The sequence below is a fragment of the Scaptodrosophila lebanonensis genome, unplaced genomic scaffold, assembly GCF_003285725.1.
Source record: "Scaptodrosophila lebanonensis strain 11010-0011.00,11010-0021.00 unplaced genomic scaffold, SlebRS2 tig00000101-arrow-pilon, whole genome shotgun sequence".
Classification (NCBI taxonomy): domain Eukaryota; kingdom Metazoa; phylum Arthropoda; class Insecta; order Diptera; family Drosophilidae; genus Scaptodrosophila; species Scaptodrosophila lebanonensis.
The window spans coordinates 1,797,025-2,373,740 of NW_022060569.1; the positions used below are offsets into that span (position 1 = coordinate 1,797,025).

The 576,716-nt window shown below is 40.3% G+C and overlaps 6 protein-coding genes across 7 annotated transcripts; all 6 read left to right on the forward strand.

Annotated features, from left to right (window-relative positions):
• The first annotated feature begins 11,388 nt into the window (after nt 1–11,388).
• Nucleotides 11,389–302,653, forward strand: LOC115628083 (hemicentin-2). Its single transcript, XM_030524060.1, has 17 exons — nt 11,389–11,491; nt 35,578–35,707; nt 47,670–47,878; nt 68,080–68,190; nt 105,039–105,245; nt 127,063–127,214; nt 171,512–171,656; nt 189,854–189,984; nt 204,253–204,412; nt 204,475–204,645; nt 204,704–204,826; nt 244,855–244,988; nt 260,495–260,669; nt 296,415–296,692; nt 301,731–301,898; nt 302,448–302,516; nt 302,602–302,653. Exons 1-17 carry the CDS (start codon nt 11,410–11,412, stop codon nt 302,623–302,625), a joined length of 2,469 nt encoding a protein of 822 aa, XP_030379920.1. The 5' UTR covers nt 11,389–11,409; the 3' UTR covers nt 302,626–302,653.
• Nucleotides 302,654–413,665: 111,012 nt separating this feature from the next.
• Nucleotides 413,666–414,147, forward strand: LOC115628106. Its single transcript, XM_030524087.1, has 2 exons — nt 413,666–413,816; nt 413,906–414,147. The coding sequence occupies exons 1-2, from the start codon at nt 413,666–413,668 to the stop codon at nt 414,082–414,084; spliced, it is 330 nt and encodes a 109-aa protein (XP_030379947.1). The 3' UTR covers nt 414,085–414,147.
• Nucleotides 414,148–414,233: 86 nt separating this feature from the next.
• Nucleotides 414,234–414,716, forward strand: LOC115628129. The gene is made up of 2 exons (XM_030524109.1): nt 414,234–414,403; nt 414,456–414,716. Exons 1-2 carry the CDS (start codon nt 414,234–414,236, stop codon nt 414,592–414,594), a joined length of 309 nt encoding a protein of 102 aa, XP_030379969.1. The 3' UTR covers nt 414,595–414,716.
• Nucleotides 414,717–421,790: 7,074 nt separating this feature from the next.
• Nucleotides 421,791–422,344, forward strand: LOC115628111. The gene is made up of 2 exons (XM_030524097.1): nt 421,791–421,941; nt 422,031–422,344. The coding sequence occupies exons 1-2, from the start codon at nt 421,791–421,793 to the stop codon at nt 422,207–422,209; spliced, it is 330 nt and encodes a 109-aa protein (XP_030379957.1). The 3' UTR covers nt 422,210–422,344.
• A 1,109-nt stretch (nt 422,345–423,453) lies between these two features.
• On the forward strand, nt 423,454–426,003 carry LOC115628084 (vacuolar protein sorting-associated protein 11 homolog). Its single transcript, XM_030524061.1, has one exon. It carries the CDS (start codon nt 423,467–423,469, stop codon nt 425,948–425,950), a length of 2,484 nt encoding a protein of 827 aa, XP_030379921.1. The 5' UTR covers nt 423,454–423,466; the 3' UTR covers nt 425,951–426,003.
• Nucleotides 426,004–443,665: 17,662 nt separating this feature from the next.
• LOC115628077 (dnaJ homolog subfamily C member 16) lies at nt 443,666–534,785 on the forward strand. Of its 2 annotated transcripts, XM_030524050.1 has the most exons (10): nt 443,666–444,023; nt 467,369–467,766; nt 467,822–467,968; nt 471,603–471,783; nt 495,565–495,779; nt 521,147–521,307; nt 527,659–527,913; nt 527,969–528,194; nt 533,822–534,204; nt 534,549–534,785. In XM_030524050.1, exons 1-10 carry the CDS (start codon nt 443,869–443,871, stop codon nt 534,765–534,767), a joined length of 2,340 nt encoding a protein of 779 aa, XP_030379910.1. In that variant the 5' UTR covers nt 443,666–443,868; the 3' UTR covers nt 534,768–534,785. The 2 variants fall into 2 exon arrangements, with proteins under 2 accessions (XP_030379910.1, XP_030379911.1); XM_030524051.1 differs by lacking the exon at nt 467,369–467,766 and having other exon boundaries at nt 443,937–444,023.
• The last annotated feature ends 41,931 nt before the right edge of the window (nt 534,786–576,716 follow it).

A 576,716-nucleotide genomic window follows, 5' to 3' on the forward strand; every position in this document is an offset into this window, starting at 1 on the left:
TATTTAATCAAAATTATAATTTTTTGGACCCCCTTTAGAAAACCTGCGTACGCCCTTGACGGATTACACATACACGGCTACGTAAAATATTGTAATAAATAGTGGTTTTAAATCATAAATGCTGTGTTCTCACGTAGAGGCATAGTGCACGTGAAGTTTACGGAGAATGAGTGTGCGCAGCCTATGCAAAGCAGGGACGAGCTTAAACAGCTCGCTCACTATAATGAGCGTGGATTTCGCTTTCCCACTGCCCGTAATTCTGCTTTGTAAACATATGCTAGCTTTTGATAATAAAATAAGTTTTAGGTTTAATTTTTGGATAAATTGTTTTTTCAATATTCGCTTTTTGGTAAATGTAAATGTATTAATATTGTGCATATCATCTGTTAGTGCTCTTGATCGCTGTATAATGCGTCAGAGTATGGTTGTTTTTTGGACTCCATGCAAGATAACTTAAGATATGCTTCCACAGTGAACAGTCATACTGTTATTCGGGTTCTATGTAAGCAAAAGAAGTGTCTTGATATTTGTCACCTCCACGCGCAAAGTCTAGTGAAAAAAAGGGACGAGTTTAGATCTTTGTTTGTTAATTCTAATGTAGATGTAGTGTGTGTGTCTGAAATGTGGTTTGTCTCTAGTCTTAATGATCAATATGTAAGTTGTGATGGTTATAATGTTTATCGTTCTGACCGTGAGGGGCATGCGGGAGGTGTGGCCATATATGTAAAAAATAGTTTTAAGTGCCAGGTGATTAGCAAACATCCATTGGGCAGCAATCTTGAATATTTGTTTTTGCAAATATCAGGCCGCAAAAACATTGAAACCATCTTTGTCGGATGTACTTATAGACCAAACAGACACACGAACTACAGTGACTTTATGGATACCTTTTCATCGGTGTCTATAAAATATAACAATATTGTCCTGGCTGGAGATTTTAACAGCAACATGCTAATCGAACATCACCTAAAAGATGATATGATCTGTTTTGGCATGATACTGGTAAATAATATTCTACCTACACATTTCTCCAACACCTGTGATACCCTCCTTGACGTATGATGTCTACCTAGATCAAAATAACCATACAATTACTTATAGGGACTTTAGGAATATTGACTAAGGCTACCCTTTGACTACTGTGATACCATAAACTTCGACGAGATATATACAAAACTTACAGTAGACGAGCAGCTTAAACTCTTCAATGAACACATTAAGCATCTTTATAATAGTTTTGTACCGCTGCGACAAAAAGAAATTAAGCTTGCAAAAAACGAATGGTTTAGTAGAGAAATTGGTTATGCAACAAAACGCCGAGATCATGCTTTCAATAAGTGGAAACGCTATAAGACCAGGGCTCACCTATTGCACTATAAAAAACTTAGGAAAATAGTTGGGCTGAAGATAATAAATGCTAAACGTACCCATTACTCAGCCAAATTTACATCAGCCCTATCATCAAGTCAGGTCTGGACGGAAATAAACAAGTAAAAAAGCTAAAGTCGGGTGTCCCGACTTTGAAATACTCTGTACATATGTTTACAATAATTATAGAAAAAGAAAATTTAAAAAAATTTGATCGATTTTACCTTTCTCGGTATTCGAACTCACGTAAAGGGTATATAATTGCACATATACAAAGCAATTGTATGTATATTTATGCGCGTCTATTTGTGTCTGTGTAAGCATTTTCTCAGTCAACTAAACAGCAACATCAACAACAGCCGCGGGCAGCGCTTGGGCAGCGCTGCAGCAGCAAATATATTTGGCTATAACTTCTCGTTAAATCGGTCTATCATAGTGAAACTTGGCATACGGACACTTAATAAGCAACTGGGGCTATTTGCAAAATTTTGCTATGTAAATGTGCAATTATAAACCCTTTACGTGAGTTCGAATACCGAGAGAGGTAAAATCGGTGTAATTTTTTTTTTATTTTCTTAATTTTTTTTATTTTCTATCTTAAATCTGATCTTAAAGCCGATTGAATGATGCCTTCCCGTAGATCACTCCGTTCTCAATTTTCAAGTCAGGTAATTTCTCTTTTTGATTTTGAATTTCGCTAATCAGCTCTTGATATTCCTCTGACTCGAACTCTGTGGTTTCTATCCCCAACAGGTCTTCTGGAGAGAAATCCAACTCCTCCAACGCTTCGACCTCGGTGCTCCTGGACAGCATATCCGCCACGACGTTGTCGGAGCCTTGGAGCAGCAATGACCAACGCGCCAAACTCCCGGACAAATCTTTCATCGACACCAGCCACTTCAGACTGGCGTGATCGGTTATTCCCTCAAAATCCACTTGGAATAATACGGCTCAGACGCCAAAGTGGGATGCGTCACACTGAACGAAAAACGGCCGTGAAAAACCCGCGTGTACCAGCACTGGCGCAGAAGTGAGCACCTTATTCAACGCCTCAAATGCTGCAACGGCTTCGCCATTGAGTGAGAAACGGCCTCCAGATCGTTTTTTCAGTGCCTCAGTAAGCGGAGCTGCTAAGGTGGCGAAGTCTCTCATAAATCGCCAGTACCATCCGGCGGTACCTAAGAAAGGTCGAACCTCCTTTATCGACTTGTGCCTTTTCATGCGCTGTATTGCACTCACCCTCTCACGCGCTCTGTTCGAGGCGCGCAGTCACCCACGATGAATCCCAGGTACTTCAACGTTTTAAAACAAAATTTCGATTTCTGTAACCCTTTTGTGAGATTCGCATTTTTCAGGCATTCGGCGACTTTACGCAAGTACTCTAAGTGGGTGTCAAAATCCGCAGCGAAGACAACCAAGTCGTCCAAGTACACCTTTACGTTGGACCTCAGCTCGTTGGGTATAACCTTATCTATCAGTCGGCACAATCTTTGAGCGGCGTTACACAATCCGAATGGCATCATGCGGAACTGGTACCAAGGCCATCCTGGTACCGTAAACGCCATGCACAGGCGACTGAACTCTTCCAATTTCATATGCCAGAATGCAAACTTCAAGGCAATTCGATACGGTGAGTCTCCAAAGTTGTTTTTCCTTGCCCCACCTCTTCAAAAGTTACAAATTCCTTTTTTACTTCCTCCAATTTCAGCTTTTGGTGTTCATCCCATTCCCATATACCTGGTTCCGACTTCACTTCGTCCTGGTCCACATAATAAGCCACTCTATCAGCTAGAAATTCTTCGAGGACAAGTCTTTCCACGGCAGGCTTTTCTGGAGGAGTTACTGGTGCAGCCAAATTGAACAGCCGCCAAAAATCGATGCCAAAATACGCGTTCTGCTCCAGCGATGGGCATACATAAATCTCCACTACTTTTTCATCTTCTCGATACGCCACTGGTAAACGCACTCGCCCAATTACGGCTCTATCTTCACCGCTTGCTGTTTTAATTATTGAGATATACTTTCTGGGCTCCACGCCAATTCCTTTCAGCATTTGAATGCTGCCTTTTCCTACCGAGGCCTCGGTATCCAGGCAGACCGCACATGGCCTCGTAAAAGTACTTCGGCAAAAACCCTCGGGTCTGCTGCTCCTTTGCTCCACACTGCTTTGGCTACCAACTTCTTCGTCTGCCTTCTTACTCGGAATCGTGCTCGGGTCTTCTTATCTTTGGCTGTTACCATCTTCATGCCTAAGTGATGTTGAGCGAAAATTCTATTGCGCGCCTCCAGATATGTCCGCATCTTCTCTTCGTATGGTATGAATCGCATCTTATATCTAATTGGGGTATTATTATTAAAAAAATTTCTTTCTAGGACCGCTCCGCTTTCATCCTGGTGGGCGTGTGTCGAGCGCGATTCGCCCACTTGCTCCGCACTCCGACGGTCATTTCCTGCACAATCGGGACATGTTGGACTATAGGTGTCTGGTCTGACACATCCATAACAGAAGACAGATTCTCCTAGGTCCGAGAGAGGACGAGTTTATTTTATTTTTTGGAATTTTCCCCCCCTTCCCCCGCTACAGAATTTCATCAATAGCGTCCACATTGCAAATGCTACCTAAACCAAACTTTGCACACATAATTTATATAATTTTTTTATTTATTTCTACTGTTGTTCAAAATTTTATTCAATTCGGTCAATTCTAAGAAAAGTTATTAGCAGAACAAATTCTCGCTAGTACCCCCCCACCAAACCGCAGCAACAAGTTCGCTCTTCTTCTTCCTCTTTTTGCTGCTGCTATAGGCGCATATTACTCAGTGACGGAAGTTTACCTGGGTACAGGGTATTACACTGTCGGGCTTGCTCGACTGTAGCGTTTTCTCTTGTTTATATATTTCATCATCTCGTTTTCAGTTGGTGCTGTTTACTATGCGATGCTAGTTTCCTCATGGCATGGAAGTACTCCATCACGCTTTCACTGGCTTCTGCCGTCTTTCACGCAATTGGCGCATGAGCTCGAATTCTTCGCTTGAGTTCTGGCCACTTATCCACACGGTGGTCCCTGACATACTGCCAGTTCCACTCGCGAGTGGAACACTAACAGATGGAAGCTGTTCAAGACTTCGGACCACGTGAAGCGACACTGCCTCTGAAGGAACTCTATCTGGAAAACGAAGTCTTCTACAGCCATTTTTTCCTTGATGTCCCTCTTCTCAACGCGGCACCATCCTGATCTGCCATTCGCCGCTACATAACGCGGAGGTGGGTCCAATTGACCACTCCAATCGTTGCGCCTATTGACTCCTCGCCGGGCCAACTGTGCAGCGGGATTTCGCCAAGTTTGCGCTGTGTTGCTGCTTTGGCCTGCTCCATTGGAGGAATTAGCTGCCACTGGCCTTGCTACCGGACGCGAAGCGCCTCTCACTGGTGTTAGAGGCTCAGCTTGGTATTGATGCGACCGTTTTGGCGCCACGATTCTGGCTGACTGGCGGTTGCCATGCTCTATCCGCAACTGAATCGCTGCTATTCGCTCGGGTTGCAAGACTATTTGATTTGAGGGCACGGCATCCCAGCTTACGGCTGGTGCTATGGACGGTCTCTGAGGAGTGTGTATCAGGCCATCGGTGGAAAAACCAACGGCTCCTTCAAGGTGCTTTTCCTGCTCCGCCTCATCATCATTTCTGGCAGTTCTCGATCTGGTGTTATACGAGCACGCCGAATCCTTCTCCATTTTCAATTAAAATACGCTCTGTTTTTTATAATATTTATTTATATTTTAGATTAAAAATTTGTTCAGCATTCAAGCAAGCCCCGAAAGCAAAAATCAAGTACGAATTTAATAATTGTATAAATGTATTCAAAAAATGAAATGTTTGCCAACGCCAAACAAATAAGAAAAAATGATCAAGAAAATATACGTCGATTATGTGTGTTAGATAAATAAATAAATAAATAAGTACTTGTTGTACTAAATAAATAATTAGGTGAATCTGGATAAATAAATATGAATATAGTAATAAATATAATAAAAAAAAACTGTAAATAAATGTAAACCAAACTTTGCACTGAAACCAAAAAAAAAAACAAGTAAAAAAGCTAAAGTCGGGTGTCCCGACTTTGAAATACTTTGTACATATGTTTACAATAATTATAGAAAATAAAAAAAATTAAGAAAATTAAAAAAAAATACACATTTTCTGCGTATTCACACAAGGCATCTTGGACTAAAATTTGGTGTCCCTAGCAAAAAATAAAACAAACTCGTATAGCGTACACACATAAGGCATCTTTGTGCAAAATTTGGTGTCTCTATCTCTTATAGTCTCTGAGATCCAGGTGTTCATACGGACGGACAGACGGACAGACAGGGCTAGATCGACTCGTCTCGTCATGCTGATCAAGAATATATATACTTTGTGGGGTCTGCCACGCCTCCTTCTGCCTGTTACATTTTTCAGCTCCCGCAAACCTAATATACTTCTGTACATTTCATGTACAGAGTATAAAAATCTACGTAATTTATGAGGAAGCTTTTCAGTTGGCATTTGAAAAGCAAGATTGTTGTCGACCAAGTTCCATGAGATAATCGAATCGGGCGACCACAACTGCCTTACAGTGATGCAGGATAACGGCAAAAATGAAAAAAGGAACTTATCTGGCCGAAAAAGGCCAACATGAGCAATACTGCTTTTGTATTAAGGAATACTATTTCTACTTCAAGTGCATCAAGTGAGGTAAGAAATAAACTGTCATTCTCAGAGCCGGTGTCACTCACTACAAGTCATTTTTGATTGAAATTTCCGCAACCAAAGCACAAATCAACAATATAAGAGCATTAAATAAAACACAATAAGATTAATTTAATGTTTATTGATATAATACCTATAATATATCAGAATTTAAGTTCGTTTATATTCAAATTGACTTCAAGTTTTGCTTACTTACTTTAACTGCTAATATAAATTCACCAAAATTCAGCTTTCTAGCTATAATATTACACTTTAACCAAAAAAAATGTTATCTGCCCCTATGTGCGCTGATGATCGCAAGTGCGTGAAAATGTGGAGGTAACCACAGCTTAATAAAGTTAACTAATTGTTATAAAAAATTTGGCAAGCAAATAGTTATTTTTATTTTAAATTTCAAATATGTGTCACGTCACGTCAGATTGTAAATAATTTCATTGCATGGTATTTTGTTTATAAACAATTTACTATCAATTGCAGCTTATGCAGGTAGAATCAGCATATAAAGGTAAATTTATTTAAATATAAGTTCACTGCACAAAGTTTGCCTCATTTTGCTTCTGATTCTGGGAATTCTGGAATTTCGAGCAAATGCCTTCAGTTAGTGATTATGTGTCCGTATGCCAAGTTTAATTATGATAGACCGATTTAACTGGACGTTATAGCCATCAATATAATTGCTGCCCAAGCGCTGCCCGCAGCTGTTGTTGATGTTGGTGCTTTGGTTGACTTCAAAAATGTTCACACAGACACGAATAGACACGCATAGACATACATACACTCACATAGACGCACTTGCTTTATAAATGTGCAATTATACACCCTTTGAGTGATTTCGAATACCGAGATAGGTAAAATCGATCAAAATTTGTTTAATTTCTATAATTATTCTAAACATATGTACAGAGTATTTCAAAGTCGGGACACCCGACTTTAGCTTTTTTTAACTTGTTTTTCCTCAATTATATTAAAGTTTTTATTTTTTATTTTTATAATTATTCTACACAGCCGCCTTTTGCTTTTCCACATGATAATACTATCTATTTATATGTGGTATCGGATATGATTCCATCTGTCTGTTACAAATACTCCGTTTGGAATATATTGTGTCTTAGGCTAAACATACAGAACGTCAGGCAAACAATTTAGTTAAGAACTAAAATTACACTGTGATTAGAGCGATAGGTGTAACGCTATTAAAAAGATGGGTGGTCTTGCACAAAGATTGGCTTAGCAAACTTTCTACACACACATTTATGTATACTATTTTATAGACCTCAAATACGAGTATTTCTATGCGCTCCATAAATAAGAATAAATACTGTTATATTCTTAACTACAAGGTATTGCCCGTCTTAACCCGGCTCAATATGTTTCCAATTGTATTTATTTTGTGTGTGCATAACCTACCCATATGTTTTCACCTTAATGGTTACCAGTAGGAAGGCATTTAAGGTATTTAAATGAACATTTTCTGTTCTTGACAAAAAATTGTTCAGTAGGCTATTTCGTTAAACGAACATGACCACTATAACTAATATTTTTTAAAGCTCGTTTTCCCCCCGTTGGAGCTAGAATTTTCCAAAAGCCTTTCTTAGTGTGCTCCTACACTATGATGGATACTATGAAACGATACTTGAGTCCAAATTTAAATTCACATTTGAGTCTTTTCGTGCCATATTGAGTCAATACGGCCACGCACAAACTCGGAATATGAAACACGGCACTCGTCAATGCCGTGCAGCGATGAGCCACGATCAAAAAGCACTGGCACCGATACCATCAAACTATCGAAGTTTGAATGCAATAAGCAGAATATTTAAATAATGAAATCGAATTATTTATTGACATCAATAAGAACAAATCATATACATACATACATACATCTGCCCGCAATGCGAAGCAGAATATGCGTAGGTCCGTTATTCGGTTTCTGCTTTACTATCGCTTACGCAGTCGTTGCCTAGCGACGGTAACTGTAACATTTTGGTGTTTTGCCTTTGCAATTAACATTAAATGGTCAAAACGAAAGAAGAAGAGCGAGCTAATGACTTGCATTTGTTGTTGTTTTTAGAGCATTATTTTTTTTTTACAATCAAACAACTGTGTTCGATTGCCCAATGTATACATTAATACGAATGTACATACATGCTATATTCATACACAGGCATACATACATATGTACATATGTTTCTCTTTACTTTTTCAACCGTACGTAGAGAACCGCACACATAGACACGAACTGTTGCTTGTTGTGTGTGAGTGTGTGTATGTGATGTCCCCAACTATTTGATATTTGTTGTTGCTGCATAAAGTTATTAATGAAAACACTAATGCCAAATGCACTAAACAAAGAAAAAATTACTTTAAAAAATGTTATATAATTTTCAATTAATTAACATTTCTTGCTCTGTCAGTGCAAGACGAATGTACATACATACATATGTAGATACATATGTACATAGATGTGCACATACATATGTATCTATGGACATTCACACATTAGTGTCTCACATTTTGCTTTGGCTATTTCAATCGTTTGCACGCAACTACACGAACAGCTGTTTGTATGTGTGTGTGTGTGTGTGTGTGTGTGTATGTATACTTAGTTGTCCCCAACTGTTTGATATTTTGTATTGTTTGTTCTGCCTGCTTTTGTAAAATGCATATTTTGAAAATCCTTGAATGCAAAGTTGTAGATTTAGTTACGTAGATTTCATTATCCAAATTTTAAATCGATCGGACTAAATTTATAACACAAACTTTTCATTTGAAATAGTGAATAAATATTAAAACCCCAATAATTCAAGCTCCAACACAAATTTCGAAAATGCAGTTTTGTTTGTATTCTTTAGTTGATTTTAGAAACTAAGTCTTAAGTCGATCGGTTGAAAAATGCGGATTTTTCAAACAAACTTTGGAGCTATTTTTCCCCCCTTTGGAGCTCGAATTTTCCAAAATCCCTTCTTAGTGCTCATTTACACCATGATAGGATACTTGAGCCCAAATTTCAGCATCCTAGCTTTTACCGTGTGGGCTGTGGGCTGTTGACGCGGTTTGCTTTTGTGCCCCAACATTTTTTTACAGGAAAACTCCCATATTTTAGGCCCCAAAAAAATATCAAAAAACCAAGTATACAGTTTTTCTTGGAATTGTTCTGAGAGTATACAAACTAAGTTTAACGTTAATTAGATGAAAACTGTAGATTTTTCATACAAACGTTGGAGCCTGTTTCCCCCCTTTGGAGCTCGAGTTTTCCAAAATCCCTTTTTAGTGGGGACCTAGATTATGAAAGGATACTTGAGTCCAAATTTCAGCTTCCTAGCCTTTACCGTTTGGGCTGTGCGTTGATCACCAATCAGTCAGTCAGTCAGTCAGGACAAGCTGTTTATACTCTGTACATGAAATGTACAAGAGTATATTAGGTTTGCGGGAGCTGAAACATGTAACAGGCAGAAGGAGGCGTGGCAGACCCCACAAAGTATATATATTATTGATCAGCGTGACAAGACGAGTCGATCTAGCCCTGTCTGTCTGTCTGTCCGTCTGTCCGTCCGTATGAACACCTGGATCTCAGAGACTATAAGAGATAGAGACACCAAATTTTCCACAAAGATGCGTTATGTGTGTATTCTATACGAGTTTATTTTATTTTTTTGATTTTCCCCCCACTTCCCCCCTTTGGGGGTTTTCCCGATTTTCCATTCGTATAATCGCCTATATCTCGGAGACTATAAGACCTAGGCACATCAAATTTTAGTCCAAGATGCCTTGTGTGAATACGCAGAAAATGTATATTTTGGAATTCCCCTCCCTCCCCCCTCTCCCACGCAAATGCGATTTTCTCTAACTCCCGTAATTCTTGGAATTTCGAACTAAAATTTTGCAAGTACCCCCAGTTAGTAATTATGTGTCCGTATGCCAAGTTTCATTATGATAGACCGATTTACCAAGAAGTTATAGCCATAAATATATTTGCTGCTGCAGCGCTGCTCAAGCGCTGCTCAGGCGCTGCCCGCGGCTGTTGTTGATGTTGCTGTTTGGTTGACTGCGAAAATGCTTACACAGACACGAATTGATGCGCATAGGCATACATACACTCACACAGACGCAATTGCTATGTAAATGTGCAATTATACACCCTTTACGTGAGTTCGAATACCGAGAGTGGTAAAATCGATCCAATTTTTTTTTCTTTTTTTTTTTTTTTATTTTCTATAATTATTGTAAACATATGTACAGAGTATTTCAAAGTCGGGACACCCGATTTTAGCTTTTTTACTTGTTTATATATATAGATTAAGAGTAAACAAAAATAATTTAAAGATAGAAAATGCTGCATATCAACTTTTATAAACTATTGTTTTTCCAAAAATATTTATATACATATTTTGATTACTAAGTTAGTATTGCCGAAAACCCAGTACTAAATAAATTATTATTGTGCAGTCATGTGTTCTTGGTAGCGTAAAGTGGAAGTTAACGTGGTAGGTGTTCAAAGGTCATATTTCCAACGTTTACATTTAAAGCTTTGTTAAAACGCATGCGCTAAATGAAAAGCTTTCAGGCCCAGTTTGGCTTACACCTGCTTTAGAATTGCAGCGTGCTTGTTAGTCCTGATTCGCGTCTAGAAAAGAAATAAGCAAAATAACATAGTGTTCGTTGTGGTCCTACATGCATATGTATTTATATATGTATGTATGCTCAAAGAGATATGTGCATGCATATGTGTGAACCAATTTCGGAATTGAAATAAAAATCCCAATTCAGAAGTTCAAATATTAAATGAAAATATGTGCATAAAAATACCCCTTACTATTCAGTATACCACTTTTGATTGTGAAAACTAAAAAGTCTGCTATAACAAATTCGGTCTCTAAACGGATACCTCGGTTGGATGCTGGAATACATACCGCATATGTACATATGTCAATAAGTACATAAGAAGTTCTTCGAATATACCTACAGTTGAATGAAGCTAAGAATCATTTAATATACCAAAGTGTGTTTCTTTCTAGTGGTGTGCTTAAAAATTGCTTGAAATAAGAAAAGAAGCCCAGTATACTAAATGCTTGTTTTGAAAACAATGTAAACGTTACATGAAATAATTACAATAGATAATATACGAGTATATGGCTTATTACATTACTACGTACATAAATTCCATTCAATAAACATGTTGAGGAAAACTACATAAAAATTCTCTAAAGCTACGTATACGATGCAATGTATTTAAAAATTGGATTCTTGCTTTAAATACTTATAATAATTGGTTGGTTGCGAATTCTGTGACATGAGCTTACAAGATATGGAAGTATTTGTATTACTAATATTGTCATCATATTTAATGGATATAAGTTATGGAAGCAAGGATGGTTAGTACTCTCATATCCATTAAATTTTATATGATTTTTAAGTATAGTAAAATTTTTTTTGCCATAAGTGTGGCAAAAATTGACTTTAAAGCCCATAGCTAATTATGTATTAGTTAATATTATAAAAATGTTAAGATTAATATATAGATATAGACATTCAATTCAAACTTTGCAACATCTTTGGGTATACATACTTACTATATAAGCAACAAAGTTATTCAAACAAATGCTTTTGAAAATCGAAAAACCTAAACTGGATTTGCCTTGGGGTTAGAGAAACATGGATATCACGATGGTTATTCTATCTGTTTAACTTGTTGAAATCCATAAATACATAAAATGTACAAGAGTATATTAGGTTTGCGGGAGCTGAAAATGTAACAGGCAGAAGGAGGCGTGGCAGACCCCACAAAGTATATATATTTTCTTGATCAGCATGACGAGACGAGTCGATCTAGCCCTGTCTGTCTGTCTGTCTGTCCGTCTGTCCGTATGAACAACGGGATCTCAGAGACTATAAGAGGTAGAGACACCAAACTTTGCACAAAGATGCGTTATGAGTGTACGCTATGCAAATTTGTTTTATTTTTTTGATTTTCCCCCCACTTCCCCCTATGGGGGTTTTCCCGATTTTCCATTCGTATAATTCGTAAAATTATGTGAATACGCAGAAAATGTGTATTTTGGAATTTCGCTCCCCCTCTCCTATGCAAATCGCGATTTTCTCTAACTCCCGTAATTCTTGGAATTTCGAAATAAATAATTTTGCAAATACCCGCAGTAAGTTATTATGTGTCCGTATACCAAGTTTCACTATGATAGACCGATTTAACAAGAAGTTATAGCCATAAATATATTTGCTGCTGCAGCGCTGCTCAAGCGCTGCCCGCGGCTGTTGTTGATGCTGGTGCTTTGGTTGCCTGCGAACATGCTTACACAGACACGCATAAACATACATACACTGACATAGACGCAATGGCTTTGTATATGTGCAATTATACACCCTTTACGTGAGTTCGAATACCAAAAGAGGTAAAATCGATCCAACATTTTTTTTGTAATTCTCTTACTTTTTTAAATTTATATATTTATTATAAGCATATGTACAGAGTATTTCAAAGTCGGGACACCCGACTTTAAATTTTTTCCTTGTTTTAAAGAACCACTGTGCAAACGCATGAAAAAACCTGTAAGAAATACTATATATACACACAAGCATACCACTATAAAAATTTCACACATCACATGGCACGAAGCACAAAGTTGAACCAAAGCAGCAACAACAACAACAGCTGCGGGCAGCGCTGCCAGCAAAGCTGCAGGCAGCGCATGAGCAGCGATTTTATTTATGGCTATAACTTTCTTCAGAATTGACCTGTCATGATGAAACTTGGCACATGGACACGTTAGTATTAGGTGGATGTACCAACCAAAATTAATTTCAATTAGGAATTTATAAACAAAAACACGAATTGCGGGGGAGTGGGGGGTGTATCAGAATAAAAAATAAACTTGACCTGCCTAGGACTTAGGGGAACCTCGATACCAAGTTTGGTTATTCTAGCTCTTGTACTTCCTGAGATCCTTGCGCTCATACAGACAGACGGACGGACGGACATGGCTATATCGACTCGTCTTGTCATCCTGATCAATAATATATATACTTTGTGGGGTCTGCCACGCCTCCTTCTGTGTGTTACATACATGCGCACAAAACTAGTATAGCCTTTCACCCTTTGGGTACAGGCTATAAAAATAGGGAAAAATGAAATTCAAGATAATGCAAATTTGAAATTTCCAATGCAGTAAAATGTAAAAAAACTTGCAAAAAACAAGATAGAACGCTACAGTCGGGACAAGCCCGACAGTAAAAAAGCCTGTTATCTCCACAAAATCGAAAAATTAAAAAAAAAAAATTTTTTAAAATTAAATTATTAAAACAAGTAAAAAAGCTAAAGTCGGGTGTCCCGACTTTGAAATACTCTGTACATATGTTTACAATAATTATAGAAAATAAAAAAAATTAAGAAAATTAAAAAAAAAATACACATTTTCTGCGTATTCACACAAGGCATCTTGGACTAAAATTTGGTGTCCCTAGCAAAAAATAAAACAAACTCGTATAGCGTACACACATAAGGCATCTTTGTGCAAAATTTGGTGTCTCTATCTCTTATAGTCTCTGAGATCCAGGTGTTCATACGGACGGACAGACAGACAGACAGGGCTAGATCGACTCGTCTTGTCACGCTGATCAATAATATATATACTTTGTGGGGTCTGCCACGCCTCCTTCTGCCTGTTACATTTTTCAGCTCCCGCAAACCTAATAAACTCTTGTACATTTCATGTACAGAGTATAAAAAATGAATAAATTAATAAATTAATTAAATTAAATTAGAATACATGTTTATGTTAAGTTTTAATAGCACACATTTACATCACGTACCTATGCGTGTTTATATGCGTGTATGTATGCAGCACAAAGTTGAACCAAAGCAGCAACAACAACAACAGGATGAGCAGCTATTTTACTTATGGCTATAACTTTCATCAGAATTGACCTACCGTGATGAAACTTGGCACAAGGACACATAAGCACTAACTGGATGTAACTACCAAAATTGATTTCAAAATTCCAAGAATTACGGAAGTTATACCAAAAAACACGAATTGCGTGGGAGTGGGGGGGTGTATCAGAATAAAAAAAATAAACTTGATAATCGCCTATATCTCGGAGACTATAAGACCTAGGAACACAAAATTTTAGTCCAAGATGCCTTTTGTCAATACGCAGTAAATGTGTATTTTGGAATTTCCTTCCCACCCCCCTCTCCCATGCAAATCGCGATTTTCTCTAACTCCCGTAATTCTTGGAATTTCGAATGTGTCCGTATGCCAAGTTTCATCATAATAGACCGATATAACAAGAAGGTATAGCCATAAATATATTTGCTGGAGCTTTAGTTGACTGCTAACATGCTTACACAGACACGAATATACGAGCATAAACATACATACACTCACATAGACGCAATTGCTTTGTATATGTGCAATTATACACCCTTTACGTGAGTTCGAATACCAAAAGAGGTAAAACCGATCCAAAATTTTTTTTAAACATATGTACAGAGTATTTCAAAGTCGGTTTTTTTATTCATACGGGTACATACTTTAAAATTATTGAAATCTAGATAAATAATACCGGCGGCGAAAAAATAAAGAGGCGTTAAAACGGAGAGAAAACAAGAAAGGAATGCTAAAGTCGAGCTTATATACCCTGTACCACCCCACAAAAAAGAAATCAAATTAATTAATTAATTAATTAATTTAATTAATTAACTAAATTAATTTTATTAATTAACTAAATTAATTTAATTAATTAACTAAATTAACAAGAAAGAACGCTACAGTCGAGCAAGCCCGACAGTAAAATAGCCTGTACTCTCCACAAAAAGGAAAAATTAAAAAAAAATTAAATTATTAAAAAAAATGAATGAATTAATTAATTAAAATAATTAATTAAATTAAATTAGAATACATGTTTATGTTCAGTTTAAACAGCATACATTTACATCACGTAACTATGCGTGTTTATATGCGTGTATGTATGCAGCACAAAGTTGAACAAAAGCAGCAACAACAACAACAGCTGCGGGCAGCGCTGCCGACAGAGCTGCAGGCAGCGCATGAGCAGCGATTTTACTTATGGCTATAACTTTCTTCAGAATTGACCTATCATGATGAAATTTGGCACACGGACACATTAGTACTAACTGGATGTACCTACCAAAATTGATTTTTAAATTCCGAGAATTACGGAAGTTATAAGAAAAAATACGAATTGCGGGGGAGTGGGGGGGTGTATCAGAAAAAATAAACAAACTCGTTCTGCCTATGGCTTATAGGAACCTTGATACCAATTTTGGTTATCCTAGCTCTTGTACTTACTGAGATCCTTGCGCTCATACAGACAGACGGACAGACAGACAGACGGACATGGCTATATTGACTCGTCTTGTCATCCTGATCAAAAATATATATACTTTGTGGGGTCTGCCACGCCTCTTTCTGCCTGTTACATACATTCGCACAAAAGTAGTATACCCTTTCACCCTTTGGGTACAGGGTATAAATATGTAATTTTTCTAAAGGGTGCTGCTCTCAGTTTGTAAATCAATTTATAGTATCAAGTCTAGTTAATTTTCTAAAAAGAATTCGTATGCTTCTCAGTTGAACAGAACTTTTTTTACAAGCTAACATGGATTGGATCTGTATCAGGGGTCGGGGCAGTTATCAAAAGAAAGTTATGGCAGATAAAGAAATCTCAAATTTCGACAGTTCAGAACTGAAACTGCATTTTCTGAACTGTTAAACCAAAACTATTTTTAAGAGATAATAATGCACAACATTCTAAAATTAGTCACATTAATATATATTGCCTCAGGTTTCGATAAAATCAGCGAACTGGTGGCCACAAAAACAACTTATTTGCCCCGTTTGTCCCGTTGCCCAAAATCAACCTTAGCACCAAATATAGGGCTAGTTAAGAGTTGTATGTTGAGCATATTAACACAATGTTTTCGTGCCCATATATATATATAGGTATATATTCTCAACATTATATCTTCACAGCAATCTAGCTGATAAATTAACCGTAGCCATAAAATGGATGTATTTCTTTCGTGAATTTTGTACAATGCGGCACAAATTCAAATTTGTCTGCAAAAATTTTTTTCCATTTAAAATCAAGGGGGGGGGGGAGGAGGGGGGCAGCTGCCCGCTTTGCGCCCCCCCTCGCTACGGCCATGGCCATTATGGTTGAAATAATCATAAAACCTTTGCCTAATGATGTTAGAATGCACACAAATTTTTAAGTAAATACCTTTCATAGTTTAGGCTGGCGATAAAAAGGGATTTTGGAAAATTCGAGCTCCAAAGGGGGGAAATCGAGCTCCAAAGTTTGTATGAAAAATCAACAATTTACATCTGATTAACTTCAAACTTAGTTTGAATGCTCCCAGAAAAATTCCAAAAAAAACTGCATACTTGGTTTTTGAAATTTTTCTTGGGGCCAGAAATATGGGAGTTTTCCTGTAAAAAAAATGTTGGGGCACAAAAGGAAACCGCGTCAACAGCCCACAGTCCAAACGGTAAAAGTTAGGAAGCTGAAATGAAGTTAGAATGCACACAAATTTTTAAGTAAATACTTTGTACTTATTTGTAGAATCTATATATATAAAACAGTTTGTCCTGACTGACTGACTGATTGGTGATCAACGCACAGCCCAAACGGTAAAAGCTAGGATGCTGAAATTTGGGCTCAAGTATCTTATCATAGTGTAGGTGCCCACTAAGAAGGGATTTTGGAAAATTCGAATTCCAATGGTGGGAAAACTAGCTCCAAATTTGGTTTTTATAATTTATAAAAGAATACAAACAATACTGCATACTCGGATTTTGTGGTGTAGCTTGAATTATTGGCGTTTTAACATTTATTCACCTTTTCAAATGAAGAGTTTGTGTTATACATTTTTTCCGATCGATTTAAAATTTGGGGACTGTAATCTACGTAACTAAATCTACAACTTTGCGTTCAAGGATTTTCAAAATATGCATTTTACAAATGCAGGCAGTTCAAACAATACAAAATATCAAACAGTTAGGGACAACTATGTATACATACACACACACACATACAAGCAGCTGTTCATGTAGTTGCGGGCAAACGATTGAAATAGCCAAAGCAAAATGTGAGACACTTATGTGTGAATGTACACACATACATATGTACACATCTAAGTATGTATGTATATTCATTCGTCTTACACTGACAGAGCAAGAAATGTTAATTAATTAAAAATTATTTAACATTTTTAAAAGTAATTTTTTCTTTGTTTAGTACATTTGGCATTAGGGTTTTCATTAGTAACTTTATGCAGTAACAACAAATTACAAAGAACGCAAATATCAAATAGTTGGGGACATCATATACACACACACGCACACACAGAACATGCAACAGTTCGTGTCTATGTGTAGAGAACCGCACGTACGGTTAGAAAAGTAAAGAGAAACATACATATGTATGTATGTATGCCTGTGTACGTACATATATAGCATGTATTGATTGTAATAAATAATGTTCTATCGTTTTAAATCAAATTTTTAAAACGAAAAACAACAACAACTGCAAGTCATTGGCTCGCGCTTCTTCTTTCGTTTTGATCATTTACTCCAGTTAATTTCAAAGGCAAAATGCTAAAAGTTTACAGTTACCGTGGCTAGGCAACGACTGCGTAAGCGATAGTAAAGCAGATACCGAAAGCGGACCTACGCATATTCTGCTTCGCGTTGCGGGCAGATGTACATATGTACATATGTATGTTTGTATATGATTTGTTATAATTGATCTCAATAAATTATAAGATGTTATTATTTAAATTTTCTGTTAATTGCATTCAAACTTCGATGGAATTATTGATTGTATCGACGGATTCAACTATCGATAGTTTTGATGCTCTAGCACATAGAGCATCCGACACATGCCCATCTCTAGCATCTCAGCTGATCGCATATTTACAGCGACTTACCGTTTTAGTGTTAGCTAACAACGCTACAAATGTATTCTGAACAAATCTAAGAGTAATTTACCGTTAAGCCTATTTTGTGAGTGTATTCATGCGATTTACAATATCAGAAACACACCTTTTACATTCACAACAATCATATTTGGAATTGAAGACACAAATTAGTGTTGAATTAAAAAATTTAATACATTCTTATATATGTATGTATGTATATAGGCGGATAACGCCTCCATGAATATACATATCAGCGTTGCCGAACGCTCAAATTTTGACGGGACGTCCCGATTTATAAATCAAAATTAAATGTCCCGCGTCTGAGTTTTCGGGGATAACTCGACCGTGTGTACACCGTGCTGAGAAAGCACACAGTTAAGTCAGGACTGTCAGTCCGCCCGGTGCGTAACGAAGATATGTACATACATATGTACATACGTATAACCATACATAGTACTTATTGTACTATATTTGCTATTTGGAAAATGAACTCTTTAAAAAATTTTAGAGAGCGTCGAAAGAAGAATATCATACGGTAAATAAACTTATAATTATAAGCACATTTTACTGAGCCCAGCATTTTAGGCGGCACTAAGTGCTGCCAGTTCGTAGTAACTTGTATGCGACTCTACACGCTCAGTATGCTGATCAAAAATATACGTATATAATTTAATATACCCCCATTACCCTTCGGGTATATGGTTATTTTTTAATACAATTCTTGAGACAAAGCATAAACATTTATATACTACCAGGTCTTGACCGTCTTTCCCCGAGCTCCAAAGGGGGGAAAACAAGGTCCAAAGTTTGTTTGAAAAATCCACATTTTTAAACCGAAAAGGTTGAAACCGCGTCAACAGCCCAACGCCCAAACGGTACGCTAGAAATCTGAAATTTGGGGTCAAGTATCCTATCATAGTGTAGGTGTGCACTAAGAAGGGATTTTGGAAAATTCGAGCTCCAAAGGGGGAAATAAGCTCCAAAGATTGTTTGAAAAATCCACATATTTCAACCGATCGACTTAAAACATGATATCTAAAATCAATAAAAGAATGCAAATAAATACTCTGTTTTTTAAATTTATTCTTGGACACTGAATTATTGGGGCTTTCTTGGGACACAAAAGGAAACCGCGTCAACAGCCCAACGCCCAAACGGTAAGCTAGCAATCTGACATTTGGGGTCAAGTATCCTATCATTGTGTAGGTGCGCACTAAGAAGGACTTTTGGAAAATTCGAGCTCCTAATGGGGGAAAACCAGCTCCAAAGTTTGTTTGAAAAATCTTCAGTTTTTCACCGATGCACTTCAAATTTGGGTTTTGCAATCTATAAAAGAATACAAAAAACAAGAAAAAAATGCTAAAGTCGAGTGAGCTCAACTCTTAAACACCCTGTACCTCCCACCAAAAAGGAAACAAGAAAATAATGCTAAAGTCGAGAAGGCTCAACACTTAAATACCCTGTACCACCCCACAAAAAAAAAAAAACAAGTAAAAAAGCTAAAGTCGGGTGTCCCGACTTTTAAATACTCTGTACATATGTTTAAAATAATTATAGAAATTAAAAAAATAATAAATTAAAAAAAAATTTTATCGATTTTACCTCAAATTGCATATTTACATAGCAATTGCGTCTATGTCAGTCAACCCAAGCACCAGCATCAACAACAGCCGCGGGCAGCGCTTGAGCAGCGCTGCAGCAGCAAATATATTTATGGCTATAACTTCTTGTTAAATCGGTATATTATAGTGAAACTTGGTATACGGACACATAATAACTTACTGGGGGTATTCGCAAAATTTTATTTCGAAATTCCAAGAATTACGGGAGTTAGAGAAAATGGCGATTTGCATGGGAGGGGGGAGGGAGGGAAATTCCAAAATACACATTTTCTGCGTATTCACATAATTTTACGAATTATACGAATGGAAAATCGGGAAAACCCCCATAGGGGGGAAGTGGGGGGGAAAATCCAAAAAATAAAACAAATTTGCACAGCGTACACTCATAACGCATCTTTGTGCAAAGTTTGGTGTCTCTACCTCTTATAGTCTCTGAGATCCCGTTGTTCATACGGACAGACGGACAGACAGACAGACAGACAGGGCTAGATCGACTCGTCTCGTCATGCTGATCAAGAAAATATATATACTTTGTGGGGTATGCCACGCCTCCTTTTGTGTGTTACATACATTCGCACGAAACTAATATAGCCTTTTACCCTTTGGCTACAGGCTATAAAAAGCGCCGGGCCACGATTTCCACCAAAATAATCATTGAATTGCGGAGCTGTGCAGTATATTTTCTCACCATCATTTTCAACAGCATGATGAAATGGGGCTATTATCCTCAACAATGGAGAAAATCTGTCATCACAATGATCCATAAAGCCATAAAGGAAAGTCTCAGCCATCATCATATAGACCTATCAGTCTCCTGCCGTGCCTATCGAAGATATTCGAAAAACTGCTCCTGAATCGCATCAAGCAGCACCTACATACCAACAGTGCAACGCCAAATCATCAATTTGGTTTTCGCGAAAAACATGGAACCATTGAAAAAGTCAACCGAATAACCTCTGAGATACGAAATGCATTTGAAAAACGAGAGTATTGCTCCGCTGTTTTTCTGGGTGTCGCCCAATCCTTTGACCGCATTTGGCTGGATGGCTTAGTTCGATTTTACCTCTTTTGGTATTCGAACTCACGTAAAGGGTGTATAATTGCACATTTACATAGCAATTGCGTCTATGTTTATGCTCGTATATTCGTGTCTGTGTAAGCATGTTCGCAGTCAACCCAAGCACCAGCATCAACAACAGCCGCAGGCAGCGCTGCAGCAGCAAATATATTTATGGCTATAACTTCTTGTTAAATCGGTCTATCATAGTGAAACTTGGCATACGGACTCATAATACATAACTTACTGGGGGTATTTGCAAAATTTTATTTCGAAATTCTCAAAAAAATAAAACAAACTCGTATAGCGTACACACATAAGGTATCTTTGTGCAAAATACTAACTGGATTTGACTCCCGTATTTCTTGGAATTTCGAACAAAAATTTGGTAACTACATCCCGTTAGTGATTTTGTGTCTGTATGCCAAGTTTCATCAATATAGGTCAATTCTGAAGAAAATTATAGCCATAAATAAAATTGCTGCCTATGCTTGTAGCTCTGCCTGCAGCGCTGCTCGTACGAAAGTCTCTACCCTTATTGTGAAATCATTGACCCTGGATTTTATGAGAACCTTTGCAACAATTTTTGTGGGCTTTTGTTGTCCTCCAATGCCATTGATTCTTGCGCTGGTATCTGCCAGCTTCAGTGACAATTTCTGAACCACTCGATCAGAAATCAGATTTGTTTGTGAGCCTGCATCCATGAGAGCTCTGAATTCGGCTCTCCACGCATTTTGGCCCTGCAAGATGACCCGGGCGGTTGGTAGCAGCACATGATTTTGCTGTTTTCTGGTTGTAGTCGTGTTGGCAACTGTCGCATTGAAAAATGCGGTGGTTAATTTGGTTCCAATATTTTTCCACCATCGGCCTCAGTTGGCGTTGATTTTAAGGTCCTATATTCCGAGACAGAGCCGACATCAAAGCATTTTGATGCCTCATATGAGGTTGAATGCTCAGTGCTTCTACAGCGACACTGTTTAGCGATATGCTGTCCATGTCGACAGCATTGATCATGGTGATACAATTGTTTGCGAACTCATCAGCTGCGCTCATTATTTTGGTGTAGTAGTTGAAAATAGTCATGTTCTATTTTTCGACCGTTTAGAGCAGTAGACACCGAAACATTACCTTATTGAAACTGCTCTCGAAGATTGACCTTGATATTAAGCAACCGTTTGACCCAGTTGCGTATGACTGCTGTTTAAGGTAAAAAGAAAATCTGACTACTCTACATTTTAAATTCATCCCCCTTGAGCATTTGTTTATGTGTGAGGAATGAATCTGATAATGTTCCATCAGATCATACAGCTTACATCAGACATACCGGTATTTATTGCCGCATCGATTTTTTAATGGCAATTCAGTTTAATTGAGTTAATGGAATATGGAATGGCGTTTACTAAGAAAAGTTGGCCCAGGTAAATTTTCCCTGCACTTAGGTGACTGCCCTTCGGTCACTCTGAACGATGATAGCATCCCTCAGGTGATTCGATAGGCGAAATACTCGGCATGCAACTAGTAGTGGCAAAATAATACCATCAACACACAGTTTGGAAAACTGTACTGGCTGTTTGGCACTCAATTCAAGCCGCGTCTTTGCAAAAAACTACTGATCTACAATTGATATTGAAACCAACCTATACCTACGGCATTCAACTGTGGGGGTGTACACGCTGTACTGTGTCAGTATTTTATAGTAAGCCCAAAATTTGGAGCTACTTGTGAATAGGGAATGTGTGTACGAGTGTGCACTACGTTACTGTGCTATTCGCGGCGTACACTCCCTGTGTTGCTCTAACTTAGCTCGTCGGACGGGGTGGGGTTCTTTCTCCTCCTATCATAGCGGAACACCACTACAAGCAAATAAGTGCACTAAACAGAAACTATCAAAACAAGCCAATTAAGTATTCGGATTTGTCCCCACAACCAGGTAAGAAGCGAACAGACAGACTAATGTAGACTAGATAGCTCCTAGGGTATTAGATGTAGTTCTACCCTATTCTTTACACGAATGCATATGTGATATCGAATGATCGTAAACTAAAGCATAACGATCGTGAATACCAAAAGTAAGTATTAAACAGATTGGCAAACGGAGCGGTGCAAGCCCTACCACAATTTCAGAAGTGGAATAATACTCAACAAAGCCTACAAATGCTCTGTCCAACGTATGAGAACTTGCTTAATGCATATAAAAGCACATTTTAAACGACAAGAGTGATATATAAGTTAGCGACTACAGCGTCCAATGTGTGAGAATTTTCTTAATGCATATAAAAGAACATTTTCAACGACAAGAGTGATATATTAAATAACGACTACAGCGCAAAGCAATTGCGTCCAGTCGTTTAAGTTCGTCCAAAAGCGGTGCATTGAAAGGATATCCGTTGCACGAGTGAAACGTCGTTACGCCGGCAACTACTAATGCCGCCGAATTCGCGCCAACTGTACATAATGCGCGCAAAATCCTAATATAATTCATAATTCATCAGCTGCATATGGACGTGTTTTTCAATCGCTGAGCCAAAAATTGTTTAAGTTGTTAAGTTGTGTACGTACACAGTGCAAATAATTGCGAGAAGTAAAATAACGTTCTTCATAGAAACTTCTGGTGTTCAAATAAATTAAAGGAATCTTTAATAAAATCACAAATTAAATAAAAGTACATTCAAGCGCGAAAAACCAATCTATACAAACACATAGATCAACACCAACACCGAGACACTGAGCTATAACCTTAATTGTATTAACGCTCAATAATCACTAAAAAAAATCTCTCATCTGTGCTTAACAAACCACTCAATAAAACACAAACGAAAACTTACACTGAACAACATGGCACCTCAGCCCAGCAAACGCGCACGAGAAAACACCGTCACTGACCTTAAGGAGGGCCGCCAGTCAGAGGGAATCTCGGCAAAGATAATGGCTACAATAAACCTGCGTTTTGAGGATCAGGCCAGCCTCATCACTGCCAATATGGGAGATGCTGAGCAGCGCATCCTAAACGTGCTGCTGGAGAGTTTCGACCGCATGGCAGAAGTGATGAAGCAGCTACATGTTAGGGTGGATCAGCTTCATGAGCGGGTGGATAATATGGAGCGCGAGGTCGGAGTGTTGTCCACGCTGAGGGAGCGGGTTGGAGTGCTGGAGGCGAAGCTCGCTGCGCAGCTCAACGCCAATGGAGGGGGAAAATGTGCGCACTTTGTACAACACGCTCTGCTTCGCCATCGACACTACACCACCGCCTAGGATACGGGAAATTTTTCGTGTTCGGACTAAGCAGGTAGCAAATGTTGATCCCGATATCATTATGAAATTTGAAAATTTTAATGAAAAAGCCTCGTTGCTGAAGGCAGCGGCAGCCTACCGTCGACAAAGCAAGAAAGCACTAAGCTTAGAAATGCTGGGCTTTGACTTTCCAGCCCCCATTTACATTAATGAGCAGCTGACTAGAGATAACTACATAATCTTCAAAGAGGCGATAAAGCTTAAAAAACAGAAACGTCTTGTGGCTGTGTTCTCACGTAGAGGCATAGTGCACGTGAAGCTTAGGGAGAACGAGAGTGCGCAGCCCATACAAAGCAGGGACGAGCTTTTACAGCTCTCTCACCATAATGAGAGTGGATTTCGCTCTCCCACTGCCTTTAACTCTGCGGTGTAAACATATGTTAGCTTTTAATATTAATATAAGTTTTAGGTTTAGTTTTTTGATAAATTGTTTTTGTAATATTTGTTTTCTTGTAAATGTTAATGTATTAATAGTGTGCAGATCATCTGTTAGTGCTCTTGAGCTATATATGTTATATAGCTATAGCTATATATGTTAAAAATAATATCAAAGCTAAAGTGATTTGCAAACAGCCAGTAGACAGTAGACAATATTGAGTACTTGTTTTTGCAATTATCAAACAGTAGAAATATGGAAAGCTTATTAGTCGGATGTGTGTATAGACCAAACAGAAACACTGACTACACTGATTTCTTGAGCATTCTCTCCTCTGTGTCCCTGAAGCATAACAATATTGTCCTGGCTGGAGATTTCAATAGCAATATGCTTCTTGAACGACATTTAAAGGACGATATGGTGTCTCTTGGCATGAAGCTAGTAAACTCTACAGTACCTACACATTTCTCTAACACCTCTGATACCCTTCTTGACTTATTTTTTGTAAATGACACTGAAAAAATTCTCCTATTTGACCAGTTGTCCGTACCAGCTTTTTCCAAACATGACTTGATTTTCATAACTTACGATATTTTCCTGGACCACACTGACCACTCATTTAGTTATAGGGACTTTAGGAACATTGACCATAGACTACTGATTGACTTTTGTGATAACTTGAATTTTGATGACATTTACCTAAAACCCACCGTAGACGAGCAGCTCCAACTGTTTAATGACAATGTTGAGCTACTGTTCAATACCTTTGTGCCGCTGCGGCACAAAGTAATCAGGCCTGTAAAACATGAATGGTTTAATAGGGATATCGAATGTGCAATAAAATGCAGGGACGACGCATATAAAAAGTGGAAAAGGTACAAGACAACGGCTCACTTATCGCAATATAAGAAACTGAGACGTAGAGTTGGGCTGAAAATTATGAATGCGAAGCGTGCTCACTTCTCCTTGAAATTTTCATCGGTCACCTCGTCCAGACTAGTTTGGGCCGAAGTTAATAAGTTAAGGATCGGAAAAAGTAGACCTTCTTTATGTATTGATGTCGATGTGAATGAACTAAACAACAAATTTGTACAACTAGCAGTACCTGAAGTCCTTGAAAATACGTACCTGAATTCTACCTCGTTATTAAACTGTGATACTTCTTTTAGTTTTATGTGTGTACGTCAATGTGATGTCTTAGATGCAGTTCTTAAAGTGAAGTCCAACGCCATTGGCCTTGATGAGTTACACCCCAAATTTTTAAAATTATTGCTTCCGAAAGTCTTAAATTATATAACTCACATATTTAACTCAGTGCTTACGACATCGTGCTTTCCGTACAAGTGGAAATCAGGAAAAATTATTCCTATCCCGAAAGGAAGCAATGACTTCAGGCCAATCACAATTCTACCATTTCTATCAAAAGCACTTGAACACTTGATGACCAAACAAATTAGCAATTACATGGTAGAAAACTCACTCTTGAGTGATAAACAATCGGGCTTCAGAAGTAATAGAAGTTGTATTACATCATTAATTAAAATTACAGACGATATTAGGAAAGAAATGGACGACAGTAAGGTAACTTTCCTAACCCTACTAGACTACTCAAAAGCTTTTGACTCTGTTAATCATAACATACTGTGTACGAAATTAAAAGGACTTTATAATTTCTCTGACTCAGCTACTAATCTTGTCCAGTCATATTTGTCCTGTCGTCACCAAGCAGTAGTTACTTCGCATAATTTTTCGTCTTTTTTATTCATAAAGCTATTCCACGTGGAGTCCCTCAGGGGTCTGTCTTAGGGCCACTATTGTTCTCAATTTATGTCAATGATCTTCCATGTTGTGTGTATAATTCCGAGTTACACATGTATGCTGATGATGTCCAGATGTATGTTAGTCGTCCGTTATGTAGAATAGATGAATGTATACGTGTCTGCAATGATGATCTCTTCAAAATCAGCAAGTGGGCAAGTATTAACGGATTGGAGGTCAACCCTAAAAATTTTTAAAATTATTGCTTCCGAAAGTCTTAAATTATATAATTCACATATTTAACTCAGTGCTTACGACATCGTGCTTTCCGTACAAGTGGAAATCAGGAAAAATTATTCCTATCCCGAAAGGAAGCAATGACTTCAGGCCAATCACAATTCTACCATTTCTATCAAAAGCACTTGAACACTTGATGACCAAACAAATTAGCAATTACATGGTAGAAAACTCACTCTTGAGTGATAAACAATCGGGCTTCAGAAGTAATAGAAGTTGTATTACATCATTAATTAAAATTACAGACGATATTAGGAAAGAAATGGACGACAGTAAGGTAACTTTCCTAACCCTACTAGACTACTCAAAAGCTTTTGACTCTGTTAATCATAACATACTGTGTACGAAATTAAAAAGACTTTATAATTTCTCTGACTCAGCTACTAATCTTGTCCAGTCATATTTGTCCTGTCGTCACCAAGCAGTAGTTACTTCGCATAATTTTTCGTCTTTTTTATTCATAAAGCTATTCCACGTGGAGTCCCTCAGGGGTCTGTCTTAGGGCCACTATTGTTCTCAATTTATGTCAATGATCTTCCATGTTGTGTGTATAATTCCGAGTTACACATGTATGCTGATGATGTCCAGATGTATGTTAGTCGTCCGTTATGTAGAATAGATGAATGTATACGTGTCTGCAATGATGATGTCTTCAAAATCAGCAAGTGGGCAAGTATTAACGGATTGGAGGTCAACCCTAAAAAGTCAAAATGCTTAGTAATATATAAAAAAAAATCAACACACTCAATCTTGAGCAAGTGCGCCTCAACAATGAGCCCATTGCGTATGTAGAGCAGGCAATAAACCTGGGAATAAATATAAACCAAACATTAACTTGGTGTGACCATGTCAATAAGGCAGTAGGTAGACTATATAGCGCACTAAGGCGCCTGTCTTTGACGCAGAATTTTCTTCCTATAAAATCAAAGCTCCTTATTGCCAAAACATGCCTGACACCCTTGCTATTTTATGGGATTGAACTATTTGGATACTGCGATGCAGTAAGTCAAAACAAATTAAAAGTAGCCTTTAATAGCATAGCACGGTACATTTTCAACATTCAAAGAAGAGATTCAATAACGACATACACCAATAAAATATTCAATCTGACCCTTGACTCCTGGATTAAGCTTAGAACCCTAATCTTCTTGCACAAAATTATTGCACGTAAGGAACCAAATTATCTGCACGACAAAATTGCTTTCACGACATCAAGAAGAACGAACAACATAGTTTGCACTAAATTTAAATTAGCAATCTCGGAAAAACATTTCTTCATTTCTGCTGTTCGTCTGTGGAATGATCTTCCGCATAACCTAAAAACAATTAGCAGCGAGACGCACTTTAGAGTTAAGATTCTAGCACACTTACAAAACATTAACTAAATTAACGTTACCAAAAATTATAATATTAACGACACACTTAGTTTAGTAGGCAATTTAGATTAAGTATAAAACTATTAAACTATTCAATTAAAAATATATAATTATAAAGAATAATGAAAATGTTTAATGTGAAAACTAAAACTATGATTAAATTGTAATGACTAGCGTAATAATTTAAAAGTAACCGATACTTGTAACGCTAGGATAAGGTTAATAAATAAATAAATAAATAAATAAATAAATCCAAACGAGTGCGACAGAAATGATGCCGTCGACGTTAATGTGTATGTACCAAAGAAAATACAGTTTGAAAACAACAACATCAATGATCGCGAACATACCACGATGGCAAAGTTAAAAATGTTCGAGCAACGACAGCGGCTACCAGCTGAAAGTTTCAACAGCTACTTGAGGTCAAGCTCAACGAAGACGAAAAGATCGAGCATGTCATTGCTGGTATACCGAATGAACAACTGCGGGTGCAAGCAAATCTCCAACTCAACTCTTGAAACTCGAAAACAATAAAGTTGGCTGCACTACATATATTTCCGTTGGCTTGGGCTGCCACTCTCTTTCAGTCGTAAGCTAAGGCTGCCACTTGCATCTAGTCGTTAGCCAGGGCTGCCACAGTACTCCCCCTTAAGTGAAGAAGTCACGATATGTTGAAGCGTACAAGGTGCTGCCTCTCATAGGTGCGTGGAATATTGGATTTTTGTTGTTGCGATATGAGGTGGTCATCATTTCTGGACAAATGTGCGGGATTCAACCTGTCAACGGACACAGCACATTCTTTTCCCTTTATTTGTAAAATGTAGACTCGATCAGTTTGCCGTTTGTCGACTTCATATGGTCCGGTGTACGGTGGCTTGAGCAGTTGCTTGACAGCGTCAGTACGTACAAAGACATGCGTGCAGTCGGTGATGCCTTTGATTAGGAACATTTTGGTATTAACGTGATGAGCAGTGGGAGTTGGGCGAATTTTTATCATATGTTCCCGAAATTCATTAATGAACAGTGATGCTTCTGGTGGTGTGTCGTTGTCATCAAAAAATTCATTGGGAAGGTGAACCGGTGTCCCATATAACATTTCCGCTGTTGAAGATTGTAGGTCTTGTTTAAAACAAGTACGCAGACTGAGAAGAACTGTTGGCAAAAGTTGTGGCCACGGAATATCGGAGTGACACATTAAGGCTGCTTTAAACGACCGGTGCCACGTTTCAATAAGGCCGTTGGACTGTGGGTGATAGGAGGTCGTGTGAATATGCCTGCTGCCGACTAATTTTGCCAATTCTTTAAACATAGCCGACTCGAATTGTGTGCCTTGGTCTGTTGTGATTGTCTTTGGTGTTCCAAATCGGGCAACCCAACTTGACCAAAATGCCCGTGCCACTGTTTCGGCTGAATATTGGTCAATGGAATGGCTTCCGGCCAGCGTGTAAAACGGTCGATCATCGTTAGGCAATAACGATAATTTTGTTGCAAGAGCATGATGACAATGTATCCAAATGTACGTGGTCGAATCTACCGTTTGGTACCGCGATCTTCTCCGGTACTAGATGGTTGTGCTTGTTGATTTTGGCTCGTTATTCATTGACGGCCAGACAAACTTTTGCCGAATTTGTTGTAAGGTTGATCGGCCACTCGGGTGCGCAAGGCTGTGAACGAAAGAAAAAATTTTAAATCGTAGAGAGCCTGGTACATACGGGCGCACAAGGTTTGTTGACACGTCGCAGTAGAGCGACACATCGTCATCGAAACGGACTCTCTAAAGTTTCAGAGATGTGCTTCCTTTAAGTAGGCTTTGTAGCTCCTGGTCATCATCCTGTGCTTCTTCGATGAGTTTAAGTTTGACTGCTACCGGCGTCGTGATGGCACAGAGCCTTGAAAACGCGTCAGCCACTATGTTGTCTAATCCTTTTATATGTAATATCGTTGTGGTAAATTGGGATATGTAACTCAATTGACGGAGTTGGCGAGGCGACACTTTTTGTGGTTGTTGTTTAAAAGCATAAACCAGAGGCTTGCGATCCGTTTTAATGATGAAGGTACGGGCCTCGACCAAGTTCTTGAAGTATCTGATTGCCTCGTATACTGCTAGCAACTCGCGGTCTTATGTGCTGTAGTTTTTTTCAGTGTCGGAAAGTTTCCTTGAGAAAAAACTAAGTTGTTGCCAATTACTATTTATTTGCTGCTCCAGTGTGGCTCCAATGGGGACATCCGATGCATCATAAATCAAAGCTAGTTGATCCGAAGGAGAAGGATGTGCCAAAAGTATGGCGTCCGCAACACAGTGTTTCCAGGTTTCAAAAACATCGATAAGCTGTGGAATCCATTCCACTTTGCGCTGGTCATTCTTCTTGACGTTTCTCAGAAGTTCTGACAAGGGAGCTTGAATATGGGATAGTAGTTAATAATTCCCAAGAAACGACCTAATTGACAAAGAGTCTCCAGACGGACGTAATTTGCAATGGCGCTGATGCGGTCGCTTGGCGGCTTTATGCCATGTTGGTTAATCACGTAGCCGAGAAAGTTCACTTCTGGTAACGCTAGCTGGCACTTGCTCATGTTGATAGACAGGCCGTGTTTTCGTAAAATCTGCAAAATGATGTGCAGGTGCTCTTCTTGTTCTGCTGGAGTGTTCGACATAATAAGTATGTCGTCGATATAACAATACACGAAGTCAATGCCACGGAAGATGTTGTCCATGAATCTCTGGAATGTCTGCGTGGCATTTTTTAGACCAAAAGGCATGTAAAGGAACTCGATAAGTCCGAAAGGCGTACACACGGCTGTTTTAGAGATGTCCTCTTCTGCCATGGGGATCTGGTAATAGGCGTTTACCAGGTCCAGCGTTGAAAATATCTTCCGCCCATGTAGCTGCTCAGTGAAATCATGAATGTGTGCAATGGGATAACGATCGGGTACCGTCACCGTATTAAGCTTACGATAATCACCGCACGATCGCCAACTACCATCCTTTTTGGCAACCATGTGAAGTTGGCTGACATAAGAGCTTTTAGATGGGCGACAAATACCCTGCTCAATCAGGTAATTAATTTCAGATTTCGCAGTAGCTAGCTTGGCACCGGACAAACGGCGTGGTCGATCTGAAACAGGAATGCCATTTGTTTAAATATGGTGACGGACTTCGTGAGAACTGGTAGTTTTCCGTGCCGGTGTAGTTACGTCGACAAATTCTTGAAAAAGCTTTTGGAATTTGGACATTCCTTGAATAGTTGAAACTGACAACAGTTTAGCAGAAGAAAGGCCTGTCGGAGTTGTGAATCCCGTGAATGCGTCGATTAATCGCTTGTTTTTGACATCTGCTCCAATTATAGGCGTTTGAACGTCAGCGACTATAAAAGGCCATGAGAAACATTGGCGAAGGCCTAGATTTAATTGGATTACAAATGTTCCATAAGTATGAATTACCGTCTGATTGACCACATACAGTTGAAATTCGCTTTGTTTGATATTTTGTCTGGCCAATGTGCGAGGCACAACAGAAACGACAGATCCAGAATTGACGAGGAATGTTATTCGAGAGTTGCGATCTGTGATATGTTGACGGCTCTCCTCTATAGTAGAACGCTGAGTATTGGAATCGCTGTCGATGTTCTTGCTGTCGTCGACCAGCGAGTTGAACGAAAGCCGCGTTAGTTTAACGACTGCGAACAGGCACATGGCGGCTTGCAGTTACGCGCATTTTCGCCATAGCGATTGTGATAATAGCAAAGTTCAGCTAGCTGGCTGCCTGCTTGGGAAGATTGATCATTAAATCCGGCAGAGGAGTTGTCACGTGACGGTATACGATTCGGGCCATTTGGCCGACTGTGAGATCGACTTCGTGTGCGATTGGCCGACTGGAGTTGCTTGACGTCCTTTTGAATCAAATCCATTTTTTTGGTGAGAGATCGTATCGAAAATATCCCTGAAGGTCCCTGAAGAATCGGAAAGGTTAACAGCGCATTCACTAGGCTGCGACATATTTGGTTGTACAGCAAAAATAGCTCCTGATGCTGTAGTCTCAAGCATCTTATCTGCTATTTTTGCAAGTTTGTCCAGGTCATTTTCTTCCTAAATGGCGAGATAAGGGCGAATATTATGACGATCGAATTGGGCAATCCATAAGTGTGGATTGCTGCTGGAAAATTTTGGCAAATGAATTACCGAGTGCTGTGCAGTAATGTTTGCAGATGCCTGAGATGTCGATGCTCTGGATTGTAGAGCCTCAACTTGCAGTTGCAAACAGCGGATCTGTTCCGTTAGCTGTTCTTCGGTCTTAGACATGGTTTTGCTTTCAGCCGCTGAATCCGCAAAATTCAATTTCCTAGGTTGCAAGGAACGTTGATCGTAGAGTGGCTGATTCGGATTTTTCTTTTTTCGAGGGCGTACATTGTAACACGTATTTTGCATTCAGTGCAACTTTCTCAAGTTTTGGAAAATTTAAATTGATTGGTGCATAAACGTGTATTTTTTTCTCTACACATTTAGTCAAAATGAAATAACTGTGAAAACGAATGTCGGGGTGACTACTGTGGTAGCTTACGATTCCTATTTATTATTTCGTCAACACAAGATACACTTTGGATTATTTTTAACATATGGATTTATTAATAACAAAGATGGACGTTCTTGAATGCACGGGTGTTGAAACTCGAAAACAATGAAGTTGGCTGCACTACATATATTTCCATTGGCTTGGGCTGCCACTCTCTTTCAGTCGTAAGCTAAGGCTGCCACTTGCATCCAGCCGTTAGACAGGGCTGCCACTTACCGTACAGCGCCCTCTTGCGCCAACTCCTGGAAACATTTTTGGCTACCCAACAGAGCGCGCCACCGATCGAGACGTGTGGATACCGACTCGCGCACCTGTCGGGCATCGCTGGAACTACAGACCGTTGTCACCAACAATGCTAGCCGTTACTACGAATGTACGCGACTTGAATATCGATAATTCGTCTGGCTGGCTTGCGTGGCAACTACGTATTATTATACTTCTTGTAATATTTTATTTGTAATAAAAGTACTAAAGAAACTAAGTGCATATTATTGAACACAATTATTAATGGCTCACATTCGCCATAGACGAAACATTAAAAAAAAAAAATTGATGGAAGGCCTACAGACGAGTGAGAATAAACACTATGAAAGAGAAGTGACAAATCGATAGTATTTTGTGTGCCTAACTATATGGAAGATCATGTACTATATAAGTACCACGATGAGATGGGGTATATAGGAATAGACAAAATGACAGATGTAATTTCCAAAAGTTACTGGTCTTCCAACATTAGGTCTAAAGCGAATGTACAAAAGAAGTTATAATTGCTCTGAAAGACTACTTTTGGGCCTATAGTCGACCAAAGAGTGTTATATTGATCGTGGCAAAAATAGTCGAGTGTCCCCACAGGAAAGAGCTGTCTAAAAGCAACAATAGTTTTAATGAAAACAAATTCATTCAATCAAATTTTTCAAATTGATTTACCTAATGATTGCCACAGAAAATTGTAATTAATTGTAAAATAATATAAAATATTGTAATAATTGTATACAGTATATCGAAAGAAAACCAAAAGATCGGGAGATCTTCACCAATCAGAATGGCCGAGTTGTAGTAGTATGAGTATGAGTATAAGTAAGAATGCATATGTGATATCGAATGATCATAGACTAAAGCATAATTGTGAACACCAAAAGTCAACATTAAATAGATTGGCAAACGGAGCGGCGGTTTTACTTGACCAAGGTGACCTAACAAAACAAATGCAACAAATGCATGAGTCTGCTAGGGCAGTACCCCAGTAGGAAACTGGACACCACGGGGGGCAGCTAGCCGATCCAATCTACAGATTCTGCAGCGGTACCAGAACATACTTCTTCACATAATAAGCGGCGCACCGCTTTACATGCGCCAGAAATGCATTCACAGGGACCTAGGTCCGTGGTCATAAACATCCTAGAGAATATCAGGCGCCTCAGGATATACAAGTTTTGTGCGAATTTAAATAACACTGACGTGGAAGACCCGCCAAAGTATGAACGCAAGGAATTCGGAAAGTATTAGAGCTAGAATTACCAAACTTCGTATTTAGATTGCCCTAAATCCGAGAAAAAATTAATGTGTGTGTTTCGCATGCATTTTGCGAATATATTTTTCGAATTTTTAGCTCAAATTTAGCAATCACATTAGGTACATGCTAAGTTTAATCTTATGAAATGCAAAGTTATAGCAATCAGTGTAATCTTTACCCAAGCTCTGCTGCTTTTGCTCAGCTCTGTACTACACAAATGCACACACACAGACACTCATAGACGGACACAGACACAATATTAATATATATCTTAAATATATAAATGTTATATATTTTTATAATTTAATATATTTTTTTAATTATTCAAAGTAGTGAGTGCGTCCAGTGCATTACTTTCCTTTACGAATTATTGCAAAAGCTCATTAATTCGTCCTTCGATTGTGCAATTAATGTTAGAACTAGACTGGTAGCGCTAAGTTAGGTTAGGTTGTCGCAGTTTCCAGAGGTATATCCCTGATTCACTTTGGACTAGGTTTGATCCATACCCAGTGCCCCCATGGATTCCTGCGTGCCTATGCATGTCTTATATGCGAACGGATATAGGTGCCTGAATGAATATGGAATTATCCGCCAGCTTCCTCCTCTTGTCCCGGTAGCTTCGAAAGAAGTAGTTGCGCTGAAGCCCTATTCTGGCAGCATGGGTACCTAACAGCCATGCCCCATAATATCCCCGATCATATCCGAGAAGTAGCTTCTGATCAGCTTGCAATGCTCTGCGGAGCTTTTCTTGCTGCGGCTATCTGTTTCATTAGTCCATATTTGATTAGTGACAAATTCTAAGTGGTTCCGAACTTATAGCTAATAGCTGGCCATCGGTATACCGCTACTTTCATTATCCGAAGGAAGAGAGACAATGGTACCGCGTCTTGCCAGTTACACTTTCTGTCCGTATGGCCTGGGATCCATATGGGGCAAGAGAGAACTGCACTGTACTCTTGCGAAAAGATGTGCGATATTTCTGCATTTATATTGAGTTTGATGTAATGGAGCTAAGGGATTTTATTGCTGTTTGGCTACATAAATAATAAAGGATTGAAAAAGAAACCAGATGTTTCAAACTGAGTTTAGAATTAGAAGAACGGCCTACTGAACAACGAGGTTTTCCGCCTGAAATACGCTGAGGTGGTCCGATAATGTGAAATATTTCTCAATGCCAAGTCTTTTGCAGAAGACATCGCCACCGATCTAACTTAGAACAGTCTGTCTAATGAAGTTCATTGGAAATGCTGGTGTCAATGCAATGGGACTCCCTAGGGGTGCAGTAGTGGCTAAGGAGATTTCTCCATGGATTTGTGATTAGCATTAGAGCATTCCTCTGACTATTAAATGATTTCTCTCATGCGAAGAGCCCAGCAATCTTACGTATTTAGGGCGCGAATCTGGTGGTGCATAGCTTACCGTACTGAAGCACTAACTTTATTATTTATTATATAAATGTATTTGTACAATGGTTATTGTAGCCATGTATTGATATAGGAACATTTTAATCATTTTATGAATTATAGCACCTAGATAGTTAGGACGCAACTGCAGGATAACTTGGTTTCTTCTTAATTAATTTTTAATTTTTATTTATTAATAATCAAAAATATGTATTATAATTACGTATTGCATTATTTAGTTCCAGTCTACCAAATGGAAGCCCTGATTGGAGAAAATATTTACCTACCCTGTAATGTTACTACATACGATGGAGATGAGGCGGTTTTAATTTTATGGTACCGAGATGACAGAGGAACCCCAATATACAGGTGAGCTTAGATGCAAATATAAAATCATGAAGTAAATAGAGGTAAAATAAGGAAACCTAATTTTTTGTAACTACATCAAAAAACAAAACTTTTATTTATTTAATTTAAATAGTACTAGCGTATCCGGTTTGCGTTGCTGCGCCACTGAATTGTAGTGCTTTTTATACTCTGTACATGAAATGTACAAGAGTATATTAGGTTTGCGCGAGCTCCAAAATGTAACAGGCAGAAATAGGCGTGGCAGACCCCACAAAGTATATATATTCTTGGTCAGCGTGACAAGACGAGTCTATCTAGCCCTGCCTGTCCGTCCGTATGAACACCTAGATCTCAGAGACTATAAGAGCTAGAGGCACAAAATTTTGCACAAAGATGTCTTGTGTACGCTATACGAGTTTGTTTTATTTTTTGGATTTTTCCTCCCACTTCCCCCCTATGGGGGTTTTTCTGATTCCATTCGTATAATCGTCTATATCTCAGACAATATAAGACATAGGGACACCAAATTTAAGTCCCAGATATCTTATGTAAATACGCAGAAAATGTACATTTTGGAATTTCTTTCCCTCCCCCTCTCCTCCACAATCACTGATTTTTCATACCTCCCGTATATCTTGGAATTTTTCATTGAAATTCGAAAAATAGTTAGCGAATACGAGTCTGTATGCAAAGTTTCATATCAATATTAAGGCAGATTTAACAGGAAGTTATATGTATATATGACCAAGCAGTGGTTTTTCACGTTGACGAATTGGGTTTCGAAATTTCACAGGTGCACCAATTGGACAATTTTGAATATTGCCAAAAAATTGGATCATAGTGCAGCGGTTTCGGATTCTCTAGGGAGTATACATACATACATACATACATACATATTTCACTCTCTATATATATAAAATAGCTTCCTGGCACAGTGAAAGTGAGCACTAAGGAGCGGTTTTGAAAATTAGAACTCTAAAGGAGGAAACGGGCTCCAAAGATTGTAGAAGGAACGTTCCAAAGTAAACAAGACTATTTGAATCTAGCGCCCCCTGATGGCGCTATCTATATGTCGATTTATAGATTGTCCACTGAGAATTTCATGACATTTCACCGATTGGAAGTGAAGTTATTGCGTTTTAAGTGTCAGTATGTTTGTGTTATCGGTGCGAAAATGAGCTTCGAACAAAGAGCCAACATTAAATTTTGTTTTAAAATTGGTAAAACTTTTACCGAAACGTTTCAATTGATGGAACAAGTTTATGGCGATGATTGCCTATCCCGTAGCAGAGTGCACAAGTGGTTTCAACATTTTCAAAGTGGTCGTGAGGACATAAATGACGATCAACATGTGGGTCAATCAAAATTCGTGATCACCGAAAATTCCATCGAAACTGTGCGTGAATTCATCAAAAATCAGCTGAAATCATCATTGAAATTGATGGAAATGGAATTGAACATCTCCAAAACATCGATTTATCGCATTTTGATCGAACATTTGGGCTTACGAAAGGTGTGTGCACGGTTTGTTCCGCACAAATTGACTGACGACCAAAAATTGCTCAGAAGATCGACGCTTGTGACCGATTTTTTAAACAAAAATCACATTTTAACCATTAACCGCCGTATTCACCTGATATGGCACCGTGCGACTTCTACCTTTTCGGAAAAATACATTTGCCCATGAAAGGAAAGCGTTATGCAGACGTAGAGGCCATTTAAAAGGTTTGTACCGGCATACTGGCGGATATACGGGCCAACGAGCTAAAACACTCGATCGACATGCTTTTGGGTCGTGCAAAAAGCAGAAGGAGACTATTTTGAAAAAAATAAATTGATTTTGCCGAAAAAACCATTTGTTCTGTTTTTTTCAAAAGTCCTGTTTACTTTGGAACACACCTTGTATGAACAAGTAAAAAAGCTAAAGTCGGGTGTCCCGACTTTGAAATACTCTGTACATATGTTTACAATAATTATAGAAAATAAAAAAATTAAGAAAATAAAAAAAAATTTGGTCGATTTGGGAGGGTGTATAATTGAACATTTACATAGCAATTGCGTCTGTGTGAGTGTATGTATGCCTATGCGCATCTATTCGTGTCTGTGTAAGCATTTTCGCAGTCAACCAAACAGCAACATCAACAACAGCCGCGGGCAGCGCTTGAGCAGCGCTGCAGCAGCAAATATATTTATGGCTATAACTTCTTGGTAAATCGGTCTATCATAGTGAAACTTGGCATACGGACACATAATTACTAACTGGGGGTATTTGCATTTGTAATTTTAGTTCGAAATTCCAAGAATTACGGGAGTTAGAGAAAATCGCATTTGCGGGGGAGAGGGGGGAGGGAGGGAAATTCCAAAATATACATTTTCTGCGTATTCACACAAGGCACCTTGGGCTACAATTTGGTGTTCCTAGGTCTTATGGTCTCCGAGATATAGGCGATTATACGAATGGAAAATCGGGTAAACCCCCATAGGGGGGAAGTGGGGGGGAAAATCAAAAAAATAAAACAAACTCGTATAGAATACACACATAACGCATCTTTGTGCAAAATTTTGTGTCTCTATCTCTTATAGTCTCTGAGATCCAGGTGTTCATACGGACGGACAGACAGACAGACAGGGCTAGATCGACTCGTCTTGTCACGCTGATCAAGAATATATATACTTTGTGGGGTCTGCCACGCCTCCTTCTGCCTGTTACATTTTTCAGCTCCCGCAAACCTAATATACTCTTGTACATTTCATGTACAGAGTACAAAAACAAGATAGAACGCTACAGTCGAGCAAGCCCGACAGTAAAATAGCCTGTACTCTCCACAAAAAGGAAAAATTAAAAAAAAAAAAAATTAAAAAAAAATTAAATAATTAAAAAAAATGAATGAATGAATGAATTAAAATAATTAATTAAATTAAATTAGAATACATGTTTATGTTCAGTTTTAACAGCATACATTTACATTGTAATGACGCGTTGCATAGCGGGCAGCCGCGCGTCATTACGAGTAGTTATAAGTATAAGTAATTATAAGTACAGTAAGCCACGAAGGCAAGTAATTTTAAGTTCTTTCTAAGTTTAGTTTGTTCTTGGCTTTCGGCCCACACGCACTGAAGCGCGGGCAGTTTGAATTTTGTTGGTTTTTGTAGGAATAAAAGAAACACGTGGAGAAGTTTTGGCGCACCGCCCTCTTTTATTTGTTGGACACCTCGGCACTTTGGGGTGCCTAATTTATTACAGCATACTCTGGCCGGCGAGCATACCCGCGGCAGAGCAACAACGTTACAAGTGGCGCCCGAGCAGGGACCCCAAAGAAGTTTGAGGTTAGATCCGACCAAGTAGGGAAGAGAGCGTGGACCTACAATGCTACGAACGAGCTGGATACGTGTGCTGCGGAAGGAAGAGCTCAGCACGGTGCTGCGCGAGTTCGACATCGAGGAGACCGGCACCGTGGAGGCGTTGCGGGTACGGCTGGCAACGTTCGTGAAGTCGGCCCAAGAAGAGTACCGACCCCGCCTTGAAGAACTAGCGGCATATTACGAGAACATGTCGTCGCGTACCGCGGCGACAGGTCAGTTGAGCCCGGTGCCCGGTGGACGGCTGGGAGTCCCGAAACAAGAGGACGTACCGGAGGGGCTGCTCGTCGTGACGGAGACAAACACGACACCGCTAACTCCTGCGACAGTGCCGACCATTTCGGTAGCGGTCGCGGCCTCGCCGGGAGCTACCACAACCGAGCCCACGGCAGCCTCAGCGACGCCAACAGTGGCTCCAGTGCTCTCAACGGCGGACCTGACACAAGCGATTGCCGATTCGGTGACAGTTGCGTTGGCTCAGTACACCCACCGGTTGGCCCAGGCTATGGAGGATGGTTTCCAGAAGCTGTCGAGCCAGGTCTGCGGTTCCACCGCGCCTGCTGGTAATGCGCCTAACGAAGATGACCCAACAGCACCGACTCCAGCGTCACCGCTCGCAAGCGCGCAGGCGGTGGCAGAACCACAGGCGCCAACATCAGCCGTGTCAACCGCATCCGCGGCTGGTTCGGCCCACTCGACAATGTCACGAGCGGAGCGGAGAGCCCTGAGCACGGAGGTGGCACAGTGGGGAGTACGTTTCGACGGCAGCGGGGACCCAAGAACGTTCCTCCGGGACCTGGAAGATAAGGCAGAGATAAGGAACGTGCGATTAGATGAGTTGGTGACCGTGTTACCGGAAATCCTGGTTGGCGAGGCGAAGGAGTGGGAGTGGTCAAGGCGCAATTTGGTACAACGGTGGGCCGAGTTCCGCCAAGACCTACTAAAAGAATATCCAGCGGGTCCCCACATAGAAGAGCGCCGGCGGGAAGCATACAGCCGGGTCCAGGGCGCATCAGAGAGCCCTATCGAGTATGTCCGAGCGATGCAACGACTGCTGCGCGGCGCGGGGATGACTGCAGAGGAGCAGCTGAGACTTGTCCACGCCAACGGGCTACCAGAAATACGCGCCAATCTCCGCCTGGCAGGCGAAGAAGTGAGCTCACTCGATGGGTACGTACAGGCGGCACAGGGCGTGCACCAAGCAATCTTAGCACGGTCACAGGCGGCCGGCAATGATGAGACGAACGCCACACACCCTACGCCGATCCCACAGCCGGTGGCGGTTGGCCCAGCGGACACGTATCGCCGCCCACCCATCTGCAGACGTTGCGGGATGGGAGGGCACGGTACGGACGCGTGCCCAAACTCTCAACAGCTCTACTGTTGGGACTGTGGTAAGATGGGGGTGCGTGCGAACGAATGCTGCCGACGCGCGACGGGAAACGCCAGGGGGGCTCGTCCCACATCAACAGTCGGCGAGCCCACGCAGGCAAATTCCAACTAACAACGACACGCAGGGTAGCGGCCGCGCTACCAGTGGACTGTGATGGTGTACTGGTAGAGGCGGTCGTGGACACCGGAGCGACACGCAGCTTCGCGAGTCCGAGGCTGGCGCAACGCCTGCGGGCGCCAGACGGAGGAAATGTACGGTCCGTGAGCGTGACTGTGTCCATGGCTGACGGGACACAGAAGACGGTCCGTGAAGAAACGAAGGCGACGGTCACGGTGGGCGACAGTCGCGTAGTACTGCCGCTACTCACACTCCCCGGTTGCATAGATGAGCTCACACTGGGACTGGATTATGTCCAAATGGCCAACGGGGCGGTGACTGTGGGCGGTCAAGCTGTAGAATTGCGAACGAACGATCCACGGCCACGCAGACGGCGGAGGCGAAATCGCAGAGCCCGACATGCAGCCTTGGTGACAAGCGAACAGGCGGGGCTCACTATAGCCGCCCACCTGACGGAGCAGCAGACCCAGACGGCCGCCAGATTCCTCGAGGGGGAGCTGGCAAGCTTTGAGAGCATCACAGGAGTCTCGTCGGCGGCGGTGCACATAATCCGGATGAAAGACGAGCGTCCCATCAAACAGCGGTACTACCCCCGGAATCCGGCCATGCAGGCAGTGATCAATCAAGAAGTCGACGAATTGCTGGCAAAGGGCTGCATCGAGCAATCCGACAGTGCCTACAGCGCACCCATCGTGTTGGTGCGCAAGAAGACAGGCGCCTGGAGGATGTGCATCGACTATCGGCAGCTGAACGAACGCTCAGAACCAGATGCGTACCCAATTCCGCGGATCCAGCACATTTTGAAGCAGCTGCGCCAGGCCAAATACATAAGTAGCATCGATTTGCGGAATGGGTACTGGCAGATTCCGATGGAGCGCGAAAGCCAGCGATATACAGCGTTCACGGTGCCAGGACGCGGGCTGTTCCAGTGGCGTGTGATGCCGTTCGGCCTGCACTCTGCGCCCGCAACATTCCAGAGGGCGTTGGACAGCGTCATTGGCCCGGACATGGCACCGCACGCGTTTGCATACCTCGACGACATAGTGGTGGTCGGTAGGACGTTCGAGGAACACTTGAGCAACTTGCGCGAGGTGTTCCGGCGACTGCGAGCGGCCAATCTGCGAATAAATCGAGATAAGTGCGAATTCTTTCGTAAATCCATTAGGTACCTGGGGCACCTGGTGACGGAGGCGGGCATCCAAACGGATCCGGAGAAGGTAGCAGCCATCCCCGAGCTGAAGCCGCCATCAAATCTAAAACAATTGCGGCAGTACATTGGCCTCGTGGTATCGACGCTTCGTACCAAATTTCGCCACAACGGTTGGGCCCCTGTTGGGCCCCGAACTGTTGAAGAAGGGCCACAAGTGGAGTTGGGGAAAGCAGCAGCAGGAGGCATTCCAGTGTATCCAGAAGCAGCTGATGGAAGCTCCGGTGTTGGCGTGCCCCGATTTCTCTCGACGTTTCTGCCTACAGACGGACGCCAGCGAGTATGGGCTGGGCGCGGTTCTGACGCAAGACATAGACGGCCACGAACACGTAATTTCCTACGCCAGTAGGAAGCTGCAGAAAGCGGAGGTCAACTACAGCGCCACGGAGAAGGAGTGCCTCGCAATTGTTTGGGGAATCCGAAAACTGCGACACTATTTGGAAGGCTACCATTTCACTGTCGTGACTGATCACTTGGCGTTGCGTTGGCTCAACTCGATTGAGAGCCTCACCGGCCGCATCGCACGCTGGGCTTTGGAGCTGCAGCAGTACACCTTCGATGTCCAGTACCGAAAAGGAGCCTTGAATGTGGTGGCCGACGCACTGTCACGACAACCACGCGAGGTGGTCGGCCGTGCACACGTGGAGTCAGAGGCAGCACCAACTTGTAAATGGTTACAGCGGCTGACGGCAGCGGTGTTGGAGAGTCCCAGCAAGTACCCAGATTACGCCATACAGAACGACAGGTTGTACCGCCGCATCGCTCACGTGCTAGGAGAAGATGAGGTGTCACCATGGAGGCTATGCGTGGCCGCGCCTCTACGACTGGAGGTGTTGAGAGAATGCCACGACGACGCAACAGCGGGCCATATGGGAGTACGCCGAACCTGTGCACGCGTTGCAGACCGATACCACTGGCCTGGTCTGTATCGCGACGTAGCGAAGTATGTGCACCAGTGCCTGTTGTGCCAACGCTATAAAGCCCAGCAACAGCTGACGGCAGGCAAGATGCACTTCAAACCAGCGGAGGCAGCGTGGGACGTCGTCTGCGCCGATTTTGTGGGGCCGCTGCCGCGGTCCAAGCGGGGCAACGCGTATCTACTGGTCCTGGTCGATAAGTTCAGTAAATGGGCAGAACTGGTCCCCATCCGCAAGGCGACGGCAGCGGCAGTGAAGCTGGCCTTGCGAGAGCGGATTCTGGCACGGTTTGGCACACCAAGAAAGCTCATTACAGACAACGGAGCCCAGTTTACGAGCCGCGCGCTGAAGCAGTTCCTCGCCGAGGCAGGCATCCAGCAACAACTGACGGCACCATACACACCTCAGGAGAATCCCACTGAGCGGACCAATAGAACGGTCAAAACATTGATTGCCCAGCTGGCGGACGGGCAGCACAACACGTGGGACGAACAACTGCCGGAAGCACAATTGGCCATTAATACAGCAATTTCAGACGCAACGGGCTACTCACCGGCTTTCATCCTATTTGGAAGAGAACCACGGCATCCACACACACTGTACGGCAGGGATCCTGATGCCCCTGAGGCAGCACCAGGTAGCCCAGAAACACACGCGACGCTGCTACAGTTTGTTGCCCGCATAGCAAGAAGAAACCAAGGGGTGGCCAGCGAGGATCAGGCACGCCAGTACAATCTGCGGAGACGCGAGTGGCGACCCAAACTGGGCGACGAGGTGCTCGTGCGACAACATCACCTGTCCAACGCAGCCGAGCAGTTTGCGGCCAAGCTGGCGCCTCGCTTCGATGGACCATTCACAGTGCGGCCATTCATATCCCCAGTTATAGTGCGTGTGCGACCAGTAGCGGGCGGCAGAGGTAGAACGGCACACGTGCGGGATCTGAAAGCGGTGAATGCAGAAGACAGCGAAGCCGACAGAGGCAGCGTTAGTATGGTCACCGGGACCACGCCACCGACAGCTTCACAGCAGCCACAACACCAATCTCCGCAGACGCAGCGGCAGTCCGGGCAACTAGATCGGCCATGTCAACGAACACGACGAAGGCAGCCGCGGTCGCAACAGCCGCACGACAGCCAAGACAGCAGTTACAGCAGCCAGGGCCCTATTGGTCACACAGACAGCAACAACAGCAATGCAACTGGCTTCCACTTAAGCGGGAGCGGCAAAGTGGCCGTTCTGGCCGAGGAGGACACCCATGTGAGCATAAGACATAATTAGACAAAACTTTCTGTTACGTTTCAGGCCTGAAATAGCCCAGGACCGGAAATCAAGCATAATATAAACATGTGGGCGGTGATGTCGAGTTACCAGAGCGACAGGTGGCCGTCGATAACGAGTTATCGTGGAGATGCGATAAGTGGCAGCACCGACCACTATCGCTGCGAGTGGTAACACCGACGATAGACCGTCGGGCATGGGTAGCACTGGCAAACCGCGAGAGGTGGCAGCGCTAATCAAACAGCTGGCACAACAGCATTGCACGAGGGGACCGGCGTGTCGAGCGACAAAATTGGAGAAACAACTAAGGTTAAAAAGGGAAAAAAAAAACGAAACATGGACGAGACAAGGGACTATAAGGACCTGGAAAAGTGGTGTAGGCTGCAGGAACAGATGGCATTCGACCGGGACCCCCGGAACTGCCAGTTTCGGGCGCCCGCAAGCTCACCAACGCCGGCAGACAACCGACGTCGCCGCCGTGGGCACCGGGGGGCCGTCGAGTGAGAGAGCGATGCCAGCGGATGCAGCAGGCACAACTAGATGAACAGCAGCGAGTGCAACGCCAACGGGCACAACAGGCGCGGCTGGAGGAGCAGCAGCGCGTTGAGAGGCTGCGGCGGCGGGAACAGCGACAACGCGAGCAGCGCGAGGAGCAGCCGCGGCTGGAAGTAGCCATGCGAGTGGTGGAGGCGCGTCTAATATACGCCAGATGCTTACAGGAGCTGAAACGGCTGCATGCAGTGGGGCCGCAGGTGGTGCAGCCGCATGTCCATTGGCCAGTGTTCATGGCGTGGGGCCGAGAGCCCGATGGCACAGCGTGCGAACAGCCGATGGTGGTGCTGGAGAGGTGCGACGGCTCCACCAAGCCCCTTGCATGGGCGATGTTTACACCGGCGGAGGCGCATGGCTTACGACGGATGACGGAAGAAGGAAGGCTTCCGATGGTGGCGTTGGCAGCCACCCCCCTCGACCGGATCGTGTTCCGCACAGGAGGGAGGAACGTGCCCCGCTCAGGAAGGGGGGACGTGTAATGACGCGTTGCATAGCGGGCAGCCGCGCGTCATTACGAGTAGTTATAAGTATAAGTAATTATAAGTACAGTAAGCCACGAAGGCAAGTAATTTTAAGTTCTTTCTAAGTTTAGTTTATTCTTGGCTTTCGGCCCACACGCACTGAAGCGCGGGCAGTTTGAATTTTGTTGGTTTTTGTAGGAATAAAAGAAACTCGTGGAGAAGTTTTGGCGCACCGCCCTCTTTTATTTGTTGGACACCTCGGCACTTTGGCGTGCCTAATTTATTACAGCATACTCTGGCCGGCGAGCATACCCGCGGCAGAGCAACAACGTTACAACATCACGTACCTATGCGTGTTTATATGCGTGTATGTATGCAGCACAAAGTTGAACCAAAGCAGCAACAACAACAACAGCTGCGGGCAGCGCTGCCGACAGAGCTGCAGGCAGCGCATGAGCAGCGATTTTACTTATGGCTATAACTTTCTTCAGAATTAACCTATCATGATGAAATTTGGCACACGGACACAATAGTACTAACTGGATGTACCTACCAAAATTGATTTTAAAATTTCGAGAATTACGGAAGTTATAAGAAAAAATACGAATTGCGGGGGAGTGGGGGGGTGTATCAGAAAAAATAAACAAACTCGTTCTGCCTAGGGCTTATAGGAACCTTGATACCAATTTTGGTTATCCTAGCTCTTGTAGTTACTGAGATCCTTGCGCTCATACAGACAGACGGACAGACGGACATGGCAATATCGACTCGTCTTCTCATCCTGATCAAGAATATATATACTTTGTGGGGTCTGCCACGCCTCCTTCTGTGTGTTACATACATGCACACAAAACTAGTATAGCCTTTCACCCTTTGGTGAAATTATTAATTAAATGAAATTATTAAAAAAAAATTGAGTTAATTAATTAAATTAAAATTTTAAAAATAAAAATTTATTAAGTACATACATAGAAGACTTGTTTATGTTCAGTTTTAACAGCATACATCACGTGCCTATTCGTGTTTATATGCGTGTATGTATGCAGCACAAAGTTGAACCAAAGTAGCAACAACAACAACAGCTGCGGGCAGCGCTGCAAGCAGAGCATGGGCAGTGATTCTATTTATGGCTATAACTTTCTTCAGAATTGTTGTTCCAGCTCTTATACTTTCTGAGATCCTTGCTTTCATGCAGACGGACGGACAGGCGGACAGACGGTCAGACGGACAGACTGTCATCTTTCTTATTATAGCCTGCACCCAAAGGGTTAAAAGCTATACTAGTTTTGTGCGAATGTATGTAACAGGCAGAAGGAGGCGTGGCAGACCCCACAAAGTATATATTCTTGTATTCTTGATCAGGATGACGAGACGAGTCGATCTAGCCCTGTCTGTCTGTCCGTCTGTCCGTATGAACACTTGGACACTGCTCAGAGACTATAAGAGACAGAGACACCAAATTTTGCAAAAATATGTCTTATATGTGTACGCTATACGAGTTCGTTTTATTTTTTGGATTCGCCCCCCTCCCCACTTCCCCCCTATGGGGGTTTTCCCGATTTTCCATTAGTATAATCGCCTATATCTCGGAGACTATAAGATCTAGGAACACAAAATTTTAGTCCAAGATGCCTTATGTGAATACGCAAAAAATGTGCATTTTGGAATTTCCCTCCTTCCCCCTCTCCCATGCAAATCGTAACTCCCGTAATTCTTTGAATTTCGAAATCAAATTTGGGAAATACCCCCAGTGTCATTTCAATTATGATTGTTGGTGTGTACACCTTCAAGAAATACCGCATCCAACCAAAGGAGAAGCCGACAAATATCAAACTGGATGAGCTCTGTCGGCTCCCAGAGGAAACCCCGCACGCTTTCACTGTTGACATAAGTGAAGGTTAAACAAATGTTTAACGGCCGGGAGTATGTTGGTGTTCATATATGCCCCATAACGCTGAAGTTCATCGTACTGTCAATGTCACACGCACTTGACCGTATCATGAGCTACGCATGGGCCACGCATGTGCATATGAGCCCAACGCACGCAGCTATTCTTAGCTATTGTTAGAATAGCGGCCGCGTATGTGCACAAAACAACCAACAACCGGCTGCCACCACTACCTACACCTACGCTGGATATGCACGCACCGACTCAGCTAGCTGCATACAATACCCCAGCAACGATTTATTTTAAGAATCACTTATTAGTAATAATTAGACCTACGCACATTCTCAATTTTTTATATTAACCCCTGCATTTCAATTAATAAACAGACAGAAACACAAGAATACTCGTGCAGCTCTGATCTCACATTCCCTTTCAGCTCCTCCGAATTACACTTGGTTCAAGTACCGGTTGTAAAATACTCAGCTACTAGTTTATTACTAGGGGCTAATTCAACAAACAACAACACTGCTCTTTAAAAATATGTTTAGCAGCTGGCTTGTTGTAATAAGTTTTTATAGCTGCTTTGTCTAGTGTAGCGGTTCTTACTACTGACATGATAATAACGTCTAAGGCTTCGATGACTCAGTCGATGTTATCTTCTCACTTAGCACTAGCTTATATACGTATTGATATTTCTATAGAGTAAGTTAAATAATTAATAGCAAGGCAATAGAAAACCGCAGATATTTAAAATTCATAAAAAAATATATATATTTTTATGGGCTTATATGTATCTTTGATATTTTTTAGCATTGATATACGTGATGGTATTTCAAAAGCACCGAAGCGATGGTCTGATGAATCTGTATTTGGAGACAGAGCCTACTTTATTTTTGATAAGGAACCTGGAAAACTTTCTGTTCAAAATACACAAAGTTCTGATTCAGGATTCTATAGATGCCGAGTTGATTTCGTTAAAGCGCAAACACATAACAGCCGTATTAAGCTAAACGTGATTTGTAAGTATAATTTGAATATGACTGCAAGCAGCATGGTGTTATACTGACATATGTATTTATAAATATGTTTTGTGTTTAACTTTAAAAAAATCATTGTTTTTATAATATAGTAACGTTAAATAATAATTAAAAATGAATGCTCTCGTTAAGCTCTTCCAAGCAGACCTTTCTCTTATCCAGGATGATTCCGAGGTACTTTGCGCTGCGACTGAATTTCAGCAGAACTCCTTTTAAAGTGAGTGCCTCAAGTTCCGGAATCTTGTACTTTCTTGTGGAGTGTACTAGCGCAGCTTTTGTGGGATTTACAGACCACAAGGGGACGCCCATTACAAGAGTGTCGATAGTGGGGACTGTGTGCTAATGAGCAGAACGAGCGAGTCCCTGACTTTGTAAAAGGGATGGCGGAGAGGGGGGCTTGGCCAGCACTTTACATGGACTTGATGCAGCAGATGTGCATTCGATGTTCGTACAGAATTTGGCCCATGAGGCGCATTTGGCTTTTCTAATGGCTGTCTTAAAGGTTTGCACTTATATAGCTCTCAGCTAAGTTCTGTGTCTCCTACCTTCGTTAAATAGTTTTCTGCATTCGACTCGAAGACTCTCTAACTCAGAAGACCACCAGGGTGGTTTGTGCTTAGTTTTGTAGACCGTTCTTAGGCAGGCTTTGTGGAGCGCATTTGAGCACGTTCTAGTGAAGTTGTCTGCTAGCCTATCCAGCTCCTCCTCCGTACTGGGCTCAGAGTTCTCTAGGGAGGGGAGAGTATTGGTAATAAATTTAATATAATACCCCCCAATTGAACTTCCTCGGTCTTATTCTTTTAATAGCGGCTAGCATGAATTGGATGAGTTGTGGTCCAAAAATGAATGCTTATTTGGCACCCTCCAATAAAGAACCCTTTGAGCAAGACAGTCAGATGCCCGAATGACGTCTAGGACCTCACTACGGTGACCTCGCTAATGGCAAAGATGGGGTCGTTCCCTATGTTGCAAATTAACAAATTTCTACTTATTATTTAGTCGTATACCAACTCACCTCGTTCGTTTAAATCACTGCAGCCCCACTAAATATGGTGGGCATTGGCTCTTAGCAGCTATAAGGGGGGTCATCCTGGTCGTTGTGCACCAATAGATTTCTCCGCTGTCTCCTCCGTGAGTGTCGCGTCGGCCTCTTTGCTGATCTTTGGCGAAATTTGGGAGAGGAAGATTTCTGTGACACCCCTGTATATATACTTACTCGACTGGCTGGCGAGTATACCCAAAACACCGTTACAAGTGGAGCCCGAGCAAGTGCACCAGAATTAAGAGAGGTTAAGTTCAAGCGCGCGGTGAGTTGACACAATTGAGGCAACGTTTAATGGTGCGGTCAGGCTGGGTACGATGGCTGAAGAAGGAGGTGATCGACGACTCCGGCACCGTGCAAACGCTGAGATCACGTCTGGTAACTTTTGTGAAGAAAGCGGGACCAGAGTACCAGTCTCGCCTGGAAAAGCTATCCATAACAGTCCAGAAACGGGAAGAGGAAAGTTTGCAAAATCTGATATCCATTGCCCCCTCTTGGTGTTTTTTTGGATCAGATGTGGAATGACCTTTCGCGCTTTTGCCGTAGCGTCGACTTCCGTTCTTGTTTCCTTTTGATGGCTTTAGATGTGGATATTATTTCGCGCAATTGCCAATATGCGTATTTATGTATATACAAAGAGCTAAGCTAGATAGGACTAAACAAGAATTTAAGGCAGCCCTTAACGTACAGAATGAGCAGTTCAGCCGCCTCTTTGAGTAAAACTGCTAAGGTGCCTACTGTAGAGGTACTCTAAGCGTTAAAAATTACGAATTCAATGGGCGTTGAATCACTTGATGCAGTAAACGCACTCTCAGAATTTGACGGTACGCCCGCTAAGTATGTCTCCTGGCGTCAGGCGGCAGAAGCAGTGTATAAAATATACACACCATACGAAGGTAGCTCTAGGCTTTATCAGGCTGTCATAATAATTAGAAGTAAGATCACAGGATCTGCAGACGCTATCCTATCCTCATTCAACACTGTGTTTAACTTCCTGCAATATTAAACAGATTAGATTTTACATATGCGGACAAACGCCCATTGTAATTAATAGAACATGAGCTAACATGCTTGCGTCAAGGCAACATGACAACATACCAATACTATGACGAGGTTGAGAAAAAACAATGTATGAACGAAAAATATCGGGACGAAAATTTATTTCAGGTTTGAAAAGAATCCTTCCAGCCGTTGTGTTTGCAGCCCGCCTATCTGATTTGCCATCTGCACTAGCTTTGGCTCAGGAAGTTCAATCAAACCATGAGTGCTACACCTCTGCAGCTAACTATGCACGACGCCTTGAAGAAAATTCCTTCCCCTTTTTCTTCGGGCCATCTCGTGGCGTAGGTCAGGACAACAAACCGCACCGAGGATGACAACCGTTTCTTATTCTTTTGTTAACATTTTTTGATCATCTACGCCTTTTAATAGCAAAGGCGAAATGCCAAAAGTTTACAGTTACCGTCGTTAGGCAACGACTGAGTAAGCGATAGTAAAGCAGAAACCAAATAACAGAGCTACGCATATTCTGCTTCGCATTGCGTGTATATATATACATATGTATATGATTTGTTCTAATTGACCTCAATAAATTATAATATGTTATTATTTAGATATTCTGTTTATTGCATTCAAACTTCGAAGTATCGATATCGATAGTATCGGTGGATTCAACTTTCGACAGTTTTACTCCAGTAAATTGAGATGGGAATTGTCAGTGCGTTTTGATGGTGGCTTATCGCTGCACGGCATTGACACGACTGCCGTGTTTCATATTCCGAGTTCGTGCGTGATCGTATTGACTCAATAAGGCACGAAAAGACACAAATGTGATTTTAAAATTAGCATATACTCTCATAATTATTCCCCTTTTTTGCATAATCTATCTTACAACGTTGCGTTATCTATTTATATATAAAATTGTTTGTCCTGATTGATTGGTGATCAATGCACACCCCAAACGGAAAAAGCTAGAAAGCTAAAATTTTGACTCAAGTATCGTTTCATAGTATCCAACATAGTGTAGGTGCGCACTAAGAAAGGCTTTTGGAAAATTCTAGCTCCAAAGGTGGGAAAACTAGCTTAAAAAAATATTAGTTATAGTGGTCATGTGTGTGTACGTTTAACGAAATATTTTGGCATATTTACTGGTAACTAATAAGGGGTAAACATATGGGTAGGTCATGCACACACAAAATAAATACAATATGAAACGTTATATTGAACCGGGTTAAAACAGGCAATACCTGCTAGTTGCTTATATTTTATTACTTTCACTTAAAAAGCAAATTGACATTAACAGATTATCCTAAAGGAATAGAGAAAAGACCTCATCGATATAGAAGTTAATTAGTCGGATTTTTAAATGCAGAAATCGAAAATACAATTTCATCTACCAGTTTGCCAAAGATTAATGCTATAAACCTCATAACCTCATTAGATTCTACAGATTTTAATTCAATCTTGAGTTCCGATATTACAAATGTCAGTGCCAGCGAGTTGATGGAAATTGCCACTGTAAAAGTGGTCTTAGGTTAGGTTAGGTTTCGATGGCTGGGTGTTGTGCACACCCACCCACATAGGCCAAAGGAGGCCCGTTGTAATACCATATAATCTCTATGGATTGTTATGGTCCGCCCCAAACCACCTGGGACTTTTGAGGAAATTGTTTAAGCACGCAATCTCTATACTGTGTATTTCTACAAGATTGCTAAGAAATGGACTTATGTAGCTAATCTTCGTCTGCTTAAGGTAGGACAGTGGCAGAGAAAGTGCTAAAGAATACGTCTCTGCAGTTTCTGCAGAAATCATTATGTGGGATGCCAAGTCTGGCGGCGTGACGACCAATCGGACAATGTCCAGTGAGTGCCTCCAGTATCACTGAGACTTTCGTTCTACTATTTTTTAGGAGCTGGGCAGTTCTTTTTGCGCCTAGGGCTGGCCATGCCATCGTTGCTGGGCTAACGTCTTTGCATAATTACGTGTGGGTAGGCGGAAGGAGACCCATGCTTTCCATGTCAGGATGGATGCGTACCTGCGTAATTGCCTCCCTAGCCAGTTCATATGTAATGCAGTTCCCCTCTATATTTAGGTGCCCCGGTACCCATACGATGCTTGTACAGACGTGTTGGGCCATCTCGTTAAGAGATCTGCGGCATTCTGTGATGACGTTAGAATTTTTCTGATTGGACTCTAGTACTTTAAGCACTGCTTGGTTGTCTGTCTGGTCTACTGTCCATTTTGGTTGCTAGTAGGTGCTGGGTGGCGACATGAATAGCATTGACTTCCTCTTGATAAACGCTGGCATGCCATGGAGCGTCTCAGGCCCAGATCGGGGGAGAAGATTCCCCCTCCTACGCATCCAGCGAGTTTCAAGCCGTCAGTTAATATATTAATGGCGCTGCTTCTCAAGTGGGGCAGTTGTTCCCACTCCAGGCGAGTAGGTATACTTACCGTGTAGTTCCTGGCAAAGGTGACCACCGGTGTATGATAGTCCATATGGGTCGGAACCCACGGATGAAGATGGAGTAATTTTGCGTGCCTATGAACAAAGTCTCTCCATGTTAGCCGCCATCTCCTGCCCGATAATGTCGAGGGGGACAATGCTCAGTATCGTGTTTAGTGCATCATTTCGAGTGGTGTGAAGGGCATCACTGATGCAAAGTTCCGCTGATCTCTGCACTCTGCTGACTGACGCACCGTTTAACGATGGCGGAAGTAGTTCCGGGATTTTATACTTTCGTGTGAAGAGTACAATCTCGGTTTTGTAGGAATTTACCCCTAAGTCGCTAGAAGATGCCTATTTTTAGAGTACCGCGACTGCAGTTGAAGAGTACAATCTCGGTTTTGTAGGAATTTACCCCTAAGTCGCTAGAAGATGCCTATTTTTAGAGTACCGCGACTGCAGTTTCCATCAGGTTGCACAGTGTTGGGAGAGATTTTCATCTAAATATAACCGCCACATGGTCCGCGCACGCTAGGATGTCATGACCATCTACGGCCATTTGTCGAAACAGCTGTTTTACTATTAGCAGCCAGGGTACCCCTCCCTGTGAGGTACCCCTACTAACAAACTTGCGAGTGGTTAGATCCATTTCGGCATTAACCGAAGAATGTAAAATATTGTTGAAAACGCTTTCAATATCTAGAAAGGCTACCAGAGAATATTCCCTGATGGATAGAGAATTTTCTATTTTGGAAACTGGGGAGCGAAGGGCAGGGAATGAGTGTCCGTTATCATGTCCAGTGACTCTTTGCAGGATCCCGTCCATTCGCCGTCATCCTTTTGCTGTCTGGCTGCTTCGGATGTAGATTCGATGCCGCTGCAGAACTTGGTCCATGAAGCGGGCTTGGCCCTCCTAATAGTAGCTTTGTACACGGCGAGCACACTTTTGTATTTGGACCAGTTTGTCTGTATATTATCATATCGAGCTTTATTGAATTATTGTCTGCTAATGATTCTTAGTTTATCAAGCTCAGAAGACCACCAGGGTGGTTGACGGCTCCAGCTTCTCCCAGTAGTTGGTTCGGAAACAGAGGCTAGGGGAGATATTTGAGTAGCAGTCTGATAGGATTGATATTTTTACTGGCGCCGGACGAATGCGCCCTAGCTTATATTGGATAAATCTATGGTCTGAAAACGAGTGGTCCCCAAGACTTGCCATGTTAGTTTTCTATCGATAAGGCAGTCAGACGCCAGTGTCACGTATAACACCTCTCTACGGTTTATTGTTATGCAGGGGGGTCGTTCCCTATGTTATATATCAGTAGGTTACTACTTATTATGTAGTCAAACAGAGAGCAGTGGTGGCGGCGGAGTTACTTGGTGATCGTGGGCGAGATAGAACGATATAATTCTTAGCTCGGTGATTCCCAATTTGTCGTTGATGTAAAAGCTGACTGTTGTTATGTCAGCATCATTGTATTGGGAGAGTAAGATAGCATTAAGTTGTTTCTTTGATAAGATACATGACCGCGGTTTTTTCTTGCCGTACGTACAGAATACGGTAAGCTGTGATGAGCTTTGACCCCGGATTTTATTATTACTTACCCATAGTTCCTGTATTAGGACAATTAGCACTTGCTGCCTTACTATCATGCAGGTTGATTTGGAGGACCTGCACCATTGGATCCCTCGCTCTCATCCGTAAACGTCGCATCGGCTTCATCGTTGGCGTCCTCGAGGAGCTCGTGGTCGGTATAGAGTCGACCTAGTGTCGCCCCGAAGTCGGAATCGTAGGAGACGTCGCCATGTGGATCCGCAGTGGGGCTATCGACGTCAACGTCCATCACTGCTCTCGGCCAGGCTGCAGATGGCTTCCATATCGGCCTTGTAAACATATAGCTGCACATGACAGAAGAAAAGCTCACCCTTCCTTCATCCTTATTTATTTGTTCGAGACAGTCGTTGTTCAGCAACATAACGTGCTAATAAAGTAACAGCTCCAGCGCAAGTCCTAATTATATTTATACCCTGTACCCAAAGGGTGAAAGGGTACACTAGTTTTGTGCGAATGTATGTAAAACACAGAAGGAGGTGTGGCACACCCCACAAAATATATGTTATTTATCTATTATTTATGTCCTATATGTCCCATACTAAGGAAGTCCATTGTACTGTATCATGAGCTGGGCATGGGCTACGCATGTGCGCACGAACCCAACGGAGACTGCTATTCTTAGCTATTGTTAGAATAGGGGCCACATATGTGCATAAAACAACCGCCAATCGGCCGCCACGTCGTTTTCACCATACATTTTTATAGCCTGTACCCAAAGGGTAAAAGGCTATCCTAGTTTTGTGCGAATGTATGTAACGCACAGAAGGAGGCGTGGCAGAGTATATATATTATTGATCAGGGTGATAAGCCGAGTCGATATAGCCATGTCCGCCTGTCCGTCTGTATCTCAGAAGGTACAAGAGCTAGAATAACCAAACCTGCCCTAGGCAGGTAAAGTTTATTTTTTTATTCTGATACACCCCTCCCCACCCCCCCCCTTCCCCCCGGCAGCGCTGCCCGCAGCTGTTGTTGTTGTTGCTGCTTGGGTTGAACTTTGTGCTGCATACATACACGCATATAAACACGCAAAGACATGATTCTGATGTATATGTATGCTGTTGAAACTGTACGTGAACATGTCTTTAATTTAATTAATATAATTTTTTTTAATTATTTAAATTTTTTTTTCTTTTTTCCTTTTTGGTATTTAAGGGTATTTAAGAGTTGAGCTTGCTCGACTTTAGCATTCTTTTCTTGTTTCCCTTATCTTTGTCAACACTTAAAATCATGAATATAAGCAGTGATAATCTATTTTCGATAATAAAATCTATCAAAATCATCTCCAGGCTCGAGCATAAGCCGTTTTTTTTCTTCTTTGCTGCGTTAAGATATGTCTAAAGTGTATAAACAAGGTATTCGCGAAGTGGAGCGGGTCTTCAGCCAGGTGAACTTAATTAAGCTTAAGTAAGAAAAATAAACCATATTCATAATCGTAAAAACAAAATCATCCTGACGAAGAATCTCATATATTATTATAAATTATGAATATAGAATTAATATGAAAACATTAGAACAGATATTTCCTTAAATTTAAGCAAGAAAATAGTGTTCTTAAAGCCGGCTTGTTTTTAGCTTGCTTTGCCTTGGATTTAGCTCTTTTTAGCTTTATTTTATTGGCAATTGTTCAGCTAAAGCTGGAAACTTGCCGGTATGGCAAAAGCTAAGGTCCAATGTATTTGATTTACTTCCAAATGAAGTAAATCTCACGATAATGGCAGACTGCTTTTGGCTCGCAATGGATATTAAGAAATTGCAAAGAAAAGCGAACTGCACAGTCTGAACTCGATTTGCTAAGTGATTTTATTTTATCGTTTATTCTCGCTCTCATGCGCGTGTGGAACGCATTGAGAGACAGCGCGAGAGAGCAACATATGTGCATAGAACTTATAGCTGAGAACAGACAGCGCCTAACAATTACATATATATATATGTGCAAACAATTCATTATTTTTTACTTAAATCTAAACTTCAATATTCTTAATAGCTAATGCAATTCTTAAAACTATGAAATGACCAAACATCGGCCGCGTTGAACGCCCGTAGGGCTTCAAGAAATATTTTTTGGCAATGGGGCCAAACGATGGATCGCTCGAGTGTACTGGCCCGTCTTAGTTCGGACGGTCACCACGCGCACTCTTCCATCCGCTCCTCGAGTCGTTCCCTCGACGACTCCCAGCATCCACTGCTGCGGTGGAAGGTTGTCCTCGTGGACGAGAACCACCGTGCCGACCTCCAGATCGGGCTGACCTACTGCCCACTTCTGGCGCTGCTGCAGGCTTAGCAGGTAGTCTTTGGACCAATCGGCCCAAAACCGCTGCTTGATGCCGCAGATCAGCTGCCAGCGTTGCAAGTAGGTCAGCTTGCTTTCGACCACGGGCTGCGTTGATTCGGACGGCAGCGCTGTGAGCATTTCTCCTACGAGAAGATGCGCTGGTGTGACGGCCTCGCCGTCGTTTGGGTTGGTGCTGTCTGCGATGATCGGCCGCGAGTTGAGTATGGCCTCCACCTCCAGCACGGTCGCCAACTCGTCTTGCCGCAGTCGGGCGCTTCCTATTGCCTTTAGGAGAAGCGTTTTTTCGGACTTGACCGCCGCCTCCCAAAGGCCGCCGAAATGCGGTGCTCGTGGGGGAATAAACACGAATGTTATTCCTTTCGTGGCAGCAGCTGAAACGATGGCATCCTTGTTGGCGTTGAAGCTGCTCTTGAAGTCCGCCAACATGCGTGCAGCACCCACAAAATTGGTGGCATTGTCGCAGTACAGGCGCTTCACAAGCCCACGGCGGCCGACAAATCTAGATAAACACATTACAAATGAATTAGATGTCAGGTCGGTTACGATTTCTATATGCACAGCTTTAGAAGTAAAACACACGAATACTGCGACATACATTTTGACCGGGGCTCTGCCACGAAATCCCATCGAGACAGGTATTGGACCACAAAAGTCCACTCCGCTTACTTCAAACGGTCTACATCCATGTAGCCGATCAGCGAGCAAATTTCCCATAATTTGGCTTGCCAATATTGGTTTATACCGAAAGCAATGTACACAACGACGCACAATTGCGGTACAGGCTTGTCGCGCATTTATCAGCCACACTTGTTGACAAAGAATGCCGACAAGTGCACGAGGACCAGCGTGGCAATTTGTTACATGCAAATATTGTATGTACAGGGTAATACACCGGCATCCTTTTGGCATTAACAACGGAAACTTTGCATTATGAGGAATTGGTGCCTTTAATAAGCGACCGCCCACTCGTACCAATGTAAGCTCATGTGGACCGTTCCGATGCGGGCACAGAAAAGGATTTAGCTTTTGGTACGAGGGCTTCAATGTTAGTGATTTGTCCAGTTTTGAGATTTCATCTGCAAAAGCTGTGTGCTGCACCGCACGCACAACTGCCAAGAACGCGAATTCCAATTCGGCTGCAGTTGGCACAAGAGACGAGTGATTAAATCGTTTTCCGTTTCTAAATCGAAAGATGTAGCAAACAATGCGAATAATTTTCGGAAACGATGAGAACCTTTCCACTAAATCAATAAGTGGATTAGAAGGCACATCGGCCGCGATGAGAGCCGTAGCACTCTTTCGCAGCTCCAGCTCTGACTGCTCTGTGGTCAGTTCAAGATGTGAATTCTGAGGCCAAAGGGAACGATCCAAACGTAAAAATTTCGGACCATTGAACCAATGTGAATCAGTCAGTTCAGTTGTGGTACAACCACGCGAAGCTAAATCTGCTGGATTTTCTTTTGTGGGAACGTGACGCCACAACACATTTGACGTCAGTTCCTGAATGTTTGCTACTCTATTGGCAACGAATGTATTAAGATGAGACGGGTGCGTTTGCAACCAATGTAACACCACTTCTGAATCTGACCAGAAAATTACTTGCTCCACTGGCGTGTGCAGAAGTTGCCTGACTTTGTCCCATAAATTGGCCAATAATTGGGCTGCACAAAGCTCCAGGCGTGGAACCGATTTGGTCTTCAATGGTGCAACTTTGGACTTAGCAGTCAACAAGTGCACTGTCACGTTCTGCTCATGCTCTACTCGAATGTAGAGGCAGCACCCGTACGCTCTTGTTGAGGCATCAGCAAAACCATGCACTTGGCACTTTGCTGTTTTTGTGACACCAACGTAACGGGGTATGCGCAACGACTCCAAGTCAACAAATGAGTTCGTTGTGGACTGCAAATCCTTCAGAAGGTGACTAGGTATTTGGTCATCCCATGCAAATTTAAGTAGCCAAAGTTCTTGCATTAATATTTTTGCCCTAGTAATAACTGGGCACAGCAAACCAAGTGGGTCATATAGACGCGATATAAACGACAGAATTGCCCGTTTTGTAGGCACTACGTCTAGCGATATGTTTGCTGTAGAATATTTAAATGCGTCATCACGAGGATTCAACACAATGCCTAAAGCCTTTGTGTCCTCTTGATGTCCAATGACAAGTTCGTCAGAAGGCTGGACTTCAAAATCCTCACAATTTGATGACCATTTTGCAAGAACCAACCCAAATGGTTTTAAAACTGCATTAAGTTCGCAATATAACAGTTGCAATTCTTCCACAGTATCTGCGCCAGATAGCAAATCATCCACATAAAAGTCAGAAGCTAATGACTTAGAAGCCAGTGGATGTGACTGGGCGTGCAGCTCACTCAAATATTTTAGGCATCGAATTGCCAAGAACGGTGCCGATGCGGTACCATAGGTGACCGTATTTAATCGGTATATTTGAAGTGGCTCTGTGGGGCCTTTTCTCCAAGTGATTAACTGGAAATTGCGCTGTGATTCTTCGACTTCAACCTGCCGGTACATTTTGGCAATGTCAGCCGACAGTGCAAATGGCCGAAGTCGAAACCTCAACAAAGTGGAGTACAAACATGGTTGGATGGTTGGACCAACCATAAGAATGTCATTTAATGACTTCTGTGACGACGTCTTGCTCGACGCGTCGAAAACTACTCGCAACTTCGTTGTGGTGCTTTGTGGTCTTAGCACACACTGGTATGGAATAAAATAGTGTGGCTCTCTCGGAATCCTATTGTCGGTAGCAGTCATATGGCCCAACGAAATATATTCCAACATAAAGTTGTTGTACATGACATATATTTCTGGCTGCTTTGCCATTCTTCTCTCTAGTGTCAAAAACGCCTTTTAGCATTCTCAAATGAGTTGCCAAGACACTGAGGGCTAGATTTAAATGGCAATGCGACACTTAGCCGACCCGAGGGCAAACGAGTGATTGAATTTACGAATGATTTCTCACAAAGCATCTGTTCTGGGGTATATAAATTTGTTTCAGTTAAATTTGGAACTTCTTCCAACTCCCAGAACAAGTGTGTCTAAATTAATTAGTTCATGATCATGCGAGATATCATGACTTGAGCTTACAAGGGACGCAGAACAAGATTTGGGTAAGCTCGCAGACTGGCATCGGTCAGCCACTTTCCAGCCGAGGGATGTTGATTGTAAAGAGGGAGACTCACTTGTTTCTTTTACGTGCCCTTCTCTCAAAAGCTCGAAAAATGCATCTGCTCCAAGAAGCATATCAATACGTTCTGGCCTATGAAATTGAGGATCCGCCAACTAAAGACCCTCAGGCACATCAACGCTTACCACAGCCTTTTCAGACTGGTAGGACGAAATAGCGCTCAAAATTCCAAATTCAGAACCGAATGTGAAGTTGCCGACGCGTGAAGCTATCGACGTTTGCATGACATGTCTGACAGCAGATTTGCGTTTACCTATGCCAAGTAAGCTTATATCTTTTCTTTCCCATTTTAAATTCAACGATTTGGCCAACTCTTCCGTCATGAAATTGACTTGGGAACCAGAATCGAGTAAGGCCCTGGCAAGTTGGAAAGATTCTGATAGATCCATAACTCGAACAACTGCCGTAGCTAATATGACCTGGTCAGAAACAGTAGTTGCATGGTTAACAACCGAAGTTTATGCTGGCGTTGCCGGCTGGGCAGCTACTGACTGACTAACAGGTGCAGGATGTGGGAAATTTGCAGCATATTTGTGCAGGATTGTGTGGTGTGGTTTTGAGCAAACTCTACACCCGGCTGATTTGCACACTTTGGTTGTATGACCCTTTCTAAGGCAGTTTATACATAACAGAGACCGTTTCACGAAATTGAAACGTTCGTCTCGAGTTATCGCTGCAAATTGGGTACACGAATGTATGTAATGCTCATTCGGCTGACTAGGCTGAGCAACTGGTAGCGCAACTTTACTACCCTTGTTTGCATAATTGGCACATTTTTTTTGACTACGGCCACAAGACGATTCTTCAGCGGACAAATGCTGATAACGTCGATTGAGTGCAGCCTCGCAATCTTCCCAAGACGGATGACGGCTGTAGTCAAGGCTTTCCTCCCACTTTGAACGTGTAGTGGGGTCAACTTTGCTCATAACCAAATGTATGAGCATTAAGTTTGAAATTTGATTGTCGTTACCTAACGACAACAACGACTCGTAGCTGGCGCGAACATTATCAATCAATGAACGCAACGATACAGCTGACGGGCTTTGCAACTTGGGAAAATCAAAAAGTTTGGCAATGCTATCAAATACGATAAGGCAACTATTATCGTACACGCGCTTAAGCGCTGCAATCGCTTTAGGATAATTATCCTCGGTTACCTGGTAGGCTCTTACGGTACCAAGCGCTTCTTTATCTAGGCATGAAAGCAGGTGGTTGAACTTTTCAATATTGGACAAAGATGGATCGTCGTCGACCAAGCTCTCAAAAAGACCAATAAAGTTTTTATAATCGGAATAGTTTCCGCTAAATCTCGGCAACTTCATTGCTGGAAGTTGCCGGCTATGAGAGTGTCCACTCATTGTGGAATTGGCTAAACTATCCGTATGGAGTTTTGCCCGTCCACCTCTGCTCATGAGCAATGCCTTTGCTGTGACGCACAGACTTTCTAAGTCTGCTCTAGAAGCTAGAGAAGGATTTATGTTATCGAGCTCTTCCTGTATTTTGAATGCCTTTTCTATATATCTATTCAAAATTTCTAGCCTGCACTCAACCTCGAATGGTTCGATGACTGGGGTACTCTGAATGGAGCGCTTAATGCGTTCAATGTCGCGAACCACATTATCATGCGACTGTAGCCAGCAGTCGGCTTTACTAAAATTCGACTCGTCTAGTTCTCTGCTCTGAACTTGCTTGCATCTTTTACTAGGCATTTTGATTCTGTTTTATTAAAATCGGTGTATTGAGAAATTTGAATAATAGCTGGCGATTATCAAATCTAACGCTAATATACTAATGGACAGCTACAATGTCTAATATATTAGACTGGCACGTTTTAAGTTAAACTGCCTAAATATGCACAAACTCAAAAGTGTGCCTAATATATTTGGCCGGCACTGTTCTATTAGTTAGCGCAGCTGATCGACGCAAAGCAAACACAAGTTCAATAACTCGAATTAATATTTGAGTTATCAAACGTTGGCAGCGCAGCTACAACAGAACAAATATTCGGCAGCGGCGCAGGCGCTAGCAGAATCAAGATCGACGGCTGGCGCAACGAGAAAGCGCACAAGCAGCAAGTGCGAAGAGAAACGCTGCAAATTTAAAGTCGCTAGACGAATGCACAAAGCCAACGCACGATTGCTTGTTGCTTTGTGTGTGCCTATGTACAGCTGTAACCGTTTGCAGACCGAGCTGCAACGACGGACAGTGGACACAAGTACCAAAGAAAAAGCAACGGCAAATTGGTAAAGCGCAACGACCCAGCCGAGAATTTGGCGCGACTAAAATTTTCTCTTATGTATTTATGTATGTATGTATGTATGTATATATACATGCGTGTGTATATATTTATATGTAAATGTATATACTGGGAATAATTTAATGCCAAGCGCAACCAGTTTAAATAATACAAATACATATGTATATCAAGTTCAAATTTGACTTAGTTTCTTTATTCAAACTTTATTCAACTGTACATGCATTTAATAATGTGACAATGTCGGTACAAATAATTATTCCGAATGCCAAAAAAAGTCACGGTCCACTTTGCAGCAAATAAGCGCAGTTATGTACATACATACGTATTGTCACTTGGAAATTTGCATTTATTTATTTTGCACAAGCCGACAATGTTGGTACACACATGTGTGGCCGAAACTTAATTTGCATTCGTTACCTGTGCACTTCCCTGACAATTATGGAAAGTCATATGGATGCTGGATGAACTTGCCAAGATCCAAACCCAATGTGAGGCACAAGTTCAGCAATCCACGTACAGGAACGAATCCAACGAAGAACGAAGTCCAGCGGCGACCAAGAAAAGCCAAAGTCCACCCGGGGGCGCCAAAATGTTCAGCTAAAGCTGGAAACTTGCCGGTATGGCAAAAGCTAAGGTCCAATGTATTTGATTTACTTCCAAATGAAGTAAATCTAACGATAATGGCAGACTGCTTTTGGCTCGCACTGGATATTAAGAAATTGCAAAGAAAAGCGAACTGCACAGTCTGAACTCGATTTGCTAAGTGATTTTATTTTATCGTTTATGCTCGCTCTCATGCGCGTGTGGAACGCATTGAGAGACAGCGCGAGAGAGCAACATATGTGCATAGAACTTATAGCTGAGAACAGACAGCGCCTAACAATTACATATATATATATGTGCAAACAATTCATTATTTTTTACTTAAATCTAAACTTCAATATTCTTAATAGCTAATGCAATTCTTAAAACTATGAAATGACCAAACAGCAATCTAGCTGTTTTTGCTCAAAAAATTATAACAGCACTGCACCCCAGCGACGATAGTCGATTTTGATACTAGAGGCTAACATAACAAATAACAAGAGTATATATATTCTTGATCAGAATGCCAAGATGAGTCGATAAAGCTATGTCCGTCCGTCTGTATGAACGCAAGGATCTCAGAAAGTTTAAGAGCTAGAATAACCAAATTTATTATCTAGATTCTCCAGTCTCTCTAGTCCAAAGGACGAGTTTGTGTATTTTTTCTGATATACCCCCCACTTCCCCCGCAATTCCTATTTTTTCCATAACTCCCGTAGTTTTTGGAATTTCGAAGTATAATTTGGTAACTACATTCCGTTAGTGTTTATGTGTCTATATCTCTTTTGATTTTTACTATACCATAGTACCAATCTTAAATAAAATAAGATTGCAATGGTATAACGAAAATGTGCGTTGCCGGACTACAACCTTAATTAAACACAAATCGTTATGTTCAAATCCAACTCTTCAAATATTATAATTAATTATAAACTATTCTCCTTCAACATCCTCCTCACGTTGAAAGAGCCTACTTTCAATAACAAATAAACTAGCTCAATCGGAGGGGCGCCAGCTTGTAGATTGGGCGCCTGAGGATGCCTTTAGCGGTCTTCACGTCTGCAACTCGGACCTTTCCGTTTGTAGATTGGGCGCCTGAGGATGCCTTTAGCGGTCTTCACGTCTGCAACTTGGACCTTTCCGTCCTTTCCAGGAATTGTTGCTATCACTCGGGCCAACAACCATTGTTGCGCTATTATCTTCTTGAATGATGATGAGTTACCTAACCGACAGGTTCGGCTTCTTTTCGGTCCACGAGATGAGTGTGTGCACGTAATTTCTCTGCCAAAGTGACCAAAACTGTTGTTTGAGATATGTCACATGCTGCCATCTATCCAAAAAGCGCATCTACTTGCCGGGTGAATCTGAATCTCGGTAGAGTGCTGCTTCTGGCGCTGGCCTCCACGTCTAGAAACATTGTTTGCAGCTCCTCGTATGTTAGGTGGGTGTTGGCAATGTTCTTGTGAACCATCGTTTTCGCCGCCTTCACCGTAGCTTCCCATAGGCCTCCAAAATGTGGTGATCTAGAGGGAATAAAACTAGATTCGAAGCCTTTAGATGAGCTGTATAAGTTGATTATCTCAATGGCTGATTCGTTTAACATTTGATTCTTTAACTCTTCTCCAACAAAATTAGTTGGGTTGCAATGAATCGCCATATGCATAGCAGAAATGTGTTTGCAGGTAGCTCAGAAACCAATTCAATATGAATGGCCTTCGATGCGAAGCAGACAAATATTGCCGCATATGTTTTATACGGAGGTTTGCCTCCAAGCTTGTTGGATGTAAAAAGGGGCCGCAGAAATCAACTCCGGTGAGTAAAAACTGATCTGGCGGTATATTACCCATCAGTTGCTTCATTAGACGGGGCTTATAGTGGAAACAGTTGATACATCCACGAACGACCTTTCGTATTGATGACCCAAATTCTCTCACGCAGCATGGAAAGCAATATTCTGGGTCCGGCGTGAAAGTTGCTGCGATGTAAATGTTCCACATATAGTTTTGTAAAGCGATGGTGCTGTGGTAGTAGAGCTTGATGTTTCTCCTCATATGATAGTTCTGCGTTTGAAAGGCGACCACTAACTCTCATCAAACGCACAATACTGTTGTCAAGTTTCAGTTCTTGCAAAAATGGCGACATTCGTTGTAGCATAAGTTGAAGAGATGCTATAATTTCATACGAAATATGTGAATAATTTGGAGATACGATGAACAGTTCTCGATTATTGATTGTAGAATAGATATTTGGTGTGCGCTGTCAGCATGTATAAAAACAAGTGTTGCTTTCGTATGGACTTCGATTGGCGGTTTTGGGAGCCCTCCAAAAATAGACCTGTTCAACATAAATGTCCAGTTTTCTTTCGAATTTCCGCCAAACTCGGCCTAGTAGAAGGGCGCCACAAAGTTAAAGTTTCGGTAACAATTGGACTTTCATTGGCGCCACCTTCGATTTTCCCACTAGAAGGTCGACTTCAATGCCAAGATGTGCGCGAACGTATATGCAGCAACCGTATGCTCTTTCGGAAGCATCTGCGAATCCATGTATTTTGCAGCGATGGGTCGGAGATGTGAAAACATATCGTGGAATTTCCAACTTGGCTAGATCCTTCAGATCTTCTAGAAAGTCCATCCACTTTGCGTTTGGTAATTGGTTCATTTCCCTGGTATTCGTAACGAAATACGAATACATCACGACGAGGTTGCTATGCCACTCGAACTGTTTTCGTAACATCTTGATCCTCAAGAGCGACGCTCAGACGTTCGTACGAATTTTGTAAGTTGTAATCCTGCTTTAGAAAGGATCTTTACCGTTTCATCCTTTTTCTCTTGTAATAGAGATAGCTCGCCTGCACATGTCAGAAAATCGCCCACGTATAAGTCATTGCTTAGTGTACCTACAGGGTACTCAAACTCAGATGTGATGGATGCTTCTTAACGCAAGAAATGGAGCTGCTGACATTCCATATGTAATGGTATTAAGTTGATACGTTACATAGTATCCATTGGTAACGATGAACGATATCAGGAACTGTCGATACATTTTTGCGATGTCGCCAGTAAGTGGTTATCTGGATAATCGAAAAGACAAGAATATAGTAATTAAGACTTGTTGAACCGTGGGTTCCACTCCACTATGGTCGAAATCGCCTTTTTTGGGGCATAAAGAGTATATTAGGTTTGCGCAATGGGGCATATATGAACACCAACACCGATTTAGCGTTTTGTTATTTGTTGTTGTATTAAAATAAAGCTGCGTTTTTGCTAAACATAATAAGGCGAGAGGGTGGGGGGGGGGATTGGGGGATGAACCGACCGGTCCAAAATAAAGAGGCCGCTGCTCCATAGTGGGTAGCCACATACTGCATCGGCTATAGGATGGGCGGGAGTGCTTGGACAGGAACATGAAATAATAAATTGTCAAGTTTATTTAACCAATTTAATGATTGTCACGATGAACAGTTTTAAATAAAAATACACTCTGCTATTAAAAAACAAGTAGAGAAGCTAAAGTCGGGTATCCCGACTTTGAAATACTCTGTACATATTTGTAGAATAATTATGCGTGTATGTGTGTGTTTGTGTGTGTCTGTGGATGTCTCTTGTGCCTGAGCAAAGCAGTAACAACAACAACAGCTGCGGGCACTACTTGGTCTTATGTACATATATGGCTATAACGTCCTGTTAAATTGCCCCAGATGAAACTTGGCATTTGGACTTACAAGGTGTGTTCCAAAGTAAACAAGACTTTTTGAATCTAGCGTCCCCTGGTGGCGCTATCCAAATGTCGACTGGTGCGTTAATTGCAATAATTGCTTGTTCATTTTCAAATGTCTATGCTTCACAAATATTTTTTCAAGCAATACTGCCACCAACATAGAAATTTCTATTTTATGCGAGCAAAACGTCGAGCTCAACTCTTAAATGTACCACGCACCAAAAAGGAAAAAATGAAAAAAAAATTTTTTAATCATAAAAAAAAAGTATTAAATTAGTAATTAAATTACTTTATTAAATTAAAGACATGTTCATGTACAGTTTTATCAGCATACATTTACATCAGAATCGTGTCTGTGCGTGTTTATATGCGTGTATGTATGCAGCACAAAATTGAACCCAAGCAGTAACAACAACAACAGCTGCGGGCAGCGCTGCAAGCAGAGCATGGGCAGCGATTTTATTTATGGCTATAACTTTCTTCAGAATTGACCTATCATGATGACACTTGGCATACAGACAAATAACCACGAACTGGATGTATGTGCCAAATTTCAAAATTCCAAGAACTACCGGAGTTAGGAAAAACACGAATTCCGGGGGAGTGGGGGGGGGGGGGGGTATATCAGAAAAAAAACACAAACTCGATCTGCCTGGGGCTTAGGGGAACCTGAATGCCAAGTTTGGTTATCCTAGCTATTGTACTTGCTGAGATCGTTGCGCTCATACAGACAGACGGACGGACGGACGGACAGACGGACATAGCTATATCGACTTGTCTTGTCATCCTGATCAATAATATATATACTTTGTGGGGTCTGCCACGCCTCCTTCTGTGTGTTACATACATGCGCACAAAACTAGTGTAGCCTTTCACCCTTTGGGTACAAGCTAAAATAAATTCATTAATTAAGTTAAATTAAAATATTCAATAATATGTACATATATACATACCTACAAAAGTAAGACATGTTAATGTACAGGTTCAACAGATACATTTACATCATCGTGTTTATGCGTGTTTAAATACGTACAGGAATAAGTCAAAGCAGCAACAACAACAACAGCTGTCATACTGACCAATAATATATATACTTTGTGGGGTCTGCCACGCCTCCTTCTGTGTGTTACATACACACGCACTAAACTAGGATACCCTTTTACCCTTTGGGTACAGGGTATAAAAAGAAACCTTCGGCGTGAATCAAACCCAATATCGCCACACTTTAAATGTAATTTAATATTAATCTCGAAACTGAAGTAGCCACAATTTATATTTACTACAACACACTGTGGTGAAAAATCGATGCAAAAATTGTTAATTCTAAGTGTAATTATTTATATTTATTATATACCCCTGTAAAAGAATAAAATGTGCAATGAATAAAATTACGTTTAAGCCAAAAATAAACATTGTTGGACTTGTATCTTTTTATAGCCTGTACCCAAAGGGTAAAAGGCTATACTAGTTTTGTGCGAATGTATGTAACACAGAAGGAGGCGTGACAGACCCCACAAAGTGTATATATTATTGATCAGGGTGACAAGCCGAATCGATATAGCCATGTCCGTCTGTCCGTCCGTGCGTCCGTCCGTCCGTCTGTATGAGCGCAACGATCTCAGCAAGTACAATATAGGTCAATTCTGAAGAGAATTATAGCCATAAATAAAATCGCTGCCCATGCTCTGCTTGCAGCGCTGCCCGCAGCTGTTGTTGTTGCTGCTGCTGTGGTTCAACTAATTAATTTTTCTTTTTGTGGAGAGTACAGGCTATTTTACGTTATCGTAAAAATCGACTTAAAACTTAAATATTATGTACATTTTATTATGATATACTGTTTCCATTGTGCTCCTTTACCATTTACCACTCTCCATGGCATAGAATTCACCAATTTCTTAATGTGAACGATTCATATAATGTGTATGAGTAGAACGACTATAAAATAAATAAACATTTCTCATATTGTTTGTAATTAAGAATACATTCATCAAACACTTAATAATATTTATTTTTTTTTATAGCTCCTCCTAAGCAAGTCATTATAAGAGATAACGATAACGTCGAGAGGTCAACGGTTGTGGGTCCATATGGTGAAGGTGATGTGGTTTCATTAAAATGCCAAGCCGTGGGAGGTATGTATTAGGCTTTTACTCGTATATCTTTATTTTTTTTAAACAGGGGCATAGACTCCGACCCGTTTTATTCACACAAACCTAATATACCATATTTACCGATGGGTAAATATGCCTGATGGGCACAAGAAATAAAAATACAGAGAATCGGCAATATTATAAAATAATATATACTATATTTAACAGACTCGCCTTACAAATTCACAATTTTTTAAGAGAAAACAAGAAAGGAATTCTAGAGTCGCGCACGCTCATCTCTTAAATACCCTGTACCCACAAAAAATCTCACAAAAAAAAACATTATAAAAATATATTTTAAAAATTAATTTCAAAACAAGAAAGAACGCTACAATCGAGCAAGCCCGACTGGGAATTATCCTGTACACAGACAAACTTCAGACACTGACTTAACAGAAGAAAAAGGAAGAAGAAAAGCGAACTTTGACAATGAAGCTTGTGGGCGTAGTACTGGAGTGAAACTGTTTCGCTTTTTTCTTAGAATTGGCCGATGGGGATGAAAATATAAAACAAGAGTAGAAAATTTTTAGAGATTGCTTTAGCAAAGTTTTGTTTTTGTAAGTTTGAGAATGTAGACAGTAATGGACAAATCTGGATACCAACTTTAGTTATTTATTTTTATTTCTGACGAATATCTGTCAATATCCTAAACATAAACAAGTAAACAAGAAAGAACGCTACAGTCGAGCAAGCCCGACAGTAAAATAGCCTGTACTCTCCACAAAAAAGAAAAATTAAAAAAAAAATTTTAAAAAAATTAAATTATTAAAAAAAATGAATGAATGAATGAATGAATTAATTAAATTAAATTAGAATACATGTTTATGTTCAGTTTTAACAGCATACATTTACATCACGTACCTATGCGTGTTTATATGGGTGTATGTATGCAGCACAAAGTTGAACCAAAGCAGCAACAACAACAACAGCTGCGGGCAGCGCTGCCGACAGAGCTGCAGGCAGCGCATGAGCAGCGATTTTACTTATGGCTATAACTTTCTTCAGAATTGACCTATCTCATCCTGATCAAGAATATATATACTTTGTGGGGTCTGCCACGCCTCCTTCTGTGTGTTACATACATGCGCACAAAACTAGTATAGCCTTTCACCCTTTGGGTACAGGCTATAAATATACAGGATATGCATTCAGATATTAAAAATAAAAACAATAGAAACAGCAACAAAAAAATTAAAATTAAATATAATTACAATAATTTTTTTTTTTTTAAAGTAAAGATATTAAAGAGCATCAAAAAATATTATTCAGACCTTAAGAAATTAAGTATGTCTGATTTCATCGAACTGACAGAGCTCTCATGGCCAAAGAGATGGCTCAATTGATTATAGTTGCTACATAGAACCCGAAACGAACTGTGCAAAGCGTAGCACAGCGATTAAGGCTTAAGGGAGCAAAAAATCGTATAGGTCTTTGAGGAACCGTAAAGTTAAGCATCAAATAGTACACCTAAGCCGCTAACAGTGTAAATCCGTTCTAAAGCAATGTTATTGAAATAATATGAAACGAAGTAAGGCTTGCATGGGTGGAACGTCATTAGTTTACATTTAACAAAATTTAGGTACAACAGATTCCAGGAACACCACAATTGGAGGGCATTGAGATCAAACTGTAAATTATTATGAAACTGAACATCATTATAAAAGGCAATACAATTCAATTTCTTAAAATTAGCTTTTTTAAAGGGGGACGGCGGAGTATAGTACATTTCAATATTAACAACCAACTCTAATGTTGGATGGTGAACATCTTCGGGAAGGGATAACGGCAGTTTTCTGTTTAAAACCGTATTTGACACAACATTTACGAATACAAGGTCTAGAAGTTTCTTTGACGAGTTTAACGCTACAGTTGAGCAAACCCTACAGTAAAATATCCTATAATCTCCACAGAAAAGGAAAATTTAAAAAAATATGTAAAAGAAATTATATTAAATCATGAAAGGAATGCTAAAGTCGAGCGAGCTCAACTCTTAAAACTCCTGTACCTCCCACCAAAAAGGAAAAACCAAAAATATATATATATGTATATGTGAATAAACAAAGACAAACTTGACCTGCCTAGGGCTCAGGGGAACCTGGATACCAAGTTTGGTCATTCTAGCCCTTGTACCTTCTAAGATCCTTGCGCTCATACAGACGGACAGACGGACATGGCTACATAGACTCGGCTTGTCTCCCTGATCAATAATATATATACTTTGTGTTGCATACATTCGCACAAAACTATTATAGCCTTTCACCCTTTGGGTACAGGCTATAGAAAAAATATCAATGAGATCAATAATAATATAATTTATTTTATTTTATTTAATTTTTAATACATTTCATTTTAAGTAACATCTCGAATACTGACCGAAACTGCGTCATGGTAACTATATACCGTATTAAACATGCGTTATAAGTAGTGGTAGGTGAATTCAAGTCTAGTAATGAACGGAATTGCTTCATTAACAAGAATTAATATGTCCTGTAATCATGAGATCTAGAAAGGCACATATTACAATCTCCTAAAACTACAGACTTGCCATTCAAAAATGCGTGCTTTTGAAATAAGCTCTCAAATTCTCTTGAAAATGTGCGCAATGGGTAAGACGGAGATTTATATACTACTAAGAATCCGATAGACTTATATTTAAACACGGCATACTCCAAAAGAGCCGAGCCGGACACATGTCTGCCACTAGAGAAAAGTTTAGCATCATCGAATATTTCATTATAAGGATGCTTCTTCTACCGCGCTCTATTCGATTGCTGTTCGACATCTAAACGTACTCCTATAGTAAAACCTGGTATATCATATACTTCATTGGAGTACGTTGAAGTCTTAACAAAACATAAAATTGAAGACCGAAGCATAAGATTCACAGAACGAATGTCTTCAATATGACAGTTTATACTTTGAGTATTGTGAAAAAAGACATTTAAGTCTGAACTTTTGATTAAATAATCAAAGTGTATGTGAAGAAACTTGACAGAGCGCAAATTGTCTAGCTCTTTGTCAACCTTCGATTTGGGGTCTGGGTGGGGAGCAACAAAATCCTCAACTATATAAAGGCCAGGTGCACTCGTTGCTCTACTACAAGCTACATATAATGAATCGCATTTCATGTTGAGGCAAGTGTGAACCACCACTTTGCTATATGTAGCTCCCTGGCTCTTATGAATGGTTATACCTTCTGTAGGCTTAACAGGAAATTGCTCACGGTCAATGGTAACTTGCTCGTTTGATTTATATTCAAAACTCTTTGTAGTTTTCAGAGGTTCATCATGGTGAGTACATTTTGATCGAGCATTTACTCCTACACTATCTTCAAAGAATTTAATCCATAAAAGATTTGGATTATTGACTGAATTGAAGCCTATCTCCATTAAAATACCTGTTGTTCCATTTACTAATCCATCTGCTGTGTCAACATTGACAGTTACCATATATTTCGCAGTTTTCAAAATTAAGGAGCTACATACTCGTACATAAACCTTGTAACTGAGAACTCTTGAAATTTGTTACTAACTTAAGATACTTATTCCTAGTTTCCATGTTGAGATATTTAGCCTTAATGGAATCCCGAGCATGAGATATAAATTGCTCAGTTTGAATTGAGTTTAATTTTTCTGTATTATACCTATCGAATTCAGCATTACTAGTAAACAGATGAATAACATCATCCGGAACTTAACGACTATCAACAATCCTGCAACCTAATATCAGCAGGAGTCATTTTGCCATTTGCCATATTACAAAGGACTGGTCTTCTTGCTGTCTCATAATCTCAATAAGCTCAAAGAACTTGAAGCACCCCCATAGAGCAGACTATGACACTATATGGATTATGAAATTCTGATGTGGATTGAAATATCCATCTATTACCTACTGGACGTAGCTGTCTCAGATCGCCAAACACGAAAACAGAACAAATGGTATTTTCGGCAAAATCTATTTATTTGATTCAAAATAGTCTCCTTCTGCGTCAATACAGTTTTTTGTACGATCCAAAAGCATGTCGAACGAGTGTTTTAGCTCGTTGGCCGGTATGGCCGCCAGTATGCCGGTGCAAGCCTTTTGAATGGCCTCTACGTCTGCATAACGCTTTCCTTTCATGGGCAAATGCATTTTTCCGAAAAGGTAGAAGTCGCACGGTGCCATATCAGGTGAATACGGCGAGTTGTTAATGGTTAAAATTTGATTTTTGGTCAAATAATCGGTCACAAGCGTCGATCGATGAGACGGCGCATTATCGTGCAACAAAAGCCAACTTTCATCTTCGCGATATTCGGGCCGAACACGTAGAATACGGCGCACCAAACGCTTCAAAACTTCATGGTAGAATACCGCATTAACGTTTTGCCGGATGGAAAAAATTCTTTGTGGACAATACCCTTGGAATCATAAAAACGAATCAGCATTGTCTTCACTCTAGACTTCTCCATGCGCGATTTTTTGGGTTTCGGCTCGTCCGGTGCCTTCCATTCAGCACTCTGGCGTTTCGTTTCGGGATCATATTAGAACACCACATTTCGTCACCAGTCACAATATTGTAAAGGAAGTTTTTGTCCTTTTTGACCTCTTTAATGATGTCCTTCGAATGTTGGATTCTGAGCAATTTTTGTTCGTCAGTCAATTTGTGCGGGACAAACCGTGCACACACCTTTCATAAGCCCAAATGTTCGGTCAAAATGCGATAAATTGAATCGTATTTTGGAGATGTTCAATTCCATTTCCATCAATTTCAATGATGATTTCAGCTGATTTTTGATGAATTCACGCACAGTTTCGATGTAATTTTCGGTGATCACGAAATTTGAATGGCCCACATGTTGATTGTCATTTATGTCCTCACGACCACTTTGAAAATGTTGAAACCACTCGTGCACTCTGCTACGGGATAGGCAATCATCGCCATAAACTTGTTCCATCAATTGAAACGTTTCGGTAAAAGTTTTACCAATTTAAAAACAAAATTTAATGTTGGCTCTTTGTTCGAAGCTCATTTTCGCACCGATAATAGAAACATACTGACACTTAAAACGCAATAACTTCACTTCCAATCGGTGAAATGTCATGAAATTCTCACTGGACAAACGATAAAAATTGCAGATTCTAACGCACTAGTCCTTGTATTAATGAATGGAAAAGTGATATAGGCCTGCTTTTGCCAACCCCAGCTCCCCCACCAACGAATTAATAAAACACTCTTTTTGATTTTGCGTTATGTAAGACATGCTTTATTATTTATTTATTTTGAGGATCGTATTAAAGTTGCAAAACTTTCGGGGGATATAAATGGTGGGAGTTTAATTACTCTTAAAACACCATTAGACGCATCTGGGACTTCCTCAGTAGCATTTATATTTACAACGTTAATTTGAGAGCTGATTTCCGGAAAAGCTAAAACCCTAAATTCCTCATCTAATACGACTTGGTTAACTGAATTCTCCTCATTTGTATCTGCCTCCCTTTCTAAGGCGCTATTAAGTGCAGACCCTAACTCGTTATCATCGATAACATTTCATTTCCAAAGGTTCGTGTCAATTTGATCCCTTTTACTACTACAAAAGTCTTCACAATCTAAATCTATTAATTCTACCTTTTTATCTCTCCAAGGGTAATATAACATTTTTAATTCCCTAAAATAACCCTGCCTATCATTATTAATATTAAATCTCCTATACCTTATTATAGATGGATTTTTCTTTTCTCTAATGAAACCACTACCATCGCAAAGAGCAAATACGGTGTGTTGTCAAAATGTCACCATCTTCTTCTTCGGCTTTTACTAAACCTATACTTGGCAGCAAAATCTTCCAAGCATAAGCCCTCGAGACAATTTGGACACTGAACATAATGGTCAAGCAATCCTACCACGAAAATATCGGTTGAATTTTCAGGTAAATTTTGAAGCTGTTGCCTAGGCTTTAGCATTCTGACACGACGCTCTGGTAACGAAGTATTTATATATATTTCTGCGTTACTTGTCTCCGATAATCGCATACCCATACAGCAGTAAACGGCTTCTTGAGCAGAAATTATAGTACCACAAATAAATTTGTGACCTATATCCTGTAGCTTTTGCTTAATGCTGAAATTGCACCTATTAATTTCTTCAACAGAATCTCGTATCAATTTTAAAATACCCCTTTGGGATTTGTTTATGTAATTAATAACATAGCTACAGCAAGCGTATGGGTCCAATATGAATTAAATATCCATATTGGCTCTTTGGGTAGAAAGAAGGTGTCTGTTGTAAGTATTCACCTTAATAGCTTCACAAGTTATTTTAAGAAATATTTGGGGTTTCTTTAAACTAGACCTAATGGCATATTTATACTGCTCATAGCTAAGATTAATTTGATCGTGAGACAGAAAATTGTCAAATATACTTAAGCGATCAATACTATCACGATCAAATGAAAATGTTAAAATGCTTTGTATTTTTGCAAAATTATTGCGATGAACAGAAATTTCTTGAGCCTCTTCTGGCAATGGTAATAATATAGGAGGATATGGAATACCGAAGCGACCGATTTGATTCCCCCTTATTTCTCCCTTGCATGAGTTAGAATGGTCAGGCTTCTGGTATTCAATGTACTGAGCTAACTCAGCACACGAAACATTTGTGCTTACAAATTGGTCAATAAAATTTATTACTGGAGGAAAAGACGTATCGTCAGTTAAATCGACAATAGAAGCATCTTTCAACCAAAACATGCCATGTATATGAGGTGAACCCCTGTGCTGAAATTCAACTCGCCAATAATATTTAACAACATTATGCCTACCGAAAATCCCCCCTTCTTTTTTCATTAATTTAAAAACCTGCCTAATACGGTAATGAAAATATCTGGCGCAAGTAGCGGGATCTGCTCTTATTAAACGTGCCTTTTCTTCATACGCTAAAGCTGATGCTACTTCCTTAGAAATATCAAACCTATCAACATTTTTCTTAAGTAAAACTAATAACTCTGACCACCTTTTTTCAGCTTCCCAATGAGCAGGAGATGTGCGAATGCCTTTTAATACCCTATAACCTTCATCGTGACTTATTAGTTGATCTATACAAGTATGGTCTTCACTGAGTGCGTTAGCAGCTGTAATGCCGTGAGGGGCGCTGTGCTTACGTAAGCAAATAGATGTGTTATTACGTATTTGAATCAGCTCTAACTTCTTGTAATTATAAAATAGATTATCCGTTCTACAAGCTCGGACCTAACAACTGTTGTAAAACATGGGGAAGATTTTCTTTTTTCGCCAGCAAATATGGTTGGAAATGATAGTTCCTCTGAATCAGAGTCTGCAGCCATATCAAGAGGTCTTTGGCCTTCACCAGGAGCAATTGTGATACGCGCAAGGATATTGTGTGCATGTGTGCTGTCTAACAATGTTTATTGCCCCCCTGGATTTATTTGCTCTATCTCTAAGTTTAAATCTGCCTATTCAGAAGTATTTTGTATACCTTCCTCAACAACTACTCTGTCTACTTGAGACGCTATAAACGGAACGGCATCGGATGGAGAAGAAATCATCCACTGCTCATTAAGTGTCACGTTATGCTTACAATACAACTCTCTATTAATCAGATATCTAATTGCACTGGCAATTTTAGAAGGCCTAATGGTTTCAGCCATAAAATTATGACTGCTGAACAACCTCTGCTTCATGAAAAGCTCGTGGAAGAGAAGTAACCACGTTTGAAACTGGATTTGGGACGTTAACAACAGCTCCTTTTAGACCACTTTCGTGACCGTATCCAAGGAATAAAGCCCCACCATGAAAGGAAGGCTAGGAGATATTAATCTTTCCTCCAAAGGTGTTAATTCTTTGAGGCAATCGGACAATGTGGGAAAATCTAAGCCATTTGTGATAGCTGCCTTAGGTGCCCTACGAGATTTAATATTTCTAGAAATAAATATACCTGCCAGACTAAAAATAGATATGCAAAGTTGACTAAACCCTTCAGTATTTGCGAGTTCGTTTATCTCCTCAATATATGCCCGGGGTACCTTATCAATTTGGTGAGGAAACCAAAGGCCTTTATAGCAAATGCAAATTCTATCAGGACCCAATTCGACTACCGTGTTGAAATGGTCAATTTGATGTTCAATTGTGCTAACTCTGACATGCATATCTTCTTCCAAAACATTTGTTATTTGTTCCCTATTGCGAATAGCATTTCGTCGGTTTTCTGGTACTCTATTTTGGATTAGGCTTCTATGCTGTCTAACTCTCTGAGTCAATTTTTTTAAAAGTCAAACGATTCCTGTCTTGCTAAAATTCTAGCTCTTTGTCTTTCCCTTGTGTTAGGAACTTGCATCCACGTTTCTATAAATTGGATTCGCCCTTGCCTGAGACCGACGCAGAGTGCCGCAAAGAGTCGGCAGCCTGCTTCTGTTCCCTATACTCTGAGTTCTGTCTACGTGTTGAATGTTGCTGCATTAGCAGTCTGCTCTTGTTCCCTTATTTCTAAATTTTGCCGAAGAATTGACCTCTGCATTGAGTCGGCAGCCTGCTCCTGTTCCCTTATTTATACATTTTACCGACGAATTGAGTGCTGCTGATTGTTTGAAAGTGGCTCGACTTGTCTATAGTGCAAATTTTTCCTACAAATTCAATGAGCTTCAATATTATAATTCCTCTCCCGCTAGCTATATTCCGAATCAGTCCTTCTTACTTGGTTTCTCGCTCTTTGTCTTTCTGACCTAGCAGCAGCAGATTGACTTTTCAATCGAGGCATAATTATTAAAGTTAATGAAATTTCAATAGATAAATTAAAAAATAATATTTTCAAAATATATAAACAAGTAAAAAAGCTAAAGTTGAAATACTCTGTACATATGTTTAGAATAATTATAGAAATTTTAGTTCGAAATACGGGAGTTAGAGAAAATTAAAAAAATATAACAAACTTGCAAAGTTTGGTTTCTCTACCTCTTATAGTCTCTGAGATCCAGGTGTTCATACGGACAGACAGACAGGGCTAGATCGACTCGTCTTGTCATGCTGATCAAGAATATATATACTTTGTGGGGTCTGCCTCGCCTTCTTCTGCCTGTTACATTTTCAGCTCCCGCAAACCTAATATACTCTTGTATATTTTATGTACAGAGTATAAAAATTAAAAAAATAAATTGAGCAATATAAACAGAGTCTTAAAAAGGACTATTTATGATAAAGGCAGAATTTGGGAAATAAAAAAAATATGTTGAAGGCGAAATAAGAAAGACTTCATAAAGACAACGCCAAAAATATATATAAATAAAAAGGTAAACTCACTTCTTGTAAGTGCCGAAGGCAAAAAATACACATATACATATATTTATAAAAATACTTTAAACACTACTAAGCACTTACAAAATTAAATTTACCCTGTTTAAATTGTAAAATCGCACCGTGAATGTGGTGCCGCACAGAAGTTAATGCAAAATCCAACTAAATCACACAAATTGTTTGGTACGATTGTTGACTTCATGCAATACAGTCCTTTTGTGACCTGACCTATTTTATTGAGTTTTTTGGGAACATGTGGAATCACACGGTTTTATTGGCAACTATAACAGGTCAACAGTTAAAAGGGATGCGTTGGCAGTTTATTTGCCGGTATTTCATCAGCAGGTACTTTTTAGGATGTCTCTCAAAAATTAGTGAATCCTGTTTAAAATCTTTACAAAAATGTCTCCTAAATGACATTGAACCTTTTCCAGGTAATCCACGAAAGATTGTACACGATAGCTATATTAAAAAGGATATGAATAACATAACAGTAGAATAACAAATCACAGCTTCAGTTTGTTGGGCGAAAATTTGTATCGTTTATAACTCTTCTTAAAATCGACTTGGATGAAATTGAAAACAAATTAGATAATTATATATTGACTAGCAGGTATTGCCCGTCTTAACCCGGCTCAATATAATGTTTCCAATTGTATTTATTTTGTGTGTGCATAACCTTCCCATATGCTTTCACCTTTAAGTTACCAGTAGGAAGGCATTTAAGGTATTTAAATGAACATTTTCTGTTCTTGACAAAAAATTGTTCAGTAGTCCGTTACATTTTTGTTCTTGCCAAACTATTTCGTTAAACGAACATGACCACTATAACTAATATTTTTTAAAGCTCGTTTTCCCCCCTTTGGAGCTAGAATTTTCCAAAAGCCTTTCTTAGTGTGCTCCTACACTATGATGGATACTATGAAAGGATACTTGAATCAAAATTTCATCTTTTACCGTTTGGGCTGTGCGTTGATCACCAATTAGTCAGGACAAACTGTTTTATATATAGAGAAACCGCAACGTTTTACGATAGACTATGTGCAAAAAAAGGGGAATAATTATAAGGGTATATCCTAATTTTAAATTCACATTTGAGTCTTTTCGTGCCATATTGAGTCAATACGGTCACGCACAAACTCGGAATATGAAACACGGCACACGTGTCAATGCCGTGCAGCGATGAGCCACGATCAAAAAGCACTGACAATTCTCATCTCAATTTGCTAGAGTAAGACTTTCGATAGTTGAAGCCACCGATAGCATCAAAATATCGAAGTTTGAATGGAATAAGCAGAATATTTAAATAATAAAATCTAATTATTTATTGAGATCAATAAGAACAAATCATATACATACATACATCTGCCCGCAATACGAAGCAGAATATGCGTAGCTCCGTTATTCGGTTTCTGCTTTACTATCGCTTACGCAGTCGTTGTCTAGCGACGGTAACTGTAAACTTTTGGCGTTTTGCCTTTGCAATTAACATTAAATGGTCAAAACGAAAGAAGAAGAGCGAGCCAATGACTTGCAGTTGTTGTTTTTAGAGCATTATTTTTTTTACAATCAAACAACTGTGTTCGATTGCCCAATGTATACATTAATACGAATGTACATACATGCTATATTCATACACAGGCATACATATGTATGTTTCTCTTTACTTTTTCAACCGTACGTAGAGAACCGGACACATAGACACGAACTGTTGCTTGTTGTGTGTGAGTGTGTGTATGTGATGTCCCCAACTATTTGATATTTGTTGTTGCTGCATAAAGTTATTAATGAAAACACTAATGCCAAATGCACTAAACAAAGAAAAAATTACTTTAAAAAATGTTATATAATTTTCAATTAATTAACACTTCTTGCTCTGCCAGTGCAAGACGAATGTACAAACATACACATGTAGATACATATGTACATACATAGATGTGCACATATGTGACACTCACACAGTGTCTCACATGTTGCTTTGGCTATTTCAATCGTTTGCACGCAACTACACGAACAGCTGTTTGCATGTGTGTGTGTGTGTATGTATACTTAGTTGTCCCCAACTGTTTGATATTTTGTATTGTTTGTTCTGCCTGCTTTTGTAAAATGCATATTTTGAAAATCCTTGAATGCAAAGTTGTAGATTTAGTTACGTAGATTACATTATTCAAATTTTAAATCGATCGGACTAAATTTATAACACAAACTTTTCATTTGAAATAGTGAATAAATATTAAAACCCCAATAATTCAAGCTCCAACACAAATTTCGAAAATCTAAGTATGCAGTTTTGTTTGTATTCTTTAATTGATTTTAGAAACCAAATTTTATGTCGATCGGCTAAAAAATGCGGATTTTTCAAACAAACTTTGGATCTCGTTTTCTCCCCTTTGGAGCTCGAATTTTCCAAAATCCCTTCTTAGTGCGCATCTACACCATGATAGGATACTTGAGCCCAAATTTCAGCATCCTAGCTTTTACCCTTTGGGCTGTGGGCTGTTGACGCGGTTTCCTTTTGTGCCCCAAGAAAACCCCAATAATTCAAGCTCCAACAAAAAATTTAAAAACCGAGTATGCAGTTTTCTTTGTATTCTTTAATTGATTTTAGAAACTAAGTTTTAAGTCAATCGGTTGAAAAATGCGGATTTTTCAAACAAACTTTGGAGCTACTTTTCCCCCCTTTGGAGCTTGAATTTTCCAAAATCCCTTCTTAGTGCTCATCTACACCATGATGGGATACTTGAGCCCAAATTTCAGCATCCTAGCTTTTACCGTGTAGGCTGTGGGCTGTTGACGCGGTTTGCTTTTGTGCCCCAACATTTTTTTTACAGGAAAACTCCCATATTTTAGGCCAAAAAAAAAATATCAAAAAACCAAGTATACAGTTTTTCTTGGAATTGTTCTGAGAGTATACAAACTAAGTTTGAAGTTAATCAGATGAAAACTGTAGATTTTTCATACAAACGTTGGAGCCTGTTATCCCGCCCTTTGGAGCTCGAGTTTTCCAAAATCCCTTCTTAGTGGGGACCTAGACTATGAAAGGATACTTGAGTCCAAATTTCAGCTTCCTAGCCTTTACCGTTTGGGCTGTGCGTTGATCACCAATCAGTCAGTCAGTCAGTCAGGACAAACTGTTTTATATATATAGATGATTATATGGATTACGTGTGCAAAGTTTAATTTATGTACCTTTTCAAATGTGGACAGTATTGACGAAATTCTGTAGCGGGGAGAAGGGGCAGGAAATAAAAAAAATACAAACTGGTGTTGCCTAGGTATTAGGCGACTCTGCATATCAAGTTTGTCTTATGTTGTTTTCGAAATTAAGGCAGTATTAAGTTCGGACACAGCAGTTTGTGGGTGGGGTCTCTCTCCAAGAGAAGACGCGGCAGGTGTAGCAAATATTTCAAGGACAGGATTAGGGTTAGCCGGTGTAGAAGGTGAAGCACAATTTGTGTTGTTACCCGGGATTGCAAGTTTGTTAGGCTGGAATATAGTTAAGTTTCGTTTCTTCCTTTTTATTTATTTATTTATTTTTATTTATTTATTAACCCTATCCTAGCGTTACAAGTATCGGTTACTTTTAAATTATTACGCTAGTCATTACAATTTAATCATAGTTTTAGTTTTCACATTAAAAATTTTCATTATTCTTTATAATTATATATTTTTAATTGAATAGTTTAATAGTTTTATACTTAATCTAAATTGCCTACTAAACTAAGTGTGTCGTTAATATTATAATTTTTGGTAACGTTAATTTAGTTAATGTTTTGTAAGTGTGCTAGAATCTTAACTCTAAAGTGCGTCTCGCTGCTAATTGTTTTTAGGTTATGCGGAAGATCATTCCACAGACGAACAGCAGAAATGAAGAAATGTTTTTCCGAGATTGCTAATTTAAATTTAGTGCAAACTATGTTGTTCGTTCTTCTTGATGTCGTGAAAGCAATTTTGTCGTGCAGATAATTTGGTTCCTTACGTGCAATAATTTTGTGCAAGAAGATTAGGGTTCTAAGCTTAATCCAGGAGTCAAGGGTCAGATTGAATATTTTATTGGTGTATGTCGTTATTGAATCTCTTCTTTGAATGTTGAAAATGTACCGTGCTATGCTATTAAAGGCTACTTTTAATTTGTTTTGACTTACTGCATCGCAGTATCCAAATAGTTCAATCCCATAAAATAGCAAGGGTGTCAGGCATGTTTTGGCAATAAGGAGCTTTAGTTTTATAGGGAGAAAATTCTGCGTCAAAGACAGACGCCTTAGTGCGCTATATAGTCTACCTACTGCCTTATTGACGTGGTCACACCAAGTTAATGTTTGGTTTATATTTATTCCCAGGTTTATTGCCTGCTCTACATACGCAATGGGCTCATTGTTGGCGTACTTGGTCAAGAATGAGTGTGTTGATTTTTTTTTTTGATATATTACTAAACATTTTGACTTTTTAGGGTTGACCTCCAATCCGTTAATACTTGCCCATTTGCTGATTTTGAAGAGATCATCATTGCAGACACGTATACATTCATCAATTCTACATAACGGACGACTAACATACATCTGGACATCATCAGCATACATGTGTAACTCGGAATTATACACACAACATGGAAGATCATTGACATAAATTGAGAACAATAGTGGCCCTAAGACAGACCCCTGAGGGACTCCACGTGGAATAGCTTTATGAATAAAAAAGACGAAAAATTATGCGAAGTAACTACTGCTTGGTGACGACAGGACAAATATGACTGGACAAGATTAGTAGCTGAGTCAGAGAAATTATAAAGTCCTTTTAATTTCGTACACAGTATGTTATGATTAACAGAGTCAAAAGCTTTTGAGTAGTCTAGTAGGGTTAGGAAAGTTACCTTACTGTCGTCCATTTCTTTCCTAATATCGTCTGTAATTTTAATTAATGATGTAATACAACTTCTATTACTTCTGAAGCCCGATTGTTTATCACTCAAGAGTGAGTTTTCTACCATGTAATTGCTAATTTGTTTGGTCATCAAGTGTTCAAGTGCTTTTGATAGAAATGGTAGAATTGTGATTGGCCTGAAGTCATTGCTTCCTTTCGGGATAGGAATAATTTTTCCTGATTTCCACTTGTACGGAAAGCACGATGTCGTAAGCACTGAGTTAAATATGTGAGTTATATAATTTAAGACTTTCGGAAGCAATAATTTTAAAAATTTGGGGTGTAACTCATCAAGGCCAATGGCGTTGGACTTCACTTTAAGAACTGCATCTAAGACATCACATTGACGTACACACATAAAACTAAAAGAAGTATCACAGTTTAATAACGAGGTAGAATTCAGGTACGTATTTTCAAGGACTTCAGGTACTGCTAGTTGTACAAATTTGTTGTTTAGTTCATTCACATCGACATCAATACATAAAGAAGGTCTACTTTTTCCGATCCCTAACTTATTAACTTCGGACCAAACTTGTCTGGACGAGGTGACCGATGAAAATTTCAAGGAGAAGTGAGCACGCTTCGCATTCATAATTTTCAGCCCAACTCTACGTCTCAGTTTCTTATATTTCGCTAAGTGAGCCGTTGTCTTGTACCTTTTCCACTTTTTATATGCGTCGTCCCTGCATTTTATTGCACATTCGATATCCCTATTAAACCATTCATGTTTTACAGGCCTGATTACTTTGTGCCGCAGCGGCACAAAGGTATTGAACAGCTCAACATTGTCATTAAACAGTTGGAGCTGCTCGTCTACAGTGGGTTTTAGGTAAATATCATCAAAATTCAAGTTATCACAGAAGTCAAACAGTAGTCTATGGTCAATGTTCCTAAAGTCCCTATAACTAAATGAGTGGTCAGTGTGGTCAAGGAATATATCGTAAGTTATAAAAATCAAGTCATGTTTGGAAAAAGCTGGTACGGACAACTGGTCAAATAGGAGCATTTTTTCAGTGTCATTTACAAAAAATAAGTCAAGAAGGGTATCAGAGGTGTTAGAGAAATGTGTAGGTACTGTAGAGTTTACTAGCTTCATGCCAAGAGACACCATATCGTCCTTTAAATGTCGTTCAAGAAGCATATTGCTATTGAAATCTCCAGCCAGGACAATATTGTTATGCTTCAGGGACACAGAGGAGAGAATGCTCAAGAAATCAGTGTAGTCAGTGTTTCTGTTTGGTCTATACACACATCCGACTAATAAGCTTTCCATATTTCTACTGTTTGATAATTGCAAAAACAAGTACTCAATATTGTCTACTGTCTACTGGCTGTTTGCAAATCACTTTAGCTTTGATATTATTTTTAACATATATAGCTATAGCTATATAACATATATAGCTCAAGAGCACTAACAGATGATCTGCACACTATTAATACATTAACATTTACAAGAAAACAAATATTACAAAAACAATTTATCCAAAAACTAAACCTAAAACTTATATTAATATTAAAAGCTAACATATGCTTACACCGCAGAGTTAAAGGCAGTGGGAGAGCGAAATCCACTCTCATTATGGTGAGAGAGCTGTAAAAGCTCGTCCCTGCTTTGTATGGGCTGCGCACTCTCGTTCTTCCTAAGCTTCACGTGCACTATGCCTCTACGTGAGAACACAGCCACAAGACGTTTCTGTTTTTTAAGCTTTATCGCCTCTTTGAAGATTATGTAGTTATCTCTAGTCAGCTGCTCATTAATGTAAATGGGGGCTGGAGAGTCAAAGCCCAGCATTTCTAAGCTTAGTGCTTTCTTGCTTTGTCGACGGTAGGCTGCCGCTGCCTTCAGCAACGTGGCTTTTTCATTAAAATTTTCAAATTTCATAATGATATCGGGATCAACATTTGCTACCTGCTTAGTCCGAACACGAAAAATTTCCCGTATCCTAGGCGGTGGTGTAGTGTCGATGGCGAAGCAGAGCGTGTTGTACAAAGTACGCAAATTTTCCCCCTCCATGTGAGGGACGCCGTGTATGCGCAAGTCGCAGGCAGCATTGGCGTTGAGCTGCGCAGCGAGCTTCGCCTCCAGCACTCCAACCCGCTCCCTCAGCGTGGACAACACTCCGACCTCGCGCTCCATATTATCCACCCGCTCATGAAGCTGATCCACCCTAACATGTAGCTGCTTCATCTCTTCTGCCATGCGGTCGAAACGCTCCAGCAGCACGTTTAGGATGCGCTGCTCAGCATCTCCCATATTGGCAGTGATGAGGCTGGCCTGATCCTCAAAACGCAGGTTTATTGTAGCCATTATCTTTGCCGAGATTCCCTCTGACTGGCGGCCCTCCTTAAGGTCAGTGACGGTGTTTTCTCATGCGCGTTTGTTGGGCTGAGGTGCCATGTTGTTCAGTGTAAGTTTTCGTTTGTGTTTTATTGAGTGGTTTGTTGAGCACAGATGAGAGAATTTTTTAGTGATTATTGAGCGTTACTACAATTAAGGTTATAGCTCAGTGTCTCGGTGTTGGTGTTGATCTTTGTGTTTGTATAGATTGGTTTTTCGCGCTTGAATGTACTTTTATTTAATTTGTGATTTTATTAAAGTTTCCTTTAATTTATTTGACACCAGAAGTTTCTATGAAGAACGTTATTGTACTTCTCGCAATTATTTGCACTGTGTACGTACACAACTTAACAAATTAAACAATTTTTGGCGCAGCGATAGAAAAACACGTCCGTATGCAAGCACAGCTGATGGGGTCCAGCGAATAAAGTTTGGAGACTCGGACAGTAGCTTAAGACAAGGAAACGTCATATCCAGCGATACGATTTTTTCGTGGAAAACTTAAAACTCGGCACGAAGTTCTTTTATACGTATGCGTCTGCTTCATAAACGGACGCATTTCGGTAGCAATACTACGACATTTTGCACAAAACCAGATTAAACCATTGTTTTGCCTAAGTAGTCAGTTACCCCCCGGCCAACGAACCCGGCAAATTTTGCGTGACCAACGTCGTCACACAACCAGCACTGCGCTGTAGGGTCCATTGAACCAAGCTTATGGTCAGTTTTAGTTAGAGCCGAACATATGATTTAAAACAAGAAAGGAATGCTAAAGTCGAGCAGGCTCAACTCTTAAATACCCTGTACCACCCCACAAAAAAATTAATTAATTTAATTAATTAATTAATTTAATTTAATTTAATTTAATTTAATTTAATTTAATTTAATTAATTTAATTAATTAGCTAAATTAAATATAAAATATTCCATACATGCATACATACATTTACATTTACATCAGAATCGTGTCTATGCGTGTTTGTGTACTTGTACATATGTATGTATGTGTGCATTGGGCATGGTTATATGGCTATAACTTTCTTTCTGATCAACCTATCATAATGCAATGGTATACGAATATATAATTACTAACTGGATGTGTCTACCAAATTTTAGTTTAAAATTCCAAGAATTACGGGAGTTATAGAAAATCTGGAATAGGGGGGGAGTGGGGGGGAAAAATACTTTCTGAGATCCTTGGGTTCATACAGACGGACAGACGGACGGACGGACAGACGGACATGGCTATATCGACTCGTCTTCTCATCCTGATCAAGAATATATATACTTTGTGGGGTCTGCCACGCCTCCTTCTGCCTTTTACATACATACGCACAAAACTAGTATACCCTTTCACCCTTTGGGTACAGGGTATAAAAATGTTCGTTGAAACACTCTGTGAATGGCAAAAACAAACGCACTGAAAGAAATTAGCAAAAATGTTTTTAATTGATTTAAAACGAAGATTTCATTCACATTTTAGAATTTCAACACATCACCCCTAAAAGTTGAATGTTTTGATCAAGGATAAGGGCACAGTCGGTAAGGAAAAAAGTTTGTTTTGTTGTTCGTATAAAAGAGCACCGAAATGTGAATGCACAGATGGTAAGCAACAACAACACTGCACTTGGAGGTTTAGCGTCTATTAGACATAATCGATTATGCAAAGCATTCGTTGGCAATCAGTCACCAATATGTGTAAGCTTGATAAAGTTGTACTTTGGCAAAAAGTTCAGATAATATTTAAAAAAACGATAAGTAACAGTGCTCAAAATATACACGACCGATTTCAACAACAAGGTCATTTTAGCTTTAATAGTTTTAGATATCCTTGCGTACATCCAAACGAACAGACGGACAGACAGACTAACGGACATGTCTAGATCGATTTCTCTCGTCATACTGATTAAGAATATACAAGTATGTATATACTTTAAGGGGTCGGAAATGCTTCCTTCTGTTATATACGTGCACAGGATATAAAACAAACCTTATTTAAGAAAATTAAATAAAAACAAGAAGAGATGCTAAAGTCGGGTGTCCCGACTATGAAGTACTCTGTACATATGTTTAGAATAATTATAGAAATTAAAAAAATTAATAAACAAATTTTGATCGATTTTACCTCCTTTGATATTCGAACTCACGTAAAGGCTATATAATTGCACATTTATATAGGCATTTTCTCTATGTATGTCTATGCGTGTTTATTCGTATCTGTGTGATCATGTTAGCAGCACAATGTTGAACCAATGCTTGGCCTGGGATTATATATATGGCTAAAACTTCCTGTTAAATTGGCCTATCATTATGAAACTAAACCAAATTAAAGCAAAAAAGCTAAAGTCAGGTATCCCGACTTTGCAATTATCTGAACATATCTTTAGAATAATCATAGGAATTTAAAAAATTAAGAAAATATAAAAAAAATTTGGATCGATTTTACGTCTCTCGGTATTCGAACTCTCGTAAAGGGTGTATAATTGCTCATATACAAAGCAATTGGGTCTATATGAGTGTATGTATGTCTATGCGCGTCTATTCATGCGTGTGTGAGCATGTTTGCAGTCAACCAAAGCACCAGCATCAGAAACAGCTTCCGGCAGAGCTTGGGCAGCAAATATATTTATGGCTATAACTTCCTGCTAAATCGGTCTATCATAATGAAACTTTTCATACGGACACATAGTCAATAACTAGGGGTATATGCCGAAGTTCGAAATTCCAAGAATTACGGGAGTAAGAAAAAATCACGATTTGCGCTGAAGAGGGGGGTTGGAGGGGGGTTTTCTGCGTATTCACACAAGGCATCTTGGACTTCAAAGTTGATGTCCCTAGGTTTTATAGTCTCCGAGATATAGGCGATTATACGAATGGCGTTACGCAAAAACCCCCACAGGGGGATGTGGGGGGGGGGGGGAGGGGAATAATAAAACCAATATAAGAAACTTGCACAGCGTACACACATCTTTGTGCAAAATTTAGTGTCTCTAGCTCTTATAGAATATATAAGAATATACTTTGTTGGGTCTGGCACGCTTTCTTCAATCTACCCAGTGTAGAGATCCTGCTCCTGCTTAGCGCTGGACAGTGACAGAGGTGCTCCACACTCTCCTCCTCTTCCTCATCCCTGCAGCTTCTCTAAAAATTTGCAGGATGCCAAGCCTAGGCGCATGTCAACCAACCGGGCAGTGTCCTGTAAGTGTGCCCACCAGCAGTAAGACTTTCTGCCAGTCCAATTTTATAAGCCCGAGTGTGCTTTTTGCCTCCATGTTAACCGAGCCCTTACACACATATGTGTACCCTCCCAGCGCTGCTGGGTCATTAAAAGCGCATAGTTTCTAGTCATCAGCCGAAAAGATACTAACGGCATACCTATACCCTCCATTTCAGGATCGATGAGTACGTTCGTTCCCTCCCCTCCTACCGCCGAAATCAATCCGCATTTCGCCCTGAAGTCCACCTCGAAATCAAATTCTTGCAGGTAAATGACCCATTGTAATGCATCGCGTGGGACATCCTTCTTCTGCAGCATCTGTTTAAATGCAGCACAGTCAGCTTCCAAATCCTTCATTCGACGCATCTGTGTGAACTTCAAATCTAGCACTTCGGTCATACAGCCTCAAAACAGGTTCCTGTATAAGCGCATTTTTCTTTTATATATTTCGGCACGACGAATCTGCTGACAGCATTCGACTTCTCTTTTCCTAGTCATACGTATCCATCCTTAATAAAATTACCCAAGAAATTTACTGTAGTTTGAAGGAAATGACTTTTCATCCATTTTTTTCGAAGGCCATAAGCAGCCTCTGTTGTGAAGCCCATCTTAATCTTTTCCAAACAATCGTCGACTGTTACTGCATGACATATTATGTCATCCATACACAAGCCGGCGAGTTGCAGAATCTAAAAGGTGCACGGTTAAACTCAAAAAACCCGTTCTTGGTCACAAAGCTGTACACATATTTCTTGCTGGTTTCGGCGATGGGCTGATGGAAAAAATCCGTTTTCCAAATCCATGGTGGTGAAAAACTTGGCATTATGCAGCTTATCCACCACGTTATCCATTATCGTCGCGGGAAAACAATTCTTTAATACCATTGAATTCAGCTTTCGGAAATCGACGCATATACGATGAGAACCATCTTTCTTCCTCACCAAAACGATTTGAAGATGACTGCCGAATAATGCCTGCGTCAAACCACTTACTTATTTGCTTGTTGACTGCTTCATTTTCAGTAAAAGAGAGACGATTGGCCCCGGACGAAACGGTGCAATTTCTCTATCGGGTGCAATGTGCAGAATAACTGAGGCCTCTTCAGCAGACTAACTCAGCTTATAATTGTACTTTTTGTTAAGCCCAAATGCATCGGCATTCAACTCGAAGTTTCTAAGCCAAAACTTCACCGGCATATTTTTATACCCTGTACCCGTAAGGTAAAAAGGGTATATTAGGTTCGTGCAAAGTATGTAACATGCAGAAGGAAGCTTTTCGACCCCATAAAGTATATATACTCCGAATCAGCATGACGAGAGAAATCGATCTAAAAATGTCCGTCCGTCTGTCTGCATGAACGCCTGGATTTCGGAAACGGCTGAGCGTACATAAACCAAACTTGGTATGCAGACGCTCCTAGTCCATATTTTATTTTATTTTTTTTTTTTGATTTTCTTTCCCCTCTCCCCGCTTTCACCAATACCGTCCACATTTCAAAAGCTACATTAACATTTGCACACATAATTTATATAAAACAAGTAAAAAAGCTAAAGTCGGGTGTCCCGACTTTGAAATACTCTGTACATATGTTTACAATAATAAAAGAAAATAAAAAAAATTAAGAAAATTAAAAAAAAAAATTTTTGATCGATTTTACCTTCTCGGTATTCGAACTCACGTTAATGGTGTATAATTGCACATTTACATAGAAATTGCGACTGTGTGAGTGTATGTATGCCTATGCGCATATATTTGTGTCTGTGTAAGCATGTTCGCAGTCAACCAAAGCACCAGCATCAACAACAGCCGCGGGCAGCGCTTGGGCAGCGCTTGGGCAGCGCTTGAGCAACGGGGGAAGGGGGGGAAAATTCCAAAAAATAAAATAAACTCGTCCTTTCTCGGACCTAGGAGAATCTGGATGCCAACTTTGGTTATTATAGTTTCTGAGATCCTTGCGTTCATCCAGACGGACAGACGGACGGACATGTCTAGATCGATTTCTCTCGTCATGCTGATTCAGAATATATATACTTTATGGGGTCGGAGATGCTTCATTCTGCATGTTACATACTAATTATCTACTTTTGTTGCACATTTCATCCAAATCGGTTAATTTGAAGAAAAGTAATTAGCGAAACAATTTTACTCCGGCCCACAAGCTGCATCAAGTTCGCTCTTCTTCCTCGTTTTGCTTCTGCTAGTGTCGGAATTTTACCTATGTACAGGGTATTACACTGTCGGGCTCGCTCGACTGTAGCGTTCTCTCTTGTTTCCATAAAATTCGGGAATAATTTTTGCAAAGCTGTCCAAAATTGTGCAATCATTTTTGGTTTGTTCGTCAATTTGTATTTTTAATGACAGGACTTAACTAGTTCTTGAAACGTTTCATTGCTGTCTGCTACGAAACTTCTCTCTGTTTTGTGCCGCTCTGATCGCGAACCGGTTCAATGATTCCTTTATCTCCACTTTTATTGCTTAGGTACAAACATTCTTCACTTTACATCCACACATCTGGCAACCCTGTCGTTGAAATCGGTCGTGGTTATTTTGAGCTCTGTGATTAATCGTTTTTTAAATATAAACTGAACTTTTTGCCAAAGTACTACTTTGTCAAGTGTACACATATCTGTGACTGATTATCAGCGAATGCTCTACGTAATCGATTGCGGCTTACAAACGCTAAACCTCTAAGTGCAGTGAACAAGTGACTTTTTGTTGTTGCTTTCCATCAGTGCATTCACATTTCGGTGCGCCTTTATACGAACAACAAAAACAATTTTTTTTTCTTTACCAACTGTGCCCTTATCCTTGATCAAAAAATTCAGCTGTTAGTGGGGACGTGTCGAAACTCTAAAATAGAGTCAAAACCTTTTCATTCCCGAATTTTTTGAATAAAATCTTCGTTTTTAATAAACTAAAAACATTTTTACTAATTACTTTGAGTGCGTGTGTTTGTGCAACTCCTAGTGCCATTCAACAAACATTGTTTTTTTTCACAGCATACGTTTAGGCTCAAACTAAAACGGACCAAAATGTTTTCTTGCTGTTTTAAGTCCTGTGAGTTTGGCCATAAGCTTGGTTCAATGGACCCTACAGTGCAGTGCTGGTTGTGCGACGACGTTGGTCACGCGAAATGTGCCGGGTTCGTTGGCCGGGTAACTGACTACTTAGGCAAAAACAACGGCTTAATCTGGTTTTGTGAAAGATGTCGTAGTATTGCTACCGAAATGCGTCAGTTTATGAAGCAGACGCATAAAAGCATAAAAGAACTTCGTGCCGAGTTTCAAGTTTTTCACGAAAAATTTGTAGCGCTGGAAACGACGTTTCTTGGCCTTAAGCTACTGTCCGAGTCTCCAAAAAGGAAGAAACGAAACTTGACTAAATCCCAGCCTAACATACTTACAATCCCGGATAACAATACAAATTGTGCTTCACCTTCTACACCGGCTTACCCTAATCCTATCGTTGAAGCATTTGCTACACCTGCCGCTGTCTCTCTTGGCGAGAGCGCTTCATCTTCGCGTTCACTTGCTGCCCCTATGAATAGTGAAGTGCTTGTTCCGGGTGTTTCTTCAGCCATATCAATTGCTAATGCTACTACCGACGTGATTGCTGCTGCTATTGCGGATATTCCTGTTACTGCTGCCTGTTCAGCTGTACCCACCATCGCTGCTGCTCCAAGACGCCCGACTTCGACTTCTACTTCTTCTTCTGCCCAGCATGATCCTGGCACCACTCGGGCCTTAGTTGGTGTCCCGCCACGCCAGTCGATTTTTGTATCCCGGCTAAGGCACGATGTTTCAGAGGATGCCATCAAGCTGTACATTTGCCAAAATGTACCTTCTTGCTTAGCTGATGATGTTTTGGTTTCGAAATTCCAGTTTAAGTATAAGCGCGACATTTCGTCTTTCAAAATTTCTGTTCCTGAGAATTTATTTAATAAAATCGTTGACCCTACTTTCTGGCCAAAACATGTAGTTGCTCACGAATTTACCCGTAAACGCATTAATGCAAATAATAATTCTTCTTCCATAGCACTGTCTTCTCCAAAAAACTAAATCATTCCTCTTCCCTGATATTTCATTATCAAAATGTACGGGGACTGCTTACTAAACATCAAAGGCTTTATTCAAACAGTACATCATTCGTTGCTAATGTTATTATATTAACTGAAACGTGGCTTAAACCCAAAGTATTAAACTCTGAAATATTTATTCAAAAATATTCTATTTTCAGACTTGACCGTATACACCGCAAAGGTGGCGGTGTTCTTATCGCTGTAGATTCTCTATTGTCGTCTGAATTTGTCTCTTTTGAAAATCCGTTTTCAATCGAGTTTATATGTGTAAAGCTTATATTTGCGCGTTGTTCTATATTTGTCACTTGTTCTTATATCCCACCTGCATCCGATAATGAAACTTACCTTCTTCACTGTTCTGCAATACAACGCATATCCAGTATGCTTAAAGATAGAGACTATTTGGTCGTTTTTGGTGATTTTAACATACCGGATGTTTCGTGGTCAGTATTAGAAAATTCAAATTTCCTAACTCCTTCTTCTGCCTGTCAATTTTTAGATGGTATGCTTGATATACCTCTTTTTCAAGTTAATTCTGTGTTAAACTCGTCAATGAAACTTCTAGACCTTGTTTTCTTAAATTATGTGTCAAATATGGTTATAAATAGAACACTGCCTTTGTCCCTGCCCGAAGATCTTCACCATCCAACATTAGAGCTAGTGATTGATACTGAAATGTGCACCACCTTGCCTCAAAACCAAAATACGCGAGTACGTTGCTTTAAAAAAGCGAATTTTATTAAACTGAATTGTATTTTAGCGCAGCTTGATTGGTCTCATTTATATGGGTGTAACGATATGGACTTAGCCTTATGGAGCTCTTAACTCTGCGCTTGATGCTTGTGTTCCTATTTGTACTCTACGGCCATCGCGTCGTGTGCCTTGGTTCACTAAAGAGCTTTCCAAATTAAAGAATGTTAAGTCCAGGTTATATAAGCCTTTTTCAAAATCTGGGACCAACTCTGATTTTTACAAATTTAGTGTTGCCCGTTCTTAGTTTCTAATATTAAACAATCAATGTTATGCCGAGTACTTGACACGATGCAGACTTAACTTTTCTCAAGACCAAAAGCAATTTTATCGTTTTGTTAACTCAAAAAGAAATGCAAATGGGTTTCCTTCAATGTTGTTTTTTAAAGGACTTACTGCTAACACAGCTTCTGGTATCGCTGACCTTTTTTCAACTTTTTTCCAAGACACATACACAACAAATTGTATTTCTTCTTCCAACATTAACTTTTACGGCAATATTCATGAAGCTAACTGCATATTCATGCCTGTTGTCGATGAACCTTCCATCTTGTCCGCGCTTCAAAATCTTAAGCAAAGTTTTGCACCCAGTCCAGATGGTATACCTAGCTGCGTCCTGAAATTCTGTGCTGATGCCCTTAGCAAACCACTTTATAGACTATTCTCCTTATCACTTGACAGATGCGGATTCCCCGATATCTGGAAAAGTTCTTACATCTTCCCTCTCTATAAAGAAGGACCTAAATCTGACATTGAAAATTACAGAGGGACTTCTAAACTCTCTGCTATCCCCAAACTTCTTCAAAAACTGATGACCTCTCAGTTACAGCACCATTGAAGGTCCATAATTTCCCCTTTTCAACATGGATTTATGAAACGCCGCTCTAACGCAACAAATCTCCTTGAATTCTCATCGTTCGTTATGAATGGGTTTTAGCTAAGAGCCAGACGGATGTTGTATACACTGATTTCAGAAAAGCTTTTGATTCTGTTAATCATGAGCTATTGATCCATAAGTTGGGTCTTTTGGGATTTCCCAAAAATCTTATCGGATGGATATATAGTTATTTGTTTGGCAGAACACAACGTGTAATTTTTAACGGCGTACTGTCAAAAGCTATTAAAGTAACTTCGGGGGTCCCACAGGGTAGTCATTTAGGTCCTCTACTGTTTACTCTTTTTATAAATGATCTGCCATCATCCCTAACTTACTCTCGTGTACTAATGTATGCCGACGACGTAAAACTTTGCCTCTCATATAACGATGTTTAGTTTAATGACAATTTGCAGCTTGATCTCAATGCCTTCCAATTGTGGTGTTCGCGGAATCTGTTGAACTTAAATTTTGTTAAATGTAAGCTAATGACGTTCCACCGATGCAAGCCTCATTTCATTTCATATTATTTAAATGACTCTCCTGTAGAACGAATTTTCACTGTTAACGACCTAGGTGTACTGTTTGATGCTAAACTTTGTTTTAATGATCACATCTCCACCATTGTTAATAAAGCAAAGGGAACTCTAGGCTTTATTAAGTCTTCAAGTTGAATTCACGAAGTAATAATAAATAATAGTAAAATAATAAAAGTAATGTATTAATGGCATAATAATTATTTATTATTCTATTCTATGTTTTATTCTATGTTGAGCTTACCAACTAATAACGTATTTAATGTTTCTCTACTTAAAGAACTACATTTATTGCTTAAAATAAAGTGAAACGATGAAAATGACATTTCAACGGACACCTGAGTCGCCGATCTAGCCAGCACAACCTGTGCGAATTCACTCGGGTGTGTGGATTTTAGCATCATGTCGTTATACAAATTTTGAATAACCGCATTTAACGGTAAACGACCATACATTATATCGAAGTTATCAAAACCAGCATTTATTTGGATAAATTTTGATGAAACTGGCTCTTCCTTGGTTTCGGACAGTGTCTGTATGCCATCCAAATATGGGGAAAACAACGATTTTTCTTCAGCAGCACTGGTATCACTGGCTATTGAGGATTTTGTCTGCCGAAAATTAACCTCGCATAATGGCGTATTTTGCATTGCCGCACGCTCCTTTAACATTTAAGAGAAAATAAGAATTTTAAAAAAATTGTTGAGATAATTTATATCAGTTCAAGTGTGAGTTTTTGACAAGGACAATATAATTTGTTAAAAACAATTACTCAAAGCTAGGGTCCCAACGAACTAGTAGGAAACATTGAAAAGGAGCATGATTACAAAATTTCAAAGCGGTGTATCAGAATAAAAAAACCTTACTTGCCTAGGGCATATGGACACGTGGATACCAGGTTTGGTAATTCTAGCTCTTGTATCTTTTGGGATTCTTTCGTTTATACAGATGGACCGCCGGACGGACATGGTTATATTGACACGTTTTGTCATGCTGATTAAGATCATGCTGATATATACTTTGTAGGGTTTGCCACGCCCCCTTCTGTGTGTTACATACATTCCCACAAAACTAGTATAGCCTTTCACCCTTTGGGTACAGGCTGTAAAAAAGATATTTTTAAATCCTTATTTTTCAAGCTGCTGCGAAGTTTATAAAGATAAATCAGCTGTATTTAGAAAGGAAAATTAACTTGAAAAAATACAAAGCAAAGCATTATAGCTCGAAAGAGATTGCAAAGCTGGTATGAAAAATCTGTTTCTTTCATTAAGGAGTCACACAAGGCGACGATAAGAGTCCGAGCTTTCACCATGGAGTCTTGCCGTACAATTTCTTCCAACCCTAATCATGAAAATATTTGATCCAACAATATTTCCAAGTTCAGATTCCACCATGTTCACATTTGGTAAATTTCCAAAAATGATTGGGAAAAAGCGAAGAGAAAAGAGAATTTGAGTTATTTTATCAAACAATATGATTTTCCGCACTAGAAACAGTTGTGGGGGCCTAGCATAGCTCAACGAGTTGAAAGCAACACCATAATGTGAGTTAGTTTCCTGAGTATGACTCGGTTTGGATCACGGACCTACCATCATCTCATAAATGTTGGGTTAGGTTGAAATGGCTGAGGTGAACGCTGTTCACCCTCCCACTTAGGCCTATAATACCTATTGAGATGCCATATAATCTCAAGAGTTTAGTCTATCCTTAAAAATCATATTAAACTTGCGAACTCTATGTTAGTTGTTTCAGAGAAATCGCTTAGAAAGGGTTTCACTAGAGTAAGTAGTATACGCCTGTGTGCTGGGCAGTAACAGAGAAGGTGCTCCACGCTTTCCTCCTCCTCTTCGTCTCTGCAGCTTCTGCAGAAATCATTATTTGTGATGCCTAGTCTCACTGCGTATCTGCCAAACGGACAGTGTCCCATGAGTGCCCCCACCACCATGGAGATATAGGTTTGCCTCAGTTGTACCATCTTAGATTGGCCAGGTTAGCTTTGCTTTAACACATGCTTGTGTTCTCCCACCGTTGCTGCGCCATAGACCGCGCATGGTTGCGTATCAAAAGCCACAAGAAAGCTAGCGGAATGCCCGTTCCCTTCCTTGCCAGCTCGTCTGCGAAGCAGTTTCCCTCAATGTCTTGGTGTCCTGGCAGCCATGTGAAAGTGATACTGACTTGCTGGGCCATCTCATTAAGAGATTTGCTGCAGTCAGTGATGACTTTGGGGTTGTAACCTCATGTATTGCCGCGACTTCTGCCTGGTAGACGCTGCAATGATCTTGGAGGCGGAAGGACAGACACCTCCACCGACTTTCTGATCTAGTTTAGAGCCATCCGTGAAAACATTGATGGCATCGTCTCTCCGGTGTGGGAAAGTTTCACAATCTGTTCGAGTGGGAATCCTGACTACGTATTTCTTTTCAAAAATAAGTTTAGGTCTGCAGTAGTTCGTGTGGGTGGAACCCCGGGGTGTAGCATGTCCTCTCGTTAAGTTCTTCCAAGCAGAGGTTTCTCTTAGCCTTAAGGTCGAGTTTGTGGCCATTTCTCTCCCTACGATGTCCACTGGGAGAAGATGAAGAAATATATGAAGGGCCTTTGTTGGTGTAGTTCGGAGCGCTCGGAGTGATGCTCACTTCCGCCGATCTCTTCAGCCTGCTGAGCAAATGAGGGCAGTTGATTAGTTTAGCGCAGGCCACCATACTAAGATTTCGTATAGCAGAATCAGTCGGATGATGGCCGTGTAAATCCAATGAACCATGCCTGGTGAGAGCCCCTTATCTTATGACACTCTTGCAAGGGTAATGTGCATTTGTAAGCCTTCACTCGCTAGTAGAGCTAATAGAGCCATTATGTTGTCGTTCCAGTGGATGACTCCCAGATACTTTGCGCTGCGACTGAATTTTAGGAGAACCCGCTTTAAAATTGGAGCCTTCAGCTCCGCAATCTTGTACTTTCTTGTGAAGAGTGCCAGCTCCGTTTTCATGGGATTTACTCCCAGACCAAAAGGGACGCCAATTGCGAGAGAGTCGATAGTGCCATCCTTATAAGATGACACAGTGTCTGCGGAAATTTTTCCCGCTGCATATTATGGCATCATCATGAGGTATACTTCTTTTAGTCTTTTGGTTTGATGTGTGATGCCTTCCCAACTTAGGGAATGAACACCACTCTTACTTCTCTCCGGCTGGATGGAATTTGGTTGATTCCTATGCAGCTTCTGAGCAGTTCCACGAGCCACGGCATGATGAACATCAGGGAATGTTTTAGTTGGGCCGGGACGATGCCTGGAAAATGTGTGTTAATAAGCAGGTCGAGCGAATCTTTGCTTGAGTCCATACACTTGCCGTCGTTCGCTTGCAAAAGGGATGGCGGAAAGGGGGGCTTGGCCAGCACCTTACGCAGCCTTGATGCTGCCGATGTGAATTCAATGCTCGTACAGAAGTTGCCCATGGGGCGTATTTGGCTTTTCTGATGGCCGGAAGGTAGCGAGTTTGCGCTTATATAGCTCCCAGCTAGGTTCCGTGCTACGTCTCCTGGCTTCGTTAAATTGTCTTCTGCACTCGACTCGAAGATTGTCTAACTCAGAAGATCACCATGGTGGATTATGTTTAGTTTTGTAGACCGTGCTCGGGCAGGAGTACGGAGTTCTGTATGGAGGGGAGATTTTTGGTTATTAGTCTTAGATAATACGCCCAATTGGTCTTCCTTGTGTTTTTTCTTTAAATAACAAATTGCTACTTAATTTGTAGTCGTGTATGGCCTCACATCTTTTATTTATATCGCTGCTGCCCCACTCGGTATGGTGGGAATTGGCATATCCTCAAGAATAGGTCTATTTTGTTGCCAGGCGAACCATTAGGGCAGCTGTCGCTGACTTATTATGATACAGGTTCACTTGGAGGACCTGCATCAACAAATTTCTCCTCTCCATCCTCTGTGAGTGTAGCGTCGGCCTCTCACCTGGTATCCTCGAGAAGCTCCCGCTCCGTATACAGCCGACCTAAAGCATTTCCGTAGTCGGAACCTATCAAGACGTCGTCCCGCAAATCCCCAGAGGGACCTTCCACGTCGACGTCCATCGAGTCTTCACTGGGTGGCACTATAGTGTTGAGGTTATCAGCTAGATTGGAAATCGTTCCCGTATCCCCCTTGTAAATATTCACCTTTATCTTGTCGAACCCGTGGTTGATTCGGCCTTCAGTTGTATTGAGCTTCTCAATACCCTCGTTAAGGACGACTTGCATGGTTAGTCGCTTAGTCGCCTCAGTTTTGATCACCCTCCATCCCTGAGTTTTGACTTTTGGGCTAAACAGCTTTATGAGCTCTATTATTTTTGCTGGTTCCGCGGGCTTTGCCGGGACCCAAGCTCTGGCTCTCGAGCGGGATGATACATCTTTCGCATCTACCACAGGGAGCTGTGCTCCCGAATATATCTCCCCTTGCTTGTAGAGCTCTGCCGATCTTTCGTCGTCGCACGCAATAAGTTTTATAGCACCCTGATACCAGCCGGCATCAGTGCACTGAGGTAACTCGCCTAGGTTGTCTCTGCGGTCGATGGCTCCTACAACCTTAGGGTCCTTGGCCACCTCCGCAATTGTATTAGACGAGGACTTACCCTGCGTCTTGAGTCTTTTTGTAGCTCTATGCTGATCTTTATCCATAGAGCCCTGTCGTTTGGAGTTATTGGTGTCCAATTTATAGACGAAGTTAGGTAGTATTAGCTTTGCCCACCAAATGTCCTCCTGGACTTTCTCAAAGTCCTCCTTCGATACTTGCTCTGGCTTGATTGGCGCATCAGTAAGCCGACGAAGAATCCCAGCCGCCGTGCGTCTCTCACTATATCCGGCCTTTTCCGGGTCTGTCCGAGTGAAGTTGGTTGCTCTCTTGACAACTTCCGCTTTCCCCTCGGGTGCATCCTTTGCATGCACGACAGCAGCCGAGGGCTGGTGGGTAGATTGCTCAGGACGACGGGTGGAGCTTTGAGCATGACGACTAAGCTTGCCGATTTGGATCTGTTTTGTCCTCTTTTCTCCGGAGCTGGGGTTCACAGGGCCTACCTTTGCGGAACTAGCAGTTCTTTCCGGCATTAGAGGAAGGACGGTCTCAATTTTGTTTATTGTTGTTATTGATGGTGTTTTTCTTTGGCGGTCAAGAGAACATAATTTTTGTTCCAACGAGTGGCGCAGAAGGGGTTGAACCGCCCGGGCAGAGATCGGCATACCTGGGAGTATCCAGGGGCTTGCCCCAGATGCTCCGTGAGCGACTGGGCTATGTTTGGAGGACCCTCGGTCAGGATGATCTTCGGCACGGGTCGCATGACACCTTGAGCCAGCCCTCACATCGAAGCTATGATAAGGGGCCATTGCCAGACAACGGAACTATTGAGAAGTTAGGTTGCGTGGCTCTGTCTTCTGATCTTAGCTGGGCACCATCTACCGACAGCGCACGGGACAGACTGTAGTGCCATTACCAGTCGGCGCCCTCTTGAAGGGTTCAGCTCGAGGAATTTTTGCGCTAACGGAGCTTTAATACAGACTGGGATCGATCGCTGTGTGCCAATTAAACGAAAACTAAGCCCACAAGCAACTAAGAGAAACAACGCACCCAAAATAACTAAAACAGCAAAAAAACACTGTGCCAACTGAGGCGCTGAAAAACAATACATTCGCGGTTCTCAGTTTACCTGAAGAAGATAACGCCGAAACAGCTAGCAAAAATGAAACTAAAATACAAGTCATTGACGAAAATAACTATCGACCAGTGGCAAAATACCTCGACGATGAAAAGATGAACTACTACTTACCAACTTAAAAGTAGCAAGGGATTACAAGTGGTTATCAAAGAAATCGAGCCAATAGTTCCAGTCAGCGAGATAAAAGATGGACTTAAAGATGACGGCTTTGAAGTCAAAATGACAATGAACATAATAAATAGAAATAAAATTCCCCAACCAATGTTCAAGGTAGAACTGACACCTGACTATATGTTTAAAAGTAAAAACAATGTTCACCAAATTTATAAGCTGCAATATCTACTGCACCGTAAAATCACCGTTGAGGTTTCATAAACGAAATGGACCTATTCAATGTACAAACTGCAAGGAATATGGACACACAACAACCTATTGTACCCTACGCGCAGTCTGTGTTGCGTGTGGGGATGTACATCTCAATGAGACCTGCCCTGTAAATAAGGAGAACCCCTCTGCTAAAAAATGTAGTAATTGTGGGGGAAATCACACTGCTAACTATAGAGGTTGCCCTGTATACAAAGAGTTCACAAGTCGCTTAAGTCAACAAAAATCCACAGCTCGAAATCCAGTCATCCGACAAAACTTGTCATACATACCATCAACTACGATTCTAGGAGTATCTTTTTCTAAGGCGTTAAGTTACACCAACGAGTCGTACGCCTCAGTCTCTAAACAAACCACTGCAGGAATAATGAATCGTCAGACACTGCAAAAGGGGGCAGAAGTTACTGCCGCACATACCACTGCAAATCCATCCCAATTGCCTAGTGGGATTGAATCAATTCTGGCAACTCTAACAAATACAATGGTAGCAATACAACAAAAGATGCTCGAAATTATGCGCAATCAAAATCTCCTTCAAATGCGAGGTCTTGCAGTTCCTCAATCAACATGACATAGACGCCATGCTCATATCAGAGACTCAGCAAACAAAATAAAATTATTTTCATCTCAATGGCTACAATTTCGATGTAACAAATCTTCCCTAGGTAAGGCTCATGGAGGTACTGGCATCCTGATAAAGCGTCGCATAAGGCATTATCCGTTGCCATCATTTGCTATAACTTATCTACGGGCCACAACAGTTCATATTGAAAAACAAAGCGGCTATTTAAGCTTAGCCGCAGTATATAGCCCACCGCGCTTCTCCGTTTCTGAGGCAGAATTCGTACATTACTTCGACCTACTGGGTGACCGCTTCATAGCAGCTGGTGACTACAATGCCAAACACACACATTGGGAATCCCGACTCATCAACCCGAAAGGAAGACAACTATATAACGCTATAATAACACCACGAAACAAGCTTGACTTTGTTTCTCCCGGCTGGCCCACATATTGGCCCACAGATCCAAAAAAGCAACCAGACTTGATTGATTTTGCTGTTACAAGAAGAGTGCCACATCATCGGATCTTCACCTTTATGACCACCAAGAAAAACTGACCGGCTTAAATACAGGAAGTACGTAAGTTCCCATATTGTTGGCTACCCAAATATTAACTGCAGAGATGACAAAGATACCTCAGTTGAAGCATTATTGTATGTAATGTCACTGGCGGCAAAACATTCCACTCCAGAAATCACAGCTTTTAAACCGTACAAAAGCAGTCGTGTTCCCAGGCATATTAAAGAGCTGCTACGAAATAAGAGAAGGCTTCGGCGGGAGTGGCAATCGCACAGGTCACCTAACTCAAAGGAGCGGTTAAAAATAACCAACCATCTACTACGCAAAGCCCTAGAAGATGAGATACACCGAGCTCAAATGGGCTATATGGAGCAACTCTCCCCAAACAGCAAACGATTCCCATTGTAAAAAGCTAAATCAGGCGTATGTCCACCAATCGAGAGTGAATCACCATTACGTACACAAAGAGGAAAATGGGTTCGCAGCAACGAAGAGAACGCAAATCTATTGCCGCTCATTTAGAAAAAGTCTACAAACTACATATAGCAACAAATAGCTTTGTGCGCCCACTAACCAATCATCTTGAAGCTACCACACCTATCGTATTCCAAGCAAGAGAAGTTACAAGTGGCATTAAAGGCCAAGTTTCCACTAAAATGATCATTGAATTGCCGAGCTGTGCAGTATATTTTCGCACCATCATTTTCAACAGCATGATGAAATGGGGCTATTATCCTCAACAATGGAGAAAATCTGTCATCACAATGATCCATAAAGCCGGAAAGGTCAAGTCTCAGTCATCATCATATAGACATATCAGTGCAATCCCAAATCACCAATTTGGTTTTCGCGATGGAACCATTGAACAAGTCAACCGAAAAACCTCTGAGATACGAAATGCATTTGAAAAACGAGGGTATTGCTCCGCTGTTTTTCTGGATGTCGCCCAAGCCTTTGACCACGTTTGGCTGATTGGCTTAGTTCACAAAATCAAAATATTACTTCCAAAGAACATCCATAAAATACTGGAGTCATACCTACAGCAAAGAAGTTTCGCAGTTAGATGCAAAGATTTCCTCTTCGAATACCATCCAATTGTAGCTGGTGTACCCCAAGGAACCGTGCTTGGACCGACACTGTATATCATATACACAGCAGATATACCAAACAAGTAAAAAAGCTAAAGTCGGGTGTCCCGACTTTGAAATACTCTGTACATATGTTTACAATAATTATAGAAAATAAAAAAAAAAAAAAGAATAAAAAAAATTGGATCGATTTTACCTCTCTCGGTATTCGAACTCACGTAAAGGGTGTATAATTGCACATTTACATAGCAATTGCGTCTGTGTGAGTGTATGTATGCCTATGCGCATCAATTCGTGTCTGTGTAAGCATTTTCGCAGTCAACCAAACAGCAACATCAACAACAGCCGCGGGCAGCGCTTGAGCAGCGCTGCAGCAGCAAATATATTTATGGCTATAACTTCTTGGTAAATCGGTCTATCATAGTGAAACTTGGCATACGGACACATAATTACTAACTGGGGGTATTTGCATTTGTAATTTTAGTTCGAAATTCCAAGAATTACGGGAGTTACAGAAAATCGCATTTGCGTGGGAGAGGGGGGAGGGAGGGAAATTCCAAAATATACATTTTCTGCGTATTCACACAAGGCACCTTGGACTAAAATTTGGTGTTCCTAGGTCTTATGGTCTCCGAGATATAGGCGATTATACGAATGGAAAATCGGGAAAACCCCCATAGGGGGGAAGTGGGGGGGGAAAATCAAAAAAATAAAACAAACTCGTATAGAATACACACATAACGCATCTTTGTGCAAAATTTGGTGTCTCTATCTCTTATAGTCTCTGAGATCCAGGTGTTCATACGGACGGACAGACGGACAGACAGGGCTAGATCGACTCGTCTTGTCACGCCGATCAAGAATATATATACTTTGTGGGGTCTGCCACGCCTCCTTCTGCCTGTTACATTTTCAGCTCCCGCAAACCTAATATACTCTTGTACATTTCATGTACAGAGTATAAAACAAGTAAAAAAGCTAAAGTCGGGTGTCCCGACTTTGAAATACTCTGTACATATGTTTACAGTAATTATAGAAAATAAAAAAAATTAAGAAAATAAAAAAAACAAGTAAAAAAGCTAAAGTCGGGTGTCCCGACTTTGAAATACTCTGTACATATGTGTACAATAATTATAGAAAATAAAAAAATTAAGAAAATAAAAAAAAAAATTTGATCGATTTTACCTCTCTCGGTATTCGAACTCACGTAAAGGGTGTATAATTGCACATTTACATAGCAATTGCGTCTGTGTGAGTGTATGTATGCAGGGGAATTCCAAAATATACATTTTCTGCGTATTCACATAAGGCATCTGGGACTAAAATTTGGTGTTCCTAGGTCTTATAGTCTCCGAGATATAGGCGATTATACGAATGGAAAATCGGGAAAACCCCCATAGGGGGGAAGTGGGGGGGAAAATCAAAAAAAAAAACAAACTCGTATAGAATACACACATAACGCATCTTCGTGCAAAATTTGGTGTCTCTATCTCTTATAGTCTCTGAGATCTAGGTGTTCATACGGACGGACAGACGGACAGACGGACAGACAGACAGACAGGGCTAGATCGACTCGTCTCGTCATGCTGATCAAGAATATATATACTTTGTGGGGTCTGCCACGCCTCCTTCTGCCTGTTACATTTTTCAGCTCCCGCAAACCTAATATACTCTTGTACATTTCATGTACAGAGTATAAACAGTCATACAACAATACAATACAATTTCGACATTTGCTGATGATACTGCCATCCTAAGTCGCTCCAAGTACCCAACAAGAGCTACAGAACTCTTATCATCTCACCTCGTGGCCATACAAGAATGGCTAGCAGACTGGCGCATACATGTAAACGAGCAAAACTGCAAACATGTCAACTTTACCCTAAACAAACAAACCTGTCCCCCATTGTCGCTAAACAATATCAATATTCCATAAAGAAAGACCTTGGCGTCCATTTAGATAGACGGCTTACTTGGCGTACGCACATTAAAGTGAAAAGAAATAATCTTGAACTTAAAGCAAGTAGTCTACATTCGCTGATAAATGAGCGTTCACCACTAAAGCTAGAGTACAAGGTACTTTTGCACAATGAAGTTCTCAAACCAATTTGCACATATGGCTCTGAACTATGGGGAAACGCTTCCATGAGTAATTTAGAGTTAATCGAGAGAGATCAATCGAAGATCCTGAGAACCATCACTGGGGCACCCAGGTTCATACGGAATGAAAATATGCAGAAAGATTTAAGTGTGGGATCTGTTAAAGATGAAATCGTCAAGGTGAAAGCAAAGTTCAGCTTAAGCTTCGGCCCATCAAAAAAGACTTGCGCAGAGACCTCCCTACCCAGCAATAACAGTTAGGGCCGTAATTTAAATATTTAATTGTAATTAATTAAATAACTATATTAGATTAAGATCTACTACTATTTATTGTAAGTCTCCGAGAGAAAAAATTCGATAAATAAATAAAACACTAAAAAAAAATAAATACATATACTCCTGTATATTTAGCTAGAATCGTAAGTTTAAGAATTTTATTTTATTTTAGTATAATAAATAGTAAAAAATATTAACATTTTTTCTTTTTTAGGCAATCCAATGCCATCGATTAATTGGTACCGAGACGGTGCTCTAATCGCATCTGAAAACACATATGTAGCAGGTGGAAAAATTGTTCAAAGTGAAATATCAATTGGACCACTTAAGAGAGAGGACCTGAATTCGAGACTTACTTGCAGAGCACAAAATCATCCACGAGCAGCTATTGTAGAATCCGTTGTTCAAATTGATATGAATTGTAAGTAATTTTAATAGTTAAATGCAATAAGCATACATTTAAATACTTTATTTGAGATTTATTACACCACTGGCAGGTTTGGCCCGTCTTTGCGGGGTTGAGTATTTCTTCTTACAATTTTACTCATTGCCATTACCACAAAAGTTTCTATAGGAATTTCTTAGTAGCAAATTACTTTGTTAGGTACTGAAACATAGGGCATATACAACTACAACAATGTGAGTAATTACATACTATACTATACTATACTATACTATACTATACTATACTATACTATACTATACTATACTATACTATACTATACTATACTATACTATACTATACTATACTATACTATACTATACTATACTATACTATACGATACTATACTATACTATACTATACTATACTATACTATACTTAACTATACTATACTATACTATACTATACTATACTATACTATACTATACTATACTATACTATACTATACTATACTATACTATACTATACTATACTATACTATACTATACTATACTATACTACTATACTACTATACTATACTATACTATACTATACTAGACTATACTATACTATACTATACTATACTATACTATACTATACTATACTATACTATACTATACTATACTATACTATACTATACTATACTATACTATACTATACTATACTATACTATACTATACTATACTATACTATACTATACTATACTATACTATACTATACTATACTATACTATACTATACTATATACTATACTATACTATACTAATACTATACTATACTATACTATACTATACTATACTATACTATACTATAGACTATACTATACTATACATACTATACTATACTATACTATACTATACTATACTATACTATACTATACTATACTATACTATACTATACTATACTATACTATACTATACTATACTATACTATACTATACTATACTATACTATACTATACTATACTATACTATACTATACTATACTATACTATACTATACTATACTATACTATACTATACTATACTATACTATACTATACTAGACTATACTATACTATACTATACTATACTATACTATACTATACTATACTATACTATACTATACTATACTATACTATACTATACTATACTATACTATACTATACTATACTATACTATACTATACTATACTATACTATACTATACTATACTATACTATACTATACTATACTATACTATACTATACTATACTATACTATACTATACTATACTATACTATACTATACTATACTATACTATACTATACTATAACTATACTATACTATACTATACTATACTATACTATACTATACTATACTATACTATACTATACTATACTATACTATACTATACTATACTATACTATACTATACTATACTATACTATACTATACTATACTATACTATACTATACTATACTATACTATACTATACTATACTATACTATACTATACTATACTATAACTATACTATACTATACTATACTATACTATACTATACTATACTATACTATACTATACTATACTATACTATACTATACTATACTATACTATACTATACTATACTATCTATACTATACTATACTATACTATACTATACTATACTATACTATACTATACTATACTATACTATACTATACTATACTAGACTATACTATACTATACTATACTATACTATACTATACTATACTATACTATACTATACTACTAACTATACTATACTATACTATACTATACTATACTATACTATACTATACTATACTATACTATACTATACTATACTATACTATACTATACTATACTATACTATACTATACTATACTATACTATACTATACTATATGCATGATTGTCCATGTCAAAAAAATTGATGTATGTATGTATATGTATATAGATAAGTTCCGTATAGACTCCGAAATCGCTCAACCGATGCTAATCAAATTTTGAGACAATATTACAAAAAGTCCTTTGGAAATCCTGTGAAATTTCGTGGCGATTCGTCAACGCAACCAACCACCGTTTTCTGGCTTATTTCTGCTCATTTTTATATGTTTGATAGGAACTTTTTACTCTGTCAGTGCTTCATTTGTAAATAAATAAAATTCTAAAATCGAATTCAAACAAATGCAGCTGAAAATGCAGATGAACGCGAATAACGTTTGCAAGATCTTTGCGAAAGGGCATCAACATCTAGAGCCATCAAAACGAAACAAGACGGAAGTCGAGGCTTCGGCAAATGCGCGAAAGGGCATCCACATCTGATCCAAGAAACACCAAGAGGGGGCGATGGACATCCTTTGTACAGACGACGATAGGTGGATCGCTAGTAAGCTATATAAATCATTTTTAGTAGTAGTTTTATTATGTGGGGACATATATTTTATTCTTACATGGACGTGACATCCATAAAATATTACTATTCAGAATTATTGGTATTTGCATTGTATTGTATGATTCATACTGTATGAATAATGTGAATATGGAAGGATTGATCAGAATGGGCTTAACTTAATTCTCCAAGTCCCTCTACATATATAGCATTGTTAGCAACGCAAAATTTCAAAAAACAGTTTTTCTTTTTGTACATAGAGTCTACGAAGCTTGTTTAAAATCATTCCATTAAAAAATGTAGTTCTAATACAAACTTTTTACTCCTTTGGACTTTGAATTTCCAAAAAAGCTTTTAAATGCATTCTCATACGATAAATATACATACACACCTTGGTGTATGTCACAGGGTGTTGTCACAAAGAGCGTTTTTATTTCGACACTGAATACACTTAATAAATAATAGATTAGCACTAATTCGCCTGTTGAAGCGATCTGAATGGCTCTTTCCGTTGGGCGAAATAAAAATAAATTACATCCCATTATGGCCGTTGAGCACAGCCGGACCAGAGCATCGTAGCCATATCCACCCAGCTACGAATGTACCCAGCTAGTTGGAACGGATACCCGCGGGCATTTCTGCGCAACTTGGAAGATCGTGCAGGTACCGCTGGACCTCTTGGTGTCGATGTTACCGTTGATAGTTTTGGGTGAAGCGCTAATGTGGACAAAATCCGGCCAAGCAACGGGCCGAGTTCCACGAGGAGCTGATAGAGGCATACCCAACTGCCCCTTACGTGAAACAGAGCCGCCAGAATGCTCGACGAATTGAAGGCGAGTTGCAGACGACCGAATCGGACGTCTGAGCGACGGTGGACTCCTATGGTCTGCCACTCGACGCGGTACTAGACACTGGAGTTACACGAAGCTTCGTGAGTCCAACCCTGGTGCAACGCTTGGGGGCAGCAGGAGGAAACGCAACGTTTTCCTGTTCGTATCAGTGGCAGATGGCACAATCACGACGGTCTGCAAAGAAACGAAGGCAAGCAGTCAGATCACATTGCTACCGCTGAAGCTGCTAGGATATATTAATGAGCTCATCCTCGATAGATGAGTTCACGTTGGGGCTGGACTACATACACAAGGCCAACGTAACGATGATTGCGGGCGGTCAGATGCTGCAGCTGCGAGGCTTGGGCAACGCAGGGTGCGGCGTGGGCGCCAAGGTGACTGGTTTCCAAAAAGCTGGCAGGTACGCAACACTGCAACAGGTAGTGATGGCAATCAGTTGGAAGAGCCAAAATGCATCGGCTAAGCACAGAAGAAGCAACAGCAACGATAGAAGAAATTTTCGGAGCACTCAGAACAATACTAACAACGATGCTGGAGGCTCAGAAAGCACGTGAGCAGCCGCATTATAGAACCAACTATTAAATACACTGTAAATAAAAAAATAGAACGATGGCACATTCAAGTTCGACCATAAGAAAAATTCTGAGAATACTCAACTCGTTTAAACTCCTTTGCAGCCAAGCAAAGATCAAAGAGCAAATTTGAGTTTGAAATTCCTAGAATTACGGGAGTTATGGATAATCACGTATAGCGGGGGTGGGGGTGCATCGAAAAAAACTCAAACTCGTGCTTTTATCGCCATGTCCGTCTGTCCGTCCGTCCGTCTGTTTGAACGCAACGATCTCAGGAAGCACAAGAGCAAGAATAACCAAACTCGGTATCCAGATTCTCCTAAGTCCGAGAAAGGACGATTTGTGTTTTTCTTCTGCTGCACCCCCCCCCCCCCCCCCCCCCCCCTCCAACTACCACACAATTCGTGTTTTTCTCATAATTACTCCCGTTACTCTCGTATTTCTTGGAAATTTGTACTCCAATTTGGCAAATACATCCATATAGTGATTATGTGTCTGTGTGACAAGTTTCATCATGATAAGTCAATTATGGAGAAAGTTATAGCCATAAACAGAATCTCTGCCCAAGATCTGCCGGCAGGGGTTGCTGCTTTGACTTATTTTTTTTTACTGCATACAAGGACCCATAGACACGATTCTGATGTAAATCTATGCTGTTGAAATTGTGCATAAACACTTATGACTGTATGCATGTGTTAAATATTTTATATTTAATTAAATTAATTAATTACATTTTTTTAAATTTTTTTTTTTTATTTTGTGGGGTGGTACAGGGTATTTAAGAATTGAGCCCGCTCGACTTTAGCATTCCTTTATTGTTTTAATTTCTGTAATTATTCTAAACATATGTACAGAGTATTTAAAAGTCGGGATACCCGGATAAAGCTTTTTTAGTTGTTTTACACTCTGTACATGAAATATACAAGAGTATATTAGGTTTGCGGGAGCTGAAAAATGTAACAAGCAGAAGGAGGCGTGGCAGACCCCACAAAGTATATTTATTCTTGATCAGCATGACAAGACGAGTCGATCTATGTCTGTATGTCGGTCTGTCCGTCCGTATGAACACCTGGATCTCAGAGACTAAAAGACATAGAGACACCAAATTTTGCGCAAATATGCCTTATGTGTGTACGCTATACGAGTTTGTTTTATTTCTTTGAAAGTTCTAAAGACTCCTCTGTTGAAATAGGCGTTTTTCCCTGACATCGTGTGTTTTATTTAGACGGCGCTGTGTCATATGATCAGCACGTTTAGTAGGTCTACCCATATTCAGAAACATTAGTTATTGTGCATGAAAATCACTATAAATCAAAAAATAAACAGCCAGCGCTTTTTAATTGCCTGTGGTACCTCTTCATCCCATTCTAGAAGCGTCAAATTGCCGTCATTGAGTTGAGTTTTCGAGTTTTGAGGTCCAACGAATCAATGTCGGAGAGAATATAAAGTTTAGTAAAGATTCAACGTGAACTTTACTTTGAAGCCATAATAATCTTTGTTAGGATGCCATTGGTAGTGATAAGGCAAGGTGCATGAAGTGCATGTTATGTTGTTATGAGCATCACGAATAATAGGTTGTGTCTCGGTTTCAACAATTGGAAACGGTTTAAAGCGATTTAACATGATTTCCCAAGTACCTGTTGAGGGTTAAGCAATGTTTTCCGCGGAAAACGTACCATGTACTTGCCGTAAGATTGACGTAAGTGTGCTTGTTGAAAATAGTCTTCACACCATTGCTCTTTCCCTCTCTTGCTCTTGCTCTCTTTAAGACATCCAAATTTGTTTGATGGCGCATTATAGTGATAATGTGCGTTGATCGTGGGTTGATTTGTTCAAATAGAACCCAGCCGAGCTGCGTGTATTAAGCGATCGTTTGGTCAGGCGTGCCTCTTTTAATTCTGAAGGTCTTATAGGTCTTATAGTCTCCGAGATATAGGCGATTATACAAACGGAAAATCGGAAGATAATCCAAAAAATAAAACAAACTTGCACAGCGTACAGACATAAGGAATCTGTGCGCAAAATTTTGTGTCTCTAGCTCTTATAGTATCTTAGACCCAGGAGCTCATACGGATGGACGGACGGACATACAGACATAGATCGACTCATCTTGTCTTGCTGATCAAGAATATATATACTTTGTTTGGTCTGCCACGCCTCCTTCTGCTTGTTACATTTTTCAGCTTCCGCAAACCTATAGCAACTAATAATATAATAAACTAGCAGGTATTGCCCGTCTTAACCCGGCTCAATATAATGTTTCCAATTGTATTTATTTTGTGTGTGCATAACCTACCCATATGTTTTCACCTTATAAGTTACCAGTAGGAAGGCATTTAAGGTATTTAAATGAACATATTATATTCTTGACAAAAAATTGTTCAGTAGTCCGTTACATTTTTGTTCTTGCCAAACTATTTCGTTAAACGAACATGACCACTATAACTAATATTTTTTAAAGCTCGTTTTCCCCCCTTTGGAGCTAGAATTTTCCAAAAGCCTTTCTTAGTGTGCTCCTACACTATGATGGATACTATGAAAGGATACTTGAGTCAAAATTTCATCTTTTACCGTTTGGGCTGTGCGTTGATCACCAATTAGTCAGGACAAACTGTTTTATATATAGTGATAACGCAACGTTTTAAGATAATATCCTAATTTTAAATTCACATTTGAGCCTTTTCGTGCCATATTGAGTCAATACGGTCACGCACAACCTCGGAGTATGAAACACGGCACTCGTGTCAATGCCGTGCCGCGATGAGCCACGATCAAAAAGCACTGACAATTCTCATCTCAATTTGCTAGAGTAAAACTTTCGATAGTTGAAGCCACCGATACCATCAAAATATCGAAGTTTGAATGCAATAAGCATAATATTTAAATAATAAAATCTAATTATTTATTGAGATCAATAAGAACAAATCATATACATACATACGTACATCTGCCCGCAATGCGAAGCAGAATATACGTAGCTCCGTTATTCGGTTTCTGCTTTACTATCGCTGACGCAGTCGTTGCCTAGCGACGGTAACTGTAAACTTTTGGCGTTTTGCCTTTGCAATTAACATTAAATGGTCAAAACGAAAGAAGAAGAGCGAGCCAATGACTTGTTGTTGTTGATTTGTATGTACATGCTACATACATATACAGGCATACATACATATGCATGTACATATGTATGTATGCATGGGCACACATAGACACGAACTGCTGCTTGTTGTATGTATGTGTGAGTGTGTGTATGTGATGTCCCCAACTATTTGATATTTGATATATGACAAGTAAAAAACATATTGCAATATTTTAATCGTTGAATGCCAACTTGTTGATATAGTTATGTTGATTACATTACCCAAATTTGAAATCGATCGGACAAAATTTATAACACAAACTTTTCATTTGAAAAAATTAATAAATATTAAAACCCCAATAATTCAAGCTCCAACACAAATTTCGAAAAACCGAGTATGCAGTTTTGTTTGTATTCTTTTATAGATTAAAACCAAATTTAAAGTTGATCGATTCAGAAATGCAGAATTTTCAAACAAACTTTGGAGCTACTTTTCCCCCCTTTCGAATTTTCCAAAATCCATTCTTAGTGCGCATCTACACCATGATAGGATATTTGAGCCCAAATTTCAGTTTCCTAGCTTTTACCGTTTGGGCTGTGGGGTGTTGATTGTGTTTCAATTTTTCCACGGAAACCCCCCCCCCCCCCCCCCTTTTTTTATGTCCCAGGAAAAATGGTGAAAAACCAAGTATACAGTTTTTCTTGTATTTTTTGTGAGAGTATACAAACTAAGTTTGAAGTTAATTGGATGAAAATTGTAGAATTTTCATACAAACGTTGGAGCCCGTTTTCCCCCCCTTGGCGTTCGAATTTTCCAAAACCCCTTCTTAGTGCTCACCTACACCACTGAAGACAACATGTGTCCAATTTTCAGCCTCCTAGCTCTTACCGTTTGGGCTGTGCGTTGATTGCAAATAGCTTTTCGTTTACCGATTTTTCCACCGGAAAATCATTATTATTCAGGAAAAATATTGAAAATCCAAGTATACAGTTTTTTTTGTACTCTTTGTGAGAGTATACAAACTAAGTTTGAAGTTAATCGGATAAAAATTGTAGATTTTTCATACAAAAGTTGGAGCTTATTTCCCCCCCTTTGGAGATCGAATTTTCCGAAACCCCTTCTTAGTGCTCACTTTCACTATAAGAGGGATCTTGTGTCCAAATTTCAGCTTCCTAGCTCTTACCGTTTGGGCTGTGCGTTGATTGCCAATCAGTCAGTCAGTCAGGACAAACTGTTTTATATATATAGAGATAATAATAATAAATAGAATTAATAAACAAATTTTAAATCTTCTTTTATTTAAACAGCAGAATTAGAGACATTCTTTAATAGCATCCCTTTTTCGAGATGCCGCAGATGAGGGACTTCTGTGGTCCACAGCATACATCTACGAATCTCTTCTTCTCCAGTTGGTTCATCTTCATCAACTAGGTCCTCGGCGCCGTTGTTTATAAGTATAAAATTGTGTAACAAGTAGCAGACACTAATAATGCATGTTGCCACTTCTGGCATCTGCACATCCAGGCGTCGAAATTTTTCTTTCAGCAATCTAAACGCTCTTTCAATAACTGTCAAATTGAAGAAAGTCTTGCATTATACCAATTTTGTGCCGCCGTTAGGTTCCAATATCGCGAAAGGTGTCATCAACATTATACCCAATGGCTATAAGCGGATCAGTTTCGTGAATAATTTTTGCAAATATAGGAATTAGGCCAAATACCCTGGCATCGTGCATTCTACCCGGCTTTCCAATATTCACATCGATGAATCGACACCCGCTGTACTTGCTTCCTGTTGTAATAATATGTGGCATTCTTCACGGGCTGCTTAATGCAAATGTGACAGCCATCGATTGCTCCAATTACACCAGAAAATTCACTAGATTTCCTTTGAAAAATTAGCGCTGTTACAGCTTGCTGGGGTGCACTGCGCCAGTTGATATATTGCGGCATAAGTCTCGATAAAATTCTGACTATGTAGTGGAATACAAGAGCGATTCTTTTGTGCCCAGAACCCAAATTATTATTTTTATGCGTTTCAGCATCATTATCCAAAATTTCTGGGCAGCTCTATTGTTCGATTGTTTTGGATGCTGTGTGTGAATGCTAGTGTTTTAACTCGTTTTTTCTAGTTTTTAATTAATTAACATTTCTTTCCTTGTCAGTGCGAGTATATATACATTCACACATTAGTGTCTCATATTTTACTTTGGCTATTGCAATCGTTTCCAAGCAACTACACGAACAGATGATTGTATGTGTGTGTGTGTATGTATACTAAGTTTTCCCCATATGCATTTAATGTTTTTTGTTCTGCCTGCATTTGTAAAGCGAAACACGCATTTCTATATTTGGAAAATCGTTGAATGCAAAGTTGGAGATTTAGTTACGTACATTACAATACCCAAAATCGATCGGACAAAATTTATAACACAAACTTTTCATTTGCATTAAACATTAAACATTAAAACTCTAATAATTCAAGCTCCAACACAAACTTCGAAAAACCAAGCATGCATTTTTTTGCAATTATAGATTATAGGATCATAAGAAAATGAAGTGGATTGATGGAAAAATTCGGATTTTGAAACAAACTTGGAATTCGTTTTCCCCCAATTGGAGCCCGAATTTATCAAAATCCCTTCCTAGTGCCCACCTCAACTATTATGGGATAATTGAGCTCTAATTTCAGCTTCCTAGCTCTTACCGTTTGGGCTGTGGGGTGTCGATTGTGTTTCATTTTTTCCATGTAAAAACCCCCCCTTTTCATGACCCAGGAAAAATGGTGAAAAACCAAGAATGCATTGTTTATACTCTGTACATAAAATGTACAAGAGCATATTATGTTTGCGGGTGCTGAAAATGTAACAGGCAGAAGGACGCGTGGCAGACCCCACAAAGTATATATATTCTTGATCAGCATGACGAGACGAGTGGATCTAGCCCTGTCTGTCTCTCTGTCTGTCCGTATGTCCGTCTGTCCGTATGAACACCTGGATCTCAGAGACTATAAGAGGTAGAGACACCAAACTTTGCACGAAGATGCGTTATGTGTGTGCGCTGTGCAAGTTTGTTTTATTATTTTGATTTTCCCCCCACTTTCCCCCTATGGGGGTTTTCCCGATTTTCCATTCGTATAATCGCCTATATCTCGGAGACTATAAGACCTAGACCTTTTAGTCCAAGATGCCTTATGTGAATACGCAGAAAATGTATAATTTGGAATTTCCCTCCCTCCCCCTACTCCCCTGCAAATCGCGATCTCTAACTCCCGTAATTCTTGGAACCTCGAACTAAAATTTTGGAAATACCCCCTGGAAATACCACCTGGTTATAATGTGGCTGTGTGCCAAGTTTCACTATGATATACCGATTTAACAAAAAGTTATAGCCAAAATATATTTGCTGCTGCAGCGCTGCTCAAGCGCTGCCCGTGGCTGTTGTTGATGCTGGTCCTTTTTGGTTGACTGCACACATGTTTACACAGACACGAATAGATGCGCATAGGCATACATACACTCACACAGACGCAATTGCTATGTAAATGTGCAATTATACACCCTTTACATGAGTTGGAATACCGAGAAAGGTAAAATCGATCAAATTTTTATACCCTGTACCCGTAGGGTAAAAAGGGTATATTAGGTTTGTGCAAAGTATGTAACATGCAGAAGTAAGCATCTCCGACCCCATAAAGTGTATATATTCTGAATCAGCATGACGAGAGAAATCGATCTAGACATGTCCGTCCGTCTGTCCGTCCGTCTGTCCGTCCGTCTGGATGAACGCAAGGATCTCAGAAACTATAAAAGCTAGAATAACCAAAGTTTGCATCCAGATTCTCCTAGGTCCGAGAAAGGACGAGTTTATTTTTTTTTTTAAATTTCTCCCCCCTTCCCCCGCTACAGAATTTCGTCAATAGCGTCCACATTTCAAATGCTACCTAAACCAAACTTTGCACACATAATTTATTTATAATTGTCTACTGTTGTTCAAAATTTTAATTTTAATTCGGTCAATTCTAAGAAAAGTTATTAGCAAAACAAATTCTCGCCAGTACAACCCCCCCAAACCGCAGCAACAAGTTCGCTCTTCTTCTTCCTCTTTTTGCTGCTGCTATAGGCGCATATAACTCAGTGACGGAAGTTTGCCTGGGTACAGGGTATTACACTGTCGGGCTTGCTCGACTGTAGCGTTCTCTCTTGTTTTTTTTAAATTTTTTTATTTTCTATAATTTTTGTAAACATATGTACAGAGTATTTCAAAGTCGGGAGCTTTAGCTTTTTTTTTACTTGTTTGAATTCTTTTATAGATTACACAAACGAAGTAGATCTTTCATACAAATCTTTGAGCCCGTTTTCCCATATTTGTAGTCAGGACAAACTGTTTTATTTATATAAAGATAGTGATTGTGATAAACAAGTTGGTATCAACACAAAAATGGTTGTGATGCAAATGGGGCTTTGGTGGATCTTTTGATCAGAATATCTACAAGCACTCAATACTCATAGGTGATAAATTCATTTCAATTATTATAATGCGATTGAAATGGGATACTATGGAATTTTGTAAAAACCCGCGAAATTCATTGGTTGGTTTTTGTCTGCCAAAATTATTCAAATACGGCAATAAATATTCTGATTTACTCAAATTTACTACAAGTGATAAATCTCAAATTACAGATACAAGGCCAATATTGCCTGAAATCGAAGGTGGGAAAACTGTTAATGTCAAATATGCATTTGTCTGTACTATGAATAATAGTAAAGTCCTTAACAAGATAAAAAAAAACTTCATCCTTTACATGCTCTATTTACAAAAAAAAAACTAAAAATGACATTGAAAATTTGGTTGATACTTAAATATTTAGAATATTCATCAAAGAATAAGCCAAATGTCAAATTAAGTCCACAACTCGAAGAACCAAAATAAAAAATCTGCATGTCAGGGCGACACGCGATAAAAAAGGAAAATTAGTGGTTATATTGGAGTAATTTTTTTTAGATTGACAAGGGGAGTCTTTATAACTACTCAAACCGCAAGAAAAATAGCTCAAACCCGATTTGAATAGCTAGAACAGACAATTTAAAGAAGCCGTCATGGCACCCCTCCACTCGTAGTTGCTGGGCCGTGTACATGGGCGCCTGCAGGCGCTGCATCCATTTGCCTGTCGCTGGCACCTCCGGTTCTGCGTGAGCTTTGCCGAACACATGACATTTAGCGTGCCTTTTCGGTACTGTACGTCGATTGTATACTGCTGCAGCCCCAGGGCCTATCACGCGGTGCAACCTGATATTGTCTTTATGGAGTTCAACCAGCGCAGAGCCAGGCGGTCCGTCACGACTGTGAACTTGTACTTCAATTTGGCTTTTTGCGTATTCGCTGGCATTTTCCTGCAAGCTGGCTAAAATCGAGGCAATCCTGAACAGGCGCATCCATCAGCTGTTTCTGGATGCTTTTGAATGTCCGTTGTTGTGGCGATTCCCATGCCCATTTCTGACCCTTCTGCAGCGACTGTCGTTGCGAAGTTGGACACGAAGCGCCGGTACCATAAGGCTCTCTCAATGCAATGCCACAGCTGTTTCAAGATTGTTGGATGCTTTAACTCACGTATGGTCACCAAATGCCACAGGTAGCTTATTATAGATTTATGAAAGAACTCACACGTATCCTGGCTTACCCGTAAATTCGCCGCTCTCAGAAGGCTCTTCGGAACACCTCCTGCAGGTTGCATAGGTGTTCTTCAAGTGTTTTCCCCATCACGATTATATCGTCCATACAAGCGAATGCGCGTGGTGCATTTCTGGGTCATATCCAGCGCCCTGTGAAAGGTGGCTATTGCTGATATCAGCCCAAATGTCATCATTCGCCATTGGAACAGGCCTCGCACTGGCACTGTGAATGCGGGGTACTTGCAACCCGCCCTCTCCATTGCGATCTGCCATTATTCGTTACACAAGAAGATACTGCTGTTCAGGGATATGCTCATTTCTTGGAATGGGGTGTGCGTCCGGCTTATTCAGCTGTCGATAGTCAATGCACATCATCCACGCCCCTGTCTTTTTGCGTACCACCACTATGGGTGCCTTGTATGCGCTATTGGACTTCTCAATGCAGCCCTTCGCCAGCAAGTCGTCGACTTCATGGTCCGCCTGCATCGCGAGATTCCTCGGAAAATAGCGCTGTTTAACCGTTTACCTTTAATCGCATTTTGCTAAAAATTAAACACAAATAATAACAATAACAAAAATATATGGTTTAACTCAACACTTCTGTGTGCCTTCGCGGCTGCCCAAAAACTGAGTAACTTCAACTTCTCGTCGTCTTTCTTTAGTAACGGTGCCTTGTGAAGGTCGCCAGGGCGACGTTACAAACATTATACAGTGCAACGATGCTCTGGCCTTGGTATGCTTGTCCCCAAGAGTGTGGTGTAATTTCTGTTCATTAATACCAATATCCATAGGAAATGTGCGCATCAAAAGCTATGTGCAGTGAAAGCACAGCTCAAATCGGAAGAGTTTGGAAACTGAAATTTGAAGAGAATACCTACCTACCTATGAACATACTTAGTATATGTTGCACCCTATATAAAGTTTTTTGGAAATGAGAAAATAATAATCACGGGGGCCCCAGAAATCTCTTTCTCACAAATTTCGCCCAAAAACCAAATCTCGTATGTTCCGCCCAGAGACTTTATTAAAAACAAAGACATTTTTAAACTCGTGGTAGACCCCACAAAGTACATATAACGTGTTGATCTATGTCTGTCTGTCCGTCTGTCCGTCCGTATGAACACCAGGATTTCAGAGAGTATGTGGCAGACCCCACAAAGTATATATATTCTTGATCAGCATGACAAGACGAGTCGATCTATGTCTGTCTGTCTGTCCGCCCGTCCATTGAATACCTTGATCTCAGAGACTAAAGGAGGTAGAAACACAAATCTTTTCACAGAGATGCCTTATGTGTGTACGTTGTGTAAGTTTGTTTTATAAAGGGGTTTCCATAACGCCCTCCTCTCCCACAAAAACAGCGATTTTCCATAACTCCCGTATTTTTATTGAAATTTTTTATTCAAATTTGGCAATTACTTTCAGTTAGTGATTATAAGTCCGTTTCATTATGATAGACAGATTTAATAGGAAGTTATAGGCATATATACAATTTCAGGGCAAGCACTGACCGCAGCAGTTGTTGCTGCTTTGCACAACCATAGGGACACGAAACATAGACAGACACACATGAGTACACACAAACACGCAGAGGGGTGTGAGTGAAAGTTAAAGCAAACGAACGTGTATTTTATATGGTCGTCGGTTTTTTTCTTGTATTGTAGCAAGTTGTCTGCAATAAATATCTTTTGCGAGTTAACTGGTGAGAACTAAGGAGAACTAAAGATACTCCCGGCTAAACGCTAGATTTTGTACCCTAACCATTGACCGCCAAGGTACAACACTTGCGCGGGGCAGGTCGAAGGGTCGCGCGCTTTCTTTCTTTTCTTTTTATTTTCCTATTTTCTGACCACGTTTTCTCCTCCATCGCCTGGTCGACTGCATAGTTGCATTGCGTCAGCTGGCCAGTGCTCAACAGAGGCCGGGTTGCATCTGGCTTAACGACAGCCGGTTGGTTAACGGTTGGTCCTTCAGGGACGCCTGGTTCGATGCATATTTTTAGGACCGTTACAGTGCAATATAGTTATAGGGATACTGAGCAAATACTGTATATCTACTCGAGCAGTTCTAGCGAGTTGGTGCAAGGGTCAGACGTGCCTTTTTCCTTCCCTACCGCACGGCGGCTTACCTAAAAAGGGCTCTTGCGACCGATCCTGGGTGGACAGATCCCCACCAAAGTCTCCACCATCAGTTCCGCTTCCGAGCTTTGATCTTCTATGGTCACCTGCCGCAGCTTTTAGCGCAGAAAACCCATCCGAGCCGGCGAACACGCTATTTTCTACACGCTTAGCAACGCCTTCGCTGAAAACACATCTGCTGACAGGAGTGGCACCTAACGGCTTTCCTAAACAGCCAACGGCCATGGCAGAGATGCAGGAATTGAGCTCCCACCTGTTGTCGGTGCACCGCATCTTTGAACGCCCAGGTAAACGCCATGTCAACCAGCAGGACAAAGAGCTTTTTTCTGAGATGTTGGGGCTGCACAGTTCAAAGCCACCCTGCAGTGAAATTGGCGTACAAAGTGCAGAGTCCTGGCCTAAAGCGTCCAGCCACCCTCAAAGAGGTACCCCTAAAAGGCTTAGGGACCCCAGGAGCACCCAGCGCGTGACCCCGCCAAAAAAACGTAAAATTCGCGAACAAAAGCTTTCCACCGCACCACAGATTCTGAGCGGTCAGGCGCCCGCCACCAAGTTGCAGAACTTCGCATAGGCAGTGAAGAAAAATGCCATTTCCGCTACCAAGGCCGACACCTGGACGACGGCCCAGCACCAGACTCGTGTGAATCCCAGTAGGCCGGATGCCATCTTAGCCAAAGGTGTTGGAGTTGCCCAGTATGCCGACATCCTAAAAGCAGTCAAATCGGCTCCAGAGTTGCAAAGTTTAAAAAACGACGTTCATCGCGTTAGAAGAACGAGTAACGGTCGCCTGCTTTTACAATTGAGATCACTGACTCACGAAATCGGGAAGCTACACGAAGCCGTGGAGGCGGCCTTACAAGGTATGGCAGTTGTCACACCATTGGTGGAAGAGGCCCAACTCGAGATCCGGACCTAGATGAGCTAGTCACCAAGGAGGAGATCTTGGAAGAGCTGAAGACGATCGTCGAGAGCCTTAGCATTGGACCGGACGTGGTGAAGTCAATTCGTAATCTGCCGTATCCGTGGGGTGATTCGGCCAACACTTTGTTACAAGTGCCTCGGCTTCGGTCATACGGCAGTAATGTGTTCCAGTGCAGAGGATCTTAAAGACGCCTGTTACGGGTGCGGGGAAAAGGGGCACCTAGACAGAAATTGCTCAAATAGAGTGTTCATTGTGCGCAAAGAAGAGACTACCATCGACGGAAAGCTGAAACCTCCTCTGTGGGAGAGAAAGTTGCTGTCCTGTGGTTCTACAGCTGCTACCTCCCAAATTTGCTTCTTAGAGCTGTGTGACTCCGCCGAACAGGAACCCTTGAGGAAAGGCATATAATCTGATCGTGAAGCTAATTCATGCTGGTGGACGCGACGCCCCCCTCTGGATGCCAAGAACCTCTCTCGGATTGTAGTGACTCTATTCCTTTCGATGCCGGAGACGCCTGCGATGATCCCCAATACAGATGCAGCCTTTGACGATGTCAGCACAGAAGAAGTGCTGCTAGCTGCTCGCAGCCTTAAGACAAACCAAGCATGGGCCTGGACGCAATACCAAACCGCGCCGTCAAATTGGCTTTGTGAATGCACCCTGGGGCGCTCACTTCTCTCTTCGTAAAGTGCATCAAGGAAGGCACATTCCCAGACTGCTGGAAGATACAAAACCTGATCCTGTTACCAAAACCAGGTAAATCCAAGAAAACCTGCTTGGTGGTAACCCTGGACAGAAATAACGCATTTAACTCGGCAGACTGGGGATGCATTCTAAATGAACGCTGGTGGAACAAGGCCAAGTCCACACGTACTTAGTGCGATCCATTAGGAGTTATCTTAGTAACCGTACACTCAGGTACCATACAACATCAGGTACTAAAACTCACAATGACATCGCTGGTGTTCCCCAAGGTTCGGTCCTCGGGCCGCTGCTATGGAATGGCGCTAATGGCGCGCGTCCAAGCTTGGCAGAGAAAGGCCCACTTCGAAAGAATTAACAGCAGCGCCAAACAAAATAATTGCGCCATTCAACTCAGCTTTACTTTACTTCACTTTATTAGCCTCCAATGGCGATCAAAACAGGCAGATGACCCAAATACTAAAGGATTTAAATTACACCTGGAGATGCTCGGTCCAGAGCACACCACAAAGACAAGCAACTCCTTAAAGTTAGTGGAGGTTGAGGTCTTAAAGTTGGATGAAGCAGTGTGGATCGTGTAAAAACAGCTATTTGTAGGTGGCGCAATTGGGCGTATCGATAAGCATAAGTCGATAATTGAGCGCCAAGCTCGCGATTTGAACAATGCACTACCAATTTGCAATACAATACATATAAGTACACATTAACCTATACACCCATTTTAGCATAGTTTTAGAATAGATAATATTGGCACCATAGTCTGCACGGGCACTGGCCAGCCAACATAAGTAATAATAATAAGCAAAAATAAAACACATACAAGTAAAAAAGCTAAAGTCGGGTGTCCCGACTTTGAAATACTCTGTACATATGTTTACAATAATTAAAGAAAATAAAAAAAATTAAGAAATTTATAAAAAAAATTTTGATCGATTTTACCTTTCTCGGTATTCGAACTCACGTAAAGGGTATATAATTGCACATTTACATAGCAATTGCGTCTGTGTGAGTGTACAGGGTGCGCCATCTTTTATGTCGGTAGGTAAATATTGAATAACTTTGTCATTAGTGAACCGATTGACCGATTGATGTTGTTTTCAAAAATTAGTCTGAAGAAATTGTACAGAACCAAATTAAATAAAAATATCTTATACTTGCGAATTGGTTGTTTATTTTCAAAGATATTCAATGTTTACATACCGACATATAAGATGGCGCACCCTGTATGTATGCCAATGCGCATCTATACGTGTCTGTGTAAACATGTTAGCAGTCAACCAAACAGCAACATCAACAACAGCCGCGGGCAGCGCTTGAGCTGCGCTGCACCATTAAATATATTTATGGCTATAACTTCTTGTTAAATTTAGTTCGAAATTCCAAGAATTACGGGAGGTACGATTTGCGGGGGAGAGGGGGAGGGAAATTCCAAAATATACATTTTCTGCGTATTCACATAAGGCATTTTGGACTAAAATTTGGTGTTCCTAGGTCTTATACGAATGGAAAATCGGGAAAAGGCCCATAGGGGGGAAGTGGGGGGAACATAAAAAAAAATAAAACAAACTCGTATAGCGTACACACATAAGGCATCTTTCTGCAAAATTTGGTGTCTCTATCTCTTATAGTCTCTGAGATCCAGGTGTTCATACGGACAGACTGACAGACGGACAGACAGACAGACAGACAGGGCTAGATCGACTCGTCTCGTCATGCTGATCAAGAATATAAATACTTTGTGGGGTCTGCCACGCCTCCTCCTGCCTGTTACATTTTTCAGCTCCCGCAAACCTAATATACTTCTGTACATTTCATGTACAGAGTATAATTATTCTGCTACTTCAGCATAAGATCAACAGTCAGATATAAGGTTATAGCCCAAACTGAGCTGACACCAGCATACTTATATGCTTGCACATTATTATTGTGAAGCCACCAACACATAGAAACGGTAAATATAAATAGTCATAAGCTAGTTTTAAGCATAACTATATCAGCCATGAATTGTTAAAATAAAGTCAGTATGCACGGTATCAACGAACGACCTGTTACTTTGGGTCGATACGGGAACCGCTGATCTTTAAGCACTACCACGTTGAACTACATGCTCCCAAGGATCGCCAGTTGGAATCCTTGGTACTGCAAGCACTCACCATCCGATTCAGGATTCCGGTGGAGCTCGCTATTAAGTACGAAACTAAACCAAACGTCCTGCTGCGTTTCACTCAAGGGCAACCGGGACAACCGGTGTTACTCGCACCTACTGGACCACGAGGGTCCACTGAAACAGCAGGGCCACAAGTGCCTTTAATAAACGGACCACGAGTGTCCACCCAAACATCAAACCGGACCACTTCGATCCCGTCTTGGTCAACAGTAGGACCACAAGCGTTCTTCAACTTAAATTCGTCAGGACCACGATCGTCCTGACGATTCGCACTACCGCACGTGTGCGAATAAACATTGGTGACCCCGATCACTGAGCACGTAACGTAGAGAAAACGTTAACAAGATGTCGAAAACCGACAAGTCTGATAACTAACTACAAGAAGAATGACTGGGAACGCAAGTCCAAACCTGAGTACTACCCAAACCTGGCCCGTCGGCTACAAGGTTTGGCACAGGAATTGGAAGAGGGTCAAATCGCCCTGATAGCCACAGAAGATCTTGAGTACTTCCTGCTATACGAGCACTCTTGGAAGCAGGCCCAGAGATACTTGGAGTTGTTCCAGCAGCCGCCGACCAGAGGGGCTAGCCACAGCACGAATCGCGAGCCCGAAGGAAGAGCAACGATCACCGAGTCAGGGTTCCAGCTGCAGGTTCCGCCAGCCAGTAGCTCCTCGAGGCCGGCAAACCCAAGTAGCCTAGGGCCGGAGTTGATCAACTTGGCGGTCATAGAAGAAGGAAGGATGACGCCTACATAGGTAACAGCCTTGGGCGTCGCTTCTTGCAACTACGAGCTGAACGCGTTAAAAATCATGGTGCAGAGTTTATCAGCTCAACCGATTCTGGCAGAGACAAGAATAGGCCCTGGCAGCGTGGAACCGAATTCAGGACAAGCGGGATCTGCTCAACATCAACTGGGAGAACCCAGAAAGGCAAGGCTTCAATTCCATCCTCTTCTTGAGGGTCAAACAGCTGCTGAACGAGTTCCTGTGTAAGGAAGTTCCCCAGGAGGCTAGGCCAAGCACACAGCCCACCGCCGACATAGCAGTCCGGCTGCCACAAATCGCAATTCCACCGTTCGACGTACGTGAACTGTTTCAAGAGATGATCCATGGGACTAGTTTACCAGATGTACATAAGATGTGCTATCTAAAATCTTGCGTAACGGGAGAGCTAACAGCTGATGAACCACTTTAGCGGAACAGCTTCAAACTATTCAGTGGCCTGGGAGACATTAATGCAACGCTATGCTGAGCGGCAGCATCCGCAGCCGCTGGCAAACGCCTGTGCGCAGAGGTGAGGCACTGGGAATCCATTTCAATGGGAGCGTGGATCTTAGGTCGTTCCTTCGGGAGCTGGTAGAACTGGCGAAAATGAGTGAGGAGCTGCTGTATAACCTAATACCAATGCTTCCGCTGATTCTGAAAGACAAGACACTGATGTGGCAGCGCGCGCGACGCGACCCGACGAGGATGTGGGCGGAGTTCCATGAGGGGTTCGAATCGGTAACTTCATAGAGATGCAGCGACTCATGCTAGACGCCGACTGGACGCCGGAGGAACGGGTGAGACTTCTCCACGATAATTGCCTGCCGTCAGACCGCGACGGTATACGCGTCGCAGACGGATCCAGAAAAGGTGGCAGCCATACGTGAATTGAAGCCCCATTCAACCTAAAACAGCTGCGGCAGTACATCGGCATGGCCTCAGGGTACAGACGGTTCGTGCCCAACTTTGCGACGACAGTTGGCCCACTCACCAAACTGCTGAAGAAGGGCAAGAAATGGGCCGCATTGCGCGATGGGCACTGGATTTGCAGCAGCACACATTCGACGTCCAATACCGCAAAGGCTCACTGAACGTAGTTGCGAACGCACTGTCACGCAAACCGCGTGAGGTAGCTGGCAAAGCCCACACTGCGCCGGAGGCCCCAATAACGGGCAAATGGCTTCAGCGGCTGATGACAGCAGTTATAGAGTGTCCCGAGAAGTACCCTGACTACGCAGTGCAGAATGGCCGGCTGTACAGACGCGTCGCCAATGTGATAGGAGACGAAGATGTGTCCCCATGGAGGCTGTGCGTGGACACGGCCCAGCGGCGGCGCGTGCTGAAGGAATGCATTGACGATCCGACGGCTGGTCATATGGGTGTGCGCAAGACAAGCACTTAACGTTTCCTTTTGTTGCTTGCCATAGATTTGCATAGGCTGCTGCGCAGCCGCCACATATGTACTAGTTATTGTCGCTAACTCTGCAAGTTAAGTTCGTTTTCGTTATCGCATCTGGTACGGAGAAGCTTAGCTTTCCGTCTACCAGCATAAACTTTGGAAATCTCGGCGATCGCTACCTATGCAAAATAAACATTTGTGAACCTCTTTTAAATTGAACAATTTCGTTTTCGCTTATTTTGCAATTATTTCGCCAACATAATTTCGCATATTTGGAATCATAAAAAAGCTTATGATTATACAAATTGTATGTACATATTTATGAACATTTGTAAGTACATCGGTATGTAAATATGTGCAATCTACGCACAGCCCAAATGGTAAGCGTTAAAAAGCTTCAAAGTGTAGGTGAGCACCAAGAAGTGGTTTTAGAAAATTAGAAATCCGATTAACTTTAAACTTGGTTTATGTATTTACTATGAGAAAGAATACAGAATAAACTGCGTTGTATTTTTGTAGCTTTCCATTAAAGATTAGAAGAAATAATTATAATATATGTATGTGTGTATGCTCATTTAAATGTTGTGCAGTTGCATAAGTTGACCAAATAACTTTGCCAAATTGTACAGCTTTTAATTCTAGAAATTACTTGCCTTGATTTATCCCTGTCATACTATATACATGTGCATACATATGTACATATATATGCACATATAACCGTACATAGTATTTATTGTACTTTATGTCCTAGCTCTCGAAAGTAATTTGCTATTTGGGAAATGAACTCTTTAGAAACTTTAGAGTGTCGTAAGAAAAATATCATATAATTGTAAGCACAAATACTGAGTCTGCAAAGACGGGCAAGACCTGCTAGTTGGAATATAAACCTTTTAGTTTTTCTGAACAATCTGCATCAAAAATGTTTTGCATATCCTATGTAAATATTTTTAAATTAGCAAATTGTGTTTTGCCGAGTGGGCAGGTTCGTTGTTGCAATTACTGTGCACAACAGGGCTGTCATGTGCATTTTTATGAGTTAATTAGTTTAGGAAATCGTTAACAATATTTAAAGCTATTAAGCTTTTAGGTATTTCAAAAAACCCCTAGCCGAAATATCTAGATTGAAAACAAAAATACTTAGCCCAACAGAGACCGGCCACAACTGGTAAGATTTATATAATCATTTAAGATTTTTCAATATCGTTTTAGTTGCTCCTTTGAATATTCGACTATTGGGAGCACATGAACCTCTATCTGCGGGACGGAGATACGACCTCTTGTGTCAAAGTGCTGGATCTCGACCACCCGCTGTAATTACATGGTGGCAAAATGGTATTCGATTAGAAAAGACAACGGAAACGGTAAGTATTTACAAATTGTAGGCAATTTACTATAATTTAATGATTTAATAATATATATTAAATATATATATATATATATATATATATATATATATATATATATATATATATATATATATATATATATATATATATATATATATATATATATATATATATACAATGCGATGCTACAAGTAAAAAAATTTCCAATTCACGCGGTGGGCAATGATTCGCAGTTCTTTAACTGTCTGCTAATAATCCGATGGGTTATATACCGAATATGAAGCGTCACTGATACTACGCGATGCTACAAGCCTCAACTATGGAATCACGGCAGCGAGATGCACTAGCAGTGAGGACTTGAAAGGAAACTGTTTGAAGTGTGGCGAGAAAGGTCATGTAGCAAGAACTTGTACCAAGGATCCTGCAATTGATCAAAGCTCGCGGCCTGTAAATTTAAAGCTGCTACATTGCCTTTAACGTGACAATCAATGAGCTTGCAGAAATTCTGGAAGTGGCACGCTTAGAGCGTTGACACTTGTTACATGGTCAGCGGGCAGTAATCCTAAACCTTTCTTTCGCGTTCGTCGCTTGTGACAGTGGGCCCTAGGAATTGATGAACTGTGGCTATGCTACAACATATGTACAGAGCACTTCAAAGTCGGGACTCCCGACTTTAGCTTCTCTACTTTTTATACTCTGTACGTGAAATGTACAAGAGGGAGCTGAAAATGTAACAGACAGAAGGAGGCGTGGCAGGCCCCACAAAGTATATATATTCTTGATCAGCATGACGAGGCGAGTCGATCTACCCCTGTCTGTCAGTCTGTCCGTGCGTATGAACACCTGGGTCTCAGAGACTATAAGAGATAGAGACAACAAATTTTGCACTAAGATGCCTTATGTGTACGCTATACGAGTTTGTTTTATTTTTTTGATTGTCGTATAATCGCCTATAAGACATAGGAACACCCAATTTTAGTCCAAGATGCCTATGATATGATCAATATGATAGACCGATTTAACAAGAAGTTATAGCCATAAATATATTTGCTGTCCAAGCGCTGACCGCAGATGTTGTTGATGCTAGTACTTTGGTTGACTGCAAACATGTTCACAGAGACACGAATAGAAGCGCATAGACATTCATACACTCACATAGACGCAATTGCTATGTAAATGTACAATTATACACCCTTAACGTGAGTTCGAATACCGAGAGAGGTAAAATCGATCAACATTTTTTTTAATGCTCTTAATTTTTGTAATTCCTATAATTATTCCACACATATGTACAAAGTATTTCAAGGTCGGGACACCCGACTTTATCTTTTTTCACTTGTTATAGCTGAAAATGTAACGGGCAGAAGGAGGCGTGGCAGACCCCACAAAGTATATATATTCTTGATCAGCGTGATGAGACGAGTCAATCTAGCCCTGTCTGTCCGTCTGTCCGTATGAACACCTGGATCTCAGAGACTATAAGAGATAGAGACACCAAATTTTGCACAAAGATGCCTTATGTGTGTATTCTATACGAGTTTGTTTTATTTTTTTGATTCCCCCCCCCCCCCCCCCCCACTTCCACCGTATGGGCGTTTTCCCGATTTTCCATTCGTATTATCGCTTACTATATATCTCGGAGACTATAAGACCTAGGGACACAGTCCCAGATGCCTTATGTGAATACGCAGAAAATGTGCATTTTGGAATTTCCCTCTCTCCCCCGAAATTCGTTACTCAAACTTGGCAAATACCTGCATTTAGTTATTATAAGTCCAAATGCCAAGTTTCATCATGATAGGCCGATTTAACAGGAAGTTATAGCCATATAGAACAAGTAGTGCCCGCAGCTGTTGTTGTTGTTACTGCTTTGCTCAGGCACACGAGACATACACAGACACACACAAATACACGCATAATTATTCTACACATATGTACAGAGTATTTCAAAGTCGGGACACCCGACTTTAGCTTCTTTACTGGTTATGAAGAGGAATAATAAAAGATTCTCTCCAAATAGTTGGAAAGATTGACGAACCAAGTGACAGATTAAAGATTTTAAGTAATGGCTGTAAAAGGGAACTAGAACACTCCTTGAGAACACAACCAGGAATGTTGTCTGCTCCAGGACAGTATACAGATTTTATTGATTTGATAGCAGAAAGTAGACAGCTATCAGTAATTATGGGAGCGCAAATAGTGTGGGAAGATGAAATGCTATAAGGATAAGAGGTACTACTAATAGAGACAGAGGAATAAGTTGACTTGAAGAAGTTGGTGAAAACCAAGGAGGTTTTTATGACGTATACGATATGACACTATTTTGGATGCAGACGTCAAGAAGAACATTAATAGTGTCATAGAAAAACTTGATGGCTATGTTGATATCAACCGCACTATACAAAAAGGACCAATTAGTTGGTAAAATAAGTTCGTTAAGCTAAGAAAAATGTTCTTTCTGAAAGCAACGACCTGTTTTGTTAGAATAAAGTGTAGGAATAAAGGTGTGATTTGAAAATGATAGGGAGATTTCTAAAGTAGGGTGGAAAGTATCTTCAGACACTGACAGGGGTAAACACCTAGAGACAACAGCGTTACTAGGTGAGGTGAGGTGAGGTGATAAGGTATAGAATTAATTTAACACAAAAAAAGGTCCAACAGGCAATCCAAAAATTCATGCTCTGCTGAGGGCACCAAATAATTGGACTCATTGAAAAATGACCATTCTATGTTAGGCAAATTAAAATCACCTAGCACAACAAACGCATCTCTGCCACAGAGATGAGTGGAAATTGCTTTAATACAAGTTATATGTTGCATATAAACTTGAATATCGGAAGAGGGAGGTATATACGAGCAAGTGATGTAAACAGCCAAAGACGGAAAAGTTACTTTAACAGCAACAAATTCAACAACATTTGGTACATCACCAATCAATGATTTCCGACCGAAGGTTGGATTTGACTGCAATCAGTACCCCCCGCCTCGACGACTCGTCCGATCATGACGAAAGATACAAAAGTCATCTGATAAAATTTCATTATCAGAAATCGTAGGATTTAACCACGTTTCTGAAAACGCAATAATCAACAGGCAGTGACGAAACTCGTGGAGGCCAAAATTTTGGATCACATATAATAGTAAAAGCCTCAGGCGGCGTCTCTGAGATCCAGGTATTCATACGGACAGACAGACAGACAGACATAAATAGACTCGTCTCATCATGCTGATCAGAATATATATACTTTGTGGGGTCAGCTGCGAGCAGCGGTTGGGCAGCGCTTGGGTAGCGCGTGGGCAGCAAATATATTTATGGCTATAACTTCTTGTTAAATCGGTCTATCATAGTGAAACTTGGCATGCATACACATAATGTCTAACTGGAGATATTTCCCAAATTTGAGTTCGAAATTCCAAGAATGTCGTCTTGTCATGCTGATCAAGAATATATATACTTTGTGGGGTCTGACACGCCTCCTTCTGCCTGTTACATTTTTCAGCTCGCGCAATCCTAGTACATTTCATGTACAAATGAAACATACTTGCACAGCGTACACACATAAGGCATATTTGTGCAACATTTGGTGTCTCTAGATCTTGTCGTCTGTGAGATCCAGGTGTTCATACGGACAGACAGACGGTCAGAAGGACAGACGAACATAGATCGACTCGTCTTGTCATGCTGATCACGTCGGCTGTGTAAGTCGGTTATCTCCCCTACTCAGCCTGGTTTTAACAAATATCGTTCGGCAACATCCAATTTGCTGGAATTTACATCATTGATAAATGATGCATTCCTAGCTAAAATGCAAATTGATGTTATTTATAATGACTTCAGTAAGGCATTTGATCGCATTGGGTTTCCTTCAAATTTTTTGCTTTGGATTTCGTCCTATCTTAAAAATAGGACCCAGAAAGTACATCTCAGATCGGATATTGACAATTCGCTAACTTTATAGCGATCAAAAAACGATGTTAATTGTTAATTAAATGACACGCGGAAATCTTTCGATTATTCAAATGGCTTTAATGGCTTGTGCACGCCTTCGTGCACGTCTTCATGCGGCAGGGTAAGAAGAGGCTGTCCGATGAGAAGGTGGCCCGGAATGAGCACCTCTCCGTCGTTGGGATCGCTGCCGCCTGCCACCATAGGCCTGGAGTTGAGTATCGCCTCCTCGTCCACCAGGTGCGTTTTCAGGTCGTCTCTGGTCAGCCTCGGCCGCGTTCACCGCTGGCTCCCAAAGTCCTCCGAAGTGAGGAGCTCTGGAAGGAATGAACCGCCAATCTATCCCTTGCTTTGCCGATAAGTCTATCAAGGCGTATTTGCTCCTCTCGAACGCCGATGTCAGCTCCATCAGCACCACGCTCGCGCCCACAAAGTTGGTCGCGTTGTCGCTGTAGACTGTCTCCAGCAGGCCGCTTCTCCCGATGAACCTTTTGAAGACGTTAAGAAAGGCATCAGTTGATAGATCTGTTACCAGCTCGAGGTGAACGGCTTTCGAGGCAAAACAAACAAACACGGCGACGTAATTTTTAACGGGCGGTCTTCCTCGTATGCGGTAGCTTACATGGAAAGGACTGCAAAAATCGACCCCACAAACCCTAAACGACCTTCTCGAAGGCGATCACCTGGCTTGCCTAACAGACAGCTTATTTGTCCGCTTCCCCCAACCACCATTGTTTTTTTTTATAGCATACGTTTAGGCTCTAACTAAAACGGACCACAATGTTTTCTTGCTGTTTTAAGTCCTGTGAGTTTGGCCATAAGCTTGGTTCAATGGACCCTACAGTGCAGTGCTGGTTGTGCGACGACGTTGGTTACGCGAAATGTGCCGGGTTCGTTGGCCGGGTAACTGACTACTTAGGCAAAAACAACGGCTTAATCTGGTTTTGTGAAAGATGTCGTAGTATTGCTACCGAAATGCGTCAGTTTATGAAGCAGACGCATAAAAGCATAAAAGAACTTCGTGCAGAGTTTCAAGTTTTCCACGAAAAATTTGTAGCGCTGGAAACGACGTTTCTTGGCCTTAAGCTACTGTCCGAATCTCCAAAAAGGAAGAAACGAAACTTGACTATATCCCAGCCTAACATACTTACAATCCCGGATAACAATACAAATTGTGCTTCACCTTCTACACCGGCTTACCCTAATCCTATCGTTGAAGCATTTGCTACACCTGCCGCGGTCCCACTTGGTGAGAGCGCTTCATCTTCGCGTTCACTTGCTGCCCCTATGAATAGTGAAATGCTTAGGTTAGGTTAGGTTGAAATGGCTGGGGTGATAACGTTCACCCGCCCACTTAGGCCTTAAGGCCCGTTGTGATACCATGTAATCCCTATATGTGCTGGTCAGTCTTCAGCCACCCGGTGGTATTTAAGAATTTAACTAGATCCGCGAGCTCCACATTTTTCATTTCCGAGAGGTCGCTCAAGAATGGCTTCCCTAGGGTGCGTAGTCTGCGCCTGCTCAGCGCCGGGCAGTGGCAGAGGAGATGCTCCACACTTTCCTCTTCGTCTTCTCTGCAGCTTCTGCAGAAATCGTTAAACGGGATGTTTAGTCTCGATGCATGTCTGCCAAACGGACAGTGACCCGTGAGAGTCCCCACCACCATGGAGATCTCACTCCTTTTCAGCTTCACAAGCTTTAAAGTCCTTTTTATGTTAAGGGATGGCCAGGTAAGCTTAGCTCGAACGCACGAGCTCGTGCTCTCCCAGCGCTGCTGTGCTATTTGACGTGCATGGTTGCGCGTCAAAAGCCGAAAGGATGCTAACGGCATTCCCATACCTTCCCTATCGGGAAGGATGTTTGCGTTGGTTCCTTCCCTTGCCAGCTCGTCTGCTATGCAATTACCTTCAATATTATGGTGTCCTGGCACCCATATAAGGCTGATACTGACTAGTTGGGCCATCTCGTTGAGGGATCTGCGACAGTCAGTGATAACTTTGGAGTTGTTCACATTGGAGTCTAACGCTTTTAGTGCCGCTGGGCTATCTGAATATATATATATATTGGTCTACCGCCTTCCATATCAGGGGATAGGTGCCTTGTGACCTCTTGTATCGCAGCCACTTCCGCCTGGTAGACGCTGCAATGATCAGGGAGACGAAATGACCGTCGTATCTTCAGGTCCGGAGAAAATATGCCACCTCCGACTCTCTGTTCCAGTTTAGAGCCATCCGTGAAAAAGTTTATGGCATCGTTTCTTCTGTGTGGTAGGCTATCCCACTCTGCACGAGTGGAAATCCTGACTGCATCTTTCTTATCAAAAATAAGTTTTGGTACACAGTAATCCGTATGGGTCGGAACCCCGGGTTGAAGAAGGAGTATGCCTGCATGTCCTTTTGACGTGCTTTTCCAGGCAGAGGCCTCTCTTAGCCTTAGGGCTGAGTTTGTAGCAAGTTCCTTTCCGACTATGTCTAGTGGGAGAAGATGGAAGAATATATTAAGAGCCTCCGTTGGTGTAGTACGAAGTGCCCCGCTAATGCATAATTCTGCCGATCTCTGCACCCTACTGAGTTGGGTGAGAACAGTTGATTTGTCCAACGCAGGCCACCATACTACGATTCCGTACAGAAGAATCGGTCTAACGATGGCCGTATATATCCAGTGTACAATATTTGGTGAGAACCCCCATCTGGAGGTTATGGCTCTCTTGCAGATGTAGAGTGCATTTGTGGCTTTCTTCACCCGCTCTATTGTGTTGTCACTCCAGTGCAGTTTCCTGTCCAGGATGACTCCCAAGTACTTGGCACTGTGGCTGAATTTAAGAGGAACTCCTTTTAGTGTGGGCGGCTGGAGTTCTTGTACTTTCTTGTGAAAAGTACTAGCTCAGTTTTTGTAGGATTTACTCCGAGGCCGCATGTGGACGCCCATTGCGAGAGCGTCAATAGCGCCGTCCTCATGAGGTGACAGAGAGTCTGTAGGTATTTACCACTGCAGATTATTGATACGTCGTCTGCGTAGGCTATGACTTCATGGCCTTCCACCTCCATGCGTCGCAGCAGCTGGTTCACCGTCAGCAGCCACAGTAGCGGAGACAGAACTCCACCCTGTGGGGTGCCCCTGCTAACGAACTTGCGGCAGGATTGTCCCCCTAGTTCGGCACTTACAGCCCTGCTAGTGAGCAACTGACTGATGAAGCCTACCAGGGAGACATCTACCCCAAGGTCCGTCAACGACTGGGGGATTGCCGACGGTAATATATTGTTGAAGGCGCCCTCAATGTCCAAGAAGGCTACCAGTGAATACTCCTTAACGTGGAGTGAGTTCTCTATTCTAGAGACCAGGGAGTGAAGGGCAGTGTCAGTTGACCTGCCCTTACTGTATGCGTGTTGTGAGTTCGACAGCAGATCAGGGTTGATAGACTGTCTGAGGTATGTTTCTATTAGCCTTTCCAAGGTTTTAAGTAGAAACGAGGATAGGCTGATAGGCCTGAAGTCTTTCGGCGTAACGTGAGACGGTTTCCCGGCCTTGGGGATAAACACGACCCTTACCTCTCTCCAGCTTGCCGGAATGTGGTTGACTCTTAAACAACTTCTAAAAATTGTCAGAATCCAGGGCATAACGTGTCGCAGAGAATGTTGGAGTTGGGCCGGTACGATGCCGTCCGGTCCAGGACATTTGTAGGGCTGAAAAGTCTTAACAGCCCAACAGATGCGTTCTTCGGTAATGATATCTTCTATCAAATGGTTGGGTACCCCCGTTACGTGGGGGATAAGGGGTGTACTACTACTGTCAGTACAGCCCGGGAAATGTGTATTAGTGAGCAGATCTAGAGAGTCTCTGCAGGAGTCCATCCACCTGCCGTCTTCCCCTTGCAGAAGAGTTGGTGGAGAGGATGATTTGGCCAGCACTTTTCTGAGCCTCGATGCTGCAGACGTTGACTCAATGCTTGAGCAGAAGTGGGCCCAAGAGGTGCCCTTGGCTCTTCTGATGGCCGACTTGAAGGTGGCAAGTTTGCGCTTATACAGTACCCAACTGGGCTCTGTGCTACTTCTTCTTGCCTCGTTGAATTGTCTTCTACATTCGACCCGAAGACCATCCAATTCAGTAGACCACCATGGCGGTTTGCATTTTTCTTTATAAACTGTACTTGGGCAGGCTTTCTTGAGCGCACCCGAGCAGGTTTTTGTGAAGGTATCCACCAACTTGTCCAATTTCTCTCCCGTATTGGGTTCAGAGCTTTGTAGGGGGGGTAGTTTTCTGATAAGCAATCTCAAATAATACCCCCAGTTGGTTTTTTTCAGATTGAAGTTCTTAATGGCGGCAGGGGTGTGGTACCCCAGCCTGAAGTGTATGAGCCTGTGGTCTGAGAATGAGTGATCATTAAGGACCCTCCAGGCAAGGACTCTGCGTGCGAGAAAATCAGACGCCAGTGTGACGTCTAACACCTCGCTGCGGTTTTTTGTTACAAATGTGGGGTCGCTCCCTATGTTACAGACTAGAAGGTTGCTACTCATTATATAGTCGTATACTGACTCACCTCTATCATTGATGTCACTGCTGCCCCATTGAGTATGGTGAGCATTGGCGTCTCCACCTAGGATCGTGCCTATTTTGTTATCGCCGCTATTGCCGACTAGGGCTCTCAACAGCTGCGAGGGGGGGGGGGGGGGGGGGGGGGGCACCATCTTGATCATGAGCCATGTAGAAAGAAGCCATTCTAATGGTGGTATTTACCTCTCCATTTCTGATCCCCAGTCGTAGACTGATGGTGGTTAGGTCATCATCGCTGAATTGGGGGAGTAGAATGGCATTTAATTGTTTTTTAGCTAGAATACATGTTCTTAATTTACCCTTACCGCTTCCATAGAACAGGGTAAAATTTGATGAGCCAAGACCCCGGATTGCGTTGTTGTTTATCCAGGGCTCTTGGATCAGGACTAGGTCCGCCTCGCCTGCTGCCAGACGAACCATTAAAGCAGCTGTTGCCACTTTACTGTGATGCAGGTTTATCTGGAGGACCTGCATCATTAGACTTGTCCGCCCTCTCCTCCGTGAGTGTCGCGTCGGCTTCTCCACTATTGTCTTCTAGAAGCTCACGCTCGGTATAGAACCGGCCCAACACATCTCCGTAGTCGGAGTCGGTCGAGATCTCGTCCTGTAGATCCCCGGAGGGTTCATCTACATCGACTTCCATCTCGTCCTCGCTGGGCGGCTCTATCGTGTTTGCGTTTTCGGTGAGATTACATAGTGATCCCATATCCGGCTTGTATATATTAAGCTTTATCTTGTCAAAGCCGTAGTTTAGTCGGCCTTCTGCCGCATTCAGCTGCTCTACGCATTCGTTGTTTAGCATGAGGACGACCTGCATAGATGCTCTTTTTGTCGCCTCTGTTTTTATTACCTTCCAGCCTTGAGTGTTAATCTTGGTATTGAAGAGCTGAATGAGTTCCAGAATCGTTTCCGGTTCTGCGGGCTTGGCCGGGATCCAGGCTCTGGCCCTCGGGCGGGATGGTATCTCCTTTGCGTCGACCACAGCAAGCTGTGCTCCCGGATAAACCTCTCCCACCCTACTGATGGCTTGCTTATAAAGCTCAGCCGATCTTTCATCGTCGCATGCTATGAGCTTAACGCCTCCTTGATACCACCCGGCGTCAGTACACTGTGGTGGTTCGCCAGGGTTGTCTTTCAACACCTCCACTGCGACCGTGGCTATTGCAACCTGAATCCACCGCCATTGATGTCTAGGGATCCTTCCCTCGTCACTGTTGCGGTCGATGACCCCTACGACCTTGAGGTCCTTGGCCACTTCCGCACGGACTTGGACCACGATTTGCCTTGCAACTTCGGCCTTTTTGACACCTTTTGTTGGTCTTCGTATATTGAGCGCTGTCTCTTGGAGTTGCTGACCTCTAACTTGTACACGAAGTTGGGTAACACCAGCTTCGCCCATCGAATATCCGCTTGGATTCTTTCGAAGTCCTCCTTCGTTGCATGCTCCGGCGCGATTGGCGTGTCGGCATGACGTCGGAGGATGCGAGCCGCAGCGCGTCTCTCACTGTATCCAGTTTTCTCTGGATCTGTCCTTGGCACGTTTGTCGCTCTCTTTACGACCAACGCTTTCCCCTCGGGTGCGACCCTTGCAAGCGCACCAGCAGCCGGGGGCTCACTGATGGATGATATGCTCTGGCCGGCCTTTGGGTAGGCGGTGGACGTTTGAGCTTTGAGACTAGGCTTGCCATTTTGGTACTGCTTCGTCTTGTTAACAGTGGGGCGTGTATGCGTCACGGCTCCTCTTGTTGCGGAACTTCCAGTTCCTTCCGGGCTTTGTGGAGGGACGGTCTCCAGTTTATTTTTATTAATTGTTTTTGGCGTTGATGTGTTCATTTTGTTTCTATTTTGGGTTCCCACGAGTGGCGGAGAAGGGGCTTGACCACCCGGGCAGAGATCCGCGTAAACGGGCTAGGCTAAATAATCCGGGGGGTCGCCAGGTACCCCGGATGCTCCGTGAGCGACTGGGCTATTTAAGAGGGCCCCCAGCCAGGCTGATCTTCGGCACGGGTCGCTTGACACCTTGATCCAGCCCTCACCTCGAAGCCATGATCAGGGATCATAGCCAGACAACGTGACTATTGAGGAGTTAGGTTGAGTGACTCTGGTCTCTGATCTTAGCTGGACACCGTCAACCGACAACGTACGGGACAATTTGTAGCGCCATTACCAGTCGGCACCCTCTTGGAGGGTTCAGCACGAGGAATTTTTTGCCATGCTTGGTCCGGGTGTTTTTTCAGCCATATCAATTGCTAATGCTACAACCGACGTGATTGCTGCTGCTACTGCGGATATTCCTGTTACTGCTGCCTGTTCTGCTGTACCCACCATCGCTGCTGCTCCAAGACGCCTGACTTCTACTCCTTCTTCTGCCCAGCATGATCCTGGCACCACTCGGGCCAGGTGTCCCGTGGTGTCCCGCCACGCCAGTCGAATTTTGTATCCCGGCTAAGGCTAAGAGGATGCCATCAAGCTGTACATTTGCTAAAATATACCTTCTTGCTTAGCTGATGATGTTTTGGTTTCGAAATTCCAGTTTAAGTATAAGCGCGACATTTCGTCTTTCAAAATTTCTGTTTCTGAGAATTTATTTAATAAAATCGTTGACCCTACTTTCTGGCCAAACATCTAGTTGCTCACGAATTTACCCGTAAACGCATTAATGCAAATAATAATTATTCTTCCATAGCACCGTCTTCACCAAAAAACTAAATCATTCCTCTTCCCTGATATTTCATTATCAAAATGTACGGGGACTGCTTACTAAACATCAAAGGCTTTATTCAAACAGTACATCATTCGTTGCTAATGTTATTAACTGAAACGTGGCTTAAACCCAAAGTATTAAACTCTGAAATATTTATTCAAAAATATTCTATTTTCAGACTTGACCGTATACACCGCAAAGGTGGTGGTGTTCTTATCGCTGTAGATTCTCTATTGTCGTCTGAATTTGTCTCTTTTGATAATCCGTTTTCAATCGAGTATTAAACTCTGAAATATTTATTCAAAAATATTCTATTTTCAGACTTGACCGTATACACCGCAAAGGTGGTGGTGTTCTTATCGCTGTAGATTCTCTATTGTCGTCTGAATTTGTCTCTTTTGATAATCCGTTTTCAATCGAGTTTATATGTGTAAAGCTTATATTTGCGCGTTTTTCTATATTTGTCACTTGTTCTTATATCCCATATCCCACCTGCATCCGATAATGAAACTTACCTTCTTCACTGTTCTGCAAAACAACGCATATCCAGTAGGTTTAAAGATAGAGACTATTTGGTCGTTTTTGGTGATTTTAACATACCTGATGTTTCGTGGTCAGTATTAGAAAATTCAAATTTCCTAACTCTTCTGCCTGTCAATTTTGAGATGGTATGCTTGATATACCTCTTTTTCAAGTTAATTCTGTGTTAAACTCGTCAATGAAACTTCTAGACCTTGTTTTCTTAAATTATGTGTCAAATATGGTTATAAATAGAACACAGCCTTTGTTCCTGCCCGAAGATCTTCACCATCCAACATTAGAGCTAGTGATTGATACTGAAATGTGCACCACCTTGCCTCAAAACCAAAATACGCGGGTACGTTGCTTTAAAATTGTATTTTAGCGCAGCTTGATTGGTCTCATTTATATGTGTGTAACGATATGGACTTAGCCTTATGGAGCTCTTAACTCTGCGTTTGATGCTTGTGTTCCTATTTGTACTCTACGGTCGTCGCGTCGTGTGCCTTGGTTCACTAAAGAGCTTTCCAAAATAAAGAATGTTAAGTCCAGGTTATATAAGCGTTTTTCAAAATCTGGCACCAACTCTGATTTTTACAAATTTAGTGTAGCCCGTTCTCAGTTTCTAATATTAAACAATTAATGTTATGCCGAGTACTTGACACGATACAGACTTAACTTTTCTCAAGACCCAAAGCAATTTTATAGTTTTGTTAACTCAAAAAGAAATGCAAATGGGTTTCCTTCAATGTTGTTTTTTAAAGGACTTACTGCTAACACAGCTTCTGGTATCGCTGACCTTTTTTCAACTTTTTTCCAAGACACATACACAACAAATTGTATTTCCTCTTCCAACATTAACTTTTACGGCAATATTCATGAAGCTAACTGCATATTCATGCCTGTTGTCGATGAACCTTCCATCTTGTCCGCGCTTCAAAATCTTAAGCAAAGTTTTGCACCCAGTCCAGATGGTATACCTAGCTGCGTCCTGAAATTCTGTGCTGATGCCCTTAGCAAACCACTTTATAGACTATTCTCCTTATCACTTGACAGATGCGGATTCCCCGATATCTGGAAAAGTTCTTACATCTTCCCTCTCTATAAAGAAGGACCTAAATCTGACATTGAAAATTACAGAGGGACTTCTAAACTCTCTGCTATCCCCAAACTTCTTCAAAAACTGATGACCTCTCAGTTACAGCACCATTGAAGGTCCATAATTTCCCCTTTTCAACATGGATTTATGAAACGCCGCTCTAACGCAACAAATCTCCTTGAATTCTCATCGTTCGTTATGAATGGGTTTTAGCTAAGAGCCAGACGGATGTTGTATACACTGATTTCAGAAAAGCTTTTGATTCTGTTAATCATGAGCTATTGATCCATAAGTTGGGTCTTTTGGGATTTCCCAAAAATCTTATCGGATGGATATATAGTTATTTGTTTGGCAGAACACAACGTGTAATTTTTAACGGCGTACTGTCAAAAGCTATTAAAGTAACTTCGGGGGTCCCACAAGGTAGTCATTTAGGTCCTCTACTGTTTACTCTTTTTATAAATGATCTGCCATCATCCCTAACTTACTCTCGTGTACTAATGTATGCCGACGACGTAAAACTTTGCCTCCCATATAACGATGTTCAGTTTAATGACAATTTGCAGCTTGATCTCAATGCCTTCCAATTGTGGTGTTCGCGGAATCTGTTGAACTTAAATTTTGTTAAATGTAAGCTAATGACGTTCCACCGATGCAAGCCTCATTTCATTTCATATTATTTAAATGACTCTCCTGTAGAACGAATTTTCACTGTTAACGACCTAGGTGTACTGTTTGATGCTAAACTTTGTTTTAATGATCACATCTCCACCATTGTTAATAAAGCAAAGGGAACTCTAGGCTTTATTAAACGTTGGGCAAAGGAATTTGATGACCCCTACACAACACTAATTTTTTATACGGCTTTGGTGAGGCCTACCTTAGAATATTGTTGTAACGTCTGGTGCCCGCAATATGAAATACATAAAAATCGCATTGAATCGGTTCAAAAGCAATTTCTTTTGTTTGCCTTACGTGGTCTTCGATGGAGTAGAACTGACCCACTACCATCATATTTTCACAGGCTAAAATTGTTAGGTCTTCCATCACTTGCTAACCGCCGGATTTTATGAGGTGTTGTTTTTATACATAAACTAATTACCGGCGACATCGAGTCTTCGGTGCTTGTTAGCCAAATTAACTTTACGGTACCACAAAGACCTTCAAGATTTTTTGTTCCCATAAGCCTAAATCGCTGTTCAAGCAACTATGCTTTGCACAGTCCGTTTCGGGTTCTGTGTAGCAACTACAATAATTTGAGTCATCTCTTTGGCCATGAGAGTTCGGTTAGTTCGATTAAACCTTGCTTACTTAATTTTCTGATCCGGTCTGAATCTCTTTAAATCGTTTGTAATTCTATTTAATTTAAATTTTTATTTTTTATGTTTTTTTATTTTTTTTTTATTAATATTTGAATGTATATCTAGTTTGTTATTTCTTTTCTTTATGTTTAACATTGACAGGTATTTGTCAATTAAATAAATAAATAAATATATGCAACAACCATATGCCTGACTTTAGGCGTCTGCGAAACCATGAATTTGCACTGTCTCATAAACGTTTAAGCAAACGTATGTGAATTTTATGCAAATGACGCAGAGTCTCAGTGAACTTATTCCACGAAGCATGCATACTCGTTGGAATAGTTTCATCCTAATCTACTTTTAACCGCCACAACTTTTGCAACAGAATTTTTGCCCTTGTGACGATGGGGCACAACAGCCCAAGTGGGTCAAACAAACGAGACGCTTTAGCGAAATAAAGCTATCCACATCCAGATGGTACTGAAATACATCATCTTGAGGGGCCCAGTGCATTCCAAGTGTTTTGATTGAGGTGGAGTCGTCAAACTTAATTGCCTTTTCGATGATGTTGCCAACATCACCGAACAAGGCCTGACAATTTGATTCTCCCTTTGCTAAATGGAATCCTCCTTAATCTAGTACCTCTCGTACCTGATGACAGATTTCTCTAATCTTATCTAAAGAATCTGCTCCTGCCAACATGTCGTCAACATAAAAACAATTTTTAATGACATTTGAAGCGACAGGGTGAGATCGAGCATAAATAATTGCCAATTCAAACAACGAACGCACAGCTAAAAATGGCGCTGATGCAGTCCCGTATGTAACAGTGCTCAACTTAAAGGACTGCAGCTCATGAGAGGCGCTTTCTCGCCAGAGAATGAGCTGGTAATTTTTGTCTTCTTCAGACACGTTTATTTGTCTGTACATCTTGGAGATGTCGGTAGTAATTGCGTATTTATTCAACCGAAAATTTACAAGTGTTGAATAAAGCTCCCTCTGAATAGTCGGCCCAGCCATTAAAGTGTCATTTAATGATAAAGCCGTTGACGTTTTACTAGAAGCGTCAAACACCACACGCAATTTGGTTGTGGTGCTTTCAGGCCTCAGGACACACTGATGAGAAATATAGTAGTGCTGTCCTGGAGGAGGAGATTCAAGAGCAGACATATGCCCAAGATCACGATACTCTCTCATGAAGTCATGGTACATGTCATGGAGAGTTTTGTCTCTTGCGAGTTTGCGCTCAAGTTGCAGAAATCGTCTTTCAGCAGTTTGAAAGGAAAGCCCTAGTACAGTGGGATCGGATTTGAACGGAAGTTCGACTTGAAAACGTCCTGTAGACAGGCGCTGTACTGATTTGGTGAAGTGAGCTTCACAGGCCTTTTGTTCAGCTGTCTGGCGCACAGCCTTCGACTCATTTGGGCTCCGATCGAGTTCCCAAAAGCGTTGAACTAATGTGTCGAGAGAACAATCACTAACTTGAGCGGCAACGTTAACCCTGAGTTGTTGACGAGGTATCTGTCCTGTGTACCTACCAGCAACAACCCATCCCAGCAAGGTCTTCTGCAACAATGGAAGACCAGAATTGAGCTCGATTTGCCCAACACACAACAAGCCGTAAAAGAATTCAGCGCCTAGAAGAATGTCAACCTTGGCTGGTTTGTAAAACTCTGGGTCAGCCAGCTCGAGATTTTCGGGTAATTTCCAGCTCGTTGTGGGCAAAAGGTTACAAAGTTGACAAGTGGATATGGATTTAAGAACCCAAAAATCAGTGGCAAAGTTGTGTGCATTCAAACGAGATTGAATAGCAGCACACACCTTGTGCTTACTATCAGTTGTGGTCCCACCTGCCATTGCAATACTCACTGCCGTGTCTTCACGTTTTAGTCGCAAGCGCTGCGCAAGGTTCTCAGTCATGAGATTCAACTGTGAGCCGCCGTCAAGCAACACACGTGCAGGATGGTACTGGCCGAATCTATCTCTAATATTCACCAATGCTGTGGCAAGAATAACTTGGTCGGCACTTAAAACGTGACCTAAATATGCTTTTGGAGGTGCGACCGCTTGTAGAACGGGTGAGTTTGGCACAGCTACAGAGTATCTGTGCAACAACGAGTGGTGTGGTTTTGAACACACCCGACACTTGGAAGCTTTGCAACTGGAAATTACATGACCCACATTCAAGCAATTGAGGCACATTTTTTGAGTCTTAGCAAACTCAAATCGCTGCATAACGGGAATAGATCCGAAAGAAGGGCAAGTATAAATATTGTGTTCCGCAGAACTACAGTATGTGCACTTCGAGATCGGTTTTGAAGGCTTTTAAGGACCCGTTGTGCAAGAGAACAAAGCTTTGCTATTTGCAGGTTCTACTCGCGGTTTATTTGGAACCCGAGTTGTCTCTTCAGCCGCTAAATATTGGTAACGTCTATTTAACTGCTTATCGCAGTCATCCCAAGAATAATCGAGCTGTTCCTCAAAACGAGATTTGGTTACATGATCAACTTTGGCCATAACCATATTTATGATCATTGCGTTTGAGATGTCCTTTTCACTTTCCAACGAAGTTAAAGACGCATAAATGGCAGAAACAGTGTCAATGATGGACCGCAAACTAGACGCATTAGGTTTGGTCATACTTGGGATGTCGAACAATTGCGAGATAGTGTCGAAAAATATCAAACATTTGTTGCCGTACAGACTTGAGGCTAGCAATGGCTTTCGAGTGGTTGCAGTCCGTTAACTGGAACGGTTTCACAACTCCTAGAGCGTCACCTGACAAGCACGACACCAAATGATTAAACTTCTCGACGTTGGGCAACGAATGATCGTCATGAACTAGGCTTTCAAATAAGCACATAAAATTCTTAAATTCGGCATGCTTTCCACTGAATGTAGGCAGCCGCATTTTGGGTAACTGTGACCGTTGACTGGCCATCATAGAACAGTCATGAGAAGTCTGACTTTCAACTTTTTGTTTCGTTGCCTTCACATACAACGCCTTAGTTGAAATGCACAAATCCTCAAGTGGCCCTCTACTATCGTTACTTGGATTGAGACTATCCAAATCCTGAAGCGCCATAGCTTTCTTTATGTAACCTTCCAACAGCTCGAGACGGCACTCGAGTTCTGTTTGTTCAAACGAAATTGTCTTTAACTGAAATGCCGTTTTCATACGAGCAATATCAGCGCTAACCTTATCAAATTTCTGTAGGCATTATACTAGTTTAGTGTACTACTTGTTGCTTCTCAGATTCCGACATGGTAGAGTATAACCAAAATAAAAACTCTAAACAAGTTGCAAATAAAAGAATATGGAACCTAGCAACGCGCTAAAACAGCAAGAGACAAACTGAAATGCTCACAGATTACGTACACACGAACTCAATGCAGTATTCACGCAAGCAAAGTAGCAGCCCAAGCGACCACAAACAACAACGAAATCTGCCAGCAGTCTCAACTGTACTCAGAAAAAAAGCGTCGATTACCGCAAGCCTGCTTGTAGGCAACGCTAATCCGAACGGGTAGCGGGGGGAAGTTCGTTGGCCCAGCGACAAGTGTAGCCGAAAAAAGGCGCGCACAAAAGAGAGAGCGACAAAATTCTTTTGCTACGCTAGCGGCGCAAGCAACAACAAAGCTATGTTTGTATGTATGTATGCAGCTGATGCAACAAACATCTACCGAAATAACCAACACAATGTAACTATAAATAACTTCAAAATATTTGTTTTTTATGTTAAAAATCAGCTTAACAGCCCTTTTTTAATTATTGTTGTTTGTTTTGCCTCGAGGTTTTGTTAATAATTATGTTTATGAGGGTGTATAATGTGTTAAATTGTGCAAGGTATGACGTATGTATGTATATAATATGTGGTTATTGGCGAGTTTGTATGTACATGCATATGTATGATTATGTATTTGTGCATGTAAAGTTGTTCAACAGTGAAGTGCCAAAAATTGAGCCGGCATAAGCATACACGTTTATATAGACATATGTATATATGTGAATAGTTTTTAAACACTTTTCACTTGCACGAATTCGCAGCAATCAAACTTATTATTGTTGGCACAGAATACCTGGATTCCGACCGACGATCACCCATTAGGCAAGCCAGACAATAGTACCACAAGTAGAAAGGGGGATGGTACACAAGACAGCAACTCCACAGTCCAAGCGAGTAGCGCAATAGGGGGTGGTATCCAATACGACGCCAAATCCAAACAAGGCAGTAGCAGGTTGGTATCCAAACGATACCAGACTCAAACAAACGAGTAGTAATACCACGACCGCGCACAAACCAAGCCACAAAGACCGCAAACGAAAACGAGAAAATAATCTTAAGAAAACCGATGTCCCTGTTCGGGCGCCAATGACGATTCGTTGTTGACGATGTTAATTGTTAATTATATGACACGCGGAAATCTTTCGATTATTAAAATGGCTTTAATGGCTTGGAAAATTAGAACGAGGTTAACAGTGCAAATATTACTCAAGAAGAAGCAGGCTGCTGCTGAGAGACTTAAAAACTAAACAAGGTGCTCCAACGGATATCTCTCAACCTATTCGTGTTACTTCGGGTGTACCTCAAGGTAGCCATCTAGAGATGGTTAACCAATTACACCTTAACTGCTCCAAATGTAAGTTTATGTCCTTTTATCGGACCAGGCCTTATCTTGTCACCTATACAATTGACAATGAATTATTGCAATGTATTTATACTGTCGATGATCTTGGAGTTCTGTTTGATTCTAAATTGAACTTCAATCTTCACATTTCTTGCATCATAAACAAGGTTAAGGGCGTTCTTGGATTCGATAAACGTTGGTTCAAAAAATTTGATGATCCCTATACCACTAAACTACTTTACAATTCAAACTACTACACTAAACTACTACACTTTTCTACAATACTTCTCATGCGTTTGGTGTCCGCAGTACAAAACGCATCAGGATTGAATTGAGTCTGTTCAGAGACAATTCCTTCTTTTTGCTCTTCGCGGCTTAAACTGGGATCCCAACCTTCGCCGCCTTACTCGAGCAGACTTCTGCTTATTAATCTTCCGTCATTGGCTAATCGGAGGACTGTCCTTGGTGCTATTTTTCTCCACAAACTGATTGCCGGTAGAGTTGATTCTCCTTTCCTCTTAATTTCTCAGTTCCTTCCAGCAAGGGGGAAGATTTTTTAGCCAGTCCGGCATATATATATATATACCGTCTCTATATACCGTCTCTTGCAATATGTTTGTCGTCCTTTCTGTGGCATATTTTAAATTCATGCCTTCTGAGATATATACGCTCTGCATCGACTTTGAAAGGTTTTCTATTTAATTTGTGTATACGGAAGCCGTCTTATGCGTTTGCTTGAAAGCTTTTACCCTGGTTTCGACCGCAAGTGACGTCTCTCTTTTGATATTGTTTTTTAGTGTTTCTTTTATCGCTCCTATGGAGCTCTCATCTGTTATAAGGTCTCTCGCATGGCTTGATCTTTATTATTTCTATTGCTGTTTCTTCGAAATTACCTTTTAGTTGGTCAAAGAATGCTAAAGAATCGAGGAATCGTTTTAATTCATCAGGCGTCCCTGAGAAATCTGGCAAAATTTTTAGTGGCGTGTTTATTAGTTTGTCTACGTCTTCCATTTTCGTGTTTGTTTTTTCTTGTAAGAGTCTTTTCCTTACTGTTTCGATTTTTTTGTGCTAGTTGTCTTGTCCCTGTTAACCAAATTTTTTATTTATTTATTACTAGCGTTTCCCGCTTGCGTTTCTGCGCCACTGAATTGTAGTGCTTTTTAATCTTTCCGAAGTCAGATCTTTTCCAATACGTTCTTCGCTTTTCATGGATTCGATTACGTCCTTGATTGAGTATCCACTGTCTTCCACCTTTCGTCGTCTGTACAAAGAATGTCCATCGCCCGTTGTTGGAGTCTCTTGGATCAGATGTGGATGCTCTTTCGCGCATTTGCCAAAGCCGCAACTCCCATTCTTGTTCCGCTTCTATGGCTCTAGACGTAGATGCCCTTTCGCAAAGATCTTGCAAACGTTATTCGCGTTCATCGACATTTTCAGCTGCATTTTTACACTCTGTACATTAAAATGTATCACCAGTTAGTGATTATGAGTCTGTATGCTAAGTTTCATCATGATAGGCCGGTTTAACAGGAAGTTATAGCCATAAATATATTTGCTGCCCTAGCGCTGCCCGCAGCTGTTGTTGATACTGATGCTTTGATTGACTGCGAACTCCCGTAATTCTTGGATTATGTTAGTGATTATGTGTCCGCATGCCAAGTTTCACTATGATATACCGATTTAACAAGAAGTTATAGCCATAAATATATTTGCTGCTCAAGCGCTGCCCATCCATTGTTGATGCTGATGCTTTATTTGACTGCAAACATGTTTACACAGACACGAATTCATACACTCACATAGACGCAATTGCTTTGCATATGTGCAGAAAATGTGTATTTTGGAATTTCCCTCCCTCCCCCCTCTCCCTTGCGAATCGCGGTTTTCTCTAACTCTCGTAATTCTTGGATTATGTTAGTGATTATGTGTCCGTATGCCAAGTTTCACTATGATATACCGATTTAACAAGAAGTTATAGTCATAAATATATTTGCTGCTCAAGCGCTGCCCAAGCGCTGCCCATCTATTGTTGATGCTGATGCCCTGGTTGACTGCAAACATGTTTACACAGACACGAATAGATGCGGATAGGCATTCATACACTCACATAGACGCAATTCCTTTGTATATGTGCAATTATACACTCTTTACGTGAGTTCAAATACCGAGAGAAGTAAAATAGATCCAATTTTTTTTTTTATTTTCTTGTGTTTTTTTTTCTATAATTATTGTAAACATATGTGCAGAGTATTTCAAAGTCGGGACGCACGACTTTAGCTTTTTTAGTTGTATGGTTTGTGTTTATTTTATTTTTCTAAAAGACAATTTTGATTCATAAATTTCTTTTAATCCTACGTGTGTGCATATTGTAAGCTTTAACTGTGTTATATAGTGCATATAGTAAAATTTTAATATCTTCTAGTGTATCCTGGTTTCCGTTTAGTATCTCATTGTCTACAATTACATTGGCTTGGGTGTTCTCTATCTTATCTTTTTTATGTGGCATTAGCGAGTATCGCTGTGTTACCGAGGTGCTTAAAAGCACTCTCTTTTAAGAATTTATTATTGTTTTTATTTTTTTATTGTTGTTGCAGCTGTTGTCGCCGTTTCTGCTGTCGTCGTTGCTTATCCAGCTCCTCTTCAATGGCGTCGGTTTGTACCGGTTTACAATTTCTAGGAGTGCAGCTCGTTGCCGCAACAGTTTAACTTGACATCCTCCACGTCGTATTGGTGTGCTCCCTACTGGGATTCTAGTGAGATCTTCCTCTTTGCAGTCCTTCTTCGGGGCCTTAGCTCGCCTGGCCTTGTACTGCTCTATCGTCAATGGCTTCGGTCCTGCTGCTGGACATGCAGCTATGGCCTCCTGAATGGTTCGGGGTTTCTGACGGGATCTTGCTGTTTTATGAGCAGGTTTTTGTGTTTTGGCGGGATCTTGCTTTTGTATGGTTTTTTATACTCTGTACATGAAATGTACAAGAGTATACTAGGTTTGCGCGAGCTGAAAAATTAAACAGGTAGAAGGAGGCGTGGCAGACCCCACAAAGTATATATATATATATATATATATATATATATATATATATATATATATATATATATATATATATATATATATATATTCTTTTATTTATTTATGTCAACAAACATCTTGCGTGATCACCGCTCCACATGCAAAGTTACTAGCATCTATAGCGAGGTAAAAAGGCTTAGAGAAATCGGGATATTGCAATTCTCGTAATTCTTGGATTATGTTAGTGATTATGTGTCCGCATGCCAAGTTTCACTATGATATACCGATTTAACAAGAAGTTATAGCCATAAATATATTTGCTGCTCAAGCGCTGCCCAAGCGCTGCCCATCTATTGTTGATGCTGATGCCCTGGTTGACTGCAAACATGTTTACACAGACACGAATAGATGCGGATAGGCATTCATACACTCACATAGACGCAATTCCTTTGTATATGTGCAATTATACACTCTTTACGTGAGTTCAAATACCGAGAGAAGTAAAATAGATCCAATTTTTTTTTTTATTTTCTTGTGTTTTTTTTTCTATAATTATTGTAAACATATGTGCAGAGTATTTCAAAGTCGGGACGCACGACTTTAGCTTTTTATACCCTGTACCCGTAGGGTAAACAGGGTATATTAGGTTTGTGCAAAGTATGTAACATACAGAAGGAAGCATCTCCGACCCCATAAAGTATATATATTCTTGATCAGCATGACGAGAGAAATCGATCTAGACATGTCCGTCCGTCTGTCCGTCCGTCTGTCCGTCCGTCTGGATGAACGCGAGGATCTCAGAAACTATAAAAGCTAGAATAACCAAAGTTGGCATCCAGATTCTCCTAGGTCCGAGTAAGGACGAGTTTATTTTTTTTTTTTTAAATTTCCCCCCCTTCCCCCGCTACAGAATTTCGTCAATAGCGTCCACATTTCAATTGCTACCTAAACCAAACTTTGCACACATAATTTATATATAATTGTCTACTGTTGTTTTTTTGTAATTTTATTCAATTCGGTCAATTCTAAGATAAGTTATTAGCGAAACAAATTCTCGCCAGTACAACCCCCACAAACTGCAGCAACAAGTTCGCTCTTCTTCTTCCTCTTTTTGTTGCTGCTATGGGCGCATATAACTCAGTGACGGAAGTTTACCTGGGTACAGGGTATTACACTGTCGGGCTTGCTCGCCTGTAGCGTTCTCTCTTGTTTAGTTGTATGGTTTGTGTTTATTTTATTTTTCTAAAAGACAATTTTGATTCATAAATTTCTTTTAATCCTACGTGTGTGCATATTGTAAGCTTTAACTGTGTTATATAGTGCATATAGTAAAATTTTAATATCTTCTAGTGTATCCTGGTTTCCGTTTAGTATCTCATTGTCTACAATTACATTGGCTTGGGTGTTCTCTATCTTATCTTTTTTATGTGGCATTAGCGAGTATCGCTGTGTTACCGAGGTGCTTAAAAGCACTCTCTTTTAAGAATTTATTATTGTTTTTATTTTTTTATTGTTGTTGCAGCTGTTGTCGCCGTTTCTGCTGTCGTCGTTGCTTATCCAGCTCCTCTTCAATGGCGTCGGTTTGTACCGGTTTACAATTTCTAGGAGTGCAGCTCGTTGCCGCACCAGTTTAACTTGACATCCTCCACGTCGTATTGGTGTGCTCCCTACTGGGATTCTAGTGAGATCTTCCTCTTTGCAGTCCTTCTTCGGGGCCTTAGCTCGCCTGGCCTTGTACTGCTCTATCGTCAATGGCTTCGGTCCTGCTGCTGGACATGCAGCTATGGCCTCCTGAATGGTTCGGGGTTTCTGACGGGATCTTGCTGTTTTATGAGCAGGTTTTTTATACTCTGTACATGAAATGTACAAGAGTATACTAGGTTTGCGCGAGCTGAAAAATTAAACAGGCAGAAGGAGGCGTGGCAGACCCCACAAAGTATATATATTCTTTTATTTATTTATGTCAACAAACATTGACTGTCGGCATAGGAAATATTACATAAAAATTATAAAAGGCATTTTATACGCTAGAAAAGCCTAAGATGGAGAAATCTAATCAAATTACAATAATATCTAATTAACCCCTCCGACCCGGTAGGGGAATATTATTTGCCCTTCAGCTAGCTATGAAGAAATTCTACTCTAGACAATGCATCGGCTACCTTGTTGTCTTTACCCTTTATGTATTCAATCACAAAGTCATATTCCTCTAAATCTAACCAAATTCTAGTTAACCTTCAAACAGATATGATAGTGGTTTATGATCACTATGGTCTATAAATTTTCTACCGCACACGTATGGGTTGAAAAATTGTATAGCCCAGAAAATTGTTCTTTCTCTATTATAGGTTAGTTTATTTCGCCTTTAGTGAATGACCTTGATGCATATGAAAGTGGCCTTTGTTGTCCTCGATGCTCTTGCGTGATCACCGCTCCACATGCAAAGTTACTAGCATCTATAGCGAGGTAAAAAGGCTTAGAGAAATCGGGATATTGCAACAAAGTTAAAATAATTAATGCTTTGCTCCACGTTTTTCTGTTTGGGGTAAGCCCAAAAATATTTGTATTTTTTGTCATCAGGCAAGATACCTTTGTCTGTGCATTTGTGACCAAGGTAGGTTACCTCTTGACTAAAGAATGTGCACTTGTCCGGATGTAGCTTTAGGTTGTATTTTCTGCATAAGTCGAATACATCTGTTAGATTGTTAATCATGTGTGACTCTGAGCAACCTATTAATAGTAAGTCGTCCATGTAGAGGAAAGCTTGAGAGGGTTTTAGGCCAGCAAAGGCTAGCGTCATCATTCGTTGGAATGAATTGGGTGCTATCTTTAACCCATAAGGTAATCGTTTAAATTGATATCGTCCTTTGTCTGTCGAGAATGAAATTAAATGTCTTGAGTATTTATTGAGTACAATCTGGTGTAATTCGGAAATAAGGTCGAGTGTCTAGAAAAATTTTTAGTTTTCCGACTGGTCAGATTCGTCATCTTTAGTGGTAGTTCGCACGTTGTTTCGTTGGTTGTTATTGTCATAATTGTTGTTTCTTCGTCCTATGTTCGACCATAGCCTCTTTTGTTCATAAAAAATGCACTTGCTGCATTTTGTTCTGTTAGTTGGGTGTCCGTATTTATTTAGTTTGGTGAAAATCTCGGAGACGTTATCGAGCTCTCCTGCTCTTATTATTGTTTTTACCTCCATGTTGTTGAAGTTATTGCTAACCGTCTCTTGCACTATGTTTGTCGTCCTTTCTGTGGCATATTTTAAATTCATGCCTTCTGAGATATATACGCTCTGCATCGACTTTGAAAGGTTTTCTATTTAATTTGTGTATACGGAAGCCGTCTTATGCGTTTGCTTGAAAGCTTTTACCCTGGTTTCGACCGCAAGTGACGTCTCTCTTTTGATATTGTTTTTTAGTGTTTCTTTTATCGCTCCTATGGAGCTCTCATCTGTTATAAGGTCTCTCGCATGGCTTGATCTTTATTATTTCTATTGCTGTTTCTTCGAAATTACCTTTTAGTTGGTCAAAGAATGCTAAAGAATCGAGGAATCGTTTTAATTCATCAGGCGTCCCTGAGAAATCTGGCAAAATTTTTAGTGGCGTGTTTATTAGTTTGTCTACGTCTTTCATTTTCGTGTTTGTTTTTTCTTGTAAGAGTCTTTTCCTAACTGTTTCAATTTTTTTGTGCTAGTTGTCTTGTCCCTGTTAACCAAATTTTTTATTTATTTATTACTAGCGTTTCCCGCTTGCGTTTCTGCGCCACTGAATTGTAGTGCTTTTTAATCTTTCCGAAGTCAGATCTTTTCCAATACGTTCTTCGCTTTTCATGGATTCGATTACGTCCTTGATTGAGTATCCACTGTCTTCCACCTTTCGTCGTCTGTACAAAGAATGTCCATCGCCCGTTGTTGGAGTCTCTTGGATCAGATGTGGATGCTCTTTCGCGCATTTGCCAAAGCCGCAACTCCCATTCTTGTTCCGCTTCTATGGCTCTAGACGTAGATGCCCTTTCGCAAAGATCTTGCAAACGTTATTCGCGTTCATCGACATTTTCAGCTGCATTTTTACACTCTGTACATTAAAATGTATCACCAGTTAGTGATTATGAGTCTGTATGCTAAGTTTCATCATGATAGGCCGGTTTAACAGGAAGTTATAGCCATAAATATATTTGCTGCCCTAGCGCTGCCCGCAGCTGTTGTTGATACTGATGCTTTGATTGACTGCGAACTCCCGTAATTCTTGGATTATGTTAGTGATTATGTGTCCGCATGCCAAGTTTCACTATGATATACCGATTTAACAAGAAGTTATAGCCATAAATATATTTGCTGCTCAAGCGCTGCCCATCCATTGTTGATGCTGATGCTTTATTTGACTGCAAACATGTTTACACAGACACGAATTCATACACTCACATAGACGCAATTGCTTTGTATATGTGCAGAAAATGTGTATTTTGGAATTTCCCTCCCTCCCCCCTCTCCCTTGCGAATCGCGGTTTTCTCTAACTCTCGTAATTCTTGGATTATGTTAGTGATTATGTGTCCGTATGCCAAGTTTCACTATGATATACCGATTTAACAAGAAGTTATAGTCATAAATATATTTGCTGCTCAAGCGCTGCCCAAGCGCTGCCCATCTATTGTTGATGCTGATGCCCTGGTTGACTGCAAACATGTTTACACAGACACGAATAGATGCGGATAGGCATTCATACACTCACATAGACGCAATTCCTTTGTATATGTGCAATTATACACTCTTTACGTGAGTTCAAATACCGAGAGAAGTAAAATAGATCCAATTTTTATACTCTGTACATGAAATGTACAGAAGTATATTAGGTTTGCGGGAGCTGAAAAATGTAACAGGCAGAAGGAGGCGTGGCAGACCCCACAAAGTATATATATTCTTGATCAGCATGACGAGACGAGTCGATCTAGCCCTGTCTGTCTGTCTGTCCGTCTGTCCGTCTGTCAGTCTGTCCGTCTGTCCGTCCGTATGAACACCTGGATCTCAGAGACTATAAGAGATAGAGACACCAAATTTTGCACAAAGATGCGTTATGTGTGTATTCTATACGAGTTTGTTTTATTTTTTTGATTTTCCCCCCCACTTCCCCCCTATGGGGGTTTTCCCGATTTTCCATTCATATAATCGCCTATATCTCAGAGACTATAAAACCTAGGAACACCAAATTTTAGTCCCAGATGCCTTATGTGAATACGCAGAAAAAGTATATTTTGGAATTTCCCTCCCTCCTCCCTCTACCACGCAAATCGTAACTCCCGTAATTCTTGGAATTTCGAACTAAAATTTTGCAAATACCCCCAGTTAGTTATTATGTGTCCGTATGCCAAGAGTCTTTTCCTAACTGTTTCAATTTTTTTGTGCTAGTTGTCTTGTCCCTGTTAACCAAATTTTTTATTTATTTATTACTAGCGTTTCCCGCTTGCGTTTCTGCGCCACTGAATTGTAGTGCTTTTTAATCTTTCCGAAGTCAGATCTTTTCCAATACGTTCTTCGCTTTTCATGGATTCGATTACGTCCTTGATTGAGTATCCACTGTCTTCCACCTTTCGTCGTCTGTACAAAGAATGTCCATCGCCCGTTGTTGGAGTCTCTTGGATCAGATGTGGATGCTCTTTCGCGCATTTGCCAAAGCCGCAACTCCCATTCTTGTTCCGCTTCTATGGCTCTAGACGTAGATGCCCTTTCGCAAAGATCTTGCAAACGTTATTCGCGTTCATCGACATTTTCAGCTGCATTTTTACACTCTGTACATTAAAATGTATCACCAGTTAGTGATTATGAGTCTGTATGCTAAGTTTCATCATGATTGGCCGGTTTAACAGGAAGTTATAGCCATAAATATATTTGCTGCCCTAGCGCTGCCCGCAGCTGTTGTTGATACTGATGCTTTGATTGACTGCGAACTCCCGTAATTCTTGGATTATGTTAGTGATTATGTGTCCGCATGCCAAGTTTCACTATGATATACCGATTTAACAAGAAGTTATAGCCATAAATATATTTGCTGCTCAAGCGCTGCCCATCCATTGTTGATGCTGATGCTTTATTTGACTGCAAACATGTTTACACAGACACGAATTCATACACTCACATAGACGCAATTGCTTTGTATATGTGCAGAAAATGTGTATTTTGGAATTTCCCTCCCTCCCCCCTCTCCCTTGCGAATCGCGGTTTTCTCTAACTCTCGTAATTCTTGGATTATGTTAGTGATTATGTGTCCGTATGCCAAGTTTCACTATGATATACCGATTTAACAAGAAGTTATAGTCATAAATATATTTGCTGCTCAAGCGCTGCCCAAGCGCTGCCCATCTATTGTTGATGCTGATGCCCTGGTTGACTGCAAACATGTTTACACAGACACGAATAGATGCGGATAGGCATTCATACACTCACATAGACGCAATTCCTTTGTATATGTGCAATTATACACTCTTTACGTGAGTTCAAATACCGAGAGAAGTAAAATAGATTCAAATTTTTTTTTTTTTTTGTGTTTTTTTTTTTCTATAATTATTGTAAACATATGTGCAGAGTATTTCAAAGTCGGGACGCACGACTTTAGCTTTTTTAGTTGTATGGTTTGTGTTTATTTTATTTTTCTAAAAGACAATTTTGATTCATAAATATCTTTTAATCCTACGTGTGTGCATATTGTAAGCTTTAACTGTGTTATATAGTGCATATAGTAAAATTTTAATATCTTCTAGTGTATCCTGGTTTCCGTTTAGTATCTCATTGTCTACAATTACATTGGCTTGGGTGTTCTCTATCTTATCTTTTTTATGTGGCATTAGCGAGTATCGCTGTGTTACCGAGGTGCTTAAAAGCACTCTCTTTTAAGAATTTATTATTGTTTTTATTTTTTTATTGTTGTTGCAGCTGTTGTCGCCGTTTCTGCTGTCGTCGTTGCTTATCCAGCTCCTCTTCAATGGCGTCGGTTTGTACCGGTTTACAATTTCTAGGAGTGCAGCTCGTTGCCGCAACAGTTTAACTTGACATCCTCCACGTCGTATTGGTGTGCTCCCTACTGAGATTCTAGTGAGATCTTCCTCTTTGCAGTCCTTCTTCGGGGCCTTAGCTCGCCTGGCCTTGTACTGCTCTATCGTCAATGGCTTCGGTCCTGCTGCTGGACATGCAGCTATGGCCTCCTGAATGGTTCGGGGTTTCTGACGGGATCTTGCTGTTTTATGAGCAGGTTTTTGTGTTTTGGCGGGATCTTGCTTTTGTATGGTTTTTTATACTCTGTACATGAAATGTACAAGAGTATACTAGGTTTGCGCGAGCTGAAAAATTAAACAGGCAGAAGGAGGCGTGGCAGACCCCACAAAGTATATATATTCTTTTATTTATTTATGTCAACAAACATTGACTGTCGGCATAGGAAATATTACATAAAAATTATAAAAGGCATTTTATACGCTAGAAAAGCCTAAGATGGAGAAATCTAATCAAATTACAATAATATCTAATTAACGCCTCCGACCCGGTAGGGGAATATTATTTGCCCTTCAGCTAGCTATGAAGAAATTCTACTCTAGACAATGCATCGGCTACCTTGTTGTCTTTACCCTTTATGTATTCAATCACAAAGTCATATTCCTCTAAATCTAACCAAATTCTAGTTAACCTTCAAACAGATATGATAGTGGTTTATGATCACTATGGTCTATAAATTTTCTACCGCACACGTATGGGTTGAAAAATTGTATAGCCCAGAAAATTGTTCTTTCTCTATTATAGGTTAGTTTATTTCGCCTTTAGTGAATGACCTTGATGCATATGAAAGTGGCCTTTGTTGTCCTCGATGCTCTTGCGTGATCACCGCTCCACATGCAAAGTTACTAGCATCTATAGCGAGGTAAAAAGGCTTAGAGAAATCGGGATATTGCAACAAAGTTAAAATAATTAATGCTTTGCTCCACGTTTTTCTGTTTGGGGTAAGCCCAAAAATATTTGTATTTTTTGTCATCAGGCAAGATACCTTTGTCTGTGCATTTGTGACCAAGGTAGGTTACCTCTTGACTAAAGAATGTGCACTTGTCCGGATGTAGCTTTAGGTTGTATTTTCTGCATAAGTCGAATACATCTGTTAGATTGTTAATCATGTGTGACTCTGAGCAACCTATTAATAGTAAGTCGTCCATGTAGAGGAAAGCTTGAGAGGGTTTTAGGCCAGCAAAGGCTAGCGTCATCATTCGTTGGAATGAATTGGGTGCTATCTTTAACCCATAAGGTAATCGTTTAAATTGATATCCTCCTTTGTCTGTCGAGAATGAAATTAAATGTCTTGAGTATTTATTGAGTACAATCTGGTGTAATTCGAAAATAAGGTCGAGTGTCTAGAAAAATTTTTAGTTTTCCGACTGGTCAGATTCGTCATCTTTAGTGGTAGTTCGCACGTTGTTTCGTTGGTTGTTATTGTCATAATTGTTGTTTCTTCGTCCTATGTTCGACCATAGCCTCTTTTGTTCATAAAAAATGCACTTGCTGCATTTTGTTCTGTTAGTTGGGTGTCCGTATTTATTTAGTTTGGTGAAAATCTCGGAGACGTTATCGAGCTCTCCTGCTCTTATTATTGTTTTTACCTCCATGTTGTTGAAGTTATTGCTAACCGTCTCTTGCACTATGTTTGTCGTCCTTTCTGTGGCATATTTTAAATTCATGCCTTCTGAGATATATACGCTCTGCATCGACTTTGAAAGGTTTTCTATTTAATTTGTGTATACGGAAGCCGTCTTATGCGTTTGCTTGAAAGCTTTTACCCTGGTTTCGACCGCAAGTGACGTCTCTCTTTTGATATTGTTTTTTAGTGTTTCTTTTATCGCTCCTATGGAGCTCTCATCTGTTATAAGGTCTCTCGCATGGCTTGATCTTTATTATTTCTATTGCTGTTTCTTCGAAATTACCTTTTAGTTGGTCAAAGAATGCTAAAGAATCGAGGAATCGTTTTAATTCATCAGGCGTCCCTGAGAAATCTGGCAAAATTTTTAGTGGCGTGTTTATTAGTTTGTCTACGTCTTTCATTTTCGTGTTTGTTTTTTCTTGTAAGAGTCTTTTCCTAACTGTTTCAATTTTTTTGTGCTAGTTGTCTTGTCCCTGTTAACCAAATTTTTTATTTATTTATTACTAGCGTTTCCCGCTTGCGTTTCTGCGCCACTGAATTGTAGTGCTTTTTAATCTTTCCGAAGTCAGATCTTTTCCAATACGTTCTTCGCTTTTCATGGATTCGATTACGTCCTTGATTGAGTATCCACTGTCTTCCACCTTTCGTCGTCTGTACAAAGAATGTCCATCGCCCGTTGTTGGAGTCTCTTGGATCAGATGTGGATGCTCTTTCGCGCATTTGCCAAAGCCGCAACTCCCATTCTTGTTCCGCTTCTATGGCTCTAGACGTAGATGCCCTTTCGCAAAGATCTTGCAAACGTTATTCGCGTTCATCGACATTTTCAGCTGCATTTTTACACTCTGTACATTAAAATGTATCACCAGTTAGTGATTATGAGTCTGTATGCTAAGTTTCATCATGATAGGCCGGTTTAACAGGAAGTTATAGCCATAAATATATTTGCTGCCCTAGCGCTGCCCGCAGCTGTTGTTGATACTGATGCTTTGATTGACTGCGAACTCCCGTAATTCTTGGATTATGTTAGTGATTATGTGTCCGCATGCCAAGTTTCACTATGATATACCGATTTAACAAGAAGTTATAGCCATAAATATATTTGCTGCTCAAGCGCTGCCCATCCATTGTTGATGCTGATGCTTTATTTGACTGCAAGCATGTTTACACAGACACGAATTCATACACTCACATAGACGCAATTGCTTTGTATATGTGCAGAAAATGTGTATTTTGGAATTTCCCTCCCTCCCCCCCTCTCCCTTGCGAATCGCGGTTTTCTCTAACTCTCGTAATTCTTGGATTATGTTAGTGATTATGTGTCCGTATGCCAAGTTTCACTATGATATACCGATTTAACAAGAAGTTATAGTCATAAATATATTTGCTGCTCAAGCGCTGCCCAAGCCCTGCCCATCTATTGTTGATGCTGATGCCCTGGTTGACTGCAAACATGTTTACACAGACACGAATAGATGCGGATAGGCATTCATACACTCACATAGACGCAATTCCTTTGTATATGTGCAATTATACACTCTTTACGTGAGTTCAAATACCGAGAGAAGTAAAATAGATCCAATTTTTTTTTTTATTTTCTTGTGTTTTTTTTTTTATAATTATTGTAAACATATGTGCAGAGTATTTCAAAGTCGGGACGCACGACTTTAGCTTTTTATACCCTGTACCCGTAGGGTAAAAAGGGTATATTAGGTTTGTGCAAAGTATGTAACATGCAGAAGGAAGCATCTCCGACCCCATAAAGTATATATATTCTTGATCAGCATGACGAGAGAAATCGATCTAGACATGTCCGTCCGTCCGTCCGTCTGTCCGTCCGTCCGTCTGTCCGTCCGTCTGGATGAACGCGAGGATCTCAGAAACTATAAAAGCTAGAATAACCAAAGTTGGCATCCAGATTCTCCGAGAAAGGACGAGTTTATTTTATTTTTTGGAATTTTCCCCCCCTTCCCCCGCTACAGAATTTCGTCAATACCGTCCACATTTCAATAGCTACCTAAACCAAACTTTGCACACATAATTTATATATAATTGTCTACTGTTGTTTATAATTTTATTCAATTCGGTCAATTCTAAGAAAAGTTATTAGCCAAACAAATTCTCGCCAGTACAACCCCCCCAAACTGCAGAAACAAGTTCGCTCTTCTTCTTCCTCTTTTTACTGCTGCTATGGGCGCATATAACTCAGTGACGGAAGTTTACCTGGGTACAGGGTATTACACTGTCGGGCTTGCTCGACTGTAGCGTTCTCTCTTGTTTAGTTGTATGGTTTGTGTTTATTTTATTTTTCTAAAAGACAATTTTGATTCATAAATTTCTTTTAATCCTACGTGTGTGCATATTGTAAGCTTTAACTGTGTTATATAGTGCATATAGTAAAATTTTAATATCTTCTAGTGTATCCTGGTTTCCGTTTAGTATCTCATTGTCTACAATTACATTGGCTTGGGTGTTCTCTATCTTATCTTTTTTATGTGGCATTAGCGAGTATCGCTGTGTTACCGAGGTGCTTAAAAGCACTCTCTTTTAAGAATTTATTATTGTTTTTATTTTTTTATTGTTGTTGCAGCTGTTGTCGCCGTTTCTGCTGTCGTCGTTGCTTATCCAGCTCCTCTTCAATGGCGTCGGTTTGTACCGGTTTACAATTTCTAGGAGTGCAGCTCGTTGCCGCAACAGTTTAACTTGACATCCTCCACGTCGTATTGGTGTGCTCCCTACTGGGATTCTAGTGAGATCTTCCTCTTTGCAGTCCTTCTTCGGGGCCTTAGCTCGCCTGGCCTTGTACTGCTCTATCGTCAATGGCTTCGGTCCTGCTGCTGGACATGCAGCTATGGCCTCCTGAATGGTTCGGGGTTTCTGGCGGGATCTTGCTGTTTTATGAGCAGGTTTTTGTGTTTTGGCGGGATCTTGCTTTTGTATGGTTTTTTATACTCTGTACATGAAATGTACAAGAGTATACTAGGTTTGCGCGAGCTGAAAAATTAAACAGGCAGAAGGAGGCGTGGCAGACCCCAAAAAAAAAAAATATATATATATACATATATATATATATATATATATATATATATATATATATATTTTTTTTTTTTTTTCTTTTTATACCCTGTACCCGTAGGGTAAAAAGGGTATATTAGGTTTGTGCAAAGTATGTAACATACAGAAGGAAGCATCTCCGACCCCATATCGTATATATATTCTTGATCAGCATGACGAGAGAAATCGATCTAGACATGTCCGTCCGTCCGTCCGTCTGTCCGTCCGTCTGGATGAACGCGAGGATCTCAGAAACTATAAAAGCTAGAATAACCAAAGTTGGCATCCAGATTCTCCTAGGTCCGAGAAAGGACGAGTTTATTTTATTTTTTGGAATTTTCCCCCCCTTCCCCCGCTACAGATTTTCGTCAATAGCGTCCACATTTCAAATGCTACCTAAACCAAACTTTACACACATAATTTATATATAATTGTCTACTGTTGTTCAAAATTTTATTCAATTCGGTCAATTCTAAGATAAGTTATTAGCGAAACAAATTCTCGCCAGTACAACCCCCACAAACTGCAGCAACAAGTTCGCTCTTCTTCTTCCTCTTTTTGCTGCTGCTTTGGGCGCATATAACTCAGTGACGGAAGTTTACCTGGGTACAGGGTATTACACTGTCGGGCTTGCTCGACATAGCGTTCTCTCTTGTTTAAATTAGCTTTTAAGTATTTCTTCATAGCTAGCCGAAGGGCAAATAATATTCCCCTACCGGGTCGGAGGCGTTAATTAGATATTAATGTAATTTGATTAGATTTCTCCATCTTAGGCTTTTCTAGCGTATAAAATGCCTTTTATAATTTTTATGTAATATTTCCTATGCCGACAGTCAATGTTTGTTGACATAAATAAATAAAAGAATATATATATTTTTGGGCTTACCCCAAACCGAAAAACGTGGAGCAAAGCATTAATTATTTTAACTTTGTTGCAATATCCCGATTTCTCTAAGCCTTTTTACCTCGCTATAGATGCTAGTAACTTTGCACGTGGAGCGGTGATCACGCAAGAGCATCGAGGACAACAAAGGCCACTTTCATATGCATCAAGGTCATTCACTAAAGGCGAAATAAACTAACCTATAATAGAGAAAGAACAATTTTCTGGGCTATACAATTTTTCAACCCATACGTGTGCGGTAGAAAATTTATAGACCATAGTGATCATAAACCACTATCATATCTGTTTGAAGGTTAACTAGAATTTGGTTAGATTTAGAGGAATATGACTTTGTGATTGAATACATAAAGGGTAAAGACAACAAGGTAGCCGATGCATTGTCTAGAGTAGAATTTCTTCATAGCTAGCTGAAGGGCAAATAATATTCCCCTACCGGGTCGGAGGCGTTAATTAGATATTATTGTAATTTGATTAGATTTCTCCATCTTAGGCTTTTCTAGCGTATAAAATGCCTTTTATAATTTTTATGTAATATTTCCTATGCCGACAGTCAATGTTTGTTGACATAAATAAATAAAAGAATATATATACTTTGTGGGGTCTGCCACGCCTCCTTCTGCCTGTTTAATTTTTCAGCTCGCGCAAACCTAGTATACTCTTGTACATTTCATGTACAGAGTATAAAAAACCATACAAAAGCAAGATCCCGCCAAAACACAAAAACCTGCTCATAAAACAGCAAGATCCCGTCAGAAACCCCGAACCATTCAGGAGGCCATAGCTGCATGTCCAGCAGCAGGACCGAAGCCATTGACGATAGAGCAGTACAAGGCCAGGCGAGCTAAGGCCCCGAAGAAGGACTGCAAAGAGGAAGATCTCACTAGAATCTCAGTAGGGAGCACACCAATACGACGTGGAGGATGTCAAGTTAAACTGTTGCGGCAACGAGCTGCACTCCTAGAAATTGTAAACCGGTACAAACCGACGCCATTGAAGAGGAGCTGGATAAGCAACGACGACAGCAGAAACGGCGACAACAGCTGCAACAACAATAAAAAAATAAAAACAATAATAAATTCTTAAAAGAGAGTGCTTTTAAGCACCTCGGTAACACAGCGATACTCGCTAATGCCACATAAAAAAGATAAGATAGAGAACACCCAAGCCAATGTAATTGTAGACAATGAGATACTAAATGGAAACCAGGATACACTAGAAGATATTAAAATTTTACTATATGCACTATATAACACAGTTAAAGCTTACAATATGCACACACGTAGGATTAAAAGATATTTATGAATCAAAATTGTCTTTTAGAAAAATAAAATAAACACAAACCATACAACTAAAAAAGCTAAAGTCGTGCGTCCCGACTTTGAAATACTCTGCACATATGTTTACAATAATTATAGAAAAAAAAAAACACAAAAAAAAAAAAAAAATTTGAATCTATTTTACTTTTCTCGGTATTTGAACTCACGTAAAGAGTGTATAATTGCACATATACAAAGGAATTGCGTCTATGTGAGTGTATGAATGCCTATCCGCATCTATTCGTGTCTGTGTAAACATGTTTGCAGTCAACCAGGGCATCAGCATCAACAATAGATGGGCAGCGCTTGGGCAGCGCTTGAGCAGCAAATATATTTATGACTATAACTTCTTGTTAAATCGGTATATCATAGTGAAACTTGGCATACGGACACATAATCACTAACATAATCCAAGAATTACGAGAGTTAGAGAAAACCGCGATTCGCAAGGGAGAGGGGGGAGGGAGGGAAATTCCAAAATACACATTTTCTGCACATATACAAAGCAATTGCGTCTATGTGAGTGTATGAATTCGTGTCTGTGTAAACATGTTTGCAGTCAAATAAAGCATCAGCATCAACAATGGATGGGCAGCGCTTGAGCAGCAAATATATTTATGGCTATAACTTCTTGTTAAATCGGTATATCATAGTGAAACTTGGCATGCGGACACATAATCACTAACATAATCCAAGAATTACGGGAGTTCGCAGTCAATCAAAGCATCAGTATCAACAACAGCTGCGGGCAGCGCTAGGGCAGCAAATATATTTATGGCTATAACTTCCTGTTAAACCGGCCTATCATGATGAAACTTAGCATACAGACTCATAATCACTAACTGGTGATACATTTTAATGTACAGAGTGTAAAAATGCAGCTGAAAATGTCGATGAACGCGAATAACGTTTGCAAGATCTTTGCGAAAGGGCATCTACGTCTAGAGCCATAGAAGCGGAACAAGAATGGGAGTTGCGGCTTTGGCAAATGCGCGAAAGAGCATCCACATCTGATCCAAGAGACTCCAACAACGGGCGATGGACATTCTTTGTACAGACGACGAAAGGTGGAAGACAGTGGATACTCAATCAAGGACGTAATCGAATCCATGAAAAGCGAAGAACGTATTGGAAAAGATCTGACTTCGGAAAGATTAAAAAGCACTACAATTCAGTGGCGCAGAAACGCAAGCGGGAAACGCTAGTAATAAATAAATAAAAAATTTGGTTAACAGGGACAAGACAACTAGCACAAAAAAATCGAAACAGTTAGGAAAAGACTCTTACAAGAAAAAACAAACACGAAAATGGAAGACGTAGACAAACTAATAAACACGCCACTAAAAATTTTGCCAGATTTCTCAGGGACGCCTGATGAATTAAAACGATTCCTCGATTCTTTAGCATTCTTTGACCAACTAAAAGGTAATTTCGAAGAAACAGCAATAGAAATAATAAAGATCAAGCCATGCGAGAGACCTTATAACAGATGAGAGCTCCATAGGAGCGATAAAAGAAACACTAAAAAACAATATCAAAAGAGAGACGTCACTTGCGGTCGAAACCAGGGTAAAAGCTTTCAAGCAAACGCATAAGACGGCTTCCGTATACACAAATTAAATAGAAAACCTTTCAAAGTCGATGCAGAGCGTATATATCTCAGAAGGCATGAATTTAAAATATGCCACAGAAAGGACGACAAACATAGTGCAAGAGACGGTTAGCAATAACTTCAACAACATGGAGGTAAAAACAATAATAAGAGCAGGAGAGCTCGATAACGTCTCCGAGATTTTCACCAAACTAAATAAATACGGACACCCAACTAACAGAACAAAATGCAGCAAGTGCATTTTTTATGAACAAAAGAGGCTATGGTCGAACATAGGACGAAGAAACAACAATTATGACAATAACAACCAACGAAACAACGTGCGAACTACCACTAAAGATGACGAATCTGACCAGTCGGAAAACTAAAAATTTTTCTAGACACTCGACCTTATTTCCGAATTACACCAGATTGTACTCAATAAATACTCAAGACATTTAATTTCATTCTCGACAGACAAAGGAGGATATCAATTTAAACGATTACCTTATGGGTTAAAGATAGCACCCAATTCATTCCAACGAATGATGACGCTAGCCTTTGCTGGCCTAAAACCCTCTCAAGCTTTCCTCTACATGGACGACTTACTATTAATAGGTTGCTCAGAGTCACACATGATTAACAATCTAACAGATGTATTCGACTTATGCAGAAAATACAACCTAAAGCTACATCCGGACAAGTGCACATTCTTTAGTCAAGAGGTAACCTACCTTGGTCACAAATGCACAGACAAAGGTATCTTGCCTGATGACAAAAAATACAAATATTTTTGGGCTTACCCCAAACCGAAAAACGTGGAGCAAAGCATTAATTATTTTAACTTTGTTGCAATATCCCGATTTCTCTAAGCCTTTTTACCTCGCTATAGATGCTAGTAACTTTGCATGTGGAGCGGTGATCACGCAAGAGCATCGAGGACAACAAAGGCCACTTTCATATGCATCAAGGTCATTCACTAAAGGCGAAATAAACTAACCTATAATAGAGAAAGAACAATTTTCTGGGCTATACAATTTTTCAACCCATACGTGTGCGGTAGAAAATTTATAGACCATAGTGATCATAAACCACTATCATATCTGTTTGAAGGTTAACTAGAATTTGGTTAGATTTAGAGGAATATGACTTTGTGATTGAATACATAAAGGGTAAAGACAACAAGGTAGCCGATGCATTGTCTAGAGTAGAGTTTCAAGATATAAAAAACATTGCCAAAACCAAAATAAACAGATTAACTACTAGAGCAGTAAAATAATTATGCGTGTATGTGTGTGCTTAAGTGTGTTTGTGTGTGTCTGTGTATGTCTCATTTACCTGTGCAAAGCAGTAACAACAACAACAGCTGCGGGCACTGCTTAGTCATATACACATATATGGCTATAACTTCATGTTAAATCGGCCTGTCATTATAAAACTAGGCATAAGGACTCATAATCACTAACTAGACGGTTTTTTTTTTGAAGAAATTTCAATGAAAAATTCCAAGAAATACGGGAGTTATATACAATCAGTGATTGTGTGGGAGAGTCAGGGGGGAGGGAAATTTCAAAATACACATTTTCAGCGTATTTACATAAGACATCTGGTTCTAAAATTTGGTGTCCCTAGTTCTTATAGTGTCTGACATATAGGCGATTATACGAATGGAAAATCGGGAAAGCCCCATAGGTGGGAAAAGGAGGGGGGGAATACAAAAAATAAAGCAAACTTGCACAGCGTACACACATAAGGCATATTTGTGCAAAATTTGGTGCCTCTAGCTCTTATAGTCTCTGAGATCCAGCTGTTCATACGGACAGACGGACAGAAAGACTGACAAACGGACAGACAGACAGACAGACAGAGCTAGATCGGCTCGTCTTGTCATGATGATCAATACTTTCTGCCTGTTACATTTTTCAGCTCCCGCAAACCTAATATATGTACTCTTGTACATTTCATGTACAGAGTATTAAAACACAATCTCTTCCTCCAAGTTTGGTTATTGAAGCTCATATATTTTCAGTGATCCTTTCGTCCATGCGGACAGACGGACATCGCTGTATTGGCTCGTCTTGTCATAATGATCAAGAATATATTTACTTTATAGAGTCTGCCACATCTCCTTTCTGGTGTTACATCCATTCTCAAAAAACTAGTATACCTTTTGGGTACAGGGTATAAAAAGCTATTGGAGCTTTTATTATACTCGTAGAGAAGGATAGTTTTATGCATTTTGAATTTACATCGTCTAGCCCCACAGTCCTTGAAATAAAAGTTCTTCTGATAACTCTCGAAGTGCTTCTTCAAAATTAAAGAAAGTAATGTTTAGCAACAATTGAACAGAACAGTTTTAGTTTTTATGGCATATGTTATGTATGTCAATCGGAGGACAACACTGTTTGGTCTCCCAAGCCCTCTTACTCAGCTTGCATCGGTCAGCGCATTTACATCGCACGTCACAGCGATCGCTGCTATGGTGCAGCAATTCAATACACACACACACACATTGTTACACACTACTATTACAACACCAACATTGTATACATACATACACTTCTGCTGTCGCAAACGCCGCTGCAAAGATTCCGTTACGGCAGCACAAAAGGGAATTGCAAACAATGTGTGTATGGGGTATGAGCATAGCAACAACAACGCATCTACACATTCCGTTATTCGTTGATATATCAATATGTATATTTCTCTCACTACGACTGTGACCACATGGAAAACAAAGGTCATGTCACCCAAGCTTCAGACACAAGCGCCGACACTGAAATAAAAAACGACGAAGACGAACTGAGAGCAGCCACACATCCACGTGTCGTTGGTGTTTCTGTGGTAAATAAAAAGGTGGAAGCTGCTACTTCCAATTCAGAAGAGGGGAACGCGAAACGCACTACAATGTCAGCTGTAGGCAATCTGGAGCCTTTTTATCTGAGTCAGCCCGACAAATGGGCCACATATATGCAACGTTTTGAGTTATTCCTACTGGCCAATGATGTCACGGAGGAGGCGCGCAAAAAGGCGGCATTCCTTACCTTAGCGGGCGCACCGCTGTACGAACTCCTGACGTTAATGGTAGCCCCCAAACAGGTCAGTAATTTAACGCTAGTGGAAATTTACAGAGTACTGACAGATGATTTATCTCCCCGCAAATCGGAAATCGCAGCGTTTTTCCATTTCCATAAATGCGACCAACAACTGGACGAATCTGTTGGCAAGTACATGGCAGCGTTGCAATTTTGGAGCTGCTTTAGACCGCATGCTGCACAATTTTCAGAAAAGCCTGCTGGCGGAGACCGACCTCACATTGCAACGCGTGATGGAGAGTGCGGTAACCAGCGAAGCTGCAGCAATTAGCGCAACGGCCATGAATAATCAGGGCGATTCCAGCCGCGACGATCAACCATGTAACGATGTCCATGGTATTCAAATTGGTCGACCCAAAGCTCGTCAAGGTACCTAAGAGGCCCGCCAGCCTTGCCTTGGATGCGGCAGTCGACATTTTCGGAAACAGTGTCCCCATCGCGACACTGTCTGCCATACTTGCGGTCGAACGGGCCACATACAGCGTGTCTTCCGAAGCACACGCAGGCCTTCGTCGAAGTCATCAGGAACAGTATCCCCAAGTCCAAGCTACCATTCAACACGTGCACGGACATCACGTCAAGCATATAGCCAAAAGTCTGGCGTTCATCAAATACTTTCATTGGTCAGCCAAAAGAAATCTGCATCTGTCGTCATTAATGGTCGAACTTGTCTATTTGAGGTGGATTAAGGATCACCAGTGACCATCATTAAAGAAGTTACATACAGGTACATCTGGCCTAGAGGTTGCTCCAACCTCGTCAAATGTGATGTGGATCTCAGCGACTACTAGCGCAACTCAATACCGGTAAAAGGGGTAGTTGACACGTCGATCCATTACGATTGCAGAAAAATAGATAATTTGCCACTAATTGTTGTGTCTGGTGGCGGCTCAAACCTACTGGGATGCAATTGGTTCGATCCACTTGGCATCCGAATCGAAGGAATTCCTGCTATCGGTAGTGGAGTCAGCATCCAATCGATATTGCGCCAGTTCGAGAATTTATTTTCGTCTAACCTTGGTCGTTACACCGGACCTCCAGTCACCTTACAAATTGATGCTAGTGTAACGCCACTACGACTGCCACCACGACGCATTCCATTTGCAATCAAGAGTTTGTACGAAGAGGAACTTGATCGCCTTTGCTCCCAGGGAATCCTGGTGCCTGTGGAATATTCGGAATGGGCTACACCTACGGTACCCGTAATAAAGAAGGATGGGTCCATTCGCATTTGCGGTGACTATAAATCCACGCTTAATAGAGCCATAAAGCCCCATTGCCATCAAATTCCTGCAATTAACACGCTGTTGGCGTCGATCGAAGGTGGTTCAATGTTTGCCAAAATTGATCTAGCGCAGGCATATCAACAATTAGCCGTCGATGACCAGTCGGCTCTGATGCAAACTATATCTACACACAAGTGTGCATTCAAAGTAACGAGACTATAATTCATCAGCACGAGGAATATTTCAAAGCTGCATAGAAAATATTCTACAAAATATTCCTGGATTATTGCCTTATTTCGATGACATTGTCATCATGGGTAAATCGGAAGAAGAATTAGCGGAAAGACTGCAGGAAGTCTTAGTACGTTTCGACAGAGCAGGCCTACGTCTTCGTAAGGACAAATGCCAATTTGGAGTACCTTCAGTCGAGTTTTTGGGATTTAAAATCGACGCTTTCGGTATAAGACCATCACCTGAGAAAGTAAAGGCAATCCACAACGCTCCCGCACCAAAAAATAAAAAACAGTTACAGGCTTTCTTAGGCCTTCTTAATTTTTACCACGCATTTTTGCCGCATAAGGCTACCATCGCAGAGCCGTTGCATCGTTTGCTGGATAAGACCTCGTCATGGCAATGGAAACACGAAGAAGCTTTTACTACACTCAAACAGTTGGTAGCGTCTGAGGATGTGCTAATACACTACGATGGCACCCTGCCATTATTATTGACATGTGATGCATCGCCCTATGGAATCGGAGCTGTTCTAAGTCAGCGCTTGCCAGACGGAACAGAGAAACCGATTGCATTTTATTCAAGAACACTCTCTAAGGTGGAAAGAAATTATGCACAAATTGATAAAGAAGTGGTCGCACTTATCGCAGGAGTCAAAAAATTTCACAACTACGTCTACGGCCGTCCATTTTCGGATCATCGTCCGCTACTAGGGATTTTCACAACCACAAAATCAGTACCAAACGTAACGTCGAGCAATTTTCCTTCACGCATATGATTTTAGCATTATACATCGCCCTGGAACCAGAATAAGCAACGCAGATTTTCTAAGCCGCTGTCCAATGCCTTGTCGACACGAGCCTGAGTGTACTGAAGAAATCATGTTGATTGAGTGGGCTACCACACCTATCGTTAGCGCTCATACGCTTGCAGCACAATTTGCTAATGACCCGCAACTCTCAAAAGTTCTCAACTGGGTGTTATGGGGATGGCCGAATACCAAAGTTCCGAGCTCCGACAAATTGTACCCATTTAGCACTCGCCAAAACGAGCTTACAGCGAATAGAGGAGTGCTGGTCTGGGGAAACCGTGTGGTAGTACCACACGTAGAGAGAAGCCATCTTAAACGCCTTGCATGCCCCTCATCCAGGGATCCAGGGATGAAGGCCTTAGCACGTAGCTACGTGTGGTGGCCTAAAATCGATGCCGAAGTCGAGTTGTTGGTTAAACGCTGCATACCGTGCCAGCAAAACAGGAACGAGCCAACAAAAACAGTTGCGCATCACTGGGAATCTGCCAAGCGTCCATGGTCCCGTCTCCATATCGACTTCGCTGGGCCATTCCGAGACAACACCTTTTTCTTGGTCGTCGATTCATACACTAAGTGACTTGAGATTACTGCGGTTAAGTCTACATCTACTGCAGCTGCAATTAATTTCCTTCGCCAACTCTTCGCAACTCACGGAGTTCCAGACAAAATAGTTTCGAACAATAATACGGCATTCACTTCCGAAGAATTAAAGTTTTTCATGGATAATAACTTAATCCGACACATTAGATCAGCACCGTTTCATCCTGCGACAAACGGTCAAGCTGAGCGCATGGTCCAGAGTACGAAGAACTACCTCAAGAAGTGCGACCGTAACATAAACATTGACCTTGAGTTGGCTCAATATTTGTTTAACCAGCATACTACCCCACATTCAACAACGAATCGTTCTCCAGCGGAATTACTGTTTAATCGACAAATCAAGACATACTTCGCATACTAAGCATTCTGGGCCAGAAACTACTCCTCTGGGCCCAAGTGGATTACAGGAATGGTTACCCAACAAACTGGGCCCATTTCATATAACGTTCGCCTAAATGATGCACGAGTTGTTCGCCGACATCAAGACCAGCTACGCAGCCGAGAGCTATTAGGATCAGTTCATGATTCTGGCGATGGTGAGGTCTCAATCAACGATTGTGAAAAAGATGTTTCACCGAGTTTCCTGGGACATCACTCGGTGGCACTGGGCACGCCAGCCAACAACCCCCAGAGGATGAATAAAACCCAGCAGATTCACCGGCATTGCCATCTACGCCGCGCCGACGCAACAGACAACCCCCGCAGTACTACAATGCATCTGGGTGTTAGGGGTGTTATGTATGTCAATCGGAGGACAACACTGTTTGGTCTCCCACGCCCTCTTACTCAGTCAGCTCGCATCGGTCAGCGCATTCACATCGCACGTCACAGCGATCGCTCCACCATACAATTCAATACACACACACACGCATTGTTACACACAACTATTACAACACCAACATTGTATATAGTACGTGTAAAATATACTGGAAGTTCTTGCAATAAAAAGTTCTGAAGCTAATTCGACATTTTTGTATACTATGTCCAATTACTTAAAGTTTGTTTATCAAATCTATATCCATACGTATAAATACATAAAAACAAATGTTATTTTTCAGACTTCCAGTGATGGCAACCAAACAACAAGTACACTTTCAATAAATTTGAGTAAACTAGATGCAGGAAAATATTTATCGTGCAAGGCGTATAATCATGCAGTTGTTTCGGAGCCACTTGAAGATGGATGGAAACTTGATATTCAATGTAAGTATAATTTCAGTATCAGAACAATTCAAAACTCTGTACATTATGCGTGCTTGTGTGTGTCTGTGTATGTCCCATGTGCTTGCAAAGCAGCAACAACAACAGCTGCGGGCAGCGCTTGAGCAGAGTGAACATATATACAAGTATGGCTACAACTTCCTTTAAAATCGGCTTATCATTATAAAACTTGGCATACGGACTCCGAAATTCAATGAAAATTTCCAATAAATACGGGAGCTATGTTTCCATAGCCAGTGTTTGCGGTGTAGAGGGGGGAGGGCGGATTTCAGAGAACTGCAACGAGTATGTTCGACCACCCTTGCTGAAAATTCAATCAAATCAGATCTTTGCTTGGCTGTTAACGATCTCGAACGAATTGAGTACTCTCCGAATTGTTCTTATGATCGAACTTGCATGAGCAATCTTTCTATTTTTACGAACAAGCACCGGTTTTGATTGGTTTGCTTTCGAGCAGACCAGGCTCGGTCACTTCGAGTATTCAGCTCGGTGCGAGCAGGTACCGGGCATGATTGGTTTGCTTTCAAACAGTTCAGGCTCGGTCACTTCGTTTAAGATCGTTTGATCGAACGAGTATAGTGCCGTTATTGCTCGAGTATTGTTTGGGTATTGCGCGAGTTATACTCGGGTATTACTTGAGTATTGCGCGGGTTTTACCCGAGTATGTCCGTATAAAAGATGTATGTACATATTTATGTATTTGTACGTGCATGTGTTGTTTTGCAATTATGCGCAAACATGTGTATTGTATGTAGGTATTTTAAATAAATAGGTACAGAATGAAAAGAAAACATATGTTTACATATATTTATTTTTATATTATGATATTTAGCATGATTTTATTTCTTAAAAAAATGAACTCAAATATCTTTAAAAAAAGCAAATTACTTGTAATATAAATTAGGTATTTCTTTTCGCTAATAGTTTTGTTGGCTTCTTTAATTTATATGCATTTACATACTTGTATACGAAGTTACTATTGAACCAATAGCCGAAAAAACATTAGAAAATGCAAGTGCACGTGCACGCGTCGTTGTTCGATTGCCATGATTCGAGAATTACCCAAACTCTATCGAGCATTTCGGACATGCGGGCATGATTGTAAAGACGACGTTCGATCATTGCTTGCACGCAGGCAAAAAGTTTCGGTCACCTTCGCTCATTCTGAGTCTTTGCAGTTCTGAGTCGAACTGACTGGTTGGTGAGCGTTCGTTCACAACCGGCCATTGCTAGAAGTTTCGGTCTCAACCGCTTATTTCTGAGTTTTGCAGTTTTTATTCGAACTGTGTGTTCGTTGAGGGCTCGTTCGCAACCAGTCATTGCTTGTCACTATATGCAAATGAAATACTCATACCGAGTATGGGTAAATACTCGAGTATAACCTAAAATGTAGTACTCGTTGCAGTGCTCTTGCGGATTTACCGGAGAAAGCACCTGTGTTCACAATTTGGGGTCCCTAGGTCTTATACAGAGGTTCCACAGGAATCTTTCCGTCCACAAAAAACGAAAATTAAAAAAAAAATCAATAAAACAATTAAATTTAAAAAAAAATGGAATAAATTAATTAAATGAAATTAGAATACATGTTTATGTACAGTTTTAACAGCATACATTTACACCACGTGCCTATGAGTGTTTATATGTATGCAGCACAAAGTTGAACCAAAGCAACAACAACAACAACAGCTGCGGGAAGCGCTGCCGGCGGAGCTGCAGGCGCATGAGCAGCGATTTTATTTATGGCTATAACTTTCTTTAGAATTTACCTATCATGATGAAACTTGGCACTAACTGGATGTAACTACCAAAATTGATTTCAAAATTCAAAGAATTACGGAATTAAAAAAAAAACAGGAATTGCGGGGGAGTGCGGGGTTATATCAGAATAAAAAAAAAATAAACTTGACCTGCTTAGGACTTAGGGGAGCCTCGATACCAAATTTGGTTATTCTAGCTCTTGTACTTCCTAAGATCCTTGCGCTCCTACGGACAGACGAACATGGCTATATCAACTCGGCTTGTCACCCTGATCAAAACTAGTATAGCCTTTTACCCTTTGGTTATAGGCTATAAAAATAATCATCTCTATATATATAAAACAGTTTGTCCTGACTGACTGATTGGCAATCAACGCACAGCCCAAATGGTAAGAGCTAGGAAGCTCAAATTTGGCCAAAAGTTTTATTTATTGTATAGGTGATCACTAAGAAAATTCGAACGCCAAAGGGGGGAAAACGGGCTCCCAAGATGAACAATCTGCAATTTTCATTTAATTGGCTTCAAACTGGGTTTGTGTAATCTATAAAAGAATTAAACCAGAGAGATAACGCTACAGTCGAGCAAGCCCGACAGTGCAATACCCTGTACCCAGGTAAACTTCCGTCACTGAGTTATATGCGCCCATAGCAGCAGCAAAAAGAGGAAGAAGAAGAGCGAACTTGTTGCTGCAGTTTGTGGTTGTACTGGAGAGAATTTGTTTTGCTAATAACTTTTCTTAGAATTGACCGAATTGGATAAAATTTTAAACAACAGTAGATAATTATAAATAAATTATGTGTGGTTTAGGTAGCATTTGAAATGTGGACGCTATTGACGAAATTCTGTAGCGGGGGAAGGGGGGGAAATTCAAAAAAATAAAATAAACTCGTCCTTTCTCGGACATAGGAGAATCTGGATACCATCTTTGGTTATTCTAGCTTTTATAGTTTCTGAGATCCTTGCGTTCATCCAGACGGACAGACGGACGGACAGACGGACATGTCTAGATCGATTTCTCTCGTCATGCTGATTCAGAATATATATACTTTATGGGGTCGGAGATGCTTCCTTCTGCATGTTACATACTTTGCACAAACCTAATATACCTTTTTTACCCTACGGGTACAGGGTATAAAAAACACTGCATTCTTAATTTTTCACCATTTTTCCTGGGGCATGAAATAGGGGGGTTTTCCCCTGGAAAAATTTAAACACAATCAACACCCCATAGCCTAAACGGTAAGAGCTAAGAAGCTAAAATTTGAGCTCAAGTATCCCATCACCAATCAACTTCAATTTGTGTTGGAGCTTGAATTATTGGGGTTTTAATATTTATTCACTTTTTTAAATGAAAGGTTGGTGTTATACATTTTGTCCGATCGATTTCAACTTTGGGTAATGTAATCTACGTAAATAAATCTACAGCTTTGCATTCAAGGATTTTCAAAATATAGAAATACGGGTCTCGCTTTACAAATTCAGGCAGAACAAACACCATAAAATGCATATGAAACAGTTGGTGACAACTTAGTTACATACACACACACACATACAAGCAGCTATTCATGTAGTTGCGTGCAAAAGATTGAAATAGCCAAAGCAAAATGTGAGATACTAATGTGTGAATGCATGCACACATACATATGTACACATCTACATATGTACATGTACACATCTATGTATGTATGTATGTTCATTCGTCTTGCACTGACCGAGCAGGAAATGTTAATTAATTAAAAACTATTTAACATTTTCAAAAGTAATTTTTTCTTTGTTTAGTACATTTGGCATAAGTGTTTTCATTAATAAATAATAATAATTAATAAATAAAATCGAATTTTTCATTATTCTATACACTAACAAGATAGAACGCTACAGTCGAGCAAGCCCGACAGTAAAATAGCCTGTACTCTCCACAAAAAAAGAAAAATTAAAAAAAAAAAATTTAAAAAAAAATTAAATTATTAAAAAAAATTAATGAATTAATTAATTAAATTAAATTAGAATATATGTTTATGTTTAGTTTTAACAGCATACATTTACATCACGTACCTATGCGTGTTTATATGCGTGTATGTATGCAGCACAAAGTTGAACCAAAGCAGCAACAACAACAACAGCTGCGGGCAGCGCTGCCGACAGAGGCAGCGCATGAGCAGCGATTTTACTTATGGCTATAACTTTCTTCAGAATTGACCTATCATGATGAAATTTGGCACACGGACACATTAGTACTAACTGGATGTACCTACCAAAATTGATTTCAAAATTCCAAGAATTACGGAAGTTATAAGAAAAAACACGAATTGCGGGGGAGTGGGGGGGTGCATCGAAAAAAAACTCAAACTCGTACTTTCTCGGTCTTAGGAGAATATGGAAACCAAGTTTGGTTATTCTAGCTCTTATACTTTCTGAGATCCTTGCGTTCATACGGACAGACGGACAGACAGACGGACAGACGGACAGACGGACAGACGGACGGACGGACAAGGCTATATCGACTCGGCTTCTCATCCTGATCAAGAATATATATACTTTGTGGGGTCTGCCACGCCTCCTTCTGTGTGTTACATACATGCGCACAAAACTAGTATAGCCTTTCACCCTTTGGGTACAGGCTATAAAAATAACACAAAAATGAACGAACAATTTAGGAAAACAGACCTCAATGGCGTACGCAGTTGGCTAGGGGGCCTCTAGAAAAAATGTCGCAATACATAGTCGACCACACATTCATTATTATGGCGCACTATTTCGTCTTAAAATGGATCTGAGTTGGATTTGTTAACATTTTTTTATTAGTCATATGCATAAATTATTATTTAAACACACCGCACTATGGTTTTTTTGCCCGTTTTTTTGGCAGAAACTCGAAACATTAAGATATTTACCCCAAATTTAGTTTGTACGCATATTTTGGTACCTCAAGACGACATACCAAGTTTGGTTCAGTTTGGGCCACTATTTCATATAGCTGCCATATAACCGATATGGCCGACTTTCACTATTTTAAGCATTTTTAACTGTATCGAACCAGAAAGTGGCCTATATTTTGCTCACATGCAATATACTTGTATTTTAGTTCACAAAATATAAATAATTTAATATGAGTTTATTTATATTTTTTTCATTTCCCCCCTCCCCCCTCTTCCAGGCCACAGAGTTTCGTTAATACTGTCCACATTTCAAAAGCTACATAAACAAAACTTTGTAAGACACGTAATTAATATAGAATCATCTATCTTTGTTTTAAATTTCAATCAAATCGGTACATTTTTAGAAAAGTTGTTTTCGCTAATACATTTCACTCTAGTACTACGCCCACAAGCACAGCATCAAGCTACCTCATCTTCTTCTTTTTGCTTCCGCTATAGGCGTATATAACTCAGTGCTTGAAGTTTGTCTGGGTACAGGGTATTACACTGTCGGGATTGCTCGACTATAGCGTTTTCTATCACGGCTCAAAATCGCCATCAACATCAACAATCATGTTAAAAGCAAAATATTTTGTGTTTTTTTTTGAATGGCTTTAAAGTTTGATTACAACTTGGCATGTGTTTTTTAATATAATTGGAGAAGGTTTTTACTTTTATCGATATTAACATAGTATTGTATTCATCTAAGATGCTTACGTTAATTTTCTGTAATATATTCTGCTTAAATGCGTATTCTGAGTCTTTGTTGCTGCTACAAATGTCAACAATGTTTGCTTGCCCAAACAGTAGCTTTGCTGCAACAAACGCAATTTTACAGAAAACGTGCTAATTGGGACGAAGTTATTTAGTAATTCCATAATAAACATATATTAGTTAGTATTGCCACATTTATAACTTTTTGCAACTCTTTACCATAATTTTATTTTTTTTGGGCCCCATTTGGAAAGCGCTGCGTACGCCCTTGACTACGCATACACGGTTCTCTACGTACGGTTAAAAGAGTAAAGATAAAGAAAACAAAACCCATGCATGCATATGTGCATACATATGTATGTATGTATGTATGCCTGTGTACGTACATATATAGCATGTATGTACATTCATATGTATATATGCAGTGGACCATCGAACACTGTTGTTTAATTGTAATAAATAGTGTTCTATGATTTTAAATCATAAATGAAACTTTTAAAACGAAAAGCAACAACAGCAACTGCAATTCATTGGCATGCTCTTATTCTTTCGTTCACATTTTTTATCATCTACGCCTTTTAATTGCAAAGGCAAAATGCCAAAAATTTACAGTTGCTGTCGCTAGGCATCGACTGAGTAAGCGATAGTAAAGCATAAATCGAATAAAGGAGTTACCCATATTCTGCTTCGCATTGCGGGCAGATGTATGTATGTATGTACATACATACTCACATACATATGTATATGATTTAATATAAGATGTTATTAAGAATTTAGATATTCTGTTTATTGCGTTCAAACTTAGATGTATCGATATCGATAGTATCGGTAGATTCAACTATCGAAAGTTTTACTCTAGCAAATTGAGATGGGATTTGTCAGTGCGTTTTGGTCGTGGCTTATCGCTGCACGGCGTTGACACGAGTGCCGTGTTTCATATTCCGAGTTCGTGCGTGATCGTATTGACTCAATAAGGCACGAAAAGACTCAAATGTGAATTTAAAATTAGGATATACTCTTATAATTATTCCCCTTTTTTGCACATAGTCTATCTTAAAACGTTGCGTTATCTCTATATATATCAAACAGTTTGTCCTGACTGACTGATTGATTGGTGATCAACGCACAGCCCAAACGGTAAAAGCTAGGAAGGTAAAATTTGGACTCAAGTATCCTTTCATAGTGTCCAACATAGTGTAGGTGCGCACTAAGAAAGGCTTTTGGAAAATTCCCGAACCAAAGGGGGGAAAACGAGCTTAAAAAAAATATTAGTTACAAGAACAAAAATGTAACGGACTAACTGAACAATTATTTCGTCAAGAACAGATAATGTTACCTTAATACCTTAAATGCCTTCCTACTGGTAACTAATAAGGTGAAAACATATGGGTAGGTCATGCACACACAAAATAAATACAATTTGAAACATTATATTGAGCCGGGTTAAGGCGGGCAATACCTGCTAGTTGCAATATATGATGCAATAAATACATAAAAATATTTTGTATATCCTATGAACATATTTTTAAATTAGCAAGTTACTAAATTTATACTTAAAACACCAGCATTCACACAGAATCCAAAACAACCGCACAATAGTGAGTTAAGTCTTGTTTTGTGAGTAAAACGAAAGTCATATATATGTGACGCAATTCTTGTTTCAAATAAGTAACAAATAACTCTGTATAAATTAAACAAACTTGGGGGGTAATTGTTTGTCGCCAATTGGGCAGGTCTAGTTTTTTAGCGAAATGTATATGTGACGCAATTCCTGTTTCAAATAAGTGGGCAGGTCTGTTTGTTAGCGAAATGTATATGTGACACTATTCCTGTTTCAAATAAGTACTAAATAACTCTGTATTAATTAACAAACATGGGGGGTAATTATTTGTCGCCGATTGGACAGGTCTGTTTGTTAGCGAAAATGTGAATGATCATAAACTGCCATTTAAATTTACAGCACGGGCTAGGGAAACACACTGTATGTACATTTATGTACTTTCTGAATTAAATTTCAAATGCTAATTTTTGCAAATCATAGATCGCCACAACAATGTTATAAAAATGCAAAAATTTTTTGATTTTAAGTTTTATTAATGTACTAGCAGGTATTGCCCGTCTTAACCCGGCTCAATATAATGTTTCCAATTGTATTTATTTTGTGTGTGCATAACCTACCCATATGTTTTCACCTTATAAGTTACCAGTAGGAAGGCATTTAAGGTATTTAAATGAACATTTTCTGTTCTTGACAAAAAATTGTTCAGTAGTCCGTTACATTTTTGTTCTTGCCAAACTATTTCGTTAAACGAACATGACCACTATAACTAATATTTTTTTAAACCTCCCCCCTTTGGAGTTAGAATTTTCCAAAAGCCTTTCTTAGTGTGCTCCTACACTATGATGGATACTATGAATGGATACTTGAGTCCAAATTTCATCTTTTACCGTTTGGGCTGTGCGTTGATCACCAATTAGTCAGGACAAACTGTTTTATATATAGAGATAACGCAACGTTTTAAGATAGACTATGTGCAAAGAAGGGGAATAATTATAAGGGTATATCCTAATTTTAAATTCACATTTGAGTCAATACGGTCACGCACAAACTCGGAATATGAAACACGGCACTGGTGTCAATGCCGTGCAGCGATGAGCCACGATCAAAAAGCACTGACAATTCTCATCTCAATTTGCTAGAGTAAAACTTTCGATAGTTGAAGTCACCGATACCATCAAAATATCGAAGTTTGAATGCAATAAGCAGAATATTTAAATAATAAAATCTAATTATTTATTGAGATCGATAAGAACAAATCATATACATACATACATCTGCCCGCAATGCGAAGCAGAATATGCGTAGCTCCGTTATTCGGTTTCTGCTTTACTATCGCTTACGCAGTCGTTGCTTAGCGACGGTAACTGTAAACTTTTGGCGTTTTGCCTTTGCAATTAACATTAAATGGTCAAAACGAAAGAAGATGAGCGAGCCAACAACTTGAAGTTGTTGTTGTTGTTTTGTATGTACATGCTACATACATATACAGGCATAGATACATATGCTTGTACATATGTATGTATGCATGGGCACACATACACACGAACTGTTCCCAACTATTTGATATTTGATATATGATATATATATATATATATATATATATATGTATATAGGAATGCATGAACGTACATACATACTTATTGATGTACATACATACATATGTACATGCTATACATACAGACGTATGTACGTTTGTAATACATATGGTGCTGGTGTAATTCATAATGCAAAATTCTTTCTAACCAACCTGCGTACGCCCTTGTAGTCCGTTGTCCTAAAAACCCCTTATGCCAAATGTACTAAAAAAGAAAAAATAACATAAAAATGTTTATGTTATAATGTTAATAATTTTTAATTAATTAACATTTCTTGCCCTGTCAGTGCAAGACGAATGTACTTTTGTACATACATATGTATGTATGTATGTACATACATGTGTACAAATGAACATTCACACATTAGTGTCTCACATTTTGCTTTGGCTACTTCAACCGTTTACGCGCAACTACACGAACAGCTGCTTGTATGTATGTATGTGTGTGTGTGTGTATGTATACTTAGTTGTCCCCAACTGTTTGATATTTTGTATTGTTTGTTCTACCTGCATTTGTAAAATGCATATTTTAAAAATCGTTAAATGCAAAGTTGTAATTTTAGTTACGTAGATTATATTACCCAAATTTGAAATCGATCTGACAAAATTTATAACACAAACTTCTCATTTGAAAAAATGAATAAATATTAAAACCCCAATAATTCAAGCTCCAACACAAAAAACCGAGTATGCAGTTTTGTTTGTATTCTTTTATAGATTATAAAACCCAAATTTAAAGTTGATCGATTCAAAAATGCAGAATTTTCAAACAAACTTTGGAGCTACTTTTCCCCCCTTTGGAGCTCGAAAAATTCCAAAATTCCTTCTTAGTGCGCATCTACACCATGATAGAATACTTGAGCCCAAATTTCAGTTTCCTAGCTTTTACCGTTTGGGCTGTGGGGTGTTGATTGTGTTCCAATTTTTCCACGGAAAACCCCCCCTTTTTCATGCCCCAGGAAAAATGGTGAAAAACCAAGTATACAGTGTATCTTGTATTCTTTTTGAGAGTAAACAAACTAAGTTTGAAGTTAATTGGATGAAAATTGTAGATTTTTCATACAAACGTTGGAGCCCGTTTTCCCCCCTTTGGCGTTCGAATTTTCCAAAACCCCTTCTTAGTGCTCACCTACACCACTGAAGACAACATGTGTCCAATTTTCAGCCTCCTAGCTCTTACCGTTTGGGCTGTGCGTTGATTGCACATAGCTTTTTGTTTACCGAATTTTCCACCGGAAAATCATTATTATTCAGGCCGCAGGAAAAATATTGAAAATCCAAGTATACAGTTTTTCTTGTTTTCTTTTTGAGAATATACAAACTAATTTTGAAGTTAATCGGATAAAAATTGTAGATTTTTCATACAAACGTTGGAGCTCGTTTTCCCCCTTTGGAGCTCGAAATTTCTGAAACCCCTTCTTAGTGCTCACTTTCACTATAAGAGGGATCTTGTGTCCAAATTTCAGCTTCCTAGCTCTTACCGCTTGGGCTGTGCGTTGATTGCCAATCTGTCAGTCAGTCAGTCAGGACAAACTGTTTTATATATATAGAGATTGAATCTTTTCCTTCGGAGACCTACGATAAGTAGTCAAATCTTAATCTAATATACATAGTTATTTAATGAAATACAATTAAATATTTTAATTACGTCCCTAACTGTTATTGCTGTGTGGGGAGGTCTCTTCGCCGGAGTCGTGTATGGCTAGCCTGCCAAGTTACATTCTGCGCAAGTCTATTTGGATGGTTCCGAAGCTTAAGCTGGTACTTTGCTCTGACCTTGGCGATTTCATCTTTAATAGATCCCACACTTAAATCTTTCCGGATATTTTCACTCCGTATGTACCTGGGTGCCCCAGTGATGGTTCTCAGGATCTTCGATTGATCTCTCTCGATTAACTCTAAATTACTAATGGAAGCGTTTGGTTTGAGAGCTGCATTGTACAAGAGTACTTTGTACTCTAGTTTTAGTGGTGAACGCTCATTTATCAGCGAATGTAGACTACTAGCTTTAAGTTTCAGATTATTTCTTTTCACTTCAATGTGCGTACGCCAAGTAAGCCGTCTATCTAAATGGACGCCAAGATATATTACCTCTTTCTTTGTGGAATATTGATGTTGTTTAGCGACAATGGAGGACAGATTTGTTTGTTTAGGGTAAAGTTGACATGTTTGCACTTTTGCTCGTTTACATGTATGCGCCGGTCTGTTAGCCATTCTTCCATGACCACGAGGTGAGATTATAAGAGTTCTGTAGCTCTTGTTGGGCACTTGGAGCGACTTAGTATGGCAGTATCATCAGCAAATGTCGAAATTGTTGTATGACTGTTTTTTGGTATATCTGCTGTGTATATGATATACAGTGTCGGTCCAAGCACGGTTCCTTGGGGTACACCAGCTTCAGGTGGATGGTATTTGAAGAGGAATTCTTTGCATTTAACTGCGAAACTTCTTTGCTGTAGGTATGACTCCAGTATTTTATGGATGTTCTGTGGAAGTAATATTTTGATTTTGTGAACTAAGCCAATCAGCCAAATCAAATGCATTTCGTATCTCAGAGGTTTTTCGGTTGACTTGTTCAATGGTTCCATCGCGAAAACCAAATTGATGATTTGGGATTGCCCTGTTGGTGAGTAGGTGCTGTTTGATGCGATTCCGGAGCAGTTTTTCGAATATCGCCTGATACGAAATACGCCTGATTTAGCTTTACTCAATGGGAATCGTTTGCTGTTTGTGGAAAGTTGCTCCATTAGTCCATTTGAGCTCGGTGTTTCCCATCTTCCAGGGCTTTGCGTAGTAGATGGATGGCTATTTTTAACCGCTCCTTTGAGTCAGGTGGTCTGTGTGCTTGCCACTCCCGCCGAAGCCTTCTCTTATTTCGTAGCAGCACTTTAATATGCCTGGGAACACGACTGCTTTTGACTGCTTCAACTGAGGTATCTATGTCATATCTGCAGTTAATGTTTGGACAGCCATCAATATGGGAACTTACGTACTTCCTGTATTTAAGCCAATCTTTTTTCTAGAAGTTAGAAATTGTAGGCGTTCCAATAAGTGTGGGTGGTCATAAAGGTGAAGAAGGATTGGCGAGTGATTTGATGATAGATCTGATAAGTGCTCCACACAAATCTGAGCCTGTGGCACTCTTCTTGTAACAGCAAAATCAATCAAGTCTGGTTGCTTCATTGGATCTGTGTCCAGCGTTATATAGTTGTCTTCCTTTCGGGTTGATGAGTCGGGATTCCCAATGTGTGTGTTTGGCATTGTAGTCACCAGCTGCTATGAAGCGGTCACTCAGTAGGTCGAAGAAATGTATAAATTCTGCCTCAGAAACGGAGAAGCGCGGTGGGCTATATACTGCGGCTAAGCATAAATAGCCGCTTTGTATTTCAATATGAGCTGTTGTGGCCCGTAGATAAGTTATTGCCAATGATGGCAACGGATTCCAGAAACATATTTTTAGTGAAGCCATTTAAGTAGATTTCTGTTTGATTAGTAATTCCAGAAGGAGATTTTGATTGCGCATAATTTCGTGCATCGTTTGTTGTATTGCTACCATTGTATTTGTTAGAGTTGCCAGAATTGATTCAATCCCACTAGGCAATTGGGATGGATTTGCAGTGGTATGTTGGGAAGTAGTTTCTCGCCCCTGTTGCGATGTCTGACGATTAATTATTCCTGCAGTGGATTGTTTAGAGATAACTTAACGCCTTAGCAAAAGATACTCCTGGAATCGTAGTTGATTGTATGTATGGCAAGATTTCAAGCTGCGGATTTTTGTTGGCTTAGGCGACTTTTTCACTCTTTGTATACAGGGCAACCTCTATAGTTAGCAGTGTGATTTCCCCCACAATTACTACATTTTTTAGCAGAGGGGTTCTCCTTATTTACAGGGCAGGTCTCATTAAGATGTACATCCCCGCACGCAACACAGACTGCGCGTAGGGTACAATAGGTTGTTGTGTGTCCATATTCCTTGCAGTTTGTACATTGAATAGGTCCATTTCGTTTATGAAACCTCAACGGTGATTTTACGGTGCAGTAGATATTGCAGCTTATAAATTTGGTGAACATTGTTTTTACTTTTAAACATATAGTCAGGTGTCAGTTCTACCTTGAACATTGGTTGGGGAATTTTATTTCTATTTATTATGTTCATTGTCATTTTGACTTCAAAGCCGTCATTTTTAAGTCCATCTTTTATCTCGCTGACTGGAACTATTGGCTCGATTCCTTTGATAACCACTTGTAATCCCTTGCTACTTTTAAGTTGGTAGGTGTAGTAGTTCATCTTTTCATCGTCGAAGTATTTAGCCACTGGTCGATACTTGTAGTTATTTTCGTCATTGACTTGTAATTTAGTTTCATTTGTGCTACCCCTTTTTATAGACGTAACATAGAATTTGTATTTGCCAATTTTGTTAGTGAGGTTTTTAACTAATTCAGTATAGTACAATTTTCCTGACGCACATAAATAGGTGGCGGCTTTACTTGCTTTGCCTTAGCTGTTTCGGCGTTATCTTCTTCAGGTAAACTGAAAATCGCGAATGTATTGTTTTTCAGCGCCTCAGTTGGCACAGTGTTTTTTGCTGTTTTAGTTATTTTGGGTGCGTTGTTTCTCTTAGTTGCTTGTGGGCTTAGTTTTCGTTTGCACATAGCGATCGAGCCCAGTCTGTATTTACGCTCCTGTATTTAGCGCTTTGCGTAATTTTCGGCTGGGAGAGGCGAAGGTCGCAGTGAGTTCACAATACCGGGCGCTGAGAGACTACTGCTGTTGTTGTTGTCGTTGTCGAAGTCGAAGACACAGTTGTAAGCGAGGGCATTGTACTGGTCGGTACTGTTATCAGCAATTCATTGGTAAGACAGTAGGGGTCTGGAGACGGGCACTGGGCACTCCATGACCTACTTTGCAATGTGCTGGGTGAGCATATTAACGCAGGGAAGAGAGAGCGTTCTCTTTCCGAACTAGCTTGCAGTAATGCAGTTGTTGTTGGTATAGTTACATCAGGTGCGCGTATAGAAAAGTACGTTCGTCTTGTTGTTGTTGCTGCCGAGCACGATTTTGGCTCATTTTTCTTTGTTGCTTACAAAGCTTATGCTCTTACTCGTTGGCATCACTTTATTTTTCTCACAAAATTTAGTTCGTTTTTTTAGTGCTAATCACAATATATGATCAATTTACATGGGTAACACGAGCATAAGTGCCCATGCATACCCTGAGCGCCTTTCGCGAATTAATTTGGTTAACTTGGCGTTAATTGCACTATATTTTTAGCACATGGCGAAGCGAAATAAAAATACGTCCGACATCTACGACGTTCACTTTGAGCGAATGTAAAATAAATTCTATTTTTAATAAACAACATTCTTTAGATGCGCTTCTCAAACATTTGTGTTGTATTTTTTCAACAATTAATTGGCGTTTTCGCAAATGCTTGCAGGCTAAAGGAAATGGCATATTTGTTTTCTATTTAATATACTTGTTGTACGCTACAGAATCTAAACACAATTAGTCAGTCAAATGTGAGCGTCGACAGTCAGCTGTTCCTGATAGCTGGCTTGGAGGGGAAGTTCGAAAAAATTAAATCTTTCGCAGTTCCGTGGCACCGACGTATTTTTGGGAGTTTTCAAAAACAACTGTAGCCGAAACCAACTGAGTTTTCTGTGACACACCTGATAGTCTCTCAAATACTGGTGTTCATACGGACAGACAGACATGGCTACATATATATATACATATATACGTTGTGGCGTCTGCCACGCCTCCTTTTGCCAGTTACATATTTGACTTCCCGCAAACATAATATACTTTTGCACCTATTAGGTATCTCTATATATATAAAACAGTTTGTCCTGACTGACTGATTGGTGATCAACGTACAGCCCAAACGGCAAGAGCTATGAAGCTGAAATTTGGGCTCAAGGATCCTATCATAGTGAATGTGCCCACTAAGAAGGGATTTTGGAAAATTCAAGCTCCAAAGGGGGGACAACGAGCTCCAAAGTTTGTTTAAAAATTCTGCATTTTTTAGCCGATCGACATAAAATTTGGTTTCTGAAATCAATTAAAGAATACAAACAAAACTGCATACTCGGATTTTCAGTGGTGGGGCTTGAATTATTGGAGTTTTATTATTTATTCACCTATTCAAATGAAAAGTTTGTGTTTTAAATTTTTTCCGATCGATTTCAAATTTGGGGACTGTAATCTACGTAACTAAATCTACAACTTTGCGTTCAAGGATTTTCAAAATATGCATTTTACAAATGCAGGCAGAACAAACAATTAAAAAAATCAAACAGTTGGGGACAACTAAGTATACATACACACACACATATATATACAAGCAGCTGTTCGTGTAGTTGCGTGCAAACGATTGAAATAGCCAAAGCAAAATGTGAGACACTAATGTGTGAATGTCCATACATATGTGCACATCTATGTACAAGTATGTACAAATGTATCTACATATGTATGTATGTACATTCGTCTTGCACTGACAGAGCAAGAAAAGTTAATTAATTGAAAATTATATAACATTTTTAAAAGTAATTATACTCTGTACATGAAATGTACAAGAGTATATTAGGTTTGCGGGAGCTGAAAAATGTAACAGACAGAAGGAGGCGTGGCAGACCCCCCAAAGTATATATATTCTTGATCAGCGTGACAAGACGAGTCGATCTAGCCCTGTCTGTCTGTCTGTCCGTCCGTATGAACACCTGGATCTCAGAGACTATAAGAGATAGAGACACCAAATTTTGCACAAAGATGCGTTATGTGTGTATTCTATACGAGTTTGTTTTATTTTTTTGATTTCCCCCCCACTTCCCCCCCATGGAGGTTTTCCCGATTTTCCATTCGTATAATCGCCTATATCTCGGAGACCATAAGACCTAGGAACACCAAATTTTAGTCCAAGGTGCCTTGTAAATTTTGCAAATACCCCCAGTTAGTAATTATGTGTCCGTATGCCAAGTTTTACTATGATAGACCGATTTACCAAGAAGTTATAGCCATAAATATATTTGCTGCTGCAGCGCTGCTCAAGCGCTGCCCGCGGCTGTTGTTGATGTTGCTGTTTGGTTGACTGCGAAAATGCTTACACAGACACGAATAGATGCGCATAGGCATACATACACTCACACAGACGCAATTGCTAAGTAAATGTGCAATTATAAACCCTTTACGTGAGTTCGAATACCGAGAAAGGTAAAATCGATCATTGAATTTTTTTTTATTTTCTTAATTTTTTTTATTTTCTATAATTATTGTAAACATATGTACAGAGTATTTCAAAGTCGGGACACCCGACTTTAGCTTTTTTACTTGTTTTTTCTTTGTTTAGTGCATTTGGCATTCGGGTTTTCATTAATAACTTTATGCAGCAACAATAAAAATCAAATATTTGGGGACATCACATACACACACTCACACACACAACAAGCAACAGTTCGTGTCTATGTGTGCGGTTCTGTACGTATGGTTGAAAAAGTAAAGAGAAACATACATATGTATCTATAGTATGTATGTGTCCCTGTGTATGAATATAGCATGTACATTCGTATTAATGTATACATTGGGCAATCGAACACAGTTGTTTGATTGTAAAAAAAATGCTCTAAAAACAACAACTGCAAGTCATTGGCTCGCGCTTCTTCTTTCGTTGTGACCATTTAATGTTAATTGCAAAGGCAAAACGCCAAAAGTTTACAGTTACCGTCGCTAGGCAACGACTGCGTAAGCGATAGTAAGGCAGAAGCCGAATAACGGAGCTACGCATATTCTGCTTCGCATTGCGGGCAGATGTATGTTTGTATATGATTTGTTCTAAATGATCTCAATAAATTATAAGATGTTATTATTTAAATTTTCTGTTAATGCATTCAAACTTCGATGGAATTATTGATTGTATCGACGGATTCAACTATCGATAGTTTTGATGCTCTAACACATAGAGCATCCGACACATGCCCATCTCTAGCATCTCAGCTGATCGCATATTTACAGCGACTTACCGTTTTAGTGTTAGCTAACAACGCTACAAATATACTCTGAACAAATCTGAGTCATTTATCGTTAAACCTATTTTGTGAGTTTATTCATGCGATTTACAAAAGCAGAAACCCACCTTTTACATTCACAACAATCATATTTGGAATTGAAGAAACAAATTAGTGTTGAATTAAAAAATTTAATACATACTTATATATGTATGTATGTACATATATAGGCGGATAACGCCTGCATGAAAAATTTAAATGTATGTACATATCAGCGTTGCCGAACGCTCCAATTTTGGCGGGACGTCCCGATTTATAAATCAAAATTAAATGTCCCGCGTCGGACTTTTCGGGGATAACTCGACCGTGCGTACAACGTGCTGAGGAAGCACACAGTTAAGTCAGGACTGGCAGTCCGCCCGTTGCATAACGAAGATACATATGTGCATATGTATGTATGTACGTATAACCATACATAGTACTTATTGTACTATATTTGCTTTTTGGAAAATGAACTCTTTAAAAAACTTTAGAGAGCGTCGAAAGAAGAATATCATATAGTAAATAAACTTATAATTATGAGCACATTTTACTTAGCCCAGCAAAGGCGGGCAAGACCTGCTAGTAGAGTATAAACAGGCAAAATATGTATAAATATCAAGTTGTCAGGAAGTAACAGAGCTGGAGTAAGAAGTCAAGACGATAATGAAAACAAGTAAAAAAGCTAAAGTCGGGTGTCCCGACTTTGAAATACTCTGTACATATGTTTACAATAGAAAATAAAAAAATTAAGAAAATTACAAAAAAAAAAATTGGATCGATTTTACCTTTCTCGGTATTCGAACTCACGTAAAGGGTGTATAATTGCACATTTACATAGCAATTGCGTCTGTGTGAGTGTATGTATGCCTATGCGCATCTATTCGTGCCTGTATAAACATGTTAGCAGTCAACCAAACAGCAATATCAACAACAGCCGCGGGCAGCGCTTGAGCAGCGCTGCTGCATAATTACTAACTGGGTGTATTTACAAAATTTTAGTTCGAAATTCCAAGAATTACGGGAGTTAGAGAAAATCGCGATTTGCGGGGGAGAGGAGGGAGGGAGGGAAATTCCAAAATATACATTTTCTGCGTATTCACATAAGGCACCTGGGACTAAAATTTGGTGTTCCTAGGTCTTATAGTCTCCGAGATATAGGCGATTATACGAATGGAAAATCGGGAAAACCCCCATAGGGGGGAAGTGGGGGGGAAATCAAAAAAATAAAACAAACTCGTATAGAATACACACATAAGGCATCTTTGTGGAAAATTTGGTGTCTCTATCTCTTATAGTCTCTGAGATCCAGGTGTTCATACGGACGGACAGACGGACAGACAGACAGACAGGGCTAGATCGACTCGTCTCGTCATGCTGATCAAGAATATATATACTTTGTGGGGTCTGCCACGCCTCCTTCTGCCTGTTACATTTTTCAGCTCCCGCAAACCTAATATACTTCTGTACATTTCATGTACAGAGTATAATGAGTTAATGTAATTCGCTAAGTTTGGAATGGCAAATATGTAGGTTTATTATTGACTGCTCAAAGGCTATAATAATGACATTAATGAAAAATACATTTCATTTACAGATGTTCCTGAAGCCTACGTCCGCCTTGGAACCTCTCTTGACGCGAATGCACTACGTGAAGGTACAGATGTATATTTTGACTGCTTAGTTATGGCCCACCCACAAGTTTTCCGCATTGAATGGCGACATAATGTAAGCAATAATAATAATGTTACATTTAAAAACAAGATAGAACGCTACAGTCGAGCAAGCCCGACAGTAAAATAGCCTGTACTCTCCACAAAAAAAGAAAAATTAAAAAAAAAAAATTAAAAAAAAAATTAAATTATTAAAAAAAATTAATGAATTAATTAATTAAATTAAATTAGAATATATGTTTATGTTTAGTTTTAACAGCATACATTAACATCACGTACCTATGCGTGTTTATATGCGTGTATGTATGCAGCACAAAGTTTAACCAAAGCAGCAACAACAACAACAGCTGCGGGCAGCGCTGCCGACAGAGCTGCAGGCAGCGCATGAGCAGCGATTTTACTTATGGCTATAACTTTCTTCAGAATTGACCTATCATGATGAAATTTGGCAAACGGACACAATAGTACTAACTGGATGTACCTACCAAAATTGATTTCAAAATTCCGAGAATTACGGAAGTTATAAGAAAAAACACGAATTGCGGGGGAGTGGGGGGGTGCATCGAAAAAAAACTCAAACTCGTACTTTCTCGGTCTTAGGAGAATATGGAAACCAAGTTTGGTTATTCTAGCTCTTATACTTTCTGAGATCCTTGCGTTCATACGGACAGACGGACAGACAGACGGACAGACGGACAGACGGACAGACGGACAGACGGACGGACGGACAAGGCTATATCGACTCGGCTTCTCATCCTGATCAAGAATATATATACTTTGTGGGGTCTGCCACGCCTCCTTCTGTGTGTTACATACATGCGCACAAAACTAGTATAGCCTTTCACCCTTTGGGTACAGGCTATAAAAAATTGTTTTTATGCTTAAACATACATTTTTAACATTCCGGGTTCTAAAATAATTCTGCCTTTTTATACCCTGTACCCGTAGGGTAAAAAAGGTATATTAGGTTTGTGAAAAGTATGTAACATGCAGAAGGAAGCATCTCCGACCCCATAAAGTATATATATTCTGAATCAGCATGACGGGAGAAATCGATCTGAACATGTCCGTCCGTCCGTCCGTCCGTCTGTCCGTCTGGATGAACGCAAGGATCTCAGAAATTATAAAAGCTAGAATAACCAAAGATGGTATCCAGATTCTCCTATGTCCGAGAAAGGACGAGTTTATTTTATTTTTTTGAATTTCCCCCCCTTCCCCCGCTACAGAATTTCGTCAATAGCGTCCACATTTCAAATGCTACCTAAACCACACATAATTTATTTATAATTATCTACTGTTGTTTAAAATTTTATCCAATTCGGTCAATTATAAGAAAAGTTATTAGCGAAACAAATTCTCTCCAGTACAACCCCCACAAACTGCAGCAACAAGTTCGCTCTTCTTCTTCCTCTTTTTGCTGCTGCTATGGGCGCATATAACTCAGTGACGGAAGTTTACCTGGGTACAGGGTATTGCACTGTCGGGCTTGCTCGACTGTAGCGTTCTCTCTTCTTATATATAAACAAGTAACAAGATAGAACGCTACAGTCGAGCAAGCCCGACAGTAAAATAGCCTGTACTGCCCACAAAAAAAGAAAAATTAAAAAAAAAAAAATTTAAAAAAAAAATTAAATTATTAAAAAAAATTAATGAATTAATTAATTAAATTAAATTAGAATATATGTTTATGTTTAGTTTTAACAGCATACATTTACATCACGTACCTATGCGTGTTTATATGCGTGTATGTATGCAGCACAAAGTTTAACCAAAGCAGCAACAACAACAACAGCTGCGGGCAGCGCTGCCGACAGAGCTGCAGGCAGCGCATGAGCAGCGATTTTACTTATGGCTATAACTTTCTTCAGAATTGACCTATCATGATGAAATTTGGCACACGGACACATTAGTACTAACTGGATGTACCTACCAAAATTGATTTCAAAATTCCAAGAATTACGGAAGTTATAAGAAAAAACACGAATTGCGGGGGAGTGGGGGGGTGCATCGAAAAAAAACTCAAACTCGTACTTTCTCGGTCTTAGGAGAATATGGAAACCAAGTTTGGTTATTCTAGCTCTTATACTTTCTGAGATCCTTGCGTTCATACGGACAGACGGACAGACAGACGGACAGACGGACGGACGGACAAGGCTATATCGACTCGGCTTCTCATCCTGATCAAGAATATATATACTTTGTGGGGTCTGCCACGCCTCCTTCTGTGTGTTACATACATGCGCACAAAACAAGTATAGCCTTTCACCCTTTGGGTACAGGCTATAAAAAGCTAAATACTCTGTACATATCTTTAGAAATTAGAAATAGATTTATAAATTAAAAAATTAAGAAAATTAAAAAAAAAATTTGATTAATTTTACCTCTCTCGGAATTCGAACTCACGTAAAGGGTGTATAATTGCACATATACAAAGCAATGAATGTCTATGCGCGTCTATTCGCGTCTGTGTAAACATGTTTGCAGTCAATCAAAGCGTCAGCAAATATATTTATGGCTATAACTTCTTGTTAAATTGGTCTATCAGTGAAACTTGGCATACGGACACATAATCACAAACTGGGGGTATTTTCCTAGTTTGAGTTCAAAATTCCAAGAATTACGGGAGTTACGATTTGTGGGGGAGAGGGGGGAAGAAGGGAAATTCCAAAATACACATTTTCTGCGTATTCACAAAAGGCATCTTGGAGTAAAATTTTATGTTCATGGATCTTATAGTCTCCGAGATATAGGCGAATATATGAATGGAAAATCGGGAAAACCCCCATAGGGGGGAAGTGGGAAAATCAAAAAAATAAAACAAACTCGTATAGAATACACACATAAGTCATCTTTGTGCAAAATTTGGTGTCTCTATCTCTTATAGTCTCTGAGATCCAGGTGTTAATACGGGCGGACAGACGGACAGACAGACAGACATAGATCGACTCGTCATGCTGATCAAGAATATATATACTTTGTGGGGTCTGCCACGCCTCCTTCTGCCTGTTACATTTTTCAGCTCGCGCAAATCTAGTATACTCTTGTACATTTCATGTAGAGAGTATAAAAATCATTGTAAATAAGCAACCCCAAAAATGGATATATAGAATTAGTTAAGATTCAGAATGCCAATGCCTAATAAGAAGAAGTGTATCACCACATGCACTAATATTAGAAATGACAAACGCAAAAACGCGTAGTCACCAATGTAGCGAATACCGACAGCAAATAATGTACTATAGTTGGCAATAACTCTCGGGATGACATGCCAATTGTAACCGAGCTTGGCGATGATGCGGAAGCTCGCAATTTAGAATCGGAAACGAGTGAAAAAGGCACGAGTGAAAAATAATTTGGAAATCATAGGTATTGCCCGACCATGTACCACACAATGTGTTCAAAGGAAGTACCAGTTATTCGACTGCGTTATAAACTGTCTTACATAGTTGCCACCGCGAACATACAGATGGTAACCGCATCAGTGATTCGAAATGCGGAACAGGTGGGAATCAACAAACATTACCACCCCAATAGCACTATAGAACTCAAAATCGTTATAGAACTTTAATATAAGAAAATATAAAATATATATTTATTGAAACTAAAGATGTAATTTAACATTAAATTGAACTACGAGCATTAACCAGAATAGAATGCTAGAGTCAAACCTGTATTTCGATATATACGATATTTGTACGTACATATGTATGTATATATACGGATGTAAACTGAAGTTTTTAAGTCCTATTGTGAATTTTCAATTTCTCCATAGTTTTTGTAACAGCATATGTATATTGTAGGGTCTGCCACAGCTCTTGCTGTGTTTAACATACATTTGCACTAAGGCAGACAAACTTTCGGCACTAAGTTATATGCGTCCAAAGCAGAAACAAGAAAAAGAGCGAGCTTGATGCTGGAGTTTGTGGGCGTAGTACTGAATGAAATTTTTTCAATAATAACTTTTGTTTTAATTGACCAATTTGAATGAAATTTACAACAAAGGTAGATATTTGATTTAGATGGACTTGCACATCCAATGCCAAGCAATTAAAGCCGGCACCTATTTATGAGCGTCAAGTAAATTGTATTAAATTGGTTAAAAAAAAACTAATTAACAAAATTGGCGAAAAAAATTCTATGCCCCGTTCATAAAAAGAGTTAACATAAATAAAGCAAAACAAGTAGAGAAGCTGAAGTTGGGTATCCCGACTTTGAAATACTTGTACATATGTGTAGTATGATTATGCGTATCTCGGCGTGTATGTGTGTGTTTGTGTGTGTCTGTGTGCCTGTGCAAAGCAGTAACAACAACAACAACAGCTGCGGTCACTGCATATATACATATATGGCTATAACTTCCTGTTAAATCGGCCTATCATTATAAAACTCGACACGCGGGAGGTATTTTCAAAATTTCAATGAAAAATTCCAAGAATTAAGGGAGTTATGGATTGTGGGGGAAAGGGGGGAGGGAGGTAAATTCCAAAATACACATTTTCTGAAAATACCCCCAGTTGGTTATTATGTGTCCGTATGCCAAGTTTCACTATGATAGACCGATTTAACGAGAAGTTATAGCCATAAATATATTTTCTGCTGCAGCGCTGCCCAAGCGCTGCCCGCGGCTGTTGTTGATGCTGGTGCTTTGGTTGACTGCGAACATGCTTACATAGACACGAATATACGAGCACAAACATACATACACTCACATAGACGCAATTGCTTTGTATATGTGCAATTATACACCCTTTACGTGAGTACGAATACCAACAGAGGTAAAATCGATCAACAAATTTTTTTATACTCTGTACATGAAATGTACAAGAGTATATTAGGTTTGCGGGAGCTGAAAAATGTAACAGGCAAAAGGAGGCGTGGCAGACCCCACAAAGTATATATATTCTTGATCAGCATGACGAGACGAGTCGATCTAGCCCTGTCTGTCTGTCTGTCCGTCTGTCCGTCCGTATGAACACCTGGATCTCAGAGACTATAAGAGATAGTGACACCAAATTTTGCACAAAGATGCGTTATGTGTGTATTCTATACGAGTTTGTTTTACTTTTTTGATTTTCCCCCCCACTTCCCCCCTATGGGGGTTTTCCCGATTTTCCATTCGTATAATCGCCTATATCTCGGAGACTATAAGACCTAGGAACACCAAATTTTAGTCCCAGATGCCTTATGTGAATACGCAGAAAATGTATATTTTGGAATTTCCCTCCCTCCCCCCTCTACCCCGCAAATCGTAATTCCCGTAATTCTTGGAATTTCGAACTAAAATTTTGCAAATACCCCCAGTTGGTTATTATGTGTCCGTATGCCAAATTTCATTATGATAGACCGATTTAACAAGAAGTTATAGCCATAAATATATTTGCTGATGCAGCGCTGCTGCAGCGCTGCTCAAGCGCTGCCCGCGGCTGTTGTTGATGCTGGTGCTTCGGTTGACTGCGAAAATGCTTACACAGACACAAATAGATGCGCATAGGCATACATACACTCACACAGACGCAATTGCTATGTAAATGTTCAATTATACACCCTTTACGTGAGTTCGAATACCGAGAGAGGTAAAATCGATCAAATTTTTTTTTTTTTCTTAATTTTTTTATTTTCTATAATTATAGTAAACATATGTACAGAGTATTTCAAAGTCGGGACACCCGACTTTAGCTTTTTTACTTGTTTAATTCTCTTATCTTTTTTAATTTCTATAATTATTCTAAACATACGTACAGAGTATTTCAAAGTCGAGACACCCGACTTTAGCTTTTTTACTTGTTTTGTATGCGTTTGGGTCGTTTCTGCAGACAGTGTGCATCGACATTTTAATTTTTTTCTACGTTGTCTTCTAATATTTCAAGTGTCGCATTTCAGTGTATATTAAGTGTATTACTTGTATATTTAAATATAAGTTAGGTACATAAAACAATGCACCTAACTTCATGCACGTGTAGGAAATATTGGTCGACGGACTCAGAATTCACAATGCATTGTGACAAAGACTGGCCCGTCAACGAGTCATCGATACATTCAAAGCACGTGAACAATAGTGTTCGGCTTTAAGCCGGTATGGCAAAAGCAAATGGTTCACAAAATGTTTATGTAAAAGAAAGACGATGTCTTTCTATGCGCGATTTATTGGGCTAAGAAAATAACGCACTCGCACAGCTCGACTTCAATATTATAAGTGTGGCTTTTAATTGTAGCGAAGCTACATACAGTACAACGGCCGCCGCCGTAAGCACAACATAAGAGCGGCAATTGCAATTATGCTGCTCGCAGCCAGCTGCAGTGTATGACAATTTTCTCTTAACTACTAATACTTTGCTTTCAATTATAACTCTCTTAAATAATCTTAAAACTAAGTGAAATGCCTTTACATCGGCCACGTTGAAGGCACGCAGTGCTTCAAGAAATATTGGTAGGCAATGGCGCAAGACGGTGTATCGCCCGATTAAACAGCCCCGCCTTCGTCCTGTCGGTTGCCACGCGCACTTTGCCTTCGGCGCCTTTTGTCGTCTCCTCGACGACTCCCAGCATCCACTGCTGAGGAGCAGCGTTGTCCTCGTGGACGACTACGACGGCTCCTTTCGCCAGATTTGGACGCTCCACTGACCCCTTCTGGCAGGTAACCTTTGGACCAATCGGCCCAAAACCGCTGCTTGATGCCTGAGATCAGCTGCCAGCGTATTAAGTACGTCAGTTTGACGTCTGTTACGGGCTGCGTTAACCCTGTAGGCAGCGCTACCAGCGTTCCTCCGACGAGTAGATGCGCTGGAGTGACGGTCTCCGTCGTTTGGGCTGGCGCTGTCTGCCACGATCGGTCGCGAGTTGAGGATCGCCTCCACTTCCACCAGCACGGTTACCATCTCGTCCTGCCGCAGCGTTGCGCTTCCGATGGCCTTTAGCAGCAACGTCTTGGCGGACTTTACGGCCGCCTCCCATAGGCCGCCGAAATGCAGCGCGCGGGGCGGGATGAACTGGAACGTTATTCCCTTTGTGGCAGCAAATGTGGTAATAGCATTGTTGTTGGTGCTGAAGCTGTTGCGGAACTCCTCCAAAATGCGTGCAGCACCCACGAAATTGGTGGCATTGTCCGAATATAGTCGCTTCACAGGTCCACGGCGGCCGACAAACCTAGACAGACACATTATAAACGAGTTAGCAGTCAGGTCTGTCACAACATCAATGTGCACAGCTTTGGAGGCAAAACATAAAAAAACCGCGACATACATCTTGACCGGGGCTCTGCCACGAAGTCCCATCGAGACAGGTATTGGACCACAGAAGTCCACTCCGCTCACCTCAAATGGCCTACAGCCATGTAATCGGTCATTATTTGGCTTGCTAGGATTGGTTTATACCTAAAGCAATGCACACACTGTCGCACCACTACGCTACAAGCTTGTCGCGCATTGACAGGCCAAACTTGTTGGCGAAGAATGCTACGAGCGCACGTGGACCAGCGTGGCAATTAGTGCGATGTAAATACTGCAAGTATAACATCACGAATCGGCATCCTTTTGGCATAAGCAATGGAAATTTAGCATTATGGGGCAATGGTGCCTTAAGCAAGCGACCGCCAACTCGTACCAAATTCAATTGTCGATTTCCCGTTCGAAATGGACAAATAAATGGATTTAATTTTTGGTACGAAGGCTGCAGGATCGAGCACCTGTTTAGCTTTGAGATCTCGTCTGCAAAAGCTGTGTGTTGTACTATATGGACAACTGCCAAAAACGCATACTCTAATTCAGCTGCTGTTGGCACAAGTGACGAGTTTGTATTTGTTTTTCCGTTGACGAATCGGAATACGTAGCATATAATGCGAAGAATCTTAATGTACGACGACGAATTTTCAATAAGATCCATGAAGGGATTTGAGCACTCATCGGCCACGATGAGAGCCGTCGCGTTCTTCCGCTTCTCCAGCGTTGACTGCTCTTTGGTCAGCTCGATATGAGAATTACGAGGCCAAAGGGAACAATCTAGTTTTAAGAATCGTGGACCCTTAAACCAGTGCGAATCAGTCAATTCGGTCGTGGTGCAGCCACGTGAAGCCAGATCTGCTGGGTTATCTGCTGTCGGAACATGACGCCAAAATGCGTCAGAAGTAAGCTCTTGAATATTTGCAACTCTATTTGCCACGAACGTATTCAAATGAGCCGGGTGTGTTTGCTGCCAGTGCAAAACTACTTCCGAATCGGACCAAAAAACGACTCGCTTTATTGGCATATGCAGAAGGTGCCTAACTTTGTCCCACAGCGTCGCTAGCAGCTGTGCAACACAAAGTTCCAATCGCGGAACCGTAAAATAGTGCGGCTCTCTCGGGACCGTGTTGTCGATTGCGTTCATAAGTCCCAAGATTATGTATTCAGTCATGAAACTTATGTACATGGCTGTACGTCTGGCTGCTTGGACAATCTCCTTTCCAAGGCTAGAAAGCGCCTTTTAGCTGTTTCATAGGAGCTGCCAAGTGACTGCGGACTGGACTTAAACGGCAACGATACACTAAGACGGCCCGAGGGCAAGCGAGTGATCGAGTTCACAAATGACTTCTCGCAAAGCATTTGTTCTGGAGTATATAAATGTGAGTCAGTCAAATTTGGAACTTCTTCCAACTCCCAGAACTTGCGGCATCTAAAGAACTTTGTTCATTATCAAGCGGAAAATTCTGCTTCAAACTAATGAGTGAAGCAGAACAAAGTGCAGATGAGTCAGCAGATCAACAACGCCCAGCTACAATCCAGCCGAGTGCTGTAGCTTGCAAAGTCGGCGACTCACTGGTTCCTTTAATTTGGCCTTCTCTTAATAGGTCAAATAATACATCTGCGCCAAGAAGCAGATCAATCCGTTGCGGCCTATGAAACTGCGGATCTGCTAGTTCCAGATCTTTTGGCACGTCAACGTTGACAATTACCTTTTCAGGCTGGTATGACGAAATAGTGCTCAGTAAACCAAATTCTGTCATCAAATCAAAAGTGCTACTACGAGACGCAATTGACGTCTGCACAATGTGACGCACTGCAGACTTGCGTTTACCAATGCCAAGCAAATTAATATTTTTTCGCTCTTTTTTAAGTTGCAAAGTTTTGGCTAGCTCCTCTGTCATAAAATTGATTTGGGACCCTGAGTCGAGCAAAGCCCTAGCAAATTGGTAGGAGCCCGATTGATCCATTACACGGACCACTGCCGTAGCCAATATCACTTGGTCAGAAAAGCTCGTGGCGTGATTGACAGCCGAAGTTTGGGCTGGCGTTTCAGCTTGCGCCACAAATGATTGGCTGGCAGTTGCAGCTTGCGCTGAGTCGACAGAATACTTATGCAGAAGTGTGTGATGTGGTTTCGAACACACTTTGCATGTAGTCGATGTGCATGCCTTTGTTGTGTGACCTTTCCTTAGGAAGTTTATGCACAAAGGGCACATTGAGTACACGAATGTATAAAATGGTCAATCGCTTGGCAGAACAAACACTTCGGACTCGGTGGCCGGTGGCTGCCAGTGCTATTTTTCCACCTTTCTTTGACGCATCAAAATTTTGTTTTTGAGTCCGGGAGCGACCAGAAGATGATTCCTCAGCAGATAAGTGCTGGTAGCGTCTGTTGAGAGATGCCTCGCAGTCTTCCCAAGACGGAAGTTTGCTATAGTCGAGGCTCTCTTCCCACTTTGAACGAGTATTGGGATCAACTTTACTGATGACCAAGTGTATGAGCATGTGATTCGTGATTCGTAGCTAGCGCGAACGTTATCAATCAACGAACGCAAAGAACTAGCAGACGAGCTTTGCATTTTCGGAAGGTTAAATAGTTTGGCAATGCTATCAAATACGATAAGACAGCTGTTGTCGTAAGCGCGCTTCAAAGCTGCCAGTGCCTTTGGATAGTTTTCCTCGGTAACTTGGTAAGCCTTAACCGTTCCTAGTGCTTCTTTCTCTAAGTATGACAGCAAATGATTAAAATTCTCAATATTTGAAAGTGATGCGTCATTGTCCACTAGATTTTCAAACAGCCCAATGAAGTTCTTATATTCCGAATAGCTACCACTAAACCGTGGCAACTTCATTGAGAGCAACTGTTTGCTATGCGAGGAAGAAGCAAATATTGTTGAATTCACTACGCTGTCCCTATGAGGCCTTGGCCGTCCGCCTTTGCTCATCAAAAGCGCTTTAGTTGAGACGCAGAGAATTTCCAAGTCTGCCCTTGACACTAAGGCCGGATCAATTCTGTCTAATTCTTCCTGCAGGTCAAAGGCTTTATCAATGTACCGGGACAAAATTTCCAATCGGAATTCAACTTCAAAAGGCTCGATGCTGCCAGAAGTTGTCTGGATAGAACTTTTTATTCGTTCGATATCGCGAACGACATTGGCATGTGACTGAAGCAAGCAGTCAAATTTATTTGAGACAGAGTCGTCTAATGCCCTGCTTCGGGTTTGCTTGCTTCTTTTACCAGGCATATTTACAAAACAAGAGAGAACGCTACAGTCGAGCAAGCCCGACAGTGTAATACCCTGTACCCAGGTAAACTTCCCTCACTGAGTTATATGCGCCCATAGCAGCAGCAAAAAGAGGAAGAAGAAGAGCGAACTTGTTGCTGCAGTTTGTGGGGTTGTACTGGCGAGAATTTGTTTCGCTAATAACTTTTCTTAGAATTGACCGAATTGAAACGCTAAAGTTACCACAACAGCGAACAGTCCAGCTGATTTCTACCAACGCCGACAGCGCAGTCGACGACGAATGCAAGCTACACGATAGCAGCGAGCCAGTAGTGCACCAACGATATGGGCACCGAAGCAAGAGAGCGGGAGAGAATCAGCAATATGCGGACGAGCCAACGCTGCTGCAGTGTGACAGCAGCACAACAACAATATCGAAACGAACAAATTAGCAGAAGGGCAAGCCAAACCAAAACTGCCAAAATCAGTGCACGCAAACGCAGTCTCGCCTGTTGCTTAAGTACAACTGTAATTCTCCTACTGCACTCGTAGCTAAGTATGTACCTATGTACAACGGCCGCTAGCGACGGCTTGACCAGTGCAGCAAGAAAGCAAGTACAGAAGAAATTAAGCAACGGGGACTTAGCGAAGTGCAGTGTCCTTTTCCATACACTGATTTGGCGCGACAAATTTCTAACCAACGTTTGGTTATGTGCTTATATATTCTGTATGTACGAGTATATACATATGTATGTATGTATAGGATAGCAAGAAAATAAATCACGGTCCACTCTATTTGTTAAATTTACAAATGAGTATACTTGTAGCATATAAATTTGTGCATATAAATTTATTAGTGAGTTGCACAAATTTATATGTGTATTTATGCACTTGTATGTATGTACAAATGTGTCGCAACGTGGCGTTTAAATGCACACACAAGTCGACAAATGTGGCCGCAATTTATTTTTCGCTCTCGTTACCTGCTGTGAACTTCCCTGAAAATTGTGGCAATTCATCGATTGGGAGTGTACCAAACGTCCAATTGTCCAGGAGGATCAGTTGACACCACCACGACAGCAATCGCAAGTCGAAAGCCGAGTCGATGTTCGATCCAACGAGGGAGTAGACTCCAGTAGTCCACCCGGGGGCGCCAAAATGTTCGGCTTTAAGCCGGTAACTTGCCGGTATTGCAAAAGCAAATGGTTCACAAAATGTTTATGTAAAAGAAAGACGATGTCTTTCTATGCGCGATTTATTGGGCTAAGAAAATAACGCACTCGCACAGCTCGACTTCAATATTATAAGTGTGGCTTTTAATTGTAGCGAAGCTACATACAGTACAACGGCCGCCGCCGTAAGCACAACATAAGAGCGGCAATTGCAATTATGCTGCTCGCAGGCAGCTGCAGTGTATGACAATTTTCTCTTATTTACTAATGCGTTGCTTTCAATTATAACTCTCTTAAATAATCTTAAAACTAAGTGAAATGCCTTTACAAATAGCTTTTGCAAGTGTATCGCGCATTGACACGTGCATCACATCATCGCCTTGCGTTTGAATATGAGTCTGACATCGACTATTTGTCACATTCACAAATTTTGAATCGGTATGAGGCATCGGCATTACATAACCAATTTGATGATACACTTGGCCTTGAATCTTGAAGGTTAATTGAAAATTGCGACCATCCTCATTCTGAACGATTTTTGCTGCTCCAAATAATGTCATTTAAAAGCATGAATTGAATTTGGACTAAAATATTGTTCTTCAATTCGCATTAAGATAAAATAATTAAACAAAGATTATTGATTATAAAGATTTTTTTTTAGAAAAATTGATTTTATTTCAATATGTATAAACAATAATGAAGTTCTTATATTATTTGTCTTCCATATCATACTTCCTTTAATAATATAAACGCTTGAAATATAATGCAGGACGACGTTTGCTATATTTATATTTATTTATTTATATAATGCTAGCTTAAGATTAAAATCTTAAAACTAACAGAAGAAAATTATGTTAGCAATGGCTACTAGGGCCTTCAACTATGTACAGCTATGTACATATATATATATATATCAATCAATTTATTTTATTCAAAATAGTCTCCTTCTGCTTTAATACAGCTTTTTGCACGATCCAAAAGCATGCCGAACGAGTGTTTTAGCTCGTTGGCCGGTATGGCCGCCAGTATGCCGGTGCAAGCCTTTTAAATGGCCTCTACGTCTGCATAACGCTTTCCTTTCATGGGCAAATGCATTTTTCTGAAAAGGTAGAAGTCGCACGGTGCCATATCAGGTGAATACGGCGGTTAATGGTTAAAATGTGATTTTTGGTCAAATAATCGGTCACAATCGTCGATCGTCTGAGCAATTTTTGGTCGTCAGTCAATTTGTGCGGAACAAACCGAGCACACACCTTTCGTAAGCCCAAATATTCGGTCAAAATGCGATAAATCGATGTTTTGGAGATGTTCAATTCCATTTCCATCAATTTCAATGATGATTTCGGCTGATTTTTGATGAATTCACGCACAGTTTCGATGGAATTTTCGGTGATCACGAATTTTGATTGGCCCACATGCTGATCGTCATTTATGTCCTCACGACCACTTTGAAAACGTTGAAACCACTCGTGCACTCTGCTACGGGATAGGCAATCATCGCCATAAACTTGTTCCATCAATTGAAACGTTTCGGTAAAAGTTTTACCAATTTTAAAACAAAATTTAATGGTGGCTCTTTGTTCGAAGCTCATTTTCGCACCGATAACACAAACATACTGACACTTAAAACGCAATAACTTCACTTCCAATAGGTGAAATGTCATGAAATTCTCACTGGACAATCGATAAAGATAGCAGATTCTAACGCACCAGTCGACATATAGATAGCGCCACCAGGAGGGGCTAGATTCAAAAAGTCCTGTTTACTTTGGAACGCACCTTGTATATATATAGAATAGTATATAGTATATAATATAGTATATAAATAAGCCATTACAGGTAGCTTTAAGCAGCATGAAAATGTTCTATACTTCCAATGGAATGGCTACGTTGCCATATAATAAAATGACTCTAGTTATACTCTGTACATGAAATGTACAAGAGTATATTAGGTTTGCTCGAGCTGAAAAATGTGACAGGCAGAAGGAGGCGTGGCAGACCCCACAAAGTATATATATTCTTAATCAGCATGACAAGGCGAGTCAATCTGTGTCTGATTTTTGTCCAAGATGCCTTATGTGAATACGCAGAAAATGTGTATTTTGGAATTTCCCTCCCTCCCCCCTCTCCAATGCTAAACGTGGTTTATTCTAACTCCCGTAATTCTTGGATTATGTTAGTGATTATGTGTCCGTATGCCAAGTTTCACTATGATAGACCCATTATAGCCATATATATATATATATTTGCTGCCCAAGCGCTGCCCGCATCTGTTGTTTATGCTAGTGCTTTGGTTGACTACAAACATGTTCACACAGACACGAATAGACGCGCATAGACATTCATACATTCATATAGACGTAATGGCTATGTAAATGTGCAAATATACACCCTTTACGTGAGTTCGAATACCGAGAGAGGTAAAATCGATCATAATTTTTTTTTAATTTTCTTAATTTTTTAATTTCGATAATTATAAAAGTTGGGACACCCGACTTTAGGTTCTTTACTTGTTTTATTGTACCATTGTTCAGGATTTGGTATGATGTTTGTAAGCCCCAGAAGGAGCCGTAGTAGACATGTTACAAATTGGTGCAAATTCAGGACTTAAAAATGTATTTGTTTGATCCAAATGATCGATATATAGTACTATGTATATACATACATACATATTTATGTGTTTTTAAAAAGCAAAGTTATTTTTTCCTAGGAGCAACCACTCCCCCATAATATTTCGCAAGGAGTAATAATAAGCAACCATTCATTGGTGTTACAAGGAGTAACGAGATCAACCGCTGGTAATTATTCCTGCGTTGGATTTAATGCTGAAGGCGAAGGTATCAGTTCTGCATTTCCTCTGAATATTTTATGTGAGTCTACAATGAATAAAATACTTACTTAATACTTGCTTAAAAAACAACCTGTTTCTTAGACGCACCTACTTGTGCACAAAACCAACCAAAAGTTTATGGTGTGGCGAAACAAGAAGATGCTAAAATCAAATGTGTTGTTGATGCAAATCCTCCAGAGGTAGATTTTAGTTGGACATTTAACAATTCTGCTGAAAGCATTGATGTTGCAACAAACCATATTGTTCGATCAGGTAGTATTTAAAAATGTAATTTTCCTTACAACTCTGAAATATTCTACATTAATTCTAGGATCAACTTCTACAGTGACTTATACACCTATTACTGAGCTGGACTATGGTACACTTCTGTGTTCAGCATCAAATAAAATCGGAAAACAAAGGGTGCCATGTGTATTTCACATCATTGCTGCAGGTGAGACTTTCAGTTCCTAATTACGACTGGTGCATATATTGGTCTTTATTAAATATTATTATTACTATTATTATTCAATGTTCTATTTTATTCGTGGCGATTGATCAAACTGACTTTTGAAATAAAAATAAACCAAAAGCAAAAACCATAAGTGTATAGAGATTTGGGCATTTTGCTTCTTTTCTCAATCAACTATATTCGAATATGTATTATCATCCACACCTCCGCAAAAATTTTCAATTAATAACTAAAAATATTGCTAGTGCCTGCAAAAAAGATAACAATATGAGAGCTTTAGTTAAAATTTGAAATTAAAGTAGAGAATTCTTTATAAATTACGTGCACAAAGTTTGGTTTATGCAATTATGAGCTTTACTATTGACAAAATTCTGTAGCTGGGAGAGAAAATAAAAAAAAAATTTTAAAAACTCGCCAGGGACTGCAAGAGTCTACATAACAAGTTTGATTAATATGTGCAAATTCGTTTCCTAAATTCAGGTGTTTTCACAGACAGACGGTCTAGATAAATTTTTTTTCGTCATGCTGATTTTGAATATGCATATATATACTTTCCTTTCAATTTACCTTTCCGGTAAAGGGTATAATAATGGAATAAATGCTGCAATGACCAAGTATTTGCAGTAAGTGTTGGTACCCGGCTCAGTATGACTACTACTGACGCAGTATTTAATACTCTATACATGAAATGTACAAGATTATATTAGATTTGCGCGAGCTGAAAAATGTAACAGACAGAAGGAGGCGTGGCAGTCCCTACAAAGTATATACAGGTATACTCGTAGTATTGATCAGCATGACAAGACGAGTCGATCTAGCCCTGTCTCTCCGCCTGTCAGTATGTATGATCACCTAGATCTCAGAGACTATAACAGATAGAGACACCAAATTTTGCATAAAGATGGCTTATATGTGTACGCTATACGAGTTAGTTTTATTTTTTTGATTTTCGTCCGCTTTGGGTGATTTTCGCAAACGCCGTTCGTGTAATCTCGTATAATTTTAGTCTCAGGTGCCTTCTATGAATACGCAGAAAATGTATATTTCTCCGCCGCGATTAGTAACTTTCGCTTTGGCAAATACCACCAGTTAGCTCTTATTTGTCCGTATTATAATATATCAATTTGAGAGGAAGTTATAGCCGTCAAAGCAATCTCTGCCCAAGCGCAGACCCCATCTGTTGTTGCTGCTGCTGCTTTGGGTCAACCTTGTCCTGCATATATTCTCGACCACAGACACCCATAGACACACATAGATAAGCATAGACACAAAATTCCTATATAAATGTGTAGTTATACACCCTTTACGTGAATTCAAATTTTTTTATTTCTATAATTATTCTACACATATGTATTTTCATTTACTTAAATTTTCTTAAAGCTATTAATTTTACAGATATGACCAGAGTATTTCAAAGTCGGGACACCCGACGATTTTCGGCTTTGATGCTTGCTCTTTAACGCAATTATCGGCTTTCTCTTCTTGAAGGATTGTATTTTTGGAATATGTTCCGATACAGCTTCATACTTTCTCTTTTTTATAATTGTTTCGATTTCAAGCTTGTCCAACAATGAAGTCACCTGATTATACTCTGTACATGAAATGTATAAGAGTATATTAGGTTTGCGGGAGGTGAGATATGTAACAGGCTGGAGGAGGTGGGGCAGACCCCACAAAGTACATATATTCTTGATACACATGACAAGATGACAGGACTAGATGGACATCTAGAGCTAGACCGAATTTTGTGCAAATATGCCTTATGTGTGTATGCTGTGCATGTTTGTTTTATTATAGCCTGTACCCAAAGGCTGAAAGGTGAAAGGCTATACTAGTTTTGTGCGCATGTATGTAACACACAGAAGGAGGCGTGGCAGACTCCACAAAGTATATATATTCTTGATCAGGATGAGAAGCCGAGTCGATATAGCCTTGTCCGTCCGTCCGTCTGTCTGTCCGTCTGTCCGTATGAACGCAAGGATCTCAGAAAGTATAAGAGCTAGAATAACCAAACTTGGTTTCCATATTCTCCTAAGACCGAGAAAGTACGAGTTTGAGTTTTTTTCGATGCACCCCCCCACTCCCTCGCAATTCGTGTTTTTTCTTATAACTTCCGCAATTCTCGGAATTTTGAAATCAATTTTGGTAGGTACATCCAGTTAGTACTAATGTGTCCGTGTGCCAAATTTCATTATGATAGGTCAATTCTGAAGAAAGTTATAGCCATAAGTAAAATCGCTGCTCATGCGCTGCCTGCAGCTCTGTTGGCAGTAGGTACGTGATGTAAATGTATGCTGTTAAAACTGAACATAAACATGTATTCTAATTTAATTTAATTAATTCATTCATTCATTCCTTTTTTTTAATAATTTAATTTTTTTTTTAAATTTTTTTAAAATTAAAAAAAAAATTTTTTTTTTAATTTTTCTTTTTTGTGGAGAGTTCAGGCTATTTTACTGTCGGGCTTGCTCGACTGTAGCGTTCTATCTTGTTTTTTGGATCTGTCTGTCCATCTGTCCCTTTCCCCAAGCCTTCGCAATTAGTTACTTGGAATTTTTCACTCACTCGTGTTCACGAGAGCAGAACAATCAATATGCCCCAAATTTGTACACTAAACGTCACAATAAACACCAACTCACTAGCACTACAAGGACCAGCCGTCTTAAATTCAACGGGAAAAAGCCCTCTACATTTGGCCATATATGAAATATTCCGTGGGACTCGGCGATACGAGGTCTGCATTTCAGGTGGAGGTTGGCCTGGCAGGCAAGCGATAGAACCCGAGTGAAGTGTGATGTATACGGACGCCGTTGTGGGTGCCTTTGTGATTCTCATTGTGCCATTGTGCTTAGTGTTGACGGCGCTCCACTGCCAAAAGTTGATGTATCTTTTAGAATGGTCCTCCTGGCAGAGCGTATGTGGCAGGCAGGAACGCGTGGGACTGCGCTGATGCAGAGATGTGGGTCATAGCTGCGCCTGTGGATAAGCACCTGAACTTGCCGGTAGGCGTATTGCTACTGGGCCGGCCAATATCCAACCGAAGATAGTCTCTTGGCCCAATAGCGTGCCGAAAATGTTTCGTTGGAGGCCGTCAAATAAAATCGATGGAAGCATTTCCGCAGCGATAAGAAGAGAAAAATAAGAGGTCAGCCAACGGTAAATTTGGCAGGTCTCTCAAGGCGTCGTGGTGGATCGTGCAAGATGGTAGATTCCCTGCCAAACTGCAGTCTTGATTTTGATGGTGATACGGCATACAGATATGAATATGCCTTCTGATCCAGAACCGCTCAGTGCACGTGGCTTGTGGATCGTGCCCGACTGAAGAATATTCACTACGGTCCTCCTGGCAAAAGTACACCTTAAATATTGCAGAAAAAGTGGTTTTGCACGATGGATTCGGGGAAGTAGCAGCTGTAGCATGCGTGGAAGCGCTTATAGCTGGGAACGGTGAAGGAGCACCACGATGCATAAGTATATGGTGGCGGTCTTAACACGTGAAGCAATTATGTTGACTCGTACAATCGTTGAACTGATGACCCCTTGCGAAGCAGTTAGCATATAGTTTTTATTTTTAAACATTGGCTTCCTTCTCCTTAACGAACATTTGTAGAAATCGAGGGCACAGACGGATCGGATGATTTTCTTTAGCGCAAAGTGAGCAAGTTGATGCTTTGATGCTGATCTTGGCTTGAAACAGTTACTCTTTTGAGTGCAAACTCTTTCCGTGAAGGCAGCTTGGATTGATTCAAACTCAGTCCAAATTGGAATATCGGCTTTATCTATTACGGAATTCTCCCATAACGATAGCATCATGATCGGAAGCTCGGACAAGTATAAGACACCAGAACACAATCCCAATTACTGGTTTCGATCTTTAAATGCTCTAGAGCAGTCAAGCACCCCTGGATCGTTGTTTAGAGTTTCTTTAGTGCAGCTTCTTACTCTCTATCTATAACGGACTGATTCTGTATTTGCTCATTCGGCTGAGCCGTGCACTGCTCATAAACTGAGTAGCAGAAGTCATACTTCGCTTGGATGAGGAACAGCTCACTCCTGCTTTCCTTAGTGGCTGCCAGGGTAAGTGTTTTGGAGCATATCTTACTTTCCTGCTCCATTTTGAGCAATAATGCCTTAATCTGGTTACGGCGGACTATTACGCTAGTCATTACAATACATATACATTTCCAATTCAATTCAGCTTAAGCTTAAGCTTCAGTTACAAAATTTGATTTAGTTTTAATTGACGTTGAAAAATTGCATTTAATTTTAATTTTATTTGTTTGTGCGTACTACTGATATGTATAGTTAAGGTTATTTAGATGTGCCATTGCAAGTGTGCTTAAGTTTTTAGTTTGAAGTGAGTTTCGTTGGTTATTGACTTAAAGTGATGCAATAGATCGTTCCACAGCCTTTCCGAACTTGTTAATTTATATCTAGTGCAGACCAAATTATTTGTTCTTCTTGAAGTGGAGAAACTGAATCTTTCGTACAAATAATTTGGTTGTTTATGTATTATAGTTCGATGTAAGAAAATTAATTTGGTTTTTTGTGTCATTGGTACAGGGTATTTAAGAGTTGTGCTTGATCGACTTAGGCATACATTTATTCTTTCTTTTTTTTTTTGGTCCCACGCCAATTTGCGGAAACGCCAACTAATTGTTAAAAAAATACAGCGCAAATGTTTGAGAAGCGCATCTGATCCCATTTATGAATTCCACTTTTATTGCTTATGTAGTACTGATATATCTCTATATCTATAAAACAGTTTGTCCTGACTGACTGATTGGTGATCAACGTAAAGCCCAAACGGTAAAAGCTAAGATGCTGAAATTTGGACTCAAGTATCCTTTCATAGTGTAGGTGCCTACTAAGAAGGGATTTTGGAAAATTCGAGCTCCAAAGGGGGAAAACAGGCTCCAACGTTGGTATGAAAAATCTACACTTTTCATCTGATTTCAAAGGCATTTCAAAGGCAGGGATTTTATGCGAAAGCACATGCAAGGTTTATTGCACTCAAAAGAACGTAAACTAAAAGGAAGACAAATTTTGAGCGTGGGATGATAAATATCTGAACGCACTGTTAAAGCAGAAAATCTAGAAACAACGAAATCATTAAAGAAAGACCAATAAATGTTTGATCACCAACCACAACCATCACGCACCTGCGTGAACATACTTCTCTGATGCAAGTCATATTGAACGTATAAGCTTTATTATCAGAAGAAGCAATAATATAGGAGCATGTGATGTACACCGCTCGGAAAGGAGATGTTGCCATAAAGCAAAGAAATGCAAGGTCTGCGGTATATTAACGTGGAAATTTTCAGATTGGATAATAGCTTTAACTGTAATGAGTACACCACTACCAAGGTGAACAGCTCTATCACGTCTATAGATTAAAAAGTTATTTCACAACATTTCAAAGTCAGATATTGTAGAATTTAACCACACCTCTGGGAATACATTTAAGTCAAATTCAAACGAAATGCTAGGCCCAATTTTGTTGGCAAGTCTTCAGCCCCCTGGTAGTGTTTAAGAATTTACGAGCTCCACATTTTTCATTTCCGAGAGGTAGCTCAGCGCCGGGCAGTGGCAGAGGATGTGCTCCACACTTTCCTCCTCCTCCTCGTCTCTGCTACTTCTTCATAATACGTTGAACGGGATGTTCAGTCTCAATGCAAGCCTGCTAAGCGGGCAGTGGCCCGTGATTATCCCCACTACCATGGAGATCTCATTCCTTTTCAGCTTCACAAGCTTTGTATATACGAGTTTGTGCTCTCCCAGCGCTGCTGTACCATTAAACGTGCATGGTTGCGCGTCAAGAGCCGAAAGGATGTGTGATCGCTCCATGTGTGTGATCGCTCCATTGCAGTTTTCTGTCCTGGATGACTCCCAGCTACTTTGCACTGGGGCTGAATTTAAGGGGAACTCCTGTTAGTGTGGGTGGCTGGAGTTCCGGAATCTTGTACTTTCTTGTGAAAAGTACTAGCTCAGTTTTAGTAGGATTTACTTCGACAGAGCTGTCCTCATGAGGGGACGGAGAGTCTGTGGGTATTTACCACTGCAGATTATGGCACATCGTCTGCGTAGGCTATGACTGCATGACCTTCCATTTCCATTCGCCGCAGCAGCTGGTTAACCATCAGCAACCACAGTAGCGGAGACAGAGCTCCGCCGTGTCGGATGGGGTCCCCCTAGTTCGGCGTTCACAGCCCATCTAGTGAGCAGCTGACTGATTAAGTTTACCAGGGAAACATCTACTCCAATATATTGTTGAAGGCCCCCTCGATGTCCAAAAAGGCTACCAGTGAGTACTCCTTGACATGGAGTGAGTTTTCTATTCTAGAGACCAGGGAATGTAGGACAGAATCAGTGGACCTGCCTTTGCTATATGAGTCTTGTGAGTTCAACAGCAGTACCGGGTTAATAGACTGTCTGAGGTATATTTCTATTAGTTTTAGTGAAGGTATCCACCAACGTATACTATTTCTTGATGAGTAATCTCAGATAGTACCCCCCAGTTGGTTTTCTTAAGATTTTTAATGCCAGAAGGGGTGTAGTACCCTAGTCTAAAGTATATGAGCCTGTGGTCCGAGAATGAGTGATCATTCAGGACCCTACAGGAAAGGATTCTATGCGAGAGAAAGTTGGACGCAAACGTGACGTCTAACACCTCACTGCGGTTTTTAGTTACAAAGGTGGGGTCATTAGTAGTAGTAGAATATCATGTGAATGTCGCATCGCCTTCTGCACTGTTGTCTTCTAGAAGGTCCCGCTCGGAATAGAGCCGACCCAGTACGTTTCCGTAGTCGGAGCCAGTCGAGATTTCATCCCGTAGATTCCCGGAAGGTTCATCTACATTGACGTCCATCTCGTCCTCGTTGGGCGGCTCTATTTGTGTTTGTATTCTCGGCGAGAGTGCATAGTGCTCTCATATCCGCCAACTTGATTTTGTCAAACTCGTAGTTTAGGCGCCCTTCTGCCACATTCAGCGAATGTTCTCCGAATTCGTTGTTGAGCATGAGGACGACGTGCATTGTTACTATTTTCGTCGCATCCGCGGGCTTGGCCGAGGTCCAAGCTGTGGCTTTAGGGTGCGATGGTGTGTCCTTTGCGTTGACCATAGCAAGATGTACTCCCGGATATACCTCTCCCACCCTACTATTTGTCTGCTTGTATAGCTCAGCCGACCTTTCATCGTGACATTATATGAGCTTTCGTACTCTTCCTTCGTCGCTGGCTCCGGCGTGATTGGCGCATCACCATGACATCGAAGGATCTGAGCCGCTGCGCGTTCTTCGCTGAATCCGGCTTTCTCTGGATCTTGGTTGATTTGCTGCGCTATTTACGACCATCGCTGTCCCCTCGGGCGCGACCAGTGCAGGCGCACCAGCAGTCGATGGCTCACTGATGATATGCTCGGGACAGCTCTTGGGTTAGCGGTGGAGGTTTGAGATTGTCGGCTGGCTGATCATTTTGGCTCTGGTTCATCTTGTTGCCTACAGAGCGTGGACGAAACATAGCTCTTTTTACAGCGGAAGTATCAGTTCCTACCGGCCTCGGTGGAGGGACGGTCTCCAGTTTTTTGCTTTTATTCAGTTTTGGTGTCGACGTATTCATTATGTTGGACTCCCATCTGTGGCGGAGAAGGGGCTGGGCCCACGGGAGCAGAGAATCGCAGTACCCGGGCTAGGCTAATTAATCCGGGATTACCCCGGATGCTCCGTGAGCGACTGGGCTATTTAAGAGGGCCCCCAGCCAGGCTGATCTTCGGTACGGGTCGCATGACACCTTGATCGCAAGCCATGAGCCTCGTCGCAAAGCCATGATCAAGGATCGTATCCAGACAACTCAACTATTAAGAAGTTGGGTGGTGTAGTTCTGGTCTCTGATCTTTGCTGGACACCGTCAACCGACAACGCAAGGGACAGATTGTAGTGCCATTACCAGCCGGCACCCTCTTGCAGGGTTTAACTCGAGGAATTTTCTGCCGGCCAAACTAAGGAAGGCCAAACTAAGGATTTAGGAACAATTTCTAGTTCTTGAAAAATTTTTAGTAGGCAGTACCAAAGAACCGGCAGGGACACCGGAATTGGATCATAAACTATCAGAAGCGGTGGCCTTAAAACAAATACTCGCTTCCGAGGCACCATGGTTATAAGGAAAGAAGAGCGCGCAGGTGACAAGATCAAAGCAGTGTCGATCATTACACGAGAGAGGGGAGCTCGTATTTATTCTTACGAACGCGAGAAAGAGGTTCAGAAGGTTTTTGAAAAGGCGCACTATTCCATTTCACGCCAAAATAGGGGTCGTTGAAACAGTAATTGGGGAGGGAAAAGGGGATGTGTCGAACAGAATACTTGGAGATGTTGCAGAGACAGCATTGGTGAGCAGTCAATGTTCTGAGGAGTCGATGGGAGAGGAGCGAGTGACTGGGGTGAAAATAAGGTGCCAAAGGAGGTACTTTCAAAAATTGAGTCTCGCACGCACTTGATTAAATGCGTTTTCAAGCTGTTGATCACGCTCACGTTGCAGGCGCATGTGTTCACTCATTGCCTTAAGTTGATTTTCCCGAGCTAAAAAAGCATCTTTAGCATTATCAAATCCTTCGAGTAATTCAGTTTTCGATCGATAAGGCATATATTGGACTAGCAAGCTGTAGAAAAAGTTCTCTGGATCAGATGTAGCTATAAATTATGGCACTCTTACAACTGCAGGATTATTCCTTACAGCCATTTTACTGTTATGATAGCGTAATAAGTCTAGTATCATTGTCAACACTTTCGTCTGTTTCTTTTGCTTTCTTATTATAGAAAGGTTCAAATAACATTACAAATTCTGTGAGACTCATATTAGAACAAGTAAAAAAGCTAAAGTCGGGTGTCCCGACTTTGAAATACTCTGTACATATGTTTACAATAATTATAGAAAACAAAAAAAAATTAAGTAAATTTAAAAAAAAGAACAAGATAAAACGCTACAGTCGAGCAAGCCCGACAGTAAAATAGCCTGTACGCTCAACAAAAAGGAAAAATTAAAAAAAAAAAAAATTTTTTTTTAAATTAAATTATTAAAAACAAGAAAGGAATGCTAAAGTCGAGCAGGCTCAACTCTTAAATACCCTGTACCACCCCACAAAAAAGTAATTAAATTAATTTTATTAAATTAATTAATTAATTTAATTTAATTTAATTTAATTTAATTTAATTTAATTTAATTAATTAATTTAATTAATTAACTAAACTAATTTAATTTATTAACTAAATTAAATATAAAATATTCCATGCATGCATAGATACATTTACATCAGAATCGTGCCTTATGCGTGTTTGTGTACTTGTACATATGTATGTATGTGTGCATTGGGCCTGGTTATATGGCTATAACTTTCTTTCCGATCATTCTATCATAATGAAACTTGGTATATGGATATATAATTACTAACCTAATGTGACTACCAAACTGTCTGAGGTATATTTCTATTAGTTTTAGTGAAGGTATCCACCAACGTATACTATTTCTTGATGAGTAATCTCAGATAGTACCCCCCAGTTGGTTTTCTTAAGATTTTTAATGCCAGAAGGGGTGTAGTACCCTAGTCTAAAGTATATGAGCCTGTGGTCCGAGAATGAGTGATCATTCAGGACCCTACAGGAAAGGATTCTATGCGAGAGAAAGTTGGACGCAAACGTGACGTCTAACACCTCACTGCGGTTTTTAGTTACAAAGGTGGGGTCATTAGTAGTAGTAGAATATCATGTGAATGTCGCATCGCCTTCTGCACTGTTGTCTTCTAGAAGGTCCCGCTCGGAATAGAGCCGACCCAGTACGTTTCCGTAGTCGGAGCCAGTCGAGATTTCATCCCGTAGATCCCCGGAAGGTTCATCTACATTGACGTCCATCTCGTCCTCGTTGGGCGGCTCTATTTGTGTTTGTATTCTCGGCGAGAGTGCATAGTGCTCTCATATCCGCCAACTTGATTTTGTCAAACTCGTAGTTTAGGCGCCCTTCTGCCACATTCAGCGAATGTTCTCCGAATTCGTTGTTGAGCATGAGGACGACGTGCATTGTTACTATTTTCGTCGCATCCGCGGGCTTGGCCGAGGTCCAAGCTGTGGCTTTAGGGTGCGATGGTGTGTCCTTTGCGTTGACCATAGCAAGATGTACTCCCGGATATACCTCTCCCACCCTACTATTTGTCTGCTTGTATAGCTCAGCCGACCTTTCATCGTGACATTATATGAGCTTTCGTACTCTTCCTTCGTCGCTGGCTCCGGCGTGATTGGCGCATCACCATGACATCGAAGGATCTGAGCCGCTGCGCGTTCTTCGCTGAATCCGGCTTTCTCTGGATCTTGGTTGATTTGCTGCGCTATTTACGACCATCGCTGTCCCCTCGGGCGCGACCAGTGCAGGCGCACCAGCAGTCGATGGCTCACTGATGATATGCTCGGGACAGCTCTTGGGTTAGCGGTGGAGGTTTGAGATTGTCGGCTGGCTGATCATTTTGGCTCTGGTTCATCTTGTTGCCTACAGAGCGTGGACGAAACATAGCTCTTTTTACAGCGGAAGTATCAGTTCCTACCGGCCTCGGTGGAGGGACGGTCTCCAGTTTTTTGCTTTTATTCAGTTTTGGTGTCGACGTATTCATTATGTTGGACTCCCATCTGTGGCGGAGAAGGGGCTGGGCCCACGGGAGCAGAGAATCGCAGTACCCGGGCTAGGCTAATTAATCCGGGATTACCCCGGATGCTCCGTGAGCGACTGGGCTATTTAAGAGGGCCCCCAGCCAGGCTGATCTTCGGTACGGGTCGCATGACACCTTGATCGCAAGCCATGAGCCTCGTCGCAAAGCCATGATCAAGGATCGTATCCAGACAACTCAACTATTAAGAAGTTGGGTGGGTTAGTTCTGGTCTCTGATCTTTGCTGGACACCGTCAACCGACAACGCAAGGGACAGATTGTAGTGCCATTACCAGCCGGCACCCTCTTGCAGGGTTTAACTCGAGGAATTTTCTGCCGGCCAAACTAAGGAAGGCCAAACTAAGGATTTAGGAACAATTTCTAGTTCTTGAAAAATTTTTAGTAGGCAGTACCAAAGAACCGGCAGGGACACCGGAATTGGATCATAAACTATCAGAAGCGGTGGCCTTAAAACAAATACTCGCTTCCGAGGCACCATGGTTATAAGGAAAGAAGAGCGCGCAGGTGACAAGATCAAAGCAGTGTCGATCATTACACGAGAGAGGGGAGCTCGTATTTATTCTTACGAACGCGAGAAAGAGGTTCAGAAGGTTTTTGAAAAGGCGCACTATTCCATTTCACGCCAAAATAGGGGTCGTTGAAACAGTAATTGGGGAGGGAAAAGGGGATGTGTCGAACAGAATACTTGGAGATGTTGCAGAGACAGCATTGGTGAGCAGTCAATGTTCTGAGGAGTCGATGGGAGAGGAGCGAGTGACTGGGGTGAAAATAAGGTGCCAAAGGAGGTACTTTCAAAAATTGAGTCTCGCACGCACTTGATTAAATGCGTTTTCAAGCTGTTGATCACGCTCACGTTGCAGGCGCATGTGTTCACTCATTGCCTTAAGTTGATTTTCCCGAGCTAAAAAAGCATCTTTAGCATTATCAAATCCTTCGAGTAATTCAGTTTTCGATCGATAAGGCATATACTGGACTAGCAAGCTGTAGAAAAAGTTCTCTGGATCAGATGTAGCTATAAATTATGGCACTCTTACAACTGCAGGATTATTCCTTACAGCCATTTTACTGTTATGATAGCGTAATAAGTCTAGTATCATTGTCAACACTTTCGTCTGTTTCTTTTGCTTTCTTATTATAGAAAGGTTCAAATAACATTACAAATTCTGTAAGACTCATATTAGAACAAGTAAAAAAGCTAAAGTCGGGTGTCCCGACTTTGAAATACTCTGTACATATGTTTACAATAATTATAGAAAACAAAAAAAAATTAAGTAAATTTAAAAAAAGAACAAGATAAAACGCTACAGTCGAGCAAGCCCGACAGTAAAATAGCCTGTACGCTCAACAAAAAGGAAAAATTAAAAAAAAAAAAAATTTTTTTTTAAATTAAATTATTAAAAACAAGAAAGGAATGCTAAAGTCGAGCAGGCTCAACTCTTAAATACCCTGTACCACCCCACAAAAAAGTAATTAAATTAATTTTATTAAATTAATTAATTAATTTAATTTAATTTAATTTAATTTAATTTAATTAATTAATTTAATTAATTAACTAAACTAATTTAATTTATTAACTAAATTAAATATAAAATATTCCATGCATGCATAGATACATTTACATCAGAATCGTGCCTTATGCGTGTTTGTGTACTTGTACATATGTATGTATGTGTGCATTGGGCCTGGTTATATGGCTATAACTTTCTTTCCGATCATTCTATCATAATGAAACTTGGTATATGGATATATAATTACTAACCTAATGTGACTACCAAACTGTCTGAGGTATATTTCTATTAGTTTTAGTGAAGGTATCCACCAACGTATACTATTTCTTGATGAGTAATCTCAGATAGTACCCCCCAGTTGGTTTTCTTAAGATTTTTAATGCCAGAAGGGGTGTAGTACCCTAGTCTAAAGTATATGAGCCTGTGGTCCGAGAATGAGTGATCATTCAGGACCCTACAGGAAAGGATTCTATGCGAGAGAAAGTTGGACGCAAACGTGACGTCTAACACCTCACTGCGGTTTTTAGTTACAAAGGTGGGGTCATTAGTAGTAGTAGAATATCATGTGAATGTCGCATCGCCTTCTGCACTGTTGTCTTCTAGAAGGTCCCGCTCGGAATAGAGCCGACCCAGTACGTTTCCGTAGTCGGAGCCAGTCGAGATTTCATCCCGTAGATCCCCGGAAGGTTCATCTACATTGACGTCCATCTCGTCCTCGTTGGGCGGCTCTATTTGTGTTTGTATTCTCGGCGAGAGTGCATAGTGCTCTCATATCCGCCAACTTGATTTTGTCAAACTCGTAGTTTAGGCGCCCTTCTGCCACATTCAGCGAATGTTCTCCGAATTCGTTGTTGAGCATGAGGACGACGTGCATTGTAACTATTTTCGTCGCATCCGCGGGCTTGGCCGAGGTCCAAGCTGTGGCTTTAGGGTGCGATGGTGTGTCCTTTGCGTTGACCATAGCAAGATGTACTCCCGGATATACCTCTCCCACCCTACTATTTGTCTGCTTGTATAGCTCAGCCGACCTTTCATCGTGACATTATATGAGCTTTCGTACTCTTCCTTCGTCGCTGGCTCCGGCGTGATTGGCGCATCACCATGACATCGAAGGATCTGAGCCGCTGCGCGTTCTTCGCTGAATCCGGCTTTCTCTGGATCTTGGTTGATTTGCTGCGCTATTTACGACCATCGCTGTCCCCTCGGGCGCGACCAGTGCAGGCGCACCAGCAGTCGATGGCTCACTGATGATATGCTCGGGACAGCTCTTGGGTTAGCGGTGGAGGTTTGAGATTGTCGGCTGGCTGATCATTTTGGCTCTGGTTCATCTTGTTGCCTACAGAGCGTGGACGAAACATAGCTCTTTTTACAGCGGAAGTATCAGTTCCTACCGGCCTCGGTGGAGGGACGGTCTCCAGTTTTTTGCTTTTATTCAGTTTTGGTGTCGACGTATTCATTATGTTGGACTCCCATCTGTGGCGGAGAAGGGGCTGGGCCCACGGGAGCAGAGAATCGCAGTACCCGGGCTAGGCTAATTAATCCGGGATTACCCCGGATGCTCCGTGAGCGACTGGGCTATTTAAGAGGGCCCCCAGCCAGGCTGATCTTCGGTACGGGTCGCATGACACCTTGATCGCAAGCCATGAGCCTCGTCGCAAAGCCATGATCAAGGATCGTATCCAGACAACTCAACTATTAAGAAGTTGGGTGGTGTAGTTCTGGTCTCTGATCTTTGCTGGACACCGTCAACCGACAACGCAAGGGACAGATTGTAGTGCCATTACCAGCCGGCACCCTCTTGCAGGGTTTAACTCGAGGAATTTTCTGCCGGCCAAACTAAGGAAGGCCAAACTAAGGATTTAGGAACAATTTCTAGTTCTTGAAAAATTTTTAGTAGGCAGTACCAAAGAACCGGCAGGGACACCGGAATTGGATCATAAACTATCAGAAGCGGTGGCCTTAAAACAAATACTCGCTTCCGAGGCACCATGGTTATAAGGAAAGAAGAGGGCGCAGGTGACAAGATCAAAGCAGTGTCGATCATTACACGAGAGAGGGGAGCTCGTATTTATTCTTACGAACGCGAGAAAGAGGTTCAGAAGGTTTTTGAAAAGGCGCACTATTCCATTTCACGCCAAAATAGGGGTCGTTGAAACAGTAATTGGGGAGGGAAAAGGGGATGTGTCGAACAGAATACCTGGAGATGTTGCAGAGACAGCATTGGTGAGCAGTCAATGTTCTGAGGAGTCGATGGGAGAGGAGCGAGTGACTGGGGTGAAAATAAGGTGCCAAAGGAGGTACTTTCAAAAATTGAGTCTCGCACGCACTTGATTAAATGCGTTTTCAAGCTGTTGATCACGCTCACGTTGCAGGCGCATGTGTTCACTCATTGCCTTAAGTTGATTTTCCCGAGCTAAAAAAGCATCTTTAGCATTATCAAATCCTTCGAGTAATTCAGTTTTCGATCGATAAGGCATATACTGGACTAGCAAGCTGTAGAAAAAGTTCTCTGGATCAGATGTAGCTATAAATTATGGCACTCTTACAACTGCAGGATTATTCCTTACAGCCATTTTACTGTTATGATAGCGTAATAAGTCTAGTATCATTGTCAACACTTTCGTCTGTTTCTTTTGCTTTCTTATTATAGAAAGGTTCAAATAACATTACAAATTCTGTAAGACTCATATTAGAACAAGTAAAAAAGCTAAAGTCGGGTGTCCCGACTTTGAAATACTCTGTACATATGTTTACAATAATTATAGAAAACAAAAAAAAATTAAGTAAATTTAAAAAAAGAACAAGATAAAACGCTACAGTCGAGCAAGCCCGACAGTAAAATAGCCTGTACGCTCAACAAAAAGGAAAAATTAAAAAAAAAAAAAATTTTTTTTTAAATTAAATTATTAAAAACAAGAAAGGAATGCTAAAGTCGAGCAGGCTCAACTCTTAAATACCCTGTACCACCCCACAAAAAAGTAATTAAATTAATTTTATTAAATTAATTAATTAATTTAATTTAATTTAATTAATTAATTTAATTAATTAACTAAACTAATTTAATTTATTAACTAAATTAAATATAAAATATTCCATGCATGCATAGATACATTTACATCAGAATCGTGCCTTATGCGTGTTTGTGTACTTGTACATATGTATGTATGTGTGCATTGGGCCTGGTTATATGGCTATAACTTTCTTTCCGATCATTCTATCATAATGAAACTTGGTATATGGATATATAATTACTAACCTAATGTGACTACCAAACTGTCTGAGGTATATTTCTATTAGTTTTAGTGAAGGTATCCACCAACGTATACTATTTCTTGATGAGTAATCTCAGATAGTACCCCCCAGTTGGTTTTCTTAAGATTTTTAATGCCAGAAGGGGTGTAGTACCCTAGTCTAAAGTATATGAGCCTGTGGTCCGAGAATGAGTGATCATTCAGGACCCTACAGGAAAGGATTCTATGCGAGAGAAAGTTGGACGCAAACGTGACGTCTAACACCTCACTGCGGTTTTTAGTTACAAAGGTGGGGTCATTAGTAGTAGTAGAATATCATGTGAATGTCGCATCGCCTTCTGCACTGTTGTCTTCTAGAAGGTCCCTCTCGGAATAGAGCCGACCCAGTACGTTTCCGTAGTCGGAGCCAGTCGAGATTTCATCCCGTAGATCCCCGGAAGGTTCATCTACATTGACGTCCATCTCGTCCTCGTTGGGCGGCTCTATTTGTGTTTGTATTCTCGGCGAGAGTGCATAGTGCTCTCATATCCGCCAACTTGATTTTGTCAAACTCGTAGTTTAGGCGCCCTTCTGCCACATTCAGCGAATGTTCTCCGAATTCGTTGTTGAGCATGAGGACGACGTGCATTGTTACTATTTTCGTCGCATCCGCGGGCTTGGCCGAGGTCCAAGCTGTGGCTTTAGGGTGCGATGGTGTGTCCTTTGCGTTGACCATAGCAAGATGTACTCCCGGATATACCTCTCCCACCCTACTATTTGTCTGCTTGTATAGCTCAGCCGACCTTTCATCGTGACATTATATGAGCTTTCGTACTCTTCCTTCGTCGCTGGCTCCGGCGTGATTGGCGCATCACCATGACATCGAAGGATCTGAGCCGCTGCGCGTTCTTCGCTGAATCCGGCTTTCTCTGGATCTTGGTTGATTTGCTGCGCTATTTACGACCATCGCTGTCCCCTCGGGCGCGACCAGTGCAGGCGCACCAGCAGTCGATGGCTCACTGATGATATGCTCGGGACAGCTCTTGGGTTAGCGGTGGAGGTTTGAGATTGTCGGCTGGCTGATCATTTTGGCTCTGGTTCATCTTGTTGCCTACAGAGCGTGGACGAAACATAGCTCTTTTTACAGCGGAAGTATCAGTTCCTACCGGCCTCGGTGGAGGGACGGTCTCCAGTTTTTTGCTTTTATTCAGTTTTGGTGTCGACGTATTCATTATGTTGGACTCCCATCTGTGGCGGAGAAGGGGCTGGGCCCACGGGAGCAGAGAATCGCAGTACCCGGGCTAGGCTAATTAATCCGGGATTACCCCGGATGCTCCGTGAGCGACTGGGCTATTTAAGAGGGCCCCCAGCCAGGCTGATCTTCGGTACGGGTCGCATGACACCTTGATCGCAAGCCATGAGCCTCGTCGCAAAGCCATGATCAAGGATCGTATCCAGACAACTCAACTATTAAGAAGTTGGGTGGTGTAGTTCTGGTCTCTGATCTTTGCTGGACACCGTCAACCGACAACGCAAGGGACAGATTGTAGTGCCATTACCAGCCGGCACCCTCTTGCAGGGTTTAACTCGAGGAATTTTCTGCCGGCCAAACTAAGGAAGGCCAAACTAAGGATTTAGGAACAATTTCTAGTTCTTGAAAAATTTTTAGTAGGCAGTACCAAAGAACCGGCAGGGACACCGGAATTGGATCATAAACTATCAGAAGCGGTGGCCTTAAAACAAATACTCGCTTCCGAGGCACCATGGTTATAAGGAAAGAAGAGGGCGCAGGTGACAAGATCAAAGCAGTGTCGATCATTACACGAGAGAGGGGAGCTCGTATTTATTCTTACGAACGCGAGAAAGAGGTTCAGAAGGTTTTTGAAAAGGCGCACTATTCCATTTCACGCCAAAATAGGGGTCGTTGAAACAGTAATTGGGGAGGGAAAAGGGGATGTGTCGAACAGAATACCTGGAGATGTTGCAGAGACAGCATTGGTGAGCAGTCAATGTTCTGAGGAGTCGATGGGAGAGGAGCGAGTGACTGGGGTGAAAATAAGGTGCCAAAGGAGGTACTTTCAAAAATTGAGTCTCGCACGCACTTGATTAAATGCGTTTTCAAGCTGTTGATCACGCTCACGTTGCAGGCGCATGTGTTCACTCATTGCCTTAAGTTGATTTTCCCGAGCTAAAAAAGCATCTTTAGCATTATCAAATCCTTCGAGTAATTCAGTTTTCGATCGATAAGGCATATACTGGACTAGCAAGCTGTAGAAAAAGTTCTCTGGATCAGATGTAGCTATAAATTATGGCACTCTTACAACTGCAGGATTATTCCTTACAGCCATTTTACTGTTATGATAGCGTAATAAGTCTAGTATCATTGTCAACACTTTCGTCTGTTTCTTTTGCTTTCTTATTATAGAAAGGTTCAAATAACATTACAAATTCTGTAAGACTCATATTAGAACAAGTAAAAAAGCTAAAGTCGGGTGTCCCGACTTTGAAATACTCTGTACATATGTTTACAATAATTATAGAAAACAAAAAAAAATTAAGTAAATTTAAAAAAAGAACAAGATAAAACGCTACAGTCGAGCAAGCCCGACAGTAAAATAGCCTGTACGCTCAACAAAAAGGAAAAATTAAAAAAAAAAAAAAAATTTTTTTAAAATTAAATTATTAAAAACAAGAAAGGAATGCTAAAGTCGAGCAGGCTCAACTCTTAAATACCCTGTACCACCCCACAAAAAAGTAATTAAATTAATTTTATTAAATTAATTAATTAATTTAATTTAATTTAATTTAATTTAATTTAATTTAATTTAATTTAATTTAATTTAATTTAATTTAATTTAATTTAATTTAATTTAATTAATTAATTTAATTAATTAACTAAACTAATTTAATTTATTAACTAAATTAAATATAAAATATTCCATGCATGCATAGATACATTTACATCAGAATCGTGCCTTATGCGTGTTTGTGTACTTGTACATATGTATGTATGTGTGCATTGGGCCTGGTTATATGGCTATAACTTTCTTTCCGATCATTCTATCATAATGAAACTTGGTATATGGATATATAATTACTAACCTGACTACCAAATTTTAGTTCAAAATTCCAAGAATTACGGGAGTTATAGAAAATCAGTAATAGGGGGGGAGTGGGGACATGGACATGGCTATATCGACTCGGCTTGTCATGCTGATCAAGAATATATATACTTTGTGGGGTCTACCAAGCCTCCTTCTGTGTGTTCCATGTGCACTCGCACAAAACTAATATACCCTTGTACCCTTTGGGTACAAGGTATAAAAATGAAAGAATTAATTAATTAATTTAATTAAATTAAATTAGAATACATGTTTATGTTCAGTTTTAACAGCATACATTTACATCACGTACCTATGCGTGTTTATATGCGTGTATGTATGCAGCACAAAGTTGAACCAAAGCAGCAACAACAACAACAGCTGCGGGCAGCGCTGCCGACAGAGCTGCAGGCAGTGCATGAGCAGCGATTTTACTTATGGCTATAACTTTCTTCAGAATTGACCTATCATGATGAAATTTGGCACACGGACACATTAGTACTAACTGGATGTACCTACCAAAATTGATTTCAAAATTCCGAGAATTAAGGAAGTTATAAGAAAAAACACGACTTGCGGGAGAGTGGAGGGGTGCATCAGAAAAAAAAACACAAACTCGTCCTTTCTCGGACTTAGGAGAACCTGGATACCAAGTTTGGTTATTCTAGCTCTTATACTTTCTGAGATCCTTACGTTCATACAGACGGACGGACGGACAGACGGACATGGCTAGATCGACTAGTCTTCTCATCCTGATCAAGAATATATATACTTTGTGGGGTCTGCCACGCCTCCTTCTGCCTGTTACATTTTTCAGCTCCCGCAAACCTAATATACTTCTGTACATTTCATGTACAGAGTATAAAAATCATAATCAGAATAGTCCGAAGGACGTTTTTCATATCTTTCGAAGATATTACTACAATAGCCAGTGGCGTGACCCGTTTTGTCAAATTGCAATACTCGATAACGCTGTTCTGGCTTTCTAGTGTTAAGGAAAATACAACTTCGTGAACTATCACGTAACGGGATATGAAATAAGCGATACGCACATTCAGCAGCTGTTACTTGTCGTTCATGAAGAATTTTCATACAAATCCGAAATAGCTTTCGTAAATATCTGATTCTTCACGTTGTATTTGTTGTTGCATGTGCTATTCCAACATCTACTCCTTCAGGTTCTCCTTTTGACAAGTACTTTGCAACGTAATACGCTTTCGCTTCATTTAAGCCGCATAGCTGAATGTCCATGTTACCCGTCTACAGTCTCAATAAGTCTGGATAATAATTATTTACCCAAGCATCATCTTTTCTACGCTTAAGTAAACAAATTCATCCTGCATTACGAATAAAGTCATCTGAGGAATGAGACACTATCTGAGTCTCATTTCATTCTTGCCGTGGAAAGTTAAATCGACATCTTACAGAATTACTATTTTCGTACACGTTTCTGTACGTCGATGAATTTCACATTTTTTGACAGCATCGTGAAGTTCTGGATCTTTTTCTGCTGTAGGCATTTTACAGGAACAGTTACGATCAAGAACAAGTTTTCCTTCCTCTTTATCAAACTCTGGATGATTTTCTACCCGAATTACACGACATTGGAATTCAATGCGCCACCAATAATCTTTTATTCTCCCTCCAAAAATTTCGTTATTATAAATTGTCGGCTTAATATTACTGGGTATTTTTATACCCTGTACCCAAAGGGTGAAAGGGTATACCAGTTTTGTGCGAATGTATGTAACAGGCAGAAAGAGGCGTGGCAGACCCCACAAAGTATATATATTTTTAATCAGGATGACAAGACGAGTCGATATAGCCATGTCCGTCTGTCTGTCTGTTCGTCTGTCCGTCTGACCGTCTGTCTGTATGAGCGCAAGGATCTCAGTAAGTACAAGAGCTAGGATGACCAAAATTGGTATCAAGGTTCCTATAAGCCCTAGGCAGATCGAGTTTGTTTATTTTTTCTGATACACCCCCCACTCCCCCGCAATTCGTGTTTTTTCTTATAACTTCCGTAATTCTCGGAATTTTGAAATCAATTTTGGTAGGTACATCCAGTTAGTACTAATGTGTCCGTGTGCCATGATATGCACTGTTCATCATGATAGGTCAATTCTGAAGAAAGTTATAGCCATAAGTAAAATCGCTGTTGTTGTTGCTGCTTTGGTTCAACTTTGTGCTGCATACATACACGCATATAAACACGCATATAAACACGCATAGGTACGTGATGTAAATGTATGCTGTTAAACCTGAACATAAACATGTATTCTAATTTAATTTAATTAATTCATTCATTTTTCATTCATTTTTTTTAATAATTTAATTTTTAAAAACAAATTTTTCCTTTTTGTGGAGAGTACAGGGTATTTTACTGTCGGGCTTGCTCGACTGTAGCGTTCTCTCTTGTTTTCTATTAGATTTTGCGTCTTGTAAATATCGAGTTTACTCGGATCTACATCAGGTCTACCATGATCTATTGGTAATGCCTTTCGTAGATCAAACCAATTGAGATCATTTGAGCTAAAAGTTACAAAATATGTTGGAGGTCCCAAACATCTAATTTGGGCTAGAAGCTCATTCAAAGCTGATCTCCAATAAACTGCCGATCGTCCCAAATTTTTCACGTAAATATGTATATCTTCGACTACTCCATCTTGATTACAAATTTTTTTCCACATGCTGATATAGTACATTTTACTCGATAATATTCAAAGAACGATAAAGCATAAAAGAGGTAATCGTTACGTTGAAATCTAGTGTCGCTCCCAAAATTCTGTACTGAAAATAATTTAATGGTGTTATGTTTATTGGCCTTGGTTCTTTAAGTCCATTTTTTCCGTATGGAAATAAAAAATACCAGGCAAATTCCTCTGCTTTCAGTTCATGAGCTACATTTACAAAATTGTCAGTTGTTTTACGGGTAATTTCATTAAGATTCCGTGAAACCAGCAATTCATCTTCTACATTAGGTTGCATCACATCAATGGATGCCATCACTGATGTGTGCAGTGGAATTGTTTGATTCATTGGTTGTTGTGGGGCTGGAATTCTTGGAGTTAATACTCTTTCAGTAATGTGTTATGTTTGATTTTCTGGCTCTACAGAATCGGGTATATCAAAAACTTCAACATCAACATAGTCAATTGTGTATTGAACATTTTTGTTACTTGTTGTTCGTTTGCAAATTCTCACAAATTCGTCTAAATGATCGCATTCGATAATACAAGCTCTTCCGTTGTCCTTTGCTTTTGCACCTTTTGGACCGCACGAATGAGAATCAGAGAAGTAATATTTGTTATCATAATGCATCACTCCGAATGATTTTCCTTCTGATATCAGTACTCCTGCATTATGATTTATAAAAAGTTCTACAAAAGCTTGTCGAAGTGTAAGTCCAAAGGTTGATTCATTTACTTGGTCATTTAAGCTTCCGAATAGGCTTGGTTCATCATCAACATTTATTTGAAGTCGTTTGTTGAATATAATAAGATCATCTTTAATAACGTTAAAATTCCGTATGAGACTTATTTCCGTTTGAAATCTGATATTACTGTAGATCTGATCACCCGCTATCATATTAAAATTAAGAATATTTGTTGACCAACATTGTGGCGGAAGAATACAAGCTCTTACAATGTTTGCCAATACCATAGCACAACATTGTACATCTGCAAATCCTGATATAAATATACTTGTACATATTATCATTAGCTTGATGCCATGAGGCACGTAAAATTCTTGATGAGTCGTTAATTCTCATGTAAGCACTAGTACTCTATGTTGATTCCTCATTGACTTCAACTTCATTCTGTAACGACACTTCTTCTACAAGTACTCTTATCTTCTTCATGAAGCGCAATGTTATTATTGATACTAACATCTTTGTACAGAGGATTGTTTGCTACTAACCAATACAAGGCATAATATACTTTTTCTCTAGATATCGAAAACTGTCGGGTTACATTAATATTTTCAAGACGCTGAGTAACAACGACAATACCAGCATTATTGGACTTTCTTGGAAGCATGTTAGGAAGATTTTCAGTAACTTCAAAAACATCTTGTGCAAACAATACCGCCTGACCTCAACTTGATAACTTTAACAAATGGAATGATACGTGAAATTAATCGTTGTTCAAACTGTGACAAATCTCTAATAACTTCTGGAATAGGCCCTGGATCTAGATTATTCCAATACGATTTAGATGGTGCAGTCTTTTTCTTCGAATTTAAATGAGTCTTGCAGCGGTTACAAACAACTAAGTAATTTTTATACTCTGTACATGAAATGTACAGAAGTATATTAGGTTTGCGGGAGCTGAAAAATGTAACAGGCAGAAGGAGGCGTGGAAGACCCCACAAAGTATATATATTCTTGATCAGCATGACGAGACGAGTCGATCTAGCCCTGTCGGTCTGTCCGTCTGTCCGTCTGTCCGTCCGTATGAACACCTGGATCTCAGAGACTATAAGAGATAGAGACACCAAATTTTCCACAAAGATGCCTTATGTGTGTATTCTATACGAGTTTGTTTTATTTTTTTTTTTATTTTCCCCCCCACTTCCCCCCTATGGGGGTTTTCCCGATTTTCCATTCGTATAATCGCCTATATCTCGGAGACTATAAGACCTAGGAACACCAAATAGTCCCAGATGCCTTATGTGAATACGCAGAAAATGTATATTTTGGAATTTCTCTCTCTCCCCCCTCTCCCCCGCAAATCGTAACTCCCGTAATTCTTGGAATTTCGAACTAAAATTTTGTAAATACCCCCAGTTAGTTATTATGTGTCTGTGTGCCAAGTATCACTATGATAGACCGATTTAACGAGAAGTTATAGCCATAAATATATTTGCTGCTGCATAACTGCTCAAGCGCTGCCCGCGGCTGTTGTTGATGCTGGTGCTTTAGTTGACTGTAAACATGCTTACACAGACACGAATATACGAGCATAAACATACATACACTCACATAGACGCAATTACTTTTGTATATGTGCAATTATAAACCCTTTACGTGAGTTCGAATACCAAAAGAGGTAAAATCGAACTTTACATGTTACATTTTCAGCTCCCGCAAACCTAATATACTCTTGTATATTTTATGTACAGAGTATAATTATACATCGATCGACACCGTGATTAATATTGAAGACATTTAAATTCACTAAACCCTTCTGGACTGCCGCCACATGAATTGATGGTAAATCAAGGGTCGTAGCTCCTGAAAATCAATTTATTTTGCTACCACAAAATAAAACATCAAATATCTTTTACAGAGAACCTATGACGTAATAAAAAATACAAAAAAAAATCTAAAAACGAACAAAAAATCATTAAAGTAATAATATCAAAAATAAATTTCACTCCTTAGTAACTCATAGCAAAAAAAAAAGGGTGTGCGTGTGTTATAAAAGGTATAATTTTTAAAATTTTTGTAAAAATACCCGTGCGAAGCAGGGTCAGGATGCTAGTTTAAAATATGCACATACATATGTATACACATGTTTGCGCATAATTGCAAGCAACGCATGCACGCACAAATACATACATACTTGTATGTACATACATGCATTTTTTTTACGGTTATACTCGGGTAAAACCCGCGCAATACGCGAGACATACTCGAGTAAAACCTGCGCAAAACCCGAGTACTACTCGCGCAATGTCTGAAATGTTTGAAAGCAAACCAATGAAGGCTGGTACTTTTTCGCAGAAATAGAACGCTGGCTCATTCAAGTTCGATTATAAGAAAACTTAGCCCGTTCGAACTCGTTTGCAACCAAGCAAAGATCTGATTTGATTGCATTTTCAGCAAGAGTGGTTGAACATACTTGAACATACTCGTTGCTGTTCTCTGGTGTGGAAAGTTTGACGCAAATCGGAAAGAAATATTGTATTGTCATCAGTCTTTGACCCCTGTGCAAATTTTCAAGCTGATCAGACTTCTGGAAATTGGTAAAAATTACGCTGAAAGATTCCGTTACATACATGCATGCATACATACATACATACAGGTGAAGCTAATAAAAGCGTGTTCAACAAATAAAAAAGCTAAGGTCGGGTGAAAATTAAAATTAAATTAATTAAATTAAGAAAATTAAAAAAAAGTTTGGATCGATTTTACCTCTTTCGGTATTCGAACTCATGTAAAGAGTGTATAATTGCACATTTACATAGCAATTGCGTCTGTGTGAGTGTATGTATGCCTATGCGCATCTATTCGTGTCTGTGTAAACATGTGTGCAGTCAACCAAAGCACCAGCATCAACAACAGCCGCGGGCAGCGCGTTTTGCAATATTAGTTATTTTCCAATTTGATGTACTATTTGTAAGTTAGAGCACAAATAATCATCAATATAAGTATTATTTAGTGTAATACTAATACACGAACACACGTGAATACTCATCAAGTTGAAAAACAAATGGCAACATACATATGTGCCCTTTGAGGGCGGTAAGATTAGGCGTGGTCGGATTGGTCCAAAATTTAAGACAATTCTTATACAAGTATATGTCACTAGCAGGTCTTGCCCGTCTTTGCTGGGCTAAGTAAAATGTGCTTATAATTATAAGTTTATTTACTATATGATATTCTTCTTTCGACGCTCTCTAAAATTTTTTAAAGAGTTCATTTTCCAAATAGCAAATATAGTACAACTAGCAGGTATTGCCCGTCTTAACCCGGCTCAATATACTATAATGTTTCCAATTGTATTTATTTTGTGTGTGCATAACCTACCCATACGTTTATAGCCTGTACCCAAAGGGTGAAAGGCTATACTAGTTTTGTGCGCATGTATGTAACACACAGAAGGAGGCGTGGCAGACCCCACAAAGTATATATATTCTTGATCAGGATGAGAAGACGAGTCGATATAGCCATGTCCGTCTGTCTGTCTGTCCGTCTGTCTGTATGAGCGCAAGGATCTCACTAAGTACAAGAGTACAAGAGCGGATTTTTCAAACAAACTTTGGAGCTCGTTTTCACCCCTTTGGAGCTCGAATTTTCCAAAATCCCTTCTTAGTGCGCATCTACACTATGATAGGATACTTGAGCCCAAATTTCAGCATCCTAGCTTTTACCGTGTGGGCTGTGGGCTGTTGACGCGGTTTGCTTTTGTGCCCCAACATTTTTTTACAGGAAAACTCCAATATTTTAGGCCCCAAAAATATCAAAAAACCAAGTATACAGTTTTACTTGGAGATGTTCTGAGAGTATACAAACTAAGTTTGAAGTTTATCAGATGAAAACTGTAGATTTTTCATACAAACGTTGGAGCCTGTTTTCCCCCCTTTGGAGCTCGAATTTTCCAAAATCCCTTCTTAGTGGGCACCTAGACTATGAAAGGATACTTGAGTCCAAATTTCAGCTAATTTCCTAACCTTTATCGTTTGGGCTGTGCGTTGATCACCAATCAGTCAGTCAGTCAGTCAGTCAGGACAAACTGTTTTATATATATAGATAAGTACTATGTATGGTTATACGTACATACATACATATGTACATATCTTCGTTACGTACCGGGCGGACTGCCAGTCCTGACTTAACTGTGTGCTTCCTCAGCACGTTGTACGCGCGGTCGAGTTATCCCCGAAAAGTCCGACGCGGGATATTTAATTTTGATTTATAAATCGGGACGTCCCGCCAAAATTGGAGCGATATGTACATACATTTAAATTTTTCATGTAGGCGTTATCCACCTATATACATACATACATATATAAGTATGTATTAAATTTTTTAATTCAACACTAATTAACCGATTTCAAAAAAGAGGAGATTATCAATTCGTCTGTATTTTTTTTTTTTTTTTTTAATGTTTGTTACCTCGGTACACTCGACTGGTTGAACTGTTTTTAATGGTTCTTATACCATTTGAAAGCTGATGATTCCCATGTGGTCCCATTTCAATTTAGTCCAATTCTGACAATGGCATCCATGAGAAATCCATATAATTCTTAAAACATACAAAATGTTCATGGGTTTTAGATATCATGCGAAGGCACCCGGTAGATGAGTGTCAAATTTAAATGAGATATCATGTGAAATAGAATTTCAATTTCAGTATAATGCCGTCGAAAAAATCTAACCGTAACAATGCGTATAGCAAAAATACACGACCCCAGCGTTCTAAAAGCTCAAAAGTTAGAAGAACAAACTGCAACAAGAGCCGCAACTCAACAAATCAGAACAGAAGATATTCGCAGATGACAGAAAGACAGTGTGATGAACGTTTTCGACAAAATATATTGAGAACAAGAGTGGCGCTGTTTCATATGAGAAACACGTTTATTAGGTCTACCCATATTCATACACATTAGTTAGTGTACTTCACATTCACTAAAAATCCAAAAATAAACAACAATTAAAACAAAAAAAAAACCGATATCAAACTATTAAAAGGCACTAAAAAGTAAAAAATAATTGCGTATTCTTCTACAACTTAATATTCAATTATTCTTGCCAGCTCGTCTGCTATACAATTTCCCTCAATGTCCCTATGGCCTGGGACCCAGATGAGGTGAATAGAGAACTGTACTGACATCTCGTGAAGAGATTTGCGACAGTTCTGCACTGACATCGAGTTCGATGTAATGGCATTTAGGGATTTTATTGCCGCCTGGCTATCCTTGTATATGCAGGTTTCTCTGATGCCTATGGCTGAACATGGCAGCTTAAGGAGGGCTTCTTGAATAGCTATGATTTCTGCCTGGAACACACTGCAGTGGTCCGGGAACCTGAAGGCCTTTTTGATACCAAGTTCTTCGCAAAAGACGCCTCCGCCTACGCGGTTGTCTAGCTTAGAACCATCTGTATATATTCTGATTGAGTTTGTGGGGCCTGGAGGGCCGGAATTCCATTCTTCCCTAGAGGGAATGATGGTATGAAGGGGAGTGTGGAGATACTCCTTGGGGGTGCAGTAGTCAGTGACTGAGGGGATGGTGTCGTTTCCTCTCAGGATTTTGGCATGACCAAAACATTCTTCTGACCACTGGTTGGTTTCTCTCATGCGAAGCGCCACCAACGTAGCGTTCATTTTTCCCATGAGATGGATTGGGAATATTCCCAGAATCGCGTCTAGCGCGTCGTTTGGAGTGGTGCGTAGTTCACCCGAAATCGTTAGTTCAGCCTGTCGTCGAACTTTCTTTAGTCTCTGAAGAGACGAGTTTTTTGTTAGTGATGGCCACCATATAGAGACCCCATATAAGAGTATGGGTCTGATTATTGCAGTATATAGCCAGTGGACCACGTAGGGGGCCATGCCCCATTTCAGTCCAATGGATTTCCTGCAGGTATAGAGTGCGATTGTGGCTTTCCTCACCCTATCCTCAATGTTCAGGTTCCAGGCCAGCTTCCTATCCAGTATCAGACCTAGATATTTGGCTGAGCTGCTGAAGGATAACGGTACCCCATTAAGTAATGGGGGACGAAGAGGCGGAATTTTATATTTCCGCGTGAATAGCACCAGCTCTGTTTTGCTGGGGCTTACACTCAGGCCACTTAAAATGGCCCAAGTTGATAATGTGCTTAAGGCATCGGTCATGCGTTCGCACAGAGTTTGGGGGAATTTACCCGTGAAGGAGATAGTCACATCATCTGCGTAGGCCACAGCTCGGCATCCCCCTATTCCCTCCAAGGATCGTAGAAGTGTGTTTACCGCTACGTTCCATAGGATGGGTGAAAGAACGCCGCCCTGAGGTGTTCCGCAGCGTACGAATCTGGAAATCGTGGACGACCCCAGCGTTGCCTTGATGGACCGATTGGTTAGAAGCTGTCTTATCAGTTCAACGATGGAGCTGTCCACTCCCAGGTCTATAAGTGAGTTGGTAATAGCGTCAGGGGACACATTGTTGAAAGCGCCTTCTATGTCTAGGAAGGCGGTGAGGGTGTAGTGTTTGGTACTGAGAGATTTCTCAATACTCGAAGTAACAGCGTGAAGTGTCGTTTCTGTCGATCTGCCTTTGCAATAGGCATGTTGAGAGCGTGAGAGCTCAGGGAGCGGGATTTTGCTTCTTAAATAGAGACCTAATAGTCTCTCAAACGTTTTTAGTAGAAAGGACGAGAGACTAATAGGTCGGAAGTCCTTCGGGTTGATATGCGAGGCTTTACCCGCTTTGGGTATGAAGACCACTTTTGATCTAAGCAACGTTTCTGGGATATTTCCTGTTAAGAAAATCTTATTAAAGATATCTGCCAGCCATCTGATGGCAGTATCTCCTGCGTGCAGTAGCTGCGCCGGGATAATATTATCCGGCCCTGCTGATTTGTAGGGCTTGAAGCTTTTTATCGCCCATCTGATATTATTTTCAGATAATAAGTCAGGGAGCGTTTGAGATAGACCAGCGCTAGTCGCGTCATTGGTTGGTTTAGTGCTTTTGGAGCTGGGAAGTGGGTGTATAGAAGCAGACCAAGTGCCTCTTCGCTTGAAGTCGTTCATGACTTATCTGGCTTCTGTAGATAGCCAAGCGTTGAGGGAGTTTTAGAGAGCACCTTTCGTAGCCTTGCGGCATCGGTAGTGCTTTCGATCTCAAAGCAGAAGTTCTGCCAAGAAGATCTTTTGACCTGCCTGAGTACTTTCTTGTACTCTGACAGACCTTGTTTGTATGCACACCAGTGTTGCTCCTCTCCTTGGGATCTGGCTGCATTAAAGAGTGTCCTGGCCTTTTTTCTTGACTCACTGACTTGTGGAGTCCACCAGGAGGGTTTGAGTTTACCCCTTGGTTTCCCAATGGGACATGACTTTTGTAGCGCGATATCGCATGCTGCAGTGAACTTTTTTATTAGAGTCGAGGTGAACTCGACTGTGTTAGGACCCTGAGGTAGGGTTTCTAGTCGCAACTGATCGCTCATTCCTTAGAGACACTTCGAAATGAATGTATCTATGGTCAGAAAAGGAGTGTTCCGATAGAACTCTCCACTTGGAAATTCGGTTGCAGAGCGTATCTGACGCCAGTGTGAGGTCATGAACCTGGCTTCGATTCTTTATTACAAAAGTGGGATCTGATCCCACGTTACATAAGAGTAAGAATACTTTAAGAAATACTTTTTTTACAAATTAACTTTTATACGAACGACAATATACTGTGACAGATTACCAATACCTAATTAAACCCAATTTCAAATTAACTTTTATACGACAATACACGTATAACTACTGTGACAATATCTGCTACCTTGAAACAACAAATAAACCGGTACCTAGTTAAACGAATCAAACGAACTTTAATACGACACTATGCTGAGACATACGGGTAATCAAGGAAATGCTGATACGAAAATTTAGTCAACATTAAACACAAGGAATTACCGTAAGAATGACGTAGTAGATATAGAAAGAGAAAATAATCTGAAATGGTTCGTAATGAAGTGCCTCTTTCTCTTGACTGACGCGGCGCGCGACCGCTGACACCGACTCCAAAAAGAACAATAATTGTATCTACATTATATATTGAATATTAAGTTGTAGAAGAATACGCAATTATTTTTTACTTTTAAGTGCCTCTTAATAATTTGAAATCGGTTTTTTTTTGTTTAAATTGTTGTTTATTTGTGTCTTCAATTCCAAATATGATTGTTGTGAATGTAAAAGGTGTGTTTCTGCTTTTGTAAATCGCATGAATACACTCACAAAATAGACTTAACGGTAAATGACTCAGATTTGTTCAGAATACATTTGTAGCGTTGTTAGCTAACACTAAAACGGTAAGTCGCTGTAAATATGCGATCAGCTGAGATGCTAGAGATGGGCATGTGTCGGATGCTCTATGTGCTAAATTAACAGGCGTAAATGTTTTTCGTTTTAAAAATTTGATTTAAAACCATAGAACATTATTTATTACAATCAAACAATAGTGCTCGATTGTCCAATGTATACATAGATACGAATGTACATACATGCTATATATGTACGTACACAGGCATACATACATACATATGTATGTACATATGTATGCATACATGTTTCTTACTTTTTCAACCGTACGTACATAGACACGAACTGTTGCTTGTTGTGTGTGTGAGTGTGTGTATATGATGTCCCCAACTATTTCATATTTGTTGTTGCTGCATAAATGTACTAATGAAAACCCTAATGCCAAATGTACTAAACAAAGAAAAAACATGAGAGAACGCTACAGTCGAGCAAGCCCGACAGTAAAATAGCCTGTACTCTCCGCAAAAAAGGAAAATAAAAAAAAATTTTTTATTAAAAAAAAAAATAAAAATTAAATAATTAAAAAAATTGAATTAATTAATTAAATTAAATTAGAAGACATGTTTATGTTCAGTTATAACAGCATACATTTAGATCACGTGCGTATGCGTGTTTATATGCGTGTATGTATGCAGCACAAAGTTTAACCAAAGCAGCAATAACAACAACAACTGCGGGCAGCGCTGCAAGCAAAGCATGGGCTGCGATTTTATTTATGGCTATAAATTTCTTCATAATTGACCTATCATGATGACACTTGGCATACGGACAAATAACAACGAACTGGATGTATATTTCAAATTTGAGTTCAAAATTCCAAGATTTACCGAAGTTAGGAACAACACGAATTGCGGGGGAGTGGGGGGGTATATCAGAAGAAAAAAAACACAAACTCATTCTGGCTAGGGCTAAGGGGAACCTGAATGCCAAGTTTGGTTATCCTAGCTATTGAACTGCTGAGATCGTTGCGCTCATACAGACAGACGGACGGATAGACAGACATAGCTATATCGACTTGTCTTGTCATCCTGATCAATAATATATATACTTTGTGGGGTCTGCCACGCCTCCTTCTGTGTGTTACATACATTCGCACAGAACTAATATAGCCTTTAACCCTTTGGGTACAGGCTATAATTACTTTTAGAAATGTTAAACAACTTTTAATTAATTAACATTTCTTGCTCTGTCAGTGCAAGACGAATGAACATACATACATACATACATAGATTTGTACATGTACATAGATGTGTACATATGTATGTATGTACATTCACACATTAGTGTCTCACATTTTGCTTTGGCTATTTCAATCGCTTGCACGTAACTACACGAACAGCTGCTTGTATGTGTGTGTGTGTGAGTGTGTATGTATACTTAGTTGTCCCCAACTGTTTGATATTTTGTATTGTTTGAACTGCCTGCATTTGTAAAATGCATATTTTGAAAATCCTTGAACGCAAAGTTGTAGATTTAGTTACGTAGATTACAGTCCCCAATTTGAAATCGATCGGAAAAAATGTATAACACACACTTTTCATTTGAATAGGTGAATAAATATTAAAACCCCAATTCAAGCTCCACCACAAATTTCGAAAATCCGATATGCAGTTTTGTTTGTATTCTTTTATAGATTATAAAAATCAAATTTAAACTTGATTGGTGGAAAACTGAAGATTTTTCAAACAAACTTTGGAGCTCACTTTCCCCCCTTTGGAGCTCGAATTTTCCTTAATCCCTTCTTAGTGCGCATCTACACTATGATAGGATACTTGACCCCAAATTTCAGCATTCTAGCTCTTACCGCTCTGGCCCAATGTGCATTGGAGAGACTGCTGAGCCTAGGTTTTAGACTAAATAAATCAAAATGTGTGTTTGCAGCAAGAGCAGTGGAATTCTTGGGTGATAGAATTGACGCCAAAGGTATACATAAATCAATGAAACATATCGAGGCCATACTACAGGTGCCAAAGCCGACGACAATCGAACACTTATAGCTGTTTTTAGGAAAAGTAGCACACTACTCAAATTTCATACCGAACCTCGCAACATTAGAATGGCCGCTACGAGGTGTTATAAAAGGAGGGAAATTTTATTGGTCTCGACAAACGGAAGCGGCGTACAACGAAATCAAACAAATTCGGAATCGCCTAAAGTTGTAATGCCCTATGGCCCATTTCTTACATTAGTGCTAGCTACGGATGCTACCAAAACAGGAATTAAAGCAGTGTTGACCCACCAGATTCCCCATTCGTTTACGCTAGTCGCACTCTGAACCAGACAGATCGACAAGGAAGCGCTTGCGATCGTCTGGGCTGTACAAAGATTCTTCAAATACTTATAAGCAAGAAACTAGACACTTGTTACGGACAACAAGTCACTAGCACAAATACTTCAATCTACGAACTCTCTACCGATGCTATGCATTTCGTACAGTGCAAACTAAGCTGACTTTCTGAGCAACTTTAACTTCACCGTCATTACAAAAAGATTGAAAGAGAACGCAGAATGCAGTTTACTTTCCAAGGTTGGCACTCGCTGTAACTTGTAACGTCAGCAACCAGGTTAACCAGTCACAGCATCAACTATTTCATGAGAAACCAGTAAGGATCCACCCTTAGGACAAATCCTACGAATGCTGGAAAACGGTCAAAGTCTTTCCCAAAATGACAATAAATTACCTGAGATACGAACATACATTTTGGTGCATTGCATTCGAACATCGAGTACTAATTCGCCGGTTGTTACGGCGAGTTCTTGATAATCTGCGTAGGGCCCATCTGGATGTGGTGAAGATAAAGGGCATCGCGCAAGGACATAGAAAGCACTACAGTAACATGTGATATGTGCGCTAAACATGCGGTGAGACCGCCCAAATGTTCCAACCATTATTGGGAATATATAGTATAAAATCGCCATGGAAGCCCATCCATATTGACTATGCGGGATCATTTGAAGGAACCATGCTACTGGTAGTTACAGACTATTGTAAGTGGCTACAGGTATTGGTCACAAAACATCTACAGCATCCGCAATGATCGCATTGCTGGACGACTTGTTTACAAGACATGGTGTTAAAAATGTCCTTAAAGCAATTCAAACCACGCCCGGCAATTTAAAAAGCAACATAAATGAATTTTTGCGACAGTACAGATTCGCAACACACTGCACAACAGGCGAGTCTCTGCAAAACTATTCCTAGAACGAAATCTACGCACGCGATTGGAGTTGATTACGCCGGAAAGTACACATGAAAAGATGACTGCAAAACAATTCGTGAAATGCAGAGCAATATACATTTGACAATTCGACTGTAATGAGGTTTTGTACTTCTTGTCTGGAAACCCACGAATGGGCAAGTGTATTCATTGTAAGGTCACAAGACGGATGGGTAATCTTCATTATGAGATTCGGGATAACAATATCCGCTCTAAGAGGCACCTACAACAAATTCGAGGTACAGGTGTAAAAGATGCGCAGCAATCTCTACGCAAGGAGGAGAAATATGGAGAGAAAATGGCAAGCTACACACCAATCCACAATGACGAAATTGCAGAGCCACGAACAGCAAACAGCACTGATAAAGAAAAAAACAACAAGGATAGGTCTAGAACACTCGGCGGGCAATTGGCCGGGCTTGAAGAAAGCAGTCAGTTTTGTACCACAATCGCTTCACGCACAGCTGAGAACTGCACTCACTTCTCTGAGAGTCCACAGGCAACACTACAACGAGGTTAATCTACACCGGAGGAGCATCAGTTACAAGCCGAACAAAACATGCGTCGTTCGCTAATTTTATGAGTTTATGGGTATTATTGAGTATCATCCCTAGTGTCACTTGTACTTTTGCTACTATGAAATAAAGAGCACTTCATTTGTATTATTCTTAAAAATGGACATAATAGAACTAGAATATTTGAGTTAAAAATTCAAAGAATTACGGGAGTTATGCAATATCATTAATAGCAGGAAAATGGAATATTACAATTTTGTTACTCTTAAAATTTTTTAATTCTTGTTATATAATATTAATATTTTATTTTTATTTATAAAATTTTTTTTATTACCACAACCCCCAAATGATACGCGGTATTCCTTCAATTATTAATATGGCTTTTAATGGCTTGGAAAATTGTACAGACGATGTTAAATGTGCGAGTATTACTTAGCAAGTGATTTGCCTGCTGCCGCTACAAGTCAGCGGGTCAGCATAAGAAAATGAATGCACAAAGAGAGCGCAGTAAGGGGCGCAATAGAGAGCGCAACAGAGATACTTAAAAACTATACATGGTGCTCCAACATTCCGGCCCCTTTGAAGGACTCCCGGTCTTTCAAATCCACACGGAGCACCGCTAACATCGTGGACTAGCAGCGCCGCTGCCTCCAACAATCCCCCTATGTGAGGAGGTCGGGGAAGAATGAACTACCAATCCATTCGTCGCTCTGCCGCAGAGTCCGTCAGCCGACGGCAGGTCCCTCAGCAAGCCGCTTGTTCCCGCGAAGTTCGTCACGTTGTCGCTAAAAACCATTTCCGGCAGGCCGCGCTTCCCGATGAACCTTGTAAAGACGTTAAGGACAGTATCAGTGGATAAATTAGCTACCAGTTCGAGGTGAACGGCCTTCGAGGCAAAACAAACGAATACCGCTACGTAATTTGTAACGGGCGGTCTTCCGCGTATGCGATAGCTACCATGCAATGGGCCGCAAAGTTCGAGTCCACAAACCCTGAAAGGTCGACCTTCTCGAAGGCGATCACCTGGCAAATTTCTCATTATTTGCTCAACTAACTTGGGCTTGCATCGAAGGCAGTTATGTAAAACTCCTGAGCAAGACCTCCGAGTACTTATCACCCAAATCTGTTGCTTTAGCAGCAACTAACATCTTAAATCGCCACAGCTCTTGCCACTTGACAACAAGGTTGACAAGTGGATATGGATTTAAGAACCCAAAAATCAGTGGCAAAGTTGTGTGCATTCAAACGAGATTGAATAGCAGCACACACCTTGTGCTTACTATCAGTTGTGGTCCCACCTGCCATTGCAATACTCACTGCCGTGTCTTCACGCTTTAGTCGCAAGCGCTGCGCAAGGTTCTCAGTCATGAGATTCAATTGTGAGCCGCCGTCAAGCAACACACGTGCAGGATGGTATTGGCCGAATCTATCTCTAATATTCACCAATGCTGTGGCAATAATTACTTGATCGGCACTCAAGACATGACCTAAATATGCTTCTGGAGGTGCAACCGCTTGTAGAACGGGTGAGTTTGGCACAGCTACAGAGTATCTGTGCAACAACGAGTGGTGTGGTTTTGAACACACCCGACACTTGGAAGCTTTGCAACTGGAAATTACATGACCCACATTCAAGCAATTGAGGCACATTTTTTGAGTCTTGGCGAACTCAAATCGCTGCATAACGGGAATAGATCCGAAATAAGGGCAAGTATAAATATTGTGTTCCGCAGAACTACAGTATGTGCACTTCAAGATCGGTTTTGAAGGCTTTTAAGGACCCGTTGTGCAAGAGAACGAAGCTTTGCTGTTTCTTGCAGGTTCTACTCGCGGTTTATTTGGAACCCGAGTTGTCTCTTCAGCCGCTAAATATTGGTAACGTCTATTTAACTGCTTAGCGCAGTCATCCCAAGAAGGCAACTTGTCATAATCGAGCTGTTCCTCAAAACGAGATTTGGTTACATGATCAACTTTGGCCATAACCATATGTATGATCATTGCGTTTGAGATGTCCTTTTCACTTTCCAACGAAGTTAAAGACGCATAAATGGCAGAAACAGTGTCAATGATGGACCGCAAACTAGACGCATTAGGTTTGGTCATACTTGGGATGTCGAACAATTGCGAGATAGTGTCGAAAAATATCAAACATTTGTTGCCGTACAGACTTGAGGCTAGCAATGGCTTTCGAGTGGTTGCAGTCCGTTAACTGGAACGGTTTCACAACTCCATTAAGCGTCACCTGACAAGCACGACACCAAATGGTTAAACTTCTCGACGTTGGTCAACGTAGGATCGTCATGAACTAGACTTTCAAATAAGCACATAAAATTCTTAAATTCGGCATGCTTTCCACTGAATGTAGGCAGCCGCATTTTGGCTAACTGTGACCGTTGACTGGCCAACATAGAACAGTCATGAGAAGTCTGACTTTCAACTTTTTGTTTCGTTGCCTTCACATAGAACGCCTTAGTTGAAATGCACAAATCCTCAAGTGGCCCTCTACTATCGTTACTTCGATTGAGACTATCCAAATCTGCCTGAAGCGCAGGCAACGCGCTAAAACAGCAAGAGACAAACTGAAATGCACGCAGATTACGTACACACGCACTCAATACGGGGGGAAGTTCGTTGGCCCAGCGACAAGTGTAGCCGAAACAAGTAAAAAAGCTAAAGTCGGGTGTCCCGACTTTGAAATACTCTGAACATATGTTTACAATAATTATAGAAAATAAAAAAAATTAAGAAAATAAAAAAAAAAATTCAATGATCGATTTTACCATTCTCGGTATTCGAACTCACGTAAGGGGTGTATAATTGCACATTTACATAGCAATTGCGTCTGTGTGAGTGTATGTATGCCTATGCGCATCTATTCGTGTCTGTGTAAGCATTTTCGCAGTCAACCAAACAGCAACATCAACAACAGCCGCGGTCAGCGCTTGAGCAGCGCTGCAGCAGCAAATATATTTATTGCTATAACTTCTTGGTAAATCGGTCTATCATAGTAAAACTTGGCATACGGACACATAATTACTAACTGGGGGTATTTGCAAAATTTTAGTTCGAAATTCCAAGAATTACGGGAGTTAGAGAAAATTTGTGGGGGAGAGGGGGAGGGAGGGAAATTCCAAAATATACATTTTCTGCGTATTCACACAAGGCACCTTGGACTAAAATTTGGTGTTCCTAGGTCTTATGGTCTCCGAGATATAGGCGATTATACGAATGGAAAATCGGGAAAACCCCCATAGGGGGGAAGTGGGAGAAAATCAAAAAAATAAAACAAACTCGTATAGAATACACACATAAGGCATCTTTGTGGAAAATTTTGTGTCTCTATCTCTTATAGTCTCTGAGATCCAGGTGTTCATACGGACGGACAGACAGACAGACAGGGCTAGATCGACTCGTCTTGTCACGCTGATCAAGAATATATATACTTTGTGGGGTCTGCCACGCCTCCTTCTGCCTGTTTCCTAATATACTCTTGTACATTTCAAGTACAGAGTATAAATTATTTTGCTACGCTAGCGGCGCAAGCAACAACAAAGCTATGTTTGTATGTATGCAGCTGATGCAACAAACATCTACCGAAATAACCAACACAATGTAACTACAAATAACTTCAAAATATTTGTTTTTTATGTTAAAAATCAGCTTAACAGCCCTTTTTTAATTATTGTTGTTTGTTTTGCCTCGAGGTTTTGTTAATAATTATGTTTATGAGGGTGTATAATGTGTTAAATTGTGCAAGGTATGACGTATGTATGTATATAATATGTGGTTATTGGCATGTACATACATACACATGCATATGTATGATTATGTATTTGTGCATGTAAAGTTGTTCAACAGAATAGTTGAAGTGCCAAAAATTGAGCCCGCATAAGCATACACGTACTATATATACATATGTATGTATGTACGTATGTGACTAGGTTTTAGACAACTTTCGCTTGCACAAATTTGCAGCAATTAAACTTCTTAGAGCTTTATGCTCAATTGTTGGCAGAGAATACTTGTAAGCTCTCAAAAGAGTCCACCGAAACTTCCCTGGATTCCGAGCGACGATCACCCATCAGCCAAGCCAAACGATAGTACCACAAGTAGGGCAGACAGCAGCTCCACAGTCCAAACGAGCAGTTGTAGTTGATGGTATCCAGAACACCAAGGCACCAAGCTTCAAATCCAAATAAATGTAGCAGGATGGTATCCAATCGACACCAGCCTCAAACAAACGAGTAGCAATCACACGACCGCGCACAAAAACCAAGCCACAAAGCCCGCTAACGAACGAGAAAATAATTTTAAGAAAACCGAAGTCCCTGCTCGGGCGCCAATGAAAAATCGCTAGCTTTTTAGCGATTGCAACAAACAATATTTAACTAGTTATTAATTGAAGACACGCGGAAATCTTTCGATTATTAATATGGCATTAATATGGACAAAGTAAAAAATCGTACTTCTTGATTTTTATTTCTAAGAGAACGCCTTAATTTAATATGTAGAGTTTAAATTGACTCTCCTTTTTTATTTAACACGTCCAATATTCGTCCTGGCATAGAATTTATTAAAGATTGAAGGATAGAAATTTCCAATTTGCCCCATTCTTCAATAATGGATTCTTTTAAGTCTTTTAGACAATTGTATTGTTTTCCATTTATGTACACTCGCTGAGATAAAATGCCCCAAAGGTTTTCAATAGGGTTCAGGTCAGGGCTTCGAGCTGGCCACTTCAAAACTGGAATTTTGTGTTCCGCAAAAAAAGTTTGTGTGCGCTTTGCAGTATGGATTCTCGCATTGTCGTGCTGAAATGTCCATACATCTCCAAAATATTCCTCCCCAAAGTTTACCAAAACTGAATCTAACAGTTCAACATAATATTCGGCATTCATGGAATGTGTCACAAAACAAATAGGAGACTTTCCATTATAGCCAAACGCGGCCCAAATCATTAGAGATACACCATGAAAATTTCTCGATACGCGGACTTTCTTTGGACTACGTAAATCGCGATAATAATAACGATATCCATCCGGGCCGCCCAAGTTAAATTTTTTTTTCATCGCTAAATATAACATTCCGCCATTCTAAGTCACAAAATTTGTACGAGTCGGCAAATTGCACCCGAGCTGCTTTGTGTCGAGCAAGTAGTTCTGGTTTAAGGAGTTTTTTTTCATATGAAATGTTTTCACAGGACTGTAAAATTTGTTGTACTCGTCTACTGGACACTGGAAGAGACAATTCATGCCGAATCTGTGAGGCACTAATATTTTCGTTGACCGCCAGGGATTTCATTCTTCGAACCTCACGAGAATTTATTAGTGGTGGTCGACCAGAACGTGGCTTTTTACCATGATTTTGTGGATCTTTCAGAAAATTTTCCACAGTACGTTTACTTCTGCGCACTTTCTCCGAAATTTTCCGAATCGACATACCCATTTCTCGAAGTGCCTGTATTTGACCACGGTCTTCATCAGTTAAACGGCTGAAAACCGACATGTCTTTACCAAAAAAATCGTATTATTCCTCTGAAAAACAGTGGTTTTTATAAAAACTTACTTCTTTTGATTTGTTTTATCGTTTAACGATAAATTTAATTCAAAAATCTGGAAACTTACGTGTTACAATAGCTGCATCACAACAAAGACTAAACTGTCCTACTTACTTATTTCGCACGCAAAAGTGATGTAGTCCGGCTATTAATAGGCATAACGGGACAACCTAACGGTTCTTATCAAATATTTTATATGCCACTTTGAGAGCAAAGAGTAAACAAATTATGGTGGGAAGATGAAATGCAAAAAATGCATAGTGCAGATGCAACAACAATAAATGTGTTTGCCCTACTTACTTATTTCGCGCACCTTATTAATGTATCGAAAAAGACACAAACTTGTCTTTTCTCTATGCTAAATTTGGCTAGCCTTTACATTTCATTTATTTTGTCTATTAAGTTAAAGTTAATTTAATCAACAAACATTTTAATCATACTTATAGGTCGGCCCGATCAAGTGCATAACTGCACGTTATTAAATATATCCATGACATCACTTTCGGTAACATGTAGTGAAGGATTCAATGGTGGTTTGCCTCAACTGTTCATTTTAGAACTGAAAGATCAACACACGCATGTAAGTATAGAGTAATATATAAAACAGTTTGTCCTGCCTGACTGATTGGTGATCAACGTACAGCCCAAACGGTAAAAGCTAAGAAGCTAAAATTTGGACTTAAGAAGGGATTTTGGAAAATTCGAGCTCCAAAGGGGGGAAAATCTACAATTTTCATCTGATGAACTTCAAACTTAGTTTGTATACTCTCAGAAGAAAAACTGTATACTTAGTTTTTTGAAATTTTTTTTTGGGGACTGAAATATGGGAGTTTCCTTAGGAGGGATTTTGGCAAATTCGAGCTCCAAAGGGGGGAAAAGTAGCTCCAATTTTTTTTTAAAAAATCCGCATTTTTCAACCGATCGACTTAAAACTTAGTTTCTAAAATCAATTAAAGAATACAAAGAAAACTGCATACTCGGTTTTTAAATTTTTTGTTGGAGCTTGAATTATTGGGGTTTTCTTGGGGCACAAAAGGAAACCGCGTCAACAGCCCACAGCCCAAAGGGTAAAAGCTAGGATGCTGAAATTTGGGCTCAAGTATCCTATCATGGTGTAGATGCGCACTAAGAAGGGATTTTGGAAAATTCGAGCTCCAAAGGGGGGAAAACGAGATCCAAAGTTTGTTTGAAAAATCCGCATTTTTTAGCCGATCGACATAAAATTTGGTTTCTGAAATCAATTAAAGAATACAAACAAAACTGCATACTGTTGGAGCTTGAATTATTGGGGTTTTAATATTTATTCACTATTTCAAATGAAAAGTTTGTGTTATAAATTTAGTCCGATCGATTTGGGTAATGTAATCTACGTAACTAAATCTACAACTTTGCGTTCAAGGATTTTCAAAATATGCATTTTACAAATGCAGGCAGAACAAACAATACAAAATATCAAACATTTGGGGACAACTAAGTATACATACACACACACACACACACACACACATACAAACAGCTGTTCGTGTAGTTGCGTGCAAACGATTGAAATAGTCAAAGCAAAATGTGAGACACTAATGTGTGAATGTCCATAGATACATATGTATGTGCACATCTATGTACATATGTATCTACATATGTATGTATGTACATTCGTCTTGCACTGACAGAGCAAGAAATGTTAATTAATTGAAAATTATATAACATTTTTAAAAGTAATTTTTTCTTTGTTTAGTGCATTTGGCATTAGTGTTTTCATTAATAACTTTATGCAGCAACAAAAAATATCAAATAGTTGGGGACATCACATGCACACACTCACACACAACAAGCAACAGTTCGTGCCTATGTGTGCGGTATGTGTGCGTATGTATGTATACATTGGACAATCGAGCACTATTGTTTGATTGTAATAAATAATGTTCTATGGTTTTAAATCAAATTTTTAAAACGAAAAACATTTACGCCTGTTAATTTAGCACATAGAGCATCCGACACATGCCCATCTCTAGCATCTCAGCTGATCGCATATTTACAGCGACTTACCGTTTTAGTGTTAGCTAACAACGCTACAAATGTATTCTGAACAAATCTGAGTCATTTACCGTTAAGTTTATTTTGTGAGTGTATTCATGCGATTTACAAAAGCAGAAACACACCTTTTACATTCACAACAATCATATTTGGAATTGAAGACACAAATTAGTGTTGAATTAAAAAATGTAATACATACTTATATATGTATGTATGTATGTATATAAGCGGATAACGCCTACATGAAAAATTTAAATGTATGTACATATCAGCGTTGCCGAACGCTCCAATTTTGGCGGGACGTCCCGATTTATAAATCAAAATTAAATATCCCGCGTCGGGCTTTTCGGGGATAACTCGACCGGGCGTGCAACGTGCTGAGGAAGCACACAGTTATGTCAGGACTGGCAGTCCGCCCGGTGCGTAACGAAGATATGTACATATGTATGTACATATGTACGTATAACCAAACATAGTACTTATTATACTATATTTGTTATTTGGAAAAAGAACTCTTTAAAAAACTTTAGAGAGCGTCGAAAGCAGAATATCATATAGTAAATAAACTTATAATTATAAGCACATTTTACTTAGCCCAGCAAAGACGGGCAAGACCTGCTAGTAAAGTAATATTGTGACATCTGTATGTACATATGTATGTTTCGATTTTCGAAAAACTTCCTTGCGTCAGGCATTGACTTTTAAATCGTTACTCTAACTTCCTGTATTTGGTTGGGAATTTTTAGTTAGTCGATTGTAATTTGTTTTATTTCGTACTCGTTAAATATTGGACATACTTATTTATGCTTGGACTTATTGAAAATTTCGGACTCTTCTCAAGAAGTTATGTCTCAATTATTACCAAGTCGATTCATTTGTTAGATTAATTATACAAGTACATGGATGCCAATAAAGAAAATATGCTTAAATATGCTTATATATATATATATATATATATATATATATACATACCTAATACCTAATGGGAAAACTGAGTGATACTGTTGAAAACGGACTTGTTTTCATTGAGCTCTTGTTTACAAATTTGTGTACGCGAGGCTCCATTAATTTTGTACAAATTGTCAGATGACAAGAAGGAATGACCTGACGCAGACCAGCAGACGTTCTTGGCGAAAGTGGAGAAAGCCGCGAAGATGGGAAAAACAATTCACTCAACTGGACTCGGCTTGTCATCCTGATCAAGAATATATATATATATATACTTTGTGGGAGGAGGCGTGGCAGATTCTTCTGTGTGTTCCATGTACACTCGCACAAAACTAATATACCCTTTTACCCTGAAACTCTTGGACTATTTAATCTCCCTTCAAACCTAAATGTTGGCTACCCACGCTGATCAGGATGAAGCATGCCGCAATCTCAAATGCTGTATCAGTTGCAAAGAAAGCAAAATATTCAATTACCATCGCAGAAAACGGAGATGAAAAATCGAACTTAATTTATAACGAGCGTTACAACTCCACAAGCTCTTCATTTTTCTCGAGATACACATCATCATCTCGACAACCTCGCCATCCTGTTTCCTATGCCGACATTCTCAACCCACCTAGTGACACCACCGCTTCTACGACGCCCTCATCGGCCTCTACGCCCTCGGCGCCTCCGACTAAAATTAAATTAAAATTATTAATTATTAATTATTAATTAATTAATTAATTAATTAATTAAATTTGAAGCCAAATTCCCCAAATTCCATCAATTTAAAAAAAGCAAAATCAAATTCCAATTCTAACACCTCAACTTCTAGCCCTAAATCAGACATATTCACTTTCACCATAATAGCACAATTACTTTCTGTTACACTCCTTTTTAATCAATATATGGTTATGCTTAAGATACTCCAATGGAATATCAACGAGTATATCAATAATTATGACCAACTCCAACTTCTAATTAAAAATAAACTCCATAAAATCCCTTCAGGAAAAGCATAACCCAATCACCCCTCGTAATTCTCAACGATGGCTCTCCCACCCATTTCAGTACCCACAGCTCCCTCACTCATATAGACCTATCATTAACAACTCCCTCAATTGCTCTTGAATCTTCATGGAGGATTGCAAACTACCCTTACGGCAGCGACCACTTCCCTATCACCATTTCTCTTCTCCAATGCAATAGCAAACTTACCAAACTATCTAAATTAAATGTTCCGTGGTGGAACAGCAACCTACAACATCTCAGAGACATACAAAATAAGCATTGGCGGTTACTAAGAAAAATATTTCTACAACAAACATCATGAACTATAAAAAAGCGAATGCTACCTTCAAAGGGGGACTAAAATTAGCAAAGCGCGCCTTCTATAAATCTTTCACTTTAGAGATCAACCCCACAACTCCTAGTACTAAAATCTGGTCCAACATTCGCGCCTTCTATGGCACTAAACCTTGTCATACTGTACTCTGCATTACAAAGGGAACCACAAAGGAGACTATTATTTCCAAACTTGACATCGCGGAGGAATTCTGTGTACATTGGTGCACCTTTAGGTACAGAGTATAAAAATTAAGAAAATTAAAAAAAAAAAAACAAGAGAGAACGCTACAGTCGAGCAAACCCGACAGTGAAATACCCTGTACCCAGGTAAACTTCCGACACTGAGGTATATGCGCCCATAGCAGAAGCAAAAAAAAGAAGAAGAAGAGCGAACTTGTTGTTGCAGTTTGGGGTTGTACTGGAGAGAATTTGTTTCGCTAATAACTTTTCTTATAATTGACCGAATTGGATAAAATTTTAAACAACAGTATATAATTATATATATTATTATGTGCAAAGTTTGGTTTAGGTAGCATTTGAAATGTGGACGCTATTGACGAAATTCTGTAGCGGGGGGAAATGAAAAAAAAAAATAAACTCGTCCTTTCTCGGACTTAGGAGAATCTGGATACAAAGTTTGGTTATTCTTGCTCTTTTACTTGCTGAGATCTTTGGGTTCATATCGACTCGACTTTCTTTAATTTTTATTTATTTATCGACTCGTTCTCTCTCGGAGACTTACGATAAGTATTCAAATCTTAATCTAATATACATAGTTATTTAATTAAATACAATTAAATATTTTAATTACGTCCCTAACTGTTATTGCTGTGTGGGGAGGTCTCTTCGCCGGAGTCGTGTATGGCTAGCCTGCCAAGTTAAATTCTGCGCAAGTCTATTTGGATGGTTCCGAAGCTTAAGCTGGTGCTTTGCTTTCACCTTGGCGATTTCATCTTTAACAGATCCCACACTTAAATCTTTCCGCATATTTTCATTCCGTATGTGCCTGGGTGCCCAGTGATGGTTCTCAGGATCTTCGATTGAGCTCTCTCGATTAACTCTAAATTACTAATGGAAGCGTTTCTCCATAGTTCAAAGCCATATGTCCAAATTGGTTTGAGAAATGCATTGTACAAGATTACTTTGTACTCCAGTTTTAGTGGTGAACAGACGTTTATAAGCCAATGCAGATTAATAGCTTTTAGTTTCAGTTCTCTTCGCTTCGATGTGCTTGCGCCAAGTAAGCAGTCTATCCAAATGGACACCAAGGTATATTACCTCTTTCTTTGTGGAATATTGATATTGTTTAGCGATAATGGAGGACAGGTTTGTTTGTTTAGGGTAAAGTTGACATATTTGCACTTTTGCTCGTTTACATGCATGCGCCAGTCTGCTATGGCCACTAGCTCTTGTTGGGCACTGGAGCGACTTAGGATGGCAGTATCATCAGCAAATGTCGAAATTGTTGTATGACTGTTTTTCGGAATATCTGCTGTGTATATAATATACAGTGGCGGTCCAAGCACGCTCCCTTGGGGTACACCAGCTTCAATTGGATGGTATTCGAAGAGGAAATCTTTGCATCTAACTGCGAAACTTCTTTGCTGTAGGTATGACTCCAGTATTTTATGGATGTTCTGTGGAAGTAATATTTTGATTTTGTGAACTAAGCCATCCAGCCACACGTGGTCAAAGGCGACATCCAGAAAAACAGCGGAGCATTACCCTCGTTTTTCAAATGCATTTCGTATCGCAGAGGTTATTCGGTTGACTTGTTCAATGGTTCCATCGCGAAAACCAAATTGATGATTTGGGATTGCACTGTTGGTGAGTAGGTGCTGTTTGATGCGATTCAGGAGCAATTTTTTGAATACCTTTGATAGACACGGCAGGAGACTGATAGGTCTATATGATGATGGCTGAGACTTGTCCTTTCCGGCTTTATGGATTATTGTGATGACAGATTTTCTCCATTGTTGAGGATAATAGCCCCATTTCATCATGCTGTTGAAAATGATGGTGAGAAAATATACTGCACAGCTCGGCAATTCAATGATCATTTGGGGGAAATTAAATCGTGGCCCGGCGCTGTTTTTATACTCTGTACATGAAATGTACAAGAGTATATTAAGTTTGCGAGATCTCAAAAATGTAACAGGCAGAAGGAGGCGTGGCAGACCCCACAAAGTATATATATTCTTGATCAGCATGACGAGACGAGTCGATCTAGCGCTGTCTGTCTGTCTGTCCGTCTGTCCGTCAGTCCGTCCGTATGAACACCTGGATCTCAGAGACTATAAGAGCTAGAGACACCAAATTTTGCACAAAGATGCCTTATGTATGTACGCTATACGAGTTTGTTTTATTTTTTGATTTCCCCCCCACTTCCCCCCTATGGGGGTTTTCCCGATTTTCCGTTCGTATAATCGCCTATATCTCGGAGAATATATGACCTAGGAACACCAAATTTTAGTCCCAGATGCCTTATATGAATACGCAGAAAATTTATATTTTGGAATTTCCCTCCCTCACCCCTCTCCAAAGCAAATCGTACCTCCCGTAATTCTTGGAATTTCGAACTAAAATTTTGCAAATACCAGTTGGTTATTATGTGTCCGACTGCCAAGTTTCACTACCATAGACCGATTTAACAAGAAGTTATAGCCATAAATATATTTGCTGCTGCAGCGCTGCTCAAGCGCTGCCCGCGGCTGTTGTTGATGTTTCTGTTTGGTTGACTGCTAACATGTTTACACAGACACGAAAAGATGCGCATAGGCATACATATACTCACACAGACGCAATTGCTATGTAAATGTGCAATTATACACCCATTACGTGAGTTCGAATACCGAGAGAGGTAAAATCAATCAAATTTTTTTTTTAAATTTTCTTAATTTTTTTTTATTTTCTATAATTATTGTAAACATATGTACAGAGTATTTCAAAGTCGGGACACCCTACTTTAGCTTTTTTACTTGTTTTGCTTTGAAACTTGGCCCTTAATGACACTTGTAACTTCTCTTGCTTGGAATACGATAGGCGTGGTAGCTTCAAGATGATTGTTTAGTGGGCGCACAAAGCTATTTGTTGCTATATGTAGTTTCAAGACTTTTTCTAAGTGGGCGGCAAATAGATTTGCCTTCTCTTCGTTGCTGCGAGCCCATTTTCTTCTTTGTGTACGCAATTGTGATTCACTCCCGATTGGTGGACATACGCCTGATTTAGCTTTCCACAATGGGAATCGTTTGCTGTTTGGGGAGAGTTGCTCCATATAGTCCATTTCAGCTCGGTGTTTCTCATCTTCTAGGGCTTTGCGTAGTAGATGGTTGGCTATTTTTAACCGCTCCTTTGAGTCAGGTGATCTGTGTGCTTGCCACTCCCGCCGAAGCCTTCTCTTATTTCGTAGCAGCTCCTCAATATGCATGGGACGTGTTCCCTGCTTTTGTAAGGTTTATAAGCTGTGATTGCTGGAGTGAAATGTTTTGCCGCCAGTGACATTACAGACACTTATGTTTCAACTGAGGTATCTATGTCATATCTGCAAGTTAATGTTTGGACAGCCATCAATATGGGAACTTATGTTCTTCCTGTATTTAAGCCAGTCAGTTTTTCTAGAAGTTAAAAAGTGTGGGCGCTTCCAGTATTGTGGATGGTCATAAAGGTGAAGAAGGATTGGCGAGTGATCCGATGATAGATCTTTTAAGTGCTCCACACAAATCTGAGCCTGTGGCACTCTTCTTGTAACAGCAAAATCAATCAAGTCTGGTTGCTTCATTGGATCTGTGTCCAGCGTTATATAGTTGTCTTTCTTTCGGGTTGATGAGTCGGGATTCCCAATGTGTGTGTTTGGCATTGTAGTCACCAGCTGCTATGAAGCGGTCGCCCAGTAGGTTGAAGAAATGTACAAATCCTGCCTCAGAAACGGAGAAGCGCGGTGGGCTATATACTGCGGCTAAGCATAAATAGCCGCTTTGTATTTCGATATGAACTGTTGTGGCCCGTAGATAAGTTATAGAAAATGATGGCAACGGATAATGCCTTATGCGACGCTTTATCAGGATGCCAGTACCTCCATGAGCCTTACCTGGGGAAGATTTGTTGCATCGAAGTTGTAGCCATTAAGATGAAAATAATGCCATTCGCATTCCAGAAACATATTTTTAGTGAAGCCATTTAAGTAGATTTCTGTTTGATTAGTAATTCCAGAAGGAGATTTTGATTGCGCATAATTTCGTGCATCGTTTGTTGTATTGCTACCATTGTGTTTGTTAGAGTTGCCAGAATTGATTCAATCCCACTAGGCAATTGGGATGGATTTGCAGTGGTATGTTGGGAAATAGTTTCTCGCCCCTGTTGCGATGTCTGACGATTAATTATTCCTGCAGTGGATTGTTTAGAGATAACTTAACGCCTTAGCAAAAGATACTCCTGGAATCGTAGTTGATTGTATGTATGGCAAGATTTCAAGCTGCGGATTTTTGTTGGCTTAGGCGAGTTTTTCACTCTTTGTATATAGGGCAACCTCTATAGTTAGCAGTGTGATTTCCCCCACAATTACTACATTTTTTAGCAGAGGGGCTCTCCTTATTTATAGGGCAGGTGTCATTGAGATGTACATCCCCACACGCAACACAGACTGCGCGTAGGGTACAATAGGTTGTTGTGTGTCCATATTCCTTGCAGTTTGTACATTGAATAGGTCCATTTCGTTTATGAAACCTCAACGGTGATTTTACGGTGCAGTAGATATTGCAGCTTATAAATTTGGTGAACATTGTTTTTACTTTTAAACATATAGTCAGGTGTCAGTTCTACCTTGAACATTAGTTGGGGAATTTTATTTCTATTTATTATGTTCATTGTCATTTTGACTTCAAAGCCGTCATCTTTAAGTCCATCTTTTATCTCGCTGACTGGAACTATTGGCTCGATTCCTTTGATAACCACTTGTAATCCCTTGCTACTTTTAAGTTGGTAGGTGTAGTAGTTCATCTTTTCATCGTCGAAGTATTTAGCCACTGGTCGATACTTGTAGTTATTTTCGTCATTGACTTGTAATTTAGTTTCATTTGTGCTACCCCTTTTTATAGACGTAACATAGAATTTGTATTTGCCAATTTTGTTAGTGAGTTTTTTAACTAATTCAGTATAGTACAATTTTCCTGACGCACATAAATAGGTGGCGGCTTTACTTGCTTTGCCTTAGCTGTTTCGGCGTTATCTTCTTCAGGTAAACTGAAAATCGCGAATCAATTGTTTTTCATCGCATCAGTTGGTACAGTGTTTTTAGCTGTTTTAGTTATTTTGGGTGCGTTGTTTCTCTTAGTTGCTTGTGGGCTTAGTTTTCGTTTAATTTGCACATAGCGATCGAGCCCAATCTGTATTAACGCTCCGTTAGCGCTTTGCGTACTTTTCGGCTGGGAGACGGGGTGGTCGCAGTGAGTTGACAATACCGGGCGAAATACGAAAATCGACGTTCGTCTTGTTGTTGTTGCTGACGATCACGATTCTGGCTCTACCCAAAGAGTAAAATCTTATACTAGTTTTGTGCGAATGTATGTAACATACAGAAGGAGGCAGACCTCAAAAAAATATAGATATTATTGATCAGTATGAGTATGAGTGAGGAGTACATATAGCCATGTCCGTCTGGTCAAGTTTATTTTTTTATTCTGATACACCCCCCTTTCCCCCACAATTCGTGTTTTTTCATAACTCTCGTACATCCCGTTAGTTATTATGTGTCTGTATGCCAAGATTTCATCATGATAGGCCAATTCCGAAGAAAGTTATAGCCATACATAAAAAAGCCAAGCTCTGCTTGTAGCTCTGCCCCCAGCGCTGCCTCCAACTGTTGTTGTTGCTGCGTTGGTTCAACTTTGTGCTGCATACATACACGCGTATAAGCACGCAGAGACATTATTCTGATGTAAATGTTCGCTGTTGAAACTGTACATGAACATGTCTCCACTATCGTATATATGTATTGAATAATTTGTATTTAATTAAATTAAATTTTTGTCCTTTTGGCGGGAGGTACAGGGTATTTAGGAGTTGAGCCTGCTCAACTTAAGCATTCCTTTCTTGTTTCTTTGTTGTTTAAAGAGCTTATGCTCTTACTCGTTGGCATTACTTTATTTTTTTCACAAAATGTAGTTCGTTGTTCTTAGTTCAATTTACATGGGTCAAACGGGCAAAAATGCCCATGCATACCCCTTTTCGCGAATTAATTTGGTTTGGAATTAAAATACGTCCGACGTCTACGACGTTCAGTTATATTATTTGACTCGACTTGTCATCCTGATCAATAATATATACACTTTGTATGGTCTGTCACCCCTCCTTCTGCCTGTTACATACATTCGCACAAAACTAGTATACCCTTTCACCCTTTGGGTACAGGGTATAAAAATACGCTCCTTTCTTCTTTTTATACCCCGTATTCAAAAGGCATAATAGTTTCGTGCGCATATAATATGCACAGGAGAGTTGATCCCGCTCGTAGTTAGCTTTCATCTCTTGTTTTATATTACAACATTTTATGAAAAATCGATGTATCGATGTTAAGTTTTTCGATACATCGCTGCATCGATGTTCGTCATGGCGATGTTCATTTTAGACTTACATTACTATTGGGAATCTTGGGAATAGGACAGATTTTAAATATTATCCACATATCGGGAAAGCAGGAGGTCATAATTGAAGTATTAACAAGAGAGAACGCTACAGTCGAGCAAGCCCGACCGTGAAATACCCTGTACCCAGACAAACTTCAGTCACTGAGTTATATTCGCCCATAGCACAAGAAAAAAGAGGAAGAAGAAGAGCAAACTTGTTGCTGCAGTTTGTGGGGGGGGGTTCTACTGGAGAGAATTGTCTTAGAATTGACCGAATTGGAAACTAAAGTAGATGACTATACATAGATTGCGTGTGCAAAGTTTGGTTTATGTAGCTTTTGAAATGTAGACGGTATTGACGAAATTCGGTAGAGGAGGAAGGAGGGGAAAATTAAAAAAAATAAATAAACTCGTCCTTTCTCGGACCTAGGAGAATCTGGATACCAACTTTGGTTATTCTACTTTAGTCTCTGAGATCCTTGCGTTCATCCAGACGGACGGACATGTCTAGATCGATTTCTCTCGTCATGCTGATTCAGATATATACTTTATGGGGTCGGAGATGCTTCCTTCTGCATGTTCCATACTTTGCACAAACCTAATAGTATACCCTTTTTACACTACGGGTGCAGGGTATACAAATTTAATTAATTTTATGAAATATAAAATATTTAACACATGCATACACACATAAGTGTTTATGTACAATTTCAACAGCATACATTTACATCAGAATCGTGTCTATGCGTGCTTGTATGCAGAAATAAGTCAAAGCAGCAACAACAACAACAGCTGCCGGCAGAGCTTCAGCAAAGAATATATTTATGACTATAACTTTCTTCTTAATTGACCTATCATGATGAATGGCATACAGGCATATAATCACTATCTGGAGTTATTTGCCAAACCTGAGTACAAAATTCCAAAAATACGGGAGTTATGGAATAAACATGAATTTCGGGAGAGTGGGGGGATGCATCAGAAAAAATAAACAAACTTGATCTGCTTAGGGCTCAGGAGAACATGAATACGAAGTTCGATTATTCTAGCTCTTGTACTTTCTGAGGTCCCTGCGTTCATACAGACAGACGGACATGGCTATATATACTCCTTTCTCATACTGTTCAATAATATATATATTTTTTGGGGTCTGCCAAGCCTCCTTCTGTATGTTACATACATTCGCACAAAACTAGTGAAAATTTATATGATTTTATATAAATTGTATGAAAACGAAGAAAGATTGGGACGCTTGCTTTTAACTTTAACTTTAATATAGAAAACTTTATATAAAATGACGAAACGATGCGGTGGCGATTGTGCTTCTATTTAGTTCTATTTTACAACTAACTTCAAAATTCGGCTTACATGCTAAACTAAGCCTAAGGCGGCGAAAAAAGGGCGCGAGGCGACGTCCGCAAACGGCCGCTCTCGCGCTCTCTTTTCGCCCTAAACTAAAATTTAAATATTTCTTTTAAACTATCCTAATCTAAAACAGCATCTGCGCCAACAACTAGTATAAGCGTTTACCATTTGGGTACAGGGTACAAAAACCACTGCGAAATATATGGTAACTGTCGATGTCGACACAGCAAACTAAATGGAGCAACAGGTATTTTAATTTTTTGTTGCTCCCGACCCAGATCATAATTCCAAGGTTGAGAAAGAGCTAAACAATTTGCGCTCTGTCAAGTTGCTTCACACACACTTTGAATATTTAATCAACCGTTCAGACTTAAATATCTTTTTCCATAATACACAAAGTATTCACTGTCATATTGAAAACACTCGTTCTAACAAGCTTATGCTTCGGTCTTCAATTTAATGTTTTGTTGAGACTTCAACGTACTCCAATGAAGTATATGATATACCTGGTTTTACTATAGAAGAACGTTTAGATGTCGAACGACAATCAAGTAGAACGCGATCGAAAAGAGGCATCCTTATACATATTTATCAAAAAAGAAATATTCGATGATTGTAATATTTCCGGCTCGGCTGTATTCGAGTATGCCGGGTATAAATATAAATCTATTGAATTCCTAGTAATACAAGTATATAAATCTCCGTCCTACTCATTGCATAAATTTTGAACATAATTTGAGAGCTTATTTCGACAGCACACATTTATAAATAGCAAGTCTGTAGTATTAGGAGATTTTAATTTGTGCCTTTCTAGATCTCATGATTACAGGGCCTAAAAATTCTTATTATGAAATAATTTCAGTTCCTCACTTGATTTGATATCACCTACGGCCAGTTATAACACACATATTGATTGGTCATTTTCAAATATTTTAGACAACAGGCTCATTGCAAAAACTTTCAATACGGTGTTCAGTTACATAATGAACAAGTAAAAAAGCTAAAGTCGGGTGTCCCGACTTTGAAATACTCTGTACATATGCTTAGAATAATGATAGAAATTAAAAAAATTAAGAGAATTAAAAAAACAAGTAGAGAAGCTAAAGTCGGGTATCCCGACTTTGAAATACTCTGAACATATGTGTAGAATAATTATGCGTGTATGTGTGTATTTGTTTGTGTCTGTGTATGTCTCTTGTGCCTGAGCAAAGCAGTAACAACAACAACAGCTGCGGGCACTACTTGGTCTTATGTACATATATGGCTATAACTTCCTGTTAAATCGGCATATCACATCATGATCTTGGCATTTCGACTTATAATACCTAAACTAATCCAAAAAAATAAAACAAACACATAACGCATCTTTGTGCTAAATTTGGTGTCTCTACCTCTTATAGTCTCTGAGATCCAGGTGTTCATACGGACAGACAGACAGGGCTAGATCGACTCGTCTTGTCATGCTGATCAAGAATATATATACTTTGTGGGGTCTGCCTCGCCTTCTTCTGCCTGTTACATTTTCAGCTCCCGCAAACCTAATATACTCTTGTACATTTTATGTACAGAGTATAAACAGCTGCGGGCAGCCCTGGAGCATCAAATTTATTTATAGCTATAACTTCTTGTTAAATCGGTCTATCGTGATAACTTGGCATACGGACACATAATGACTAACTGGGGGTATTTGCAAAATTTGAGTTCAAAATTCCAAGAATTACGGGAGTTAGAGAAAATCGAATGGGAGAGGGGGAGAGGGAAATTCCAAAATACACATTAATACACTAGTTTTATGCGAATGTATGTAACACACAGAAGGAGGCGTTGCAGACCCCACAAAGCATATATATTCATTATCAGGGTGACAAGCCGAGTCGATATAGCCATGTCCGTCCGTCCGTCTGTATGAGCACAAGGATCTCAGAAGGTACAAGAGTTAGAGTTACCAAGTATTCAGGTGCCCATTAGCTCTAGGCGGGTCAAGTTTGTTTTTTTATTTTGATACACCCCCCCACTTCCCCCCTATGGGGGGTTTTCCGATTTTCCATTCGTATAATCTCGGCGACTATAAGACCTAGGAACACCAAATTTTTTGTCCAAGATGCCTTATGTGAATACGCAGAAATTGTGTATTTTGGAATTTCCCTCCCTCCCCCCTCTCCCATTCGATTTTCTCTAACTCCCGTAATTCTTGGAATTCCGAACTAAAATTTTGCAAATACCCCCAGTTAGTAATTATGTGTGTATGTTTGCCTAGTTTCATCATGATTTAATGATTTAACAAGAAGTTATAGCCATAAATATATTTGCTGCTGCAGCGCTGCTCAAGCGCTTACCCGCGGCTGTTGTTGATTCTGGTGCTTTGGTTGACTGCGAACATACTTACATACAGACACGAATATACGAGCATAAAGATACATACACTCAAATAGACGCAATTGCTTTGTGTACGTGCAATTAAACACCCTTTACGTGAGTTCGAATACCAAAAGAGGTAAAATCTATCAAAAATTGTTTTGTTAATTTTCTTACTTTTTTAAATTTCTATAATTATTTTAAACATATGTACAGAGTGATTCGGAGTCGGGACACCCGACTTCAGCTTTTTTACTTGTTTTAAAAACATCAATGTTTTATTCCCGGTGGTCGATGTCCTTTATAACTTGTCCCTCACTGATTTTTTATTATACCCTGTACCCGTAGGGTAAAAAGGGTATATTAGGTTTGTGCAAAGAATGTAATATGCAGAAGGAAGCATCTCCGACCCCATAAAGTATATATATTCTGAATCAGCATGACGAGAGAAATCGATCTAGACATGTCCGTCCGTCTGTCCGTCTGGATGAACGCAAGGATCTCAGAAACTATAAAAGCTAGAATAACCAAAGTTGGCATCCAGATTCTCCTAGGTCCGAGAAAGGACGAGTTTATTTTATTTTTTTTAATTTTCCCCCCCTTCCCCCGCTACAGAATTTCGTCAATAGCTTCCACATTTCAAATGCTACCTAAACCAAACTTTACATACATAATTTATATACAATTGTCTACTGTTGTTCATTTTCAATTTTCAATTTTATTCAATTTGGTCAATTCTAAGAAAAGTTATTAGCAAAACAAATTCTCTCCAGTACAACCCCCCCCCAAACTGCAGCAACAAGTTCGCTCTTCTTCTTTCTCTTTTTGCTGCTGCTATGGGCGCATATAACTCAGTGACGGAAGTTTACCTGGGTACAGGGTATTACACTGTCGGGCTTGCTCGACTGTAGCGTTCTCTCTTGTTTTTGTATGTTATACTTTCTTTGGTTTTTGTTATATTCCGTGAATTTGTGAAAATATCGTTTGTTTTGCATCATTTTGTATTTAATAGAAACAATTAACTTTATAAATAAGATAACAAGTCAAAATGAAGTGCTCCATTTATAGGCATCAATAAAATCTTATTAATCTTACTATTGCGTTGTCCAGATAGCGTGGATTGATGTGTTTGTTTGGTGGTTAAATGACTACGACGTTAAAGGCATGTGCTTAGGAAAGTATTTCGAGAGGAGAAATACCAGTTAGGGTCATGGTCTCGCCATGAGTGGGGCTCGAACCCACGACCCACGACAAGCAGGAGCTTGGTATGCTCGTGCGCTATCCAATACGCCACCGCGGCCACCTGTTTACAAATTAAAACATTCAAATTTTAAGCTGAAGTTGCCTGTAATTTTAAAGATATCAGTATTGAAACAAGCAATAACTTGGTTTTATATTTTATATTAAAGTTTTTAAAACTATTTATAAATTTCAGGAAGTGAAGGCAAACATCACTTCAACAACTGCTCGATTTACAGTTTCATCTTTGGCACCCGGTAATCTTTATACTTTGTTAATTACTGCATATAACTCTAAAGGCAAATCGGATCCAACCATTCTTACGGCAGCAATGCTTCGAATGCCTGAAAAACAACTAACCTCAGAACAAAGTAAGTAAAAAACTATTTCCAAAATGTAAGCATACATACGTATAGTTTGTATTAGTATGTTTTGTTGAACGACGTCGGACGTCGCTCCGCCGTGTAACAAATTTAAAGTGCAATTAACACCAATTTAATTCGCGAAAAGACGCTTAGGGTACGCATGAGCACCTGTGCTCGTGTTACCCATATAAATTATCTGTTAAAGGGTGGAATATTGCTTAAAATAAAGCAATGCTGTTGAGTAAGAGCACAAGCTCGGTAAACACCAAAGAAAAAATGAGCAAAACTCGTGCTCAGCAGCAACAACAACAACACGACCGTCGACTTTCGGCTGTTCGTACCAACAACGCATACTTCACCATACGCTCACCAGAGGTAATGGCACCTAAAACAACTGCATCACTGCAAGTTGACACGGAGAGAGCACGCTCTCTCTCGCCCGCTATAATATGCTCAGTCAGCATATTGCAAAGTGAGCCATGGAGTGCCCAGTGCCCGTCCCCAGACCCCTGCAGCCTTACCAACGAGCTTCTGATAACAACAACGACCAGTACATTGCTTTCGCTTACAACTGTGTCTTCGACTGTAACAACGACAACTACAACAACAACGGCAGTCTCTCAGCGCCCGGTATTGTCAACTCAGTGCGACCAGCTCCCCCTCTCTAAACCGAAAAGTACAAAGAGCGCAAGCAGAACGCTAATACAGACCGGGCTCGATCGCTATGTCCAAATTAAAAGAAGGTTAAGCCCACAATCAACTAAAACAAGAGAGAACGTTACAGTCGAGCAAGCCCGACAGTGAAATACCCTGTACCCAGGTAAACTTCCGACACTGAGGTATATGCGCCCATAGCAGAAGCAAAAAGAAGAAGAAGAAGAGCGGACTTGTTGCTGCAGTATGGGGGGATTGCACTGGAGAGAATTAAACAACGGTAGATAATTATATATAAATTATATGTGCAAAGTTTGGTTTAGGAAGCATTTGAAATGTGGACGCTATTGACGCTATTGAAATTCTGTAGCGGGGGAAGGGGGGCGAAATTCCAAAAAATAAAATAAACTCGTCCTTTCTCGGACCTAGGAGAATCTGGATACCAACTTTGGTTATTCTAGCTTTTATAGTTTCTGAGATCCTCGCATTCATCCTGACGGACAGACGGACGGACATGTCTAGATCAATTTCTCTCGTCATGCTGATCAAGAATATATATACTTGGAGATGCTTCCTTCTGTATGTTACATACTTTGCACAAACCTAATATACTCTTTTTACCCTACGGGTACAGGGTATAAAAAAACCAACGCACCTAAAATAACAAAAACATCGGAAAACACTGTGCCAAATGAAGCGCTGAAAAACAATAGATTCGCGATTCTCAGCGAAGCCGAAGAAAATAGCGTTGAAACACCAAAGGCCGCCACCTATTTATGTGCGTCAAGCAAATTGTACAGATTTGGTTAAAAAACTCAGTAATAAAATTGGCGAAAACAAATTCTATGTTACGTCGATAAGAAGAGGTAACATCAATGAAATTAAAATACAAGTCAACGACGAAAAAAACTATGGATCAGTGGCCAAATACCTCAACGATGAAAAAATGAGTTACTACACGTACCAACTTAAAAGTAGCAAGGGACTATAGTACAAGTGGTCATCAAAGGAATAGAGCCAACCGTTCCAGTCGAAGAGATAAAAGATGCACTAAAAGATAAGGGTTTTGAAGTCAAAATGGCCATGAACATAATAAACAAAAATAAAATTCCCCAACCAATGTTCAAGGTAGAATTGACACCTGACTCCATGCCTAAAGGTAAAAACGAACTTCACCAAATTTATAAACTGCAATATCTACTGCACCGTAGAATTACAGTTGAGGAACCGCATAAGCGAAATGGACCTGTCCAATGCACAAACTGCCAGGAATATGGGCATACAAAAACCTATTGTACCCTACGTGCAGTCTGCGTTGCCTGCGGGGATGTACACCCCTCTGAGCCCTGCCCCGTAAATAAGGAGGACCCATCTGCGAAGAAATGTAGCAATTGTGGGGGAAACCATACTGCCAACTATAGAGGTTGCCCTGTGTACAAAGAGTTAAAAAGTCGCATAAGCCAACAAAAAACCGCAGCTCGGAACCCTGTCATTCGACAAAACTTGCCGTACATACCACCAACTACGATTCCATGAGTATCTTTTGCTCAGGAGTTAAGTAACACTAACGAGTCGTATGCCTCAGTTTCTAAACCGAAACTTCAACAAGCCACTGCAGGAACAATGCACCATCAGGTACCGCAACAGAGGCCAGAAAATGGCATTTCGCAGCACAAATGCGAGCTCTTGCAGTTCCTCGATCATCATGACATTGACGCCATGCTCATATCAGAGACTCACCTAATGAACAAAAATTATTTTCATCTCAATGGCTTCAACTTCTATGCGACAAACCACCCCGAAGGTAAGGCTCATGGAGGTACTGGCATTCTTATAAAGCATCGCATCAGACACTATCCGCTGCCATCATTTGCTACAACTTATTTACAGGCCACAACAATTCAAATCGAAACTCAAAGCGGCTACTTAAGAATATCCGCAGTATACTGCCCACCGCGCTTATCTGTTTCTGAAGCAGAATTTGTACATTTCTTCGACCTACTGGGTGACCGCTTCATAGCAGCTGGTGACTACAATGCCAAACACACCCATTGGGGACCCCGACTCATCACCCCGAAAGGAAGACAACTATATAACGCCATAATAACACCAAGAAACAAGCTTGATTTTATTTCTCCAGGCTGGCCTACATATTGGTCCACAGATCCAAAGAAGCAACCCGACTTGATAGATTTTGCTGTTACAAGAAGAGTGCCACAGGCTCAGATTCGTGTGGAGCACTTATCAGACCTATCATCGGATCACTCGCCGATTCTTCTGCACCTTTGTGACCATCCACAGTTATTGGAACGCCCACATTTTCTAACTTATAGAAAAACAGATTGCTTAAATACAGGAAGAACATAAGTTTCCATATTGATGACTGCCCTAGCATTTATTGTAAAAATGACATAGATACCTCAGTTGAAGCATTAGTGTCTGTAATGTCACTGGCGGCAAAACATTCGACTCCAATAACTACAGCTAATAAACTTCACAAATGCAGCGGTCTCCCCAGGCACGTTGAAGAGCTGCTTCGCAATAAGAGAAAACTTCGGCGGGAGTGGCAAGCCCACAGATCACATGAATCAAAGGAGCGGTTAAAAATAGTCAACCATCTACTACGCAAAGCCCTAGAAGATAAAAAACACCGAGCTCAAATGGATTATATGGAGCAACTCTCCCCAAACAGCAAACGATTCCCATTGTGGAAAGCTAAATCAGGCGTATGTCCACCAATCGAAAGTGAATCACCATTACGTACCCAAAAAGGAAAATGGGCTCGCAGCAACGAAGAGAAGGCAAATGTATTTGCCGCCCATTTAGAAAGAGTCTTCAAACCACATCCAGCAACAAATAGCTTTGTGCTCCCACCAACCAATTATCTTGAAGCTACCACGCCTATCGCATTTCAAGCAGAACAAGTTACAAGTGTTATTAAGGACCAAGTTTCAAAGCAAAAAAAAGCGCCGGGCCACGATTTAATTTCCCCCAAAATGATCATCGAATTGCCGAGCTGTGCAGTATATCTTCTCACCATTATTTTCAACAGCATGATGAAATGGGGATATTTTCCTCAACAATGGAGAAAATCGGTCATCAAAATGATCCATAAAGCTGGAAAGGACAAGTCTCAGTCATCATCATATAGACCTATCAGTCTCCTGCCGTGTCTATCAAAGATATTCGAAAAACTGATCCTGAATCGCATCAAACAGCACCTACACACCAACAGTGCAGTTTTCGCGAAAAACATGGAACCGTTGAACAAGTCAACCGAATAACCTCTGAGATACGAAATGCATTTGAAAAACGAGAGTATTGCTCCGCTGTTTTTCTGGATGTCGCCCAAGCCTTCGACCGCGTTTGGCTGGATGGCTTAATTCACAAAATCAAAATATTACTTCCACAGAACATCCATAAAATACTGGAGTCATACCTACAGCAAAGAAGTTTCGCAGTTAGATGCAAAGATTTCCTCTCCGAATACCATCCAATTGAAGCTGGCGTACCCCAAGGGAGCGTGCTTGGACCAACACTGTATATTATATACACAGCAGATATACCGACAAACAGTCGTACAACAATTTCGACATTTGCTGATGATAATGCCATCCTAAGTCGCTCCAAGTGCCCAAAAAGAGCTACAGAACTTTTATCATCTCACCTCGAGGCCATACAAGAATGGCTAGCAGACTGGCGCATACATGTAAACGAGCAAAAGTGCAAACATGTCACCTTTACCCTAAACAAACAAACCTGCCCTCCATTGTCGCTAAACAGCATCAATATTCCACAAGAAACCGAAGTATCATACCTTGGTGTCCATTTGGATAGACGGCTTACTTGGCGTGAGTACATCAAAAAGAAAACAGATCAACTAAAACTAAAAGCTATTAATCTACATTGGCCGTTCACGACTAAAACTGGAGTACAAAGTACTCTTGTACAATGCTGTTCTCAAACCAATTTGGACATATGGCTCTGAATTATGGGGAAACGCTTCCATTAGTAATTTAGAGTTAATCGAGAGAGCTCAATTGAGGATACTGAGAACCATCACTGGGGCAGTGATAATATCCGCGAAGATTTAAATGTGGGATCCGTTAAAGATGATATCGCCAAGGTGAAAGCAAAGTACCAGCTTAAGCTTCGGAACCATCCGAACAGACTTGCACAGAATTTAACTTGTCAGGCTAGCCATACACGACTCCGGCGAAGAGACCTCCCCACCCAGCAATAACAGTTAGGACCGTAAAGAAAAATATTTAATTGTAATTAATTAAATAACTGTATTAGATTAAGATTTTATTACTTATCGTAAGTCTCCTAGAGAGAAGATCCGATAAATAAAGAAAGCTTACAAAAAAAAAAATAATTATTATTTAATTAAATTAAAGACATGTGCATGTGCAGTTTCAGCAGCATACATTTACATCAGAATCGTGTTTATATGCGTGTATGTATCAGAGAACTGCAATGAGTATGTTCGAGTATGTTCGACCACCCTTGCTGAAAATTCAATCAAATCAGATCTTTGCTTGGTTGCAAACGAGCACGAACGAGTTGAGTACTCTCAGCATTTTTCTTATGATCGAACTTGCATGAGCAATCTTTCCAATTTTACGAACAAGCACCGGTCTTGATTGGTTTGTTTTCGAGCACACCAGGCTCGGTCACTTTGCTTATTGCGGTCGGTTCGAACGAGTACCGGCCTTGACTGGCTTGCTTTCGAACAGTTCAGGCTCGGTCACTTCGAGTATTCTGTTCGTTGCGAACGGGTACCAGCCTTGATTGGTTTGCTTTCAAATACTTCAGGCTCGGTCACTTCATTTAAGATGACTGGGTCCTGATCAAGCAAACCAGACATTGCAGAATGAGCGTTTGATCGAACGAGTATAGTGCCGTTATTTTTCGAGTATTGCTTGGGTATTGCGCGAGCTATACTCGGGTAATACTCGACTATATTTATGTATTTGTGCGTGCATGTGTTGTTTGCAATTATGCGCAAACATCTGTATATGTATGTAGGTGTTTTAAATAAAGAGGTACAGAATGAAAAGAAAACATATGTATACATATTTATATATTTATATATTATATTATTTATATTTATTTTTATACTCTGTACATAAAATGTACAAGAGTATATTAGGTTTGCGGAAGCTGAAAATGTAACAGGCAGAAGGAGGCGTGGCAGACCCCACAAAGTATATATATTCTTGATCAGCATGACAAGACGAGTCGATCTAGCCCTGTCTGTCTGTCTGTGCGTCTGTCCGTATGAACACCTGGATCTCAGAGACTATAAGAGATAGAGACACCAAACTTTGCACAAATATACGTTATGTGTGTACGCTGTGCAAGTTTGTTTTATTTTTTGGATTTTCCCCCCTATGGGGGTTTTCCGATTTTCCATTCGTATAATCTCGGCGACTATAAGACCTAGGAACACCAAATTTTTTGTCCAAGATGCCTTATGTGAATACGCAGAAATTGTTTATTTTGGAATTTCCCTCCCTCCCCCCTCTCCCATTCGATTTTCTCTAACTCCCGTAAATCTTGGAATTTCGAACTCAAATTTTGCAAATACCCCCAGTTAGATATTATGTGTCTGTATACCAAGTTTCTATGATAGACCGATTTAACAAGAAGTTATAGCCATAAATATATTTGCTGCTCAATAGATGCGCATAGGCATACATACACTCACACAGACGCAATTGCTATGTAAATGTGCAATTACACACCATTTACGTGAATTCGAATACCGAGAAAGGTAAAATCGACCAAATTTTTTTTTTTTATTTTTTAATTTTTTTTTGTTTTCTATAATTATTGTAAACATATGTACAGAGTATTTCAAAGTCGGGACACCCAACTTTAGCTTTTTTACTTGTTTTAATTTCTATAATTATTTTAAACATATGTACAGAGTATTTCAAAGTCGGGACACCCGACTTTAGCTTTTTTACTTGTTATATTATGATATTTAGCATGATTTTATTTCTTAAAAAAGGAACTCAAATATCTTAAAAAAATTAAATTAATTTAAATTAAAATAAAAATGAAGGTATTTCTTTTCGCTAATAGTTTTGTTGGATTCTTTAATTTATATGCATATACATACTTGCATATAATTTACTAGCAGGTATTGCCCGTCTTAACCCGGCTCAATATAATGTTTCCAATTGTATTTATTTTAACCTATAACCTACCCATATGTTTTCACCTTATAAGTTACCAGTAGGAAGGCATTTAAGGTATTTAAATGAACATTTTCTGTTCTTGACAAAAAATTGTTCAGTAGTCCGTTACATTTTTGTTCTTGCCAAACTATTTCGTTAAACGAACATGACCACTATAACTAATATTTTTTAAAGCTCGTTTTCGCCCCTTTGGATCTAGAATTTTCCAAAAGCCTTTTTTAGTGTGCTCCTACACTATGATGGATACTATGAAAGGATACTTGAGTCCAAATTTCATCTTTTACCGTTTGGGCTGTGCGGTGATCACCAATTAGTCAGGACAAACTGTTTTATATATAGAGACAAGCAGGTATTGCCCGTCTTAACCCGGCTCAATATAATGTTTCCAATTGTATTTATTTTGTGTGTGCATAACCTACCCATATGTTTTCACCTTATAAGTTACCAGTAGGAAGGCATTTAAGGTATTTAAATGAACATTTTCTGTTCTTGACAAAAAATTATTCAGTAGTCCGTTACATTTTTGTTCTTGCCAAACTATTTCTTTAAACGAACATGACCACTATAACTAATATTTTTTTAAACCTCCCCCCTTTGGAGTTAGAATTTTCCAAAAGCCTTTCTTAGTGTGCTCCTACACTATGATGGATACTATGAAAGGATACTTGAGTCCAAATTTCATCTTTTACCGTTTGGGCTGTGCGTTGATCACCAATTAGTCAGGACAAACTGTTTTATATATAGAGATAACGCAACGTTTTAAGATAGACTATGTGCAAAAAAGGGGAATAATTATAAGGGTATATCCTAATTTTAAATTCACATTTGAGTCAATACGGTCACGCACAAACTCGGAATATGAAACACGGCACTCGTGTCAATGCCGTGCAGCGATGAGCCACGATCAAAAAGCACTGACAATTCTCATCTCAATTTGCTAGAGTAAAACTTTCGATAGTTGAAGTCACCGATACCATCAAAATATCGAAGTTTGAATGCAATAAGCAGAATATTTAAATAATAAAATCTAATTATTTATTGAGATCGATAAGAACAAATCATATACATACATACATCTGCCCGCAATGCGAAGCAGAATATGCGTAGCTCCGTTATTCGGTTTCTGCTTTACTATCGCTTACGCAGTCGTTGCTTAGCGACGGTAACTGTAAACTTTTGGCGTTTTGCCTTTGCAATTAACATTAAATGGTCAAAACGAAAGAAGATGAGCGAGCCAACAACTTGAAGTTGTTGTTGTTGTTTTGTATTTACATGCTTCATACATATACAGGCATAGATACATATGCTTGTACATATGTATGTATGCATGGGCACACATAGACACGAACTGTTCCCAACTATTTGATATTTGATATATGGCAAGTAAAAAACATATTGCTATATTTTAATCGTTGAATGCCAATTTGTTGATATAGTTATGTTGATTACATTACCCAAATTTGAAATCGATCGGACAAAATTTATAACACAAACTATTCATTTGAAAAAGTGAATAAATATTAAAACCCCAATAATAAAATTAAATGCGATATATCGAAAATATCGATACTTGTGTTGATATATCGTAATACATGTCGAATACAAATACATCGAAAAACATCGTTTGAGAGTTATTGATTATAATACTGTATTCGATTGTACACTGTACACATACATACATACAAATTTATTTGTATGTGTACTGCAACTGTAAACTTTTGGCATTTTGCGTATGTAATGAACAGGCGTAAATGATCAAAACGAAAGAAGATTTGCGAGCCAATAACTTGAAGTTGTTGTTTTAAAAATTTTGATTTGAAACCATAGAAAACTATTTTTTACAATTAAACAACAGTGTTCGATAGCCCACTGCATACTTGTACATACAAACCTATATACATATGTATATAGGAATGTATGAACGTACATACATACTTATTGATGTACATACATACATATGTACATGCTATACATACAGACGTATGTACGTATGTAATACATATGGTGCTGGCGTAATTCATAATGCGAAATTCTTTCTAAGGGGAGAAATGTCCCCCCTGCCCAACCTGCGTACGCCCTTGTAGTCCGTTGTCCTAAAAACCCCTTATGCCAAATGTACTAAACAAAGAAAAAATAGCATAAAAATGTTTATGTTATAATGTTAATAATTTTTAATTAATTAACATTTCTTGCCTTGTCAGTGGAAGACGAATGTACTTTTGTACATACATATGTATGTATGTATGTACATACATGTGTACAAATGAACATTCACACATTAGTGTCTCACATTTTGCTTTGGCTACTTCAACCGTTTACGCGCAACTACACGAACAGCTGCTTGTATGTATGTATGTGTGTGTGTGTGTATGTATACTTAGTTGTCCCCAACTGTTTGATATTTTGTATTGTTCTACCTGCATTTGTAAAATGCATATTTTAAAAATCGTTAAATGCAAAGTTGTAATTTTAGTTACGTAGATTATATTACCCAAATTTGAAATCGATCTGACAAAATTTATAACACAAACTTTTCATTTGAAAAAATGAATAAATATTAAAACCCCAATAATTCAAGCTCCAACACAAATTTTGAAAAACCGAGTATGCAGTTTTGTTTGTATTCTTTTATAGATTATAAAACCTAAATTTAAAGTTGATCGATTCAAAAATGCAGAATTTTCAAACAAACTTTGGAGCTACTTTTCCCCCCTTTGGAGCTCGAATTTTCCAAAATCCCTTCTTAGTGCGCATCTACACCATGATAGGATACTTGAGCCCAAATTTCAGTTTCCTAGCTTTTACCGTTTGGGCTGTGGGGTGTTGATTGTGTTTCAATTTTTCCACGGAAAACCCCCCTTTTTTCATGCCCCAGGAAAAATGGTGAAAAACCAAGTATACAGTTTTTCTTGTATGCTTTTTGAGAGTATACAAACTAAGTTTGAAGTTAATTGGATGAAAATTGTAGATTTTTCATACAAACGTTGGAGCCCGTTTTCCCCCCTTTGGCGTTCGAATTTTCCAAAACCCCTTCTTAGTGCTCACCTACACCACTGAAGACAACATGTGTCCAATTTTCAGCCTCTTAGCTCTTACCGTTTGGGCTGTGCGTTGATTGCACATAGCTTTTCGTTTACCGAATTTTCCACCGGAAAATCATTATTATTCAGGCCGCAGGAAAAATATTGAAAATCCAAGTATACAGTTGTTTTTGGATTCTTTTTGAGAATATACAAACTAAGTTTGAAGTTAATCGGATAAAAATTGTAGATCTTTCATACAAACGTTGGAGCTCGTTTTCCCCCCTTTGGAGCTCGAGTTTTCCGAAACCCCTTCTTAGTGCTCACTTTCACTATAAGAGGGATCTTGTGTCCAAATTTCAGCTTCCTAGCTCTTACCGTTTGGGCTGTGCGTTGATTGCCAATCAGTCAGTCAGTCAGTCAGTCAGTCAGTCAGTCAGTCAGGACAAACTGTTTTATATATTTAGAGATAACGCAACGTTTTAAGATATAGATAGACTATGTGCAAAAAAGGGGAATAATTATAAGGGTATATCCTAATTTTAAATTCACATTTGAGTCTTTTCGTGCCATATTGAGTCAATACGGTCACGCACATACTCGGAATATGAAACACGGCACTCGTGTCAATGCCGTGCAGCGATGAGCCACGATCAAAAAGCACTGATAATTCTCATCTCAATTTGCTAGAGTAAAACTTTCGATAGTTGAAGCCACCGATACCATCAAAATATCGAAGTTTGAATGTAATAATTAAAATATTTAAATAATAAAATCTAATTATTTATTGAGATCATCATCATAAGAACAAATCATATACATACATACATCTGCCCGCAATGCGAAGCAGAATATGCGTACGTCCGTTTTCGGATTCTGCTGTGCGAGCTGTGCGAGATGTGCGAGCCAACAACTTGAAGTTGTTCTTGTTGTTTTGTATGTACATGCTACATACTATACATATACAGGCATACATACATATGCATGTACATATGTATGTATGCATGGGCACACATAGACACGAACTGTTGCTTGTTGTATGTATGTGTGAGTGCGTGTATGTGATGTCCCCAACTATTTGATATTTGATATATGGCAAGTAAAAAACATATTGCTATATTTTAATCGTTGAATGCCAATTTGTTGATATAGTCATGTTGATTACATTTGAAATCGATCGGACAAAATTTATAACACAAACTATTCATTTGAAAATGTGAATAAATATTAAAAGCCCAATAATAAAATTAAATGCGATATATCGAAAATATCGATACTTGTTGATATATCGTAATACATGTCGAATACAAATACATCGAAAAACATCGTTTGAGAGTTATTGATTATAATACTGTATTCGATACATACATACATACAAATGTACGGTAACTGTAAACTTTTGGCATTTTGCGTATGCAATTAACAGCCGTAAATGATCAAAACGAAAGATTTGCGAGCCAATAACTTATAGTTGTTGTTTTAACTTATAGTTGTTGTTTTAAAAATTTTGATTTGAAACCATAGAACACTATTTATTACAATTAAACCACAGTGTTCGATGGCCCACTGCATACATACAAACCTATCTATCTATGTATATATGTACATATGTATATAAAACAGTTTGTCCTGACTGACTGACTGATTGGTGATCAACGCACAGCCCAAACGGTAAAGGCTAGGAAGCTGAAATTTGGGCTCAAGTATCCTGTCATAAAGTAGGTGCTCACTAAGAAGGGATTTTGGAAAATTCGAGCTCCAAAGGGGGGAAAGCGAGCTCCAAAATTTGTTTGAAAAATCTTCAGTTTTCCACCAATCAACTTTAAATTTGATTTTTATAATCTATAAAAGAATACAAACAAAACTGCATATCGGATTTTCGAAATTTGTGGTGGAGCTTGAATTGGGGTTTTAATATTTATTCACCTATTCAAATGAAAAGTGTGTGTTATAAATTTTTTCCGATCGATTTCAAATTGGTGACTGTAATCTACGTAACTAAATCTACAACTTTGCGTTCAAGGATTTTCAAAATATGCATTTTACAAATGCAGGCAGTTCAAACAATACAAAATATCAAACAGTTGGGGACAACTAAGTATACATACACACACACACACACATACAAGCAGCTGTTCGTGTAGTTACGTGCAAACGATTGAAATAGTCACAGCAAAATGTGAGACACTAATGTGTGAATGTCCATAGATACATATGTATGTGCACATCTATGTATGTACATATGTATCTACATATGTATGTATGTACATTCGTCTTGCACTGACAGAGCAAGAAATGTTAATTAATTGAAAATTATATAACATTTTTAAAAGTAATTTTTTCTTTGTTTAGTGCATTTGGCATTAGTGTTTTCATTAATAACTTTATGCAGCAACAACAAATATCAAATAGTTGGGGACATCACATACACACACTCACACACAACAAGCAACAGTTCGTGTCTATGTGGGTGGTTCTCTACGTACGGTTGAAAAAGTAAAGAGAAACATACATTTGTATGCCTGTGTATGAATATAGCATGTATGTACATTCGTATTAATGTATACATTGGGCAATCGAACACAGTTGTTTGATTGTAAATAAAATAATGCTCTAAAAACAACAACAACTGCAAGTCATTAGCTCGCTCTTCTTCTTTCGTTTTGACCATTTAATGTTAATTGCAAAGGCAAAACGCCAAAAGTTTACAGCTACCGTCGACGACTGTGTAAGCGATAGTAAAGCAGAAACCGAATATCGGAGCTACACATATTCTGCTTCGCATTGCGGGCAGATGTATGTATGTATGTATATGATTTGTTCTTATTGATCTCTATAAATAATTCGATTTTATTATTTAAATATTCTGCTTATTGCATTCAAACTTCGATATTTTGATGGTATCGGTGCCAGTGGTTTTTGATCGTGGCTCATCGCTGCACGGCATTGACACGAATACCGTGTTTCATATTCCGAGTTTGTGCGTGGCCGTATTGACTCAATATGACACGAAAAGACTGTTTTATGTTTATGTTATAATGTTAATAATTTTTAATTAATTAACATGTCTTGCCCTGTCAGTGGAAGACGAATGTACTTTTGTACATATGTATGTATGTATGTATGTATGTACATACATGTGTACAAATGAACATTCACACATTAGTGTCTCACATTTTGCTTTAGCTACTTCAACCGTTTGCACGCAACTACACGAACAGCTGCTTGTATGTATGTATGTGTGTGTGTGTATGTATACTTAGTTGTCCCCAACTGTTTGATATTTTGTATTGTTTGTTCTGCCTGCTTTTGTAAAATGCATATTTTGAAAATCCTTGAATGCAAAGTTGTAATTTTAGTTACGTAGATTACCCAAATTTGAAATCGATCGGAAAAAATTTATAACACAAACTTTTCATTTGAAAAAATGAATAAATATTAAAACCCCAATAATTCAAGCTCCAACGCAAATGCGAAAAACCGAGTATGCAGTTTTGTTTGTATTCTTTTATAGATTATAAAAACCAAATTTAAAGTGGATCGATTCAGAAATGCAGAATTTTCAAACCAACTTTGGACCTCGACTTCCCCCCTTTGGAGCTCGAATTTTCCAAAACCCCTTCTTAGTGAGCACCTACATTATGACAGGATACTTGAGCCTAAATTTCAGTTACCTTACTGTTACCGTTTGGGCTGTGGGGTGTTGATTATGTTTCAATTTTTCCACGGAAAACCCAAACAAATTGCATCTTGCATAGGGCAAGGTAATTATTATAACATCGTGAATTAAGAAGAACAAAATTCGATTTCGCTATAGAGTATTTATAGAAGTCAAGAGATAGGCCCGACTGCTTATACTTTTTAAAACACCTATATTTAACATTTTTTAAGTTGGAAAGTCTTGATGAAAACCAAGGAGGTTTTGAAGTTAGGAAGCTGAAATCTGGCCACAAGATCCCTCTTATAGTGAAAGTGAGCACTAAGAAGCGGTTTCGGAAAACTCGAGCTCCAAAGGGGGGGAAACGAGCTCCAACGTTTGTATGAAAAATCTAAAATTTATCCGATTAACTTCAAACTTAGTTTGTATACTCTCACAAAAAAATACAAGAAAAACTGTATACTTGGTTTTTCACCATTTTTCCTGGGGCATGAAAAAGGGGGGGTTTGTTCATTTTTTCTGATCCACCTCCCCACTCCCCCCTATTAACGATTTTCTATAACTCCCGTAATTCTTGGAATTTTAAAATTTGGTAGACACATCCAGTTAGTAATTATATATCCGTATACCAAGTTTCATTATGATAGGTTGATCAGAAAGAAAGTTATAGCCATATAACCATATAACATACATATGTACAAGTACACAAACACGCATAAGGCACGATTCTGATGTAAATGTAAATGTATGTATGCATGCATGGAATATTTAATTTAGGTTATTAATTAAATTAATTTAGTTAGTTCTCTGTTTTTAGATCATCTACGCCTTTTAAAATTTTTTAAAATTAATTGCAAAGACAAAATGCCAAAAGTTTACAGTTGCCGTCGCTAGGCAACGACTGAGTAAGCGATAGTAAAGCAGTAACCGAATAACGGAGCTACGCATATTCTGCTTCGCATTGCGGGCAGTATGTACATATATGAATTGTTCTAATTGATCTCAATAAATTATAAGATTTTATTATTTAGTATTTAGATATTCTGTTCAAGGCATTCAAAAAAAAAAAATTAATTTAGTTAATTATATTCAACACATGCATACATACATAAGTGTTTATGTAATAGAATAAATACGAGCTTAAAAATATATTATATTATTATGAACACTATGGTCATGTGTGTGTACGTTTAACGAAATATTTTGGCAAGAACAAAAATGTAACGGACTACTGAACAATTTTTTGTCAAGAACAGAAAATGTTCATTTAAATACCTTAAATGCCTTACTACTGGTAACTAATAAGGTGAATGCATATGAGTAAGTCATGCACACACAAAATAAATACAATTTGAAACAATTTATTGAGCCGGGTTAAAATGGGCAATACCTGCTAGTATTAAATATTTAGTGGATGTTATGTAGGAAATGTATTTCAAATCCTTCTAAAATATTTATAAACATATTTAATTTAAGTAAAACATTTGTGGAATGTGAGTTTAAAGACAGGGGAACTCCACATTTTTCCCACTCTTAAGAGAATCCTGTGCACTTGGGGTATACACGTATAAATTAGACGCAAATTCTTCTTTCAGTCCAAATAGGCCAATGGCCAAACTGAGTAACATTTTATTTGGAATTTATTGTGTGGCACCTTTATGTCTTTTTATACCCTGTACCTGTAGGGTAAAAAGGTTTGTGCAAAGTGTGTAACAGCCAGGAGGAAGCATCTAAATTATATATATTCTGAAGCATGGCGAGAAAAATTGATCTAGACATGTCCTGGATTTCGGAAACGGTTGAGTTCACATTCACCCAACTTGGTATGACGTTCCTTGTACCTAGTCTATACGAGTTTATTTTATATTCCTCTTTGTGTAGATTAGAGCGTTCTTTTCCGACCATCGCAATAGTTTCATTTTTTGTAAGCATTTCTGCTACATCAAGTCTGAATTCTGCTGAGAATAGGAGTTTGTCAGGTGATCCATTGGACCTATTAGCTCGTTGGTAAAGTAGTTACGTAATAATCATGGCTATGTCCAATAGGTGGTAAAAAAACTGAATCTTGCCAATGAGAACTTCCTACTAAAATCTTGTGTCTAATAATTATACTGTCAATTAAGTCAACGCTAAGATCCATTGTCTGCAAGGTGTTTTGAACAAAGGTATTGACATGATATAATTGTCGAAATACAGGCGAAAATCTTGACCGTGACAAACCTATAATTACTCATTTTTTATATCCACATTTATTTACACTCATGGGCGTAGACAGAATTTAGTGCAGGGGGGGACTTTTGGGGCCGATTTTTTACTATACAAAATATTTGCACTATACAAAAAACACATGAAAAATATGGAAAAATGAAATTCAAAGTAATTAAAATTTGAAATTTCGAATGCAATAAAATGTAAAAAAAACTTACTAAAAAACAAGATAGAACGCTACAGTCGAGCAAGCCCGACAGTAAAATAGCCTGTATTCTCCACAAAAAAGAAAAATTAAAAAAAAAAGTATTAAAAAAATTAAATTATTTAAAAAAAATTAAATTAATTTATTAAATTAATGAAGACAAGAGAGAACGCTACAGTCGAGCACACCCGACAGTGTAATACCTTGTACCCAGGTAAACTTCCGTCACTGAGTTATATGCGCCCAAAGCAGCAGAAAAAAGACGAAGAAGAAGAAGGGGGGGGTTGTACTGGCGAGAATTTGTTTCGCTAATAACTTTTCTTAGAATTGACAGAATTAACAACAGGTAGCATTTGAAATGTGGACGTTATTGGCGAAATTCTGTAGAGTGGAAAGGGGGGGAAATTAAAAAATAAACTCGACCTTTCTCGGACCTAGGAGAATCTGGATGCCAACTTTGGTTATTCTAGCTTTCATAGTTTCGGAGATCCTTGCGTTCATCCAGACGGACGGTCGGACGGATGGACATGTCTAGATCGATTTCTCTCGTCATGGTGATTCAGAATATATATACTTTATGGGGTCGGAGATGCTTCCTTCTGCATGTTACATTCTTTGCACAAACCTAATATACCCTTTTTACCCTTTTTACAGGGTATAAAAAGTAAAAAAAAAAAATGAAGACTGCGATAGTTTCATTATTTTATCAGGTAAGGCGGTGTTCATCAGGAATTGAAGCTGCTTTTCATTCAAAATTAAATTATTTTGCGTAATAGATTACTTAAAATTTGCATCGCCTGGCATGAAGATCGATCAGAGTCCAACATCTGTGACATCTATGATAGGGTTACTTCTACCATTCACGTCCAACTCATTTGGACGTTCAACATAACTCCCGGTTTTCCGTTTTACTAACTTTGTTATCCTCTGGTAAGTAATCACATTCATCATCTGCAGAAAAATCGAGGTCGTCCTCGCTTTCTAAGCCTTTTCACTGATATTATTTCTAATTGAAAAGCACAGTTGGATAACATCTTACATACAATGACCAAGACGTGGCATACTATATATAACATAAAACAGATAGGATAGAAAAATAGTTTTAGAGCTAAACACAACAAAATACAAAGAACTTGTGCAATCAGTGCAGATATGAATCACATCCAATGAAACCCACTAAAGCAATTTGATGTACATTTGCAGCATAGGACAAATCCTAAATTGCGGCTACTACACAGTAATGAACACATAAATGCTGTCGAACAACTACAGCTATAATATAAGTCTTCTAAGTTATTTAAAATTTCGAAACGGCGCCCTGGCGACCGTCACAGGGTGTCGTTACTAAATAAGGACGGAGAGGATGGCGTAAGAAGGAATAGTAATAAGGGAAAAATGTAAAATGAGTTGTAAAGTTTAAGTTGTAGTACAAATTCTGCCAATTTGCACGGGAAGCGGCACATCAATAAAGATAATACGAATAAACACAGCCACCAAGCGTTTCCTAAACATTATTTCGGGGTTCCAGAAATAAAACATTTATCTGAGTAACTCTGGCTGGTGAGTATAACCGGGACAGCGTTGCAAGTGGCGCCCGAGCAGGGACCCTGGAATAAAGTGACGTCAAACACGACTGCGACCACGCGGTGAGTTGGAAACATAAGGCGAGAGGTATTGCCTCGTGGTGGTACGGACGAGTTAGGTGCGAGCGTTAAGGAAGGAGGAGCTAAAGGCGCCAACCCAAACGGTAGCCTCAGCCACGGAAGCGCCCATCGCGACGACAACGCGGGCGTCAGATACCACAGCACCAGCTGGGGCTGCGCCAGTGCCCGTACCCGTTGCCACCACCCACACTGCAGACACGCCATCGGTAACAGCTGAGCCAACTTGGGCTCAGGTGGCGGACCTGCTGTTGGTGTGTCGTCAGTGGCAACACACCCAATCCGCGTGAAAGACAACAGGCCCATCATTTTTAAAATTTGTAAAACTTTTACCGAAACGTTTCAATTGATGTAACAAGTTTATGGCGATGATTGCCTATCCCGTAGCAGAGTGCACGAGTGGTTTCAACGTTTTCAAAGTGGTCGTGAGGACATAAATGACGATCAACATGTGGGCCAATCAAAATTCGTGATCACAGAAAATTCCATTGAAACTGTGCGTGAATTCATCAAAAATCAGCCGAAATCATCATTGAAATTGATGGAAATAGAATTGAAAATCTCTAAAACATCGATTTATCGCATTTGTGTGCACGGGTTGTTCCGCACAAATTGACTGACGACCAAAAATTGCTCAGACGATCGACACTTGTGACCGATTATTTGACCAAAAATCACATTTTAACCATCAACCACTCCTAGGATCCTACCTTTTCGGAAAAATGCATTTGCCCTTGAAAGGAAAGCGTTATGCAGACGTAGAGGCCATTTAAAAGGCTTGCACCGGCATACTGGCGACCATACCGGCCAACGAGCTAAAACACTGTATTGAAGCAGAAGGAGACTATTTTGAATAAAATAAATTGATTTTGCCGAAAGAACCATTTGTTCTGTTTTTTTTTTCAAGTCCTCTTTACTTTGGAACACTCCTTGTATTTATGTAATAGAACTCAACGCGTATTATATCAAAATGCACTGTCCAAAGTCGTTAACGTCTGGCGCATCTCTGGCGTGCCCCAAGTTCTTGATCCCTTGTGGTTTGTCCTTTCTATAAATAACTTGCCGCAGGTAGTATCCTTTTCAAATATCCTGATGTATACCGACGACATACATCTGTCGCTTAACCTTTCTAAATGCAACTCTATGGCCTTCCACCGCTCTGCTGCCCATTTTGGTTCCTATACTCTTGGGAATTCTACTTTAAATCGAATAAACACAGAATCTGTCCAAAAACAACTACAAGTATTACTGTTTGCTCATCGGAGTCTAAATAGGAGTCACAGCCGCATGCCTTCATATAGATCTAGATCAAAAGTAATAGACCTACCATCATTACATCACCGTAGAATTTATTCAGGAGTCACCCTCCTCCACAAACTTCTTTCTGGTGATATAGACTCCCCTTTCCTTCTTAGCATCGTAGACTTGGTAGTTACCTTGAGACTTACTCATGCATTTCTACTCTTCGATTTCCTATTTGTAGATCTAACTTTAATTTACTTCGTGTGTTCTAATTATAATCTTTTTTCACACAACATATCCTTTGAACACTCCATTAAGACTTTCATTCATTATAACTTATTCATTATACTTGTTTAAATTTTATTTTAAGTTGTACTATTTAATATACTGAATTCTTATGTATATTTATAAGATTTTTATACTCTGTACATGAAATGTACAGAAGTATATTAGGTTTGCGGGAGCTGAAAAATGTAACAGGCAGAAGGAGGCGTGGCAGACCCCACAAAGTATATATATTCTTGATCAGCATGACGAGACGAGTCGATCTAGCCCTGTCTGTCTGTCTGTCTGTCTGTCCGTCTGTCCGACTGTCCGTCTGTCCGTCCGTATGAACACCTGGATCTCAGAGACTATAAGAGATAGAGACACCAAATTTTGCACAAAGATGCCTTATGTGTGTATTCTATACGAGTTTGTTTTATTTTTTGGATTTTCCCCCCCACTTCCCCCCTATGGGGGTTTTCCCGATTTTCCATTCGTATAATCGCCTATATCTCGGAGACCATAAGACCTAGGAACACCAAATTTTAGTCCAAGATGCCTTGTGTGAATACGCAGAAAATGTATATTTTGGAATCCCCCTCCCTCCCCCCTCTCCTTCGCAAATGCGATTTTCTCTAACTCCCGTAATTCTTGGAATTTCGAACTAAAATTTTGCAAATACCCCCAGTTAGTAATTATGTGTCCGTATGCCAAGTTTCACTATGATAGACCGATTTACCAAGAAGTTATAGCCATAAATATATTTGCTGCTCAAGCGCTGCCCGCGGCTGTTGTTGATGTTGCTGTTTGGTTGACTGCGAAAATGCTTACACAGACACGAATAGATGCGCAAGGGCATACATACACTCACACAGACGCAATTGCTATGTAAATGTGCAATTATACACCCTTTACGTGAGTTCGAATACCGAGAAAGGTAAAATCGATCAAAATTTTTTTATACCCTGTACCCGTAGGGTAAAAAGGGTATATTAGGTTTGTGCAAAGTATGTAACATATAGAAGGAAGCATCTCCGACCCCATAAAGTATATATATTCTTGATCAGCATGACGAGAGAAATCGATCTAGACATGTCCGTCCGTCTGTCCGTCCGTCTGTCCGTCCGTCTGGATGAACGCGAGGATCTCAGAAACTATAAAAGCTAGAATAACCAAAGTTGGCATCCAAATTCTCCTAGGTCCGAGTAAGGACGAGTTTATGTTTTTTTTTTTAATTTTCCCCCCCTTCCCCCGCTACAGAATTTCGTCAATAGCGTCCACATTTCAAATGCTACCTAAACCAAACTTTGCACACATAATTTATATATAATTGTCTACTGTTGTATAAAATTTTATTCAATTCGGTCAGTTCTAAGAAAAGTTTTTAGCAAAACAAATCCTCGCCAGTACAACCCCCAAACTGCAGCAGCAAGTTCGCTCTTCTTCTTCCTCTTTTTGCTGCTGCTATGGGCGCATATAACTCAGTGACGGAAGTTTACCTGGGTACAGGGTATTACACTGTCGGGCTTGCTCGACTGTAGCGTTCTCTCTTGTTTTTTTTTTAATTTTCTTAATTTTTTTTATTTTCTATAATTATTGTAAACATATGTACAGAGTATTTCAAAGTCGGGACACCCGACTTTAGCTTTTTTACTTGTTTTATTATATGAAAGAATTCAAAATAGGCACAAAATAGGGGGTTTTCCCGTGGAAAAACTGAAACACAATCAACACTCCACAGCCCAAGCGGTAAGAGCTAGGAAGTTGAAATTTGAGCCCAAGTATCCTTTCATAGTGTAGGTGAAAGGGTTTTAGTATATTCGAGCTCCAAGTGGAGGAAAAATGCGCATTTTTCCAATGAACTTTAAAATTGGTTTTTATAATCTACAAAGGAATACAAAAAAAAATCATACTCGGTTTTTGGATTTTTTTTTTATACTCTGTACATGAAATGTACAAGAGTATATTAGGTTTGCGGGAGCTGAAAAATGTAACAGGCAGAAGGAGGCGTGGCAGACCCCACAAAGTATATATATTCTTGATCAGCATGACGAGACGAGTCGATCTAGCCCTGTCTGTCTGTCTGTCCGTCTGTCCGTCCGTATGAACACCTGGATCTCAGAGACTATAAGAGATAGAGACACCAAATTTTGCACGAAGATGCGTTATGTGTGTATTCTATACGAGTATGTTTTATTTTTTTGATTTTCCCCCCCACTTCCCCCCTATGGGGGTTTTCCCGATTTTCCATTCGTATAATCGCCTATATCTCGGAGACTATAAGACCTAGGAACACCAAATTTTAGTCCCAGATGCCTTATGTGAATACGCAGAAAATGTATATTTTGGAATTCCCCTCCCTCCCCCCTCTACCCCGCAAATCGTAACTCCCGTAATTCTTGGAATTTCGAACTAAAATTTTGGAAATACCCCCAGTTAGTTATTATGTGTCCGTATGCCAAATTTCATTATGATAGACCGATTTACCAAGAAGTTATAGCCATAAATATATTTGCTGATGCAGCGCTGCTGCAGCGCTGCTCAAGCGCTGCCCGCGGCTGTTGTTGATGTTGCTGTTTGGTTGACTGCGAAAATGCTTACACAGACACGAATAGATGCGCAAGGGCATACATACACTCACACAGACGCAATTGCTATGTAAATGTGCAATTATACACCCTTTACGTGAGTTCGAATACCGAGAGAGGTAAAATCGATCAAATTTTTTTTTTTATTTTCTTAATTTTTTTATTTTCTATAATTATTGTAAACATATGTACAGAGTATTTCAAAGTCGGGACACCCGACTTTAGCTTTTTTACTTGTTTTTAAATAAAAAGTTTTTGTTAAAGATTTTCCCCGATCCATTTCAAATTTGGGAAATACAAAGTACGTAATTAAATCTACAACTTTGCAGTCAACGATTTTTAAAATATTGAAATAAGATTTTGGCTTTACAAATGCAGGCAGAACAAACAATATAAAATATCAAACAGTTGGGAAAACTAAGTATACATTCACACACACACACACATACAAGCAGATGTTCGTGTAGTTGCGTGCAACTGATTGGAATAGCCAAAGCAAAATGTACACATGTAAGTACATATGTATGACCCTGTCAGTGAACAGGGAAAGATACAACTATTTTAATTGATTAAAAACAATTTAACATTTTCAAAAGTAATTTTTTCTTTGTTTAGTACATTTGGCATTAGGGTTTTCATTAACAACTTTTTTTTCGTTATTATACTCTGTACATGAAATGTACAAGAGTATATTAGGTTTTGCGGGAGGTGAAAAATGTAACAGGCAGAAGAAGGCGTGGCAGACCTTACAAAGTATATATATTCTTGATCAGCATGACAATGGGCCTAGATGACTACCTTGAGGTACACCCGAAGTAACACGAACAGGTTGAGAGATATGCGATCTGAGTAGTACTCTCTGGGTCCTATTTTTAAGACAGGACGAAATCCAAAGCAAAAAATTTGAAGGAAACCCAATACGATCAAGCTTCAACAGGAGTAAGTCGTGATTCACTGAATCAGCCTAACTGAAGTCAGTATAAATAACATCAGTTTGCATTTTAGCTGATTCACTGAATCAGCCTTACTGAAGCCAGTATAAATAACATCAGTTTACATTTTAGCTAGGAATGCATCATTTATCAATGATGTAAATTCCAGAAAATTTGATGTCAACGATAGCCGAATCATTGCTTGCATTTTCACTATGAAGAAAAAAAGAAGAAGGCAGAGCTGACGACTTACGTTTGCAGTTCACAAAATTGTAAAACTGCTTAGGGTCTTGAAAAACTTAAGCTTTACAGCGCTTAAGATACACAGTGTAACACTGAGAATTGAGAAGAAGGAAGTTTGATTTGGCTATAGAGTATTTTGAAAAGTCCAAACAAGATCCAGTTTGTAGAGTATTTTGAAAAGTCCAAACAAGATCCAGTTTGCTTGAACTTTTTAAAATACCTAGATTTCCTATTCTTTAAAGTGGAAAGTTGCCAATTAAACCAAGAAGGCTTAATTGAAGAAGATGGTACAACGCTATAGGGAATGCAGACATCGAAAAGGGAGAAAATGGTCTCATAGAAAAAAGTAGACGCGATTTCAATGTCAACGGATTCGTATGGAAATGACCAATCAGTTTCTGATATTAATCTGTTGAGCTTATTAAAATCGCCTTTCCGAAAACAATGGCGTGAACTTTTATGAGTCAATGAGGGAGAGACTTTAGCTTCGTATTGAGAAATCGAGATTTCAATAGTAGGGTGATACGGATCTTCGGGAATAGATAGAGGTGAAGAGCTAGAGATTACAGCATCTGTGCCTTCGTTTACAAAAATAAGGTCAATCAGTCTATTTAGGTTAATAAAAATTGAATTAATTTGAACCAAAGACAATTCAAAGAGAGAATCAAGAAAGTCATGATGTGATGAGGGAATAAGGTGATTAGAGCCATTGAAAAAAGCCCTGGGAATATTTGGCAGATTGAAATCACCATCATTATCCCGTAAAGAGAGAAGAAGAGACTTCGCTGATAAAATTTATATGGTGCATATAAACAGATCAGCAGAAGGAGGAATATAAGAGCAAGTGATAAATACAGCATGTGAAAGTAGAATTACATAAACAAGTTCTGATCGAAGGGTGGATTTGACTGCGATCAGTACACCACCACCACAACGATTTGGGCGATCACGCCTATAAATGGTAAAGATATTTGACAGAATTTCATAATCAAAAACAGAGTCATTTAACCATGTTTCCGAAAATGAAATAATGTCAGATTCGAAAGCTATGCTGTCTTTAAATAAGTTTTTAAGCTTAGATAAAAGACCTCCAACATTTTGGTAATGTAGAGTAAGCGGAACGTGAACAGGAGCTGGTAGAGTTCTTTTTCTTTGTTTGAACTCATGAACAATCATATGAGGAGGCCAAAATTTAGGGTCACAAATAATGGGTTTAACGGAGACGCTAATTTTGAACGACGCTATTTAGCGAGGTTCAGAAAAATTCAATTTAGAAATTGAAACACTAGCAAAAGTTTTGCTAGCTATATAAGTTGTAATGGATTCGCAAGTCGTATCAGCGGATAACCTCGATACAAACACTTGTTTCTGAGGGGCCACGACATTAAGAGTAGGAGGATTGGGAGTAGTAGCTGCAACCTCCGCCACTTTAGACGGTAAGTCTGAAACGCATGCGGACCTTTTTGAAGCAGTACTCAAGACTGCTTTTTGATTGCGTCGATGAAACTTCAATTGGAGAAGGCAGGGGGGAGCCATCAAATATATTAGGGGAAGCTGACTGAGATAGAACTGGAAAACAAATATCATAATGAGAAGTTGCTTGGAGGATCAAATGTGGCAAGGTTGAGCCAGGTTGCTGGAGACTCAAATTTATACTTGCTTAGCAAGTCAACACCCAAATCGAAATCGCTGGCAAGTTTTTTTGAAATCTTGTGCAATTTTACAAATTGGTTTTTTCACGCTGTTATACATACGTGAAAAGTCAAATTGCATATCAATACAAACCGGGCATGACCATTGCAAGCCGCCGCAACCATTTTTGGCCTTATCGTGGTCACGACCGATAAGCCCTGCACACTTAATATGCATCATCTTGTCACACAACTAGCAGCTAATATACTGCGGTTGAGCAACATCATAAGCATCCTTAATAGTGCAAAACAAATATTAAATTCGCACTGTGGCTAAAAACGGTGTAAAGTACAAGATAAACAGACAGACTTGCTGGCAGCAGCAAAAGCAAAAGCTCTAGCACAAGATATGTTAGAGAGCGAAACACAACAAAGTGCGTAGGCGCGATGAACAAAAAGAATAAAGCACAAGCAAACACACACACTCACTTGTGTTAAAGAAAGGGAGCACGAAAACGAACGTAGAAAAAAAGTGCACAAGCATCAAAAACAGCCGTGACGCTGCTTAATTAAAATGAATATAAAACACAAAAGTGTAGTGCACAACTGATAACACAAAACACAAAGCTCGGGCTTACCGCTTAGGCAACAATTTTCTACAAATTAGGCTGATATAAGGCAAGATTCATCGGGAAAAATAATAAAGTTAAGGAGCGCACAAAAAACACGACTGACTCTCTCAACAGAACTTCTTCTTCTTTGCTGCTCAAGCACTGCCCGCAGCTGTTGTTGATGGTGGTGCTTTAGTTGACTGCAAACATGCTTACACAGACAAAAATATACGAATAGACATACATACATTCACATAGACGCAATTGCTTTGTAAATGTGCAATTACAAGTATACACCCTTTACGTGAATACCGAGAGAGGTAAAATCGATCAATATTTTTTTTTAATTCTCTTAATTTTTTTAATTTTTATAATTGTTGTGACCATATGTACAGAGAATTTAAAAGTCGGGACACCCGGCTTCAGCTTTTTTACTTGTTTTTCATACGATATGTTGTAATATTTTTTTTTTATAGTCTCCAAATTTGTAGTACATACAAGTACAACATAACTAGAGCCACTAAAAATATACTCTGTACATGAAATGTACAAGAGTATATTAGGTTTTGCGGGAGGTGAAAAATGTAACAGGCAGAAGAAGGCGTGGCAGACCTTACAAAGTATATATATTCTTGATCAGCATGACAATGGGCCTAGATGACTACCTTGAGGTACACCCGAAGTAACACGAACAGGTTGAGAGATATGCGATCTGAGTAGTACTCTCTGGGTCCTATTTTTAAGACAGGACGAAATCCAAAGCAAAAAATTTGAAGGAAACCCAATACGATCAAGCTTCAACAGGAGTAAGTCGTGATTCACTGAATCAGCCTAACTGAAGTCAGTATAAATAACATCAGTTTGCATTTTAGCTGATTCACTGAATCAGCCTTACTGAAGCCAGTATAAATAACATCAGTTTACATTTTAGCTAGGAATGCATCATTTATCAATGATGTAAATTCCAGAAAATTTGATGTCAACGATAGCCGAATCATTGCTTGCATTTTCACTATGAAGAAAAAAAGAAGAAGGCAGAGCTGACGACTTACGTTTGCAGTTCACAAAATTGTAAAACTGCTTAGGGTCTTGAAAAACTTAAGCTTTACAGCGCTTAAGATACACAGTGTAACACTGAGAATTGAGAAGAAGGAAGTTTGATTTGGCTATAGAGTATTTTGAAAAGTCCAAACAAGATCCAGTTTGTAGAGTATTTTGAAAAGTCCAAACAAGATCCAGTTTGCTTGAACTTTTTAAAATACCTAGATTTCCTATTCTTTAAAGTGGAAAGTTGCCAATTAAACCAAGAAGGCTTAATTGAAGAAGATGGTACAACGCTATAGGGAATGCAGACATCGAAAAGGGAGAAAATGGTCTCATAGAAAAAAGTAGACGCGATTTCAATGTCAACGGATTCGTATGGAAATGACCAATCAGTTTCTGATATTAATCTGTTGAGCTTATTAAAATCGCCTTTCCGAAAACAATGGCGTGAACTTTTATGAGTCAATGAGGGAGAGACTTTAGCTTCGTATTGAGAAATCGAGATTTCAATAGTAGGGTGATACGGATCTTCGGGAATAGATAGAGGTGAAGAGCTAGAGATTACAGCATCTGTGCCTTCGTTTACAAAAATAAGGTCAATCAGTCTATTTAGGTTAATAAAAATTGAATTAATTTGAACCAAAGACAATTCAAAGAGAGAATCAAGAAAGTCATGATGTGATGAGGGAATAAGGTGATTAGAGCCATTGAAAAAAGCCCTGGGAATATTTGGCAGATTGAAATCACCATCATTATCCCGTAAAGAGAGAAGAAGAGACTTCGCTGATAAAATTTATATGGTGCATATAAACAGATCAGCAGAAGGAGGAATATAAGAGCAAGTGATAAATACAGCATGTGAAAGTAGAATTACATAAACAAGTTCTGATCGAAGGGTGGATTTGACTGCGATCAGTACACCACCACCACAACGATTTGGGCGATCACGCCTATAAATGGTAAAGATATTTGACAGAATTTCATAATCAAAAACAGAGTCATTTAACCATGTTTCCGAAAATGAAATAATGTCAGATTCGAAAGCTATGCTGTCTTTAAATAAGTTTTTAAGCTTAGATAAAAGACCTCCAACATTTTGGTAATGTAGAGTAAGCGGAACGTGAACAGGAGCTGGTAGAGTTCTTTTTCTTTGTTTGAACTCATGAACAATCATATGAGGAGGCCAAAATTTAGGGTCACAAATAATGGGTTTAACGGAGACGCTAATTTTGAACGACGCTATTTAGCGAGGTTCAGAAAAATTCAATTTAGAAATTGAAACACTAGCAAAAGTTTTGCTAGCTATATAAGTTGTAATGGATTCGCAAGTCGTATCAGCGGATAACCTCGATACAAACACTTGTTTCTGAGGGGCCACGACATTAAGAGTAGGAGGATTGGGAGTAGTAGCTGCAACCTCCGCCACTTTAGACGGTAAGTCTGAAACGCATGCGGACCTTTTTGAAGCAGTACTCAAGACTGCTTTTTGATTGCGTCGATGAAACTTCAATTGGAGAAGGCAGGGGGGAGCCATCAAATATATTAGGGGAAGCTGACTGAGATAGAACTGGAAAACAAATATCATAATGAGAAGTTGCTTGGAGGATCAAATGTGGCAAGGTTGAGCCAGGTTGCTGGAGACTCAAATTTATACTTGCTTAGCAAGTCAACACCCAAATCGAAATCGCTGGCAAGTTTTTTTGAAATCTTGTGCAATTTTACAAATTGGTTTTTTCACGCTGTTATACATACGTGAAAAGTCAAATTGCATATCAATACAAACCGGGCATGACCATTGCAAGCCGCCGCAACCATTTTTGGCCTTATCGTGGTCACGACCGATAAGCCCTGCACACTTAATATGCATCATCTTGTCACACAACTAGCAGCTAATATACTGCGGTTGAGCAACATCATAAGCATCCTTAATAGTGCAAAACAAATATTAAATTCGCACTGTGGCTAAAAACGGTGTAAAGTACAAGATAAACAGACAGACTTGCTGGCAGCAGCAAAAGCAAAAGCTCTAGCACAAGATATGTTAGAGAGCGAAACACAACAAAGTGCGTAGGCGCGATGAACAAAAAGAATAAAGCACAAGCAAACACACACACTCACTTGTGTTAAAGAAAGGGAGCACGAAAACGAACGTAGAAAAAAAGTGCACAAGCATCAAAAACAGCCGTGACGCTGCTTAATTAAAATGAATATAAAACACAAAAGTGTAGTGCACAACTGATAACACAAAACACAAAGCTCGGGCTTACCGCTTAGGCAACAATTTTCTACAAATTAGGCTGATATAAGGCAAGATTCATCGGGAAAAATAATAAAGTTAAGGAGCGCACAAAAAACACGACTGACTCTCTCAACAGAACTTCTTCTTCTTTGCTGCTCAAGCACTGCCCGCAGCTGTTGTTGATGGTGGTGCTTTAGTTGACTGCAAACATGCTTACACAGACAAAAATATACGAATAGACATACATACATTCACATAGACGCAATTGCTTTGTAAATGTGCAATTACAAGTATACACCCTTTACGTGAATACCGAGAGAGGTAAAATCGATCAATATTTTTTTTTAATTCTCTTAATTTTTTTAATTTTTATAATTGTTGTGACCATATGTACAGAGAATTTAAAAGTCGGGACACCCGGCTTCAGCTTTTTTACTTGTTTTTCATACGATATGTTGTAATATTTTTTTTTTATAGTCTCCAAATTTGTAGTACATACAAGTACAACATAACTAGAGCCACTAAAAATAACACAAAAATTAACGAACACTTTATGAAAACGGACTACAAGGGCGTAGGCAAGGGGCCAGGAGGCCGTTGCCTCTAGAAAAAATTTCGCTGTATGAAGTCGATCACACATTTATTATTATGGCGCAATATTTCGCCTTAAAAGGAACTGAGTTAAATTTGTTGAAGTTTTTATAGCCTGTACCCAAAGGGTGAAAGGCTATACTAGTTTTGTGCGCATGTATGTAACACACAGAAGGAGGCGTGGCAGATCCCACAAAGTATATATATTCTTGATCAGGGTGACAAGCCGAGTCGATATAGCCATGTCCGCCCGTCCGTCTGTCCGTCCGTCCGTCTGTATGAGCGCAAGGATCTCAGAAGGTATAAGAGCTAGAATTACCAAACTTGGTATCCAGGTTCCCTAAGCCCTAGCAGGTCAAGATTGTTTTTTTATTTTGATGCACCCCCCACTGCCCCGCAATTCGTGTTTTTTCTTATAACTTCCGTAATTCTTGCAATTTTGGTAGTTACATCCAGTTAGAGCTTATGTGTCCGTGTGCCAAGTTTCATCATGATAGGTCAATTCTGAAGAAAGTTATAGCCATAAGTAAAATCGCTGCTCATGCGCTGCCTGCAGCTCTGTCGGCAGCGCTGCCCGCAGATGTTGTTGATGTTGCTGCTTTGGTTCAACTTTGTGCTGCATACATACACGCATATAAACACGCATAGGTACGTGATGTAAATGTTTCTGTTAAAACTGAACATAAACATGTATTCTAATTTAATTTAATTAATTAATTTATTTTTTTTAATAATTTAATTTTTTTAATTTTTTTTTTTAATTTTTCTTTTTTGTGGAGAGTACAGGCTATTTTACTGTGGGGCTTGCTCGACTGTAGCGTTCTATCTTGTTTTATTAATCATATGTGTGTCCAGCTAAAGCTGGAAACTTGCCGGTATGGCAAAAGCGAGGGTCCAGAGTTTGTTCACTTCCAAGTGAAGTGAGTATATCACAAATGGCAGACTGTTTTTGGCTCGCACTGGGATTTATTAAATTTACAAAGAAAAGCGAACTGCACAGTCTGATCTTCAAATTCTAAGTGAGTTTATTACATCGCTTATGCTCGCGAGAGATAGAGCCAGAGAGCAACATACATATGTAAGTAAAGCTTACAGCTGTACAGACAGCGCCTAACAATTACGTATATGTGCAAACAGTTCATTTTTGTTTACTTAAATCTAAACTTCAAAACATTCTTAATATCTAATTGAATTTAATTCTCTTAAACTACGAAGTGAAATGTACGAAGTGGCATAAGCTATTATTTAAACGCATCGCGCATTATTCAACAAAAATTTTAATTTTTTGGTCCCTCTTCGGAAAATGCTCCGTACGCCCTTGACGGACTACACATACATGGTTCCCTTCGTACGGTTAAAACAGTAAAGAGAAACAAAACAAAACCCATGCATTCATATGTACATATGTATTTATGTACACACATATAGTATGTATACATATCTCTCTATATATAAAACAGTTTGTCCTGACTGACTGACCGACTGACTGACTGATTGGCAATCAACGCACAGCCCAAACGGTAAGAGCTAGGAAGCTGAAATTTGGACACAAGATCCCTCTTATAGTGAAAGTGAGCACTAAGAAGGGGTTTCGGAAAATTCGAACGCCAAAGGGGGGAAAACGGGCTCCAACTTTTGTATGAAAAATCTACAATTTTCATCCAATTAACTTCAAACTTAGTTTGTTTACTCTCAAAAAGAATACAAGATACACTGTATACTTGGTTTTTCACCATTTTCCCGGGGTCATGAAAAATGGGGAGTTTTCCGTGGAAAAATTGAAACACAATCAACACCCCACAGCCCAAACGGTAAAAGTACGGAAACTGAAATTTAGGCTCAAGTATCCTGTCATAATGTAGGTGCTCACTAAGAAGGGTTTTTGGAAAATTCGAGCTCCAAAGGGGGGAAAACGAGCTCCAAAGTTTGTTTGAAAAATCCGCATTTTTCAACCGATCGACTTAAAACTTAGTTTCTAAAATCAATTAAAGATTAGATACCTACTAAATGCCTTCCTACTGGTAACTTATAAGGTGAAAACATATGGGTAGGTTATGCACACACAAAATAAATACAATTGGAAACATTATATTGAGCCGGGCTAAGACGGGCAATACCTGCTAGTACATACATATGTATGTATGTTTCTCTTTACCTTTTCAACCGTACGTAGAGAACCGCACACATAGACACGAACTGTTGCTTGTTGTGTGTGTGAGTGTGTGTATGTCATGTCCCCAACTATTTGATATTTGTTGTTGCTGCATAAAGTTATTAATGAAAACCCTAATGCCAAGTTAGTGCATTTGGAAAAATTACTTTTAAAAATGTTATATAATTTTCAATTAATTAACATTTCTTGCTCTGTCAGTGCAAGACGAATGCACATACATACATATGTAGATACATATGTACATACATAGATGAGCACATACATATGTATCTATGGACATTCACACATTAGTGTCTCACATTTTGCTTTGACTATTTCAATCGTTTGCACGCAACTACACGAACAGCTGCTTGCATGTGTGTGTGTCTATGTATACTTAGTTGTCCCCAACTGTTTGATATTTTGTATTGTTTGTTCTGCCTGCTTTTGTAAAATGCATATTTTGAAAATCCTTGAATGCAAAGTTGTAGATTTAGTTACGTAGATTACATTACCCAAATTTTAAATCGATCGGACTTAATTTATAACACAAACTTTTCATTTGAAATAGTGAATAAATATTAAAACCCCAATAATTCAAGCTCCAAATTTCGAAAATCTAAGTATGCAGTTTTGTTTGTATTCTTTAATTGATTTTAGAAACTAAGTTTTAAGTCGATCGGTTGAAAAATGCGGATTTTTCAAACAAAATTTGGAGCTACTTTTCCCCCCTTTGAAGCTCGAATTTTCCAAAATCCCTTCTTAGTGCGCATCTACACCATTATAGGATACTTGAGCCCAAATTTCAGTTTCCTAGCTTTTACCGTTTGGGCTGTGGGGTGTTGATTGTGTTTAAATTTTTCCACGGAAAACCCCCCTTTTTTCATGCCCCAGGAAAAATGGTGAAAAACCAAGTATACAGTTTTTCTTGTATTCTTTTTGAGAGTATACAAACTAAGTTTGAAGTTAATTGGATGAAAATTGTAGATTTTTCATACAAACGTTGGAGCCCGTTTTCTCCCCTTTGGCGTTAGAATTATCCAAAACCGCTTCTTAGTGCTCACCTACACCACTGAAGACAACATGTGTCCAATTTTCAGCCTCCTAGCTCTTACCGTTTGGGCTGTGCGTTGATTGCAGATAGCTTTTCGTTTACCGAATTTTCCACCGGAAATCATTATTATTCAGGCCGCAGGAAAAATATTGAAAATCCAAGTATACAGTTTTTCTTGTTCTGAGAGTATACAAATTAAGTTTGAAGTTAATCGGATGAAAATTGTAGATTTTTCATACAAACGTTGGAGCTCGTTTTCCCCCCTTTGGAGCTCGAATTTTCCGAAACCCCTTCTTAGTGCTCACTTTCACTATAAGAGGGATCTTGCGTCCGAATTTCAGCTTCCTAGCTCTTACCGTTTGGGCTGTGCGTTGTTTGCCAATCAGTCAGTCAGTCGGTCAGTCAGTCAGGACAAACTGTTTTATATATATAGAGATGTATGTATGCCTGTGTATGAATATAGCATGTATGTACATTCGTATTAATGTATACATTGGGCAATCGAACACAGTTGTTTGATTGTAAAAAAACTAATGCTCTAAAAACAACAACAACTGCAAGTCATTGGCTCGCTCTTCTTCTTTCGTTTTGACCATTTAATGTTAATAGCAAAGGCAAAACGCCAAAAGTTTACAGTTACCGTCGCTAGGCAACGACTGCGTAAGCGATAGTAAAGCAGAAACCGAATAACGGAGCTACGCATATTCTGCTTCGCATTGCGGGCAGATGTATGTATGTACATACATATATGATTTGTTCTTATTGATCTCAATAAAAATTTAGATTTTATTATTTAAATATTCTGCTTATTGCATTCAAACTTCGATATTTTGATGGTATCGGTGGCTTCAACTATCGAAAGTTGTACTCTAGCAAATTGAGATGAGAATTGTCAGTGTTTTTTGATCGTGGCTCATCGCTGCACGGCATTGACACGAGTGCCGTGTTTCATATTCCGAGCTTGTGCGTGACCGTATTGACTCAATATGACACGAAAAGACTCAAATGTGAATTTAAAATTAGGATATACCCTTATAATTATTCCCCTTTTTTGCACATAGTCTATCTTAAAACGTTGCGTGTTCTCTATATATAAAACAGTTTGTCCTGACTAATTGGTGATCAACGCACAGCCCAAACGGTAAAAGATGAAATTTGGACTCAAGTATTCTTTCATAGTATCCATCATAGTGTAGGAGCACACTAAGAAAGGCTTTTGGAAAATTCGAGCTCCAAAGGGGGGAAAACGAGCTTTAAAAAATATTAGTTATAGTGGTCATGTTCGTTTAACGAAATAGTTTGGCAAGAACAAAAATGTAACGGACTACTGAACAATTTTTTGTCAAGAACAGAAAATGTTCATTTAAATACCTTAAATGCCTTCCTACTGGTAACTTATAAGGTGAAAACATATGGGTAGGTTATGCACACACAAAATAAATACAATTGGAAACATTATATTGAGCCGGGTTAAGACGGGCAATACCTGCTACTGTTTGTATATATACAGTGGGACATCGAACACTGTTTTTTAATTGTAATAAATAGTTTTCTATGGTTTTAAATTATAAATGAAATTTTTAAAACGAAAAGCAACAACGGCAACTGAAAGTCATTGGCACGCTCTGATTCTTTCGTTCATATTTTTTGATCATCTACGCCTTTTAAAATTTTTAAAAATTGATTGCAAAAACAAAATTCTAAAAGTTTACAGTTGCCGTCGCTAGGCAACGACAGAGTAAGCGATAATAAAGCAGAAACCGAATAACGGAGCTACGCATATTCTGCTTCGCATTGCGGGCAGATGTATGTAAATAATTTTTTCTAATTGATCTCAATAAATTATAATTAATTATCAGAAGATTTACCTGTTAATTGCATTCAAACTTCGATAGAACTATTGATAGTTATGCTCTAGCAAATTGAGATGGGCATTGTCAGTGCATTTTTCTTTTTGAATAGACACAAATGTGAATTTAAAATCTTATAATTATTCCCCTTTTTTGCACATAGTCTATCTTAAAACGTTCGTTATCTCCATATATATCAAACAGTTTGTCCTGACTGACTGACTGATTGGTGATCAACCCAAAGCCCAAACGGTAAAAGCTAGAAAGCTGAACTTTGGACTCAAGTATCATTTTATAGTGTAGGTGCCCTCACTTAATTCCAATGGATTTCCTCAATAAAGGTTTGCACTTTGCCAGCGCGTCTTCTGCTAGTACTCGCATTTTGTATATTAGCTCCTGCCGTGGGGATCTCTGAGTGTGCATTGCTACCTGGCTTGAGGCTGGAGTTCGCACTTCTTGGGTTTGGACCGATGGTGGTAGCGTTGGTCCTTTTTATTTGGGAACTCTGCTCTGCTTCTGGAAAACGCTAGCCTTGTCTCACCTATTATTGTCTAATGCGTCTTTGTTTTTGTTGTTTTGTAAATTTATCTGTTCGTTTTGGTCCCAACTTCAAGTCGCTATCGTTATTGGAATGTTTTCCCTTTTATACCCTCGGTTTGGAAGATATCCTTATGGGATTCTGTAATCAGTATAAATCCTTTTATTCACTCCACTTGGGAGCATAATTGGGCCCATGGCGTTCCAATGGTATCCAATTCAGCAAGACCAGTTCTCTTCTCTTCTTCTACTTCTAATGCAGCTCGGTTTATATCACTGTGGCTTCTGTGCAAGATAAGCCCAATCGATCTCCATCGTCGGTTTCTGATGGTAACAGTAACAGGCTTTTGATTTGTCAATTGCTTTATTGACGTGTTGCTTATCGTGTTGGGCCAAAAGTATATATATTCTTGATCACGATGACAAGACGAATCAATATAGCCATGTCCGTCTGCCTGTCCATCTGTCTGTATGTGTGCAAGGATCTCAGAAGGTACAAGAGCTAGGATTACCAACTTGGTATCCAGGTTCCCCTAATCTCTGCCCAAGCTCTGCCCGCAGCTGTTGTTGTTGCTTTGGATCAACTTTGTGCTGCATACGTACACGCATATAAATACGTAGAGATACGGTTCTGATGAAAATGACACTGTACCAAAACATGTCTCTACTTTTATATATATGTATTGATTCGCAATTTCGTTGTTTGTGTGTGTTCGTTAGATCTTTTCAAGCTCCCTAACGCCTTTCTTGCCTTATTTAACTTGGCAGCAATATCTTCTTCGGACCCTCCAGATTCAGTAACCATATAATTAAATGAGGAGACTTCGTCAACACTCCGCTCCCAATAATGAACCATTGGCTTGATCTTGCGTTAATGTGTAGACATTTAGTTTTACGAGAGTTGATTTTTAGTCCAAGAGCGGCGGCTTTGGCTGTGGTGGATGTCTATCATAATAAGTACGTGCTGTTTTGAAGCATTCGCACACGACCAGTCAAAACAGCTTTCAAAGTACGAACTAGTTAATGATAATAATAATAACCATTACGACTTCAATGTATGCTCTTATATTAAAATATGTTTTTTAGTACATTTACATATATAGTATATAGGTATTTCATCAGTAAATAAATATTTATAATTTGCTACCAATATTTCAGCTAATAACCCACGGGCGGAACTTTTATTTTCACCAGTCATATCGCTTACAATTGGATTAACTCTAGCAGTACTAGTAGCAACATTAGCTATAATACTTGCATTGCGTATACCATGCACAGCCACATCAAGGCGGCGACGTAAGGAACTATCGAGCGAAAACATGTCTAGAGAGGGCTCACCAGGTACTAGTGATAAGAGTTCACCTAGTAAAGACTTGGATGAAAGTGATGAGAAAAATCCGGACGTTGTACCGGAAACAATTGACTCCGATGATCAGGTAAATAATATTTTATTTTAAAAATTTTTATACTCTGTACATGAAATGTACAAGAGTATATTAGGTTTGCGCGAGCTGAAAAATGTAACAGGCAGAAGGAGGCGTGGCAGACCCCACAGAGTTATATGTTCTTGATCAGCATGACAAGACGAGTCGATTTAGCCCTGTCTGTCCGTCTGTCCGTCCGTCCGTCTGTCCGTCCGTATGATCACCTAGATCTCAGAGACTATAAGAGATAGAGACACCAAATTTTGCACAAAGATGCCTTATGTGTGTATTCTATACGAGTATGTTTTATTTTTTTGATTTTCCCCCCACTTCCCCCCCTATGGGTGTTTTCCCGATTTTCCATTCGTATAATCGCCTATATCTCGGAGACTATAAGACCTAGGGCCACCAACTTTTAGTCCAAGATGCCTTGTGTGAATACGCAGAAAATGTATATTTTGGAATTTCCCTCCCTCCCCCCTTTGCAATCAGCAGCAGCACATTATACATATTTTTTTCTATACTCTGCGAACCAGGAGACACAGAACAGCTGTCAATATCAACTCTACCTACTTTTTGCACTCTTGTTATCAATCGCATTTTGTAATCCATTTTACAGCGACATCAGCACTTGTTTGGTTAATGCAGCAATTAAGAGTTAGTTGACATAGATCTGACGTGGTGGTTAAAAGGCTTCTCACTATCCTAATATAAACAAAAAAGAAATGGTAAAGTCGAGCGAGCTCAGCTCTTAAATATCCTGTACCAACCCACAAAAAACAAAATAAAATTAATTATAAAATATTCAAGGCATGCATGCATACATAAGTGTTTATGTACAATTTCAACAGCATAAATTTACATCTGAATCGTGTATGCGTGTTTGTGTACTTGTACATATGTATGTCTGCATTACAAGCATTAACAACTACAGCTTCGGGCAGAGCTTCGCGAAAGGTTATATTTATGGCTATAACTTTCTTCATAATTAACCTATCATTGTGAAACTTGGCATATGGACACACAATCACTAACTGGATGTGACTACCAAAATTCTAATAATTACGGGAGCTATGGGAAAACACAAATTGCGGGCGAGTGGGGGGGTGCATCGGAAAAAATTAACAAACTCTTCCTTTCTCGAACATAGGAGAATCTGGATACCAAGTTTGGTTATTCTTGCTCTTGTACTTGCGTTCATACAGACAGATGGACTGACAGACGGACGGACATGGCTATATCGACTCGATTTGTCATCCTGATCAAGAATATATATACTTTGTGGGGTCTGCCACGCCTCCTTCTGTCTGTTACATTTTTCACCTGCCGCAAACCTAATATACTCTTGTACATTTCATGTACAGAGAATAAATAGTGAAGAAATATTAAAATAATAATCCAATAATTCAAACCCCAAGACCTATTTCAAAAAACCAAATGTGCAGTTTTATTTGTATTTTCTTATAGATCACAAAATTTTCATCGTTCATCGGCGAAAAACTGAAGATTTTCAAACAAACTTTGAAGCTATTTGGAGCCAGAATTTTCCAAAATCCCTTCTTAGTGCGCAACTACACTATGTTGCGATTTGAGCTTTGGGCTGTTGTGTGCCCCAACATTTTCTTGGAATTGAGAATATACAAACTAAGTTTGAAATTAATCAGATGAAAATTGTAGATTTGTCATACAAACATTGGAGCCTGTTTCCCCCTTTGGAACTCAAATTTGCATAAATCCCTTAGTGGGCACCTACACTATAAAAGGATACTTGAGTCCAAATTTCAGCTTCCTAGCTTTTACGGTTTGGGTTGTGCGTTGATCACCAATCAGTCAGGATAAACTATTTTATATATATAAGAGACTAGCAGGTATTGCCCGTCTTAACCCGGCTCAATATAATGTTTCCCATTGTATTTATTTTAACCTATAACCTACCCATATGTTTTCACCTTATAAGTTACCAGTAGGAAGGCATTTAAGGTATTTAAATGAACATTTTCTGTTCTTGACAAAAAATTGTTCAGTAGTCCGTTACATTTTTGTTCTTGCCAAACTATTTCGTTAAACGAACATGACCACTATAACTAATATTTTTTAAAGCTCGTTTTCCCCCCTTTGGAGCTCGAATTTTCCAAAAGCCTTTCTTAGTGTGCTCCTACACTATGATGGATACTATGAAAGAATACTTGAGTCCAAATTTCATCTTTTACCGTTTGGGCTGTGCGTTGATCACCAATTAGTCAGGACAAACTGTTTTATATATAGAGATAACGCAACGTTTTAAGATAGACTATGTGCAAAAAAGGGGAATAATTATAAGGGTATATCCTAATTTTAAATTCACATTTGAGTCTTTTCGTGTCATATTGAGTCAATACGGTCACGCACAAGCTCGGAATATGAAACACGGCACTCGTGTCAATGCCGTGCAGCGATGAGCCACGATCAAAAAGCACTGACAATTCTCATCTCAATTTGCTAGAGTAAAACTTTCGATAGTTGAAGCCTCCGATACCATCAAAATATCGAAGTTTATTTAAATAATAAAATCTAATTATTTATTGAGATCAATAAGAACAAATCATATACATACATACATCTGCCCGCAATGCGAAGCACAATATGCGTAGCTCCGTTATTCGGTTTCTGCTTTACTATCGCTTACGCAGTCGTTGCCTAGCGACGGTAACTGTAAACTTTTGGCGTTTTGCCTTTGCAATTAACATTAAATGGTCAAAACGAAAGAAGAAGAGCGAGCCAATGGCTTGCAGTTGTTGTTGTTTTTAGAGCATTATTTTTTTTAGAATCAAACAACTGTGTTCGATTGCCCAATGTATACATACATTAATACGAATGTACATACATGCTATATTCATACACAGGCATACATACATACATACATATGTATGTTTCTCTTTACTTTTTCAACCGTACGTAGAGAACCGCACACATAGACACGAACTGTTGCTTGTTGTGTGTGTGAGTGTGTGTATGTGATGTCCCCAACTATTTGATATTTGTTGTTGCTGCATAAAGTTATTAATGAAAACCCTAATGCCAAATACACTAAACAAAGAAAAAATTACTTTTAAAAATGTTATATAATTTTCAATTAATTAACATTCTTGCTCTGTCAGTACAAGACGAATGTACATACATACATATGTAGATACATAGATCTGCACATATGTATGGACATTTACACATTAGTGTCTCACATTTTGCTTTGGCTATTTCAATCGTTTACACGCAACTACACGAACAGGTGCTTGCATGTGTGTGTGTGTGTGTGTGTGTGTGTATGTATACTTAGTTGTCCCCAACTGTTTGATATTTTGTATTGTTTGTTCTGCCTGCTTTTGTAAAATACATATTTTGAAAATCCTTGAATGCAAAGTTGTAGATTTAGTTACGTAGATTACATTACTAAAATTTTAAATCGATCGGACTTAATTTAAACCACACACTTTTCATTTGAAATAGTGAATAAATATTAAAACCGCAATAATTCAAGCTCCAAATTTCGAAAATCTAAGTATGCAGTTTTGTTTGTATTCTTTAAATTGATTTTAGAAACTAAGTTTTAAGTCGATCGGTTGAAAAATGCGGATTTTTCAAACAAACTTTGGAGCTCGAACTTTCCAAAATCCCTTCTTAGTGCGCATCTACACCATGATAGGATACTTGAGCCCAAATTTCAGCATCCTAGCTTTTACCGTGTGAGCTGTGGGCTGTTGACGCGGTTTGCTTTTGTGCCCCAACGTTTTTTTACTGGAAAACTCCCATATTTTAGGCCCCAAAAAATATCAAAAAACCAAGTACACAGTTTTTCTTGGAATTGTTCTGAGAGTATACAAGCTAAGTTTAAAGTTAATCAGATGAAAACTGTAGATTTTTCATACAAACGTTGGAGCCTGTTTTCCCCCCTTTGGAGCTCGAGTTTTACAAAATCCCTTCTTAGTGGGCACCTAGACTATGAAAGGATACTTGAGTCCAAATTTCAGCATCCTAGCCTTTACTGTTTGGGCTGTGCGTTGATCACCAATCAGTCAGTCAGGACAAACTGTTTTATATATATAGATTCTTGATCAGCATGACAAAACGAGTCTATATAGCTCTATCTGTCCGTAGAGTCTATAAGAGCTACAAGCCCCGGCTTGTCACTTAGCCACTTCCCCACCCAATGGAAGTGCGCTGAAGTGATCCTAATCGCTAAGCCTGATAAGCCGCATCACCATCTGACATCATATCGACCTATCAGTTTATTGCCGGCACTCTCCCATAATTATTGAAAGAGTTGTTCCATGACGTGTGCTGACAATACTTGAAGCCGAGAATCTGATCCCCGACCACCAGTTTGGCTTCAGGAGAAGGCATGGTACACAGGAGCAGTGTCACAGGCTAGTGAACCAAAGGTACAAGGGTATGAAAACAAATATTACACGGCTGCAGTCTCATCCGATTGTAGCTGGAGCATAGATCCTTCTATGTAAGAGTTGAGGGCGAATGGGGCATCCGGCCAGTAAGAGCTAGAGTCCCGCAGGGCAGTGTACCGGGCCCATTACTATATACACTTTACACAGCGGACATGCCAGTCCTGGTCGAGCCAGAACTTATGGCTTCAACCTACGTTGATAACTTTCCATAGCTGTCTTACCAGGTGCCAGCATGTAAAGGCTTAACGAACGCAGGTTAACAAAAGTTTTACAGATGCTATTGTTTACTGAGCCCACGTGCTGAGTTTGAACAATAAGCTCCTACTGTACAAAGCGGAACTAAAGTATTTGGACCTACGGCATCGACTAGTTGCAGCAACATCAAAGTGCTGCATAGGCGACGCACCATGCTACATACACAGAGGCCTGGCCATGGCAACAATATGGGAGACAAAACTTCTTAATAATAAATCTTCTCGATAACAGCGAACATCACAGATGCCTTCAAAATACCTTTTAATTTTTATCTTTAAATACTGTATTTTGTAAGATGCCACTACTCAAGGCACTACTTTCGCAACAACTTTGAAATAAATTTAATTTTTGTTTTCTAGGTGGATTATATAAGAAGGCGCCAGCATATATCTACAATTGATACCAGCCCAAATAGGAGTATTTTAATTAGCCCATCACCACCACACCAACTTGGAACAGCAGATATGACTCTACATACGTCTCATAGCATTGGTTACTGTACTCTACGCGGTGGAACATTACCAATTGTAAGTCTATAGAAAATATAAATTCACTGGTGATTTCTAATGTTTTCACTAGAAACTGGCTATAGGTAATAAATATTTATGAATAGTTTATAGGTGAAAAAAATATAGTAATTTTTATATAAACTTGAAACTGGTTTATTAAACTAGCCATTTTTAGATGGACTTCCATACATAAACAACAAATTAAAATAACGAAAGCAAGAAAAGCGCTTTAACGGTAGCTCTCAATTGCCCTAAGTCCCTTACAATCAAATAACAATGGAGACTTTCTTGTATCCCATTTAAAATTAACTGAGCATCACAAAATTTGTTGCTTAAATCCTAAAAGCCATCGTTTTTAACATATCACATTTAGCGCAAAGTCAATTGTTAAGTAAAATATATTGCGCCATAGATAGTGCTCTTACATGCACTTGTACACACAATTGGAACCCGGCGTAGCTATATAGCGTCACTGTACAATTGTTGTATTGCGCATGTATAATGTAAATCATCAATTAGATCCACAATTTATATACGATATATTTCTCATAATATTTTTTTTTACAGAATGTCACCCCTCATATTTATTCAAACTCAATTTCTCAGTGTACGCTACCTCGGCCTTCATCACAAAATGTATGGCCTAGATACAGTGGCAATCCCGCTGTATCTAGAATGATTCCTCAAATTTCTTCGTTTCATCAAATACCAATTCCCGCAGCCAAAGGACACGCACATAACTTAACACAGCCAACATTAAATACTCCTACAACGGTAACAGCTGCAACATCAACAGTACAACCCCATGGTCGAACTATAGCCTTACATCACATGAGTCAATCCCAGCGCGGAAGGGTTTGTGTTGGAGTTGCCAGTAACGACCTTCATTCGGAACCAAGCTGTCAATCTGAAGATGAAGATACCGTCCAAACTCCGTTAATGATAAAACGCGATAGTACCGTATGACTATAGAACACCCACGGGGTTGGCGATACGGCCCTGTGACCAGAGGACTATTAGTACAGACGTTTACGCAATATCTTGGTACGAGCGTTTTTATACCGATACTTTAAATTAAGTAGAATATTTAATCGACTAATAAATAGATACCCAAAACACACTTATGTATATTTTTAAGAATTCATCCAATGTTCTGAGGTAAGTACACAAAATATAAACTACTTATATAGTATGTGCTTGGTATTTATCATTTTGTGATTATTTTCATAAGCGTGCAGAATCAACTGTAACGTTGCTTTCCCGGATGTACTCGCCGGCCAGTGTAGATGCATAATTCTTATGGTAATCTAAAATACTGGGGCCGCCTTCAATTGCACTTCGCAAATAAAATACGTGGTTAAACTTAGACAAAAACTCCTTTTCTGCTTACCATCTACTTATCCCACTTACAAACAACTTCTGGCCATCCTGCTCTAGTGGCGACGCCATGCTGTTGCGTCTGTTGTTTTTCCCCTAGCCACCTGTTGTCATTAGCCCCACGGTAGCAAAGCTCTTTCTATTTCAATTTTAGGTCTTGCAATTTTCAGGTTTTCGTATTTACTCCTATGCACATTCTGTGGTTTCGCCGGCATCATGGCACTCGTTGTCGTTGAACACATCCTCCATTAACACACATCTTCGTCTCCCAGCCACGCGCCTGTACAGCCTGCCACTCTGCACGGCATAGTCCAGGTACTTCTCGGAGTGCTCCAGCCTGATGTTCTCAGATTCTGCACCCATTTGCCTGTCGGTGGCACCTTCGGTTCGGCGTGGGCCTTGCCAGCCAATTTACGTGGCTTTTAAGGCTAGATCTGGAAAATAGTTGAACTTTTTTCTTAATTCCTCTTATAATTCTTTTTATAATTTATATAATAATTCTACACAGAGTATTTCAAAGTGGGGAAACCCGACTACCTGATGCCTTAGTTTGGGCAATTTAATGATTTGGAGCGTGGGTATTTCCAAAATATTTTTTATACATGATGCTCAGGCAACACCACCATCCACTGTCGAACATGTTGGCACGAACAGCCGCAAGGTACAAACATTTGTATTCTTTGAGAGCACAACTTCGAACACTCAAATTTAACCCGAACACATCCACTAACGTCGAGAATTTCGGCAAACACAACAAATTCGGGTAGCATGCTCGCGTGTGGATACCTGCTTCACTAAGCACGCGATTCGACGCTAAAATGCAAAAATTGCAAATTACCTGATTTCAAAAATTTGGCCAACACACCAACCAAATAGGAAAATAAAACGAGAGCTTATGAAGACCCTGACTCACTTAGGCCATGATTATTTGGCCCGTTGTGGTACCACGTGGGCCAGTTTACAGTTAGCCATCGGTATACCGATGCTCTCCTTGTCTGGGAGGAGGGGAACGGTGGTATCTTCTCTTGCCAGTTCGTCGGCTATGCAGTTTCCCTCTATGTCCCGATGGCCTGGGACCCAAATGAGGTAGACTGAGAACTATGCTGCCATCTCGTGAAGAGATTTGCCGGGATTTTATTGCCGCTTGGCTATCCGAATATATGCAAATTTCTCTAATGTCTGTGACTGCGATTGGCAGTATGAAGAGAGCTTCTTGAATAGCTGTGATTTCGGCCTGGAATACACTGTCGGGAGCCTGAAGGCTTTTCTGATGCCGAGTTCTTCGCAGAAGACACCTCCGCCTACGCGGTTGTCCAGCTTAGAACCGTCTGTATATATTTTTATTGAATTTTCGGGGCCTGGCGGGCCAACGTTCCATTCATCCCTGGAAGGAATGATTGTTCGAAAGGAGGAGGTACTCCTTTGGGGTACAATAGTCAGTGACAGAGGGGATTATGTCATTTCCTCTCAGGATTTTGGCGTGATTGGTTGGTTTCTCTCATGCGAAGGGCCGCCAGCGTGGCGTTCATTTTCCCTATGAGATGTATTGGGAGTATTCCCAGAATCGCATCTAGTGCGTCGCTGAGGGAACTTTATTTAGTCTCTGAAGAGACGAATTTCTCTTAAGCGATGGCCACCATATAGAGACTCCATATAGAAGTATGGATCTGAGGAGTGAAGAGGAGGAATTTTATATTTCCTTGTGAATAGTACCAGCTCTGTTTTGAAGGGGTTTACGTTTAGGCCACTCGACGTCGGCCAAGTATACAGTATGCTCAGTGCATGCGCTCGGACAAAGTTTGAGAAGGAGATGGTCACATCCTCTGCATACGCCACCGCGCGGCATCCCCCTATCCCATCCAAGGATCGTAGGAGTGTGTTGACTGCCACGTTCCATAGGAAGGGTGAGAGGACACCGCCCTGAGGCGTTCCGCTGCTTACATATCTGGATGATGTTGATAGCCCCAGTGTGGATTTGATGGACCGCCTGGTGAGAAGCTGTCTTACCAGCTCCACAGTGGAGTCGTCCACACCCAAGTCTGTAAGTGAGCTGGTAATGGCGTTTGGGGACATATTGTTGAAAGCGCCCCTATGTCTAGAAATGCGGTTAGTGTGTAGAGCCGTCTCTGTGGATCTGCCTTTACAGTAGGCATGTTGAGAGCTTGACAGCTCTGAGAGCGAAATCATGCTCCTTCAATGGAGGCCTAGAAGTCTCTCGAAGGTCTTTACTAGAAAAGATGAGAGACTTATGGGTCAAAAATCTTTGGGGGTGGTGTGCGAGGCTTTACCCGCTTTGGGTATGAAGATCACTCTTGATCTCAGCCAAGCTTCTGGGATTCTCCTCGTAAGGAGGATTTTCTGAAAAATATCTGCCAGCCATCTGATGGCAGTATTCCCTGCGTGGAGTCGCTGTGCCGGAATGATGTTGTCCGGCCCTGCCGATTTATAGGGCTTGAAGCTTTTTATTGCCCACCTGATATTATTCTCGTTTAATAGATCAGGCAGCTTGAGAGCTAGACCCGCGCTTGGCGTATTGTTGGTCAGTCTAGTGCTTGTGGAGCTTCGAAAGTGGGTACCTAGAAGCAGCTCGAGACACTCCTGACTTGAGGTCGTCCAGGTCTTGTCTGGCTTCTGAAGGTATCCCAACGTGGGAGGAGTTTTAGAGAGAACTTTTCTTAGCCTTGCGGCATCAGAGGTGTTCTCGATGTCGGAGCAAAAGTTTTGCCAACACGATCGTTTCGACTGTCTGAGTATTTTCTTGTGCCCTGACAGGCTCTGCTTGTATGCACACCAGTTTTCACGCCCTTGGGATCTGGCTGCATTGAACAGTTTCCTGGCTTTTTTCCTTGACTCGCTGACTTGTGGAGTCCACCAGGTAGGCTTAAGTTTGCCCCTTGGTTTCCCAATGGGGCACGATTTTTGCAGCGCGGTTTCACATGCTGCCGTAAACTTATTAATTAGGGTCGAAGTGAATTCGACTGAATCTGATATGCTTCGAATATGAGCTTAGCCAAAGCCGCTGTGTTGTCGCCGTCGCTAAAATTAGATAGCAAGAAAATATTTATATTTTTCTTGAATAAAATGCAGGTTCGGGTCTTGCCTGTGCTGTTTGCAGTGATCAGCTTGTACTCATTCGTTCTCAATCCAGAAACCTTGCCTCTGCAGACCCAAGGTTCCTGAATGAGAACTACGTCGACATCGTCTTTGCTAAGACGATGCAGTAGGGCAGCTGCTGCTGCTTTGCAGTGGTGGAGATTAATTTTTAGAAACCTCAAGGGCATCTACATCCATCTCCACCACTGTTCTATCGGCCTCGTCGTCGTCGAGGATGGAGTCCTCATCATCCTGCCCTAAGGTAGCGAGCCCTCTCACGAGCTCTGACGTCTCAGAGGAATATCCCTCTAGGATATCCTCTTCGTCCGACGCGACCTCCATTCCAGGATTTTCTGGAACGATTGGCTCCGCGTCAACTAGTTCCGCGTTCTCCGTGGTTGGCTTACCACACACTGTGTCTCCTCTGTAGACTCGTAGCCATACCTCGCTAGACCACCGCTTTTGGCTAGCTCGTCCACAGATTCTTTGTTTATAACTAGGACGATCTGGCGCGTGGTCCCTTCCGGCTCCTCTACTTTGACCACACTCCAGTCGTCCGTCTTCATATGAGGGTTGCAGATCTGGAGAATTTTCAAAATCTCCTCTGGCTTTTCCTGCTTAGCCTTACTCTGGTGCGTGGTCTACTGGGTATATCACACCAGTCCACTGCTACCAGTTTTGCACCTGGGTACACTTCGCCAAGCGCCGCTATTGATTTTTTTATACGCCTCGGCCGACCGCTTGTCGTGACAAGCGATGGCCTTGACTCTGCCCTGATGCCAGCCTGCATCATCGCAGATCGGTGGTGGTCCTCCATTTGAGGCCCATCAGAAAACGACCCTGCAGCTCGTTTTCGACTCCTGCCCATCTGTGCCTCGGGATAAGACCATCTTTGCTGCCCATGTCTATGACACCAATGCGGATCTTATCCTTTGCCACTTCTGCGAAGGTTCGATGCAGAGGAGGCCGTGTTCGCTTCGCTGGTTGTGGCGGCGTGTCTTCTGCCGATCTCTGCCTTTTCGGAGCATTTTTGTGTCTTCTTACCGGAGCTGGCTTGAAATCCGGTAAGATTTTCTTTGCCCATTCTAACATCTTCCGACCATCGGGTGACGACTCGGGGGCAGAATGGTGCTTTTGCAGTATGTCTGCTGCGCGTCTCTTATCTAGAAACTTCGTTTTCGTTTTTGGTGGTGGCATCGCCGAAGTGCCTGGCTCTGCAGAGTTACCAGCAACCTCCCCTTCGACTGCTGGCTTAGCATCTTGGCTTAGCTGATTCGCCTTCGAGGTGGAGGGTGTCTGATACTCTCCAGATTCTGAGACAACCGATTGGCTTGTCGGATTGTCTCCACTTGCACTGGCAGCAATGGGATGAGAGCTGTTGGGAGTTCCCATCCTGGTGACAGTCAAATCTATGACCGTTTGCTTTGAGGGATTAGAAATCCCGTCCGGCTTATGGCGAGATCCGGTCTCAGTGTTTTTGTTTGTTTTGTTAGTTTTTGTTTTTTTTAAAGGTATCATATATGGTCCCACGAGTAGACGGGAAGGGGTGGGTCACCCGTGGCATAGCCCGGGTACCACGGGAAGCCTGACTTAAAACTGGAGGTCGGCAGGTATCCAGAGTTCGCATAGTAGAGACTGAGCACCCCCTCAGCCACGCATCCATCAGCCTACGCTGTTCCGCCTTGGATTGGGGAAAGTTTATAGAGTTTTCAGCTCTCGCCCGACTACCATTAGTCAGCACCACGAGGCAGAGACATGACCGTGCCAAGGGCCTGCTTCCAGCCGCCCTCGCGAGGAGATTATAGTCGCACTTCCACTGGTGTATCACAATTACGGCGCGTACCACCTGGCTTGGTGATTATACGTTGATCCCCTTGTGATACCCATTGGCTGACGGCCCATCTTCAAGTAAATACAAAACAAAATCGATGTTAATCGAACATATTTAACATCGATTAAATGGATTCTGCATCGATATTTTTATACCCTCTACCTAAAGCGTAAAAGGATATACTAGTTTAGTGCGAAGGAGGCGTGGCAGACCCCACAAAGTATATATACTTGTATTATTGATCAGTATGACAAGACATGCTCTGCCTGAAACTCTGCCCGCAGCTGTTGTTGTTGTTGCTGCTTTGATTTAACTTTGTGCTGCACACATACACGCATATAAATACGCAGAGACACGATTCTGGTGTAAACATGTCTCCACTTTTGTATATATGTATTGAATAATTTGCATTTAATTTAATTAAATAATTTAAATAATATAATTTTTTTAAAGTAATTAATTATTCTTTTGAGGCTGGTAGATTCCTATATGCAAGGTCCTGCAAAGTAGTAGCTGTTCGTTGGGTTCTGATTTGCAAGTTTGCCAAATTTCACACAATTTACAAGCTGCAATATCTACTGCACCGTAAAATTACCTTTGAGGAACCGCACGAACGAAATGGCCAGTTTACAGCTAGCCATCGGTATACCGATGCTCTCCTTGTCTGGGAGGAGGGGAACGGTGGTATCTTCTCTTGCCAGTTCGTCGGCTATGCAGTTTCCCTCTATGTCCCGATGGCCTGGGACCCAAATGAGGTAGACTGAGAACTGTGCTGCCATCTCGTGAAGAGATTTGCCGGGATTTTATTGCCGCTTGGCTATCCGAATATATGCAAATTTCTCTAATGTCTGTGACTGCGATTGGCAGTATGAAGAGAGCTTCTTGAATAGCTGTGATTTCGGCCTGGAATACACTGTCGGAAGCCTGAAGGCTTTTCTGATGCCGAGTTCTTCGCAGAAGACACCTCCGCCTACGCGGTTGTCCAGCTTAGAACCGTCTGTATATATTTTTATTGAATTTTCGGGGCCTGGCGGGCCAACGTTCCATTCATCCCTGGAAGGAATGATTGTTCGAAAGGAGGAGGTACTCCTTTGAGGTACAATAGTCAGTGACAGAGGGGATTATGTCATTTCCTCTCAGGATTTTGGCGTGATTGGTTGGTTTCTCTCATGCGAAGGGCCGCCAGCGTGGCGTTCATTTTCCCTATGAGATGTATTGGGAGTATTCCCAGAATCGCATCTAGTGCGTCGCTGGGGGAACTTTATTTAGTCTCTGAAGAGACGAATTTCTCTTAAGCGATGGCCACCATATAGAGACTCCATATAGAAGTATGGGTCTGAGGAGTGAAGAGGAGGAATTTTATATTTCCTTGTGAATAGTACCAGCTCTGTTTTGAAGGGGTTTACGTTTAGACCACTCGACGTCGCCCAAGTAGACAGTATGCTCAGTGCATGCGCTCGGACAAAGTTTGAGAAGGATATGGTCACATCCTCTGCATACGCCACCGCGCGGCATCCCCCTATCCCATCCAAGGATCGTAGGAGTGTGTTGACTGCCACGTTCCATAGGAAGGGTGAGAGGACACCGCCCTGAGGCGTTCCGCTGCTTACATATCTGGATGATGTTGATAGCCCCAGTGTGGATTTGATGGACCGCCTGGTGAGAAGCTGTCTTACTAGCTCCACAGTGGAGTCGTCCACACCCAAGTCTGTAAGTGAGCTGGTAATGGCGTTTGGGGACATATTGTTGAAAGCGCCCCTATGTCTAGAAATGCGGTTAGTGTGTAGAGCCGTCTCTGTGGATCTGCCTTTACAGTAGGCATGTTGAGAGCTTGACAGCTCTGAGAGCGAAATCATGCTCCTTCAATGGAGGCCTAGAAGTCTCTCGAAGGTCTTTACTAGAAAATATGAGAGACTTATGGGTCAAAAATCTTTGGGGGTGGTGTGCGAGGCTTTACCCGCTTTGGGTATGAAGATCACTCTTGATCTCAGCCAAGCTTCTGGGATTCTCCTCGTAAGGAGGATTTTCTGAAAAATATCTGCCAGCCATCTGATGGCAGTATTCCCTGCGTGGAGTCGCTGTGCCGGAATGATGTTGTCCGGCCCTGCCGATTTATAGGGCTTGAAGCTTTTTATTGCCCACCTGATATTATTCTCGTTTAATAGATCAGGCAGCTTGAGAGCTGGACCCGCGCTTGGCGTGTTGTTGGTCAGTCTAGTGCTTGTGGAGCTTCGAAAGTGGGTACCTAGAAGCAGCTCGAGACACTCCTGACTTGAGGTCGTCCAGGTCTTGTCTGGCTTCTGAAGGTATCCCAACGTGGGAGGAGTTTTAGAGAGAACTTTTCTTAGCCTTGCGGCATCAGAGGTGTTCTCGATGTCGGAGCAAAAGTTTTGCCAACACGATCGTTTCGACTGTCTGAGTATTTTCTTGTGCCCTGACAGGCTCTGCTTGTATGCACACCAGTTTTCACGCCCTTGGGATCTGGCTGCATTGAACAGTTTCCTGGCTTTTTTCCTTGACTCGCTGACTTGTGGAGTCCACCAGGTAGGCTTAAGTTTGCCCCTTGGTTTCCCAATGGGGCACGATTTTTGCAGCGCGGTTTCACATGCTGCCGTAAACTTATTAATTAGGGTCGAAGTGAATTCGACTGAATCTGATATGCTTCGAATATGAGCTTAGCCAAAGCCGCTGTGTTGTCGCCGTCACTAAAATTAGATAGCAAGAAAATATTTATATTTTTCTTGAATAAAATGCAGGTTCGGGTCTTGCCTGTGCTGTTTGCAGTGATCAGCTTGTACTCATTCGTTCTCAATCCAGAAACCTTGCCTCTGCAGACCCAAGGTTCCTGAATGAGAACTACGTCGACATCGTCTTTGCTAAGACGATGCAGTAGGGCAGCTGCTGCTGCTTTGCAGTGGTGGAGATTAATTTTTAGAAACCTCAAGGGCATCTACATCCATCTCCACCACTGTTCTATCGGCCTCGTCGTCGTCGAGGATGGAGTCCTCATCATCCTGCCCTAAGGTAGCGAGCCCTCTCACGAGCTCTGACGTCTCAGAGGAATATCCCTCTAGGATATCCTCTTCGTCCGACGCGACCTCCATTCCAGGATTTTCTGGAACGATTGGCTCCGCGTCAACTAGTTCCGCGTTCTCCGTGGTTGGCTTACCACACACTGTGTCTCCTCTGTAGACTCGTAGCCATACCTCGCTAGACCACCGCTTTTGGCTAGCTCGTCCACAGATTCTTTGTTTATAACTAGGACGATCTGGCGCGTGGTCCCTTCCGGCTCCTCTACTTTGACCACACTCCAGTCGTCCGTCTTCATATGAGGGTTGCAGATCTGGAGAATTTTCAAAATCTCCTCTGGCTTTTCCTGCTTAGCCTTACTCTGGTGCGTGGTCTACTGGGTATATCACACCAGTCCACTGCTACCAGTTTTGCACCTGGGTACACTTCGCCAAGCGCCGCTATTGATTTTTTTATACGCCTCGGCCGACCGCTTGTCGTGACAAGCGATGGCCTTGACTCTGCCCTGATGCCAGCCTGCATCATCGCAGATCGGTGGTGGTCCTCCATTTGAGGCCCATCAGAAAACGACCCTGCAGCTCGTTTTCGACTCCTGCCCATCTGTGCCTCGGGATAAGACCATCTTGCGGATCTTATCCTTTGCCACTTCTGCGAAGGTTCGATGCAGAGGAGGCCGTGTTCGCTTCGCTGGTTGTGGCGGCGTGTCTTCTGCCGATCTCTGCCTTTTCGGAGCATTTTTGTGTCTTCTTACCGGAGCTGGCTTGAAATCCGGTAAGATTTTCTTTGCCCATTCTAACATCTTCCGACCATCGGGTGACGACTCGGGGGCAGAATGGTGCTTTTGCAGTATGTCTGCTGCGCGTCTCTTATCTAGAAACTTCGTTTTCGTTTTTGGTGGTGGCATCGCCGAAGTGCCTGGCTCTGCAGAGTTACCAGCAACCTCCCCTTCGACTGCTGGCTTAGCATCTTGGCTTAGCTGATTCGCCTTCGAGGTGGAGGGTGTCTGATACTCTCCAGATTCTGAGACAACCGATTGGCTTGTCGGATTGTCTCCACTTGCACTGGCAGCAATGGGATGAGAGCTGTTGGGAGTTCCCATCCTGGTGACAGTCAAATCTATGACCGTTTGCTTTGAGGGATTAGAAATCCCGTCCGGCTTATGGCGAGATCCGGTCTCAGTGTTTTTGTTTGTTTTGTTAGTTTTTGTTTTTTTTAAAGGTATCATATATGGTCCCACGAGTAGACGGGAAGGGGTGGGTCACCCGTGGCATAGCCCGGGTACCACGGGAAGCCTGACTTAAAACTGGAGGTCGGCAGGTATCCAGAGTTCGCATAGTAGAGACTGAGCACCCCCTCAGCCACGCATCCATCAGCCTACGCTGTTCCGCCTTGGATTGGGGAAAGTTTATAGAGTTTTCAGCTCTCGCCCGACTACCATTAGTCAGCACCACGAGGCAGAGACATGACCGTGCCAAGGGCCTGCTTCCAGCCGCCCTCGCGAGGAGATTATAGTCGCACTTCCACTGGTGTATCACAATTACGGCGCGTACCACCTGGCTTGGTGATTATACGTTGATCCCCTTGTGATACCCATTGGCTGACGGCCCATCTTCAAGTAAATACAAAACAAAATCGATGTTAATCGAACATATTTAACATCGATTAAATGGATTCTGCATCGATATTTTTATACCCTCTACCTAAAGCGTAAAAGGATATACTAGTTTAGTGCGAAGGAGGCGTGGCAGACCCCACAAAGTATATATACTTGTATTATTGATCAGTATGACAAGACATGCTCTGCCTGAAACTCTGCCCGCAGCTGTTGTTGTTGTTGCTGCTTTGATTTAACTTTGTGCTGCACACATACACGCATATAAATACGCAGAGACACGATTCTGGTGTAAACATGTCTCCACTTTTGTATATATGTATTGAATAATTTGCATTTAATTTAATTAAATAATTTAAATAATATAATTTTTTTAAAGTAATTAATTATTCTTTTGAGGCTGGTAGATTCCTATATGCAAGGTCCTGCAAAGTAGTAGCTGTTCGTTGGGTTCTGATTTGCAAGTTTGCCAAATTTCACACAATTTACAAGCTGCAATATCTACTGCACCGTAAAATTACCTTTGAGGAACCGCACGAACGAAATGGCCAGTTTACAGCTAGCCATCGGTATACCGATGCTCTCCTTGTCTGGGAGGAGGGGAACGGTGGTATCTTCTCTTGCCAGTTCGTCGGCTATGCAGTTTCCCTCTATGTCCCGATGGCCTGGGACCCAAATGAGGTAGACTGAGAACTGTGCTGCCATCTCGTGAAGAGATTTGCCGGGATTTTATTGCCGCTTGGCTATCCGAATATATGCAAATTTCTCTAATGTCTGTGACTGCGATTGGCAGTATGAAGAGAGCTTCTTGAATAGCTGTGATTTCGGCCTGGAATACACTGAATTTTCGGGGCCTGGCGGGCCAACGTTCCATTCATCCCTGGAAGGAATGATTGTTCGAAAGGAGGAGGTACTCCTTTGGGGTACAATAGTCAGTGACAGAGGGGATTATGTCATTTCCTCTCAGGATTTTGGCGTGATTGGTTGGTTTCTCTCATGCGAAGGGCCGCCAGCGTGGCGTTCATTTTCCCTATGAGATGTATTGGGAGTATTCCCAGAATCGCATCTAGTGCGTCGCTGGGGGAACTTTATTTAGTCTCTGAAGAGACGAATTTCTCTTAAGCGATGGCCACCATATAGAGACTCCATATAGAAGTATGGGTCTGAGGAGTGAAGAGGAGGAATTTTATATTTCCTTGTGAATAGTACCAGCTCTGTTTTGAAGGGGTTTACGTTTAGGCCACTCGACGTCGCCCAAGTAGACAGTATGCTCAGTGCATGCGCTCGGACAAAGTTTGAGAAGGAGATGGTCACATCCTCTGCATACGCCACCGCGCGGCATCCCCCTATCCTATCCAAGGATCGTAGGAGTGTGTTGACTGCCACGTTCCATAGGAAGGGTGGGAGGACACCGCCCTGAGGCGTTCCGCTGCTTACATATCTGGATGATGTTGATAGCCCCAGTGTGGATTTGATGGACCGCCTGGTGAGAAGCTGTCTTACCAGCTCCACAGTGGAGTCGTCCACACCCAAGTCTGTAAGTGAGCTGGTAATGGCGTTTGGGGACATATTGTTGAAAGCGCCCCTATGTCTAGAAATGCGGTTAGTGTGTAGAGCCGTCTCTGTGGATCTGCCTTTACAGTAGGCATGTTGAGAGCTTGACAGCTCTGAGAGCGAAATCATGCTCCTTCAATGGAGGCCTAGAAGTCTCTCGAAGGTCTTTACTAGAAAAGATGAGACTTATGGGTCAAAAATCTTTGGGGGTGGTGTGCGAGGCTTTACCCGCTTTGGGTATGAAGATCACTCTTGATCTCAGCCAAGCTTCTGGGATTCTCCTCGTAAGGAGGATTTTCTGAAAAATATCTGCCAGCCATCTGATGGCAGTATTCCCTGCGTGGAGTCGCTGTGCCGGAATGATGTTGTCCGGCCCTGCCGATTTATAGGGCTTGAAGCTTTTTATTGCCCACCTGATATTATTCTCGTTTAATAGATCAGGCAGCTTGAGAGCTGGACCCGCGCTTGGCGTGTTGTTGGTCAGTCTAGTGCTTGTGGAGCTTCGAAAGTGGGTACCTAGAAGCAGCTCGAGACACTCCTGACTTGAGGTCGTCCAGGTCTTGTCTGGCTTCTGAAGGTATCCCAACGTGGGAGGAGTTTTAGAGAGAACTTTTCTTAGCCTTGCGGCATCAGAGGTGTTCTCGATGTCGGAGCAAAAGTTTTGCCAACACGATCGTTTCGACTGTCTGAGTATTTTCTTGTGCTCTGACAGGCTCTGCTTGTATGCACACCAGTTTTCACGCCCTTGGGATCTGGCTGCATTGAACAGTTTCCTGGCTTTTTTCCTTGACTCGCTGACTTGTGGAGTCCACCAGGTAGGCTTAAGTTTGCCCCTTGGTTTCCCAATGGGGCACGATTTTTGCAGCGCGGTTTCACATGCTGCCGTAAACTTATTAATTAGGGTCGAAGTGAATTCGACTGAATCTGATATGCTTCGAATATGAGCTTAGCCAAAGCCGCTGTGTTGTCGCCGTCGCTAAAATTAGATAGCAAGAAAATATTTATATTTTTCTTGAATAAAATGCAGGTTCGGGTCTTGCCTGTGCTGTTTGCAGTGATCAGCTTGTACTCATTCGTTCTCAATCCAGAAACCTTGCCTCTGCAGACCCAAGGTTCCTGAATGAGAACTACGTCGACATCGTCTTTGCTAAGACGATGCAGTAGGGCAGCTGCTGCTGCTTTGCAGTGGTGGAGATTAATTTTTAGAAACCTCAAGGGCATCTACATCCATCTCCACCACTGTTCTATCGGCCTCGTCGTCGTCGAGGATGGAGTCCTCATCATCCTGCCCTAAGGTAGCGAGCCCTCTCACGAGCTCTGACGTCTCAGAGGAATATCCCTCTAGGATATCCTCTTCGTCCGACGCGACCTCCATTCCAGGATTTTCTGGAACGATTGGCTCCGCGTCAACTAGTTCCGCGTTCTCCGTGGTTGGCTTACCACACACTGTGTCTCCTCTGTAGACTCGTAGCCATACCTCGCTAGACCACCGCTTTTGGCTAGCTCGTCCACAGATTCTTTGTTTATAACTAGGACGATCTGGCGCGTGGTCCCTTCCGGCTCCTCTACTTTGACCACACTCCAGTCGTCCGTCTTCATATGAGGGTTGCAGATCTGGAGAATTTTCAAAATCTCCTCTGGCTTTTCCTGCTTAGCCTTACTCTGGTGCGTGGTCTACTGGGTATATCACACCAGTCCACTGCTACCAGTTTTGCACCTGGGTACACTTCGCCAAGCGCCGCTATTGATTTTTTTATACGCCTCGGCCGACCGCTTGTCGTGACAAGCGATGGCCTTGACTCTGCCCTGATGCCAGCCTGCATCATCGCAGATCGGTGGTGGTCCTCCATTTGAGGCCCATCAGAAAACGACCCTGCAGCTCGTTTTCGACTCCTGCCCATCTGTGCCTCGGGATAAGACCATCTTTGCTGCCCATGTCTATGACACCAATGCGGATCTTATCCTTTGCCACTTCTGCGAAGGTTCGATGCAGAGGAGGACGTGTTCGCTTCGCTGGTTGTGGCGGCGTGTCTTCTGCCGATCTCTGCCTTTTCGGAGCATTTTTGTGTCTTCTTACCGGAGCTGGCTTGAAATCCGGTAAGATTTTCTTTGCCCATTCTAACATCTTCCGACCATCGGGTGACGACTCGGGGGCAGAATGGTGCTTTTGCAGTATGTCTGCTGCGCGTCTCTTATCTAGAAACTTCGTTTTCGTTTTTGGTGGTGGCATCGCCGAAGTGCCTGGCTCTGCAGAGTTACCAGCAACCTCCCCTTCGACTGCTGGCTTAGCATCTTGGCTTAGCTGATTCGCCTTCGAGGTGGAGGGTGTCTGATACTCTCCAGATTCTGAGACAACCGATTGGCTTGTCGGATTGTCTCCACTTGCACTGGCAGCAATGGGATGAGAGCTGTTGGGAGTTCCCATCCTGGTGACAGTCAAATCTATGACCGTTTGCTTTGAGGGATTAGAAATCCCGTCCGGCTTATGGCGAGATCCGGTCTCAGTGTTTTTGTTTGTTTTGTTAGTTTTTGTTTTTTTTAAAGGTATCATATATGGTCCCACGAGTAGACGGGAAGGGGTGGGTCACCCGTGGCATAGCCCGGGTACCACGGGAAGCCTGACTTAAAACTGGAGGTCGGCAGGTATCCAGAGTTCGCATAGTAGAGACTGAGCACCCCCTCAGCCACGCATCCATCAGCCTACGCTGTTCCGCCTTGGATTGGGGAAAGTTTATAGAGTTTTCAGCTCTCGCCCGACTACCATTAGTCAGCACCACGAGGCAGAGACATGACCGTGCCAAGGGCCTGCTTCCAGCCGCCCTCGCGAGGAGATTATAGTCGCACTTCCACTGGTGTATCACAATTACGGCGCGTACCACCTGGCTTGGTGATTATACGTTGATCCCCTTGTGATACCCATTGGCTGACGGCCCATCTTCAAGTAAATACAAAACAAAATCGATGTTAATCGAACATATTTAACATCGATTAAATGGATTCTGCATCGATATTTTTATACCCTCTACCTAAAGCGTAAAAGGATATACTAGTTTAGTGCGAAGGAGGCGTGGCAGACCCCACAAAGTATATATACTTGTATTATTGATCAGTATGACAAGACATGCTCTGCCTGAAACTCTGCCCGCAGCTGTTGTTGTTGTTGCTGCTTTGATTTAACTTTGTGCTGCACACATACACGCATATAAATACGCAGAGACACGATTCTGGTGTAAACATGTCTCCACTTTTGTATATATGTATTGAATAATTTGCATTTAATTTAATTAAATAATTTAAATAATATAATTTTTTTAAAGTAATTAATTATTCTTTTGAGGCTGGTAGATTCCTATATGCAAGGTCCTGCAAAGTAGTAGCTGTTCGTTGGGTTCTGATTTGCAAGTTTGCCAAATTTCACACAATTTACAAGCTGCAATATCTACTGCACCGTAAAATTACCTTTGAGGAACCGCACGAACGAAATGGCCAGTTTACAGCTAGCCATCGGTATACCGATGCTCTCCTTGTCTGGGAGGAGGGGAACGGTGGTATCTTCTCTTGCCAGTTCGTCGGCTATGCAGTTTCCCTCTATGTCCCGATGGCCTGGGACCCAAATGAGGTAGACTGAGAACTGTGCTGCCATCTCGTGAAGAGATTTGCCGGGATTTTATTGCCGCTTGGCTATCCGAATATATGCAAATTTCTCTAATGTCTGTGACTGCGATTGGCAGTATGAAGAGAGCTTCTTGAATAGCTGTGATTTCGGCCTGGAATACACTGTCGGGAGCCTGAAGGCTTTTCTGATGCCGAGTTCTTCGCAGAAGACACCTCCGCCTACGCGGTTGTCCAGCTTAGAACCGTCTGTATATATTTTTATTGAATTTTCGGGGCCTGGCGGGCCAACGTTCCATTCATCCCTGGAAGGAATGATTGTTCGAAAGGAGGAGGTACTCCTTTGGGGTACAATAGTCAGTGACAGAGGGGATTATGTCATTTCCTCTCAGGATTTTGGCGTGATTGGTTGGTTTCTCTCATGCGAAGGGCCGCCAGCGTGGCGTTCATTTTCCCTATGAGATGTATTGGGAGTATTCCCAGAATCGCATCTAGTGCGTCGCTGAGGGAACTTTATTTAGTCTCTGAAGAGACGAATTTCTCTTAAGCGATGGCCACCATATAGAGACTCCATATAGAAGTATGGGTCTGAGGAGTGAAGAGGAGGAATTTTATATTTCCTTGTGAATAGTACCAGCTCTGTTTTGAAGGGGTTTACGTTTAGGCCACTCGACGTCGCCCAAGTAGACATTATGCTCAGTGCATGCGCTCGGACAAAGTTTGAGAAGGAGATGGTCACATCCTCTGCATACGCCACCGCGCGGCATCCCCCTATCCCATCCAAGGATCGTAGGAGTGTGTTGACTGCCACGTTCCATAGGAAGGGTGGGAGGACACCGCCCTGAGGCGTTCCGCTGCTTACATATCTGGATGATGTTGATAGCCCCAGTGTGGATTTGATGGACCGCCTGGTGAGAAGCTGTCTTACCAGCTCCACAGTGGAGTCGTCCACACCCAAGTCTGTAAGTGAGCTGGTAATGGCGTTTGGGGACATATTGTTGAAAGCGCCCCTATGTCTAGAAATGCGGTTAGTGTGTAGAGCCGTCTCTGTGGATCTGCCTTTACAGTAGGCATGTTGAGAGCTTGACAGCTCTGAGAGCGAAATCATGCTCCTTCAATGGAGGCCTAGAAGTCTCTCGAAGGTCTTTACTAGAAAAGATGAGACTTATGGGTCAAAAATCTTTGGGGGTGGTGTGCGAGGCTTTACCCGCTTTGGGTATGAAGATCACTCTTGATCTCAGCCAAGCTTCTGGGATTCTCCTCGTAAGGAGGATTTTCTGAAAAATATCTGCCAGCCATCTGATGGCAGTATTCCCTGCGTGGAGTCGCTGTGCCGGAATGATGTTGTCCGGCCCTGCCGATTTATAGGGCTTGAAGCTTTTTATTGCCCACCTGATATTATTCTCGTTTAATAGATCAGGCAGCTTGAGAGCTGGACCCGCGCTTGGCGTGTTGTTGGTCAGTCTAGTGCTTGTGGAGCTTCGAAAGTGGGTACCTAGAAGCAGCTCGAGACACTCCTGACTTGAGGTCGTCCAGGTCTTGTCTGGCTTCTGAAGGTATCCCAACGTGGGAGGAGTTTTAGAGAGAACTTTTCTTAGCCTTGCGGCATCAGAGGTGTTCTCGATGTCGGAGCAAAAGTTTTGCCAACACGATCGTTTCGACTGTCTGAGTATTTTCTTGTGCTCTGACAGGCTCTGCTTGTATGCACACCAGTTTTCACGCCCTTGGGATCTGGCTGCATTGAACAGTTTCCTGGCTTTTTTCCTTGACTCGCTGACTTGTGGAGTCCACCAGGTAGGCTTAAGTTTGCCCCTTGGTTTCCCAATGGGGCACGATTTTTGCAGCGCGGTTTCACATGCTGCCGTAAACTTATTAATTAGGGTCGAAGTGAATTCGACTGAATCTGATATGCTTCGAATATGAGCTTAGCCAAAGCCGCTGTGTTGTCGCCGTCGCTAAAATTAGATAGCAAGAAAATATTTATATTTTTCTTGAATAAAATGCAGGTTCGGGTCTTGCCTGTGCTGTTTGCAGTGATCAGCTTGTACTCATTCGTTCTCAATCCAGAAACCTTGCCTCTGCAGACCCAAGGTTCCTGAATGAGAACTACGTCGACATCGTCTTTGCTAAGACGATGCAGTAGGGCAGCTGCTGCTGCTTTGCAGTGGTGGAGATTAATTTTTAGAAACCTCAAGGGCATCTACATCCATCTCCACCACTGTTCTATCGGCCTCGTCGTCGTCGAGGATGGAGTCCTCATCATCCTGCCCTAAGGTAGCGAGCCCTCTCACGAGCTCTGACGTCTCAGAGGAATATCCCTCTAGGATATCCTCTTCGTCCGACGCGACCTCCATTCCAGGATTTTCTGGAACGATTGGCTCCGCGTCAACTAGTTCCGCGTTCTCCGTGGTTGGCTTACCACACACTGTGTCTCCTCTGTAGACTCGTAGCCATACCTCGCTAGACCACCGCTTTTGGCTAGCTCGTCCACAGATTCTTTGTTTATAACTAGGACGATCTGGCGCGTGGTCCCTTCCGGCTCCTCTACTTTGACCACACTCCAGTCGTCCGTCTTCATATGAGGGTTGCAGATCTGGAGAATTTTCAAAATCTCCTCTGGCTTTTCCTGCTTAGCCTTACTCTGGTGCGTGGTCTACTGGGTATATCACACCAGTCCACTGCTACCAGTTTTGCACCTGGGTACACTTCGCCAAGCGCCGCTATTGATTTTTTTATACGCCTCGGCCGACCGCTTGTCGTGACAAGCGATGGCCTTGACTCTGCCCTGATGCCAGCCTGCATCATCGCAGATCGGTGGTGGTCCTCCATTTGAGGCCCATCAGAAAACGACCCTGCAGCTCGTTTTCGACTCCTGCCCATCTGTGCCTCGGGATAAGACCATCTTTGCCGTGTTCGCTTCGCTGGTTGTGGCGGCGTGTCTTCTGCCGATCTCTGCCTTTTCGGAGCATTTTTGTGTCTTCTTACCGGAGCTGGCTTGAAATCCGGTAAGATTTTCTTTGCCCATTCTAACATCTTCCGACCATCGGGTGACGACTCGGGGGCAGAATGGTGCTTTTGCAGTATGTCTGCTGCGCGTCTCTTATCTAGAAACTTCGTTTTCGTTTTTGGTGGTGGCATCGCCGAAGTGCCTGGCTCTGCAGAGTTACCAGCAACCTCCCCTTCGACTGCTGGCTTAGCATCTTGGCTTAGCTGATTCGCCTTCGAGGTGGAGGGTGTCTGATACTCTCCAGATTCTGAGACAACCGATTGGCTTGTCGGATTGTCTCCACTTGCACTGGCAGCAATGGGATGAGAGCTGTTGGGAGTTCCCATCCTGGTGACAGTCAAATCTATGACCGTTTGCTTTGAGGGATTAGAAATCCCGTCCGGCTTATGGCGAGATCCGGTCTCAGTGTTTTTGTTTGTTTTGTTAGTTTTTGTTTTTTTTAAAGGTATCATATATGGTCCCACGAGTAGACGGGAAGGGGTGGGTCACCCGTGGCATAGCCCGGGTACCACGGGAAGCCTGACTTAAAACTGGAGGTCGGCAGGTATCCAGAGTTCGCATAGTAGAGACTGAGCACCCCCTCAGCCACGCATCCATCAGCCTACGCTGTTCCGCCTTGGATTGGGGAAAGTTTATAGAGTTTTCAGCTCTCGCCCGACTACCATTAGTCAGCACCACGAGGCAGAGACATGACCGTGCCAAGGGCCTGCTTCCAGCCGCCCTCGCGAGGAGATTATAGTCGCACTTCCACTGGTGTATCACAATTACGGCGCGTACCACCTGGCTTGGTGATTATACGTTGATCCCCTTGTGATACCCATTGGCTGACGGCCCATCTTCAAGTAAATACAAAACAAAATCGATGTTAATCGAACATATTTAACATCGATTAAATGGATTCTGCATCGATATTTTTATACCCTCTACCTAAAGCGTAAAAGAATATACTAGTTTAGTGCGAAGGAGGCGTGGCAGACCCCACAAAGTATATATACTTGTATTATTGATCAGTATGACAAGACATGCTCTGCCTGAAACTCTGCCCGCAGCTGTTGTTGTTGTTGCTGCTTTGATTTAACTTTGTGCTGCACACATACACGCATATAAATACGCAGAGACACGATTCTGGTGTAAACATGTCTCCACTTTTGTATATATGTATTGAATAATTTGCATTTAATTTAATTAAATAATTTAAATAATATAATTTTTTTAAAGTAATTAATTATTCTTTTGAGGCTGGTAGATTCCTATATGCAAGGTCCTGCAAAGTAGTAGCTGTTCGTTGGGTTCTGATTTGCAAGTTTGCCAAATTTCACACAATTTACAAGCTGCAATATCTACTGCACCGTAAAATTACCTTTGAGGAACCGCACGAACGAAATGGCCAGTTTACAGCTAGCCATCGGTATACCGATGCTCTCCTTGTCTGGGAGGAGGGGAACGGTGGTATCTTCTCTTGCCAGTTCGTCGGCTATGCAGTTTCCCTCTATGTCCCGATGGCCTGGGACCCAAATGAGGTAGACTGAGAACTGTGCTGCCATCTCGTGAAGAGATTTGCCGGGATTTTATTGCCGCTTGGCTATCCGAATATATGCAAATTTCTCTAATGTCTGTGACTGCGATTGGCAGTATGAAGAGAGCTTCTTGAATAGCTGTGATTTCGGCCTGGAATACACTGTCGGGAGCCTGAAGGCTTTTCTGATGCCGAGTTCTTCGCAGAAGACACCTCCGCCTACGCGGTTGTCCAGCTTAGAACCGTCTGTATATATTTTTATTGAATTTTCGGGGCCTGGCGGGCCAACGTTCCATTCATCCCTGGAAGGAATGATTGTTCGAAAGGAGGAGGTACTCCTTTGGGGTACAATAGTCAGTGACAGAGGGGATTATGTCATTTCCTCTCAGGATTTTGGCGTGATTGGTTGGTTTCTCTCATGCGAAGGGCCGCCAGCGTGGCGTTCATTTTCCCTATGAGATGTATTGGGAGTATTCCCAGAATCGCATCTAGTGCGTCGCTGAGGGAACTTTATTTAGTCTCTGAAGAGACGAATTTCTCTTAAGCGATGGCCACCATATAGAGACTCCATATAGAAGTATGGGTCTGAGGAGTGAAGAGGAGGAATTTTATATTTCCTTGTGAATAGTACCAGCTCTGTTTTGAAGGGGTTTACGTTTAGGCCACTCGACGTCGCCCAAGTAGACATTATGCTCAGTGCATGCGCTCGGACAAAGTTTGAGAAGGAGATGGTCACATCCTCTGCATACGCCACCGCGCGGCATCCCCCTATCCCATCCAAGGATCGTAGGAGTGTGTTGACTGCCACGTTCCATAGGAAGGGTGGGAGGACACCGCCCTGAGGCGTTCCGCTGCTTACATATCTGGATGATGTTGATAGCCCCAGTGTGGATTTGATGGACCGCCTGGTGAGAAGCTGTCTTACCAGCTCCACAGTGGAGTCGTCCACACCCAAGTCTGTAAGTGAGCTGGTAATGGCGTTTGGGGACATATTGTTGAAAGCGCCCCTATGTCTAGAAATGCGGTTAGTGTGTAGAGCCGTCTCTGTGGATCTGCCTTTACAGTAGGCATGTTGAGAGCTTGACAGCTCTGAGAGCGAAATCATGCTCCTTCAATGGAGGCCTAGAAGTCTCTCGAAGGTCTTTACTAGAAAAGATGAGACTTATGGGTCAAAAATCTTTGGGGGTGGTGTGCGAGGCTTTACCCGCTTTGGGTATGAAGATCACTCTTGATCTCAGCCAAGCTTCTGGGATTCTCCTCGTAAGGAGGATTTTCTGAAAAATATCTGCCAGCCATCTGATGGCAGTATTCCCTGCGTGGAGTCGCTGTGCCGGAATGATGTTGTCCGGCCCTGCCGATTTATAGGGCTTGAAGCTTTTTATTGCCCACCTGATATTATTCTCGTTTAATAGATCAGGCAGCTTGAGAGCTGGACCCGCGCTTGGCGTGTTGTTGGTCAGTCTAGTGCTTGTGGAGCTTCGAAAGTGGGTACCTAGAAGCAGCTCGAGACACTCCTGACTTGAGGTCGTCCAGGTCTTGTCTGGCTTCTGAAGGTATCCCAACGTGGGAGGAGTTTTAGAGAGAACTTTTCTTAGCCTTGCGGCATCAGAGGTGTTCTCGATGTCGGAGCAAAAGTTTTGCCAACACGATCGTTTCGACTGTCTGAGTATTTTCTTGTGCTCTGACAGGCTCTGCTTGTATGCACACCAGTTTTCACGCCCTTGGGATCTGGCTGCATTGAACAGTTTCCTGGCTTTTTTCCTTGACTCGCTGACTTGTGGAGTCCACCAGGTAGGCTTAAGTTTGCCCCTTGGTTTCCCAATGGGGCACGATTTTTGCAGCGCGGTTTCACATGCTGCCGTAAACTTATTAATTAGGGTCGAAGTGAATTCGACTGAATCTGATATGCTTCGAATATGAGCTTAGCCAAAGCCGCTGTGTTGTCGCCGTCGCTAAAATTAGATAGCAAGAAAATATTTATATTTTTCTTGAATAAAATGCAGGTTCGGGTCTTGCCTGTGCTGTTTGCAGTGATCAGCTTGTACTCATTCGTTCTCAATCCAGAAACCTTGCCTCTGCAGACCCAAGGTTCCTGAATGAGAACTACGTCGACATCGTCTTTGCTAAGACGATGCAGTAGGGCAGCTGCTGCTGCTTTGCAGTGGTGGAGATTAATTTTTAGAAACCTCAAGGGCATCTACATCCATCTCCACCACTGTTCTATCGGCCTCGTCGTCGTCGAGGATGGAGTCCTCATCATCCTGCCCTAAGGTAGCGAGCCCTCTCACGAGCTCTGACGTCTCAGAGGAATATCCCTCTAGGATATCCTCTTCGTCCGACGCGACCTCCATTCCAGGATTTTCTGGAACGATTGGCTCCGCGTCAACTAGTTCCGCGTTCTCCGTGGTTGGCTTACCACACACTGTGTCTCCTCTGTAGACTCGTAGCCATACCTCGCTAGACCACCGCTTTTGGCTAGCTCGTCCACAGATTCTTTGTTTATAACTAGGACGATCTGGCGCGTGGTCCCTTCCGGCTCCTCTACTTTGACCACACTCCAGTCGTCCGTCTTCATATGAGGGTTGCAGATCTGGAGAATTTTCAAAATCTCCTCTGGCTTTTCCTGCTTAGCCTTACTCTGGTGCGTGGTCTACTGGGTATATCACACCAGTCCACTGCTACCAGTTTTGCACCTGGGTACACTTCGCCAAGCGCCGCTATTGATTTTTTTATACGCCTCGGCCGACCGCTTGTCGTGACAAGCGATGGCCTTGACTCTGCCCTGATGCCAGCCTGCATCATCGCAGATCGGTGGTGGTCCTCCATTTGAGGCCCATCAGAAAACGACCCTGCAGCTCGTTTTCGACTCCTGCCCATCTGTGCCTCGGGATAAGACCATCTTTGCCGTGTTCGCTTCGCTGGTTGTGGCGGCGTGTCTTCTGCCGATCTCTGCCTTTTCGGAGCATTTTTGTGTCTTCTTACCGGAGCTGGCTTGAAATCCGGTAAGATTTTCTTTGCCCATTCTAACATCTTCCGACCATCGGGTGACGACTCGGGGGCAGAATGGTGCTTTTGCAGTATGTCTGCTGCGCGTCTCTTATCTAGAAACTTCGTTTTCGTTTTTGGTGGTGGCATCGCCGAAGTGCCTGGCTCTGCAGAGTTACCAGCAACCTCCCCTTCGACTGCTGGCTTAGCATCTTGGCTTAGCTGATTCGCCTTCGAGGTGGAGGGTGTCTGATACTCTCCAGATTCTGAGACAACCGATTGGCTTGTCGGATTGTCTCCACTTGCACTGGCAGCAATGGGATGAGAGCTGTTGGGAGTTCCCATCCTGGTGACAGTCAAATCTATGACCGTTTGCTTTGAGGGATTAGAAATCCCGTCCGGCTTATGGCGAGATCCGGTCTCAGTGTTTTTGTTTGTTTTGTTAGTTTTTGTTTTTTTTAAAGGTATCATATATGGTCCCACGAGTAGACGGGAAGGGGTGGGTCACCCGTGGCATAGCCCGGGTACCACGGGAAGCCTGACTTAAAACTGGAGGTCGGCAGGTATCCAGAGTTCGCATAGTAGAGACTGAGCACCCCCTCAGCCACGCATCCATCAGCCTACGCTGTTCCGCCTTGGATTGGGGAAAGTTTATAGAGTTTTCAGCTCTCGCCCGACTACCATTAGTCAGCACCACGAGGCAGAGACATGACCGTGCCAAGGGCCTGCTTCCAGCCGCCCTCGCGAGGAGATTATAGTCGCACTTCCACTGGTGTATCACAATTACGGCGCGTACCACCTGGCTTGGTGATTATACGTTGATCCCCTTGTGATACCCATTGGCTGACGGCCCATCTTCAAGTAAATACAAAACAAAATCGATGTTAATCGAACATATTTAACATCGATTAAATGGATTCTGCATCGATATTTTTATACCCTCTACCTAAAGCGTAAAAGAATATACTAGTTTAGTGCGAAGGAGGCGTGGCAGACCCCACAAAGTATATATACTTGTATTATTGATCAGTATGACAAGACATGCTCTGCCTGAAACTCTGCCCGCAGCTGTTGTTGTTGTTGCTGCTTTGATTTAACTTTGTGCTGCACACATACACGCATATAAATACGCAGAGACACGATTCTGGTGTAAACATGTCTCCACTTTTGTATATATGTATTGAATAATTTGCATTTAATTTAATTAAATAATTTAAATAATATAATTTTTTTAAAGTAATTAATTATTCTTTTGAGGCTGGTAGATTCCTATATGCAAGGTCCTGCAAAGTAGTAGCTGTTCGTTGGGTTCTGATTTGCAAGTTTGCCAAATTTCACACAATTTACAAGCTGCAATATCTACTGCACCGTAAAATTACCTTTGAGGAACCGCACGAACGAAATGGCCAGTTTACAGCTAGCCATCGGTATACCGATGCTCTCCTTGTCTGGGAGGAGGGGAACGGTGGTATCTTCTCTTGCCAGTTCGTCGGCTATGCAGTTTCCCTCTATGTCCCGATGGCCTGGGACCCAAATGAGGTAGACTGAGAACTGTGCTGCCATCTCGTGAAGAGATTTGCCGGGATTTTATTGCCGCTTGGCTATCCGAATATATGCAAATTTCTCTAATGTCTGTGACTGCGATTGGCAGTATGAAGAGAGCTTCTTGAATAGCTGTGATTTCGGCCTGGAATACACTGTCGGGAGCCTGAAGGCTTTTCTGATGCCGAGTTCTTCGCAGAAGACACCTCCGCCTACGCGGTTGTCCAGCTTAGAACCGTCTGTATATATTTTTATTGAATTTTCGGGGCCTGGCGGGCCAACGTTCCATTCATCCCTGGAAGGAATGATTGTTCGAAAGGAGGAGGTACTCCTTTGGGGTACAATAGTCAGTGACAGAGGGGATTATGTCATTTCCTCTCAGGATTTTGGCGTGATTGGTTGGTTTCTCTCATGCGAAGGGCCGCCAGCGTGGCGTTCATTTTCCCTATGAGATGTATTGGGAGTATTCCCAGAATCGCATCTAGTGCGTCGCTGGGGGAACTTTATTTAGTCTCTGAAGAGACGAATTTCTCTTAAGCGATGGCCACCATATAGAGACTCCATATAGAAGTATGGGTCTGAGGAGTGAAGAGGAGGAATTTTATATTTCCTTGTGAATAGTACCAGCTCTGTTTTGAAGGGGTTTACGTTTAGGCCACTCGACGTCGCCCAAGTAGACAGTATGCTCAGTGCATGCGCTCGGACAAAGTTTGAGAAGGAGATGGTCACATCCTCTGCATACGCCACCGCGCGGCATCCCCCTATCCCATCCAAGGATCGTAGGAGTGTGTTGACTGCCACGTTCCATAGGAAGGGTGGGAGGACACCGCCCTGAGGCGTTCCGCTGCTTACATATCTGGATGATGTTGATAGCCCCAGTGTGGATTTGATGGACCGCCTGGTGAGAAGCTGTCTTACCAGCTCCACAGTGGAGTCGTCCACACCCAAGTCTGTAAGTGAGCTGGTAATGGCGTTTGGGGACATATTGTTGAAAGCGCCCCTATGTCTAGAAATGCGGTTAGTGTGTAGAGCCGTCTCTGTGGATCTGCCTTTACAGTAGGCATGTTGAGAGCTTGACAGCTCTGAGAGCGAAATCATGCTCCTTCAATGGAGGCCTAGAAGTCTCTCGAAGGTCTTTACTAGAAAAGATGAGAGACTTATGGGTCAAAAATCTTTGGGGGTGGTGTGCGAGGCTTTACCCGCTTTGGGTATGAAGATCACTCTTGATCTCAGCCAAGCTTCTGGGATTCTCCTCGTAAGGAGGATTTTCTGAAAAATATCTGCCAGCCATCTGATGGCAGTATTCCCTGCGTGGAGTCGCTGTGCCGGAATGATGTTGTCCGGCCCTGCCGATTTATAGGGCTTGAAGCTTTTTATTGCCCACCTGATATTATTCTCGTTTAATAGATCAGGCAGCTTGAGAGCTGGACCCGCGCTTGGCGTGTTGTTGGTCAGTCTAGTGCTTGTGGAGCTTCGAAAGTGGGTACCTAGAAGCAGCTCGAGACACTCCTGACTTGAGGTCGTCCAGGTCTTGTCTGGCTTCTGAAGGTATCCCAACGTGGGAGGAGTTTTAGAGAGAACTTTTCTTAGCCTTGCGGCATCAGAGGTGTTCTCGATGTCGGAGCAAAAGTTTTGCCAACACGATCGTTTCGACTGTCTGAGTATTTTCTTGTGCTCTGACAGGCTCTGCTTGTATGCACACCAGTTTTCACGCCCTTGGGATCTGGCTGCATTGAACAGTTTCCTGGCTTTTTTCCTTGACTCGCTGACTTGTGGGTTTCCCAATGGTGCACGATTTTTGCAGCGCGGTTTCACATGCTGCCGTAAACTTATTAATTAGGGTCGAAGTGAATTCGACTGAATCTGATATGCTTCGAATATGAGCTTAGCCAAAGCCGCTGTGTTGTCGCCGTCGCTAAAATTAGATAGCAAGAAAATATTTATATTTTTCTTGAATAAAATGCAGGTTCGGGTCTTGCCTGTGCTGTTTGCAGTGATCAGCTTGTACTCATTCGTTCTCAATCCAGAAACCTTGCCTCTGCAGACCCAAGGTTCCTGAATGAGAACTACGTCGACATCGTCTTTGCTAAGACGATGCAGTAGGGCAGCTGCTGCTGCTTTGCAGTGGTGGAGATTAATTTTTAGAAACCTCAAGGGCATCTACATCCATCTCCACCACTGTTCTATCGGCCTCGTCGTCGTCGAGGATGGAGTCCTCATCATCCTGCCCTAAGGTAGCGAGCCCTCTCACGAGCTCTGACGTCTCAGAGGAATATCCCTCTAGGATATCCCCTTCGTCCGACGCGACCTCCATTCCAGGATTTTCTGGAACGATTGGCTCCGCGTCAACTAGTTCCGCGTTCTCCGTGGTTGGCTTACCACACACTGTGTCTCCTCTGTAGACTCGTAGCCATACCTCGCTAGACCACCGCTTTTGGCTAGCTCGTCCACAGATTCTTTGTTTATAACTAGGACGATCTGGCGCGTGGTCCCTTCCGGCTCCTCTACTTTGACCACACTCCAGTCGTCCGTCTTCATATGAGGGTGGCAGATCTGGAGAATTTTCAAAATCTCCTCTGGCTTTTCCTGCTTAGCCTTACTCTGGTGCGTGGTCTACTGGGTATATCACACCAGTCCACTGCTACCAGTTTTGCACCTGGGTACACTTCGCCAAGCGCCGCTATTGATTTTTTTATACGCCTCGGCCGACCGCTTGTCGTGACAAGCGATGGCCTTGACTCTGCCCTGATGCCAGCCTGCATCATCGCAGATCGGTGGTGGTCCTCCATTTGAGGCCCATCAGAAAACGACCCTGCAGCTCGTTTTCGACTCCTGCCCATCTGTGCCTCGGGATAAGACCATCTTGCGGATCTTATCCTTTGCCACTTCTGCGAAGGTTCGATGCAGAGGAGGCCGTGTTCGCTTCGCTGGTTGTGGCGGCGTGTCTTCTGCCGATCTCTGCCTTTTCGGAGCATTTTTGTGTCTTCTTACCGGAGCTGGCTTGAAATCCGGTAAGATTTTCTTTGCCCATTCTAACATCTTCCGACCATCGGGTGACGACTCGGGGGCAGAATGGTGCTTTTGCAGTATGTCTGCTGCGCGTCTCTTATCTAGAAACTTCGTTTTCGTTTTTGGTGGTGGCATCGCCGAAGTGCCTGGCTCTGCAGAGTTACCAGCAACCTCCCCTTCGACTGCTGGCTTAGCATCTTGGCTTAGCTGATTCGCCTTCGAGGTGGAGGGTGTCTGATACTCTCCAGATTCTGAGACAACCGATTGGCTTGTCGGATTGTCTCCACTTGCACTGGCAGCAATGGGATGAGAGCTGTTGGGAGTTCCCATCCTGGTGACAGTCAAATCTATGACCGTTTGCTTTGAGGGATTAGAAATCCCGTCCGGCTTATGGCGAGATCCGGTCTCAGTGTTTTTGTTTGTTTTGTTAGTTTTTGTTTTTTTTAAAGGTATCATATATGGTCCCACGAGTAGACGGGAAGGGGTGGGTCACCCGTGGCATAGCCCGGGTACCACGGGAAGCCTGACTTAAAACTGGAGGTCGGCAGGTATCCAGAGTTCGCATAGTAGAGACTGAGCACCCCCTCAGCCACGCATCCATCAGCCTACGCTGTTCCGCCTTGGATTGGGGAAAGTTTATAGAGTTTTCAGCTCTCGCCCGACTACCATTAGTCAGCACCACGAGGCAGAGACATGACCGTGCCAAGGGCCTGCTTCCAGCCGCCCTCGCGAGGAGATTATAGTCGCACTTCCACTGGTGTATCACAATTACGGCGCGTACCACCTGGCTTGGTGATTATACGTTGATCCCCTTGTGATACCCATTGGCTGACGGCCCATCTTCAAGTAAATACAAAACAAAATCGATGTTAATCGAACATATTTAACATCGATTAAATGGATTCTGCATCGATATTTTTATACCCTCTACCTAAAGCGTAAAAGGATATACTAGTTTAGTGCGAAGGAGGCGTGGCAGACCCCACAAAGTATATATACTTGTATTATTGATCAGTATGACAAGACATGCTCTGCCTGAAACTCTGCCCGCAGCTGTTGTTGTTGTTGCTGCTTTGATTTAACTTTGTGCTGCACACATACACGCATATAAATACGCAGAGACACGATTCTGGTGTAAACATGTCTCCACTTTTGTATATATGTATTGAATAATTTGCATTTAATTTAATTAAATAATTTAAATAATATAATTTTTTTAAAGTAATTAATTATTCTTTTGAGGCTGGTAGATTCCTATATGCAAGGTCCTGCAAAGTAGTAGCTGTTCGTTGGGTTCTGATTTGCAAGTTTGCCAAATTTCACACAATTTACAAGCTGCAATATCTACTGCACCGTAAAATTACCTTTGAGGAACCGCACGAACGAAATGGACCTGTCCAATGCACAAAATGCCAGGAATATGGACACATAAAAACCTATTGTACCCTACGCGCAGTCTCTGTTGCCTGCATGGATCTACATCTCAATGAGGCCTGCCCTGTAGAGGAGGACCCCACTGCTAAAAAATGTAGCAACTGTGAGGGAAACCACACTGCCAACTATAGAGGCTAACCTGTATACAAAGATTTTAAAAGTCGCCTAAGTCAACAAAAATCCGCAGCTCGAAATCCAGTCATCCAACTTGCCATACATACCATCAACTACGATTCCAGAAGTATCTTTTGCTAAGGCGTTAAGCAACGAGTCGTACGCCTTAGTCTCTAAACAAACCACTGCAGGAATAATGAATCGTCAGACATTGCAACAGGGGCGAGAAACTACTTCCCAACATACCACTGCAAATCCATCCCAATTGCCTAGTGGGATTGAATCAATTCTGGCAACTCTAACAAACACAATGGTAGCAATACAACAAACGATGCACGAAATTATGCGCAATCAAAATCTCCTTCTGGAATTACTAATCAAACAGAAATCTACTTAAATGACTTCACTAAAAATATGTTTCTGGAATGCGAATGGCATTTCACAGCACAAATGCGAGGTCTTGCAGTTCCTCAATCAACATGACGTTGACGCCATGCTCATATCAGAGACTCAGCAAACAAAATAAAATTATTTTCATCTCAACGGCTACAACTTCGATGCAACAAATCTTCCCGAGGTAAGGCTCATGGAGGTACTGGCATCCTGATAAAGCGTCGCATAAGGCATTATCCGTTGCCATCATTTGCTATAACTTATCTACGGGCCACAACAGTTCATATTGAAATACAAAGCGGCTATTTATGCTTAGCCGCAGTATATAGCCCACCGCGCTTCTCCATTTCTGAGGCAGGATTTGTACATTTCTTCGACCTACTGGGCGACCGCTTCATAGCAGCTGGTGACTACAATGCCAAACACACACATTGGGAATCCCGACTCATCAACCCGAAAGGAAGACAACTATATAACGCTGGACACAGATCCAATAAAGCAACCAGACTTGATTGATTTTGCTGTTACAAGAAGAGTGCCACAGGCTCAGATTTGTGTGGAGCACTTAAAAGATCTATCATCGGATCACTCGCCAATCCTTCTTCACCTTTATGACCATCCACAATACTCGAAGCGCCCACACTTTTTAACTTCTAGAAAAACTGACTGGCTTAAATACAGGAAGAACATAAGTTCCCATATTGATGGCTGTCCAAACATTAACTTGCAGATATGACATAGATACCTCAGTTGAAACATAAGTGTCTGTAATGTCACTGGCGGCAAAACATTTCACTCCAGCAATCACAGCTTATAAACCTTACAAAAGCAGGGAACACGTCCCATGCATATTGAGGAGCTGCTACGAAATAAGAGAAGGCTTCGGCGGGAGTGGCAAGCACACAGATCACCTGACTCAAAGGAGCGGTTAAAAATAGCCAACCATCTACTACGCAAAGCCCTAGAAGATGAGAAACACCGAGCTGAAATGGACTATATGGAGCAACTCTCCCCAAACAGCAAACGATTCCCATTGTGGAAAGCTAAATCAGGCGTATGTCCACCAATCGGAAGTGAATCACAATTACGTACACAAAGAAGAAAATGGGCTCGCAGCAACGAAGAGAAGGCAAATCTATTTGCCGCCCACTTAGAAAAAGTCTTGAAACTACATATAGCAACAAATAGCTTTGTGCGCCCACTAAACAATCATCTTGAAGCTACCACGCCTATCGTATTCCAAGCAAGAGAAGTTACAAGTGTCATTAAGGGCCAAGTTTCAAAGCAAAACAAGTAAAAAAGCTAAAGTAGGGTGTCACGACTTTGAAATACTCTGTACATATGCTTACAATAATTATAGAAAATAAAATAAAATTAAGAAAATTAAAAAAAAAATTTGATTCATTTTACCTCTCTCGGTATTCGAACTCACGTAAAGGGTGTATAATTGCACATTTACATAGCAATTGCGTCTGTGTGAGTGTATGTATGCCTATGCACATATTTTCGTGTCTGTGTAAACATGTTAGCAGTCAACCAAACATCAACAACAGCCGCGGGCAGCGCTGGGGCAGCGCTTGAGCAGCAAATATATTTATGGCTATAAGTTCTTGTTAAATCGGTCTATGGTAGTCAAACTTGGCAGTCGGACACATAATAATCAACTGGTATTTGCAAAATTTTAGTTCGAAATTCCAAGAATTACGGGAGTTAGAGAAAATCGCATTTGCGGGGGAGAGTGGTGAGGGAGGGAAATTCCAAAATATAAATTTTCTGCGTATTCATATAAGGCATCTGGGACTAAAATTTGGTGTTCCTAGGTCATATATTCTCCGAGATATAGGCGATTATACGAACGGAAAATCGGGAAAACCCCCATAGGGGGGAAGTGGGGGGGAAATCAAAAAATAAAACAAACTCGTATAGCGTACATACATAAGGCATCTTTGTGAAAAATTTGGTGTCTCTAGCTCTTATAGTCTCTGAGATCCAGGTGTTCATACGGACGGACTGACGGACAGACGGACAGACAGACAGACAGCGCTAGATCGACTCGTCTCGTCATGCTGATCAAGAATATATATACTTTGTGGGGTCTGCCACGCCTCCTTCTGCCTGTTACATTTTTGAGATCTCGCAAACTTAATATACTCTTGTACATTTCATGTACAGAGTATAAAAATGTAATTAATTAAATTATTTAATTAGGTAAAATAAAAAATATTCAATACATATATATGTAGAAGAATAACACTTAAATAACAGTCACCGACTAACTCTCATCGTGCACGGACGTCGTAATTATACTCTCAATTGCCGTTTCGCCCACTCTTCTATACAGAAGCTCTTATCGCGCTCGTTTGCAAAATATCCGAACTTACATCAAAAAGAAAAAGATAAAAGACTAAAGTTTGTTTAAATCCTACGCTCAACCATGGCCCCTGGGCCGCCCAATCTGGGGGATAATCGCTTTGCTAGTCTTAGCGCTAGCCCCAAAACCAAAAAAAAGAGACCGTACAGCAAACTTCCCGAGGAGTTTCCTGATCTACCGACGCCTACACAGCAAAATCCCAAGTTCCTAAAAATCTCGTCGAAAAATACCGAAAAACTCATTACAGACTTTTCATATTTTGCCGTGGATCGTGCTCTGCATATGATATGTAAAGACATCATAAAAATAACTCCAGTACACGATGGTGATCTCCTAATGCTAGTAAAGAACAAGCAAGCTGCTGATGTATTTTTGAGCACCAACACTCTCCCTGGCATTTGCGACATCGAGTGTAAACTGCACGACTCCCTAAACTTTGTCAAAGGGACCATATACGCTCCATATCTTAACAACATTCCCGAAACCGAAATAGTCGCCGAGTTAAAACAACAAAGCGTGCACTCCGTTTTTAAATTCACCAAGCTAACTGACGGCATTCCGAAGCACACCGGCGTGGTTTTAATAACCTTTGGCCTATATACCCTCCCCACGAAATTGGACGTAGCCTGGCACACCGTTAAAGTCCGAGAATACTTCCCGAACCCTATGAGGTGCAAAAATTGCCAGGTATTAGGCCACACCGCTAAACACTGCAAAAACACCGCCATGTGCGTTACCTGCAATCTCCCCCCCCCCCCCCCACGGCTCCGACCCTTGCTCACGCACTAGTTGCTCCAACTGTAACGGGGACCATCCCGCCTCCTCTCCATCGTGCCCTAAATATCAACAGCAAAGAGAACTACTCAGAATCAAAACTACAAAGAAATGTAGTATGAGAGAACCCAGATTATTATTAAAACAACAACAAGCTAATAATACAGTTAATCCCTCAACATCATTCGCTGCTATCGCTGTAAAAAATGCTTCACCGCCTCCCACGGCGTCATCAACAACGAATACCAAAACATCGGCTAACGGAGACCTAAATCTCTGTCTAAGGCAAGCTGGCTCTCCAGCCTCTCAGGCACAACTCCTCCCCCCTTCCACATCCCATTTATCAACAGAGCCATCTGCTCTTTCCCCTTCCATGCAAATCCCCCACTCCTCTGCAAACCTCGACCATATATTATCCAAACCGCTCAGTAAATCGGGAGCTGTCTATTTGGCAGAACAAGATTTACTAAACAAACCAAAACAAAAAAAAAATAATAAACCCAGCACTCGATACTGACTCAAACGATTTTAACCTCTCTAACTCTTCTTTAAGTAAATCCGATGACTCGGATGAGTCAATGGAGGAACTTGGCTCATAGTCAAATTCCCTTCATTGTGCCCATTCCCTTGCAAACATAAATTTTCTCCTTAACATATTAAAAAATTCATGTACGTTAAAATCCTACAATGGAACATCAATGGAATCTTCAATAATTATAATGAGCTTTCACTTCTTATACAAGATCACTCTCCGGATATTTTATAATTTTAAAAACTTCATTTGCCCCAAGGCATATACTGGCTACTTTCACAACCACCCCCAAAACACATCCTCCAAGCAAGGAGTCGGTTTCCTCATTAAACGGAACATCCCCCACACGCACAAAATTATTAATTCAAATATTCTTTGCTCCACCCTTCAACTTAACCTCGATAATACCATAACCATTATAAACACATACATTCCACCCTGTCAAAACTTTTCAAGTAATGACTTATTACAAATTTTTACCCAGTTTTCTGGCCCGACCATTATTTTGGGAGATTTTAACTCATGGAGCCCCTTATGGGGTTCTCCTCAGATTAATTGCCGTGGCAAGAACATCGAAAGGGCTATCTCCGACAAAAACCTGATCATCTTAAACGATGGTTCTCCCACCCACCTTTCTACACACAACACTTCTACCCATGTTGACATCTCCCTCATATCCCCTTTAATCGCACATAGATGCGAGTGGTCAATATTCAAAAACCTACACGGAAGTGATCACTTCCCAATCTTTATAAAGCTATTCTGCCAATTTTCCCGGGACCTCACACCACCACTACCAAAGTACAAGACTGACCTTGCTAACTGGGAGCTCTTTAAGCAAAAATGCAGTAATAATTCGTACATCTGGGTTTCTGGCTGCCTCAACCACCTAGTAGCCCAACTTACCAAATGCATTAGAGCTGCAGCCAACTGTAGCATCCCACAAACTAAGCACATACCTCATAAAGCCAAAGTTCCCTGGTGGAACAACAGTCTCCAGCAGCTCAGGGACAAGAAGCAAGCTTCTTTCCATTTATACAAAATTCATAGATCTTTCACCAACCTGATCGAATACAAAAAAACAAATGCTATGTTTAAAAAGGCGGTTCTTTCAGCTAAACGTACCTGCCTTGAAAACTTCACATCTAGAATCTCCCCACTTTCCCCCCCACATAAAGTCTGGAATGACGTTAAGCGCCTATCTGGCGTCCCTCCGACCCCTATTAAATTCATAAAATCCTCTTCTGGCTTTATTTCCTGCCCCCGCCAGATTGCTGAAGACTTTGGCCAAACATGGTCAAACTACTCAGCAGATGTTAACTTTCCAGACGTTTATATACAACAAAAACACCTATATAGCTCAATTTCATACCACCCTAATACTTTGTCTGCTTCTGCCAAACACCTAGACTCAAAATTCACACTCAATGAAATTGATGCAGCGCTAAAAGATGCCAAAGGCAAAAGCCCAGGCGCAGACAGGATATCGTAGCCAATGCTCAAACACATCCCGCCCAACCTTAAAGACAGGCTCCTAGTAATATACAACGTCATGCTACAAACCGGGACATACCCACACACCTGGAGCTCAGCAATCGTTGTCCCAATACCTAAGCCAAACAAACCAACACACGAGATTACCAGTTACCGTCCGATTTCCCTACTCTCATGCATCGGTAAAACGATCGAAAAAATAGTTGCACGCAGGCTTATGTGGTACATTTCCCGATACAATTTAATCTCACACAACCAAGTAGCATTTAAACGGAAACACAGCACGATGGACGCTTTACTGCGAATCCAACACTTCGTGTCAAATGCCATTTCGACCAAAAATCATGTCTCCATTTTGGCGACTGATTTCGAGAAGGCATTCGATCGCATGGGGCTACACGCAGTGCTCAATCGGCTTGAGCTCTGGGGTATTGGTCCTAAGCTTTATAATCTTATAAAGGCCTTTATGACCAATCGGACCTTTAGAGTCAGAGTCAATAATGTCACCTCAGCCAAACACAAACTACTAAATGGCATCCCCCAAGGCTCCCCTCTTTCTGTTGTTCTTTTTATGATAGCATTCGAACAAATAAACAGCATATTTAATAGATATACAGATATAAAAGTATCGATTTATGCAGATGACGCTATCGTATACACGAAAATTAAGAACGTAAAATTGGTCAGGCAGAAATTTTTAAACATTTTTCAAACCTACAATCGTGGGGAGCCTTTTCAGGTGCAACACTAGCCATAGAAAAATGCCAGCTACTCCATATCTGCCGCAAACACAAATGTACTTTTCCCGACATAAGCTACAAAAACAAATGCATTAAAAATTCTAGCCAGTTATAAATTTTGGGTATAATATTCGACTCGAAGTTTCTCTTTAAGGAGCATTGCCTTTATCTAAGAAAACAACTAGAAATACGTTTAAATATTATTAAATTTTTAAGTTCAAGACACACCAATGTACACATAAACACACTTATTAACATCACTAGGGCCCTAATGCTCTCCAAAATTCATTACGGTCTACCGATCTTCGGATGGTGCTCAAAGTCCCACATCAGGCAAATACAGGCCCCATACCACGCTGCAGTACACCGCTCCATCAACGCATTTCCTACGTCACCTATCCTCTGCATACTGGATGAATCTGGATTGCCCACAATTTCAGACAGGGTATTAAAAACAACAATGGAACTCATCCCGAGGCTATTCACAACAACAAATCGCCTAGACTTTTTGGCTATTTTCAAACAAAAAAGAACGTTCAAGGTCCTCTCCACCCTCCGCCGCTGTTCTGGTTATTGTACACAATTAGGCTTACCTCTGCCCAATTACAAATTTATTAATCTGGCTCCTTTCTGGACGAGCTCGCAGCCCAACATCAACACCAAACTCAGCACTGCAGCCAAAAGCACTACCTCCAGCTCCGAATACCTCGCCCGCTTTCTAGCTGAAAAACATTACCTCGGTGCCAAACGCTGGATATACACAGATGGTTCGAAAACGGCCGTTTCTACAACTTTCGCTGTCGTCGATGATGACAATCAACTAATAGCAGGAGGACTACTCCCCACGTACTGCTCCATTTTTACCGCCGAGGCGCTCGGCATTTTAAAAGCTTGCCAGTTCGCCGCCAGTAATACGGGAGCTTTTGTCATCTGTTCTGACAGCCTATCAGTATTATCAAATTTACGGAACCACGAATACTATGACTCCATAATCCGCGAAATCCGGAAGATTGCCTCCCAACACAAAAATAAAATTACACTCTTCTGGGCTCCAAGTCACCAAGGGATTCCTGGCAATGAGAACGCTGACAAAGCCGCTAACCAAATAAGCACTACTCCTACATTCCTGTTTCTCCCAATCAATTCCAAAGACCTTAAAAACTTAATCACCCATCATCTAAAAGGAAAACTCCTTGAAAAATGGTCTTTGTTTTCACCCAGATACTCCACTATAAACCCCACCGGTACCAAAATACTACTACCGGCACACCTGGCAAAACGCTCCGGCAGTGTGTTTATTCGCCTTCGGATTGGACATACACAACAAACACACGAACACATACTCACTGGAAGCAGCCCCCCTGTCCCGGCTGCGGGGAAGAATTGAGTTCTTAGCACCTACTAGACACATGCCGTCAATTGGAGAGCATAAGGGTCCGCCTTTTTGGCCCCCAGCTCCCGTCTTCCCTCTTAGAATCCCCCTCACTTATCAATATAGCCTGTACTCGCCACAAAAAAGAAAAATTAAAAAAAAAAAAAAATTAAATTATTAAAAAAAATGAATGAATTAATTAATTAATTAAATTAAATTAGAATACATGTTTATGTTCAGTTTTAACAGCATACATTTACATCACGTACCTATGCGTGTTTATATGCGTGTATGTATGCAGCACAAATTTGAACAAAAGCAGCAACAACAACAACAGCTGCGGGCAGCGCTGCCGACAGAGCTGCAGGCAGCTCATGAGCAGCGATTTTACTTATGGCTATAACTTTCTTTAGAATTGACCTTTCATGATGAAATTTGGCACACGGACACATTAGTACTAATGGATGTACCTACCAAAATTGATTTCAAAATTCCGAGAATTACGGAAGTTATAAGAAAAAACACGAATTGCGGGGGAGTGGGGGGTGCATCGAAAAAAAACTCAAACTCGTACTTTCTCGGTCTTAGGAGAATATGGAAACCAAGTTTGGTTATTCTAGCCCTTATACTTTCTGAGATCCTTGCGTTCATACGGACAGACAGACGGACAGACGGTCAGACGGACAGACGGACGGACGGACAAGGCTATATCCACTCGGCTTCTCATCCTGATCAAGAATATATATACTTTGTGGGGTCTGCCACGCCTCCTTCTGTGTGTTACATACATGCGCACAAAACTAGTATAGCCTTTCACCCTTTGGGTACAGGCTATAAAAAATAAACAACTTTATAAAAGAGGCAAAAATTAGAATCTAACCCTGTATAAAAAAAAAAAATTTATAATAATAATAATTAACATCGAGTCGAAGGCCCAAGTAGCTAGTACTCGTTAATCTAATATTAAGTTTAGTATTAGATACTAGATTTAATTTGTTAAAATAAAAATAAAAAACACTTAAATAAATAAATGTAAATCTTTAAATTATGTTGTGTGTAAAACAAATACAAAGAGAATGTGTCATGTGATCCAACAGATTGCAGACTATAATGAGAGCAAGGTTTAAGAGCAAGTATTGTCTTAGCCGAGCAAAGCGCATTGTTGTTGTCTAGGCAGTTGAGAAAAGGAAATGTGAAAGAACAAAAAGGAAGAATAGAACGAGTAAGGCAACGAGCATCAAGAGTGAAGTTATGCAGGTCAGCCTGCTTTATGAAGTCAAAGGCAACACTACAACTGCAAATTGCTGTGCTCCATAGGACGTTTCCGAACAGCGCGTCACGCTGCGTGAATTATTCAACGCTTCTCCAACACATACATATACTTGTATAAAGTAGATGGAGACATATGTTTATGTACTGTTTCAACAGCATACAATCACATCCGATTCGTGTCTATGCGTGCTTAAATGCGTGTATGTATGTAGCCCAGAAATAAGTCAAAGCTGCAGCAACAACAGCTGTGGGCAGAGCTTGGGCACAGATTATATTTATGGCTATAACTTTCTTTCGAGTTGACCAATCGTAATGAATCTTGGCATATGGACTCTGAATTACTAACCGGAGGTATTTGCCAAATCTGAGTACAAAACAATTATATAAGCTAAAGCTGGTTTCCCCACTTTAAAATACTCTGTACATATGTTTATAGAAATTTAAAAAAAAAATTTAAAAAAATATTTTGTTCGATTTTACCTCTCGGTATTTGAACTCACGTATAATTGCACATTTACATAGCAATTGCGTCTATGTGAGTGTATGAATGTCTATAGGCGTCTATTCGTGTCTGTGTGAGGATGCTTGCAGTCAACCAAACAGCAACATCAACAACAGCTGCGGGCAGCGCTTGGGCAGCAAATATAATTATGGCTATGACTTCCTGCTAAATCGGGGGGTATTTGCAAAATTTTAGTTCGAAATTCCAAGAATTACGGAAGTTATGATATGCGGGGGAGAGGTGGGGAGGGAGTGAAATTCCAAAATATACAATTTCTGGGTATTCACATAAGGAATCTGGGACTAAAATATATAGGTGATTATACGAACGGAAAATCGGGAAAGCCCCCATAGGGGGAAGTGGGGGAAAAATCAGAAAATAAAACAAATTTGCACAGCGTACACACAAAACGCATCTTTGTTGAAAGTGTGGTGTCTCTACCTGTTATAGTCTCTGAGATCTAGGTGCTCATACGGACAGGCGGACAGACGGACAGACAGACAGATCGACTCGTCTCGTCATGCTGATCAAGAATATATATACTTTGTAGGGTCTGCCACGCCTCCTTCTGCCAGTTCAGCTCCCGCAAACCTAATTTACTCTTGTATATTTCATGTACCGAGTATAATTACGGAACTTATGGAAAAAATACGAATTGCGGGGAAATGGGGGGTGCATCGAAAAAAAAAACTCAAACTCGTACCCTCTCGGACTTAGGAGAATATGGATACCAAGTTTGGTTATTCTAGCTCTTATACTTTCTGAGATCCTTGCGTTCATACAGACAGACAGGCAGACGGACGGATGGACAGGCGGTCACATGGACAAACGGACATGGCTATATCGACTCGTCTTGTCACCCTGATCAAGAATATATACACTTTATGGGGTCTGCCACGAATGTGTGTGTGTTACATACATTCGCCCAAAACTTATATAGCCGTTTACCCTTTGGGTACAGACTATAAAAAGTTTGACGATCTCTTGCTTTTGAAAGGGAAGAGATAGTTCTGTTGAAAGCAGGTGAAAGTTTTCATTGTAAATTAAGCAGAAGCCAGAAAGCCAGAAAAGGATTTTGCAATGCATAATCAGTTGCATAATCAGTTGTACATATTACAATTTGTTTTGGCGCTTTTTTTACCAATAGATGCTTTTTTGGGGAAGTTTTTTATATTCGATTTTACAATTCTACTTATTTACGAATGAAACACAGACAAACCGAGTAAAAAGAGTAGTTATAATAAATACGAAAATCTTAATTTAATATATTAATTTAATTAATTACAATTAATTATTTCAAATACTTTCGTAACTATTATTGCTCTTCGCCGGAGCCGTGTATGGCTAATATTGCCAACATAAATGCTGCACAGGTCTGTTTGGATAAACCTGAAGCCTTCAGCTGGTACTTTGCTTTCACCTTGGCGAATTCGTCTTTAACAGATCCCACATCTAAATCTTTATGGATATTTTCAATCCGTAAGTACCATGATGCCCCAGTGATGGTTCTCAGTATCTTCGATTGAGTTCTCTGGACTATCTCTAAATTACTATTGGAAGCGTTTCCCCATAGCTCGGAGCCATATGCCCAAATTTGTTTGAGAACTGCATTGTACAATAAAAATTTGTACTCCAGTATAAGTGGTGAACGGACATTTATCAGCGAATGTAGACTACTAGCTTTTATAACACCATTTGGAATTTTGCGAGTGTGCTGTAACGACGCGCTAGCTGGATGCTTCGACACGCAGAGCGTCGTTACGAGCAAAATGGCTGTAGGCGCATAAGGCGTGGATGTAGTTGTAAGCCTAGTTTATAAGTTTAGTATATAAGTTGATATGCACTGAATTCTGTAGTAGTGTAAGTAAAAAACGTGGCCTAAGTTTAGTTTTAGGTTAGTCGGAGTCTGGAGGCGTTCAGGAGTGGACGTGAAATGAAAGGCCATTTTGCGTAATTAAAGGATATATATTTGGAAAATCATAACCACTATTCATAATCACTATTCGCACTTTCGGCTGCCCAACAGAAATTACAGCACACTCTGGCCGGCGATTATACCTGCGGCAGAGTAGCATCATTACAGTGCTTCCATAAATTGGACTAAAATTGCGTCATGTTGTGGCGATCTATGTTTTCCCCTACAAAAAACTAGCATTTGAAATTTAATTCAGAAATTACAAAAATTTACTTACATTTTGTTTTGCTGGTCTGCGTTGTATATTTAAATGGCAGTTTGTTACCATTCGAATTTTCGCTACCAAAGAGAACTGCGAACACTCTGCGACATACAAATTTCGACAAGTTTTATTTAAGAATTGATAATTGCATTGAATTATTGATCAGGATGACAAGACGAGTCGATATAGCCATGTCCGTGTGTCCATGTGACCGCCTGTCCGTCTGCCTGTCAGTCTGTATGAACGCAAGGATCTCAGAAAGTATAAGAGCTAGAATAACCAAACTTGGTATCCAGATTCTCCTAAGTCCTAGAGAGTACGAGTTTGAGTTCTTTTTTCGATGCACCCCCCATTCCCCCGCAATTCGTGTTTTTTCCATATCTTCCGTAATTTTGTACTCAGATTTGGCAAATACCTCCAGTTGGTAATTCAGAGTCCATATGCCAGTTTCATTACGATAGGTCAATTCGAAAGAAAGTTATAGCCATAAATATTATCTGTACCCAAGCTCTGCCCACAGCTGTTGTTGCTGCTGCCTTGATTTATTTCTGGGCTGCATACATACACGCATTTAAACACGCATATAAACCCGCATAGACACGAATCGGATGTGATTGTATGCTGTTGAAACAGTACATAAACATATGTCTCCATTTATATATGTATGTAGGTAGGTAGGTAGATGCGGCAGCCAGGGTGAAGAACCCTGGCTCACTTAGGCCTTAGAAGTTGGCCCATTGTGGCACCGCGTGGACTGTTCCACTTCCCATTTCCCGTGGTAATCTGCAGGTCTTCGCATGTGCTAACTCCATCCAGATGCCTGGATGAATTTCAAAATGTCCCTCGGCTTTCTTATGGATAGTGCCGATAAGTTTGGGAGGAAACATGCCCCTAGAAAGCGATATCTTGTCCTTAATAGGGCTGGGCAGTCGCAGAAGAGGTGGGTTACAGTTTCCTGCTCTTCTACGTCTTTGCAACTTCTGCAGAAGTCGTTATGGTAGAGCCCTAGTCTGGCGGCATGGGTGCCAACCAACCAGTGCCCAGTGATGGCTCTTATTACGGTTGAGCATTGATTTCTGCTGAGTTTGCAGAGTTCTAAAGAGCGCTTTTTGTTACGAGAGGGCCACGTCAAACGCGTAATTTTTTGGGAATCTGTTTCGTTGGTCCACATTTGATTTGCTATCAATTCAAAGTGGTTACTAACTGAGAGTTTGCAGCTGGCCATCGGTATACCGACACTTTCCTTGTTTGGAAGGAGAGAGGTAGTGGTACCGTGTCTTGCCAGCTCGTCTGCTATACAATTTCCCTCAATGTCCCTATGGCCTGGGACCCAGATGAGGTAAATAGAGAACTGTACTGCCATCTCGTGAAGAGATTTGCGACAGTTCTGCACTGACATCGAGTTCGATGTAATGGCATTTAGGGATTTTATTGCCGCCTGGCTATCCGTGTATATGCAGGTTTCTCTGATGCCTATGGCTGAACATGGCAGCATAAGGAGGGCTTCTTGAATAGCTATGATTTCTGCCTGGAACACACTGCAGTGGTCCGGGAGCCTGAAGGCCTTTTTGATACCAAGTTCTTCGCAAAAGACGCCTCCGCCTACGCGGTTGTCTAGCTTAGAACCATCTGTATATATTCTGATTGAGTTTGTGGGGCCTGGAGGGCCGGAATTCCATTCTTCCCTAGAGGGAATGATGGTATGAAAGGGAGTGTGGAGATACTCCTTGGGGGTGCAGTAGTCAGTGACTGAGGGGATGGTGTCGTTTCCTCTCAGGATTTTGGCATGACCAAAACATTCTTCTGACCACTGGTTGGTTTCTCTCATGGGAGACGAAGAGGCGGAATTTTATATTTCCGCGTGAATAGCACCAGCTCTGTTTTGCTGGGGTTTACACTCAGGCCACTTGAAATGGCCCAAATTGATAATGTGCTTAAGGCATCGGTCATGCGTTCGCACAGAGTTTGGGGGAATTTACCCGAGAAGGAGATAGTCACATCATCTGCGTAGGCCACAGCTAGGCCACAGCTCGGCCTATTCCCTCCAAGGAACGTAGAAGTGTGTTTACCGCTACGTTCCATAGGAAGGGTGAAAGAACGCCGCCCTGAGGTGTTCCGCAGCGTACGAATCTGGAAATCGTGGACGACCCCAGCGTTGCCTTGATGGACCGATTGGTTAGAAGCTGTCTTATCAGTTCAACGATGGAGCTGTCCACTCCCAGGTCTATAAGTGAGTTGGTAATAGCGTCAGGGGACACATTGTTGAAAGCGCCTTCTATGTCTAGGAAGGCGGTGAGGGTGTAGTGTTTGGTACTGAGAGATTTCTCAATACTCGAAGTAACAGCGTGAAGTGTCGTTTCTGTCGATCTGCCTTTGCAATAGGCATGTTGAGAGCGTGAGAGCTCAGAGAGCGGGATTTTGCTTCTCAAATAGAGACCTAATAGTCTCTCAAACGTTTTTAGTAGAAAGGACGAGAGACTAAAGTAATAGGTCGGAAGTCCTTCGGGTTGATATGCGAGGCTTTACCCGCTTTGGGTATGAAGACCACTTTTGATCTAAGCAACGTTTCTGGGATATTTCCTGTTAAGAAAATCTTATTAAAGATATATGCCAGCCATCTGATGGCAGATTTGTAGGGCTTGAAGCTTTTTATCGCCCATCTTATAATATTTTCAGATAATACGTCAAGGAGCGTTTGAGATAGACCAGCGCTTGTCGCGTCATTGGTTGGTTTAGTGCTTGTGGAGCTGGGGAAGTGGGTACATAGAAGCAGACCAAGTGCCTCTTCGCTTGAAGTCGTCCATGACTTATCTGGCTTCTGTAGATAGCCAAGCGTTGAGGGAGTTTAAGAGAGCACCTTTCGTAGCCTTGCGGCATCGGTAGTGCTTTCGATCTCAGAGCATAAGTTCGGCCAAGAAGATCTTTTGGCCTGCCTGAGTACTTTCTTGTACTCTTAAACGTTAAACATTCTATATCAGAATGTTAGGGGTATTGTGTCCAAGCTCAGTAGTTTATTTCTTAGTAGTTTTTCGTTTGAATCTGATATTATTGCGTTCTCAGAGACGTGGTTAAATCCCACGATTTCTGATAACGAAATCTTATCAGATAATTTTTGTATCTTTCGACGAGATCGTCCGGCTCGACGTGGCGGAGGCGTACTGATTGCAGTCAATTCCTCCTATCGGTCGGAAATATTTGATGTAAATGTACCTAATGATGTTGAATTTGTTGCTGTAAGAGTATCTTTTCCGTCTTTTGCACTATACATCTCTTGTTCTTATATACCTCCCTCTTCTGATATACAGGTCTATATGGAACATATAACCTGTATAAAAGGAATCTCTAATCTCCTACGTGACAGTGACGCGTTCGTTGTGGTAGGTGATTTTAATTTGCCTAACATTGAATGGTCATTCTTCAATCAGTCTAATTATTTGGTACCCTCGGCAGAGCATGCCTGTTTAGACTGCTTGTTTGACCTTTCATTGTTCCAAATTAATTCTATACCTAATCACTTAAGCAGAATGCTTGATCTCGTCTTTGTCACCGACCCTGCTAGTACAGTTATCTGTAGGTCTTCTCCCCTTATACTGCCTGAAGATTCTTACCACCCTACTTTGCAAATTTCTCTCTCAATTTCAAACCCTACCTCTACTCCAGTACTTATTCCCAAAAATACTAGTTTGTGCTTTCGCAAAGGAAATTTTTCTTTGCTAAACGAACTTATTGCAGCAACTAATTGGTCCTATTTGTATAGTGCTGTTGACATCAACATAGCCGTAAAGTTTTTCTATGTAGTGTCATTAATGCTCTTTTTGATGTCTGCATCCCAAAAAGTGTCATTTCGTCTGCGTCATCAAAACCTCCTTGGTTTTCACCAAGACTTTCAAACTTAAAAAATGTTAAATCTAGATGCTTTAAAAAGTATAAGCAGTCGGGCCTATCTATTGACTTCTATAAATACTCTTTAGCGAAATCCAATTTTGCTCTCCTTAATTCACAATGTTATAATAATTACCTTGCCCGATGAAAGATACAATTTGCACAGGACCCTAAACAATTCTATAAGTTCGTTAACTCTAAACGTAAATCTGCTTCCCTTCCTTCGTCATTTTTCCTTGGTGACAAAAAAGCCAGCAACGATTCTGAAGCTGCTGACTTGTTTGCCAACTTCTTCCAATCAACATATTCCTCTGTCTCTATTAGTAATACCTCTTATCCTTATAGCATTTCATCTTCCCACACTATTTACGCTCCCATAATTTCTGATAGCTGTCTACTCTCTGCTATCAAATCCTTAAAATCTTCATACTCTCCTGGAGCAGACAACATTCCTAGTTGTGTTCTCAAGGAGTGTTCTAGTTCCCTTTTACAACCATTACTTAAACTTTTTAATCTGTCACTTGGTTCCTCAATCTTTCCAACTATTTGGAGAGAATCTTTTATTATTCCTCTTTATAAAAAGGGTGGTAAGTCTGATATTTCAAACTACAGAGGAATTGCAAAGTTGTCTGCCATACCAAAATTATTTGAAAAAATAGTTTGCAGCACTTTGCAGCACCTCTGTAAATCTGTCATATCTCCAGCACAACATGGATTCATGAAGAGACGGTCTACTACGACCAATTTGCTGGAATTTACTTCCTTGGTAAATGAAGCATTTATTCTAAAAATGCAGACTGATGTCGTTTACACTGACTTCAGTAAAGCATTTGACTCTGTGAACCATGATCTTCTGCTCTTTAAGCTAAGTCGTATAGGATTTCCCTCCGCTTTTTTGAGTTGGATTTCGTCTTATCTAAAAAATAGGACCCAACGGATCTTGCTTAGGTCGCACATTTCTAAGCCCGTGTTTGCATCATCAGGTGTGCCTCAAGGTAGCCATCTTGGCCCCTTACTTTTTACATTATTTATTAATGACCTCCCCTCTACCTTGTCACACTCTCATATTCTTATGTATGCTGATGATGTGAAACTTATTCTGACTTATAAAGACCATACTCATTCTCATCGCCTGCAGGATGATCTGAACTGCATGCAATCGTGGTGCTTAGCTAACCACTTGTACCTCAATTGCGCTAAGTGTAAGTTCATGACATTTCACCGAACCTTGCCCCATTTAGTTACGTATACGATTGACAATGTGCCATTGCAACGTATATCGACTGTTGAAGACCTTGGGGTTCTTTTTGATTCCAAATTGAACTTCAACCTTCACATATCTAGTATTGTCAATAAGGCTAAGGGGTTACTTGGATTGATTAAACGTTGGTCCAAGGAATTCAATGATCCATATACCACTAAGCTTCTTTACACTGCACTAGTACGCCCTGTGCTTGAATACTGCTCATGCGTTTGGTGTCCGCAGTATAGAAAGCATCAGGAAAGTATTGAGACTGTTCAGAAGCAATTCCTTCTTTTTGCTCTACGTGGTTTAAGCTGGGATCCCAATCTCTGCTTGCCATCGTACTCTAGTAGACTGATGCTTATAAACCTTCCTTCCTTAGTAAATTGTAGGGCGGTTCTTTGAGTAGTTTTTCTCCACAAGTTGATTATCGGCGAGGTTGACTCCTCTTCCCTCTTAGGTCGCCTTAATTTTTCCGTTCCTTGTAGACCAACAAGGAATTATTTGCCATTCGTCTTGTCTAGGTGCACAACCGATTACGCTGCGCACAATCGTTTTCGAGTCATTTGTTCCAATTATAATGATCTTTCTCATTTACTTTCAACAGAACTCTCTCTTTATTCTATAAAAGTTATTCTTTATAGTTATCTCCGTGGAAATCTCTGACCACATACTGCTGTGAGTCGGGGCATAGCTGGCCGGACTGGCTTAAAACTTTCCCGCACCGGGTTGGAGATTTCCCTCTTTCTCCTTTTGTCTTTCTTGTTCCATCTTTCTCTTTCCCTGTTTCTCTCTTCCCCTTTCTCTTCCTCTTCCTTTCTCTCCCTCTTTACCTCTGCCTCTTTCTACTCCTTACTTTTTCTAATTAGCTCCTAAGTAGAATTAATTTTCCTCTTCTACATACTATTTGTTTAGATTGTCAGGTCTATAGTGTCTCTGACCACATATGGCTGTGCATCGGGGCATAGCTGGCCAACTGGCAAATAAAATTCCCCCAACGTGTGGGGGGCATTTATAGACGTTATTGTACAGCTTTATTGTAGGCTTTCTGATCTTGTAAGTTGAGACTTTGTTATATTAATCATATTTGTATTTTTAATTTTAAATCTTAATATATATATAATATGTTAATACATATATATTGTTTTTGAATAAATCGACAGAACTACTTGTTGATTTAAATAAATAAATAAATAAAAAAAAAAAAAAAAAAAGGCCTTGTTTGTATGCACACCAGTGTTGCTCCTCTCCTTGGGATCTGGCTGCATTAAAGAGTGTCCTGGCCTTTTTTCTTGACTCACTGACTTGTGGAGTCCACCAGGTGGGTTTGAGTTTACCCCTTGGTTTCCCAATGGGGCATAACTTTTGTAGCGCGATATCGCATGCTGCAGTGAACTTTTTTATTAGAGTCGAGGTGAACTCGACTGTGTTAGGACCCTGAGGTGGATAGTCTGATAATAAATTACCAATATGATTTGAGTACGCGGACCAGTTTGTACGTCTAGGGTTTCTAGTCGCAGCTGATCGCTCATTCTTTAGAGATACTTCGAATAGAATGTATCTATGGTCAGAAAAGGAGTGTTCCGATAGAACTCTCCACTTGGAAATTCGGTTGTAGAGCGTATCTGACGCCAGTGTGAGGTCAAGAACCTGGCTTCGATTCTTTATTACAAAAGTGGGATCTGATCCCACATTACATAAGAGTATGTTAGTAGATAGGATGAAGTTGAAAAGTGACTCACCCCGTATATTTGTGTCAGTGCTTCCCCACTGAGTGTGATGAGCGTTGGCATCGCATCCGATGAGCAGATCAATTTTCTTCTGCCTGCTATCTTCTATGACTTGTCTCGTCAGCAGAGGAGGGGGATCCGCCTCTTCGTAAGCCATATAGGTCGAGCATATTCTTAGAGGCTTTGGCTTTGCCTCTATGCACGCCGCTGTGTTGTCGCCATCGCTAAAATTTGGTAGCAGAAAAATATTGGTTTTTCTTGGTTAGAATGCAGGTGCGGGTCTTGCCTGTGTTGTTCGCTATTATTAGCTTATAGTCCGACGTCCTCAATCCAGAAACTTTAACTCTACAGATCCAAGGTTCCTGGATGAGGACTACATCGACTTCGTCCTGGCTTAGACGAAGTTGTAGAGCAGCAGATGCTGCTTTGCAGTGGTGGAGATTAATTTGTAGAAACCTCAGAGGCATCTACGTCTATCTCCACCACTGTCTTGTCGGCGTCGTCATCGTCAAGGATGGAATCTTCATCCTCTTGGCCGAGCGTGGCGAGCCCTCGTACAAGCTCTGATGTCTCGGAGGAATACCCCTCAAGGATATCCTCTTCGTCAGTCATCGTTTCCGTCTCTGAAACGACTGGTTCCGCATCGCTAAGCTCAGCTTCTTGCGTGGTTGTCTTGCCACGTGCTGCGTCGGACCGGTAGACCCGTATGGCTACTGACTTATAGCCATACCTGACCAGCCCACCGATCCTTGTCAGTTCATCAGCAGATTCCTGGTTTATTGTGAGGACGACCTGGCGTGTGGTTCCTTCTGTCTCCTCTACCTTGGCCACACTCCAGTAATCCGTTTTTAACTGTGGATTGCATATCTGAAAAACCTTCAGGATTTCCTCCGGTTTTTCAGGTTTAGCCGACACCCTGACCCTGGCTCGCGGTCTATTGGGTACGTCGCACCAATCCACTGCAACTAGCTTGGCACCTGAGTACACCTCACCAAGTGCAGCAATTGACTTTTTGTAAGCTTCAGCCGACCGTTTATCGTAACAAGCGATGGCCTTTATCCTGCCTTGATGCCAGCCTGCATCATCGCAGATCGGTAGGGGTCCACCGTTTGAGGCTAAGTCCATCAAAAAGCGGCCTTGCAGCTCATTTTGAACCCCTGGCCATATGTGCCTTGGGATCAGACCCTCCTTGTTGCCCATGTCTAGGACACCAATGAGGATCTTATCCTTCGCCACTTCTGCGAAGGTTCGATGCATGAGCTGTGGTCGCGTTCATTTGGCTGGCTGTGGCGGCGTCTCTTCTGCCGACCTCTGCCTTTTCGGGGCATTCCTATGTCGTTGGAAGGGGTGGGTCACCCGTGGCATAGCCCCTGTACCACGGGAAGCCTGGTTAAAACTGGAGGTCGGCAGGTATCCAGAGTTCGCATAGTAGAGACTGAGCACCCCCTCAGCCACGCATCCATCGGCCTAAGCTGTCCCGCCTTGGATTGGGGATATATGTATGTATGTATTGAATTTGTTTTATTTTGTTTAATTAAATAATTTAATTTATTATTAATTAATTAATTTTTAAATTAATTTAAAAAGACATTTTTTATTCTTTCTTCTTATTTTTATACACTGTACCCAAGGGTACAAGGGTATATTAGTTTTGTGCGAGTGTACATGGAACACACAGAAGGAGGCGTGGCAGACAAAGTATATATTCTTGATCAGCATGACAAGCCGAGTCGATATAGCCATGTCCGTCTGTCCGTCTGTCTGTCTGTATGAACGCAAGGATCTCAGAAAGTATAAGAGCTAGAATAACAAAACTTGGTATACAGATTCTCCTGAGCCCGAGAAAGGACGAGTTTGTTCATTTTTCCCAATGCACCCCCCCCTTCCCCCCCCCCTATTTACAATTTTCTATAACTCCCTTAATTCTTGGAATTTTGAACTAAAATTTGGTAGACACATCCAGTTAGTAATTATATATCCGTATACCAGTTTCATTATGATAGGTTGATCAGAAAGAAAGTTATAGCCATATAACCAGGCCCAATGCACACATACATACATATGTACAAGTACACAAACACTCATAGATACGATTCTGATGTAAATGTAAATGTATGTATGCATGTATGGAATATGTTATACTTCATTTAATTAATTAACTAAATTTTTTTAATAATTTTTTTTTTTTGTTGGGTTGGTACAGGGTATTTAAGAGTTGAGCCAGGTCGACTTTAGCATTCCTTTCTTGTTATTGTCTGTTTCCAAAGGATTCAACGGTATACTTGTTTCCTGCGAATGTATGTAACATACAGAAGGATGTCTGGCAGACCCCTAAAGTTTATATATTCTTGATCAATTGCGATATGATTCGCCAAATATGCACAAGCAACAAACAAAAAAATGGACTCTGAAAAAGGAGGAGCACCCTGAGGTCGCGTCTGGTCACGTTTGTGAAGACGGCGGGGCCAAAATACCAGCTTCGCCTGGAACAGCTAGCGCTCCGTACGAGAGAGTCCAGCCATTGGCCGCTGAGCCCCGAGTTCCACGTGGAGCTGCTGAAAGCGTAGACTACCGCAGCGTATGTTCAAGCGATGCTGGAGCTAGAGCTCGAAACCGACATGTCTGGAGAACAGCAGCTGAAGCTTATCGAACCAGACCGAACCCATATCCAGGACATGTATGTGTGCATCCCTCATTCGGTGGTGAGTCAAGCGGAGGCCCACATGTGTTTTTGCACAGGTAACAGCGGCAAGTCCTGAGCCGCAGAGCCCAGGACTGTTATGTCTTGGCGTGATGCAGTAAGCTGCTGGGATTGCGGTAGACTAGGAGTACCGACAAACGCATGCTGTCGCCGTATGTGCTCGCCGCACACACCCAATGAGCGAGCCCGCGTTGTAATACTAAAAGCAAAACGCACGCTAACTATGGTGTTAGGGGTGGATTACGGTTGAGATGCAGAGAACGATTTCCGAGGAGACAATGGCGGAAGTGACGATGGGAAGCAGTCGCGTTGCAGTGGTATCACTCTGACGCTGTTAGGCTATGAGGATGATCTCTCGTTGGGCCTATACTATGTCAACCAGGCCACGGTATGTTTACCATTGTTGGGCAGAGGCTGGAACTACGAAGCGGTGGAGAGGGCGTCTGAAGAGCCGAATGGCACGACTGCAGTGATGGTAACAGCAGAGCCAACTGGTGATCCAGTGGCTGACAGAAGAACAGGCTGCTAGAGTAGCCGATGCACTGTCACAACTAGAGTGGTAGACAAAATTGATGCAGAATCGATTTAACCGACGTTAAGTAAAAATGTTAAACGTTGTTAGCCAAAAATCACATCTGTGTCTGGCGGTTGACTCACCACCGAATGGGGGATGCACATGCGCTTGCCCTGGATACCGGTCCGGTTCGATTACCCTCAGCTGCTCTTCTCCAAACATGTCGGCTTCGAACTCTAGCTCCAGCATCGCGTCTTCGCGCGTTTTCTCGCCACTGCTCAACATTGGGGGCTACTGGGTACGATTTTAGCAGCTGCACGTGGAGCTCGGACCACCGATGGGCCCTGCGTTGATCGACCTCAGTCAGTCACACGAACCTAGACTCAAAACAAGTGGAGAAGCTAAAATCGAGGGTCATGACTTTGTAATTATGTGTATTACACATTTTTCAAAACAATTATCATCGATTTAAACCTCCTTTCTATTCGAACTCACACAAAGGTTGTATAACTGCACATTTACATAGGAATTGTGTCAATGTGAGTGTGTATGCGTGTGTTGCAGCCGGCATAAGTTAAGGAAGTTAAGTATTCTTACAGCAGTCATTTATATTCGTAATTATTTATTCAATAGTTTTGAATATTAACACAAAATATAGAGAGAAAGAGCTTTAAAAAATCTTGTCGCTTCCCCTCGTCCTTTATGCTGCAACTGTCATATCTCCATCTACTCGGTTGTATGGTATGTTTTGTGTTTGCCGGATAAGTAGGTGATGAATTAAAATTCAAATTAACGGCGCCTTCAAATTAGGCTGTGCTCTGGCGGCAACATTCCCCCTCCGTAAACGAGCTGCAGGGGTTTACTTATTTGGCTTTTGAAATGTGGACGGTATTGACAAAATTCTGTAGCGGGGGAAGGGGAGGAAAATTCAAAAAAATAAAATAAACACGTCCTTTCTCGGACCTAGGAAAATCTGGATACCAACTTTGGTTATTCTAGCTTTTATAGATTATGAGATCCTTGTGTTCCTCCAGACGGACAGGCGGACAGACGGACGGACGGACATGTCTAGATCGGTTTCTCTCGTCATGCTGATTCAGAATATATATACTTTATGGGGTCGGAGATGCTTCCTTCTGCATGTTACATACTTTGCACAAACCTAATATACTCTTTTTAGCCTACGGGTACAGGGTATAAAAACAATAGCGACAGCGACTCCATTTAACACCCATTAGGGGCTCAAACGTGCTGTAATTATTACAAAGTAAACACACAATACGTTCATATTTCATATTTTTTCTTCAAACTTAAATAAAACGAAATAAAAGGAATTCGACGCAGTATGCGCAGAATTAACATCAAAACTTAAATTTAGAATAATACGGGCATACATTGCACCTAATAAACGTTTCTCTATAAAAAGAAACCTCCAAAAGGTTCTGGAAACCTCAACTATGCCCACACTAGTCACAGGCGATTTTAACGGTTGGCATAAAAACTGGGGTTCAAAGACAAATAACATTAGAGGTAAAATAATCGAAAAATTTTTAACACAATCTAATTACATCCTACTAAATGACGGCTCACCAACGCTCCATAGCACACACAATACACTAACAAACATTGACATAACTTTCAGCACCCCAATATTACAAATTGACAGCACATGGTACACATAAAATAACCTATTTGGAAGCGACCACTTCCCTATCATAATAAACCTATTTAATTCCAACCCAATAACAACTCAACACTTTTTCTCCAAACCCACTTTCATCACCGACTAAGGCAACTGGGAGCATTTTTCAAAACTAACAGAAAAATACTCTTCACAGCTAGAAATAAGCACAAACATAAAGAAAGATGCAGCCACAATAGAAAAAATAATTACAAGTATATCTAGCGCACATAAAAAAATACCTCAAACACACCCCATGACCAAACCACATAATGTGCCTTGGTGGAACAAAACCCTACAAAAACTTAGAGACGAAAAAATAAAATAATGGCATACACTAAAAAAAAATATTTCTACAGAAAAAAATTATAGAATTTAAAAAAGCAAATGCAATATTTAGAAGAACCCTCAAAGTAGAAAAAAAAATCAGCATTAAACAAGAGAGAACGCTACAGTCAAGCAGTTGCTGCAGTTTGGTGGGGTTGTACTGTAGAGAATTTGTTTCGCTAATAACTTTTCTTAGAATTGACCGAATTGGATCAAATTTAAACCAAAAGTATATAACTGTATATAGATTGCGTGTGCTTATGTAGCTTTTGAAATGTGGACGATATTGACGAAATTCTGTAGCGGGGGAAGGGGAGGAAAATTCCAAAAAATAAAATAAACACGTCCTTTCTCGGACCTAGGAAAATCTGGATACCAACTTTGGTTATTCTAGCTTTTATAGCTTATGAGATCCTTGCGTTCCTCCAGACGGACAGGCGGACAGACGGACGGACGGACATGTCTAGATCGGTTTCTCTCGTCATGCTGATTCAAAATATATATACTTTATGGGGTCGGAGATGCTTCCTTCTGCATATTACATTATTTATTTACTTATTTATTTATTTATTTAAATCAACAAGTGGTTCTGTCGATTTATTCAAAAACAATATATAAGTATTAACATATCTCTATATATAGTATATAAAACAGTTTGTCCTGACTGACTGACTGACTGATTGGCAATCAACGCACAGCCCAAACGGTAAGAGCTAGGAAGCTGAAATTTGGACACAAGATCCCTCTTATAGTGAAAGTGAGCACTAAGAAGGGGTTTTGGAAAATTCGAGCTCCAAAGGGGGGAATAGTAGCTCCAAAGTTTGTTTGAAAATTCTGCATTTCTGAATCGATCAACTTTAAATTTGGTTTTTATAATCTATAAAAGAACACAAACAAAACTTTGTGTTGGAGCTTAAATTATTGGGGTTTTAATATTTATTCATTTTTTCAAATGAAAAGTTTGTGTTATAAATTTTGTCCGATCGATTTAAAATTTGGGTAATATAATCTACGTAACTAAAATTACAACTTTGCATTTAACGATTTTTAAAATATGCATTTTACAAATGCAGGCAGAACAAACAATACAAAATATCAAACAGTTGGGGACAACTAAGTATACATACACACACACACACACATACATACAATCAGCTGTTCTGGAATGCCTGCTGCAAGTTTGCAGCCACAGTCATGGGGGAGTTGCGCAGACTTGAGCGGGAACGACATCGAGGCGAGATGTAGTCAGGTCGACGCCCGGGCAAAGCAATGCTCCACGGCCGTACCGCCTGGGCGCGGGCTTGTCTCAACCACTTCTTCACAACCTTTTCCTTACTCCTCTGCTCTACATCATATTACTTGTATATCCTTTTCTTTTCTTTTCTATCAATAAACGAATAAAAAAAAAAAAAAAAAAAAGCAGCTGTTCGTGTAGTTGCGTGTAAAGGTTGAAGTAGCCAAAGCACAATGTGAGACACTAATGTGTGAATGTTCATTTGTACACATGTATGTACATACATACATACATATGTACAAAAGTACATTCGTCTTGCACTGACAGGGCAAGAAATGTTAATTAATTAAAAATTATTAACATTATAACATAAACATTTTTATGTTATTTTTTCTTTGTTTAGTACATTTGGCATAAGGGGTTTTTAGGACAACGGACTACAAGGGCGTACGCAGGTTGGGCAGGGGGGACATTGCTCCCCCTAGATAGAATTTCGCATTATGAATTACACCAGCACCATATGTATTACATACATACATATGTACATACGTCGTATGTATGTACGTACATACATTCTTATATACATATGTATATAGGTTTGTATGTATGCAGTGGGCCATCGAACACTGTTGTTTAATTGTAATAAATAGTGTTCTATGGTTTCAAATCGAAATTTTTAAAACAACAACAAGTTATTGGCTCGCAAATCTTCTTTCGTTTTGATCATTTACGGCTGTTAATTGCATACGCAAAATGCCAAAAGTTTACAGTTACCGTACACATGCAAATACATTTGTATGTATTTATGTACATATGTGTACAGTGAACAATCGAATACAGTATTATAATCAATAACTCTCAAACGATGTTTTTCGATGTATTTGTATTCGACATGTATTACGATATATCAACACAAGTATCGATATTTTCGATATATCGCATTTAATTTTATTATTGGGGTTTTAATATTTATTAACTTTTTCAAATGAATAGTTTGTGTTATAAATTTTGTCCGATCGATTTCAAATTTGGGTAATGTAATCAACATAACTACAAGTATATCAACAAATTGGCATTCAACGATAAAAATATAGCAATATGTTTTTTACTTGCCATATATCAAATATCAAATAGTTGGGGACATCACATACACACACTCACACATACATACAACAAGCAACAGTTCGTGTCTATGTGTGCCCATGCATACATACATATGTACAAGCATATGTATGTATGCCTGCATATGTATAGTATGTAGCATGTACATACAAAACAACAACAACAACTTCAAGTTGTTGGCTCGCACATCTTCTTTCGTTTTGACCATTTAATGTTAATTGCAAAGGCAAAACGCCAAAAGTTTATAGTTACCGTCGCTAAGCAACGACTGCGTAAGCGATAGTAAAGCAGAAACCGAATACCGGAGCTACGCATATTCTGCTTCGCATTGCGGGCAGATGTATGTATGTATATGATTTGTTCTTATCGATCTCAATAAATAATTAGATTTTATTATTTAAATATTCTGCTTATTGCATTCAAACTTCGATATTTTGATGGTATCGGTGGCTTCAACTATCGAAAGTTTTACTCTAGCAAATTGAGATGAGAATTGTCAGTGCTTTTTGATCGTGGCTCATCGCGGCACGGCATTGACACGAGTGCCGTGTTTCATATTCCGAGGTTGTGCGTGACCGTATTGACTCAATATGGCACGAAAAGGCTCAAATGTGAATTCAAAATTAGGATATTATCTTAAAACGTTGCGTTATCTCTATATATAAAACAGTTTGTCCTGACTAATTGGTGATCAACGCACAGCCCAAACGGTAAAAGATGAAATTTGGACTCAAGTATCCTTTCATAGTATCCATCATAGTGTAGGAGCACACTAAGAAAGGCTTTTGGAAAATTCGAGCTCCAAAGGGGGGAAAACGAGCTTTAAAAAATATTAGTTATAGTGGTCATGTTCGTTTAACGAAATAGTTTGGCAAGAACAAAAATGTAACGGACTACTGAAAAATTTTTTGTCAAGAACAGAAAATGTTCATTTAAATACCTTAAATGCCTTCCTACTGGTAACTTATAAGGTGAAAACATATGGGTAGGTTATGCACACACAAAATAAATACAATTGGAAACATTATATTGAGCCGGGTTAAGACGGGCAATACCTGCTAGTTATATATATATATATATAAAGATTTAAAATTAAAAATACAAATATGATTAATATAACAAAGTCTCAACTTAAAAGTTAAGAAAGCCTACAAAAAAGCTGTACAATAACGTCTATAAATGCCCCCGACACGTTATTTGCCAGTTGGCCAGCTATGCCCCCATTCACAGCCATATGTGGTCAGAGACATTATAGACCTGACAATCTAAACAAATAGTATGTAGAAGAGAAAAATTAATTCTACTTAGGAGCTAATTAGAAAAAGTAAGGAGTAGAAAGAGACAGAGGTAAAGAGGGAGAGAAAGGAAGAGGAAGAGAAAGGGGAAGAGAGAAACAGGGAAAGAGAAAGATGGAACAAGAAAGACAAAAGGAGAAAGAGGGAAATCTCCAACCCGGTGGGGGAAAGTTTTAAGCCAGTCCGGCCAGCTATGCCCTGTTTCACAGCAGTATGTGGTCAGAGATTTCCATGGAGATAACTATAAAGAAGAACTTTTATAGAATAAAGAGAGAGTTCTGTTGAAAGTAAATGAGAAAGCTCATTATAATTGGAACAAATGACTCGAAAACGATTGTGCGCAGCGTAATCGGTTGTGCACCTAGACAAGACGAATGGCAAATAATTCCTTGTTGGTCTACAAGGAACGGAAAAATTAAGGCGACCTAAGAGGGAAGAGGAGTCAACCTCGCCGATAATCAACTTGTGGAGAAAAACTACTCAAAGAACAGTCCTACGATTAACTAAAGAAGGAAAGTTTATAAGCATCAGCCTGCTAGAGTACGATGGCAAGCGGAGGTTGGGATCCCAGCATAAACCACGTAGAGCAAAAAGAAGGAATTGCTTCTGAACAGACTCAATACGTTCCTGTTGCTTTCTATACTGCGGACACCAAACGCATGAGCAGTATTCAAGCACAGGGCGTACTAGTGCAGTGTAAAGAAGCTTAGTGGTATATGGGTCATTGAATTCCTTGGACCAACGTTTAATCAATCCAAGTAACCCCTTAGCCTTATTGACAATACTAGGTATGTGAAGGTTGAAGTTCAAGGTCTTCAACAGTCGATATACGTTGCAATGGCACATTGTCAATCGTATACGTGACTAAATGGGGCAAGGTTCGGTGAAATGTCATGAACTTACACTTAGCGCAATTGAGGTACAAGTGATAGCTAAGCACCACGATAGCATGCAGTTCAGATCATCCTGCAGGCGATGAAAATGAGTATAGTCTTTATAAGTCAGAATAAGTTTCACATCATCAGCATACATAAGAATATGAGAGTGTGACAAGGTAGAGGGGAGGTCATTAATAAATAATGTAAAAAGTAAGGGGCCAAGATGGCTACCTTGAGGCACACCTGATGATGCAAACAGGCTTAGAAATGTGCGACCTAAGCAAGATCCGTTGGGTCCTATTTTTTAGATAAGACGAAATCCAACTCAAAAAAGCGGAGGGAAATCCTATACGACTTAGCTTAAAGAGCAGAAGATCATGGTTCACAGAGTCAAATGCTTTACTGAAGTCAGTGTAAACGACATCAGTCTGCATTTTTAGAATAAATGCTTCATTTACCAAGGAAGTAAATTCCAGCAAATTGGTCGTAATAGACCGTCTCTTCATGAATCCATGTTGAGCTGGAGATATGACAGATTTACAGAGGTGCTGCAAAGTGCTGCAAACTATTTTTTCAAATAATTTTGGTATGGCAGACAACTTTGCAATTCCTCTGTAGTTTGAAATATCAGACTTACCACCCTTTTTATAAAGAGGAATAATAAAAGATTCTCTCCAAATAGTTGGAAAGATTGAGGAACCAAGTGACAGATTAAAAAGTTTAAGTAATGGTTGTAAAAGGGAACTAGAACACTCCTTGAGAACACAACTAGGAATGTTGTCTGCTCCAGGAGAGTATGAAGATTTTAAGGATTTGATAGCAGAGAGTAGACAGCTATCAGAAATTATGGGAGCGTAAATAGTGTGGGAAGATGAAATGCTATAAGGATAAGAGGTATTACTAATAGAGACAGAGGAATATGTTGATTGGAAGAAGTTGGCAAACAAGTCAGCAGCTTCAGAATCGTTGCTGGCTTTTTTGTCACCAAGGAAAAATGACGAAGGAAGGGAAGCAGATTTACGTTTAGAGTTAACGAACTTATAGAATTGTTTAGGGTCCTGTGCAAATTGTATCTTGCATCGGGGAAGGTAATTATTATAACATTGTGAAATAAGGAGAGCAAAATTGGATTTCGCTAAAGAGTATTTATAGAAGTCAATAGATAGGCCCGACTGCTTATACTTTTTAAAGCATCTAGATTTAAAATTTTTTAAGTTTGAAAGTCTTGGTGAAAACCAAGGAGGTTTTGATGACGCAGACGAAATGACACTTTTTGGGATGCAGACATCAAAAAGAGCATTAATGACACTACATAGAAAAACTTTACGGCTATGTTGATGTCAACAGCACTATACAAATAGGACCAATTAGTTGCTGCAATAAGTTCGTTTAGCAAAGAAAAATTTCCTTTGCGAAAGCACAAACTAGTATTTTTGGGAATAAGTGCTGAAGTAGAGGTAGGGTTTGAAATTGAGAGGGAAATTTGCAAAGTAGGGTGGTAAGAATCTTCAGGCAGTATAAGGGGAGAAGACCTACAGATAACTGTACTAGCAGGGTCGGTGACAAAGACGAGATCAAGCATTCTGCTTAAGTGATTAGGTATAGAATTAATTTGGAACAATGAAAGGTCAAACAAGCAGTCTAAACAGGCATGCTCTGCCGAGGGTACCAAATAATTAGACTGATTGAAGAATGACCATTCAATGTTAGGCAAATTAAAATCACCTACCACAACGAACGCGTCACTGTCACGTAGGAGATTAGAGATTCCTTTTATACAGGTTATATGTTCCATATAGACCTGTATATCAGAAGAGGGAGGTATATAAGAACAAGAGATGTATAGTGCAAAAGACGGAAAAGATACTCTTACAGCAACAAGTTCAACATCATTAGGTACATTTACATCAAATATTTCCGACCGATAGGAGGAATTGACTGCAATCAGTACGCCTCTGCCACGTCGAGCCGGACGATCTCGTCGAAAGATACAAAAATTATCTGATAAGATTTCGTTATCAGAAATCGTGGGATTTAACCACGTCTCTGAGAATGCAATAATATCAGATTCAAACGAAAAACTACTAAGAAATAAACTACTGAGCTTGGACACAATACTCCTAACATTCTGATATAGAATGTTTAACGAAAGTGGACGAGCTCCTAGTTTTTTGAAGTCGAGCTTGAGGTTGGCTGCAAAGGTTGGCCAGCAGACTGTAAGTTGACCGGCAAAGAGCGAGCTCGTTTTTTCTGCCTAAACTCATGTACAATCATTTGTGGCGGCCAAAATTTTGGGTCACAAATAGTTGTAAATGATTCAGGCGGTACACTTATTTTGAACGAGGCTATTTCTCGGGGCTCGGAAAGCCAAACTTAGAAATAGATACAGCAGCTGTCGACTTACGTGCGATATAGGCAGCGATAGCCTCACAAGAAGTATCAGGGGACAACCGAGACACGAAAACTTGCTTTCTAGGAGCTACCACTGTAAGAGACGGGGGCAGAGGAAGGGCTGGGACTGCCGCACCTTCTACAGCTCCTGAAGAAACTATAGGAGGTGGTGCCGACGTTTTAGAAGAAGCCCTTGTTCTTACAGGTTTAGATATATTAGGCACAGGAGAAGCTACCAACGGGGCCAACATAACATGAGCCGGCGAAGACAGAGGGGAAATTTCAAATAAATTTCCAGGCGAAGTAGACAATGAAATTGCCGGCGACACATCTACATTTAATAGCGAGGGAATCGGAGAAGCTATCTGAGCCGAGCTAGGTGGCACCTCTAAGAATTGAGGTTCAAGTCTACGCTTGGGAGAAGATTCGAACTTATATTTACTAAGAAAGTCGGTCCCTGTGTCAAACTCACTTGAGAGTTGCTTAGTAATTCTATGCAAGCTCAAAAATTTATTTCTCACATTGTCATACATACGAGAGAAATTAAATTGTATGTCTATGCAAACAGGGCATGACCATTTCAAACCACCACAACCTTTTTTAGGTGAGTAAATTTTATCAAGGTCACGACCACTTAGTCCAGCACACTTAATATGCATAAAATTCTCGCACAACCAACAACTTACAAATCTTTGTTGCTCGGAATCAATTGCATCCTTAGTTGTGCATGACTTATTGCAGCACGACATTATGACACGAGCAAGTAGAGGGTTAAAAATGTAAGTAAATGCAAGAGCACACAGAAATGAAATTACGGTAAATGAACAAGAATATACTATCACTGAGCAGCGATATATGTGGACTCTTATATTAATAAGAGCGAAGAGAGCAAGAGCAAAAAATAACAAAAAATGCGGGGGAGTAGCGATGCACCAAAAACAAATTATGGACAGCGAAACCTTTAACACAGCTGCCGGGCGCCAAAGCAAAACAGGCAAAATAAATGCACAAACAACAAATACTGAGATGACGCTGTTTATATTAAATCACATTAATTTACCCAAACAAATGAACGCAATAGATGCACAACTTCTTGCACTAAGCACAATATTAATACTTTAGAAATTTAGCACAATTTAATGCTTAAATTCAAAGAGTAAACACGAAAAATTAAATAAATTTGCGGAGCACAGATAAAACACGTCGATTACACTCAACAGAAATATCTCTCATAATTTGCACAAACCTAATATACCCTTTTTACCCTACGGGTACAGGGTATAACAAGTAAAAAAGCTAAAGTCGGGTGTCCCGACTTTGAAATACTCTGTACATATGTTAACAATAATTATAGAAAATAAAAAAATTAGGAAAATAAAAAAAAAATTTATCGATTTTACCTCTCTCGGTATTCGAACTCACGTAAAGGGTTTATAATTGCACATTTACATAGCAATTGCGTCTGTGTGAGTGTATGTATGCCTATGCGCATTCGTGTCTGTGTAAACATGTGTGCAGTCAACCAAAGCACCAGCATCAACAACAGCCGGGGGCAGCGCTTGAGCAGCGCTGCAGCAGCAAATATATTTATGGCTATAACTTCTCGTTAAATCCGTCTATCATAGTGAAACTTGGAATACGGATACATAATAACCAACTGGGGGTATTTCCAAAATTTTAGTTCGAAATTCCAAGAATTACGATTTGTGGGGTAGAGGGGGGAGGGGGGGAAATTCCAAAATATACATTTTCTGCGTATTCACATAAGGCATCTTGGACTAAAATTTGGTGTTCCTACGTCTTATAGTCTCCGAGATATAGGCGATTATACGAATGGAAAATCGGGAAAACCCCCATAGGGGGGAAGTGGGGGGGAAAATAAAAAAATAAAACAAACTCGTATAGCGTACATACATAAAGCATCTTTGTGGAAAATTTGGTGTCTCTATCTCTTATAGTCTCTGAGCTCCAGGTGTTCATACGGACGGACAGACGGACAGACAGACAGACAGGGCTAGATCGACTCGTCTCGTCATGCTGATCAAGCTCCCGCAAACCTAATATACTTCTGTACATTTCATGTACAGAGTATAAACAAACTTGCACAGCGTACACATATAACGCATTTTTGTGCAAAATTTGGTGTCTCTAGCTCTTATAGTCTCTGAGATCCAGGTGTTCATACGGACAGACGGACAGACAGACAGACAGACAGGGCTAGATCGACTCGTCTTGTCACGCTGATCAAGAATATATATACTTTGTGGGGTCTGCCACGCCTCCTTCTGCCTGTTACATTTTCAGCTCCCGCAAACCTAATATACTCTTGTACATTTTATGTACAGAGTATAAAAACGCAAATAAAATATGTGTAGATAGTTGTGACAACTTATAGGCGTCATTTCTTTTGCTTATGTTTCCGTTATATAAACCTTTACCTTTTTGATTGTTCTTTCATTTGATTCTGCATAGAACAAACTGTATGAAATTTTTTTCGAAATTAACATCCAACATCATTAACAAAAGGTTCGATAAATGAATATGTTAAAAAAAAAACCCAGTCTGTAAATACATTTGGCCACCTCTGTCCATAATCAAGACATATTTGTGCAAAACATAAACATTTCATGTATATGTGCAAAAACTGTTTTAAGTATTTTGTGCATATTTTAAGTGAAGTATTCTTCCATGCACCTCATTTGTGGTTCAGGTATTACTGATAAACCATAGAAGTCGATTGACTTTATCGGCCAACTGCTCACTAGCAGGGCGGTTAATGCCAAACTTATCCACAAGTTTCCCCAAACACTGTGCAACCTAATAGAGACTGCACTCGCGACACTCCAAAATTAGGCATCTTCTAGCGGCTTAGAGGTAAATCCCTCCAAAAACGAGCTTGTACTTTTCACACAGCTTAACTAATAAATACTTATCCTAGACAGAAAACTGTTCTGGCAGGATAACATTAGCGAACGGGTGAAGAAGGCCACGAATTCCTTTTACGCGTATAAAAAGGAAATTGGCACCAGATGGGGATTCTCTCCCCGGGTGGTGCACTGGATATATCGGGTGATAGGGCGACCCATACTACTGTATGGCATCATAGTATGGTGGCCGGCACTACATAAAACTAGCCATCTGTCGACACTCAGCAGAGTTCTGAGATCGGCGGAGCTTTGCGTCAGTGGTGCCCTCAGTTCCAAACCAAATGATGCACTTAACATAATTCTGGATATCTTGCCCCTTGACATTATCGGACAGGAAATGGTAACTAATACAGATCTGAGGCTAAAGGAATTCCTAACTTGGAAATGGGCAAAAATACTCCATCTTCATCCAGGGGTTCCGACCGATACGGACTATCACACGCCGGTGGTTACCTTTGCCAGGAGCTACACGGTCAATATACAATGTATTCATTGACGGCTCGAAACTCGCCAGGTGCATCGGAGGAGTAATCTTCTCACCCGATGTGGGTGTGAGACTCACATTCCGTCTGCCAGACTACTTCAGTCTCAATGACACTGGGGATATTTACTGAACATTGTCCAATTGGTCGACACGCCGCCATACTTGGCATCCCATATAATGACTACTGCAGAAGCTGCAGGGACGCAGAAGAGGGAGAAAGCGCAAAGCTTCTCCCCAGATATAGGTAGGCGAAGATTTGCAAATCTAGCAGAAGTATATAGTACTGAGATTGCGAGCTTATAAAAATTCCTTAGATATTCTGGGTGGTTTGGAGCGGACTATCACAATCCATAGAGATGATAAGCATCACTCCTTTGGCCTAAGTAGGAGGGTGTGAACGTCACCCCAGCCATCGCAACCTAACCTAACCTATGGCAGAGAGGAAATCAGTGCAACCATGTTGGAGTAGAAAATTGCAGTTTGTATTGCTTGAATAATAGCTATTAGTTCGGCTGAAAATATGGACATATAGTGGAGAAGTCTTAAGGGGTTGGATCGATTGTTGTAGTAAATTTAAAAAGAAGTCGAGGGTGGGATTGTAATGATTTTTATACCCTGTACCCGTAGGAGAAAAAGGGTATATTAGGTTTGTGCAACGTATGTAACATGCAGAAGGAAGCATCTCCGACCCCATAAAGTATATTTATTCTGAATCAGCATGACGAGAGAAATCGATCTAGACATGTCCGTCCGTCCGTCCGGGCGGTACAGGGTATAAAAATTCACAACACAAATAGCACCCGACACACCTCCAAAAACAATCTGGAGTAATGTCGACGATTCTGCGGCATAAATCCCCAAAAACACATTCACTGCACTATTCCATGATACAAAATTTAGACAGGAAAACAAAATGCCAAATAATTAACCTCCAAAACTCTATACTAAGCAATTACATCCCCCAAGCTTTCAAAAACAGTATTATAATTCCAATCACAAAACCCAACGCAGACAAAACTATACTAAACTCCTACCGACCAATATCACTGAACTCATGCCTATCAAAAGTACTTGACAAAATAATAGCAAACAGACTGTGGTGGTTTGTTTCCAACGATAAACTTATCCATGACAGTCAAACTGGTTTCAAGAAGGGGAAATCGGCTATAGATAGTCTACTGTTAATAGACCACCACTAGCAAGATCCATCTCCAGAAGAAACCAGACATCTATAATATCCTTAGACTTGGCAAAAGCCTTCGACAGAATCTGACTACACTCAATACTAGACCAACTCACGGAATTGAAAACGGGACCAAAAATACTAAACTACATACAAAATTTCATGACAAACAGAAAAATTACAGTGCGAATAAACAACACCCTCTCCCCTTTCCACCCACTCCATAACTGCATCCCCCAGGGTTCACCACTCTCAGTAGTCCCATTCGTAATAGCCTATAACAAACTCACCACAATGCTCACCCTACACCCAAATATTAATCTAAGCGCCTGCGTAGATGATTTTAACATAATAAAAAAACTAAGAAATAGAAAAAACATTAACATAAACCTAGACCCAATTTTAAGAACCAAACTAGACTGGGCGGATTATTCATGCTCTCTAAATGCAGACACTTGCACGTCTGCAAAAAACACAACTGTGAATGCACCTTAACAATACCTTAACAAATCCAAAATGTCTCATCATTAAAAATTCTAGGCCTTCACTTTAACAACAAACACAGATGGAATACCCACACTGAACAGCTCACACACACCGTAAAAAGAACACTTAACATAATAAAATGTCTGGCATATTCCAAATTCAACTGCAACACTCCCACACTAATAAACGTCACAAAAGCAGTACTTACCTCAAAAGCAGATTACGGTCTACCCATTTATGGGCACTGTCCAAAAACAACCTTATGACTTATAAAAAGTTCACTCAACACAGGATTTAGAATCGCTCTTGGAGCATTCAAAACCACGCCCACTCAAAACATACAATATGAAGCAAGAATTTCCACATTAGAAGACAGACGTGAACTCCTAACAGCTAACCTGATAAAATACCTGATTGCACCTAAAGACTCCCCACTTATAAAAATACTCAAAACATACCGACTCAACAATATAACTCAACAATATATCACATAATCAAACAAAGCAAAGACTATCAGACTACCCCTCCATGGAACATAAGCCAAATAACTACCGACAAAACACTGTGAAACTTTAATAAAAAAAAACACAAGCCCACAAATATACCGATCTGAATTTATTAAAATAAAAACTGTAGCCAGCGAGACACATGCGCACCTTTTGCGTTTCACAAATCGACCGATCTTTATTTTACGCTTTTGCTTATGTCTAGTTCATTCTGTCATATCTTGCATTATGATATATATATGTTACTTATAATTAGGGTGTTGCTTATGACTTGGATGTTGCTTATGACTAATATGTACATGTTTCTTATACTCTACTCTGCTTACTACAATTCGGCCTATCCTGACTGGAGTGCTCCTGAACTCCTCCAGCCTTTTCGTTTTCTTTCGTTTTGCTGTTACCTAGCCATGGCTTCATATTTGCAACTGCCCATACTCCTTTATAAGGGATTATTGTTTGTTGGAAACCATCAACATCTTCTAGCACATATCTATCATTTCTTAATGCTCTCGAGATCTTGTATGGTCCTTTGAATCTGGTTATTAGTTTTTTACATGTTCCCGTATCGCTTCTATATCTGTATATTCAACCCTATCATTAATTTTTCTCAATTTTTCGCTTAGTACGTCTATCTGTTTTCTTCTTTGTGAAACTCCAAACCGCAATTTACTTGGATATTGATTTACCGATCTTTGGTTCGTATTATTTATCGTATATTCAACTGTCTCCAATACTGGAGCCCAATACACGCCTTCATCTGGATCTACTAGATTAGCTATCATTGGTCCTAATATTCTGTTTATTCGTTCTACTTGCCCATTGGCTTGGGGTGAACCTGTTGCTATTTTTATGTGCCTTACTTCATTTTCTTTTAAAAAACATTCAAATTTATTAGAAGTGAAACAGCTGCCTCTGCCTGATACTATATATTTTGGTCTGCTATACGATCGGAAATATTCTTTGAGGGACTTTATGACTTCTGTTGTTTTTGTAGTTTTTGTTAGAAACAGCCTGACAAACTTCGTAAACGCATCTATTACAACAAATATGTGTTTATTCGCTCTACCTTTGTCAACGGGCCCATAGTGATCTACATGTATTACTTCAAAAGGGGCAGTCTCTTTTTGGAATATTATGTAGCATCCCTTCCTGCTTTCCATTTTTCCCAGAATATGCAATACATTTCAAACAGTTATCTATGTGTATCTTAGCTTTTTCTTTAACTTTGGGAAACCAATAACTTTTCAGTATAATCTCTGTCATTTTTTCTATTCCAATATGTCCTAGCTCATCATGATACTTGAATAGCACATGATTTTCCATTTCCCCTGGAACCATAAACAAGAGAACCCCATTATCTTTTTTCCTATATATGACTCCATTTCTCATTTCATATCGTGTGTGCTTATTTTCTTCTAACTCTTCTTTTAACTTCTTTAGCTTGGTATCTCTATTCTGACAAATAATTAAGTTTTCTTCAAATGTATTTGTATCTAACGTCAATATCTATGTATTTCTGCTAAGAGCGTCGACATGTTGCATTCGGGTTCCCGGTCTGTGTTCCGGTGTAAAATCGTAAGTTTGTAATTCCAGTATCCACCTATCTACTGCAGGGCTTAAAGCTTTTTATAGCCTGTACCCAAAGGGTGAAAGGCTATACTAGTCAGACCCCACAAAGTATATATATTCTTGATCAGGATGAGAAGCCGAGTGGATATAGCCTTGTCCGTCCGTCCGTCTGTCCGTCTGTCTGTCCGTATGAACTCAAGGATCTCAGAAAGTATAAGAGCTAGAATAACCAAACTTGGTTTCCATATTCTCCTAAGACCGAGAAAGTACGAGTTTGAGTTTTTTTTCGATGTTGTTGTTGCTGCTTTGGTTCAACTTTGTGCTGCATACATACACGCATATAAACATGCATAGGTACGCGATGTAAATGTATGCTGTTAAAACTGAACATAAACATGTATTCTAATTTAATTAAATTAATTAATTAATTAATTTATTTTAATAATTTAATTTTTTTTTTTAATTTTTTTTTTTTTAATTTTTCTTTTTTGTGGAGAATACAGGCTATTTTACTGTCGGGCTTGCTCGACTGTAGCGTTCTATCTTGTTTTATTAAATGCCAGATTAAGTGAATTTCAATCGGTTACCAACTTAAAATGTATCCCTTGCAAATAAATTCGAAACCGTTGTACCGCGTACACTATCGCCAGCATTTCTAACTTGAAGCTTTGATATCTAGATTCTACTTCCGTTGTCCTTTTTGAAAAATAAAAAATCGGATGTAACCTCTTATCCGCTTTCCTTTGCATTAGAATTGCCCCAAACCCTAAAGCGCTGGCATCGCAATGAAGCTCTGTCTCGTCCTTCGGGCTATACAATGCTAGACCTGGTGATTCTAACAAGCTGTTTGTCAACGACTCACAACACTCTAACTCCACTAATCCAAACTTGAATTCCTTATCTTTTTTAACTAAATCGCTAAGTGGTTTTGCCTTTGTTGAAAAATGTTGTACGAACCGCCTAATGTAAGAGCACAGCCCTAAAAAACTTTGAACATCCTTTACCTTCTGGGGAATTGGAAATTCTTTTACTGCTTGCATTCCCTTATCATCTGGCCTAATTTCATTTCCTGTCACTACATACCCTAAGTACTTTACTTCCATTTGTACAAATTCGCACTTGTCCAATCTTAGCTCTAACTTATTTACTACTAATCGCTTGAATACTTCCTTTAAAACTTCCATATGAGTTTCGCTGTCCTCTGTTGCTATTAATATATCGTCCATATAAATCAATAATTTATCCGTCCGAATCATATCCAAAAACATTTTGTTGACAAACCTTTGAAATACTGCTGGTGCATTTTTAAGTCCGAATGGCATCCTAAGCCATTCGAACTGTCCCATAGGTTGTCGTAAACGAAGTATATTTTCTCGATTCCTCACTCATAAAAACATGGAAAAATCCATTCTTTGGGTCCAACTGGCTAAAAAGTTTTTTCCCGATAATTTATCAATAAGGTCATCTATCAGGGGCGTAGGATAGTTGTCTTTTAGCATGTTTTTGTTTAACGTTCTGTAATCAATACACATTCTAAGCTCCCCTGTTTTTTTCTTGTTCAACACTATTGCCGACGCATACTCTGACTCACTTTCTTTTATGTATCCCTTTTCTATATATTCATCTAACAGTTTCTGCACTTCTTCTTTTTCTGGGCGCGAGAGTCTCCTCGGCGGGTAGTGAAATGGTTTCACTTTATCACAGCAGAGTTTCATTTCACATTTAATTTGACGTACTTTTGGTCTTTTCGCATTAATATAATATTTTCCGAACATTTTCTTTAAGCGCGTTTCAAGGTGTTGACCACAGCCTTCTCCTATTTTCAAGTTACTCCACTCATCCTCTTTTGGATATTCTATTGGCAATACACTAAAGCATTTTCGTATTTCTTCCTCCACTAAACACTCGTTTTCCAACTCTTTCGGTTTTTCATGTTCAATTTTTTCCTGTCCCTTTGCACACCCTTTTGTTCTGCTAGTTGTATCTACCGCCCTATTTGTTGCTCTCTTTTCTAGTTGACAGTCATTCTTTTTTATATCAGTTATTTCGCATTCATTTTTTAAACGAACGCTCATTTTTCTATCATTTTCTATACTCTTATGATCGTTATTGTCTATTTGTCTTCTTGTGTTGTGCCGTTGTGCCGTTTTCTTTGACTAAGCCATAGCTGGAACATTCAACTTGCATTAATTCAGAAATAAGCTTAAATTTAAATGTATTCAGAAAATTCCTATCCAACACAGCCTCAAAGCCCTCATTTGGTACTACACATATTTCAAACTCAATATTGTTATTATTAACTAATACAGAACATTTTAATTTTTTCAAAATTTGAAGTTTGGTGTAATATAAACCAACATAAGATTCATTGTTATTCAATTCACAGTTACATATACTTAGTTTTTATACCCTGTACCCAAAGGGTGAAAGGGTATACTAGTTTTGTGAGAATGTATGTAACAGGCAGAAAGAGGCGTGGCAGACCCCACAAAGTATATATATTTTTGATCAGGATGACAAGACGAGTCGATATAGCCATGTCCGTCTGTCTGTCTGTCTGTCTGTCCGTCTGTCTGTATGAGCGCAAGGATCTCAGTAAGTACAAAATAAAAACCAAATAACCAAAATTGGTATTTTGCTTATTTTTTCTGATACACCCCCCCACTTCCCCCCAATTAACGATTTTCTATAACTCCCGTAATTCATGGAATTTTGAACTAAAATTTGGTAGCCACATTAGGTTAGTGATTATATAGCCGTATACCAAGTTTCATTATAATAGAATGATCGGAAAGAATGTTATAGCCACACAACCAGTCCCAATGCACACATACATACATATGTACAAGTACACAAACACGCATAGATACGATTCTGATGTAAATGTAAATGTATGTATGCATGTATGGAATATTTTATATTTAATTTAGTTAATTAATTAAATTAATTTAGTTAATTAATTTAATTTAATTAATTAATTAATTTAATTTCTTTTTTGTGGGGTGATACAGGGTATATAAGAGTTGAGCCTGCTCGACTTTAGCATTCCTTTCTTGTTTAAAATCAAAATTACATTTTTCATTACATTTCATCGTTTCATACATTTCATACATACAAAAAACTTATTGGGCTTCCCCAGTCGATTAGGTATTGTGTTGGGAAAATTGGCTAACTATTTTCTATAAATTTTAATTCAAAGAATCTTACGTAGTCATTTGTTGTGTTCTTTCTCTCGGTGCAGGTTAAAATTTTGTGCTCCAAGCTTCCACAACCATAGCAGGCTCCACGATCACGCTTCGGCTTGCGACATTCTGCTGCAAAATGAGTTACAGTTGAAGCACCGCACTGGAGACTTCTTTTCTAGCCCTGCTGAGCTCCTTGCCTTCTGAGGTGCTGTCTTGCTAGGTAGGCGAATTTTCCCAAAAGCTCTTAACAGATGTGATACCTCACCAAAACACTGCACGTGAGCTTGGCACCGAAGATGTTCATCCGGAATTCCCTCTATTATATGGTCGATCAGTTCCTCTTTGTCGAGCTGTAGTTGAGCTGTCAGTAGCATTTTCTGGTTGTAGTAGGCGCCAAAGTCTTCTTCCACCAACCATTTGCGTTGCTCAAATTGGCGTCGTAGAAGTAATTTATTTTGCTTGGTGCAAAATATTTCCTCCATTTCCTCCAGTAGTTTACTCACCGGTTGGCTTAAATGTTTGATGTCAGAGTATAACCAAGACTGCGCCTCCTCTTTTAGCTTTGTCATTAGCAACATGCGTAGCACATCGTCATTTAATTGATAATTGCTCGAGATCGCCTTCACCTGAGTCACCCATGTGTTCGCAGCTGATTTGCCGTCAAATGTTGGCAACATATCGCGCAACAAATTTATGGGGATGTTGCTTGATACATTGCTGTCGGCAGCAACATTCAGGCTGGCCGATGCAACGCATTGTTGTTTGTCTTTCAATTTTTTGCTTTAGCTTCTGCTTCGCGTGAAATCGTCGATCCTTCATTGTTCGTCGTTCGCAAAGAATTTTCTACTGCGGCAACGACATTCACGCTGGCCGTTGCATCGGCCTTTCGTCTTTCTATCTCCATTTTTCTCAATGCATCGTTTTCTAACATCAGCAGCTGTAGTTGTTGTTGTAGGTCTTTCAATTTGTTGCTTTCTGCTTAAAATCGTGGATCCTTCATTGTTCGTCATTTGCAAAGAATTTTCAACTGAGCGATCGACTGTCACTCTTCCGTTATTGGCGTCGCTACCGGCTTCGTCGTTGGCGCCACTGCCGACGCCGTTGTGAAATTCGTCGCTGTCGTCATTGGCACTGTGGTTTTTTCCTTGCAAGTTGTGGCTATTTGAGTTTTCTTCGGTTTCTGTAGCTGCTTGCTTTTGAATAATGTCCACCTTAGGCCCTGCTCCCCGCACTTCAATTGGGACTTCACTAAGTCGAGCTGCTAAACTGGCCTTGGTGCCACTAGCGCATCGTCCCAATTAGTTGAGCCATTCATTTAGTTGCACTGTTGAGTATTTATTGGCATCGATTTGCTCCATTGTTTTGTCGATTTAAATTTTATGTTTTTTTTTTCATTGAAAACGTTTCATTTCGCTGGACTTCACTGGCAAAAAATTTTCCGTTGGAGTTGTAGGCTCGGTCTCTATCCCACTTCTGAAAGTTTGTAGCCAGCGAGACACATGCGCACCTTTTGCGTTTCACAAATCGACCGATCTTTATTTTACGCTTTTGCTTATGTCTAGTTCATTCTATGTCATATCTTGCATTATGATATATACATGTTACTTATAATTAGGGTGTTGCTTATGACTAGGATGTTGCTTATGACTAATATGTATATATTGCTTATACTCTACTCTGCTTACTACAAAACTAAACACAAAAACAAATACACATATGTATATCTATACAGACGGAAATTAAGCCGAAACAATTAAATCTTTCCTCCTGCCCCACTACTCCTCTGTATTTTCTGCAGAACTCATTGCAATAGTAGAAGATCTGAAAAATGTTATGTAAAAAACGTTCCCGAAGCTTAAACTACTTTGGGTACCCGGACATGTAGGAATACCAGGGAACGAGCTAGCAGACACCTCAGCGAAAAACGCAGCAAAACCACCCCTCATAACAAAGAAAAACTTTAACATACAAGATATATTAAAATACTTAAAAAACATACACCACATACAACTACAATCTAACATAACCGAAACATCAACCTGGTACCAAACAAACAATCCCCATAAGCTTACCACATTTTCAAAAAAAATCTTTTACCCCTCGAAGAGACCAAATATTAATAACCAGACTTAGACTCGGTCACTCCAAAATAACACACATACACCACCAATCTTCAAGAACATGCCCCTTTTGCAATGACACCATTTCAATTGAACACATACTCTCCAACTGCAATAGCCTAAAACACCAAAGACAAGCAATATTTAAAAACACCAACCCTCTCCAATGTCTATCGAATCCCACTCCATCAAACCTATCAAACATTCTAAGATATCTCAAAACCACAAACTTATATCATAGCATCTAAGAGCACATAAGTGCACCTAAACTAAGTAAACTACCCTTACCACCCCATGTACACATACAAATAAGCTAGCCTACTTGTATAATTATAGCCTGTACCCAAAGGGTAAAAGGCTATACTAGTTTTGTGCGCATGTATGTAACACACAGAAGGAGGTGTGGTAGTTACATCCAGTTAGTGCTAATGTGTCTGTGTGCCAAGTTTCATCATGATAGGTCAATTCTGAAGAAGTTATAGTTATAAATCAAATCGCTGCTCATGCGCTGCCTGCAGCTCTGCCCGCAGCTGTTGTTGTTGTTGCTGCTTTGGTTCAACTTTGTGCTGCATACATACACGCATAGAAACACGCAGAGACACGATTCTGATGTAAATGTATGCTGTTGAAATGCTGTGTACGCTGTGCAAGTTTGTTTTATTTCTTTGATATTTCAAACAAACTTTGGAGCTCGTTTTCCCCACTTGGAGCTCGAATTTACCAAAATCCCTTCTTAGTGCTCACCTACACTATGATGGAATACTTGAGCTCAAATTTCAGCTTCCTAGCTCTTACCATTTTGGCTGTGGGGTGTTGGTTGTGTTGTCAAACAATCTTTGGAGCCCGTCGTTTCACCCCCTTTAGCGTTCGAATTTTTAAAAATCGCATCTTAGTGCCAAAGCAATATATGAGTGTATGGACGTGCATACATATATGTATGTATGTACATATAGTATATATTTCGAGAGCTAATTATTTTTAATGCACTATAAGTATGTACATATATGTACATATTCACAAGCGAACGTATTGGCCACTATTTATTCCGTACTTGTTACCTGTGAGAAACTTCCCTGTAGGTAGTGGCACCGCATGCCGAAATGCACAAGAGTCCATCCAACACAACAATGTAGCACGAACAAACTCCAGTCCACCCGGGGGCGCCAAGGGCGAATGGAACAACTGAACTTATTATACTCTGTACATAAAATGTACAAGAGTATATTAGGTTTGCGCGAGCTGAAAAATGTAACAGGCAGAAGGAGGCGTGGCAGACCCCACAAAGTATATATATTCTTGATTAGCGTGACAAGACGAGTCGATTTAGCCCTGTCTGTCTGTCTGTCCGTCTGTCCGTCCGTCCGTCCGTATGATCACCTAGATCTCAGAGACTATAAGAGCTAGAGACACCAAATTTTCCACAAAGATGCCTTATGTGTGTACGCTATACGAGTTTGTTTTATTTTATTTTCCCCCCCACTTCCCCCCTATGGGGGAGACTATAAGACCTAAGAACACAAAATTTTAGTCCAAGATGCCTTGTGTGAATACGCAGAAAATGTATATTTTGGAATTTCCCTCCCTCCCCCCTCTCCCAACGCAAATGTGATTTTCTCTAACTCCCGTAATTCTTGGAATTTCGAACTAAAATTTTGCAAATACCCCCAGTTGGTTATTAAGTGTCCGTATGCCAAGTTTCACTATGATAGACCTATTTAACAAGAAGTTATAGCCATAAATATATTTGCTGCTGCAGCGCTGCTCAAGCGCTGCCCGCGGTTGTTGTTGATGTTGTTGTTTAGTTGACTGCGAAAATGCTTACACAGACACAAATAGACGCGCATATACATACATACACTCACATAGACGCAATTGCTTGGTATATGTGCAATTATATACCCATTACGTGAGTTCGAATACCGAGAAAGGTAAAATCGATCAAATTTTTTTAAATTTTCTTATTTTTTTTCTATAATTATTGTAAACATATGTACAGAGTATTTCAAAGTCGGGACACCTGACTTTAGCTTTTTTACTTGTTTTAAATTTTTTTATTTTGTTTTCTATAATTATTGTAAACATATGTACAGAGTATTTTAAAGTCGGGACACCCGACTTTAGCTTTTTTACATGTTTTTATAAATTTTTTTTATTATTATTTTTTATTTTTATTTACGTTGAACATTTCAATTATTTATTTTATTTCTGTCTTTGTGCGTGCTACTGATATAAGTTTGTGATATGTAAAGTTAAGCTTTTTTTAGTTGTGCTGTTGGATGTGTGCTTGAGTTTTCAGCTTGAAGTGCGTTACCGTGGTAATTGTTTTAAGGTGATGCGGTAGATCGTTTCACAGCCAAACAGAGAATATGAAAAAATTCTTTCCGAACTTGATAACTTATATCTAGTGCAGACCAAATTATTTGTTCTTCGTGATGTGGAAAAACAGATTTTTTCGAACAAATAATTTGGTTCTTTTTGTATTATAACTCAATGTAAGAAAATTAGAGTTCTTAGTTTTATCCAAGCGTTAAGGGTCAAGTTGTATATTTTGTTAGCGAACTGCGTTATAGGTTGTCCCCTCTTAATGTCAAAAATAAATCGTGCTATGATATTGAATGCTACTTTGATTTTGTTCTGGCTTACAGCATCACAGTTGGCAAACATTTCAATGCCATAGAATAATGTGGGTGTCAGGTATGTCTTAGCAATTAGAAGCTTTAGTCTGACTGGAAAGAAATGCTGCGTCAGAGACAGAAGCCTAAGCGTACTATAAAGCTTACCAACTGTTTTATTTACATGATCATGCCAAGATAACGTTTGATTAAAGGTTAACCCTAAGTTAGTTGCCTGCTCTATGTATTCGATGGGCTCGTTGTTTAGTCTCAGTTTCTCTAAATTGAGTGTGTTTACTTTCTTTTTGTAGATTACTAGACATTTCGACTTTTTTGGGTTAACTTTTAATCCATTCATACTTGCCCATTTACTAATTTCTAAAAGATCGCCATTACAAGCACTAACACATTCATCAATTCTACACCATTCATCTGCATATATGTGTAACTCACTGTTTGACACAAAACATTGAAGGTCATTGACATAGATAGAAAACAACAGTGGGCCTAGTACAGATCCCTGGGTGACTCCATTTACATAGGCCATTTTTTATTCAATGCATTACGTTTTTTGATTTGTATCTTTTTACCGCTCGTGCCCTCATCATCAATGTATCATCAATCAGGTACAGCTAAGTGGACTAATTTCTTGCTTAATTCATTTAAGTCAACGTTAGGACTTATAGAAGTATATTTTTTCCAACCCCTATCCCCTTTTAATTTCTGCCCAAATTTGTCTGGTAGAAACGGGCGAATTGAATTTAGAAGAGTAGTGGGCACGCTTAGCATTAATAATCTTCAGCCCAACTATACGCCTCAATTTTTATACCCTGTACCCGTAGGGTAAAAAGGGTATATTAGGTTTGTGCAAAGTATGTAACATGCAGAAGGAAGCATCTCCGACCCCATAAAGTATATATATTCTGAATCAGCATGACGATCCGATCTAGACATGTCCGTCCGTCCGTCTGTCCGCCTGTCCGTCTGGATGAAAGCTAGAATAACCAAAGTTGGTATTTAGATTCTCCTAGGTCTGAGAAAGGACGAGTTTATTTTTTTTTTTTAATTTCCCGTCGTCCAAGAATTCGTTGTACTCAGTGTGCCTGTTTGGCCTGTATACACATCCGACAAGGATATTTATGCTTCCTGAGATGTACAAAAACAGATACTCTATACTATACATCAAACACAAATCACATGACATTTAAGATTATTTTTCACATATATGGCAACACCCCCCACATGCCCCTCACGATCGGAAGGATATATACTGTACCCACCACAACATACAAATTGATCACTAAGACAATACACAAGCCACATTTCAGACACAGATTACATCTACATTGGAGTTAACAAACAAAAATCTGAACTCGTCCATTTTTATAGCCTGTACCGAAAGGGTGAAAGGCTATACTAATTTCGTGCGCATGTATGTAACACACAGAAGGAGGCGTGGCAGACCCCACAGATTATATATTATATACTTATATATATTATTGATCAGGGTGATCAGGAGAGTTACATGTTGAGAAGGAAGAGGAGGGAGGAAAGGGAAATCCATGTGCATCTACTTAAGCGAGCTTTAAAAGCTCATCACAGCTTTGAATGAGCTGCGCACTCTCACACGCCTTATGCTTCACGTATACCTGTCCTCTAAGTACGAATACAGCAGCTAAACGTTTTTGCTTCTTGAGCTTTATCGCTTCTTTAAAGGTCTGATAATTCCCTTGAAAGCTGCTCAGTTACATATATGGAGGCTAAGAAGTCAAAGCCCAGCATTTGTAAGGTTAGTAGTGTTTTCTCTGTGCGTCGGTAGGCTGCGACATTCGAAATCGAATAATTTTGTCCGGATCGACCGTAGATACTTGCGTTCTCCTCACCCGGAAAATTTCCCGTATCCTCGGCGGTGGTGTAACGTTGATGGCGAAGCAGAGGGCGTTGTAGAGTGCTCGTGTAGGGTGGGGGACTCCATGCACTCACAGCTCACATGCGAGTACGAAAAATAACGACGATAGCTCTTCAATTTAACAAGTGTTTGTTAAAATTAAATCTAGCTTAAGCCTAATTTCTAATTTGTTCTGGGCGCTATGTTAGCCCGTGAGAGCGCGAAAACCATAAAAGCGCGAAGAGAGCTGTGTGCAGACAACTTAACATTTCGATATTATGTTATTGTTGTTGAGATGCAGAAGGCGGACTTAGGAACTGTGGCAATATTTTAACTTCATTATACCTAAAAATTAATAGATTCCAAACAATAGCTGCTGAAATGCCTTAACATCGGCCGCGTTGAAGGACTGCAGGCAGGGCTGCCAATTTCGCACATAAAAACTAAGAAACTGGCGGTTCATCATTATTTTTATCGATATTTGCCAATACCCCCAGTTGCTATACTAGTTTAAGGCAAATTATCATCTCAATACCAATAGTGCGCGCCAATAGTTAAATGTTAAAATGAAAAATGAAAAAAGAATACACCTAATTCTGTTTTTACACGGTTTTGATTTAACACGGTGTGAAAATTAAAAATTATTTATATTGTTACTCGACTTTATTTCATTTGGCACGATTAAAAATACAAATTGAATAAATAACAAGAGAGAACGCTACAGTCGAGCAAGCCCGACAGTGTAATACCCTGTACCCATGTAAACTTCCGTAGCAGCAGCAAAAAGAGGAAGAAGAAGAGCGAACTTGTTGCTGCAGTTTGGGGGGGTTGTACTGGCGAGAATTTGTTTTGCTAATAACCTTTCTTAGAATTGACCGAATTGGATAAAATTTTAAAACCAGTAGACAATTATATATAAATTATGTGTGCAAAGTTTGGTTTAGGTAGCATTTGAAATGTGGACGCTATTGACGAAATTCTGTAGCGGGGGAAGGGGGGGGAAAATTCCAAAAAATAAAATAAACTCGTCCTTACTCGGACCTAGGAGAATCTGGATGCCAACTTTGGTTATTCTAGCTTTTATAGTTTCTGAGATCCTCGCGTTCATCCAGACGGACGGACAGACGGACGGACAGACGGACGGACAGACGGAGATACGGACGGACATGTCTAGATCGATTTCTCTCGTCATGCTGATCAAGAATATATATACTTTATGGGGTCGGAGATGCTTCCTTTTGTATGTTACATACTTTGCACAAACCTAATATACCCTTTTTACCCTACGGGTACAGGGTATAAAAACACACACAGCTGACGAACATCTAAAAACCATTCTTTTGTGGGTCGTTATGCACATTATATGTGTTTTAATAAAATAAACATATATCCTTGCTTTTTCACTGATTTTAATATGTTTTAGCATTTTTGCATATGATCATTGTCTTTTTTACACGGTTTTGTTCTGGAACCAATCTACGTGTAAAAACAGAATTATGTACTACCAAACTACCGAGATGCTTGGCTAAAAAGCGAAGAATTCAAGGCTTTGATTTACAAAGATGACTCGGACGGGCATAGGGTTTACTGCAACTATTGCAAGATCACTATAACAGCCAAGCTTAGTGATTTGCGCACTCATGCAACTGCCTAATAATTATTTACGCATGATTGGCACGACCATGTCGTACAAATGCGAAACTCGCAGAACTGAATGATTTAATGTAAATATCACCTTACAACAAATAAATTGGAAAAATACATTTTCAGCTTTTTTTGCCCTTTCTTCCAGTTAGAAACAGCTTTTTTTTAAATTAAAAAAATGGCAGCACTGACTGAAGGTCTTCAAGATACTGAAGTTGGTAGTGGGGCCAGCCGGTGGATTGCTCGTTTGAACAGCCCGGCCTTAGTGCGGACTGTTGCTACGCGCGCTATTTCCATCGGCGCCTTGCATCGCTTCTTCGACGATCCCCAGCATCCACTGTTGAGGCGGAGCGTTGTCGTCGTGCACTATCAAGACTGTTCCGACCTCCAGATTGCTCCTGTCTCTGGAACACTTGTGACGCTGTTGAAGGATCAGTAGACAGTCCTTCGACCAATCTGCCCAGAATCGACGCTTTATGGCGGAGATTAGCTGCCAACGTTGCAAGTAACTTAATTTGTTGTTAGCGCATTACTGCGCTGCAAGCCTGGCGCGCGTTTATCAACCAAATTTGTTGGCGCAGAATGCCTACAAGTGCGCGCGAACCAACGTGGCAATTGGTACGATGCAAATATTGCAGAAACCTTTTGCTTTCAGTATTTGATGGGAGGGTTGCAGGATCATCGACTTGTCTAGCTTTGACACCTCGTCTGCGAAAGCTGTGTATTGTATTGCATGTACAAGAGCCAAAAATGCGTAATGCAATTCAGACGCAGTTGGCACAAGCGATGAATACTTTGATCGCCCGTTAATGAAACGAAACATATACGAAACGATACGGAGAATTTTTAAATACGATGATGACTTATCGATCAATTCAAAAATTGGAGCGATATTGGCTGCGATGAGCTGGAAGCTCATAAACAGCAAATGCAGGCATTTCAGATGGAAATAAATGAGCTACAAATGAAAATGATCCAAACTGGCGTGGGAAAAACAATCACGATTGTGAGTGCTGTTGTTGGTACAATGCAGAGGTTCGGCGACGTAAGCGGCGTGTTCACGCAGGAGCATGCTGGGCGTACAACGGCATTGGCGCCATCTAGTGAGGCGCAGCCGGCCATCTCGCCAGTAATAACGTCGACACCAATTGTTGATAGCTCGCAATCAGCGTTGCCCCATGTAGGGATCAGTAGAAAATTGTATGACTTGCCAGAGTTTGACGGCAAGCCAGAAGCATGACCGATGTTTAAAGAAGCCTTTATTATGAATTCGGAAGAATATGGGTATAGTGATAGGCAGAATCTTCTTCGCTTGCAGAAGTCCATTGAAGACAAGGCAAGAGAAGTTGTTTTGTTTACTTATCCATAGTCAGAATGTTCCTGACATCATGGAGACACTAAAAGAGAGATTCGGAAGGCCGGATCAATTGGTAAAGAGTCAAATAAAGCGCGTAAAATTGTTTGCTAATATTTCAGAAGACAAGCTGATGGAAGTACTGTTAATGAAGCTACCAGTGCAGCAACGAATTAATTGGTCAACGTACGCAATGACATTGCAACGGGAATCTACAATAAAGGATTTTTGCGTTTGGCTAAAACAACTGGCTAGAGTTATACACGGAGCTTGTATAAACATAGGCGACGATGCCGCAGCGAAGCTGAGAAATGAGAGAATGTAATTTTTCCATGCGGATGACGCATCTAAACGATCAGAGGGATCAAATGGAGAAAATCATCGTAAAAAAGGGTTGTGTTTTATGTGTAACCAGGACCACGCTCTGGAACGATGCGAGAAGTTTATAGCATTGAACTGCGAGCAGAGATGGCACTATGCGCGTGAAAAGAAACTATGTTTCAATTGTCTACGAGCAGGCCACCAAAGTGGCGAATGTAAAACGCGTCACCAGTGCGATACAAATGGCTGCCGTAAGAATATGCACAACTTGCTGCACAAAGTAAAAGAAAAAATGACGGAGAAAATTGAGAGTGGACATGGCGAGTTCTCAGGCACGGCAACGCAAGCAAGGCTTTGTGAATACTTTTTAATATTCTACTGGTAAGGCTGCATGCAAATGGGAAAACGGTAGAATGCTGCGCATTCTTCGATGAAGGATCTGCTGTATCCTGGATGAATGAGCAGCTGAGGCATCAGACCTGAAGGGACCCAAAGAAAGCTTGACAATAAAAAGGTAACCGAACCAACGAGCCGCTTCGACATTGGTATATCGGCCATAAAAGAGTACACAATTGATGACCTGAAAGGCATAAGAACAGTCCAGAATTTGAAATTACCTAAGCAGACTATTAATATGGATGAGCTGCAAATGAAACATCGTCATCTAAAAGGCATCCCAACGGAAGATTATGACAACGTGGAGCCACAGCTATTGATCGGAATAAACAATGTGCACTTGGGAATGCCTAGGAACGTGCGGGCCTGTGGTTGTGAAAACCAAACTCGGATGGATCGTCTACGGAAAATGCTCTGATGAAAAAATGGAGTGTACTTGATAAACCACGATGATTGCATTGACAAGGTGGTGCGAGATTACATCACAGATGCAGAAATGGGAGTGTGTGATGTCAAGAATCAAGTACAAGGGCGCGAACTGGAAAATTCAAACGTACTACTGGACAGAACAACCAAGCGGATCGGAGAGCGATTTGAAACGGGCTTGTTATGGGCAGCGGATGACATAACTACATCTGAGACTAAAGAAGTGGCTTTGAAAAGGTAGCTTTGGAAAGGAAATTCGCGCGCGTACGTACATACATACATTCTTATATACATATGTATATAGGTTTGTATGTATGCAGTGGGCCATCGAACACTGTTGTTTAATTGTAATAAATAGTGTTCTATGGTTTCAAATCGAAATTTTTAAAACAACAACAACAAGTTATTGGCTCGCAAATCTTCTTTCGTTTTGATCATTTACGGCTGTTAATTGCATACGCAAAATGCCAAAAGTTTACAGTTACCGTACACATGCAAATACATTTGTATGTATTTATGTACATTTGTGTACAGTGAACAATCGAATACAGTATTATAATCAATAACTCTCAAACGTTTTTTTCGTTGTATTTGTATTCGACATGTATTACGATATATCAACACAAGTATCGATATTTTCGATATATCGCATTTAATTTTATTATTGGGGTTTTTATATTTATTCACTTTTTCCAATGAATAGTTTGTGTTATTAAATTTGACCGATCGATTTCAAATTTGGGTAATGTTATCAACATAACTATATCAACAAATTGACATTCAACGATTAAAATATAGCAATATGTTTTTTACTTGCCATATGTATATCAAATATCAAATAGTTGGGGACATCCCATACACACACTCACACATACATACAACAAGCAACAGTTCGTGTGTATGTGTGCCCATGCATATATACATATGTACAAGCATATGTATGTATGCCTGTATATGTATGTAGCATGTACATACAAAACAACAACAACAACTTCAAGTTGTTGGCTCGCTCATCTTCTTTCGTTTTGACCATTTAATGTTAATTGCAAAGGCAAAACGCCAAAAGTTAACAGTTACCGTCGCTAGGCAACGACTGCGTAAGCGATAGTAAAGCAGAAACCGAATAACGGAGCTACGCATATTCTGCTTCGCATTGCGGGCAGATGTATGTATGTATATGATTTGTTCTTATCGATCTCAATAAATAATTAGATTTTATTATTTAAATATTCTGCTTATTGCATTCAAACTTCGATATTTTGATGGTATCGGTGGCTTCAACTATCGAAAGTTTTACTCTAGCAAATTGAGATGAGAATTGTCAGCGCTTTTTGATCGTGGCTCATCGCTGCACGGCATTGACACGAGTGCCGTGTTTCATATTCCGAGTTTGTGCGTGACCGTATTGACTCAATATGGCACGAAAAGACTCAAATGTGAATTTAAAATTAGGATATACCCTTATAATTATTTCCCTTTTCTGCACATAGTCTATCTTAAAACGTTGCGTTATCTCTATATATAAAACAGTTTGTCCTGACTAATTGGTGATCAACGCACAGCCCAAACGGTAAAAGATGAAATTTGGACTCAAGTATCCTTTCATAGTATCCATCATAGTGTAGGAGCACACTAAGAAAGGCTTTTGGAAAATTCGAGCTCCAAAGGGGGGAAAACGAGCTTTAAAAAATATTAGTTATAGTGGTCATGTTCGTTTAACGAAATAGTTTGGCAAGAACAAAAATGTAACGGACTACTGAACAATTTTTTGTCAAGAACAGAAAATGTTCATTTAAATACCTTAAATGCCTTCCTACTGGTAACTTACTTATAAGGTGAAAACATATGGGTAGGATATGCACACACAAAATAAATACAATTGGAATCATTATATTGAGCCGGATTAAGACGGGCAATACCTGCTAGTTTTGTATAAAAAGAGCTAAATAAACATACAAGTTACAGTGCAGTCTTGAAGCTAAACGAACCAGCTTCACTCTTTCATTACAAAGCATTGCGAATTACCAAATATGTAATCAATGTACACAGACGGGCCGGATTTGAGCTGAAGAAGTTTGTGTCGAATTCAAAGGCGTGTAATGAAACCTTTGGCGAGGTAGTAGCGGACAATGTTCTGAGTTTTGATAAGCATGACTCGTCGCATATTGAGAAGGTCTTAGGTATGCACTGGTATACACAAACAGACGAATTTGGCTTTGTACTGTCTTTTAACAAAATTAATAAAGCATTTTGTTCTTTAGCAGAGTACCGACGAAAAGAGAAGTCTTGCGAGTAGTCATGTCGATCTTTGACCCATTCGGCAGTGTTGCCGAATATTCGTTAATGGCAAAATTGCTCCTGCAATCAATATGGCGTAATAAGACAGAATGGGATCAGCCAATAAGCGATGAGGACTGCACTATATGGAGGAATTGGCTGCGGCACGTGAATGAAATTGTGTTCATTAGAGTACCAAGATGCTATGGTGCTGCCGGGGGCCAAATGAGCTGCACATATTCTCAGATGCAAGTAAGGCGGCATGTGCAGCGGTGGGCTACTGGCGAATTAGAGCACAATCAAAATGGACCATTGCTTTCATACAGGGAAAGACCAAATGCGCGCCAATAAAGCTTTCCATTATACCAAGACTGGAACAACAATCTGCGGTTATGGCCACAAGACTGAGGACTGCATAGAGTTTGTATGTGGTCTGACTCCACTACTATTTTGGCATGGATCAAATCGGATCATAGGATGTACAATCGATATGTTACATCGAGTGAACGAGATATTGGACGGCTCCAATATAGATGAGTGGCATTGGGTTGCGAGCAAGGAAAACCCAGCTGATTTTGGTACGAGAATGAAAAGAGACAACAAGCGTTCCCTCTGGTTGACTGGACCGGACTTCTTACTTCGTGGAAAAGAAGAAATCAACCAAGCAGCGCTGATGATTCACAATCTGAAATTTAATTACGTACGAACATCTGCCTGTTGACCTCTGTGGAGATGGAAGAGTATTTGAGAGATTTTCGTCATTCAAGAGACTAGTAAGGGTTCTGGCATGGATTCTTCGACTCACTGGAAGAGGAAAACGAGATCAGTACTTGAATGCGTCTGAAATAAAGCGTGCAGAGAAGGTCCTGTTCCGAAATGTTCAAAGTAGCGTGTACGGCGGAGAACGAGAAAACCTTCTAAATTGAAAGCCTGTGGAAAAATGTAGCAGTCAGTGGAAGTTAACTCCAAGCATCGATAAAGACGGCCTGATTCGGCTAAGCGGACGTATAGACAACGCATCCACGGTGGACGAATGCACGAGACGGCCAATAATATTAACAGAAGCACCATGTTACAAAGCTGATAATAACGCACTACCACAAGCAGTGGAAGCATCAAAATGTAAATACAATTATTGCAGAAATACGGCGACAGTTTTGGATTCCACATTTGCGAAAAAAAAAGTGCGCCAAACAGCTAGATTGTGCCCAGTGTGTATTAAAGAGAGAGCACGCCCATCGCCCCCTCTTATGGGACAACTACCTGAAGATAGATTAGCACCATATGTGAGGCCATTTACCTATACCGGAATGGATTACATGGGCCCATTCGAAGTGATTAGAGGCAGAGGAACTGAAAAACGCTGGATCTGTATTTTCACATGTCCAACCGTGCGCACCATATACCTGGAAATTGCCCATGATTTGACTACCGACACATGCATCAGGGTAATACGCAACTTCATGAACAGGCGAGGAGTACCCGTAAGGATTTGTTCAGACAACGGCACGAATTTTGTAGGGGCCGAACGCAAGATTAGGCAAGATCTTTACGAAAGGATTGCAGCGGGCCTTGCTACAGAAAAGATAGAATGGTTGTTTAACTGTCCACTAAGCCCACATGCAGGCGGATGTTGGGAACGTCTGGTACGAAGTGTCAAACGAGCCATGGGACACGCGATGCTACATACAAATCTCAAAGAAGATGTGCTGTACAGTCTGATGTGCGAGGCTGAAAATATAATTAATTCCCGCCCGCTCACGCACATTGCCATTGATAGCCCAACAGACAATCCTATTACCCCAAATCATTTTCTCTTAGGTACAGAAAACTCGAGGCAAACACCGCATCCATGTGAGGAGAAATACCAACCTACGAAGAAGGAGTGGCGTGTTACGCAACAGCTCGCTCATTCATTCTGGCGCAAGTGGCGGAATGAATATTTGCCAGATTTGTGTCGACGCACCAAATGGTTCCGCCCGGTAAAACCACTGGCCGTAGGAGATGTCGTACTGATTTGTGACGCCGCAATACACCGGGCACCAGCGTGCATGTTGACTAGGTTGGACCTTGGTGAATCAGAGATGAGCTGGATTCACGGTGGCGGGGATGTTGCGCAGAGAATGCGATAATTTAAAATTAATTTAATTTAAAAATAACGAATACTTAACGAATGGCGATAACTGCTAGAATTCGCGTTTACTAACACCGATTTGTAACACTGATAAGATAGAAATATGGCTTCTTTGGTCAGTCGACTGTTGAGACCGGGAGAGAAAAGAAGCGTAAGTTCATTGTGAATTTTAAGGAAAAAAGCTAAAACTTGTATATTTATAAGGAAATAAAACCTACCCTAACCTTATATACTTGACAAAACTGAACCTTTATTGGATTGTGGTGCTCATTGGTGCAACTGACGGTTTTATGCGCATATCTCTCGCTCTATTGAAACGGTTCCAACAGCAGGGTTGCAGGATAATCGACTTTTCTAGCTTTGACACCTCGTCTGTGTGTTTGTTGTATTGCATGTACAAGAGTCAAAAATGCGTAATGCAATTCAGACGCAGTTGGCACAAGCGATGAATACTTTGATCGCCCGTTAATGAAACGAAACATATACGAAACGATACGGAGAATTTTTAAATACGATGATGACTTATCGATCAAATCAAAAATTTAGTTTGGAGCGATATCGGCTGCGATGAAAACCGTGGCATTCTTTCGCTTTTCCAGCGCTGACTGCTCTTTGGTCAACTTAATGTGACAATTAAGTGGCCAAAGGTTGGGATCACATTTCAAAAATATAGGGCCATTAAACCACATCTGGCGTTAACTTTTGAATGTCCGTAACTCTGTTGGCACCGTACGTATTCAAGTCAGATGGGTGTGTTACAACCAATGCAATACCACCTCAGAGTCCAGAAAACGATTTGCTCTATAGATACATGTAAAAACAGAAAAGCTGTTTATTTTTTTCTCAAAGCTTAAACAATTGCGCAGCGCTTAATTCTAAGCGCGGAACTGATTTAGTTTTAAGCGGAGCCACTTTAGATTTGGCTGTCAGGAGATGTATGACTATCTCTTGCTCGCGCTCTACTCGAAGGTAAAGACAACACCAGTACGCCCTAGTCAAAGCGTCAGAAAAACCAGGAACTCGGTATTTTTTGCCTTTTGTGACGCCAACGAACCAGGGTATGCGAATCGACTCTAACTCATCAAAGGACTTATTGATTGTTTCCAACTCAGGTAAAAGGTAAGTAAAAGGTTAGGTATTTGGTTCTCCCAAGCGGATTTTTACAACCAAATTTCCTGCGTCAAGATTTTCGCTTTGGAGACAATAGGCCAAGTCGTATAAGTGTGATAAAAAAGGTAAAATTGCACGCTTTGTGGGCACAATATCCAAAGACATATTGCTTGCCGAATATTTAAACGCGTCGTCGCATGGACTTCAGATGAGCGCCAAAGTCTTTGTATATTCTTTGTGGCCGATCACAAGTTCATCACTTTTTGATGATACGAAACTTGCTGAATTCGAATTCTTCAATTCAATTCTTCAACAGAATCTGCACCACATAAAAATCGTTGGCCAATGATTTTGATGCTAGCGGGTGGGACATGGCAATCAGCTCACTCAAATATTTCAAGCATCGAATGGCCAAAAATGGTGCTGCTGCGATACCGTATGTTATTTTACTGTATTCAAACGAAATATTTGAAGTGGTTTTGTATTGTTTTTTCTCTGCGGCTCTCTTGGGACAATGTTGACAACTGGGCTCATGTGACCCATTGAAATGTGTTTCAGGAAAGGAATGTACATTGATTCAGTGCCGAGCTGCTTAGCCATTCGCCTTTCTAAGGCCAGAAAACGTTGCAACGCTGTCTCATACGAACCACCGAGACAACGTGGGCTCGACTTGAATGGCAATCCAACACTGAGCGTACCCGAGGCAAGACTGGTGATCAAAGCAATCAAAGCAACTGCTTTGGGGTGTACAAGTTATGACTTGATAAGTTTGGATTCTCTTCCAACTCCCAGAATTTGCGAATAAGTGAATAGAAAGGACTAACATCTTGGTTTGGTGAATGAGCACGGATTTGGCTTACAAGTGCTGTAGACGATAGATCAGATGAATTCACAGAGTGACACCACCCTGCTTCAATCCATCCAAGAGCTTTAGCTTGCATCACCGGTGACTCATTTGTTCCCTTTACGTGTCCTTCTCTTAGTAGATCCAAAAGGGCATCTGCTCCAAGCAGCAGATCTATGCGTTGCGGCCTATGGAACTGAGGGTCAGCTAGATCACAACTATCAGGCACGTCAACGTCGACGACCAATTTTTCGGGTTGGTACGACAAGATTATACTGAGAACTGGAAATTCTGCTGTTAGCTCGGAATCGCCGACACCATTGCCAATGCCTAGCAAATGTATATCTTTGCGTCCTCTGTGAAATTGACTTGAGAGTCGGAATCTAAGAGAGCTCTGGTTAGCTGATAGGATCCGGACTGGTCCATGATCCTAACTACATCAGTGGCTTGCACTACTTGATCAGCTGCTGCACTAGCACGGTTCACAGAGGACGTTTGAGCCGGTATGGCAGCTTGTGCCACAAAGGACTGGTTACTCACTGCCGCTTGTGAAGAATCTGGGGCATATTTATGCAAAAGCGAGTGATGTGGCTGTGAACACACTCTGCAACGACCAGACTTGCAATCCTTTGTACCATGGCCCTTGCGTAAGCGGTTTATGAATGGGCGCCTTTTAACGAACTTATAGCGCTCGTCACGAGACACTTCAGCGAATGAGGAACACGCATGAATGAAGTGGTCATACGATTTGCAGAACGGACACTTCGGACTAGGAGCTTGGCTCGGCTGCGCAACTGCTAACACCGTTCTACCAGCCTTTTTTGCAAAGTCGGAATTGGATTTTGCAGATTTCGGCCGCCTAGTCGACGACTCCTCAGCTGACAAGTGCTGGTATCGTTTGTTGAGGGCAGCCTCTCAGCCTTTGCTCATTGTCAAATGAATGAGCATGACATTTGAAATTTGCTTTTCGTCACCCAAGGACAAAAGTGACTCGTAATTAGCCCGAACATTGTCAATTAAGCGCAAAGATGCAAAGAAGCTCCTTGCATTTTTGGCAAATCAAAAAACTTTGCGGTGCTGTCGAAAACTATGCGATGCTGTCGAAAACTATCAGGCAACTGTTGTCATACACCCGCTTTAGTGCCGCCAGTGCCTTTGGATAGCTAAACCAGACATCAAATGGTTGAAATTTTCAATGTTCGAAAGAGACGGGTCATTGTCAAGAAAATTTTTAAATATACCTATAAAATTTTTATACTCCGGATAGTTTCCAGTAAACTTCGGAAGTTTTATGGAGGGCAGCGGCTCAGGCTCGCATCTGATCCAAACATTGTGGAATTAGATAGGCTTTCCCTTTGAGCTTTTAGCCGACCACCTTTACTCAGTATCAGCGTCTCTGTTGTGATGCACAACGTTTCTAGGTCTGACCTAGACACTAACCCTGGATCTATTTGATATAAATCTTCTTGCACATTAAATGCTTTATCAACATAGCATGTTAAAATTCGTAGACGACACTCCATTTCAACTGGCTCGATACTGCCAGGGCCTTTATGAAGTGCATCTTTTATGCGCTGTATATCTTTTACTACATTGGAATGCGAGCAAGTTGCGCAAATAGTTATGACAATATATACTAGCAAGAATTACCCGTCTTAACCCGGCTCAATATAATGTTTCAAATTATATTTATTTTGTGTGTGCACGACCTACCTATAAATTTTCACATTATTATTATTAATTACCAGTAGGAAGACATTTAAGGTATTTAAGTGAATATTTTCTGTTCTTGACAAAAAATTGTTCAGTAGTCCGTTACATTTTTGTTCTTGTCAGAATATTTCGTTAAACGTACACACACATGACCACTATAACTAATATTTTTTTAAGATTGTTTTCCCCCCTTTGGAGCTCGAATTTTCCAAAAGCCTTTCTTAGTGCGCACCTACACTGTGATGGATACTATGAAAGGATACTTGAGTCCAAATTTCAGCTTCCTAGCTTTTATCGTTTGGGCTTTGGGTTGATCACCAATCAATTTGTCAGTCAGGACAAACTGTTTGATATATATAGAGATAACGCATCGCTTTAAGATAGACTATGTGCAGAAAAGCGGAATAATTATAAGGGTATATCCTAATTTGAAATTCACATTTGTGTCTTTTCGTGCCTTATTGAGTCAATACGATCACGCACGAACTCGGAATATGAAACACGGCACTCGTGTCAATGCCGTGCAGCACGATCAAAAAGCACTGACAATGCCCGTTCGAACGTTCGATAGCTGAATCCACCGGTACTATCGATATTTATACATCGAAGTTTGAATGCAATAAACAGACAATCTAAATAATAACATCATATAATTTAATGCGATCAATTAGAACAAATCATATACATATGTATGTATGTACATATGTTATCGCTTACTCAGTCGTTGCAAAAAAAATGCGTATATGATAAGACAAGTAAAAAAAATTTCGGGTGTCCCGACTTTGAAATACTCTGTACATATGTTTAGAATAATTATAGAAATTAAAAAAATTAAGAAAATTAAAAGCAATTGCGTCTATGGGGAAGTATGCCAAGTTTCATCATGATTCTGAAGAAAGTTGTAGCCAGAAATAAAATTGCTGCCCATGCTCTGCTTGTAGCGCGGCCCGCAGCGCTCATATAAACACGCAGAGACACGATTCTGATGTAAATGTATGCTGTTGAAATGCTGTGTACGCTGATTTGATTAATCAGAAATTAACTTGTACATGTGTACACACATTCACACATTAGTGTCTCACATTTTGCTTTGGCTATTGCAATCGTTTGCACGCAACTACAAGAACAACTGCTTGTATGTGTGTGTGTATGTATACTAAGTTATCCCCAACTGTTTAATATGAATTTTATGTTGTTTGTTCTGCCTGCAATTGTAAAGCGAAACCCGTATTTAGTTAGATTTAGTTACGTAGATTACAATACCAAAATTTTAAATCGATCGGACAAAATTCATAACACAAACTTTTAATTTTATAAATATTAAGACCCCAATAATTCAAGCTCCAACACAAATTGTGCACTCTTTTATAGATTATAAAAACCAAATTTTGATTGGTGGACAAATTCAGATTTTTCAAACAAACTTTGTTCACAAATGTGAACAAGAGATCAGGAATGAGCATAGGCGACGAGTAGTAGGTAGACTTAACAGAATCTCGGCCTAAAAATAGCCGCATGCAGCAGTGCTGCAGACCAACGCATCGTAGGCATGTGCATATGAGACGACAGCGTTTAAGGGTGGGTGCGCAATGCACTAGATAAGAAAGGCTTCAAATAAGTACATATGGAGGGGAAATCCACTTGACACCGTTAGGATAGAATAAGACAAAAAATGTAAAATTAGAGTAAGTATAATGTTTAGAAAATAAGAAACAGCCAAATATTGAATTATTAGTATATAAGGAAAAACCTAGTAAATAAGACAAAAATTGTATAAATACTGAAGGAATTTCAGGAATAAAATCAGAATGAAATTGGAAATTTAAGCATTGGTTTGTTTCCTTTTTATACTCTGTACATGAAATGTACAAGAGTATATTAGGTTTGCGGGAGCTGAAAAATGTAACAGGCAGAAGGAGGCGTGGCAGACCCCACAAAGTATATATATTCTTGATCAGCGTGACAAGACGAGTCGATCTAGCCCTGTCTGTCTGTCTGTCCGTCTGTCCGTCCGTATGAACACCTGGATCTCAGAGACTATAAGAGATAGAGACACCAAATTTTCCACAAAGATGCCTTATGTGTGTACGCTATACGAGTTTGTTTTATTTTATTTTCCCCCCCACTTCCCCCCTATGGGGGTTTTCCCGATTTTCCATTCGTATAATCGCCTATATCTCGGAGACTATAAGACCTAGGAACACCAAATTTTAGTCCAAGGTGCCTTATGTGAATACGCAGAAAATGTATATTTTTGAATTTACCTCCATCCCCCCCGCAAATTGCGATTTTCTCTAACTCCCGTAATTCTTGGAATTTCGAACTAAAATTTTGCAAATATCCCCAGTTTGTAATTATGTGTCCGTATGCCAAGTTTCATTATGATAGACCGATTTAACAAGAAGTTATAGCCATAAATATATTTGCTGCTGCAGCGCTGCTCAAGCGCTGCTCAAGCGCTGCCCGCGGCTGTTGTTGATGTTGCTGTTTGGTTGACTGCGAAAATGCTTACACAGACACGAATAGATGCGCATATGTATACATACACTCACACAGATGCAATTGCTATGTAAATGTGCAATTATACACCCTTTACGTGAGTTGGAATACCGAGAAAGATAAAATCGATCATTGAATTTTTTTTTATTTTCTTAATTTTTTTTATTTTCTATAATTATTGTAAACATATGTACAGAGTATTTCAAAGTCGGGACACCCGACTTTAGCTTTTTTACTTGTTTGTTCTCTCAGAGACGCTCTACACGGGATTAAGTGTAGCCTCTGATAGTGAATAGTTTCTAGCTGTATAGCAAGGAACTATTTACATTTTGGTCCTTCGAGCAAGGAAACGGCGAGGTCGGCAATTTCGGGCCCATCCGAACTAGATACCGAAAAGGTGTCAGAATCAAAAAATGAAAATTTAAGGCGAACCATTAAGCCGAACCATTAAGGCCATAGCCTTTAAAGTAGGAAGGAAAATAATACCAGGTCTAGAGAAAACGAAAGAATAAAATCGGTGGCCAAACTTCTGCTAAGTTTTGGCCGATAAATCAGAAAGAAGACCCCTGCAAACCAGGTTTGGACCAGGAGGGTCAAAGAAGAGCGGTTCCCAAAGATCTCTTACAAGGTTTGGGCCGCCGAAGGACGAAGAAGCGAGAAGCCATAGAAGACAGCAGGTTCAACCCCATAGAAGGTTTGGACCATAGAAGCGCAAAGCCCGAAGAAGACGACAAGAGCCAGAAGCCAGAAGCAAAAAAATTAAAAGATAAGAGGAGTAAAAAGAAAAAGGAGCAAGAAAGAACTGATATTAAGAAAAATTAAGAACATTTCAAAATTAATATTAAGAAAAATAGAAATAAGAAGAAATAAATAAATAATAATAAAATAAAAAAATTTTTGTTGTCAAAAATAATAATGACAAAGGTGTCAAGATGGTGTTCACAAGGGATCAATTAAAAGATCTCTTTGTAGAGCAGCAGCCGATTTATAGGGAGATAGAAAATATAACGAAAATAGCGGAGAAAGCGTTGTGTGAGCAACCACAGTACTTAACAGAGTTAGAGAAGCTCTGGGAAAAATTCGAAGAAAGGCATGAAATCCTAGAGGACAACAAGAAAAGTCTTGGCGAGGTAGACTATTTCCAAAAGAGCGTGTGGGCGAACATGATGAAAGTTAGAGGGGATAATGAGTTGCCTAGCTAGGTATAAACCTAAAAGACCGTTACCATCAGCGCACCCCAAGAAAGAAAGGGAGAAAATCACTTATAGCTAAAGCGGAAAGATTTTTCAGACAGATGAAGGAAGGTCTATACGAAAATTTAGAAGCGGCGGAAGCAAAGAAATTACTAGAAGGGAAATTAGAAGAGATAAAAGACAACATAAAATAAATAGAGAAGCTAAAGTCGGGTATCAGGCCTTTGAAATACTCTGTACATATGTGTATAATAATTATGCGTGTATGTGTGTATTTGTGTGTGTCTGTGTATGTCACGTGTGCCTGAGCAAAGCAGTAACAACAACAACAGCTGCAGGCACTACTTGGTCTTTTGTACATATATGGCTATAACTTCCTGTTAAATCGGTCTATCATGATGAAACTTGGCATGGAGGGATGGAAATTCCAAAATACACATTTTCTGCGTATTTACATAAGGCATCTGAGCCTAAAATTTTGTGTCCCTAGGTCTTATAGTCTCCGAGATATAGGCGATAATACGAATGGAAAATCGGGAAAACGCCCATAGGGGGGAAGTGGGGGGAAAATAAAACAAACTAGCTCTTATAGATCCAGGTGTTCATACATAATGAAAAAAAAGGCACGGGTAGCTCATTGAAGTTAAAAGAGATAGAAATTCAACCCTTTTTTGGGAATATATCGCAGTGGACAACATTTGCAAATCTTTATCAGAATCTAGTGCACCAAAACCAAAATTTGCATGAGGTAGAGAAGTTTATAAGATTAAAAGAGCTAGTTAGGGGGGAGGCGAGCTCCCTGATACAACATTTACCAATCTCAAACAGCGATACATATTTTGAAAGATAGGTACGATAATAGACGACAAATATTCCTCCTTACAATGAATAGTGAGTCGGAGAAAAGCGTTCAGTCTCTGCTAGATACTACTAGGCAATGTTTTAATGCCATAAACGGCATGGATACAGGAATAAAAGAGGCAGATATAATATGGGCAAGGATAATTTTAAGAAAATTCGATAGGGCAGGGCTACAACAGTATGAGCAATACACTAGGAGAACAAAAGAAATCCAAACCTAAGAAGAGGTTTTGGAGTTTCTAGAACAACATTTACAGGCAATAAAAACCATACAAACAAAGACATTTAGACAAACAACATTTAAAGAACCGTTCAGGAATTATCCAAAGGAGGCAAGTAGAAACTACCCACAAACAACATGCCCATATTGCAAAATGATAGGACATTCATTAGAAAGTTGTAGGTAGTTCATAAATCTTTCGGTAGAAGAGAGATGGACTACAGCAAGGGAGATCGGACGATGCTTCTCTTGCTTAAAGCATGACTTTAGATCCGAATGTCAGGATCGTGGGAAGAAGTGCGAGAATGTCATGGTAGACATCATGCACTGTTGCACAAGGAAGAAGGGAAAACAGGAACGCTGATTGCAAAGGCATCAACAGCAACGATCCTTGCAACAGCGCTAGTGGAAGTAAGGTCCTATACGGGAGAGTGGAAGATTTTAAGGGCTGTAGTAGACCAAGGGTCGCAAACAACTTTCATAACAGAGGAAGCTGCTCAAATACTGCAACTCCCGAAGATAAAAAAGAAAAGATTTCCTAGCCCAGTAGTAATTGAGTCGGAAGCCCTAGGGATGCCACGGATATTAAATCCACAGCCACAAACGAGCTTCGAGTACGACAAGAGCCAATGGCAAAATGAAATGGTAGCAGATCCATTATTCAATAGGAATAATAGGATTGATATTTTAATAGGCAGCAATGTGTTGCCAGAAATAATGATGCAAGGAGTGAAACAAGATGAGTCTATCCTGGCGCAAAAAACAAAATTAGGATGGATAGAATAGAAGCCGTAACAGTGAACTTAGAAAAGTTTTGGGAGTTGGAAGAGATTTCGGAAAAAACAACAGAAAAAAATGAAGAAAAATGCATGAAGCTATTTGAGGACACAACAACTGTAGTAGTGTAGCAGTGTAGTCAAAATACTCTTTGAGGATGAAACAGAGTTAGGCGAATCACGGAAAAAGGCCTTGGCCCGTTTAATGAACTTAGAAAAAAGGTTTACAAGCGATAGCGAATTGAAAAAACAGTATTGCGCGTTCATGGACGAGTACTTAGAAAAGCGACACATGGAAGAAGCGAATGATAGCGGAAAAGGGAAATATTATATGCCCCATCAGCCAGTAATCAGGGAAGTAAGCATAACCACGAAGTTGCATTTTATGGAAGGGCAATAGAAATGAACCGATAAAGGAGTATAAGATGACGACGGTCACATATGGGTACTACATCGGCCCCATTCTTAGCAACAAGCACATTGTTAGAGGTTTCGAAGAAATGTAAAGATAAAGAAATTACTGAAATTATAGAGCAAGATTTTTATATGGATGACTTCATGACTTGGGCAGGAACTATAGGAGAATGTATAAAAGTTCAGGAAAAAATAACGAAGGAACTAAAGGAATATGGATTTCATTTGCGAAAAATGGCAACAAACAACGGTGAAATTAAAATGGCACTCCCATGTGTAGAGGAGGATAAAATGTTTGAGATAAAAGACGAGGAAAATATAAAAACATTAGGCTTGAAATGGAACCAGAGAAAAGACGAATTTTCGTTTAATATTAACATAAAAATATCACAGACAGTCACGAAACGGAAAGCACTGTCAACATTAGCCAGGATTTTTGATCCATTAGGATGGTTAGCACCAGTGACAGTAGTGGCCAAGCTATTTATACAAAAGTTATGGCTGTCACAGTATAAATGGGACAGCAAACTTGATGCGGAAGTAGCAGATGAGTGGAATAGTTTCCTAAAAGAGTTACCGCATGTTAAGGAGATTGCAATACCAAGATGGTCAAATGCAACAAAAGAAGAACCCATGGAAATTCATGGGTTTGCAGACGCATCCGAATCAGCATATGCTGCTGTAGTATATGGGAAAATGGCCAAAGATGTAACAATCCTAGTAAGCAAAACTAAGGTAAACCCGATAAAAAACAGAAAAACCTTACCAAAGCTAGAACTTTGTGCCGCGCATCTGCTAGCAAACCTTTTACAAAAAACAATAGGGACAATAAAAGTGTCAGAAAAGGTTTATGCATGGAGTGACTCAACAATAACACTGTGCTGGATAAGGAACTCGAGAAACAAGGACAAATTGGTTCGCACAAGAGTCGAGGAAATCCAGAAGTGGTTACCTGGAGACATGTAGGGTCGAAAAATAATCCAGCGGACATAGCATCGAGAGGAATGCAACCTTCGAAATTAAGCATAGCGAACTATGGTGGGAGGGCCCGAGTTGGTTAACAAATAATGAGGAATTATGGCCCAACATAGAACAAATGAAGGAAATAACCACGTTACACATATCGATCAAAGAAATGGGAAATTGGTACAAGTAGTAGCGTACTTAATGAAATTTGCAGATTTGTGCAGGAAAAGAGCACAGACAGGGAAACTCAGAATATCCGAAATTAGAGCAGCAGAAACGATAATATATAGATATCAGCAGCAAGTAGAATTCCCAGAGGAAATAGCAGCATTAACAAATGGACAATATATAAGAACAAATAGTAAGATAATATCGCTATGTCCATTCATAGACAAGAAAGGGTTAATGAGGGTAGAAGGAAGATTAAAATTTGCGGAAATAAATTACGACCAAAAACATCCAATAATTTTAAACAAATCTCATCTCTCAAAAATGTTAATCGAAAAAACACATAATGAGACATTGCATGGAGGTAATCGTCTGGTAGAAGCAAGAATTCGAAGGAAATTATGGATAGTACAACTGAAGAATCAAATAAAGAAAAGCATTAGGCAATGTGTTAAATGCCTTTACACATACAGGAATAGACTGCCGGGCCGGTTCAAATGAGAGTCTCTAAAGGCAGAGGAAACAAATCGTACAAAGGTTACATTGCGGTATTTGTTTGTATGAGCACCAAAGCGATACATCTAGAAGCAGTTAGTGATTTGACATCAGAAGCATTTTTAGCAGCATTCAGAAGGTTCATATCACGAAGAGGGAAATGTTCTCTCTCTAAAAGAAGGTTACATACAGACTTCGCACAAGCTATTAGGCAAAACAGCATAGCACCAATATGAGAGTCAGAGCAGATAGAATGGCACTTTATTCCCCCGGGAAGTCCTCACTTCGGAGGAATCTGGGAGGCCGGGGTCAAATCGGTAAAGTATCATTTAAGGAGAGTGATAGGAGACACGCTAACGTACGAGGAAATGAGTACGTTACTAGTGCAAATAGAAGCAATATTGAACTCTAGGCCGCTGTACAGGATAGACAGCAGCAATGAATTGGACACCAGGACATTTCCTAATCGGAAAATCCATATTGGACGTGCCAGATCCAATTGATGACAGAAAAATATCCTCATTGGACCGGTGGAAATTGCTAACAAGCATGAAAGACCGGTTTTGGAAAAAAAGGAAAGAAGAATACTTGACCACACTCCAGCAACGCTTTAAATGGAATATGGACATCACACATATAAAAGCAGGTCAAGTGGTGCTTATAAAAAATGAGAACACGAGCTCCGCAAGATGGCCAATGGGACGAATAGAGGAAATCCACCCGGGAAATGATGGAAAGGTAAGAGTAGTTTCCATTAAAACTATAACTAAAAATGGGACGATAAAAAGGACTATACAAAAGTCGTGCCCATTAGAAACAGAGAGTGAAGAAAAGAAGATAAATAAACCTCAGGAAAAGCGGACAACGATGCTAGCAAGTTGCTTATTGTTGCTCATGATGGCACGCATGATACAGCCGGAAAATATAAATGCAACGCCACTGCCCAGTAAGGAAAGAATAACAAAATTGGAAGATAACACCATGATCTATATGGATAGAGTAAAAGAAATGGACATCGTGTCATCAAAATGGAAATTAATCATTTTCTTTGATCTAAGTACCTTGTTTGATGATATACAGGATATAGGGAAGAATATAAAACAGTTGTATGATATGTGCAAGGAAACAGGACTCCAGATGGAAGGATGCTCGGCACTTATAAGCACAGCAAATCGGCGTTTCCAACGCTTAAACGAAACAAGTGGAATACTGGCCGATTCCCCAAGTAAAGGAAGCAGCCGACCTAGAAGAGCCCCGCTAGAAATATTTGGGTACCTACATCGGTGGTTATATGGTTTGATGGATGCAGAAGACCGAAAGGAAATTGAGGCGAACATGAAAAACTTGCTGAAAAACCAAGAAGACATAGTCACTCTGCACAAAAAGCAAACATCGATAATAAATGCAACATTAAACCTTATTCAAAAGACAACGATTGGGGTCAACGGCGAATTGAAGATGCTGGAAGCGCAACTAAATGCAATAAGCAAAGGAATAGTAAGAAGCAGAAGTGAGGATAGGATGTTGTCAGCAGTTCAGATAGGTGTAGCACAGGTCAACCTCATGATAGACTACTGTGAAGAAACCCTGAACGCAATAATCGACTTACTAATAGATTTGAATCACGGCCATATAAACCGAAGATTATTAACCGTTCAACAATTAGGAAAAGAAATAGACACAATCAGAGGGAAGTTGCCTCCAGAAATGAAACTACCGGGAATCAATAAGGGCACTGAAATTAGAGAGGTTAATAATTTACTGGAAGCACATGCCCTTATAGTAGACTCAAAACTAGTCATAAAAGCAGAAATTCCCCTGTTCAAGCAAGAGACGTCGACAATTTATAAAATGATCCCAATAACATTTATGCGAGACGGTAACGACATAATAGCAAATATTCAAAGCAATTATATAGTACACAATTTTGACCTAGACCCCTATGTCTTATTTAACACAGCCCAGTTGAATAGATGCTCCCATCAAGTCAGCAGCCGGCTATTGTGTAAGGGAAACTGGGCTTGGAAATCTGCCAATGATAATTCATGTGAAATATCTGCTTTGAAACAAACGCCGAAACCAAAATGTGAGTTCTCACAAATAAAGCAGGGAAACATTTGGATTGAACTAGCAGCTCCTAATACATGGCTTTTCAAGTCATTTGATAATATAGTCTTAGAATGGAATTGTGGGTCCCAGCAAAGCTTGCTGTTCCAGACGTGCTCCAGAGGGGTCTTCGATCCACTTGATATGTGGTTTGTTGAGCCGATTTTGCGATGCTGTACCTTTTCCCAATTAATTCAAGGTAGTTTGTGTGTAAATGCGAGTGAACTTGTTACAAAAAAGGGCATAGCAAATAATGCGTTATGCAGCTATGAGTGCGTTTGTTCTCTTTCTTAAGTGAAGTTATGTTTTTGAGTTGTCCTCCAACATCCTCCCCCCTTGAAAGGATCTACTTTCAAAAGTGAGAATTCGGTAACTGTGCGATCTTGTGAATAGGTCGACGAAAAGCTCCTTTGCTGGTTTTTAGATCAACCACTCGAACCTTGCCATCCTCTCCAGGAATAGCCGAAGTAACGCGTGCCAGCTTCCATATTTGCGTTGTCTTCATTGTCCCTGTTGAATGTTTGGCTGCGCACAAGTCCATTTCGTTTTCCTTTGCAACGTGTGAATGTACTCACGATGCCATCTGTCCCAGAATTGCTGCTTTTACTTACCAATAAGTATATGACCTGGTGTGAGTATGTCGCCATCATTTAGATCGTCTGAAACTTGGGCAATTGGTCGTGAATTCAAAATACCCTCCACTTCAGTAAACAGCGTTTGCAGCTCTTCGACAGTGAGGTTGGCCTCTGCGACGTTTTTTATCAAAAGAGACTTTGCTGATTTTACTGCTGCCTCCCACAAGCCGCCAAAGCCCGCGGCGGTATGAAGCGAAACTCAAAGCCTTTACAGGAACTAAATTCCTTGATGCTGTGAGTTGCCTCTGAGTTGAGAGCGTCTCTCTTAAACTCAGCTAATTTTGCTGCAGCGCCAACAAAATTTGTCGCATTATCACATTAAATGCGTTCAGGCAGTCCACGGCGTGATATAAATCTTCGAATACAAAACAGAAATGCGTTAGTTGAGAGTTCGCTGACCAGCTCGATATGAATTGCTTTCGAAGCGAAACAAACAAATACTGCTGCGTAGGACTTGTACAGCGTGTGCATGCTCGTACAACCTGTCGAGCAAACAATTTGGCGTTTACGATCCATACCTTTTCTCGTAAGAGAGAAACAAGTACCTTTGGCCCAGCATGTAAATTTTGACGATGTAAATACTCTACGTATAAGCGACTGAAACGATGGTCTCGTGGCAAAATGGCTTGGACTTAGCATCATAGGGAATTTTGGCCTTAACTAACCTTCCGCCAACTCTCACAACATCTACACACAATTCTCCTAGTTGCATTGTACATAAAAATGGTGCAAGGCTTTGCAAGCTTGGCTTTAATTGTTTATTTTTCGCTAATAGAAGAATCTCATCACGATAGGCTGACTGTTGTATGTGCGTTACAATGCGCCAGAACATTACACATAATTCTGAGGATTGTATTTGCTATATATCTTTAACCCTAAAGTGGCGATTAGCGAAAACTCTGTTGAATACGCGAAATACATAAGACATGATTCTTAGTATTCGTATGTATGACGATGAGCATTCGATGACAGTGTCAATGATTGAAGATGTAGGCTGCAACTCTTCTATGCAGATCAGTGCACCTCGTTTGCGCACTTCTGTAGGTGCAGGCAACGGTTCCTTAAGTTGTGGCCAGTAAATTTTTTCTTTCTTCACAAAGTCAGGGCCGGTAAACCACATGTTGGTTTTCAGTTCCTCAATTGTGCATCCCCTTGAAATTATATTGGAAGGTTTTTTGCAGAAGGCACGTGCCTCAATTTTACGTCTACAGAATGCGCCTGTAATCCAGCATTTCTATTTGCTACGAAACAGTTTAATTGAGACGAATGCATGCCAATCCACTGTAGCACAATCTTCGAGTCAGTCCAAAAATAAATATTGTTGACGTATTGGTCCAGTTTACTTTGAAATTTGCGAAAAGTTCTATTGAGCAGAACTGCAGCACATAGTTCCAGCTTCGGTAGTGTTTGAACCTTTATCGGCACCACCTTTGACTTGCCTATTACCAAATGCACGTTAGTGTCTGCGCCAATCTTTGTGCGTATGTAAATGCAGCAGCCGTAAGCACGTTCAGAAGCGTCTGCAAATCCGTGTATCTCACTTCTCGCTATTGGCGATGTGCTTACGTATCGTGGAATTTTGAGACTTGAACTGTTTTCTCAGTCAATCTTGAGTTCGTTCCAAATCTCGATGAACCTTGCAGGAAGTGGGTCATCCCAGTCGAATTTCCGAATGACCAAGTCTTGAAGAAAGATTTTGCAGCGTATTACTGTTGGCCCCATTGAACCTAGTACATCAAAAATCTTTGCTATGGTTGACAGAACTGTGCGGCGTGTAGCAATGTCATCATGTTGCGCCTTGTGTTGAAAAACAAAGCAGTCATGGCTCAGCTGCCACGCTAATCCGAGCGTCTTGGTTACGATGTTGTCATCATGGTGATCGATGGAAATCTCCTGATACATTTGTTGGTCGTTGATGAGCTCGCACGAGTTGCTGGTGAATTTTGTCATTTGCAATCCGGCGTTGTTCAGAATTGCAGTCAGTTCATCCTTTTTTCGTTTAACTTCTTCTAATTTGTCGGCTCCTGTAAGTAAGTTGTCAACATATAAATCAGATCGCAATACTGCCGCACCTATTGGAATCTCTGAATCAAATAGATCAGCTAAATGAAATAAACACCTTATGGCAAGGAATGGCGCGGATGAAAGACCGTAAGTTACAGTATTGAGCTGATAGATTCGTATCAGCTTTTCCCAAGATGGCAAAGTTTCGAAAGTCTGTTTCTCGTCGTAGTGAAGCTTGGTGTCTGCATCGGCTTTGGATAAAACTATGTGAATCATAATTGAATTCTTAACATCCTCAGCTTTACCTAATGACAAAAGCGACGCTCGCATGGCTGAGGCAGAATCAATTAGTTTTTGCAGCATCGTCGCGTCAGGTTTGGTCATCTTAGGTAGACTGAACAAGCTCGATATATAATCAAGGAATATGACTACATCGTTGTCATATCTCCTTTTTAGTTGACTTAACGCCTTGGCATAGTTCCCTTCAGAGACTTGAAATACCTGCACGACTTCTAATGCGGGTCCAGACAAACAGTTTAGTAAATAATTAAATTTGTCAATTACCGAGATTGAACTGTCGCTATCAATAAGGTTGTCGTATGCAGCTATAAATCGTTTATAGTCGGCATTCTGGCCATCAAAGGTTGGAAGCTTAATCTTTGGAAGCCTCACTAGTGCCGAAATGACTGATACAATGGACGTTCGAAATGCGAGTGAACTTGTTACAAAAAAGGGCGTTTGTTCTCTTTCTTGAGTGAAAACATAAGCAAACAACAAACGTAAATGAAGTTTCCAGGTGGGCTGCTTAACTAAAGCGAGTGACGTTACTTTACATATCAAATAGCGCTTATGTTATTGTGTTGTCCTGCAACACTTGCCATTAGGATTACCATCGCAGGGTATTTTACGACTCCAACAAGGTTGTACAGCACGACATGGAACGCATTTACTAATAGCTGGGCATGAGATTACCACTCAAGACAAATTAGAGATAGCATTCCCAATAACAAAGATTATTGATTGGGTTAAACTAGAGGAAATAAAACCGTTAGCTATCGTTACGATTAATAACACTAAGGACATAGCATTACTGAAGCAGTTATAAGAAAATCAAAAAAAGGAGAACATAAATCTAATAAAACTTAACTTCCATCATGTCACCGGTCATAGTTCATTAGCACTAATAGAAATTGGTGTAATAATAGTAGTCATTCTATACATAAAAAGGAAGTGTAACACAGAACCAGCAATTAGGGTCGAGTTTGGGATACCCTCTTTTAAACCATCTGAACAAATTGTGGATGTGCATTGTGCATATGAGACGACAGCGTTTAAGGGTGGGTGCGCAATGCACTAGATAAGAAAGGCTTCAAATAAGTACATATGGAGGGGAAATCCACTTGACACCGTTAGGATAGAATAAGACAAAAAATGTAAAATTAGAGTAAGTACAATGTTTAGAAAATAAGAAAGAGTCAAATATTGAATTATTAGTACATAAGGAAAAACCTAGTAAATAAGACAAAAATTGTATAAATACTGAAGGAATTTCAGGAATAAAATCAGAATGAAATTGGAAATTTAATCATTGGTTTGTTTCCTTTTTTGTTCTCTCAGAGACGCTCTACACGGGATTAAGTGTAGCCTCTGATAGTGAATAGTTTCTAGCTGTATAGCAAGGAACTATTTACAAGCTTTGGAGCTCGTTTTCCCCCACATGGAGCTCGAATTTACCAAAATCCCTTCCTAGTGCTCACCTACACTATGATGGAATACTTGAGCTCAAATTTCAGCTTCCTAGCTCTTACCATTTTGGCTGTGAGGTATTGGTTGTGTTGTTAAACAATCTTTGGAGCCCGTCGTTTTCCCCCCTTTGGCGTTCGAATTTTTAAAAATCCCACTTAGTGCCAAAGTAATATATATGTATGTACATATAGTATATATTTCGAGAGCTAATTATTTTTAATGCACTATAAGTATGTATATGTACATATTCACAAGCGAACGTATTGGCCACTATTTATTCCATACTTGTTACCTGTGAGAAACCTTCCTGTAGGTAGCGACACTGCATGCCGAAATGCACAAAAGTCCAGCCAACACAACAATGTAACACGAACAAACTCCAGTCCACCCGGGGCCGCCAAAATGTTCCTCCAAAACACAAGATTAGTTCAACAGAAACAAGGGAACTTGTCGGTGGGCAATTGCTATTCGATTCCAACGGAGATTGGGTTGGCAGACTGCCTGCAGGAAGCACTTTCACTTGGAACTGTTTTTTATTTATTTATTTACTTATCCTAGCTTACAAGTACAATATAACTTTTATGTTATTACAATTGTATTTCTAAATTAATTTAACTTAATTTAATTTAATTTAGTTACAAAAATTTAATTTTTTTTATTATTATTTTTTATTTACGTTGAACATTTCAATTATTTATTTTATTTCTGTCTTTGTGCGTGCTACTGATATAAGTTTGTGATATGTAAAGTTAAGGTTTTTATAGCCTGTACCCAAAGGGTGAAAGGCTATACTAGTTTTGTGCGCATGTATGTAACACACAGAAGGAGGCGTGGCAGACCCCACAAAGTATATATATTCTTGATCAGGGTGACAAGCCGAATCGATATAGCCATGTGTAGATACTTTTACACTTGAAATGAATACGCGTCGATTCTTTGATTTGTACTACCCGTGCTGTCGCACGATTTGTCCTTTTATTCAAAACTCACGCTGTGTTGTAGGGCAGCAGCGTGTGGAACTTGATTTCTATTGGACAATATCTATAATAAGGATGGTCCGCATGCTGCGTTTGTAGGGCGCCGCATGAGGACGTCTAATTCTATTGGTTAGCCTATCTTAACTAACACAGTGTTGTATGCAGCTGTGTAAACCTTAATCCAAAAGTGTAATTCTAAACGATGCAGCTGCGCGATCCTTGTCACTTAACACTTGAACCACAATGTATGTGCAGGCGTGGGATCGCGTTTAGATAACACAGGCAGCAATGTAACGTCCGTTGGTCTTTAACGCAGTCGTGGGACACTTGAGCTAGTCCTTCAACGATGCCGTATGTTCATGCCTGAACATTCTCCGGGGGGCCAGAAAAGGTTACAGCTAACAATTGCCTATGTTGCATACATCTTAATCTAGCATAAATTGTTATGATTATAATTACTATTATTACTAAAACTAATGATGAGTGGCCCGTCACGGTGTAAAATTGGAGTTTTTTAAGGCGTATTTTATGTTCCTCCAATTGCTTTATCTGTTGATGAAGCTGGTTGAGCGCCTTTGTATTGTTTACCACTATATGGCTCACTGGTGCGAGCTCGGATGAATTCGTCTCATTTGACTCTTTGACGAAATGTGCAGGATAATGCCGTGTTGCGGATGACTGAATTGCTTCCGGTGCTTGCATTGATATTCCACTCAGTCTTACTGTGCAACCAGCTTCTAAGTGCATGATACCTTGTTGGGGATGGTGAACCACTTCGTGAATGGAGTCACTGCATTGTAAGTGGCCAGTCGTCTCAGCAAAAAGTTTGTAGAGCCAGCGATTAGGAATATCCAGCCTCATCCAAAACGATTGCTCCTTGTAGTCAACCATGGTGCATAGCAGATCGGTATGTGGTTTTAGTGGCGATATTTCACACATATTGTTGATAGCAGCACATATTGTTTACGTGATGTAAATGTATGCTGTTAAAACTGAACATAAACATGTATTCTAATTTAATTTAATTAATTAATTTATATATTCATTTTTTTAATAATTTTATTTTTTTTTATTTTTTTTTAATTTTTCTTTTTTGTGGAGAGTACAGGCTATTTTACTGTCGGGCCTGCTCGACTGTAGCGTTCTATCTTGTTTTTAATAATTTAAATTTTTTTTAATTTTTTCTTTTTTTTAATTTTCCTTTTTTGTGGAAAGTACAGGCTATTTTAATATCGTCAACATGTTCGCCATTGCAACGAGTCTCACTAACATTACTATTTTCGCCTCTACCAACAGTTTCATTAGCGTTTACAATTTCGCCATTTCTAACAGTTTCATTAACATTTTCGCCACCATTAAAATTCATTAAAATTTTCGCCCTCACTAAAAATCTTACTGACATTAACATTTTCGCCACCACTAACAGTTTCATTAACATAAACCATTTCTGTAGAGCTATATCTGCTACCACATATAGATTCATTCAATTTGACCATTGCGTCATCGTTTACTATACTTTCCCATTAATGTTTTCATTGCTGCAAACTCTGTCCTCAGTATTCACCAAAGTAACCATTTTCAAAGCGTTTATATCGCATATACATATATGAAATCCCTTCCCAGTACTACATCGTGGCTCATAGATTCTTTTGGGATTATAATAACGTGAAAATAAATTTTTATTTAATTTTTCATAACAAAACATAATATTTTTCATACGTTTTAAGTTGGCTTCCATTCATCCCAAAATATACATTTTCTACTGGATATAAATGTGTCTTCTTTCCTACGCGACACTTCTTTATTAATGACTAGCAGGTCTTGCCCGTCTTTGCTGGGCTAAGTAAAATGTGCTTATAATTATAAGTTTATTTACTATATGATATTCTTCTTTCGACACTCTCTAAAGTTTTTTAAAGAGTTCATTTTGCAAATAGCAAATATAGTACAATAAGTACTATGTATGGTTATACGTACATACATACATATGTACATATCTTCGTTACACACCGGGCGATCTGCAAGTCCTTACTTAACTGTGTGCTTCCTCAGCACGTTGTACGCACGGTCGAGTTATCCCAGAAAAGTCCGACGCGGGACATTTAATTTTGATTTATAAATCGGGACGTCCCGCCAAAATGGAGCGTTCGGCAACGCTGATATGTTTACATACATTTAAATTTTTCATGCAGGCGTTATCCGCCTATATACATACATATGTACATACATACATACATATATAAGTATGTATTAAATTTTTTAATTCAACACTAATTTGTGTCTTCAATTCCAAAGATTGTTGTGAATGTAAAAGGTGTGTTTCTGCTTTTGTAAATCGCATGAATAAACTCACAAAATAGGCTTAACGGTAAATGACTTAGATTTGTTCAGAATACATTTGTAGCGTTATTAGATAACACTAAAACGGTAAGTCGCTGTAAATATGCGATCAGCTGAGATGCTAGAGATGGGCATGTGTCGGATGCTCTATGTGCTAAATTAACAGGCGTAAATGTTTTTCGTTTTATAAATTTGATTTAAAACCATAGAACATTATTTATTACAATCAAACAACAGTGCTCGATTGTCCAATGTATACATACATATATACATACATACATACGAACAATGTATACATACATACATACATGCTATATACATATGTACGTACACAGGCATGCATACATACATATGTATGTATGCATGTATGTATACATGCATGCATGTTTCTCTTTACTTTTTCAACCGTACGTAGAGAACCGCACACATAGACATGAACTGTTGCTTGTTCTGTGTGTGTGTGTATATGATGTCCCCAACTATTTGATATTTGCGTTCTTTGTAATTTGTTGTTGCTGTATAAAGTTACTAATGAAAACCCTAATGCAAAATGTACTAAACAAAGAAAAAAATACTTTTAAAAATGTTAAAAATTTTTTATTTATTTAACATTTCTTGCTCTGTCAGTGCAAGACGAATGAACATCCATACATACATAGATGTGTACATGTACATATGTAGATGTGTACATATGTATGTGTGTACATTCACACATTAGTGTCTGACATTTTGCTTTGGCTATTTCAATCACTTGCACGCAACTACACGAACAGCTGCTTGTATGTGTGTGTATATACTTAGTTGTCCCCAACTGTTTGAGATTTTGTATTGTTTGTTCTGCCTGCTTTTGTAAAATGCATATTTTGAAAATCCTTGAATGCAAAGTTGTAGATTTAGTTACGTAGATTACAGTCCCCAAATTTGAAATCGATTGGAAAAAATTTATAACACAAACTTTTCATTTGAAAAGGTAAATAAATATTAAAACCCCAATAATTCAAGCTCCACCACAAATTTCAAAAATCCGAGTATGCAGTTTTGTTTGTATTCTTTTATAGATTATAAAAATCAAATTTGATCGGTGCAGAAATACAGAATTCTCAAACAAACTTTGGAGCTCGTTTTCCCCCTTCTTTTCTTAAATCCCTTCTTAGTGTGCACCTACACTATGAAAGGATACTTGAGTTCAAATTTCAGCTTCCTAGCTTTCACCGTTTGGGCTGTACGTTGATCACCAATCAGTCAGTCAGGACAAACTGTTTTATATATATAGAGATACTGGACTCAAAAAAAAATCCTAAGTCCTCCTGTGGTAGACGAACTCCTGCAAATGCCCGAAGCATCTGCCTCGGATTTGTAAAACACTGGATGCGTAAGATGTGCTTAAGGAAATTCTAGCTCAAAACAGACTCCAAGGTTTGTTTGAAAAATTCGTTATATTCTACCGATTGACTCGAAATTTATTTTTAAACTCTCAGAAAATATACAAAAAAAAACTGATATTTTCTTCCTGGGCCTGAACTTTTGCAGTTTTCTTGTAATTATCCTTTTATCCTTTTTGCAGGGGTGCAATAAAAAGCGGTTTTGAATGTTCTAACTCCATAGGCTCCAAAGTTTGGTTTTATATTTGATTTGCATAAACAACAATACGACCAAAATATAATTTACAATTAAATTAAATTATAAATTAAATTAAAGCATTCCAAGCCTAGTAACTAGCTGATGTTCGCTCTATAGCTTTGTGAACTCTCTCACTCTCTTCAAGAGAGTGAGCGTCATGCAAGTACGGCATAAGGCAGTCAGTCGCTACTAAGCAGTCATACTACACAGTCGCCAGCTTATATTCGTACACTTAACACATCATTCGTTATAAACTGTAAAATATCACATAGTTCAACTATAATCCATAAACTGTACCATACAATATATATGAAAAAAGCCATATAATACTCTACTACAATACTACTACACCTTCACTGTGAAACGACACGTGTGTCTAAATTTCAGCTTCCTAACTTTTATCGTTTGTGCTGTGTGTTACTACTAACCATAAAAACATATAGATGCGACATTTCATACAAAGAAAACGTCAGATCAAAATTGTGAGCGACAGCTCCCACAGTTGTTCGGCTATGAGCCGAATGGGAGCTCTCGGCGACAGCCTGTCGCATTCGTGCTCTCTCTGATCGAATTTCAATTCATATGCGGATAGGCAGTCAACAGAGACGGTAGATCCGCGCCGCTTCTGCTGTTTCAATGTATGTGTGCACATGTATATGGTTATATGTATTTCTGCATTTTGTTCTTTTGCTGCTTTGCGTGCAGCAGCTTAAATTTCGTTTTCAGATTTTACACGGGCATGAGAATTTCATACACTGAAGATGGCAACTTCTGTCGCACTGCGTGTTTTAAGATGCGTATGCAAGTGAACTTTGTCAACAGGGTATGGCTTTCTAATAATGCCTATAAAAGCACACATACATACATAAGTACATATGTATGTATGTGTGCAAATGTTTACATATGCAGATACTTAAATGAAAACGTGGCAGTAGTCTTGACATTTTCATGATCTGCCTCAATTTGTATTTATGCACAAGCAATTCTGTTGATCGACTATTTCCTCTATTTTTCAAATTATCGGACAACATTAATATGTCCGATCGATTTCAAATTTGGTATCCGTAATCAGCATAACTATATCTACAAACGATTTTCGAAATATAGAAATATGTCTTTTACTTTCCATATGCAGCAACAATAAATAAGAAAGAACGCAAATAACAAACAGTTGGGGACATCACATCACATCACACTTACACAGTGACACACTCACAGACATAAACAGAGATGGGCAAAGTCGGTGCTTTTTGATCGTAGCACATCGCTGCACTGCGTGCAAGTTATGCCAAACGCCTTCCCCGATGACCAACGTCTTCTTTGATAAAGCGCTTTGCAGGTGTAGTGGATGCCGAAGAATCCGGAAGCGGTACGATGCCGGTTCACGTTTATATAATACGTTGGGATAGTAGCAATAAAACAATTTGGTGCAGCTTAAACTAAAGACAATAATTGAAAAGCTTAATTCTAAAAAAACGCTGCGAAAGTCATGGTCGGCGAGCTGACTCAGCACAATTGCAGGCGATAACGAAAAAAATATGTACATATGTATATCGGTCCTTAAAACTGTACTACACATGTATACAATCATAAATTAAATATCGTCATTCTCCTAATTATTCGATTTACAAAGAAAAATTTGTGTATCCGTTCACCGTCCATACGGATTCATGTATTTTTACAGCCAATTACGTGATCGCGCTGTGACGGGCCGAAAAAAGCGAACATGCCCATCTCTAGCATCTCAGTCATTTAGCGTTAAGGTTATGCTGTGAATGTATTTTTGTTGTATTAGTGTTGAACTGTACAATTGAATATGTACATATAGTTCATACATATATACATGCATTCTGGATACATAGCGCTTGCATCAAAAAAATAAAAACTATGTACATATTGTTACGACTACGCTTTTCCTCTTGGGCAACGCCGGCTGGCTCATCGGAATTCTCCTTGGGTGTGTGGTTCCAACCCTATGCCCGCGTGAGTCGTACAATAACCGATAACACGGTTCCTCCATCGATAAACAAAATGCCATCACTACAATAAATTCGACGCGCAATATACAAAACCGAATTCAAAACGTAAACAAACCAAAAAAAACTAACATAAACTAAAAGAACCGTAATGCGACAAAAAAACAAATAAACGGATAACTCCCTCAAGCCATCCGTACGAATACGGGTGACTGTAAAAGGAGATTATATACGTGCGGACGGACAGAAATTGTGGCATCGGACAACTGTGTGGGATTTTGCTGTTGTTATCCCAGGCGTACCCACCCTGCCTGTATCCAAAGGCAAAATGTTTCTTGGATACCCTTTATTTGGGCCGTGCTTGGGCTATTCCATGGCAAAGGTGAGTCTCCCGCCCCTACTGATGCTGCTTTAATGCATCATCACCAACGGTGCGACCATTAAAATTAACAATTAATTTTCAGTTTATGTGGCTACAAACATACATATATTTCAGTGTGATTGAGTGTGAGTGCAAACAATGTAAACATGGAACAAGAATTTTTATATAAAAACAAAATAAAGAAGGCTTGCCAACGGCCAATGCGGTTCTTTATGTGCGCAAACATGCAAGTATGTTTATGGCAAATAAATATAGATATATGTGTATGTGTATAAAAAAATATGCGCGGTACTAAAAAATTATAGAAAAATGTCTAACCAAATCCTAACGAGAGCTCTCGACGGTCATGGGCGCAATAGAAATATAAGACTAATATAAAACACTGCGCGCTACTGCAATTGGCAATCTTCGTACAATATAAGTGTATAAGAGTGTGAATTTTTTATTAATTAAATAGAGCGCCAAGCTCTGTCTAGGTGCCACTTTCTGCCTCGTTTTGGTTTTAATGATCTATGTATATATATTTTGTTTTATCTTCTTTTTTTTTTCTCTTTTGCAGAAACTTCAATGGGGCGGCGTGTGGGACCCTGCAGGCGCAGCCCATACAAAACGACACGACGTAAGGCGCGCGGGATCTCTGCCTGATGTTGCTGCTCAACCGCGAACAATAGGCACGGCGCGTGGCCAAGGAACGGACTCACCGGCTTTCTATCCTCCGCTGCTGATGGCGCAGACGGACGTGTCTGCTGTTGCGTTGTGGTGGCGCCGCTATTGCTGCTGCTACTTCTCGGGTGGGCGCCTTTGCTCCGGCTGCCACTGTCGTTGCTGCTGCTGCCGTTGAAGACGCTGGTGCTGGATCTGCTGCTGTCGTTGTTGCTCCTGCTACGATGCAGCTCGTGCTGCTACTTATGACGGCCGCTGCAGCTGCTGTGTATGGTTCCACCGCTGTCCGAAAACTTGGCGATATGCCGGAAAATCTATATGCCAAGGAACAAAAGGCATTTAAGCACTGGTCGGCACATTTAAGTGGATATACAGGTATGTATACATCGGCATTAGTTCTGCCTTGCATCTATATCCTTATGCTCACCTTCGAACGGCTTCTGGTTCTTCCTTTCCTTTTTCAGGTTTCAGCACGGCCTCCAGTTCACCAAAAGAAAACACTGCCTCGTGGGTCTGCACCGTCGCCCCAAAAACAGGAATGGCGTGTTGCGGCTTGCCTTTTATAGGCCGGATGTCGTATGCCTGCGGATTTTTACGTCCTTGCGCATCCGTTCATCACGGCCTTGACGTTTCCCCACTTTGAGGTGCCATCGGGACACAACCCTGCGCCTGCGTGGCTGCAGTTGCCACCATGGTGCCTCGCTCGGTACCGCTAGATGGCGCTGCAGTACCTTTATAAATTCTTGCCGCCTTCCGTAGCGCTGCCACCTTTTATTCTTCGTGACCAGCCCGATGCAACATCACCGCAAATATCCAAGTGGGCGGACGCTCGTGCCCCGAAGTGATGTTTGCGCGCATCAAACGGCTGGTGTTGTTGGAGTCCTCTGCTTCGAGTCCGGCGTTGCCTCGGATGACTACTACCGCGGCGCCCAACGTAGGCCACACCCACTCTTGATCTTCAGGTGAGTAGCTCTGGCTGCATCCTCCTCCCTATATTCATCCATTCTGCCTTAGGACAGGCGTCACACTCGGATATCCTTTGCGTGGAATACCCCCAGCAAGTTCCCTTGCAAATCTTCCAGCTCGTATGCGTTGGTGCCGATGGATTTCCTTACGCGAGCTTTTAGAAATTTCCGCGCGAATTTCGCATTGAACGCGCGGCTGAAATCACTCAATGCAAAGTTTCGCCGGTATACCTCCTGACCGGGCGCTAGTCTTAGCCGCCGCGCACGCCGGTTATAGCGAACGCTACTGCGCTCATACGCCGCATGCAATTGTGCCTGGATTTTCTGTTGCAACAGGGATTGCCTGTCTGCTATACACAACGCTGCGAATTCGTGCTCGTCTAAGGACCTTAATTTCCTCGCCAATCGGTACTGCGAACCGTGCAACATCATATGTCGGCCGAATAGTGCGAAAAAAGGCGTTACTCCAGTCGCAGAATGCACGCTGTTTCTGATGGCCACTTCAATTTCCGGAAGGTGTAGGTCCCACTCGCGGTGATCCTGCCCCAGATACGCCCGTATCGCGGACAGTATAGTCCGGTTCACCCTTTCGGACGCGTTGCTTTGCGGCGAATACACCGGTGTCCGCAGATGCTTAACACCGTAGCCCTCCATCATGTCTGCAAACTGCTTGGACGTGAATTGCTTACCATTATCGGAGTGTATGACTTCTGGAACGCCGAACGTATGGAACACTTCGTTCACCAAGAAGTCGACGACGCTCCGAGTGGTGGCCTCTCGCATCGCCTTCAGGAACGTGAATTTGGTGAAGTGATCTACCACTATGAATATGAAGGCGTGCCCCTTCCTTGATCGCGGATACTTGCCCAAGAAGTCTATGTATAACTTCTGGAACGGCCTCTCCGTGACGACTTCTGCACCCATTCCCACCTGCATCCCGTAATTGGTGGCTTTCGTCTCTTTGCAGACCACGCATTTTCGGACCACTTCAGCAACGTCTTTGGCCATTCCCGGCCAATAAAACTGCCGCCGCAGCCAGGCAAACGTCTTCAACACTCTTCCATGAGTTGACGCTTCGGTATGGGCCTTCGATATAAGCATGCCGGTTAGCGCACGCGGAACCCACAGTTTCCACACACTGCCTTCGAGCTGATCTTCTAGCCGATTGAAGGATGTCTTTTTGTAGATCACCCCGTTTTCAATTTTTAAATCAGGTAATTTATCTTTTTGACTTTGAATTTCGCTAATCAGCTCCCGATGCTCCTCTGATTCGAATTCTGCGGTTTCGATACCCAACAGGTCTTCTGGGAAGAAATCCAACTCCTCTAAAGTTTCGGCTTCGGTGCTTCTGGACAGCATATCCGCCACGATGTTGTCGGAGCCCTTCCGGTGCGTGATTTCAAAGTCGAAGCCCTGGAGCAGCAACGACCAACGAGCCAATCGCCCGGACAAATCCTTCATGGACATCAGCCATTTCGAACTGGCGTGATCGGTTATGATTGTGAATGGCATCATTTCGATGTATGGCCGGAATTTTTGTATCGCCAATACCGCCGCCAAGCACTCCTTCTCGGTCACCGAGTAGTTCACCTGGTGCTTGTTCATCTTGGCAGAAAAGAACGCAATGGGCCTCTCGTTTCCCTGCAAATCCACCTGGAATAATACGGCTCCGACGCCAATATGGGATGCGTCACATTGTACAAAAAATGGGCGTGAAAAATCCGCGTGTACCAGCACTGGCGCAGATGTGAGCGCCTTCTTCAACGCCTCAAATGCTGCAATAGCTTCGCCACCGAGTGAGAACCGACCTCCCGATCGCTTTTTCAAAGCCTCAGTGAGCGGAGCCGCTAAGGTGGCAAAATCTTTAATAAATCGCCTGTACCACCCGGCGGTTCCTAAGAAAGCTCGAACCTCCTTTACGGACCTTGGCACCTGTATGCGCTGTATCGCCTGCACCCGTTCTGGATCTGTTCGAAGCACGCCGCCGCCCACGATAAATCCCAGGTATTTCAACGTTTTAAAGCAAAACTTCGACTTTTGTAACCCTATCGTCAGGTTTGCCTTCTTGAGGCATTCAGCTACTCTCTTCAGGTACTCCAAGTGCGTATCAAAATCAGCCGCGAAGTCTACCAAATCGTCCAGATATACTTTAACGTTGGACCTCAGTTCATTCGGTATAACCTTGTCCATCAGCCGGCACAACCTTTGAGCGGCGTTACACAACCCGAAAGGCATCATGCGGAATTGGTACAACGGTCGCCCTGGTACCGTAAACGCAGTGCACCTTCTACTGGACTCCTCCAACTCCACCTGCCAAAACGCAAATTTCAGGTCCACACTGGAAATATAATATGTCTGATCGATTCCAGATAGGATTCCCTCCACGCAAGGTAGCGGATAGGCATCTTTGACTGTCAGTTTGTTCAACTTGCGGGCATCGAGGCAAAAGCGGTTCTTGCCCGGCCGTCGCACTATGGTGGTGCGGTTACTCCACGGACTATCGCTTACCTCGATGACGCCAAGCGCCAGCATGCTGTCCACCTCATCCCACACAATCTTCTGCATAGCGGGTGATAGAGGGTAGTGCCTGTCTTTCACTGGCTCTGCTCCGCTGACCAATTCAATTCGGTGAGTCTCCAAAGTAGTCTTGCCTAATCCCGCTTCTTCGAAGGTTAAAAATTCTTTTTTTACTTGTTCCAATTGCAGCTTTTGTTGTTCATTCAATTTCCACATATCTGGGTCAGGCCTTACTTCATCCTGGTCCGCATAATGCGCCACTCTATCAGCTAGCAATTCATCGAGGACAAGTCTTTTAACGTCTGGCTTTTCCGGAGGAATTGATAGTGGTGCCAAATTAAACAGCCGCCAAAAGTCGATGCCGAAATACGCGTTCTGTTCGAGTGATGGGCATACGTAAAATTCCACTTCTTTGGCCTCTTCTCGATACACCACTGGTAAACGCACTCGCCCAATTACGGCTCTGTCTTCACCGCCTGCTGTTTTAATTATCGAAATGTAATTTCTGGGCACCATGCCAATCTCTTTCAGCAGTTCCAGACTGCCCTTGCCTAGCACGCTTACCGAGGCCCCGGTATCCAGCAAACCGCGTAGCACATGGCCTCGTACCAGTACTTCGGCAAAAATCCTCGGATCTGCTGCTCCTTCGCGTCGCACTGCCTCGGCTACCAGCTTCTTCGTCTGCCTTCTCACTCGGAATCGTGCTCGGGCCTTTTTAACTTTGGCTGTCACCATCCTCATCCCATCTAACTGATGTTGGGCAAAAATTCTATTACGCGCCTCCAGATATGCCCGCATCTTTTCCTCGTACGGTAAAAATTTCAACTTATTACTATATGGGGTATTTTTCTTATGAAATTCTTCTTTCAGGACCGCTCCGCTGTCATCCTGGTGGGCACCTGTGTCGAGCGCGATTCGCCCACTTGCTCCGCACTCCGACGGCCGTTTCCCGTGCAATCGGGACAGGTTGGACTATAGGTGTCGGGCCTGCCACACCTATAACAGAAGACGCGCCTTTCCGGTGACATGCAGTCGCGGAAACTATGGCCGGCTTGTCTGCAGTTCCAGCAAACTAACGCCTGTTGCGGACGCCTTGCCAAACGCGCCTCTTCAACTACGCCGAAATCCGCCGACTCCTCGCCGTTAGTGTCGTCGACCAACTCCTCCACTGCCGGTGGACGGTTTCCGCCACTAAAACGTGTGCCGCTGCGTGTTGGGAACACGCCTTCTCGCCGCTGGACCATAGCTTCCACCTCTACGCATTCGTCACGTAAGTGGTCTACCGTGTACACGCGCATCGCATACACATAACGAGGTAGTTCTATTTTTAATCCTTTTTTTATATATTTCATCATCTCGTTTTCAGATGGTGCTGTGTGGAGACGCGACGCCAGTTTCCTCATGGCATGGAAGTACTCCTCAACGCTTTCGCTTGCCTTCTGCCGTCTTTCGCGCAATTGACGCATGCGCTCGAATTCATCGGCGGCGCCTTTAAAACGGGACAGCATGCTTCGTTTTAGTTCTGGCCAGCTGTCTGCCCGGTGGTCCCTGACGTACTGCCAGTACCACTCGCGAGCGTGCCCAGTTACTAACAGATGGAAACTGTTTAATACTTCGGACCATGCGCAGCGACACTGCCTCTGAAGGAACTCGACCTGGAAAACGAAGTCTTCAACAGCCATTTTTTCCTTATCGCCGCTGAAAACGATGTCCCACTTTTCGACGCGGCACCATCCGGATCTGCCATTCGCCGCTACATACGGAGGAGGCGGGTCCAGCTGACCACTCCCATCGTTACGCCTGTTGCCTCTTCGACGGGCCGACGGTGCTGCGGGATTTTGCCAATTTCGAGCTGTGCTGCTGCTATTGCCAGCTCCACTGGAGGAATTAGCTGCCGCTGGCCTTGCTACTGGACGCGAAGTTCCTCTTGCTGGTGTTAGAGGTTCAGCCTGGTATTGATGCGGCCGTTTTGGCACCGCACCCCGATTCTGGCTGACTGGCGGTTGCCATGCTCCATTTGCAGCTGAATCGCCGCTATTCGCTCGCGGTTGCAAAACTTCTTTCAACGCGCCCATCAAGTCTTGAAACCCCATTCGGATTTCCTCCTGCAACACTTTGTTGATGCCCTCTTTTTGCGATTGGCGGTATGTTTCGTTCGCCTGGGCCACTGCTGCTTCTACCACCGACGCGACTACTGGCTCGGCGTCCCAGTGTACTGCTGGTGCTATGGACGGCCTCGGAGGAGTGTGCATGAGGCCACCGGTGGAAAAACCTACGGCTCCTTCTAGGTGTTCCTCCAGCACTGGATCATCATTTCTGGCCGTTCTCGACCTGGTGTTATACGCACGCGCAGAATCCTTTTCCATCTCAATCCAAAAAAAATACGCTCTGTTTTTTTATAATATTTATTTATATTTTGGATTGTGAATTTGTTCAGCTTTCAAGCAGGCCCCGAAGAAAAAATCGTATTAATTGGATAATTGTATATATGTATTCCAAACAATGAAAATGTTTGCAAACGCCCAAAACAACAAAAACAAATGGGCAAGAAAATATATGTACGCTGAATATGTATGATGGATAAATAAATAAATAGGTACAACAATAAATAGATAAATATGTGAATTGGAATAAATAAATATGAATATAGTAGTAAAAATAAAAAAACAAATCTTTAAATAAATTCACGTCCAACTTTGCACGGAAACCAAAAAAAAATATATACGCTCAACCACAAGACAAATGTAACATATGTATATGCACCAAACGTAACCAAAAAGACCTAATAAAATGTAAGCAATAAACAAACAAATTTTCTTTTAAACTTCTGTATATAGGGGCTGAGACTCACACTCAGCCGGAACCCAAACACGGCTCCTATAATATCTACGCCTGTACAGCTGCCCTACGCCACAATCCTGCAATATCTGTTCGCTGCTACATTTATCGCCTTGACGGCGATGAACGACAGCCAACAAATTAAATGGTTGCTTCTTGACACCCAATTCTGTTTTGTGCACCATCTGCTCTGGCTCACCGTGCGTAGCGGTGCATCGCAGGCGACTTTCCTAGTCATCCTGGGCCACCGGTACTCTACGTCCACCAGGCAAACACGATGACACCACAGCGACAGTGCACCAACGAATTGACGCAAGAAATACAACAAAAACACTGAAACGAAATAACAAAAAAAACGCGCATTGGAATCCCCCCATAGTACCCCTTGCCTAGCGTCGTTCCAAATGGCAGTCGCAAACGAAGGGCTCATACTCGCTCCTTCGTGACTTACTGTCCATGTCACACACGCTTGCAGTTGGTGCTATAAGGGATTCCGTCCCTACCATACCGATCGTCGGCCCCTAGCCATCGGCTTAATTTTTTTTTTTCCTATCTAAATTCTCCGCCTGCGTACGGCGGCTGCCTAGACTCCTCCCCAAAAGTGGTACAGGGCCCTAAACAACTCCACCTACTCCTTGGCATTAAAAATTCAAACATCCAAAATTGGGCGCCATATTGTTACGACTACGCTTTTCCTCTTGGGCAACGCCGGCTGGCTCATCGGAATTCTCCTTGGGTGTGTGGTTCCAACCCTATGCCCGCGTGAGTCGTACAATAACCGATAACACGGTTCCTCCATCGATAAACAAAATGCCATCACTACAATAAATTCGACGCGCAATATACAAAACCGAATTCAAAACGTAAACAAACCAAAAAAAACTAACATAAACTAAAAGAACCGTAATGCGACAAAAAAACAAATAAACGGATAACTCCCTCAAGCCATCCGTACGAATACGGGTGACTGTAAAAGGAGATTATATACGTGCCCACGGACAGAAATTGTGGCATCGGACAACTGTGTGGGATTTTGCTGTTGTTATCCCAGGCGTACCCACCCTGCCTGTATCCAAAGGCAAAATGTTTCTTGGATACCCTTTATTTGGGCCGTGCTTGGGCTATTCCATGGCAAAGGTGAGTCTCCCGCCCCTACTGATGCTGCTTTAATGCATCATCACCAACGGTGCGACCATTAAAATTAACAATTAATTTTCAGTTTATGTGGCTACAAACATACATATATTTCAGTGTGATTGAGTGTGAGTGCAAACAATGTAAACATGGAACACGAATTTTTATATAAAAACAAAATAAAGAAGGCTTGCCAACGGCCAATGCGGTTCTTTATGTGCGCCAACATGCCAACATGCCATAAACATGGCAAATAAATATAGATATATGTGTATGTGTATAAAAAAAATATGCGCGGTACTAAAAAATTATAGAAAAATGTCTAACCAAATCCTAACGAGAGCTCTCGACGGTCATGGGCGCAATAGAAATATAAGACTAATATAAAACACTGCGCGCTACTGCAATTGGCAATCTTCGTACAATATAAGTGTATAAGAGTGTGAATTTTTTATTAATTAAATAGAGCGCCAAGCTCTGTCTAGGTGCCACTTTCTGCCTCGTTTTGGTTTTAATGATCTATGTATATATATTTTGTTTTATCTTCTTTTTTTTTCTCTTTTGCAGAAACTTCAATGGGGCGGCGTGTGGGACCCTGCAGGCGCAGCCCATACAAAACGACACGACGTAAGGCGCGCGGGATCTCTGCCTGATGTTGCTGCTCAACCGCGAACAATAGGCACGGCGCGTGGCCAAGGAACGGACTCACCGGCTTTCTATCCTCCGCTGCTGATGGCGCAGACGGACGTGTCTGCTGTTGCGTTGTGGTGGCGCCGCTATTGCTGCTGCTACTTCTCGGGTGGGCGCCTTTGCTCCGGCTGCCACTGTCGTTGCTGCTGCTGCCGTTGAAGACGCTGGTGCTGGATCTGCTGCTGTCGTTGTTGCTCCTGCTACGATGCAGCTCGTGCTGCTACTTATGACGGCCGCTGCAGCTGCTGTGTATGGTTCCACCGCTGTCCGAAAACTTGGCGATATGCCGGAAAATCTATATGCCAAGGAACAAAAGGCATTTAAGCACTGGTCGGCACATTTAAGTGGATATACAGGTATGTATACATCGGCATTAGTTCTGCCTTGCATCTATATCCTTATGCTCACCTTCGAACGGCTTCTGGTTCTTCCTTTCCTTTTTCAGGTTTCAGCACGGCCTCCAGTTCACCAAAAGAAAACACTGCCTCGTGGGTCTGCACCGTCGCCCCAAAAACAGGAATGGCGTGTTGCGGCTTGCCTTTTATAGGCCGGATGTCGTATGCCTGCGGATTTTTACGTCCTTGCGCATCCGTTCATCACGGCCTTGACGTTTCCCCACTTTGAGGTGCCATCGGGACACAACCCTGCGCCTGCGTGGCTGCAGTTGCCACCATGGTGCCTCGCTCGGTACCGCTAGATGGCGCTGCAGTACCTTTATAAATTCTTGGCGCCTTCCGTAGCGCTGCCACCTTTTATTCTTCGTGACCAGCCCGATGCAACAATATTAGGGTTGCAATTTTTAAATCAAATTTAAATGTCCCGTGCTGGACAGGCTCAGTCCCGCTTTATTTACTCTGAGAAAGAATACAAGATAAACTGCGTTGTATTTTTGTAACTTTTCATTAAAGAGTAGAAGAAATAATTATAATACATACATATATACAGTGCTGCCATTTAATTTAATAAAAAGCTGTTTTTAACTGGAAGAAAGTGCAAAAAAAAAGGAAAATTTACAGAAAAAAACCTAAAAAAGCGGTTATGGTTTTACCAATTTTTTTGTTCTAAGGTGATATTTACATTAACTCATTCAGATCCGCGAGGTTCGCATTCGTTCGAAATGGCCGTACCAATCCTGCGTAAATAAACTTTTATTTATTTATTTTGTGTTATTTTGAATCATGGTAATTGGAATAAAGTCAAACAGTTTTAAATCAAAACCGTGTAATAACAGAATTAGGTGTATTCCTTTGTAATTTTACAAATACACCTAATTCTGTTTTTACACAGTAGATTGGTTCCAGAAAAAACCTTGTAAAAAAAGACATTGATCATATGCAAAAATAGATGATTGGTTCTTTATCTCTAAAGAAATATATATGCCATTTTTAATTTTCAAACCGTGTTAAACCAAAACCGTGTAAAAACATAATTATATGTATTCTATTATCATTTTACAAATACATATGTAATTATTGGCACCCACTTTTGGTATTGAGATGATAATTTGCCTTAAGCTAGTGAGAATATCGATCAAAATAATGTTGAACCTGCCAGTTTTGTATAGTTTTTATGTTACCGGTGGAAAAATTAAAAAGGCGGGAAAAAAGCCAAACACATTTCTGAAAAAATCCAGAATTCCCGCTTCCTACAATTCCCAATTTTTTCACGCAACCGGCTTTGTAACACAGCCAGATTTGACGGAGAAAATGTGAAATTGGCAGCCCTGGTTCTGGGTATACCTTTGCTGAAAAATAAATATAACAATATTATCGATTGTGTCATCGATAGTGCAGTTTTTATTAATACTGATATTAGTACGCCCATATCTATTGTTTTAGAACACAAGCACAAATAGTAGGATATTTTTATTGCTTGACAAATATGAGTGGGCTTGAATGGAAAAAAATAGACCTTATCGATTTAGTCCTTCTACCCAGACACAGAATCCAGAACATAAAAACTGAAATAGTTGCTCAATGTAGCAATGGAGAGAAGTTTGACAACAAAGGAAGCAACACAACAGTTTTTTGTGGAAAAAATGGAATGATTCACGTTTTCTTTCGCAACTGGGAATACATAACTTTTAAAAGTCAATCAAGGAATGAAGCGCCCATTAAATTTTGCGCACTTACTACAATGGACGTGCTTGCGACAGTAACACAGGAAAACAATTGTTCTGTTTGTATCCAAGTATATGATTTGAGGAAGTTGACTAAAAGGGAAGGGACACCACACCTTGCTACAACAAATTTGTCTCCAGACAGTGCTGTTACTTCGATCCAGGCTGAATGTTCTGAGGATGGAAAATTGTTGGCCTTAGGCATCGGCTTTGAAAATGGTGAATTGCTTTTACACTATGGTACAGTAAATTCTATAAACTTTCAGCGCCATGTTATTTGCTTACGCCCAATAATCGGAATACAGTTCGAAATGTTGCGACATCAGTCCGACCACGGAGGGCTTATTTGCAATATGTTCTTGGATTGTATTGACAAAATATTTTGTTATTTGCTTCACGAAAAGGGATTAGTGCATAAAAATCCAATATTGGATGAAAGAACTAGCAAACATAATCATTCCTCCACAATGCATAAGCCAAAAGGAGCAGATGAAGCATATTTTGTTGTTGGTCGCGATGATGCTATATACTGTTTTACCAAAGATGAAAAAGGACCTTGTTATGCAATCGAAGGACAAAAAACCAATATTTTGTGGGTAGACAATCTTATGGTGGTCCTCTTGAAGAATAAGAAAAACATTTTTACACCCCTATCTTCTTGTGTCATAACAGTTGTGGATATTGAAAACAAAATAATCATTTTTAATAGAGAAATTAAAAATGTTTTGTGTATTACTGCAGGGATTGCCTCTTTTTACATTATAACAAAGGATTCAAGTGGTTGCACATATAATATTTATATATTGCAAGAGCTCAATACAGTCAACGTGATACGACTGCTCACTGAAAAACATATGTATGATATAGCGCTTCGTATATTGGATAGGAAGGGACTTGGCGATTCCCCAGTTACTGCCCAAGTACGTTTTCAATATGGCAATCATTTATACTCGATTGGCGAAGTTTGTAGGGCGGCTTCAGAATATGAAAAAACAATTGGCACCATTAAACCATATAATGTAATTTCGAAACTTTTGTCTGTGCGAAATAATAAGCACCTTATGTTATATTTGAAAAAGTTGGTGGTCAGTGAGCACGCTACAAATGAACACAGAAAGCTACTTTGTAATTGTACTGATCGTAACAAAATACATTTTAATGTTCACGAATTATGTCGCTTACAGTTCAATACCTCCAGCCAAAATATATTACATTTAGGCGCCTCTAAAAATATAGCCATAAGAGGGGACAGTTCCTTTAAAATGTCAAATATAGAGCTGCAAATGGGAGAGAATGGAGATCTGCCACAATTATTCTTGGACAGCGATGAAATGAAAATCTTGGAATTATTTGCAGATACTGCAGAGGATCTTTTAACTAACCATTCTGAACATATTTTAAAAGTTGCATTATCATTGATGGCAAATGGAAGGATTACCGATACACTTCGTTTTCTTACGCTTTTTCCGGACCACCCCGAGTTTTGTTCAAATGTTTTATCTAATGTTATAGAGCACGATCCCAATTGCAATGAAAAATATTATTATTATTTACTTGTTCTTTATCTTGGTCTCTGGCGTGATAAAAAAAGGACAGAAAAATTCATTCTTCAATTTCTGAAAAATAGTCCGTTAAGAACAGAAAAAGCTATGGTTTTATGCAAGATGTACTTGTTTTCAGTGGGAATAAAACAGTTTCTAAATGGTAATAATGAAACATTTTCATCCATTTGTGCAGAAGAAAATATAAGGAAATGTATTAATTATCTTATTAAAGGTAATTCTGACTTTAAAACTCCATTGAAAAAGGATCCAAGTTCGTTGCTATTCGTACTGCAGAGTATCTTTCACAATGCAGACATACAGGTATTACATCTGAGACCGCTGCTAATGGAAGAAAGTATGAAAAATGTTATAGATCCATGTGACGAGGCGCAATGCGTTGTTGACCTCAACAAGGCCATAGAAAAGTACCATAGCCTTTTAGTTCAACTAGAGGAAAGTCCGATTGAATTTCGCAACACGTCCTGTGAAAAGTGTCATCAGGTGTGGAAGTTACCGTCTCTTTATTTTATTTGTCAGCATTCTTTTCATAAGGACTGTTATACTACTAATAAAACATCAAAATGTGATATATGTATTACTAATACAGAACACTCTGTAAAATTAATGCCTACAATAAGCTTGGAAGCTGGCGACATAGTTTTAGATATTTCAAAAATACTTGCATTCGGAATTTTTAACTAGACTGTTTCATTGATAATCAATATATTAAACTGAGAAATAAACGAAAAAACGTACATATGTTTATTATTTCAAACTAATTAATTTTAATCAAACCATCATGGAATGATAGAGTCGAGTGGGCCCAATCCTAAGTCCAAACAAACCAAAAACTGAACAAGAATGAAATGCTGTTATTCTTAGAATTATAAACTGAAAATGTGGCAACTAAATCCAGTTAGCCCTCACGTATCCTCGTGTTGAGTTTCATTATAAGTTATTTATAGCTATCTGTGCTATATACATATATATAGTGCTGGCCGCAGCTGTCGTTGTTGCTGCTTTGGTTAAACTCTGTACTGCATGCAGACTCAGACAATGTGTATGTGCAATTATACGTGAGTTCGAATAACAAAAGACGTAAAATCGATACATTTTTATACTCTGTACATGAAATGTACAGAAGTATATTAGGTTTGCGGGAGCTGAAAAATGTAACAGGGAGAAGGAGGCGTGGCAGACCCCACAAAGTATATATATTCTTGATCAGCATGACGAGACGAGTCGATCTAGCCCTGTCTGTCCGTCCGTATGAACACCTATTCTATACGAGTTTGTTTTATTTTTTTTATTTTCCCCCCAACTTCCCCCCTATGGGGGTTTTCCCGATTTTCCATTCGTATAATCGCCTATATCTAAGAGACTATAAGACCTACGGACACCAAATTTTAGTCCCAGATGCCTTATGAGAATACGCAGAAAATTTGTATTTTGGAATTTCCCTCCCTCCTCCCTCTCCCCCACAAATCGCGATTTTCTCTAACTCCCGTAATTCTTGGAATTTCGAAAGAATTTTGCAAATGCCTTTAGTTAGTTATTATGTGTCCGTATGCCAAGTTTCACTATGATAGACCGATTTAACAAGAAGTTATAGCCATAAATATATTTGCTGCTATTGTTGATGTTGCTGTTTGGTTGACTGCGAAAATGCTTACACAGACACGAATATACGAGCATAAACATTCATACACGTGAGTTCGAATACCAAAAGAGGTAAAATGGATCAAATTTTTTTTTGTTAATTCTCTTACTTTTTTAATTTCTATAATTATTCTAAACATATATACAGAGTACTTCAAAGTCGGGACACCCGACTTTAGCTTTTTTACTTGTTTTAAATTTCAAATATTCTACGCATATGTATACAGCATTCAAAGTCGGAGCACCAGACTAGCTTTCCCACAAAGGGTAAAAAGCTGTATTAATTTTGTGCGAATGTAAGTAACACACAGAAGGGGGCGTGGCAGACCCCACAAAGTAAATATATTATTGATCAGGATGACAAGTCGAGTCGATATAGCCGTCTCCGTCTGTATGAACGCAAGGATCTCAGCAAGTGCCAGAGCAAGAATAACCAAACTTGGTATCCAGATTCTCCTTAGTCCGAGGAAGAAAGAGTTTGTGTTTTTATTCTGATACACCCCCCACTTCTCCGCCATTTGTATTTTCCTTAACTCCCGTAGTTTTTGGAATTTTGTACTCAGATTTGGCAAATAATTCCAGAATCCCAGTTAGTGATTATGTGTGCGTATTCTAAGTTTCATTAGGATAGGTTAATTAAAACGAAAGTTATAGCCATAAATATTTTCCATGCTGAAGCTCTGCCCACAGCTGTTGTTATTGCTTCACTTGTGCAAGAATGTATTAAATATTTTTATTATTATTGTTAATTCCACTTATAATTGAAAATTGCAAGCAGCTTATGATTTAAGCTGTAGCAGCTAAGGCCTTAAGCTTATGAGTATCAACTTATTTACTACGTGTTTACTTAAATCTAGATTTATTTACATTTTTATTTGTATTATATCAAGTGGTACAGATTCGCAGATTTATGGAAAGCAATTGTTTGATGAATGTTTTTGGGTGAAGTTATTTTTTCTATTGTTGTTTCCAGGAATTTGGTTCTTTCTTGTTGCAGTTTGGTACAGTCTAAAAGTATATGGTTGATGGTTATTCTGGTGTTGCAATTTGGGCATGTGGGTGGTGGGGATTTATTTAGGATAAGACTGTGGGTAAGGTTTGTGTATCCGAGTCGGAGTCGCAAAAATTTTATTGTGTCTAGTCGTGATAAGTTCGAGCTTAGTATTTGTTTGTTGTTTGTAGTTTTCTCAGAGTTGACAATTTTATAATGTTGGGAGGTGTGGTTCCATAGCGTGTTGCTGTGGTTATTCAGTTCTTGTTTGATGTGTTTTTGTATGTCTGATGCGTTGAAGTTCTGTTCTGTTTTAAGTGGGTGTTTAAGAGCATTTTTTGCGATTTTATCTGCCATTTCGTTTCCTGATATTTGACAGTGTCCTGGAACCCAGATAAGTAGGAATTTGTTTTTGTATGAGCTCAAGATATTTCTTATTGTAGTTGAGTAGTAGTTTTGGTTATTAATATTGTCTATTGCTATTAAAGAGCATATGGAGTCAGAACAGATTGCAAATTTACCAGTTTGTTTGGCTGCATATTTGCATGCTGCGAGTATGGCTGAGATTTCGTAGTTGTTGGTAGGTGATGGTTTCCGTCGGCGTTCTTACTATAGGATACTCCGGCCGTCAATTTGGACCCGTCTAGGAATAGGAATAAGAATTGTCGGTAATTTAGAGATTCTTTGAGTTCATAAAAATTTTGTTGGCATTCAACTGGTTGGGTGTCTTTTTTTTGGAGATTAAGGTGTAATGTCATGTTAATGTATTTGTGATGGAGTTGTTTGTTTTGAGTTTTTTACAGGTGAAATTTCAATTTGTAGTTTTTGGCATTAGGTTATTGTGTCTTTTAGTGATGATGGGATTTTAGCTGCTTTTTATTTTTCTTCAATTTGTTGTATATTTTTTCTAAAGGGGAGTTTTTTGCTGTCATGATGGCTTTAAAGTTTTTAAGTGTAGCGTGGATTGTTCTGGATTCTATTGGTTGAATGTTTGTTTTGTGCAGTAGGTTATTGATTGGAGTGGTTGGAAATGCACCAGTTGCTAAGCGCCATGCCGAGTGGTATATTGTCTTTAGTTTGCTGAGTGTTGATTTAGGTGCTCTTCCATATAGGAAAAGGCCGTAATCTATTTTGGATAGTATCAAGGCTTTGATTGTGTTTATTGCTATGGTGGTGTGGCAGTTAAATCTTTTGCTTGATAGGCATTTAATAATATTCAGTCTGTTTGTGAGTTGTAGTACGAGATGTTCTATGTGTAGATTCCATTTATAGTTTTTTGCGAATGTGACTCCTAATATTTTGAGATAGTTTTCATTTTTTAATGTGAAGTTGTTGGATTGAAATTGAAATGTGCATTCTTTTTTCCGGCAAATATGGAGATGTTTGCATGTGGTGATAGAGAGTGATGCACCTGAGTAGTTGCACCATTTTATTATGTCAGCGAAAAGATTGTCAATATTGAGGGAGTTTTGGATTCTGTGGATTTTTTTGACTATTGTGTAATCGTCAGCGTAGGCGGAAGTTTTTAAGCATAGGGTAACTAATGCGATCTCTTCCAGGTGTTTTCCCTTTAAGTTGGTTAAGTGCAGCTTTAAGCTCAAGAAGAGTCACATCGTTTTCGAGTTTCATGGCTACAGGTGATGGAGTGAGGGTTATAGTATGGCAGGAGTTTACTTTGTGGCATCTAAATTCTCGGTGGAAGTTGTTGTCTGAGGATGCGGTTGACCAATATTCGCATAAAGTATTGGCTCTTTCGGTTTTGTTTACTATTGTTTGTGTGGGGTTGTTCGGATTAATAAGGCAGTGGATTCCGTGACGGGTATTTAGGCCACAAAATCTGTTGATGTTGGACCAGATTTTCGATGTGGATGGATTTATTTCTGCTGTAAATGTTTGCACCGCGTTTCGTTTTTATACTCTGTACATGAAATGTACAGAAGTATATTAGGTTTGCGGGAGCTGAAAAATGTAACAGGGAGAAGGAGGCGTGGCAGAGCCCACAAAGTATATATATTTTTGATCAGCATGACGAGACGAGTCGATCTAGCCCTGTCTGTCCGTCTGTCCGTCCGTATGAACACCTGGATCTCAGAGACTATAAGAGATAGAGACGCCAAATTTTCCACAAAGATGCCTTATGTGTGTATTCTATACGAGTTTGTTTTATTTTTTTGATTTTCCTCCCCCCCACTTCCCCCCTATGGGGGTTTTCCCGATTTTCCATTCGTATAATCGCCTATATATCGGAGACTATAAAACCTAGGAACACCAAATTTTAGTCCAAGATGCCTTGTGTGAATACGCAGAAAATGTATATTTTGGAATTTCCCTCCCTCCCCCCTCTCCCCCGCAAATGCGATTTTTTCTAACTCCCGTAATTCTTGGAATTTCGAACTAAAATTTTGCAAATGCCCCCAGTTAACGAGAAGTTATAGCCATAAATATATTTGCTGCTGCATCGCTGCGCAAGCGCTGCCCGCGGCTGTTGTTGATGCTGGTGCTTTGGTTAACTGCACACATGTTTACACAGACACGAATAGGTGCGCATAGGCATACATACACTCACACAGACGCAATTGCTATGTAAATGTGCAATTATAAACGTTTTACGTGAGTTCGAATACCAAGAGAGGTAAAATCGATCAAATTTTTAATTTAATTTTTGTATTTTCTATAATTATTGTAAACATATGTACAGAGTATTTCAAAGTCGGGACACCCGACTTTAGCTTTTTTACTTGTTTGCCAATAGTATACTGTGTATAACTGTATATACATTTCAGGGGTATATATTTTTCTGGACATAGTCCAATTATACATTTATACCCTTTTAATCTTGTCCAAACATTTAAAGACTTGTTACAAACATGCCGTCAAAATTGATGATTTGGAGTCGAGTAAGTTCGATGCATTATTGCAATCACACAAATAATGTTAGAGACATAGACCGTATAAAAGATTCCGTGCAAAATGCCACTAAGCCCATTGAGTCAGTTGAATTGGAGTGCCGGTTGAAAATTTTAACCAGATATATTGACAGAGCGTTCAATCGGCAGGAAGAGTGGGATCAAATCGATCCGGCCTTAGCCTCAAGAGCAGATTTAGAAAATTTGTGTGTCACGACAGAAACGCTGCTCTTGAGTAAAGGTGTTCGGCCTAAGCCTCAGAGGGACAGCCTGGGAAACTCTACAATGTTTGGGTCAGGTTGCCACAGCAAGCAGCTGCCGTCGATGAAACTCCCAAAATTCTGTGGCGACTATTCGGTTAACAAAAATATCATTGGTCTATTCAAAAATTTGGTTGACAATGACGCATCTCTAACAAATTTAGAGAAATTTAACCACTTGCTATCTTGTTTGGACAAAGAAGCGCTTGGCACAGTCAAAGCTTATCAAGTGGCTGATGCCAATTATCTAAAGGTGCTAGCAGAATTAAAACGAGTTTATGACAATAGTTGCCTAATTGTTTTCGACAGCGTGTCCAAGCTGTTCGACTTGCCCAAAATGCAAGGATCTTCTGCTTCGTCTTTGCGCTTCTTAATAGATAATGGGCAATTTATGAATCACTGTTGTCATTGGGTGATGAGAAGTAAATAGCAAACGTCATAGTCATACATTTGGTTATGTATGTGTAAGTACACTCCATCACTCGATCTAAAGAGGGCCTCGACTACAGTCAACTTCCATCTTGAGAAGAATGCGAGGCCACTCTCAATAAACCCTATCTGCTGAGGAGGTATTGTCTGGCCGGCCTAAGAAATCAAGTCAAAAAGGAATGGTAAAACGGCGTTGGCAGTAGCACAGCCAAGTCAACCATTGACCCCTAAGTGTCCGTTTTGTCAGTCGAATGACCACTACATGTATGTCCTCAATTCTCAGCGATCGATAGAGACGAGCATTTCAATTTGTGAAAAGGGTCCAGTTGTGCATTAACTGTTTACGAAAAGGTCATACGACTAAGTCCTGCAAGTCTGGTTGTTGCAGAGTCTGTTCGAAGCCGCATCACACACTCTTGCATAAGTACGGAGTACGAAGTACAGTGTCCTACTAATTAGACTCTGGTTCGCAAGGTCAATTTTATGACCGAGGAGGCAGTGCAAAAGTATTTGTTTATTAAGCATAGGCAAACGAAAGGCTGAAGTACTTCATATCGTTCAAACTTCTATAGCCTGTCGAAATGACAAATTTGACCTGACGGCAGAATTTGCGGTATTAATATTCCTTCGTACCAGACTGAGAAACTGGTAGAAGACGTTGACGTGCCTAACGGATGTGAATTGGATACGCAATTCCATCGGCCGGAGCTCATAGATCTGCTACTTGGGGCAGATGAATTTTTTGATTTACTACGACAAACAGTTTTCGAATCGGTCAAACGCCCACCGTCAAGGAGGCTGACTGTATTTTTGTCATTCAAATCCAGCCCCAAGTCTCGGAAATTCATATGAGACAGCCTTAAGGCGGTTCTTGGCTTTGGAAAGGAGAATTGCAAGACGGCCTGATACACAGCTTATGTACACTGCCTTTATGAAGGAGTACATTTCGTTCGGCCATATGAGTGCCATTAAGAACAGTGTACCGAGAGAGCCGCATTATTTTATACCCTACCAATACGTGCTAAGACCACAAAGCACAACAACAAAGTTGAGAGTCGTTTGACACGCGTCGAGCTAGACGTCGTCACAATTGTCTTTAAATGACATTATGACATACTCAACATTGTTGCGATTTGCAGATATTGTAAAAATGTACCGACAAGTCGAAATCAATGAATCGCATCGCAATTTTCAACTTATTATTTGGAGAAGCAACTCCACTGAACCCCTTCAATTGTATCGTTTAAATATACCGCTTGGGATGAAAAAATTCCTGATTGCTCGCAAATTTGTGGGAGAAAGTTCGGCATCTTATCTATGTGCCTATTGACCAAATCGTCTTTTGGTCTGGTTCAGAGGTAGTCCTGCATTGGTTGCAAACTCATTCTTCACATTTGAATAGATTTGTCGTCAATAGAGTTGCTACCGTACAGGAATTGACATCAGACGCCAATTGGCGCCATATACCGACTGCAGAATATCCAGCTGACTCAACTTCGCGTGGTTGTACCAGTGCAGAACTGATTGATCCAAATTGGTTTGGAGGTCCAAAAGTATTGCAAAGTGGCCAGAACCTTTAACCAACTAATCTTCACATTAAGTTGACCAAAGACAATGCCACCAACTTTGTGAGTGCAGCGCACTTGCTGGAGGAGTTCCGGGCCACTTTTATCAGCAACCGTCGTATGCTACCACCAGATGATTAATGTTCGAGTTTATTCCACCTCGAGCGCCGCATTTTGGCGGCCTATGGGAAGCGGCCGTAAAATCGGTAAAGGGGCTCCTCCTTAAGGCAATAGGAAGCGCCAAACTGCGGCAGGACGAGCTGGCGACCGTTCTGGTAGAGGTGGACGCCATCCTCAATTCGCGGCCAATCGGGGTGACGGGGCGAATCCCAACGACGGCGAGGCGGTTACTCCAGCTCACCTGCACGTAGGCGCTCGTGCCGCAGCCAACTGGGTAAGAGGAACCCAGGAGAGACGACAGGCTGATCTACTTGCAACGCTGGCAGCTGATCTCAGGCATCAAGCAGCGGTTTTGGGCAGACTGGTCAAGAGACTACCTGGTCAATAGAGCCTGCAGCAGCGCCAAAAGTCGGCAGTAGGTCGGCCAAACCTGTACAACGGAATAATCGTACTCGTCCACGAGGAGAGCGCGCCGCATCAGCATTAAATGCTGGGAGTCGTTCAAGAGACCATAAAAGGCGCAGATGGAAAAGTACGCGTGGCGACGTTAAGGAAGAAGGCAGGCGTATTTAAGAGGACATCGCTTGGCGCCTCTACCTGCCGAGCTGTCTTGAAGCGCATTGCTTCAACGCGGACGATGTTTGGTTATATACTTTAAGTATATATTTAAGTTTGTTGAAAAATATTTGAGTTGTAGATTTAAGTTATTTGAATTATAGATTAAAGCGTTTGTAAACAATTATTGTAAGTGTGCTCATTTCAATGTAACAGCTATAAATTGTTTTGTATTCCCTTGCTCTCGCTTTTAACTTAAGGTCCACAACATATGTATGTTATGCATATGTTAAGCGTTGAATGGCTAGCAATTTGTTTTGTTTCGATGCTCTTCCGTGCATAAGTAAGTGCATTCGTCGTATATAAGTACATAAGGTACTTATGTACTTATATGCATTAAGTACATAAGGTACTTATATACATTTTAACTTAATTGGTTGCAACGAGAGAACCCTTCACTTTTGCCTACCGGCAATATTGTATGATCTGGTTGATTTAGTAATTTGCTAATTCAGTAATATTTACATTACAAAATATTTTTGCAGATTGTTCAGAAAAACTATAAGTTTTATATTCCAATGCTATTTTTTATGAGGAAAAATGTCTTTGTTAGGGTTTCTTCAAAACTCCTCTCAAATCAAACAAGGGTTGAAACTTAAATTGGATTTGAGGCGAAACTCGGGCGGAAGAGATTTATGTGGCACCCCTGTATAAAGTATATCCTTGGCACTGATATTATGATTTCAGGAGGTAACTCGTTCAGAAAGATAATGATCACGTATGTAGTACCTGGACTTCAGTTTCTACCCCATGTTGCTTGGCTAAGCTTCCCTGAGCCTAGTACAGAAGTTTCGATGCTAAAAGTTGCTAAAAGTAGTGCAATTAACGCCAAAATAACCAAATTAATTCGCGAAAAGACGCTCAGGGCACTTATGCTCGTGTGACCCATGTAAATTGATCATATATTGTGATTAGCACTAAAAAAAAACGAACTAAATTTTGTGAGAAAAATAAAGTAATGCCAACGAGTAAGAGCATAAGCTCTGTAAACAACAAAGAAAAAATGAGCCAGAATCGTGCTCGGCAGTAGCAACAACAAGACGAATGTCGACTTTCGTCACTTCGTAACAACGCGTACTTTTCGTCGCCCGTATCCAGACTACTACTGTCTTACCAATGAATTTATGATAACAACAACGAAGGGTACAATGCCCTCGCTTAGAACTGTGTCTTCGACAACTACAACAACAACAGCAGCAGTCTCTCAGCGCCCGGTATTGTAAATTCACTGCGACCTCCCCCTCTCCCAGCCGAAAAGTACGCAAAGCGCTAACGGAGCGTTAATACAGACTGGGCTCGATCGCTATGTGAAAATTAAACGAAAACTAAGCCCACAAGCGACTAAAAAAACAACGCATCCAAAATAACAAAAACAACAAAAAACACTGTGCCAGCTGAGGCGCTGATTAACAATAGATTTATGTGCGTCGGGCAAATTGTACAGAATTGGTTAAAAAACTCACTTTCAAAATTGGCGAAAACAAATTCTATGTTACGTCTATAAAATGGGGTAGCATGAATGAAACTAAAATCCAAGTCAATGATGAAAATAACTATCGATCACTGGTCAAATACCTCGACGATGAAAAGATGAACTACTACACCTACCAACTTAAAAGTAGCAAGGGATTACAAGTGGTTATCAAGGAATCGAGCCAACAGTTCAAATTAGCGAGATAAAAGATGGACTTAAAGATAAGGGTTTGAAGTCAAAATGGCCATGAACATAATAAATAGAAATAAAATTCCCCAACCAATGTTCAAGGTAGAACTGACACCTGACTGGATGCATATATATAAAAACGAAGTTCATCCAATTTACAAGCTGCAATCACCGTTGAGCAACCGCACAAACGAAATGGACCTGTCCAATGCGCAAGCTACCAGGAATATGGACACACAAAAACTTACTGTACCCTACACGCAGTGTGTGTTGCCTGCGGGGATCTACATCTCAATGAGGCCTGCCCTGTAGAGGAGGACCCCTCTGTGGGGGAAACCACACTGCCAACTATAGAGGCTAACCTGTATACAAAGAGTTAAAAAGTCGCCTAAGCCAACAAAAATCCGCAACTTGAAATCCAGTCATCCGACAAAACTTGCCATACATACCATCAACTCCGATTCCAGGAGTATCTTTTGCTAAGGCGTTAAGTTACACCAACGAGTCGTTCGCCTCAGTCTCTAAACAAACCACTGCAGGTATAATAAATCGTCAGACATCGCAGCAGGGGCCAGAAACTACTACCCAACATACCACTGCAAATACATCCCAATTGCCTAGTGGGATTGAATCAATTCTGGCAACTCTAACAAATACAATGGTAGCAATACAACAAACGATGCAGGAAATTATGCGCAATCAAAATCTCCTTCTGGAATTACTAATCAAACAAAAATTTAATCAACCCGAATAGAAGACAACTATAGAACGCTATAATAACACCACGAAACAAGCTTGACTTTATTTCTCTGGGCTGCACACAGATCCATTGAAGCAACCAGACTTGATTGATATTGCTGTTACAACGCTGGCAGCTGATCTCAGGCATCAAGCAGCGGTTTTGGGCAGACTGGTCAAGAGACTACCTGGTCAATAGAGCCTGCAGCAGCGCCAAAAGTCGGCAGTAGGTCGGCCAAACCTGTACAACGGAATAATCGTACTCGTCCACGAGGAGAACGCGCCGCATCAGCATTAAATGCTGGGAGTCGTTCAAGAGACCATAAAAGGCGCAGATGGAAAAGTACGCGTGGCGACGTTAAGGAAGAAGGCAGGCGTATTTAAGAGGACATCGCTTGGCGCCTCTACCTGCCGAGCTGTCTTGAAGCGCATTGCTTCAACGCGGACGATGTTTGGTTATATACTTTAAGTATATATTTAAGTTTGTTGAAAAATATTTGAGTTGTAGATTTAAGTTATTTGAATTATAGATTAAAGCGTTTGTAAACAATTATTGTAAGTGTGCTCATTTCAATGTAACAGCTATAAATTGTTTTGTATTCCCTTGCTCTCGCTTTTAACTTAAGGTCCACAACATATGTATGTTATGCATATGTTAAGCGTTGAATGGCTAGCAATTTGTTTTGTTTCGATGCTCTTCCGTGCATAAGTAAGTGCATTCGTCGTATATAAGTACATAAGGTACTTATGTACTTATATGCATTAAGTACATAAGGTACTTATATACATTTTAACTTAATTGGTTGCAACGAGAGAACCCTTCACTTTTGCCTACCGGCAATATTGTATGATCTGGTTGATTTAGTAATTTGCTAATTCAGTAATATTTACATTACAAAATATTTTTGCAGATTGTTCAGAAAAACTATAAGTTTTATATTCCAATGCTATTTTTTATGAGGAAAAATGTCTTTGTTAGGGTTTCTTCAAAACTCCTCTCAAATCAAACAAGGGTTGAAACTTAAATTGAATTTATGTGGCACCCCTGTATAAAGTATATCCTTGGCACTGATATTATGATTTCAGGAGGTAACTCGTTCAGAAAGATAATGATCACGTATGTAGTACCTGGACTTCAGTTTCTACCCCATGTTGCTTGGCTAAGCTTCCCTGAGCCTAGTACAGAAGTTTCGATGCTAAAAGTTGCTAAAAGTAGTGCAATTAACGCCAAAATAACCAAATTAATTCGCGAAAAGACGCTCAGGGCACTTATGCTCGTGTGACCCATGTAAATTGATCATATATTGTGATTAGCACTAAAAAAAAACGAACTAAATTTTGTGAGAAAAATAAAGTAATGCCATCGAGTAAGAGCATAAGCTCTGTAAACAACAAAGAAAAAATGAGCCAGAATCGTGCTCGGCAGTAGCAACAACAAGACGAATGTCGACTTTCGTCACTTCGTAACAACGCGTACTTTTCGTCGCCCGTATCCAGACTACTACTGTCTTACCAATGAATTTATGATAACAACAACGAAGGGTACAATGCCCTCGCTTAGAACTGTGTCTTCGACAACTACAACAACAACAGCAGCAGTCTCTCAGCGCCCGGTATTGTAAATTCACTGCGACCTCCCCCTCTCCCAGCCGAAAAGTACGCAAAGCGCTAACGGAGCGTTAATACAGACTGGGCTCGATCGCTATGTGAAAATTAAACGAAAACTAAGCCCACAAGCGACTAAAAAAACAACGCATCCAAAATAACAAAAACAACAAAAAACACTGTGCCAGCTGAGGCGCTGATTAACAATAGATTTATGTGCGTCGGGCAAATTGTACAGAATTGGTTAAAAAACTCACTTTCAAAATTGGCGAAAACAAATTCTATGTTACGTCTATAAAATGGGGTAGCATGAATGAAACTAAAATCCAAGTCAATGATGAAAATAACTATCGATCACTGGTCAAATACCTCGACGATGAAAAGATGAACTACTACACCTACCAACTTAAAAGTAGCAAGGGATTACAAGTGGTTATCAAGGAATCGAGCCAACAGTTCAAATTAGCGAGATAAAAGATGGACTTAAAGATAAGGGTTTGAAGTCAAAATGGCCATGAACATAATAAATAGAAATAAAATTCCCCAACCAATGTTCAAGGTAGAACTGACACCTGACTGGATGCATATATATAAAAACGAAGTTCATCCAATTTACAAGCTGCAATCACCGTTGAGCAACCGCACAAACGAAATGGACCTGTCCAATGCGCAAGCTACCAGGAATATGGACACACAAAAACTTACTGTACCCTACACGCAGTGTGTGTTGCCTGCGGGGATCTACATCTCAATGAGGCCTGCCCTGTAGAGGAGGACCCCTCTGTGGGGGAAACCACACTGCCAACTATAGAGGCACCTGTATACAAAGAGTTAAAAAGTCGCCTAAGCCAACAAAAATCCGCAACTTGAAATCCACAATGGTAGCAATACAACAAACGATGCAGGAAATTATGCGCAATCAAAATCTCCTTCTGGAATTACTAATCAAACAAAAATTTAATCAACCCGAATAGAAGACAACTATAGAACGCTATAATAACACCACGAAACAAGCTTGACTTTATTTCTCTGGGCTGCACACAGATCCATTGAAGCAACCAGACTTGATTGATATTGCTGTTACAGGAAGAGTGCCACAGGCTCAGATTTGTGTGGAGCCCTTAACAAATGTATCATCGGATCACTCGCCAATCCTTCTTCACTTTTATGACCTCCCACAATACTCGGAGCGCCCACACTTTTTAACTTCTCGAAAAACTGACTGGCTCATACAGGAAGTACGTAAGTTTTCATATTGATGGCTGAAGGGAAGGCTTCGGCGGGAGTAGCAAGCGCACAGATCACCTGACTCAAAGGAGCGGTTAAAAATAACCAACCATCTACTACGCAAAGCCCTGGACTATATGGAGCAACTCTCCCCAAACAGCAAACAGCATCGAAGCGAAGAGAGATCAACTGAAACTAAAAGCTATTAATCTACATTGGCTTATAAACGTCCGTTCCCCACTAAAACTGGAGTACAAAGTACTCTTGTACAATGCAGTTCTCAAACCAACATATGGCTCTGAACTATGGGGAAACGCTACCATTAGCAATTTAGAGTTAATCGAGAGAGCTCAATCGAAGATCGTGAGAACCATCGCTGGGGCACTCAGGTACATACGGAGTGAAAATATCCTGAAAGATTTAAATTTGGGACCTGTTAAAGATGAAGTCGCCAAGGTGAAAACAAAGTACCAGCTTAAACTTCGGAGCCATCCAAATAGACTTACGCAGAATTTAACTTGGCAGGCTAGCCATACAAGACTCCGGAGAAGAGACCTGCCTACCCAGCAATAACGGTTAGGGCCGTAATTCAAATATTTCATTGTAATGAATTAAATAACTGGTGGCCTCGGTGGCGTAGTGGATAGCGCACGCGCACACCAAACAAGAGGTCGTGGGTTCAAGCCCCACCCATGGCGAGAGCATGATTCCCGAACTAACTTTCTCCTCTCGACAAACTCCCCGAAATACATGCCTTCAACTTTGTGGTAATTTTAATAACCACCAAACACATGCATCCACGCTATCTGGACAGCACCAATAGCAACCCCCAAAGACGCCTCTCTCTGGCGGTGACAGCTGGCAGCCCCAGCACTGGGATAAGTCGTATATGATCAATCATGATACAAGAGAAATAAATCAAAACGGCTCCACTTCGTTGACGACCATAGGCATTTCAAAACGGGACTCGCAACAACAATGGTGAAAGACTGACAGAACTCTGTCAGACATTCCAATTGGTCATTGGCGGCAGTTTATTCCCTCACAAAGATGTTCACAAATACACCTGGACATCTCCAAACGGGAATACACGCAACCAGATTGACCACATATGTATAAGCAGGAAATGGAGACAATCGCTACTAGATGTACGGAACAAGCGAGGAGCATCGATAGACAGCGATCACGAGCTGGTCATAGGCGAACTGTCAATTAAGTTGAACCGGAAACTATCACGGATCGCCAACACCACAAACCGACCGCTCCCCCTCAACCGTCACCTATTCGGCGACAACTACAGGGTACGCCATCTTTTATGTCGGTATGTAAACACTGAATATCTTTGAAAATAAACAACCGATTTTCAAGTATGAGATATTTTTATTTAATTTGGTTCTGTACAATTTCTTGAACTGAGGTTTTCAACACTGGTCTACTCAAGTCAATCGGTTCACTAATGACAAAGCCATTCAATATCTACACACCGACATAAAAGATGGCGCACCCTGTACATCACTGCAAGAATGGCATCTACGTTACGAGCACACCTATCAACGCAACAAAATCACCCCTGGGAACAAGCATGCAGGACGCTAAGGATGACCGCAGAAGAGATTATTGGCACGCAACAACGCAGAAGAACCAATTGGATATCCGACAGAACATGGGACCTAATTAGCAGGAGTAACAATCTGAAGGCTATGGCAGACCAAAACAGCCACAATGGTGATGAAGATCGCGAGCTGTGTAAAGCTGTAAAGAAGTCCGCCAGAAACGATAAGAGAGCACTAATGGATAGATTTGCAAACGATGCAGAACAAGCAGCCGGCGAAAACAACATGCGCTCACTACCAGTTAGTAGCACGAATCTCTGGAAGCTACCAAAGGCAGACCCAACCAGTAAGAGACACAGATGGAAACCTGCTGACCAATGATGAAGCCCAAATAGAGGGATGGCGACAACACTTCATGGAGATCAGCAACACTGCCACACCAAGCAGTAGTGATGACTTCAGAGTTATTGCACCAACAAATGGGATACTGAGAATCTCGTCCACACCACCATCAACCAGAGAAATCGGCAACGCATTAATTAAGCTGAAGCACAACAGGGCAGCTGGAGAAGACAGCATACCAGCCGAACTCCTCCAAGTTGACACCCAGCTCATGGCGGAAATATTGCATCCACTGGCATAAGGGAGAGCGAACAGATTCCAACTACCTGGAAAAGCGGAATCATTGTAAAACTAGCCAAGAAAGGAGACCTTAGCGACTGCAACAATTGGAGAGGAATCATACTGCTGAATACGAGCTATAATGTTCTAGCCACACTACTGAACGAGCGTCTTCAGGAAAAAATTTAGCCATCAATACGTGATGAACAGGCAGGATTCAGACCACACAGGAGTTGCGTAGACCAGGCAAACACACTACGCATAATTACCGAACAAGCTGTGGAGTGGCGGGCCCCGCTGTACCTCCTGTTCATAGATTTCAAGAAGGTCTTCGACTCAGTGGAAAGAGCGGCAATATGGGGCGCACTAGCAAGGAGAGGAGTACCGACCAAAATTATCGCCATAATTAAGGCGATGTATGATGATGCCAACCTGGCTGTCCTGCACAATGGAAAAACAAGTACACCTTTCCATACAAACACAGTAGTGAAGCAAGGCTGCCGTCTATCGCCTCTGCTCTTCAAGATCGTGGTAGTCGAATTCATGAGGGAAATATGCAAGTCCAAGCGTGGCATCACGTGGAACTTCAACAGACATCTTGAAGACTTGGACTATGCGGACGACATCTGTCTGATCTCTCACAGGCTCTGTGATATCCAATCCAAAGCTGATGACCTCGTGGAGTTAGCCAGTCGAGTCGGGCTGGAAATAAACACGGCAAAAACAAAAGCGATGCGCTTCAATCACGCCAGCAAAGGAAATGTCAACATACGTGGGAACCCCATCGAGTTTGTCGATAACTTCCCATACCTCGGCACCATTATCTCCAACAATGGTGGCGTGAACGAAGATGTATCGAGCCGTCTTACCAAAGCCCAATCAACATTCGGAAGACTGTATCGCATATGGAGAAGCGGACAGTTAAGCAGAAAAACCAAACTCCGAATTTTAAATGCCTGCGTGAAATCCACACTACTGAACCCCCAAGGAAGCAGACGGGTCGGCAGACCTAAGATAACCTAGCGACGGACCACCCTTCAGGAATTATCCCATAACAACATCATATGGGACATAGCTAGACAGGCGGCCAGAAATAGAGTTCGATGGAAAGCGCTTGTAGAAGCCCTAAGCTCCCAAGTGGAGTAAAAAGGAATTATAAAAAAAAATTAAATAACTAAATTAGGTTAAGATTTGACTACTTATCATAAGTCTCCGAGAGATAAGATTCGATAAGTAAATAGAATTTGAAAAAATGGTTGCTGTTTCGCGTTAGTTTTTAGAAAAAACTGGTCACTTTCAATGATAATCGAGTTGTGGGTCTCTGCCCTTATTTTCTATACAATTCTTATAAAAAGAACGTTCGCATATATTTTTTTTTATCGCAGACTCTTCAATGTTCACAATTTCAGAAATTTTTGTTTTGATTCAACTGCTGTTCTAGACCTATTTTACAAACAAATAAAAGTGCGTTTCCAAGTAACCAAATCAGAATAAAATGCTTGTAAAACACATTGCAGGTGCAGATCAAAGGCATAAAAGTAAAAAGTACTATTAATTAAAGCAAGATTGAAGTACCATTTCACACAAATATGCAATATTTTTTTTTGTTTTTTAATATATATGGTATTAAATGGTCATTTATTGCTAATGAATTAAGTCCTATATTACACTAAAAGTTTTAGACCTTCAAATCGTACCACAATTTTCGTTTAAATCATAATAGTTCTGTCTTTACAAACCTCCAAAGGCGATATGTACTGCATAAAATAAGCTGTGAGCCACTGTATGTCGTTTTTAGTTCGACGATACGTCGTTTTTAAGCGACGTAACTCCGCGCAGAGATATGTATGTCGTTTTCGGGCATCAAATCTCCAATCGGAGCTATGTCGTTTTGAAACGACATATGTATGTCCGCGCGGAAATATGTCGCTTTTAGTTCGCCGGAGATATATCGCTATGCCATACTGTTGTCAATTACGATGCATACAGGGAATTATATATATCGATATTTAATTATATCGATGTTTGGATGTTTCAACTCTAGTTAATGGGGATACTACTACTAGTTCACTTTGCAGATATAGTTCTAAATAAACGTTCTTAAATTGTTAAAATTATGGTAGGACAATAATAGTAATTAAAAAGCCGAATTGAAAAACTACATTACTATTTTAGTTTTGAGTTTTAAATGAAGTTTACAGTTTCTCGTAACAGAAGATATATTAAAATCAAGAAAAAATATTTCGCAGAATAATATCGCACAGCCGCATTTCATATTTTGGGGCGCCATCCAGCTATGTGATATTATATATTTTTTTCTTTCTATTGACATATGTATATGTATGCCAACTCATAAAAGGAACTAAATGAACCAAGGGGGCTATGCCCAAAGACTTAGTTCAACAGTTCCTTTTAGTAGAATAATAGAACTAGTTCGACCCGGACCGAACCAAGTCATCTAATAGAAATAAGGGATTAATTTGCCAGGACCTCGTTTGGTTGTTTTTAAAGGCGGAAAAATTATAATAAAATGCCGTAATGTGTTTAAATATTGTGTTGTTTATTAAACGAAAGAAGTTTGTTGCATAAAATTGCAGTCCTAAGCCAATACAGTATATATGAGCTGATGCATATACAGTGATTTACCATTATTAGTCAAAAAGCAAAAATGTTTCAGAATTTGCTTTTTTGCTTTCTTTTGATAAATGGTGGTTTTGATTTGTGCAGCTCAGCGTCAAAAGATCCTTACGCCACACTTGGTCTAAGCAACTACGCCACCACGCAGGATATAAGAAAAGCCTTTAAACAATTGGCAAAGGAATGGTAAGAACAACCGCTTGTGTATGTACATACATATGTATGTATGTATATGTATGTCTCAATGAAAAATTATGGTTTTGATTGGAACGAAGGTTTCTAAAAATGTACATTGAAAACGGTTGTTATGTTATGGAGATATGAAAATATACAGTTATTACCATACTGTTTACTATAAATAGATACATAGGTTTATACAAGGGCGGCCAATAATAAATAATAATTTATGAATATGATCAACAAAAAATTTCAACAAATCTAACTTACTTCCATTTTAAGGCGAAATAGTGCTCCATAATAATGAATGTGTGGTCGACTTCATATTTCGAAACGCCCTTGTAGACTTGAGGCTGAAAAGTACAATTTTATCTGCAGAACCGTAAATATTATGTCGGTGGCTACGTCACCACGGCTATTAAACATCTTTAAAGATGGTGTTGGCTGTTCGATTAGTAATGCCATTAGCATCAGCAATATCTATAGTTGCCAATTGACGCCTTTAAAGTATCAATTCTTTAATTTGCTTAACGTGTTATATATCAGTATATGTTCTTCATTGTCTTGGGTGTGGCTTGTCTTCAACGCTTTCTCGATCTTATATGTAAGCAATGAAGAAATTGTGCATATTGGTGCAAATTGACACATCAATAATACCCGTTCTACCAACTTAAAAATACAAAGATTTGTCCCTATTGAAACATCCGTCCGATTTCCGGGTCGTATTTACACCTATTTGTACACCACAGTAAATTATCACAATAGCGACACAAATACAAAGAGTGGTTACTTTTCTGCATACGGATAATGGTTTTTACAAGGCATTAAAATAAATCTAGTTGTATTTAATTTATTTTAAAGATCCCACCGATAAATTACAACGATTTTTTTCCCCCTTCCTTTGCTACTAGTGATTTTCCGTAACCCTCGTAAATCCTAAATACTTTTACTCAAATTTCAAAAATACACCTGGCTTTTGCCTTTGTTTTCGTATGTAAAAATTCATAGCTAAATTTTAAAGGACAGACGCATAATCACTAACTGAAGTATTTGTCAAATTTGATTTAAAAATTCCAAAAATTACGGAATTATGAAAAATCATTAATTGTGGTTGAGAGGGGGAAAGTGGAAAATCCTGAAATTCACATGTTCTGCGTTAAATATAAAGCATCTTGGACTAAAATTTTGTATCTCTAGATTTTATATTCTCCAAGATATAGATGATTATATGATCGAAGTTTTGGAAAATCCACTATAATAAGTGAGGGGCGTATAATAAACAAGATAGAACGCTACAGTCGAGCAAGCCCGACAGTAAAATAGCCTGTACTCTCCACAAAAAGGAAAAATTAAAAAAAAAAAAATTAAAAAAAATTAAATTATTAAAAAAAATGAATGAATTAATTAATTAAAATAATTAATTTAATTAAATTAGAATACATGTTTATGTTCAGTTTAAACAGCATACATTTACATCACGTACCTATGCGTGTTTATATGCGTGTATGTATGCAGCACAAAGTTGAACCAAAGCAGCAACAACAACAACAGCTGCGGGCAGCGCTGCCGACAGAGCTGCAGGCAGCGCATGAGCAGCGATTTTACTTATGGCTATAACTTTCTTCAGAATTGACCTATCATGATGAAATTTGGCACACGGACACATTAGTACTAACTGGATGTACCTACTAAAATTGATTTTTAAATTCCGAGAATTACGGAAGTTATAAGAAAAAATACAAATTGCGGGGGAGTGGGGGGGTGTATCAGAAAAAATAAACAAACTCGTTCTGCCTAGGGCTTATAGGAACTTTGATACCAATTTTGGTTATCCTAGCTCTTGTACTTACTGAGATCCTTGCGCTCATACAGACAGACGGACAGACGGTCAGACGGACATGGCTATATCGACTCGTCTTCTCATCCTGATCAAGAATATATATACTTTGTGGGGTCTGCCACGCCTCCTTCTGTGTGTTACATACATGCGCACAAAACTAGTATAGCCTTTCACCCTTTGGGTACAGGCTATAAAAATAAAAGAAACTCGTATAGCGTACACACATAAGGCATACATACATATGTGTACAACATTTGATGTCTCTAGCTCTTAAAGCCCACGTATCGATTCGTGATTATCAATACGCCCACATGCGCCACCTATAAACAGTTGTTTTTACAAGATCCACGCTGCAGCAGCCAACTTTAAGACCTCAACCTCCACTAACTTTAAGGAGTTGCTTGTCTTCCTGGTGTGCTCTGGACCGACACGGTTGTGTTCTCCGCTGATACGGATCATTTAAGCATTGTATGTGTAATTAAAATCCTTAAGTATTTGAACCATTTGCCTGTTTTGATCGCCATTGAAGTCTAATAAAGTGTTATTTCAATGCATTTTATTAGACTGAGTTAAACGGCGAGATTATTATTGGCGCTGCTGTTAATTCTCCCGAAGTGGGCCCGTCTCTGTCAAGCTTCGAAGCGCCAAAACATGCTACGTATTTTAATAGGGTGCTTCGCCAGGGATGCAGCTGCCAGCGCCAACCACGTCCACGTCGAACTTATATCGTGTGACGTACAATATGCGAGTTTATTTATCTTAAGTTCTTATACTAACAACGTAAACAGACTTAAACCACTTATATTAATGTGTGGAGATCCAACAATTACCAAGAAAAATCCTAAAAAATTTTTATGAAGAAGGTTTATAAGCGACAGTCTGATCGAATACAATGGCAATCGAAGGTTGGGATTTCAGATTAAACCAGGTAAAGTAAAAGTCGGAATTGCTTCTGAACAGACCCTATGTTCCTGCTTTCTTTATTATGAATACCAAACACAAAATCAGTATTTGAGCACAGAGCGTACTAGAAAAGGGTACATAAGGTTAGAAGTGTAAGGGCCATCAAATTTCTTGAACCAACGTTTTGTAAATCCAAGTACACCCTTGGCCTTATTTACAATACTGGATATGTGAATTGACGATATACGCTGCAATGGCACATTGCCGATCATGTACGTGACTAAATAAGGTAGAGTTCGATGAAAGATCATGAACATGGCACCAAGATTTCATGTAATTGAGATCATCCTGCAGGTAGAGTCAAGGTAGGTCATTGATAAGTAAAGTAAATATTAAAGGGCCAAGATGACTTGAGACAACAGATGATGATGCAAAAACAGGCTTAGAGATATGGGCATTTCCACAGAAAAGTCCACCATGACCGCTTTTTCTTCCGAGTTTTTCTTTACTTTTTATATCAAATTTTATTAAATTGAAGAGTTCAAAGCTCTACCTAGTTGCAATATAGACTTACAAAGTTCAAGTTAAGGTTTTAAGAGCATTTTATCTTTACCATTTACGAATCTAAGAGTTATTGTGCAACTGCGCTCTTATTGCAAAATGCTAGCTACAACAACAACAAACCTTCAAATAAATGCAGATGAGCAAACCAAAATCAATTAACAGTAAATTTTTGATTTGCTTTTACCCTTCCTACGTAACATCACGTCAGAAAAATTACATTTATTCTCATTATCTCTACGCTGATGATCACAAATGCGTGAAAATTTGAAATTAAACAAAGTTTAATAAAGTTTATTAATTGTAATAAAAATATCAGCAATTTAGCAAACAGTTATTTTTATTTTGAGTATGTAATGTCACGTCGGATTGTAAGTAATTTCATTGCATTGGTTTTTTTTATTTTAAATTTACTTTCAATTACCGTGAATGCAGATGGCAGTTTCAACTAAAAGTAAAATTTACGCAAAACGGTTTAGGGAAAAAATAAAATCACATTCGCTTAAGTTAGTGATAAGTCGTAAAAATGCCAAAGAGAGAGCATCGAGATACAAGAAAAAATTATTCGGATTAAACGACAAGAGACATAAAAAAGCAAAAGAGCATAACTGCCGAAAGCAGCAACAATTCCGTTTGAAAAAGAAGAATGAAGGTGAAATAGAGATCTTTCCGCCAGTCAGTCACCCCACCAAATGCAAGCAAACCTTAGGAAAGGCGTTAAATAAAGTAAAAACTGATTTGCCGGTAAACCCAGAGAAACGAGCACAGATCGTGGACATCCTTTATAAAAAGTATAGATTACCTTTGCAACGGACTGAATCGTCAATACAAGGGGAAAAAAACATTTAATTAAAGATTTTCACTTCGTTGTGCAATATTAATATCCAAGCTGCAGGTTGAAAGGATACATTAATCGTCGATGGAAAAATAGTTCCCAAGCTTTTTATGTTGCTGACGGTTTCTGAGCCGTATGAAGTATATAAAAGGGAGAGAATTACTGACTACGTTAGTAAGTCAATTTTTTATGAATTGCGACCAACTTTCTTGTAAAATACCACATAACATGTGCGTGTGCAAATACCATACCAAGTTCGCATTTATTTTGCAAAGCAGTGCAGAATTCATAATTAATTTTCATCCAATATTAAAACTTTTCTGAAATCTGCCTGTTGCAATATTAAACACGAAAAATGTATGACAAGTAATTGTAGAAATTGTATAAAAAATGTAAAAAATGATTTAGTGCCCCTCAAATATTTTTCTGCCAAGTTAGTTATTTTTACTTGCGTTGATTGGCGGAGTAAAATCCTATGACATCATCAGATACAAGCTCACCATAATAAGCTCAAGACCATAACAAGCTCAGACATAATAAGTACGATGTTTCCTGCTTTTTGACATCACTTGTTAAAACAATTCAAAAAGAATATGGCCAGTTTAAAAATATTTATATATTTTCAGATGGGAGCAGCTCCCAATTTAAAAACAAGTTTATTGCACGGATTTTGCCTGATTTCGTTTCTGAATTTGGTTGCAAGGTTCTAGAATGGAATTATTTTGCAACTTCTCACGGCAAAGGTGAGGTCGATGGGGTAGGAGCGATAATAAAAAGGAAAGTTTGGCATACAACAAAAACAAGATGCGTTTTCCTTTCATAAATGTGCTCAATATAACATAACTGGAATAAGATTAATGTATATTTCCTCAGAGCTGGTAGAGAAGTTTTCTACTTTGTTAACTGAAAAGTGGGAGGAGTTGCGGAACATAACTGGTATACACCAGATTCATTATAGCCTGTACCCAAAGGGTGAAAGGCTATACTAGTTTTGTGCGAATGTATATAACAGGCAGAAGGAGACGTGGCAGACCCCACAAAGTATATATATTACAGATCAGGGTGACAAGCCGAGTCGATATAGCCATGTCCGTCCGTCTGTATGAGCGCAAGGATCTCAGAAGGTACAAGAGGTAGAATTACCAAACTTGGTATCCAGGTTCTCCTTTTTTTATTCTGATGGGTGTCCACTCCTCCGCAATTCGTGTTTTTTCCATAACACCCGTAATTCTTGGAATTTCGAAATAAATTTGGTAACTCCATCCCGTTAGTGATTATGTGTCAGTATGCCAATTTCATCATAATAGGTCAATACTGAAGAAAGTTATAGCCATAAATAAAATCGCTGCCCATGCTCTGCTTGTAGCTCTGCCTGCAGCGCTGCCCGCAACTGTTGTTGATGTTGCTGCTTTGCTTCAACTTTGTGCTGCATACATACACGCATATAAACCCGCAGAGTCACGATACTGATGTAAATGTATGCTGTTGAAACTGTTCATTAACATGTCCTTAATTTAATTAAATTATCTAGTTAATATAATTTTCGACTTTAGCATTCCTTTCTCGTTATACTCTGTACATAAAATGTACAAGAGTATATTAGGTTTGCGGGAGCTGAAAATGTAACAGGCAGAAGGAGGCGTGGTCAGCATGACGAGAAGAGTCGATCTAGCCCTGTCCGTATGCCCGTATGAACACCTGGATCTCAGAGACTAGATGGGTTATGTGTGTACGCTGTGCAAGTTTGTTTTATTATTTTGATTTTCCGCCCCACATGCCTTATGTGAATACGCAGAAAATGTGTATTTTGGAATATCCCTCCTTCTCCCATGCAAATCGCGATTTTCTCTAACTCCCGTAATTCTTATAATTTCGAACTAAAATTTTGCAAATACCCCCAGTTAGTAATTATGTGTCCGTATGCCAAGATCATGATATACCGATTTAACAAGAAGTTATAGCCATAAATATATTTGCTGCTGCAGCGCTGCTCAAGCGCTGCCCGCGGCTGTTGTTGATGCTGGTGCTTTGGTTGACTGCGAACATGCTTACAAAGACACGAATATACGATCATAAACATACATACACTCACATAGACGCAAAAGGAAGCATCTCCGACCCCATAAAGTATGGATATTCTGAATCAGCATGACGAGGAAAAAATCAATCTAGACTTGTCCGTCCGTCTGTCCGTCTGGATGAACGCAAGGATCTCAATAACTATAAAAGGTGGAACAACCAAAGTTGGTATCCAGATTGTCCTAGGTCCGAGAAAGGACGAGCTTATTTTATTTTTTGGAATTTTCCCCCCCTTCCCCCACTACAGAATCAATAGCGTCCACAGTTCAAATGCTACCTAAACCAAACTTTGCAGACATAATTTATATATAATTATCTACTGTTGTTTAATTTTATCCAATTCGGTCAATCCTAAGAAAAGTTATTAGCGAAACAAGTTCTCTCCAGGCGACTAAACTAAATTTTCTTTAAAGATTCTATCAATTGTTACACCAAAACCTTTAAAAACAAACAATAATCGCAATGCTGTCTGATAAAGTTACAAACAACAACTCAGCCCTCGTCAAAGGTGGAGTGATCGACCACCAGTATTTCAACGAGAGGATCTTCGACGCCACCATGGCTCGCATCAAACAATATAGGGAGTCATTGTAAAGGTCGAAGAGATGAGTCAGCCCAAAACCTCTGTCAGAGAAATTCCAACCGCTTCAAAAGTACCTGAAGTGGAGGCTGAAATTGCACGCGCTTCAATTGTTCCTGAAGTGGACGTTGATTGCACATCTCGGAATTCAAGCCCAGTTGATCAACTGGTTGAGATGGCAGACAAACGGGCAGAGCGCCTCAGGCAATACCTTACACAGGTGCACAAATGCCTAATGGGTAATGATATCGTGGAACTTCTAGATGCCAAGGATAGGATGCAAGTTTTATGGTCAGCTGTCCAAGGCACGCTCGATAAATTGGTAAGCAGATATGAAAGTTTCGCCTTTAATATAGACGAAATCGATTTGCTGAGAGAAGAAGTTAGCCTTCTTTGCCGGAAAATTGACAGAAAAGCAAATAACATCAAGATACTGAAAGAAGAGGTTGCTCAAAATAAAGATTCCCAATTTAAACGGCAACTCAGAAGACTGGACAATATTTTACGAGCTGTTCAAGGAGGCCATACACGAAAGGAAAGATCTCAGCAACGCAAGGAAACTTAATTACTTAAAGACTCAAGGGAGAGGCGAAGATGGTAGTTGGCCACCTGCTGAACGGATCAGCCAGCAAACTATGATGCAGCATGGGAGCTAATTTGCAAGCGATATGAAAATATTCGCCGATCGTCTGCGCACGATTTATGAGCTGGAACCACTGAATCATGAGTCAGAGGAAAGCATACGCAAGTTTTTGGATACAGCAATGGAAAGTATCCATATCATTAAAGAAAAGGGTACCATTGGGCAGGATGCATATGTCATTTTTGCTCAAATATTGCTAGGCTATTGATGATACAAAATTAAGGCGATGATTGCCTATCCCGTAGCAGAGTGCACGAGTGGTTTCAACGTTTTCAAAGTGGTCGTGAGGACATAAATGACGATCAACATGTGGGCCAATCAAAATTCGTGATCACCGAAAATTCCATTGAAACTGTGCGTGAATTCATCAAAAATCAGTCAAAATCATCATTGATGGAATTGGAATTGAACATTTCCAAAACATCGATTCCTGAACCAGAAGGAGACTATTTTGAATAAAATAAATTGATTTTGCCGAAAAAACCATTTGTTCTGTTTTTTTTTTTTATTTAAAGTCCTGTTTACTTTGGTACACGCAGCGCAAAATGGCGAAATTCTCAGAAGCGGAAGTTACTCGAAACGGCTCAATCGCATCTTGTAAAACCGCTGATAAGGAGGTCATGTTGGGAAAGACCCAAGGGTCGCCGAGCGATTTGGTAAATGTGGAGCATAAGGACGGCAAACTGGAGAGAGAGGAGCAAAAGCCTCGGAGGAAAGCAATCATATTTCACCAGCAGCTCGAACCCATCAGATTGGAAAAGAGTCCAATTAAAACGAAGAGGGGTCGTGTGAAACCTGCCCTTGACCTTCTAGGACCAATTTGAAAACAAGGGCGTGCTGAAGCCAGATTAAATTATTAAAAAAAGTGAATTTAATTAAATAAGTAATTAAATTCAATTAGAAGACATGTTTATGTTCAGTTTTACATCACGTGCCTTTCACCCTTTGGGTACAGGCTATAAAAATTTAAATGAAGATATGACTTAATATAGCATTATAGTCTAAACTTAAAAGATAACAAAGCCTAAAAAAGAAAGATGGAAAGAGAGGGCTAGAGAAACAGGGGAAGAGAAAGTTGGAAAGAGAAAGAGGGAAATCTCCAATCCGGTGGGGCGAAAATTGAAATGCCACATCACAGTCGTAAGTGGTCAGAGATTTCCCCGAAGATAAATATAAAGAATAATTTTGATAGAACAGAGAGAGAGTCCTGTCGAAAGTAAATGTGAAAGATCATTATAATGGCTGTTGTGCAGTTCAGATCATCCTGCAGGCGATGAAAATGAGAAGGGTCTTTGTAAGTCAGAATAAGTTTCACATCATCAGCATACATAAGAATATGAGAGTGTGACAAGGTAGAGAGAGGAGGTCATTAATAAATAATTTAAAAAGTAAAGGGCCACGATGGCTACCTTGAGCCACACCTGATGATGCAAACACGGGCTTAGAAATGTGCGACCTAAGCAAGATCCGTTGGGTCTGTTTCTAAGATAAGATGAAATCCAACACAAAAAAGTGGAGGGAAATCCTATGCGACTTAGCTTAAAGATAAGAAGATCATGGTTCACAGAGTCTGCTTTACTGAAGTCAGTGTAAACGACATCAGTCTGCATTAGAATAAATGCTTTGTTTATGTTTATTAGTAATAATTAGACCTACGCACATTCTCAATTTTGTATATAAACCCTTGCATTTCAATCAATAAACAGACAGAACCACAAGAGCACTCGTGCAGCTCTGATCTCACATTTCCTTTCAGCTCCTCCGAATTACACTTGGTTAAAGTACCGATTGTAAAATACTCAGCTACTAGTTTATGACTAGGGGCTAACTCAACAAACAACAACATGGAAGTAAATTCCAGGAAATTGGTCGTAGTAGACCGTCTCTTTCTGAAACCATGTTGAGCCGGAGATATGACAGATTTACAGAGGTGGTGCAAACTATATTTTATATACATGAAATGTACAAGAGTATATTAGGTTTGCGCGAGCTGAAAATGTTACAGGGAGAAGGAGGCGTGGCAGACCCCACAAAGTATATATATTCTTGATCAGCGTGACAAGACGAGTCGATCTAGCCCGTATGAACACCTGGATCTCAGAGACTATACGAGCTAGAAACACGATTTAACAAGAAGTTATAGCAATAAATATATTTGCTGCCCAAGCGCTGCCTGCAGCTTTTGTTGATGCTGGTGCTTTGGTTGTCTGCAAGCATGCTAACACAGATACGAATAGACACGCATAGACATTCATACACTCACATAGACGCAATTGATTTGTAAATGTGCAATTATACACCGTTTACGTGAGTTGGAATACCGAGAGAGGTAAAATCGATCAACATTTTTTTTTAAATTTCTATAATTACTTTTCTAAGCATAAGTATGACGGCTATGTTGACATCAACCGCACTATACAAAAAGGACCAATTAGTTGCTAAAATAAGTTCAATAAGCAGACAAATTTCCTTTGCGAAAGCAAAGTGTGGGAATAAATGTGTGATTTTAAAATGATAGGGAGATTTCTAAAGTAGAGTGGTAAGTATCTTCAGACACTGACAGGGGTGAAGACCTAGAGACAACTGCGCTACTAGGGTCAGTGACATAGACGAGATCAAAAATTTGGCTTAGGTGATTAGGTATAGAAATAATTTGAAACAAAGAAAGGTCCAACAGGCAATGCAATAATTCATTCAAAAATTACTTTTCTATGTTAGGCAAATTAAAATCACCTACCACAACAAACGCGTCACTGTCACGGAGATGAGTGGAAATTCTTTTAATACAAACAAAAGTTACTTTAACAGCAGGAAGTCGAAAAATTGCAGCGCTTCTCTTCATTAAATTTTTTAGGTTGCTGAAGAATATTCTAAATTATCCATATTGCAAAACAAGTAGGGAAGCTAAAGTCGGATGTCCCGACTTTGAAATATTCTTTACATGTGTTTAGAATAATTATAGAAATTAAAAAAATTAACAAAATTTAAAAAAATTATCATCGATTTTACCTCTCTCGGTTTTCGAACTCACGTAAAGGGTGTATAATTGCACATTAATATAGCAATTGCGAGTGAGTGGATGCATGTCTATTCGTGCCTGTGTGAGCATGTTTGCAGTCAACCAAAGCACCAACTTCTATAACTTCTTGTTAAATCGGTCTATCATAGTGAAACTTGGCATTCGGGCACATAATCACTAACTGGGGGTATTTGAGGGTATTTAAGAGTTTAGTTCGCTCGACTTTAGCATTCCTTTCTTGTTATACATACAAAATACCATGCTTATGGTAAACCCTAAAATCCTGGATTTTAGGGAAACCAGTTAATTCATCCCCTCCTGGCTGAACTTGTCCAGCGGATATGGCGTTGCTTTGGACATATCCCACTCTACCACCTAGGACTCAGTACACGAAATATTAAAACAGATCGACCCTCGTTGCAACAATTAAGCTGAAATGTAGATAAATGTATTATGTACTTATAAACCACGAATGCACTGACTTATATACTAAAGAGCACAGAAACGAAATAATAACGTCCGCACAATTCGACTTCCAACTTCGACTAACAATGAAAGGCTTAACATACGCACATATGCTGTGGACCTTAAGTTAACAGCGAGCAAGACAGAGCAAAAGACTAACCTAATTACAGCTGTTATTACAAATTAATACACTTTCGAGTGCATTTATAATTATTTACAACCAACTTAAATCTAGACTTCAAATATTTTTCGACTTAATCTATTTATTTTAAATATAAAAGACATCAAATGCCCACACATATCGATGTCGCTACTAGAATGAAGTTTCTTCTCCAAGCAAGTCAGAGAATCCCCGTTCAAACGGTTATGTGACCTGTGAAATCTCTTCACTTTATCGGCACATGTCAAATTATAAACGAGAAAAATAAATATATCTAAAACATGCACTCAGATATAGGGTTCAGATACATTTAGGAGATTTTTAAATGAAGAGCGAACGCTAAAGTCGAGCAAGCCCGAGAGTAAAATACCCTGTACTCTCCGCAAAAAAAAAAAAAAATATATTGTTTTTTTAAATTAAATTAATTTATTAAATTAAATGAAAAATATTCAATACATATGTACATACAAACATGGAAAGTGAAGACATTTTTATGTACAGTTTTAACAGCATACATTTGCAGTAGTAAATGCAGTACATGAATAAGTCAAAGCAGAAACAACAACAACAGCTGCGGGCAAAGCTTCTTCATAATAAACGTAATGAAACTTGGCATACGGACACATAATCACTAACGGAATGTAATTATCAAATATGAAATCGAAATACTACTACAGACAGACGAACATGGCTATATCGACTTGTCTTGTCATACTGATCAATAATATATATACTCTTAGGAGTGTTCCTTCTGTGTGTTACATACATTCGCACAAAACTAGTTGACCCTTTGGGTACAGGGTATAAAAATATAATTGAATAAAAAACCAAAATTGCAGACTGCGGTAAATTAATTATTGATTAAGGTTTGCAGTACCACCAACATATTATCCGAACTTTACGGCCAACGATCTACCAAGTAGTAACCTATGTAGCTCATGGTAATTGTTGGTGATCGACAGACGGTTTATACCAAGTCGATATATGTAGTTTAAATATGTCATTAACTAGCAGGTATTGCCCGTCTTAACCCGGCTCAATATAATGTTTCCAATTGTATTTATTTTGTGTGTGCATAACCTACCCATATGTTTTCACCTTATAAGTTACCAGTAGGAAGGCATTTAAGGTATTTAAATGAACATTTTCTGTTCTTGACAAAAAATTGTTCAGTAGTCCGTTACATTTTTGTTCTTGCCAAACTATTTCGTTAAACGAACATGACCACTATAACTAATATTTTTTAAAGCTCGTTTTCCCCCCTTTGGATCACCAATTAGTCAGGACAAACTTTTTTATATATAGAGATAACGCAACGTTTTAAGATGTGCAAAAAAGGGGAATAATTATAAGGGTATATCCTAATTTTAAATTCACATTTGAGTCTTTTCGTGCCATATTGAGTCAATACGGTCACGCACAAACTCGGAATATGAAACACGGCACTCGTGTCAATGCCGTGCAGCGATGAGCCACGATCTAAAATCATTGACAATTCTCATCTCAATTTGCTAGAGTAAAACTTTCGATAGTTGAAGCCACCGATACCATCAAAATATCGAAGTTTGAATGCAAAAAGCAGAATATTTAAATAATAAAATCTAATTATTTATTGAGATCAATAAGAACAAATCATATATGTATGTACATACATACATCTGCCCGCAATGCGAAGCAGAATATGCGTAGCTCCGTTATTCGGTTTCTGCTTTACTATCGCTTACGCAGTCGTTGCCTAGCGACGGTAACTGTAAACTTTTGGCGTTTTGCCTTTGCAATTAACATTAAATGGTCAAAACGAAAGAAGAAGAGCGAGCCAATGGCTTGCAGTTGTTGTTGTTTTTAGAGCATTATTTTTTTTACAATCAAACAACTGTGTTCGATTGCCCAATCTATACATTAATACGAATGTACATACATGCTATATTCATACACAGGCATACATACATACATACATACATATGTATGTTTCTCTTTACTTTTTCAACCTTACGTAGAGAACCGCACACATAGACACGAACTGTTGCTTGTTGTGTGTGTGAGTGTATATAATTTTAAATTAATTAACATTTCTTGCTCTGTCAGTGCAAGACGAATGTACATACATACATATGTAGGTACATATGTACATACATAGATGTGCACATACATATGTATCTATGGACATTTACACATTAGTGTCTCACATTTTGCTTTGGCTATTTCAATCGTTTGCACGCAACTACACGAACAGCTGCTTGCATGTGTGTGTGTCTATGTATACTTAGTTGTTCCCAACTGTTTGATATTTTGTATTGTTTGTTCTGCCTGCTTTTGTAAAATGCATATTTTGAAAATCCTTGAATGCAAAGTTGTAGATTTAGTTACGTAGATTACATTACCCAAATTTTAAATCGATCGGACTAAATTTATAACACAAACTTTTCATTTGAAATAGTGAATAAATATTAAAACCCCAATAATTCAAGGTCCAACACAAATTTCGAAAATCGAAGTATGCAGTTTTGTTTGTATTCCTTAATTGATTTTAGAAACTAAGTTTTAAGTCGATCGGTTGAAAAATGCGGATTTTTCAAACAAACTTTGGAGCTACTTTTCCCCCTTTGGAGCTCGAATTTTCCAAAATCGCTTAATGCACATTTACACTATGATAGGATACTTGACCAGAAATTTCAGCTTTCTAGCTCTTACCGTGTGGGCTGTGGGCTGTTGACGCGGTTTGCTTTTGTGCCCCAACATTTTTTTACAGGAAAACTCCCATAGTTTGGGCCCCAAAAAAATATCAAAAAACCAAGTATACAGTTTTTCTTGGAATTTCTGAGAGTATACAAACTAAGTTTAAAGTTAATCAGATGAAAACTGTAGATTTTTCAACCAAATTTTGGAGCTTCTTTTCCCCCCTTTGGAGCTCGAATTTTCCAAAATCGCTTAATGCACATTTACACTATGATAGGATACTTGACCAGAAATTTCAGTTTTCTAGCTCTTACCGTTTGGGCTGTGGGCTGTTGACGCGGTTTCCTTTTGTGCCCCAACATTTTTTTACAGGAAAACTCCCATATTTTAGACCCCAAAAAATATCAAAAAACTAAGTATACAGTTGTTCTTGGAATTTCTGAGAGTATACAAACTAAGTTTAAAGTTAATCAGATGAAAACTGTATATTTTTCATACAAACTTTGGACCCTGTTTTCCTCCCTTTGGAGCTCGAGTTTTCCAAAAATCCCTTCTTAGTGGGCACCTAGACTATGAAAGGATACTTGAGTCCAAATTTCAGCTTCCTAGCCTTTACCGTTTGGGCTGTGCGTTGATCACCAACCAGTCAGTCAGTCAGTCAGGACAAACTGTTTTATATATATAGATAAAAACAAATTTGAAGTTAATCAGATCAAAATTGTAGATTTTTCATACAAACTTTGGAGCCTGTTTCCCCCCTTTTGGAGCTCGAATTTTCCAAAACCGCTTCTTATCGCCCACATTCACTAAAAAAGGATACTTGAGTCAAAATCAGCTTCCTAGCTTTTACCGTTTGGGCTGTGCGTTGGTCACCGATCAGTCAGTCAGTCAGGACAAACTGTTTTATATATATAGATTATTTTAATTGTTTTGCTTATTATCAATGTACTGTATAATGTATAAACTGTTGCTTATGTGTGTGTGTGTACACACATTTTCATTTTCAGGCTGTGCCTGTTGGATGGGCCCTTGGAATCCCCAAGGCACCCAATTCCATGGGTGTACATAATAAATATGTATACATTTATGTACATACATATGTATACATACGGACAAAATTTATAACACAAACCTTTCATTTGAAAAAAAGTGAAGAAATATTAAAACCCCAATAATTCAAGGTCCAAAACATATTTAAAAAAAACCAAGTATGCAATTTTATTTGTATTCCTTAATTGATTTTAGAAGCAAAGTTTTAAGTCGATCGGTTGAAAAATGTAGATTTTTCAAACAAACTTTGGAGCTAGTTTTCCCCCCTTTGGAGCTCGAATTTTCCAAAATCCCTTCTTAGTGAGCACCTACATTATGACAGGATACTTGAGCCCAAATTTCAGCTTTCTAACTTTTACCGTTTGGGCTATGGGCTGTTGACGCGGTTTCCTTTTGTGCCCCATGAAAGCCCCAATAATTCAGTCTCCAAGACAAATTTCAAAAAACCGAGTATACAATTTTATTTGTATTCCTTTACTGATTTTAGAAACCAAGTTTTAAGTCGATCGGTTGAAAAATGTGGATTTTTCAAACAAACTTTGGAGCTAGTTTTCCCCCCTTTGGAGCTAGAATTTTCCAAAAGCCTTTCTTAGTGTGCTCCTACACTATGATGGATACTATGAAAGGATACTTGAGTCCAAATTTCATCTTTTACTGTTTGGGCTGTGCGTTGATCACCAATTAGTCAGGACAAACTGTTTTATATATAGAGATAACGCAACGTTTTAGGATAGACTATGTGCAAAAAAGGGGAATAATTATAAGGGTATATCCTAATTTTAAATTCACATTTGAGTCTTTTCGTGCCATATTGAGTCAATACGGTCACGCACAAACTCGGAATATGAAACACGGCACTCGTGTCAATGCCGTGCAGCGATGAGCCACGATCAAAAAGCACTGACAATTCTCATCTCAATTTGCTAGAGTAAAACTTTCGATAGTTGAAGCCACCGATACCATCAAAATATCGAAGTTTGAATGCAATAAGCAGAATATTTAAATAATAAAATCTAATTATTTATTGAGATCAATAAGAACAAATCATATATCTCTATATATATAAAACAGTTTGTCCTGACTGACTGACTGACTGATTGGCAATCAACGCACAGCCCAAACGGTAAGAGCTAGGAAGCTGAAATTTGGACACAAGATCCCTCTTATAGTGAAAGTGAGCACTAAGAAGGGGTTTCGGAAAATTCGAGCTCCAAAGGGGGGAAAACGAGCTCCAACGTTTGTATGAAAAATCTAAAATTTTTATCCGATTAACTTCAAACTTAATTTGTATACTCTCAGAACAATTCCAAGAAAAACTGTATACTTGGATTTTCAATATTTTTCCTGCGGCCTGAATAATAATGATTTCCGGTGGAAAATTCGGTAAACGAAAAGCTATCTGCAATCAACGCACAGCCCAAATGGTAAGAGCTAGGAGGCTGAAAATTTGACACATGTTGTCTTCAGTGGTGTAGGTGAGCACTAAGAAGCGGTTTTGGAAAATTCTAACGCCAAAGGGGAGAAAACGGGCTCCAACGTTTGTATGAAAAATCTACAATTTTCATCCAATTAACTTCAAACTTAGTTTGTATACTCTCAAAAAGAATACAAGAAAAACTGTATACTTGGTTTTTCACCATTTTTCCTGGGGCATGAAAAAGGGGGGGTTTTCCGTGGAAAAATTTAAACACAATCAACACCCCACAGCCCAAACGGTAAAAGCTAGGAAACTGAAATTTGGGCTCAAGTATCCTATAATGGTGTAGATGCGCACTAAGAAGGGATTTTGGAAAATTCGATCTCCAAAGGGGGGAAAAGTAGCTCCAATTTTTTTTTGAAAATTCTGCATTTCTGAATCGATCAACTTTAAATTTGGTTTTAATCTATAAAAGAATACAAACAAAACTGCATACTCGGTTTTTCGAAATTTGTGTTGGAGCTTGAATTATTGGTGTTTTAATATTTATTAATTTTTTCAAATGAAAAGTTTGTGTTATAAATTTTGTCAGATCGATTTCAAATTTGGGTAATATAATCTACGTAACTAAAATTACAACTTTGCATCTAACGATTTTTAAAATATGCATTTTACAAATGCAGGCAGAACAAACAATACAAAATATCAAACAGTTGGGGACAACTAAGTATACATACACACACACACATACATACATACATGCAGCTGTTCGTGTAGTTGCGTGCAAACGGTTGAAGTAGCCAAAGCAAAATGTGAGACACTAATGTGTGAATGTTCATTTGTACACATGTATGTACATACATACATACATATGTATAAAAGTACATTCGTCTTGCACTGACAGGGCAAGAAATGTTAATTAATTATTTTAATTTTTCTTTGTTTAGTACATTTGGCATAAGGGGTTTTTAGGACAATGGACTACAAGGGCGTACGCAGGTTGGGCAGGGGGGACATTGCTCCCCTTAGAAAGAATTTCGCATTATGAATTACACCAGCACCATATGTATTACATACGTACATACGTCTGTATGTATAGTATGTATGATTTCAAATTTGGGTAATGTAATCAACATAACTATATCAACAAATTGGCATTCAACGATTAAAATATAGCAATATGTTTTTTACTTGCCATATGTATATCAAATATCAAATAGTTGGGGACATCCCATACACACACTCACACATACATACAACAAGCAACAGTTCGTGTGTATGTGTGCCCATGCATACATACATATGTACATGCATATGTATGTATGCCTGTATATGTATGTAGCATGTACATACAAAACAACAACAACAACTGCAAGTCATTGGCTCGCTCTTCTTTCGTTGTGACCATTTAATGTTAATTGCAAAGGAAAAACGCCAAAAGTTTACAGTTACCGTCGCTAGGCAACGACTGCGTAAGCGATAGTAAAGCAGAAACTGAATAACGGAGCTACGCATATTCTGCTTCGCATTGCGGGCAGATGTATATATGTATGTATATGATTTGTTCTTATTTTATTTTATTTATTTTATTATTATTTCCTAGTGCAACAAGAAATAAATTCTTATAAATTAATGCACTAGTCACTAGAAACATACAATTTTCATTAAACAAATTTAAGACGGTTTGATTAACCTGCTTAACCTATTTTATAAAATTGAAGTTAAATCTAATAGACTATATTATGTTGTAGATATTTTATGTTGTTAGTTACTTATTTTTAAGAACAAATTTAATTTTTCCCTAAATTGCGATGCACTACTAATTTTCTTTAAATATTGAGGTAGCTGATTCCACAGGCGAATAGCATGAATAAAGAACTGCCGTTCAGAACAGCCAAGATTGTATCGTATACTGTTTATATTATTGGTTCTTGAGGATGCACTAAAACGTAGTTTTTCAAATAAATAGCACGGTTCTCTGGTATATATAATTTTATGCATCATAATTAAGTTTCTAGAATCTACCCATGTTCTAAACTTCATATGGTAAATGCTGTGTGCCAAACTGGATATGTGCTCTCCCCTCTTTACATTATAAACATATCGGGCTATATTATTATATGCTACATTTAGTTTGTGCTGAGAGGCACTATCGCAGTTACTAAAAATTTCGATACCATAGCAGAGCGTGGGTATCAGATAGGTTTTAGCGATTAATAGTCTGATATCTATGGGCAAAAATTGCTGAGTCAACGAAAGTTGTCTGAGTAAGCCATAAGTTTTTCCTGCAGCCTTGGATATGTGATCACTCCAGGACAAAGAACGGTTTTCCGTACTAAGTAACTTTTTATATATTATAATGCATTTCGATTTACCAGGATTTAGTGACAAGCCATTGCACTTAGCCCATTTACTAACATTTGACAGTTCATCATTGCATAAGTTCACACACTCATTTATACTACGTAACGGACAACTAACATACATTTGGACATCATCAGCGTACATATGAACACTGCAATTGGACAACGAGGCTGGGAGATCATTAACATATAACGAGAAGAGGAGTGGACCAAGGATTGAACCTTGGGGTACTCCACGTTTTACAGGTAGAAATGTTGATATAACACTATCGGTTGTCACAGCTTGGCTTCGTCCATGTAAATAGGACGATATTAATTTTACAGCACTGCTTGTAAAATTAAAGAATTTGTGTAACTTAGTACATAAGATATTATGATCTACCGTGTCAAATGCTTTGCTAAAGTCTAGAAGCATCAAAAATGTAACATTACTATCGTCATCGTATCGGTGGCTTCAACTATCGAAAGTTTTACTCTAGCAAATTGAGATGAGAATTGTCAGTGCTTTTTGATCGTGGCTCATCGCTGCACGGCATTGACACGAGTGCCGTGTTTCATATTCCGAGTTTGTGCGTCACCGTATTGACTCAATATGGCACGAAAAGGCTCAAATGTGCATTTAAAATTAGGATATACCCTTATAATTATTCTCCCTTTTTTGCAAATCGTCTATCTTAAAACGTTGCGTTATCTCTATATATAAAACAGTTTGTCCTGATCAACCCACAGCCCAAACGGTAAAAGATGAAATTTGGACTCAAGTAGCCTTTCATAGTATCCATCATAGTGTAGGAGCACACTAAGAAAGGCTTTTGGAAAATTCTAGCTCCGAAGGGGGGAAAACGAGCTTTAAAAAATATTAGTTATAGTGGTCATGTTCGTTTAACGAAATAGTTTGGCAAGAACAAAACTGTAACTGACTACTGAACAATTTTTTGTCAAGAACAGAAAATGTTCATTTAAATACCTTAAATGCCTTCCTACTGGTAACTTATAAGGTGAAAACATATGGGTAGGTTATGCACACACAAAATAAATACAATTGGAAACATTATATTGAGCCGGGTTAAGACGGGCAATACCTGCTAGTGTATGTATATGTACATACATCTGCCCGCAATGCGAAGCAGAATATGCGTAGCTCCGTTATTCAGTTTCTGCTTTACTATCGCTTACGCAGTCGTTGCCTAGCGACGGTAACTGTAAACTTTTGGCGTTTTGCCTTTGCAATTAACATTAAATGGTCAAAACGAAAGAAGAAGAGCGAACCAATGGCTTGCAGTTGTTGTTCTTTTTAGAGCATTATTTTTTTTACAATCAAACAACTGTGTTTGATTGCCCAATGTATACATTAATACGAATGTACATACATACATGCTATATTCATACACAGGCATACATACATACATATATGTATACATATATGTATGTTTCTCTTTACTTTTTCAACCGTACGTAGAGAACCGCACATATAGACACGAACTGTTGCTTGTTGTGTGTGTGAGTTGTGTGTATGTGATGTCCCCAACTATTTGATATTGTTGCTGCATAAAGTTATTAATGAAAACCCTAATGCCAAATGCACTAAACAAAGAAAAAATTACTTTTAAAAATGTTACATAATTTTCAATTAATTAACATTCTTGCTCTGTCAGTGCAAGACGAATGTACATACATACATATGTAGATACATATGTACATACATAGATCTGCACATATGTATGGACATTTACACATTAGTGTCTCACATTTTGCTTTGGCTATTTCAATCGTTTGCACGCAACTACACGAACAGCTGCTTGCATGTGTGTGTATCTATACTTAGTTGTCCCCAACTGTTTGATATTTTGTATTGTTTGTTCTGCCTGCTTTTGTAAAATACATATTTTGAAAATCCTTGAACTAAGTTTTAAGTCGATCGGTTGAAAAATGCGGATTTTTCAAACAAACTTTGGAGCTACTTTTCCCCCCTTTGGAGCTCGAATTTTCCAAAATCGCTTAATGCACATTTACACTATGATAGGATACTTGACCAGAAATTTCAGCTTTCTAGCTCTTACCGTTTGAGCTGTGGGCTGTTGACGCGGTTTCCTTTTGTGCCCCAAGAAAACCCCAATAATTCAAGCTCCAACCAAAAATTTAAAAAAACCGAGTATGCAGTTTTTTTTATTGATTTCAGAAACCAAGTTTTATGTCGATCGGCTAAAAAATGTGGATTTTGGAGCTGAAAACTAGCTCCCCCCCAAAATCCCTTCTTAGTGAGCATCTACATTATGACAGGATACTTGAGCCTAAAGTTCAGTTTCCTTACTTTTACCGTTTGGGCTGTGGGGTGTTGATTGTGTTTCAATTTTTCCACGGAAAACCCCCCTTTTTCATGCTCCAGGAAAACCCTAGTTTGAAGTTATTTGGATGAAAATTGTAGATTTTTCACACAAACGTTGGAGCCCGTTTTCTCCCCTTTGGCGTTAGAATTTTCCAAAACCTACACCACTGAAAACAACATGTGTCAAATTTTCAGCCTCCTAGCTCTTACCGTTTGGGCTGTGCGTTGATTGCAAATAGCTTTTCGTTTACCGAATTTTCCACCGGAAAATCATTATTATTCAGGCCGCAGGAAAAATATTGAAAATCCAAGTATACAGTTTTTTTTGTATTCTTTGTGAGAGTATACAAACTAAGTTTAACGTTTTTTAAAGTGAATATGAAAATAAAGCTCCTAATACTATTAAAATATATGAAGTCATCTAAAAGTTTATTTTGTTTACTTTTTATTGTACCTTTTAAGTTTTTAAATCGTATATTAAATACTTTGAAACTATCTGTTGAAGGAACTGTTGAAGGAACTGTTGAAGGAACTGTTGAAGGAACAGTTGAAGGACCGATAGGTAATTTTTCCAAGTCTTAACTGAATAGCTTACTTAGCTTAATAGAGTGAATGATCGAGCGAGTAGATTACGATTCATTTAGTTTGTTGGAATATTTGTATATTGGGGTATTTCAGATTTACTGCACATGAAATGTACAGAAGTATATTAGGTTTGCGGGTACTGAAAAATGTAAGAGGCAGAAGAAGGCGTGGCAGACCCCACAAAGTATATATATTCTTGATCAGCATGACGAGACGAGTCGATCTAGCCCTGTCTGTTTGTCCGTCTGTCCGTATGAACACCTGGATCTCAGAGACTATAAGAGATAGATAGATAGAGACACCAAATTTTGCACAAAGATGCCTTATGTGTGTATTCTATACGAGTTTGTTTTATTTTTTTGATTTTCCTCCCCCACTTCCCCCTATGGGGGTTTTCCCGATTTTCCATTCGTATAATCGCCTATATCTCGGAGACTATAAGACCTAGGTACACAAAATTTTAGTCCCAGATGCCTTATGTGAATACGCAGAAAATGTATATTTTGGAATTTACCTCCATCCCCCCCGCAAATTGCGATTTTCTCTAACTCCCGTAATTCTTGGAATTTCGAACTAAAAATTTGCAAAATCCCCCAGTTAGTTATTATGTGTCTGTATGCCAAGTTTCACTATGATAAACCGATTTAACAAGAAGTTATAGCCATAAATATATTTGCTGCTGCAGCGCTGCTCAAGCGCTGTCCGCGACTGTTGTTGATGCTGGTGCTTTCGTTGACTGCACACATGTTTACACAGACACGAATTGATGCGCATAGGCATACATACACTCACACAGCCGCAATTGCTATGTAAATGTGCAATTATACACCATTTACGTGACTTCAAATACCGAAAATCGATCAAATTTTTTTTTTTAATTTTCTTAATTTTTTTTTGTTTTCTATAATTATTGTAAACATATGTACAGAGTATTTCAAAGTCGGGACACCCGACTTTACCATTTTTACTTGTTTTTTTTTTTCAAATCATTGACAAAACCGACATTAAGTCTTCCAAACCAAAACAATGCACATTCGTAATTTTTGTGGAAATTCGATGGCTTAGCCTTATTTTGGAGAAACTCATAAGCAAATACCCGGTGCAGAACAGGCTTTTAAAGCTCTGTCACTTACCACCGAAGAGCAGTACTTTGACTTAATACTGACCCAACCAAACTCGAACCAAAACGAACTTCAAAGTTCCCAAATTTCCGAGCATTGAATGAGAATTTGTTATTTCCTCGTTTTATTTCTGAAATTCAAGTTTTGCTTCAACAACACCAGCTGGGGGTTGACTTCACTAATGCTTAGTACAACTGTGCTAAGTAGAAGTAATAAAGATCTAAAAATAAAATATGTAATTACTGCTGTTTTATTTGATGCTCAAGCAGATCTCCAGGATTATATGAAAGCTACCATAGAAATAAATATTCCGTATAGAACTCTATCCGCCTGTGATTTCGTTCGCAACTTTCGGTCGATCTGTGGGATAAAGGTAGTGTCCTGACTTCATATACTCATTGGTACTGCAGTTGAAGAAATGGAGAGTGGGTTATTTGCAAATTCCGCATGGACGAGCTAGAGATCTCATAAGTGCAGACTCCAACTTTACGCATTCATTTGATGTATTCGAATTGACAACGAGGCTGGATATGATATTCGTTTATGGATAAGGGTTAATATTTGGGTGCCATAGCATACATGTACATATACATATGTGTAGCCGACAGCAGAAGCTCCGATGGGTGAAACACTGAAAATACCGCAATAACCACAATCTAAAAGTTTTTTCTCCTTGTATTATTTGTAGTCTTGATAGGACAATTTGTAATATATGTTAATTGTTTTTCCAGGCATCCAGATAAAAGCAATCATCCAGATGCTGAAACAAAGTTTATTGAAATAAAGCAGGCCTACGAACTCTTATCGGACAGCGACCGCCGGCGAATGTATGACCAACATAGGATAATTGATGAAGACTCCCATTTTTTTAAACAAAAACATGATTATAGTAGATATGAACGGTTTGGGTTTGATCCGGTAGAAGAATTATTTGGAAAACATTTTTTTTTTGATCACGACATAAGCATATATCATAAATTATCAGTGACGACAAAATACTTCGATCACACTATCCTACCAAAGAGTGCAAAAACGCTGTATGTTTTAATGTTCTATAATGATTGGTGCTTCCGGTGCACTCGTCAGGTTGGATCATTCAAAAAACTAATTGACACTCTTGAGCCTTTAGGTAAGATCTTAATATTTATTATAATAAACATGTAAAATAGTCGTCTTTTTTTTAGGAATTCATTTTGCTACAATTAATGCTGCTCATGAACCTGCTGTCTTAAGAAAAACAGGGGTCGCTGATGTTCCTAAGTTGCTGCTTATTATGGATGGTCATAGCTATGTTTATCGTGAAAATAATTTTTCTACACAAAAAGTTGTTGGTAAGTTCATCATCGTAATGTAGATGTCAATTCAAAGATAACAGCGTAATCTATATATATATAACAAAGTCGTGCTTGTACTAACACTTATAAAGTCGAGAACGGCTGGACCAATTTGCAAGTGTTTTGAGAGCAAAGAGATGCAGCCCATCAGACGGCTAGGTTAAAAAGAAGAAATCGCGCATTTAAATGTATACAACGAAATGTGAACTCATAACCAACCTGTTACCCGGCGGGCCACTAGTACCCCAAGGGTAAAATGCTATATTAGTTGTTTGCGAATGTAACACACAGAAGGGGGCGTGGCAGGCCCCACAAAGTATATATATTATTGATCAGGATGACAAGTCGAGTCGATATAGCCATGTCTGTCTGTCCGCGTTTCCATCAGTCTGTCTTTATGAGCACCTGGATTTCAGAGACTATAAGAGCAGGAGACACCAAATTTTGCACAAAGATGCCTTATGTGTGAACGCTACACGATTTTGTTTTATTTTTTGGATTTGCCCCACTTCCCCCTGTGGCGGATTTCCCGATTTCCCGTTCGTATAATCACCTATACCCTGGAGACTATAAGGCCTAGGGACATCAAATTTTAGTCCAAGATATTTTATGTGAATATGATGAAAATGTGAATTTTGGAATTTCCCCCCCCTCCTCCCTCTCCCACGCAATCACTGATTTTCCATAACTGCATCTCAGCAAGTACAAGAGCAAGAAAAACCAAACTTGATATCCAGATTCTCCTAAGTCCGAGAAATTACCAACTTGTGTTTTTTCTCTGATTTTGAACATTGAATATCTTTGAAAATAAACAACCGATTTTCAAGTATGAGATATTTTTATTTAATTTGGTTCTGTACAATTTCTTGAACTGAGGTTTTCAACACTGGTCTACTCAAGTCAATCGGTTCACTAATGACAAAGTTATTCAATATTTACATACCGACATAAAAGATGGCGCACCCTGTATATTTAATTAATTAATTAAATTCTTTTTAAATAATTTAATTTAAATCTGTTTTTTTTTTAATTTTCCTTTTTTGGAGAGTACAGGCTATTTTACTGTCCGGCTTGCTCGACTGTAGCTTTCCCTCTTGTTTTTCTTAATTGTATTCTAAAAAAAAAATCTTTCTTTAAATGTGTTCACGGCTACGCAAATGGATGACTAGTGTGTCCAATTTTGTGACATGAATGGAACGTGCACATTTGCAACCATCCGATTTGGGATTTCTTGTGCGTTATTGTCTGCCCACTTAGGCCTTAGATAGTTATTTTTGTAGAAGGTCCGCCCTAAACCATCCGATATGTTTGATAAATTCGAATATATAATCTCGATCTAAATTTTTGTTAAATCAGCGAAGCTGCTTAGGAAGGGTTTCCCTAGCGAGCTGCTTAGTGATGTGCTGTGACAGAGAAGGTACTTAACGTCGCCTTCCCCTCTTTATCTTTGTTGCTTCTACAGAAATCGATAAAGAGTATGCAAAGAGTCTGCCAACGAGACAATACCACTCTGTGCGAGAAACCCAATCTGGTACTGATGGTTTTCGCACATGATTTTTTTTAATGAATTTCTCATTGACAATACCATTTGTTACTTAATTTAACTCTCACATAATAATACCCCCAGTGGCTGTTTCTTGCGCTTCAAGATTTAATGGGTGCCGATGATGTATGGTCTGAGAACGGTTGCCCCTACACGAGCAGACATTATTTAAAATAAACTCAGACTTCTTAATCTCTAGTACATTACCTCTATTAGAAATTAGTAGATTAGTACTTAAAATGTAGTGGTAGAAGAGATCTGCTTATTTATTAATATCATTTCCGCTTCATTGGGTGTAGTAAGCATTATAATTTTTTTTACTAGGATTGTGCCAGCTTTGCTGTTTGAGCTGGCTTCTACTTGTTTCTAAGCAGTTGCAATGGGAGTGTGCTTGTGTGCGTGTGTTTACCACTTGAACTTAAACACGGGACGAATGAATTATCCAATCCAAATGCCAGCTGGATGCTCAATTTTTAAATGTCCCACCATCTGTCCTTTTGGCTCAACCCAGCTCCTTTGCCTTCCGTCAGCTCAACTTACAGTTGTTGACAACTAATTGGAAACAAATGCATTAGTTGTGATTTTCTTAATTTTTTTTTTATTAAATTCGTAATGCACTCTGAAATATTTACACAAAATATAAATTTTAGTCATATAAATTTACAAAAAACATTTTGAGTTAAGACCTTATATATTTTATTTCTGAATGTTTTTTGTTCAAATATCAGTTTTGGCTGAGCCAAACAATTGGAAACATCGAAAATGTAAACAACAGAAAAGACAAAATTTAAACATTATAACCAAAAAACAAAAGCTATCAATGCAAATATCTTTAATATTTTAATAAAACAGCGCTGCATCGACATTTGACTTTATAAGGTGCTGGCATTCGTGTCGACCACGCTTTCTTCGAATAATGTATCTAAATTCTATTTGCTCTGACTTTTTTAATGTCATTCGATAAATGCTCAATAGGATTTAGATCAAGACTGCACGATGGCCATCCAACCTTAACAGAACTTGTGTCTAAAGATTGTTTCGTTAGACACGACGGATGTTTTCGGCCATTATCTTGCTTACAGGTCCAAACAACTCTCAATACATCCATCAATATATCCATTTACTTCTCCCTTGTCAGAATTCTCTCGATGCTGAATATGATACCAATTCCATTCTATGAGAAGCATTCAAATATTTTTTTGCGCGGACCCTAGTTGAGACACGTTTTGGTAGATAGTAATTTTACAGCTTTTTGGCTTTGCATTTAATTTCTACCATAAAGATCAAGTCGGTTAATCATTATTTCATCAGTCCGGACTATAATTTTCCATTTGTTGAGCATTCAATCAACATGGGGCTTATCGTCGTCTTATTTACGTAATTGTCATCGTTTGTTTGACGCGTAAGTTTCGCTGATGGACCCCAGCCTCAAGCTAACGACCAGTGACAGTTCCTTCAGATATTGTTTTATCGTTTTGAAACCAAAGTTTAAGCTGGATGTCTACAGATCCCTACGGCGACCCAAATTACCCATTCATACAATCTTGCTATCGACGTTTGAGAAGTTATTTTTCGATAAAGGCTAAAAGCAAAAATACTTTCAAAAATATACAATACACCTGGATCTCACAGACAATAAGAGCTAGAGACACAGAATTTTTCACAAAGATGCCTTACGTGCGTACGCTGCGTAAGTTTTTTTTTTCCCAATTTCACTTCCCCCTATGGGCGTTTTTTCCCGATTTTAAAAGCTAGGGACATAAAATTTTAGTCATAGATGCCTTATGTGCATCCGTCCGTTCGTCCGTATGCACGCAATGATCTGAGCAAGTACAAGAGCTAGAATAACCGAACTTCATGTGCGTGTCTATGTGTGACCATGTATGCAGTACAGAGCTGAGCCAAAGCAGCAGCAACAACAAGAGCTGGGGCAGAGCTTGGTCAGAGATTACATATATGACTATAACTTCTTTTAAAATTTGTATGAGAGTGGGTACAGGGGATGTTTATTGCTATTGTTTATTTGCGATTTTAATTTAATTTTTGAAGAAACCATTACTGGCTAACAATTGTATTTTTCAATTTCAGAATTTATTCGAAAGAAGTCACCTTTTCAGCTTACTAAGCGGATCAATGATTTTAATATCGACGATTTCCTTGGTGGTTGGAACGATAATAAAGTACGAGCGTTAATTTTAGAGCCACGAAGTGTGACTAGATTGCGTTATTTGATTGCATCCTTTGCTTTCAGTGACCGCGTTGCATTTGGGTAAGCCATTTGATCTTTTTTGTTGTTGTGATAAATCGAGCATATATACCACCAATATATATATATATATATATACTAGCAGGTATTGCCCGTCTTAACCCGGCTCAATATAATGTTTCCAATTGTATTTTGTGTGTGCATAACCTACCCATATGTTTTCACCTTATAAGTTACCAGTAGGAAGGCATTTAAGGTATTTAAATGAACATTTTCTGTTCTTGACAAAAAATTGTTCAGTAGTCCGTTACATTTTTGTTCTTGCCAAACTATTTCGTTAAACGAACATGACCACTATAACTAATATTTTTTAAAGCTCGTTTTCCCCCCTTTGGAGATCGAATTTTCCAAAAGCCTTTCTTAGTGTGCTCCTACACTATGATGGATACTATGAAAGGATACTTGAGTCCAAATTTCATTTTTTACCGTTTGGGCTATGCGTTGATCACCAATTAGTCAGGACAAACTGTTTTATATATAGAGATAATGCAACGTTTTAAGATAGACTATGTGCAAAAAAGGGGAATAATTATAAGGGTATATCCTAATTTTAAATTCACATTTGAGTCTTTTCGTGCCATATTGAGTCAATACGGTCACGCACAAACTCGGAATATGAAACACGGCACTCGTGTCAATGCCGTGCAGCGATGAGCCACGATCAAAAAGCACTGACAATTCTCATCTCAATTTGCTAGAGTAAAACTTTCGATAGTTGAAGCCACCAATACCATCAAAATATCGAAGTTTGAATGCAATAAGCAGAATATTTAAATAATAAAATCTAATTATTTATTGAGATAAATAAGAACAATTCATATATGTACATACATACATCTGCCCGCAATGCGAAGCAGAATATGCGTAGCTCCGTTATTCGGTTTCTGCTTTACTATCGCTTACGCAGTCGTTGCCTAGCGACGGTAACTGTAAACTTTTGGCGTTTTGCCTTTGCAATTAACATTAAATGGTCAAATCGAAAGAAGAAGAGCGAGCCAATGGCTTGCAGTTGTTGTTGTTTTTAGAGCATTATTTTTTTTACAATCAAACAATGTATACATTAATACGAATGTACATACATGCTATATTCATACACAGGCATACATACATACATACATACATATGTATGTTTCTCTTTACTTTTTCAACCGTACGTAGAGAACCGCACACATAGACACGAACTGTTGTTTGTTGTGTGTGTGGTGTGTGTATGTGATGTCCCCAACTATTTGATATTTGTTGTTGCTGCATAAAGTTATTAATGAAAACCCTAATGCCAAATGCACTAAACAAAGAAAAAATGACTTTTAAAAATGTTATATAATTTTCAATTAATTAAAATTCTTGCTCTGTCAGTGCAAGACGGATGTACATACATACATATGTAGATACGTATGTAACATACATAGATCTGCACATATGTATGGACATTCACACATTAGTGTCTCACATTTTGCTTTGGCTATTTCAATCGTTTGCACGCAACTACACGAACAGCTGCTTGCATGTGTGTGTGTGTGTTTTTTTTTTTTTTTTTAATTCCATTTACAACATACATTTACATATAATACATTGTAGAGACTTAAGTAAAAAAGTGGGTGACCGCTCGATCATGCAGAATAAGAACGATTTTGGGCATGGTCATCAATCTGAGCGTACGGCTCGTGCACGCGCACAGTAGCATAGTCGCGCGTCAGCGACTACAGGGCACTCCCCCTCCACTTGCACTTGACGAAAGTACAATACCAGCAAATATGGGTCACAGGGCTAGCTTTCATTTTAAGAGCTTTTCTGTACGTAGAGTTAGTCAGATTTAAGAAATAAACCGCGTCGGTCATCGCCACGCCGAACTTAAATTAAAAGTCTACTCATTTGTGCGACACCGTTCATCTTATTAATTCGCTAAGCAGCGAATCTGTGTAAATTCTACATAAATAGTGCTACACAGCCCATCCTATCTATTCGCTTAACAGCGAACTTGCTTAATTGGCGCCCAACAAAACGGAAACCACGATCCGCAATTAATTAAACCATATTAAAACCAACAAAAATTGCCAAGCCGGCAAACAAAAACTAGAAATGAAGATCCAACGAAGGAAGACTACAGTGACAGATGGTCACTTTTTTATAAGAAGAAACACTGCACGACAATTAGTAAAAGACATGTAAGTAGAGTGCCTATTTAACATATTTTGAACATAAAAAACATAAAATAAATTTTATGCGGGTGTTTATAAGATAGGCCTTTGCAAACCAACAAATTTAAACCTTAGCAAATACCCTTATGAGTGATAGTGAACTAGAGGAGCTCGTATCCGGATTGGATAAGACCCCAGCAGAACTAAAAAAAAGGTGAGAATTGGTGGTCCGAGCAAAACATAACTACGAAAATGTCTTTCACCGAGTCCGATCTAAAAATGCTAGTCGAGATGGCAGTAAACACTGCACTCGCAAATCAGGCTCAAATTTTTGAGAATAAATTGAAAGAAATTGAAACTAAATTTACTAGCGTAACCGTAACCGTACCCGAGGTAGAGATATTTAGGGACGCCGATATAATACCAGGCATCCAATGTAGTAAGACATTTTATATTGTTAAATCTGTACCCGACTTTGATGGTAAACATGAGAAATACGTTTCATGGCGCAAAGCCGCCCATACGGCTTATAAAATTTTCGAAAACTACACAGGTAGTTCGAAACATTACCAGGCGCTAGGTATAATCAGAAATAAGATAAAGGGCCCTGCCGATATGGTGCTGTCTTCCTACGATAAATTAAGCTTTAAAGCAATCATAAACATACTTGACTTTACGTATGCAGATAAACGCCCTATTTACTTAATTGAGCAGGAGTTGTCGACTCTGCGTCAGGGAAACTTGACAATAACACAATACTATGAGGAGATCGAACGGAAGTTTACGCTCCTCATAAATAAGACAATAATGTCGTGCGATGGGACCTTGGCTGCCTCCCTTAACGAAAAATATAGAACAGATGCCTTTGCAAATTTGCCAATTTGCAAATAACTATGCAAAAAGCCCCGAGGAGAAAGCTCACAGAAGCGAACGACAGCTAAAAAGTCTAGTTATGGATAATAACAGCCCGCCACAGGGTAAAAGTCCATATTTTAATAAGCAAAAAGCACAAAGTAATAGCTATTTCTCAAAACAGGAGCCACCCCAACCGATGGAAATTGACAGTTCCTCCCGGTTTAGACAATCAATTCAACAAAGGAACTAAAACATTCCCCCTTACTTATCATACCAAAATCAGGCCACAAAAAGACCAAATAGTGGGACTGCTAGGTATACAGGTCCGAAGCTACAAAGGGTAAATCACCTTTCGAATTAAGAAGGTGAACCCGTTCAGGAAGAACAGGGGTACCAATCATATATAGCAGAATCGGAAGAGGCCAACATTGACGATGAAAGTATTGAATATGAACGGGTTAATTTTTTAGACATAGCTCCCTGCTACCGTTCGTAGAGCGAACGATAGCAGGTAAAACCATTAAATTACTTATTGACACGGGTGCCTCAAAGAACTATATAAAACCACTTACAGAACTAAAAAACGTAATTGCAGTAGATAAACCTTTCTTCATTAAGTCACTTCATGGCTTTAACTCTGTTCAGGAAAAGTGTTTCATGCACCTTTTCAACACCACAGCTACATTCTTTTTACTCCCCAATCTGACAACATTTGATGGAATAATAGGACTTGACCTATTAAATAGAGTAAATGCCACGTTGGATTTTAAAAATAAAATTTTGAAAACCGAATCCGGATTTGAAATAATTCAATTTCTGAAAGGCACAGACGTCTATTTTACAGAAATAGAGGGCATAGAAGTTCCTCAGTACATTCAAGAGGAATTCAAAGAAATGGTATTAAAAAGAACGGGTGTCTTTGCCGATCCTAACGAATCCCTCCCGTATAATATTAACATCGTCGGTACTATCCGAACAGTAAATGATGACCCTGTCTATTCTAAGCTATATCCTTACCCAATGGGGGTGTCCGATTTTGTAAATAGCGAAATCAACAGCTTGTTGAAAGACAAAATAATTAGGCCATCTAGATCACCCTATAATAATCCGGTGTGGGTAGTTGATAAAAAGGGGACAGACGAACAGGGAAACAGGAAAAAGCGTCTTGTTATAGATTTTAGAAAACTTAATTCAAAGACTACAGATGATAGATACCCTATACCCAATATTGTAGCAATCCTCTCAAATCTAGGGAAAGCCAGGTATTTTACAACACTTGACCTAAAATCGGGATTTCACCAAATACTAATTGCGGAAAAGGATAGGGAAAAAACTGCCTTCTCTGTAGGGAACAAGAAGTATGAATTCTGCAGACTTCCTTTTGGCTTGAAAAACGCCCCCAGTATTTTTCAGAGAGCCATTGATGATGTCCTTCGGGAACAAATTGGGAAGTCATGCTATGTTTATGTGGATGATGTTACCATTTTTTCGAAAAGCATGGAAGACCACGTAAAACATATTGCATGGGTGTTGGATAAACTCTATTATGCAAATATGAGGGTTTCGCGAGAAAAGTCATACTTTTTTAAAGAAAAAGTAGAGTATCTTGGATTCGTGGTCTCTAGAGGCGGTATCACAACGAACCCCAGTAAAGTAGAGGCAATCAGCAGATTTGAGAAGCCAACTACATTGTTCCATGTTAGATCATTTTTGTGTCTAGCAAGCTATTATAGATGCTTTATAAAAGACTGCATCTATTGCTAAGCCATTGACAGAAATACTGAAGAGTGACAACGGCAAAGTCAGCGCAGAACAATCAAAAAAAATTCCTGTAAGCCTTAACGAGAAACAATGTCTAACTTTTGAGAAATTGAAAAATATTCTCGTGTCTGAGGACGTTATGCTACTTTACCCCGACTACCAGAAGCCATTTGACTTAACGACGGATGCTTCATCCGCTGGCCTGGGGGCAGTTCTGTCTCAAGATGGGAAACCAATTACTATGATTTCCAGAACATTAAGAGATAACGAACAAAACTTCGCAACAAATGAGCGCGAGTTACTTGCTATAGTGCGGGCATAAAAACACTTAGAAATTATCTATATGGTGTTAAAAATCTGAATATTTACACCGACCATCAGCCACTCACATTCGCAGTCTCAGATAGGAACCCAAACGCGAAAATTAAAAGATGGAAAGCTTTTATTGATGAGCACAATGCTCAAATCTTTTATAAACCAGGGAAAGAAAACTTTGTTGCTGACGCCTTATCGCGGCAGAATTTTCACGCCTTAGAAGAAAATGCACCATCCGATTTGGCCACCATACATAGCGAACTATCGCTAACATATACTATTGAATCCACTGATAAACCAGTAAATTGTTTCCGAAACCAGATAATTATAGAAGAAAGCGTGGTTTCATCAACGCGCACTTTAATTATGTTCGGCCAAAAGACAAGACATATTATACACTTTTCTGACAGGGAACATTTACTTGAAAAGGTGTATGACGCGGTCAAAAAAGACGTAGTCAACGCGATTGCGTGCGACTTACCAATCCTGGCTTTTATTTAAGATAAATTGGTGGAAGCATTTCCTACAACAAAATTTTGGCATTCCAAAAGAATGGTCATCGACGTTCTTGATCAAAATGAACAAAAGGAAATAATAGTCCAAGAACATAACAGAGCCCATAGAGCAGCGCAGGAAAAAATTAAACAAACAAATACTTCGAGACTATTTTTTTCCGAAAATGACCCGTCTTATAAACGAAATAGTAGCAAACTGTAAAGTCTGTAATAGAGCCAAATACGACCGACACCCACAAAAACAGGTTATTGGTGAAACACCCATCCCTTCTCAAGTAGGTGAGATTCTTCATATTGACATTTTTTCCACGGATAAAAAATACTTCTTAACTTGTGTGGATAAATTTTCAAAATTCGCAATTGTTCAACATATAGCTTCTAGAACTATAATATTCTATTTACCGTTACTTGTCCAGTTTTTGTTTAAATTTTTCACCGTTTTTTTAAGAAAAATAATGTTGCCGTACCAATTAATAATGGTCAAAATATTTCGTGTAGTATGAAAGTTGTTTTATTTAAATTGAGTTTTTTCATTTTGTTGATATGAAACTTGTGCATGTTTTGATATGAAATTAAAGGTAATTCAATGACCTTTTTAAAAAGTATAAATATGTTTGGGCAATCATCGCCTACAAATAAATATGAGTCATTGAAAGTTGCACTGTCGAAAAAAACCTTGGCGTACCAATTAATAGTGGTTAGGGCTCGTAGACATAGAGCCATAAATGAATGAATTTTTATCCTCATACCAGAATCATATATTGCGACAAAAGAGGGCTCTTTAAATTCAGGAACTATCAAATCACTTTTAGAAAACAAATTCGATGTTCAGATCGTAAATTCCCCACCACTTCATAGTACTTCAAATGGACAGGTAGAGAGATTTCATAGTACTCTTGCAGAAATTGCTAGGTGCCTGAAATTAGAAAATCACATGAACGACACAGTTGAGTTGGTACTTCAGTCAACAATAGAATACAATAAGACAGTACACTCCACCATAAACAAGAGACCAATCGACGTAATACACTCTTCCACACCGGAATTCGAAGCAGAAATAATAGGCAAAATTAATAAAGCCCAAGAAACGCAGCTTCAAAGATACAACGAGACAAGACGAAACAGAACTTTTAAAGTAGGTGACAAAGCACTTATGAATATAAATAAAAGGCTAGGAAACAAACTAACACCCCTGTACTAGGAAGTTACAATAGAAGCTGACTTGGGAACAACGGTTCTGATAAGTGGAAGGGAGGTCCATAAGGACAATATACGATGAGCTTTCATTTCATTTATTATTCTTTTTTCATTTATTCTATTTAGGTTTCTGACTATGCTGCTTTTTGTTACAATAACAACTGCCAAGCTAACCGACTACTCGAATTCGGATTATATCCCACTACTAGACGGAAACGCAATCATCTGGAAGAATTTTAAGTATCTCAGACATTCATCCAACCTGACTATGTACTCGGAAATAGCCGAGGAAACACAACTTCTCATGAAACATTTTCCCCAGTCCCATATGAAAAAAATACTAGAATCTGACATAGGTCATATAAAAACACTTTTAGAAACTGTTAACATTCATCATAGACATACAAGAAGTATAAATATCCTGGGAACAGCTCTGAAGATAGTTGCTGGGACCTCCGATTTCGACGATTTCGAGAAAATAAAGTACAATCAACAAAGTTTAGTTGAATCGATAAACAGACAGGTAGTTATTAACACTTGAGTACAAGAAAAAATAAATAAATTAACTGAAACTGTAAATCTGATTGTCAGAGATACGAAGAAAAAACAAATCGAAACTGGCCACCTCTACGAAACATTACTCGCAAGGGATAGAATTTTAATTTGAGACATTAATGCTGTCTGTTACACTTGCTAAGATCCAAATTATAAACCCCGCTATTCTTGATTCTAAAGATTTAGAGAAAATGGTAAATGAGCACTCTACTATTATTACAATAACAGATTCAATGGAAGTAGCATATGTCAATGTTGTATTAGATAATAATTTTCTGCACTTTATAATTAAATATCCTGATCCTAGCTTAGTCTGTAAAAAGATCACCCTGTTTCCTGTACAACACAATGGTACAATACTACATTTTGCTGAAGATAATAATGTCGCAGACTGTGGCAATAAAATCCTGCCAATCGGAAATTGCACCGCTACTCTCACGGCAACATTTTGCATGGAGCTATCCTCCGCGACATGTGCGCAACAACTCCACTCCGGTGGCACCGCACACTGCAGCACTCGTCCCAATCATCTAAAAACGCTAGAGGTTGTGGACGACGGTATCATCATAATTAATGAGGGAACTGCCGAAATAAAAATTGGCAATAGTACAGAGAAACGTATCCATGGTACGTTCCTGCTGACATTCGATGAAGAAGTCTGGATTAACGGGTCTTTGTTCAGAAACATGAAGAATATCGTCCGACACCCGTCCTCAGCAGCATCGGCATTCCTGAATATCACTGGTCACCAAGAAATTTTGAGCCTGCCATATCTGCAAAGGTTAAACATTGAAAATCTGTGGTACATTGGTGACATAGAGGATAAGTTGACAACAAGACCGGCGATGTTCAGCGCATCCATTCTTTTCATCATAGCTATTGGAGTCATTCTTTTGAAGCTGTACCAGAAACGGAGAAGGGCTAGCCGCCAATCTTCCCTGCAGATTGTTATCGAGAGTCTGAGGAAAACCGAGGACGGCCTTCAACTTAGCGAGGGAGGAGTTAACACATCCGGCCGGTCATAAGTCAGTGACCGCTCGATCATGCAGAATAAGAACGATTTTGGGCATGGTCATCAATCTGAGCGTACGGCTCGTGCACGCGCACAGTAGCATAGTCGCGCGTCAGCGACTACAGGGCACTCACCCTCCACTTGCACTTGACGAAAGTGCAATACCAGCAAATATGGGTCACAGGGCTAGCTTTCATTTTAAGAGCTTTTCTGTACGTAGAGTTAGTCAGATTTAAGAAATAAACCGCGTCGGTCATCGCCACGCCGAACTTAAATTAAAAGTCTACTCATTTGTGCGACACCGTTCATCTTATTAATTCGCTAAGCAGCGAATCTGTGTAAATTCTACATAAATAGTGCTACACAGCCCATCCTATCTATTCGCTTAACAGCGAACTTGCTTAATTTGTATACTTAGCTGTGCCCAACTGTTTGATATTTTGTATTGTTTGTTCTGCCTGCTTTTGTAAAATGCATATTTTGAAAATCCTTGAATGCAAAGTTGTAGATTTAGTTACGTAGATTACATTACCCAAATTTTAAATCGATCGGACTAAATTTATAACACAAACTTTTCATTTGAAATAGTGAATAAATATTAAAACCCCAATAATTCAAGCTCCACCACAAATTTCGAAAATCGAAGTATGCAGTTTTGTTTGTATTCCTTAATTGATTTTAGAAACTAAGTTTTATGTCGATCGGCTGAAAAATACGGATTTTCAAACAAACTTTGGAGTTCGTTTTCCCCCCCTTTGGAGCTCGTATTTTCCAAAATCCCATTTACACCATGATAGGATACTTGACCAGAAATTTAAGTTTTCTAGCTTTTACCGTTTGGGCTGTGGGCTGTTGACGCGGTTTCCTTTTGTGCCCCAACATTTTTTTACAGGAAAACTCCCATATTTTAGGCCCCAAAAAATATCAAAAAACCAAGTATACAGTTTTTCTTGGAATTGTTCTGAGAGTATACAAACTAAGTTTGAAGTTAATCAGATGAAAACTGTATTTTTCATACAAACGTTGGAGCCTGTTTTCCCCCTTTGGAGCTCGAGTTTTCCAAAATCCCTTCTTAGTGGGCACCTAGACTATGAAAGGATACTTGAGTCCAAATTTCAGCTTCCTAGCCTTTACCGTTTGGGCTGTGCGTTGATCACCAATCAGTCAGTCAGGACAAACTGTTTCATATATATATATATATATATATATATATATATATATATATATATATATATATATACATATATTGGATACATTTTTTTGGGTATGTTTGGGTGGATGGTTTAGATTCAGAAATTAGCCCGGCAGGCATGGGTTTCCCTTTTAAATTTTAAATTGAACGTCTTACATCTAAAAAACCGAACTGTCTGCAGAAAGTGTGCATTGACATTCAATTTTTTTGTAGTGTGTCTTTTGATACTATAAGCATTTCAGCAGAATATTAAGGGTATTATAATCAAATATAAGTTATGTACATAAAACAGTGCCACGTCTTCATAGACGAGGAGGAAATATTGCTTCACGAACTAGGGATTCACAATTAGTCCAGAACTATCGGTTGAATAGATCAATTGACGGACAATTAAATCAGGCTGCAATCAGACGAGCTAATTAAAGTCAAGAGCAACGCAACGAAAGCCTTCGAGGTAATGCATTGAAACGAAGACTGGCACGTGAACGAGTCACCGACACATTCAGAACATGTGAACAACTGAATTTGTAAGTGTATCGGGCATTGATACGAACATCATCGCTAGAAATATAATGCAGGACAATGCAGGAAACCTGCATTATATTTTATTGTTCTTTATTTTGAAATAACATACAATTTTCTAATATATATGTAAAAAATGTAAAATTTGATATATGGGGCAGACCCCACAAAGTATATATATTATTGGTCAAGATGACAAGTCGAGTCGATATAGCCATGTCTGTCTGTCCGTCCGTCTGTCTGTCTGTATGAGCGCAAGGATCTCAGAAAGTACAAGAGCTTGAATAACCAAACTTGGTATCGAGGTTCCCCTAAGTCCTAGGCAGATGAAGTTTTTTTTTTCTGATAAGATGTTTGGGCAACCATCCATATGGGAACTTATGTCCTTCCTGTATATTGTAACGACGCCCTGGCGAGGGTCACAGGGTATCGTCACTAGAGAAAGACGACGCTACATCTATTTTAAGGAAAAGGAAAGATATCGACGTAAGATAAGAATGTTAAAAATGTAAGTTAGTCTAAGTTCAGCCGCGAAGGCATACAATCACTTAGACTTTGATTGTTCTACCCAACGTCACTGAAGGCCAGCTGCCATTAAAATGCAACGTTAAGACATAAGTTCATTCTATTTCTGGGGCCCAAACCTCTAATTTTGAAGCGACTCTGGCCGGCGAATATACCCGGGCCAGAGCTACGTTACAATATAAGCCAATCTGTTCTGCTTGAAGTTAGAAAGTGGGCGTTCCGAGAACTGTGGGTGGTCATAAAATAAAGAAGGGTTGGCGAGTGATCCGATGATAGATCTGTTAAGTGCTTTAAACGTATCTGAGCCTGTGGCACTCTGCTTGTAACAGCAATGTAGGCCATCCTGCAGAAATTAAGTTAATCTTGTGTCTGGGCGTGATTATAGCGTTATATAGTTGTCGTCCTTTTGGGTTGTTGATTCTCTCTCCAATGGGTGTGTTTGGCATTGTAGTCACAAGCTGCTAAATAACCTAATAGGTCGGAAAATTTTAAAAATTCTGATTCCGATATTGAGAAGTGCGATGGGCAGTATACTGCGGCTAGGTTTATGTAACCGCTTTGAGTTTCAATATGAAGTGTGGCCTGTAGATAAGTTGTATCAAATGGTGTCAACAGGTAATACCTGATGCGATGCTTGATTAGAATGCCAGTACCTCCATGAGCCCAACCATTGGCATGATTTGTCGCATAGAAGTTGTTGCCATTGAGATGAAAATAGTTTTTGTTCGCTAAGTGAGTCTCTGATATGAGCATGGCATCAATGTCATGATGATCGAAGAACTGCAAGAAGTCGCATTTGTGCTGTGAAATGCCAGTCGACATATTTTTAGAATTTAAGTAGATTTCTTTTTGATGTGGAATTCCAGGAGGAGATTTTGATTGCGCATAAGTTCCTGCATCTTTTGTTGTATTGCTGCTATTGTATTTAAGTATATTTCTTTTTGATGTGGAACTCCAGGAGGAGATTTTGATTGCGCATAAGTTCCTCCATCTTTTGTTGTATTGCTGCTATTGTGTTGGTTACAGTTGCCAGCATTAATTCAACTCCACTAGGCAATTGGGATGCATTTGCAGAGGTATGCTGGGCAATATTTTCTGGCCTGTACATCGGTGCATTTTTCCTGCAGTGGTTTGTTGAATTTTCGGCTTAGAGATTGAGGCGTACGACCCGTTGCCGTAACCTAACGCCTTAGCAAAAGTTACTCATGGGGTCGTGGTTGATGAAATGTACGGCACATTTTGTCGGGCGACTGGGTTTAGAGCTGCTGTTATTTTTTCGCTTATGCGACTTTTCAAATCTTTGCTTCATTTTTTGGCAGATGGGTCCGCCTTATTTATGGGACAGCGCTCAGTGGGATGTACATCCACGCAGGCAACGCAAACTGCGCGTAGAGTGCAATAGGTTTTCGTGTGTCCATGCTCCCGGCAGTTAGTGAATTTGCACTATATTCTTATCACACGGCACAGCGATAAACTGAGTAAGCCCGACAGTAAAATACCCTGTACCCACATATATTTAAAAAAAAAAAAAAAAAAAACAACTAGAGAAGCTAAAGTCGGGTGTCCCGACTTTGAAATACTCTGTACATATGTGTAGAATAATTATGCGTGTATGTGTGTGTTTGTGTGTGTCTGTGTATGTCTCGTGTGCCTTAGCAAAGCAGTAACAACTACAACAGCTGCGGGCACTGCTTGGTCATATATACTTATATGGCTATAACTTCCTGATAAATCAGTCTATCATGATGAAATGAATGCATTTAGTTATTATAAGTTCAAATGCATTCATGGTATCGCCAAGTTTGAGTTCGAAATTCCAAGAATTACGAGAGTTACGATTTGCGGGGGAGAGCGAAATTCCAAAATACACATTTTCTGCGTATTCACATAAGGCATCTGAGACTAAAATTTTGTGTCCCTAGGTCTTATAGTCTCCGAGATATAGGCGATTATACGAATGGAAAATCCATAGTGGTAAGTAAGGGGTGGGCAAGGCAGATGGCAGATTACGAAAACTAGAAGGAGATGCGACAAAAAAAAATATAGCAGAGTCATACCTGCATAATGAAACCTGATAGCCACACTTCGAAACTACGAGTGGTGTTTGATGCTTCTGCAAAAACATCGACTGGCAAAGCTCTCAACGATATAATTCAGAAGGGAATCGTGCATAGAAAGACGCAACTGATTCTTTTACATAAAGTTTTTGTTAGCCATTTGATTTTGCCATACCGGCAAGTTACCGGCTTAAAGCCGTACATTTTGGCGCCCCTGGGTAGACATTGGTGTCTACTCCTACGTTGGACTTTACGACTAGCTACGTCGTTCAAGAAATTGTACAGAACCAAATTAAATAAAAATATCTCATACTTGAAAATCGGTTGTTTATTTTCAAATTTATTCAATGTTTACATACCGACATAAAAGATGACGCACCCTGTATATTTTCGTATACGATTGCATTTATTTCTTTTTTTATGCATATGTACATACACGTACACACAAAATATATAAGCAAATAACCAAACGTTGGTTAAAAAGTTGTCGCGCCAAATCAGTGTATGTAAAAGGTCATTAGCGGCTGTTGTACATAGGTACAAGTGCAGTAGGAAAAATACTGTTATATATAAGCAACAGGCGAGACTGCGTTTGCGTGCACTGATTTTGGCAGTTTTGGTTTGCCTTATCGTTCTGCAAATTTGTTCTTCTCGATATTGTTGTTTCTCGACTGCATATCGCTGATTCTCTCCACTGCTATCGTGTAGCGTGCATTCGTCGTCGACTGCACTGTCGGCGTTAGTAGAGATCAGCTGGACAGTTCGCTGTTTTTGGTAACTTCAGCGTTTGGTACGCTTTTTGTTTTGTGCGCGCCAGCTGCAGTGTACACATAAACAACAACATAAACACAGTTAATACTATTGAATTAATTTATTAAAGCCTTCTGCATACCTTTCATTGCTAAATATACTTGGCAAACGAGGCAAGCAAAACCATATCAGGGCATTAGACGACTCTGTCTCGAACAAATAAAAGGTTCTATTCAGCCAACTTCTGGCAGAATCGAGCCTTTTGAAGTTGAGTGCTGATTGGAAATTTTGTCCCGGTACATTGATAAAGCGTTTGAACTGCAGGAAGAACTAGACCAAATAGATCCGGCCTCAGTGTCAAGGGCAGACTTGGAGATTCTCTGCGTCTCAACTAAGGCGTTTTTGATGAGCAAAGGCAGACAGTCAAAGTAGCAAACACAACAATTTTTGGGTCGTATAGCAAACAGTTGCCATCAATGAAGTTGCCAAAGTTAAGTGGCAGCTATTCAGATTACAAAAACTTCATTGGGCTGTTTGAAAATTTAGTGGACAATGACGCATCACTGTCAAGCATTGAGAAAATGGGAAAAAGAGGCATTAGGAACGGTTAAGGCTTATCAAGTTACCGAGGAAAATTATCTAAAGGCCCTGGCAGCTTTGAAGCGCGCTTACGATAACAGCTGCCAACGCGTCGTTACGATGCCAAGTAGTTTTAAGAAAGTATACAAATAAGAAGTAGAAAGCAGGAAGATATAAGTAGGGAGTTAGTTCTGTTCTAGAGGGAAACGAACGCGCATTGAAGCGCACCCTCCTATTTTGCATTTAGAAAAAAAACACAAATTGTACACACGGCGAGCATCATATTTGAATGGTAACTGCGGGCTCACTTTATTTCTGGGGAACCAAACAAAGAATTTTGCAGCGACTCTGGCCGACGAGTATACCCGGGCCAGAGCAACGTTACAAGTGGCGCCCGAGCAGGGACCCCAAAATAAAGTGAGGACCGCGACCACGCGGCGAGTTGGAAAACGTAAGGCGAGAATTGTTGACTCGTGATGGTGCGAACGAGCTGGGTGCGAGCGTTGAGGAGGGAGGAGCTGATCGAGCTGCTGTAGGAGTTTGGGATCCACGACGCGGGCACCGGTGGAACGCTGAGAACACGCTTCGCCACGTTTGTGAAAGTGGCGGGGCCGGAACACCAGTCACGCCTAGAACTGCTAGCGGCCCGCTATGAGTCACGTCCGGTGAGTCCTGTACCGCCGAAGGCACAACTGGAGGTCCCCAAGCGAGAAGAAGGTTCGCCCGGCATGCACCTGCCGCCTACGGAAGCATCGGCATCGCCAAGAACACCGACCGAGCATCCCGAGACACTATCAACGGGGCCATTAGTGGCAACAGCACCAGCTGGGGCTGCACCAGTGACCGTGACCGCCACCACCACCTATACGACAGAAGCGCCAGCGGCGCCATGCGTGACCACGAACCAGATCGTGTCCACGACGGTGGTAACGACCCTCGCCACACCGTCGATGGTCTCGACGGCCGGGCCAGCCGTGCCAACCGCATCCGCGGGTAAATCAAGATAAGTGTGAGTTTTTTCGCAGGTCCATACGCTACCTGGGACACCTGGTGACAGAAGACGGGATACAGACGGATCCAGAAAAGGTGGCAGCCATACGTGAACTGAAGCCCCCGGCCAACCTAAAACAGCTGCGGCAGTACATCAGGATGGCCTCGTGGTACCGCCGCTTTGTACCCAATTTCGCCACAACGGTAGGCCCACTCACCGAGCTGTTAAAGAAAGGCCACAAGTGGAGTTGGGGAACACCGCAGCAGGAGGCATTTGATTGTATCCAAAGACAGCTCATGGAAGCGCCGGTGTTTGCGTGCCCTGATTTCACACAACGCTTCTGCCTACAGACTGACGCCAGCGAGTATGGGCTGGGCGCGGTTTTGACACAGAACGTAGACGGCCAGGAGCACGTGATTTCCTACGCCAGTAGGAAACTGCAGAAAGCAGAGGTCAACTACAGCGCCACGGAGAAGGAGTGTATGGCCATTGTTTGGGGAATCCGAAAGCTGCGACACTATCTGGAGGGCTATCACTTTACCGTCGTGACCGACCACTTGGCGTTGCGATGGTTCAACTCAATCGAGAGTCCCACTGGTCGCATTGCACGCTGGGCCTTGGAGCAGCAACAGTATACATTCGATGTCCAGTACCGAAAAGGAGCCCTGAACGTGGTGGCCGACGCGATGTCACAGCAGCCGCGCGAGGTGGCCGGCCGCGCCCACGTGGAGCCAGAGGTAGCGCCAACTTGTAAATGGTTACAGCGGCTGACGGCAGCGGTGTTGGAGAGCCCCGGCAAATACCCAGATTACGCCATACAGAACTACAGGCTGTACCGCCGCATCGCCAACGTGCTGGGAGAAGATGAGGTGTCACCATTGAGGCTATGCGTGGCCGCGCCTTTACGACAGGAGTGTTGAGAGAATGCCACGATGACGCAACGGCGGGCCATATGGGAGTACGCCGAACCTGTGCGCGCATCGCAGACCGATACCACTGGCCTGGTCTGTATCGCGACGTCGCAAAGTATGTGCACCTGTGCCTGTTCTGCCAACGCTATAAAGCCCAGCAACAGCTGACAGCAGGCAAGATGCATTTCAAACCAGCGGAGGCAGCGTGGCAGCGCGCATATGACGTCATGCGCCGATTTCGTAGGGCCGCTGCCGCGGTCCAAAGGTCACACAACAAAGGCATGCAAGTCGACTACGTGCAGAGTATGTTCCAAACCACATCACACACTGTTACATAAATATTCTGTCGACTCAGCACAAGCTGCAACTGCCAGTCAATCATTTGGTGGTGCGAAAAGATGCCCTTTGTACATAAACTGCCTAAGGAAAGATCATACAACAAAGGCATGTAAATCCAGTACATGCAGAGTATGCATAATTTTCCTAGCATTGATAAACGCAAGTCTGCACAGCGTCACATTGTGCAGACGTCAACTGCGCCCCGTAGTAGCAATTTCCATTTGATGACTGAATTTGGTGTACTTAGCACTATCTCGTCATACCAGTCTGAAAACGTTGACGTGCCAAAAGATCTGGACCTAGCAAATCCTCAGTTTCATAGGCCGCAATGCATTGATTTGACCTATTAAGAGAAGGCCAAATAAAAGGAGCCTGTGAGTCGCAGACTTTGCAAGCTACAGCCCTAGGCTGGATTGTAGCTGGGCGTTGTCGATCTGCTGACTCATCTGCACTTTGTTCTGCTTCACTCATTAGTTTTAATCAGAATTTTCCGCTTGATAATGGACAAAGTTCTTTAGATGCATTAGTTCGCAAGTTCTGGGAGTTGGAAGAAGTTCCAAATTTGACTGACTCACATTTATATACTCCAGAACAAATGCTTTGCGAGAAGTCATTTGTGAACTCGATCACTCGCTTGCCCTCGGGCCGTCTTAGTGTATCGTTGTCGTTTAAGTCCAGTCCGCAGTCACTTGGCAGCTCCTATGAAACAGCTAAAAGGCGCTTTCTAGCCTTGGAAAGGAGATTGTCCAAGCAGCCAGACGTACATGCTATGTACATACATTTTATGACCTGAGTATATATCTTTGGGACACATGAACGCAATCGATAACGCGGTTCCGAGAGAGCCGCACTATTTTATTCCGTAACAGTGCGTGCTAAGACCGCAAAGAACCTCAACAAAGTTGCGCATTGTCTTCGACGCGTCGAGCAAGACGTCCTCACAAGTGTCGTTATATGACATACTCATGGTTGGGGCGACTATTCAGCCATGATTGTATTAAAAAAAATACAATCTATAAAATGTATCGGCAGGTCGATGCCATAGAACCACAACGCAACTCCCAATTGAAAAGATTCCACAGAACCACTTAAAATATACCGCCTAAACACGGTAACATATGGTACCGCTTCGGCACCGTTTTTGGCTATTCGATGCCTTAAAGAATTAAGTGAGCTGCACACAGATTCGTATCCATTGGCTTCTAAATCTCTAGCCAACGATATTTATGTGGATGACCTGCTATCTAGTGCTGAAACTGTGGAGGAGTTGCAGTTGCTATACATTGAACTAAACTCAGTTTTAAAGCCATTTGGATTTATGCGCACAGTTTCAAATTAAGCTTTCTGACGACCTTCTCATAGGCCATCAGGATGGTACCAAAACGGTAGGAATAGTTTGAAATCCTCGTGATGATGCGTTCAGGTACTTTGTCGATAACCTTCCTGTTGAGATATCGCCTACTAAATGTGCGATACTGTCGTTTATTTTTAAACTATACGACCCACTTGGTCTGCTGTGCCCAATAATTACGCTAGCAAAAATTTTAATGCAGGAGCTTTGGCTTCAAAAATTCTCTTGGGACGACCAAATTCCCAGTCATCTGTTAAAAAGCTTGAATTTTATTACTAGCTCTTTTGATGCACTGGAGTCCATTCGCATACACCGATACGTCGGCGTCTCCAAAAATAAACAAGTAGAGAAGCTAAAGTCGGGTATCCCGACTTTGAAATACTCTGTACATATGTGTAGAATAATTATGCGTGTATGTGTGTATTTGTGTGTGTCTGTGTATGTCTCGTGTGCCTTAGCAAAGCAACAGCTGCGGGCACTAGTTGGTCTTATGTACATATATGGCTATAACTTCCTGTTAAATCGGCCTATCATGATGAAACTTGGCTTTTAAACTTATAATAACTAAATGGAGGTATTTGCCAAGTTTGAGTTCGAAAGTCCAAGAATTACGGGAGTTACGATGTGCCGTGGAGAGGGGGGAGAGAGCGAAATTCCAAAAATTCTGCGTATTCACATAAGGCATCTTGGACTAAAATTTGGTGTAGGGACACCTAGGGAGGTCTTATAGTCTCCAAGTTATAGGCGATAATACGAATGGAAAATCGGGAAAACCCCCATAGGGGGGAAGTGGGGGGAAAATCAAAAAAATAAAACAAAATTGCACAGCGTACACACATAAGGCATCTTTGTGCAAAATTTGGGCTAGATCGACTCGTCTTGTCATGCTGATCAAGAATATATATACTTTGTGGGGTCTGCCACGCCTCCTTCTGCCTGTTACATTTTCAGCTCCCGCAAACCTAATATACTCTTGTACATTTTATGTACAGAGTATAAAAATGCCAAATCCATGGCTTTGCTGACGCCTCAACGAGAGCGTATGGGTGATGTCTCTACGTTCGAGTAGAACAGGAGCAGAACGTAGCTGTTTATTTATTGACAGTTAAGTCCAAAGTCGCGCTGTTAAAAACCAAGAGGTTCCGCGATTTGTCCACTGTGGGACCCAGTTAGGCAACTTTTTCTTATGCCAATAGATCGAGTCGTCATTTGGTCTGAATCAGAAGTAGTTTTGCACTGGCTGCAAACACACCCGGCTCATTTGAATACTTTCCTGGCAAATAGAGTTGCAAATATTCGAAGGTTTACTTCTGACAGATTTTGGCATCCTGTTCCGACAGGAAATAACCCAGCAGATCTGGGTTCACGTGGTTGCACCACGGCCGAATTGACTGATTCGCACTGGTTTAAGGGTCCACGATTCTTAAATCTAGATTGTTCCCTTTCACCTCGTAATTCTCATATCGAGCTGACCAAAGAGCAGTCAACGCTGGAGAAGTGCAAGAACGCGATGGCTGTCATGGTGGCTGATGAGTGTTCAAATCCCTTTATGGATATATTTGAAATTCTCCACATTATCTGCTATTCCGGTTCGTCAACGGGAAAACAAATACAAACTCGTCACCTGTGCCAGCAGCAGCTGAATTAGAGTTTGCATTATTGGCAGTTGTCCACAAAGTACAACACACAGCTTTTGCAGACGAGATCTCAATGCTAAACAAGTGCTCGATCCTGCAGCCTTCGTACCAAAAATTAGATCCATTTATTTGTCCATTTCGAACGGGAAATCGACAATTGAATTTGATACGAGTTGGCGGTCGCTTGCTTAAGGCACCATGGCTTGTCAATGCGCGACAAGCTTGTACCGTAGTGGTGCGACAGTGTGTGCATTGCTTCAGGTATAAACCAATCCTAGCAAGCCAAATAATGGAAAATTTGTCCGCTGACCGATTACATGGCTTGTAGGCCATTTGAGGTGACCGAGTAAGTGGACTTCTGTGGTCTAATACCTGTCTCGATGGGAATTCGTGGCAGAACCCCGGTCAAGATGTATGTCGCGGTTTTTGTATGTTTTGCCTCCAAAGCTGTGCACATTGATGTTGTGACAGACCTGACTGGACCTGTGAAGCGACTATATTCGGACAATGCCACCAATTTCGTGGGTGCTGCACGCATTTTGGAGGAGTTCCGCAACAGCTTCAGCACCAACAACAATGCTATTACCACATTTGCTGCCACAAAGGGAATAACGTTCCAGTTTATCCCGCCCCGCGCGCTGCATTGAGGCGGCCGTAAAGTCCGCCAAGACGTTGCTGCTAAAGGCCATCGGAAGCGCAACGCTGCGGCAGGACGAGCTGGTAACCGTGCTGGTGGAAGTGGAGGCGATCCTCAAATCGCGACCGATCGTGGCAGATAGCGCCAGCCCAAACGACGGAGGCCGTCACTCCAGCGCATCTACTCGTCGGAGGAACGCTGGTAGCGCTGCCTACAGGGTTAACGCAGCCCGTAACAGACGTCAAACTGACGTACTTAAAACGCTGGCAGCTGATCTCAGGCATCAAGCAGCGGTTTTGGGCCGATTGGTCCAAAGATTACCTGCTGAGCCTGCAGCAGCGCCAGAAGTGGTCAGTCCAAATCTGGAGAAAGGAGGAAAGGAGCCGTCGTAGTCGTCCACGAGGACAACGCTCCTCCTCAGCAATGGATGCTGGGAGTCGTCGAGGAGACGACAAAAGGCGCCGAAGGCAAAGTGCGCGTGGCAACCGTCAGGACGAAGACGGGGCTGTTTAATCGGGCCATACTCCGTCATGCCCCATTGCCTACAAGTAGTTTTTGAAGCACTGCGTGCCATTAACGTGGCCGATGTAAAGGCATTTCACTTAGTTTTAAATAGTCATAAGTATTTAAGAGATTTATAATTGAAATCAACGTATAGTCTTAAGAGAAAAATTGTCGTACACTGCAGCTGCCTGCGAGCAGCATAATTGGAATTGCCGCTCTTATGTTTGTGCTTACGGCGGCGGCATTTCTATGCAGCTTCGCTGCAATTAAAAGAACTTTTGTAATTTTGAAGTCAAACTGTCTATACGCGTCATTATTCTTGAGCCAATTAATCGTGCATAGAAAGCCGCAAGTCTTTTATAAAAAGTTCTTGTGAACCATTTGGTTTTGCCATACCGGCAAGTTACCGGCTTAATGCCGTACAGTGAGCTATTTTTAGTACTACTGCGATTTAGAACGCATAAATATGTGTTCAATGCAGACATAGAGAAAATGTATGGCCAGATATGGATTAATCCTTCTGATCAGTTTCATCAATTGATCGTGTGGAGAAAAAATACTTAGGATGAACTAAAATGCTACTTCTTCAACATTTGGGGATACAGAATGCCAAAGAGTACCCAATTGGATCGGCAGCACTGCGTCATGATTTCTATGTAGACGATTGTCCCACTGGCAAAAGGAATTGAACCAACTCCTGCTCCAGTCAGGATTCAAATGGAAATGGTGCAGCAACAATAACCATCTCCTTCAGGTCATACCAAGCGAAGACATTATGCCCAATGCAGAACTAGATAAGGCAAACGAAAATTATGGAGTGTTATGGTTATACGTTTACCGACCAATTGAATGGACCAATTAAGGCCCTTCTGAAAACGATAACCAAGATAACGAAAAGAAGCGTATGTTCAGAACTACCCCAACCCTCCGCCCCGCAGGGACTTTTTGCGCCAGTCGTGGTGAAGGCAAAAATCATCATGCAAAGGCTCTGGGAGCTTAAACTAAACTAGACTGGGATGAGGAAATCACAGAATACCTACAAAGATAATGACAAACGCATCGACACGACCTCCTGGCATTAAATGACGTCCGAATTCTTTGGCATATTTTCAATGGACGGGTACCAGAAATAAGATAAATCCACACATTTCTAGACGCCTCACAAGATGGCAACGTAGCAGCTATCTGCATTCGATCAACCAACAAAAAGAAACGAGTTACAGTGCAACTCCTCTGTTTAAAATTTAAGGTCGCGCCACTGGCACCATTCTCATCAGTGGCGTCTCGTAGCGACAAACCATAACCCAGCAGGCATGCTGTCACGAGGGGTGTCAGTAAAAAACTCGGCAATTTAAGATATGTGGCTGTATGGACCATTGTTTCTACATGGACTGCAGACAGGATGGCCTACAGCATTTGTGACCACCACCCAACCCCTTTCAAAACTTAAACAAGAAAGGAATGCTAAAGTCGAGCAGGCTCAACTCTCAAATACCCTGTACCACCCCACAAAAAAGAAATTAAATTAATTAAATCAATTAATTAATTAAATTAAATTAAATTAATTAACTAAATTAAATATTCCATGCATGCATACATACATTTACATTTACATCAGTTAATTAATTAAATTAATTTAGTTAATTAATTTAATTAAATTAATTAAATCAAAAAAATAAATTAATTAACTACATTAATTTAATTAATTAACTAAATTACATATTCCATGCATGCATACATATATTTACATTTACATCAGAATCGTGCCTTATGCGTGTTTGTGTACTTGTACATATGTATGTATGTGTGTATTGGGCCTGGTTATATGGCTATAACTTTCTTTCTGATCAACCTATCATAATGAAACTTGGTATACGGATATATAATTACTAACTGGATGTGTCTACCAAATTTTAAAATTCCAAGAATTACGGGAGTTATAGAAAATCGTTAATAGGGGGGGAGTGGGGGGGTGGATCAGAAAAAATGAACAAACTCGTCCTTTCTCGGGCTCAGGAGAATCTGTATACCAAGTTTGCTTATTCTAGCTCTTATACTTTCTGAGATCCTTGCGTTCATACAGACAGACAGACGGACAGACGGACATGGCTATATCGATTCGGCTTGTCATGCTGGTCAAGAATATATATACTTTGTGGGGTCTACCAAGCCTCCTTCTGTGTGTTCCATGTGCACTCGCACAAAACTAATATACCCTTGTACCCTTTGGGTACAGGGTATAAAAAGAAGCCGAAGATTCCATGCACCACTGCGTCACCGAGTTTGACAGTACCATATATAGTATAAGATATAATGGTGGGGGCAAGGAATCAAATGCAGGACCTCAAAAGAGCAATATATTCCTGCAAAGCCCAACAGTCGATTATTGAAACTTGTAACAATAAGGACATAAATTTTAAATTTAGTGACAATCACATTCGAGAAGTTGGCGTGAGGACATCCACTGGGACATATATGCAGCCTACCCATAAGTTGGCACCGCTATTTTTCGAAGAGAACACGGCACATAAACGATCAGTGGGGAGCGAAAACGCTACGCTACCGTAGAACCACCGAGCGGCAATACGAACCAAATTACCAACTTGACATGCTGCATCAATGGCTGGGCGTAGTAGTACTCAACACTTATCGATGCAGGCAACAAACCCAACAACCACATACATATGGTCAGCTAGTGGTACTAACTGCTGCGACGGCCAAGAAAATCAACAAAGTAAAAAATTCACTGCATCAGCATAAGCGAGAGTTGAACAACCGTTCAACGGCTGGGAATGTGTCGGTGTCCGCATATTAGCCAATAATACAAATTAGGTCAGATATGCGCTAAATATTTGCATGCTAGCAAATATTACAAAGTCAGCCAGATTTGGAATTAGTGACCTGACCTGACTTTTACATCGTCAACATACAATCCGTAACTGCCGTAGGTTCACTACACTCAAGCAACTGCTCCCGTCAGCCGTCTACGCTACTGCCATCTTCACTGCTACCGTGCGCAACCGCTGACATAGCAGAACTGACGAACTTCGATTAGATATAAGTAGCGTAATTATCTTTAAGCAAATCAGTGGTCGAAATATCAGCTAACCAATAAACCAACGATTATTAGTTTAATCTACGTGTACTTTCACTACAACTCATAGGGTACAAATGTCGGTTGCGAAAATAATACTGCTACCAGTTTATGTGCTAGCAACATCAAACATTCAACATTACATATCTTCCTTTTTGAAGTTAAAAAAATGTCGATTGGGACCAAGTGCACTGAGAAAAGGTAATTCCTGCTGTAGTCAAAGTCATCTCTGGTTATATACCTGGTTTATATATCAATTTGTTACGCTAGCGTGAATACACTTGACTAAGACCTTAACGCGTATAGGTTGCTCTTAATGCTAATTAATGCAATCATTTTTATTACAGATTTGTGGATCTTACTAATATCCATACCAACCAAATTTTAGATCGGTTTAAGCCTCAGTTGAACTTAGACAGTCTCATTCTATTCGATGAAGACTCTATAAGATCGATTGCAAGTATATCAATGCCGGAAATTCCCACGCAAACGCTGACAAATGTTATTACATCTAATCAATTTTTAACATTGCCAAGATTGTCATCGCAGGATATTTTGGAAGGTAAGAAAGTCATATGAATATGTATATTCATGGGATCACAATATTTTATATTCTTTACATACAATGTACAAGAATATATTAGGTTTGCGGGAGGTGAAAAATGTAAGAGGCAGAAGGATCGGTGACAGAGCAGACTAAATATATATATATATATATCTTTCTGCAAAATTGTCCCTAGCTTTTAGTTTCTGAGATCCAGGTTTTTCTAAGGATAGACGGATAGATAGATAAACTTGTCTTGTGATTCTGATAATAATACATATATATGTGATATATATATCACGATTATTATTTTCGATTATTATTATCAGAATCACAAGACAAGTTTATATATATATATATATATATATATATATATATATATATCTATATATATATATATATATATATATATATATATATATGGTGATCATATTATATATATATATATATATATAATATCTATCTATATATACTATATCTATATATACTATCTATATATATATCTATATATATATATATATATATATATTACCACTATAACTAATATTTTTTAAAGCTCGTTTTCCCCCCTTTGGAGCTCGAATTTTCCAAAAGCCTTTCTTAGTGTGCTCCTACACTATGATGGATACTATGAAAGGATACTTGAGTCCAAATTTCATCTTTTACCATTTGGGCTATGCGTTGATCACCAATTAGTCAGGACAAACTGTTTTATATATAGAGATAACGCAACGTTTTAAGATAGACTATGTGCAGAAAAGGGGAATAATTATAAGGGTATATCCTAATTTTAAATTCACATTTGAGTCTTTTCGTGCCATATTGAGTCAATACGGTCACGCACAAACTCGGAATATGAAACACGGCACTCGTGTCAATGCCGTGCAGCGATGAGCCACGATCAAAAAGCGCTGACAATTCTCATCTCAATTTGCTAGAGTAAAACTTTCGATAGTTGAAGCCACCGATACCATCAAAATATCGAAGTTTGAATGCAATAAGCAGAATATTTAAATAATAAAATCTAATTATTCATTGAGATCGATAAGAACAAATCATATACATACATACATCTGCCCGCAATGCGAAGCAGAATATGCGTAGCTCCGTTATTCGGCTTCTGCTTTACTATCGCTTACGCAGTCGTTACCTAGCGACGGTAACTGTAAACTTTTGGCGTTTTGCCTTTGCAATTAACATTAAATGGTTGTGACCAAGATGTGCGAGCCAACAACTTGAAGTTGTTGCTGTTGTTTTGTATGTACATGCTACATACATATACAGGCATACATACATATGCTTGTACATATGTATGTATGCATGGGCACACATACACACGAACTGTTGCTTGTTGTATGTATGTGTGAGTGTGTGTATGGGATGTCCCCAACTATTTGATATTTGATATACATATGGCAAGTAAAAAACATATTGCTATATTTTAATCGTTGAATGCCAATTTGTTGATATAGTTGTGTTGATAACATTACCCAAATTTGAAATCGATCGGTCAAATTTAATAACACAAACTATTCATTTGAAAAAGTGAATAAATATAAAAACCCCAATAATAAAATTAAATGCGATATATCGAAAATATCGATACTTGTGTTGATATATCGTAATACATGTCGAATACAAATACAACGAAAACAAGTAAAAAAGCTAAAGTCGGGTGTCCCGACTTTGAAATACTCTGTACATATGTTTACAATAATTATAGAAAATAAAAAAAAAAATAAATAAAAAAAAAATTGGATCGATTTTACCTCTCTCGGTATTCGAACTCACGTAAAGGGTGTATAATTGCACATTTACATAGCAATTGCGTCTGTGTGAGTGTATGTATGCCTATGCGCATCAATTCGTGTCTGTGTAAGCATTTTCGCAGTCAACCAAACAGCAACATCAACAACAGCCGCGGGCAGCGCTTGAGCAGCGCTGCAGCAGCAAATATATTTATGGCTATAACTTCTTGGTAAATCGGTCTATCATAGTGAAACTTGGCATACGGACACATAATTAACATAATTAACTAACTGGGGGTACTTGCAAAATTTTAGTTCGAAATTCCAAGAATTACGGGAGTTAGAGAAAATCGCATTTGCGTGGGAGAGGGGGGAGGGAGGGAAATTCCAAAATATACATTTTCTGCGTATTCACACAAGGCATCTTGGACTAAAATTTGGTGTGCCTAGGTCTTATAGTCTCCGAGATATAGGCGATTATACAAATGGAAAATCGGGAAAACCCCCATAGGGGGGAAGTGGGGGGGAAAATCAAAAAAATAAAACAAACTCGTATAGAATACACGCATAACGCATCTTCGTGCAAAATTTGGTGTCTCTATCTCTTATAGTCTCTGAGATCCAGGTGTTCATACGGACGGACAGACGGACAGACGGACCGACAGACAGACAGGGCTAGATCGACTCGTCTTGTCACGCTGATCAATAATATATATACTTTGTGGGGTCTGCCACGCCTCCTTCTGCCTGTTACATTTTTCAGCTCCCGCAAACCTAATATACTCTTGTACATTTCATGTACAGAGTATAAAAAACGTTTGAGAGTTATTGATTATAATACTGTATTCGATTGTTCACTGTACACATATGTACATAAATACATACAAATGTATTTGCATGTGTACGGTAACTGTAAACTTTTGGCATTTTGCGTATGCAATTAACAGCCGTAAATGATCAAAACGAAAGAAGATTTGCGAGCCAATAACTTGTTGTTGTTGTTTTAAAAATTTCGATTTGAAACCATAGAACACTATTTATTACAATTAAGCAACAGTGTTCGATGGCGCACTGCATATATACAAACCTATATATGTATATAAGAATGTATGTACATACATACTTATTGATATACATATGTACATACTATGCATACAGACGTATGTACGTATGTAATACATATGGTGCTGGTGTAATTCATAATGCGAAATTCTTTCTAAGGGGTGCAATGTCCCCCCTGCCCAACCTGCGTACGCCCTTGTAGTCCGTTGTCCTAAAAACCCCTTATGCCAAATGTACTAAACAAAGAAAAATTAAAATAATTAATTAACATTTCTTGCCCTGTCAGTGCAAGACGAATGTACTTTTATACATATGTATGTATGTATGTACATACATGTGTACAAATGAACATTCACACATTAGTGTCTCACATTTTGCTTTGGCTACTTCAACCGTTTGCACGCAACTACACGAACAGCTGCTTGTATGTGTGTGTGTGTGTGTGTATGTATACTTAGTTGTCCCCAACTGTTTGATATTTTGTATTGTTTGTTCTGCCTGCATTTGTAAAATGCATATTTTAAAAATCGTTAAATGCAAAGTTGTAATTTTAGTTACGTAGATTATATTACCCAAATTTGAAATCGATCTGACAAAATTTATAACACAAACTTTTCATTTGAAAAAATTAATAAATATTTAAACCCCAATAATTCAAGCTCCAACACAAATTTCGAAAAACCGAGTATGCAGTTTTGTTTGTATTCTTTTATAGATTAAAACCAAATTTAAAGTTGATCGATTCAGAAATGCAGAATTTTCAAACAAACTTTGGAGCTACTTTTCCCACCTTTGGAGCTCGAATTTTCCAAAACCGCTTCTTAGTGCTCACCTACGCCACTGAAGACAACATGTGCCCAATTTTCAGCCTCCTAGCTCTTACCGTTTGGGCTGTGCGTTGATTGCAAATAGCTTTTCGTTTACCGAATTTTCCACCGGAAAATCATTATTATTCAGGACGCAGGAAAAATATTGAAAATCCAAGTATACAGTTTTTTTTGTATTCTTTGTGAGAGTATACAAACTAAGTTTGAAGTTAATCGGATAAAAATTGTAGATTTTTCATACAAACGTTGGAGCTCGTTTTCCCCCCATTGGAGCTCGAATTTTCCGAAACCCCTTCTTAGTGCTCACTTTCACTATAAGAGGGATCTTGTGTCCAAATTTCAGCTTCCTCTTACCGTTTGGGCTGTGCGTTGTTTGGTTAATGTAACTTTTGAAATGTGGCCGGTATTGACGAAATTCTGTAGCGGGGGAAGGGGAGGAAAATACCAGAAAATAAAATAAACTCGTCCTTTCTCGGACCTAGGAGAATCTGGATACCAACTTTTTTTATTCTAGCTTTTATAGTTTCTGAGATCCTTGCGTTTATCCAGACAGACGGACAAGTCTAGATTGATTTCTCTCGTCATGCTGATTCAGAATATATATACTTTATGGGGTCGGAGATGCTTCCTTCCTTCCATGAATAAAGAAAATTTATTTAATACATGCATATGTAGAACACATGCTTATGTACAGTTTTAACAGCATACATTTACATCATCGTGTCTCTGCGTATGTGTATACAGCACAAAATTTAACCAAAGCAGCAACAACAACAACAACTGCGGGCAGCGCATCGGGCAGAGCCACAAGGAGAGCATGGGCAGCTGTTTTATTTATGGCTATAACTTTCTTCAGATTTGACCTATCATGATTAAACTTGGCATACGGGCACATACGCTCTAACTGGATGTAACTACAAAAATTGATTTAAAAATTCCAAGAATTACGGAAGTTTAAAAAAAAAACAAGTAAAAAAGCTAAAGTCGGGTGTCCCGACTTTGAAATACTCTGTACATATGTTTAGAATAATTATAGAAATTAAAAAAATTAAGAGAATTTAAAAACAAAATTGATCGACTTTACCTCTCTTGGTATTCGAACTCACGTAAAGGGTGTATAATTGCACGTATACATAGCAATTGCGTCTATGTGAGAACATGTTTGCAGTCAACCAAAGCATCAGCATCAAAAACAGCTGCGGGCAGCGCTGGAGCAAAATTCGAAATTATAAGAATTACGGGAGTTAGAGAAAATCGCGATTTGCATGGGAGAGGGGGGAGAGGTCTGTATGAGCGCAAGGATCTCAGAAGGTACAAGAGCTAGAGTCACCAAGTATTCAGGTGCCCATTTGCCCTAGGCAGGTCAAGCTTGTTTTTTTATTCTGATACACCCCCCACTCCCCCCTATGGGGGGTTTTCCCGATTTTCCATTCGTATAATCTCGGCGACCATAAGACCTAGGAACACCAAATTTTAGTCCAAGATGCCTTATGTGAATACGCAGAAATTGTGTATTTTGGAATCTCCCTCCCTCCCCCCTCTCCCATGCAAATCGCGATTTTCTCTAACTCCCGTAATTCTTATAATTTCGAATTTTGCTCCAGCGCTGCCCGCAGCTGTTTTTGATGCTGATGCTTTGGTTGACTGCAAACATGCTTACACAGACACCAATAGATGCGCATAGGCATACATACACTCACATAGACGCAATTGCTATGAAAATGTGCAATTATACACCATTTACGTGAGTTCGAATACCGAGAAGGTAAAATCGATCAACATTTTTTTTTTAATTTTTTTAATTTTTTTTATGTTCATTAATTATTGTAAACATATGTACAGAGTATTTCAAAGTCGGGACACCCGACTTTAGCTTTTTTACTTGTTTTTTGTGGGGTAGTACAGGGTATTTACGAGTTGAGCCTGCTCGACTTTAGCATTCCTTTCTTGTTGCATACTGTCATACAAGGTGTGTTCCAAAGTAAACAGGACTTTAAAAAAAAAAAACAGAACAAATGGTTTTTTCGGCATAATCAATTTATTTTATTCAAAATAGTCTCCTTCTGCTTCAATACAGCTTTTTAAACGCAATAACTTCACTTCCAATCGATGTTCGGTTTTTTACCACAAAACTGGGATCTGATTCCTAATTGCATAATAATATAAAATAGGATAGGACATAGATTAATAGTAACTTACCCCAAACTAGAGCTGGAAAAAAACATCGATATCAACATCGATATATCGATGTTTGGGTAATATCGAAAACATCGATGTTTTAGCTGCCTATACCAATAATCAATCGGGTACCTTTTGAAAATTTGAAAGCGAAGAAGCAGGATAAAATATTTTAGTCCCAGCTTTTATACTCTGTACATGAAATGTACAAGAGTATATTAGGTTTGCGGTAGCTGAAAAATGTAACAGGCAGAAGAAGGCGTAGCAGACCCCATAAAGTATATATATTCTTCATCAGCATGACAAGACGAGTCGATCTATGTCTGTCCGTGTTTCTGTCCGTCTGTCTGTCCGTATGAACACCTGGATCTCAGAGACTATAAGAGCTAGAGACACCAAATTTTGCACAAAGATGCCTTTTGTGTGTACGCCGTGCAAGTTTGCTTTATTTTTTTGATTTTCCCCCACTTCCCCCCTATGGGGGTTTTACCGATTTTTCATTCGTATAATCGCCTATATCTCGGAGACTATGAGACCTAGGGAAATCAGATTCGAAGTCCAATATGCCTTATGTGAATACGCAGAATATGTGTTTTTTGTGTTAGTGATTATGTGTCTGTTTGCCAAGTTTCACCATAATAGACTGATTTAACAGGCAGTTATAGCTATAAATATATTTGCTGCCCAAGCGCTGCTCGAGCTTTGGTTGACTGCAAACGTGCTCACCCAGACACGAATAGACTCGCATAGACATACATACTCGCACATAGACGCAATTGCTATGTAAATGTGCAATTATATAACCTTTACATGATATCAAAAACCGATAGAGGTAAAATCGATCAATTTTTTTTTAAATTTTTATAATTATTCTAAACATATGTGCAGAGTATTTCAAAGTCGGGACACCTGACTTTATCCTTTTTACTTGTTTATACATATGTATACAGATATGTCAAATAATTCAAAAATATTTATATGAATAGACTCCTTAATAGCTTATGAGGAATAATTGTGAATAGGTTATTAGGAATAAATCATAAGGAGACTGACGTCAGTAATGCATTTGACTGCTTTTTATGCGCAGTCGTATAGGGCTAACCGCCGCTTTTGTGTATTTGATTTCGCCTTGTTTAAAAAACAGGACGCTACGGATTTTGCTTGGTCCAAGGTGTTTAGTGAGCCTTATACTACTGAGCTTCTTTACACTTCTTTAGTACGCCCTGTGCTTGAATACTGATTTTGTGATTTGCATCTACAATAAAAAATTCATGGGGTACGTATTTGTTCTATTCAGAAGCAATTTCTACTTTTTTTTATGTGGCTTAATCTGGGATCCCAATTTTACCTTGCTTTCGTATTCAAGCAGACTATTGCTTATAAATCTTCTTAATTAGCAAGTCGTACGATTGTTTTTGGTGTAGTTCTTCTCCAAAAGCAAGATATTGGTGATATAGACTGCTCTGCTCCGTAGGTCGAATTATATTTAGATACCTTGCCTATATGCACAACTTACAGCACAATCGTTTTCGAGTAATTTGTTCTAATTACAATGAGCTTTATAATGTACTTTCGACAGATCTCTCTCTCTCTCCCTCTCTATTTTGTAGGAACTGTTCTCTTTAATTTTGTGCGGGGAAATCTCTGACTACTTGAATTAAGTTTCCCCCTTTTTCTTTGTATTCTTTTTAATTTGTTAGGTCTTAAACATCTCTTACAACATTTGGCTGTAAATCGAGGTATGCCTGTCGAAATGGCAAATTAGATGGCAAAAGTCCCCCATCGTGTTGGAGGTGTTAATAGAAGGGTTCGTAAAACGAGCTCACTGCACACAAATGCAGCGATGCCTTGAGCAGTATCGTGCAGTCCGGCAGAGGCGTTGAGCAGTTTTGAGCAGGCCGGCAGCGGCCGAGCGCTCGATCGTGTTAAGCAGCCATATGTATGTATGTGTGATGTGTGAAATTTGTATGATGTCATGCTTGTGTGTATATAAGTTAACACAAATGTTGACTTTCCCGTGCTTGGGTCAACACGCGCAGCCGAATATTGCTGACGCTAGGTCTGGATGATTTCCCGTGCACGCCCAAGTGCAGTGCCACTACCGCAGCGTAGAATTCCTCGGAAACAACAGGCAACGTAGCAGTCACCGCTGCCAACGACGCCAGCAGTGCGGCCAACACCTCTGCGACGTCACGAAACTTTGATAAAGCAAATATAGCTTAAGTTAGTTCTGTCTTGAATTTGCATTTGACTAATAAACAGTTGGCTTATTCCAAGATAACAAATTTTTTTATTACTCATAAACTTAATTGGCGCCCAACGTGGGGCATCGGCTAAAATCGCTAAAAGTAAAATGATATAAGTGCACCTAAAGAAGCTGCCCATCCTTCGCGAGTGTCGTATTGAAAATTTAGTGCAAGGTCAGCATCTAGAGAAGATGCGCAATTCCGCGCGAGTGAATAAAAAACAAGATAGAACGCTACAGTCGAGCAAGCCCGACAGTAGCCTGTACTCTCCACAAAAAAGAAAAATTAAAAAAAAAAAAAATTTTTTTAAATTAAATTTAAAAAAAAATGAATGAATGAATTAATTAAATTAAATTAGAATACATGTTTATGTTCAGTTTTAACAGCATACATTTACATCACGTACCTATGCGTGTTTATATGCGTGTATGTATGCAGCACAAAGTTGAACCAAAGCAGCAACAACAACAACAGCTGCGGGCAGCGCTGTCGACAGAGCTGCAGGCAGCGCATGAGCAGCGATTTTACTTATGGCTATAACTTTCTTCAGAATTGACCTATCATGATGAAATTTGGCACACGGACACAATCCCTAGCTGGATGTAATTACCAAAACTAGTATAGCGTTTCACCCTTTGGGTACAGGCTATAAAAACCGATGTAAGTGCGAACCAAGGAGCAGTGATTTGTAGATACGTTCGCAGACACCGTCACGTGCTGAGAAAGGGTATCTCAGTAGCAGCAGCAAACCGGATTCTATCCACCAGCTGGTCATGAGAAAATGTTCCTGATTTTATTGTAAGTAGAGTTAAGAAATTATACAAATGTTACATTGTGAAAGAGAGAAATTGTGAGAAATTATACAAATACAAGGAGTGTTCCAAAGTAAACAGGACTTTAAAAAAAAAAACAGAACAAATGTTTTTTTCTGCTAAATCAATTCATTTCATTCAAAATAGTCTCCTTCTGCTTTTTGCACGATCCAAAAGCATGTCGAACGAGTGTTTTAGCTCGTTGGCCGGTATGGCCGCCAGTTTGCCGGTGCAAGCCTTTTGAATGACCTTCACGACTGCATAACGCTTTCCTTTCATAGGCAAATGCATTTTTCCGAAAGGGTAGAAGTCGCACGGTGCCATATCAGGTGAATACGGCGAGTGGTTAATGGTTAAAATGTGATTTTTTGTCAAATAATCGGTCACAAGCGTCGATCGATTCTGAGCAATTTTTGGTCGTCAGTCAATTTGTGCGGAACAAACCGTGCACACACCTTTCGTAAGCCCAAATGTTCGGTCAAAATGCGATAAATCGATTTTTTGGAGATGTTCAATTCCATTTCCATCAATTTCAATGATGATTTCGGCTGATTTTTGATGAATTCACGCACAGTTTCGATGGAATTTTCGGTGATCACGAATTTATATTGGCCCACATGTTGATCGTCATTTATGTCCTCACGACCACTTTGAAAACGTTGAAACCACTCGTGCACTCTGCTACGGGATAGGCAATCATCGCCATAAACTTGTTCCATCAATTGAAACGTTTCGGTAAATGTTTTACCGATTTTAAAACAAAATTTAATTTTCGCACCGATAACACAAACACTTCCAATAGATGAAATGTCATGAAATTCTCACTGGACAATCGATAAAGATAGCAGATTCTTACGCACCAGTCGACATATAGATAGCGCCACCAGGGGGCGCTAGATTCAAAAAGTCCTATTTACTTTGGAACGCACCTTGTGTTACATTGTGAAACAAACAAGGAAAATGAAAACAAATTGTTTAAGCTATTGTGAAGTGAAACAAAGAAATTTCAAGCAAATGTAAAAGAAAAATTTTGATTTAATTTAAAAATTAATTTTGATAAAGAAAAAAAGAGAAAAAGATACAAAATACGAAATTGAAAACAAAATTAAAAGTGAATAGTGCAGCCAAAAGAGATATATAAAATACCGTAAATAATTTTTAATATCTTGACAAAATACAGTATAAACTGCCCAATCCTGCGAATCCTAAAAGGACCCTCCAGGGTAGACGGGTTAAGCCAGCTGCCTGGTTTTCGAAAAAAACATAAATAAATACAAACAAAATTTTTAAATGAATAAAAAAAATGCTTTAAAATTTTTAAAAATACAAAAAATCCTTTAATGGTTGACACTGTTACATTGTAGAACAAATTAAAAAAAAAACGAATTTTGTCTAATCACAAAAAAGAAAAGTAATACTATCTTTAAAATTCATAACAAAAAGCCCATAATTCTCGCAAATAAAACAAATTTATAAAAAAAAAGAAAGAAAAAGAAAAAAACTACTGTAACACAAAGTTTGAATTTCGTAACAGGATAAAGAAAACAAGTAGAGAAGCTAAAGTCGGGTATCCCGACTTTGAAATACTCTATACATATGTGTAGAATAATTATGCGTGTATGTGTGTCTTTGTGTGTGTCTGTGTATGTCTCGTGTGCCTGAGCAAAGCAGTAACAACAACAACAACTGCTGGCACTACATGGTCTTATGTACATATATAGTTATAACTTCCTGTTAAATCGACCTATCATGATGGCTTTTGAACTTATAATAACTAAATGGAGGTATTTGCCAAGTTTGAGTTCGAAAGTCCAAGAATTACGGGAGTTACGATGTGCCGTGGAGAGGGGGGAGAGAGCGAAATTCCAAAATACCCATTTTCTGCGTATTCACATAAGACATCTGGGACTAAAATTTTGTGTAGGTCTTATAGTCTCCGAGATATAGGCGATTATACGAATGGAAAATCGGGAAAACGCCCATAGGGGGGAAGTGGGGGGAAAATAAAACAAACTTGCACAGCGTACACATAAGGCATCTTTGTGCAAAATTTGGTGTTTCTAGCTCTTATAGTCTCTGAGATCCAGGTGTTCATACGGACAGACGGACAGACAGACAGGGCTAGATCGACTCGTCTTGTCCTGCTGATCAAGAATATTTATACTTTGTGGGGTCTGCCACGCCTCCTTCTGCCTGTTAAATTTTTCAGCTCCCGCAAACCTAATATACTCTTGTACATTTCATGTACAGAGTATAAATATTCTTTTACATCCATATACACATATATTTTTATAAAATTTATTATTTCATTTAAATCTTTGCATTTTTATACACATATATTTTTATAAAATTTATTATTTCATTTAACCTTTTGCATCATATTTTAAAGTTTCTTGCAGTTACACATATATTGCTATATATTTTACTATTCCATTCTGCCCCTGCTTATTTCTCTTGTGTGCATAGAACTTTAGAATTTACTCACTTCCATATCAAAATAAAAATAAAAAATAAACAATTGTTATGGCAAATCCGAATAATTTCATTAGGCCACCTGTACTTGGTGCAGGACCATTAGTAGGCAGGCATTAATTTACCACAGCAGGTTATCTTGCAAGATCTAAATACTTTGGTAGCAAGAACCGTGCTGGAAACCATACCACGACTTTTGCCAAATACAGGTACTAGTGGATTAGGTAATTAATAAAGGCGCAGCCAATTTAAACGTAGTGGATAATATTCCAGATGTTGTAAGAAGCCTTCGAGACTTTTCAGGGCAACAGGGAAAATTGAAAGAAAAGTGCAGAACGCATATTGAAGGTTTACACTTCAATACAAGGTACCCCAAAATATTATGGCATCTTGAGCGTGATCAGGAATAAGGTAATAGGAAATGCAGATGTTATACTCGAGTCGTACAACACGCCTCTAAACTGGATTGCAATATCAAAATTCCTGACTGAACATTACGCAGACAAACGCGATACACGTACTCTCAAATATCAAATGGCAGCTCTTATACAGGGTAACCAAACAGTGACAGAGTTTTATCAGAAAGTCTTTAATATTAATAAAAAAATCGAGCTGATGTCCCTATATGACCTGCTCAATAGCTCCAAAGATTCTCTATCTTTGGAGTTATTGAGCAGGTCATATAGGGACAAGGCCTTAGATACTTTCATAAGAGCTTTAAATGGCGACCTCCCTAGATTACGCGGAACTGTAGAACCAGAAGATTTTCCCCAGGCGCTTCAGCTTTGCCAAAAGCTAGAATCAGAAGTTTAGGACTAATTATGCCAACAATGCTCAAGGCATAGTTAAAAGATACATCGGAGCACCAACTCCACCACCGCTTTCACGAAAAATGATACAACGGCCAATGCAGCAAGCAAGTGGTCATTTGGATCATTTTCCACAACAAATAATGCGTCCACCGCATTATCAGAGGGCGCTTCCAAACAATAAGTTTTCCAATAATCAGCAACCACTGCAACGTCCGTTTGCAACTTTGTAGGAGATGAAGTACAGATAACACACCACGCAATAGTTAACCCTTTCGGACTTAAAGATAGTAACATTCCACATTTACCATCGCTGACCTCATTTCACGCCATAATAGGAAATGACACTCTCAGAGATTTAAAAGCAGAAATCCATATGCAGGAAAATTATATCAAAATCTGCAATGCCTTAAAAATTCGGTTAAAACAGAAACTCTCGAGAAAGGTCAATACAATAGATATACGAATCGATCACGTAACAGAAGCACAGAGAGCTAAAATGCAAAACTTGATAGCAAGCTATCCAAAACTATTCTGCGATCCGCATGAGAAATTAACTTTTACCACCAAAGTGGTCGGTGAGTTAAAGAACACAAAATGAAAACCCAATTTATTATGAAAAGTGGCTTCCATCAGTTTTCGTTTACAGAATTTGACATAGAGAAGACATTTTCATTTAATAACGGCAAATATGAATTTTAACGTTTGCTGTTTGGCCTGAAGAATACGCCTTCTATTTTCCAACGTGCTCTTGATGACATATTAAGAGAACATATTGGAAAAAGATGTTTCGTCTACATAGACGACATAATAATTTTCAGCGAAAGCAAAGAAAAACATCTACACGACTTCAAATTTTCGAAACTTTGGAAAAAGCCAATATGAAAGTCCAACTCGACAAATGTGAGTCAAAAAAGAGGTTGAATTTCTCGGATTCATAGTGACAGAACATGGAATTAAAACGAATCCAAACAAGGTAAAAGCGATACTGGAATTTCCAGTAAAAAAACGATTAAATTTCTACGTTCGTTTTTAGGCCTTTCATTACTCAGAATAGTAGTATGCCGATTATATTCAAATCTAGAACTTTAAACCAAATTGAAGAGCATTACGAACAAACGAAAATGAAATGTTAGCCATTATTTGGTCATTGAAAACTTTAAGAAACTATCTATACGGGTTAGCCAATGTAAAAATATTCACCGATCACCAACCATTAACTTACGCACTTAGCCACAAAAACCACAACAACAAAATGAAGAGATGGAAAGCGATATTAGAGGAGTATGACTATGAGTTAAATAAACCTGGCAAAGCGAACATTTTTGCAGATGCCTTAAGCAGGCCACCACATGCAAAAACTTCTGAACTTAATTCAATAACAGCCACCGTGCACAGTAGCAACAGCTCAGCCGAGAAACTTATACAAATGGCAAACGAGCACATAGAAAAAAATAAAGAAAACAAAGAACAGATTATTCAGAAATACTACTTCCCACAGATGCATGCAAAAATTAAAAAAATAGTCAAAGAATGCAAAGTTTGCAAAGAACAAAAATACGAAAGACATCCCCATAAACCGATACTTCATAGCACACCACTACCACAATACCCAGGTCATATTGTTCATATAGATTTATTTCTCACTCACAAACAAATAATTTTAACAGCTGTTGTGGCAGTTCGAGTTTTCCCAGCGAAAATAACGAACTACCTTTGGTGTTGATTTAGGCGAATATTTATTTACAAAACTCTCAAGTTCGGGCGAGTTGCCTGGGCGATACTTTTAATTCCTACGGAATTACAAAATTACAATATGCTTATGATCTAGAGCCTGTTCCTTCTATTAGTCCGCTTGCTCTCGCTGCATAATTAAAAGGAACAAGCCAACGTGGTTTCTTGGTTATGGTAGCGCTAACCGCTTCCAGTCCCTACTTTTCATTATCGGTTTTACTTATTATCCTCGTTCTCGTCATCTACTGGTATGTATGTCAGTGGCAGTGAATTTACTGTCATCTGCACTTCCATAAGTGCTGCCCGCAGTAGTTCATCGCAAGGGCGTCTACTTGACAGTATAGAACATAGCGTGCGTTTCACGGAACGCACCAATCGCTCCCATGCGCCACCCATATGTGGCGAAGCAGGCGGTATGAACTTCCATTTCATTCTTGGTCCAGTGAATTTTTCTGCTATTTTTCTGCTGAATTGCCTGCCTCAAGCGTCTCCATTGCCTGTTGGAGTTCGGTATTAGCGCCTTGAAAATTCGCAGCATTATTACTCCACAGCTCCCTTGGCTGTCCACGGACCATGGCGAAATTACGAATAGCTAGAATACAAGAATCTGTAGTTAGTGAATACGCTACTTCAAGATGCATGTGAATGGTGGTTGAAAAGTCGCCAGCCTCTGACTCGGTAAACACGCCATTTGCGGTGGCCAGGGCTTGGCACGTTGATTTTTACATTATTGGCATGAATTTCGAACTCTTCTCACCACCGCCCTGATGCGTGGTATCCAGAACTGCTGTCTCATCTCATTCACAACCGTCTCGTGATTAGCGTGATGGAATCGCGCATGTACATCGTATACAATCAGCATGGTGATACGGCTTTTTTTTGGCAATACTGCAGGATCAGTTCCTCCCTACAGCTTTACTCGTCCTTTCAACCGTAATACTCCTCTTTCATCCATATACGCACACATCTTGTATAGTGGACTGGATCTACCTATACGGTGACCCTTCTTGAGTGCTGCCTTCTCACTGCTGTAGTATTCATCTTGTGCAAAGACCCACAGTAAGCATTCTGCGGCTTCTTGGTGCGCGCAGTTCTTCACTTGTGGTTTCTCGTTTTATGGCCGGTTCCGTAGGCCATTCCTGTGGACCCTGTCTTAGGAACGCCGGCCCATTCATCCATCGACTGCTGCTCGAAAAATTGGCACTGCCACTTAGTGGCTTCATCGGCTGAAAATGTATATGATTTTATATAAATTATTAAAAACAAAGAAAATGGGATGCTTGCTTTTAACGACTTTTATGCGGAGAAATGCGAACGATTTGGCGACAATTGTGCTTATATTTAGTTCTATTTTACAACTAACTTCAAATTAGGCTTACATGCTAAACTAAGCCTAAGGCGGCGAAAAAAGGGCGCGAGGCGACGTCCGCAAACGGCCGCTCTCGCGCTCTCTTTTCGCCCTAAACTAAAATTCAAATAATTCTCTTAAACTATCTTAATCTAAAGCAGCATCTGCGCCAACACCGGCCCCCTTGGAGGGACATCGTCCTTCAACGGGCAATGGCGCCAGCCGATGAATAGCCCTCCGTAGATTGCCACTACTCGTGGCGACGTCGGCCACCCGCACCTTCCCGTCTGTCCCGGCGTGAGTTGTGGTGACCTTGCCAAGTACCCACTTTTGTGGCGACACGTTGTCTTCGGCCACCACGACGAGTTGTCCCACGACGACGTTGGGTTCCTCCTGGAACCACTTCGCTCGCACCTGGAGGCTCGAAATGTACTCCCGGGACCATCGCTGCCAAAACCTGTGCTTGAGACATGAGGCATTGCGCCATCGCCTTAAGCAGGTTTGGCTGTCGATGTCCGGGAGCGGTGGAGCTGGAGTCGCCAGAAGAGGCCGTCCGATTAGAAAGTGGCCCGGGGTTAGCGCCTCGCCGTCGCTGGGGTCCGCGCTGAGTGGTCCCAGTGGCCGAGAGTTCAGCACGGCCTCGACGCTCGCCAGGAGTGTTCCGAGCTCTTCTGCGGTCAGGAGCGCATTGCCCACCGTCCGTAGGAACAGGTGCTTTGCAGACTTGACACCTGCCTCCCATAGACCGCCGAAGTGAGGCGCTCTGGGTGGTATGTACGCAAACTCGCATCCTTTTCTTGATGCGAATTCGCGTACGCCTTCCGCCTCCTTCTCCCATCTCGCTCGGAACTCCTGCAGCTTCCTGTCGGCTCACCGTCCGTAGGAACAGGTGCTTTGCAGACTTGACACCTGCCTCCCATAGACCGCCGAAGTGAGGCGCTCTGGGTGGTATGTACGCAAACTCGCATCCTTTTCTTGATGCGAATTCGCGTACGCCTTCCGCCTCCTTCTCCCATCTCGCTCCTGCAGCTTCCTGTCGGCTCCCACGAAGTTCGTCGCGTTGTCGCAGTAAACTTTGCGAGGGACGCCTCTCCTGCCGACGAACCTTTCAAAAGCCAAGAGAAAAGCATCAGTGGTTAGATCTGACACAAGCTCTAAGTGAACCGCTTTCGAGGCAAAACAAACGAAAAGAGCCACGTACGACTTATACGGTGGCTTGCCACGGATGCGGAGCGTTGTGCTTATAGGGCCACAAAAATCAACACCACATACTTCGAACGGGTGGAACGGCTGGAGCCTGTCTGCCGGAAGATTTCCCATTACTTGGGAGGCCAACCGGGGCTTCCATTTGAAGCAGAGGATGCACGAACGTACTGTTCGGCGACACACTTCCTGAGCGTTAACCAGCCAAACTCGCTCACGAAGCAGGCTCACCAGCGATCTAGGGCCAGCATGGCAATTTGACACATGCAAATAAGATACGTACGATCTTATGAATTGCGACTTTTTAGAAAGCAACAACGGAAACTTGGCTTCATACGGGATAGGAGCATTTAATAATCTTCCCCCCACTCTCAGCAAGGAAAACAAGAAACCGTCTTCTCTAAACTCATGTAGAAATGGACTCAGACGCTGTAAGTTAGCGTTAAGTGTTCTCTTTTTTCGAACCTTGTCGATTTCGTCACCGAACTCATTGTTCTGGATGACTTGAACAATTTTGTTGAATACCAAATTGAGTTCGCTTGGCTTGGCTATAGGATCAAAGGGCTTCGAGACCTTTCTGCACCTTTGTATAAATCGAAAAACCCAAACGAACACCCTCAGCAATTTTGAATGTGACGAGTAGCTTTCGATAACTTCGAGAATATAATTGGCTTGCCGATCTGCGAGTAAAACTACAGCAGACTTACGAATTTCTAGGGCAGCTGAATTTTTAGGCGGCTCGAAGTGAGCATTCACAGGCCAATTTTCTTCCGATTCCATGAGGAAGGGTGGCCCTGTAAACCAAATGGAGCTACGCAACTCGTCTACATTACATCCTCTGGACACGATGTCTGCTGGGTTGGATTTCGTTGGGACATGTCGCCACGTTGCATTCTCGGACCACTCTTGGATTTGAGAAACCCTGTTTGAAACGAAAACTAAACCATGCCGACGGATGCGACTTGATCCAGTGGAGCGTTATTTCCGAGTCAGTCCACATAACTATCTTGTCTATTGGAGAATTAAGCAACGGGCGGACTTGACGAAAAAGATCTGCGAGAAGGTGAGCTGCACACAGCTCAAGACGAGGCAAAGTTTTCGTCTTGAGTGGAGCTACTTTGGATTTTGAGGTCAAAAGTGACACTTTCCAACCATTCGCAGTCGAAACACGAACATAAATACAGGCGCCATAAGCTCGCATTGAGGCATCGGCGAACGCATGTATTTGAATGGGTGACTGCGTATCTGTATGGACGAATCTAGGGACTTGAATACCGCTGAGGTTCAACAAATTCTGCTTAAATGAGTCCCAAACTGTATGAAGATTCTCAGGGATGGATTCGTCCCAATCTAGTTTTTGTAGCCACAAATCTTGCAGCAACATTTTTGCTTTGGTGATCAGCGGGCAAAGAAGGCCCAGAGGATCGAAAAGCCTGGCAGTCACCGATAATATGTTCCGTTTTGTCGAGCGGAGATCTAGGAAGGAATTTTCCAACTGGAACTGAAATACATCTTCCTTCGGCAACCACATAACGCCGAGCGTTTTGGTTGGGTCTGAGTCGACTGTGGCTACTGGAATAACTGTGCTATCAAATGCGGACAGTTCCGAGCAGTTCGAAAACCACTTTGCCAATTCGAAGCCTGCACTTTGAAGAACGTGCGACACTTCTGCTCGAAGCTTTTTTAGCTGTTCAACGCTTTCAGCACCAGTTAACATATCGTCGACATAAAAGTCGCTCCGAATAACTTCAGCAGCTGTTGGATGTGAGGAACGGACCATTTCACTCAGCCTTGTTAAACACCGCACCGCCAAGAACGGAGCTGGCGACGTGCCATACGTTACAGTGTTTAACCTGAAGATTTTCAAAGACTCAGACGGATCTCTTCGCCACACTATGAGCTGATAGTTTCTATCTGCTTCGTGCAACATCACCTGACGGTACTTTTTTTTAATGTCTGCCGCTAAGGCGAACTTTCGCAAACGAAAACGAAGCAGCGTAGAATAAAGCTCCTCCTGAATTGTTGGACCGACCATTAAGGTATCATTCAACGCAATCTGAGTGGACGTGCGGCAAGAGGCATCGAAAACGACACGCAACTTGGTCGACGTGCTTTGAGGCCGCAGGACACACTGATGCGGAATAAAATAGTGTGGAGTATCTGGAATTTTGTTGTCCGTTGAGGACATGTGACCGAGCGAAACATACTCGTCCATAAATTCCAGATACATACTTTTCATTTGAGGGTCTTTTGACAACCTCCTTTCAAGCGACAAAAAACGACGTTTCGCAATTTCATACGACGAGCCAAGATTTTTTGGGTCAGATTTAAAAGGTAACCGTACCTGAAATCGACCAGACGACAAGATTTTTTTATTATCAACAAAGTGTTGTTCACAAAGCTGTTGCTCAGGTGAGAGAACTTTCGAATTATTAGGCAAGTCCTCAATGGACCAAAACTTTTGTATCGTTGAGTCTATCGAAAGTAATTGTTCTTCTTGGCAACTTAAATTCACTGCTCCTTCTATACTCGTTGTAGGTTGAGTAGAGCATCTGCCTGACACTATCCAGCCGAGAAGCGTTTTTTGTAATGTGGGAGACTCAGGGCCTTGCTTTATTTGGCCTACCGACAATAAGTCGAAGAATGACTCTGCTCCAATTAACATATCAATTTTTTGCGGTTTATGGAATTGAGGATCGGCCAATTGAATATTTTTGGGGACCCTCCACCCGCTGGTGTTCACCGCTTGATCGGGATGATAACCAGAAATCGATCCCAAGATCCAAAAATCTGCGGAAAACTCGCTACAATTGACACGCGACTTCACCACTGTATGAATTCTTTTCTTGGCACGCGCATTGGTGTCTCCAATGCCGCGCAAGACCATACACGTATCCTCTCGTCTGAGCTGTAGCTTTTGAGCTAGATCCTCAGTCACAAAGTTGACTTGTGACCCAGAATCTAACAATGCTCTTGCTAAAACGAAATCGCCACTTTTCGTTTTAACGCTCACGACTGCTGTTGCAAGAACCACTCTATCCGAAGCAGTCGCATGCATGGCATGCGAAGTGGAAGAGCTATCTTGAAGATGTGGTGGCTGAGAGGGTGGTGGTAACGCAAGATTTGTGCTAGCAGTATAAATATGTAGCAGTGTGTGATGAGAACGTTGGCACACGCTACATTTCTTTGCCTTACACTTCGCTACTGTGTGGCCTCGTCGAAGACAGTTTATGCACAAAGGCGCACCTTTAGCGAAGTCAAACCTTTGCTGCACTGACAAGGCAATATATGCCTGGCAATTGCCAATCGAATGGTCAGCTGAATTGCAAAATTGACAAAGGTTATTCTGTTCGTTTTTGGCAGCAACGAACGAATGATTTATCCTGCTAGCATTTTTTACTTTTTGAGTCTGAGTGTTATTGCTCGACTGGCTGCCCTTCGCTTGAGCTTTACTAGCTTCTTCAGCAACAATATGCTGGTAGCGTCTGTTAAGAGCAGTCTCACAATCTCGCCATAGCGGGAGCGTTGTGTAGTCGAGCTGCTCTTCCCACTTCTTTTTTGTGGTAGGATCGACTTTCCCCATAACTAAATAAATTAAAATGGCATTAGCGATTTTCTTGTCGTCACCAATTGACAGAAGTGAGTCATAGGTGGCCGACACTGTGTCGATCAGGCTTCTCAAAGCTGACGCAGATGGCTGGGAAATCTTTTGCAGATTGAAAAGTGTCGATATGTTATCGAAAAATATTAGGCAGTCATTATCGTACACCCGCTTTAGACTTTCAATGGCTTTGCTATAATTGTCTTCCGTCACTTGGAAGGTGCGAACTGTGCCTAAAGCGTCACCAGCCAAACATGATATTAAGTGATTGAATTTTTCAATATCATGCAGTGTGTCATCATTGTGAACAAAAGTTTCAAAAAGACTCATGAAATTTTTAAATTCAGAATGCTTGCCGCTAAAAGTTGGAAGAGCGACCGCTGGCAATCGACACCTTGGCTTTTTTGAAGTAGGCGGTGCAATACCGTTTGCCGAACTTGAATTGTCGATGCTTTTTCTTCTTAGTTTTTCCAGCTGGCCTTTTAATAAGGATTTGGTCATAATGCAAGTTTCTTCCAACTCTTCACGGTAGTCATCTTCTGTATCTTTTGCTTCAATTTTGCTTTGCAATATATTTGCAGTTTCTATATGAGTTGTTAGAAGCTCTAACCTGCATTCTAACTCGATTGGCTCTAACGAAATCGAGCCTTCTTTTAATTGCCGTTGCATACGACATATACTCCTCATACAGCCCTCGCGCTTCCTTTTAAGTTCTTCGATCAAGTCCTTACTCATATTAATTTAAAGTTTTAAACTTGATCGAACGAAAATTGTCGAGTGACAAACGAGAAATCGAAAATAATATGCTGTTCTCAGCAAGTGTAGGGGAGCGCAACAGATGGTCGTCTAGCAGTGCGAACGAAAACGAGAAGAACTGCAGTTGACTGACCGTCGAAGGCAATACTTTTGGAAGCAGCAGCGAAAGTGGCGACAAACGAAAAGAATAATTCTAATACAAATGCCTTGTGTGCGTTAGCAGAACAGCTAATTCTTATGCATGTATTATGCGAAGCGCAGGCAAACAAAAAATGCAGCAGCTTAAGCGCGAACACGACAGCAATGTATTAGCTATGTTATGTATGCGAGTATGTCGGTATATATTTACATATGTAATAACGACAACGGCGAATTTGATGAGAACAACGAGAGCAAGCAACAAACGAAAACTGCCGACGGTTGGCTGAGATTGACGTGGGGGGGATGCCGTATGTAAAAGTGGCTATGTATATTTATGTATGTATGTATGTATAATAAAATCAAACGACAATAAATTGGCACTTTAAATAATTGCCTATAGCGGTTCACTTTTATTTAATATTAGTACGACATGCGATTTATATTTGTGTTAATTATGCTCAACTATCTACCGTATTATATTATGGTCACGTATGTGCCAAAGGTTGAAAGTTGAAGGCCGAAATAAGCAATTCGCTGGTTAAATTCCACTTTCAAACTTTAGCACAGTACCTGTGAAGTCGACTTTGGCTCAGGAACTTCCCTTTGGTCGACTTGACTCATCCTCCAATAATCCAGTTGACGTGACAGCAACACACACAATCCCCAGTGCAGCAACAACAACACGACCGACGCGGTTCCGCACAAATTAAAGTTTTTAATTAAAAAAAACAAGCAAGTCCCTGCTCGGGCGCCAATGAAAATTTATATGATTTTATATAAATTATTAAAAACAAAGAAAATGGGATGCTTGCTTTTAACGACTTTTATGCGGAGAAATGCGAACGATTTGGCGACAATTGTGCTTATATTTAGTTCTATTTTACAACTAACTTCAAATTAGGCTTACATGCTAAACTAAGCCTAAGGCGGCGAAAAAAGGGCGCGAGGCGACGTCCGCAAACGGCCGCTCTCGCGCTCTCTTTTGGCCCTAAACTAAAATTCAAATAATTCTCTTAAACTATCTTAATCTAAAGCAGCATCTGCGCTTTCATTGCTTGGGACCTAGCGAAATTCGGATATTTCGGTTAGATCTAATATCTCACCCGAAATCCAACGAACTGGCTGTACCGCCTGTGATCCGATCATAGCCAGGATAGCACCGTGCTAGAGTCTACCCAGAATACTCGTCTTGTAAACTTCGTGTTGATTGTTGATGCGATTACCTGCGCGTAACGTGCTCCGATTGTTGCGGCCCGCAGCTCAAGCCTTGACACTGACATCTGTTTTAGTGGCGCCACTTTTGTCTTGCTGCCCACCAAACAACAGAACGTGGCCTCTGCTCCTCTCTGCAACATGTAGCATACCGCAGCGTAAAATTACAATACAAATTGTATTTCCACTTCTGAATCTTTCAGTGGACAGGGCGTTGTGCAGCACCTCGGTATTTTCATCTTCTCCCCGCAATTCTACATCCAAAAGAAACAGTCAGAAAGTATGAAGAAATACTGACATTAGAGGCTGTAAAAGAGATGCATGTAAACAATACACATGACATAGAATTGCTGAACATATAATCCTACACCGCGGATGGTCTGTTCCTGTTCGCCTTAATAGCTGGCTTGAGCGTACCATTGATCAGGTACCTATTGAAAACTAAAGGAATTCTCAACGTGATCAAAGGTGACCCCACCATGGAGTCAACACTCAGTAGCCGTAACGAACGAAGACGTTCGAATTTAAGAGGGGAAGAGTTAACAACACAAACGTTGACTTTCCCATGCTTGGGTCAACATGCGCAGCCGAATATTGCTGACGCTAGGCCTGGATGATTTCCCGTGAACGCCCAAGTGCAGTGCCACTACCGCAGCAGGTACCAATATGCAAACGTACGCAAAATATGAATGAAATATATACACACAATTATGCCATCATATAAATTTCACACAAACATACATACGCCTGCCTAGCACGATCGAGCGCTCGGCCGCTGCCTTCCTGTTCAAAACTGCCGTTCAGTTCGGCTTGTGGCAATTGTCCGCTTTGGGCTACTGATGGACCGGTCCTAAGGTACCAGTGTCAACACCAGTCCAGGAAGTCAGCGCGATACCGGTAGGACATCGACACAAAACAGAACGAAAGGCAGTGTGACAGTGCTAAAAGAAACGATTTGATGCTCGTGCGCCTTGTTCGTCATCAAGTAACAATAACAAATATTAAACAAGTCTTGCTACTTTGTTCGCTAGTCTAATTACACCAGCAAATATTAAGCAAATTACGTTCTTTTTTTTAAGCTACTTTTCTATTCTTTTGAGTTTCCCCTGACTCCGATTACTTTGTCTTGGTCTGACATTTAGTTTGCCGCAAAGTGTTGCATGTGACGTGTGTGTTAATTGCGTAGTGACAAACGAATAGTGTTTTGAAAAGTACGACATATAAAAAGGTAAGTATTTTTACATACACTCGTACAATTACATAAATTTACAATTTCAGAATTGCTTATAAATCTATTGTGAAGGCTCCGCAGAAGTGAAGTTGCGCAGAGCTCTGCAGCTGTCCAAGAAGGGGGCGTACCAAGGACAGGAAAAAAAATTAAAAATACATAGTTAATATAACTATAATAAATATATGTACAGATTAATTTAATGTATTATTATGTAGCCAATAAACTGAAATATAATGAATTAATTTTTATTTGTGTATTGATTTTTCTGTTTGGCAGAGGGGTAGTCACGGTCCAAAACTAGTCCAAAACGGACCGGTCCATGGAGTAGTCCACTCGTTATAAAAGTGGATCAGTCCGATGTTGGCGAAACGGGGACAATTGTCCGCTTTGTATGACATCGTGTGTAAAAACGAATGGCATGAAGTTGTACCGGTATGCCGTACTGCTGGGTGCTCAACGCCTCTGCCGGCCTGCACGATACTGCTCAAGGCAGCGCTCCATGTGTGTGCAGCAGCGAGCAGTGTGCTCGTTTTATAAACCCTCTTTAATAGGCATTATTATACATAAAATTTGTAGGCTTTCTTATCTTTTAGGTGATAAATATTTTTTTATTTTATTTTTTTTATTTAGAATATCAACAATAATTCTGTCGATTATATAATATACAAAATGTAGATAGAGGTGGAAAATTAATTCTATTTAACAACTATTTAGAAAAAGTACGAAGTAGAAAGAGAAAGAGAAAAAGCAATCAATATAATTTATTGCATTATGTATCGACAGCCTATATTTGTTTATAAAATAAAAAGTCACAACTACACAACATACTAATTTAACATAAATACAATTTTAAAAAGGCGCAAAATAAAGTTTTCGAAATCATAAGATCGTACAAGGTGTGTTCCAAAGTAAACAGGACTTTTAAAAAAAAAAAACAGATCAAATGCTTTTTTCGGCAAAATCAATTTATTTTATTCAAAATAGTCTCCTTCTGCTTCAATACAGCTTTTTGCAGGATCCAAAAGCATGTCGAACGAGTGTTTTAGCTCGTTGGCGGTATGGCCGCCAGTATGCCGGTGCAAGCCTTTTGAATGGCCTCTACGTCTGCATAACGCTTTCCTTTCATTTTTCCGAAAAGGTAGAAGTCGCACGGTGCCATATCAGGTGAATACGGCGGGTTAATGGTTAAAATGTGATTTTTGGTCAAATAATCGGTCACAAGCGTCGATCGATTCTGAGCAATTTTTGGTCGTCAGTCAATTTGTACGGAACAAACCACACACCTTTCATAAGCCCAAATGTTCGGTCAAAATGCGATAAATCGATGTTTTGGAGATGTTCAATTCCATTTCCATCAATTTCAATGATGATTTCGGCTGATTTTTGATGAATTCACGCAAAGTTTCGATGGAATTTTCGGTGATCACGAATTTTGATTGGCCCACATGATCGTCATTTATGTCCTCACGACCACTTTGAAAACGTTAAAACCACTCGTGCACTCTGCTACGGGATAGGCAATCATCGCCATAAACTTGTTCCATCAATTGAAACGTTTCTGTAAAAGTTGTACCAATTTTAAAACAAAATTTATTGTTGGCTCTTTGTTCGAAGCTCATTTTCGCACCGATAACACAAACATACTGACACTTAAAACGCAATAACTTCACTTCCAATGGATGAAATGTCATGAAATTCTCACTGAACAATCGCTAAAGATAGCAGATTCTAACGCACCAGTCGACATATAGATAGTGTCACCAGGGGGGCGCTACAAGTAGATTCAAAAAGTCTTGTTTACCTTGTGTAAGATGTTCAAGCACTGAATGTCTTATCGAACTGACTAATAGCTAACTTAATTTAGTTCCACGAAGCCCGCACTTGCGGCGACGGTATCAGAATATTTATAATTATTTTTCTTTCGTGGTTTATTTAGGAGTCTATTTATATTAAACCTTTAACTCAAAGTTTTCTATAAATGGTTTAAATATATTTATTTCTTAAGGTGTGTGCCCTGCTGAATGGAGTCGATCAAGAAAGCGCCTTTGTATAATTCTTATTACGGAAAACACGGCAGAACATGATTTAGCAAGAGGGGCGTTAAGGCACATTGCATTACAAAGTGGATACAGTTCCGAAAGAGTTAGATTTGCGTACATTTTCAAGGTAAGTTGACTTCGTAAAAGATATACGCGTACTACATAAATTAGCTTTTAAGCCTAAAGTATGTATATACTAGCAGGTCTTGCCCGTCTTTGCTGGGCTAAGTAAAATGTGCTTATAATTATAAGTTTATTTACTATATGATATTCTTCTTTCGACGCTCTCTAAAGTTTCTTAAAGAGTTCATTTTGCAAATAGCAAATATAGTACAATAAGTACTATGTATGGTTATACGTACATACATACATACATATGTACATATCTTCGTTACGCACCGGGCGAATGCCAGTCCTGACTTAACTGTGTGCTTCCTCAGCACGTTGAGTTATCCCCGAAAACTCCGACGCGGGACATTTAATTTTGATTTATAAATCGGGACGTCCCGCCAAAATGGAGCGTTCGGCAACGTTAATATGTACATACATTTAAATTTTTCATGCAGGCTTTATCCGCCTATATACATACATACATACATACATACATACATACATACATACATACATATATGAATAATTATGTATTAAATTTTTTAATTCAACACTAATTTGTGTCTTCAATTCCAACTATGATTGTTGTGAATGTAAAAGGTGTGTTTCTGCTTTTGTAAATCGCATGAATACACTCATAAAATAGGCTTAACGATAAATGACTCTTAGATTTGTTCAGAGTATATTTGTAGCGTTGTTAGCTAACACTAAAACGGTAAGTCGCTGTAAATATGCGATCAGCTGAGATGCTAGAGATGGGCATGTGTCGGATGCTCTATGTGCTAGAGCATCAAAACTATCGATAGTTGAATCCGTCGATACAATCAATAATTCCATCGAAGTTTGAATGCAATTAACAGAAAATTTAAATAATAACATCTTATAATTTATTGGGATCAATTAGAACAAATCATATACAAACATATATATGTACATCTGCCCGCAACGCGAAGCAGAATATGCTTAGGTCCGCTTTCGGTTTCTGCTTTACTATCGCTTTCGCAGTCGTTGCGACGGTAACTGTAAACTTTTGACATTTTGCCTTTGAAATTAACAGGCGTAAGTGATCACAACGAAAGAAGAAGCGCGAGCCAATAAAATTAAATGTCCCGCGTCGGAGTTTTCGGGGATAACTCGACCGTGCGTACAACGTGCTGAGGAAGCACACAGTTAAGTCAGGACTGGCATTCCGCCTGGTGCGTAACGAAGATATGTACAACTATGTATTTACGTATAACCATACATAGTACTTATTGTACTATATTTGCTATTTGGAAAATGAACTCTTTAAAAAACTTTTGCGAGCGTCGAATGAAGAATATCATATAGTAAATAAACTTATAATTATTAGCACATTTTACTTAGCCCAGCAAAGACGGGCAAGACCTGCTAGTCTATATATATATAAAACAGTTTGTCCTGACTGACTGACTGACTGATTAGTGATCAACGCACAGCGCAAACGGTAAAGGCTAGGAAGCTGAAATGTGGACTCAAGTATCCTTTCATAGTCTAGGTGCCCACTAAGAAGGGATTTTGTAAAACTCGAGCTCCAAAGGGGGGAAACCAGGCTCCAACGTTTGTATGAAAAATCTATAGTTTTCATCTGATTAACTTCAAATAGTTTGTATACTCTCAGAACAATTCCAAGAAAAACTGTTTACTTGGTTTTTTGATATTTTTTTTTGGGCCTAAAATATGGGAGTTTTCCTGTAAAAAAATGTTGGGGCACAAAAGCAAACCGCGTCAACAGCCCACAGCCCACACGGTAAAAGCTAGGACGCTGAAATTTGGGCTAAAGTATCCTATCATTTGTGTTGGAGCTTGAATTATTGGGGTTTTAATATTTATTCACTATTTCAAATGAAAGGTTTGTGTTATAAATTTAGTCCGATTGATTTAAAATTTGGGTAATGTAATCTACGTAACTAAATCTACAATTTTGCATTCAAGGATTTTCAAAATATGCATTTTACAAAAGCAGGCAGAACAAACAATACAACATATCAAACAGTTGGGGACAACTAAGTATACATACACACACACACATGCAAGCAGCTGTTCGTGTAGTTGAGTGCAAACGATTGAAATAGCCAAAGCAAAATGTGAGACACTAATGTGTGAATATGTGAATTTTATGTGCACATCTATGTACATATGTATGTATGTACATTCGTCTTGCACTGACAGAGCAAGAAATGTTAATTAATTGAAAATTATGTAACATTTTTATACCCTGTACCCGTAGGGTAAAAAGGGTATATTAGGTTTGTGCAAAGTATGTAACATACAGAAGGAAGCATCTCCGACCCCATAAAGTATATATATTCTTGATCAGCATGACGAGAGAAATCGATCTAGACATGTCCGTCCGTCTGTCCGTCCGTCTGTCCGTCTGTCCGTCCGTCTGGATGAACGCAAGGATCTCAGAAACTATAAAAGCTGGAATAACCAAAGTTGGCATCCAGATTCTCCTAGGTCCGAGTAAGGACGAGTTTATTTTTTTTTTTTTAATTTTCCCCCCCTTCCCCCGCTACAGAATTTCGTCGATAGCGTCCACATTTCAAATGCTACCTAAACCAAACTTTGCACACATAATTTATATATAATTGTCTATTGTTGTTCAAAATTTTATTCAATTCGGTCAATTCTAAGAAAAGTTATTAGCAAAACAAATTCTCTCCAGTGCAATCCCCCCATACTGCAGCAACAAGTCCGCTCTTCTTCTTCTTCTTTTTGCTTCTGCTTTGGGCGCATATACCTCAGTGTCGGAAGTTTACCTGGGTACAGGGTATTTCACTGTCGGGCTTGCTCGACTGTAACGTTCTCTCTTGTTTTTTCTTTGTTTAGTGCATTTGGCATTAGGGTTTTCATGAATAACTTTATGCAGCAACAACAAATATCAAATAGTTGGGGACATCACATACACCCACTCACACACACAACAAGCAACAGTTCGTGTCTATGTGTGCGGTTCTCTACGTATGGTTGAAAAAGTAAAGAGAAACATACATATGTATGTATGTATGTATGCCTGTGTATGAATATAGTATGTATGTACATTCGTATTAATGTATACATTGGGCAATCGAACACAGTTGTTTGATTGTAAAAAAAATAATGCTCTAAAAACAACAACAACTGCAAGTCATTGGCTCGCTCTTCTTCTTTCGTTTTTACCATTTAATGTTAATTGCAAAGGTAAAACGCCAAAAGTTTACAGTTACAGTTTAGTAGGCAACGACTTCGTAAGCGATAGTAAAGCAGAAACCGAATAACGGAGCTATTCTGCTTCGCATTGCGGGCAGATGTATGTATGTATATGATTTGTTCTTATTGATCTCAATAAATAATTAGATTTTATTATTTAAATATTCTGCTCATTGCATTCAAACTTCGATATTTTGATGGTATTGGTGGCTTCAACTATCGAAAGTTTTACTCTAGCAAATTGAGATGAGAATTGTCAGTGCTTTTTGATTGTGGCTCATCGCTGCACGGCATTGACACGAGTGCCGTGTTTCACATCCGAGTTTGTGCGTGACCGTATTGACTCAATATGGCACGAAAAGACTCAAATGTGAATTTAAAATTAGGATATACCCTTATAATTATTCCCCTTTTTTGCACATCTTAAAACGTTGCGTTATCTCTATATATAAAACAGTTTGTCCTGACTAATTGGTGATCAACGCACAGCCCAAACGGTAAAAGATGAAATTTGGACTCAAGTATCCTTTCATAGTATCCATCATAGTGTAAGAGCACACTAAGAAAGGCTTTTGGAAAATTCTAGCTCCAAAGGGGGGAAAATGAGCCTTAAAAAATATTAGTTATAGTGGTCATGTTCGTTTAACGAAATAGTTTGGCAAGAACAAAAATGTAACGGACTACTGAACAATTTTTTGTCAAGAACAGAAAATGTTCATTTAAATACCTTAAATGCCTTCCTACTGGTAACTTATAAGGTGAAAACATATGGGTAGGTTATGCACACACAAAATAAATACAATTGGAAACATTATATTGAGCCGGGTTAAGACGGGCAATACTTGCTAGTATATGTATATATCACAATGTTTTGTCATGTCGATGTGCCACGAACAATAAAGAGCACCGACTTTGCCCATCTCTGTTTGTGTCTGTGAATGTGTCACTGTGTGTGTTTATGTAATGTCCCCACATGTGATGTTTGATATTTGCGCTCTTTGTTATTTATTGTTGCTGCATCTGGCAAGTAAAAAACATATTTCTATATTTCGAAAATCGTTGAATGCCAATTTGTAGATATAGGTTTGTTGATTACGGATACCAAATTTGAAATCGATCGGACAACATTAATAACACAAACTTTTCATTTAAAAAAAAGTGAAGAAATATAAAAACCCCAATAATTCAAGCTTCAATACCAATTTTAAGAAACCGACTATGCAGTTTTATTTAAATTCTTTTATTTATTTGAGAAACCACGTTTTAAGTCGATCGGTTGAAAAATGTGGATTTTTCGAACAATCTTTGGAGCTCGTTTCTCTCCTTTGGAGCTTGAATTTTCCAAAATCCTACACTATGATATGATAAATGAGCCCAAACTTCAGCTTCCTAGCTTTTACCGTTTGGACTGTGCTTTTTGTGCCCCAACATTTTTTTTACAGGAAAACTCCCATATTTCAGGCCCCAAGAAAAATCTCCAAATACCAAGTATGCAGTTTTTCTTGGAATTCTAAGAGTATACAAACTAAGTTTGAAGTTAATCAGATGAAAATTGTAGATTTTTCAAACAAACGTTGGAACATGTTTTCCCCCTTTTGGTGCTCGAATTTTCCAAAATCTCCATATCGCCAGCCTACGCTATGAAAGGATACTTGAGTCCGATTTTCAGCTTCCTAGCTCTTACCGTTTGAGCTGTGCGTTGATCAATCAGTCAGTCAGGACAAACTGTTTTATATATATAGATAAACGTATTTTAATATTTTGGCTATAGGACATAACTAGATCATTTGTAGTTTATTTACAATATATATTATACTACAAGTATTCTAATTTTATACTATTCTAAAGAGCTGTACGAATTGACTGTAGGTTTTATTGGTATGGGAATAAATAGGTAGTAAAGTTAGTAAATAAATAGGTAGTAAAAATATATACACAGAAACATGCATACATATGCCTGCCTAGCACGAACGAGCGTTCGGCCTCTGTCTGGTTGCACGATCGAGCGCTCGGCCTCTGCCTGCGTGCACACAACTGCACACTCTGCCGGCCTGCACGATACTGTACACGGCAGCGCTGCATGCGTGTGCACAAATGCCTTATATAGTATGTACGCATTGTCTGTCTGTCTGTCCGTATGAACACCTAGATCTCAGAGACTAAAAGAAATTGAGACACTATATCATAGTCTACGCAATTTTATTTCAAAATAATTTCGCCCTTTCCCTAATCCCCCACTAATAGAGATTTTCAATTACTCACGTAATTCTTCGAAATTTTATCCAGATAGGTTAATTCGAAAGAAAGTGTTAGCCATAAATGTAATCTTTGCCCGAGCTCTGCCCGCAGCTGTTGTTGTTGTTGCTGCTGCTTTGTCTAAACTCTGAACTTGAAAAATCCATCCCGACGAGCACTCTACAGCCAGTGCCTCATCATAGCATTAGTACCAGCCTAGTGAAGATATTTGATAAACCAAAGCTTTTCCGCAAAGTCTTCAGCCTCCTTACAACGCCACCAAACTATTACCAACGTACTCTACCGATTCCAGGACCACACAGGAGAATGACACTCACCAAGTGCAACCACAACAATTATAATAATGTGGTTACTCATAATCTACTCCCCAGTTCATCATTATATCCAAATCGGTGCACGGGGTCTACGATTTTCGAACGTGTACACTTCACATTCAGCCTGTCAGCGGATTACTCCCATGTTGGTTTGAGTGCACTTCAATGTGGAAGGTAGCTGAACCACATGGGATATTTTGCGTTCAAATTAACAGTACACAGGACTCATGAAGCTGAATCTTTTAGTTACGCCAACACATGCTTCAAAGTCGGTGACCCAAATATTAATTGGCATGCAGATTGCTTTCGATTTCTTTTCTGCGCTTGTTAGTGTAAACATGCATCCCGAATGTGATTTACATAGCCAAGACCCCATTCTATTCTGGAGCAGCATGATAAGACGAGTCGATCTTGTCTGTCCGTCCGTGGATCTCAGAGACTTTAAGCCCAATAGACACAAAATTTTGTACACAGATGCCATATATGTTTAGGTATTTAATTTTCGGTATGATTATAGTGATTATTATCGCAATTCTAATACTTTGTTTGCTCAGTAATTTCATGACTTTCCAAATTTTTATTTGAAGGAAAAACAATCGGAGTTCTTTAATGCTATATCAAAAGGTTTGCTTGCAAATGATGTACTGCAGATTGTGATTATTTGGAGACGTGACAGCACACATCTTAAGTATGAATGGGTAGATGGATCAAAACTGGAAAATATGAGTGATTCGAATGGTCTTAATGATCATATAATAAATAGGACCAAATACGAAGTTGATATAACTGTACAACGACTTTTAAGAACTAATGAAGCGTTAACTTATGAAGCAGTTGTCCAGGTAACATAAATATATTCAAGACTCTTTATGAATAGACTATATAAATATCTTCCAGAATTTATTTGATGAGCACGCGCAGGGAATTTGGAGTAAATGGATCGCACGCTTGTTTAACATAGTGGAATATTTGTCTGATAATGTTGAAGAGGAACATATTTTAGCTGCACTATCACTTTTAGGAACTATTTCGCTTATGTTTGGAATTGGATATGTTATGATGTACTTTGTACAGGAGGAAGAGGAAAGTCTAAAAGCGAAAGGACATATAAATGAAAACTTAAGTAAGTTGATCAAATATAAATTTTAAGAAACAAATAATACATCTATTTACCGTCAAACATGGCTGTCGTTGTACCAAAAACAAAGCCCGAGAGTGAATTACCCTGTACCCACTCCCACAAAAAAAAAAACAAGATAGAACACTAAAGTCGAGCAAGCCCGACAGCAAAATAGCATGTTCTCTCCACAAAAAAGGAAAATTAAAAAAAATATATATTAAAAAAATTAAATTATTTGAAAAAATTGAATTAATTAATTAAATTAATAAAAAAGAAAAAAAGAAGTAAAAAAGCTAAAGTCGGGTGTCCCGACTTTGAAATACTCTGTACATATGTTTAGAATAATTATAGAAATTAAAAAAAGTAAGAGAATTATAAAAAATTTTTGGATCGATTTTACCTCTTTTGGTACTCACGTAAAGGGTGTATAATTGCACATATACAAAGCAATTGCGTCTATGTGAGTGTATGTATGTTTATGCTCGTATATTCGTGTCTGTGTAAGCATGTTAGCAGTCAACCAAACAGCAACATCAACAACAGCCGCGGGCAGCGCTTGAGCAGCGCTGCTGCAGCAAATATATTTATGGCTATAACTTCTTGTTAAATCGGTCTATCATAGTGAAACTTCGCGTACGGACACATGCAAAATTTGAAATTCCAAGAATTACGGGAGTTAGAGAAAATCGCAATTTGCCGTGGAGAGGGGGGGAGGTAGGGAAATTCCAAAATACACATTTTTGACTTATTCACATAAGGCATCTGGGACTAAAACGTGGTGTTCATACTCCGTTTGTCATCCTGATCCAAAAATATATATACTTTGTGGGGTCTGCCTGTTACATTTTCAGCTCTCGCAAACCGTATATACTCATGTACATTTTATGTACAGAGTATAAAAAATCAATTAATTAATAAAAAAATTAAGTAAAAAATAAAACAAACAAAATAAAATAATTATTCAATACTTACATACATAGGTGGAAACGGTAACATTAACGGTAACATTAAAATTGACAGGCTCATCAGTCCAGCAGCTATGTAGTCCTTGGACCAATCAGCCCAAAACCAATGCTTGATGCCTGAGATTAGCCTCCAGCGCTTTAAGTATGTCAGTTTGGCGTTTGAGTTAACCCTGTAGACAGCGCTACCAGCGTTTCTCCGATGAGTAGATGCGCTGGAGTGATGGCCTCTCCGTCGTTTGGGCTTGCTCTGTCTGCCACGATCGCTTGCGAGTTCAGGATCGCCTCCACTTCCACCAGCACGGTTACCAACTCGTCCTGCCGCAGCGTTGCGCTTCCGATGGCCTTTAGCAGCAACGTCTTGGCGGACTTTACGGCCGCCACCCATAGCCCGCTGAAATGCGGCTCGCGGAGTGGTAAAACTGCAACGTTATTCCCTTTGTAGCAGCAAATGTGGCAACGACATCATTGTTGATGCTGAAGCTGTTGCGGAATGCGTGCAGCACCCACGAAATTGGTGGCATTGTCCTAATATATCCGCTTCACAGGTCCACTACGGCCGACAAACCTAGACAGACACATTATAAAAGAGTTAGCAGTCATGTCTGTCACAACATCAATTGGAGGCAAAACATACAAAAACCGCAACATACATCTTGACCGGGGCTCTGCCACGAATTCCCATCGAGACAGGTATTAGACCACAGAAGTCCACTTACTCGGTCACCTCAAATGGCCTACAAGCCATGTAATCGGTCAGCGGACAAATTTTCCATTATTTGGCTTGCTAGGATTGGTTTATACCTGAAGCAATGCACACACTGTCGCACCACTACGGTACAAGCTTGTCGCGCATTGACAAGCCATGGTGCCTTAAGCAAGCGACCGCCAACTCGTATCAAATTCAATTGTCGATTTCCCGTTCGAAATGGACAAATAAATGGATCTAATTTTTGGTACGAAGGCTGCAGGATCGAGCACTTGTTTAGCGTTGAGATCTCGTCTGCAAAAGCTGTGTGTTGTACTATGTGGACAACTGCCAATAATGCAAACTCTAATTCAGCTGCTGTTGGCACAGGTGACGAGTTTGTATTTGTTTTCCCGTTGACGAACAGGAATAGCAGATAATGTGGAGAATTTCAATATCCATAAAGGGATTTGAACATTCATCGGCCACGATGACAACCATCGCGTTCTTCCGCTTCTCCAGCGTTGACTGCTCTTTGGTCAGTTCGATATGAGAATTACGAGGCGAAAGGGAACAATCTAGATTTAAGAATCGTGAACCCTTAAACCAGTGCGGCCGTGGTGCAACCACGTGAACCCAGATCTGCTGGGTTATTTCCTGTCGGAACATGATGCCAAAATCTGTCAGAAGTAAGCTTTCGAATATTTGCAACTCTATTTGCCAGGAAAGTATTCAAATGAGCCGGGTGTGTTTGCAGCCAGTACAAAACTACTTCCGACTCGGACCAAATGACGACTCGATCTATTGGCATATGAAAAAGTTGCTTAACTTTGTCCCACAGTGTCGCTAGCAGCTGTGGAGCACAAATCGCGGAACCTTCTTGGGTTTTAACGGTGCGACTTTGGACTTAACTGTCAATAAATAAACAGCTACGTTCTGCTCCTGTTCTACTCGAACGTAGAGACAGCACCCATACGCTCTTGTTGAGGCGTCAGCAAAGCCATGGATTTGGAATTTTTTATTTTTGGAGACGCCGACTCCAGTGCATCAAAAGAACTAGTAATAGAATTCAAGTCTTTTAATAACGGACTGGAAATTTGGTCGCCTCAAGAAAATTTTTAAGCCAGCATTAAAATTTTTGCTCGTGTAATTATTGGGCACAGCAGACCAAGTGGGTCGTATAATTTAAAAATAAACGACAGTATCGCACATTTAGTAGGCGATATCTCAACAGAAAGGTTATCAACCTGTACCTGAACGCATCATCACGAGGACTTCAAACTATTCCTAGCGTTTTGGTGTCCTCCTGATGGCCTATGAGTTGGAAGTTGTGTTATCCTTCTATAGCATCGACCTGCCGATATATTTTATGTATTGTATTTTTTTGAATATAAGCGTGGCTGTATAGTCGGCCCAACCATGAGTATGTTATTTAAGGACACTTGGGGCGACGTCTTGCTTGACGTGTCGAAGACAACGCGCAACTTTGTTAAGGTGCTTTGCGGTCTTAGCACGCACTGTTACGGAATAAAATAGTGCGGCTCTCTCGGAACCGCGTTGTCGATTGCGTGTTCATGTGTCCCAAAGATATATACTCAGTCATAAAATGACAGTCTCTTTTTTAAGTCTAAAAAGCGCCTTTTAGCCAGATGACCGCGCACTGGACTTAAACGGCAACGATACATTAAGGCGGCCCGGGGGAAAGCGAGTGAGAAATGACTTCTCGCAAAGCATTTGTTCTGAAGTATATAGATGTGAATTAGTCAAATTTTGCACTTCCAACTTCCTAAGCTTGCGAAATAGTGCATCTAAGGAACTTTGTTCATGGTCAGCCAGAGTTCTGTAGCTTGCAAAGTCAGCGATTCGCTGGTTTCTATAATGTGGCTCTTAATAGAAGAATACATCTGAGCCAAGGAGCAGTTTGAGGATCTGCTAGTTCCAGATCTATTTGCAACGTTGACAATTACCTGTTCAGGCTGGTTTGAGAAGATAGTGCTCAGTCATCAAATCGAAATTGACGGGACACAATTGACGTCTGTACAATGTGACGCACTGCAGACTTTGCGTTAAACAATGTTAGAAAAATAATATCTTTGCGCTCTTTTTTATAGCCTGTACCCAAAGGGTAAACGGATATACTACTTGTGTGCGAATGTATGCAACAGGCGGCCATGTCCTTCCGGACGAGCGCAAGGATCTCAGAAGGTACAAGAGCTAGAATTACCAAACTTGGTATCCAGGTTCCCCTGAGCCCCAGACAGGTCAAGTTTGTTTTTTTTATTCTGATATTTCGATGAAATTGGGCTGAGTGAGTTCGAATAACGACGGAGGTATAATCGATCAACAAGTATTTTTTTGTCGTTTTTATTGCAAACTTGTTTATTGTGGTTTGGTGAATTGGATAAGACTACGAGAAAGTATTATAAGCGCAAGATTCATCTAAACCATCATGAAATGAGGAACGCACGGTTTGATATTGTGATTTTCTGGCTTAGGAATTTAAATGTTATAACATTAGGATCTCAGGATTCGAAATTTCTATTCAAAAACTGAATTCACTTGTTTGTAGTTGAAATGCTGGATCCCTTAGGGTGCTCTTCTATGAAAATTAAAAGTCAGTTCTTTGGTTTTTGATGCGTTTATTTACCGTAGTGCTTATGTATATTAGATATGTGGAGCGTACTGATTATGTGTATATACATGTGTATTCATTTTTGTAGGTTTAGGCACAGAGAAAATGGGTCTACCGATAAAGTTGGTAATAAATTTCGAACTCAGTTTTTCACGAGTACACAAATTACTACTATCCTAGCGACGCTACACCAATAACCGTGCGTGATTTCGTGTCAGACAACAGACGGAAATTACTGGCATACCAATGACTTACTTGGGAGAAAGGACACATGCATCTTCAATGCAGTGGGCTACGATATTCTGGTGTCCTGGGATCTATATGAAGTTGATATTGACGTGCTGGGCGCAGTTGCTTAGTTTTTTACAGTGTGTGTGTGGTAATCTGTATATGTTGGAATTCCAGCGAATTCTCTCCACACTAAGGCACCATAAAGTAGTTTGGGTCGTATGACGTCCAAATAGATCCAGTGCACAACACTAGGAGAGTGCGCCCATATATATTCTCTGCCCAAGCTCTGCCCGCAGCTGTTGTTGTTGCTGCTTTCACATAATTATGTAATGCACACACACATATAATGTATGCATGTATTGAATATTTTCTATTTAATTTAATTAATTAATTTAATCAATTTTTATTTTTATTTAAGAGTTGAGCCTTCTGGACTTTAGAATACCTTTCCTGTTTAATGTTTATAATTGTTCTACACTTAAGTAAGGAGTCTTTCAATGTCGCAACACTCGAGTTTATGAACACCGCTTGTTTAAGATTTTAATCTTTAACATTGTTATACGCTGTACCTGAAATGTACAAGAGTATATTAGGTGCGCGAGCTGAAAAAAATGTAACAGGCAGAAGAAGGCGGAGCAGGCCCAACAAATAATGCCTAATTCTGTTCCAGAAAAGCCGTGCAAAAAAGAAGACATTGATCATATGCGAAATTAGGTAATTGGCTCCTTATCTCTAAGATCTATTAAAATCTGTGAAACAAGGATTTATGTTTATTTTTATATTCTGTACATGAAATGTACAAGAGTATATTAGGTTATCTAATTTTCAGTTCTATATCTGGGAGACTAACGAATTTCTCTGCCACCCCCCTCCTCACCACAATCACTGATTTTCCATAACTCTCATATTTCTTGGGATTTCAAACTCAAACTAGGTAAGCTCCAATAAGTGATTATGAGTTGGTATGCCAAGTTTCAGAGTATGCAGTGTGCAGAGTATTTCAAAGTCGGGACACCCGATTTTAGCTTCTCTATTTGTTTTTAAATAGTATATACATTTTATTCTATTTTTTTTTTTGACGCTCAGTCATGTACATATAAAAACTTTTTTTTTTTAGATAGTAAACACAGACGTCATGTTCCAGAACTCAAATTGTATGAGCTGAGGGCTGAAAAGTATAATGGAATGGTTCGATTATTGAAGCCCGGCTGCCGTACCATTATTTTAATAACGGATTTACAGAGTCGAACAAAATTAATTCCTTCTTATCATAGAGCCATTTGGCCGTATAGAAAATCCAAGACATTAATATTTGGACATATGCTTGTGGAAAAGGGGCTATCTTGGTATGCCGAGTTGCTTCGTATATCACTTTGCACAACCAAAAACCTACAGATAAATCCAAGAAACTGCGTTGGCACCATTATAGCTTTAAATGGTCACAGGAAATACTTCTGCATGTATCACGCAAAACACCCCGAATCAACACGCGGAGCAAAGGTAAGTACATATCGCCTTCCTGTCCGTACTCACCCCCTCTATGTATTGTTAAATAAAAGATGACCTTGGTCGAAAGGCGGAGAGTCAAATGTTTTGCCATATAATATATCAGTCTTTATACCCAAAAATGATTTTATTTATGAAGATATTGAACTAAAGAGCATATGAAGTAATTTGATTTCTACCTCGGAAATACACACAAACTGAAAGTCACTGCTCAAAAGCGTCCCCTACTAAAATTCATGTACAAAAAAAATTCATAGGAAATGTATTCGTTAGAACTGTAACTACATTTTACAATAATTCTTAATAACTAAATTTATATTTATATATATTATTTGCAGAGAATGGTTAAAATGACAAAACAGCTATTGAAAAAAAATGAAGACCCTGAAATTGGTACATTTCTGCAGATGGGTTACTCTGATGATTCAGATATAGATGCTCCTGTTTTGATGGAAGATAATCTGCTAGATGGCCTAAGTAACTGGTTAGACAGGTTATTTGAAGGAACTACACATAGATACTATATAAACTACTGGCCTGATTTTCCTACCAAATAAATTTATTTGCAAAATGTATGAATTACTTTATTGTAATTAATCAATAAAATGTATTGTTCAGTATTTTAGAAAAGACTAGACAAAAAATGTTGCCATATACTAAAGTCGACCACACGTTCATTATTATGGCGCACTATTTCGCCTTAAAATGGAACTGATTTCGATTTGTTGAAGTTTTTTCATTGATCATACTCATAAATTATTATGTAAATGCATCGATCAGCATGAAAAGACGAGTCGATCTACGTCTGTCTGTCTGTCCGTCTGTTCGTCCGAGACTATAAGATCTAGAGACACCAAATTTTGAACAAAGATGCCTTATGTGTGTATGCCAGTGTTGCCAGCAACTCGCCCAAGTAAGGATTAAGAAACATCAAAAAAACGGAAAAAAGGGAAAGACAAATTTAAAAAGGACAGAAAAACAGGACAGCTAGTTTCTTCATATTAATTTTCCCTTTTATTGTTTGGCGTCGTTACAAAAAATTATTATTATTATTAATTCGTCAATTATAGCATCATTGACTTCTGCGTCATTGTCGTATGACGCATTTGTGGCTACAATTTTAAGATATTTTTCTGGATGTTTATACGTATTGCAGCATGCACCATACCGACGTAACCAGAATCTAATAAATTAATTAAAAACATATCAACTTATATGCAGTAATATCTAAATGTTACCTGATGGGCAAGTAATAAGAATTTTTCTATATTATCGTTGTTGATTTTAAACAACTCTAAAATTAAAAGAATAGGCTCTTTGATTGTTCGTAATACATTTTCGACGGAAAACTTAATCGTTTTTAAAATTTCAAAGTTTTCCGATAACCTTAAATTTAAGAATACATAATTATACCCTGTACCCAAAGGGTAAAAGGCTATACTAGTTTTGTGCGAATGTATGTAACAGCCAGAAGGAGGCGTGGCAGACCCCATAAAGTATATATATTCTTGATCAGGATGACAAGGCGAGTCGATATAGCCATGTCCGTCTGTCCGTCCGTCTGTATGGGCGCAAGGATCTCAGGAAGTACAAGAGCAAGAATAACCAAACTTGGTATCCACATTCTCCTAAGTCCGAGAAGACGAGTTTGTGTTTTCTTCTGATCCACCCCCCCCCCCCCCCACTCCCCCGCAATTCAAGTAATTCATAACTCCTGTATTTCTTTTTGAACTCAAATATGGCATATACATGCAGTTAGTGATGATGTGCCCGTATGTTAAGTTTCATCATGATAGGTCAATTCTGAAGCAAGTTATAGCCATAAATAAAAGTGCTGCCCATGCGCTGCCTGCAGCTCTGCCCGCAGCTGTTGTTGCTGCTTTGGTCCAACTTTGTGCTGCATACATACGCGCATATAAACACGCATAGACACGTAATGTAAATGTATGCTGTTGAAACTGTACATGAAAATGTCTCCACTATCGTATATATGTATTGAATAATTTGTATTAAATTTAATTAATATAATTTTTTAAAATTAATTTATTTATGTTTTAATTTTTTCGTTTTTGGTGTGAGGTACAGGGTATTTAAGAGTTGAAAAATGCTAAGTCAGTCCAAAAAAAGGATGGATTTCCGGATAGGGGCTGTGAAAGTTTGTTTTATTTTTTTGAATTTCCCCCCATTTCCCCCTATGGGGGTTTTTCCGTAACGCCGTTCGTAAATTCGCCTATATATCGGAGACCTAGCCCTAGACCTAGGGACATCAAATTTGAAGCCCAAGATGCCTTATGGGAATACGCGTGTTTTTTTGGAATTCCCCTCCACTGCCCCACTACCTCGCAAATCGTGATTTCCTCTACCGGTTATTCTCTGAATTTCGAACACAAATTTTTCAACTACCCCCAGTTAGTGTGTTAGTGTGTGTTAGTTAGTGTGTCCGTATGCCAAGTTTCATTATGATAGACCGATTTAACAGCCATAAATATAATTGCTGCCCGCAGCTGTTGTTGATGTTGATCCAAACATGCTGATACAGACACGAATAGACACGCATAGACATGCATGCAATAACGCCCGAAAATTTTGCTAAAATAGTGCCAGAGTTTGATGGCCAGAATATACCTGTCGATCATTGGCTTTTCAATTTCGATCAAAACGCCGATGCCTACGAACTGAATGAAAAGCAGCGATATGTACAAACTCGTTGGAAAATGACGAAAGAAGCAGCGTTGTATTTGAATTCTGTTTCTGCTAGTTCGTATGCTAAGGTGAAAAATCGACGAATTCAAGCGTAGGAATGCCAGTGCAGACATTCATAAGTTCGTGAGAGAAATAAACACGACAGGGAATCGTTGTATGAGTACGTTTTGAATATGAGAGAAATAGCTGCACTTGGTATCGATAAGTATTGCGTTGAAGAACCCGAAGCAGCGAACAAATCATCAAACATGGCTGGGAAAAGAAATGAGAGTGGTTCTAAAAAATTTTGGGTCCACTGCACATTTGAGAAAAGATTGTCGAAATGAAACAATATGCTTAAAGTGCGGTGCAAGTGGTCATATGTCGAAAAATTGCTCTCAAACAGAAAAGAGCGTAAAAGAGACCCAAGACAATAATCGCATTAAGCCAGTTCATATTAACAATGTCGAAGTGGACTGTTTGGTTGATGCCTGATGACAAAGTGGAATACAACGGCTTGGGCTAAGATTTCGTCTCAAAGTTCTGCGTTGTTTGGATAGAGAAGGTTTCCATTTTACATCGAAAGTATATACAACATAGTAGAAACCGAAACTGAAATACATACACCTTTACAGTTCGAACCGCTTATCCGACCGTTGGCTGAGGCCTACTAACCAATGTCGCTGCCTATAGTAAGTCCCGTGGAGCTGAAAATCGTGCCAAATTAAAAGTTAACGCCGTTTAAACAACGACCTTCCCGATACTCTCCAGTTGAATGCGACGCCGTTAAGAAACAGGTCGACGAATGGTTGAACACCAGAATTGTGCGAAAATCAACGTCTAATTTCGCATGCAGAGTCGTCATTGTTAAGAAAAACAAAAAGTTTTCGTGGTGATGAATTTGGAAAATAGTTTTATGCCACGTCCCTGTTGAGGAAAAGAGTCGAAAATACCGGGCTTTTATCACAAGAGAGGGGCTTTACGAATTTAATAAGGCTCCGTTCGGATTCATCAATTCTGCTGCAGCGTTCATAAGGTTAATAAACTGCGTTTTTCAAAATCTTGTCACCGAGGATGTGATTCAAATGTATATGGACGACATTTACAGCAAGACAGTAGACGAATTCGTCCGAAAGCTGAAGCGGGTCCTGGCAGTTGCTGAACAATTTGGTTTGCTCATTAAGTGGAAAAAATTCGTTTCCTTGAGAGCAAGATCAATTTTCTTGGCCACACGGTAGAGAACGGAAAAGTCTGTCCTGTCAAGGCAAAAACATATGCTGTCAAACGTTTTGCTTTTCCAACAAATGTGAAGGCTGTACAGTCTTTTTTGGGACTGACAGGTTTTTTTTCGCAAATTTATTAAAGGATATGCACATATTCGTTGTTGGCTCTGAAGTTGCAGCACGCCTAAAACACGAGCAGCGAAAAGACAGCTTCATTGATGCAATATTGACAATTTTTAAAGTTTTAAGATGAAAGGGGATATTCTTTGTAAGCACGTGAATTGCCTTGATCTTCTAGTTGTCCCCAAATCAATGGAACGTGAAAAAATAACGGAAGCACTTGCAGATGGTCATTTCGCAGTCCTGAAGACGATTCATAGTATACAGCAACAGCTCTACATCCCACACTTGGAACGTAAGGTGGCACAAATAATTTCGGCCTGTGTAAAATGCATCAGCAACAGAAAACTTTGCAAGCAGGAGGGATATCTTTATTGCATAGACAAAGGCAGTTGTCCGTTACAAATTCTACATGTCGACCTGTTAGGCCCGATGGACTCCACGGCAAAACAGTATAACATTATATTTGCCATGATTGATGGGTTCTCGAAGTTTGTGTGGCACTACACGACAAAATCCACTGGTGCTGAAGAAGTCATAAATAAGCTGGAGGAACGGTCGTGCGTTTTTGGGCTGCCTTTGCGAATAGTGAGCAATAGATGAACCGCCTTTACCTCAAACACTTTTGAACAATACGACAAGGAAAACGAAATTCAGCATGTTTGGACAACCACTGGAGTAGCCAGGGGCAACGGGCAAATCGAGAGAGTAAACAGAGTCATTTTGTCCATTATAGCAAGCTTTCTGCAGACGATACTTCGAAATGGTATAAGTTCGTCCCACAAGTTAAAAGGCAATCAACTCCCTTGTTCCTGCGTCCACACAAAAATCGCCGTTTGAAATAATGTTTGGAACTAAAGTGCACAGCAAGATCTCCGACAGGCTTGCAGCTGCGTTGAAACACGTAATGATAGATGACTTTGATAGGGAAAGGCAAGAACTCCACTTGTTTTATATTTGTTAATAGTTAATTTAAAACAAGTAATAAAGCTAAAGTCCGGTGTCCCGACTTTGAAATACTCTGTACATATGTTTAGAATAATTATAGAAATTAAAAAAAGTAAGAGAATTAAATAAAAAAAATTTTGATCGATTTTACCTCTTTTGGTATTTGAACTCACGTAAAGGGTGTATAATTGCACATATACAAAGCAATTGCGTCTATGTGAGTGTATGTATGTTTATGCTCGTATATTCGCGTCTGTATAAGCGTGTTCGCAGTCAACCAAAGCACCAGCATCAACAACAGCCGCGGGCAGCGCTTGAGCAAATATATTTATGGCTATAACTTCTTGTTAAATCGGTCTATCATAGTGAAACTTAGCATACGGACACATAATAACTAACTGGGGGTATTTTCAAATTTAAATTCGAAAGTCCAAGAATTACGGGAGCGAGAGAAAATCACGATTTGCATGGGAGAGGGGGGAGGGAGGGAAATTCCAAAATACACATTTTCTGCGTCTGAGATATAGGTGATTACACGAATGGAAAGTGGGGGGAAAATCAAAAAATAAAACAAACTTGCACAGCGTACACACATAAGGCATCTTTGTGCAAAATTTGGTGTCTCTATCTCTTATAGTCTCTGAGATCCAGGTGTTCATACGGACAGACTGACAGACAGACAGACAGACAGGGCTAGATCGACTCGTCTCGTCATGCTGATCAAGAATATATATACTTTGTGGGGTCTGCCACGCCTCCTTAATTAATGAATATATGTACAAGTATATCGAAAAAAACCACAAACTCGTACTTTCTCGGACTTGGGAGAATGTGGATACTAAGTTTGGTTATTATAGCTCTTATAATTTCTGAGATCCTTGCCTCCTTCTGCCTGTTACATACATTCGCACAAAACTAATATAGCCTTCGTGTGAAAAACTACAAGTGCACTCTATATGCTGCCCAGTGACTCCGGTAAAAGTAGGCTCCCAAGGTTATCCAAGAATATAATAAATGACTAACCGCTGATAAGTGCACCCAATTAGCTGCCACAATTGAACCGCCAGGGCCAGAATTCCAGAACTCACGTCGGTCTGTAAGCGTCTGCCACAGACAACTGTAAGGAGCTGTGTAGCGCACAGCAAAAATGAGAACTACATCCATAACCAGTCCAGGATGTATTTTTTTATATTTTAAGTAGTCCTAAGACAATGTTAAAACACGAAGTGGCAAAAAATAAACAAGGAAATATCAGATATATGCAATTCAAACGTACACACAAGTTCAAACAAAATCTTGTGAAAAACAAAAGGATAAAGAAAAAAGAGAGGACCCATTAAGATTATTCTGAATTAGAATCAATTATACACCCAAAAAGGGGAATCAGAAGTTTAAATAAAGGAATTTTTATTTCTCAACAAGAAACAGTATAGTTATACCCAATCCTGCGAATCTTTGTAAAAGAAGACCCCAAAGGGTTAAAGGACTAAACCAGCTACTGGTTTTAAAAAGGAGAAAACAGAAAAAAAAAACTATATTTAAATCCGGGTTCGTAAAATGTGCTCAACACCCTGTGCACACGTAGGCAAAAGAGCTGGAACAGAGTGAAAGGGATCGCGCACATTCCGCCTTGAAATATATACACACAAGCATACAAATATATGTCTGCGTAGCACGAACGAGCGCTCGGCGTCTGCCTGGTTGCATGAACGACACCTCGGCCTCTGCCTGCACACTGCAGCGCTGCTTGCAAACACAAACGTAAAATTTTATCTATTTCCACCATTAAAATCTTTTCACGCCATTTTAGCTCAAAAATAGCGGATAGGTACCCAATTCTCGATATCAACGAAATTCTGACAGAACTAGAAAGAAGCACATGTGTCTCGGCCCACGGTCGCGGTACCGACCCCAGCGCCACCTCTTGCGGACACACAAGCGGGGACAACACAGCGTACGCTGACGCCAGTCGAACGAGCTGGACAAGCCGTACGCTGACGCCAGTCGAACGAGCCGGACAAGCCGCTCTGAAGAATGAAGTGGCACAGTGGGGCATCCAATTCGACGGCAGCGGGGATCCAAGGACGTTCCTCCAAGACCTGGAAGATATAACAGTGATGAGCGACGTGGCACTAGATGATTAGGTGATAGTGTTACCAGTAGTCCTGGTGGGCGAGGCAAAGAAGTGGGAGCGATCGAATCGCGATTTGTCGCAACGATGGGCTAAGTTCCATGAGGACTTACTAAAGGAGTACCCAGCAAATCCCCATAGAGAAGAGTGCCGGCGGGAGGCATATGGCCGAGCCCAGGCGAGTCGGAGACGCCTGGCGAGTATGTCCAGGCAATGCGACGGCTGATGCGCGACGCGGAGATGCCGTTGGAGGAACAGCTGAGGCTCGCCCACGCCATCGGGGTGCCAGAAATACGAAATGTTGAAGAGCCTCGACAAATACCCCGACTACGCTATGCAGAATAGCCGACTGTACCGACGCAGGGCACACGTGCTGGGAGAGGAGATTGTGTCATCATGGAGACTGTGCGTGGACGCGCCACTACAACAGAAGGTGTTGGAAGAATGCCACGGCGACGGTCATATGGGAGTGCGTCGAACATGTGCGCGCGTCGCAGACCAATATCACTGGCCTGGTCTATATCGCGACGTCGCAAAGTATGTGCGCCAGTGCCGGGTGTGCAGGCGCTACAATGCCCAGCAGCAGCTGGTAGCGGGCAAGATGCACTCCAGGGCTGCGGGGAAAGCGTGGGACGTCATAGTGCGCTTGCGACCAGTAGCGGGCGGTAGAGGTAGAACGGCACATGTGTGAGATCGGAAGGCTTTAAATGCATGCGACAGCGACGAAGCGACGAGTGCGCCGATACGCCCACGGCGGCCAAACCGGCAGAGCAATAGCAGCGGTAGCAGCGGCGTCAAAAATGGCAACCGCAGCGAAGTGCCAACTGCGGCGAGGCCTCAGCAGCAGCAGCGACCTCAGCAGCAGAACAGAAGCAGCGGAAGCGGCAAAACACAAAGTATGGTGACGCGCCAGCAGCGGAAACAGCGTTGATAGAGGCAGCGGCGAAGCACCGTGTGCGATGACGCGTAAGCAACAGCGACATGATAGTAGCGGGTGCAGCAGCGTCAACGTCAGCAGCGGTGGCGACATCAACAGCAGCGGCAACCGTGCAGCAGCAGCTGCAACAACGTTGATGAAAGCAGTAGCCTGCAGCCGCATGTACAGGTGCCGACAATAGCGGAGGCAACGCCGTCCGCAGCGGCAGCCATAGCGGCGACGCCAGCACAACTAGGCGAGCGGTCAAGCGTCGGTGCAAGCAATGCCGGCGCTCCTAGCTAAAAAATAACGTCCACGTAAGCCTACAGACATAATCGAATTAATTACGTTTTAGCTACATATAGCTCAAATGATACCTCGACGGCACCGATGGGGGGCCCGTTGCACTGGCTGCGACTAGAAGATATGGTCAGTAGTTTCGGCGCGAGATGCATCTCGTTGCCCAGCAATCACCAACATATTCCGCACACCGAAATTTGAATTCAAACACGCGGCGGAAATGGCGAGCTGCCAGAGTGTAGACAACGAAGAGACAGAATGGCAGTGCGAGCAGCTGACTGTGAAAGTACAGGTGGCGTCGGCAGGTGGACAAACACGAGGGATGGCAGCTCTACCACCCAGCTGTTAGATATCGGCCTTTCAATTACTGCGTGATGTTAGCAGAATTCGAAAACCCAACCGATCGGGCCCGTTCGGCCCCTTGAGGAAAGGGGGACGTGTAACGACGCGCTAGCTGGATGCTGCGACACGCAGGACGTTGTTACGAGCGAGATGGCTGTAGGCGCATAAGGCGTGGATGTAGTTGTAAGCCTAGCCTATAAGTTTAGTATATAACTTGATATGTATTGAATTCTGTAGTAGTGTAAGTAAGAAACGTGGCTTGAGTTTAGTTTTAGATTAGTCGGAGTCTGGAGGCGTTCAGGAGTGAACGTGCAGTAAAAGGCCATGGTTATTAATTGAAGTACATATATTTTGGAAACCGCGCCCTTACCTGTTTGCACTTTGGGGTGCCCATAATTTCAATTTTTGCACACACTGGCCGACGAGTATAACCGCGGCAGAGTGGCATCGTTACATGTGTTATTTCACCGGGTGACGTCAAAACTAATCCGAACAAAGTTAAGGCAATAACTGAATTACCAGTACCCCAAACATTGAGGGACCTTCGCTCTTTTATGGGACTCTCGGGCCACTACCGACGGTTTGTCAAAGGCTATGCAAAGCTCGCCTAACCCCTGACAACCCTTTTAAGAGGGGAGGCAGGACATTTTCCCAAAAAAATATCAAATAAAACACCAATAAAATTAGATCGGGCGTTGGAAGCTTTCGAGGATATCAAACAAGCCTTAGTTTCAAAGGAAGTCATGCTTAACTACCCTAATTACAGCAAAGAGTTCCATTTGACAACAGACGCCTGAAACTACGCAATAGGCGCAGTTGTGTCGCAGGCGGACCGACCAATAGTCTTCATATCCAGAACACTAAGTAGACCATAAGAAAACTATGCAGCCATCGTTAGGGAAATGTTAACAATAGTATGGGCAATTAAGAATCTTAGAAACTACCTATATGGCACTGCAAAGGTTAAAATATTTACTGATCAACAGCCCCTTACATACACCGTCAGTAATAAAAACGATAATAAACAAGAGAGAACGCTACAGTCGAGCAAGCCCGACAGTAAAATAGCCTGTACTCTCCACAAAAAAAAAGAAAATTAAAAAAAAAAATTTTTTTTAAATTAAATTATCAAAAAAAATGAATTAATTAATTAAGTAATTAAAGTAAATTAGAAGACATTTTTTGTTCAGTTTTAACAGCATACATTTACATCACGCGCCTATTCGTGTTTATATGCGTGTATGTATGCAGCACAAAGTTGAACCAAAGCAGCAACAACAACAACAGCTGCGGGCAGCGCTGCCGACAGAACTGCAGACAGCGCATGAACAGCGATTTTATTTATGGCTATAACTTTCTTCACAATTCACCTATCATGATGAAACACGGCACACGGACACATTAGTACTAGCTGGATGTACCTACCAAAATTAATTTCTGAATTCCAAGAATTACGGAATTTATAAACAAAAACACGAATTGCGGGGGAGTGGGGGGGGGGTGTATCAGAATAAAAAAAATAATCTTGACCTGCCTAGGACTTAGGGGAACTTCGTTCCAAGTTTGGTTATTCTAGCTCTTGTATTGCCTTTCACCCTTTGGGTACAGGCTATAAAAATTAAAACGATGGAAGGCTATATTAGAAGAATATGATTACGAGTTGTGTTACAAACCAGGGAAAGAAAATGTCGTAGCAGACGCGCTGAGTAGGCCCCCGATATAAGGAGACGAAGTAAATACCCTAACGGCCACAGTTCATAGCAACGATAGCTCTTCAGAAAATTTAATAGGAATTGAAAATGAGCCAGTAAATGTTTTCAAAAAACCAATTTTTTTCGTGCACCAATAAAGCCCCAATGCAAAAAATGGGTTGAAAAAGCAGATTATTATACAAACTATTTTATATGCATACATATACTTGTATGTATGTACATACATACATACATACATACATTCGTACATATGTACATATGAATAAATATATAGATTGCGACATTGAGGGCTGTAGTTTTGTTGCGACGCGAATGAGTATGTATATGACATCTCATCAACGCGACTCAGATAGGCATTCAATAAAATAGTAATATATACATACTTGTAGAAGTACACATAAACCTATACACCCATATGGATTCAGTATACATAATATTGGCACCATAGTCTGCACGCGCACACGATTTTTATGTGTATTGGCATTGGCCAGCCAACATAAGTAATAATAATAATCATAAGACACATATTATTCTGTTACACAGCACTTATCCAGCATACGAACAACATACGATCAGATATAGGTATAGTTCCGTGCACTGCACATATAAAGTTATAGGTCAAACTGAGCTGACACCAGCATACTAAAGCTCACGATCAATGCTTGCACATCATTATTGTGAAAGCACCAGCAGATTAGCTTACGTAGCTGGGCGGTGTCAACTTACTTTCGATTAAGAAGTGATTGGGCAATGGCCAATACATAGAAACGGTAAATGTAAATAGTCATAAGCTAGTTGTAAGCATGGCTATATAAGCCATGAATTGTTAAAATAAAGTGAGTATGAAAGTTATCAACGAACGACCTGTTACTGGAACCGGTGATTGCTTTACCACGTCAACTCAAACTTCATGCTCCAAAGGATAACCATCTGGTGTCCGGGTCACTGTGAGTACGGGAGCTAAGCCAAACGTCTTGGGTCGTTTCACTTAAGCGCAACCAGGACAACCGAGGGTCCACTGAGGCAGCAGGGCCACAAGTGCTTGTTGGGACACGAGTGTCCCGCTTTTAGCAAACACCAGTAGGACCACAAGCGTCCTTCGGCTTTAATTCATCAATACCAAGGTCGTCCTGACGATTCGCACAACCACACGTGTGCGAATAAACAAGTTTCTCGAATTAAATACTGTAAAATTTATCATACGACATATGTACATACAGTCCTCAACCCGTCTGAAATTTGTCAGTAGGCTATACGCGCGGTTGAGTTATCCCCAAAACGCGGGACTGAGCCCGTCCCACGTGGGACATTTAATATTGATTTAAAAATCAGGACGTCTAACAACGCTGATATGTACAAACATTTTATTTTTTAATATAGGCATTATCTATCCTCATATGCATGTGTCGGCTTTTTTCTGCCTATCACATCACGATCACTTAATTGGCTGTAAAAATGCACGAATCCGTATGGACGGTGAATGGATACACAATTTATTCATCATATATCGAATAATTAGGAAAAAGTCTATATTTTTATTTATGATTGTATGCATGTGTGTATGGTAGTCCAATTTTAAGGATATGTAAATTATATGTAAATTAAGTTTTAACAATACTGGCCTTGTGACTCAGCAGTAAAAGAATTATTTATTTTTCACGGCGACCCCGGAGTAATATATTTTGGAGACGTGTTTCTTCCAAAGTTGAATATAAAACTGAAACTGCATACAATTCTTGTTCTTAAACCTAGCATACATTTATTTATAGCGGCCACGCCAATGTGCAGTGCTTGCCAGCTATGGACGAGCATCCGGTCAAATGCTGTGTCAGCTATTTGTCTGGTTGTCTGGTTGCGGACATTCGGTCATCGACTCTGGTCCGGTTGGCTTTAGTTAACTACTCCCCCCTCAAGATTGAGGCCGCCCTCGGCCGACCCTATTTCGGCAATCACCTCCCTTAGATGGGCCGCAGATCTTCTAGCCCTGGTGAGTCGCAGATAGGTGAGACCGACAGAAATCAGCGCGCGACATATTGCTTATGGCAAATGTGAGCCATTAATAATTGCGTTCAATAATATGCACTTAGTTTCTTTAGTACTTTTATTATATATGAAATATTACAAGAAGTATAGTAATACGTAGTTGCCACGCAAGCCAGCCAGACGAATTATCGATATTCAAGTCGCGTACATTCGTAGTAACGGCTAGCATCGTTGGTGACATCGGTCTGTAGTTCCAGCGATGCCCGACAGGTGCGCGAGTGGGTCGCCACATGCTCATGCAATTAGCGCCACCTGGTTCATCCTATTGGCGTTGATTTCTTCTCCGAACTTCTGAATGTACTCCAAGTTATGTTCACTTAAAAGGTGAGGGTATGGGAGACTCAGAATGTCTTGGCGGGTGGCGATGTTTAGTGAAGGCGAACTGGCCACCCCCGGCATCCTCTTTTGGGCGACACGTTCGTTAAAAGTGACGAGATGCGTTCCGTGTATCCAGACGCTGGCCCCGTTTTCCACTCGTACCTGCGCTGACCGGTCGTTGATAATGACCGGTCGGCGGTCAACTAGCTCCTGTTTCATTGCCTGTTTCCCCTCTTCTCAACCTACCACTAGTAATGCCTCAAAAAACTAGGCCATGTTCACATTCCGCTTACTCTACATTACCAAAATGTTGGAGGTCTTTTATCTAAGCTTAAAAACTTATTTAAAGACAGCATAGCGTTCGAATCTGACATTATTTCATTTTCGGAAACATGGTTAAATGACTCTGTTTTTATACCCTGTACCCGTAGGGTAAAAAGGGTATATTAGATTTGTGCAAAGTATGTAACATGCAGAAGGAAGCATCTCCGACCCCATAAAGTATATATATTCTGAATCAGCATGACGAGAGAAATCGATCTAGACATGTCCGTCCGCTGTCCGTCTGGATGAACGCCAGGATCTCAGAAACTATAAAAGCTAGAATAACCAAAGTTGGCATCCAGATTCTTCTACGTCCGAGAAAGGACGAGTTTCTTTTATTTTTTTTTAATTTTCCCTCCCTTCCCCCGCTACAGAATTTCGTTAATAGCGTCCACATTTCAAATGCTACCTAAACCAAACTTTGCACACATAATTTATATATAATAATATAATTGTCTACTGTTGTTCAAAATTTTATTCAATTCGGTCAATTCTAAGAAAAGTTATTAGCAAAACAAATTCTCGCCAGTACAAACCCCCCAAACTGCAGCAACAAGTTCGCTCTTCTTGTTCCTCTTTTTGCTGCTGCTATGGGCGCATATAACTCATTGACGGAAGTTTACCTGGGTACAGGGTATTACACTGTCGGGCTTGCTCGACTGTAGCGTTCTCTCTTGTTGACTATGAGATTCTGTCAAATATCTTTACCATTTATAGGCGTGATCGCCAAAATCGTCATGGTGTACTGATCGTAGTCAAATCCACCCTTCGATCAGAACTTTTTTATGTAAATATGACTGCTGAAGTAGAGTTTATTGCAGTTAAAGTAATTCTACTTTCACATGCTGTATATTCCTCCTTCTGCTGATCTTCAAGTTTATATGCACTATATAAATTGTATCAGCGAAGTCTCTTCTTCTCTACGGGATAATGATCGGTGATTTCAATCTGCCAAATATTCCCTGGGCTTTTTTCAATGGCTCTAATCACCTTATTCCCTCATCACATCATGACTTTCTTGATTCTCTCTTTGAATTGTCTTTGGTTCAAGTTAATTCAATTTTTAATAACCTAAATTGACTGCTTGACCTCATTTTTGTAAACGAGGGCACAGATGCTGTAATCTCAAGATCTTCACCTCTATTCCCGAATATCCGTATCACCCTACTATTGAAATCTCGATTTCTCTTTAAAAAAGCCTGTCCCTCTTTGACTCATAAAAGTTAACGCCGTTGTTTTCGGAAAGGTGATTTTAATAAGCTGAACAGACTAATATCAGAAACTGATTGGTCATTTCTATACGAATCCGTTGACATTGAAATCGCGTCTACTTTTTTCTATTAGACCATTTTCTCCCTTTTCGATGTCATTCCCTATAGAGTTGTAGCATCTTCTTCAATTAAGCCTCCTTGGTTTAATCGGCAACTTTCCACTTTAAAGAATAGGAAATCTAGGTATTTTAAGAATTTCAAGCAAACTGGACCTTGTTTGGACATTTCAAAATACTCTATAGCCAAATCGAACTTCCTTCTTCTGAATTCTCAGTGTTACACTGAGTATCTTGAGCGCTGTAAAGCTTAAATTGTTCAAGACCCTAAGCAGTTTTACAATTTTGTGAACGGCAAACGTAAATCGTCAGCTTTGCCTTCTTCTTTTTTTCTTCAGAATGAAAGTGCAAGCAATGATTCGGCTGTCGTTGACTTATTCGCTCCGTTTTTTCAGTCAACTTATTCATCTATTAGTTTCAATGGTGATTCATACCCTTATAGAATTCCTTATTCTAATTATATTTGTTCACCCATAATTAACAGTTCCTGCATTCTGTCAGGTATTAAGGCAGTCATATCTTCATACTCTCCTCGGCCAGACAACATTCCCAGTTGTATGCTCCAGGAGTGTTCTACCTCCCTATGCCAATCATTGCTGAAGCTTTTGAAGTCGGTTATCTCCCCTACTCAGCATGGTTTTATCAAATCTCGTTCGACAACATCCAATTTGCCGGAATTTACATCATTGGTAAATGATGCATTCCTAGATAAAATGCAAAGTATAAATAAGGTATAAATAACCTCATACTGACTTCAGTAAGGCATTTGATTCAGTGAATCGCGACCCACTTCTGTTGAAGCTTTATCCCAATACGTTTCCTTCAAATTTTATGCTTTGGATTTCGTCTTCTCTTAAAAATAGGACTTAGAGTGTACTACTCAGATCGGATATCTCTCAACCTGTTCGTGTTACTTCGGGTGTACCCTTGTAGCCATCTAGGCCCATTGTTATTCACTTTGTTTATAAACGTCCTTCCTTCTATCCTGTCACATTCTCACATACTGATGTATGCTGATGATGTGAAGCTCATTCTTTCATATAACAATCCTCCCTTTCACACTCGTTTGCAGGATGATCTGAACTGCATTCAATGATGGTGCTTGGTTAACCAATTACACCTTTAGTGCTCCAAATGTAAGTTTATGTCCTTTTATCGGACCAGACCTCATCTTGTCACCTATACGATTGACAATGAATTATTGCAACGTATTTCTACTGTCGAAGTTCTTGGAGTTCTGTTTGATTCTAAATTGAACTTAAATCTTTACATTTCTTGCATTATAAACAAGGCTAAGGGCGTTCTTGGATTCATTAAACGTTGGTCGAAAGAATTTAATGTTCACGATACCACTAAACTACTTTACAGTTAACTGGTACGGCCTATTCTAGAATACTGCTCATGCGTTTGGTGTCCGCAGTACAAAATGCATCAGGATCGAATTGAGTCAGTTCAGAAACAATTCCTTCTTTTTGCTCTTCGCGGCTTGAACTGGGATCGCAAACTTCGTTTGCCGCCTTTGTCACCACCCTGATCACACTTGTCTGTGAAACGGATCGGAGGCGTTAATTAGATATTATTGTAATTTGATAAGATTTCTCCTTCTTAGGCTTTTCTAGCTTATAAGTTGCTTTTTATAATTTGTATATATTTCCTATGTAGACAGTCAATGTTTGTTGAAATAAATAATTAAATAAATAAAAATGATTCCTTCGTCGACACAAGTAATTGGGTGCAGATCGCTTGGCTGGGTCTCACAATCCGCCACGCCACCAGCATAAACTTCTCTGGCGCATGAGCTATCTGAAGCTAGTCGGCGGATAGTGACCCCTGGTGCTGCTGAACAGTTCTTGACCGAATGAACTTCTCCGTTACATTCTGCCACCACATTATTCACCAAACGCAACATTAAATTATGATGCGCCACGCGAAAAATCGGTATTTTCTTACATGCTAACTTAACCTTGGGAAATGTTATAATAAAATATAAAATGTTATTGGATTGAAGGATTTTCACGGACTCAACGGACAAGATATTCCTTATCGGGGTATCGGTGGTCTCCTCAAGCCAAACATTTTCAAAGGTCTACAATATTTGGGCTAACTATGTTGACTTTTTCAAGCGCTACGTCTAGCATTAAGTCCTACAACTCCAGGAAATCCGAACTTCTAGCCACCCTGTGGTGTGTGCCCAACGTGTCGAACAATCTTGGAGATGAGCAGTATCTACGCTCAAAAGCCTTCTCATGTGCGACTGTGGAAACATGTCGTTCATGCCGTCTGTCTCCTCCACCACGCGCCTATACTTCGAAAGATTTGCCGAGTGTCTGACAAATACGAAATCCTCCCACACCAGGAGTCGGTGATGTGCGCCGACGCCATAGTTAAAATGAAGAAGAGGAGGACGAATTTGAACCTGTGGAATAGATTTTTAGCTATTTTTTGCTCATGACAAGGTTGCGCACCACCAACGGAAATTAACTTTACACTAAAAAATATGCTGTCGGCTACGCTTGTAACTAATAAAAGCCTTTGCCAAGTGTCCAGAAAAAAGATAAGAATTTTAAAAAAAAAACGAGGACACTGTTTTTGATTGATTTATTAATCAACTGAATTATTTTAAGTTGTCCTTGTGGACCACCCTCTTCTTAATGAGGACCGTGGTCCCCAGGTCCGCTTCCACAGCCGCTTCCGAGCCTTTTACTGAACTTTACTAGGACCCTATCGCCAACCTCAAAGACCCTGTTTTGTCGGGATGCATTTTTCCTGGCTCTTAGTGCACTCTGGGCACTCCCAATTTTTTCTCGGATTTCCACCTGTGGGTCGTTGGAGTGCGTCTGAACAACGTCAGCTAGTCCTCTATCAATGACTGAGTGAATCGAGCCGTTGTTCCTGGTATTGGCCAACAAAATCAGTTCTACGGTGTTTGTTATACCTTTGTCGATTTTCAGGCATCTAGCAATGTCCAACAGAGTGCTGTGAAAGCGTTCTACCTGTCCGTTAGAGACACTATGATTATTCAGCATGGCCGAGATCGTATGCGATCTTAATGATGGTTCATTGTCACAATAGATCACTCTCGGGAAGTAGTTCATGAGTTGAAGCAAGGCCGGTTTCAGGACCTCAATCGTTCTTCAGGGAATTCTTTCCGTTGAGAATATGTCGATATGCAATATCTCTCCTACATGGGAGGGGATCGGTTTCTCGCCGATTTCTTGTTTCTTCGGATGCCTATCGTCCTTGGCCCTCGTACACGTTACACAGTTTTGGACAATTTCATTAGCCAAGTTCGCCATCTTTGGAAAGTAATACTCGGAGACTACCTGCTTTACATTGTGGTCGGCGGTCAGGATTTCACCTCTTTCCGCTACCGCGAATATATCTGTCACTCGGTTTTTATAGTGCCAAAACTTTGTGGCTGGCAACCTTCGAACCACCTCATCCTGTATCACTGCGAGTGTGTGCAAGTCACAGTGGAAGGCGTTAACACCCTTAGGAACTATTGTATGTGCGAGCTCCTCTATTAAGGACTCCTTGCAGGAAAAACCAATTATATGGTGCCTCTTGTTCCCAAACAGGATGAAAGTTTGTTTTGATGGGAAGCGCGTCTCTTCCATAATTATCTGATTCTGGAAACAATTTAGTGGCTTATCTGTGGTATCTATTATATAGGTGAGCGAATGGTGGTCAGTAAAGATATTTATATCCCTGACCGCATACAGATAAGGTCGCAGCTTTGCCAGTGCCCACACGATGGCCAACAACTCTCTCTCATTAGTGGCGTAATTGACCTCCCTCTCCTTCAATGTTTGTTAAGGCAGATCAGTTTGGAAGCTATTAATTTTAAGTTTAATGACGTCGAAATATTGCCATAGTTTTAAGTCCACCTTCTGCACCTGTAACATGAGCATGAAATGTAAAGTTAGTTGTCTGCGCCCACAGCGAATTTAAAGTTAGGCTTAAGCTAGATTTAATTGTAATAAACACTTGTTAAATTGAAGAGCTACCGTGCAGTCGTTTCCTTCGTTCGACACATATACGCGGATAATATTTGTGGTTCCATTTGGGAACAATCCAAGTGTCCAGCAATTTATAGCAGCCAGTCTGCCAACCAACCTCCATTGGATCTCTTCGCATTTGCGCACCGGCAAGTTTCCCTTGTTCCTGTAGAACAATTGTTCTGTTTTGGAGGAACATTTTGGCGCCCCCGGGTGGACTGGAGTTTGTTCGTGCTACATTGGGATCTGGCTTGTTCTATACTATCTGGTCGTGTTGATTGGACATACATACCTAACTACTCTTGTGCATCGGCAAGTAGCATTTCGTCATGCAGTGTCACCACCTACAGGGAAGTTTCTCACAGGTAACAAGTGTGGAATGTGCATAAAAAATAATTAGCATTCGAAATATACAAGTATACTATACTATACACACATATATGCACGTACATACACTCATATATTGTTTGGGCCGCAATTTATTTGGCATTTAGATTATTTATTATACATATGTATGTCTTAACTATTTGCACACTTGCATTAGTTAATTTGTTGCGCAGCTTTGAATAAAACAATTTAACAACGTCAATAATTCGTTGAACATATTTACAAATTGTTAATAAAGTTGGTCATACTCATATATGTACATATGTAATTGCGATATTAAAAAATATATTAAATATACATATATATATACAATACATAAGCACATCTTCGGTGCATAGAAAATTTACCGCCTTTCTTATTTACTGCAAATTAATTGCGCCACTTTAGCGCATCATAAAAGGCGCGTTGACCCTTTCATTACCGGCTTTCTTTGCAATTCTCTCATCATTGCCCGCTGTTCTGGCTCGATTATTGGAGTTGTGCGTTTCTTCTAAATAACTTGCGCCAGCTGCATATTTGGTATCGGCGGTAGGTTGTTTACATACGCATTCGCTGTATTCACAGCTGATTGATAATTCGTCGGCTATCTATTTATACGCACTAACATACGCACTTCTACCTATCGCAGTGTACAAATTTATAAATACTTATAAAATAAGAAAGCATATTTATTTATTTATTTGTTTATTAATTCCTAGTACAACAAGAAGATTTCTTATAAATTAATGTACTAGTCACAAAGTATGCAATTTTCTTACATAAAATTAAAATTGATTTTTCTAACCTACTTAACCTATTTTTATAAGTTTAATATTATTAATACGTAAATTTAAGGTTTTTTCTTTCTGTTTTTTCTTTTTAATATTATTAATACATAAATTTTCTGATTTTTTCTTTTGCTCATATCGTTATCATTAAATTAGAACAAAAGTGTTGCCTAATGAATGTAAATGTATAGTATAGGCTTAGTGCTTTTTGATTTTTTCATTAGTTATACTCTTGAAAGTGTGCTTCAATTCTAGTTCTAAAATGCGTTTCACTGCTGATTATTTTTAAGTTATGCTCGTTTTAAGATAGCTCGTTCCAGAGACGAACAGCAAAGATGAAAAAGTGCTTTTCTGAACTGGATAACCTATATCTTTCGCAAACTATATTATTGGTTCTTCTTGATGAACTAAATGAGATTTTTTTATGCAAGAAAATTAGAGTCCTAAGTTTTAACCACGACACTGACCCTTCAGGCTAAAAATTTTGTTAGCGTATGTCGTTATAGATTCTCTTCGTTTAATGTCATAGACATATCGCGCAATGCTGTTGAAGGCGACTTTTAATTTATTCTGGCTTGCGGCATCGCAGTTTCCGAATAATGCAACCCCATAAATAATAAGGGTATCACGTATGACTTTGCAATAAGGAGCTTGAGTTTGCGGAAATTCTTTGAGTGGAGGAAATTATGCGTCAAAGAGAGATGCCTTAGTGCATTATAAGTTTTTCCTAATGCATTATTAACGTGATTATGCCAGGATAGATTCTCATTGAGGGTTATTAGATTTTTTCGGATTTAACAGTAGACCATTAATTCTCGCCCATTCACTGATTTTCAACAGATCGTCATTGCAGGCACTAACACATTCTTTTATTCTATTTAACGGACGACTAACATATAACTGGACATCATCTGCGTACATGTGAATCTCGCAATTTGACACAAAACATGGAAGGTCGTTAACATAAATAGAAAATAACAGAGGCCCTAACACTTTTTTTCTAAATTCCGGTTGTTTGTCAGTTAATTATGAGTTTCCTACCAAGAAGTTAGTAATTTGGTTGGCCATTAGCTGTTCAAATGCTTTTGAGAGAAATGGTAGAATGGAAATTGGCCGAAAATCATTGTCTCTCTTAGGTATAGGGATTATTATTCTGAATTTCCATTTGTACGGAAAGCATGAGGTTGTAAGAACGGAGTTAAAAATATATGTAATATGCTTTTAGATTTTGAGGAGTAAAAATTTAAAAAATTTTGGGTGAATTTCATCAAGACCAGTGGCGTTTGACTTCACTTTGACAATGAAATCTAAAACATAACATTGACGTACGCACATAAAACTAAAACTAATATCACAATTTAGCGGCGAAGTATGGTTCAGGTACGCGTTTTCGTGGACTTCAGGTAAATCTACAAATTTGCTATTAAGCGCATCTACGTTAGATGTTAAAGAAGGTTTGCATTTCCCAATCCCTAAATTCTTTAGCTCAGTCCAAACCTGATTTGATCATAGGGCTGAAGTGAATTTGGCAGAGTAAAGGGCACGTTTGGCAATTGTGATCTTCAGCCCTACTATTCGTCTAAGTTTTTTATAATGTAATAGGTAAGCCGCCGTCCTGTAGCGTTTCAACTTTTTGTAAGCATGATCTCGGCTTTTTATTGCGCAACCGATATCTCTACTGAACCATTCGTTTTCGACTGGCTTGTATCGCAGTGGTATTAAAAAGATGCTGAATATGTTTATGGAACAGTACAAGTTGCTCGTCAATAGTGGGCTTAGTAAATATTTCGTCAAGGTTTAAGTTATCACAGTATTCATACAATAGCTTATGCCCAATATTCCTAAAGTCCCTAAAAGAGATTGCATGGTTACTTTGATCTTTGTAGATGTCATACGTCGTGTTTAGAAAAGGCTGGTGCTGAAAGCTGGTCAAATAGGATAGCTTTTTTGGTGTCATTAACAAAAAATACGTCAAGGAGGGTATCACAAGTGTCCCATGCCAAGAGAGATCATATCTTCCCTGGGGTGATGTTCAGGTAACATATTGCTGTTAAAATCTCCAGATAGGACAATATTGTTGTGTCTTAAAGAAACGGAGTGAAAGGTGTTCATGAAATCGCTATAATCCGTTAGCCTGTTTGGTCTATAAGTACATCCGACAAGGATGCTCTCAGTATTGCTGCGAGTTGTTATTTTCAAGAACAGATATTTGATATTGCTGCCCAACGGCTGTTTGCTAATCATCTGACATTTAAGACTGTTTTTTACATATAAGGCCACACCCCCCGCATGCCCCTCACGATCAGAACGATAAACATTAAACCCATCACAACATATAGATTGATCACTAAGACTAGAAACAAACGTTTCAGACACACAAACTACGTCAACATTGGAATTGACAAATAAATGTCTAAACACATCCATTTTTTTAACAAGACCTTGTGCATTGAGGTGGTACATATGTAGACCCTTCTTTTGCTTGCATAGAACTCGAATAATGGTTCGACTGTTCGCTGTGGACACATGACTTATGTCATTTGGCATGGATTCAAAAAAACAATCAGACTCCCACGCATTTCACAACATACAAAAGCACTAATGAATCTGCACACTATAAATACATTTACATTTACAATTAAGAGTATATAGAAAGAGCAATTTGAAATTAAACTTAAAACTTAAAAACTAGCATTGGTTTCCAGAGCAGAATTACAGTCAGAGGGAGAGCGAAACACACGCTCATTACAGCGAGCGAACTTTAAAAGCTCGTCTCTTCCTATGATTCACGTGTACTGTGCCTCTTCGTGAGAAAACAGCAACCACATGCTTCTGCTTCTTAAGCTTTATCGCTTCTTTTAAGATATTATAGTTGTCCCTTGTTAGCTGGTCATTAATGTATATGGGGGCCGGAGAGTCGAAGCCTAACATTTGCAAGTTCAATGGCTTTTTATGTTCGCGACGGTAGGCTGCGGCTGCCTTCAGCAACGTGGATTTATCTCTCCAATTTTCGAATTTAATAATAATGTCGAGATCAACTTCAGATACCTGTGTTTTCCGAGCACGAAAGATTTCGCGTATTCTCGGCGGTGGTGTGATGTGGATAACAAAGCAGAGGGTATTGTACAACGTCCGCATATTTTCACAGTCCACGTGTGGGATTCCATGCACACGTATGTCACAGGCGGCATTGGCGTTAAGTTGCGCAGCGAGCTTCGCCTCCAACACCCCAACCCGCTCCCTTAACGTAGGCAGCTCTCCAACCTCGCGCCCTATAATGTTCATCCACTCATTTAGTCAGTCCACCTTGTCGTGAAGTTGCTTCAGTCTTTTCTTTAAGAAGCCTTTATTGATTTAAAAGCAAACAATTCTTTAGGGAGCTCAATTAAATTGTGATAACAATTGCACGTTTTTAAAAAAGTTCACCGTGAATATACAGAGTTGTATTTAATTTGTCTATTTATAAATTTTCTCGGAGCGAAAGTAAAACACGTCTGCTTGCTGCCAACTTTGATACTTTCTATTTTGACTTGTTAGCAGTAAAATGCCTGAAAAACGCAGCAAGCATAGCCAAAGCAAGTCAAATGATGATTTCGACACAGCAAAGCTCGATTCATTGTTGCAGTCGCATTTCAATGTATTAAAAGATATACAGCGCGTAAAAGTTGCACTTTATAAAGGCCCTGACAGTATCGAGCCAGTTGAAATGGAGTGTCGTCTACGACAAGAAGAATTAGATCAAATAGATCCTGGTTTAGTGTCTAGGGCAGATATAGAAACGTTGTGTATCATAACAGAGTCGCATAACAGAGTCGTAAAGCTCAAAGGGAAAGCCTGTCTAATTCCACAATGTTTGGTTCAGGCTCGTATAGTAAGCAGCTGCCCTCCATGAAACTTCCAAAGGTTACTGGAAACTATTGGGAGTATACAAATTTTATAGGTCTATTTGAAGATTTGGTTGACAAAGACCCGTCGCTTTCGAACATTGAAAAGTTCAACCATTTGTTGTCGTGTTTAGACAAGGAAGCGTTAGGCACAGTGAAAGCCTATCAAGTCATGGATGCTAACTATCCAAAGGCACTGGCGGCACTAAAGCGGGTGTGTGACAACAGTTGCCTGATAGCTTTCGACAGCATCGCAAAGCTTTTTGATTTGCCAAAAAGGCAAGGAGCCTCAGCTTCATCTTTGCGCTCCTTAATTGACAATGTTCGGGCTAGTTACGAGTCACTTTTGTCTTTGGGTGACGTAAAGCAAATTTCAAATGTCATGCTCATTCATTTGACAATGAGCAAAGTGGATCCTACCACACGGTCGAAATGGGAAGAGGGCCTTAATTATGATCAGCTTCCGTCATGGGAAGACTGCGAGGCTGCTCTCAACAAACGATACCAGCACTTGTCAGCTGAGGAGTCGTCGACTGGGCGGCCGAAGTCTGCAAAACCCAAAAAGGGATAGTAGAACGGTGTTAGCAGTTGCGCAGCCGAATTCAAAGTGTCCGTTCTGCAAATCGTATGACCACTTCATTAATGCGTGTTCCTCATTCGCTGAAGTGTCTCGTGACGAGCGCTTTAAGTTCGTTAAAAGGTGCCCATTATGCATAAACTGCTTACGCAAGGGCCATAGTACAAAGGATTTCAAGTCTGGTCGTTGCAGAGTGTGTTCACAGCCATATCACTCGCTTTTGTATAAATATGCCCCAGATTCTTCACAAGCGGTAGTGAGTAGCCAGTCCTTTGTGGCACAAGCTGCCATACCGGCTCAAACGTCCTCTGTGGACCGTGCTAGTGCAGCAGCTGATCAAGTAATGTAAGCCACTGATGTAGCTAGGATCATGGACCAGTCCGGATCCAATCAGCTAACCAGAGCTCTTTTAGATTCCGACTCTCAAGTCAATTTCACAGAGGACGCAAATATATACATTTGCTAGGCATTGGCAATGGTGTCGGCGATTCCGAGCTAACAGCAGAATTTACAGTTCTCAGTATAATCTTGTCGTACCAACCCGTAAAATTGGTCGTCGACGTTGACGTGCCTGATAGTTGTGATCTAGCTGATCCTCAGTTCCATAGGCCGCAACGCATAGATATGTTGCTTGGGGCAGATGCCCTTTTGGATCTACTAAGAGAAGGACACGTAAAGGGAACAAATGAGTCACCGGTGATGCAAGCTAAAGCTCTTGGATGGATTGTAGCAGGGTGGTGTCACTCTGTGAATTCATCTGATCTATCGTCTACAGCACTTGTAAGCCAAATCCGTGCTCATTCACCAAACCAAGATGTCAGTCCTTTCTATTCACTTATTCGCAAATTCTGGGAGTTGGAAGAGAATCCAAAATTATCAAGTCATAACTTGTACACCCCAAAGCAGTTGCTTTGATTGCTTTGATCACCAGTCTTGCCTCGGGTACGCTCAGTGTTGGATTGCCATTCAAGTCGAGCCCACGTTGTCTCGGTCGAGACAGCGTTGCAACGTTTTCTGGCCTTAGAAAGGCGAATGGCTAAGCAGCCCGACACTGAATCAATGTACATTGCTTTCATGCAAGAACACATTTCAATGGGTCACATGAGCCCAGTTGTCAACATTGTCCCAAGAGAGCCGCATTATTTTATATCTTATCAATGCGTGCCACGACCGCAAAGCACTTCAACAAAATTACGAGTCGTCTTCGACGCGTCATGTAAGACGTCGTCACAAATGTCCCTAAACGACATCTTTATGGTGGGTTCTCCGATACAACCATGACTGTATTCGACTTTGTTCGCGTTGTCGGCAGACATTGCGACAAGCCGAAATCGAAGAGACGCAGCCCAATTTTTAGTTTATTTGGAGAAAAAACAATACAAAACCACTTCAAATATTTCGTTTGAATACGGTAACATACGGTATCGCCGCAGAACCATTTTTGGGCATTCGATGCTTGAAATATTTGAGAGAGCTGATTGCCAGGTCCCACCCGCTAGCATCAAAATCATTGGCCAACGATTTTTATGTGGACGACCTTTTATCTGGTGCAGATTCTGTTGAAGAATTGAACTGAAAAATTCGAATTCAGCAAGTTTCGTATCATCAAAAAGTGATGAACTTGTGATCGGCCACAAAGAATATACAAAGACTTTGGCGCTGATCTGGAGTCCATGCGACGACGCGTTTAAATATTCGGCAAACAATATGTCTTTGGATATTGTGCCCACAAAGCGTGGAATTTTATCGTTTGTATCACGCTTCTACGACCCTCTTGGCCTATTGTGTCCAATTGTCACTAAAGCGAAAATCTTGATGCAGGAAATTTGGTTGCAAAAATCCGCTTGGGATGACCAAATACCTAAGCATTTACTTAATGACTTGGACGCGATCAAGAAGTCCTTTGATGAGTTAGAGTCGATTCGCATTCCCCGGTATGTCGGCGTCACAAAAGGCTCCAAATACCAAGTTCATGGTTTTGCTGATGCTTTGATTAGGGCGTACTGGTGTTGTCTTTACCTTCGGGTAAAAAGCGAGCAAGAGATAGTCATACATGTCCTGACAGCCAAATCTAAAGTGGCTCCGCTTAAAACTAAATCAGTTCTGCGCTTAGAATTGTGCGCTGCGCAATTGTTGCCCAAGCTTTGGGAAAAAGGTAAGGCTTTCCTGTTTTTACATGGACCTGTAGAGCAAATCGCTTTCTGGTCGGACTCTGAGGTGGTCTTGCATTGGCTGCAAACGCACTCATCTCATTTAAATACGTTCGTTGCCAACAGAGTTACGGACATTCAAGAGTTAACGCTAGATGTGGTTTAATGGCCCTATATTTTTGAAATGTGATCCCAACCTTTGGCCACTTAATTGTCACATTAAGTTGACCAAAGATCAGTCAGCTCTGGAAAAGCGAAAGAATGCCACGGTTCTCATCGCGGCCGATATCGCTGTAAACTCAATTTTTGAATTGATCGATAAGTCGTCAACGTATTTAAAAATTCTCCGTATCGTTTCGTATATGTTTCGTTTCATTAACGGACGATCAAAGTATTCATCGCTTGTGCCAACTGCGTCTGAATTGCATTACGCATTTTTGGCTCTTGTACATGCAATACAATACACAGCTTTCGCAGACGAGGTGTCAAAGCTAGACAAGTCGATGATCCTGCAACCCTCCCATCAAATACTGAAAGCAAAAGGTTTCTGCAATATTTGCATCGTACCAATTGCCACGTTGGTTCGCGCGCACTTGTAGGCATTCTGCGCCAACAAATTTGGTTGATAAACGCGCGCCAGGCTTGCAGCGCAGTAGTGCGCTAGTGTATGCATTGTTTCCGGTACAAGCCCATTTTAGACAACCAAATAATGGGAAATTCACCGGCTACATGGTTTTAAGCCGTTCGAAGTCAGCGGAGTGCACTTCTGGGGTTCAATTCCTGTCTCGTTAGAAATACGTGGCAGAGCCCCGGTCAAAATGTACGTGGCGGTGTTTATTTGTTTTGCGTCCAAAGCTGTGCATATTGACCTCGTCACTGATCTGAGTACTAATTCGTTTTTAATGTGTTTATCCAGATTTATTGGTCGCCATGGACCTGTCAATCGCATCCATTGCGATAATGGAACCAATTTTGTGGTTGCGGCTCGCAAGCTGGAGGAATGTAGAGCCAGCTTCAACTCCAACATAGTGGCATAGTGGAGTATGCGGCGACGAAAGGGATTACGTTCGTATTCATCCCTCCGAGAGCGCCGCATTTCGGCGGCCTGTGGGAGGCGGCCGTAAAGTCGGCCAAAACGTTGCTGCTCAAGGCAATAGGTTGCGCACTTCTACGGCAAGACGCGTTAACAACGGTTCTGGTGGAGGTAGAAGCAGTGCTCATTTCCTCCAATCGCGTACTTGCAACGTTGGCAGCTAATCTCCGCCATAAAGCGTCGATTCTGGGCAGATTGGTCGAAGGACTATCTACTGAGCCTGCAACAGTGTCTCAAGCGGTCCAGAGACAGGAGCAATCTGGAGGTCGTAATAGTGCACGACGACAACGCTCCGCCTCAACTGTGGATGCTGGGGATCGTCGAAGAAGGGATGCAAGTCGCCGATGGCAAAGTGCGCGTAGCAACAGTCCGCACGGCTGTTCAAACGAGCAATCCACCGGCTGGCCCCACTACCAAATACAGGATCTTGAAGACCTGCGGTCCTTAAACGCGGCCGATGTTAAGGCAGTTCAGTTTGGAAGCTATTAATTTTAAGTTTAATGAAGTCGAAATATTGCCATAGTTTTAAGTCCGCCTTCTGCACCTGTAACATGAGCATGAAATGTAAAGTTATCTGCGCAGATCTCTCTCGCTGCTGACCACAGCAAATTTAAAGTTAGTGTTGGAGCACCCTACTTAGCTTCTAAGCCTTTCTTTTGCGCTCTCTATTGCGCCCTTCACTGCGCTCTCTGTGGCGCTCTCTTTGTACGTTTTTCTTGTGCTGGTCCGCTGACTTGTAGCGGCAGCAGGCAAATCACTTGCTAAGTAATACTCGCACGTTCAACATCGTCTGTACAATTTTCCAAGCCATTAAAAGCCATATTAATAATTGAAGGAATACCGCGTCTCATTTAATAACTAGTTAAATATCGTTTGTTGCAATCGCTAAAAAGCTAGCGATTTTTCATTGGCGCCCGAGCAGGGACTTCGGTTTTCTTAAGATTATTTTCTCGTTTGTTTGCGGGCTTTGTGGCTTGGTTTTTGTGCGCGGTCGTGTGACTACTACTCGTTTGTTTGAGGCTGATGTCTATTGGATACCATCCTGCTACATTTATTTGGATTTGGAGCTTGGTGCCTTGGTGTTCTGGATACCATCAACTACAACTTTTCGTTTGGACTGTGGAGCTGCTGTATGCCCTACTTGTGGTACTATCGTTTGGCTTGGCTAATGGGTGATCGTCGCTTGGAATCCAGGGAAGTTTCGGTGGACTCTTTTGAGAGCTTATAGGTATTCTGTGCCAACAATTGAGCATAAAGCTCTAAGAAGTTTAATTGCTGCAAATTTGTGCAAGCGAAAGGTGTTTAAAACCTATTCACATACGTACATACATATGTATATATAGTACGTGTATGCATATGCGGACTCAATTTTTGGCACTTAAATTATTTGTACAACCACATTACATACACAAATACATAATCATACATACATACTCGCCACTGCATGATATATAATATTATCATACATATACATACATATACATACGCACATACACCACACCGTGCATAAATTAACAAATTATACACCCTCATAAACATACATAACTACTAACAAAACCTCGAGGCAAAACAAACCACAACAATTAAACAAGATAGAACGCTACAGTCGAGCAAGCCCGATAGTAAAATAGCCTGACCTCTCCACAAAAAAGAAAAATTAAAAAAAAAAAAAATTATAAAAAAAATTAAATTATTAAAAAAAATGAATGAATTAATTAATTAATTAAATTAAATTAGAATACATGTTTATGTTCAGTTTTAACAGCATACATTTACATCACGTACCTATGCGTGTTTATATGCGTGTATGTATGCAGCACAAAGTTGAACCAAAGCAGCAACAACAACAACAGCTGCGGGCAGCGCTGCCGACAGAGCTGCAGGCAGCGCATGAGCAGCGATTTTACTTATGGCTATAACTTTCTTCAGAATTGACCTATCATGATGAAATTTGGCACACGGACACATTAGTACCAACCTTGGATGTACCTACCAAAATTTATTTCAAAATTCCGAGAATTACGGAAGTTATAAGAAAAAACATGAATTGCGGGGGAGTGGGGGGGTGCATCGAAAAAAAACTCAAACTCGTACTTTCTCGGTCTGAGGAGAATATGGAAACCAAGTTTGGTTATTCTAGCTCTTATACTTTCTGAGATCCTTGCGTTCATACGGACAGACAGACGGACAGACGGACGGACGGACAAGGCTATATCCACTCGGCTTCTCATCCTGATCAAGAATATATATACTTTGTGGGGTCTGCCACGCCTCCTTCTGTGTGTTATATACATGCGCACAAAACTAGTATAGCCTTTCACCCTTTGGGTACAGGCTATAAAAAGGGCTACTAAATACAGCTGAGATTGCTTGCAGATTTCGTTGTTGTTTGTGCGGTCGCTTGGACTGCTACTTTGCTTGCGTGCATACTGTATTGAGTGCGTGTGTACCTAATCTGTGTGCATTTCAGTTGGTCTCTTGCTGTTTTAGCGCGTTGTTATTTGCGAGGGCTGTTAGGAAAGTTCGGTTTTCATTTTCTTTGATTTGCAACTTGTTCAGAGTTTATTTTGGTTATACGCTGATATTGCTCGTATGAGAACAGCATTTCAGTTAAAGACAATTTCGTTTGAACAAACAGAACTCGAGTGCCGTCTCGAGCTGTTGGAAGGTTACATAACGAAAGCTATGGCACTTCAGGCAGATTTGGATAGTCTCAACCCAAGTAACGATAGCAGAGGGCCACTAGAGGATTTGTGCATTTCAACTAAGGCGTTGTACGTTAAGGCAACGAAGCAAAAAGTTGAAAATCAGGCTTCTCATGACTGTTCTGTGATGGCCAGTCAACGATCACAGTTACCCAAAATGCGGCTGCCTACATTCAGTGGAAAGCATGCCGAGTTTAAGAATTTTATGTGCTTATTTGAAAGCCTAGTTCATGACGATCCTTCGTTGACCAACGTCGAGAAGTTTAATCATTTGGTGTCGTGCTTGTCAGGTGAGGCTCTAGGAGTTGTGAAACCGTTCCAGTTAACGGACTGCAACTACTCGAAAGCCATTGCTAGCCTCAAGTCTGTGTACGACAACAAATGTTTGATATTTTTATTTATTTATTAACCTTATTAACCTTATCCTAGCGTTACAAGTATCGGTTACTTTTAAATTATTACGCTAGTCATTACAATTTAATCATAGTTTTAGTTTTGACATTAAACATTTTCATTATTCTTTATAATTATATATTTTTAATTGAATAGTTTAATAGTTTTATACTTAATCTAAATTGCCTACTAAACTAAGTGTGTCGTTAATATTATAATTTTTGGTAACGTTAATTTAGTTAATGTTTTGTAAGTGTGCTAGAATCTTAACTCTAAAGTGCGTCTCGCTGCTAATTGTTTTTAGGTTATGCGGAAGATCATTCCACAGACGAACAGCAGAAATAAAGAAATGTTTTTCCGAGATTGCTAATTTAAATTTAGTGCAAACTATGTTGTTCGTTCTTCTTGATGTCGTGAAAGCAATTTTGTCGTGCAGATAATTTGGTTCCTTACGTGCAATAATTTTGTGCAAGAAGATTAGGGTTCTAAGCTTAATCCAGGAGTCAAGGGTCAGATTGAATATTTTATTGGTGTATGTCGTTATTGAATCTCTTCTTTGAATGTTGAAAATGTACCGTGCTATGCTATTAAAGGCTACTTTTAATTTGTTTTGACTTACTGCATCGCAGTATCCAAAAAGTTCAATCCCATAAAATAGCAAGGGTGTCAGGCATGTTTTGGCAATAAGGAGCTTTAGTTTTATAGGAAGAAAATTCTGCGTCAAAGACAGACGCCTTAGTGCGCTATATAGTCTACCTACTGCCTTATTGACGTGGTCACACCAAGTTAATGTTTGGTTTATATTTATTCCCAGGTTTATTGCCTGCTCTACATACGCAATGGGCTCATTGTTGAGGCGCACTTGCTCAAGATTGAGTACGTTAATTTTTTTTTATATAAATTGACATAAATTGAGAACAATAGTGGCCCTAAGACAGACCCCTGAGGGACTCCACGCTTTATGAATAAAAAAGACGAAAAATTATGCGAAGTAACTACTGCTTGGTGACGACAGGACAAATATGACTGGATAAGATTAGTAGCTGAGTCAGAGAAATTATAAAGTCTTTTTAATTTCGTACACAGTATGTTATGATTAACAGAGTCAAAAGCTTTTGAGTAGTCTAGTAGGGTTAGGAAAGTTACCTTACTGTCGTCCATTTCTTTCCTAATATCGTCGGTAATTTTAATTAATGATGTAATATAACTTCTATTACTTCTGAAGCCCGATTGTTTATCACTCAAGAGTGAGTTTTCTACCATGTAATTGCTAATTTGTTTGGTCATCAAGTGTTCAAGTGCTTTTGATAGAAATGGTAGAATTGTGATTGGCCTGAAGTCATTGCTTCCTTTCGGGATAGGAATAATTTTTCCTGATTTCCACTTGTACGGAAAGCACGATGTCGTAAGCACTGAGTTAAATATGTGCGTTATATAATTTTAGACTTTCGGAAGCAATAATTTTAAAAATTTGGGGTGTAACTCATCTAGGCCAATGGCGTTGGACTTCACTTTAAGAACTGCATCTAAGACATCACATTGACGTACACACATAAAACTAAAAGAAGTATCACAGTTTAATAACGAGGTAGAATTCAGGTACGTATTTTTAAGGACTTCAGGTACTGCTAGTTGTACAAATTTGTTGTTTAGTTCATTCACATCGACATCAATACATAAAGAAGGTCTACTTTTTCCGATCCTTAACTTATTAACTTCGGCCCAAACTAGTCTGGACGAGGTGACCGATGAAAATTTCAAGGAGAAGCGAGCACGCTTCGCATTCATAATTTTCAGCCCAACTCTACGTCTCAGTTTCTTATATTGCGATAAGTGAGCCGTTGTCTTGTACCTTTTCCACTTTTTATATGCGTCGTCCCTGCATTTTATTGCACATTCGATATCCCTATTAAACCATTCATGTTTTACAGGCCTGATTACTTTGTGCCGCTGAGGCACAAAGGTATTGAACAGTAGCTCAACATTGTCATTAAACAGTTGGAGCTGCTCGTCTACGGTGGGTTTTAGGTAAATGTCATCAAAATTCAAGTTATCACAAAAGTCAAACAGTAGTCTATGGTCAATGTTCCTAAAGTCCCTATAACTAAATGAGTGGTCAGTGTAGTCCAGGAAAATATCGTAAGTTATGAAAATCAAGTCATGTTTGGAAAAAGCTGGTACGGACAACTGGTCAAATAGGAGAATTTTTTCAGTGTCATTTACAAAAAATAAGTCAAGAAGGGTATCAGAGGTGTTAGAGAAATGTGTAGGTACTGTAGAGTTTACTAGCTTCATGCCAAGAGACACCATATCGTCCTTTAAATGTCGTTCAAGAAGCATATTGCTATTGAAATCTCCAGCCAGGACAATATTGTTATGCTTCAGGGACACAGAGGAGAGAATGCTCAAGAAATCAGTGTAGTCAGTGTTTCTGTTTGGTCTATACACACATCCGACTAATATACTTCCCATATTTCTACTGTTTGATAATTGCAAAAACAAGTACTCAATATTGCTGTCTACTGGCTGTTTGCAAATCACTTTAGCTTTGATATTATTTTTAACATATATAGCTACACCCCCCGCATGCCCCACACGGTCTGAACGGTAAACTCTAAACCCATCACAACATATATTATTATCATTAAGACAAGACACAAACCAAGTTTCAGATACACAAACTACGTCTACATTAGAATTAACAAACAAATACCTAAACTCATCCATTTTTTTTACTAAGCTCTGCGCGTTAAGGTGGCATATGTGTACACCATACCACCGTGCAGATGATCTGCATACTATTAGTACATTAACATTTACAAGAAAACAAATATTACAAAAACAATTTATCCAAAAACTAAACCTAAAACTTATATTAATATTAAAAGCTAACATATGTTTACACCGCAGAGTTAAAGGCAGTGGGAGAGCGAAATCCACTCTCATTATGGTAAGAGAGCTGTAAAAGCTCGTCCCTGCTTTGTATGGGCTGCGCACTCTCGTTCTCCCTAAACTTCACGTGCACTATGCCTCTACGTGAGAACACAGCCACAAGACGTTTCTGTTTTTTAAGCTTTATCGCCTCTTTGAAGATTATGTAGGTTTCTCTAGTCAGCTGCTCATTAATGTAGTGTAATGGCTGGAGAGTCCAAGCCCAGCATTTCTAAGCTTAGTGCTTTCTTGCTTTGTCGACGGTAGGCTGCCGCTGCCTTCAGCAACGTGGCTTTTTCATTAAAATTTTCAAATTTTATAATGATATCGGGATCAACATTTGCTACCTGCTTATTTCGAACACGAAAAATTTCCCGTATCCTAGGCGGTGGTGTAGTGTCGATGGCGAAGCAGAGCGTGTTGTACAAAGTACGCACATTTTCCCCCTCCATGTGAGGGACGCCGTGTATGCGTAAGTCGCAGGCAGCATTGGCGTTGAGCTGCGCAGCGAGCTTCGCCTCCAGCACTCCAACCCGCTCCCTCAGCGTGGACAACACTCCGACCTCGCGCTCCATATTATCCACCCGCTCATGTAGCTGCTTCATCTCTTCTGCCATGCGGTCGACACTATCTCGCAATTGTTTGACATCCCAAGTATGACCAAGCCTAATGCGTCTAGTTTGCGGTCCATCATTGACACTGTTTCTGCCATTTATGCGTCTTTAACTTCGTTGGGAAGTGAAAAGGACATTTCGAACGCAATGATCATACATATGGTTATGGCCAAAGTTGATCATGTAACCAAATCTCGTTTTGAGGAACAGCTCGATTATGACAAGTTGCCTTCTTGGGATGACTGCGCTAAGCAGTTAAATAGACGTTACCAATATTTAGCGGCTGAAGAGACAACACGGGTAAAAAATAAACCGCGAGCCGAAAGGGTCTTTCAAAGCCTTCAAAACCGATCTCGAAGTGCACATACTGTAGTTCTGCGGAACACAATATTTATACTTGCCCTTCTTTCGGATCTATTCCCGTTATGCAGCGATTTGAGTTTGCTAAGACTCAAAAAATGTGCCTCAATTGTTTGAATGTGGGTCATATAGTTTCCAGCTGCGAAGCTTCCAAGTGTCGGGTGTGTTCAAAACCACACCATTCGTTGTTGCACAGATACTTTGTAGCTGTGCCAAATTCACCCGCTCCACACGCAGTCGCACCTCCAGAAGCGTACTTAGGTCACGTTTTAAATGCCGATCAAGTAATTCTTGCCACAGCATTGGTGAATATTAGAGATAGATTCGGCCATTACCATCCTGCTCGTGTGTTACTTGATGGCGGCTCACAGTTGAACCTCATGACTGAGAAAAGACATAGCTGTGAGTATTGTAATGGCAGGTGGAACCACTACTGGTAGTAGGCACAAGGTGTGCGCTGATATTCAATCTCGTTTGAATTCTCACAACTTTGCCACTTTCTTAAATCCATATCCACTTGTCAACCTTGTAACCTTTTGCCCACAACGATCTGGAAAATACCCGCAAACCTTGAGTTGGCTGACCCAGAGTGTTACAAACCAGCCAAGGTTGACATTCTTCTAGGCGCTGAATTCTTTTACGGCTTGTTGTGTGTTGGGCAAATCGAGCTCAATTCTGGTCTTCCATTGTTGCAGAAGACCTTGCTGGGATGGGTTGTTGCTGGTAGGTACACAGGACAAATACCTCGTCAACAACTTAGTGTTAATGTTGCCGATCAAGTTAGTGATTGTTCTCTCGACACATTAGTTCAACGCTTTTGGGAACTCGATCGGAGCCCAAATGAGTCGAAGGCTGTGCGCCAGACAGCTGAACAAAAGACCTGTGAAGCTCACTTCACCAAATCAGTACAGCGCCTGTCTACAGGACGTTTTCAAGTCGAACTTCCGTTCAAATCCGATCCCACTGTACTAGGGCTTTCCTTTCAAACTGCTGAAAGACGATTTCTGAAACTTGAGCGCAAACTCGCAAGAGACAAAACTCTCCATGACATGTACCATGACTTCATGAGAGAGTACCGTGATCTTGGGCATATGTCTGCTCTTGAATCTCCTCCTCCAGGACAGCACTACTATATTCCTCATCAGTGTGTCCTGCGGCCTGAAAGCACCACAACCAAATTGCGTGTGGTGTTTGACGCTTCTAGTAAAACGTCAACGGCTCTATCATTAAATGACACTTTAATGGTTGGGCCGACTATTCAGAGGGAGCTTTATTCAACACTTGTAAATTTTCGGTTGAATAAATACGCAATTACTGCCGACATCTCCAAGATGTACAGGCAAATAAACGTGTCTGAAGAAGACAAAAATTACCAGCTCATTCTCTGGCGAGAAAGCGCCTCTCATGAGCTGCAGTCCTTTAAGTTGAACACTGTAACATACGGGACTGCATCAGCGCCATTTTTAGCTGTGCGCTCGTTGTTTGAATTGGCAAATATTTATGCTCGATGTCACTATGTTCCGTTAAATGTCATTAAAAATTGTTTTTATGTTGACGACATGCTGGCTCCTCATGATGATGTATTTCGTTATCATCTGCATGAGGATAGCTTTACTTCGTTGAAGCCGACAAAACGGAATATATTATTTCGTTTGTCTGAGCAACTTGGACCTTTGTGCCCCATCGTTACAGCGGCCAAAACTCTGTGGCAAGAGCTGTGGCGAGTTAAGATGTTAGTTGGGCTGCTAAAGCAACAGATTTGGGTGATAAATACTCGTAGGTCTTGCTCAGCAGTTTTACACAACTGCCTTCGATTCAAGCCCAAGTTAGTTGAGCAAATAATGAGAAATTTGCCAGGTGATCGCCTTCGAGAAGGTCGACCTTTCAGGGTTTGTGGACTCGAACTTTGCGGCCCAAGCGGCTTGATGAGGGACCTGCCGTCGGCTTTCGAGCGGAGAAAGGACGCCCTGACGGACTCTGCGGCAGAGCGACGAATCGATTGGTGGTTCATTCTTCCCCGACCTCCTCACAAAGGAGGATTGTTGGAGGCAGCGGCGCTGCTAGGCGACAAGTCCACAATGTTGGCGGTGCTCCCTGTGGATTTGAAAAACCGGGAGTCCTTCAAAGGGGCCGGAATGTTGGAGCACCCTACTTAACTTCTAAGCCTTTCTTTTGCGCACTCTATTGGGCCCTTCACTGCGCTCTCTGTGGCGCTCCCTTTGTACGTTTTTCTTGTGCTAGTCCGCTGACTTGTAGCGGCAGCAGGCAAATTACTTGCTAAGTAATGCTCGCACGTTCAACATCGTCTGTACAATTTTCCAAGCCATTAAAAGCCATATTAATAATTGAAGGAATACCACGTCTTATTTAATAACTAGTTAAATATCGTTTGTTGCAATCGCTAAAAAGCTAGCGATTTTTCAGTTAGGCTTAAGCTAGATTTAATTGTAATAAACACTTGTTAAATTGAAGAACTACCGTGCAGTCGTTTCCTTCGTTCGACACATGTACGCGGATAATAGTTGTGGTTCCATTTGGGAACAATCCAAGTGTCTAGCAATTTATAGCAGCCAGTCTGTCAACCAAACTCCATTGGATCTCTTCGCATTTGCGCACCGGCAAGTTTCCCTTGTTCCTGTAGAACAATTGTTGTGTTTTGGAGGAACAATGTTCTTGAAATCATTGTTATAGGATGGCCCTCCTGGGACAGTATCGCGCCAATGCCATAGGCAGAAGCATCTGTCGTTAGATCGAATGCCTTTTTGTAATCAGGAGACCTAAGCATGACATATTCAGATGCCAAGATATTGCGCAATTTCTGGAATGCTTGTTTCTGCCTTTCAGAGAACTGCACCTGAATATTTCTAGACCTACGTCTACTGACGCTTCCATTTTCCCCCTTCAAGATGTCCGAAATGGGCCTCACTATTGCCGCAAAGTCCCTGATAAAACACCTATAATAGCTGGCGAGGCCCAGAAATGACCGCACCTCAAACACGTTTTTGGGTTCAGGGAATTCCTTAATTGCCCTGACCTACTCTGGGTCAGTTGTTGCACCGTTACTGGTTACTATTAAGCCCAGAAAGTTTTAAAAAGCAGAACTTTTGCGCTGACACCCTCATATTCGCATCGTATAAGCGCTTCAGAACACAATCCACGTGCTTAATGTGAGAGTTTTCGTCCTCTCAGAAGATGATGACGTCGTCAACGTAGACATATCAGAACTTGCCGATTTGCTCTCACAAAATTGTTCTCTGAAAAATACTAGCCGCATTCTTGGGGCCGAAGGGCAGCCGCCGAAATTCATACTTCCCCCCGTACTGCGAGCATGATCTGATGGATGAACCTTGCCTTGTCCAGGTTCTCCAATATCATGGAGGTATTTGGCATGGGGTACTTATCGGGCACTGTTCTCTCGTTTAGCTTCCGAAAGTCTATCACCAATCGCATGGTTCGATTCCCTGCCTCGTCAGTGCCTTTCTTATCTACTACCCATAATGGGTTATTATAAGGGGAGATTGTATTTTGTATTATACCATTTTTAAGCAGGTCCTGAATTTCGTTGTTGAGGGCAGCCCTCATAGGATATGGGTATAATTTGGCATAAATAGGTTCTTCATTAACCGTTCTGATGATAGCCACCACCGAAGTGTTGTATGGTAATGCTTCATTCGCATCAGCGAAAGCCATTTTCCTACTTTTGAGCATTTCCAAAAATTACCAAAGGAGGCGCATCTGAGCAATCGATGTTGGTAAAATGTACATCTCGCCGGTATGAAACGAGAGCTGCTCAACCTCCATGCCCCATTTGAGGTGACCGGAAGCCAGACAAAGAGACGCCCCTGCCTGTGTTAACAGGTCGAGGTCGAGGCCATCAAATGTAGACAAGTCAGGTAAAATTGTAGTAGGATAAGTATGTACATAAGAACTCTGGCAACCCTATCAGCTGTTTTCCCGATCTCGCTGTACCCTGTATCTCGAGCAATTCGCTCGAGCTCAGTCTCTGACGAGTCACCGGATAAAGAAGACGTCTTTTGTAATTGTGCAGAGTGTTGTGTTTTCTACTACGATTTGCCTTCCTCAAACTCAGAAGTGGGATTAACGCCATGAACAGTACCAATTTCAACATTTTTTCGGTCACCCAATTAAAAAGGTGGCTAACCGTCCTTGGTTTGCCGACAAGTGGCACGAAGGCGGAACTAATGGGTCGTCTTGGCCAGATTTCTCCGGAGCTGCTCGGCGACGCTCCAACTGCAGACACAGACTACGATTCCGAGGGCTCCGGCGATGAGCAAGCCCAAGTCTTACAGGCCGAGTGCAGCGTCTACTTGGAGCAGCAACAAGAACCGAGCGTCGTCTGCCAGCCGGAGCATGAAAACCAAGATGGCGTCACCACGGCGTCGCATGACCTTCTAGAAATTATAAAGAATTTGCAAGCAGAAGTAAATGCAAACAAAATGTTGCTGTTACAATTTCGAACGGAGGCAGAATATGACGCGTCAAGCGGCGAGCCATAGCAACACCAGCAACATCCAAAGGGACGGCATAGCAAGCAACGATGACGCCAGTAACGGTAAAACTACCGGTGAAGATGGCAATAGCGACAGAGCAGCCGACGCTGACACCGATAACGGCAACGCCGAAAGCATCAGCAGCGGCAATGGCAACACACACGACGTCGACGTCAGCAATAGTTTAAACACCAACGAAATGGAGATGCAACGAGTGAGCGAATACGAAAGATGCCAGACAGTGAAAAATATATCAACTGCATTCGCTTTCGCAAAAGAAGCTTCTGTTGAATTTGATGGCAACTCTTGTGCGCGCATTTGGGTAAATCAGCTCAAGAACATCGCCCAGATTTACGAATTAGATGATTGCAGTCTTCGCATGTTGTTCATTGCCAAGGTGAAGGAAAACGCTCAACGCTGGCTACATTCAAATTCAACACGTATGCTTCAGCCCATCAATAGGCTTTGCGATCAGCTAATTATGGCTTTCGGAGAGGAAACATCAAAATCAGAAATAAGACGCAAATTTGAGCAACGCAAATGGCACCAAGACGAGAGGTTTGCCATGTACATGGAGGAAAAATTGGTGCTGGCGCAGTCCATCAACGTCGATACAGATGAGCTTATGGAGCAAATCATCGAAGGCATCCCATCAAAGAGCTTGCGCGATCAGGCTCGCATACAACGCTTCACTGGGCCCGAGGAGTTGCAGAAGGCATTCGCCAACGTGCGCCTCTCAAAACAGGTACCAGCAGGTGGCGCAAACAGGGAGCCATCGTCCATGTCTGGGGCCAGCTACGATTCGCGCTGCCGAAACTGCAACTCAAAGGGTCATTTTGCCAGAGATTGCCGCAAGCCAAAGCGGACAGCCGGATCATGTTTCGCTTGCGGTCAGATGGGTCATTTTGTGGCGCAGTGCTCGCAGAAGAAGAGTTTGAGCGATGCTAATAAATATCATTACAGAATGCCTCATAGACTCTGGTAGCGCCATTTCTTTTGTAAAAAGGTCATGCATACCAAATGAAATTTCTTTAGATTTAGTTTATAATTCATACTTTGCGCTGAATAAAAGCCAGTTAAATGTCTTTGGAAAGATTTCTTGCTTTATGTTTAAAGGATTACTGAAAATAAATTTTGATTTAATTGTTGTTGCGAACGAGTCTATGAGTCATGATGATGTATTGGGCAGGGATTTTATGAATGCGATGGATTTGAATATTATTCCAGACACCCTTGCGACTATTGAATTAAAACTTATGAAACTGACAATGCAGGCGTATCCATGATTGATAGCTTTGAGAAAGATATGTTTAATATTAACATAGTCGACAATCAAATGACAGATTACAACTTCGGTGAAAATGTAGATCTCGTAACAAAGGGTCGGTTTGTCAAAATGTTCGAAGAGACTTTAAATGCAAAAAAGCCAAATTTCCCGATGATTAGGAGTGAAATGTCAATTTGTTTGGAAAACTCAAAACCTTTTAGATGTTCACCAAGACGGCTGTCTTACTCAGAGAAAGAAAAACTCCAGGCTATGCTAGACGAGTATTTAGTAGGGGGAATAATACGGCCAAGCGAATTGGAATATGCTTCACCCATTGTGTTAGTTAAAAAGAAGACGGGCAATTTACGACTATGCATTGATTTTCGTAAATTGAATAAAGTGCTAATAAAAGACAACTATCCAATGCCATTAATAGACGATTTATTAGATAGGCTCCTAAATAAAACCATATTTTCAAAATTACACCTTAAAAATGGGTATTTCCATGTTTTTGTTAATGAAGAATCGGTGAAATATACATCCTTTGTAACTCCACTAGGCTAATATGAGTTCCTAAGAATGCCAATGGGGATAAAGAATGCGTCAGCCGTATTCCAGCGATTTGTGAACAAGATTTTTGATGATTTAATTAGAGAAAGTAAGGTTATTGTCTATATGGATGACATCATGGTGGCGAGCACAAACATGAAGGAACACTTAAATACACTGGGGGAAGTTTTCACACGATTGATTCAAAACAAACTACGGATGGATAAATGCGAGTTCATGCAATCGAGTATAAAATATTGAGGCTTTCGCATATCAAGTAAAGGCATAAGGGCAGAAGACAAAGGCTTAGATGCGATTCAAAATTTTCCAGTTCCTGATAAGGTGCAAACAGTCCAAAGCCTTCTGGGCTTGTGTTCATACTTCAGGCGTTTTATTAAAGATTTCTCAGTTTTAGCCAAGCCATATATGATCTTTTGAGAAAAGACAAACCATTTTCATTCGAGGAAAAAGAATTAGAATGTTTTTTAACTCTTAAGGACAAATTAATGCAGTCTCCTATTTTAGCCATTTACGATTATAAGGAGGAAGTCGAATTACATTGCGATGCAAGTTCATTAGGTTTTGGAGCGGTACTCATGCAGAAAAAAAGCGATGGGAAAACGCATCCAATATTTTATTTTTCTAAGCGTACAACAGAGACAGAGTCAAAATATCATAGTTTCGAGCTATGATATTGGCGATAATTTATGCCATACGGAGATTTCGAATTTACCTACACGGGAAACGATTCAAAATAGTCACAGATTGCAACTCTTTAACCCTTACATTGAACAAGGTTGATTTAAATCCTAGAATCGCTAGAAGGGCATTGGAGCTGCAAAACTACGATTATGAGCTAGTTCACAGAGCCGGGAGTAGAATGCAACATGTAGACGCGTTAAGCAGATGCACAAATATATTGGTAGTGGAGACAAATAGTTTTGAGGACAATCTTGTTATCTGTCAAGCAAGAGACCCAAAAATACAAACGATTAAAAAAATTTTAGAGAAAAATGAGCACAAAATGTACGAGATGAGAAACGGGATTGTTTATAGGAAAACAAACGATGATAGGTTACTATTTGACGTACCGGAAAATATGGAAAGCCATGTACTACACAAATATCATAATGAACTGGGCCATATTGGCAGGGACAAAATGATGGACATTATTTCGAGAAGTTATTGGTTCGCAAATCTTAAGGAAAAGTGCAGCAATCATATTGAAAATTGTCTGAAGTGTGTGGCATTTTCGACAAAGAGTGGAAAAACGGAGGGACTTTTACATAGCATACCAAAAGGAGATAAACCATTCCAGTTAATACATATTGATCATTACGGACCAATAGCTACAGGCAGAGCAAATAAACATATTTTCTTGATTCTAGATGGGTTCACGAAATTCGTTAGACTGTACACAACGAAAACAACGAATACAAAAGAGGTCATGAAAGCGTTAAGAGATTATTTTAGAGCATATAGCAGACCGAAATGCATAGTTTCTGGCAGGGGTAGTTGTTTTACGTCCAAAGAGTTTGAAGAGTTTCTGACTGATTTGAATATTAAACATATTATGATAGCGACTGGATCTCCACAGGCAAATGGACAAGTTGAACGGATAAACAGGAGTTTAGGTCCAATGATTTCGAAGTTGACTGAACCAGATAAGGGCAGACATTGGGACTCAGTAGTCGAACAAGTTGAATACTCCCTTAACAACACACTCCATCGTAGCATTAAACAGATTCCAAGTAAGGTATTGTTCGGCGTAGAGCAGAAAGGTGATATATTAGACGAGCTCAGAAAAAAATTGGAAGAAGTTAACAATACGGTTTATGAAGGCAGTTCCTTAAAAATCAGAAATGAAGTTAAAGAAACCCAAAAACGTTCACAGTCGTACAATGAATTATATTATAACAATTCGAAGAGAAAAC

Excerpts from the sequence above, each read along its gene's own strand:
- LOC115628083 (XM_030524060.1), top strand. The coding sequence starts at position 11,410 with ATGAGCTTACAAGATATGGAAGTATTTGTATTACTAATATTGTCATCA. Across the intron at positions 105,246-127,062 it reads TGTTCAAATTGATATGAATT|TTGCTCCTTTGAATATTCGA; the intron begins GTAAGTAATTTT and ends ATATCGTTTTAG. Across the intron at positions 204,827-244,854 it reads ATTTCACATCATTGCTGCAG|GTCGGCCCGATCAAGTGCAT; the intron begins GTGAGACTTTCA and ends TCATACTTATAG.
- LOC115628106 (XM_030524087.1), top strand. The coding sequence starts at position 413,666 with ATGCAGCTCGTGCTGCTACTTATGACGGCCGCTGCAGCTGCTGTGTAT. Across the intron at positions 413,817-413,905 it reads ACATTTAAGTGGATATACAG|GTTTCAGCACGGCCTCCAGT; the intron begins GTATGTATACAT and ends TTCCTTTTTCAG.
- LOC115628129 (XM_030524109.1), top strand. The coding sequence starts at position 414,234 with ATGCAACATCACCGCAAATATCCAAGTGGGCGGACGCTCGTGCCCCGA. Across the intron at positions 414,404-414,455 it reads CACCCACTCTTGATCTTCAG|GACAGGCGTCACACTCGGAT; the intron begins GTGAGTAGCTCT and ends ATTCTGCCTTAG.
- LOC115628111 (XM_030524097.1), top strand. The coding sequence starts at position 421,791 with ATGCAGCTCGTGCTGCTACTTATGACGGCCGCTGCAGCTGCTGTGTAT. Across the intron at positions 421,942-422,030 it reads ACATTTAAGTGGATATACAG|GTTTCAGCACGGCCTCCAGT; the intron begins GTATGTATACAT and ends TTCCTTTTTCAG.
- LOC115628084 (XM_030524061.1), top strand. The coding sequence starts at position 423,467 with ATGAGTGGGCTTGAATGGAAAAAAATAGACCTTATCGATTTAGTCCTT.
- LOC115628077 (XM_030524050.1), top strand. The coding sequence starts at position 443,869 with ATGTTTCAGAATTTGCTTTTTTGCTTTCTTTTGATAAATGGTGGTTTT. Across the intron at positions 467,969-471,602 it reads TTCTACACAAAAAGTTGTTG|AATTTATTCGAAAGAAGTCA; the intron begins GTAAGTTCATCA and ends TTTCAATTTCAG. Across the intron at positions 495,780-521,146 it reads ATCGCAGGATATTTTGGAAG|GTGTGTGCCCTGCTGAATGG; the intron begins GTAAGAAAGTCA and ends TTATTTCTTAAG.